This window comes from Pempheris klunzingeri, chromosome 22 (genome assembly GCF_042242105.1).
Source record: "Pempheris klunzingeri isolate RE-2024b chromosome 22, fPemKlu1.hap1, whole genome shotgun sequence".
NCBI lineage: Eukaryota > Metazoa > Chordata > Actinopteri > Acropomatiformes > Pempheridae > Pempheris > Pempheris klunzingeri.
In genome coordinates, this window is record NC_092033.1 from 15,783,772 (window position 1) to 16,318,946 (window position 535,175).

The 535,175-nt window shown below is 41.7% G+C and overlaps 20 protein-coding genes and 3 long non-coding RNA genes across 33 annotated transcripts in view; 15 read left to right on the forward strand and 8 right to left on the reverse strand.

Moving 5' to 3' along the window:
* LOC139222138 (tetraspanin-8-like) overlaps nt 1-4,323 on the reverse strand; it is a 9,556-nt gene extending 5,233 nt beyond the window's left edge. Inside the window, exons 1-2 of the mRNA XM_070854116.1 lie at nt 4,117-4,323; nt 1,556-1,612 (exon numbers count right to left, since the gene is read on the reverse strand). Coding sequence (XP_070710217.1) covers nt 1,556-1,612; nt 4,117-4,176 — 117 coding nt within the window. The 5' untranslated portion in view covers nt 4,177-4,323. The remainder of the gene's footprint in view (nt 1-1,555; nt 1,613-4,116) is intronic.
* Nucleotides 4,324-29,755: 25,432 nt separating this feature from the next.
* LOC139222122 (23 kDa integral membrane protein-like) lies at nt 29,756-36,598 on the reverse strand. Its single transcript, XM_070854098.1, has 9 exons — nt 36,529-36,598; nt 34,499-34,564; nt 33,900-34,025; nt 33,147-33,221; nt 32,736-32,831; nt 32,500-32,606; nt 32,041-32,146; nt 31,407-31,490; nt 29,756-30,493 (listed from the first exon to the last, which is right to left on the reverse strand). Exons 1-9 carry the CDS (start codon nt 36,586-36,588, stop codon nt 30,365-30,367), a joined length of 849 nt encoding a protein of 282 aa, XP_070710199.1. The 5' UTR covers nt 36,589-36,598; the 3' UTR covers nt 29,756-30,364.
* A 5,323-nt stretch (nt 36,599-41,921) lies between these two features.
* LOC139221892 (tetraspanin-8-like) lies at nt 41,922-53,952 on the reverse strand. Its single transcript, XM_070853840.1, has 8 exons — nt 53,805-53,952; nt 46,968-47,030; nt 46,659-46,778; nt 46,178-46,252; nt 45,948-46,043; nt 44,740-44,850; nt 44,486-44,569; nt 41,922-43,406 (listed from the first exon to the last, which is right to left on the reverse strand). Exons 1-8 carry the CDS (start codon nt 53,859-53,861, stop codon nt 43,335-43,337), a joined length of 678 nt encoding a protein of 225 aa, XP_070709941.1. The 5' UTR covers nt 53,862-53,952; the 3' UTR covers nt 41,922-43,334.
* A 13,533-nt stretch (nt 53,953-67,485) lies between these two features.
* Nucleotides 67,486-71,686, reverse strand: LOC139221968 (NXPE family member 3-like). Its single transcript, XM_070853919.1, has 6 exons — nt 71,233-71,686; nt 70,270-70,565; nt 68,718-68,788; nt 68,417-68,425; nt 68,130-68,372; nt 67,486-68,046 (listed from the first exon to the last, which is right to left on the reverse strand). Exons 1-6 carry the CDS (start codon nt 71,407-71,409, stop codon nt 67,493-67,495), a joined length of 1,350 nt encoding a protein of 449 aa, XP_070710020.1. The 5' UTR covers nt 71,410-71,686; the 3' UTR covers nt 67,486-67,492.
* A 10,746-nt stretch (nt 71,687-82,432) lies between these two features.
* LOC139221951 (NXPE family member 3-like) lies at nt 82,433-89,562 on the forward strand. The gene is made up of 7 exons (XM_070853896.1): nt 82,433-82,561; nt 82,945-83,010; nt 83,774-84,232; nt 87,039-87,334; nt 87,953-88,023; nt 88,662-88,868; nt 88,950-89,562. The coding sequence occupies exons 1-7, from the start codon at nt 82,463-82,465 to the stop codon at nt 89,552-89,554; spliced, it is 1,803 nt and encodes a 600-aa protein (XP_070709997.1). The 5' UTR covers nt 82,433-82,462; the 3' UTR covers nt 89,555-89,562.
* Nucleotides 89,563-95,406: 5,844 nt separating this feature from the next.
* On the reverse strand, nt 95,407-100,109 carry LOC139221961 (NXPE family member 3-like). Its single transcript, XM_070853911.1, has 5 exons — nt 99,656-100,109; nt 98,153-98,448; nt 96,511-96,581; nt 96,173-96,376; nt 95,407-96,089 (listed from the first exon to the last, which is right to left on the reverse strand). The coding sequence occupies exons 1-5, from the start codon at nt 99,830-99,832 to the stop codon at nt 95,533-95,535; spliced, it is 1,305 nt and encodes a 434-aa protein (XP_070710012.1). The 5' UTR covers nt 99,833-100,109; the 3' UTR covers nt 95,407-95,532.
* Nucleotides 100,110-121,025: 20,916 nt separating this feature from the next.
* On the forward strand, nt 121,026-128,143 carry LOC139221950 (NXPE family member 3-like). Its single transcript, XM_070853895.1, has 7 exons — nt 121,026-121,159; nt 121,543-121,608; nt 122,372-122,830; nt 125,620-125,915; nt 126,534-126,604; nt 127,243-127,449; nt 127,531-128,143. Exons 1-7 carry the CDS (start codon nt 121,061-121,063, stop codon nt 128,133-128,135), a joined length of 1,803 nt encoding a protein of 600 aa, XP_070709996.1. The 5' UTR covers nt 121,026-121,060; the 3' UTR covers nt 128,136-128,143.
* A 5,846-nt stretch (nt 128,144-133,989) lies between these two features.
* On the reverse strand, nt 133,990-399,230 carry LOC139221955 (NXPE family member 3-like). 5 transcript variants are annotated; one of them, XM_070853903.1, is made up of 7 exons: nt 399,221-399,230; nt 140,559-140,735; nt 138,663-139,115; nt 135,668-135,963; nt 135,110-135,180; nt 134,756-134,983; nt 133,990-134,672 (listed from the first exon to the last, which is right to left on the reverse strand). In XM_070853903.1, the coding sequence occupies exons 2-7, from the start codon at nt 140,679-140,681 to the stop codon at nt 134,116-134,118; spliced, it is 1,728 nt and encodes a 575-aa protein (XP_070710004.1). In that variant the 5' UTR covers nt 140,682-140,735; nt 399,221-399,230; the 3' UTR covers nt 133,990-134,115. The 5 variants fall into 5 exon arrangements, with proteins under 5 accessions (XP_070710004.1, XP_070710003.1, XP_070710005.1 ...); XM_070853902.1 differs by having other exon boundaries at nt 140,559-140,738; XM_070853904.1 differs by lacking the exon at nt 399,221-399,230 and adding an exon at nt 144,267-144,314 and having other exon boundaries at nt 134,756-134,959; nt 140,559-140,738.
* Nucleotides 147,280-156,098, reverse strand: LOC139221953 (NXPE family member 3-like). Its single transcript, XM_070853897.1, has 7 exons — nt 155,950-156,098; nt 152,964-153,023; nt 151,978-152,436; nt 150,471-150,766; nt 148,829-148,899; nt 148,491-148,694; nt 147,280-148,407 (listed from the first exon to the last, which is right to left on the reverse strand). Exons 1-7 carry the CDS (start codon nt 156,070-156,072, stop codon nt 147,851-147,853), a joined length of 1,770 nt encoding a protein of 589 aa, XP_070709998.1. The 5' UTR covers nt 156,073-156,098; the 3' UTR covers nt 147,280-147,850.
* LOC139221954 (NXPE family member 3-like) lies at nt 161,002-167,739 on the forward strand. Of its 2 annotated transcripts, none has more exons than XM_070853898.1 (8): nt 161,002-161,240; nt 162,485-162,664; nt 162,793-162,858; nt 162,989-163,429; nt 164,301-164,596; nt 165,711-165,781; nt 166,457-166,660; nt 166,744-167,739. In XM_070853898.1, the coding sequence occupies exons 2-8, from the start codon at nt 162,545-162,547 to the stop codon at nt 167,295-167,297; spliced, it is 1,752 nt and encodes a 583-aa protein (XP_070709999.1). In that variant the 5' UTR covers nt 161,002-161,240; nt 162,485-162,544; the 3' UTR covers nt 167,298-167,739. The 2 variants fall into 2 exon arrangements, with proteins under 2 accessions (XP_070709999.1, XP_070710000.1); XM_070853899.1 differs by having other exon boundaries at nt 162,488-162,664.
* Nucleotides 170,838-177,061, forward strand: LOC139221957 (NXPE family member 3-like). The gene is made up of 6 exons (XM_070853905.1): nt 170,838-171,017; nt 171,619-172,077; nt 173,294-173,589; nt 175,000-175,070; nt 175,801-176,004; nt 176,088-177,061. Exons 1-6 carry the CDS (start codon nt 170,895-170,897, stop codon nt 176,639-176,641), a joined length of 1,707 nt encoding a protein of 568 aa, XP_070710006.1. The 5' UTR covers nt 170,838-170,894; the 3' UTR covers nt 176,642-177,061.
* LOC139222206 (uncharacterized) lies at nt 188,987-190,817 on the forward strand. The gene is made up of 4 exons (XR_011585912.1): nt 188,987-189,054; nt 190,244-190,426; nt 190,577-190,642; nt 190,727-190,817. It is a non-coding gene; the product is annotated as an uncharacterized lncRNA (long non-coding RNA).
* Nucleotides 191,375-232,092, forward strand: LOC139221960 (NXPE family member 3-like). Of its 3 annotated transcripts, none has more exons than XM_070853909.1 (5): nt 191,375-191,839; nt 228,508-228,803; nt 229,917-229,987; nt 230,678-230,881; nt 230,965-232,092. In XM_070853909.1, exons 1-5 carry the CDS (start codon nt 191,663-191,665, stop codon nt 231,516-231,518), a joined length of 1,302 nt encoding a protein of 433 aa, XP_070710010.1. In that variant the 5' UTR covers nt 191,375-191,662; the 3' UTR covers nt 231,519-232,092. The 3 variants fall into 3 exon arrangements, with proteins under 3 accessions (XP_070710010.1, XP_070710011.1, XP_070710009.1); XM_070853910.1 differs by lacking the exons at nt 228,508-228,803; nt 229,917-229,987; nt 230,678-230,881; nt 230,965-232,092 and adding exons at nt 192,282-192,577; nt 196,798-196,868; nt 197,182-197,385; nt 197,469-198,069; XM_070853908.1 differs by lacking the exons at nt 228,508-228,803; nt 229,917-229,987 and adding exons at nt 192,282-192,577; nt 196,798-196,868 and having other exon boundaries at nt 191,583-191,839.
* Nucleotides 216,472-223,454, forward strand: LOC139221964 (ras-related and estrogen-regulated growth inhibitor-like protein). 2 transcript variants are annotated; one of them, XM_070853913.1, is made up of 5 exons: nt 216,472-216,566; nt 216,690-216,746; nt 218,829-218,902; nt 222,768-222,916; nt 223,012-223,454. In XM_070853913.1, exons 1-5 carry the CDS (start codon nt 216,515-216,517, stop codon nt 223,295-223,297), a joined length of 618 nt encoding a protein of 205 aa, XP_070710014.1. In that variant the 5' UTR covers nt 216,472-216,514; the 3' UTR covers nt 223,298-223,454. The 2 variants fall into 2 exon arrangements, with proteins under 2 accessions (XP_070710014.1, XP_070710015.1); XM_070853914.1 differs by lacking the exon at nt 216,690-216,746 and having other exon boundaries at nt 216,475-216,566.
* On the forward strand, nt 235,540-242,660 carry LOC139221958 (NXPE family member 3-like). Its single transcript, XM_070853906.1, has 7 exons — nt 235,540-235,585; nt 236,435-236,614; nt 237,215-237,673; nt 238,890-239,185; nt 240,599-240,669; nt 241,400-241,603; nt 241,687-242,660. The coding sequence occupies exons 2-7, from the start codon at nt 236,492-236,494 to the stop codon at nt 242,238-242,240; spliced, it is 1,707 nt and encodes a 568-aa protein (XP_070710007.1). The 5' UTR covers nt 235,540-235,585; nt 236,435-236,491; the 3' UTR covers nt 242,241-242,660.
* Nucleotides 253,763-255,775, forward strand: LOC139222215 (uncharacterized). The gene is made up of 3 exons (XR_011585914.1): nt 253,763-253,842; nt 255,378-255,560; nt 255,710-255,775. It is a non-coding gene; the product is annotated as an uncharacterized lncRNA (long non-coding RNA).
* LOC139221962 (NXPE family member 3-like) lies at nt 256,511-259,646 on the forward strand. Its single transcript, XM_070853912.1, has 5 exons — nt 256,511-256,965; nt 257,412-257,707; nt 258,395-258,465; nt 258,759-258,962; nt 259,046-259,646. The coding sequence occupies exons 1-5, from the start codon at nt 256,789-256,791 to the stop codon at nt 259,597-259,599; spliced, it is 1,302 nt and encodes a 433-aa protein (XP_070710013.1). The 5' UTR covers nt 256,511-256,788; the 3' UTR covers nt 259,600-259,646.
* LOC139222210 (uncharacterized) lies at nt 261,819-264,370 on the forward strand. The gene is made up of 4 exons (XR_011585913.1): nt 261,819-261,898; nt 263,805-263,987; nt 264,138-264,203; nt 264,288-264,370. It is a non-coding gene; the product is annotated as an uncharacterized lncRNA (long non-coding RNA).
* On the forward strand, nt 265,235-299,105 carry LOC139222265 (NXPE family member 3-like). Its single transcript, XM_070854237.1, has 5 exons — nt 265,235-265,396; nt 295,667-295,962; nt 297,076-297,146; nt 297,837-298,040; nt 298,124-299,105. Exons 1-5 carry the CDS (start codon nt 265,235-265,237, stop codon nt 298,675-298,677), a joined length of 1,287 nt encoding a protein of 428 aa, XP_070710338.1. The 3' UTR covers nt 298,678-299,105.
* Nucleotides 283,676-290,617, forward strand: LOC139221965 (ras-related and estrogen-regulated growth inhibitor-like protein). Of its 2 annotated transcripts, XM_070853915.1 has the most exons (5): nt 283,676-283,770; nt 283,894-283,950; nt 286,034-286,107; nt 289,925-290,073; nt 290,169-290,617. In XM_070853915.1, the coding sequence occupies exons 1-5, from the start codon at nt 283,719-283,721 to the stop codon at nt 290,452-290,454; spliced, it is 618 nt and encodes a 205-aa protein (XP_070710016.1). In that variant the 5' UTR covers nt 283,676-283,718; the 3' UTR covers nt 290,455-290,617. The 2 variants fall into 2 exon arrangements, with proteins under 2 accessions (XP_070710016.1, XP_070710017.1); XM_070853916.1 differs by lacking the exon at nt 283,894-283,950 and having other exon boundaries at nt 283,679-283,770.
* Nucleotides 302,594-310,932, forward strand: LOC139221959 (NXPE family member 3-like). Its single transcript, XM_070853907.1, has 7 exons — nt 302,594-302,644; nt 303,494-303,673; nt 304,267-304,725; nt 305,168-305,463; nt 309,681-309,751; nt 310,045-310,248; nt 310,332-310,932. Exons 2-7 carry the CDS (start codon nt 303,551-303,553, stop codon nt 310,883-310,885), a joined length of 1,707 nt encoding a protein of 568 aa, XP_070710008.1. The 5' UTR covers nt 302,594-302,644; nt 303,494-303,550; the 3' UTR covers nt 310,886-310,932.
* LOC139222009 (ras-related and estrogen-regulated growth inhibitor-like protein) lies at nt 322,956-329,893 on the forward strand. 2 transcript variants are annotated; one of them, XM_070853978.1, is made up of 5 exons: nt 322,956-323,050; nt 323,174-323,230; nt 325,316-325,389; nt 329,207-329,355; nt 329,451-329,893. In XM_070853978.1, exons 1-5 carry the CDS (start codon nt 322,999-323,001, stop codon nt 329,734-329,736), a joined length of 618 nt encoding a protein of 205 aa, XP_070710079.1. In that variant the 5' UTR covers nt 322,956-322,998; the 3' UTR covers nt 329,737-329,893. The 2 variants fall into 2 exon arrangements, with proteins under 2 accessions (XP_070710079.1, XP_070710080.1); XM_070853979.1 differs by lacking the exon at nt 323,174-323,230 and having other exon boundaries at nt 322,960-323,050.
* On the reverse strand, nt 342,326-393,587 carry arhgef39 (Rho guanine nucleotide exchange factor (GEF) 39). The gene is made up of 11 exons (XM_070854061.1): nt 393,438-393,587; nt 392,192-392,286; nt 385,040-385,160; nt 381,466-381,584; nt 371,233-371,303; nt 365,015-365,143; nt 358,663-358,892; nt 352,186-352,274; nt 348,337-348,469; nt 347,523-347,620; nt 342,326-343,574 (listed from the first exon to the last, which is right to left on the reverse strand). Exons 1-11 carry the CDS (start codon nt 393,585-393,587, stop codon nt 343,535-343,537), a joined length of 1,275 nt encoding a protein of 424 aa, XP_070710162.1. The 3' UTR covers nt 342,326-343,534.
* Nucleotides 399,231-535,175: the final 135,945 nt, after the last annotated feature.

Sequence of the window (535,175 nt, forward strand, 5' to 3'; positions counted from 1 at the left end):
CTGGGAATGGAAAAACTCCCCCCGAGCTGCATCTGTTCTCCATTAAAAAAAAAAAAGGAATCAAAGCCTCCACTACGTCTTGGCAGCTGCCCGCCTCCTTATAAACAATCCAATCCTTCACCTCAACTTGTTTTCAACATTTATGCGCTTTTAGATTTGTACAGTGTACAGGATTACACATGGGATGCTCTGACTAACAAAATCAGCCTTGATTTTCACAGACACAAACCAGCTGCTTTTGTTTGAATCCCCACAAACGCTCTCAGAATATTAACTTTCTCTCAAAGTACATAGTATTCATACTGCTGGCTACACAAGGTTCTTAACATGTTGCAGTATGATAGAAATCCTTTGAGAAATCGGTGCAAACAAACCCTGTAACCTTCTCTGTTTTCCCGAAACTGACGCTTTGTGTTTCAGTTGTTCACACCTGATTCTGATTTCCTTGTTGTACCTCTGTGAGTCACACTACAGTCTGCCCACAGACATCCCGTAATGAGAAGCCGCGAATGCATGTTTGGCAGTGACCACTGGACTCAACAGTGATAATGAACAAGGATTGGATTCATCTGGCAGATCACAGCAAACAGTCATGATTTCACAACCTGGCAGACAGACAACCCCCTGTTTCTGGTTTAGACAGCAGTTGTAGCCTTTTCCTAGAAGGGGTCACGGTCCATTCTCACAAAATGGCGTAAGAATAGGAGGCCTTTGTGAGGATCCTTTTTTGCTTCCCACGTGTCATTTCACGCCATTTAGTCTCTACAGACTTATGTTGTTCTGTAATCAACATACTTATTTTAACCCAAGTCATCATCGTTTTCCGAATCTAACCACATAGTTTTGGTTCCAAACCTAACAGAACTGGTACATTTCGTCACCTGAAATGTTTCTCAGCATGTTTTACTTTCAAAGTGTAACCAGATGTTACGTAATAATTTCTAACTTGACCTCAGAACGAGTGCAATGTGGTTTTGATCATCAGGCGTGACAGGCAGCGCCAAATGGCACGCTGAAATGCATTAAATACGCCATCCCGTGAGATCGTTACGTCCACGCTAATGTGATATTATTAAACCCAAGAAAAAAAAAAAAAGTTTGGAGTGAGAGGAATCGTGAAAACAGAACGGCAGTTAAACTTTGAGCAGCACTTCATTTTTTTGGACAAATTAAACTAATGAGATATAAAGTGTTAATTGGTGAGCTTTACAGCGTCTTGCATGCACATGTGACCTTTGGATTGAGCCAGGCGAGCTGTTTACACCTGCTTACAGTCTCTACATATTCAGCCTACTTTACAGACCATACAAGAAGCGTGGCATCGACCTTCTAGTCTAGTTTCGGATCATAAAGCCACTTTAGATGTAAAGCACACCCGACACGTACATAAAACCTACAGCTACGATCAGTGTGTTGAGTCAAAGTCAGTCTGCAAACTGTGATGGAACACTATGAAAGTTTGGTTCATCTTTGTTTTTACCTTACGCTACATGTTTTTTTTAGAACCTGTGTGATTGTTGTGTTGACTGGATTCACTGTTGTCGCTGTTGCTTACCTGGTGGCTGTAGGCGGTGGACTTCACAGCCCCGAAGATCAGCAGACATCCAGCGATCTGAGGACACAACACATCAGTTTGTGTTTTAACGAAGTTGAAGCCAAGAGTACGGAGGCTGAAGTGTGCCAACAACATAGTGATTGTTAAAAAATAAATAAATAAATCCAAATGAAAGAGTTTAAAAAAGAGCAAAGGATTAGCAGAAAATTAGAAGACATATTAATAAGAGGAATAAAAAATATTTCAAAACCCCTTTAACCTCCTTACCAAGAAAAAAGCAATGAAAAAATGTATTCTTTAGATATTTTATTTCCTTGGGGCACTAATAACAAAATCAATGTTTTTTTATGAACAGACCCCACATTTTTTGAAATATTGGCCTCTACTGAACGGTTGAGATGTTGTAAGTAAAACATTTTCCAATATGATATAGTGAGTCAAAATGTGCTCAACCATACGGTTGAGTGGAAGGTTAAAGTTTTTTTTTTTTAAATTGACACAAACTGTGGTCTGCATCGATGCATGCATGTGATGTATTTCCAAGCAACAGTGGAATATGTGGGCAGGACTTAGTCACAAGGGGAATTTAAATCAGAAGAGGGGGAGCTGGAAAATAAGGGCTTTCAGGGCAATCAATTGACCCCAACCACAGTCTTTGAACATCCGAACGCACACTTCCTCCTATGGCATTTTGCTCTGGTAGCTGCGGTCATGTGTGTCTGCATGACGGATGGGGCTGCCTCAAATCACACCGGATTGGATATAGTTATGCAACAGCTCCCGAGTTTAGTGCGAGTCATTGAGGATAGCTTTAGAAGACAAAAGACCCCCCCAAAATTATAGCATGCAGCAAGAGCACTATTGCACTATTCTGTATTTTGCACCTTCCGTTGTTTGCACTGTCCATGAGAGCTGCTGTTTCTCATTTAAATTTCGTTGTGCTTCTTGCACAATGACAATAAAGGAATTCTGATTCTGAAGAGATTGGTGAACATTTAACACATGCGCTCAAGATTAAAACTTGGAGAAAGTATTTTTCATTTCACTGTACGTCTTCAAAGGCTTTAAATTGCTGGAAAATAGTCTCTACTCAGAGGACTTTGAGGGCATAAAACCACCAAAACCATGAATAAGTGATTTTGACCGCATTAAAAATGTGTTTGTTATCTCTGTAATTATTACCTGTGCAGGCATGACATTTATACTAGTGCATGCTGGGGTTTTTATTTCATCTCCCCGGCCTTCTGGTGGGCTTTCTGTAATGTCGGCTCAGAGACACTAGAGGGAGACGGAGCTCTGAAGAATATCTCTGTCACTTCTGATCTCATGAGCTGAACGCTGGTGGTCCAAACGCTCTCAGACACATGAAACGTCTTTTTTCTTTTAAACTGCAGAGACACCACATGTTTGCATCTGTTGTTTCCCTTCGTTTAGTGAAGTGTTATAGTCTCGATTAATCTAATCAAATGCATGCAGACTAATTTAAAATGTTCTCAAACACAATGTTTACATTCTTTGGATGTGTAAAAAAAACTCACTAAATAAGAAACACATGCCTATAGAGTGAAGGCCATGAAAGGAAGGCATTGTTTTTCATTCTTGAGCCACATTTAGTTTCCTGCACAATTTCAAAAGCCATTATTTTTAAAGTGTTTTTGTGATAAATTGCTTTTTGTGCAATTTTTTTTCTCCTATAAAAAAAAAAAATGCTCCTCAGAACTGAAACAGCCTCTTCAAACTCCGGCCTCTTTACATTGCCTCATTTTCTTCTCTCTCTCTCTTTTTTTTTCTTTTTTTTTTTTATCAGCAATGAAAACAGTCACCTCTGCAGCAAGAAAGAATGAAAAAAGGGGGTGGGTGGGAGGGCTGAAATATGAACCTGATCTGTGCTGTTGCTGGGATTTGTCCCCGCTTTCCCTTTTTTTCCCCCGTCTCCCTCTTACTGGAAGTGACTGCTGACTGAACATGAGCAACAATTAAGCTGGACATCTGGACCTGTGTATTAATTAAACAAGGATGCTTTTCACTCCTTTTTGATATTTTATCACTTCACTTTCAATTTAATCAAACAAACACTATGATGTTTTATACTGTTATTTTTTTTTATATATTCATTCCAGTCACTTAAATGAAGTATAAAGTATCTATTTTCCCCTTCCTTTTCAATAAATCTGTCTTTTGTCTTCTTGTGAGCATACTAGATTTTCTCCACCCCCTTTTTTTTTTAGCAAATAAAAGATGAAAATCAAACAATTAGCCAACTTTTTACTATCTTTTTTTCAGCTAATTGTAGATCACCCCCCCCTCTCTCTCTTTGTTTCTGAACATAGAAATATTTAGTGATTTGTTGAACAAACCACAGCAGGAAAAAATGTTTAACTTCCTTTTCTGGTGAATTTATGGTTCCAGTTTCCATCTATTGTTCTAAACCCAAATACTTAACTAAAAAAAACAAAAAAAAACAAGACAAGCCCCCCGAAAAAAAAAAAGAAAAGAAAGAAAAAAGAGCACTAAAATTGGAAATAAAATCAGAAATCTTCAAAGAAAGAGTGTCTACTTACTGCAAACAGCACATTGAAGAAGATAAAAAGACACTTGAGGCATCCATTAATTTTTCCCATCTTCAGTTTTTGGTGATTGGGTCTCAGAGATGAAGAAGTGAAGCTATGTGCGTGAAACACAGTGTGTGTGTGATGATGTGCAGCAGTGTGCAGCGTGATAAACTGCCAGCATACTCAGTGAGCGAGGGTGAACACAGAGCTGCAAGATACAGATCTGATCTGCAGCCAAAATCTACACCACACAGTATGCATGAACTCATGGGAACTTTAATTTAAGATTTCGTTATTTTGGGCGGGGTCTCAGTCCAACACCTGACATGTTTTTTCTTATTTAATCTTTTATTCTATTAAGAATCTTTCCAAAAAGTAATTGATAAAAACACAGTCTAACGAATTTACGACATTCACATGTAGCGTGTTAAGAAAAAAACTCAACTTTAATTGTTTCACACAATTACATTCCTTTCAAATACATGTTTTGATTGTGGCATATGAATGTCTGATATGAAGATAGAAGTTTGCAAACGTTTATTGAGTAAGTCCAGATGATCTGATACCAGAGCTGTCAGAACAGGAAGGGCACGAAACAGCTTGTGGCTACTGATCAGGCTACTGATATTCTTTGGTTTTGTTTTTGTTACAAATCCCATGAAGAGATCAAAGCACATGGCGCGTTCGTCCGTCTCCTTATACGCGCTGACATCCTGGTTCCTGCTGCAAACAAATGTTTAGTTTAGATTTTTAAAGAGGCTCAGTCATTTCCCAAAACATCTGACAATTGTAGTTTTCCACAAATGCAGAGGGCTGGAATGTGATTGGCCATCCCGGGCGCTGCCCCATTATCCTGCACTATGATTGGCTATCTGGATGGACCTTAGTTTGTATCTCACAGGCTTATTTATTTCTACTATGTTGGGTCTCTGTGCTGTGACTGTTACAGGGAATAGGATTCGCCACCTGTGTGCTTAAGTTTAGACAACTGAAATTACTTTGTTGAAGCTCAAGAGAGATTGTGGTCTTTGTTGAAAGAAACCAGATGGGATGTGAAACGCAGTCTCGGGCCCTGTTCACACCTGGCATTAACATGTCCACAGTGACATGCAAATAAACACACACACATCACAGATAAAAATGCTAAAAAAAAAAAAAAAAACTTCAAACATAAGTGAAACCTATTCAATATCAATGCCTCTTCTATCTAGCTTTAATATCACACTCCAAATCACACCCAGAATCATCTTAACTACTGTGATGGAGAGTTTTTGTGGACAGAGATGGATAGAGGAATGAGCCTCTCTGACATCCACTCGACTGCGTCTGAGAGGTTTCGGGAAAAGCTACGGTGAGAAATCACTCACCGCATGTTAGGAAAATGTAAACCCTGTTTTTAAGGGGGGAAAAAAATGCTGGAGCTGTTTTTTTTTTTTTTTAGGGGAGGGCAGATTTTGTTTAACCTTTATCTAACCAGGAAATCCCCTGAAATTGAAAACTCTGTTCCGAGGGGGACCTGGCTAACACACTGGTTACACTTAAATACACAGAATACAAACATCAACAACACTCAAGGAGGAGGCTAAATCCAGCGCAGTTAAGGCTGTTGCATTTCTCTGTTACGTGGACCTTTAACGTGGATTTACATTTTTACCAAGGAGGGTGGTTTATTAAAGAAGCCGACCGGTTGAACAAATACTGCAAACACTGCTGGAGGTTTTGCGTCAGAAGATGATACGAGGGGGAGTTTACCCAGCACGGCCTGTTGTGCAAATATGCAAAAGAAGTGGTCTGCAGCCAAATCATAGAGCGCAGTGAAGCGACGAAAGCCTTTTAAAAGGAAGCCCTGCTTTTCCTAACATTACATTTTATTCAAGCATTGATTCAGATTGAAAGAATAGCAGTTGGATGAGATAATGAACTGGTGGTCCACGCCGAGATTATTGCTTTGGTTTGAAGCGTGAGGAAACAAAATAGTTAGCGGACCTTAAATCAAGATTTCTTTCGGGTTTTTTTTTCTTTCTTTTCTTCAAAATCTGTGAATGTAGTCCGAGCCAAACAATTTAGTGTATAAATCAAATGCAAACAAAAATGAGATTTGAGGCAGAAAACAAAGACAGAAGAGAAAGTAATCTGTTTTGGGACAAAATCTGTTGGTCTTGGTCTTATTGTCGACTGGTTTTACTGTTTTATCCATCTTTTAAATGCAAGAATGTAAGTAAGGATGCAGTTTGATGTGTCTGGAGATGAATGTTCTGCAAAGCCGAAGAAAAGCTTCCCAAAGAGGACAATAACCTTAATCGTTTTAATCCTCTGATTCAGGGGGAGAAGCTTCCATCATTATTCTAATGACACTGATGTTTAAAAGTATTTTCATGCAATAAAGAAAGAAAAATCACAGCCAGCATCATATTTTAGATTGGGGTCTGTCCCATGACTGAACTTTATTCGCTTGCGAAACAAGTGATAATGTTTTGTCCTGATGTCTTTTGAGGGAAGCTGCAGCATCGGGTCATTAAGTTCCTCTAGTGTAAACATGCTGCCTGACATGTTAATTTGTGGAAAACAGAAGCTGGTGCTGCGTTGATCAGCGTGCTCATTCTGCCTCCTTCGATAGAAACCTTAAGTCAGTACGCGTGGGAGTGAGCTGCATGAGTGACTTGAGGAGAAAAAAGAAAAAGCTTTAAAAAAAAAAAAAAAAAAAAAGTCGTTTGCGGCTGGGTTTTCCATCTTGAGGTGCTGAGTTCAAATAACACGCGGAGAAAACGGAGTTATGACAGCGCCTCAACAGCAAAAGTGGCAGGAATTTACAAAAGGCACCTGCCCTTATGCGCTTTCAGCCACACTCATGCACTAAATTCGTAACTGCAATGCATTGTTGGCAATTTCAGACAAAAGGTCCAAGTAGATGACGTGCAGGAGAAGAAAAATTAGTGCAGAAGTTGTTGAAGTCCTGTTGTTGCCCCTATACGAGGGTGTACATTCTAACTGCTCTAGATCTATGACGGGTTTACTACGGGTCTCTTGGAGGAGACCACACCCACCCCCTGTGCGTGTCTGTGTGTGTCTCTGTGTGTGTGTGTGTGTGTGTGTGTGTGTCAAATAATAGCTCCATCCTTCCCGCTAACCTTTCAGGAAAAAAAAAAAAATCTGGAGGTCAAAGAAAAAAAAGAGAAAAGACAGACAATATGCTCCTTGTGCCCCCACGACGGTTCTCAGAGGGGCGATTAGTCGGACCAAACCACTGAAATGGGAGCTTCCAGCGGCAGATACATACCATGCTGTGGGCTGTTTTCACATCAAGGCTGCACCCCAGCAAGGATCTCAAATAACGCCCATGAGCATGAACGTATGATTCAAAGAAAAAGAGCAGCGGAGTCTCTCCCCCCCCCACCCCAACGGTCGAGGTGTCACTGAACAAATACAGATGTTGATTAGGGAAAAAAACAAACTCCCAATCAAAACTGCGCAACCAGCTTCCACTTGTCCTCCTGGAAACAAAAGCAAAAGTGGTGATAGAAGCAAATGTGATGTTTGGCTGAACGTGTTGGAACAGGAATCCAATCTTATGTCTTTGAGTTATTCTTTTATCCATCTCTTCTAATACTGTATGCAATCAAACACGTAACAACTTTTGTATTTTAGAGGAGAGCAGAAGAAAAGTAATTGCACTGGTTTGTGTGTTCTAAAACAAACTTTAAACTTTATGAGATTGCGCACCAGCCTTGTGATTTTAATGGTTTAATGACCTCAGGGAGTACAGGATGTTGAGGATGGATGTGAGGGAGGAAGTTTATCTATCCATTTAGGCCGGTCTGGGAGGGATGTGTTGAAGACCGCGGGTGGAGGAGGAGGAGGAGGAGGAGGAGGAGGATTCGTTCCTGGAGCAGCATCACCAAGCAAATTAGGTTCCCCAGAAGTTACCTGGAAAAGAAGAGATGGGAGAAGTGCGCACAGGGTCGAGTAAGAGGGGATGAAAGGAGGAGAAGTGAAGGAATAAGGATGGACAGAGGGAGGGAGGGAGGGAGGGAGGGGTTGTCGCAGGAAAATGGACGATGGGGGATCTGGAAACGGAGGGTGAGAAAACTGAGACAAACAAGGTCATGTGGATTATCCAGGTATGAGTAGAGTAGACAGGTGATTAGATGCATTAAATCAATAAATTAATCTTTATCAATATAGTGCCAGTTCATGACAAACATTATCTCAAGACACTTTTCATTTAGGGCAGGTCAACTATTGAGAATGAAAGATTGTGAAATTGCCACATGAGCAAGCACCAGGCGACAATGGTGAGGAAAAACTCCCCTTTAACTGGTAGAAACCTCAGACGGGACCCAGCTCAGGGGTGGGAGGTGTTACATTTTCAGTACCCATGAGTGTATTTCTGTCATAGGTAGGTAGGTCGTTCTTTGGAAATCTGGAAATTTGAAAGCGCTATACGTGCCATTATAAGCGCCACTGTATCTTTTGTGAAGTGTTTCAGTTTATCTCTGTTGACGTTTAGCAAAAGGTCAATGAAAATTAAAATCTAGCCCGCGGTGGGAGACGTTGGCCGATCGCAGGTGCTCTCAGAGGGAGAGCCTTCCTATTGGCTGTTCTACAAAAGCGCATGCGCCTGCACGTCCCTTCAGATGCCAGTGAAAGCCGTCTTCAGCGGAAGAAAATTCCTGCAGAAGAAGTTTCTGTTCCAGCATTGGCAGCATCTGTGCGCAGTGCAAAGTGACCCAAACAAAAGGAGGAGGGAGAGTCTAAAGGAGATCTTGAGCTGCTAATTTCTTTTATATTTAAAATCTAAATGTGTTGCAGTGGGTTGTCTGACTGTGTGTAGTGTGTGTGTGTGTGTGTGTGTGTGTCTTTAGATATTGCTTTACATAGTGCTGTTAAAGTGGAAATTACCCAAAACCCTGTCTCTCAGCAGGACAGGCAGGTACAAGTACTTAACAGGCAGTTGTCCAAGAGTCAGGTGTCTCAAAACTAAGTAGCAGAAGAACAAAAAATCTGGGCTGGTGTATGCAGTGAGGGACTGATATGGGAAGTCAGAACATGTGAATGAATGTTTCTGAGGAAGCAGAAATGTGACTCAAAAGCAGAACAGAGCACCAGACAGGAGCCCAAATTCACACACATTTTTTATTAATTCTGATTGGAATAATTTCATCATTACAGTAATACTTAAGTAACAGTGTTCATTTGAAATACGCTACACATTTCCCGCTGCTTTTTAATGCTATGTTTTTAACACTTTGTTCATTTTTTCCCGGACTTGTTTGAATGGAATATTCAATTCTTCAAGAGTTTATTTTAGGCGAAACATACGTCAAAAGATATTTATGTCAATCCACAAGTCCAAACCAACACCAATGACATACAGGTAGATTTCTTTTTATTTCAGTTTGACTTCAACCCAATGGTCAGGTCAGTTAAACCATCGGCATCAGTGCTGTTGCCGTGGTTACCTGTAGATTAATGAGCCTTGAGTGCTGATTTGGATGATTTGATTTGGAGCGCCGGTTAAACTCTTGACTAAACTATGTTGGAGGTGTCCCTCATTCAATTTTACTAGACACCTGCCAGCCAATCGGGATGCAGGATTCTCCTCAGTCATGGAGTGAAGACTCTGTGCTGTCTGGAGGCTCTCCCAGTGTTCAGGAATGTCTGCAGTGGTTAGGATTTTACGAGACGTATTGTTGAGCGTTTACAAGGGGAAAAGCTACATACCGGTCTCACGGATATAAACAGTTTCCAGTTTAACAGGATGGAGCAGACCCTAGTGAGAACGGTGGGTGTTGAAAAAGTGAAGTTTTTTTTACTTCATTTGTAAAAAGTCCTCCAGGAAAAGTTAGTCTTGAATTAAAAACAGTACTGTTTGAAGAGGCTTCACTACCCATGAACCTAAACAACCGTTGCAATGGAGATGAACACAGTTCCGCAGACACAAATTCATAGAATTCAATACATTTTGTGACTATTTCACAAAGTTATGTGACACTGGGTCGTAATAGAATGTAGAAATGCAAAGAAGACACTTAGTAGCAGCCTCAGAATCCCACATGTTTGCTAACCAGTACCCCTGTCCTCAGGGTGGGTCGCCAGCGTCGAGCTCCGTCACTCTGCAACACTTTGCGGTGAACTAACTAGATGCAACATGTCTGTACAAGGTGAATTTGTTAGCTGCAGCAGAGGGGTTGTTTTGTGGTTTTGAAATCGAAACAAAAAGCAAGTTTCCTTAGAAAAAATGTTTCCCCTCCGGTAAGTCATGCAACATAAATTGTTACGTTACTAAAAGTTGTCACGGCATGGCAAGGAAATGAAACATTCCTGCTTAAATCAAAATATATTTTAAGTTGAATTTCATTTGACCTATTTTTTAAGTTGAAATAATTCAAACAATAGCCACGACCTACAGTTGTAGTTTTAAATGATCTAGAAGCCTCCTGTGTTTCTATGAGCATGAATAAGGAATGAGAGTTTAAAGTTCAGAAAAATCCCTTGAGAGCCAGCTCTATTTGAACATATGTAAAAGTGCCCAACATGGTAGCCAGCCAACCTCATCTCCTAGCCAAGACCTGATTAGAACTTGACAGCCGGTCGTAAATGAGGACAACTTTCACAACACTGTAGGCTATCCGCTGGAGGAACACTTGCTGTCAACATGCTTATTTTACCTTAATGAGATCTGTAGCTGTGTGTTCTCTTGGCCAGATCTCCTTCGTGTTTCATTTCTTTTCATACAACATGGTTTTTAAAAAACAGAGCCAAAGGCAAATTTGTTTGGGTTTAAAATTCACATTGTTTAGGAGTGAAACTTTCTGCCAACGCCTTCCTTTTTCTTTTATGTTTGTGTGAGAAAGTTTCAATATGAATATATGGATGGTTTTAAAAAAAAAAAACATGGTTTAAGAATTTAAGTTTCAAATATTCCATAATACTTTCAGTGAAAATAAAATGCATTTTGTATATTCAGCATTTACAGCTGATCAAATCAACATTATCACAGTTGTTGCAAAATAATGTATTAATTATATTTACTTATGTGTAGTGTTTTAAATTCTACATGTATTTACATCATAATCAAATGAATACTTATGAGCAAACAGTGACACAATCTGAATATCTTCTGTTACATTAGTATTAGAACAGTTTGAATTAGCTGATATTTAGCATTTAATGTCCATGTTTTCTATTTAGGTTATTCTCCGTGTGAAACGGAAATATTCTCGGAAATGTGTACATAGCTGTGGCATCTGAAAATGGGTCTTGAGGTTTCACTGCTAACGCTGCTTCTGCTGAGCTACTTCAGGTCAGAGCATAATGTCATTCTTAGGGGTTGTTTCCCCCCACCTTTATCATGCTATGTATGCACATTTCAGGATTGTTATTTTAATTAATCCTTTATCTAAACAGGTTGCCTCGTTGACATCGGGATCTCTTTGTCAAGAGAGACATGCGAACAATTAAAACTGTTTACAGTTGAAACAGACAATAAGAAAACAATATACAGATTAAAGAGAGATGATGCACATTTTACATTTTCACATTTGCAAAAAATAACTGCAAATATGATAAAACCTAAGTTTTTGAAGTTCAGTGTGAACAAGAGCTATAGCTAAACTTTTTGATTATATTGTTTATAAATACAGTGAATAGAGGAGGACTGAGAATGGACCCTTGTGGTACACCTATGCTAACATCACAAGAACTGGATTTGGAATTTATAGAAACTACTAGTCATTAAACCATTTAACAGATTGTTCATCTAATCCAGTCGAGCATTGATTTTCCAGTGATGACTGATGAATGTAAGACATGGAACATAATGAAATGTGGTTTTAACTGTTTCAATCAAATCTGCTTTAAACTAATTGAAATAACGTGATAATTTGTTACTCTTATTTTTCATGCCATGCAGTCCTCTGTATGGAAGAGGAAACAAAGCAATAGTTTTAACTCTTGACTCCACGGTTCCGCTTTTAAGAACAGAATGACATGTTGCACAATAAATAATCTGCACCTGCATGTTCTGACAGAGGTCTGTGGGTTACTTTCTCAACCTGCCCCTTCTGCAGAATTCCAATGTTATGAAAGTCACAGTACCTCTGGTATTTGTCAATGATTCTTTGATGTTTGTAACTGACGTTTGGCTCAGGTCACTTCTTTCTCATTGCCGTGTTTCTTTTTTACTCTGTAATGTCTTCTCTCCTTCTACAAGAGGAGAGGACAAAGACTTGACTATGTTATGTAACCTTTGTAACACAAACACAGAGAGGCAAAGTCCCTCCCCTTCCATTGGACCACAATGGGAACTTATTTCAGAAAAAAAAACATATGTAAATAGTCAGTGGAAGAGTCTGTTTAAAGTGTGCCATGAATTACACACGTGATGTTTGTCAGTTTAAAAAAATATTTTGCATGTTAAGAAAGTCGCAGTGTGTCATAAAACTGTGTCAGACTTTGAAAATACATAATGAAAAAGACTACACACTGATCAAGGGCATCAAGAAAGATAACATTACAATTGTGCGCAGAACAGAGCTAAATTAACTAGATAGCTAGTAGGTGACGTATATCGTTTTCACCGGGTTTCACCGACAACTAAATAGCACTTTACTGTCTGTGACAAACTGCAACATTCTTGACTTGCAAAATTATCTTTTAAACTGACATCACTTGTATAATTCATGGAGCAATTCAAATAGGGGTCAAAAAAGTAGTTGTCTTTCGCCATTGATCACTGTACCTACTTGTTCTGAAGTAAGGTCCCATGGGGCCCAACAGAAGGGACGGGACTTTGCTCTTCTATAGGCTTTGTCTCAGGCCATGTAGGCTTTGGGGCTTCAACTTGCCTTGATTTACTGCTTTCTGTGGCTTGTGCCAGTCATGTAAGTTTTCAGGCTGATAATTGTCTTGGTCCTGCACGGGTTTGGGATTCAAACTTGTCTTGGCCATGCAGGCCTGACTGATGTTTCTTGGTCATGAAGGCTCCATCTCAGATTTGCCTACAGGTCCAGTAGGTTTTGTGACCTGGATCCTTCTCTTGTCATGCAAGTTTCTTGATTCTGAATATCAATTTTGACAAAGAAATGGTTTATTTAACTTTGTTTAAATTATGCAGTGTTCAAAATGTACTGCCCAGTCAAGTAGTTTCCATTTAAGTTAGAAGATGGATAGAAAACTGCAGTATCATGTTTCAAAGTGGGAGTAAGACGGTGGGTGAATGTATTGTGGGCAGTGGAGCTAAAAGTTTAGGAATGTGTTTGGCTGCTCTGGTGACAGACATGAGGAGCCTCTTCAGAGAGTTCAATCGTCAGACTCTTGGTGAGCTCAGAATATCTCAGAGGTGACAGCAACACTGACAAAGAATGACCTCTTTTATCAGCTTTCCATATGTTTGACCATAAATAGAGTCGGACCCAGCTCCACCAACGCTGCTGCATCTTCAGCTGTGTGTTCTCATTCTAAAACTACCAAGTTTCTGTCTTGGACTGGTTCACATGGCTTAATAATGACAGAATTGATAATAATTGAAGTGTTCTGAAAACACAAACAAGAGAAGAACATGATATGAAGCTATGGGAGAAAGACAATTACATTTTTAAGGCAATATAATAGTTGAAAAGCAATTAGCAAAGAATGAATAGACCCTATTTCTGCAAATATATAATTCATGATCGTTAATACTTAGTGATCTTCCGTTAAAGTTTCATTATTAATGTAAACTAATGGATTTGAGAGAAAAGGACAATCCCAAAAAACTCTTCCTTGAGATGGGGCAGTGTCTACAGTTCCTGCTTTTAATTACCACAAAACAATGACATAACATTCACAGACTAATAATAGTGCAGTGGCGGACCGTGCATTTCACACCTAGGCCTTCAGTAGTGCTCCATCTGAATCAATCCACCCCTCAATAACTATTTTATGGTTATAAAAAACATCTTATTATGCAGAAATACAGTATAAAGAGCCGTTGCATCGCAGATAGATAACTCCTGTAGCCACAATAAATGCCTTTATTGAATAAACAAACCAGGGGTGAACAAGTCTCCTTCTACTGCAGCTACAGCCGCGACACACATAAAAAACATCAATAATAACCTCATAAACTTTTTTTTCTGCAAAAAATTCAAAGTCTTTGCAAAGTGATTTTCTGATGGTGGAGGAAAAATACTTTTGCTGGAGCTCTTGTTTCTTCTCCCAGTAATGTTACTGGCAGTGTTTTCTGAATACTGGTATATCACTGTGACGTAAGGTTAAGGCTTAAGTGCACTTTATTGACAATTTCTTTATCTGGTACAGCAGACATCATCTAATGTCCATCTGCAGTTTGTCCCTAACCTATTTTACTGTTCCCTCAGCCAAGCCAAAATAAGACAACAATACAGCAGAAACCTGGAAACCTCACCCATCTCCTTTTCCCCCTCCTCTCCGCTCCTAGAGTTCATTGACCAGATGGAAGAACTAATCATAGCTCGGGCCGACCTTAACCCTTCCCTTGGCAGCCATGTCAAGGCCATGGCTTATTTACTCCCTGGTCTGTTTTGACAAATTTGCCACGACATCATTACAATCACAACAAACTTATATCTGTTGGGTCCAGGCTATAACAACAATGGCTCTCGTCACTGTTCCCAGGACGAGCCGGGACCCACATGTATCTATTTCTGCCTTGATATGTAATGTAACTCTATCCAATCATCAAATCTGATTTATCTGTTAGGAAACAGGCTGCACTCAACCAATTCTGCTAATAAATCTAATTTGAAAGCCATTCCTCAGCCACATTTGAGCTTGGATGATTGACATTGTCACAGCCAACAAATATGTGACATTAGGAGCTCATTAGCAGGGGATTCATCTGTTCACCAAATCATGAGGGTTCATCCTCTGGCTACTGTGTAATCAGGAGCAAATTTAATGGCCTTTTGCCCAGTAGTTGTGATCATTTATTCATTTGAATGTTGATAAATGAAAGGATCACTATGTATCTAAAGTTAAGAGGGTTCATCCTCTGCAGGGCATGAACGTCATCAGAACACATGATTGCAATCTGCATTTTAGATGTTGATATTTGAATCAACGTCTAATGTGTGATATTTGCTGACGATTGTACACATGGAAAATTTGTCCTGATGTTGGGGCAGGAGGAAAGGTCGGGGGGAGGAGGACGGTCACCATAATTAAGGTACCTGTAGATGTATAGACCATGTACCTCCATTATGAATTTTGCAGAAATTCAGCATGTTGCCTTGTTTCTGTATTAACTTTCCCTTAACCATACTGTTAATGTTAGGGTCCACCTCAAGTGCAGCAATGAAAGACAGCAAGACAAAGATCATGAGCATTGGTTATGAGTGGTTTTATCTTCTCAGAAAAATCTGTAGGATTCATCCTCTGGGAAATAGGAGTATTCACAGCCAAATTCATCTTGTAATGATTTAAGAATGTCAATAGTGCTCATCAAATGTCTAAAAAACAAAAGCTACCAGGGGGATCATGAATGTGGGGCAGTTGGCCTGATGCTGGTGCTAGAGGAAACATCTGGGGGTGATCAAAATAATGAGCATTCACCCTCTGGAAGCCATGAATATACACTGTAAATTTAACAAAAAGTAGTTTTTGAGAATTTTCCCGGGACCAAATTGATGGATGTCTTCAGGGCACACCTAAAGCACAACAATAACATTATAAAGCTCATTAGCAGTGGTTCAGAATGGTTTTCTGTGCTATCATTAGTATTCATCATTTGAGGTCTGTGAATATCCACAGCAAATGTCGTCACAAGTTATTCTTGTGGTAATTTCCTAATTTGAATAATGCAAAAGAAAAGCTCGCTGTGTGTTCAGAGCGTAGCGATAACGTGACAAAGCTTGGTAGTGGTTTACAGAGGTTTTAATGATTGTGGGACATAATGGAGTCAATGAGGAGCCAGAAAAGAGTCGCAGACTGAAGGGAGTCAGCACTTTACAGGAAGACTCCTCCCTGTCCTCCCACCACACTTATTAGCTCTGTGCACACAGAAACACACTGAGCATAACTCCCACAGCAACATGTCCAAGAGGTGATCGAAAGGATCACAGTCCCAATTCAATTGTTGATGGTTTATGTGGCAATATGAAAATGAAAACACCAACAAGTTTGCTCCCAGATTGTGAGCATGTAAGTAAAATCTGACTGAATTAAAATCATTTTATTACAAAAAGGATTATTCCAACAAATTCTTTCTCCATGTCTTTATTTCTCATGCAGATACCATCTAATTGGCATATGTGTTACACAAATATAAAGCAGTCAAATGGACCGCTTCACTATTTGTTCTGTTGCACATTATGTGGTGATCAATCCACTAAGGAGGGCAGCTTCAACTACAGCTACAACTACAGGAGTTTTCTTCATGCACTGAAAAATATGATGAAGCATAGCAACCATCATATGAACCAGGTTCCGAGAGGTACGGATGCTTCTCGATCAGTGTTTCAGCAATATCACTGAAGTCCCCATCAGCTGGGTGGGCTTTGTACTTCAATATCTCTTTAGCTACTTTTTCCAGAATATATGACTTGTCATCTTGTTTGACCTTTACTTTGCTTTTCCCTTTTCCAACTGTAGTTCAGTGTCACAGGAGAACATTGGTATCAGAAAGTCCCTTGGCCATATTTGAGTTCGTGTAGAGACAGAGCTGGAGGGTGTGGAAAGGAGCTCCATGTAATCTGAACCAGTAGACACTTACTCATGAAAAGCAGTGAGATTAAATCCATGGCAGTAATCAGCATTTATTGGGGTGACCTTGATAGTTGCTAAATCTTCAGGTTCTGCAGTAGATGTCAAGTTCGCCAGTGCATCCTCAAATTCTCCATCTTGCTACTGCAGTCTTAAATTTCCTTTTAACCCACACACTTTCCTGATTTCACTATCCAAGCTGGTCATTCATCATTACTGTTTGGAAGAAGCTATGTTTTGCTTCAAATCACATAGTCCATAGTGCCAAACTATCAACTATGGATAATGCTCCATGTAATGAGCAATGTTTTGGCAAAACTTCTTGGAATGCTGTCCTGTGTTCAGATATCTTGAAGCCAAGATAAGAAATGGAGTCTTCAGTATGAAAAGGTCCATCACAAAAGGATTCATTTAGAATTTTATCTGACTGAGTTTGATGGGAAGATTTCAAATTGATTGCTTTATCCAAAATTGCTTGACAACTTAAAGATCTTTCAGACCTTTCAGGTTAAATGTTTTAGATACATTTTAATATTTTAAACTATTTAATTGAAATTATCATTTGATTTTTTTTATAAATTAACATGCGTTGCAATGGACCAGTAAGCAGTAAGCGGACAAGTATGTGTGTTTTATATGAAGCCACTGCTGTTTTTTTCTGTGTGTGCAGTTGTTCCTCATCACTAACAGCCACAACTGTTTCTCGTTGTGTGAGTAGACTGCACAAGGTCGCCTGAGGAAGAACACTGAGTTTGGCTGCTGCCTCTGATTGGCTAATTTTTGGAAGTTTGACATAAGCTTCGAGGAGACTGCTTTTTTCTTTGAGAGTAATTGACTCTCTATTTCCTGTCATGATTTCAAAGTACACACAGCCCTGTAACAACTGGTGTAGGCAAAGACAAAGGACCCAACAGAACAACTCAAATACAGGCTCTTAGAATCAAAAAGAGTCTTTACTTGCAAAAAAAAAAAAAAAAAAGCAAAAAGGCATAGCCAGGAACACAAGAAATGATCAAAAACCAGGAACAATAAACATGAGTAGAGATATGCTGGAACGTTTGACACGTTGGTAAAAGTAAGAGCTGGCACAGAGGGGGGAACACAGACTATTTATGTTAGAATAGAGAGGAGGGGGGATAATGAGGGACATGTGAAACCAATCAGAAAATCACACAGGCGGGAAACACACAAGGGCAGGAAGTAAAGTATCTGCAAGAAGAGGAGAAGCGAGTATGCAAAGTAAAACAGGAAATGATGAAAGAATGGGAAAAAAACCCCAACAATGACAAACATTGTGAGAGATGTCGCGAGCACCAGCCTCGAGTAGCCAGACAGAGGCAGATATAGCATGAGGCAAAGTATCATGGGAGGAAAGTCATTTTAAAAAGACTAGTTGATTAGTATAAACAAACTATTGAAAAGAATTAGTATAGGAACAATTATGTTTTTGTCTTAGTCATCCATGTGAGTGGATGTGAGTTTTTTTAGAAAAAAAAAACCTGCAAAAAAAAGTTGATCACATAAATTCTACTACTATTCATGTGTGACAGTATAGCTATATCTAACTGCGGATGGTTATTATATGGATCATTGTGATGACAAATGAAATCGTGCACTGTTACTGTCAGGAAATTATTTCTATAAGACCAGAACTGTATTTTCGCTGTTAGTTCGTACCATTAATTTCCCAACACACAAGATAAACTCTCAGAGACAGAGATCTCAGTTCAAAGTTTTACTTGCAACAAGCGAGGAGTACAGGCAAAGATCTACATCTGCACCGAGCAGTCTCAGCGTCCCTCAAGCACACACGCAACATGCATAAGCAAAGTTCCTCCTCTCAGCAGTCCTCCGCCGCACCCTGCTCCCTCTCCTCCTTGCAGGGGCGGTTGGTGGGAAACGCAGATACGCTGACTTCTCACTGTTCAAGGCCTTCTCCAACTCTTCTTTATCTCAAGAATGCATGCACAGTCTGATACATCCTACACCAACACACATCTCTTTGGTCTGTGTAAAGGTCATAACTATCACACAGTCCTGCATCAGGCTAAAACTTCATGATAATAAAGCATAAATGTACTAACATGAAAATGTATTAGCATAAGCGTGCCTGCACATTTTCTATTTCCTAACAGTTACGTATTGAAAACATGGTGACCGAGGAATCTTCAACACATCCTCAAAAGCAAATTCGCTCTTGACAGCATATTTGAGCTGCCGTATTCATATTGGATGCCGCGGGTACAGTAACGGGGAAAACTCGGACAGGATTCCCAACATGCCAGAGTCCTGGGATGAAAGCGGTGAATTTGATTGGCCCATGAGCCTCTGACGCAGGCACCTATAATGTATCCTTTCTGATCCCACAACTGTGCCCAAGTGCACCAAGGGAGCCTGGCCACTAGGGTAGGTAGGGGGCACTTGACTGTGGTCTGGCCCCCTGTGTCCTGTTGTGTGCACAGGTAAAAGTACAGACAGCTGCTGATTCTGAGGACAGACAGGAAGGACATCCACAGTATCTGGAACAGGGCACTAATTTTTAGTTTTAACAACATGATTTCCGTACATAAGTGAATTTTACAGTACAGTGATCAGCAATCATTGGGTGTAAGCAGTCCTTGGAGAGTTCAAGTTTTATTGAGTTTGGGAGGAGTAAGCCGGGGCCTGTGCAATTGTTGCATCCTCTCTAAGCCCAGCCCACAGATGACCGATAGCTACAATCACATTAGCTCTGAGTTGTTTACTGCTGCTGCTTTACTTCTCCATCTGTACCCACTCAAGCAGAGTCAGGGTTTAATTTCATCATTAGCGTGCTCATTTCAGCGAAGCACGCTAATAAGGAAATGAAAGGCCCGGAAAGACCTGAATAAATTAGGAATATGATGAGTGTAGATGCTCCCACACTAGTTTACTGCATGATGCAATTAAGCAATTAACTACTGTATAAAGCTCTGTCATAATAAAGATGAGTTGTTTCTTTTCACTATGGCCTTGCACTAGAAGCTTATGGTGAAACACCTTACTTCACCAAGACACTTGATGTTGATTTTTCCTTTAACTTGTCACCCATCTTTCTTTTTAGTGTTTTCAGCGTCCTATTTCATTACATTTTTGTTTTAAAATATGTGCTCACTGAATGTCCGGTGCTTGATGAGAGCTCTGACTGTGCAGCCCCTCTCACTGAACTGAAACCCAGCTGAGCCGTGTATCCCTGATGATCCCCGGCTTCTGGAACCGTAAACTCTGTCTCCATCGGGCATGGCTACAGTGCTGCGTCTCGACTTTGTTCCACTGTCTGCACATCTGCTTCATACCCCACTGGGAGCATTTCAGAAGTGGAGTGTTTTGCCTAACTGATCGACTGTTGACCCGTGCAGAAGTGGTTGACTGATTTTGGTGCTTCTACCATGGGTGAGCAAGCAACATAGTGCAATGACTTATTTTTGCCGTGTAGTGGTGTGATGTATGATCACGGGGGGTTTTATTTTGAAAGTTGAACGGATGATCCATGCCGTTCCTGGCCAACTTCCTGCCTGACTCCTTGACCGTCAAGAACAGGTGTCTTCTTAGCAGAGCGGAGTGCATAGCTCATTCTGTCATGCTTCTGAAATGAATCAAAAGCCTCCAGCAAGTGAGAGGACGCAATCACTGTGTCACAGCCAGAACACGACGCAGCCATGCCTGATGGAATCAACACTGCCCACTGCAGTCATTCAGATGTTCGCTCACACAATTTGCTAATACTTGTTAGCGTAATTGAATGTTTTGTAGTTTGTTCCATCTGTCTTGTTGCTTCTTCTTGTCTCGGTGGATTGCAGATGAATTTTGTTTTTTCCGAGATCCAGTAATGCCAGATAAGTTTACTAGACATTGCTGAATGCAACACGCTACTTATAAACAGAAGCGTGGCTAAATCAGCTCCTGATCATAATGAGTGGAGGAAACGAATCAGGAGCCGGTTTGTGATTCCACAGAGGCCTGTAAGTTGTAGAATAAGACCTTGTGTTAAGGATAACCAATAAAAGTGCTGAAGTAGTTTGGATCCAACACATTATCAGTGTAACCCACTCAAAACTAACTGACTTGCAGCAGAACCATCCCACTGACTGCAACAATAATCTAATTGGCACAAAAGGAACAGCACTAAGCTGCTATTTATCAGATCAGTTTCAGTTTGTACATGTCAACAATGAGTCCTCCGTCCACACTTAAGATAAACATGGGGTTCCACAAGGTTCAGTGCTTGGACCAATATTATTTACCTTATACTATATGCTTCCACAGGGTAATATTATCAGGAAACACTCCACTAATTTCCACTGTTACTCCAAGTCTGCCTTAAGGACATAAAGTCCTGGATGACCAGCAATTTTCTGCTGCTAAACTCAGACAAAGCTGAAGTCATTGTGCTTGGCCCTAAACACCTTAGAGACACATTTTCAACAACAATATAGCTACTCTGGCCCTAGCACCACTGTGAGGAATCTGGTAGTTATCTTTGATCAGGATTTGTCCTTTAATCTCCACATAAAATACATTTCCAGGACTGTCTTTCTTTTCTTAGTCCATGCATTTGTCACTTCCAGGTTGGACTATTGTCTCCTTTTTATCAGGCAGAACCTGGTGTCTGGCTTTGCATTATGTTTGCAGCAGGTCATAACAGCAAAAGGGTGCTCTACTAAGTACTAGGAGAAGCTTGTCGGGCATGGGTTGAATAATTTTGAGACTGCAGTAGTTATTAAAAGTGGCATATTGGGTTGAATTTGGAGAAACCAACTGTAGTATTGATAAGTTGTTGAGCTATTTCAATCGTTCTTGTTTGAATTGTTCATTGAACAAAGCTGAAAGTTTGTAAATCTTGCCAATTTTTCCAGTACACCTAAATTGCAATGGGGGTTCAATAATTGTGAGTGCACCTGTAAATAATATGCTCATTGCAAAAGCCCACAAACTTCAGGCTCATGAGAAACAAGAGAGAACCTCCCTCTGTATGTATGTGTGTGTGAGAATAGTCAGCTGAAAGAAACATAAATGAGGGCAGCGAGGAGGCACGTCGAGCACCTTGTCAAACAGTCAGAGAAGAGAAAGCACAGCTGCAGCCTGCAGCCCATCATTTCATGTTTGATTGAGGTGGGTCAGCGAGGCTGCTGTTAGTGTTTGTCCACCAGACTGCTGTCTAACTCAGCATCATCAACGTTATGATCTGCAGCTGTGTTCACTCAGTCATCATACTCCACACATGAGGCACACAATAGGGTAAAATGTATGGAACCCCAAAATGTTCAATATTTCTGGAATAAAACACATTTAGTTAAACACACATGGGCCGACTATTCGAAAATATTTGAAGAAATTATTCAAATTAAACTAAAACCTTTCAATGCACAAGGTTGGTCAAAAATGACCCGTGTTCATTTTTATTATCATCCCATGCATAGCTGACCTTTCTTTGTACTATCTTTGTTTTTAGTATTAGAAGTCATACATATGTCTGTTTAGGTATATAGAGAAAGAAAAGGTTCTTTACATCTAACTGAAACTCATAGACATGGGCCAAAGGGTCATTTGCGACTTTTCTTTTTTTGAATAAATGTCACTGTATTATATCACTAAACTTCACAGTGTCAACATCCACTTTACATTCCTTTGGACTTCCTCTCAGGGCATACACTCAAACAAATCACCACAGTTTGTTTGTGGCTCCTTGATAAACAGCCACTGTGCATGGGTCACACCCCTCATGTAATCAGGGTGTAACATAGTGAAGGAGGTGGATGCCTTGAAAGTGGCCATGGCATCCCCTTATCCTCCTTTTGCACGAGGAGGTTTGCACCATCTGATACATAAAGTCAACAGCGCAGGATGGCAGCCTTCCGCTTTTTTGGCACGTAACTGACCATGCCCATGTTTAGTTTAGAGCTGCATGTCTTCCTGGATTTGAATGGTATGCAGGGCCAGGACTGGGACTCGAGTCAGACCAGCACACTTCACTTCACAACCTCATATACTGGGGATATACGGTATAATTATAGCATTACTATGTTGGTGCGCTGTTGTGCATTAGTCTCTCCAACAGGGATTCTCAAAGTGCAGCCCACAGGACATTTTGTGTGGCCCCTGAACGTGACCTAAAATTCATTCATATTTTAATCATCCACGTTCCATTTCAATACTTTAACTACAAACAGCCTGCATTTTAACACACTACTCCACAGCAAACTGCGGCCTTTTATTGTGGCCAGCCTCAGGCACACCTGTGCAATAATCATGCTGTCTAATCAGCACCTTGATATGCCACACCTGTGAGGTGGGGTGGATTATCTCGGCGAAGGAGAAGTGCTCACTAAGACAGATTTAGACAGATTTGTGAACAATATTTGAGAGAAATGTTTAAAAAGATGAGAATTGTATTTTTAAATGCATGCTTTCAGAAAAATGGTTCTGCTCTTAGTGTTTGACACAGTTTTGTGGAGGGAACTGTGCTGTCTGACCTGTAAAACAGCAAACCTTCACCTAAGAACAGAAGTGAGAACTGTGTTTTGAGACTATGCGTGCTACGCAAGAAACAAATCCCATCATTCTTCACTCAGCTGTTCCAGTAATCTAAGCGTAACTCTCTCTGAAGTGGCGAGATGCCAGCCTGGCTGCAGGCGAGGGCACGCTGCTTGTTTTCAGTTAACAAAGAAGTGACAACACTGCGGCTCCTCATAGAAATTAAGTTTCATTTGGAGTCTGTTTTTACTTGCGTTTTACCAAAAGTGAAAGTTATTGCTCACTACATGAAGAGGAAGCTTATCGGTGAATCGCAACTGTATTTAATGGGTAAGAATGTAGGAAGCCCTTAAAGGACTGTATGAAACTGTCACTGTAACCTGAAAGCAATACATGAGACAGGTGATCTGTGCAATCTGTGGCGGTCTCTAACCCAGGAACAGTCTCCAAAGCAGCGTCGATCACTGCACGTGCACAGGGGTGGATTACCAAGCGAGATTAGTGCGTAAGCCAGATATGTTGCGCCTAAAGACAGGGCTGTGGTGCATCTAAGGTGGCTTTCTTCTAACCTGGCACACTGTCAGAAGAAACAACATGAAAATCTCTAATATCACACATACTGACAAATGCAGATCGTCCTCAAACTGACAGAATGATGAAGGCTCAGCACCTACAGTATAGACCTACTATGTTTTTGTTTTTTTTAAATCTGTAAAGCAACTGGTAACTACTGCAGTCAGATAAACGTAGTGGAGTTAAAAGCCAGTGGTAGAGCATATGTGTCTTCAGGACCAATATGTCAGTTGTGAGCATCGCAAATAATGTGGACGTTCTTAGGGGTTAGTTATTTTCATACAGTCCCTGCATGAGAAATGTCCCTTGGGCTGCAGTTTGTTTTTTTTATATACGACACATCTTCAACGTGTGGATACAAGCAGCTGAAGAAGGTTGATTATCAAACTGCAGAATCCACCCACATGTGAAATATGTGAAATATAAAGGAGATTCAGCTTGCTTGCTTGTTGTAGCACGAGACCGCGTCTCCGGTGGGTTCTCCCAGCACTCCAGCCGTTTGCCCGTTGGCACAGACACGAGTGCAGTTCTGGCAGGTGGCTCTCCTGGCCCGTGTGTCTCCTTTTTTTTTACCCAGGCCCCGGAGTGTTACCGCATATGCAGGGAGAGAGGCAATTTATTACAAGTGTTCCCAGGTGTGTTGGTGCTAATTACCTCTCTCCCGCGCCATCCCCTGGACCAGTCCTGCAACTCTCCCTGTTGCAGCTGAGCTCGAAACCAGCCCCCACCTTCACACTTGTATTATGTAGATTATTACAACTCATGTATCCTCCCTTCTTTGTCTCTGCTATAGTCTCGAGTTAATATGATAGTCATGGTGGTATCAGTACCTTGAACTTCATGTGCTGTGAAATCCATGGCAAGACTTACTACATGTGACACTAATCTGTAATTCTTTCAGCTGTTGCGACTGTGTTTTTAATTTCCTAACATTCCCATCTAATTGATTACAAGAAGAATTCAGGGTTAGGGTCAAAAGGGTTAGGGGGGGTTAGGATCAGAGACTACACCTGAAGTACTGCAGCACTTTCCTCAGAGACCTTTATTTATATGTATGCTACACTTTGCACAATGCTGCTATGCCGCTGCTCTGTTTGTCCTGTATCTCCCATGTCTATTTTTGTTGTAAAGGTGGGAGATGGAAACACCTATATATATAGTTAATGCATTCACCTTAATATTTCAGTTTTGATATTTGTACATTTGATTCTTTGAAAGCTCCTTGTAATTGTACCTCTGTCCATTTGCCCTTGTTTGGGCCCTGTAGTTTAAATGACGCTTGAAGTTGTGAAGAGTGTAAAGTGACATTTCACACAACAATGTTATTTCTGATTTGACAATATCTGGCAAAAGTTTGGGTAAAGCCTTTTCCTGTTTCAGCATGACAATGACCTTGCGCTCAAAGACAGCTCCAGAATCAACTTTGTATCCCAGTTTGGTGTGGAAGAACTTGACTGGTCTGCACAGAGCCCTGGCCTCAACCCCATCTAAGACTTTTTTAGTCTCTTAAAAAAATGTCATGTATTTTGGCTTATTGTTCAGATGCATATAAGTTGGGTGTAGTTCAACTAGAGACATCTCTCTTCTCTAAACTTCTCACAAAGAGGTAAAACTATCCAAGAGCTTACAAAAGCACAAAGGTTAGAGAAAAAGACACAAAAAAAAAACAGATTGATGGATCAGAAATTGGAGTAAACCAAAGTTCAAAGTAGCCCTACCTTAAGCACACGTTGATTTATCAGCATTTAAAAGCTAATAATGTCAGATAGAGTCTTAAGAGATTTTACTCAGGTGAATTTGGGGCTTTTACTTGTAATTATGTTCTTTCACATTGTTGTAAAAGTATTCTTACTAAAGGATCTGAGTATGTCTTCCATTACCTGTCTGAAACCAGAACAGCAGAGGCTAAAGCAGCAATTTAAAAGGATACTTCAGATTTTTGAAGTGGGGCCATATGAAGGACTTATTGTTAGCCACTACTCACAGTAGTTGGTAGTTGACACACCCTGAGAAACAGGCAGGATTACCGGCACAAAAGTTAAGCAACTGCCGTAGAGATAGAAATATATACACGGATACAGTCTGAAGCAGGATGTTACATCCCCAGGCAGGAAATTACACCCCACAATACAATGTTCAACTTAGACCTTGCAATCCTGGAAATATGATCACATCTCAACTTTGACTGAAGTCTTCACTGAAACTCATACTGTACCCACTTTATTCAATTTAGAAAGCTGTAGGTAGTTGCTGGTTCCAAGAGTATTTTTCTCACTTGTACTAATGATATCCTTGGTCTCCTGGATAATTTAATCACACTGTCAGCTTATGTTATGGCCATTAGCTTTAGTTATTGATCTGTATTTCTGAGAAGTCGTGCCGTTTTTCTTTCAGTTTGGTAATGGCTAAATACTACAATAGCCATGAACTTTTGCCAGCGCTGCCTAGAGAAAGAAGTGGAAAAAGAAGGGGAAGCATATAAATGTTAAAAAGAAGAGGTCCGAGAATGGACCCTTGGGGTACCCCCCATGTTATTTTTGTTCTCTCAGATTTAAAGTTACCAATTGACACAAAGTAGTCCCTATCCTGTAAGAAAGATTTGAACCAGTTTAACACAGTACCAGACAGTCCCACCCACTTTTCGGGTTTAATATACCCCTCACACCCTGCACAGAAACTCTTTAAACTCCTCCCGTCTGGTAGGTGCTACAGATCACTGTACGAAAAAACCAGCAGACACAGAGACAGTTTCTTCCCCCAGGCCGTCACCCTGATGAACTCCCACTAGCCTCAGAGTCTCAGGATCCACTGTAGGTAGTTCCACCCCGCACATTTGCTACTTTTTGCACTACTTCCTTTGCACTGCAATTTGCACTACACCTACCTCCATTGTATATACCGTTGTCAATAGAGTTCTACATTGTTTATATTGTCCTGTTCTTTCCTTCACTGTACAAAGAGAGTCAAGTTTACCAAGTCCAGCAGTAATTCAAACTGGTCAACAGTATCAAATGCAGCACTGAGAGCCAATGAAATTAGAACTGAGATTTTCAATGCGTTGCTACTCAGATGGATGAGTAGAGAACTGAAGAGAGCTGTTGACAGTTTGCAACATATCTGGTGCCAAACATCTCTAAACACACACAATGTCTGTCAAGGCTGCACAATCTACAGGTTGTAAAAGTGTCAACTTAGCAGGAGTGGTTTTAAGTGGATGCACAGGTGACTTACAAGTTTTGCCCAAAGACAAGTTACAGATTCTTTTTCTGTCTAATCTTTTCTATTTTCTTTGTAAAAAAGGATGCAAAGTTGTTGCATGATTTGGTGGATAGCAGTTCAGGGGGAACTCAGCTGAGGGGTTTGTTAGTCTGTCAACAACAGTAAATAAAGTGCGTGCATTACTGTTATTTTTGTTAATAATCTCAGAGAAAAAACATTGCTAATTCAAAGTTGTAAATGTGAAGTCTCTAAAACTATCGTAGTGCACTTGGAGTTTGGTTTTTCGCCACCTGCTTTCTGCCTTTCTACACTCTCTTTTCCTCCACGGTGCTTTCCTCTTACCACTTTAGTCTTCAAGGGGGCAATGGCATCTAAAACACTGGTGACATTAGAATTGAAACTGTCAACAAAGAAGGTAGAGCCAAAGTCAAAACTGAAGGTAGAGCTGGTGTGGGTGAATAAAATACAGGCGTTTTTATCAATATAACACTTTGCGTGGGCATTTATTAAGGTTTAAGGTATGCTGCCTTATTGTGTGTTGACTCTGATACATGCTGAGAGAGTCCAAAGTTGTCAGAGATGTACAGAAGTTCTTTTGCACTAAAAAGCCCATGGACAGTGAGACAGGTAACAGCCCCCGTTGTGCCAGGCTCCCGTCTTCTCGGGAGTCCAGTTGTTTGGGAATGCAGCCCAAAGGGGTGGTAAACTGTCCAACTTTATTAACTGTGGGGTTAAAGGTGAATATGGAAATAAACATGTCTGTCCTCCAGAGGTAATCCTGTGTTCGGCAAAAGAGCTGAGCATGTCCAAAATGAAGAGTCAAACAGAAACAGGACACAGACGCACCGATCTGTGCTTCATTCCTTCAGTTTCATCCCAACACTGCTGTGACAGTAAGTTAAGACAACAAATGGAAATTTGATTTTTTTTTTTTTTTTATCTGGCATGATATATGTATTGTGAAATGCCACTGTTGAATAACTTGCCTTCATGTCGGGATTTTCAGTTTCCTGAACAGTGCAGTGAGTTTTGGCACAGTGCAGAACTGATCTGCTGAAAGCCTCTTACAGACAAAAAGACTATAGATAGGCTGATGTTTACTCAAAATCAAATAAATGAAATGGAAACTTTGGAAAAAGTTGTTTTTAGAATAAATTCTGATCAAAACGTAACCCTTTATCTAACACTCAAAAATTATTATTATTATTTTCTAAAATAATTGAGTTCCCATTTCTTACACTGAAGTAACAGTGGTGGAAAGTCATGAATTTCATGAGAATTTAATATTCATAAGGAGTTTTACACTATTACATTTATTTTAGATTTATAGTAACTAGTTAAATTTTAAATGAACAGATTTGATAAGCTTATAAAATACACTGTTTTATAAAAGTTGAATAGCTTCATGAATAGTGGCTTGTGAGCTCTTAATAAAAAGAGTTTGGATGGTCATATTTCTTGTTAGCACTTCCACCACACACATTCCCCTTTGAAACTTCTGACGTGACTTTATTTCAAACACTGTTCAAAGCCTAAAGAGCTTCAACTTTCCAATAGTCTAAATGCTTGATTGGAACAATGTTCCAAAGGATGCTTCAACCTGTCAAGACTTCTCATACCAGTAGTGTACTTGTATGATCATAGTGCTGGAGCCATTAAAGCAGACTATTGTAAACTGCATGATTTTAACCTGCTGTTGAAAACAGACACCAGAATGTGGACTTATTCATGAATGACTAATAAAGTCACCTTCCAGCCTCACAAGTCCATATGGCGCGCTCTTCAAAAAAGATACCAATCCTTAAAGCAGCTTGCTAATACGTTAACATCGCCAGCGGCACCAGATAATCACCGTGTTGTACGATGAATATGTTCTTGTCACTTCTTATGAAAGAAGAAGTAATGCCTGCACACTTTTCGATACCACTTGGATGTTGATGCGGTCAGAATGTTTGAGAAATGGAAACCATAACCATGTTTCTACCTCATGCGCATATAAACATAAACATAATACCAGCGACATCCATACAGCAGAATCTACATTGCTTACATTCAAAAACAGTTAGAGGAAGAGGAAATCTAAAATTCATGTGCTTAAATTTGGTCTTAACACCCTTCAATAAATTGTTAGCTTGTTCAAATCACAATTAGGACAAACACATGTATCTATACCGTGAAACTTTTTTTCATTTTTAGAAATAGTTACATGTACGAAGAGCCATCATGACACTGTGGCCATTTTTATTTTCTGTTTTAGTTTGATCCCACAGTCTGGCTTAGAGAGTGAAAGTGAAAATGTAAAAATGTTCTCCTACTTGTTCTTGTTTTACCTCAACATACCGTACACTTATCTTGATTGAAATAACATTTGGTCTCTCTCATGTGCAGGTAATGTGCTGTATGAAGAACGTGTGAATGTCAGTGACCAGTCAGTTAATTTTCAAAACGTTTATCACTGAAGCTTTTAGTGACTGAACCTGAAACTGAGGAATTCGACCTCATTTAGAGAACACACTCAGACCACACAGGCCTGCTGAAAGGCCCGTTACTTGTATAATTAGTGCCATCTTGTGGCTGCAGGTGGAAACTACAGCTATGGACCACACAAACGTCACTGATAAAATAAACTTTATTTATAGCGCATTTTCCCACAGACCAGAGCCAATTATTTCATTACAAGTGCATCGGCGTAGATGTTCAGAACTTCCTGAGAGGAGCCTTTTTGGCAGCTGCTGGGGTCACTGGCTCTGCTTCACCAAAAAAAAAAAATATCACATGACTGGATAAAGTTTTCAAATATTTGTTCAAAAGCGCATGTAACAACAATCTAAATGGCATTCTGGCTGTTTTTTAGACCCTTGGCAGATGAAGTACATGTTGTCTCTGGAGCTGAGGTGAATGTTGTGGCGACGATGCTGTAGTGATGAGACAAAGCCAGAAAATCCAACAGCGCTCCTTTTTGGCACCATTTTTTGAAAAACACAAGATTACACTGAATAACACCAAATAAAGTGGATGAAGTGTTTTTTTTGACCCCTCGCGCTCATCACCAGCAGTATGAATTGATGCCTCGTTGTTATGGACAGAGATTTGTCTCATAATTATTAATACTACCGGGAGTGTGTATGTATATATATATATATGTATGATATGTATATTTCCTATCTCCATATACATTAGTCAGTCTGATGTCTTTTATGTTAGAGTAATAATTATGGGACAAATCTCTCATTATACAGTTTTAAGTATGGGGTCAGAGGTCAGGTTGGGAGGGTTTGGGCTGGTATTTCACTCTGTTGAAGTCATCGATCGTAGTTTCTACTGGAGGCTTCTTCCAGTATTTCTCCAGACCCAACACCAGACACAGAGCAATGGCCACCATCTGCAAAACACACACACACACACACACACACACTGTATAATGGTTCGGTGTTTTCCACATTATTGCCACTCATTCGGCAATCCAAAGTTCACCAGTCAGAACCTGGTGTCTGGTAAGCAGCAGGTAGAAGGATGCTCTATTATGTACTAAAGATGCTTGTCAAGAAGGGAGTTGAACATTTTTCAGACTGCTGTAGACATTAAAAGTCACATATTGTGTTGAATTTGGAGAAACCACCTGTAATATTGGTTGATAATACAATATTGGAAATGGAACGCAGCTGAAGGTTTGTAAATTTTGCCAATACACTAAATTTGCAATGTGGGTAGAATAATTCTGAGTGCTACTATATCTAGTAACTTGTCCAGGAAATTGTAACACTTCATTAACCTCAAACTGCTCTCGAAACTTGGACCATACGTGGAAACTCATTCAGTGTTTGAAAAGTTAGAATCCTAATAGATTCTCAAAAACTGTACTAGAAACTAATCTGGTAACCTGCGGACATTCATAGCACCTTATAAACTCTTCCAACAACATATAATCACGTCTCGATAGTCATCGCACTCCCCGAAACTCTCCCTGCTCTCCTCTCTGAAATCACTTCAATTTTTTCCCAGAAACGTTTCACACACATACTCAGTGTACTCTTTAAAGCTGTACCACTTCCAGAACCTTATAAACTGTTCTAAAAATTCATCCAGAATGATGATAATAGCCCACATGTTTGGAGATGGCACGCTGGCTGCTTCAGCCCATTGCTGTGATATGTCGTCAATTTCAGTCTTTCAATCAATGTACTGTAAAGACTGAGGGTTTACAACAACAACAACATACATTAACATAAATGTAAAGGAAAAAGAGGTTCATATGAATAAACTGAGAGGGAAAACCGTGTGTAAAAAAAGTGTACCGTGATGGTGGCAAAGGCTGAAATGATTCCTATCCTGAGTTTGATGGGGAAGCTCAGGTAGCTCTTCAGAATGGGACCACAGGGCTGGAACGTGGAAGGTCAACATTCAGAATTAGTGAAAACAGCTTTTTCTCCCACTGTATTTTGATGCACATTAGGAAAGTTTTCTGCATTGAGGTGCAGTGTTTGTTAGAGCCTCCACGCAGGATGAGTATTTGTTGAAAGTTGGATTTTTTAATACCGTTTTTCATATAAAAAGGAGTGCGGTCTGTTGATTAGCCTTCACGCTCGAAAATCGACATCAGTGTTTCCAGACAGATACGCACCGCGACAAGCAGAAGAGGTCATTTTGTGGGCAAAATGTTTGAATGAGTGATGTGTTATAGAAGTAGAGATAGAGAAGAAACATGGCAACCACTGCAGCAAAACTAGATGAAACTCCAGGGGGAGGAAAAAAAGGGGGCAAAAGAAGAGAAAGACAGACATCTAGAAAAAAGAGGAAATGAGACTGAGAAAAGAAGGACGGGAAAAAAGGGTAGTCGGGAAAAAGCGGCAAGTAACAAAGAAGCGGGGGGGAAAGAGGGGAAGAATGGCACGAACAAAGAAAAGGAAAGAGTAAGAGCCATGCATTTACCTCGGAGTGAACCCATAGCTGGTCTGTCTCTTTTGCTGTCGGAGGGTATTGGTCACTGCCTGCCATCACACAAGGCCCCTCTGAGCTTGAGTTACCAGGATGGGATCTGTGAGGCAAGGAGGGGAAGAGGAAGACGATTTGAGCAGCACCAGCACCAGAGCCACAAAAACATAACAAAATTGTACGTTTTTTCATGTTTTTTTTTTACTATGTTTCTCCTTCTGGAGCAGGAACAGGAAAGATGTCAATGTTTGTCCATCTGTTGTACACTTCATTTTTTATTTATCGTTAATTTAGCCAAAGTCTCATTGAGATACAGGATATCTTCTTCCATGAGTCTATGATAAAATAAAAATAAAGAGAAATGTAACTCTTCAAAACGCTTAGGTCTAGGCATGAGGATGGGGATGAGTTTTTTATTTGGGAGCTCTCTGAGGTCTTCGTGATTTGCTACAGTACCTAGGCTGCTGGTCAGAGGCAGCAGGGGGAACCGGAGGTGTGCAGAAACAAGAGACAGGAAGTCGATTCTCCCAGTCTTCAAAACTCCTCAAACCGCAACAAGAGTCCTGGGAAACAGACCAAAAGTCGAGTTATCATCAGTGTCCTTCTGCCCTGTGACACTTGTTACTGTTATTTGCCGCTTGTGATGTGATTTTATCATGGCTTTATTCGGTTTCATTCTTCATTTGTCTCACTGTGGCCTGGAGTTTGTTTAGTTCAGTCTGGATGTAAGGCTCTGCTCTGTGGAGGGGAGTCACGTTCAGAAACACCTCGTCCACGGCGCTGTCCATCTGCAGAACCGAATATAAAACAGTACAGTGAAACAGTCATGGACAGACTCGGTACAAATGCAGTTTTATGTTTTAAGTATAAAAAAAGTTTAAAAGGTCAGTACTTTCAACATCCAAATAACATTTCTGCAAACTAAATTATACTCATGTGACAACATTTTAATTGCTGGCAGCTAAAAATGCAGTGTAAAAAAAAAAAAAAGGCTGAGACACTGGTGTGTGCTTAAATCTTTGATATTGTGGGCTGTGGTGAACACAGAGGCAGCTAAGAGTGGATCACACAGCAATAAGGGTGAAAGCGGAGGGAAGAGTCACCTGAGCTTCAACCTGGACCAGCGGTGAGGAAACAACCATCAGAGCCACAAACTCCACAAATATCAGAGCAGAAAACTGGGGGGAGAAAATCACAGGTTAGTGTTAAGTTGTGAGTGTGTGTGTGTGTGATGTTGTGGGGACAAAGAATCCCGACAATGGCTGTAGTAGTCAAAATACACTGTTGCCCATAAAGTTGGAATAAAATGGTTTTTTTTTTTACCTCTTCTCATGAAATGATTGTGACAATGTGATTTATTCTTGATAAATAAAGTGGATATCTTCTCAACTTTATTGATCAAACTCTTCCAAACAGATCACAGGGAAACTTAAACCACAATGAACCTTTGCAAACTGTGTATTCGGGCTTTAACAAAATTGGGGGTATTGAACGATTATTCCAACTTTATGGGCAACAGTGTATTTGAACTTTTTGCTGTCCTTTTACAACTGGACGTTACCTAGTTCCAACGCACAAGGAGAAGACATGCAGCGATGCATTCTATGTTGTATTATATTAATGCAATACATTCAGTAATTTTATTCAATATAATTAACTCCTTTTTTTGTAAACAATGCGGCATCACCATCACACGTATTGTCATGCATATTTCTCACTGTTACGCCTGACTGTTTGCTTTTCCCCTGCCGTCCACAGAAGGTGTTGTCTGCCTGAATTCATGTGAACGCAGTATTACACACAACTGTGTGTGTGTGTGTGGGGGGGGGGGGGGGGGGGGGGGGGGGGGGTCTCACCACCAGCAGAAGAGGTTTGAGGTCCAAAGTTGCAGCACAGATGCCCAGAACAGACAAAACTACAGTGAGCGGACCAAACACCTGCAGGACCAGTAAACCATCACTTGTGGACAACTGGTCAAACAACTGCAGGAGAGAGAGAGAGACAGAGAGAAAGGGAAAGAGAGATTGAATTCAAATCTGATTTATTATTACACTCCTATAAAACTGATGATTGACAGTTTCAAAATGACCAAAATCGATGCAGCCAAATCAAAGATGTCCTCTTTTTTTTTATTTCAGAAATTCCTCTTACTTGTTAAAACCTGGTCCCTTGCTGACACCAGCTCTCTCTAGCACGAAGATATCAAAGGTGAGAGTGAAGCAGCAAATTGTTCTGATTTCCTAGAGCTTAGCGTGCAGAAAGAGGCTTTTGTTTGTTTGCTAATGTTTTTTGAACATTAAACCATGGAAACCTATTCTAGTATGAACTATGTGGGAGCTTTAAGACAATTATGGAAGGAAAATGGTGCTCAAAAATAGAACGAAAGGCCTCAGAGGACAGAAAACTTTATTTTTCTTCATGTGTTTGAAATAAGCAAACGCAGACACACGGTTACCTCAGCAACTGGTGTGCTGCCATCGATGGAGGAAAATCCGACGCCGATCATCACCACCCCAGATACCTGCAGAGAGATAATGAAGGGAAACATATTAGAGGAAAAGTTGGACAGAGAGTTGGTTTTTCCCAGAAGGAGGAAGTCTTTAACAGCAGCAACATTCCTCTGAAACTGCTGCGCTTCCCCAGAGAGACGCTCATCAGACTCCCATCAGCTGGGAACCCTGACGGCCCTGAATCACAGACGTCATCTGTCTCATTGTCACAGTTAAAACTCTCACAAACATTGCTGCTGCACAGAAGAACCCCATCTAGTTCTGTCCAGGTTAAAGTGTCCAGGCTAAATATCATCGAAGTGAAACATTTTCTCGTAGCTATGTTTTTGCAGCTACTTTCACAGCAAATACAGATGAGATTAAATCTTCAATTTATTTTATGACTTTGATGATAAACATCATACGTATAACACACACATCTGCAAGAAAAAACAAGCAACAAAATAGAGTGGAAAGGCAAAATGACACATGACAAATGACCAAAAAAAACATAATAAAATTATATACAGAAATGAAATAAAAGCATAGTAGTAACACAAGCATACAACATACAACACAAAGTTGCTATGTAAACATATTCCCAAAAAAGGAAGTGAAAGTTTTACAGTTGTATTAAACACATGCTCACTAATTACTGTAATTAACCAACAAAAACAACACAGGAGCCAAAACAGGAAGCAGGAAAAGAGAAGCCAGTAAACAGAAATCACCACAATGGAATATTTTCAGTGTTTGTTGATAACTACAGTAGACAGCAGTAGAATTAATAAGCTGTTTTTCGCGCTAGTTGTCATAATGTTAATGACACATTGTAATAGAAGTCAAGGGGAGGAAAGATGGAGAACGAGTGAAAAGAGGAAACAGTGGGAGGGCAAAAGACAGCAAACACTTAGATATTATATCATAATAAAAATAACTTATTCTATTTTTTACATAAAAGCAGAAACATTTCAAAGAGTAGTGCAATTGGGATAACACAAAAACAAACAAGTGGAGGCTAATAACCATATATAATTAAAATAGATAAAAGACAGTAAAAAGTTTAAAACAATGGCATAGTATAAATAACAGAGAGCTAAGACTCAGATGTCGGTTAAATTTAAAGATGTCATGCCTTTTTCCACTAGAGTTTTTTCCACAGTCACATAGAGCATTAAATGGTCAGCATTTCATCATTAGTGATGTACTTTATATAGGGTAAAAAGTAGAGGCTCTAAAATGTATCCCTGAGGAAGTTATTTGAGGGTTTTGAAAAACAGTTGGACATATTCATTCATTCTATTTAAAATAATTTGTTGACTGGGAATATCAAAGCAGCCCAAAGAAATTCATTAGCATCTAGATTTATCCTGATATCATCAACAGATCATGTGACTTGGTATAATTTTTACCTTCAGCATAGAGATCCTCACATTTTTACAGTTTGGAAAACTAAAATAAAATATATTTATCGTATTATATTATTCAATATTATATAGTATTATATATATATATATATATAACTATATTGCAAAACTTGTGTGTGTGTGTGTGTGTGTGTGTGTAAAATGAGTTAGCATTCTTTGCTGATCGACTTCCACAGCAGGGAGACTCCAAGTGACCTCTGGGTCCTTTGGGGTCAGAGGTCACAACCAGCTGTGAATTAGATGCACATTTATAACACACGCGTTTAAGCAGACACCAAACTTTCTGCTTCAGATTATTTATGCTTATATTTATAGGAGTTTCTTTGAATTAACAGAATAAATAAACTGAGGAGAATCCAGTTATGGTAACACAGTATTATTTCATATTATGCGCCAGTTCATATATATATATATATATGTGTGTGTGTGTGTGTGTGTGTGTGTGTGTGTGTGTGTGTGTGTTTTGAGAAAATATTTCATTTCTTTTCCTTATAAGATCAACCCCTCCCACTGGTGAAGGTCCCGTCCATCATAAGCAAACACAAACATGATGTTAGCAGTTAGCTTACCAGTAGCAGCACAGTGACACAGATGGCAAGTCCTCGCAAGTAACTCCTGCAGCGAGCCATGACCGCTGCCTTTGAGAGTCAAGCTAAAATAGAAACACAGCAAAGACCAGAGCCGACTCAGAGTGTGTGTGTGTGTGTGTGTGTGTGTGTGTCTCTACGTGCGAGCCTGTGATGGATGTTGTTGAAAGTTAAAGAGTGTTTGGCTGCAGAACGAAGAACATGACCAAGTTTGGAAGATCAGCTGGAGAGTAGAGGAGAGGAGAGGAGAGGAGAGGACGGCGTGCAGAGGAGGAAGAGGAGGAAACAAAGCAGGAGAGGAGATGAAAGGAGGAAACGAGAGAGGAGAGGAGGAAACAAAGAGGGGAAACACGGAGGGGAGAGATGAAACGAGAGAGGTGAGAAGAAAACAAGGAGAGGAAAGAAAAGAAAAATAGAGAAAGTTGTGAGGAGAGAGGACCGGGAGGTGACTTCAGATAGCAGTTACATCTATTTAAGAGGAAAGGAAGGAGTGAGTGATTGAGCTGTAGATATGACGGAAGGGAGAAGGGAGGAAAAGTGACAAATAGGGATGAAAAAGAAAGTGAAAGTACGATGAAGCTAAAAATAACAGGTGCAGGAGGGGGGGAAATGAAGAACCTCTTCAATATAATAAAAGGTTCTGCAAAACAACAGTCCAACAGCCATTTTGAACGGCAGCAGCAGACTCAACAGAGACGGCGTCTTATTAACTACTTCCTGCAGCTGTTCCTGGTCTCCTCCCAGCTGTGCTCAGAAAACCTCTGATCACAAACCAACTCATCTGACCTTGTCCCTGGAGGAGAGTCCCGAAACCCTGAGAAAGAAACACTTGTTTGGCTACCGTACCTGGGCATCATTCTTTGGGTCACTGCACAAAGCTTATGGCCACAGGTTTATATCCTGATGCATATCAACTATTGAGTGATTGAGAACTTTTTTCCATGACAAGATGAAGTGTCAGCCAATCACATGCTTTTGTTTCACCCTTTTTTTTTTTTGCAACCCTCTCATTCCCCACAATTCCAGCCCCGTAACGAAGATTTTCAAACGCACTTTTGTCTGACAATGGCATGATGGCGATTTCTGAATATGTTTATTTGATTCATTCATAGAACTGAAAGTGATCAAGAAACTAAGCCATAAAACAACAAAGGCATACATTTTATGGCATATCAGAACATTTTAGAATCAATCAATCAGTAAAGAGCAGGTCTAGACAAAACTCTTCAGGAATTCAAAAATTTAGGATTCAAGAATCCCCACATGAGCAAGCATCAGATATTATATAACTCCCCTTTAATGAGAAGAAATGCACAAAAAGGCTCCGGGGAAGATACCAAGTTAGCTAACAGGCTCAGAGTTAAGGTAGTTGGAGCAGTGTAGCTAGTGTAGTACTAACGTCAGTTGCGTCTGCATTTGAGGCTCCAGTCTGTCGTAAAACTAGCATTTAAGTAACATACAAATGAAGCAAAATGTACCCTGACAGATGGAGAGATGGACGAGTGGTCAGCCCATTTACCACTAGTCTAGAGTTTTCAGGTGTGACATCAGTGCGTGTTCACGTGCCACACAGAGATGTAATGACCCTTCCCTCTTTTTTAGTCTCCTTGACTCTCAGCTGGAAGTCAGACAATCAAACATAACCACCAAAATGTTTGAAAATGATTGAATTGCAATTTAATATATCCAAGACTTAAGGTAAGATGATACCAAAACAATACATGAGCTTTGAAGTAAAAACATAGTTATTACATTAAGTATTTATAGAACAATGAATGAGTACAGAATAAAACATCTTTAAAATGAGATAAAAACAAGTTTTGGAAACACTGATAATAGACATAGTTTGATTTTTTTCTCAAATTGTAAGTCAAGGTCCAACTCACTAACTTTTTTGTGAGGCTGCCAACCACATATCACTGCCTTCCTCAGGACTTCTGTTGTCCGGTTTTAAAGGGAACTGAGATGACAACCGGTGACAACTCTCCATGACAACGGAGCAGGTTCATCTGCTGAGGATGAGCATTTCGCATGCAGCTGAAAGCTTCAGATGAAGCAAGGGTTAGGGTTAGGGTTAGGGTTAGGGTTAGGGACCTTGATTTAGGTTTTTTCATCGAACTAGGAAAAACAATGCTGTTTTATTTATTTTACCAATGATAACTCAGGCTTCTTTATTTTGTCTTCTATATCCCCCTTTTCCACCGCAGGAACTTTTCTCATTTACCCAGGATTTTGAAAAACCGTGGCGCGTTTCCACCGAAATTACCCGGGGAGAAAACTTTCCGTCAACCCCAAGTACCTTGTAGGGGGGAAGAACTTTTCAGATTCCCCGGAACTCTTGAGGGGCGGAGCTGTGTGCTGCAGAACCCTGATTGGTGGAACACACTTGCAGCGTTCCGCACTTCTGTTCCAGTGTGGCTGCAAACTTGTTAATTTAATTTCTACAAGCTTCACTTCGTTTGTGTTTTGATCATTTGGAAAATGGAGCAAAAGAAGAGAAGCTACGAGAAGCGGACGGACGACGAGGTCCAGGCTCTTTTGAGCGTATTTGCTGAGGAAGAAATTCGGCGAGACTTCGGGTCGGCGACTCGAAACGGTCGAGTCTATGGAAGAATAGCCGACAAGCTGGCGGAGCTGAATGTGGGGCACACGCCGAAACCAATTTGTGAAAAGTTGAAGAAACTTATGCAAGATTATAAGAAGCTGAAGGACCACAACAGTCGCTGTGGGTGCCATACTGGGCCACACTCACTCCCCCATACAGTACGTCATCAGCCTGATTTGAATAAATGTTCAGGAACTTTGAGGTGCGGTGGAAACGCAAACCACACAGATAACCAGGAATTCTTTTAAATAAGTTAATAATTATAATAAGTAATAAAAGTTCCTAGAAATGATGGTGGAAAAGGGGCTTATATTCTAAGTTAAGTACTATAACTGTGTATATTTACTTAATCATTTATTATTATATTGTTTTTCCAATATCATTATATTCTATGGCACCCTGTAAAATGCCATGCTAGTAGAGCCTGCTGCATGGACATGATAGAGTAAAATAGAACAGACAGGAATTCAGTGGAGGCATTAAGCACAGTGCTGTGTTGACTTTAGACTAAAAATAACTGAGGGGAATGGTCTGACTCTCTGGGTGTGTGTGTGTGTGTTTATGCCCTTACATGTGTGTGTGTGTGTGTGTGTGAACGTCATAAACATTGTTCCCGCTCCCTGCTGATCTCTGAGTACACACTCTGTGTGTTTCCACAACTATGCTATACTATACTAACTATAAATATCCTCAGGATCAGTGATAATGATGATAGATAACGACAGACACTTCAGCTGCTCACCGCAGTCATGAAGCCAGCTGTGGAGTCGGTTAATGTGATGAAAGCCAAGTGGAACATTTCCATCCGTCACTGTCCGTTAGGTCTATGACATACCTGGTGTAACTCACTTGTTTAGTCTGACCTTTTCATTTTGTGTTGTGTAAGTAACATTGCAGCCCCTAGAGGGCGCTATTATGACATCACATTGTGGGAATTCAGACCGGCAGTGACACCCAGGGATTGACCATTTATAGTAAATGGATTTGCAATCAAATTTGGCAGATTTGACGAGAGCAGCGACGGTGAGAGAAGTGTACCCCCCCCCCCCCCCCCCCCCCCAACACACACACACACAACACACACACACAGAATAAACTCATACAACAACAAAGATCTTAGTAAGGTCAACAACAACCAAACCTTTCATTGTATAAGGAGGAGGATGGAGGGATCTGCTGCACCATGTCAGCAAGCCTGCACATAAGCCTGTGTGAATCATAGACTGTGTAAAAGAAGTGCACGTAGTCAGCGTGACGTCACCCACTGGTTTGTGGACCACCATTCTGAAGCCTGGAGTTTGGCTCTATGGACACCGCCATTTAGGTTTTTTGGAGCCAGAACTGCTGTTTGTTTCACAAAGACCTCCTCTGACTGGAGCCATACACTCATTAGGTATTAAATGAAGGGTTGAATGAATTTTCTCATAGACTTGCATTCATTTGGACTTCTTTTTGCAACCAGCAGTCGCCCACTGCTGGACATTAGAAAGAACGTTGGTTTAGGGCACTTTGGCAATGGCTTCACTTTTCGGACCTGGAAGCTACGTCCATTTCTTTATACAGGGTATGATGTGAATATTACTGGATTTTAATTTTTAGATAAAAGATGTTTAGGGGATGAGGGGAGGTAACAATAACGAAAAAAAGAACCCACAAGGAATAACGGCGGGAAAAACAAATTGATAAGTAGAATACTTAAAGCGAGCTCAAAAGCTGAATGCCACTAATCAACTGTGGAAAACTTAACACAAACAACAAACTCACACTGGTGCTGGCTGAATGAGGGAGGGAGAAGAGTGGATGTGGCACTCCCCTGCTTCATATACACTCCTGCTAATCAACTGGATTAGGGACACCTGTAGCACCTCTACTGCAGAGGAGGAACCTGTGGGGAGAGAGAGAGAGAACCAAGACACCAGCACACACACACACACACACACACACACACACATATGGGGCACGTAACACACACGCTAGGCTGATACTGCCCAGTGACTTATTATTTTAACCCAAACCACGATTCTAAACCTAACCAAGCAGTTTAGGTGCCTAAACCTAACCAAACTGTGGTTTAACAGTGAAAAAAATGAATTAAAAAAAGGACATCATTAACCCCGCATAGGCCACGGTAACTCTAGTCTGAGGAAAACAAACTTTGAAAGATGTCAAACTGAATGAATCCCTCTGTGGCAGCAGAGATGGTTGAAGCTTCGGACGCCATCAGTCCAGCGGTTTTCTGCTCTGATCAAATGAGACAGTGACTCCGTATCGTTCGCCCATCTCCACTACTGGCCTATTGTAAATGTTTTCAAGTCTCTTTGTAGGTATGTTATGTGTTTTGTTTTCTGTTGGAAGTTTTACATTATTAATTCTGTGACAAAATAATCACAGCTCAAAGGTCCACTTACCTTCTTTCAGAGCTCTCACCCGCTGGCTCCAGCCCTCAAAGCAGGGCTTTGGTGTGAAGTAAACTGACCTTTTAGTTTAAATTATTTTGTTATATGTAAAAGCAAACTTGAATGGCAGTGAGAAAACTAACAGACTGGATCTTGTTAAGCATTCTAGAGGCTGAATGGTGAACCTGAGCCATTTGAGAGTGTTTATTCAAGTAATAAAGGAACAGTTTGTATTTATCTGGAAGGGGAAGGAGACTGATTCCTGGCATTTATCTGAAAGTCAACATTTAACCACTTCACTTGTGACGCAGACAGAGAGGCGGACAGCTACAACCAGAGCTTCCCTTCATCATTTATTGTATTTAGACAGCTGGAACAGTCGTAAAACTTTTAATTTAAACTACTAGCTGCAGACGCTGTCACAGGAACACATCAAACCATGAACAAACCATCTGCTCTGTTATATTTCATCACAGCATGCAGATCAACGATGCTCAAAGTGTAGTCTGGGCACAATCTTAAGGTCCTGAAGTGGAATTGAGGGAGTCCACAGAAAAGGTAAATACTTATTTCTTTTCATTTGTTATTTAACCACTGTTTTGAGAAAATTGAAGAATATTGCAGCCCCCTCTTGTAAGAACATTCAAATTCTTAAGTCTCAATTCTGGTCTCAGAATTTCCAGAATAGTTAAGGGAGAATCATGATGTTATCTCTTTTAGTTTTTATTTCCCAAGTGGAAATGGACTAAAAAGTATGACACTTGATTTAGTTAACTAAATTCAGTTCAGTGCAAAAATACACAAAGTTAAAATCATTCTTACAGTTTTCAACCAGTGCCTGTTAAAACAAAATGCAATAGCAACGAGAAAAAACAAATCAAGTTTTGCCCCAGAAGATTAAACCATTTATACACTTTATAAAAAAAATAAAATAAGGAATATAACAATGGGGTCTAAGATCTGACATCTGACAAATCTGTCAAATTCAAGGCTTGTTGATTTCATAATACCAAGTCTGCTTTAGTAAATTTAATTTTTAAAAGGTTTCTGGAGTTAAGTTAGAACAGCACACAACCCAACTTCAACTTCCTGAGGGTTATTTTGCAGTTTTTCAAAACTGGCAGCAAACATTAAGACAGACAGCTAGAGCAGTGTATGCTTGGAAAAAGACAGCGCAAGCCCATTCCTGCCAAAAAACAAAAAGAAGAAAAACGTAATAGCCGACAGATTGTGAATGTTTTTCAAAAACGTCTTAATGATGAGAACATTTTGTCATAATGACATGTAAGAATAATGAATAATCATTAATAATTATATTATTGATAATTTTGGCAGTAATTAGCTTCCATACAGAATAAGCAACAGACAACACTATGGTGAATTAAACACAATCATTTTCCTACATTTGTTCCTGGTGGCCACAGTGTGAACGGAAACATGGACTAGTGTTACTGTTTTACTTTAAAATGTCCAGTATGTAAAATTCATCACTAGTTATCTGTAAAGTTAAAGGAACACTCTGATATTTTGTGAAATCCACGTCAATAATAGTAGCACTGTCAATTATATTAATTAAAAGCACTGTTATTTATTCAGTTGATTAAAAACACATTTATTTTACTCTCACGTTATCTTTCATTGCGGAAATTTCAACCGGAATATCAGCGTGCTCCTTCACAGTAAAAGCACATGTTAAACTACAGTAGCTCTGAGGATACAGGGTGCATGTTATATGGGTCATTTGGGCACTGTTGACTGGCTGTTGCCGGGCAGCGAGGCGGCGATGTTCAGGCAGTGGTGGGGCCGTCCTTCCTGCCGATCTGACAGTAGAGAATCATGGCGAAGACCATGCCGAAAATCTGCAGAGGGAGAAACACGCAATTCTTAAAATAACATAATTCAGTTACTTTATGCTGTAGGCCTAAATCATAAGCTCTGGTCAAGACATTTATTATATTATTAGTGCAGGTTATTTATTTACTTTTACAATTATATGTGTATATATCTAAATATATGTTGTTGTCTCTTAAGAATCCGTTTTGCTTTGCTTTTGATGTTCCTAATTTTTTGCATTTTTGTGTGTGTTTTTCATCTTTTGCGATGCACCATGTATGGTGTATTTGTTCTATATACAGCACTATATACTGTGAATATTGCTTTATTATACTGTATGTATTTTTATTTTCATAATCTGTTAACCTGACAAATACATGTAGGTGTTGAAATATGTCAACTGCTTAGTAAAATAATTAATTATTATTATTATTATTATTATTATTATTATGGGTCTAACTCAAGCAAAGTTTGTCGCAAATGTTGCATATTTTGAGTTCGAATTGACTGGCAATTACAAAATGTTTGAGAATTGGTCCAACAGATCGTCTTGGCTAAAAGTGAAACTTATAAAAGTGCATGTTTTTGCCAGTGACAGGCTCAGGCTGTATGCGCTGGACAACGTTATGCTACATTATCCCTACGGAGGTAGGCCTTTAAGATCATTTTAGTTTCACCAGAAACAGTCGTTGAATTGCTCGGTTCAAAGCCATCAGACTTCCTTCACAAAGTTAGTCATTTTACCTCACAGAAGAAGGGAGTTGCTAGTCCAGTTGCTGTGACTATGATGTTTTATCATGTTAAGTTCCACTCAGATACAATAACACAAAGTAAACTAACCGAACTGAGACAAACTACTGGACCAATTCCAAAACGTTTTGTACCTACTAGTCATTTCAAACACAGGATATGTAAAAATTGGGCCTAGGTTTAAAAAAGTCCGGAGTTATCCTTTACCTACCTGTAATGTGAATAACTTTCGCCTTTTATTAGCAGTAATGAGCCTTGGTTGTGGCTCCAGGATCTATTTGTTCAAATATTTTAGCCTTTTCTTTTGGGAAATTACACTTTGTGCTTGTTTGTGTGTGTGTGTGTGTGTGCTGACCAGCAGTATGGCAATGGCAAAGGCGATTCCCAGCACCACCTCCATGTTCTTCTCCATCAAACGGATAATTTGGGTGGCGCAGGGCTGCAGGACGAAAACACGATGTCATCATACTGCACATGACATGGTTTTATATTTTATGGAATTTGTCCAATATACAACAACTTCATTCAAGTCTCTGCGAGTCTCTTGATTTTCACGGACGTGAATTGACGCCGGTGGCTCTCAGTCACAGTCTCGTGCTCTGGCCTCACCGTGGTGTAGATGGCGGATGACTTGCAGTCTGTCTCGGTAGCATTACAGCGGCAGGAGTCGGGAGTCTTTTCCCAGTCTGAGGGTCCATTCACGAGACCACAACACTTCAGCTGGAAGGTAAATATTACAACACATGAGATTCAGACCAGCAACTATTCTGATAATTGACTCTAGCAAAAATATCAAATATTCCCTGTTTCCATCCTCTCAGTTGTGAGGATTTGCTAACTTCCTTTGTGTGACAGTAAATCGAATGTCTTTGGGTTTTTGAATGTTGGCTTATGAAAGAAAACATTTGAAGATGCCACTTTGAGACATTTTTGGACATTTGGACATATATTAATTAGTATATGGGCCAATGGGAACCACGAGGAGCCCCGCCAGGTATCACATACCCCGCTGGTATAATAAGCTGGCCAAAGGAAGAGATAGAGGCCACTGATATCAAGACAAGGAAGCTCCTCACGATTGCATTCAGGGTTTCACCCCAAGGCCAGCACCTAGACAGGACCCCAAGTGCAGGCTGTGCAAAGATATTCCTGAAACAATCCAGCACATATTGCTCGGTGTAAGATGCAGGCAGGAACGGTGGCTGGCATAGCGCACAGGAACATCTGCGCTGAGTGTGGGCTGGAAGTCCCACGGCCAGAAAGGAATCGCCTCCCAAAGTGGTTGAGATCGACCGAGCTAAGATCCTGTGGGATCCAGACAACAAACTGGTGATGGTGACGAAGGCAGCGGCGATAGATGTAGCAAAATGCCAAGGGCTGACAGAGGAGCTAGAAAAGATGTGGGGAGTAAAGGCGACAGTGGTACCCTGTGGTGATTGGAGCACTGGGACGGCATCCCACGAGCTGGGACAGTGGCTCCTGCAGATTCCAGCTGCAACATCTGAGATCTCTGTCCAGAAGAGCGCAATCATAGGAAGAGCTAAGATACTGCGTAGAACCCTCAAGCTCCCAGGGCTCTGGTAGAGTACCTGAGCTCTAGTAGGTCTCCATGTCAACCACAACCTGACAAATAGCAGCGTATCAATATTCTCTGTGGGTGTAAGCTGACGTATTATTGGGTGTGCTTTTAATAATATTTAACCCCCGCAATTTGGTTGAATGTAGTGATTTATATGACTTTGTAGGAACCCTGTGTATGTGTGTATGTATGTGTGTGTGTGTGTGTGTGTGTGTGTGTGTGTGCGTGCATGTGTTACCTCCTGCTGCAGTTTCTCCAGGTCTGCCCTCACATCCTCCGGCTGTTTTGACAGCGGGGTGAGCTTTTCCAGATGCTCCTTCACCCAGTCCTTCACCTGCACAGACACACAAACTGTATAACCAACCGCCAACGCGAACTCCGACCCCCCCCCCCACCACCACCCCAGCCACCACCAGTGACCTGATGAGACCGCGGCTGAAGTGAGGACGCCGCCACTTGCTATTTTACCTTACTCTCTCCCACAGCTCCCAGGATGCCCGCCGCCAACAGGAGGATGAAGATGATTAGGAGGCTGATGAAGAACTACGGGAACAGAGAAGGAGGGTTGAATTTGTGAGCATGCAATTTTGCGAGGATGACAATTATCTTTACCAAAATCTTCTCGATGTACAGAATTCTTTGGCTCCAAACATCAACAATGTTACGGCTGTAAAAATGTACGGTTTACATAAGAGATTATTCCCAATTCTCCTGTTTTTTTAAGTATACTTAGAGATTTCTCCTTGTTTTCTGGTCTCGTCTGGTTTATTTTGTTTCCTGCAAACACACTCAACTCTCTCTCTATGCTTCCATGTTGTGCAGCAGATTCGAACCTGGAACCTTCTTGCTGTGAGGAAACAGTGCTAACCGCCGCACCACCGTGCTCCCGTCTCTTTATCAGGAAACATCCAATCAAACAACACAGAGAGAATAATGCGATGGTTCCTACCAGCAGCAGCATGCAGCGGTTCTCTTTGATGGCTCCGCAGCAGCCCAGGAAGCCAAGAATCATGATGAGGACTCCGATGGCAATCATCAGGTCGATGCCAGGAAGGGATTCATTGGTGATCTGAAGACAGGAGCAGGTGGTGATAACAGAAAGATATGTCAATAATGGCATTTGAATTGTGTGATCCACTCCAATGAGACATTAAAGACAAAGACAAGTTGGATTCTTAACACCGATACCAATGCTATATCTGAGGAAGGTTATTGATCTGCATTAGAGTGGAAGCGGAGACTTGGTAGCAAGTCTCACCTTGTTCCCATCCTTGCTGACTTTCACGTAGACCGAGACGCCGATGATGATGCAGCCGCTGATCTGTGGACACAGAGGGATGGATGAAACTGAAGCGCAGCATGAGCTTATTGATGAGGATCTGACGACATCTGGTGGAGAAAACCTGCAGCTCGAACGTCACAATGTCAACTTTGCTCACGAGATTTGTGATCTCTTGAGGATGAAGCTTTTCCTCCTCTTTTCAACTAGAAAAGAAGACATTTTCTCATGAACACGACTTTCATCTTCAGAGAAAATATATTTTAGTTTCTTTAACATGAGGTAATTTACTAAAAGGTCTAATCCAGGATATTAGATTTAAAATTGAATAAAATACACTACAAGGCCAATAGTATGTGGACACTTGAGCTGATCGTCAGTACCATTTAGGACTCTCTCAGCACTCTCTCAGCACTACATGGAGAGACTTCCAACCCGCTCCCTCATGGGAGGAGTTCAGGACTCATGAGTGGCATGCATTATTCAGCACTCAAACAATTAGCCAACACAAACGCACTGTCGTGAGTAATTACCTGCTATCAATATTTAAGTATTTTCCAGCAGGATACTCATCAACAACAGCACAACAAAACAAAGGACCTACAAGAGGACCACTAGAGAAGCCAGGCCCAAAATCCAAAGTCAGAGACAAGGATGCACGGAGGAGCTTTGACCATAGCCTGAGAGGAGAGAGACGTCCAGCAGGTGGACCCACCTACGCTTACACCACCCTCAGAGCCGTCAGCATGCAGCGGGGAGAAGACCGAGCCAGGAAACCAGGCCAGTCAGACAACACGAGCGTAGCGTTTCCATGGAGACCAACGCAGAGCAGCTAATTACAGGATGCTGATGAAATGGAAATGAAGACAAATACAGAGACATGCTGCTCCGGCCCGAGCACACAGAAAGACATGTATTTACTTATGTCTTTAATAAAAGCTGTGTTTCTGTCACTATGCACAAATGTAGCCTTTTTGTCCTGGAAGTTGTCCTTGGGTTCAAGTTGAATTTATCATTATTATCCAAATACCTTTAAATAATACATTACTTTATATTTAAAATGGGCCTGAATGTCTATAAAATAAGGATTTAATTTTACAGTCTAAAATCTAAGCACTAATTTTACTTTTCAATTTCATTACATTTGATAATATTTCAATTTAGCAATTTATTACATGTTGGGATAAAATGAGTTAATCAATAATTAATTATGTATAATTAATGTATTAATAATTAATGAATCATAATTAGAAACTTTTATTAGCTGATTTATCATTTCGATGGTTTTTCAAGCAAAAATGTTAAAATATCTTTAGCTGCAGCTTCTCCAGGACTCCAGCTTCTGTCGGGACCTTCTGCTTTTTCGCTTAAGTGAAGGTTCAGACAAAGATTTCACAAAAGAGGACAACTAAGCTTCTAGCGGCACTACACACACACACACACACACTCATTGTTCACACATAATGCTACCACACCCTGGCCCTATTTATACCCTTATTCAGGACAGCAGATGAAATACGCACAAGCACATTGAGATTAAGTCACGCCTACACACACCTGACCAGTAAAACCGGTGCGCCCACAGTCTGCTGGTCTTTTTCACCAATCAGTGACAATCTCACCTGAAAAAAACCCACTGAACCTTTTCTACTCAGCAGCAAACAACAGACAAAGTTAGAGAACAGCCGGTGAATAGTGGAGCGTTAAACAGCTAAAGAGCCAGACATTTCCCCTCAAAAGTCAAAAGATGAACCTGCAACTGTTCATCAGGTAGAAGTTGAAAAGGTGATGAGTTATCAGTGCTGTTTACGCTACTTGTTTCCAATCCCCCAAGTGGCTAAAACTATATATATTTTTTTAAATATGTTAAAATAAGCGACTCTTTGAGGCTAAATGCTCAACATGTTAGCGTGCTGATGATTAGCAGGTATAATTATTGGCTCCACACACAAAAACACACAAGGTAAGCCAGAGGCATGGTGATGCAACATGGTGGACCCCATGGAACATGTAGCTCCTATGCAGATATGAATGGCTCACTCTAAACTACGCTAAGCTAAGAACTTTTTAATTTCAGGCGATTATACACCACTCAAAGCACAATCAGGACTACTATACTCATTTTTTGCCTGTAGATCCCCTGCGTGCTGCACCTTAAAAACTTGCTCTCAGGAGCTGTTAAATTAATGTTTGGACCTCATGTAATGGAGCTACTTTTAACTACTTTTCTACAGTTTTGCTGTTAACCTTGAGAAGGGTTACATCTCTGCTCTCTTAATGGAGTTACTTACTTACTTAGGCTTTCTGTCACAGCTCATAAACATTCAAATTTAGTTCCTTGAAGGAATCAAACTCGCAGCTGTGTGTGTGTTGGTTGGACAGAGAGCTGCAATCGTATAGTTCAGATTGTTTGAAGGGCAAACACAAAGACAGACGAACCTTTGTGGGCCTTTGTGGACCTTTGTTATCACCTAAACATCTGCTGAGGTAAAGCTGCGGGATTCAGACCTGCGTAACTGGAACAAGAACACACACAGACCGAACCTGCAGGGCAACATAGCTTTAGAAAAACAAACGCGCCCTCTGTGCACACAGCAGCAAGTTCAGGAAAGCGTTGAAGTTAATCATGGTGAATATTAGGATTAGAGTTTGTCTGTACATCAGTCCTTTATGACTGCAGCTCCTCAAGATTACACCTGACAGGAATTAGGCTTTTGGACATGGACTACAGGTCTGTGGTACATCTGGTCAGTTTGAATGACAGTCAGGATATCAGAGGAGCAATACTGAAAATGAATTATAGTAATAATAATTATAGATTATTACGATTGCAGGTAATTAAGATCTGACCAGAGTTACAGTGAATCGAGTTAAAATTATACAAGATTAAATTTGATACATCTTAATTTGGATTACAGACAATCAGGATTACAATTACAATTGTTAAATAATACAGTTTATCAGAATTGCAGTTGATCAGGATTAGGTTTTAGTTGGGATTGAGGTTACAGTGAGTTGGGATCCTTGGTGACCTAGGTGGGATTCAGGTGTATAGTTGACCAGGATTAATTAATGAATTAACAGTTTATTGGGATTACAGTTAATCTGGATTACATTTCCGTCATCTACATTTCCTTTCTTTTTAGACGACTTCTAGAGTATCTTCTTCTTGTACTTGTAGCACTTTGAAATCGCCTTCTGCATAATTTAGACTAGATTAACTAATTTGTCTTGTCTGTGTCTGAAATCACATCCTCGTGTATTCGATTAGTATACTGTGCAAACATTTCCCAAGCTTTTATGTCCCTGCTGGCTTCCTGTAGATATATCAGTGCTGAAATCACTATTACTAAAAGGATTTTTTCCCCATGGGAAAATACTACTTCTACTACTACTACTAATAATAATGTCAGCTCCGTCTTTCTGTGAGTTGAACTGGAGGTGGGGCCAGTCCATACCTCAGCAGTGACTCACAGGCAGCGAGCAGTAATGAGTCACTTTGAAATTCAAATACAATACAAACTAATCTGCTGGATTCATGTGAGCAGCCGAGATGGTGCCACTACACAAACATCGCCACTCACGCAAAATAGCAGCAGTGACGAGGAAACATCCCACAGGGTTTGCGCCCTTGTTGAGGCGTCTTTGGATTAACAGGCATTCAAGTTCAGACAGATGATTGACAGTCCTCTCATTTACTTTCATCAAAATGAACATGTGGACCTGACTAGAAGGCATGGTGGTTGGGAAAAAAAACATGGCAGCTGATGCTGAAACTCTGTCTTTCTCTTCTGTTATCCTCCAAATACATAACATAAGGGTTAAATATTAGGAAGTAAAAGCACAGAGTAGCATTAAATGGAAATTATGTACAAGTACCATAGAAATGCACTCATGTGAACAGTGTCTTATGATCAGTGTACTAAAGATAAGTAATATGAAATGATAAGAAGTCATTCTGCTGCTTTTTTGACCCTTGAAAGTATTTCATTTTGTTCTTACATTTTTTTCTGCAAGTAAATTCCAACAGCCAAGCCATTATCAGACAGCAGCAGTCCTGCACGCTGACTCATACAACTAATATATTTAGTTAGTGTGTATTTAGTGACTGCCCAGCTGTGATTTGCTGCAGTGCTAAAACGTGTTTCCTTTCTATTTGGTCGTTTCTTTCCTCTGCAGAAAGGGATCATGTATTATTCATGGGGCATTTGAGCACTCTGCACTCTGCTAGCAGGCATTAATGTACGGACACGCAGATAATTGGTTATTGCTTTTCCACCACAGACAATAAAAGCACTGCTGTTTGACAAGATGTCTGCACGTTTTTCTGTAAAGTGTTCACCCGGAAACCACACACAAAGAATGAAAGCCAAGACGCCTTGGCTCTTTATCAAGTCTACTACTGAGAGTTTGACACAATTCACAGGCCACTTCACATCAGCTGTGTTTACATGCCCCCCCCCCCCCCCCCCCCCCCCCGCACTAATTATAGGAATAACAGCTTTATAACATCCTCAATTAGTAATTATAAAAATGCTTCAAATAATGACTGCAATCAGAAGTGACGTGAAGTGAAGTGAAGTCATTTCAAATCGTGTTGAGAGGGGAGGTGTAAACCACTGATAACCCATTCAACAGGAAAATATTAGCGCCTAATAACTATGTAAACACTTATTCCGGTTGTTTCTCTCTGGTTGGAATGAATGTATTGTATGCAGTGTAATGTATGTGCAGGTAACGGTGATGTTTCTGTGATGTTTCCGGGACATTGGACCCAGCTCCCAGGAAGTAATTACAACAGGAGCCCAAAATGACCCCATGTGAAAAGACTGGTTTCACTGCCATAATGTGATCAATTTAGTCCAAAAGCATTTGGACAGTCTAGAAGAGCGCTACGATTAAATGATTTTATCCCCACTGAAATTAGCAAAGGGCTAAACGCCTATGGAGGATCTGTGGAGCGGGCACAACCACTTTGTCAGTAAGTAGTGTGATTAAATACTTTGGGGAACGTAAAAACACGTCATGTCAGATACTTTGTTTAGCATCCATATAAACAGTTAAGTAGGAATCTCTAATCATAATGACTTCAATCAGATAGTAATTGACTTTACACAACAACATTCACATGATGTTTGGCTCCTTTTCCTCTTGAGTTTCTGACTTCAGTGCTCATTATGTCTCAGCAGATGGGAAGCATCACTTAGCAACTGAAAGCTCTTGCAGAGTTACAAATGAAAAACCACAGTAAGCAGGCTTTCCAGTGAATAGCAAGCCCACCCCACCCTCACCATCATCATCATTAGGTAAACACATCATGCCCACCATGTCCACTCAAATCAAGTTAACATTGATTTAACATCCTTTCTGGGAACACGAGAGAAGAACTGAAATAACCTCAGTAGGTAGCTTTATTTTAAACGAGACGAACGAGAAGATCCAACGCAGGACTTTTGATTCATTTTAGATTATGTCTGAAGCGTTTGCAGAAAAACAGGAAAGATTCTCTCATAATTCAGGGTGACTATATGACGTAGTTTTGTTTAAGGGACTTTTACCTCTAACAGAATATGTTTTAGTATTAGTATTATTACCAGTACCCCTTAGGACAACCACCAAGTGTGACAGCCTACAAAACCTATAAACCAAAGCAAACATGTCCCAAAATATTCCTCTAAATCGAAAATAACTTCTTCTTGCGGACCATTACAACTTTTGTTATCTTGTCACTGAATATTTTCCCAAGACACATATTAATTTTCCACTTTCCACTCATACCAGGCTCTTGTCATAATTGCTATGGCAACCAGGCTCCCCAAGCTAAATATGGATCATTTCAGCTTACAGATAGGTGTGGTGTGGCGATTACGTAGGAGGCAGAGTCTGCAGAGACATAGTATCTCATATATATGCTCCCAATGACAAGTGACAAGACTCAAATCGACTGAGGGAAACTGCTGCTCTGTAAGTTAGTCTATAACTCTTCAGCATCTCCAGAGTTGTCCGATTATTCATCTCTTGAGCGGTTGTTGGTTAACCAACAGCTCCAGCACTAACTGCTAGTAACACCACCACATCTTGTTTGGCAAGCTGCCTCCACCTTCCATAATGACATGTTGGCATTTCTACATCGTTGTTACAACAAACCCTCACCGACATGTACCATCAGGTTTGTGTTTGAGCAAGAGCTAAATCCAAAATGACTGGGTGGTCATTCCAACACAGAATATATAGAGGTACAGAAACTGTGTGACTAAGCAGTGTTGATTTCCCGAGATAGGGCATTGTGAGGCAGAGCAGAGAGCCACACCCTGAAAATGAGCGAATATATGTTTGTGGAGGGAGAGGCAGTGAGATGATAAAGAGCCGACACGACTTGTTCCACACTTCTGACTGGTTGACCGAAACAAAAGAAGTCACACCAAAGCATCTCCACGAAGGAGCAGCTGAAAAAGTCTTATAAAGAACGAAACACAAAAATCAAATGTACAAAAGCCTGCTTGACTCATAGATACATACATATAAACAGATAGAACAGAAAGAGAAGTTAAAATGTCAAAGAAAAAATAACAACAATCTGTCATTTTATCAATGAAAAGCTACATATCAGCCTCCAAGACCAGTATAACACAGCCATAAACTACAGTGCAACAAGATCTGAAACAAAATGCAAACAATTTAAGAGAGAGACTCTTGAAACAGGAGCTCTAATAAGGTGAATATGATTTAAATAGAATCTGTAAAAATTAACACCCGTCAAGTCGATGTGTTCCCAGAAATTAAGTCTCTAATGTATGTTCGGTTTTCCTGACTCACCCAGAACAGAAGATTGAAGAAGAACAGCAGGTATTTGATGCATTTGTTCACAGCCATGGCCTTTATTTTTTTCTTTATTCGTCCTTCCTTAGCGGCTTCTAAACACTCCACGACTCACGGCCCTCAGCAGACACAAGCTTCCTGCAGAGCGAGGGGCAGAGGCAGGGAGACTCCCTCAGGCCAGTAAACAGACCAGCCTGCTCTACCTGTTTCCTGTCACTGTGGGTGCGTCCTTTTGAGCTATTCTCCCCTCCCCTGCACCCTCCTCTTCTCTCCTTCACCTGCTTCCTTGCATTAAACTACTTCAGCATAAAAATCATCATAAGGATTTCCTTAAGATGTCTTAGAAAGCCCCTTTGATCCCTGAGTGTTTGCCCTTAGCTATTTAAGTATCCCCTTATTCCTCTCTTATCCACCACTCAAACCAGCAGTGAGTAAGAAAAAGTGTAAATAATATGTGTTATTTGCTAAGATGTATAGAGGAAAAGTCTGCTACCTGCTAAGCTAATTTACACAATGTAAAATGCCATAGGCTTGTGCTAATAAAATTAGCATGTCGTAGCAATAGACAATCTTCTGTCTGTAATCCAATATTAATCCAGAAACATCAGATAGAATCGGAAAACACTGACAACATCATATCTGCCGCTGGTCGAGTAATTAAAACAGAAGTAATTAAACAGCAATAATGAACAAAAGTTAGAATCAGAATCAGAATTTCTTTGATAATCCCCAGGGGGAAATTGCTTTTGTTACACACAGCTCCAAAAGAATAAGAATAAACTTCAAAACACAAAAGTAAAAGTATGTATAAAAAATTATTACTACAAATTATTACACAGAGGTAATTGCCCGATATAGAATGTTATGGGTGCAGTGTTTAGGATTTAGAGGTATCTACTGGCAACAATGGATCATATAATATTCATAGTTATGTTTCCAGTGGTGTATATTGTTGTGTTCGTGTTTGATTGATGGAGGAGGCTTGCTGTTGCTCAAGACCAACCTTTATTGTTAGCAGCTCGTAGCCATGCTAGACAGAGTTGCCAGTTCAGGCAGCAGCGACACCTAGTGGTAAACACTGATCATAAAATCCCCCTTTCTTTGAGGTGAATACTTCAACAATAAACATTATGCTGCAAAAATATAACAATGCATTTTTCTTTTTGCACAGGCCGACACTTGTATAAACCAAAACTTTCAATGAACCACCATGCTCAAAAGAAATACCAAATTTACATGTGTTTAAACTTTTTCTTTTTTCACATTTTTGTTACCTTAACCGTTATAAGTTCAGTTTGTCAGGTTTCTTCATTTCGCGATTTGACCGTCTGAGTTCATGTTTGTCTGGTTGAATGTTTGCATTACAGTCCATAGGAGGTGTGATTGCATGGGGTTCCAAGTGAGTATTGTTGGGCTCAAGGGAAGCTTGTGGAGTCTTCAGGAGACTGCGACGATTACGCCTGAGTACTTGTCCATCCTCGGTCCTCACTGTAAATGATCTTGGAGCAACTTCTTGTAACACAGTTCCTTTTGTATTCCAACCATTCACATCCTCAATCCTAACTGGGTCGTTGTTTGCCAGTGGAGAGAGTGGTTTGGCTGAAACATCATAGAATGTCTTTTGTCTCATTTTCTGTTTCCTGAGTTTGTTCTCAAGTTTTGCATGTTTCTTTTGTACAGTAGCATTCGGGTAGCTGGGAAGCGTTGTACGTAGCTTTCTGTTCATCAGTAGTTCCGCAGGTGACAGTCCGCACTGAAGTGGAGAGGCACGGTAAGTGAGAAGTGCCAAGTATGGATCCGAGTTGCTGTCTGCTGCTTTCTTCAGCAGTTGCTTTAGGATGTGGACACCTTTTTCTGCTTGTCCATTAGATTGTGCATAGTGTGGACTTGACGTGACATGATGAAACTCATACTGCTCTTCAAACCTTCGCCATTCCCTGCTACTAAAACATGGTCCATTATCACTCACTACAATGTGTGGGATGCCATGCCTGGCAAATATGGATTTGGTGTGAGTAATCACGCATGCCGATGATGTGTTTGTGAGTAGTGCCATTTCTGGATAGTTAGACAAATAATCCACAACTACAAGGTAGTCCTTGCCTTTGAGGTGAAACAAGTCCATCCCTACTTTGTGCCAAGGGGATGCAGGCATTTCAGGTATCACCATTGGTTCTTTGCTTTGTTTGTTTCTGTGTTTTTGGCATGTTTCACATTTACTCACAAGTGTCTCAATGTCTTTGTTTAGTCCGGGCCAATACACTGACTCTCTCGCTCTCCTTTTACATTTTTCAATGCCGAGATGTCCTTCGTGTATCCTTTTCAGCAGATCTGGCTTCAGAGCTTCTGGGATGACCATCCTCCCTTTCTGTAGTAATAGTCCATCAACAAAGCCGAGATCTCCTCGAACATTGTAGTAGCGAGGGCATGAGCCTGCGGGCCATCCGTCATCCATGTTTTGAATGACACGCTGCAGCTCTGTGTCCTGTCATGTTGCTTCGGCTATTTCTCTTGACTTGGTGTCAGATACTGGCAGAGCACTAGACACCATATTTATGTGACTTTCAATGTCCTCATCTGTTGTACTCGCACAGCTTTCAGCAGGTGCTCTGGACAATGCATCTGCGAGTACCAGGTGTTTTCCAGGTGTATAAACCAGTTCAAAGTCGTATCTTTGCATTCTCATCATTAAACGCTGGATGCGTGGTGACATTTCATTTAGATTCTTTTTGATAATGGAGACCAGTGGGCGGTGGTCGGTTTCCACAGTGAAGGATGGTAGTCCATAAATGTAACTGTGAAACCGTTCCAAACCGTAGGCTACGCCTAAACATTCCTTTTCAATCTGGGCATACTTGCATTCAGACTTTGTCATTGCCCTAGATGCATAGGCTACTGGTTTCCAGTGCTGTCCCTCAGCTTGCAGAAGCACTGCTCCAATACCATCTTTGGATGCGTCTGTCGACACTTTGAGCTTTTTTGAGTGGTCATAGTAGGCTAATGCTGGTGCCTTGGTAAGAGTCTGTTTCAGTCTTTGCCACTCTTGCTCATGTTTGGTAGCCCATTTAAAGTCACAGTCATTGTGTAAGAGCTCACGGATACAGGAAGTCTTTGCTGTGAGGTTGGGAATAAATCTGCCTATGAAGTTTACCATTCCCATAATGAGCAACACGCCTGTTTTGTCTGTTGGTCTTGGCATGTTCAGTATTGCTTTTATCTTGTCTTGGTCTGGTTGTACACCCTGAGCTGTGAGTTTGTGGAAGAGGAAGAGGATCTCTTGCACTGCAAACTCACACTTGGCTCTATTGAGTTTCAGTCCATACTTCTGTATAGGCTCCATCACTTTGTAAAGTCTCTGGTTGTGCTCTTGGAGAGTCGAGCTCCATACAATAATGTCATCAGTGTAAACTCTGACTCCCTCTAAGCCTTCAATGATCTGTTCCATTGCTCTGTGGAATATTTCTGGTGCAGATTTTATTCCAAATGGCAGTCTAAGAAAACAGTACCTCCCAAAAGGTGTATTAAAGGTACAGTACTTAGCACTGCTCTCATCTAGTCTTAACTGCCAGAAACCTTGTGAAGCGTCAAGTTTTGTGAAATAGTTAGCTCCTGCCATTTCACTGATTATCTCCTCTCGTGTGGGTATTTGATAGCACTCCCGCTTAATGTTCTCGTTCAGATCTTTTGGGTCCATGCATGTTCTCAACTCACCATTCTTTTTCTTGGTGACAACCATGGAGTTGACCCAATCTGTAGGCTCCTGGACCTTTCTGATCACACCCAGGTTGGTCATTCTGTCCAGTTCTCCTTTAAGGGCTTCACGCAGCGGTGCTGGGACTCTACGTGGTGCATGCACAACTGGCTGGGCACCTTCCTTTAGCTGGATTTTATACGTAAAGGGCAGTGTACCAAAACCTTTGAACACATCAGAAAAGTTTTGCACAATAGCATTAATGTCACATTTTGAATTTGTTTCAATACAGTACACTCTTTTCACAAGCCCTAGCTCTTCACAGCTCTTATCACCCAACAGTGATTCACATTTCTCATTCACAACAGAGAAGTTTACATGGTGCACTTTACCTTTAACCTTGACATTCAGTTTACAGGTACCAAAACACTCTATGGGCTGCCCATTGTAATCTTTCAACCCTGATCTCTTCCTATGTATTTGTGGTTTTATCTGCATTTCTTTTATGTCAGACATGAGATTTGCTCTTGCCCCAGTGTCCAGTCTCATAGTGACAATAGTCCCGTTAATCAGCAGAGGAGCGATCCATTTGTCATCCTTTGTAATGCTGTTGACTATTTCTCCTTCATTTTCACCATTAACGAGGCCAACAAAGAAAGTGTCACTCAGATCTGTGTCCTCCACTACATTTACATGTTTGCCTTCCTTTTCCTCCTTCTTTTTGGTGAAACATTGTCTGGCAAAATGATTCTTTCCGTGACAGTTGGAGCATACTTGACCAAACGCTGGACATTGCTTTGGCTTGTGCTGTGATCCGCAACGCTTGCAGAAGAACATGGCGTCCTCGGACCGCTGTGCAGTCCGGGTCTGTGGGCGACGTCTCCCGCTCTGAAACGATACTGCGCCGATGGCTGCTCCCTCACTCATGGGTGGTGTGGCACTTGACATCACGCTGAACGTTTTCACGTGCTTTCGGGACAATTCGCTAGCTTGGCATATTTTAATAGCAGAATCTAGCGTCAAATCGGACTCGCGAAGAAGTCTCTCTCTTAACTTTTTGTCTTCAACGCCAAAAACAATCTGGTCTCTGACCATTGAGTCCTTCAGTGTCCCAAAATTACAGGACTGCGCTTTCAAAGGCAGGGCGGTCACAAAACTGTCAAACGGCTCTTCCTGAAGCTGCATGCGAGACCTAAACATGTATTTTTCATATGTCTCGTTTTTCTTCGGAGTGCAGTGAGCGTCACACTTAGCAAGCACAACGTCCATCTTTTCTCCATCATCAGCCGTATTAAAAACACGAACGTGTTGTACACTTCAATGGCCTGTGGCCCTGCCAATGTTAGCAAAAGTGCTTCCTTTCTCGTGTCCGGCTTTGTTTCCAGTCCCATGGCCGTGACATACAAGTTGAACCGTTGCTTGAATGCGCGCCAGTTTTCATCGACGTTACCCAACAGTTCCAGGCTTTCTGGCGGCTTCAAATCCATGTCGGCTTCCCCGGTGGTTGCTCAACTTACTCCTGGTACCATGTTGTGTTTGTGTTTGATTGATGGAGGAGGCTTGCTGTTGCTCAAGACCAACCTTTATTGTTAGCAGCTCGTAGCCATGCTAGACAGAGTTTACATATATACGAAAAGCATCTCCTTCTGCTACTGCCTCATTCAAACAGTGCCAGTTCAGACAGCAGCGACACCTAGTGGCAAACACTGATCATAACATATATATAATCAAAGAAAAAGCAAAGGAGCGTGAATCCTCATGGGCCACCGTTGCCTCTCCTACACGCTTGGAAAGGGAGGGGAGGGGAGAGGCAAGGGCTATTCAGTTATCAACGCCGGATGCCACTACATCAGGGTTATTCAACTAAAATTCAAAAAGGTCCAGTCAGAGAAAATGTATTGTAGCATCCCTGTTGTTGTTGTTGTGTTAAATGCTGTTCTGAAAAGTCCCACTGTCCCTGAATGTGTTTTGCTAGGCATGTGAGTGGCTGAGAATAGGAGGAGGGCGGGGCGAGAGTGTGTGCTTGATTGTGGTGTGTGGCATGTCTCGTCCTCTGGTCGGCGCGCTTGGTGAGAGAGAGAGCTGCTCAATTGTTCCGGTATTGTTATGTTTATGTTGGCGTGGTTACGGCCGACAGTAACCGAAGATTAGTAATAAATTACATTACTAACAACTGGGCTCGTTATTCCACCATCCTGCTGAACGTTACATTGGTGTCAGAAGTGAAACACTGGACTTCTGATCTCGGCTAGCAGCGACCCGAACCAGCTAACTCTGCTCGACCTACGGTGGCGATGGCGGCGCAGCGGGAAATGACCGGTACTCGTCCTAAAGTCAAGGTTGAGGCGGTGGACAATGAGTACGATGTCACACCGGGACATGACGGTGGCTTGGACCGTGCTGCGGAGCATAGAGCCCGCCTCAGGCAGACGGCCAGGAGGCTACCAGCTGACGCCGGCTTCAGCTCGCTGAGTGCGGAAAAACCCGCCAAAGACGCGGGGCCATGTCTGAATAAAGATGGCGGCGCCCAGAGTCACCAACTGTATGGGAAGACGCCGAAATACTCCGGTAAGGCGGACTGGGAGGCCTTCCATGCCCAATTTGAACTATTGGCAAGGGCCGCTGCCTGGGCGGAGGACACTAAAGCGCTCCAGTTGGCTCTGTGCCTTACGGAGGAGGCCTTGGCATGTTTGCTGCTGCTCAGCCCAGCCGATAGGGGGAACTACGGGGCTTTGGTTGGAGCCCTGCAGCGGCGGTTTGGACAGTGTAGCCAGCCCGGTGTCCTGCGAGCGGAGCTGTCCAACAGACAGAGAGGGCCTGGGGAGCCGCTCCGTGTGTTGGCTAATGACATTGAGACCCTGTCAAGGAGAGCATATGCCCACATGCCCATTGATGTGCAGAATGAGCTGGCCAGAGACCAGTTTGTGTGAGCCATCACCCCGAGAGAGCTGCGCATACAGACACAGCTCGCACACCCCCGCAGTCTGCAGGAAGCACTAGAGCTGGCTGTGGAGAGAGAGGCAGTAGGAGCTACTGCAGAGAATGACCACAGTGGGAGCAGGCCGGTTGGGAGGAGTGTGGAGCTGGTCGGCCTGGGCCAAGAGAAGCCGGCCTGGGCTGCTGAATTGACTGAACTGATTCGGGCTGTGTCACTACAATCGACACGCCGCAGCACCCGTCCTCGCCGAGACCCCCCTGTGTGCTGGACATGTGGCCAGCCTGGTCACATCAGCGTGCGGTGCCCAAAGCAGGCTGGTGTTCAGGGAAACGCCTCAGGGCCTGCGTAGATGGGATGACGCAGGCCCCCTCTCCTGTATCCCAGCCTGTCGTGTTTCCAGTGGACGGAGCCCGACTGAACAGCTGGGGGAACAGAGCTCCACTTCCCCCAGAAGCTGATGACGGCATTGAGTCCACAAGGGTGGTGGGGTGGACCCATGCAGGAAGCTTTTGCCATGTCCCTATCACCCTGGCGGGGGCTTCATGCACAGCCCTTGTTGACACTGGCTCCACTGCAACACCGATGAGACCTGACGTGGTTCCAGCAGGGGCAAAGTTGGAACCTACTGTGGTCAAGCTGCGGACAGTGACTGGTCAGTTAGCCCCCATGCTCGGGAGAGGGGTAATAACCATCCAGCTGGGGGGACTGTCCGTGGACTTTAAGGTGTGGGTTGCAGCAGTGCAGGACCCCTGCATATTGGGTCTGGACTTCCTGCGTGCCACACAGTGTGTGTTAGACCTGGGGAAGAACACACTGGCCTTTCCTGGGGGCCCCACAGTTGAAATGGTGCACCCCGCACAGGCCTCAGGACCGCACCTGCCAACCATGAGAGCAACAGAGGAACATCATGGGTCACACCCCCCACCCCAAGCAGCCCCCCCTACACCCCAACCCCTCACCCCTCATTCTCCAGCCGTTGCGGGCCCTCCTGCCCTGGACCTGCAGTCCACGGTGGGAAACGTGGACAGGCTGACAGTGGTGAAGGAGGTATGGAAACGCAGCTGCCACAACTTGGACCCTGCACAGCAGGGGGAGCTGTGGCAGGTGTTATTGGAGTATAAGAACATTTTTGCACTGACTGAGGAGGAAGTGGGCCTGACTCACCTGGTGCAGCATGACATAGACACTGGTGATGCACGGCCCATTAAGACACGTCCCTGCCGTCTTCCCTTAGCACATCAGGCTGCTGCTGACAGTGCAATAGATGAGATGCTGAAGGCTGGCATCATCGAACCCTCTGACAGCCCCTGGGCCTCGGGGGTTGTGATGGTAAACAAGAAGAGGAGCCCAAAAATGAGATTTTGTGTCGACTATAGACCACTGAACAGCGTGACCAAGAAAGACTCGTACCCGCTGCCCCGCATCGACGAGTCTCTGGACTTAGTTTCTGGCTCATCCTGGTTCTCCTCATTAGACCTGCGCAGCGGATACTGGCAGGTGCCCCTCTCCCCTGAAACTAGGCCAAAGACTGCTTTCTGCACTGGCAGGGGGTTGTGGCAATTTCGTGTCCTCTGCTTTGGCCTGTGCAACGCCCCGGCCACATTCGAACGGCTGATGGAGAAGGTGCTGGCTGACATTCCCCGACAGGAATGTCTAGTTTACCTGGATGACATCCTGGTCCGTGGAAGCTCCTTCGAGGCAGCTTTGGCGTCCCTGCGGTGGACTCTGCAGAAGATAGCGGCGGCAGGTCTGAAGTTCCACCCAGACAAGTGCTGCTTCATGAGAAAGGAACTGGAATTCCTGGGGCATAAGGTTGGAGGTGAGGGTATCAGCACACTGGAAGAGAAAGTGCAGGCTGTGAAGGACTGGCCAACCCCCGCCAACGTGAGGGAGCTGAAGAGCTTTATTGGACTGGCATCCTACTACAGGCGGTTTGTGCGCGGCTTTTCTTGCATTGCTGCACCCCTGTTCCGCCTGCAGCAGAAAGACAGTGACTTTGCCTGGACCCCAGACTGTGAACAGGCTTTCAACCATCTGAAGAAAGCCCTGATGGAGTCTCCCATTCTCATCCCCCCGGACCCCCATCTGCTATTCACCCTGGACACAGACGCCAGTGACATTGGGATGGGAGCAGTGTTGAGCCAGGTGGGGCCAGAAGGGGAGAAAGTGGTGGCGTACTTCAGCAGAACCTTCAACAAAGCTGAACGTCGCTACTGTGTGACACGCAGAGAGCTCCTGGCCATTGTGAGAGCAATCGGCCATTTCCGATATTACCTGTGCGGCCTGCCCTTCACTGTCCGAACTGACCACGCAGCTCTCCAGTGGTTAATGTCCTTCAAGGAGCCGGAGGGGCAGATTGCACGCTGGCTGGAGGAACTAGCACCGTATTCCTTCACAGTGGAGTACAGGGCTGGAGCTCGCCACACCAACGCTGACGCCATGTCCCGGCGCCCCTGTGCCACTGACGGCTGTCGATACTGCGAGAGGAGGGAGGTCCGGGAGGAGGAGCTCCGCGCAGAGGAGGAGCGAGACACCAGGCACCTCAGAGACAGGCCAGCCTGCAGAGCAGCACAGGTTGTCGACCCGATAGAATGGAGAGCGCAACAGGAACAGGATGCTGACCTCCAACCAGTGCTACGGTGGGTGGAGTCTGGACAGAAGCCTCAGTGGGACGAGGTCGCTGGGTGCTCGCCTGCCACAAAGGGGCTGGTTGAAAAGTTTGGAGCTCTCCGAGTTAAGGATGGAGTGCTTCAGAGAGCCTGGAAAGAGCCAGCTACAGGAGAGGAGAGGTGGCAGGTGGTGGTCCCCAGGACCCTAAGATGGGCGGTTCTAAAGGCCTGTCACGGAACCACTGGGGCGGGACATTTTGGAGTTTCCAAAACCCTTCGTCGGCTCCGGCAGAGTTTTTACTGGGGCCAGCTCAGGAGGGATGTTGAGGACTTTTGCCGCCGCTGTGACCTCTGCACAGCGCACAAAGGTCCCCCAGACAGGTCCCGTGCCCAGCTCCAGCAGCTGGCGGTGGGGGCTCCAATGGAGAGAGTGGCAGTGGACATAATGGGTCCATTTCCCCGCACAGACAAGGGGAACCGTTATGTCCTGGTCGCCATTGGATTATTTTACAAAATGGCCTGAGGCGTATGCCATACCAGACCAGGAGGCGGAGACTGTGGCTGACACGCTGGTTCAGGGAATGTTTGCCAGGTTTGGGGCAGCTGAGACGATCCACAGTGACCAGGGGAGGAACTTTGAATCTGCTGTGTTCTCTGCCATGTGTGCACGCCTGGGCATGCACAAGACCCGGACCACACCCCTACACCCGCAGAGTGACGGACTTGTTGAGCGGTTCAACAGAACCCTGGCACAACAACTTGCCATCCTCACTGCAGAACATCAGCGTGACTGGGATATGCACCTCCCCCTCGTCTTGCTAGCCTACAGGTCAGCTGTGCAGGATTCCACCGCATGCACACCTGCCCTTCTTATGTTGGGCCGAGAGCTGCGGACACCAGCAGAAATGGCGTTCGGGAACCCTCCAGACACACCAGCTGTTCCACCAGGACCAGAATACGCCAGGAGGCTCCAGGACAGGACGGAGTCTGCTCATGCTTTTGCCCGTGACCAGCTAGCAAAGGCTGGGATAAGGCAGAAAAGGAACTATGACATGAGGGCAAAAGGGAGAGACTTCAGGACTGGGGACCTAGTGTGGGTGTATAGCCCCAGGAGAAAGAAGGGCCGGTGCCCTAAGTTAGATTGCCACTGGGTGGGGCCCTGTGAAGTGTTGGAGAAGCTGGGGGAGGTGGTTTACAGAGTCCAGTTGCCACCTAGGGGGAGACGGGTGGTTCTCCACAGGGACAGGTTGGCACCATACAGAGGCAACGCGTGCCCACTTCAGCCCCCAATCAACTCCCGGAGAAACAGAGCAGCCACACCCCCAGACTCACTGACTGTGTCCCCCTCCCACTCCCCACATTCTCCCCCACCCTTAAACGCACCCTGTGTGCAGCAGCGGGGCACTGCAGGACTGCAGACACAGCCTCTTGTGTCCGCTACGAGGAGGCCCCAGAGACAGACAAGACCCCCAGGTCACCTCAGGGACTTTTTATGTGATCTCTCGGGGCGAGAGAGTTAGTAAGAGGGGGGCAGTGTAGCATCCCTGTTGTTGTTGTTGTGTTAAATGCTGTTCTGAAAAGTCCCACTGTTCCTGAATGTGTTTTGCTAGGCATGTGAGTAGCTGAGAATAGGAGGAGGGCGGGGCGAGAGTGTGTGCTTGATTGTGGTGTGTGGCATGTCTCGTCCTCTGGTCGGCGCGCTTGGTGAGAGAGAGAGCTGCTCAATTGTTCCGGTATTGTTATGTTTATGTTGGCGTGGTTACGGCCGACAGTAACCGAAGATTAGTAATAAATTACATTACTAACAGCTGGGCTCGTTATTCCACCATCCTGCTGAACGTTACAGTATTAAAGCAAAGCTACATTCTGGCCTGGACCAAATGAAGCGCTTCATACAGATCATACACACAACACGATGATCTGCACACAGATTATAATTTTTTTTTAACAATACTAGATGCTCAGGGCGACTGTGTGGTTATCCATTCATTCTATTTCCCCCTGGGGATTATTAAAGGAATTCTGATTCTAAATGGTTCTAATGCATCAAATACCAACGCAAGTGAAAATTGCCGCAGGGAATGAAAACAGACGGGGATACTTTCTTCACATCAATACAAACAACTACAAATGCTTAAACAAGGGAAAAGGCAGTGGAAATCAATAGCAACTGTGTGTTTTATGGCCGTGGCCTGCTTCTTATCTACATGTGATGTTGCGGGATGGAGACCCCCCAACGTGGAACAGAGACTAAGTGTTTGTCTTCTTCTTTCTCAGTTCAAAGTTTTCAAAAATCAAAAATCAGGTTGTTCAAAAAGGCACCAGGAGGCAGTAGAGGTTTCTTGTTTCTTGTCGACAACAAAGCCCGAGGCCTGAACAAGATCAAATCTTGAACAGTTCTAACACACAATACATGGTCACGCCTTTTATAATGCAAAATCAGGGCGAAGCCAGAGGAATCTCTGGTGGAGGCCCGTAGTGGTTCAAATCTGTAGTCCGACTTGGGTATAGGGGCGAAAGACTAATTGGAAAAAGCACAGTAACAAGGCCAGTGAGGGTGTTTTAGGGTGATTCCCATTCTCTTCTTCAAAGTCACTCTCACCCTGAAATCCCACTAGGCAGGTCTGCATTTTGCTCTGTCCTCTGCTCCAAATCCCAAAGCTGGCTGATGAGTTGACTTGGTCATATTTTGTTGATTTATTGATTTTCCTGTGATTTTCATGCTTCTACCATGAGAGCTAACAGGGTATGTGTCTTAAATGTGTTTAAACCACTTTAAATCTGTTTAAACAATTTACTACTTTGCTGTAGCCTACAGACACCAGGCTTGAGTTAAAGTGTTATTCCACATCCAAGACGAACCTCTCGTTGTCCATGGTGTTAAAACAAACCCCTCTCAGTAGCTGATGTCTGGCCAGGAGGTCGATTATAAAGTAATATGGAGGTGGTGATGGAATATATGATTGAAAGTCTGACGTGGCCAGGCTGTGAGTTACATCAAAAATAGACCTGTGAAGAGGAGTGCCGTGCCATTTGACAAGGGAGGGAACACACATGTACAGTAACAGTAGGCCCAGGTAGGAGGAAGTTTTATTTTTATGATGTTTACTTATCACCTACAATTCCCACACTTATTACCCGCAGTTCCAATGAACCCAATTACCGCGTATGTAATTCAAATGTCTATGCTTTTAGCAAAACATTGAAAGCCGGCCCCACAGATTATAGTGCATTTTGTCTCTTTTTTTGAATTTTGAATTAGTGGAGGTGGAAAAAGAAGTCTGCAACCAAAACCTTACAAAACCATACAAAAAAAAAGCAATTACACTAAATGCATAGTGAAAAGGCAACCACATGAAATCAAAAACAAAAGATTCCCAAGGCCTGATATCTGCAATCAATACAATGCCAGCTGAAATAAAACCACTTGCAGGCAGCAGGGGACAAATAAATTAATGCCCACTGATCATACCCTTTTCCTCTTTTTTACATTCTGTGTCTCATTTTTTTGAAGGAACATGAGCATCTGAAATTTGAAAATACGGTCACCCTATGCTGGCACTAGTTTTGCAAAGAATGATGGACAGATATCTAATGGGACATATACCTTTTAAGATATGTATGTCTGTATGTATGCACTCATACATCCACCAAGGGCGTTTCAGGATGAGGACAATTATTTTGTGACATTAGGTGGGCCTGATAGCGTCTTTCAGTAAATGGTTGTAAATAGTTGTGCTTAACACAAGCTTGTGTGATATCAGCTTGGTAACGTTCTGCAAAAGCTACATTGAGTTGCTAAGTCATCTGTGGTTTTAAAGAGTCCAGTGAGCTCCTCTAGAGATATAGTATTGGCATGCTTCACCTGCTGATCTCTCGATGATCAAGTTTATCTTTTAATCAGTAAAAGTTGTATCACATAGATGACATACGTCTACTAATGTTTCAAATTGTGTTTTCTTTTTCAGGAATTTAGTCATTTTAACGTCAGAGCTCACCTCCCCACATGTCAGTACCACCAAAACAAGTTCCCCTCTGAGACTATTTTGCTAAGACACGGTTGCTTCATCCTCGTGTCGCCCAAGATGATTGTGGTTGGATTGTGATTATTGTGAAGACAGTGAGCTCTAGAGGTTCAGATTTTGTTATCTAACCAAGCTAGCTGTTTTCATACTAAGCTAAGCTCACTTTCTCCTGGCTTCATCTTCATGTTTGTCAAATTATTCCTTTAAATTACACTAACCCAGTAATATTCCCCTTGAAGTAAGTGGTTCATTTTCCAGTTGATATTCAAATTATTTCCTGAAACCACTAGACAACTTAAAAGAAAACTATGGTGACCACGTTTATCAGAGTACAGGTTATCTCTTAGAGGTAGACAGCAGCTGGATGTGTCATCCATTTCATCCTATTGTAGTTAGAACCCCATATAACTGGTCATAGACACCTAGTCACCCTTTCTGGGGCATATGTAGGACAAAATTACATTAATCATATTCTTTATGATGGGAGGTAGTGGATGGAGGTCGTGTGGCAGGTGGTGGGCCAGGGTCATCTCCCAGGCGTCCAGTAGATGAACATTCAGACCTCTGAACATGGCTCTGAGCACCTTGTCTCGCTGCATTGAGTACCAGTCACTATTTGTTAGTGCTGCAGTAAGCGTCATACCTTTGGGGTTCCCTGTCCGGATGATGATCACTGTGCCTGGAGCCCTGTCCAGCAGCCGGACCACTGACCTGCGGATGCTCTGCAGCCGCCGGATATACACCTCCATAGGGAAACTGCCAAAGTGAGCCCAGATGCCAAAAACTACGACAGTATTAGTGCCTCCAATTAAATCATCAAGTTCATTGGCAATGTGACGTGTCTCACTGATTGGGACAGGGGCAATACGGATAGGAGTACCATGAAAGCGATATTTCATAAAAATGTTGTTTGCATAGTCCAAAGCCATGTAAGGTCCAGTTTTCTTCGGGTTGTGCAGGTTAAACTCCTTAAGATCTAAACATTTGACAGAGGGAACAGATTAGACTGCAGTGTGAACAAAATCAAACTGTTGATAGAAATCTCTGTGGATCAGCTACCTGGTAGTACTGCGTTGAAATATTCAAAAAACTGCCTGACGGTGGAGTCTCCATACAGGTGGACCACCTTGCCTTTCAGACACTGAGTGATGGTAGACAAGTTGAACTGGTGAACTGTGGTGCCATCCAGTGCTCGCCACACACCCTGGTAGTAATAACCAGAGAGTCCAGAATTCACACTGCTGTTCTGCACCTGTGGTTGACCTGAGAAGAAGTTAAAGGGTAAGGGTGGCGTAATTTTATCTTATTTTTTCATGTTGTCAACAAATCCCATTAAAAACTAAAACAAAAGGTCTCTAACCTGTGTGTGGCTCTCAGTCACTCATTTGCTACTACAAAAGATGTAAATCTTTATGAATGTGATACAAATACATTGCTTTTGTTCTAAAAAAGAACTCCAGAGCAAAAATATACACCAGTTGGTGTGCTCCATCTTCTCAAAGTGGTCTGAATATATCTCTGTACAGGGGAACGATGCCCAAAAGAAAGTGGTCAAATATTTTTCTGCTTGTTTTACTTTGATTGTCTGTAATACAATAGGTTTTAATTATTGGAGGCAGCAGTTGCGGTATTAAAAAAGTGCTTTACCTTTCTGTTTTGGCAAAACAGTGACACTGGAAGGTCCTGAGGCCTGAATGAAGACTTTCATGTTTACATGACTGAAGAAAATAACATAAAAAAAATACAATTAATTTTTTCAAACACTACAACATAACATAAATACAAGAAAGGAGGAAAGCAGAGAATTCTTGAAAATTAATTCAACAACACACAAAACTTTTTTAGTTAAAACAGCAGTAATTAATATTTAAACAATAGGACCAATGACCAATGGAATGTTCAAGGTGTCACTCGCAGTGATAAATGCACAGATGATCATCACCCAACTTTGCAGTTCTTCTGAATTCTACAGGGTTTTCTAGCATTTTCAGCGTATATTTTGGTTTTAGGGCCTACTTCACTGTTTGAGTTGAGTCACAGCGCTCTCATCATCGTATTTTATGAGATGCAGCGAGCAGCTGCCGTAAAGAAAGCTCTGATTAAGCTACCACTAAACATCAGACAAAGCAACTAGTGGGTGAAAATAGTGTAGCATTTTACAACTGAGTCAAGTATTTTTCTGAGGAGTTGGTAGAAACCAAACTAGAGCTAAAAGACAAAGAGTGAGTGTGCAATTTAGCTGCCATTCTTGGGGGACATGAGTGGTCCAGGAAAGCCATACTGATCCACACAGCAGTCATTGAGATTCTAAACATCGGCCGATCTTGTTCTCCAGCCATCACGCAGGTTCTGCCCAGTCTCACACTAATCTACGCCCAACATCACTTCATCCTCAGAGCGGCCCACGTTCCCAGTCACCACGACAGCAATGGTGATTCATTGTCTTGTTTCCATTATCAGAGATTCAGACAATTGGCACCAGAATCAAATTTCCATCTAACAACGGTCCAGCTACAACATTCAACGAGCCCCTCAGTTGTGAGAACTATCCAAAGTTTCTCCCTTTCACATTCACCCCTTTCATCCATATCCATTCATCTGTCCTGAACATACAATATTCTGAATTTCGTTAAACTCAGATAACATTTTATGGCATGGAATTTGGCAGTGAATTTTGTCCAAATTTGTTTTTTTGCTAACCCTGAAGCTAAACTTTTTGTCAAATGTGCCAGGTGAGCAATTGTTATTGGACTGAAGGACTCATCTCTTATAACACAATCACTCTCCTACAGATTTTGGATATTGTCCTATAGCTAGCCCTCTTGAATGCTTTATGCTACTGCAACCACATTTGGTGGACATGTGTAGATATATCTGAATGACCATGGCAAGCCTGGTGCCATTTAGTTAATAAGTTGGGCTGTAGCAGCATCATTCAAGTATAAAGAGTCTATATATACTGCAAGCAGCTTTTACAAGGACCAAGCAATCAGTCCTCTCTGAATGGGCATGAGGTCAAATGGCCACCTGCTTTATTTGGGTACTGCACTTGTTGTCTTTAAAATGTTAACCATTTTTAAAAGCACTCTATAGTTACAAACTTGTTGATTTTTTTCACCAAGGTAATTTGTGGGTAACATGCTATGCATGTATTAGAAGTCACAAAAAAAATGTTAGTCCTGTCTGTCTGCTCCCTCACCCTTGAAACAGCTTGTCCTCCTTGGGCTTAAGAACATTTTTATATCCTCCCATGTAGTGGTTGATCCTGGCGTCACAGCTCAGGCTCTTTGGCTTGTAGCAAAACCAAGGATCGCCCGTGCGGATGTCAGTGTAGTTGCACAGTGGCTGCTGGGACGGACGTAGGCAGATGTCACAGATGGTAATTTCAGATTTTGAGCCTAAACGGAAGATGCTTTTGAAGTAAACCCTATCAGGCTGTTCGTTGTTCAGTCTGCTCAGCACTGTGACAGCCTCACTCGGGTGAACCAGCAGCACCTGATAGAACAGAGAGTTTTCAATTAGTCCAGTTAGATCAGTTAAGACAAATAAAAGTTCCACTTAAAGCTCCACGCTTTGATACTATTATAAATTGTCTTGTGTTAACTGGAATGATCTTTGGATGACAATCCCTGGAAATTCAATTTACCCCTTCCCCAAACATCAATTGTCAAATCATAGCCTAGCAACTGTAAATAGTCACGGCACGTCAGTCAACTTGGATTTCTGTACATTTTAAAGTAGGGTGCATGGGGATGCAGAAGTTACTCTCCATTGTTAGGAGAACGGTAACTATTTTAACCTTTCCAAATCCAAAAATACAGGAGGAATTTGTTTGTTATGTATTCTTATCAGGAAATTAAAGAGTTGGAGGTTACATACAAAAAGACACGTGTAGTATTTTTTCCAATGTAAGGGATCCTTACATCCTGGTGCTACCACCAGCTTACATTAAATACCAGCCAAACTGGTTATCTGAGACAACATTGTGTACCACACTCATCAGCCAAACAAAGGGTCATGTTAGAAGGAAAAATGTAAGATTAGGCTGTTATTTCAGTCATGTTTATAACACTACAGTGGTTTTGTCTTAAGTCCCAATGTGTCCAACATTCCTAAGTTACTAGTGGAAAAACAGAGAATTAAAAATACCTAGTACAATCACCTGAATCTGTGCGCTTCCTTCCCACAGTAAAGTGAATACAGCAGAGTAGCTGCCATTGAGATGATCCACCACATGCCCAACCACACCTGCAACAAGCTTTGGATTGTGCAGCCGAGCGAGTAAGACGTCTCCCCCAGATTTCTTGGGATGTCCCTTGAAGTCATACATGTTGATCATAACCTCCAGCTGATCTCCTACATGCCACTGTCCTCCTCCTCTCTGTGGTGGTAGAATGATGAAGTTGCTGTGGGCAGGATCAGTGGTCTTCTCCAGAGAAAGAGGAGTTGGCAAAACTGGAGTTTCAGGCCAAGCAATGGACTCTAGTAGGAGGCGTTCCTCCTGAGCGTCCTCAGGGGACAGCGGCTGGAAGGTGCAGAAGCCTTGATGCGTGTCAGGGACAGTGGAAACTCTTGGGACAATGATGGTGGCGTTTATGGAGGAGTTTACTTTATGCTGAAACTGGCAGGGGGTAGAGAGAGAGAGAGAGAGATGCATCAAAGAATTAGGCAAAGAGAATCAACTAAATGAAAAAAAAAGGGCCAAGGTAGAAGATTCTTGCCCCAAAGCACAACATGCCTATTTGAATACTTTTTGGGTTTAATATTAAGTGTTGAGCGGTCAGCTGCCGAAATTTATTTCCCGGCTTCCCTGTGGTGTTACAAGTGGTGGCAGGGAACGCAGGGAACGCAGGGGAACGACTCCAAAGCAGACAGAGGCAGGTAGTAGAATGATGTTAAGTGAATTTAATAGGAAAATGGACAGAAAGGTGCAGGTACAAATCCAGATACCGAGTACACAACACACCCAGTGACACTGGAGAACAGGACAGGGCTAACAGAGCTGATGCAATGAATGAGGAAGAGACAACAGACAACAGACAATAGACAATAGACATGCTCATACCATTTAAGAGAGACAGACCTGGAAGAAAAAACTCAAACTCAATGGCCAAAAAGTGCAACTGGTTCTAACATTCAGAGCTGACACGTAAAATCAAAAGGAATAAAAAAAATTTTTTTAAAAGTCCAAAAATTACAAGTCCAGAACAACCATCCACCCAATTGAGATAAAGTGAAGCAAAGGATTCAGAAGGATTTTTAAACTTTGCACACAAAGCAGTTAATGATGAACACATACCGATATTCCTTTAGATGTGGAGTTTTCTTTAGTTTGTTCCAGCTGACCCCCAACTTCAAACCACTGAGGAGAGCACAAAGGGAAACTTCTAATGTGAAATAACTGATCTCAGTGATTTTCCTTAATGTAGTCCTTACAGATCAAACCCAGTCTCATAGAGCTTTGTGAAATAGTCACAAAACTGAATCCATTAATTCATGTTGTGTCTGTTCGTAAAGATTTGTATTGAATAGCAGCAAATGTAAGACAGGAGATTGGAACATTGATGGCTTTGGACTTGAAATGGGAAGGATAGATTAAAGACAGCAGAATAACACTATATAACTCAAAACATAGCCACATTGGATATGAAAACAATGTCAAAATCTAACATGAAACACTTTAGACTGGGTTCACACTACAAGTTGTCCCTCTAAAACCCAAGTTCTCACCTCCAGGACCTCCATGTAACGGATCACAAAGATTAATACAGCCAAAGCCAGAAAGAAAAAGACAGTGCTGTACTGTGGAGGGCCAGTGCCGACTTCCCCTCTAATCCAGGCTCTGATCTTTATGATTGGCGATCAGTTTTCATCTATAATTGCAGCATAGCACTGTGACCAGATCACCTGGTACTAAATGAAAGAATAAAAAAACAAAAACGAGGGGTAACTGACACCTTGTTATGCTACTAATATGATTCATTATACCTGCGGGAGGAGGTGCTGCTGCACGGGTCCTGACTAGCGTGGCAGCTGTTCAGTGCATTGTGGGATTTGTAGTATTAGAGGTGGGAGTGCTGTTTACCGACGGGCCGTTCTTAATAGTCACATGGAATTATCTCGCGGGCCGGATATAATTGTATCGCGGGCCGGATGTGAGCTTAGAGTCTAAGCTCAGTGAACTAGAGATGGGATTTATGGCTCTTTGAAGGGAGCCGGATCTTGAGGAGCCGTTCCTTTCAAAGAGCCGTTCAAACGACTGACTCTTATATTTACTTATTTATTTATTAGAAGTCAACCATGGGTAACTTGTTTTCATCAAGGAAACAATCACTGGTAGCAGTTGTAAAATAAATGTATAAAATAATGTATATCGCCTTTCTAGTCATTTCCACTACTCAGAGGGCTGATGCTGAATCTAAGATGGAATAGCTGAGCTGGTGTCTGTGGGCACCCGGAGGCCTGCCGTACCACTTGACGCACATGCTGAGACAAAAGAGGAGGGAGCTTGGAGAAAAGTCAGTGACTAACTGTTAAATTCTGAAAATGGGTGCCTATTATTTGATTACAGCTATCAATGGTCTCTTACTATGAAGGAAGTTGGCACAGGCAGCACAAGAATTGGCTCCTGGCTCTCATTGTAATTTCTAGCGGTTAAAGTCAATACACCTCAGTGATTTCCCCCAATGAATCTTCAGTGGAACAGACAGAGCTAAACTGAAACAGAGGATTCAGAAGGAATTTTAAACTTTGAACATAAGGCAGATGATACAAACCGATATTTCTTTAGATGCAGGGTCGTCTTTAGCTTCTTCCAACTGACCTCCACTGTCTTTAAACCACTGAAAGTAGCACAAAGTTAGACTTCAGAAAATGGGGATTGCCCATATCTGTCTATGACAAAAATTTATACATGATTGGGGAATATACCACGTTTGACCTATTCTGGTTGGATTCCACACCCATGGTTGTCTACTTTTTCATCACCTGTTCTTAATTCATAAACATTTTTAAATATTTTTTTCCACTTGTCTCTCAGAAGAATGAACAGAAGGGGGAGAACAACAGAGGCATACCATCAATTTTGGCTGCATGTTAAAGTAAACTTACATAGAACATGATTAAATACATTAATTATTGACTATACATCTTTAATGTTCATGGTTTCAAGGGGGTGGAAGTCTTCTGTTCTGTGTAAATGGCCTATCCTGTATGATATGCTGCACTGCTCTAAAAAAAATTCATACTATCAAAAACATACATGAATTAATCACAGCATATATTTTCCAGAGTCCTTAGTGGAAGTCAACTAGCGTGATTAAGACTGACTAGTTTGACTTGTTTTTGGAACCACTAAATTGGATCACAGTAATGATTTTTGTCTTCTCCTCAAATGGGAAGTATAGAATAATGCCAGCCTGATCCTTTAATTAGGAGAAAAAATATCATTTAAACTCATATTGCATTTATTTGCAATAAAGACTATCACCAGCTGAGTCAGCGACACACGTATTTGAAAGCATCTTTATTACTGGAATATAAAGATTTCAAAAAAGGTCTGATTAAGTTCTTACCTTCAGGACTTCCATGTGACGTAGCAGAAAGATTAAGACAGCCAAAGCCAGAATGATAAAGATGGCACCGTGCTTAGGGAGGCAAATGCTGACCTCCCCTCTTATCCAGGCTCTGGCCTTCATTATTGTTGGTCAGTCTTCATCTATAGCTGCAGCGTAGCACTGTGATCTGGTCATCTGCTTCTGGATTAGAAAATAAAATAAATAAAGATTTTCAAAAAAGGGTAACTGACACTTCCTTTGCTTGCTGAGAATAAGAATTTGACTTGCTTTCCATTTGACTTCTTTTGATGTTACTCTGACCTTTTTACTTTGTTAGCCACACTAGTTAGCAGTGTGGTTCCACCACTTTGGGCCAGACTGAAAAACATGGAATGTGGTATGACGCCCAGAGGACAAAGTCTTATGACTTAAGTGACTTTTCTATGGCACCACCAGCAGTTCAAGGCTTATCCAGTGAAATATCGCAATATTTACTTTAAGCACAATTTTTTCCACATTCATGGATCCCAGGCCATGTATCTTAATGACTGGTGATCCCCTGACTTTTCCTTTCATGCTACCATGTGCATGAAATTTGTAGGTATCAATGAAATGTCTTCACAACTCTCAGATGGATTTGTATGTGATTTTATACAGACACTCATGTAAACTGAAATCACTGACTCTTTATCCAGAGGCCTTAGGTCAATTTTGGACACAAATCAATTTAACCAACAGTTGCAGTATGCAAGTTACATACAGACATATTCCAAAGGTGACTCTATCTGGTTTATCAGTGTGGCTCGTTCTGTGACATAGTATAGCACTGATTTAAAATAAAACAATCTGATGTACTCCAGAGTTCATTTTGGGTTATTTTGTCTGCAGACATGCAGCAAATACAGGCAATAGTTATTTTACTTATAAGTAGACATGAAACTACTCATGATTCAGAGAAGACTTTTTTTCAGCACATTCTAATGCTCTAGTTATGTAGTCTTTATTTCTGTATCATGCCAAACATTTACCCCATACCACAGTGGACTACAGCACCATAAAATAAAACTTCAAATATAGCGAGATTGATATAAAACATGTCATGTATCTTACCTCAGCAGAGATTCACTCGTAGAGATGATATGTCTCTCTATATGGTTTCAAGGTGTAGTCGGAGGGTTGGCTCAACAGGTTCAACACGTCACTGCGAGAGGAGTAGCACATGGGTGGGGCCTCATGCATGGAGGGCTTCTGTTTACAGGGTTGTAACATTATCCTCCAACACTGCACTGAAAGATAAGATGGCCGTGTATAGTCACCTCATTTCCCTACTGCCGTGACCGAAACTGCTTCTCCTCTGCTGCTGCATCAAAAATGCACCAAATATTTTCAGTTCTTTATAACAACATATACGTATGTGCAGACAAAGTATTTCATTGTCCTTACAGTGATTATTTTTTCACCGCATACAATACAAAATTTACAAATTCTCAGCTGTGTTCAAAGAACGAGAACAATTGAAATGGCTCAACGTAGCTAATATTACAGGGGGTTCCTCCAAACAGTATCTCCAGGAACATTCAGTGCCTTAGCTATCTTTTTATATCCCTTCCTTCTTTGTTTGTGCTAAGCAACGATCTCCTCTCTTAGCTTTTTGGACAATTCTGATGACTTACCCATATTTCTAACATGCACACAAACATCACTGAGAGCAAACCCTTAGTCAGTTTGGGAATTCCTCAAGCACACCTGATGCAACTAATGAGTCCCTAGATTAGCTGCAACACGTGTGCTTGACAACACCTGATTTGCAAATCAGTGCTCCTATGGGGGATTCTATTCAGGGGGTTGAATAATTTTTGCGACTGCAGTGGTCATTAAATGTGGTATTTTGTGTTGAATTTGGAGAAAAAAACATCTGTAATGTTAATTGTGTTGAGTTCTTGTGCTGATTTTTATCAAATACTTTAATTAACTAGACATTCCTGTTTTGGTTTTTTCCTTTTTTGATAGTGTGTACCTGGCAGCAATTCTACTACACACCTCTGTGTACTGCCCCCTACTGGAGGGTGTAATTATGCTCGAACCAAATAACTAGAAGTTTCAGAAAACCGCATCAAGTGTGAATACATGTACTATGGTTGTACTATATACACACACACAAAAACAATATCTTTCTAGGTGTCACAATCCTCCCCTGCACAATAAATGTTGTCCTCAACATTAGCCTTGCTGCAAACCATGCTATGGGATGTAACACCCATATTCAACTCATAACTCTAACATTAAAGGTAATATCTTTGATTTAGCATATGACTTCATGGCAATAGCTTTCTTTTGAAAGTTAAAAACAAAGCAAATAGTATTAAGTGCAAGTTAACAGGTTTTACCCTCAGAGTACATTACTACTGCATACATTGTGATCTTATCACACTCTACTTTTGACTAGCTCTACAGTGTGTAAACTTAAAAAAAAGCCTTCCTATTAGCAGTTGTAACAATAGTACAGTACTACGTTAATGACGTTAATCATTTCACTGTACACTCCATGGAGACTTCTGTCTTATACTTATACCAAAAAAACATTCCATTTACATTATTTCTATGCTATACCATAACCACAAATTATGTACTTTATGACTTGAGCCTCTTTTTAGTCACATACCCCATGTTTGTAACTTTGCAAAAGCATAAACATCTTACTAAACAATTTTTAATTCACTTTTCCCTTTCTGTAACTAGTTAAGCATAAACAACACTTAAATCACAGTGGGTAGCTCCATGTTCACATTACATTCAATTTTTCTTTTTTTCTTTTCCAATCTCAATCCTTATTTCTCCATGACATCTTTACTAGTCAGCAACTACTCAGTTCACAAACAGTCCATGTTGCTGTGTCCACTCTTCACAGAATAAACTGCTACAGTCAATGGTGACCCTATTAATAGTCTTTCAGTGGTATCCTGCAGGAACAAGAGTAGGATACACCAGATGTGTTCCAAACATCTGTGGTGGTATCTAAGGCACTCCGTATTGTCCATATACTGGTGTCAATGTGTTGACATAGAGTGGGTTAGTGTGGAGTCCTACCACACGATGAGTAGGCTGGCCTAAAGATTCATATGTCAGTGTCCCTCTAGGACGTCTTTCTCTCTGTGATCTGCGTGGCTGTGTGTCAGAAGGCTCTGGCTCCGGTTCGCCAGATGATTCTTCAGGCTGGTCAGGTTGTTGGACCTCAGGAGCATCATGTCCAGTAGCCACATTTTCTGTTACATCATTGTCAAGAAGCATTTCCATAGGAGCTTCCATTCTGAACTCCACTGCTTCAGCATTAAGGTCAGAATGAGGTAGTGTTTCAGGAGTAATGGGAGGTACAACATTTTGTCCTACAGTCTGTTGGTGGTGGTGCCTCAGTCTATGAAGCCAGTAACGCTCCTCCTCATCTGAACTCTCTGAGTTCTCTGATGTTTGGGTTGGGGTGTTCTCTTTTTGTCTCCTTTTTTTAGTATGAGAATTTTGTCCTCCCACAGTGTTTTGTGCTGGGTTCTGAAGTGGCAAAGCATTACATGGCATCAACACGTTGCGATGGAGGATTCTGCCTCACCCTGCGCCACATTCAGGTTTTACCTCATAAACAGGGCTGTCTGTCCCTTTTTGCGGGACCACAATATGTATTTGATCCTCCCAATATGAGCATAATTTTCCAGGACCTCCACGCTCTGACATATTCCTTACAAGCACTCTATCACCTGGGGAAAGGACTGAACTTTGTCTCTTCTGGTCATAATAAGTTTTGCCTCTTTTTGTAGTCTTCTTGATGGTTTTGGAAGCAATGTCATATGCTTCTTTCATTTGCTGCTGCCATTTTTGGGCATATTCCTGATGTGAACTAAATCTTCCCCCATTATTTAGTCCAAAGATCAAATCAATTGGCAACCGGGGATTTCTACCAAAAAGCAAGTAGAAGGGAGAATATCCTGTTGCCTCACTGGTTGTGCAGTTCAACTTTACTCACAGTCACTCCAATTTCCCTTTTTGTCTTCCTCCAAAGTCCGCAGCATAGATAACAAGGTGCGATTAAACCTTTCTGCTGGATTCCCTTGTGGATGATAAGGGGTTGTTCTTGAGTTTGCTATGCCAGAGTATTTTTGTAGCTGTCTGAATAACTGGTTTCCAAATTCTTTGCCTTGGTCGTGGTGTATTTTAACCGGGAAAACCAAACTGGAGCGAAAAATCATTGAAGATTTTTTCTGCTGCCGTTTTGCCCGATTTGTTACGGGTTGGGTAAGCTTGGGCAAATTTAGTGAAGTTGTCAATAATCACCAAAATATACTCATACCCTCCCCTGCTTTTTTCAAGGTGAAGATAGTCTTTAGAAACCATTTCAAATGGTGCTGTTGCAGGCACATGACACATTGGGGCTCTGCTATGCACAGCAGGTTTTTTCTGGATGTTGCATTGGAAGACTTTGGTTATGAAAAACTCAATGTCTTTTTGCATCCCAGGCCAATAAAACCTCTGCCTAGCCAGGTGTAGGACACGTTGTACCCCCAAGTGTCCCATTTCACAGTGAAGGTATTTGTACACAAGTTATTAAGTAGTCCCTAAACCTGTCTGTGACAGCCCATTTGAGTACTAAAAACCCTAGCTTCACAGTATGTAAGCTATTGTGTTCGTGAGCCGTAGCCATTAACTCTAAGTCTGCCTTCCTGCCTCTGATACAAGACTGCTCCCAGTCCTTGTTCTGAAGCATCTACGTGCAGAATGAAGGGATCTTCAAACCCCATTACAGGTGGGTTAGTCAGGACATCAACTAGGTAGTTCAGAGCATTCTGGTGAGTGTCATTCCACACAATTTTCTGATGTGGAGGGAGCTGTCCTGCTCCTGCTGAACGAAAACTGGGCTTGGGCTCAGGGTTTGGTGTTACATCTGTTGAGAGTAAGTCATACAGGCATTTTGCATGACGAGAGAACTCTTGCACATAGCTTCTGTAGTAACCAAGGAAACCCAAAAGTTTGCGCAGCTCTTTAATGTTTGTGGGTGGTTTTGTCTTCAGTGCTTGCACAGCTGCTATTTCTTTATTATCCATCTTGTAGCCTTCAGCTGAAATCACTTTGCCTACATAGCGTACCTCATTTTTGAAAAGGTCGCACTTGTCTGGCCTTTTATTCCCCAAGCTTGCTGTCGTTTGAGGACAGATCTCACATCCTCAACATGCTGTTTGAATGTTTTACTATAGACCAGGACATCATCTAAGTACGGAATGCATATTTTGTCTGTAAGACCTTCCAGGCTCTCTTCCATACTACGTTGGAAAGCTGAGGGTGCGTTTGTGAGGCCAGATGGAATCCTGTTCCATTCATAAAGCCCCCATGGTGTTGAGAAGGCTGTCAGTTTCTTTGACTCCTCACTGATGCTCCCTTGATGATAAGCTCTGCCTTGGTCCAGTACGCTGAACCAAGCGTTTCCACCTAGGCCATCGAGTATCTCCTGTATGCGTGGTATGGGGTGCCTGTCTGGGATTGTCTTCTTGTTAAGCCCCCTGTAGTCAATGCACAGTCTTAGGCTTCTGTCTCTTTTCCTCACGCAAACCACTGCAGCTGCATATGGGGAGGTGGATTTACGGATAAAGCCTTTGTTTAACAAGTCTTGGATGTGGTTCTTTACCTCATCATACAATGGTCGAGGTATGGCATTATATGTTTTGGCTACTGGGACCTCATCAGTTAGCTTAATGTCCATTTTAAAAAAATTTTATGGACCCTATATCATCTTTGTACCTAGCAAATGCCCCTGATTCCTCCCTGAGCATTCGATTGACCACCACTTGCGGTTCGCTGGCCAGATGGTCCACATTGACAGGCAGGTCCCACAGTTTGTCTTGGGAATTGCTTTGAGACAACTCTGTGGCAAAGCATGATGGAGCCTCAGAATTTTCAGCATTTACCAAATTCACCTGGTGTCCCTCTGGGTACACCGGATTACAGTCTGTTATCCTCTGTATGCTCCCTATCACAGTTTTACTTGGCATTGTGATGTCATGTTGTGTGGTATTTCTCACATAAATGTGTACTTTACACTCAGGGGTGAACAGCTGAGGAGTGTGGGAGATTGATCCTTTAGTTCTCAAGACAAAGACACATGTTCTCCCCAACACATTTGTTATGGAGAGATTATGAAAAAGGGTTGGATTCTTTCTTCAGCCAACCATTTTTTTTCCAACTTGTTTCACAAGTTACCTCATTTTTGACAAAAATAAATGACCTCATCATGTAAAGTCTAATTATCAGTAGAAAACATTTATATTCCAGCTTGCACGCTTTGTTGTTATTGTGATTCGTTTTTGTGCAAAGTAACCCCAACTGAATACTTAGTATTAACCACTGAATTCATAGCATTGAAATAGTTTACTTTGAAAAACATCAAAAGTCAATCATGCAGTCACGTAGTAATCAAATCATGTAGTCTGACTTGTTTGACATTGTTGGAAATAAGTCAAAGTGAGCAGCTCAGTTGTGTTGAGTGTGTTTGCTTTTCTGATTCTGCTGGGGGGTAAATAGAGCGATGTTGCGAGTCAAAGCTTGGTGTACAAAGCTAGATAACAAAGTTGTAAGCGGTGTGAGCAGAAGCCCTCTGTGTTTGCAGCCCCACCCACGTAAATGCACACCAACATTGGATAGCTGTAGTGACCCAGTATCCTCTTCAGTGACGTGATAAACCGGTTGCACCATTTTCTCGACTCTGCAAGTTGTGTTTTCATGAATAGTAGGGCATGAAATGACCAGCCTCTTTTGCTCATTCAGAGAGACGGAACTTCATGCCAAATGAACCTCTACTGAGGTAAGGCACAGTGCCTTCGAAGTTTTATTTTATGATGTTGGGATCAATTGTGGGATAGGTGAAATGTCTGGCATGACACAGAAAGTCCACTCCAGATGATGGGTGCTTTAAGTAGATACTATTTTAAGTAGATTTTACTGCTAATACATAAGGCTTATACTTCTGAGACAATGTATATTTCCCCCTCATAATTTTCTTTGTGTATTCCTTCACAAAATGTAATTTAGCTGTCCCTGTACACTTCCCATGTTTAGTACTTTTCCCCCAAATGATTACTACAGTGTATGTACTTGTAAACTAAAGCTGAACTAAACTCAGCCTCTGTTTGTGATTGTTTCCTGCACATTATCCTGAACAGTCAGATACTGGCTACATTTCCTGCATGTCTGCTGATAATCTCACGGAAACAAGATGCAACTTGAAACTCATTCACCTGACTAAACTGACAGACAAGCACAGAGAGACAGACCGCTATGTCTCTGTTGTTCTGTTGTTATGGGCCATGGCCTGTGGTGAACATTATTCTACTCTACTTTACTCTAACTGATTAAGCGTCAGTGAGTTCAATTCATCCTAAGGTGGACAGAATGTCTGTAGCAAATATCATGCTAATCAAGCCATCCAATAGTGGTGGACCCACGCTGCTAGTGTGGCTAAGAGTAAAGAGCATTTTGTGAGCAGAACCAGAGAGCATTAAAAGGTCAGTTATGATAATAACATCGTTGCATTTACAGAAGTACATTTGAACAACAGTGGGGAAACTGGAAGTATCTCTGATCTGTGGAATGACAGTGAAGACAGATTAGTTGTGTGGCGTCAAACTGCAAAAGATTGCAGTGTCCAGATGTATTCAGATATTTACATTATGTTGGCAAAGGGTACATGACAGGGTCACCTGGGAGCGAATCATCATGTTAAACAGTTTGTTTCCATTCTTTCATCCAGTAGCAGGTGACCTGGACACAGTGATACCCTCCAGCCACAGATGAAGACTGATCATGAAGGTCAGCCTTTGCCTTCCAAAGTACAGCACCATCTTCCTCTTTCTGGCTTTGGCTGCAACAATCTTTGTGCTACGTCATATGGAGGTCCTGCAGGTGAGAACTTGGGTTTCAGTGGGACTACTTGAAGAGTGGACCCAGTTTCTAGTGTTTCATGTTGGATTTTAAGATATTGTTTTCATATCCAATGTGGCTTAGTGGTGTTGCTCATTGCAAATGTATGCAATTTGAGTTACATGGTATTTTTCTTCATAGTCCTGCCCTGTGTTCAGCAGCTCTTCTAAGTAAAGAATAAGGCTGTATTCCTTCCCATTTCACGATGACTCCAAAACCATCAATGTTCCAATCTCCTGGTTTACATTTGTTACCATTGAATACAAATCTTTACAAATGTTTTTAAGGTTCAGATTCATCCTGAATCATCTGTTTTACTTTACCTCTGATTTCTACCTTTCTGTTTCTCTTTGTGCTCTCCTCAGTGGTTTGAAGTCAGCGGCAGTAAGCTGGAACAAGCTCGAGAAAACTCTACTTCTAAAGAGATAATGGTAACTGTAGCAGTCACCATTTACTGCCTTGTTGTGTTCAAAGTTTAAAGATCCTCCTTAATCATCGGACTAATTGTTCTCAGGGGGTCCAAAACCCCTTTTTTGGGACATGTTTTTGTTGAAATGTTGTAAATGTAAATATTAATGTACTATACTTGCATAAATAGCCATACCAGTATGAAAGAAGACGCAAAGTGAAGAATTTCACTCACAACAACTATAATTTTTAAGATAAGGTCATCTTTTTTTGCCTTTTGGAATGTTGTGAGTGATATTTCAAAACAGAATAGCATCAAGCTCCACAATCTTGGCTACTTGGCTACTTTCCCCTTTGCAGCAGGATACTCCCTGCCAATTTTCATAGTTGCATGTCAATTTATGCTATTGTGTTACAGTAATATTTATAATTATGTCATTTTGCCAGAGACATGTCCCAGTCAAATCTTTCGGAGTAAAGCAGAAGAGTCTTTTGTTCCATCAAATCTCCATTAGGGGTTTTTTATTTTACCGTAAGTAAAGGTTTAGCATCCTATATGGCACGTTGCAATGTTCCACTAATCAGTGAAATGAAAGATGTTTTGCATATGCCACATGCAAACTTGCCTGCAGCTAACAGATCAACACTTCTTATCAAACCCTTCAAAAATTGTATTGAGGTAAAAGGGATCTTTTCTCTTAGATGTTATTGTTTTATTTAGCTACATTTATTTATTTATTTATTTGATGCATCTTTGTCACGTCTCTCTCTCTGTCTGGACCCCAGTTTCAGCATGAAGTGAACTCCTCCATAAACACCACCATCATTGTCCCAAGAGTTTCCACTGTCCCTGACATGCATCAAGGCTTCTGCACCTTCAAGCCACTGTCCCTTAAGGACGCTCAGGAGGAACGCCTCCTACTAGAGTCCATTACTTGGCCTGAAACTCCAGTTTTGCCAGATCCTCTTTCTCTGGAGAAGACCACTGATCCTGCCCACAGCAACTTCATCATTCTACCACCACAGAGAGAAGGAGGACAGTGGCATGTAGGGGATCAGCTGGAGGTTAGGATCAACATGTATGACTTCGAGGGACATCCCAAGAAGTCTGGGGGAGACTTCTTACTCGCTCGGCTGCACAACCTGACGCTTGGTGCAGGTGTGGCTGGACATGTGGTGGATCATCTCAATGGCAGCTACTCTGCTGTATTCACTTTACTGTGGGAAGGAAGCGCACAGGTTCAGGTGATGCTAAACACCATCATGTTACATGTATTAATTGGCCATCCAATAAGGCTATTTACTGTTGCCACACTTGTTAGGGTGGCTGTGGCTCAGGGGTAGAGTGGGTCATCCCTCAATCAGAAGGTCGGTGGTTTGATCCCCGGCTCCTATGAGTGTCCCTGGCTAAGACTCCTGAAGAATAGCTTCGGTGTGTGAATGTGTGTAAAAGAACAGTCTCCTCCAACTTAGATTCCTCCTGTATGAATGATGTGTGAATGGGTGAATGAGGATGCAATTTAAAAGCACTTTACAGGCACTATACAAATACTCCAAACTTGATACTACTCCAAACTTTATGTAGTTTTAGCAGTGGCGGGCCGTTCATTTTACACCTGGGCCTTCAGTGGCATCCTACCTGAATCAAACCACCTCTTAATACCATCATTATGACGTCACGGCTATAGAAACCATCAATATTATACAGAAAGGCAGTCTAACGGGACGTTGCATCACAGACAGGTATCTCATGCTGGAGAATGAATGTCATCACTAAAGCAAGAAACCCAATTAAAAGAATTCAACAAGTCACCAAACATTCTAACCACTGACTCTGCTGCAAACACAGAGTCGTTCAGTTGCCAACATCAGACATTCTCAGCAACACAATTTGCTCCTCTGAGCCTGTAGGCCAAAGGTACCGCTCGTAGTTGCTGACCTGAAAGTGGTGGACGAACCCTTTTCCCGGCTGGGACAGGCCTGCTAGCTTTGCGGTGGCCGGCATTTCCTCAAAATGTCAAGCTTTTCTTGGAAAGTCCGCCTTGAAAATGGATTTCTAAGTAGATCTGTGACCAAATTAACATCTTCTCCTCCGTCAGCCATTGTGGGTTAAAAAAAACTGCTATTAATACTTACGATTATGATAAAGTTTTAGCTTGTGCAGGTCGCTACAGATAAGAATCGCTAGCTTTGGCTAAGCTCTCTGACCAGCCAATCAGAGCACGTGAAAATACTGACATCATAGTACGCCTGCTAGAAGGCCCTGGGGTCACCAACTCGAAATCTGCTTGGTTAAAGCAACAGTTTAATTTCGATGTATTTTAAACTACGGGCGCCTGCACTTTTGATTCTGAAGGCCTCACGGCAGATTTCTTTGACCCTGGCAACACATGATGGCTGACTCAGGTCTCATTTCTAGCCACCATCTCTTAACTCTTAAACTAGAAACATTCATATCCATTAATGAGTTTAAGAGTATCATACAGTGAAGTAGGAATGTCACTGTTTTTCTTGAGAGGCCACTATCCTGAAAATAGGTGTCATAGGTTTTATTGTTTAACTGTTTATTGTCTATTTGTGTATCATGTACAGTGGTCCCTCGTTTACTGCGGGGGTTACGTTCTAAAAATAACCCGCAATAGGTGAAATTCGCGAAGTAGTCAGCTTTATTTTTTACAATTATTATATATATTTTAAGGCTGCAAAACCCCTCACCATACAGTTTATACACTTTTCTCAGACAGGCATTAACATTTTCTCACATTTATCTCTTGTTTGACTTGTTTGTTTGTCTTGCAAACAGGCAGCACTTAAAAGTCACACTGCTAGCGATTGAACATTTATGTAAAGAGGAGATTAATTGACATTGGTCTACAGTCCCATAGCCAATCAGGACGCAGAACACAATGCGCGTTCATACACTGTAAAAAAAAGCATGCAAAATTGCACTAAAAAAATCTGCGAAACAGCGAGGCCGCGAAAGGTGAACCGCGTTATAGCGAGGGACTACTGTATCTGGTTTATATAGCTTTTGATTTTATATGGCTGCTCCCTTGGCCAGGTCTTTCTTGTAAAAGAGATTTCTAATCTCAGTGGGACTTCCTGGTTAAATACAGGAAAATAGGCAGTAAACAGTCCCTAGTAAATGTTATCTACTTTACCTAGCAAACATTAACTCATTAACTTAACATGGCATGGAAATAAAGAAATAGCATTGTTCTTGTATTGTAGTTTAGAGCTAGTTAGTCCTAGTGCCATAAGTATAATAGAAAAATGTAAGTGTAGTCTGTTATTTCCTCCACACTGTGTATTGCACATGTAATGTTGTCTCGGATAACCAGTTTGTCTTTGGTTTAACATTAGATACAGACATACATGTCTTTAAAAGGAGGCAGTAGCAATGTAACTTTTTGTTTGGAGAGGCTGTCTCCTTTCTGACGTGCTGGTCGGTTAAGACAGTTTGCCATTCCTCCTCCATGTCACTGGCTACATCATCCTCACCAGCCCAGTTGTTTGTCGTGCTGGACATCCTTGTGGTTGTCCACTGTTGTCCACGACCCACACCATACTAGATCCTTCTCTCGTCTGCCAACCTGCAGTCTGGCCCAAGCAGAGTGCTTGTCAGTCCTCCTCTGCCCCAACACATCTCTCTTGATTGTGTAATGTGCCCTGGGCATTCTTGGGAAGTGTCTTAATTGCCTGCTGGTAAAGCAAATGAAAAAAAGCAACCAAAAAAACACCACATTCCAAAGGATATTCAAACTGTAAAAATAACAAACATGCAACACCACCTTCCTCTAACCTTTAATTACACAAAGTATTGTTACTTGACTTTACATTAGCTTTTTCTGTTGCTGTTTGTTTGTTTATGAGGGACTAAAAAAAGACACCTCCCTCGAGAGACATTAATCTGGTTTATGCCTGAAACAAAGTGTGCTACATCATAAGGAATGTCATTATAATTATAATATTCTAATATCTCTTTACTTGTCTTTACTTGTCTTTATTTCATTTGAAAATGAAAGTACTTCTGGTTGTCTGTCCAATCCAGGTGACCCTGGTTCACCCTAGTGAGGCTGTCACATTGCTGCGCAGGCTGTCCAATGAGCAACCTGACAGGGTTCGCTTCCAGAGCATCTTCCGCTCAGGCCCGATCTCTGAAACTACCTTCTGTAACGTCTGCCTGCGCCCAACTCAGCTTCCGGTGTGCAACTACACTGACGTCCGTACAGGTGAGCCTTGGTTCTGCTTCAAGCCAAAGAAGCTGAGCTGTGGTGCCCGGATCAACCACTTTATGGGAGGATTCATACAAAAACTCAAGAAAAAAGAGGAGAACCTGTTTCAAAGGTGAGTGGGCAGAGAGAATTTAAGGACGTTAACAGTCTAAGATAATATAAATGGCTTGACAATGAGGTGTGTTAATGGCAAATGTTAAGCCCAAGGTTCACTCTCCTTTCAGTTCTAGTTTGGTCTCCACAAACCATTGACACAAATATGTCCTAGCTGCTAGTTGCTAACATCGTCAAGTTGCTCCATTAGTGGTAGGTAACGCGAAATTGGTCAGTCAAAGCTTTCTTTGATGAACACAGTTGCCTCTAATGAAATATGTTGATGAGAGCGAGACTCATCTAAAACAGTAAACCACAACAATGAGCTGAAAAACACTGTCAGGATTGTCTGCGGGTTCATCACTGTGAGCAACACCCTGCACACTACAGTCACTAGTCCCACTGTTCATATGAAAACAGTTATTAGTACAGCTTTAACTCACATAATGGATTTATATTAACTAGGTACATGTAATGATGAATAAACTTTCAAGCAGTTCTCTCTCATTTTATTACTTGATTGTTCTAGTTTTAACTTCATAGAACAATTGAAAATTTGTGTCCTCCTTCCTTGTATTTCATGATTTGATGCTATAGTGTGCGGAGAAAATATTTTATAACCTGTCCTTTTCTTCAGTGGCGTAAACATGAAAGTCCCCATTCGTGCATCAGGACCTGGCAATGTCACCGTGTTGCCCAAGAAGGAAGGTAAAGCATGTTTTCTTTTTTTACTCCTGCTTAGAATAAATTCAAAACTGAATGTGCTACAGACATTGAAAGTAAAACAGGCAGAGAGAAATCATTTTTATCATTTTTTTCCTTCGTATTCAGATGTATTCAGACAAGTATGAGAGGAGTGCTTGGAGGATAGAGCTGTATAATCCTACTTGTGTATTATTTTATTCATATAGCACATTCTTAATAAAGTCACAAAGCTATGTGAATAGTGAGTTTGATCATATTGGGGATTTAAAGAATTAGAGTGATAGTATTTTTTATTTTTCCTATTGTCAACAAGTCTGAAAAATAGAATAAAAAAAATAATATAAAAAATGCCTGAATTGCCTGTGTGAATCACACTGTTGTATCTGACATGTTCCTTTATCACAATGAAGTGGGCACTCCATCCATTGTTGAAAATAGTCCAACAAATGACATACTCCCCTTCCAGGTTTTAGATACATTTGGAAAGATTTACATCTTAAGTAATAACTAATTGACTTGGGCTTAGTGCCACATGCAGATTAGAGAGAGAATGTAGTTTTGGTGTGGCCATGACATATCTGAACAATGACTAATATATAAAATATAAAAAATTACCCCCCTTTTATTTAATTTCCTCTCAGGACAACCAGAGGCGAAGAGCAGCAGTAGTCTGAAGTCTGGACTCTCTGGTTATTACTACCAGGGTGTGTGGCGAAGCTTAGTTGCGACTACAGTTCGCCAATTCAACCCCCCTGCCATCAGTCAATGTCTGAAAGGCAAGGTGGTCCACCTGTATGGAGACTCCACCATCAGGCAGTGGTTTGAACACCTCATTGCAGTACTACCAGGTAGCTGATCCACAGAGATTCATCAACAATTTGATTTTGTTCACACTGCAGCCTAATCTGTTCCCTCTGTCATGCTTTTAGATCTTAAGGAGATTAACTTGCACAGCCATAGGCAAGTTGGACCATTCCAGGCCTTGGACTATGCAAACAACATCTTGGTGACGTACCGCTGTCACGGCCCTCCTATCCGTTTTTCCAGCGTCCCAATAAGCGAGTTGCGCTACATTGCCAATGAACTCGATGACGTAAAAGGAGGCACTGACACTGTCATAGTGATCGGCATCTGGTCTCACTTCAGCACTTTCCCCATTGAGGTCTACATCCGGCGGCTGCAGAGCATCCGCAGGGCAGTGGTCCGGCTGCTGGACAGGGCTCCAGGCACGCTGGTTGTCATCCGGACTGCGAATCTCAAAGCTTTAGGGCTTTATGAGACGTTAACCAACAGTGACTGGTACTCGCTGCTGCGTGACAAGGTGCTCAGAGCCATGTTCAAAGGTCTGAATGTTCATCTGGTGGACGCCTGGGAGATGACCCTGGCCCACTACCTGCCGCACAGCCTTCACCCACAACCTCCCATCATTAAGAATATGATTGACGTTATCTTGTCCTACGCATGCCCTCAAAGGGTGACTAGACGTTTGTTTGATTGGGGAGGATTCACAAATGAAGATGTAGGAATTCACTAACTGAAGTGGAATTAGATCAAGGAGAAGCACATTGAGCACTTGGAAAACGTATGCATGTGTTTACCTTGATGGGAGTGTAGATTTCTGGATATGACACTCACCTACTAACCCTGTCAGTTCAGAATCAATCCTCCTGAATGAATAATGTATGAATGGGTGAAAGAGGATGTAATGTAAAAGTGCTTTGAGTAGTTGAAATGAATAGAAAGGTGCTATACAAATATAGACCATTTACCATCTTCCTTCTCTAGGTGTCTTTCCCCTCCTTGATCTATATCATCAGCTTCTCAGCTCCTTATTCCCTGACCTAAAGGCCCTATTCTTCTCCTTCTCCTTCTCCTTCTCCTTCAGGAGAGCCTTTATGTCAGAATGAATCCACAGCATCCACATTATATAATTGACAAACTGCAACACATGGATGCATCACACTGTACTTTCAAGGATATGCTGATGAGAAAAAATGTTCTTCTGCTAAAATGTCCCCTGAATGAGGAATTCAGCTGTCCAATATAATGCTTAGGCCTCTCTAAACACAATGCACCAAATGTCCACTTCACCAGATGCTGTTAGCGATGCATATTAGTGTTGGAAATGTTCTCGTAGTCTGTCCAATCGGCTGTAGAGTATCGCCAGTCTCTGTCCTTGGTCTCAGAATTCCACAGTCTGGGTCACGGCACCTACTCTGCGTTGTGTTTTTTTAAAGATGTGTAGTAGGGCGTCAAATGGATGGCAGGAAGCATAGAATGTAAGGCTCAAGGCTGTGGTTGAGACAGCGGGAACTTTATTGCTCTACAATGAAAGACAACGGCTGGCTGGTCTCCGCATTAGGAGGTATGGCATCCACACCATTCTGCCAACATGACGGCATTACTGGGACCAAAAAAATAAATAAAATAAAAAACTAAGGTGCCCTGTTCGCCAGAGTTGCTACATTGCCAACAAGATAAACAATACAACAGTTACAGCTGGCGACTTAATCTTACAGACACAAAGTAGCTCTTGTCCCCCAAGTGGGATTCAGACCAGTTCAATACTGTACCAGAAAGTCCCACCCAGCTTTCTAGCCTGTCTAGTAAAGTAACAATCATCTTGAATGAAAACTGGGGATGGAGATTTCGGCTAGTCTCTACAGTTCTGCTAAATATTCTGCTGAATATTACATACAACCTCATCTTGGATTCAAATCTTAGCAAGGAAATGCTGCTTCTCCTGAGTCTAATAAAGCACTGATGCCTTGTAAGCGTTCATAAACTAAACGTGTCATCATGACGAACACCCACAAAGATTATATTGTTTTTAAACAGTATGTCATCATAGAAATCATGTCTGATCCCACAAGGTGCATGCAAGGCAGACATAGGTCATTACAACAACAGAGTGTTTACAGTGTCAAAGTGCCACCTCCTGTTGTGGAGGGCAAATTCCTCAGGATGATTGTGAGAATAATGTCAGAACAACGACGGCAGGAAGATTGTCCTAAAGATCATTGGATATTCTTTTGGACTTAATAAGATATATTTTTTGTACTTGTAAGACATGCTTTATTTGTTTCTGAAACATATGTCAGAAAATGTGCAAAAGTTGCTAATGATATTGGACGATAGTTGGTACAGATGAAAGGATCCTTGTGTTTTTTATAACTTATAATGTGTATAATGTATGTAACTTGGGAATAATTTAACATGGGTGGAAAACGTCCAATGTCAAATGATTTGCATTGTCAAAGGTTTTGTTCTTTTCAGTTAATATTAAATTTGCTTCTCACATTGTCACCATATTCCATTTTCAACTTACACAGTTTAGTCCTCATTTCATTCTTGTTTTCTTATTGGCTTAGCTTTTTATTCTTAAAACTACCATACTACCATATCAGTGGAATGTCTGACATTCAGTTCTTGCCATTTTGTCTTGTCTTTAAATTAAAACATGTATTTCTGATGGGTCTCTTAATACATTACTAACTTTGAACTTTAATTTCTTATTCAATAGTATAGCAACACCGCTGCTCAGCACCAAGTATCTCCTTATCCAGTCTCTTTTGTGCCATGAAGAGTTTGGCTGTTCCTCACCCAGTTTTAAGCCTTCTACACAGCTGTTTCTGTTTCGGTTAATGACTGTGTTTCAACTTACATGTGAAATTGATGATCATTCGCACCTGTTTGGTATAACTGGTTAATCATACAGCTGACTATGATCCTACAAAATCCCTGACTTTGTGCAAGTGTACCTAGAAGAACTGATGCTGTTTTGATGGCAAAGGGTGGTCACACCAAATACTGATCTGCTGTTGCACACTTTGCATTTTGTAAATCAATAAAAATAAACAACTAAATTTAATATTTTTGAAAGCATTTCTTCACACCTGCCTAAGACTTTTGCACAGTACTGTACATCGCTGGCTGGGTTAAGCAGAAAGTGAGCCTGTCATGTGACACCTTCTGAGAGGGCTTAACAATGGCGGAGGCCCCCACCTACCTCAAACAAAAGAATAGAGAAGGGCTGGTGTGTGAATGTGTCTGAGTCTATGACCATAAGGAAGAACAGGGTTCCCAGGATATCTTGATCTTGATCACCATCCATAGTAGACTACTGACCAGACCTTTTTTCTGAGAATCGCTCGGAGACCTGTTAATGCTGTGGGAGCTATGAGGGTGAAAGACTGAACCACGCCAGGGGCTAAAGGAGGGGCTGTAGGATAGGTGGTGGCTGATACAGGCGACATGGGCTGGGCATCTGGAGCAAGGTTGGTATTAACACAAAGAGACATGTGGTTAATCATTCATTGTTAAATACACATCATGGTCAGTTTGAAAGCAGCGCCTTTCGATTTATTTCAACGCATCTGTAGAAATAAAACCAATGTTATGTCCAGTATCACATTTTATATATCATTATGTCTCATTTTAAAATGAATGTAATATGCACTAGAGAGCTCACATAACCCTGGGAGGCACCTGTACTGATTGATTTCAGCCTCAACTGTCAGCCAAGAGCACACACCCCAACAATCTGGCATGGCTGTAATGCAATCACTCAGGCTCAATTGTGCCAGATCAAAGTACATCAACTAAAAAAAGTGTTTCTTTTTGCCACTGACAGGCTCAGATTGTTTTAAGTGTCTGACAGACATACAGAGATAGGCATTTTTGTTTAACCACAAACAGCCATTGTATGATGCTATACAAACCCACCAGACAAACACCCAAACAAAGGAGTGGCTGTTCTAAAGCTGCCTTGATCGATCCCTTTGTGATTTTGTGTGTTACAAAAATATTGTGTTGGATCTGAACTAACCCTGTAAAACACCAAAGTCACATAATAACACGAACAAACTGACTAGACAAGCGACTCCAGTGTAAAATTACTATTTCTGTCACTGGGGGCTACAGGCCGAGTCATATGACAGGCGTTGGGCATACGCAGCACTGCTCTCACATCAGGTGTAGCCCGTTTAATTAATTATAGTGGACGTGTAGTGTTGCAGCAGCCTTGTGTTGCGTGTTCAATGTAGACTGCCTGGAGTTTGACACCTGCACTGGGCAGCAATCCCAAACCAGACTCCAGTTAGACAGGACACATAGAGGGCCGTCCCCGGCCTCTCCATCTGCAGGCTTTCTGCTTACTTTATTGTCAAAACACAAGGCTAACTTTTTCACCATTGCTCTGGAACTGTTCAAAAAATCATTTCAACCATCCTGAAGTCAGTGTAGAGTGGTCAAAATTACAATTGTTATCCTTTTTTGTTTCCTATTTTGTTGTTGTCATCTATAATGCTTATTTTCATTAAAACACATAATTCAAATGATTAGGAAATAAATTCTTACTGTACATTTTGTATTTCAATATTTGTTTTGATAAAAAGCTCATTCTGTCCAGACTTGTAACTGGACTTTGACTTGAGTAAGATTCAGTTCTCCTATCTTCTTCTTATGTTTAATTATCTAAACTGTGGCACAAAATGTTCCCGGTCAAAACTGACCGTTATGATTTATTTATTGAAAACAAAAGCCCAAATGTACACAGGGAAAAGTAATGCTTGAACCATACACTGTATGAACACATTTAAAATTTTCTTTCATAGCTCTGAAAAGACAGTGTCATCCCAATGTTCCTCAGTTTTGTCCTCTCATGAGCATGTTGGGCAATATACTGAGGTCGCTGCATGTTCTTTGCAAATATATACACAGCATCTGTGGCACACAAAGCTTGTGGGGTAGAAACTATATTGTCAACAGGTGGTTGCCATGGAAGTGTGCGCGCATTGGTGTGTGTCTGCACCTGCGTGTTGAGGTGTGAGAAAGGAGAGTAGATATGTGCATTTTTGACTGGGAATGACATGGGTGTATACAAGTTCCATAAAACACACACACTTTTATAAAAATATTTCAGATTCATTTTATGTGTTCAAATGCCACGTGTGAACAAAGTCACAGAACCTCATGACAAACGGATGAAATTTACTGCGCTTTTTTTTAGAGAGGAAACTTGTAAATCGGTCAGATTTGACCAGAATGCAACAGGAGGGTTAAAGTGCAGTCTATTGTGTTAACACCTGATATTTGAATGCATTGCTATGATCCTCATTGAGTAAATTAAAGTTTGTCCCATGGCAGATTATAGACACAACAGTGTGCAGTGCGCTTTTGTAAAACTTCAGGCCTATATCCAAGCTACGTTTTATTTCTTAGATTTTAGAGAAAGTTGTTGCTAAACAGCTCACTGCCATTTTAACGGTCAAAAACACTTTTAATGAATTTCAATCAGGCTTTCATTAAAAGCATTCCACTAAAACAGTTCTTCTCAGAGTCTGCACTGATATAATGATGTAAATGCACTGTCCTGGTGTTGCTAGCCCTCATCGCAGCATTTGTGTCTCTGGGAGCGCCCTGGACTGGTTCTCCTCCTACCTTGCAGACAGGAGGTTTTCTTGGTCCTTACATGTCTAAATCAGCTGTTCTGGTCACCTGTGGTGTGCCTCAAGATTCTGTCCTGAGCCCTATATTATTTGCCTTGTGTATGTTTACCTTAGAAGATATTATCTCCAGTTTTAAGGGTATTTCTTATCTTTGTAATAACTGAGGTCCTTATCTTCGCCTAAGACAGCGGAGCCTCCGAGGTTGCCCAGTGCATTGGCCCCCTCTATTGAACTGTTCAGTCCAACCTTAGAAATCTTGGTGGTGTTTTTATGGCACCTAAGGAGGATTGCACCTTTCAATTTCTTTGTACCTTACAATGACAATAAATACATTAATTCCTTCATTCGTTATATTCGATCACTGTTTTTTGATCAACACATCGGATCATTGACCAGAACATGAAAAATTGCTGAACTTACGCCCATTGTCTCACAAACTTGAGATGCTTCAGATGATTATTCACGCTTTTATATCATCGTGGTGGACGTGGTGGACTAACTCCCTTTTCACCTGCCTCAGCAAATTATCTCTGGACTGTCTACAATTGGTCCAGAACACTCCTGCAAGACTGCTAACCAGGTCCAGCAGATCAACTCACATCACATCCATCCTATTCTCTCTGCACTGGCTTCCCATCAAGTTCAGGATTAGGTCAGGATTAGGTTTACCATCAGTCCCTTGCACTTGACTAAAAGCAAAAGGTGGTCATGCCTTTGAAGCGGTGGCTCCGACATTGTGGACCACCCTTCCTGCAGACATTCAATTGGCAGTTTCTGTTGATCCTCAAACACTCGCATCCTGCTGTCTAACATTTATAAATTAAGATTGGTGTGTTTTAGATCTGTTCCTTCTTATGGCTAATTGTTATTTCTTTTTCTGTTGTTATGAATTTATCATATATACTTTGATTTTATTTTTCTTTTACTCCCGTGAAGCACTTTGTGACTTCTTCTGCGAAAAGTGCTATACTAAATAAACTTCTCTTACTTAGTTCAGTTAGTCCAATTTTAATCTTCATCTGAATCCCCACTCCCCACTCGTCTTGCCCAACCAAACACACTTCTATGGGCCCTGTTGGGGGCATATGTATGACAAGATAACATTAACCATATTCTTGACGATGGGAGGTAGTGGATGGATGTTGTGCGGCAGGTGGTGGGCTAAGGTCATCTCCCAGGCGTCCACCAGGTGAACATTCAGACCTTTGAACATGGCTCTGAGCACCTTGACACGCTGCAGTGAGTACCAGTCACTGTACATTTGTGCTGCAGTACGCGACATAGCTCTAAGGTTCCCAGTCCGGATGATGACCAGCGTGCCTGGAGCCCTGTCCAGCAGCCGGACCACTGCCCTACGGATGCTCTGCAGTCTGTGGATGTAGACCTCCATGGGGAAACAGGCGAAGTGAGCCCAGACGCCAAAAACTACAACAGTGTCCGTGCCTCCTTTTAAACCATCTAGTTCATTGGCAATGTAACGCAACTCACTGGTGAAGACTTTCTCAACACTGACAATGGGAAGTCCATGGAAGCGGAACGTCACCAAGATGTTGTTTGCATTGTCCAAGGCCATGAAAGGTCCAGCTTTCCTCGAGCTGTGCAGGTCAAACGCCTTAAGACCTGAAAGCATTACAGAGGGAACAGATTAGACTGCAGTGTGAACAAAATCAAACTGTTGACAGAAATCTCTGTGGATCAGCTACCTGGTAGTACTGCAGTGAGGTATTCAAAAAACTGCCTGGTGGTGGAGTCTCCATACAGGTGGACCACCTTGCCTTTCAGACACTGACTGATGGCAGGGGGGTTGAATTGGCGAACTGTGGTGCCACCCAGTCCTCGCCACAGACCCTGGTAGTAATAACCAGAGAGTCCAGATGTCATATTGCTGTTCTCAACCTCTGGTTGACCTGAGAGGAAGTTAAAGGGTTATATTTTGCTTATTTCCAGCAATTCTCATGAAAAGACAAATACAAAGGTCATGTGTACATGTGTCACCAAATGCACAAAGAAACAGAAAGACAAACAAATAAATAAAGAATACCTTCTTTTTTTGGCAGCACAGTGACATTGGCTGGTCCAGAAGCCCGAATGGAGACTTTTATGTTGACGCCACTGATGAAATCACACATAATGAAACACCTCTTACACACACTAAAACATTAACAACACAAATACCAGAAAGGACAAACATTTTATAGAATTTTATGAGGTTAAAACTAGAACAAACATTTAAACTGGAAACAACTGCTTGAAGGTTCTTTAAACATTACACTAAATTTCAATCAATTTTATCACTTACAGCTGCAATTATATATAATATTTAGTCATTTAGATTTTTATTTCATTATATGTTTCATATAGGATCAATGACACACAAGGTGTCACTCGCAGTGCTGAACCCAGAGATACTCATGACAACATTAAAGCATCTTTCAGCTCAGTGTTATAGTTTTAGGGCCACATATTTTGCCCCAACATATTTAAAAAGCCGCAGTTGGTAGCATTGAGAGGAAAGTGGACTTGCATCAGAATTTTGATGGGAACTTCCAGGTCAACAACCCCTCCTCCAAGCGCACTTTAGCCCTGCCTCCAAGCTCCTCCCCCTAGAGGAGGCTGCCATGCACCTGCCAGTTTTAATTTTGTCATCGGAAATGTTGATGATAAGTACTCTTCATGTACGATGACGTGGACAAAGTCCATTTATTTTCTGACTATATGACAACATAAATGGAAAAGTTGAGAGGAGGGAGGCTGTACACTGACACAGCGTTATACCTGAGCCACACTGCCAACCTCAACCTGCACATGACGGTGACCTTGCTGAACACGTGTGGTGTCCAGCCTATAGAGTTTGCCTTTGATAATGGCCATCAAACAAAGGCCTTGTTAACAAAAGGGATCCTGTCCACAAAAACACTCCAGGGCTTTTAATTTTAAACCAATACAGCAGTTACTAAAATTACATATACACTACTCACAAAAAGTTAGGGATATTCGACTTTCAGGTGAAATTTATGGAAAATGTAAAAAGTGAATGCTACAGTGATATTATATCATGAAAGTAGGGCATTTAAGTAGAAGCATGCACTGGTCATTTCTTCATCTTAAACTATTTATTGAAAGAAAAGCTAACAACAGTGGTAGGTATACCACAACAAAACATTTCAATGTCTCAATAAATTGGGATGTGGCCAAAGGACGTCCACTCCTCTCCTTTCTGTGACTCTTCCAGTCTCTGTATCACTGTTCCAACCTCCTGATGACACTCTGTGACCCTCTAAGCTCAGTGAACACCTCCGTCTGAGGACTTCCTGTTTGAAGCCTCCAGTGTTGAGGTGCTGCTGATCAACTGTTAGGTGTCGTCTTGGTCTCATGATGTCAGAATGTGAACAGCAGGATGAGGAGGACTGTTTAAATACCAATTCTAACTGAAGCAGGAAATGTATCGGTCGCAAAGCTCTTATTTACCTTCCACTAAGCAGCAGGTAGTTAGCAATGAGCTGGTGAACATTGTGGGGTATTTAGCAGCTAAGCCACATATTTTCCTCTGGAGTTTTTAGAGCCCAAACTAGAGCTAAAAGGAGGTCGGCTACTGGACTAGAGTGAAGTAGATACATAGGTAACACACAATGTATTAATTAGAAGTCACACAGAATATCAGTCCTATCTTCCTGCTCCCTCACCTTTGAAAGAGCTTCTCCTCCTTGGCCTTAAGGTTTTCTTTAAATGCTCCCACATAGTGGATGATTCTGGCATCACAGCTGAGCTTCTTCGGCTTGTAGCAGAACCAAGGCTCGCCTGTATGGAGGTCAGTGTAGTTGCAGAGCGGCTGCTGGGTTGGACGTAGGTAGACGTTACAGATGGTAGTTTCAGAGACTGAGCCTGAGCGGAAGATGCTTTTAGAGTAAATCCTGTCAGGTTGTTCCCTATTTAGCCTGCGCAGCACCGTGACAGCCTCACTTGAGTGAACCAGCACCACCTGATAGGACACAGAGTTTCAGAGAGTCCATCATGTTCAGTCATATCCGTGAAGATAAAACAAAAGTGAATATGATTCAAAGCTACACAATTTGGCACATTTGAAATGATTTCATCTTTGTAAACCAAAATTGATTTTAAGACGACAATATCCGCAGAACTGACCATTACTGAACCCATTCCTCCAAACAACGATTGTCCAATCATAGCTTAGCAACTGTAACTAGGCATGGCAGGTCTGCCAAGCTTTGGATTTCTCTACTTTTGAAGTCGTGTGCATGGGGCTGCAGTAGATACTCTGCATTGTTTGGAGGGTGGTCAATTTTTTTTAACCTTTCCACGACCAAAAAGGGAGAGTCTAAGAAATAAAACAGCTTGTCGGTCTGCTTTAATGCATATTTTAGTATGAACGGCTAACCAGTGACCAAACCTTACCTCTAAGACCAAGGACTATTCAAAAACTACATTGCTTGGGTAGAGGTTACATAAAAAAAAGTCAGATTCACAACAACTACCTTGAACTACGTTGGAGCCCTCTTGGTGCTCCTATCGTCTAACGTCACACCCCAGCCAAATTGGTAATCATAGTTATCGGCCAAACAAGGGTATTTTAGAATGAAATTAAAGCCTGATCTTACATTTTCCCATCATACTTAAACTCTGTGAACTAAAACTAGCTCTAAATTGCTAAACAGGAACAATGGTGCTCAGTCTTTCAGTTATGACTTACCGCTTACTGCTTGCAGCTTCAGCCTCAGTATTACAGCAAGATACCCTTTTACAAGCTTTGTGTTTCAATACAAGTCAACAACAATGAAAAGTTGCTGTTTGCACCCAACATGGAGCTGGCTAACTTAGTTAGCTAACTGTAGGTGATGAAATCTGCTAGTGACAATCTGCTGCTGACAAAGTCTACAGATGGTGGCTAGAAATAAGAAAACAGCTGTGGTCTCAAGTTACAATGTTTCTGAAATTCCAGAAAACTTCCAGTAGCTTTTGGAGCCAGCCTCAAGTGGTCTGTCAAAGAATAGCAGTGTTTAGCATTTCAGCGTTGGCATTATATTCCAGAGCCGAGGGTTGCCACTTGGAGAGAAGTGAACAGGGATACCAACAGTAACTACTTGGGCTGGTCTTAGTGAATGGTCAGTTAGACGATTAAAAAGACCTATAGTAAAATTGCATCTAGCAATGATAGTGAGTAGCATCACCTGAACCTGTGCGCTTCCTTCCCACAGTAAAGTGAATACAGCAGAGTAGCTGCCATTGAGATGATCCACCACATGACCAGCCACACCTGCACCAAGCGTCAGGTTGTGCAGCCGGGCAATTAAGAAGTCTCCCCCAGATTTCTTGGGATGTCCCTTGAAGTCATACATGTTGATCATAACCTCCAGCTGATCCCCTACATGCCACTGTCCTCCTCCTCTCTGTGGTGGTAGAATGATGAAGTTGCTGTGGGCAGGATCAGTGGTGTTCACCAGAGAAAGAGGAGTTGGCAAAACTGGAGTTTCAGGCCAAGCAATGGACTCTAGTAGGAGGCGTTCCTCCTGAGCGTCCTCAGGGGACAGCGGCTGGAAGGTGCAGAAGCCTTGATGCGTGTCAGGGACAGTGGAAACTCTTTGGATAATGATGGTGGCGTTTATGGAGGAGTTTACTTTATGCTGAAACTGGCAGGGGGTAGAGAGAGAGAGAGAGAGATGCATCAAAGAATTAGGCAAAGAGAATCAACTAAATGAAAAAAAAAGGGCCAAGGTAGAAGATTCTTGCCCCAAAGCACAACATGCCTATTTGAATACTTTTTGGGTTTAATATTAAGTGTTGAGCGGTCAGCTGCCGAAATTTATTTCCCGGCTTCCCTGTGGTGTTACAAGTGGTGGCAGGGAACGCAGGGAACGCAGGGAACGCAGGGGAACGACTCCAAAGCAGACAGAGGCAGGTAGTAGAATGATGTTAAGTGAATTTAATAGGAAAATGGACAGAAAGGTGCAGGTACAAATCCAGATACCGAGTACACAACACACCCAGTGACACTGGAGAACAAGACAGGGCTAACAGAGCTGATGCAATGAATGAGGAAGAGACAACAGACAACAGACAATAGACATGCTCATACCATTTAAGAGAGACAGACCTGGAAGAAAAAACTCAAACTCAATGGCCAAAAAGTGCAACTGGTTCTAACATTCAGAGCTGACACGTAAAATCAAAAGGAATAAAACATTTTTTTTTAAAAGTCCAAAAATTACAAGTCCAGAACAACCATCCACCCAATTGAGATAAAGTGAAGCAAAGGATTCAGAAGGATTTTTAAACTTTGCACACAAAGCAGTTAATGATGAACACATACCGATATTCCTTTAGATGTGGAGTTTGTATCGCGGGCCGGATGTGAGCTTAGAGTCTAAGCTCAGTGAACTAGAGATGGGATTTATGGCTCTTTGAAGGGAGCCGGATCTTGAGGAGCCGTTCCTTTCAAAGAGCCGTTCAAACGACTGACTCTTATATTTACTTATTTATTTATTAGAAGTCAACCATGGGTAACTTGTTTTCATCAAGGAAACAATCACTGGTAGCAGTTGTAAAATAAATGTATAAAATAATGTATATCGCCTTTCTAGTCATTTCCACTACTCAGAGGGCTGATGCTGAATCTAAGATGGAATAGCTGAGCTGGTGTCTGTGGGCACCCGGAGGTCTGCCGTACCACTTGACGCACATGCTGAGACAAAAGAGGAGGGAGCTTGGAGAAAAGTCAGTGACTAACTGTTAAATTCTGAAAATGGGTGCCTGTTATTTGATTACAGCTATCAATGGTCTCTTACTATGAAGGAAGTTGGCACAGGCAGCACAAGAATTGGCTCCTGGCTCTCATTGTAATTTCTAGCGGTTAAAGTCAATACACCTCAGTGATTTCCCCCAATGAATCTTCAGTGGAACAGACAGAGCTAAACTGAAACAGAGGATTCAGAAGGAATTTTAAACTTTGAACATAAGGCAAATGATACAAACCGATATTTCTTTAGATGCAGGGTCGTCTTTAGCTTCTTCCAACTGACCTCCACTGTCTTTAAACCACTGAAAGTAGCACAAAGTTAGACTTCAGAAAATGGGGATTGCCCATATCTGTCTATGACAAAAATTTATACATGATTGGGGAATATACCACGTTTGACCTATTCTGGTTGGATTCCACACCCATGGTTGTCTACTTTTTCATCACCTGTTCTTAATTCATAAACATTTTTAAATATTTTTTTCCACTTGTCTCTCAGAAGAATGAACAGAAGGGGGAGAACAACAGAGGCATACCATCAATTTGGGCTACATGTTAAAGTAAACTTACATAGAACATGATTAAATACATTAATTATTGACTGTACATCTTTAATGTTCATGGTTTCAAGGGGGTGGAAGTCTTCTGTTCTGTGTAAATGGCCTATCCTGTATGATATGCTGCACTGCTCTAAAAAAAATTCATACTATCAAAAACATACATGAATTAATCACAGCATATATTTTCCAGAGTCCTTAGTGGAAGTCAACTAGCGTGATTAAGACTGACTAGTTTGACTTGTTATTGGAACCACTAAATTGGATCACAGTAATGATTTTTGTCTTCTCCTCAAATGGGAAGTATAGAATAATGCCAGCCTGATCCTTTAATTAGGAGAAAAAATGTCATTTAAACTCATATTGCATTTATTTGCAATAAAGACTATCACCAGCTGAGTCAGCGACACACGTATTTGAAAGCATCTTTATTACTGGAATATAAAGATTTCAAAAAAGGTCTGATTAAGTTCTTACCTTCAGGACTTCCATGTGACGTAGCAGAAAGATTAAGACAGCCAAAGCCAGAATGATAAAGATGGCACCGTGCTTAGGGAGGCAAATGCTGACCTCCCCTCTTATCCAGGCTCTGGCCTTCATTATTGTTGGTCAGTCTTCATCTATAGCTGCAGCGTAGCACTGTGATCTGGTCATCTGCTTCTGGATTAGAAAATAAAATAAATAAAGATTTTCAAAAAAGGGTAACTGACACTTCCTTTGCTTGCTGAGAATAAGAATTTGACTTGCTTTCCATTTGACTTCTTTTGATGTTACTCTGACCTTTTTACTTTGTTAGCCACACTAGTTAGCAGTGTGGTTCCACCACTTTGGGCCAGACTGAAAAACATGGAATGTGGTATGACGCCCAGAGGACAAAGTCTTATGACTTAAGTGACTTTTCTATGGCACCACCAGCAGTTCAAGGCTTATCCAGTGAAATATCGCAATATTTACTTTAAGCACAATTTTTTCCACATTCATGGATCCCAGGCCATGTATCTTAATGACTGGTGATCCCCTGACTTTTCCTTTCATGCTACCATGTGCATGAAATTTGTAGGTATCAATGAAATGTCTTCACAACTCTCAGATGGATTTGTATGTGATTTTATACAGACACTCATGTTAACTGAAATCACTGACTCTTTATCTAGAGGCCTTAGGTCAATTTTGGACACAAATCAATTTAACCAACAGTTGCAGTATGCAAGTTACATACAGACATATTCCAAAGGTGACTCTATCTGGTTTATCAGTGTGGCTCGTTCTGTGACATAGTATAGCACTGATTTAAAATAAAACAATCTGATGTACTCCAGAGTTAATTTTGGGTTATTTTGTCTGCAGACATGCAGCAAATACAGGCAATAGTTATTTTACTTATAAGTAGACATGAAACTACTCATGATTCAGAGAAGACTTTTCAGCACATTCTAATGCTCTAGTTATGTAGTCTTTATTTCTGTATCATGCCAAACATTTACCCCATACCACAGTGGACTACAGCACCATAAAATAAAACTTCAAATATAGGGAGATTGATATAAAACATGTCATGTATCTTACCTCAGCAGAGATTCACTCGTAGAGATGATATGTCTCTCTATATGGTTTCAAGGTGTAGTCGGAGGGTTGGCTCAACAGGTTCAACACGTCACTGCGAGAGGAGTAGCACATGGGTGGGGCCTCAAGCATGGAGGGCTTCTGTTTACAGGGTTGTAACATTATCCTCCAACACTGCACTGAAAGATAAGATGGCCGTGTATAGTCACCTCATTTCCCTACTGCCGTGACCGAAACTGCTTCTCCTCTGCTGCTGCATCAAAAATGCACCAAATATTTTCAGTTCTTTATAACAACATATACGTATGTGCAGACAAAGTATTTCATTGTCCTTACAGTGATTATTTTTTCACCGCATACAATACAAAATTTACAAATTCTCAGCTGTGTTCAAAGAACGAGAACAATTGAAATGGCTCAACGTAGCTAATATTACAGGGGGTTCCTCCAAACAGTATCTCCAGGAACATTCAGTGCCTTAGCTATCTTTTTATATCCCTTCCTTCTTTGTTTGTGCTAAGCAACGATCTCCTCTCTTAGCTTTTTGGACAATTCTGATGACTTACCCATATTTCTAACATGCACACAAACATCACTGAGAGCAAACCCTTAGTCAGTTTGGGAATTCCTCAAGCACACCTGATGCAACTAATGAGTCCCTAGATTAGCTGCAACACGTGTGCTTGACAACACCTGATTTGCAAATCAGTGCTCCTATGGGGGATTCTATTCAGGGGGTTGAATAATTTTTGCGACTGCAGTGGTCATTAAATGTGGTATTTTGTGTTGAATTTGGAGAAAAAAACATCTGTAATGTTAATTGTGTTGAGTTCTTGTGCTGATTTTTATCAAATACTTTAATTAACTAGACATTCCTGTTTTGGTTTTTTCCTTTTTTGATAGTGTGTACCTGGCAGCAATTCTACTACACACCTCTGTGTACTGCCCCCTACTGGAGGGTGTAATTATGCTCGAACCAAATAACTAGAAGTTTCAGAAAACCGCATCAAGTGTGAATACATGTACTATGGTTGTACTATATACACACACACAAAAACAATATCTTTCTAGGTGTCACAATCCTCCCCTGCACAATAAATGTTGTCCTCAACATTAGCCTTGCTGCAAACCATGCTATGGGATGTAACACCCATATTCAACTCATAACTCTAACATTAAAGGTAATATCTTTGATTTAGCATATGACTTCATGGCAATAGCTTTCTTTTGAAAGTTAAAAACAAAGCAAATAGTATTAAGTGCATGTTAACAGGTTTTACCCTCAGAGTACATTACTACTGCATACATTGTGATCTTATCACACTCTACTTTTGACTAGCTCTACAGTGTGTAAACTTAAAAAAAAGCCTTCCTATTAGCAGTTGTAACAATAGTACAGTACTACGTTAATGACGTTAATCATTTCACTGTACACTCCATGGAGACTTCTGTCTTATACTTATACCAAAAAAACATTCCATTTACATTATTTCTATGCTATACCATAACCACAAATTATGTACTTTATGACTTGAGCCTCTTTTTAGTCACATACCCCATGTTTGTAACTTTGCAAAAGCATAAACATCTTACTAAACAATTTTTAATTCACTTTTCCCTTTCTGTAACTAGTTAAGCATAAACAACACTTAAATCACAGTGGGTAGCTCCATGTTCACATTACATTCAATTTTTCTTTTTTTCTTTTCCAATCTCAATCCTTATTTCTCCATGACATCTTTACTAGTCAGCAACTACTCAGTTCACAAACAGTCCATGTTGCTGTGTCCACTCTTCACAGAATAAACTGCTACAGTCAATGGTGACCCTATTAATAGTCTTTCAGTGGTATCCTGCAGGAACAAGAGTAGGATACACCAGATGTGTTCCAAACATCTGTGGTGGTATCCAAGGCACTCCGTATTGTCCATATACTGGTGTCAATGTGTTGACATAGAGTGGGTTAGTGTGGAGTCCTACCACACGATGAGTAGGCTGGCCTAAAGATTCATATGTCAGTGTCCCTCTAGGACGTCTTTCTCTCTGTGATCTGCGTGGCTGTGTGTCAGAAGGCTCTGGCTCCGGTTCGCCAGATGGTTCTTCAGGCTGGTCAGGTTGTTGGACCTCAGGAGCATCATGTCCAGTAGCCACATTTTCTGTTACATCATTGTCAAGAAGCATTTCCATAGGAGCTTCCATTCTGAACTCCACTGCTTCAGCATTAAGGTCAGAATGAGGTAGTGTTTCAGGAGTAATGGGAGGTACAACATTTTGTCCTACAGTCTGTTGGTGGTGGTGCCTCAGTCTATGAAGCCAGTAACGCTCCTCCTCATCTGAACTCTCTGAGTTCTCTGATGTTTGGGTTGGGGTGTTCTCTTTTTGTCTCCTTTTTTTAGTATGAGAATTTTGTCCTCCCACAGTGTTTTGTGCTGGGTTCTGAAGTGGCAAAGCATTACATGGCATCAACACGTTGCGATGGAGGATTCTGCCTCACCCTGCGCCACATTCAGGTTTTACCTCATAAACAGGGCTGTCTGTCCCTTTTTGCGGGACCACAATATGTATTTGATCCTCCCAATATGAGCATAATTTTCCAGGACCTCCACGCTCTGACATATTCCTTACAAGCACTCTATCACCTGGGGAAAGGACTGAACTTTGTCTCTTCTGGTCATAATAAGTTTTGCCTCTTTTTGTAGTCTTCTTGATGGTTTTGGAAGCAATGTCATATGCTTCTTTCATTTGCTGCTGCCATTTTTGGGCATATTCCTGATGTGAACTAAATCTTCCCCCATTATTTAGTCCAAAGATCAAATCAATTGGCAACCGGGGATTTCTACCAAAAAGCAAGTAGAAGGGAGAATATCCTGTTGCCTCACTGGTTGTGCAGTTCAACTTTACTCACAGTCACTCCAATTTCCCTTTTTGTCTTCCTCCAAAGTCCGCAGCATAGATAACAAGGTGCGATTAAACCTTTCTGCTGGATTCCCTTGTGGATGATAAGGGGTTGTTCTTGAGTTTGCTATGCCAGAGTATTTTTGTAGCTGTCTGAATAACTGGTTTCCAAATTCTTTGCCTTGGTCGTGGTGTATTTTAACCGGGAAAACCAAACTGGAGCGAAAAATCATTGAAGATTTTTTCTGCTGCCGTTTTGCCCGATTTGTTACGGGTTGGGTAAGCTTGGGCAAATTTAGTGAAGTTGTCAATAATCACCAAAATATACTCATACCCTCCCCTGCTTTTTTCAAGGTGAAGATAGTCTTTAGAAACCATTTCAAATGGTGCTGTTGCAGGCACATGACACATTGGGGCTCTGCTATGCACAGCAGGTTTTTTCTGGATGTTGCATTGGAAGACTTTGGTTATGAAAAACTCAATGTCTTTTTGCATCCCAGGCCAATAAAACCTCTGCCTAGCCAGGTGTAGGACACGTTGTACCCCCAAGTGTCCCATTTCACAGTGAAGGTATTTGTACACAAATTATTAAGTAGTCCCTAAACCTGTCTGTGACAGCCCATTTGAGTACTAAAAACCCTAGCTTCACAGTATGTAAGCTATTGTGTTCGTGAGCCGTAGCCATTAACTCTAAGTCTGCCTTCCTGCCTCTGATACAAGACTGCTCCCAGTCCTTGTTCTGAAGCATCTACGTGCAGAATGAAGGGATCTTCAAACCCCATTACAGGTGGGTTAGTCAGGACATCAACTAGGTAGTTCAGAGCATTCTGGTGAGTGTCATTCCACACAATTTTCTGATGTGGAGGGAGCTGTCCTGCTCCTGCTGAACGAAAACTGGGCTTGGGCTCAGGGTTTGGTGTTACATCTGTTGAGAGTAAGTCATACAGGCATTTTGCATGACGAGAGAACTCTTGCACATAGCTTCTGTAGTAACCAAGGAAACCCAAAAGTTTGCGCAGCTCTTTAATGTTTGTGGGTGGTTTTGTCTTCAGCGCTTGCACAGCTGCTATTTCTTTATTATCCATCTTGTAGCCTTCAGCTGAAATCACTTTGCCTACATAGCGTACCTCATTTTTGAAAAGGTCGCACTTGTCTGGCCTTTTATTCCCCAAGCTTGCTGTCGTTTGAGGACAGATCTCACATCCTCAACATGCTGTTTGAATGTTTTACTATAGACCAGGACATCATCTAAGTACGGAATGCATATTTTGTCTGTAAGACCTTCCAGGCTCTCTTCCATACTACGTTGGAAAGCTGAGGGTGCGTTTGTGAGGCCAGATGGAATCCTGTTCCATTCATAAAGCCCCCATGGTGTTGAGAAGGCTGTCAGTTTCTTTGACTCCTCACTGATGCTCCCTTGATGATAAGCTCTGCCTTGGTCCAGTACGCTGAACCAAGCGTTTCCACCTAGGCCATCGAGTATCTCCTGTATGCGTGGTATGGGGTGCCTGTCTGGGATTGTCTTCTTGTTAAGCCCCCTGTAGTCAATGCACAGTCTTAGGCTTCTGTCTCTTTTCCTCACGCAAACCACTGCAGCTGCATATGGGGAGGTGGATTTACGGATAAAGCCTTTGTTTAACAAGTCTTGGATGTGGTTCTTTACCTCATCATACAATGGTCGAGGTATGGCATTATATGTTTTGGCTACTGGGACCTCATCAGTTAGCTTAATGTCCATTTTAAAAAATTTTATGGACCCTATATCATCTTTGTACCTAGCAAATGCCCCTGATTCCTCCCTGAGCATTCGATTGACCACCACTTGCGGTTCGCTGGCCAGATGGTCCACATTGACAGGCAGGTCCCACAGTTTGTCTTGGGAATTGCTTTGAGACAACTCTGTGGCAAAGCATGATGGAGCCTCAGAATTTTCAGCATTTACCAAATTCACCTGGTGTCCCTCTGGGTACACCGGATTACAGTCTGTTATCCTCTGTATGCTCCCTATCACAGTTTTACTTGGCATTGTGATGTCATGTTGTGTGGTATTTCTCACATAAATGTGTACTTTACACTCAGGGGTGAACAGCTGAGGAGTGTGGGAGATTGATCCTTTAGTTCTCAAGACAAAGACACATGTTCTCCCCAACACATTTGTTATGGAGAGATTATGAAAAAGGGTTGGATTCTTTCTTCAGCCAACCATTTTTTTTTTCAACTTGTTTCACAAGTTACCTCATTTTTGACAAAAATAAATGACCTCATCATGTAAAGTCTAATTATCAGTAGAAAACATTTATATTCCAGCTTGCACGCTTTGTTGTTATTGTGATTCGTTTTTGTGCAAAGTAACCCCAACTGAATACTTAGTATTAACCACTGAATTCATAGCATTGAAATAGTTTACTTTGAAAAACATCAAAAGTCAATCATGCAGTCACGTAGTAATCAAATCATGTAGTCTGAATTGTTTGACATTGTTGGAAATAAGTCAAAGTGAGCAGCTCAGTTGCGTTGAGTGTGTTTGCTTTTCTGATTCTGCTGGGGGGTAAATAGAGCAATGTTGCGAGTCAAAGCTCGGTGTACAAAGCTAGATAACAAAGTTGTAAGCGGTGTGAGCAGAAGCCCTCTGTGTTTGCAGCCCCACCCACGTAAATGCACACCAACATTGGATAGCTGTAGTGACCCAGTATCCTCTTCAGTGACGTGATAAACCGGTTGCACCATTTTCTCGACTCTGCAAGTTGTGATTGCATGAATAGTAGGGCATGAAATGACCAGCCTCTTTTGCTCATTCAGAGAGATGGAACTTCACGCCAAATGAATCTCTGCTGAGGTAAGGCACAGTGCCTTCGAAGTTTTATTTTATGATGTTGGGATCAATTGTGGGATAGGTGAAATGTCTGGCATGACACAGAAAGTCCACTCCAGATGATGAGTGCTTTAAGTAGATACTACTTTAAGTAGATTTTACTGTCCATTTTTTAATTTTTTATGGACCCTATATCATCTTTATACTAAGCAAATGCTCGATTCCTCCCTGAGCATTCGATTGACCACCACTTGCGGTTCGCTGGCCAGGTGGTCCACAGTTTGTCTTGGGAATTGCTTTGAGACAACTCTGTGGCAAAGCATGATGAAGCCTCAGAATTTTCAGCATTTACCAAATTCACCTGGTGTCCCTCTGGGTACACCGGATTACAGTCTGTTATCCTCTGTATGCTCCCTATCACAGTTTCACTTGGCATTGTGATGTCATGTTGTGTGGTATTTCTCACATAAATGTGTACTTTGCGTGAGGAGCAGGAAACATTTATCAACTGTTGTCTGACAGGTGATCTTGAGTCCTTCGTCCAGTGACAGGTTTTCCCCGGGTTCAAAGAGCATTTCAGTTTTCACTTTAAGATCTATTCTGATAGGGCAGGTGATACACTTCCGTTGTCCCCCTGGAACTACAACAGATGTGCGTCCTGTATGAACAAAGTAACATTGTCATTTGTAGCTCCCTGAATGAGGTTTAACAATGCCTCTGCCTTCCCTGATCCTAGTTTTAGTGAATTTCTGAGTAAAGCTACTTTTTCACTAGGCTGAGCCTGGTCCTCTCTATCTATCAACATCTCAATGGCATTAAACCTTATTATGGGCCTCTGAACTATATCCTTGCTCACTAGAATTGGAACTGTGGGGAATTTTAATATTACTTTTGATCACTACCAATTATACAATACTGAGCCTCAAATTTGTACTAACTGCACTAAATATATATGTAACTGAGTGAGTACTAACAGCATCATATATAACCAATTACAGAACACTGGATTTGAATTAACACTATTAATGTATTGATTAACATTACAACAAACGGTATAAACTATGTTTGAACTAACTAAGTGACCTGTGAGTGAACTAATAACATTATACAATCAACCAATAGAGTCTAATGCTATGATAAAACTGGATGTTCAGTTCTTTCTAACAATGCATGTGTTGTGTTGTACCAACAGGGAGAGACATATTGTTGCAATGTACTGCTAACGGGAAGAGCCATACCCCACAGTTACTGAAGAGGGACACAAGCACTGGCCCCAAGTTCTGAAGGGTCAGACACATGATGCATAGGTGGGACGTATATGGCAAGAAAGTACACGCTTACATGCTCTACACTAGACACCTCATAAACTACCTTTCACACCCAATGCTGGGAGCCCCAAGGGCAAGGTTGGTGGAAGGCCGTGATTGTAACGGGAGGGTCAGATAGCAGGCAGGGAGGGATGCTCTCAGAATGACTCCATTGTATTGAGCTCTCACAGGACAGGGAAAGGTCACCAGGGAGGATACATTGTTTATAGGTGCAGCTGCGGGGTGGAAGGTTGTGATGCCAAGAGGCTGGGACCAGCCTGTGCACCAACGAAGGGAGGGCCAAGTCTAAACCGTGGTTACTCCCCAACTAGTCCAGACCAATCATAAATAATTGTATTCTTGTTGGAATGTATATATTGTCACTTCATGCAGAGCTAGGGGCTCACTCTGGGACCTGTTGGCTACAGACTAACAGCTTGCTGACTGTGGTTTTCAGAGCTCAGACTGAGTCCTTGATCAAGCTCAATACTTATTCACACAGAAAATAAAACACCTTAAATGAGAGAAGTTGCCTGTCCTTCATCGAAAAAAACGAACGCACTGACACATTGGTGACCCCGACGTGATTTCGAGGAAAAGGACGACGGGCAGAGTCCCCGGACCCGCCATCCAGGGCCTGGACATCTCCTTGCGACCCTCTGGACACTCACACGGTGCCACATCTCAAAGGTAAGCAGAAACCTGTTGTGATAAACCAAATTCTGCTTAGTTTTGTATTGCAAATACCTTAGAGTGTGAGTATTTGGAGGTAAGCAGAGAGAACTAAATTGCTGAATTTAAAAGCTGGACTGTGATGCTTTTCTGTGGGAATAATGTTGTGATATAACTGGCATTAAGCCAAAGTAGTGAAAAACCTCGAGAGTAAAGAGAAAAAGAGATAAAGAAGAGGCCTGAAAAGAGAATAAAGAGTAAAATCCCCCGGCGAGGGGCTCCACCTATGAGTGGGGATCTGAACTAAAATAACTATACCAGTGCAGCGGGGGCAGCGCCTGCGGGATTGTGACGACCCCAATGCAGCTGAAGAATTAGAGTAAGGAAATTACCCTAAAGAGGGGCTCCTCCGGCGTGTGGAGTTTGTGTGGTAGTAAAAAGGTATACCAGAGGAAAGAGCCAGCGCCTGCGGGAGATGCGACTCTTATCCTGCTGAAGAATTAAAATCACAATTAAGGATTGACGAGGCCAGTGCAAAAGACCTGGTAGAGAGCCTGCGGGACAGTTGCCCGGCCCGTTTGGAACGGCATGGTGGAGAGTGAATTACGCAAGGTGGCTGACGAGTGCCTTGTTGTGCACTGGGTCGTCCTAAAAAGGTCAAATTGAAAGCCACGCCATATTGTAGTTTAGTAGTATTTAAGTTTTTGTGTGTTTTCTTGATGTGTTTTGGATACTATTTTATGTTTCTGTGGATGCTAGAGCTCCGGTGAAGTAGAACTAAGGAGCGGTTTGGTAAAAGCAGGTTTTGTGACGTCACAAAACTGTTGAGGAGTGGAGCGGAGGAAAAGGAGGGGGGAGAATCCGCTCACAGCTGAGCAGTGACTCTCCGGTAGAAAAAAAAGAAAAAAAAAAAAAAGAAGGAGAGAGGCTAGAAAAAGGAGGGGGAGATTGGTTACTGAGTGAAGGGATTGAGTGTGTTGTGCTCCTGCTGAACTGCTCTGACTGCAAAATATAGCTATAAAGTTGGGTTAAAAGACACGGAGAAAGACGCAGCACTAATGTCCATGAGGAGTTCTCGGAGCAGCAGAACACACTTAAGTCCACATGAGCTGCTGACAGGTCGGCCTATGCCTGGTCCTCCCAGTGAGGCGGGGCATACGCCCCTGTTGGATGTGTGGCAATTTGACTGTGACGACTACATGAAATCTCTGACTGACCCTACTCGAGCTTTGTCTACACAGGTCCAACAGGTTGAGCAGAGACCAGAAGCAGCTGTTGTCCCGCCTCCTGCACAGGTACGAGTGGGTGACTGGGTACGGGTGAAGGTCCACAAGAGAATGTGGTCGGAACCCAGGTGGTCTGGACCGTGGGAGGTAACTGAGCGCACCTCACATGCTGTCCAGGTAAAAGGTAAAGCAGGAGCAAATTGGCACCACCTCACACATTGTGTACCAGCAGACCTGCCCTCTCGGACATTACGAGAGATTAGAAGTGATTTGGCTGACTTCTCCAAAACATAGGCACATTTGATAACCAAGCATGTACTCCAGCCCGCTTAGGGCAATGAGAGCCTCCATACAAGACAACCCCATTGTTGTCATTGTGGGATTTCCCTTGATGTGGTGGGAAATACTAATGCCAAAGCACCATGTGGTTCTGAATGTGGCCACTTCAGTCCCATGCCCCACCACATCAAGGCAATCCACAGCTGTTGTAACACCCCTCCCACTGTCTCAACAGGTGATCCCCAAGCGCAGAGTCACCAGGAGAGTCAGTGGATGGTCTCCCAGGGAGACGGTGGTAAAAGGACAAGTGCCTAACGACTGTGGTCTAACCTCATGTAACCCAATCCTCTTCACACTACGTAACCCACAAAAATGTGATTCTCGTTTGTATACTCTGGCAGCCTATGTTTCAGGCAAAGATCCAAAAGGATGGGTTTACTTCAACATAGGACCCAGATCGGCTTCGGCAGGGGACAGCAGAACAGGTACTGCCAAACACACTCCCGGGCCCCAAATTCGCCAACCAACCAACCTCGTTACCTATCTCAATGCTACCACTCTTAGGCAATTGGTTGCCGTGGAGACAGGCTTCACAGAGGCTAATGCATGGTTGGACTGGGTGATGTATTCGGCAGCAGAGTTGAAAGTCAAAAATTGTATTGCATGTGCTTCCGCCAGGCCTGTGTTGGGCACTGTACCGTTCAGACTCACTGTGTATAATGACCCTGTTGGTTTTGGTTGCATGCTGCAGCTGTTCACCTCTCCCAGCCTGCCAAATGACATCAGATGTCACACCCTGCATTACCTGCTGCCTGCTTCTCCAACAACAGTTATCCCACCTCCCTTCACACCGTTCGCAGCCAACTACACGTGTTTCCGGCGGCAGGCAGACTCTGGTGTGGAGGTAGGAACCCTGTCTTGGTGTAATGCTACGTATAATGTTAGGACCGCCTCCACGTCCATCCCATTGGGCATGAATGGCATGACTACAGCTAGAGCTGACACTTGGTGGTTTTGAATCCTGTGTTGCCTAAGAACTAGGTAGGGATCTGTGCTCTAGTCCAGCTGGTTATGCCTTTCTATGCTCTGCCTCTAACTGAATCTGCCTTACAGAGCCTGCAGAGGGAAGGGGGCTCTTCCAGCCCCCGTTCCAAACGCTCCATTGTGCCAGGGAGTTTCAATCCATCCATCTAGGGTGCATCCATGCAGGGTTTGAGTCAATGTTTTTCTGGTGGTCTACGATCAATAAGAATGTTGATTGGATTAACTACATTTACTACAACCAGCAGAGGTTTGTGAACTACACCAGGGACGCCGTTACAGGCCTACATGAGCAGTTGGACAAAACTAGTCTGATGGCCTGGCAAAACAGGATGGCTTTAGACATGTTGCTAGCCGAACAAGGTGGGGTTTGTAAGATGTTTGGTTCTGCCTGTTGCACGTTCATCCCCAACAACACTGCCCCTGACGGTTCTATAACTCGAGCCCTGCAGGGACTCACTTCTTTGTCTGTGGAGCTGGCTGAGAATGCAAGGATTGATGACCCCTTCAGTTCCATGCTAGACACTTGGTTTGGAAAATGGAAGGACCTGTTTATGTCCATTCTTGTCTCCATAGCTGTGTTCGGTGCTATTCTCGTGTTGTGTGGATGCTGCTGCATCCCCTGTGTTCGCACACTGGCGAATCGCCTGATAGTTACTGCACTCGCCAAGGAGACTCCTCAGCCCCCACCGTACCAAATGACAGTGCTGACAGAGGAGGAGGAGTGCCTCGATGATGATGTCATCGTGTCCCAGCCCTCACACACCTTTAGTCTGGGGCAAAACGAACGCGCTGACAGAACTAATATTTCGTCAGACTTTGCCTTTTTAGCTTTTGGATCACACAAACTGAAACTAACTGGTACCCAACCCTGAAAGGGTATCTCAGAGCCATTTGCTGCTCTTAAGTCCAGCAGTTCATCCTCATTTAGCAGGTCACTGATGGGATGGATTCTTGCATCAGGTAAGTTTTGGGATTTCCATTTCTCACTCATGATGAACACTTGTGCTCCTGTGTCACTTTGGGACTTTACCTGTGAGGTCATGGCACGTCCCTCTGTCACAACCTCTGCCAGTTTCCCGACGGCTTCTGTTTTTCCCCTACTCTGCACCCTCTTGTCCAATTTGTATCACTGCCGCACTTGAAACAATGGTTGCAGTCCCTTTTGTCCTGCTGAAACGCTACACATCGTCTCTTTGGTCTGTTAAATGCATTGGCTGGACCCTTGGCTTGGTCATCATCAACAGTTTGTACAAGACTTGCTACTTGGCTTGTGAGTTCCCGAATTGCGGTGTTGCTCTCCTCCATTTTTGTAAATAGGGGATTCGCTTTAACAGGCTTGTTGGGTTTAGCTAAGACTGTGGTTGTCAAAGGGTTATTTTCATCCTCACCTCTCTCTAATGTGCTCAGATTTGCCCTATGAGTGGCTTTATTTGTGGCTTTCATCTTTTGGCCTCTCTCATTCTCATTATACTGGGTTTGCATTTTTTGCAGAAGTAGTTCATCACTCACAACTCTGTGCAGTTCGTTCACAGTTAGTCCAAGCAATTTAGTTTCAATTTCCCACAAAAACTCTTCTCGGTGCTCCGACATCGTGCTTGAAGCGCTCAACACTTAACGAAAAACAACAAAACCAGACAGTGTCGTCCTAGCTGCACTACACTTCAGCTGTTAACTCACAAGCTAGCTACCGCTCTGGTTACCGTGTTTTTCAGAGTTGACAAGTCCTTCGCCGTGAAGTAACATCCATTATGATCTCGGTGGGACCTCCAAATTGTTACACCGCTCAGACCGGGACAGTGTGATGTAGAAACATGAGTTCACTTTTATTATTTCACCGGCAGAACTGGTCAAACAAAATGTCGCACCGGGCACACACTTCTCTTCCCGCGCTCAGTCTCTCCTGAAGAGAACAACAAAACAAAACAAGACTTCCTCTACCTGGCAGCAATTCTACTACACACCTCTGTGTACTGCCCCCTACTGGTGGGTGTAATTATGCTCGAACCAAATAACTAGAAGTTTCAGCATAATAAACTGCATCAAGTGTGTTTGGTTGTACTATATACACACACACAAAAACAATATCTTTCTAGGTGTCACAATAGGTTACATTCAATGTGACAGTGTGACTATAAATCAATACCAAAATGTATCACTAAACTGAACAAATAGGACACCCCTCCTTATGTATTTTATAGATTTCAGTGCTTTATGGTCACTCACTTCCATAAAAATATTGATAGAAGAAGCACTTAAAATTTTTGTCCATGAAAATGTGTGGGAACCCTGCATGTCTGTTAAATGGTGGTGTCGTATCTTCTCTGATGATGATGATATGCAGTTGATGAAAGGAAACTTCCGCTGACAACGACTTAGTGAATAAAATAGGTTTATTGCAAAAAGGTCAGTTGTCTAACAGGCACCATGGAAGCCTGGGAAGACGTTCAGCCAATTGTAGGAACAGACAGCGTAACCCCCAGCCGAATCTGCTGTCTCTCTGTCCTCGTCTTCCTCGAGCCACCTCTCTGGTCACTTCTTTATACCCCCTTTGACCATCCATCCCAACATCTGGTTTTCATCCATATAACAATTCTATTCTTTGTTTTAGGGGTACAAGGATATATTAGAAGGACACCATCCCCCAGTATCTAGTGAGGGGGAGCAAAGGTCAGATCTCCGCTGCCTAGGTCAAGCAATTCCCAGTCTTTCTGTCTCCAGATAATCGATCACAGATCCAAAACAGAGAAACACTGACCACTACCAACATCATATGCCCTAAAGGCACATACCAAACACTACATTCATATTTATACTCACTACAGACACATATCAGACACTACAGTGGCAAACAAAATGTAGCTTGGATTTTCACATACTACTTGTCAGGAAATTATTTCTGTAAGACAAGAACTGTATTTTCGCTGTTAGTTCGTACCATTAATTTCCCAACACACAAGATAAACTCTCAGAGACAGAGATCTCAGTTCAGAGTTTTACTTGCAGCAAGCAAGGAGTACAGGCAAGGATTTACATCTGCACTGAGCAGTCTCAGTGTCTTTCAAGCATATATGCAACATGTATAAGCAAAGTTCCTCCTCTCAGCAGTCCTCCGCCGCACCCTGCTCCCTCTCTTCCTTGCAGGGGCGGTTGGTGGGAAGCGCAGGTGCGCTGACTTCTCACTGTTCAAGGCCTTCTCCAACTCTTCTTTATCTCAAGAATGCAAGCAAAATCCGATACATCCTACACCAACACACATCTCTTTGGTCTGTATAAAGGTCACAGCATCTATCACACAGTCCTGCATCAGTCTAAAACTTCATGATAATAAAGCATAAATGTATTAACATAAAAATGTATTAACATAAGCGTGTCTGCACATTTTCTATTTTCTAACACTACTCATAGAGAGGCGCTGAATGAAGTATTCTATGGTATTTGTATTGTATTTGTATCACTTTCAGGAATACTGGTATTGGTATTAGTATGAACACTGTTTTTAATACCCAGCCTTACGTGTGCAAAGAAATTCTAATAAAAGTGTGCTTTTCTTTATGCTTTGGAGCATGGAGTCTGAAAGATGCAGTACCAGCCGTTTACAGTGTATCTAGTCTTTTGGATGCATGCTAAAGATAGAAGCTCAGAAAATCAGTTTTTATCAAATGTTTTCTCTAGAAATAAGTAGCACGGCGCAAACTGCAAAATATCAACAAAGTTTACAACTTTTTAGTGAATTTGATCCTTAAAACACTGCTTTTAAGGATAAGGTTCATGAATGGCTTATTCCTCTTTGCTATAGAGCTACATTATTGTTCAGCCGCCTTTAAAAAACACAACCGGGTGAAATGTTCCTTTATCACAATGAAAACAGGCACAGTTTATTTCGGTACATTTCCACACACGCTGTCCTGCTGATCTCTATTCTAAAGCACCAAATGTGCATAGCTCCACCGCTGAAAACAGTCCAAATGCAGTGTACACTCGCACATGAGTTTAACCCTTCAGAGTCTGGGGTAAAATGGCGTTTTTTACTACTTTTTACTACATTTTACCTTTGTGTTTCCCATTAAAACTGCTTAGCTTGCCTTTCTTTGTGTCTTTCTTTTCAGCACAACCTCACCTATGTGATTTTACAAGTATTTATTTATTTTGACATAATATATGGACACACTGTATGTAAAAGTGCAAAAGAAACACAAAATCCGAGAAGGAACTAGTTGGATCTTTGGAGGAGCGGGGGTCTGCGCGGACACCTCCTCTCGTTCGTCTTCACGCGCAGCATCCACTTCATCCTCTGAAAGGAGTCTTCCTCAGAATCAGAGCGTTCTTCCCCAGATTCAGTATCTTCTAACTCGTAGAAGAGCTGCTGTAGTGCGCGACTTTGGCTCTTCATAACTTTAGTCTTAATAGGCCGATCGACAAAATTCAAACACCTGTGAAAAGTTTGAAGTGTCCGCTTTCCAACAGTCTTTGAATTGAGCACCTGCGTGCTTGTGTCACAGCTTTATGTTTTCAAACGTGCGACATGTGACTTTTGGTTTTGCGTTTGACAAAAAAGAAAGATGAATAGTAATAATGATTTTTTTTTAAATCCTCTTAGGAATTATGCTGAGGAGAGCAGCAGCATGAAGTCTGGACTCTCTGGTTATTACTTCTACTGTGAGTGACAAGCACTAGATGGCACCAGAGTTTACCAGTTCTACCTCCTCTACATCTATGAGATAACCCGTGCTCTAGTCGTTTGACTCCAAAGTTCACTATGGCGTGCGGCTATGGTCTCGGACACAATTGAGGTAAAAATATTCTTTTCTCTGGCCTGACTTAGACACATGACATGTAATTCTGCATCAGTCAAAAAGAAAGTGTTGACACTTCACACTGGTAGAATTGATGGGAACTTGAATCTTTTAGTTTGAGAGGATATAACTGTACTAACAGCACCCCTGAGGGTGATCAAATAGCACGATATATCTCTTTAGTTTCAGTGCAGAACCAATGTTTTTACATGTTTTTATATTTTGTTTAGAGATCTGACATGTTTATTAGTGAGCTTAAAAAGTGGTAGGTTAGTTGATGTTAGTTGTTTTCCAGTCTTTATGCTAAGATAAGTTAACTAAGGATGGCTCATCTACTGCTGACTATGCAAATCAATACAAGGTTTTACTTCATATAAGTAAATGCCACTTGCTGGGTCTTAATTAGTAATTCTATCTATCTATCTATCTATCTATCTATCTATCTATCTATCTATCTGTCTGTCTATCTATCTATCTGTCTATCTATCTGTCTGTCTATCTATCTATCTATCTATCTATCTGTCTGTCTATTTATCTATCTATCTATCTATCTATCTATCTATCTATCTATCTATCTATCTATCTATCTATCTGTCTATCTATCTATCTATCTATCTATCTGTCTGTCTATTTATCTATCTATCTATCTATCTATCTATCTATCTATCTATCTATCTATCTGTCTGTCTGTCTGTCTATCTATCTATCTATCTATCTATCTGTCTATCTGTCTATCTGTCTATAGCCCAACTGGTCCCATTCCCACACTTTGCATTAAATTAGAAATTAATAATCATATCATGTACAGTTCTGTGCAAAAGTCTTAGGCAGGTGTAAAGAAGTGCTGTAAAGTAAGAATGCTTTCAAAAAATATCTAATTTAATTGTTTCGTTTTTGTCGATTTACAACATTTTAAGAGAGCAAAAGCTCTAAAGAGAGAGAGACAAAAGAGACAAAAAATCTAAATCAAATCAATATTTGGTGTGACCATCCTTTGCCTTCAAAACAGCATCAGTTCTTCTACATCCTGGAGAACTAACTGCAGATCTTCTGTGGATGTAGGCCGCCTCAAATCCTTCTGATCTCTTCATGTGATCCCAGACAGAATAGAGAGAGAACGCATAGCACATTTTAAAATAAACTGAACCATCAATTTGTAGTATATGATTGATAATGAACTCTGCCAACTACTGCTAAAATTACCATATTGATAGTTGGTAAAGTTGGCAGAGTACAGGTGGGCAGTATCCACTCTTGTGCAACACCAAAAAGGACGGCGATGTGTGTGTGTGTGTGTGTGTGTGTGTGTGTGTGTGTGCACCTCCCGTGTTTGTGAGAAGCAGAACTAACATTGGCATGGCGGTGTGACTTAAGAATTAACAACACACCACGACAGTCAAACTTGTTAAACAGCTTAAATCTTTATATGTGCATTAACAAATGCTGGTTGATGCATATTCTATGTATATATTATATATACTATATTCAAATTAACAATCTCCACATACTTTAGCATCTGCTTGAATGCAAAAACACAAATAATTTATTTTTTTTACATAACTGTAAATATAGTCAGGCCCATGCAAAAAGTGTCATACCTGCTAAATAAAAAGGTGTGAATTGGCATTGCTGCCGTGCACGTGTTTTCTTTGAGAAGAACATGGAGCAGAGAGTTCAGCAGCTGTTCAAATCATGTAGTCTGACTTGTTTGACATTGTTGGAAATAAGTCAAAGTGAGCAGCTCAGTTGTGTTGAGTGTGTTTGCTTTTCTGATTCTGCTGGGGGGTAAATAGAGCGATGTTGCGAGTCAAAGCTCGGTGTACAAAGCTAGATAACAAAGTTGTAAGCGGTGTGAGCAGAAGCCCTCTGTGTTTGCAGCCCCACCCACGTAAATGCACACCAACATTGGATAGCTGTAGTGACCCAGTATCCTCTTCAGTGACGTGATAAACCGGTTGCACCATTTTCTCGACTCTGCAAGTTGTGTTTTCATGAATAGTAGGGCATGAAATGACCAGCCTTGTTGTTTCCTGCACATTATCCTGTATCCTGTCAGATACTGGCTACATTTCCTGCATGTCTGCTGATAATCTCACGGAAACAAGCTGCAACTTGAAACTCATTCACCTGACTAAACAGACAGACAAGCACAGAGAGACAGACCGCTATGTCTCTGTTGTTCTGTTGTTATGGGCCATGGCCTGTGGTGAACATTATTCTACTCTACTTTACTCTAACTGATTAAGCGTCAGTGAGTTCAATTCATCCTAAGGTGGACAGAATGTCTGTACCAAATATCATGCTAATCAAGCCATCCAATAGTGGTGGACCCACGCTGCTAGTGTGGCTAAGAGTAAAGAGCATTTTGTGAGCAGAACCAGAGAGCATTAAAAGGTCAGTTATGATAATAACATCGTTGCATTTACAGAAGTACATTTGAACAACAGTGGGGAAACTGGAAGTATCTCTGATCTGTGGAATGACAGTGAAGACAGATTAGTTGTGTGGCGTCAAACTGCAAAAGATTGCAGTGTCCAGATGTATTCAGATATTTACATTATGTTGGCAAAGGGTACATGACAGGGTCACCTGGGAGCGAATCATCATGTTAAACAGTTTGTTTCCATTCTTTCATCCAGTAGCAGGTGACCTGGACACAGTGATACCCTCCAGCCACAGATGAAGACTGATCATGAAGGTCAGCCTTTGCCTTCCAAAGTACAGCACCATCTTCCTCTTTCTGGCTTTGGCTGCAACAATCTTTGTGCTACGTCATATGGAGGTCCTGCAGGTGATAACTTGGGTTTCAGTGGGACTACTTGAAGAGTGGACCCAGTTTCTAGTGTTTCATGTTGGATTTTAAGATATTGTTTTCATATCCAATGTGGCTTAGTGGTGTTGCTCATTGCAAATGTATGCAATTTGAGTTACATGGTATTTTTCTTCATAGTCCTGCCCTGTGTTCAGCAGCTCTTCTAAGTAAAGAATAAGGCTGTATTCCTTCCCATTTCACGATGACTCCAAAACCATCAATGTTCCAATCTCCTGGTTTACATTTGTTACCATTGAATACAAATCTTTACAAATGTTTTTAAGGTTCAGATTCATCCTGAATCATCTGTTTTACTTTACCTCTGATTTCTACCTTTCTGTTTCTCTTTGTGCTCTCCTCAGTGGTTTGAAGTCAGCGGCAGTAAGCTGGAACAAGCTCGAGAAAACTCTACTTCTAAAGAGATAATGGTAACTGTAGCAGTCACCATTTACTGCCTTGTTGTGTTCAAAGTTTAAAGATCCTCCTTAATCATCGGACTAATTGTTCTCAGGGGGTCCAAAACCCCTTTTTTGGGACATGTTTTTGTTGAAATGTTGTAAATGTAAATATTAATGTACTATACTTGCATAAATAGCCATACCAGTATGAAAGAAGACGCAAAGTGAAGAATTTCACTCACAACAACTATAATTTTTAAGATAAGGTCATCTTTTTTTGCCTTTTGGAATGTTGTGAGTGATATTTCAAAACAGAATAGCATCAAGCTCCACAATCTTGGCTACTTGGCTACTTTCCCCTTTGCAGCAGGATACTCCCTGCCAATTTTCATAGTTGCATGTCAATTTATGCTATTGTGTTACAGTAATATTTATAATTATGTCATTTTGCCAGAGACATGTCCCAGTCAAATCTTTCGGAGTAAAGCAGAAGAGTCTTTTGTTCCATCAAATCTCCATTAGGGGTTTTTTATTTTACCGTAAGTAAAGGTTTAGCATCCTATATGGCACGTTGCAATGTTCCACTAATCAGTGAAATGAAAGATGTTTTGCATATGCCACATGCAAACTTGCCTGCAGCTAACAGATCAACACTTCTTATCAAACCCTTCAAAAATTGTATTGAGGTAAAAGGGATCTTTTCTCTTAGATGTTATTGTTTTATTTAGCTACATTTATTTATTTATTTATTTGATGCATCTTTGTCACGTCTCTCTCTCTGTCTGGACCCCAGTTTCAGCATGAAGTGAACTCCTCCATAAACACCACCATCATTGTCCCAAGAGTTTCCACTGTCCCTGACATGCATCAAGGCTTCTGCACCTTCAAGCCACTGTCCCTTAAGGACGCTCAGGAGGAACGCCTCCTACTAGAGTCCATTACTTGGCCTGAAACTCCAATTTTGCCAGATCCTCTTTCTCTGGAGAAGACCACTGATCCTGCCCACAGCAACTTCATCATTCTACCACCACAGAGAGAAGGAGGACAGTGGCATGTAGGGGATCAGCTGGAGGTTAGGATCAACATGTATGACTTCGAGGGACATCCCAAGAAGTCTGGGGGAGACTTCTTACTCGCTCGGCTGCACAACCTGACGCTTGGTGCAGGTGTGGCTGGACATGTGGTGGATCATCTCAATGGCAGCTACTCTGCTGTATTCACTTTACTGTGGGAAGGAAGCGCACAGGTTCAGGTGATGCTAAACACCATCATGTTACATGTATTAATTGGCCATCCAATAAGGCTATTTACTGTTGCCACACTTGTTAGGGTGGCTGTGGCTCAGGGGTAGAGTGGGTCATCCCTCAATCAGAAGGTCGGTGGTTTGATCCCCGGCTCCTATGAGTGTCCCTGGCTAAGACTCCTGAAGAATAGCTTCGGTGTGTGAATGTGTGTAAAAGAACAGTCTCCTCCAACTTAGATTCCTCCTGTATGAATGATGTGTGAATGGGTGAATGAGGATGCAATTTAAAAGCACTTTACAGGCACTATACAAATACTCCAAACTTGATACTACTCCAAACTTTATGTAGTTTTAGCAGTGGCGGGCCGTTCATTTTACACCTGGGCCTTCAGTGGCATCCTACCTGAATCAAACCACCTCTTAATACCATCATTATGACGTCACGGCTATAGAAACCATCAATATTATACAGAAAGGCAGTCTAACGGGAAGTTGCATCACAGACAGGTATCTCATGCTGGAGAATGAATGTCATCACTAAAGCAAGAAACCCAATTAAAAGAATTCAACAAGTCACCAAACATTCTAACCACCGACTCGGCTGCAAACACAGAGTCGTTCAGTTGCCAACATCAGACATTCTCAGCAACACAATTTGCTCCTCTGAGCCTGTAGGCCAAAGGTACCGCTCGTAGTTGCTGACCTGAAAGTGGTGGACGAACCCTTTTCCCGGCTGGGACAGGCCTGCTAGCTTTGCGGTGGCCGGCATTTCCTCAAAATGTCAAGCTTTTCTTGGTCAGCCATTGTGGGTTAAAAAAAACTGCTATTAATACTTACGATTATGATAAAGTTTTAGCTTGTGCAGGTCGCTACAGATAAGAATTGCTAGCTTTGGCTAAGCTCTCTGACCAGCCAATCAGAGCACGTGAAAATACTGACGTCATAGTACGCCTGCTAGAAGGCCCTGGGGTCACCAACTCGAAATCTGCTTGGTTAAAGCAACAGTTTAATTTCGATGTATTTTAAACTACGGGCGCCTGCACTTTTGATTCTGAAGGCCTCAGGGCAGATTTCTTTGACCCTGGCAACACATGATGGCTGACTCAGGTCTCATTTCTAGCCACCATCTCTTAACTCTTAAACTAGAAACATTCATATCCATTAATGAGTTTAAGAGTATCATACAGTGAAGTAGGAATGTCACTGTTTTTCTTGAGAGGCCACTATCCTGAAAATAGGTGTCATAGGTTTTATTGTTTAACTGTTTATTGTCTATTTGTGTATCATGTACAGTGGTCCCTCGTTTACTGCGGGGGTTACGTTCTAAAAATAACCCGCAATAGGTGAAATTCGCGAAGTAGTCAGCTTTATTTTTTACAATTATTATATATATTTTAAGGCTGCAAAACCCCTCACCATACAGTTTATACACTTTTCTCAGACAGGCATTAACATTTTCTCACATTTATCTCTTGTTTGACTTGTTTCTTTGTCTTGCAAACAGGCAGCACTTAAAAGTCACACTGCTAGCGATTGAACATTTATGTAAATTTGGCAAGCCGAACGCATTCTGTACTGTACAGAGACACGGCACGGAGGAGATTAATTGACATTGGTCTACAGTCCCATAGCCAATCAGGACGCAGAACACAATGCGCGTTCATACACTGTAAAAAAAAAGCATGCAAAATTGCACTAAAAAAATCTGCGAAACAGCGAGGCCGCGAAAGGTGAACCGCGTTATAGCGAGGGACTACTGTATCTGGTTTATATAGCTTTTGATTTTATATGGCTGCTCCCTTGGCCAGGTCTTTCTTGTAAAAGAGATTTCTAATCTCAGTGGGACTTCCTGGTTAAATACAGGAAAATAGGCAGTAAACAGTCCCTAGTAAATGTTATCTACTTTACCTAGCAATCATTAACTCATTAACTTAACATGGCATGGAAATAAAGAAATAGCATTGTTCTTGTATTGTAGTTTAGAGCTAGTTAGTCCTAGTGCCATAAGTATAATAGAAAAATGTAAGTGTAGTCTGTTATTTCCTCCACACTGTGTATTGCACATGTAATGTTGTCTCGGATAACCAGTTTGTCTTTGGTTTAACATTAGATACAGACATACATGTCTTTAAAAGGAGGCAGTAGCAATGTAACTTTTTGTTTGGAGAGGCTGTCTCCTTTCTGACGTGCTGGTCGGTTAAGACAGTTTGCCATTCCTCCTCCATGTCACTGGCTACATCATCCTCACCAGCCCAGTTGTTTGTCGTGCTGGACATCCTTGTGGTTGTCCACTGTTGTCCACGACCCACACCATACTAGATCCTTCTCTCGTCTGCCAACCTGCAGTCTGGCCCAAGCAGAGTGCTTGTCAGTCCTCCTCTGCCCCAACACATCTCTCTTGATTGTGTAATGTGCCCTGGGCATTCTTGGGGAGTGTCTTAATTGCCTGCTGGTAAAGCAAATGAAAAAAAGCAACCAAAAAAACACCACATTCCAAAGGATATTCAAACTGTAAAAATAACAAACATGCAACACCACCTTCCTCTAACCTTTAATTACACAAAGTATTGTTACTTGACTTTACATTAGCTTTTTCTGTTGCTGTTTGTTTGTTTATGAGGGACTAAAAAAAGACACCTCCCTCGAGAGACATTAATCTGGTTTATGCCTGAAACAAAGTGTGCTACATCATAAGGAATGTCATTATAATTATAATATTCTAATATCTCTTTACTTGTCTTTACTTGTCTTTATTTCATTTGAAAATGAAAGTACTTCTGGTTGTCTGTCCAATCCAGGTGACCCTGGTTCACCCTAGTGAGGCTGTCACATTGCTGCGCAGGCTGTCCAATGAGCAACCTGACAGGGTTCGCTTCCAGAGCATCTTCCGCTCAGGCCCGATCTCTGAAACTACCTTCTGTAACGTCTGCCTGCGCCCAACTCAGCTTCCGGTGTGCAACTACACTGACGTCCGTACAGGTGAGCCTTGGTTCTGCTTCAAGCCAAAGAAGCTGAGCTGTGGTGCCCGGATCAACCACTTTGTGGGAGGATTCATACAAAAACTCAAGAAAAAAGAGGAGAACCTGTTTCAAAGGTGAGTGGGCGGAGAGAATTTAAGGACGTTAACAGTCTAAGATAATATAAATGGCTTGACAATGAGGTGTGTTAATGGCAAATGTTAAGCCCAAGGTTCACTCTCCTTTCAGTTCTAGTTTGGTCTCCACAAACCATTGACACAAATATGTCCTAGCTGCTAGTTGCTAACATCGTCAAGTTGCTCCATTAGTGGTAGGTAACGCGAAATTGGTCAGTCAAAGCTTTCTTTGATGAACACAGTTGCCTCTAATGAAATATGTTGATGAGAGCGAGACTCATCTAAAACAGTAAACCACAACAATGAGCTGAAAAACACTGTCAGGATTGTCTGCGGGTTCATCACTGTGAGCAACACCCTGCACACTACAGTCACTAGTCCCACTGTTCATATGAAAACAGTTATTAGTACAGCTTTAACTCACATAATGGATTTATATTAACTAGGTACATGTAATGATGAATAAACTTTCAAGCAGTTCTCTCTCATTTTATTACTTGATTGTTCTAGTTTTAACTTCATAGAACAATTGAAAATTTGTGTCCTCCTTCCTTGTATTTCATGATTTGATGCTATAGTGTGCGGAGAAAATATTTTATAACCTGTCCTTTTCTTCAGTGGCGTAAACATGAAAGTCCCCATTCGTGCATCAGGACCTGGCAATGTCACCGTGTTGCCCAAGAAGGAAGGTAAAGCATGTTTTCTTTTTTTACTCCTGCTTAGAATAAATTCAAAACTGAATGTGCTACAGACATTGAAAGTAAAACAGGCAGAGAGAAATCATTTTTATCATTTTTTTCCTTCGTATTCAGATGTATTCAGACAAGTATGAGAGGAGTGCTTGGAGGATAGAGCTGTATAATCCTACTTGTGTATTATTTTATTCATATAGCACATTCTTAATAAAGTCACAAAGCTATGTGAATAGTGAGTATGATCATATTGGGGATTTAAAGAATTAGAGTGATAGTATTTTTTATTTTTCCTATTGTCAACAAGTCTGAAAAATAGAATAAAAAAAATAATATAAAAAATGCCTGAATTGCCTGTGTGAATCACACTGTTGTATCTGACATGTTCCTTTATCACAATGAAGTGGGCACTCCATCCATTGTTGAAAATAGTCCAACAAATGACATACTCCCCTTCCAGGTTTTAGATACATTTGGAAAGATTTACATCTTAAGTAATAACTAATTGACTTGGGCTTAGTGCCACATGCAGATTAGAGAGAGAATGTAGTTTTGGTGTGGCCATGACATATCTGAACAATGACTAATATATAAAATATAAAAAATTACCCCCCTTTTATTTAATTTCCTCTCAGGACAACCAGAGGCGAAGAGCAGCAGTAGTCTGAAGTCTGGACTCTCTGGTTATTACTACCAGGGTGTGTGGCGAAGCTTAGTTGCGACTACAGTTCGCCAATTCAACCCCCCTGCCATCAGTCAGTGTCTGAAAGGCAAGGTGGTCCACCTGTATGGAGACTCCACCATCAGGCAGTGGTTTGAACACCTCATTGCAGTACTACCAGGTAGCTGATCCACAGAGATTCATCAACAATTTGATTTTGTTCACACTGCAGCCTAATCTGTTCCCTCTGTCATGCTTTTAGATCTTAAGGAGATTAACCTGCACAGTCGGAGGCAAGTTGGACCATTCCAGGCCTTGGACTATGCAAACAACATCTTGGTGACGTACCGCTGTCACGGCCCTCCTATCCGTTTTTCCAGCGTCCCAATAAGCGAGTTGCGCTACATTGCCAATGAACTCGATGACGTAAAAGGAGGCACTGACACTGTCATAGTGATCGGCATCTGGTCTCACTTCAGCACTTTCCCCATTGAGGTCTACATCCGGCGGCTGCAGAGCATCCGCAGGGCAGTGGTCCGGCTGCTGGACAGGGCTCCAGGCACGCTGGTTGTCATCCGGACTGCGAATCTCAAAGCTTTAGGGCTTTATGAGACGTTAACCAACAGTGACTGGTACTCGCTGCTGCGTGACAAGGTGCTCAGAGCCATGTTCAAAGGTCTGAATGTTCATCTGGTGGACGCCTGGGAGATGACCCTGGCCCACTACCTGCCGCACAGCCTTCACCCACAACCTCCCATCATTAAGAATATGATTGACGTTATCTTGTCCTACGCATGCCCTCAAAGGGTGACTAGACGTTTGTTTGATTGGGGAGGATTCACAAATGAAGATGTAGGAATTCACTAACTGAAGTGGAATTAGATCAAGGAGAAGCACATTGAGCACTTGGAAAACGTATGCATGTGTTTACCTTGATGGGAGTGTAGATTTCTGGATATGACACTCACCTACTAACCCTGTCAGTTCAGAATCAATCCTCCTGAATGAATAATGTATGAATGGGTGAAAGAGGATGTAATGTAAAAGTGCTTTGAGTAGTTGAAATGAATAGAAAGGTGCTATACAAATATAGACCATTTACCATCTTCCTTCTCTAGGTGTCTTTCCCCTCCTTGATCTATATCATCAGCTTCTCAGCTCCTTATTCCCTGACCTAAAGGCCCTATTCTTCTCCTTCTCCTTCTCCTTCTCCTTCAGGAGAGCCTTTATGTCAGAATGAATCCACAGCATCCACATTATATAATTGACAAACTGCAACACATGGATGCATCACACTGTACTTTCAAGGATATGCTGATGAGAAAAAATGTTCTTCTGCTAAAATGTCCCCTGAATCAGGAATTCAGCTGTCCAATATAATGCTTAGGCCTCTCTAAACACAATGCACCAAATGTCCACTTCACCAGATGCTGTTAGCGATGCATATTAGTGTTGGAAATGTTCTCGTAGTCTGTCCAATCGGCTGTAGAGTATCGCCAGTCTCTGTCCTTGGTCTCAGAATTCCACAGTCTGGGTCACGGCACCTACTCTGCGTTGTGTTTTTTTAAAGATGTGTAGTAGGGCGTCAAATGGATGGCAGGAAGCATAGAATGTAAGGCTCAAGGCTGTGGTTGAGACAGCGGGAACTTTATTGCTCTACAATGAAAGACAACGGCTGGCTGGTCTCCGCATTAGGAGGTATGGCATCCACACCATTCTGCCAACATGACGGCATTACTGGGACCAAAAAAATAAATAAAATAAAAAACTAAGGTGCCCTGTTCGCCAGAGTTGCTACATTGCCAACAAGATAAACAATACAACAGTTACAGCTGGCGACTTAATCTTACAGACACAAAGTAGCTCTTGTCCCCCAAGTGGGATTCAGACCAGTTCAATACTGTACCAGAAAGTCCCACCCAGCTTTCTAGCCTGTCTAGTAAAGTAACAATCATCTTGAATGAAAACTGGGGATGGAGATTTCGGCTAGTCTCTCTACAGTTCTGCTAAATATTCTGCTGAATATTACATACAACCTCATCTTGGATTCAAATCTTAGCAAGGAAATGCTGCTTCTCCTGAGTCTAATAAAGCACTGATGCCTTGTAAGCGTTCATAAACTAAACGTGTCATCATGACGAACACCCACAAAGATTATAATGTTTTTAAACAGTATGTCATCATAGAAATCATGTCTGATCCCACAAGGTGCATGCAAGGCAGACATAGGTCATTACAACAACAGAGTGTTTACAGTGTCAAAGTGCCACCTCCTGTTGTGGAGGGCAAATTCCTCAGGATGATTGTGAGAATAATGTCAGAACAACGACGGCAGGAAGATTGTCCTAAAGATCATTGGATATTCTTTTGGACTTAATAAGATATATTTTTTGTACTTGTAAGACATGCTTTATTTGTTTCTGAAACATATGTCAGAAAATGTGCAAAAGTTGCTAATGATATTGGACGATAGTTGGTACAGATGAAAGGATCCTTGTGTTTTTTATAACTTATAATGTGTATAATGTATGTAACTTGGGAATAATTTAACATGGGTGGAAAACGTCCAATGTCAAATGATTTGCATTGTCAGAGGTTTTGTTCTTTTCAGTTAATATTAAATTTGCTTCTCACATTGTCACCATATTCCATTTTCAACTTACACAGTTTAGTCCTCATTTCATTCTTGTTTTCTTATTGGCTTAGCTTTTTATTCTTAAAACTACCATACTACCATATCAGTGGAATGTCTGACATTCAGTTCTTGCCATTTTGTCTTGTCTTTAAATTAAAACATGTATTTCTGATGGGTCTCTTAATACATTACTAACTTTGAACTTTAATTTCTTATTCAATAGTATAGCAACACCGCTGCTCAGCACCAAGTATCTCCTTATCCAGTCTCTTTTGTGCCATGAAGAGTTTGGCTGTTCCTCACCCAGTTTTAAGCCTTCTACACAGCTGTTTCTGTTTCGGTTAATGACTGTGTTTCAACTTACATGTGAAATTGATGATCATTCGCACCTGTTTGGTATAACTGGTTAATCATACAGCTGACTATGATCCTACAAAATCCCTGACTTTGTGCAAGTGTACCTAGAAGAACTGATGCTGTTTTGATGGCAAAGGGTGGTCACACCAAATACTGATCTGCTGTTGCACACTTTGCATTTTGTAAATCAATAAAAATAAACAACTAAATTTAATATTTTTGAAAGCATTTCTTCACACCTGCCTAAGACTTTTGCACAGTACTGTACATCGCTGGCTGGGTTAAGCAGAAAGTGAGCCTGTCATGTGACACCTTCTGAGAGGGCTTAACAATGGCGGAGGCCCCCACCTACCTCAAACAAAAGAATAGAGAAGGGCTGGTGTGTGAATGTGTCTGAGTCTATGACCATAAGGAAGAACAGGGTTCCCAGGATATCTTGATCTTGATCACCATCCATAGTAGACTACTGACCAGACCTTTTTTCTGAGAATCGCTCGGAGACCTGTTAATGCTGTGGGAGCTATGAGGGTGAAAGACTGAACCACGCCAGGGGCTAAAGGAGGGGCTGTAGGATAGGTGGTGGCTGATACAGGCGACATGGGCTGGGCATCTGGAGCAAGGTTGGTATTAACACAAAGAGACATGTGGTTAATCATTCATTGTTAAATACACATCATGGTCAGTTTGAAAGCAGCGCCTTTCGATTTATTTCAACGCATCTGTAGAAATAAAACCAATGTTATGTCCAGTATCACATTTTATATATCATTATGTCTCATTTTAAAATGAATGTAATATGCACTAGAAAGCTCACATAACCCCGGGAGGCACCTGTACTGATTGATTTCAGCCTCAACTGTCAGCCAAGAGCACACACCCCAACAATCTGGCATGGCTGTAATGCAATCACTCAGGCTCAATTGTGCCAGATCAAAGTACATCAACTAAAAAAACTGTTTCTTTTTGCCACTGACAGGCTCAGATTGTTTTAAGTGTCTGACAGACATACAGAGATAGGCATTTTTGTTTAACCACAAACAGCCATTGTATGATGCTATACAAACCCACCAGACAAACACCCAAACAAAGGAGTGGCTGTTCTAAAGCTGCCTTGATCGATCCCTTTGTGATTTTGTGTGTTACAAAAATATTGTGTTGGATCTGAACTAACCCTGTAAAACACCAAAGTCACATAATAACACGAACAAACTGACTAGACAAGCGACTCCAGTGTAAAATTACTATTTCTGTCACTGGGGGCTACAGGCCGAGTCATATGACAGGCGTTGGGCATACGCAGCACTGCTCTCACATCAGGTGTAGCCCGTTTAATTAATTATAGTGGACGTGTAGTGTTGCAGCAGCCTTGTGTTGCGTGTTCAATGTAGACTGCCTGGAGTTTGACACCTGCACTGGGCAGCAATCCCAAACCAGACTCCAGTTAGACAGGACACATAGAGGGCCATCCCCGGCCTCTCCATCTGCAGGCTTTCTGCTTACTTTATTGTCAAAACACAAGGCTAACTTTTTCACCATTGCTCTGGAACTGTTCAAAAAATCATTTCAACCATCCTGAAGTCAGTGTAGAGTGGTCAAAATTACAATTGTTATCCTTTTTTGTTTCCTATTTTGTTGTTGTCATCTATAATGCTTATTTTCATTAAAACACATAATTCAAATGATTAGGAAATAAATTCTTACTGTACATTTTGTATTTCAATATTTGTTTTGATAAAAAGCTCATTCTGTCCAGACTTGTAACTGGACTTTGACTTGAGTAAGATTCAGTTCTCCTATCTTCTTCTTATGTTTAATTATCTAAACTGTGGCACAAAATGTTCCTGGTCAAAACTGACCGTTATGATTTATTTATTGAAAACAAAAGCCCAAATGTACACAGGGAAAAGTAATGCTTGAACCATACACTGTATGAACACATTTAAAATTTTCTTTCATAGCTCTGAAAAGACAGTGTCATCCCAATGTTCCTCAGTTTTGTCCTCTCATGAGCATGTTGGGCAATATACTGAGGTCGCTGCATGTTCTTTGCAAATATATACACAGCATCTGTGGCACACAAAGCTTGTGGGGTAGAAACTATATTGTCAACAGGTGGTTGCCATGGAAGTGTGCGCGCATTGGTGTGTGTCTGCACCTGCGTGTTGAGGTGTGAGAAAGGAGAGTAGATATGTGCATTTTTGACTGGGAATGACATGGGTGTATACAAGTTCCATAAAACACACACACTTTTATAAAAATATTTCAGATTCATTTTATGTGTTCAAATGCCACGTGTGAACAAAGTCACAGAACCTCATGACAAACGGATGAAATTTACTGCGCTTTTTTTTAGAGAGGAAACTTGTAAATCGGTCAGATTTGACCAGAATGCAACAGGAGGGTTAAAGTGCAGTCTATTGTGTTAACACCTGATATTTGAATGCATTGCTATGATCCTCATTGAGTAAATTAAAGTTTGTCCCATGGCAGATTATAGACACAACAGTGTGCAGTGCGCTTTTGTAAAACTTCAGGCCTATATCCAAGCTACGTTTTATTTCTTAGATTTTAGAGAAAGTTGTTGCTAAACAGCTCACTGCCATTTTAACGGTCAAAAACACTTTTAATGAATTTCAATCAGGCTTTCATTAAAAGCATTCCACTAAAACAGTTCTTCTCAGAGTCTGCACTGATATAATGAGGTAAATGCACTGTCCTGGTGTTGCTAGCCCTCATCGCAGCATTTGTGTCTCTGGGAGCGCCCTGGACTGGTTCTCCTCCTACCTTGCAGACAGGAGGTTTTCTTGGTCCTTACATGTCTAAATCAGCTGTTCTGGTCACCTGTGGTGTGCCTCAAGATTCTGTCCTGAGCCCTATATTATTTGCCTTGTGTATGTTTACCTTAGAAGATATTATCTCCAGTTTTAAGGGTATCTCTTATCTTTGTAATAACTGAGGTCCTTATCTTCGCCTAAGACAGCGGAGCCTCCGAGGTTGCCCAGTGCATTGGCCCCCTCTATTGAACTGTTCAGTCCAACCTTAGAAATCTTGGTGGTGTTTTTATGGCACCTAAGGAGGATTGCACCTTTCAATTTCTTTGTACCTTACAATGACAATAAATACATTAATTCCTTCATTCGTTATATTCGATCACTGTTTTTTGATCAACACATCGGATCATTGACCAGAACATGAAAAATTGCTGAACTTACGCCCATTGTCTCACAAACTTGAGATGCTTCAGATGATTATTCACGCTTTTATATCATCGTGGTGGACGTGGTGGACTAACTCCCTTTTCACCTGCCTCAGCAAATTATCTCTGGACTGTCTACAATTGGTCCAGAACACTCCTGCAAGACTGCTAACCAGGTCCAGCAGATCAACTCACATCACATCCATCCTATTCTCTCTGCACTGGCTTCCCATCAAGTTCAGGATTAGGTCAGGATTAGGTTTACCATCAGTCCCTTGCACTTGACTAAAAGCAAAAGGTGGTCATGCCTTTGAAGCGGTGGCTCCGACATTGTGGACCACCCTTCCTGCAGACATTCAATTGGCAGTTTCTGTTGATCCTCAAACACTCGCATCCTGCTGTCTAACATTTATAAATTAAGATTGGTGTGTTTTAGATCTGTTCCTTCTTATGGCTAATTGTTATTTCTTTTTCTGTTGTTATGAATTTATCATATATACTTTGATTTTATTTTTCTTTTACTCCCGTGAAGCACTTTGTGACTTCTTCTGCGAAAAGTGCTATACTAAATAAACTTCTCTTACTTAGTTCAGTTAGTCCAATTTTAATCTTCATCTGAATCCCCACTCCCCACTCGTCTTGCCCAACCAAACACACTTCTATGGGCCCTGTTGGGGGCATATGTATGACAAGATAACATTAACCATATTCTTGACGATGGGAGGTAGTGGGTGGATGTTGTGCGGCAGGTGGTGGGCTAAGGTCATCTCCCAGGCGTCCACCAGGTGAACATTCAGACCTTTGAACATGGCTCTGAGCACCTTGACACGCTGCAGTGAGTACCAGTCACTGTACATTTGTGCTGCAGTACGCGACATAGCTCTAAGGTTCCCAGTCCGGATGATGACCAGCGTGCCTGGAGCCCTGTCCAGCAGCCGGACCACTGCCCTACGGATGCTCTGCAGTCTGTGGATGTAGACCTCCATGGGGAAACAGGCGAAGTGAGCCCAGACGCCAAAAACTACAACAGTGTCCGTGCCTCCTTTTAAACCATCTAGTTCATTGGCAATGTAACGCAACTCACTGGTGAAGACTTTCTCAACACTGACAATGGGAAGTCCATGGAAGCGGAACGTCACCAAGATGTTGTTTGCATTGTCCAAGGCCATGAAAGGTCCAGCTTTCCTCGAGCTGTGCAGGTCAAACGCCTTAAGACCTGAAAGCATTACAGAGGGAACAGATTAGACTGCAGTGTGAACAAAATCAAACTGTTGACAGAAATCTCTGTGGATCAGCTACCTGGTAGTACTGCAGTGAGGTATTCAAAAAACTGCCTGGTGGTGGAGTCTCCATACAGGTGGACCACCTTGCCTTTCAGACACTGACTGATGGCAGGGGGGTTGAATTGGCGAACTGTGGTGCCACCCAGTCCTCGCCACAGACCCTGGTAGTAATAACCAGAGAGTCCAGATGTCATATTGCTGTTCTCAACCTCTGGTTGACCTGAGAGGAAGTTAAAGGGTAAGGCTGGGATTATTTTATATTTTGCTTATTTCCAGCAATTCTCATGAAAAGACAAATACAAAGGTCATGTGTACATGTGTCACCAAATGCACAAAGAAACAGAAAGACAAACAAATAAATAAAGAATACCTTCTTTTTTTGGCAGCACAGTGACATTGGCTGGTCCAGAAGCCCGAATGGAGACTTTCATGTTGACGCCACTGATGAAATCACACATAATGAAACACCTCTTACACACACTAAAACATTAACAACACAAATACCAGATAGAATGAAAATTCATGAAGTTGAAACTAGGCCATTAAAATTGGATACAACTGCTTGAAAGTTCATTACACAAGACATAGCCTCTAAAAAAAAACAATCATTTCGGACTAATGACTGTGTCGCTCACAGTGATGAACCTAATGTTAATTATCACATGGCATTGCAGCTGTTTGATTAAGCAAAGCTCTTATTAACATACCACTAAGTAGCAAACAAAGTTAGCAGCTAGCTCATGAACATTGTGGAGTATTTAGCAGCTGAGCCACATTTATGAGGAGTTTACAGAGACCAAAGTAGAGCTGAAAGGAGACAGACTACTGGACTTAGGTTTTTCATAAGGCAGAGGAAATACATAGGTAACACACAATGTATTAATTAGAAGTCACACAGAATATCAGTCCTATCTTCCTGCTCCCTCACCTTTGAAAGAGCTTCTCCTCCTTGGCCTTAAGGTTTTCTTTAAATGCTCCCACATAGTGGATGATTCTGGCATCACAGCTGAGCTTCCTCGGCTTGTAGCAGAACCAAGGCTCGCCTGTATGGAGGTCAGTGTAGTTGCAGAGCGGCTGCTGGGTTGGACGTAGGTAGACGTTACAGATGGTAGTTTCAGAGACTGAGCCTGAGCGGAAGATGCTTTTAGAGTAAATCCTGTCAGGTTGTTCCCTATTTAGCCTGCGCAGCACCGTGACAGCCTCACTTGAGTGAACCAGCACCACCTGATAGGACACAGAGTTTCAGAGAGTCCATCATGTTCAGTCATAAATGTTATAAGAATCCTCATCCGAGGACATGCTCGCGGCTGGCTCCAATCTCCTCTATCTAAAGAAAAAGTCTTTTGACAATATCAGTAAAGATAAAAAGCTTTTGCATATATATATCTATATAGACACATATATATATAGATACATATATATCTCTATATATAGATATATATATGTGTGTGTGTATATATATGTATATATGTGTGTATATATACAGTTGCAAGAAAAAGTATGTGAACCCTTTGGGATTACTTGGATTTCTGCATAAATTGGTCATAAAATATGTTCTGATCTTCATCTAAGTCACATCACTAGACAAACACAGTCTGCTTAAATTAATACTGCACAAAAAATTATAAGTTTTCATGTTTTTATTGAACACAACATGTAAACATTCACAGTGCAGGGTGGAAAAAGTATGTGAACCTTTGGATTTAATAATTGGTTGACCCTCCTTTGGCAGCAATAACCTCAACCAAACGTTTCCTGTAGTTGCAGATCAGACCTGCACAACGGTCAGGAGGAATTTTGGACCATTCCTCTGTACAAAACTGTTTCAGTTCAGCAATATTCTTGGGATGTCTGGTGTGAATCGCTCTCTTGAGGTCATGCCACAGCATCTCAATCGGGTTGAGGTCAGGACTCTCCAGACTGGGCCACTCCAGAAGGCGTATTTTCTTCTGTTGAAGCCATTCTGTTGTTGATTTACTTCTATGCTTTGGGTCGTTGTCCTGTTGCATTACCCATCCTCTGTTGAGCTTCAGTTGGCAGACAGATGGTCTTAAGTTTTCCTGCAAAATGTCTTGATAAACTTGGGAATTCATTTTTCCGTCAATGACAGCAATCCGTCCAGGCCCTGAGGCAGCAAAGCAGCCCCAAACCATGATGCCCCCTCCACCATATTTCACAGTTGGGATGAGGTTTTGATGTTGGTGTGCTGTGCATTTTTTTCTCCACACATAGCGTTGTGTGTTCCTTCCAAACAACTCAATTTTGGTTTCATCTGTCCACAGAATATTTTGCCAGTAGTGCTGTGGAACAAATTTCAAACGTGCAGCAATGTTTTTTTTGGACAGCAATGGCTTCCTCCGTGGTGTCCTCCCATGAACTCCATTCTTGTTTAATGTTTTACTTATTGTAGATTTGTCAACAATAATGTTAGCATGTGCCAGAGATTTCTGTAAGTCTTTAACTGACACTCTAGGATTCTTCTTCACCTCATTGAGCATTCTGCGCTGTGCTCTCACAGTCATCTTTACAGGACGACCACACCTAGGGAGAGTAGCAACAGTGCTGAACTTTCTCCATTTGTAGACAGTCTGTCTTACCGTGGACACATGGACATCAAGGCTTTTAGAGATACTTTTTTAACCCTTTCCAGCTTCATGCAAGTCAACAATTCTTGATCGTAGATCTTCTGAGAGCTCTTTTGTGCGAGGCACGGTTCACATCAGGCAATGCCTCTTGAGAACAGCAAACTCAAAACTGGTGTGTGTTTTTTATAGGGCAGGGCAGCTTTAACCAACACATCCAATCTCATCACATTGATTGGACTCCAGGTTGGCTGACTCCTGGCTCCAATTAGCTCTTGGAGAAGCCATTAGCCTAGGAGTTCACATACTTTTTCCACCCTGCACTGTTAATGTTTACATGTTGTGTTGAATAAAAACATGAAAACGTATAATTTTTTGTGCGGTATTAGTTTAAGCAGACGGTGTTTGTCTAGTGATGTGACTTAGATGAAGATCAGAACATATTTTATGACCAATTTATGCAGAAATCCAAGTAATCCCAAAGGGTTCACATACTTTTTCTTGCAACTGTATATATGTGTGTGTGTGTATATATATATATACATATATATATATATATATATATGTATATGTATATAAAGGTGTGTGTCCTCTGGGCAGCCTGGCTACATTCCAGGCAGCCTCATGTAGCATGAGGCTACTCCGACACCAGCTTTACAATTTTTTACTATATTTAAAAGGGAAAAAACATTATTTCTATTCATATTTTGTATTTACTTACATTTTCTAAGTGTAGTGTGAAATCTTGATTATAAATCACATCACTGTCATCAAATCATAGTTTTAACAGAGGGCACTGCAATATCCCACCCAAACTATATGTTGGTCCACCTCTGAGTACACTTTTGGTAAATTGTAGTGAATTTAGTGAATAGTCTGTTTATTCATAGAAGATAATATATTGTAGACGCTTTGCAGGTGGAAAATGCACTGTGATAATACAGCACAGTCTAGATGGGGGCGCAATGGAAATGGTAGGCAGCATTTTTGGACTGTTTTTGACTGTACAAGCCATTAATCATATTATATTACAGTAATTTCACTATGTAAGTATTAAGATATACATTTCACCAAATATGACTTCGATTTGTCTTCTTTTCAATAAAAATATTTTCTTAGAGAAAAACGATTGTGCATTGTTGCCATATGCCAATAATTCAACAACTACATTCCTGACATTTCTTTTAAATTTTCTTCAAATATTTCCATTATTTGAACAATTTTATGTTATAAGAACACGTGAAAGATTTTTTTTTATCATGTTTAAATAATTATTCATGCAATAGAGGTCTAAGGGTATACCAGTATAATCAAATTTAACATGATGGTGTTTAGCATCACCTGAACCTGTGCGCTTCCTTCCCACAGTAAAGTGAATACAGCAGAGTAGCTGCCATTGAGATGATCCACCACATGACCAGCCACACCTGCACCAAGCGTCAGGTTGTGCAGCCGGGCAATTAAGAAGTCTCCCCCAGATTTCTTGGGATGTCCCTTGAAGTCATACATGTTGATCATAACCTCCAGCTGATCCCCTACATGCCACTGTCCTCCTCCTCTCTGTGGTGGTAGAATGATGAAGTTGCTGTGGGCAGGATCAGTGGTCTTCTCCAGAGAAAGAGGAGTTGGCAAAACTGGAGTTTCAGGCCAAGTAATGGACTCTAGTAGGAGGCGTTCCTCCTGAGCGTCCTCAGGGGACAGTGACTGAAAGGTCCATAAGCTGTGATGAGTTTTAGGAACAGTGGAAGCTCTTGGGGCAATGATGGTGGAGTTTGTGGAGGAGTTTACTTCGTGCTGAAACTGGCAGGGAGTAGAGAAAGAGACAGTGATAAAGAAACATCAAACAAATGTACATTGACCAATGGGAAAAATGTGAGTTTCAAGATATGTAATCTGCTTTGCACAAGGCAAAGACCTGAATGTTTAATTCAAATTTGAAGATTTCATGTTTTGGGATCTTTTTATCATTGGCCCAGAGGCACAATAGAGGCTGTTTGACAGAAGATTTCCATGGCTAAAAAGTGAATTGGATTTTGATGCATACAGACTGGATTGAGCCACACTAAATGTACAAATCATCAGAGAGAGCGAGAACAGGGTTAGTACATGAACACAGAGAGCAGACAGGAGGGTTGCTCAACAGATCCAGGCTTTCTTTGTATTGAGCTGGCTCCTAATGTATAATGGATATCACAAAGGTGGTTGTTTGACCTTATTGGCTTACTTGGATACTTGGCTTCAAACTCTGGACATTTTCACATAAAAGGGGCATTTGACGTGCCATTTAACTCTTGTTGTTGAATGTTTTTTCAAAACAGACTGAATAAAGGAGCGTTGCCTAAGAGGAATGACTTACAGGTTCCAGTTACAGGTTGTTGTCTAACCAATGTCAGCATTAGACAAACAGTCAAATGTCAATGTTCAGGATCTGCCAACAGTGCGAAATTCTATAATAATGATGCTAATAGTATTATATTATAATATAATGAATTATAATATTTTCATGATCCTACTAGAATAGGTTTACATGATTTCATGTTCAATGTTCATGATTTGCATAAATAGTATAAGATTTCTCCTTAGCTGAGAATCTACATACTCACAGAGAGTATCATTGGGGAAAAGAGAGTTTTTAGCAGCCAATGTAAGCCAAAACTCGGAACATTACCTGGTCCACAGCAGTTTAACTTTACCATGTCGATCTAGCCAGGTTTAAAGACAGCCGACCTTGTGACACTGAAAACCCTGGCTTTAGGCTCAATATACCTCACTAAACCACTAAACTGGCTTCGTGGTACACCCCAAGGGGATGACAAGAAACACCAGGGAAACGGAAAATACATGGCCACGTCTGTGACACATTAACTATGGCAATGCGTTGTTCAATGTTATGAGAATAAGCAAAAAACATTCAATTGTATTTTCTGAATTGCCTTTGGTTTTGAATTTATTATTGTAGTTTAACATGTATGAAATTGCCCTAAATCATCACTTTAAACATGCTGCCTAATCGCCTTGGACTCAATAGTGGATCAAGTCGATGGTCAGCGTCTGGTTGTGGAACTAATTGGTCATACGTGCCGATGGCGGGGTGGGAGGGGTCTTGGAAATTCGAGCTATGCAGGACTCTGATCCTGAGCCACATTGTGGCTATAAAAAACTAGGTCTTGAAATCTGACTAATATTAAACATTTCAAATGTTGTCCGTCATTAAAAAGATCCTACTAAAGTTCTCACCTCCAGGACCTCCATGTTGTGTAGCACAAGGATTAAGACAGACAGCGCTAGAATGAAGTAGATGGCGCTGTACTTTGGAAGGCATATGCTGACCTCCCCTCTGATCCAAGCTTTGTCCTTCATTATCAATGGCCAGTCTTGTTATCTGCATCTGCAGTCCTGTGACCAGTTCATCTGCTGCTGGATGAAAGAATGATAGAAAAAATGGGTTAACTGACACCTTGTATGCTAAGAAGAAAAGAAAAAAGCTCGACTGGGAAATTCTCTCTGTTGTGACACTTCTGGTTTTCAATCATTTTCTTTATTTTCATGACTATTCACATTGTAGATGCTCACTGAAGGCCTCAAAACTATGAATGAACACATGTGGAATTATGTACTTAACAAAAAAGTGTGAAATAACATGTCTTATATTCTAGTTTCTTCAAAGTAGCCACCCTTTGCTCTGATTACTGCTTTGCACACTCTTGGCATTCTCTTGATGAGCTTCAAGAGGTAGTCACCTGAAATGGTTTTCACTTCACAGGTTTGCATTGAATGAGAAGGTGTGTCCAAACTTTTGGCCTGTACTGTATAATGAATAAATGATGGCAGAGCAGGTAGACACCAGAGAGGGATTTTAGGCTGACGGTAAAAAAATTAGTATAAGCACATATATGATCAATTTGTTTTGTAGGGAAAAAATGTAAAAGTCCTAACAAATAGTTGTGGACAGCACAGGCCAGGTGGCAGCAGCCTGTTATCTGTTTGTGGAATAAAACTTTGGGACTACGGAAATTTCTGGATATGATGGTGGCAAAATAATTTGCTCCTGCAGCTTTGACAGAGTTTTTCCAATTTCATCTCTTATTGCACTCCGCCAGATGCAGAACAACATCCAGAACCAGTTACAGGTTCCAGTTACAGGTTGTTGTGTGACCAATGTCAGCATTAGACAGGCAATCAAATGCCCATGTTCAGGATCTGCCAACAGTGCGAAAAGCAAATATTTGTTCAGAATCTATCATTTCTAATAGGCTGTGTACTGTATCTAAACTGAGCTGAAATTATATAATGATGATGATAATAGTATTATAATAAATTATAATATAATATTTTCATGCTCCTACTGGAATAGGTTTACATGATTTAATGTCCTTCCGCTCTTTTTCTCATGCCAGACATGGCTGCTGCTGCAGCTGTTTTCAGCCTCTATCTGCATGGTTGAAAAGCTCAGTTTGCATACTATGAGGTCTTTAAACGTGAGGTCTCTCTGAGATAAGACTTGTTGTATTCATAATGATTTTAACTCCTTCCTTTCATGTTGAAATACAATTCAATGGTATTGCTGTTGAATTTCCTGGAGCTATGGACTCCATGGACTCTCGCTGTACTTAGAATGTTTCCAGTCCAACTCACAGCCGAGGCTGTAGGTTGGACGTGCATCAGACTCCACTCTGTCCCTCAGTTCAGCTGAGTTACCTGTTTGTTGCTCCTGCTCTATAAATACATCTACTGCATAGATGTATTCTCTCTCCTTCAGGCCTATATACTCTCTCCTTCAGGCCCAACCCCTTCAGCCTGACACAGACCAGGTGACTGCAAAATTTAATTCTGTCTGCGGACACATCTGGTATTCTGCTGCCCTTCTCAAAGTCAGGAAGCCTAGAGCCAACACTCAGGCCATGGCAGGATGCTGACATCCATGCTCTTAATCATCAGTATACGTATAGAATATATATTTGCAAACTAAAGCCGACCTAAACTGAACTTCATCTGTTTGTAATTGTTCCTGGCACATTGCTGTGGCAAAAGTTTTATTTCAATGTAAACCCTGAACTGCAAGGGAATAATTAGCAGTGTTTGCTGTATTTCTGCAGAAAATTTCATATTTCTTGTTACAGGTTCCAGTTACAGGATGTTATGCAACCAGTGTCAACATTACACAAACAGCCTGACAACTTTATTGGTATGGGAACACATTCTCAGCATCTGCCATCAGTGCAAAGAGCAAATGTTTGTTCAGACTCTCACGCTATACTTTCTGTGTACTGTTCAACTGTCAACAGTTCAAAGACATGCAAGTTAGGATAATTGGTGACTGAATTGCCTGTGTGAGCATGACCTGCGAATCACCGACAACCACTGAAGGGTGTAACCCACCACTTGCCAAATATCTGCTGGGATTGCATTCTCCCAATCCTCTTCTGGATCATCCAAATGCTCTCTAGCAAACTTCAGACAGGCCTGGACATGTACTGGCAGGGGGACACGTCTGGCACTGCAGGATTTGAGTCCCTGGCGGCGTAGTGCGTTACTGATGGTAGCCTTTGTTACTTTGGTCCCAGCTCTCTGCAGGTCATTCACTAGGTCCCCCCGTGTGGTTCTGGGACTTTTGCTCACCGTTCTTGTGATCATTTTGACCCCACGGGGTGAGATCTTGCGTGGAGCCCCAGATCGAGGAAGATTATCAGTGGTCTTGTCTTCCATTTTCTAATAATTGCTCCCACCATTGATTTCTTCACACCAAACTGCTTACCTATTGCAGATTCAGTCTTCCCAGCCTGGTGCAGGTCTACAATTTTGTTTCTGGTGTCCTTTGACAGCTCTTTGGTCTTGGCCATAGTGGAGTTTGGAGTGTGACTGTTTGAGGTTGTGGACAGGTATCTTTTATACTGATAACGAGTTCAAACAGGTGCCATTAATACAGGTAACGAGTGGAGGACAGAGGAGCCTCTTAAAGAAGAAGTTACAAGTCTATGAGAGCCAGAAATCTTGCTTGTTTGTAGGTGACCAAATACTTATTTTACCAAGGAATTTACCAATTAATTCATTAAAAATCCTACAATGTGATTTCCTGGATTCTTTCCCCCCATTCTGTCTCTCACAGTTGAAGTGTACCTATGATGAAAATAACAGGCCTCTCTCATCTTTTTAAGTGGGAGAACTTGCACAATTGGTGGCTGACTAAATACTTTTTTGCCCCACTGTACGGTATACAGGTGTTATGTTTCTGGAGCACCTGATTTTCCTTGGACCACCATTCACTAGAAAAAGAAGAGAAATTATTTAATTCTATAATCATCTATCTATCATCTATATTGGACCTTTTCAGTGTAATATATTGCTGTATTTAATTTGTTTTTATGTCTGTGTCATGCCAAACATTTGGGTACTTGAACTATATTCTGTTAACGCTTTTGTATTTTACTTGAGTAAAAGTTTTTAATGCATGAAGGTTTTTTTACAGCATTTTATAAACTGATCATAAGTCTTTGACTGTTTTTAAATCTTAATGGCCAAAACATGCAGTAGCTAGTTGAGTACAAAGTACAATTCTTTCCCAAAATGTGATGGAACAGAAGTATAAAGAAGCATAAAATGAAAGAGTAAAATACAAGAACCTCAAAAGTAGGCCTCATATATAGCATAGCATAACTATATACATGGCTAAGCAATGGTTTAAACTTGTTAATGTATTGATTTGCTTTAATGATCATTGAGTTTGGTTGTTGTGATATGGTGTAGTTTACTGTGCAGTCATAAAGTATAGTTGATGTTAGTTTGCTCACACAGACATAGAGTCTACAGACTAACCATCCTCTCCTCTAACCTGGCACCGCTATCTACACACTCACACATACAGTTTACAATAGGCCTCGACCGAGAGACAAAGCTAAGCTATACAATTTGCAAGGTAATGTTATTGTATGAATCAGTTATACTTACCAGTTCCTTGTCAGGCAAATGAGCGTCCGACGCAACTGGGGAAGGACACGAATCCAAGCCATCGAAACAAACAACATCACTGAAGGAAAGTGGTGATCAAGTGGGTGGAGTTCAGGTTAAGGCAACTGAGTCTGGAGGGAGAGTGGCAACTGCAGGACAGATGAGGGAAGGTGAGAATGTCTGAGGACATCTGGTGGGCAGGTAGAAGAATTCGCAGTGAGGGGACCTGGGGAAGTGGAATTGTGGTGGGAGGGAGTGGCTTCAATGCAGGTGGGCCGGAAGAAAACCAGACTATGGGGAACAAGGTAGTGACAAGCAGAAATTTTAGAGGAAAGGAGAAGTAAATTCAACTGCAAATATTGTGAATACTCAATACCCAGGGGTGCAATACTGGTAAACAGAGCTGAACCACTGACAACAATGACATCCTGCAGTACATATCATGTAATTATGGTATAATGTATTTTACTGTTGTGATGTGCTACCAAAACATAAAGTACTAATGGAAAAAGTATCATCCTCCCCCTCTGCATTATCAGGATTCTGCTGCCTGAGGTATTCACTTAGCAGCTGATCTTCCTGATGTATTTCTGGATCTTGGCTGTTTCGTCCTGGACAGTGGCTCTGACGCTCATCAGTCCTCGGCCTCCCTCGCTCCACTTAGTGTACAGTCTCAGGGTGCTGAACTTGGGATGAAACCCTGCATGCATCGTGAGGAGCTTCCATCTCTTGATATCCGTGACCTCCATCTTTTCCTTTGGCCAGCTTATTATACTAGTGGAGTAACTGATGACCGGTATGACACGTTGGTGGCTGTTCTTGTTCTTTCCATTCAGCTGACTTTCCAGGACCTGCCTTACTCCGTGGAGGCACTTGGCTGTGTCTGACTTCCTTGCGACCCTCTCATGGTTCTCATTGGCGTCCAGGATCCCAAGTTATTTGTAGCTGTCCTGAACATCTGAAATGCTTCCTTCTGGTAGTTCGACCCCCCAGTTCTCATCCTCCCTCTCTTTGGCACTCTGAAGGTAACACTGCTGACTTTGAGTCTGGACGTCAGCGGTTTGAGTCCTAGTCAGTGTGGACCCTGAGCGAGGTCTTTAGTGCTATTAGCCTACTTCAGGATGATTGAAAACGCAAATGCAAGAGTCATACTGGACTTGGACGACACCCGGGTCACCAAGGTTCGCGTCAGGTGTTGGGCGACCAGGGGAACCTGATGAGAAATGGAAAACTGGGACAAAGCACAGAGGGCTTTTGGCATATTGCATTGTTTCATGCACTGACCACCACCTAACAACGCGGCTTGTAATTGAAGATGAGAGTCAACATGGCTACCAGTCATTTCACTCATTGAAACAGTAAATGGTGGATCGCGTAGTTGGCGCTTGATAAATAAGTACACAAAACACTGGATTATCGCTTTTGTTTTGTTTTTTTCGAAAGTATTCAAAAATAACAATACTTCCTTGAGAGATTAAGGAGCCCCAGGATGGATTATCTGAACTGTGCTGTACACATCAGTTTTTAAAGTACGTCAAACACATTTGTTGCAGAGATATTATCAAAAGTATGAAGTGAGTGATTTTGCAATTGTGGGTGACTGATGTGACCCCAGAGGGTTAAAGAAGGCATAGTATGCTTAATGCTAGAGTTCAGAGGGGGCAACGTAAGCGAACAGTAGGAAAATCTAAATCAAATCAATATTTGGTGTGACCATTCTTCTAGGTACATTTGCACACAGTTTTTGAAGGACCTCAGCAGGTCAGTTGTTCCAAACATGTTGGAGAACTAACCACAGATCTTCTGTAGCTGTAGGCTGCCTCAGATCCTTCTGTCTCTTAATGTAATCCGGGGCAGAAACTAGAGCCCTAGAGTGTCCGTGTACTGTCTGTGTCTTGTGCCCTGCAGGTTCATTGGGAAGGGCTGTGGCATTAAACCAACTGGAATCTGGCCAGTGGTCCCAGGCTACTTAAGGCTGCCTGCCTGAATACCTGTGCGTCAGTCACATTACCCTGGACCACGGCGTCTGCCTATTTTTGTGTTGCTATCTTTTGTTTTCACAATAACATGCACCAAATATCTACCACTGCATTCACTCACCAGCATACACCACTGATCATTATATGTTGCTTATAAGTTACTTTAATAAATTCAAGTTGATAGTTGTCAACCTTGAGTGCATTTCCTCTCCTTTGTCATGGCTTGCGGGCTGGTCGTAACAGTCCTGCTGCAGAATAAATTTGGGGCCAATCAGACGCCTCCCTGATGGCACTGCATGATGGATTCATGTCTGTTTTTCTCAGTACTGAGGACACCATTAATCCTGACCAAATGCCCTGCTCCATTTGCAAAAATGCAGCCCCAAACTTCACTTCTTCACTGCTGCCTGAAGACACTCATTATTGTTCCGCTCTTCTGCGAACAAACTCCCTTGACTTTGTGCAAGTGTACATAGAGGAATTAATGCTGTTTTGAAGGCAAACAGTGATGTACCACATATGATGAAATATTATAAATTAAAGTAATTGTGTATATTACTTATAAATGTAAACATATACACAATTAAATCACAAACAAATCATCAATTAAAGAACAGGGCTGGTTAAGGTGCGGCTATGGAGCTGAAGGAAAACCAATGAAACAAACACAAATTCCTTTTTATCAACTGTATTGAAACAAAAAAAACACTTGATGTAAATCAAGGAAAACAGCAAAAATAATAAATTGAATGAAAAATGCACAAAACACAAAACCTTGCAAGGAATTTAATTACACAATTCAATAAATTCCAACAGTTTAAATATACAGAAAACAAAATTTCACACCGGGAAAAAAATGCAATGTCCCTTAAAGTCTTAATAAGTCTTAATACTCTTCCTACTGTCAACTATGCTTTAAAGACGTTACCTGTCACAATTCAAAAAGTATATGCCATGGGAAAAAGGCAAGAAGTTCATACATCAGGATGTCAGGTTGAAACACAAAGGGTGGATTTCAGCTACCTAGCTTTTTTCATTAGTATCTATTCTTTGGTTGTCAGCAAGTTAGAGTGGAAAAACTCACTGAAGAAAATGAAAATATAAGAGTGTATGGTTAAGGGGGATTACCATATACTTTTAATGCATTCTTATCATCCTCAATGCGATCAGATCTCTGTCCTCCACAGAAAAACCTGCATGAGAGTATTTTGAGCATAAATAACAGCAAGTCCGACAGCTGATTATAATGAAACAACGATGCACATTTGCAAAGAGGACAGGGGATGCTTACATGGGGTCTGAGTTGGTGCTAAGTGCATAGGCCCATCCACCTGCTTTAAGCTGGGATAGGAGGAGAGGAGCGATCTCCTCTCTGAATGACAAATACAATACTGTGCATATTTAAGCTTTGCGAGCTGTGAATACCATCAAGGTGACAGAATAGGTTTCCCCATAGTATTGGTCATAGATGGCCTTATAATGGTCTTTGCTCCTCTATGGAAGTTTTATGGCTGTGTCACATTTTCTTAAAGTACTTCATCTGATTCTACTTTTTCCTGCATCGTCATCTGAATCCCCACACCTCCCCCTTCACCAAACACACTTCTATGGGCCCTGTTGGGGGCATATGTATGACAAGATAACATTAACCATATTCTTGACGATGGGAGGTAGTGGATGGATGTTGTGCGGCAGGTGGTGGGCTAAGGTCATCTCCCAGGCGTCCACCAGGTGAACATTCAGACCTTTGAACATGGCTCTGAGCACCTTGACACGCTGCAGTGAGTACCAGTCACTGTACATTTGTGCTGCAGTACGCGACATAGCTCTAAGGTTCCCAGTCCGGATGATGACCAGCGTGCCTGGAGCCCTGTCCAGCAGCCGGACCACTGCCCTACGGATGCTCTGCAGTCTGTGGATGTAGACCTCCATGGGGAAACAGGCGAAGTGAGCCCAGACGCCAAAAACTACAACAGTGTCCGTGCCTCCTTTTAAACCATCTAGTTCATTGGCAATGTAACGCAACTCACTGGTGAAGACTTTCTCAACACTGACAATGGGAAGTCCATGGAAGCGGTACGTCACCAAGATGTTGTTTGCATTGTCCAAGGCCATGAAAGGTCCAGCTTTCCTCGAGCTGTGCAGGTCAAACGCCTTAAGACCTGAAAGCATTACAGAGGGAACAGATTAGACTGCAGTGTGAACAAAATCAAACTGTTGACAGAAATCTCTGTGGATCAGCTACCTGGTAGTACTGCGTTGAGGTATTCAAAAAACTGCCTGGTGGTGGAGTCTCCATACAGGTGGACCACCTTGCCTTTCAGACACTGACTGATGGCAGGGGGGTTGAATTGGCGAACTGTAGTGCCACCCAGTCCTCGCCACAGACCCTGGTAGTAATAACCAGAGAGTCCAGATGTCATATTGCTGTTCTCAACCTCTGGTTGACCTGAGAGGAAGTTAAAGGGTTATATTTTGCTTATTTCCAGCAATTCTCATGAAAAGACAAATACAAAGGTCATGTGTACATGTGTCACCAAATGCACAAAGAAACAGAAAGACAAACAAATAAATAAAGAATACCTTCTTTTTTTGGCAGCACAGTGACATTGGCTGGTCCAGAAGCCCGAATGGAGACTTTTATGTTGACGCCACTGATGAAATCACACATAATGAAACACCTCTTACACACACTAAAACATTAACAACACAAATACCAGAAAGGACAAACATTTTATAGAATTTTATGAGGTTAAAACTAGAACAAACATTTAAACTGGAAACAACTGCTTGAAGGTTCTTTAAACATTACACTAAATTTCAATCAATTTTATCACTTACAGCTGCAATTATATATAATATTTAGTCATTTAGATTTTTATTTCATTATATGTTTCATATAGGATCAGTGACACACAAGGTGTCACTCGCAGTGCTGAACCCAGAGATACTCATGACAACATTAAAGCATCTTTCAGCTCAGTGTTATAGTTTTAGGGCCACATATTTTGCCCCAACATATTTAAAAAGCCGCAGTTGGTAGCATTGAGAGGAAAGTGGACTTGCATCAGAATTTTGATGGGAACTTCCAGGTCAACAACCCCTCCTCCAAGTGCACTTTAGCCCTGCCTCCAAGCTCCTCCCCCTAGAGGAGGCTGCCATGCACCTGCCAGTTTTAATTTTGTCATCGGAAATGTTGATGATAAGTACTCTTCATGTACGATGACGTGGACAAAGTCCATTTATTTTCTGACTATATGACAACATAAATGGAAAAGTTGAGAGGAGGGAGGCTGTACACTGACACAGCGTTATACCTGAGCCACACTGCCAACCTCAACCTGCACATGACGGTGACCTTGCTGAACACGTGTGGTGTCCAGCCTATAGAGTTTGCCTTTGATAATGGCCATCAAACAAAGGCCTTGTTAACAAAAGGGATCCTGTCCACAAAAACACTCCAGGGCTTTTAATTTTAAACCAATACAGGAGTTACTAAAATTACATATACACTACTCACAAAAAGTTAGGGATATTCGACTTTCAGGTGAAATTTATGGAAAATGTAAAAAGTGAATGCTACAGTGATATTATATCATGAAAGTAGGGCATTTAAGTAGAAGCATGCACTGGTCATTTCTTCATCTTAAACTATTTATTGAAAGAAAAGCTAACAACAGTGGTAGGTATACCACAACAAAACATTTCAATGTCTCAATAAATTGGGACGTGGCCAAAGGACGTCCACTCCTCTCCTTTCTGTGACTCTTCCAGTCTCTGTATCACTGTTCCAACCTCCTGATGACACTCTGTGACCCTCTAAGCTCAGTGAACACCTCCGTCTGAGGACTTCCTGTTTGAAGCCTCCAGTGTTGAGGTGCTGCTGATCAACTGTTAGGTGTCGTCTTGGTCTCATGATGTCAGAATGTGAACAGCAGGATGAGGAGGACTGTTTAAATACCAATTCTAACTGAAGCAGGAAATGTATCGGTCGCAAAGCTCTTATTTACCTTCCACTAAGCAGCAGGTAGTTAGCAATGAGCTGGTGAACATTGTGGGGTATTTAGCAGCTAAGCCACATATTTTCCTCTGGAGTTTTTAGAGCCCAAACTAGAGCTAAAAGGAGGTCGGCTACTGGACTAGAGTGAAGTAGATACATAGGTAACACACAATGTATTAATTAGAAGTCACACAGAATATCAGTCCTATCTTCCTGCTCCCTCACCTTTGAAAGAGCTTCTCCTCCTTGGCCTTAAGGTTTTCTTTAAATGCTCCCACATAGTGGATGATTCTGGCATCACAGCTGAGCTTCTTCGGCTTGTAGCAGAACCAAGGCTCGCCTGTATGGAGGTCAGTGTAGTTGCAGAGCGGCTGCTGGGTTGGACGTAGGTAGACGTTACAGATGGTAGTTTCAGAGACTGAGCCTGAGCGGAAGATGCTTTTAGAGTAAATCCTGTCAGGTTGTTCCCTATTTAGCCTGCGCAGCACCGTGACAGCCTCACTTGAGTGAACCAGCACCACCTGATAGGACACAGAGTTTCAGAGAGTCCATCATGTTCAGTCATATCCGTGAAGATAAAACAAAAGTGAATATGATTCAAAGCTACACAATTTGGCACATTTGAAATGATTTCATCTTTGTAAACCAAAATTGATTTTAAGACGACAATATCCGCAGAACTGACCATTACTGAACCCATTCCTCCAAACAACGATTGTCCAATCATAGCTTAGCAACTGTAACTAGGCATGGCAGGTCTGCCAAGCTTTGGATTTCTCTACTTTTGAAGTCGTGTGCATGGGGCTGCAGTAGATACTCTGCATTGTTTGGAGGGTGGTCAATTTTTTTTAACCTTTCCACGACCAAAAAGGGAGAGTCTGAGAAATAAAACAGCTTGTCGGTCTGCTTTAATGCATATTTTAGTATGAACGGCTAACCAGTGACCAAACCTTACCTCTAAGACCAAGGACTATTCAAAAACTACATTGCTTGGGTAGAGGTTACATAAAAAAAAGTCAGATTCACAACAACTACCTTGAACTACGGCGGAGCCCTCTTGGTGCTCCTATCGTCTAACGTCACACCCCAGCCAAATTGGTAATCATAGTTATCGGCCAAACAAGGGTATTTTAGAATGAAATTAAAGCCTGATCTTACATTTTCCCATCATACTTAAACTCTGTGAACTAAAACTAGCTCTAAATTGCTAAACAGGAACAATGGTGCTCAGTCTTTCAGTTATGACTTACCGCTTACTGCTTGCAGCTTCAGCCTCAGTATTACAGCAAGATACCCTTTTACAAGCTTTGTGTTTCAATACAAGTCAACAACAATGAAAAGTTGCTGTTTGCACCCAACATGGAGCTGGCTAACTTAGTTAGCTAACTGTAGGTGATTAAATCTGCTAGTGACAATCTGCTGCTGACAAAGTCTACAGATGGTGGCTAGAAATAAGAAAACAGCTGTGGTCTCAAGTTACAATGTTTCTGAAATTCCAGAAAACTTCCAGTAGCTTTTGGAGCCAGCCTCAAGTGGTCTGTCAAAGAATAGCAGTGTTTAGCATTTCAGCGTTGGCATTATATTCCAGAGCCGAGGGTTGCCACTTGGAGAGAAGTGAACAGGGATACCAACAGTAACTACTTGGGCTGGTCTTAGTGAATGGTCAGTTAGACGATAGATTAAAAAGACCTATAGTAAAATCGCATCTAGCAATGATAGTGAGTAGCATCACCTGAACCTGTGCGCTTCCTTCCCACAGTAAAGTGAATACAGCAGAGTAGCTGCCATTGAGATGATCCACCACATGACCAGCCACACCTGCACCAAGCGTCAGGTTGTGCAGCCGGGCAATTAAGAAGTCTCCCCCAGATTTCTTGGGATGTCCCTTGAAGTTATACATGTTGATCATAACCTCCAGCTGATCTCCTACATGCCACTGTCCTCCTCCTCTCTGTGGTGGTAGAATGATGAAGTTGCTGTGGGCAGGATCAGTGGTCTTCTCCAGAGAAAGAGGAGTTGGCAAAACTGGAGTTTCAGGCCAAGTAATGGACTCTAGTAGGAGGCGTTCCTCCTGAGCGTCCTCAGGGGACAGCGGCTGGAAGGTCCATAAGCCGTGATGAGTTTTAGGAACAGTGGAAGCTCTTGGGGCAATGATGGTGGAGTTTATGGAGGAGTTTACTTTATGCTGAAACTGGCAGGGAGTCGACAAAGAGAGAGTGATAAAGAAACATCAAACAAATGAACACTGACCAATGGGGGAAAAAAATGTTTTAAAGAGATTTAAGATACTCAGTCTGCTTTGCACAAGGCAAGGACCTGAATGTTTAATTCAAATTCAAAGATTTCTTTTTGTTTGTGTTTCACTGAAATTCATTTTTGGGATATTTTTTATCATTGGCTCAGAAGCGCAATAAAGGCTGTTTCACACCAGATGGTTTGATAAAAGGTTTTCATGGCTGAAAAATAAATAGAATTTTGATGCATACAGACTGGATTGAGCCACACTAAAGGGGTTTATACATTTAGTGTGTCCAGTCTGTATGCATCAAAATTCAAAATTCAGGGACTTTTTGTCTTTTAGTTAGTAAGTTAAAGCCATTATACCCCAGTGATTCCCACTAATGACTTTTTACAGATCACAGTGGAGGAGACAGATGATTCAGAATGATTTTACACTTTGAACATAGCAAGGTAGTAATTGATGACTGTGATATTTACCGTTATTTCTTTAGATGTAGAGTCAGCTTGTTCCAGCTGACCGCCGCTAACTTTAAACCACTAAACAGAGCACAAAGAGAAACAGAAATATAATAATATAGAAATCTTTAATGCGAAAAAATTGATCTCATTGATCTCCCCAAATGATTCTTCTACAGAATACATATTTTAAGATTTTAAGCTTAAGGTCATTATAAAGATGAATGTCTTCAGTAAGAACAAACAGGGATCAGTAGATTAAAAGAAGAATTGCAGAGGGAGGCAGTTATGTAGCTAACATTAGCTATATAGACATACACAAACTTCAACCTTATAGCTGTGGCTGCCATTAGCAGAGGTTTAAACAATTAGCAATATTCAAAATAGCCACTTATTGTCTGCTTTCATGATAAATCTTCACATGAAGTTAGCAGCATCAGTCATCCCAATCGTGACAATGATTCCAATGCTGTTATTTAGCTTCACATAAGCATGAACTTATTATTGGCAGAATTGGAAGAACAGTTGCTGTCAATGGTGGAATTGTTTGCAACTTTTTCTGCAGAACTTTCTGCCATTACTGAAGGGACATGCACAGGCACCTGCACTTATAGAACATTCTCTCTCTGAGAAGAGTTGTGATTGGCCAAAGTCTCCCATCATGGACTAGATTTTCTAAAGCCTGCACAGAGCCAAGAGAAGTTTTCTCTCAATCTACTTGAATTTCAGTACGCTGAAAGGTATTTTTGCCCAAAGACACCTAAAATAAACAGCCTACCCCAGCTTTAGATCGAACTGTATTCATTAGCAGTGAAGAACATTGCGGTTTTCATGAGCAGTGTCCTGCAATGAGTGGGGTAAAATGGGGGACCCACAAAAAAGCAATTTGCAGGCTTTGCTTTGTCTGAATTTTATTTGTGGGTTCAGTTCTGGGTAAAACAAATGAGATCAAGAGCAGGTTGAATCATATTGGATTATAAATGAATGAAATGAAAGTGAGTATAACAGCACAGTACAATATGTTTTAATCTTCTAGTGCAGTCTGCATGTCAGCAGTCCTCAGGGGAGTAACAATCTCTTGATAAAATGTTCTACAAACACATTCTGATTATTGTCTTGTGTCTTGCCTTGACTATGAGAGCAAACACAGACACAGACTTGGTAGGACGACAGTTCAAAGGTTTGGTTGGTTCAAAAGTTTACTCAATAAACACATAGTAGTCCCTGCCCTTTGAATAGCACTCAAGGCATTTTCAACAATAAAGTACTTTACGTGACTCACGTAATTAAAAGCATTGTGCCAAAGAAACACGCTATAAAAACAGCCTACAGCAGTATTTCGAAATCATGTCTCTGATAGACAGGATGAGAACGAGAGTAATATGGTATCTCAGCTAAGTGAAAAGTAGTGAAGTTCCTGAAGTCAAGTCTATTGAAGACAAATGCATGCACAAGTTTTTCCTAAAGCATACTGAGACATAAGCCTTTTGATCCTTCATATATTCTTTAGGTGATAGTAGGCTGACTTAATAACTGAGTTCATGACTACACCTAATCTTTCTTCCTTGGCTCCAAAAACAATTATTTCAATCATTTCCTTCCACTAGTTGCAATTATGTTCCTTTAGTGCGTCATAACTTCAGTGCATATTTTGTTATCGTCCATGATCTGAGTCCCAGAATGGAGCTTTAGAATTTGAACAGCATTCAAAGCATTTTTATATTGTACCATAAAGCCCCACCCAGTTTTCTAGTCTGTCTAGTGGTATGCTGTGGTAAAGCACGTCGAATGCAACACTGAGATCCAGTAAAACTAAGACTGAAATGCTGCCACTGTCTTTGTTCAAGCAAAAGTCATACAAGACCTTAACAAGAGCAGTCTCAGTGCTTTGGTGTGGCCGAAATCCTGACTAGAAGACACCAAAACAGTTGTTGATTGCCAGGAAGCTGTTTCCCTGTTGAGTAACAGCTTTTTCAAATGTTTGAAATCAGAGATTAAATAAGTAAAAATAATACATTTAGAAAAAGTCAAATACAAAAGGCCGTGAGCATTATATACAAAATATACACTTTTCAACATACACCTGGTTGCACATAGGCTATTTACACACAGGTACAAATAGTCTTGTTGACTACTGACACCTGCCATTTTATAATCTGTTCTATTACCGCCAAAACCTCAAGTGTAAAATACACTCAGCAGCTACACACCAATGTAACTAGCTGCAGTGTTGATCATTCTGTCTGTAACGTTCGTTAGTATGCAAAGCTGCATGGATTTGTTAGGTAGAAAATATTCTAATAGTTCAACAATTTTGCATCATGATTTGCATACACAGTGTAAGATCTTCCTTCAGCTGAGAATCTACATTGCTCAGAGAGAGCTTTTAACTGCCAATTTAAGCCAAAGCTTGGGACATCACCTGGTCCAGACCAGGTTAAATTTGTAGCATAAGTTACCATAGTGATCTAGCCAGGTTTAACAGAAGCCACTCTTGTGGTACTGAAAACCCTGGCTTTTGGCACAAAATTCCTCGCTAACCACTAAACTCACTTCATAGTCCCCTAGGGGAAGACAACATCAGGGGAAGGTAAAGTATTCAGCCACAGCTGTGACACAGGCACATTAACTGTAGTTATGCGGTGTTAAATGTTATGAGAATAAGCAGAAAATGTGAATTTAAAATGTATTTCCTGAATTGCCTTTGTTTTAACATATATTATTTTAGTTCATAATGTATGAAATGGTGCTAAATGATCACTTTTAACATGCTGCTTAACCGAATTCTTTCAATAGTGCATCTTTATTATGGAATTTACGGCCATGTCGATGGTCAGGGTCTGGTTGTTTTTTTAATATAAATATTAAAAAAATTATTATTGTTAATTTATTAGTCATATGTGTGGGTGGTGAGGTGGGAGGGCATCTTAGAAACAATATCCTGAAATCTGACTAATATTAAAAGATCCTATCCTTAAAGTGGTCCCACTTAAGTTCAAGTTCTCACCTGCAGTACCTCCATGTTACGTAGCACAAAGATTAAGACAGTGAGCGCTAGAATGAAGAAGACTGCACTATGCTTCGGAAGGCAAGTGCAGACCTCCCCTCTGATCCAAGCTCTGCCCGTCATGATGAGTGGTCAGTCTCCGCAGCGTAACACTGTGGTGCTGGATGAAAGAATAGAATAAAAAAAACAACAACAGGGAAACTGATACCTTTTTATGCTAAGAATAAGATTTTGACTTGCTAAATCCTGAACTAGATAAGGAAATCCTCCCTTTACGAGTAGTGTCTGATTTCCAGTCACTCAGGAAATACTTTTTAACGGTAAAACATGATATGTAATTTTTCGTTAACAATTCCCTAATTTTTCACTAATTTTATAGCCTTTTTATAGGGTCCCCCCCCCATGATACCTTTTTTTTCGTTTTATGAGACGTTGTATAGGGGAAAATAAGAATGAACTGAGCTTACTGACTTTTAATCCAGAGCCATTTTGTGGTAAAATCAAATTTTGGATACAAATGAATCTAAATCTCTAATCAACAGTTGCAGTTACAGTAAATGTGCACGTGATGACTGCACCGCAGAGACATACCTGGCGTAGTTTGTCTGTTTTGTCCAATTACCGTCAGCTCTACTAAATTTACAGGTTCTTCTCAATCTGATCTGTTCTACTTAGTATCTAGATGTGTTTCAGTTTAATTTTCTACAGACAAACATTATATACAGCCAATACATTGCAATATTAAAATAAAAACAGATGAAGTTGAGTTTAGTTCAGCTTTAGTTTACAAGTACAGACACTGTGGTATTTGGGGAAAAATGACTAAAGCTGAGATGTACAGGGACAACTAAATGACTGAAAATTTGAGGGAACCAATAGTATTAGCAGCAAAAGTAAAAATACTCATGTTCATGTTCAAAGATACTGAAATGAATTCAAACATATCATAAATCTTACCTCAGAGATTCACTCGGCAAGATGTCAGTCTGCAATGAAGAAGAAGTGTGATAGGGCTGACCCTATCACTCACTAAGCTTAATGTTTCATAACTGTCAGAGGAGAAAGCAACATAACCGGTTTAACACGACACTGAGCAGAACAGGGTCACCATTGGTGTCTAATATCTGTTGGTGAGTATTCAAATGGGGGATGTGGTGGTATAAATTATGAGGATGTCAGTGAAAGCTATAGTTTGATATATACCCTGTGTGGAAAGAAAAGATAATAATAATAGTAACCTATACTATAACATATAGACAAAGTTACAAAGTGTTCTATGTGGTTTAAAAACTGTTCAGGACAGGAGGTGAATCAAATCAGACAAAATGAAAGAATAGAATACGCAATAATAGACCAGCACCAGTAATAATAATACCAATAAGACAGGTTGGAAAGTTAGCAGCATTGATGAAAGGCTTTTTGAAAGTTTCAAGAAGTGATTTAAAAGGTGTCACCGATTCTGCAAGCCTCAGATCCTCAGGTAGGGAGCTCCAGAGCTGAGGGGAGGGGGCCAAAGCCACCTTTGGTCACCTTTAGTCTTGAACCAGGACTTAAGAACAGCCAGCAGAGCCCTGCGTGACAATCTTAGGCTGTTACAGGTCTGCCTAGACTCCCTCCTCTCCCCACTGTCTTCCTGTTTTTTCCGTGTGTGTGTGTGTGGGCAGAGCTGCCAGAGGATCACTAACCTGCTCATTTTAATGCACTTGTTGCAATGACATTAAACAATCAGGGCCGGCTCTAGGCATAGGCCATATAGGCGGTCGCCTAGAGTGCCAGCTGCTGGAGGGGCGCTGCTGCAAGCCGGTAATAATTTGCATCCCCGAGTTGCACCCCCCGTCCGTCCGCCGCTGTTGAGACGCAGCGGCGTCTCAACAGCTCACTAAGCAGTCACTGGCAGTAACAATATTTGAGAGTTTAAAGAAAGCTATGAAAAATAAGTCCACGAAAGTCTTTATTTCACATACAGATACGTACGCTAACACAAATAAACACATTTGATAAGAGCTTAAATTAAGTTTAAATGTAAGAACTGCGACTGATGTGGTTATTGAGCCTATTCAGGATTTATCGCTTGATTTCCGTAGGTCCTGGGGCTATCTCACAAAACCTAGATAGTGGATTATGCCGATTTCCAGTTATCCTGGCTTAATTTTGACATAACTTTTTATGTGAAGCAGTGGCGCCATGGACATTTATTCTGTGAAGCTATGCAAATCCTGGTTCCTTATCCGTTCAGCCAGCAGTTATCTGCTTTTTATGTGGACATTGGCACCTGTCGACAGCTGGGGATCTGGCTTTCTGAGCAGGTTGCGTCAGCTTGGGGACAGGCAGGTGTGATAGGAATGCAGGAGGCTGCTGGAGACAGTAACTGGAGATGAGAGGAGCCGGCTCTTGCTGTGGCCCAGCTGAACTGGAGGTTGGTGCAGCTTAGCAGAGGCAAGCTGGACCTCAGCGAGTCTCTGGGACACTCAGCAGTTGTAAGAGCCAAAGACTTAGGGAGCCTTGGCAACTACCTTCTAGTGGGGCGACTGCTGGAGGTCAGGGTGACTCCAACCAGCCGGCACAGGACAGTTGGGTTGCGGGTTCTTAAACACTTGCTGAATTGTCTGGCATCACTACGCGTGACTACATTTAGGGCACATCTGTATGTACAGAGCCGGCTCTGGCCATTTTGGTGCCCGAGATTATGGTTTGGCGCCCCCACCCCTCCGCGCACACACACTACCCCAGTCATTAATAGACAACAACTGTATGACAGACCGTAAACACACACAAATACACACTAAAATAATATAAAATAACAATAAAGATAATGAAATGAAATAAAACCCGAGTTCCTGTTGAGGTATTGTGCAAATATTTAATAAGTCCTGACAGCTCCCACAATATGAACAATAAAAAGGTGCTTTGTTCAAACAACACAAATCAGAATCAGAATTCCTTTAATAATCCTTTAATAATCCCCGGGGGGAAATTGCTGGTTGTTACACACGCCTCAGAAAAGAGAGGCAGCTCTGGTCCTACCAGTAGAGGGCATCAGTGTTCCTCCCCCAGTCCAGTTTGTTATCAATGTGTACCCCCAAGTACTTATAATCCTCAACAATGTCCACACTGACCCCCTGGATGAAAACAGGGGTCACTGGCACCTTGGTCCTCCTCAGATCCACCACCAATTCCTTTGTCTTTGTCACATTGAGCTGTAGATGAACACAGATGAAAACAATAATAATATAAAAACGGAATACTGAAGTTGCAGTGTGGGTTTAACTCAGTCAGTCCCAGTGACAGCAAATCTTTTTTCCTTTTTTTTTCAACAACATGATTGGAAAGTCAGTGAATACTTGGTAACAACGGGCCTTATAGAAGCAGAATGTGCAAACAAAACAACATAAAACTAGAATGTACAGTGCAAGCAAAACATGTCGCTGCGGCAGACAGACTACTACTGATGTGTTCAACATAACAAGAATCATTATCTAGCTGTGATGATGCATTACTAAGATAAAAGAGCCTGCACTACAATGATATAGTTACACAGTAGCTGCAGTATCTTCAGCAGCCACAGTCACAAGACGACACACCCCTACACTGGGACCTCTTTTCTCCACTTCCTGAAAGCTGTACCCGAGGGCTCGGGCAGCCTTCTCATGATGACAAATATAACTTGTTGATGTCAAAAGGAACTGCGCACCAATAACTCGTCCCACCCCCTCATCTGCAGTGCACTGTGCAGTACAGGAAGTGGGGGTGGTTTTTTTTGAGGGCTTGCAGCACGTATGTACTGCTAGTATAGTATGCTGTTTACGATACAGCCTGTTAGAAAGGTGAGTTTGGGACTTAATTCCCGTTGTGAAGTGTCAACACAAATTGAATTTTTACAATTTTTTTGACAGAAACTACGGAAACCTCCAGCTTCCAAGGGTAAGTTATTATGTGTGCTGCTGTGTAAAGATTTTTAAAAAGTGATGGATTCTTTAAAAAAAAAAAAACTGTCCTGCTATATTTAAGGACAGACTTCATTTTGTGTATGTTGTTGTTTGTAATGGGGGTGTCAAATTTGCCATAAGAATACACATTTACACTACTCACAAAAAGTTAGGGATATTCGACTTTCAGGTGAAATATATGCAAAATGTAAAAAGTGAATGCTACAGTGATATTATATCATGAAAGTAGAAGCATGCAATGGTGATTTTTTCATCTTAAACTATTTATTGAAAGAAAATCTAACAACAGTGGTAGGTATACCACAACAAAACATTTCAATGTCTCAATAAATTGGGATGTGGCCAAAGAACGTCCACTCCTCTCCTTTCTGTGACTCTTCCAGTCTCTGTATCACTGTTACAACCTCCTGATGACACTCTGTGACCCTCTAAGCTCAGTGAAAACTTCCGTCTGAGGACTTCCTGTTTGAAGCCTCCAGTGTTGAGGTGCTGCTGATCAACTGTTAGGTGTCGTCTTGGTCTCATGATGTCAGAATGTGAACAGCAGGATGAGGAGGACTGTTTAAATACCAATTCTAACTGAAGCAGGAAATGTATTGGTGGATTCATGGATCAAACCTGTTGTGAATGTTGCTGTTAAGCTTCTTGTTAGAGAACAGCAGCTGGTGCAAAAAGTACTGAAACACTGAACAGTTGGACATGTGCATTCAAAGGTTTAGAGAAAGTCACATTAAGTTCACCTGGAAAGGTTAGAATGCATTTTAGGTTCATCCTGAAATTTCACCTGAAAGCTGAACATCCCTAACTTTTTGTGAGTAGTGTGTATTCCAGCCTGCACACTTTGTTCTTAATGTGTGTTAACGTAAACGCTGTCTGCATACCTTGTTGTTAATGTGCAAAAGCCCAGCCCTCTGACTGGACCTTGAAACATTCCTCTGCTGGCTGCCTACGAAAGCAAATGCTGGCTATAGGTCTTATAGGTAGCTGAATCCCTTTTTGGGAACATTTGTGAAACTTGGCCATAATTAATAACACTAAAATATTTTACCTCTGAATGTATGCAGTCTAAATTGTTGAAACGTTTTTCTGATTCAGTGAGTGAGTAAATGTAACGATCCTCAATTGTGGAGATCAAAGCTCCATGCTCAGTGCTGTCTGTATGAGGAAGTCCTCAGTGCCGATAACTACTGAAATACACACCATCTCAGACAAGTAACCTTAGAAACCCATGACACAACTTGTTAAGTGACGTGTTGAACAGGTTGCGCCACATGCCCAGCCCTCTGACTGCTCTTTGCAACCATGTAGAGAGACAGACCGTCCTACCGAGTGAATCCCTCTGAGGTAAGATACACGACGTGTTTAAACTTATTTCAGTATCTTTGTATCTAAGTTTGTTTATTTTATGGTGATGTAGTGTGGGATGGGTTAAATGTTTGGCATGATGCAGAAATAAAGGCTAATAGCTAAATACAGTAATCCGATACTTTGGGGAAAAAAAGTCTGCTCCACACGGCCAGTAGTTTTCCTTGTCAGGTTGCAAAAGACTACTGTACAGATGTATTCAGATATTTATATTATGTTGCAAAGGGTACATGATAGGCTGACTGGATTTAGTTTGGACCTGATGATTGAAAACCAGACATGCAGAGGATTTCCTAAATCAGTACAAGTTTAAAAGGTCAAACTCTCAGAGGGGCTTAAATGCTGTGTAGCCGTTGGGGTTGAGTGGATGAGTGTTTGGGTAGGGGGTTCAGAGGTCCTTCCTTAAGGACATGTCTTTGACTTAAAACTATGCAATTTCACATCTCCTTGGACCATTATTATTATTATTATTATTATTATTATTATTACTGTAGAACATGCCCAAAAAGCTAAAGGCAAAACTGGCTTTAGATGAATAATTATTATGTACACATATCACATCCTTCATCTGATAGTTTAATTCTTCATAAGGTTTGCCCTGTAAAATTTGTTTTTTTTGACTAAAAGGAGCCTGATTAAAAACCTATAGCATTGACCCTGGGTTCCCAAATCCAGACCTGCCCATTTTCCACTTATCTCTGCTCTAAAACACCTGAGCCAGCTCATCCTGAATCTTTGATTCAACAGTGAGGGCTGATGAGTTGTTAAAAAATAATGCAATCATTAACTACTATTTTCCACTGCTCAGAGGCCAATCAACTGATGATAGATGGGCTACCGTTTTTAAAAGCCTGTGTGTAGATGGAGTTCTTGTCAGAGAGCTTTGGTCAATGAGAGCTTCTGTGGGCTCTCATTGAAGATATACCAACCAGACTGAGCAGTGGGAACTGAGAACCCACAAGTAGAATGTAAGATGTTTAGTTTTCCTGCAAAGCCTAATGTTAAACAGTGCCACGCTGGACAGGCAGGGCTTGAACATTGAGTCAATAAAAGACAGCACCCTCGTTCTCACCCTGCCTCCCTGTACCGTGCATCCAGACGGTAGAGGGAGGCATATTCATATGGTGCAAAATGCTTAGGTGCCAGGCCTGAGCTGTATAATGGCAGGGAAACCCCTGCAAGGTTCCCCTTTTTGTTCATATTTCTTTTTATACTTAATCCAGTAGCAGATGACCTGGGCACAGAGCTATGCAGCAGCCATAGATGAAGACTGACCGCCAATCATGAAAGTCACAGCTTCTGTAAGAGGGTTCTGTACTTGCCTTCCCAAGTACGGCGTCATCTTCCTCCTTCTGGCTGTGGTTGTCTTAGTCTTTCTGTTACATAACATGGCTGTCCTGGAGGTGAGAATTTGCATTTTAGTGGGACCCTCTGTCTCCTCTACTGTGATCTTTAAAGATTGATTAGGGAAAATCAAGGGGTAAGTTTTCAGAGATTTCTACATTTCTTTTTCCCTTTGTGCTCCTCTCAGTGGTTTGAAGTCAGCGGGAGTCAGCTGGAACCAACTAAAGGAGACTTTGCACCTAAAGAAATATTGGTGTGTGTCATCATTTACTGCCGTATTGTGTCCAAAATTTAAAAGGCTTCCCGAAACTTTTGTTTTATTTAGTTAATTTCTCTGATGTATTTTTGTCGCCATTACTTTCTCTACCCCCTGCCAATTTCAGCATAAAGTGAACTCCACCACCATCACCCCAAGTGCTTCCACTGTCCCTGATACATATCACAGCTTGTGGACCTTCCAGCCGCTGTCTCCTGAGGACGCTCAGGAGGAACGCCTCCTACTAGACTCCATTACTTGGCCTGAAACTCCAGTTTTGCCAACTCCTCTTTCTCTGGAGAAGACCACTGATCCTGCCCACAGCAACTTCATCATTCTCCCGTCATGGAGAGGAGGAGGACAGTGGCATGTAGGGGATCAGCTGGAGGTTCTGATCAACATATATGACTTCAAGGGACATCCCAAGCAGTCTGGGGGAGACTTCTTACTCGCCTGGCTGACCAACCCGACACTTGGTGCAGGTGTGGTTGGACATGTGGTGGACCATCTCAATGGCAGCTACTCCGCTGGATTCACTTTACTGTGGGAAGGAAGCGCACAGGTTCAGGTGATGCTAAACACAGTCATGTTACTTGTGATGTCGATGTTATTAAGGTATTTTATAACTGACCAATTACTAAGCCCCACCCACTTAGTTACTCTTGCTACATTCAACTTTCACAGCAAATCATGAAGATGGACAACATAACAGCTGCTCAAAAATAAAGTCAACATCTCGATCTCTCCCTGGTACCTAGCTGCAGTTTAGGTCATAAACCCACCACCTTCTATGGTTTCTTTCCTTTTTAGTATTTCTTATTACTATCTAAAGAATGCCCAAGTGTTTTCTGATAAATTTGGATTTAATTAGTTATTTGATGCTAGAAAAGGGGGATGTGACGTAATGATTAAAGCTGGTAGTAGGTAGTTTTAGTGAAACTAGGCAAAAAAAAATCCATAACCTTTCAGCATTTTGTGATTCACGTGGTTTGAGAGAAAATTTGACTTCTGCACCTTGTCTTGGCTCTCTTTTCAAACTTTAGAAAATCTAGCCCATGATGGGAGACATTTGCAAGTCACAGGTCTTCTCAAAGAGAGAGAGCGTTCCTACTGGCTGTTCTACAAATGAAGATGCCGGTGAAAGTTGCTATTTCAGCAAGTTAGGTGGTGGTTCTGGGTAACCTCTGCCCTATTGGAACCTCTATTCCTAGAAAGGACTACAGCCCCATGAAGGCCACTTCAAAATGTCGAAAAATCTTTACAGGTCTGCCATTCCTAGTTTCAGTCACTAAGCTATGATTGAACAATTGGTGTCCAGGGGTTTATGGAATGGTCAGTTTTTTTAAAATTTTTTTATTCCTCAATTGCCATCTAAAGATCAATCTTGTTCATAATGAAAATCAGATTTCAAGAAAATTTCTGGCTGTCTATCCTATCAGGTGCTGCTGGTTCACCCCGGTGAGGCTGTCACAGTGCTGCGCAGGCTGAATATTGAACAACCTGACAGGATTTACTTCAAAAGCATCTTCCACTCAAGGTCACTGTCTGAAACTACCATCTGTAACGTCTACCTACGTCCAACCCAGCAGCCGCTGTGCAACTACACTGACGTCCGTACAGGTGAGCCTTGGTTCTGCTACAAGCCAAAGACGTTGAGCTGTGATGCCAGGTTCCTCCACGCCAATGGAGGATTCCAACAAAACCTCAAGGCCAACGAGGAGAAGCTCTTTCAAAGGTGAGGGAGCAGAAAGATTAGCAATGTGTGTGACTTAGTGTGTTGCCTAAGAATCTCATTGGTGGGAAATTTCAGAAGTTTGTGATTACGGGCTGCAGAGATGAAGCTTTGCCAATAGACAGCAACGCTTGGCCCACTTTTAGAGAATAATTATTTATTCACTCTTCAAGTTCTAGTACGAAGTAAAATAATTTTTAGTGTCTTGGAAATCTGTATGAAAACTGAGGCCGGTTGCCCCTCTGCCTCCATGGTCACTCTGCTTACGACAGGTGGTAAAGATTGAATCTCGAGATGTTCGTGTTTTAAAGATGATGCAAATTAAGCTAATCAGTCTGGATCAGACTAGTAGAAATTGAAAGCTCTCAAGGTTCTTAATTAATGTATAATTGTACATTTCGATGATCTATTCTAGTCAGAAACTTGAAGATGCACACTTGTTATGTTTTGCCACTCAGAGGCAGTACAACAAGCTATAAACATAACACTGACATAGTATCAGCCAATTTAGTTGCTATGGCTAAAGAGGCCTGTTTATACATTCAGTAGACACAAAGCAATTTAGCAGTCATTTGAAGTTGCCTCATTAGCCAATTCTCACTCTCCTTTTAACCTTAGTTTGGTCTCCACCATCTCCTGAGGGAAATATCTGGTTTATATTCCTGCGAAATGCTCCACTATGTTCACAAGCTAGTGTCTAACTTTGTCTGTCTATTTAGTGATAGGTTAACCAGGGCTTTCTTTGATGAAAATAGCTGCCCGCTGTGGCTAAAAAAAAATGTTTAGATGAGAGCAGTGAGACTCAACCGAAACAGTAAAGAACGAGTTGAAATACTATACAACACGAGAGCTGAGAGAAATGATGATTATCCCTAGGTTTATCACTGCAAGCAACACTTTGCACATTATACTTAGTCATTGGTCAAATTGTTTAGGTGAAAACTCATTTTCAAATTAGAGCTTTGAGTTATGTAAATGAACTTTCAAGTAGTTATTTCCCATTTCATTGCTTGATTTTTAACTTCGGCAAATAGTTTCACATTTTTGTCCTCCCTGTATTTTTGTTAATGTTTTAGTGTTCGTAGGAGATATTTTAGAATGTGTGCTTTTTCTTCAGAGGTGTCAATATGAAAGTCTCCATTCAGGCTTCAGGACCTGCCAGTGTCACTGTGTTGGCAAAAAAGGAAGGTAAAGCCACAACTTCCTATAATAAGAATTAGAATCATTGGCTAACAGTATGACAGTTAGATGCATCACACAGCGCTCATATGAACTGATTTTACTGTGCCACAACATAATTGTTCTTCATGTCAGCAGGCAACAGTGTCTCTAATAGTTATTGTTCCTCCAAAATGGGATGGGAAGCTACTCTTAGCCGAGGTAGCCAACAAAGTCAGGGACAGATCATCAAACTGTAATCTAAAAAGAAATAATGCAAGAAATGTATAAGGAGGAGTGTCTTTGCTTATATCACTAGAAGACACAGCTTACTAACCGCTTCACTGATTCTGAGCTAATGTATGCTGTTTTTGAAGTGAAGAACTACAGCATAGTAAAATCAGTATATCTGAGCAGTGTGTGATTCAAGCTGTTGTACAGTTGCTCAGTGAAATAGATCTTGAGAAACTGTCAGAGAGATGTGGGCATATTTGTGTGTAATTTGTATAAATCCGCCACTGGTAATAGTCCAACAAATGCACCATATACTTGCAAATGAGTAATGTTCAGATAATCTTTAAAAAAAAAAAAAAATCTATGTAGTTGCGACACATTTATAAATATGTCTTAATTGATTTGAGTGCCACACACAGTCATGTGTGTGTTTGACATTAAGATAAAACATAAAATCACCCCTTCCCTCAGGTCAACCACAGGTGCAGAACAGCAGTATGAATTCTGGTCCCTCTGGTTATTACTACCAGGGTCTGTGGCGAGCACTGGATGGCACCACAGTTCGCCAGTTCAACCCCGCTGCCATCAGTCAGTGTTTGAAAGGAAAGGCGGTCCACATGTTTGGAGACTCCACCATGAGGCAATGGTTTGAATACCTCAACGCAGTACTACCAGGTAGCTGATCCACAGAGATTTCTGTCAACAGTTTGATTTTGTTCACACTGTATCCTAATCTTGTTCCTCTGTAACACTTTAAGATCTGAAGAACTTTAACTTGCATGGTCCTGTGGGTGCTGGACCTTACCTGGCCTGTGACTACGCACGCAACATCTTGGTGACGTACCGCTGCCACGGCCCTCCTATCCGTTTTCGCACCCTCTCAACCAGCGAGCTACGTTACATTGCCAATGAACTTGATGAGTTAACCGGAGGCACCAACACCGTCGTAGCTCTTAGTATCTGGGCTCATTTCGGCACATTCCCCATGGAGGTCTACATCCGCAGGCTGCAGAGCATCCGCAGAGCAGTGGTGCGGCTACTGAACAGGGCTCCAGGCACGCTGGTCATCATCCGCACTGGAAACCCTAGAGCTTTGGATCTTTATATTGCACTAACCAACAGTGACTGGTACTCAATACAGTGTGACAGGTTGCTCAAAGCCATGTTCAAAGGTCTGAATGTTCGTTTAGTGGACGCCTGGGGGATGACTGTGGCCTACCGCCTACCACACGACATTCACCCACAACCTCCCATCATTAAGAATATGATTGATGTCATCTTGTCCTACACATGCCCTCAAAAGGGCAGCTAGAAGTGTGTTTGGTTGTGCAAGTACAGTGGGGAATTAGATTGAATGCAGGAAGTCACAAAGTGAAGTAGAATGAGATTAAGGGTTTAGAATAGTTGCCATGAAACGCCCAGCCAATAATACACTGTCCATGTCCAATATTATGGGGTTCTAATTACATTAGGCTGAGATTTGAAGACATAATCAGCTCATCAAGCAGCTAACTATGTCTATCTGTTGTCTGACTGTTGTGGTTTCTGGAAAATGTAAGGATACAAAGATACAATTATCTTCATGAGACAATTATCTTCATGAGAAGGGTTTCACATCAGTTAAAGAGAAACCATTGACACTTTTTAAACGTGAAAGGATGAGCTTGAACCTGAACCACTTATTTAGGGGGAATTTTACCAATAGACTGTACTTTAAAGGAATAATTAATTAATTAAACATTTTGGGAAATGCACTTAGTTGCTCTCTTCTTGCTCCTACTCTTAGCTTTTGTTGAGATTTAAAAGTTACAATGATTATAAATTGCCTTTTTATATTATGTAAATGTATTATTAATCAATAAGCAATAAAACTATGCTGAGATTAATTTACTCATGTACACACACACACACACACACACACACACACACAGTTAGGGTGTAGACTCTAAGGAATCTGCTCTGAGGTAGAAATAAGATAAGTTGCTGACACAGGCTTACACTCAAATCACACAGAGAAATAACTCAAGGTTAAGTACTGAATAAGGGAATAGTGTTAGTTAGAGAGACATCCTGAAGTTGAAAAAAATAAATAGTTTTTACATTTTTTTTTTACATTTTTGTACAGATTGCATATAACATAAACCTTTGACCAGGACTAGGCTTGCTGTTTCCAGTCTTTATGCTAAATATCTAAGATTCTACACTGTTTCTAGCCAATTTGTGGCAAATTTGTGGCACTGTACCCAAAACAGGTTTTGGGTACATTGGCAAGATAATATGAAATGACTGTCTCAAAAACATTGCACAAATCTCAACAACAGATACAGACGAGTAAAACTCGTTTACATTCCTATACTGACTGAGTGTGAAAGGTGTGACAGTGCCCTACCACTCTCGCCAATGACTGCTGTGGGTACCAGATGCGTTCAGTCTGCCAGATGTGCTCAGGTTCTTTCTTGCATTTGCAATCATATTATGATTGGTTGTTTGTCAGAAAGTGTACAAATATTTCTTGCTTCTGTAATTCTGTGCTGTGCATGCATTTTTTTGCAGCGGTCTGGGATTCATATTTATTAAACATTTCTCAATGCTTTGTACTAGACTAAAATCGTGATATCTGAGAAATGATCAGATAACAAAAAATATCGACACACTGAAAATTAATCATATTTTCGCAATCTGATAAAACTGAATTTACGAGCTTTCAGCTGTACTCAATGAAAAACTCAAGAACAATTGCAATGGCCAACACAACTAATATTACAGTTGGTTTCTCCAAATTCAACAGAAAATGCTTATTTTAATGTCTACTGCAGTCTCAAAATTATTCAATTCCTTCTTGACAAGCATTTTTAGTCCTTTGTAGAGCATCCTTTTGCTGTTCTGACCTGCTGTAAATGTGATGCATAGCCAGACACCAGGTTCTGACAGCATTCCTGAGGAACTGTAGCCTATACCTCATGGGCAAGAGCCTCCAGCTCTCTAATATTCTTGGGTTTGTGTGCTTCAACCGCCTTCTTCAAATTCCACCATAGATTTTCTGGGGGATTCAAGTCAGGCGACTGTGACAGCTCTACGACTGTAGTATCCACAAGAACAAGACACTCAAGCTTCAGCTTCCTCACAGACAGCATGGCATTTTCTCCCACGATTTGCTGATACTTGATTGAACCCATGTTGCCCTCCAAACACTGCAGGTTTCCAGTGCCAGAAGAAGCAAAGCAACCCAGGAACACTTTACTGTAGGCAGCGTATGCCTCACTCTTCCTCCTCTAGACATACTGCTGGTCAATAGACCCAAAAAGTTCCAATTCAATCAATCAATCAATCAATCTTTATTTATAGAGCGCCAATTCATAACAGTGTTATCTCAAGACGCTTTACAAGAGCAGGTCAAGACCAAACTCTTTAATGAAGAGAGAGACTCAAAAATTCAGGAATTAAAAATTAAGGATTCAAGAATCCCCACATTAGCAGCACCAGATATTATATTACGCAACAGTGGAAAGGAAGAACTCCCCTTTAAAACTAGTGATGGGAATTTCGGCTCTTTTTAGAGAGAGAGAGAGAGCATGGAGGCCTTCAGTGTTTAATAGGCACATTTGAGTGACATTTAAGTAACACTGAATTGATAGAGGTATTATTATACTTTGAAAAGCATTCCTAAATGTATGTAGTCTCAATTGTTTGAATTGTTTTTAAGTGTTAGTTGTAAGTAGTCAAAGTGAGGAGCCAAGTTGTGTTGACTGTGTTCGCTTTTCTGATTCAGCTGGTGATTCGGTGACCAAGCTTGACAACAATGTTGCTGGCCTGTAAGCGTTGCAGCCCTTGGTGCTTGTAACTCCACCTTAAAAAAACTCACCAGCCAGCAATGACAAAACAGTGAAACCAACCCTCAGTGACCTGTTGAGCTTGTTGGACAGCCTTCTCTTCTAACAATCGTAAGAGGCACATGATTTGGACAGCACCTTTCAACCATGCAGAAAGACAGATCATCTCTTCCAGTGAATCTCTACTGAGGTAAGACTCATGATATGTTTATATTAATCTCACCATATTCAAAGTTAAATTTCATGGTGTTGTGATCCAGTGTGGGATGGGTTAAATGTTTGGCATCAAACAAAAACAATGACTAGCTAACTATAGTAATAGAATAACCCGAAGTGGTCCACTCCATATCATGTGTACTTTTACTTCACTTAAAGATTTTGCTGTTAATACTTACTGTTTAACCTACTGAGAAAATGTATATGTTCCCTCTTTTGTTTATTTCTGTACAAAATGTCATTTAGCTGTCTCAACTGTTCTCAGCTTTAAACAAGTTCAGAGGCTCAACAAGTGAATACTACAGTACCTGTACTTGCAGAGTAAAGCTGAACTAAACTCAACTTCACCTTTGTTTCCTGCACATCATTGTAGTGCAGTTTATTCAGATATTTCAATATAAATCCTGAGCAGCACACATGTACACTTCAATTGCTGGCATTCTACGAGTGCAGTTAAAAAAGTAAAGACGTTTTTTGAGCAGAACCTGAAATCATTTAAAGTTCACTTGTGATCATTACATCACTGTATTTCGAGATATAACGGAAAATTGTAGTTACCAGAAGGACAACAGTGAAAACAGATATTAGTAGCTTGTTGTCAGAGTGGTGTCAGATTGCAAAATACTGTAGTGTCCACATTTATTCAAATGTTTAGCAAAGTGTACATGTTAGGCTTACCTGGGAATGAAGCATCATGGTTAATAGTCTTAGCAAGTCTAAATTAAAGTTAAATTTTGCTCAAAATCTTATTCTTAGCATAACAAGGTGTCAGTTACCCCTTTGTTTTTTACACTTTCATCCTGTAGCAGGTGACCAGGTCACAGTGCTACGCTGCAGTCACAGATGAAGGCTGATCACCAATCATGAAGGTCAGAGCCTGGATTAGAGGGGAGGTCAGCACTGGCCTTCCAAAGTACAGTGTCGTCTTCGTCTTTCTGGCTTTGGGTGTATTAATCTTTGTGCTACGTCACATGACCATCTTGGAGGTAAGAACTTGGGTTTTAGTTGGGACTACTTGTAGTGTGGATTTGGTTAGAAATTTACGTTAGTCAGATTAGTAGTCCATCTCCTCCACAGAGATCTATAACGATTCATTAGGGGAAATCAGTGAGGTATAATGACTTTCATTTGGATTCATCTCATCTGTGGAGGTTGTGATAAGGCTAAGAGTCCATGATGATTTGTGGATTTATATGTATATGTACACTTGTATATGCTTGTATAACAAAATTCAAACAGCCTGCATCATGCCTCTGGGACAATTACAAAAATATTCCAAAACATGAATTTCAGTGAACAAAAAAAACAAAATTTGAATTTAACATTCAGGTTCTTGCCTTGTGTAAAGCAGATTGTGTGTCTTGGAGCTCTTTTTTTTTTTTTTTTACTGTGGGTCAGTATTAAAAGCAGAGCAAGTGCTACATGGGAGACACTAACACTTCTTATCAAACTCCCCCAAAATATTTTGTGCACTGGGGTAGAAAGAATCTTCCTTCTTAGCCCTTTTGTTTTACTTAATTAATACATTTTCTTTTAGTACATTTGTTTGATGCACCCCTGTCTCCCTCTCTCTCTACCCCCTGCTAGTTTCAGCATAAAGTAAACCCCCCCTTAAACGCCACCATCATTGTCCAAAGAGTTTCCACTGTCCCTGACACGCATCACAGCTTCTGCACCTTCCAGCCGCTGTCCACTGAGGACGCTCAGGAGGAACGCCTCCTACTAGACTCCATTACTTGGCCTGAAACTCCAGTTTTGCCAGATCCTCTTTCTCTGGAGAAGACCACTGATCCTGCCCACAGCAAATTCGTCATTCTTCCACCACAGAGAGGAGGAGGACAGTGGCATGTAGGAGATCAGCTGGAGGTTATGATCAACATGTATGACTTCAAGGGACATCCCAAGAAGTCTGGGGGAGACGTCTTACTCGCTCGGCTGCACAATCCAAAGCTTGTTGCAGGTGTGGCTGGACATGTGGTGGATCATCTCAATGGCAGCTACTCTGCTGTATTCACTTTACTGTGGGAAGGAAGCGCACAGGTTCAGGTGATGCTAAACACCATCATGTTAAATGTGAATGTACTATAGGTGTTTCTAATCTATCTTCTAACTGACCATTCAATAAGCCCAGCCCGCTTTAGTTTCTGTGTCTCTTTTTCAATTCTCGCATAGCACATGTAGTTTGCATTGATCCATTCATCCAGATCCATCCATCGTCTTTGCCACTTATCCATAAAGTTTGCGGGAAAGAGGGGCTCGATCCAGTCCCAGCTTACACTGGGCAAAAGGTGGGGTATACCCTTGATTGTTTGCCAGTCAGTCACAGGGCTGACACATTAAGAATGACAAGCATTCACACTCACATTCGGGCAAGTTAGAGTTGCCACTTAACCTAACCTGCAGGTCTTGTCAGAAGAAGCTGGAGTGCCAAGACCACACAAGCACTGGGAGAACAAGCAAACTCCACAAAGCCATCTGGCAGGCTTAAACCTGGAACCTTCTTGCTGTGAGGCAGCAATGCTAACCACCACACTTCTGTGCAAAAGATTTTCTTGGAATTTTCGTAACATTTGGGCTTTAGACAGAAGCAGAGAATCATTTTTGTTGGCTGTCTGCAAACTACCAGCTTTGGCTAGCTATCTAATTAAGCTCCATGAGTTCAATGAAGATAGCAGTTTTTTGTTGTTGAGATTTGTGCGAAAGGCTTAGCAGACCTTGGCTTTACGAAAAACTCCCATTGGAAACCTGGAAGGGGGTTACTTGTGAGTAATGGCCTAATCTCAAGCAGAATGGTGCTTTGTTGGATGTCTTTACTAGTCATAGATTGGCCATACAAACACCATCAAGTGGAAACGAAAGAGGCTTTTTTGGCTTAGTTGGCCCAGGGGCTCCTGAAGCAGCAAACTAGTATTGGGGAGGGCAGAGAAACTGCTGACCTCAAATGGGGATATTGTTGGGTGATGGATAGAACAGTTTTCCACTGCCAAAGCTGTCCCTTGTCATAGATTCTGTCTATAACATTCATTTACAGAATCTCAAGATGCAGCTTAGGGAGGGAGGGCATCTGGTTTGGAATATCTGCTTGTTGCAGATGATGGGGTCCAGTTCATCCTGTTCTTGGAGTGGTTTGAAGAAGTTAGGATGAGAGTCAACACCTTCAAGGCCATAGTTCCCTCACACTGGTAACAGAAGAAAATGGATGGATGGATGATATGATTGAAAACAAAAAGGACATTAAAACTCTGTTTCTCTATTCAATCAGGTGACACTGGTTCACCCGAGTGAGGCTGTCACAATTCTGCACAGGCTGACCAGCGAACAGCCTGATAGGGTTCACTTCAAGAGCCTCTTCCGCTCAGGCTCACACTCAGAAACTATGATGTGTAACATCTGCCTACGTCCAAACCAGCGGCCACTGTGCGACTTCACTGACATCCGTACAGGTGAGCCTTGGTTCTGCTACAAGCCAAAGAAGCTAAGCTGTGATGCCAGGATCGTCCACTACATGGGAGGATTCAAAAAACGCCTCAAGGCCAAGGAGGAGAAGCTCTTTCAAAGGTGAGGGAACAGATGTATGGGATTGGCATTTTAGAACTAGTTTTGTAACTAGCAGGCAGCAAAGACTGAATATAAAGATGTTGACAATTGAAGATAATATAAATCAAACAAATCAATTTGAGATTTCTTCTTGTTGAAGGCAAGTTTTTCATTGCAGTTGTCACTGAGTGCTTGCAATGTGGAGATTCCAGAATCCTTTATTTTGAATTCTTGAATCTTTTGGTCTCTCTTAAGTTTGGTCTTGGCCTGCTCTATATGAAATGTGCTTTGAGGTAATGTTTGTTAAAAATTGGCACTATATAAATGAAGATCAAATCACATTACGTAGTTCACTTTCTCACACAAAGGAAACTGGATGTTTGCTGTGATTCATGTATCTATTACTGTAAATTTCTGCATTTTTTAAAGTCTTTTCAGGATTTTAAAGATGCACACTTATTTTTTTGCCACCTTCGCACAACAAGCTATAAACATAACATTGACATGTTATGTAACATTGCGACATGGTATAGAAGAAACGTTCGCAAACAGTGGCCTATTTACATCAAGCAAACATGAAGCAACGTTAGTATTCATTTGGAGTTGTGTTAATGGCAGATGTTAAGTCCATTATCACTCATTTTAGCTCTAGTTCGGTCTCCACCAACTCTTGAGGGCAATCGAAAAGATGTCTTAGCTGCGAAGTTGCTAACTTTGTCTTTATCTTGTTTAGTGGTAGGTAAGGTGCAAACAGTTAATCTGAGCTTTCTTTGATGAACACAGCTGCAATGTTCTGTAAAGCTGTGAGGAACTGCAATGTCGGATGATAATTATCTCTCGACAATACTCCAAGTGACAACTTGCACATTATACAGTCAGTGGTCCCATTGTTGATTGGTTGGAAAAACTGATTCACTCAAGATCGAGATTGTTTTCCTTTTTCTTTTTTTCAGAATCAATTTTGTAATGCCTTGATTTATATATTAACCTATGAAAGTGGAAAGAAGCTACCACTTTTATTGTTGTAGTCTATGATTAACATGGCTTATCCACTTCAAGAAAAACAAAGCTAAAACAACAAAGCAGACAATGATGGACAGTCCATGATCTGCAAGGAGACGATCTGCGCCTTCACATTTTAAATCTACGTGGGTTTAAACAGACACACAAGGCTCTCACTGGCTGGGTCCTCAGCGCATCTACACATGTACATAACTCTGTCCAAGCTCATGATATCAGGTTGGAGCTACTGGAATATTAATAATAATAATATTAAATTAACTTTCAACCAATTGTTTCCCATTTTAGTGCTTGATTGTTCTAGTTTTAACTTCATAAAAAGGTTAAAAAAAAATTCTCCTCCATTTATTTATGTTGTTGTTCTTATGTTGTAATGTGTGTATGAGATATTTTATGCGTGCTTTTCTTCAGTGGTGTCAACATGAAAATCTACATCCGGGCTTCAGGACCTGACAGGGTCACTGTGTGGCCAAAAAAGAAAGGTAAAGCATGATTTTTTACTACTGCTACCACTGCCTTCAATAATAATTCACAACTGAATGTGCAACAGACAATTAAAGTAAACCAGTCAGAAATAAAACATTATAGAGAGAGATATCCAGGCCATATTGAGTAATTAATTGAATAATACTTAATTACTTTACAAAGTTAAAAAGTACTTTACAGACAACACAGCAGATAAAAACAGAACAAAGTGAATGAGCACAGAGATCATATAACATGAGATATGCTGTGCTATAAAAGGAAGTTTTTAGGAGGGATAAATGCCAGTATGTAAGAAATATCTAGAAAGACATAACTGTATGTCACATTACAGTGGGGGGAGACACCATGTGTCTGAATTGTGTGGCTAAGGCCTAAGCTTTTGTATTGAAAACAACAGTGAGCACAGTGAACACACTCCAGCACCTTAGATACAAATTATTTACTGTAAGGTAAGTAATAGGGGATGAGGTTTGATAAGGCTGTTACTCAAGGCACAATCTACAAAGTATTTGCAGCATTCAGGTCTGCTTATAGTGACTTTGATCATGAAGATGTAGAGAAATTGTTGCTTTAAAGGATTAGGCTGATTTTAGATTGTATTTATTTATTCTCAACAAGTTCCATTAAAAGTAAAACCAATGATAAATTAATTCTACTAACTTGTATTGCCCGTTTAGCCAAGAACATATAAAATTACCCCACCCTTACCCTTTAACTTCTTCTCAGGTCAAACACAGGTGCAGAACAGCAGTGTGGATTCTGGACTCTCTGGTTATTACTACCAGGGTCTGTGGCGAGCACTGGATGGCACCAGAGTTCACCAGTTCAACTTGTCTACCATCACTCAGTGTCTGAAAGGCAAGGCGGTCCACCTGTATGGAGACTCCACCATCAGGCAGTTTTTTGAATACTTCAACGCAGTACTACCAGGTAGCTGATCCACAGAGATTTCTGTCAACAGTTTGATTTTGTTCACACTGCAGTCTAATCTGTTCCCTCTGTAATGCTTTTAGATCTTAAGGAGTTTAACCTGCACAGTCGGAGGCAAATTGGACCATTCCAGGCCTTGGACTATGCAAACAACATTTTAGTGACGTACCGCTGTCACGGCCCTCCTATCCGTTTTTCTGGTGTCCCAGTGAGCGAGCTGCGCTACATTGCCAATGAACTAGATGGTTTAAAAGGAGGCACCGACACTGTCGTAGTGATCGGCATCTGGTCTCACTTCAGCACTTTCCCCATGGAGGTCTACATCCGCAGGCTGCAGAGCATCCGCAGGGCAGTGGTCCGGCTGCTGGACAGGGCTCCAGGCACGCTGGTTGTCATTCGGACCGCCAACCTGAAAGCTTCAGGGATTTATGAGTCACTAACAAACAGTGACTGGTACTCCCTGCAGCGTGACAAAGTGCTCAGAGCCATGTTCTCTGGTCTGAATGTTCGTGTGCTGGACGCCTGGGAGATGACCCTGGCCCACTACCTGCCGCACAGCCTTCACCCAAAACCTCCCATCATTAAGAATATGATTGGCGTTATGCTATCCTACGTGTGCCCTCAAAAGGGCAGGTAGATGTGTGTTTCTTGGGGGAGAGGAGAGCGGATTCAGATGCAGAAGCAGGAAATCACAAACTGAAGAACTGAGGAAGATAATATTGACATAAAACTTCCTTACAAAATACCAGCTCATAATATGCCTATCAACGGCCAACACCATGGGGTTGTAATTACAATAGGCTGAGATTTGAAGACACTCATCCAGCAGCTTATTTTCTACCTCCAACATATAACTTGTGCTCTGTTGATTTGTCCAAGGTATGAGGTGGTCACTGTTGTTCAGTCCGTTGTGTTTTTTATGTCCGATTGCTGTTGTGGTTTTTGGGAACAAGTCAGGGCACAAACACTTCATTGAATTCTGGCCTAACTTTGACACAGTCTGTAATTTCCGGTCCAAGAGAAACTGTTGACAATAAAATTGGAACCATTCACTTAATGGAGAATATTACCAATGGACTGTACTTTGAATGAATTGCTGAAAAAAACTAATCCACCTGATAGTATTTATTTTACATATTACATACGAATTTGAAAGGGATCCCTTAATTTTAGTTATCTAAGAATTGTGATTGTGAGTTAAAAAACTTGTCAGTACTGGGATGGACATTTACTCCTGTTACTACAGTGAAGTTGTTTTTTTGGTGTACATTTTGTAAATTTTAATATTAAGTATTGTACTTTGCTACATTTCAAGTCACTTCCATTACAGATTAAAAACTAATTGTATGAAAAGTCCAGATAAGCCATGTGACAAAGGAACAGAGTGAATGAGCTAAATCAGAGGCTGCAGCAGATTAGATGCTGCTGGTATGTCTGCGGCTGAAAGACGGCAGAGACATCATCGTCATCATCATCATCATTATTACTATCACTACCACCATCTTTCACTTAAACTGTCACTATCTGACTAAATTCCTCAAACAGAGTTGTGACATGTTAACCAAACTCATAAACAGGTATACTGTTTCACTATTTAGTTTAGTTTCCTACACTTGAGTGTCAGAGTTATCCAATGTCTGTTCCTATTTGCAACCTGGGATTTAGTAATAATAATAATGCATTTTATTTGTGGTGTACGTTACATTAGCAAATCTCAAATTGCTACATAAAACACCAACAGGCAAATCAACAACTGAAAAATCAGTCAGCATCATAAAAACAGCAAAAGAGAAAGGTTTTTAGTCCTTTTTTAATGGACTCTATAGTCTGTGGTGCCCTCAGATGGTCCGGAAGTGAATCGCGCAGGCGGGGAGCTGCAGAGCTTTACTTTCATGGGACCATAATTTACAAAATGAGCATCATGCATTTTCTCCTAGACTTTTATACATTAAGATGTGTTTTTGCAACCATCCCCTGCTGGCCATCAGAAAGAATGTCGGCGATGATCGCTGGCGGCTTTGGCTTGCCAATAAACCCATTGGCCTACCCTGCTGTCAGGGTCCTTATGAGCATTTTAAGCTATCGTGCCTGGTTGTACACCCTCTGTGTGCGTTGCTATGGTGATCTAAACAACTGTTGGGCAACACGTTAGCTCTTGCCCATGCAGTTCTGCTCCACTCTCCTCTCCTCTGCTCCTCTTCTCAAAACTGGACAGACGATGGACAAAAGTGATCAGAAAAGACTTCATACTGACAACACAGAAGCTGTCACTTGACTAGTCTGACAACAATGTTGTAGGATCCTGAATGGAAAGTAATTTCAGCGTTGATGAGCGTGTGTTTTGTAGATATAGTAGTTTACCCAAAAATAGTTACCCATAGTTTTAATTCTCATGGAACTGACACAGTGGAAGACACAGTACCAGCAGCTTCATTTGAAAATAAGTGAAAACGTTCAACAAAAATTCACTTAGTTAACTCAGTGTTCCCCTCAATCCTGGGGAGACCCCTTGAACCTGCATGCTTAAGATGTTTCCCTGGTCTAAAATCTGTTTCAAATGAATGGACCATAATTAGTGTAGAGGGACGAGTCGAAACTACAGCTTTGTTTTGAAAGAGGCGGGTGAGCTCCCAGCAGCACGCTTTCTGAGCACATGAAGAAATGTTCTCACGTGTGTGCTTCCCCTGTGCTGCTACAACTCCGTCCGAGGAAAAACTTGAGAGAGGTTGTGAAAAAGTGTTGAAGTGTTTCTAAGTAAATGGCTCTTTTCAGGACCTACATCATTCATTATGTCATCATATCATAAATGGAAAACACTTGTATTCCAGCACACACGCTTTGAACTCATTACGTGATTGAACAGTAAAAAACGTGGCAATAGCACATAGTAAAAAGGGGAGAGGAAGTCAAGATTTTCAAGACTGTCTGCATATTCTTATTGTGTGAAAGTCCGGCCCCCCAACTGCACCGTAAAGGTCCCATTCCCATTTCGATTCGATGCCTGCCTCTAGAAACACTGTGGAAGTATAATACTGTTGAAAGATCAAAACTCTTAATTCACAGAGAAAAGCATATAGCCCATAGCCCTTAAAACAAGCTGCTAGGACTTGTGTAAGGATGTGATATTACGACATAGACAGTCACAGTAAAAGTGCTGCTAAACTCGGCTACAACCACGTTTATAATGCATCTGCTGGATATTTTGAGAGCAGCAAATGGCCATCACTATTTTGTTGAGATTTAAATATATAGCATGGAAGTATCTTTACTCTGAAAAGCATTTCTAAATATATGTAGTCTTAATTGTTTTTAAGTTTTAGTACTAAGTTGTCATGATGGAGTGTGTTTGCTTTTCTGAGTCAGTCGGTGAGTAAATGGCACAATCCTCTACAGTTTGAGTCACAGCTCTGTGCAGCAAGCCAGACAGCAATGTTTCAAGACTGTAATGAGGAAGCCTCTGTGATTTAGGAAGATACCTAACAGCAACCACCCAATTTCCTCCTCAGTGACTTGCTGAACCTGTTGCACCGATTTTGATCGCAGTAGTGTTAGACAACACCTAACATTGATGTTTGACAACACCTAACATTGATGTTTGACAACACCTAACATTGATGTTTGACACAAGTCCAAACCACTAGTTTATCATAGTGGTAAATCATTAGTTTAAGTAGTTTAGGTTCATGTGTTAGACTTACACGTTTTTGTCAGTTTGGCAATGTGGGTTGGCTGTACAGATTGTATGCACAGCTGAGATATGGTGTACTATACTGTTTTAGTTTAAGAAAATGCTAAATTGCTCTAGCTTGATGGATGTGCTCACACACACTCTACAAACCTTTGCCACTTATGAATTCAAGACTGTTGTTTTTCATGAAATGTGGCACATGGTTGTGATGCCTTATGTCATGAATGGAGAATGCACGGAGGGACTTTGACTACAGCAGTCCTCTCCACTTTATTCATTGCTTTGATAACATTAAAGAATTTCGGTATATTTAGGGCCCAAGCACCAAGCGGTGCGAGGACCCTATTGAAATGCAAGGAAATGCATCCGAAATAAATTGCAAGTTTGACGGCCTAAACATACACGAAAACTCATGAAACTTTGCACATGCATCAGTCGTGGTGAAAAATTACATATCTTATGAGGGATGACCTAAACCCAACAGGAAGTCGGCCATATTGGATTTTCCGTGCATTTTTGGCGATTTACAGGGGTCATAAATGAACGAACTAGTCCAAAGGAGTTGAAGCGATCCTCTTCAAACTTGTTCAGCTGGTAGAAAAGACATCAACGATGAAAACGTATTAAAAGTCTCTACAAAACTTTAATGTCTACATGTCAATATTCATTCACAGTCACAGCGCCACCTGGTTGCGACAGGAAGTGCTATGTTTCACGCTCTGATGTCTCAAGACCAGCCAGTTGCCCAGATCCACTTCAAATTTGGTCAGGAAAGCCTCAAGACGTTGATGTTGATCCGTAGTGAAAACTGTGAGTTTTCGCCAAAAGGCGTGGGCATTAAAAGTGCAGTAACTCCGCTCTACAAGGTCCTATCTTCACCACATTTATACTGTTTGATGACTGTCCGGCTCTGAAGACATGCACATGCTAATTTAGAACCATAGTCATAGCGGTAGGTTTTGTCAAACGCTGTCACCGTGGCAACACCTCGCAAATCCCTTTCCTCCTGTGGGCTCTCCTGTCATCTTTGACAAACTCCTGCACAACGATAACCAGGACTACAATCCACAAACTGGCATTTTCACCTGTAGCGTACCAGGGAGCTACTATTTTGCTTACCATGCCCACTGCAAAGGAGGTGATGTGTGGGTGGCCCTGATGAAGATCAATGAGCCAGTAATGTACACAGATGATGAACACAAAAAGGGCTTCCGGGAGCACTGTACTCCCGTGACGACAAGGAGACTCTGTGCATGTGCAGCTGCCATCTGAGCAGGCTGCAGGACTTTATGCTGCTCCATATGTCCACTCCACATTTTCTGGATATTTATCGTACCCAATGTAAGAAATGTGTACAAGGAAAGATGATACAACCATTTGAGCCATTAAGTCTTTTTCTTAAGCAAGAAATCAATACGTTGAAAATATCCTGCGTGTTTTCAATGTTCCGTCGGCATTTAACAGAGCTGCTGGTAACACTGAGAACAAATCTCCTACCTGAGAGCTTCAGCACAGAGCACATGTTCCTCAGTGGCTGCAGAACGCTCCTCTTCTTCAAACGTGTTGTCTGCACATCTGCAAGTGGGAGAAAATGGTACAACAATTACATTTTATACAAGTTGTGTTTACAGTCAGCAGCGATGCTGGAAAGTGGAGAACTGCAGGATGCCGATGAATAAAAAGTGAGGAGGATTTGGACGAACCTGAAGACTCTTCCTCGGCTCCTCAGCAGTGAACACCAGCCCACCTGAAGCATGGAAGGAAAAAGAATCAATCAATAAGTGACCAGAAGGTGGAGCTGTATCACCTTCATGTTGAACAAGGCTGCACACATTTGATGTGTGAAATAAAAAAGTGGATATTTGCACTGATGACTTTTCTCTCATTTCATTCTCTTTACATTTACATTGTTGAGATACATTTTTAAACTTGCTGTTAAACTTCAAGATAAATATCAAATAAGAAATAAAATATAGAAAATAGAGGTCCTATATAAAATAGCATAGAAGTACTTGGTGCAGGTAGGTGTGTGGGTGTGTGTGGGGTGGGGGCGTGGGATCTACAGAGCACCACCAGAGTTCAGCTGTCTAACAGCTTCTGGAAAGACGCTGTCTTCTAGTGAGGACCTCTCTGTCATACAGAGCATAGTCCAGTAACAAGAGATCAGCAGTTATCAGGTAATGGTCCCATAGAATAGAGTTATGTGGAAAGACTGTTAACTGTTCAAGTGCAACACCACAAGCCAGAACAAGGTCAAGAGTGTGGTTCAAACAGTCAGTGGGTTCATTTACAGTCTGGGAGAAGCCAACTGGGTCCAATAGTGAGACAAAAGCAGTGCTGACACCATCGTTATCATCGTCCACATGAATATTAAAGTCACCTACTAGAATCACTTTGTGGCTCATCCCACCCAGGACCAAGACGGAGCGCTTCAGACGGTCATTTGTGCCCACTGCCATCAGACTGTTTCACAGCACTGGAGAACTCAGTCTGCCATCAAGCTGATCCAACAAACAACACTCACTGATCCCCCACCTCTTGCACTGGACTGACTGAATATGCACATAACATTCTACCTATCAACCAGACTATTAGATTTTAGCATCATTATCATTGTTGTCAACTTTATTATTATGTCATCTTGAACTATCATTCATATGGCTGTTATTGGAACTGCCAATATCACTATTATTATTACATAGACTTTATTGATCCCCCATAGGGGGAAATTGTAGGGCTAAGTTTCTGATAGGAAATGATTGTTGTACACACCCCTACTCTGATACATGCACACGAACCCAAGCACACGAACAAGTACTTAAGTGGTGAAATTCCCTGGCTCGAGTTACTAAGATGTGATTGCCAGAAGTAACATATCAGTCATTAGGGAAGGTCAACTTGACCTGAGAAGTAGAAACCTTACACAACAATGGTGGGAAACAAGACCCCAAGCCAAGAAACATGAGTTCCAGGAAAGTGTAAAATCAGATGGTCGAGTACGCGCACTTACCTGTGCTCTCACATAAACACACACTGCGTGAGTGACGTAGGAGGAGGTATAAACCCCCCCACCCAATATCAGAACTTTGGAATAGTAATGAGGAATCTGAACTGTATAGAGGTGTTGGAACGAGAAGTGTTTGCCAATAAATTCCCAGAGGCTGATGAAGCTGAGATCCTGTTCGTGTGTCTTGATTCGCCACAACATAATTGGTGACCCCGACGTGATCGAGTCAGGACCACGAGTGAGAGTTACATATTACAGCAGCAACAGCGCCAGGGCAAGATAAGCAGGAAAATAAGCAATAGTAGATAAATAGAAATTGCATTTACACTATAAACATAAATGTACAGTACAGAGAGGTATATGAAATGAGTGAGAAAAATGTCATATAGTATATTATTATTATTATTATTATTATTACTACTATAGCAGTAGTTATGGTTGATGGTAGTACTGTACTTGCACATATTTATCCATCCCATATTCTACTATTCTACCACACAGCAACACATCATGGCTTCACATTGGCACTTTTCTCACACCTGCTGCTAATTATATATGACGTCACTGTCATAAATTTACACTTTCTATGCGCTTTTTAATTTTGTACTTTAATGTTGTACATTGGGCTGTTGCAACACTTGAATTTCCCCCATGGGGCTCAATAAAGGATTATTATGTTATGCTATGCTAGGTTAGCTAGCGTTAGCTAATTAGCTAACCACCATATGTTTGTTAGTGTTTGTGTTCGGCCATTCGGCCTCAGACTGACCTCATTAACCAAAGCCACCTCCGCGTCTTCATGATGTTTTCCTCCGGTAGTTTTCCAGTTTTCCTCTGGTCCTCCAAACATCTTTTGGAAGCAGAAAAACGAGCTGCAAAAACACGCGCCAACAATCCGCTCCGGTTCCGACGTCATCTGCTGCTGCGGTGAGTGAGTGTCCTGACGTCATTTCCTCGACCAGAGAAACGTCGCGCCGTTGTGACACAAGCAGCCCGGAAAGTTTAGCAATAACTCTGTAGATCTAGTAACTACGGGTGTTAATCGTTCACAAAAAAATGTAATCAAGTCTTTTCAGGGAGTTCATTCCACAGTGCAGGTAGAAGTTTGGGTTCAGGTATTTTGCATTTTCGAGGACACAGCGCCCCCTTGTGTCCTGTAGGAGTAACTGTTTATCAATGTTCCTCCACTCGTTTTCTCTTTTTCACTGTTTTTTCTTTTAATTTATTATATCTTTATATATCTTTACTTTTCATGAGTCATTCAATGACATGTGTTAGCATTGTTCATTTGGGATGAATAAAAACAGTGTGAAGTGCGTTAACCTGCCCGTTGTGCTCTTTTCTGTCCACATCTGGCCAGTTTTGCAGCAGCACACGATCCAGAGCCCGTCTGCCCTGAGCCACGGCTCTGTGGAGACATCTGGCACTTTGAAAAGAAATGACACAGTTGAACAATGTTGAACTCCACTCACTGCGCCACAGGAGGTGATACGTCCTCTTCTCTGGGTGTCCATCCCAGCAGGTTAGTTACAGCCACTTCAAATTCAGTCCACGTGCACGAAGGTCCAACGCTGCTTGCAGCTTTAATCATTACTGAAATTGCAGTTCTATGCAAGCATTACAAAATATCAAACTACCTATTTGAAGGCACTAGAATACAGGAAATAGTATCTTCCCCTGTGAAAATGCTCTGGGGCAGGACACCCAAACCTCTATTAGATTGCCCCATGCAAGGATTTTGTTTCTTAGTCTCACAGTTCAAAAGTGACTGGACAAAACATTACATTTGATGTCGCAGCACCACCAAAGCACTGCACTCGTGTCCTCAGCAGTACACCCACCAAGTCTGAAGTCAATCAGTTGAGCAGTTCCTAGATTTATTAAGTCAAACTAATCAATCTGAATCAAACTAGTTGAATATTTCCACTTGTAATGTCATGCATTTTTATCTTCAATGTGGTCTTTTCAGAAAATGGAAAAAATGAATTTTGATGTTTGGTGTAATGTTGGATGAACTTTCAAGCCTCCAATAATTCAAACAGACAAAATAAAACAAGCTGAAAGAAAAACATTTTCTCACTTTTTATTGTTGTTGTTGTTGTGTTCCTCTCTGTAGAAAGATGTTCTTGGGCCAATTTGAGAATATGGAGCACTTAGCTAAAAGTTCTTGAATGTAGTACCAAGTGTGTGTCTTTTCTCTAAGGAGTCTATTTTAAACAAAAGCTATGGATTTGTGATATATTTATTTAGATTGAGGTCTTTTGTAGAAAAATTGACTGAGTACCACACAGAGGTCAGGGAGAGACCTTGGTTTTGGTCTTTCCATGGGGTTTCTGTGGCGAGCACCAGATGGCACCAGAGTTCACCAATTCACCTCTTCTGCAATCAGTCGGTGTCTGAAAGGCAAGGTGGTCCACCTGTATGGAGACTCCACAGCTTTTTGAAAAACCTCACTGCAGTACTACCAGGTAGCTGATCCACAGAGATTCCTGTCAACAGATTTTGAAACACGCTTAATCTGTTCCCTCTGTAATACTTTTAGACCTTAAGGAGTTGAACCTGCACAGCCCAAAGAAAGCTGAGCCTTACATGGCCTTGGACTATGCAAACAACATTTTGGTCTCCGTATTGCCCTTGTATCAGTGAGACATTGCCAATGAACTGGATCATTTAATCAGAGCACTGTCATAGTTTTTGGCATCTGGGCTCACTTTGGCAGTTTCCGGGTGGAGGTCTTACATCTAGCGGTTGCAGAGCATCCGCAGGTCAGTGTTGCGGCTGCTGGACAGGGCTCCAGGCACAGTGGCCATCATCCGGACAGGGCAGCACTAACAAACAGTGACTGGTACCTCAAGGACAAGGTGCTCAGGGCCATGTTCAAAGGTCTGAATGATTATCTACTGGATGCCTGGGAGATGACCCTGGCCCACCACCTGCCACACAACCTCAAAGTTGTTTATGACCAGTACTATGAAGCTCTACTAACAATAGGGTGACATTTCAAGACATCATTCCAACAGCTAACTGTCTGACCCTAAGAGATAACCTGTGCTCTGCTGGTTTGACTCTAAGGTAAGGGTTGCTGTTTCATGTAGCAACTTGGACTTTGAACAGGAGGAGGAGGAGGAGGATTCCGGTTGAAATAGTTGTCCAATCCAATCTCACAGAAGTTTGTGAAATAGTCACATAATTGAATCTATTAATTTGTGCGGCTAGTAGTCTGGCACGGCATGCCTGGAGGGTTAATTTTAGGACCAATGTTATTCTCATTCTATATGCTCCCCTTGGGTGATGGTAAGTGGCTTTGAGTTGGCCTTCAGAGTTGTTTTCCACAGCCCCACCGAGGTCTTGATGAAGGCTTGTGTGTGGTTAGATTTGCAACCAGTTTCTGTAATAACTGTAAGTAGCACACTGCCCTCTATTTAGTCTGTATTTGAAGTGTTCACAAAGAAAAGAGCAGCATTACTTCTTCTGCTTTACACACTTCAGAAAACTGATTCGTTTTGCATTATGTCCATTAATACTCACATTCAGACAGACTGCTGTATTGGACCCTCTCTTTGGACTGTCTTTGCTTTAGCAGTCTTAATCTTTGATAGCAAAGGTCCATTCTAATCGCCGACTGTTCCTTCCCATCCTGAAGTCAGACGAGCACACAGTGCGACTATATTTTTGTTGTGCTTACTTTGTCTCAGGGATGGTAGAACCTTTAGAATGTGTCATTTTTTTTCCCCCAGATGTTCTAACCGGCAACAGTTCAACAGTTACCCGACGTAAAAACAAATTGGACGCGGGTTTGTTATGTTCTCCCACCATCGAGTGACGAGCGAGAGGATTTACTTTATTTTTTTCACTTTTATTTGAAAATGTGACCCAAATGTACAATCACTGAAAAAACTGTGTGTGTTAATATTATTTTCTTAACAAGGGGTTAAGTATTAGTGATACAAGCTCAGGGATGGAAGAATCCTGTGGACCTTGGAGCACGAGTTGTAAAACGTACAGAAAGACCACATTGATCCGTTGTGTTTTCTGACACAACCTGTGAGGTTACAGATTCTCCGCTGAGCGAACGTGTTACATATGCAAACTACTGGAGTTGTATGTTGGTCACAAAAAGAAGCACGAACACTACAGTGTTGCATTTTTTTTCATGTATTCATATGTATTTTTTCAGTATTCATGCGTTCAGGTGGTGAGAGCATGAATACTGTATGCCATGCTATTTGCAAGGTTGTTCTTGCTCCCACTGAACTCCTGAATGTGCCTGTAGTGTTTCCTGTCCATTCCCTGCCAGCACCATGGTCAAATGTGCCCCCCAATTTAAATGACTGAAAAAAAAAAAAAAAGAAATTCAATTAGTCTCTTGGAATTTCTCATAGATCGCTTTCAATCTATAAAATGATATTACTTTGATTTGGTCAAAAACTAAAGTGATTCTGCTCATCCTTCATTATGAGACAGATTCAGACTTGTGTAATGTTTAAATCTCCTGCATCAAGTTGAAAGTGTAAGGGCTCTAAATGTGGGAGGCAATGCGGATACATTGATTGGTAAAACATATTCTTCGCAGAAACTGATAATGACGACAGTTAAGGGTTTTTTAAAATTAGCTGATGCAAAGAAAACCTGGCTATGTGCAATCTGTTCAAGGTAAACCCCTCTAGGCTTGTCTGGTTCAGACCACCAAGAAGGTCAAAGGTAAAAAAGAAACAAGCCTCTCTCTCTCTTGGGTTTTAGTGGGATATATATATATATATTGTTAAGAACAGGCTATGGGCCATGTATCATGGAGTTTTGATTTTTGGACATTTTGTGTTTGTGTTCCTATGATTCCCTGTTCCCACTCTGTTTGACAGTGAAGATCCAGCCGTAACACCACAGGCAAGTCAGGGAAGAAATTTCCTGCAGCTAACAGCTCAACACTTCTCATCAAGCACCCAAAATATTCAAATAGTTATGTTGTGCTTTGAAGCAGGAAGAATCTTCTATCTTGGCCTTTCTGTTTTATTTAGTTAATTCTCTCTCTCTCTCTCTCTCTCTCTCTCTCTCTCTCTCTCTCTCTCTCTCTCTCTCTCTCTCTCTCTCTCTCTCTCTCTCTCTCTCTCTCTCTCTCTCTCTCTCTCCTCTCTCTCTCTCTCTCTCTCTCTCTCTCTCTCTCTCTCTCTCTCTCTCTCTCTCTCTCTCTCTCTCTCTCTCTCTCTCCTGATCCAACTCACCATCCGGCGGTGATCGGTTGCAGTGTTTGCTTTCCTGAGTCAGCCAGAGAGTAAATGGAACAATGTTCAATAGAAGTGTTTTAACATGCAGAGAGATAATCATTTGTTAGCAAATATGAGTCAAAAAGAGGCCATCAACACTTGTCACCACACCCATGTACTGTAGCTACTCAACTGCCACTGCTACTCAGTTCTGTCACTGTTGGTATTTTACATGTTGATATTATCTTTGCAGAGCCCAAAACCTACTTCCTCATACATCAGACTGCACTTTGTCACATACAGAACAAACTGTAACCTGAAACTCAGTAGATCTGACTGATACAGGACAAATTAGTCTTTGCCCTTCTTTGCCATTGTCTCTATGACCAAATAACACCATAAACCTGGGGCCATATTATGATTAACTAATATTTAATGTATATTATATAACTTAATAGATAATTAAGTGTCACAACTATAGTTGGAGTCATACAGCATTACTAGCATCCACATTTAAAGAGGGAAATATTGTACTTTTACTTCAGTACTACTTGTATTGAGTAGTTACTGGATACTTAGTCCATAAAGATTTAAATACAGTCAAAAACATATGATAAAAAAATAAGTAAATACCTCGATGCATTGAAAACCATTCAAAATATTTTTACTTGAGTAAACTCAAGCATCAAAATACAGTATCAGTCAAAAGTTTGGATACACCTCCTCACTCAATGGTTTTTCTTTATTTTTATCATTTTCTACAATGTAGATAATTTTTTAATTGAAGACATCAAAACTATGAAGGAACACATTATTTATATGAATTTATGGAGTAAACAAAAATGTGTTAGACACACCTATAGGATATGTAGGGGCAATTTAACAAGGAAGGAGAGTGATAGAGGTGGTGTCAGATGACCCGGCCTCCACAATCACTCCACCTAAAGTTGGACTTTAGAGTGAAGGAAAAGCAGGCGACAAGTTCTCAGCACATCTGAAGAAACTCCTTCAAGACTGTTGGAAGATCTGTTTTCCAGATGACGACCTCATGACGACTGAGAGAATGCCAAGAGTGTGCAACGCCGTCTTCAATATTAATCTACAATGTAGAAAATAATGGAAGTAAAGGAAAAGAAAAACCACTCAATGACAAGGTATGTCCACACTTTTGACTTGTACTGTTAAAGAAGTTAAAGTACTTGCGATGCAGAATGGCATATCTCAGAATTCAAATGAATATTATTATATTATACTGATGCACACATGTATGCAGCGCTCTAATGTTGCATGTGGTAAAGGCAGGGCTAGTTTGAACTACTTTATCTAAAATAATACATCCTGATTTCTTAGTTGATTATATATTGTGTTAATCTGAATCTGTTCCTAAAACTTTTAAATAAATCTAGAGGAGTAAACACTACCTAGTGCCTCTGAGATGTAGTGGAGTTAGTAGTAGTCATAATGACTAGAGAGGCGCTATACAAATACCGACCATTTACTTTCCACCACTGACTGGGGCATGAGGAGGAGACTTTTATTCAGGCCTGTAGCATTTCTTTTCTTTTGCTGTTTAATGCTAAATTTATTTGAAAGTGTTATGATTGATTTTTTTCTTTTGACTTTGCGTATGTTCCATCCATCCATGTTGTGTTTTGATGGTTGATATGCAGTGGTGTTTTGTGATCCAGCGGGGAAGTGAAAATAGCTAACTATTCTAATACAGCAGTGATAATACATTTCACTGATAACACTTAAATTCCTGTGAACTATAGTTAACAAAATGAATACATTCTGTGTGTATGTATGCCTCTTAGCTTTAGTACTTTTTCGCTTGAGGGATGAAGGGTTAAGTGATGAAGGAATGAAGGGAAGAAGGTAGGATAAGGGAAAGAATTGAGATTGTATATATATATATATATATATATATATATATATATATATATATTATTATTATTATTATTATTATTAGTAGTAGTAGTAGTAGTAGTAGTAGTAGTGGTATTATTTGTATCATTATTTGTCATTTTCAGTTATTTCACATTTCACCTGGTGCAGTCATTTACCTCTGTGTAATAATTTGTAATAATAATTTTTAATACATCATTTTTTATACATACTTTATATATTTATATTTCAACTTTGTGTTTGAAGTTTATTCTTATTCTTTTGGGGCTGTGTGTAACAAAAAGTAATTTCCCCCTGGGGATTATTAAAGTAATTCTGATTCTGATGTCACACTATTTGTGTGGAGAGAATTTCCCAATTTGGTTCAAGTCAAATTCTTACTCTTAGCATAACAAGATGTCAGCTTCTTTGTTTTTTTGTTTTTATTCTTTCATTCAGAACCAGGTGATCTGGTCACAGCGCTATACTGCAGTCATAGACGAAGACTGATCACTGATCATGAAAGTCAGAGCCTGGATGAGAGGGGAGGTCAGCAGTGGCCTTCCAAAGTACAGCACCATCTTCTTCATTCTGGCTTTGGCTGCCTTCATTTTCCTGCTACGTTACATGGAGGTCCTGGAGGTGAGAACTTGGGTTTTAGTGGGACATCTTGAAGGGTGGACCCAGTCTGAAGTGTTTCATATTAGATTGTTAATATGCTCAGGATAACAGTGATGTTTTTATTCAGTTATTTCACATTTACATTTCTGTTTTTCTTTGTGCTCTTTTCAGTGGATTGACGTCGGCAGCAGTAAGCTGGAACGAGCTAAGGAAAACTCTACATCTAAAGAAATAATGGTAATCATTTACTGCCTTGGACTTGGACTGTGTCTGAAAGGTGCTACACTAATAAACCTCACCTTTCCTTGCCTTGCCTTGCAGTGTTCAAAATTCAAAGATCCTCCTGAATCATCCGCTTCACTTTACCTCCACCTCCTCCACTGTGATCTGTAAATTCATTATGATAAATCAATGACGTTTGGTGGCTTTAGCTTGGATTCACCTCATCACTGAAACTGATGATTTTTACAGTTCGTGTGGTTCGATCCAGTCTGTATGCAGCAACATTTAATTGCATTTTTCAGTCATGAAAATTCTTTTATGCCAAAAAAAAACCCCAAAACATTAATTTTTACTGAACAACTGAAACACAAATACAAACTTGACATTTGGGTTCTTTCTTTGTTAATATTATATTATATATATATATATTGTTAAGAACAGGCTATGGGCCATGTATCATGGACTTTTGATTTTTGGACATTTTGTGTTTGTGTTCCTATGATTCCCTGTTCCCACTCTGTTTGACAGTGAAGATCCAGCCGTAACACCACAGGCAAGTCAGGGAAGAAATTTCCTGCAGCTAACAGCTCAACACTTCTCATCAAGCACCCAAAATATTCAAATAGTTATGTTGTGCTTTGAAGCAGGAAGAATCTTCTATCTTGGCCTTTCTGTTTTATTTAGTTAATTTTCTTTTACTTAATTGTTTAATTTTAGCACCATCTCTCTCTCTCTCTCTCTACCCCCTGCCAGTTTCAGCATAAAGTAAACTCCTCCATAAACGCCACCATCATTGTCCAAAGAGTTTCCACTGTCCCTGACACGCATCAAGGCTTCTGCTCCTTCCAGCCACTGTCCCCTGAGGACGCTCAGGAGGAACGCCTCCTACTAGACTCCATTACTTGGCCTGAAACTCCAGTTTTGCCAACTCCTCTTTCTCTGGTGAACACCACTGATCCTGCCCACAGCAACTTCATCATTCTACCACCACAGAGAGGAGGAGGACAGTGGCATGTAGGGGATCAGCTGGAGGTTATGATCAACATGTATGACTTCAAGGGACATCCCAAGAAATCTGGGGGAGACGTCTTACTCGCTCGGCTGCACAATCCAAAGCTTGTTGCAGGTGTGGTTGGACATGTGGTGGATCATCTCAATGGCAGCTACTCTGCTGTATTCACTTTACTGTGGGAAGGAAGCGCACAGGTTCAGGTGATGCTAAACACCATCATGTTAAATGTGATTGTACTATAGGTATTTCTAATCTATCTTCTAACTGACCCTGCACTAAGTCCCACCCCTCGAACTGACACAGGTCAATTATAGTGTATAGTGTAGTTGAGACCCCATCCGTGATGTCTTCAACTCCCACCTACGGAGGAATTTCCCAGACGTCCCGTGGAGCTTTCAGAATCCAAGTGGCTCATGTTCAAAGCTTCCATTTCGATTCAAGAATCCCCACATGAGCAAGCATCAGATAGAGAACACAACCAGTACAGAACCAGGTTGGACAGAGAGAGAGAGAGAGAGAATAATAATAATAAAAGCAACTATAGTACTGACAATAGAAATATAGATGGATGGATGACTTTCTTTGTCTGTACTGATATGAATGAACATAACTGGACTAAATGAAAACTCTCTGTCTCATCAGGTGACGCTGGTTCACCCTAGAGAGGCTGTCACAGTGCTGCACAGGCTAAACAGCAAACAGCCTGATAGGGTTTACTTCAAAAGCATCTTTCGTTTAGGCTCACTCTCTGAAACTACCATCTGTGACATCTGCCTGCGTCCAACCCGACAGCCACTGTGCAACTACACTGACATCCGTACAGGCGATCCTTGGTTCTGCTACAAGCCAGAGAAACTGAGCTGTGATGCCAGGATCAACCACTACATGGGAGGATATAGACATACTCTTGAGGCCGAGGAGAAGAAGCTCTTTCAAAGGTGAGTGAGCAGAGCGACGGGACTGACTTGTGAGACCTCTAATAAATACATACATACTGTGTTACCCACGCATTGCTTTGGTGGAAAATTTCAGGAGTTTGTAAGTACAGGCAATAAATACTGAATGTGGAGATGTTTAATATTTCAAAGACAACTAGTGCAGCGACCCAATGGTCGATCTGAACACAAAGTAACAAGAATCTATACTTAGATGATGCTGCTACAGCGCCACTTATTGGCCCAATGGCACCAAATTTGCCATGGTCACACATGTCCACCAAATGTGGTGCAATAACATAAACCATTCAGAAGATTTGACATTTTTTTGTATTACTACCCTGCCCACAGCAGTTGAGTAAATGATTTGAAAATGTGTGAGAGTTAACACCTTCACTTTGGTAACTAGGTTGCTCAGGTTGCTGGTGCCTACAAAAGGTTTCTAGTTTTCTGGGTTCTTTCTAGGGGTGTTGATGTGGCTCTGAACCAGGGTTCAGGGTCACTGGGCCAGATTTAAAGTTGTTTTTAGCAGGGGTCAATTGGTCAGAAAAACTAAGTAGGTGGGTCTTAAAAAAATGAGTCAAAAGGAGTCAGGAAAGGCAGTCTCTGCAGTTGAGCTCAAGTAATCTTCAGGAGTCAGAGTTCAAGGCAGCACAAACCTTTAATGCCGGCAGCAAAGGGAGAACAATCTATCTGCACATTATATACAGTCAGAGAGTTCTGAGCTCTCACATACATTGCACCAGCTTATATTCCCTAAAGGCTCCACCTGTTTTCCTTTCGTCACATCATAAAATGACCAATCGATTTATCCTGCAACATTACACCATTATATTCATTGGTCAGTTTTGGGGCCTAAACTTTGCCATCCTCAGAGTGGGAATTCTAGGGACTTTCCAGCTGCCTGCACCTGCACGGGCATGCTTCCCTTTTTTTAAATTTACGCTATATAAGCTTTACACCAGTATCTTTTAAACTTGCCTTGTTCTTATCTTTCCAAACTAAGTTACTCCTTTTATTACACCCTTATTTCTTAACTCTCCTTTGCTGCCTTTTTTTTTAAAAAAAATGACAGTGTTTAATGTAAGTGCACTTGTTTTAACATACAGTGTAGTGTAAAAAAGACAAGTGTTGCGCTAAAAGAAGTGAAGTTTGCAGGCTGCCATATTGATTTAAACACTGGAACTATTGAAATAATGGAGTAAACACTAGAACAGCTACATATATGCTGAAGGATGTTATGTTGATTGAAGTTTTAGTAATTAGTCTGACTATGACTTATATTCTTCACCATGGTTTGAATACATTTACTCCTCACTATGATTTTACATGTACTCATCACTGGACTGAAGTAAAACTGTGTGTATCCCTCACTCATTGACCCTCACTGTATCACATATTTACTCTATGTTAAAACAAGCGCACTTACATTCAACACTATAATTTTTAAAAAAGGCAACAAAAGGAAGCTAAGAAATAAGGGTGTAAAAAGAGGAGAGAGCTTAGAATAAAAAAATAAGAACAAGGTAGGTCAGAGAAATATTGGTGTAAAATGTATACAACATAGCATATAAAAAAGGAAAAGCATGGTGCAAGTGCAGGTGGCTGGAAAGTCCCTACAATCCCAACTCAAGGATACATCACCCAAGTCCCATCTGGTCAAGAAACATAATGGTGTAATGTTACACTACCGACACCTGACCAATGATTATAATGGTGTAATGTTACACTACCGACACCTGACCAATGATTATAATGGTGTAATGTTACAATATAACTAGATTGGTTATTTTGATGCTGTGATGAAAGGAAACCAGGTGGAACCTCATGAGAATACAGTTGCAAGAAAAAGTATGTGAACCCTTTGGGATTACTTGGATTTCTGCATAAATTGGTCATAAAATATGTTCTGATCTTCATCTAAGTCACATCACTAGAAAAACACAGTCTGCTTAAACTAATACTGCACAAAAAATTATAAGTTTTCATGTTTTTATTGAACATAACATGTAAACATTCACATTGCAGGGTGGAAAAAGTATGTGAACCTATAACTGGTTGACCCTCCTCTGGCAGCAATAACCTCAACCAAACATTTCCTGTAGTTGCAGATCAGACCTGCACAACGGTCAGGAGGAATTTTGGACCATTCCTCTGTACAAAACTGTTTCAGTTCAGCAATATTCTTGGGATGTCTGGTGTGAATCGCTCTCTTGAGGTCATGCCACAGCATCTCAATCGGGTTGAGGTCAGGACTCTGACTGGGCCACTCCAGAAGGCGTATTTTCTTCTGTTGAAGCCATTCTGTTGTTGATTTACTTCTATGCTTTGGGTCGTTGTCCTGTTGCATTACCCATCCTCTGTTGAGCTTCAGTTGGCGGACAGATGGTCTTAAGTTTTCCTGCAAAATGTCTTGATAAACTTGGGAATTCATTTTTCCGTCGATGACAGCAATCCGTCCAGGCCCTGAGGCAGCAAAGCAGCCCCAAACCATGATGCCCCCTCCACCATATTTCACAGTTGGGATGAGGTTTGTTGTTGTTGGTGTGCTGTGCATTTTTTTCTCCACACATAGCGTTGTGTGTTCCTTCCAAACAACTCAATTTTGGTTTCATTTGTCCACAGAATATTTTGCCAGTAGTGCTGTGGAACATCCAGGTGCTCTTTTGCAAACTTCAAACGTGCAGCAATGTTTTTTTTGGACAGCAATGGCTTCCTCCGTGGTGTCCTCCCATGAACTCCATTCTTGTTTAATGTTTTACTTATTGTAGATTTGTCAACAATAATGTTAGCATGTGCCAGAGATTTCTGTAAGTCTTTAACTGACACTCTAGGATTCTTCATCACCTCATTGAGCATTCTGTGCTGTGCTCTCACAGTCATCTTTACAGGACGACCACACCTAGGGAGAGTAGCAACAGTGCTGAACTTTGTCCATTTGTAGACAGTCTGTCTTACCATGGACACATGGACATCAAGGCTTTTAGAGATACTTTTGTAACCCTTTCCAGCTTCATGCAAGTCAACAATTCTTGATCGTAGATCTTCTGAGAGCTCTTTTGTGCGAGGCATGGTTCACATCAGGCAATGCCTCTTGAGAACAGCAAACTCAAAACTGGTGTGTGTTTTTTATAGGGCAATCTCATCACATTGATTGGACTCCAGGTTGGCTGACTCCTGGCTCCAATTAGCTCTTGGAGAAGTCATTAGCCTAGGGGTTCACATACTTTTTCCACCCTGCACTGGGAATGTTTACATGTTGTGTTCAATAAAAACATGAAAACTTATAATTTTTTGTGTGGTATCAGTTTAAGCAGACTGTGTTTGTCTAGTGATGTGACTTAGATGAAGATCAGAACATATTTTATGACCAATTTATGCAGAAATCCAAGTAATCCCAAAGGGTTCACATACTTTTTCTTGCAACTGTATAAGCTGATGTATTGTATGTGAGAGCTCAGAGCTCTGACTGTATGTATTGTGCAGATAGACTGTTCTCCCTTTAAAAACCGGCATTAAAAGACTGTTTGCTGCTCTGAACTCTGTCTCCTGAAGACTGCTGAGATTGACTTTCCTGATCACTTTTCTGACTTGAAGTTTTGATCTATTAGCCAAAGTGTTCTCAGATCCATTGCGCACTGTTAAAATAACTATAAATCTGGCCTAGTGGCTTAGAACCTTGGTTCTATGCCACGTCAACAGCATACATGTGATACAGTGAGGGGCAATGAGTGAGGATCACACACAGTTATACTTTTTTGGTCCAGTGAAGAGTACATACAAACCATCGTGAAGAGTATATAAACTATATTCTGAGTGACTGTCTACTTTAGTTTTAGTGTCCCCTTTTATTCTATCCTTACGTTATCAGAAAGTTCAAACACTTCACACCAGCATATTTCTTGTGACTCCAGTGATTCTACACTATTACAGTGTTTATAGCAGCTTACATATTTGGATTTCTTTAAGTACAACACTTGTCTTTTACACTACAGTATGTGACCCTCTGAATATGCTTAAATTCCACAGTGCTCTGTAGAGTCCTGAAGAACTACATAGTCTGGTGATAATTATTTGTGCGTTCATCACTGCGACCGACATCCTCGACATTACACATAGTCACAGGTTCTATTTATACAACAATATCAGTTATTGTACTCCTTTCTTGTATTTCTGTTGTTACATTGTAATGAGTGTAAGAAATAATTTATTGTTTTCTTCAGTGGTGTCAATATGAAAGTCTCCATTCGGGCCTCAGGACCTGCCAGTGTCACTGTTTTCCCAAAAGGGGAAGGTAAAGCACATTTTTTTTCTTTTGCTGCCTCTAATAATTAAAAACTGAATGTAATACGGACAATGAAAGTAAAACAAGCAGAGAGGAAAACATTTTATCCCTTTCTTTTGAAGAGAGATGTATTCTGGCCAATTTGAAAAGATGGAGCATTAAGCTAAACGTTCCTGATGCAGCACCAGCTATATCTATATCTATTCTCTTGGAAGTCTTAAACAAAAACAATGAATTTGTAACACATAGGTTTGGGAGATACCTTTGTTTAGGTATTTTAATAGGTTTTGTTGACTATCCTTGCCCTTTTATTTCCTCTCAGGCCAACCACAGGTGCAGAACAGCAGTATGAATTCTGGACTCTCTGGTTATTACTACCAGGGTGTGTGGCGAGCACTAGATGGCACCACAGTTCGCCAATTCAACAGCTCTGCCATCAGTCAGTGTCTGAAAGGCAAGGTGGTCCACATGTATGGAGACTCCACCGTCAGGCAGTTTTTTGAATACCTCACTGCAGTACTACCAGGTAGCTGATCCACAGAGATTTCTGTCAACAGTTTGATTTTGTTCACACTGCAGTCTAATCTGTTCCCTCTGTCAAATGTTTAGATCTTAAGGAGTTTAACCTGCACAACCCGAAGAAAACTGGACCTTACATGGCTTTGGACTATGCAAACAACATTTTAGTGAAATATCGCTTTCATGGTACTCCTATCCGTATTGCCCCTGTCCCAATCAGTGAGCTGCGTCACATTGCTAATGAACTTGATGATTTAATTGGAGGCACTAATACTGTCGTAGTTTTTGGCATCTGGGCTCACTTTGGCAGTTTCCCTATGGAGGTGTATATCCGGCGGCTGCAGAGCATCCGCAGGTCAGTGGTCCGGCTGCTGGACAGGGCTCCAGGCACAGTGATCATCATCCGGACAGGGAACCCCAAAGGTATGACGCTTACTGCAGCACTAACAAACAGTGACTGGTACTCAATGCTGCAAGACAAGGTGCTCCGAGCCATGTTCAGAGGTCTGAATGTTCATCTACTGAACGCCTGGGAGATGACCCTGGCCCACCACCTGCCACACGACCTCCATCCACTACCTCCCATCATAAAGAATATGATTAATGTAATTTTGTCCTACATATGCCCTCAAAAGGGTGACTAGTTGTCTATGACCAATACTATGGGGTTCTAATTACAATAAGATGAAATATGAGGACATCCATCCAGCTGCTGTCTACCTTTAAGAGATAACGTGTATTTCAAGGTAAAATGTGGTCACTGCAGTTTATCATAGTTTTCTTTTAAGTTGTGTTGTGGTTTCTGGAAACAATAACAATCCTGTCATTTCAGAATCGACTTAGAAACCCTCTGTAAATCCACATTGGTCACTTTCAGTTTTCATGAATCAACTGGAACTTGAACCACTTATTTTTTGGGGAAATATTACTATTTGACTGTAGTGTAAAGGAATAGTTTGACATTTTGGGAAGTGCATCTATTCACTTTCTTCTTCATGATTAGATCAGAAGATTGATAAAACTCTTGTATTTGTCCTTTAACCATGAAGATGAAACCAGGAGGACAGTAAGCTGAGCTTAGCACAAAAACCATTAAGTACAAACATTTATGACCATTCACTGGGGCAGGCAGGTAACCAGGCAGGCCTTTCTTATTGCATGATCCAAATCTTCATCAACCTAGCTACACGAAGGCTGCAAGCTCTAAGGTTGTTGTTGTTTCACATAGCAATCAGGACAAAAATAGGCACAAATAACAGGCTTATGCCCAAAGCCTGCTCCCTTTCAGTTAACATGTTATTTCTCTTTTGTCTCAGTTTAAAACAAAAGTGGCAACAATTTGTGGTAAAGTGGCTCCCTGGAGTCTTTGCTAGTTGCCTCACAGTCTCAAATTGTCCTTTGTACACTAACTAGATATGCTAGTTTTAGTTTATTATTGAGCTTTTAAAAGTGCTGGTACATGAATTTTGTTACCTTCAAACAGAGCTAGGCTAGGCTGTTTCCAGTTTTTCTGCCAAACCAGCTGGCTGCTGGGTTGCGGTGACCAGATGTCCCGATATCAAGCTGGGCGTGCCGAGTCCCGACAGATTTGTAAAACACTAAATTACCACAATGATATAAAAAATAGATGTCATTACATTTTCTGCAGCTTTCAAATAAAAACATCCTAATAAAATTGAGATCCACATCACTGGATCTGAGCATTTTAGTATGAAATTATATCAATAAGATAAGATAAGACTTTACACCTTTTCCCATAGGATGGAATATTGATAAATAGTTACTCCTACAGGACACAAGGGGGAGCTGTGTCCTCAAAAATGCAAAACACCTGAACCAAAACTTCTACCTGCACTGTGAAATGAACTCGTGCAACGTTTCTCGGATCGAGGAAATGACCAGTGTTGCCAACTCCTCAGTAAGGAAAGTAGCTGTTGGCTGTCCAAATCTCAGCCCAGAAGCCCACGCCACTGCTGGACAATCTTGTCTATCTCTGCAGCAGAGTAGCCAAGGAGCTTGGCTAGTTTTTTCTCTTTCTCCCAGGCTCTTATTGTGCTTTAGAGTTTCCTCTACATTGAAAACTGACATGTACTGCAATGCTTCAGTGTTGTCCTGCAGTCTCACCCTCAGCTCATCAGAGAGGGAGATGGTGAAGGCTACACACCGCTTTCTCACACTGTTCTTCTCTTCAGGCTCAAGGTGGAGCTCAGCTGCCTTTGACTCAAGAAGGTAACCAATGTACGGTTTGGGACTTTTGGACAACATTTGAGGATCACTGTAGATGGACTAGGGGGCAGCATGGTGGTGCTGTGGTTAACACTGTTGCCTCACAGCGAGAAGGTTCCAGGTTCAAATCCCAGTTTGAACCTGGAATCTTTCTGTGTGGAGTTTTGCATGCTAGCGTGGGTTCTCTCTCTCTCCGGGTACTCCGGCTTCCTCCCACAATCCAAAAGACATGCGAGCTGGGTTAATTGATAACTCTAAATTGCCCGTAAGTGTGAGTGTGAGAGTAAGTGTTTGTCTGTCTCTGTATGTGGCCCTGTGATTGGCTGGCGACCAGTTCAGCTGGGACTGGCTCCAGCTCCCCCACCACCCTGACGGATAAGAAGTATAGATAATGGATGGATGGATGTACATGGAGTATAAAACCTCAGCCATGTAGCAGTGTTCACTGGACTTGGTGAATGTGAAACACACTTTAAGCACCTCCCACTGGTCCAAAATGTGTGAAACCGCTGGTTCAATGGAGAGCCACCGTGTGGCACACAACTTGGTTATCTGGAAGGGTTTCTCCCCACAGTTGATGCTCTCATATATGGCTTTGTAGGCCTCCCTGCGCTTTGGAGACACTGAAAAGCAGTTCTAAGTCTCCCGTACCAAGTGCTCCACACTACTGGGGGTGGTGTCATTGGAAGCATGACTTACAGCGAGCTGCAGAGAGTGACACACACAGCGAGTAAGAACCAGATCTTTGAGGCCACACTCCTCCTTCAGCACTTTATGGAGCTCATTGTTAGTCCCCGTCATGACGGAGGCATCGTCGGTCCCTGTCCCCAGGAGTTTGTCATTTTTAAGACAACACTTCTCCAGGAAAGCCACAACAGCTCAGGCTATAGATCTGACATCTCCTCCCTCCAACTCAACAAGCCCCAGAAATGTGTTTGGTGTCACTAAAGCACCTCATCACCCCCCCAGGTACTTAGAAACACCTCCATCTGTGGACTCATGGAGGAGGAGGAGGCTGAAACGCTGCTCACCCACATCTGCCACCAACGTTTAGAGAAAGTCTGGTGCTAGAACACCATGAATCATTTCCGTGCACTTTGTCCTGTGCATTTAGAAGTGAGGAGCAGCAGTGGAGTCTGAGAAAGCAGCTTCACACGCTTCCCCAGTGTGACCACATGGGCGGCTGTGGATCAGTGGTAGAGTGGGTCGTCCCTCAATCAGAAGGTTGGCGGTTTGATCCCCAGCTCCTATGGGTCAACATGACAGCATGGAACATTGTACCTTTGAGACTGCTTTTACCATAAATATGGTAACATATAATTTTTCAGAAAGTTGTGTGATAATATACAGGTAGAAGTTTGAGTTCAGGTGTTTTGCATTTGTGTCCTGTAGGAGTAACTTTATCAAAGTTCCTCCACTCGTTTTCTCTTTTTCACTGTTTTTTCTTTGCATTTATTATATCTTCATATATTTTTACTTTTCATGAGTCATTAAATGATATGTGTTAGCACTGTTCATTTGGGATTTGTGAAGTGTGTGGACCTGCCCGTTGTGCTCTTTTCTGTCCAGGAAGCCACATATAGATAGAGGCCAGATATGGATGATGCTCACTTATTGAGGTTGAGGTTTCGCCAAGCAGGAAATTGTTGTATCTTCAGTGTACATTATCCAACCTGCTCCAAACTTGTCATTAATAAAACTCCTGGCCTGTATTATTATTAGTATTATTAGTAGTGGTATTGTTATTATTATTATTATTATTAGTATCATTATAAGACTCTGGACTCACCTGGTGCAGGAATTTACCTCTGTGTAATAATTTTTTAATACATCTTTTTTATTCATACTTTTATATATTTATATTTTACTTTGTGTATGAAGTTTATTCTTATTCTTTTGGAGCTGTGTGTAACAAAAAGCAATTTCCCTTTGGGGATTATTAAAGTAATTCTGATTCTGAAGACACCTACATGCCAGTTAGTGACCACAGTCACTGCGCCACCTAGTGGCAACAGGAAGTAAGACTTTTGTGCCAATCATCATTTGATTTGCATGAAATTTTCACGGTGTAGTCAACACTTCATATGCTGAAATATAGGAGATGATTAGTGGCTGTTCTCTAGCGCCACCTAGGGGACACACGAAGTGACTCCTTGATGCACTGTCCGAAATACATGAAAACTCTGAGCTTGGCATGGAAGGGTCGGCGTCCGGCTACAGGATGAAGCCGCCGTCCAACCCGACGTGCACGAAGGTGCGAGGGCCCTCCAACGCTGCTTGCAGCTTTAATTATTTCTATAATTATTCAGGTGATAACCATTGTTACTGTTTATGAAGGCTACTGTTCATGTTGTTAGATGTTTGATAAAAAACAAACAAAAAAAAACTACACCGTACACACTTAACAGTTCACTGATGACAATAACAAATTTTTTTTAAGGCCAATGTTTAAATCATACATCATCCGCCTCTACGAGAAACATGTTTGCTGTGATAATTTATCATAAGAAATTAGCCATTCAGTGAAATTATACATGTTAAACCACAGGCCATGGAGCCATGTTCTTAAGGAAGCTTATTTGAAGAACACACAGTGCAGCAGAAGCACAGTTGGAGTTGGATTTTGCGAACCCTTCAAAGACCATTTGAAGGAACGAGCATATCTCTTACACTGAACAGAACACATAACTTTTGGCAGAGGGTGACCTTCCTAAATATACTTCATATCTGTTCTAGCCCATTTAAAACTCAACTTATTTACGTCAGGATGCTATTGATTTACATTTGTTGATAAGGTGTGTAATAGTCGGTGTACACGGCAGTGATAATGTAATCATTCATCCTCCGTATCAATCCCCCTCAGTCCTGGTCATAATCACACTTGCATTTAGAAGCCCTTATCAGAGCGGAGAAGCTGGTGGAGCTGTGAAATGTGGCTGTGTGGGTGCTGGGCGGAAGTCACCTCATTTTTAAAAAATGTTTTATACCACTGTTTAACTAGTTCATCATCACCATCCTGCTTAACATAGAGTGATATGACAATACATATTATATGATGTACAGCATGTGACCCTCTATTTATTCTGTATTTCTATTGCTATGTTATAAAGAAAAGAACAGCATTACTTCTTCTGCTTCACTATGTCGATGAATTATCATGTTCAGACCAGAATAGACCATCGACTGTTGTGTAAGATCCTCTTTTTGGACTGTTTTAATATCGATAGCAGAGGTCCATTCCATCCTGTGAGTTCAGACGAGCACACAGTGTGACTGTATTTTCATTGTGGTTACTTTGTCTCAGGGATGGTAGAACCATTAGAATGTGTCATTTTCTTGTAGATGTTCTAACCTGAAGCCAAACGCTGGCTTTTATCCAGTTTGGCCATGTTTTATGCTGTTTAACAACTTATTTGGTTAGCCTATTGAACTTGGTATAAGTTGTGCGGCTGATGTGGTTCCCCTTTGGAGTTGGTGTACATGGAGACCTCCTCAAGTGTCCCCATGTTATAGTTGTGTTCAAAATCAGGTTCAGTCAAGGAACGTTTTCTGGTGTCTACCATATTGTCCTGGCCCTGATCTGTGCCTCATTGGATAGAATCCTCCAGCCACACAAAGTATACAGGCAAGTACTGCTTCTTATTTTGCTGCAGCATTTCTAAATTAATAGAAGACTTTTTTCCACCTGGTGGCCACTACAAATATGCATTCAGTACTCTACTTCCAAACCACTTATACCCTTTGGCAGGTAATAAAGAGTACCCAAGTAGCGATTCAAACATTTTAAAAAACCCATTCATGCTTTCTTCTATTAACATCCTAAACATTACGAGCATGCTATGAGCCATAGAGCCAGAATTCCATGTCACATGTTTATTAACTCAGTGTGTAAAATGTAGAATGGCATTCATTTCTTTAAGGGGACAATAAAGTTTATCGTATAATAACTATTAAACAAAGGGCTTTACTTATCAGCAGTTGCTCGCACAGCTTCCTCATCTTTATGAGGATTTCCAGACATGACGGATCTTTTCCTCAATTATCTGCCCTTGCGCTCCTGATGGCTTGTAAAGTACACCCAGTTTTAAAACCTGCAAAAATAAAAACCTCATGAAGAAAGATATATGCAGCCACACTGTGGTTTGAATTAACATCACAGGAGACTTCAGTAGCCTCTATAGTGATCATCTCATAGCCGCCGAAGCTTAAAATTTCCCCCAGCTGTCATTTCGGCTGCAATTTGATCACCTGCTCTCTTGTTCTCTTGTTCACACAGCCTCACCTGAAACCAAACCCCTGCAGCAATAAACCATAAGACCTTCGTATTATTACAATAATAACAGCAATTAAAACACAATGTATAAATAAATAAAACCAACTGGAGACGAACCACAAAGTTAGCTACAAAATCTAAAACTGACGAGCGTAAAACATTGAACTGATCAAGTCATTTACATCATGATAACGTAAATGACAAAAGATAATGTGATGATATCGTCACGCAAAGAAAACAGAGGAGAAATAATCAACAGATTTCTCAGCCAGGGTTTGAGAGTGACTGGTACGTTTTGGGGAAGGAGCTGCCTCTTGAAGTGTCAATATCAAACATGACCATTCTGTCATCAGAGACAAAAACTTTCAAGCAAACCCAGAGTAAAAACTAAATCAAGAGTGTGGCCTTGATCACGTGTAGGATGTGTTTGAGGTTAAAAGATTCACAACTACCTAAAAGTTCAAAAACGAAACTGCTAGCGGGGTCGTCCACGTGAATATGAAAATTTCCAACCAATAAGATTATGCCTTAACTAAGAGCAACAGAGGACATAAAACCAGAGACATGAACTAATAAGCTACAACTAGGTTTTGGGGGACGATAAATAGCTACAGCATGCTTTGTGGCTGTTGTGACCCACAATTCTCTGCACAGCAGAAGATGTGTGACATCAGCTTAGCCACCAAAACTAAACAGACAGATAGTAGCGCAATACGGGTGTCCGTTTTGCACGACTGCGACTGATGTATGAGCAGAGGGTTAAAGGTGTGACACGTCTTAGCATAGCCAGGACTTCACTTTTTCACTATCCCAGGTGTACAAACTACCTTGGTGTGAAATGCAGATGTCTCTGAGAGCTGATTGTTCTGTACTCCTGTTATCCAGTTAGTTTCAAAGGGAGATTGCATTGTTGACATAGCATGAAGGGGTAGGGTCTCTTCCCTGCAGCAGTTGGGAATGAAAGAAGGAAGGAACGAAATCTTTCAGGAAATCAGAGTAGCACTTGGTGCTGATCCAGCGATTCCTGGCAGCTCAACTGTTCTGGTCGGACTGCGTGTTTACAGCTGATGGAAAGCTGTAGTTATGTAAGATCAGGATTGCCAGAGGGGCTGCAGGCCTCAGAAATATGCTGTTGACTACCCTGCACATATTTCATCCAGAGAGTTAATCATCAACTTGAAATATTGTGAATTTAACACTGACACACACACACACATAGAGAGAGAAAAGATGGGTAAGGTATGTTCTTGGAGGGTGTTGGGCTTCACTATACAGTGAATGGCACATGTGAAGACCGCATGTTTCTTTGTCTGTAAAACTATTGGGCTCCTTTCCCCAATGCCCCCCAGTTTCACAGATAGGTGTGAAATCACCCCCGCGCCCAGCTCCACTGTCACCATTGGCCGGAGGGGACACATGATTTTACGACCACAGGCCCACAAAACCAGTTCACCCCCACTGAACTCTCTCTCTTTCTCATCGTCTCTCCTGAAGTGGAGAGACCAGGTCTTTCCTGCTCCCTCTCCTCCTGCAGAGGAGAGACCAGCTCTCCTGACCTTTCCTGAAGAGGAGAGACCAGCTCAACTCAGCTAAGCTCTGCCTCAGTGTGGTCTGTCCAGAGCAGCCACCTCCTTCATGGTAGCGACACAAGGTCCTGCCTGAAGTAAGCAGATCAGCGCCAGCAGGCACGACCCAGAGTCTGCCAGCTGATAACCAGAACCAACAACAGGAGCACACCAGCAAGTTAGCACAGAGCTGCTAACTAACAGGAACAAAGGAGCGACCGGATTCCTCCAGCCTGCAACCACAGCACGGACACGAACCACACCTTTCCTCCAGCAACAAGCTGAGAAAGCAGCACCCTCAAGGACACTTCTCCTACCCCTTTAAGGACTGGTAACAAACTCTAACTGGGCATAATTAGCATAGCATTACTGCATACATGGTTTACCCTTGTTAATGTATTGACTTGCTTTAATGTTCATTGAGTTTGATTATTGTGATGTGTTGTAGATTACTGTGCATCCATTAAGTTTAGTTGATGTTAGCCTACAAACTAACCATCCTGTCTTAACCTGCACCTTTATCTCTCTCACACACACAGTCTGCAACAGGCCACTGAGGGACAAGGCTAAGCTAACAGCACTTAGCTTTCCTTTGTCTGCCTCTGACCCACACCCCAGGGGGTCTGGCCATCACCATTTGGTCTCTCTCCCCCACCTTTGTGGGACCCATCTCACATTCCTCAGCCTTATCACACACACACACACACACACACACACTCTTACACTCATATTATTTTAGTTTAGTCATAGAGATTTAGTTAGATTGTTTGATTGATTTTGTTTCTGCAACAGCAGATGTCTTTAACACCTACTCTGCTTCAGCCGTACTTACAACCAAAGTACAAGTCCCTAATGCATAACAAATGATGTCCCTGAATTTTGCTCTGTTTTAATAAATGTTTTAATACTTGCTGTCTCCGTTAATGTTGTACAATTGTGGACACTGCCAGCCTCTACACTGTCAAGAACTCCAAAATCCTTCAGCTAGCTATCAATGTGGTAATTTTGGTAGTAATTATTAAATTAATTATAAAACATAATTCCAAATTGATAGTTTAGTATTTTTATGAGACTAAATCAATTAAAACGGCTGTCTTTTCCTCGTTTTTCGAGGTGGTGCCCCAATCGAGGTGGATTTTAATCAAAGTTCATTTATTTTAATAATTATTAATTATCTTTGATAATCATTAATTATTTCTGATAGCCAAATTGAACATTACCACTTGTTAAAGCACAACAAATGGTGCCCCGTGTGAGGCAGAGTACTGTTGGCAATTGTTCATATTTGTACAATATTAATTTTCAGCAGAATTTTGGTCAAAACCAAAATTTTTGAAAAAACTTTAAAACGAGCAAAATTATCATTTTTAACCACTAGTCAGTCACAGAAGTACTTCCAGCTGTACTTTCAAGTGCATTGTGGTGAAAATCAATCTAACTAAATTAAACTAAAAACAATTTGAAGAGTTAGTGTAGTGTACTGTGAATTAAGGCTAAAGCTAATGCTAATACTGGTGCCTATGTTTGAAAGCAAACATTGAAAGCCCCATAGTGTTACATTTAGAGCTTGCTACTGCTGCTAACCTTTCAGGTAAACCTACCCTGTAGGAAGAATTTGGTTCGGCATTTGAATGTCACACATTCAATGCAATCTGTCCATTCGCTGTTAACTAAAGTGCTTCCTGTTTGTTAAGACACAGCGTGCCACCGGCCCTGTGAACTTAGAGCTTGAACCTGGCTGTTACTGCCGTGCATTTCAGCCTGATTAAGAAATAGAGCCTGAGAGAGAGCCACAGCGTGCTATCAGCCCTGTGAAGTTAGTACCTAGCTGCAACTGCCACGTGTTCCAGCTTGAGTAACTTAAAAAGACATTCCTGACCGTTACTGCCGTGCATTCCAGTTAGAGAGTCAAAATTTTGGTGAGTAAACTTATTTTGTGTAAATCTGCATTTACCTTAATTGGCCTCAGTTTGCTATCCCCACCAGTTCCACTAGATAGTGTATAGCTACCTTCTAGTGTAGGCCACCACAGTGTTAGGCTAGTAGTATTCCCCAAGCTACGCTTCAAGGTGTCTGCCACCGCAACACCACAGCCAACCACTTTGCTTCATCGCATTTATAACTTGTTTTACCTCACCCCTTTTCAGGCAACAATGGAGAACCCCTGTGTAGAGCAGTTTATTTCTTCCCTAGCACAGAGCCTAAAGCCTGGCTACCCCGAATTCATTAACAAATTGAATTTCAGTGAGTGTACAGAAGAGATAGACTCCCTACTCAACAACAGGTGTGATGCACAGACTGCATCCAAGGGCTCCTTGTTAAAATGCTTGCTTTTGACTTTCCACAGGCAAACCAGCCTCGCCCTTCAGAGCAGAGCAGCCATAGAGAAGGAGGTAGAAATCCTGAGAGCGCAAAATGCTAGCCTCTTCCATGAGGTTCAGATGGCTAATAAGAAAGCCCTGCGCTACTTAGAAGACCTGCACACAGCAGAGTTAGATCTCTGTTCGCAGAAAGAAGAAATGTATAGACTGAAGTCAGAACATTTGGCCCGACCAGAGTCGATCAGCCAGTGTGATTCCGGTTACTCCGATTCACACTCTTCTACCAGTGACAGGTTCAGTTTTTCCCCAAACAGAGGACATGAATTATTCCCACCTGAACACAAGTTCTTGGGAATGAAGTCAGCTCCTCAGCCTCCGCTGAGAGACCGAGCTCAGAGCCACCTGACTTCCCATTCCTCTGAAGCAGACAGAGAGGAGTTGTCTAGCATATCTTCTAGAAGATATTCCGTCCCAAGTCCCTCATTCATGTCATTGCACGACACATTTCTCCATGCTTGTTCCTCCAAAGATGGGACTAGAACAGTCCAGGACTGCTCAGCCTCCTCTCTGCATCACCGTCAGAGTGGCCGCTGTTCAGCCCCTGTTCTTCCACCACAGAGAAGTGTAGGGCATGATTTACATATCAATGACACTAGCTTAGTCTCGCCTTCACAGAGCCCCCGCCTTGAAGAGCTTGAGCTTCTAGCTAGAAGCATTGACAGGTTTGATCCAGATAACTGTGATCACCAAGTTGAGGACTATTTCAGGGAGCTAGACTACAACTTAATTGACTTACCCCATGCAACTGAAAGGGAGAAAGTTAGACTTGTGTGGAAAACCAGCTCTAAAGCGGTCCACAAGTTTATACAGTCACGACCTCCCAGTGTCAGAAATGAGTATAAATTGCTACGTCAAGCACTGACAGAAGAATTTTCCTGTGCTACTGACGACACCACAGCAATAGTTGCAGCCCTACAAATTAAGCATGCCCGTCGTGAGCATCCGAAAGAGTACTACAAACGTTTGAGACACGCCTATTTCCAGGGAAAGAATGCACCAGGCTTAGAAGAAAGCTCCACCTTCAAAGCTTTATTCTTGAGAAACCTCCACCCATGTGTGCGTACTCACGTTGTACTCAGGACACAGGAAGGTGACCCCTCATTGCAGGAGATCCGGAAGATGACACAGGTAGTCTGGGAAACTATTGTCTCTTCCAAAGCAAGAGGGGGGACAAGTGAGCCACCCAGCTCACACACCAAGGTGTCAGATGGGTCAGCTGCCCCAAAAGTTCACCCTCACAACCAACGAAAGGGGGGTGACAAAAGACCACATAGGGACACTGAGCGTAACCGCCAGGTCCGTCCACTGCCCAGGGATAGACACTCCGAGCACAGGAGCAGGAGACTGCCATACGCAGAAATCCAGGCAAGGAACAGTGACCAGGTAGCGTACGGGTCAGATGATGACTACAGCATCTCTGACTGCAGCTCAGAACAAGGCACGGACAGTGACTTTGTATGTCTCTCTCCCTCTGGCTACCAGGAGCGTTACAGCCCTGAGCCACGAAAGAGTAAGAGCTCCAGAGCTCACTCCTTTTGGTCATGGCAGCACTGACCAGATGACAGACACCCAATCTACCTCACCTTCACTACAGTTATTTAGGCAAATTTGAATTTGTTAGCAACAGCAACAAACTCATTTGAGCACTCAGTAATAAACAAACATTACTGAAAGCCTAAATTCTGATTGGATTCAACACCACTGCTCAACTTCCAAGTACACTTGGACCAACTTCATATTTTGTCAGTAAGATCATACAAAACACACTTAGGACACACTGTTATGACTTTGTCATTTTAGGTGCCTCTATCTCTGCTACATAACACACTGACATTTCCTGTTCCCACTAACCCTCACTAACAACTGAGAAACACAGGTTATTAGGATGCAGTATGTCATTGTTGTGTATAAAGAACTGTTTTGTAACGTATGTCTGTTCTAGCTTAGCCAAGATAGATTCAGCATATGCCCAGTTGGATAACAAACTGCCCAGTAGTTACCAACTTGTTTCACCTGGACTGACAAAAATGAACAATGGCCGAAACATGCACAATTATCCCATCAGCATCCCACATCAGGTGACATCCTGATGGCAGGGGGGATGTTGGGCTTCACTATACAGTGAATGGCACATGTGAAGACCGCATGTTTCTTTGTCTGTAAAACTATTGGGCTCCTTTCCCCAATGCCCCCCAGTTTCACAGATAGGTGTGAAATCACCCCCGCGCCCAGCTCCACTGTCACCATTGGCCGGAGGGGACACATGATTTTACGACCACAGGCCCACAAAACCAGTTCACCCCCACTGAACTCTCTCTCTTTCTCATCGTCTCTCCTGAAGTGGAGAGACCAGGTCTTTCCTGCTCCCTCTCCTCCTGCAGAGGAGAGACCAGCTCTCCTGACCTTTCCTGAAGAGGAGAGACCAGCTCAACTCAGCTAAGCTCTGCCTCAGTGTGGTCTGTCCAGAGCAGCCACCTCCTTCATGGTAGCGACACAAGGTCCTGCCTGAAGTAAGCAGATCAGCGCCAGCAGGCACGACCCAGAGTCTGCCAGCTGATAACCAGAACCAACAACAGGAGCACACCAGCAAGTTAGCACAGAGCTGCTAACTAACAGGAACAAAGGAGCGACCGGATTCCTCCAGCCTGCAACCACAGCACGGACACGAACCACACCTTTCCTCCAGCAACAAGCTGAGAAAGCAGCACCCTCAAGGACACTTCTCCTACCCCTTTAAGGACTGGTAACAAACTCTAACTGGGCATAATTAGCATAGCATTACTGCATACATGGTTTACCCTTGTTAATGTATTGACTTGCTTTAATGTTCATTGAGTTTGATTATTGTGATGTGTTGTAGATTACTGTGCATCCATTAAGTTTAGTTGATGTTAGCCTACAAACTAACCATCCTGTCTTAACCTGCACCTTTATCTCTCTCACACACACAGTCTGCAACAGGCCACTGAGGGACAAGGCTAAGCTAACAGCACTTAGCTTTCCTTTGTCTGCCTCTGACCCACACCCCAGGGGGTCTGGCCATCACCATTTGGTCTCTCTCCCCCACCTTTGTGGGACCCATCTCACATTCCTCAGCCTTATCACACACACACACACACACACACACACACACACACACACACTCTTACACTCATATTATTTTAGTTTAGTCATAGAGATTTAGTTAGATTGTTTGATTGATTTTGTTTCTGCAACAGCAGATGTCTTTAACACCTACTCTGCTTCAGCCGTACTTACAACCAAAGTACAAGTCCTTAATGCATAACAAATGATGTCCCTGAATTTTGCTCTGTTTTAATAAATGTTTTAATACTTGCTGTCTCCGTTAATGTTGTACAATTGTGGACACTGCCAGCCTCTACACTGTCAAGAACTCCAAAATCCTTCAGCTAGCTATCAATGTGGTAATTTTGGTAGTAATTATTAAATTAATTATAAAACATAATTCCAAATTGATAGTTTAGTATTTTTATGAGACTAAATCAATTAAAACGGCTGTCTTTTCCTCGTTTTTCGAGGTGGTGCCCCAATCGAGGTGGATTTTAATCAAAGTTCATTTATTTTAATAATTATTAATTATCTTTGATAATCATTAATTATTTCTGATAGCCAAATTGAACATTACCACTTGTTAAAGCACAACAAGGGGAACCTACACCTAATGAGGTATTACTGTTTGCCCGTTGTGAAACAAACACCGCAGTCCTTTACTGATTAACATAAGGTGCAGAGATCCAGGGAAATAACACATTGGAATTCAACGGTGGATCTGAGCAATCAGAGTGTCAATTTGTGCCTGGCCTGGGTGCAAATAGACAAATAATGGTTGTCTGATTATGTCCGACGTAGTGATGATAAAATTCCATAAATAGAGACAGATGTGGTGGCTAAATGGTTTGGATACAGGACTTTCACATCCTACCTAGAAATCTATTTTGTTCTTTATAGAAATTTAAATTTTCCTCTATTGAGTTTTCAGCTGCAGTTTGGTTAGATTTAGGCACCAAAATTACTTGGTTAGGTTTAGGAAAAGATCATAGTGTGGGTTTAAATAATGTGCTAAATACAAGTGTAAAAGGTACATTCAACACAAAACATGCTCTTTCATACATACGCCTGGGTGTAGGTAGTCACATTGGATAGTCCAACACCCCCCCCCCCCTCCAGCAAGCAGATACACTGTAAAGAAAGAAGAGTGTAGTGACCCGTTTTCGCCAATCGATCAGGGGCACCTGGTAGCTGATGGTGAGGATGTTTCAACGCGTGTAAATGACATGTCCACTCCGCTGCTTAATCCACAATATGGTGCTGTTTATGTTCTTTGGTTCCAGTTTCCAATAGCAGATTATCAATTCTGAATTAAACAAACAAACCTGACACACCACGCCACGTCACGGTCTAAAACTGTTTGCCTCTCTTCATCAGCCACACCTGGGTGCATCACCTGGCTGATTATCTGCCCTCTCACAAGCAGGGATGCCCCAAGTGGTGGGAAGCTCACAGCAAAAATAAACAAAGGAATTTAGGCTTTGTGTTTGAGTCTGGATGCTTTTTTTTTTTTTTTTTTTATTTACACTCACGGCCGGTTCATTTGACATAAAGACAGCAGTTGCGAAACTATTTCTCTTGAATTGTGACCTTTGCTGCAACTGTGCCTTGTTGCCTCCTTTTGCAATGACAGGAGTATCTTGGATATCACCAAAAGTTGGATCAGAAACAATCTTGACTTGGTACTCATTGAAATTGACAATGTCCTTAAAGCCAGCCCGGCGACCATGGATTTCAAAAATGTCACATGCTTTCGCCCTCCATTTCTCTTGTTTTTGTATTATCATTTTCATGTTGGCAGGCATATTGAGTTCATCCAAATATCACAGCTCCTGCATAGCGTTGCAGCATTCAGCCAAGCACAACGCATAGGCTTGCAGGCCTTTTTTATCCTCTGCCTTAACAGTGGGCCATTCAGTTAACTTGTTCACATAGGCAGCTGTGATTTTTAATTCATTTCCAAAATGTTTGGTAAGAAGATCTTTGGCAGCATCATAAGCTCTGTCTGATGGTAAATGTTGGCAACTGCGAACCAGCTCTCTAGGCGAAGTGAATTGTTCCAAATAGTACAAGCAGTCTCCTTTTTGCTCGGTTTCCACACATTGCTCAAAGGCACTCATGAAAGCCCTAAATTGCAAAGGATCTCCATTAAAAGTAGACACGTAGTTCTGTTACTTCATTTTGTTTGTGTAACAAACGGTAGAGAGCTTCATTGCCTTGAAAAGGTGTTGCTTGAGCACTGAGATTTACATTTGTGTGATGTGCTTGTGTGTTGACAGATGCTTCCTGCTTGGGAGCAACTTCCAGCTTTGCCTTTGGGACGAAAAGCTTTAAATGAGGCTTGAGCCTCAAATAAGATGCCATTCCATCTGAACGTTCACTGTGTTTACTTGCCACACTGCTCTGTGGTGAGGAACTTAACACTGCCAATTTTGCAGCAGATGCTGCCAGTTGTGTTTCAATTTCCAATTGTTCCTGTTTCTTCCTTATTTGCTCTGCTTGTTCCTCCAAAGCATGCTTTTTCTCAAGTGCAGCAGCACGCTCCATGAGCGCAGCCTGTTCTGCCTCCGCTTGACGCCGGGCAGATGATGTGGTAGACCTGTTGGACTTTGAGACATAACTCTTTGAACATCTAGAAGTGTTGGATTTTACACTGGAAATGCTGTCCTGAGGCTCCACATTAATTCCCTCAGTCCAAGGCTCCACATTTGTATGAAGAGTTTGGGAATCCACTTCATTCCTTTCTGCCTGAGGCCCTCTGTCCAACTCATCACCCTCAGCAACTTCTATTGTCAACCAACCATTAGTTTACCAGTGTGATGAACTCATTGACAGATAGCATTTTTGCTTTAAACCATGTTTCATTCTTTTCAAACTCATCTGGTGGCAAAAACTTCAATAAAGATTGATGGTTTGCAGCAGCTTCATCACACAGCTTAGTATATTTCGCAAATGTACTTTTCACCTCTTTTACAAAGCTTTTATCACCCATCAAATTAACAATCATGTTTTTAAGAATGACTGCATTTTTTAATTTACTCTCTCTCTTTTTGCAGCTTTTCAACCTTTGCCATTATGGCCTTTTCTGTCAATTTAACAGAGCGCTTTTTCACAGAGAGATCCCCCCCCCCACACACACACTTGCTCCTAGATCAACTTGTTTTTCTGTCTCTTTTAAGAGTTCAGTCTCAATCTCGTTTTCTTTAATGTTCATGATTATGCAAATAATCAGTCTTTGTCATATGCATATGCGCACAGTCGCGTAAAGATGTGTGCACACGTTCACCAGTAACGTTACCCTCTCAATGGCCATGTAGTGTGGAGCTACACATACCTCAGTGTTGGCAGGCATACAGGTGCGCTGTGCTGACGTCCTGGTTCCTCCTGACTGACCGCAGCTCCAGTAGCTCCGGAACCAAACAAAGAAGAAAGCCGCTCGACCTGCAACAGCATCCAGCGCTGTCCTCAATGAAGCAGGTTTAGACTTATTGTAGTGACCCCTTTTCGCCAATCGATCAGGGGCACCTGGTAGCTGATGGCGAGGATGTTTGGACATGTCCACTCCGCTGCTTAATCCACAATATGGTGCTGTTTATTGTTTATGTTCTTCGGTTCCAGTTTCCAATAGCAGATTATCAATTCTGAATTAAACAAACAAACCTGACACACCACACCACGTCACGGTCTAAAACTGTTTGCCTCTCTTCATCAGCCACACCTGGGTGCATCACCTGGCTGATTATCTGCCCTCTCACAAGCAGGGATGCCCCAAGTGGTGGGAAGCTCACAGCAGAAATAAACAAAGGAATTTAGGCTTTGTGTTTGAGTCTGGATGCTTTTTTTTTTTATTTACACTCACGGCCGGTTCATTTGACATAAAGACAGCAGTTGCGAAACTATTTCTCTTGAATTGTGACCTTTGCTGCAACTGTGCCTTGTTGCCTCCTTTTGCAATGACAGGAGTATCTTGGATATCACCAAAAGTTGGATCAGAAACAATCTTGACTTGGTACTCAGTGAAATTGACGATGTCCTTAAAGCCAGCCCGGCAACCATGGATTTCAAAAACGTCACATGCTTTCGCCCTCCATTTCTCTCTAAGCTTATAAGGACGTTTTTGTATTATCATTTTCATGTTGGCAGGCACATTGAGTTCACAGCAAAAATAAACAAAGGACTCTAATGCAATACAACTTAAACACACGCACAGAAATGGCTCTTACAAAGAGCAACTGACATAAGTAAAGTAAGAGCTTTTAAATACTTGATTTCAACTGCATGTTCGCCTGGGCAGGATGGGTACCCTGCAAGTCCAGTGGTCCTATTGAGCAAAAGAATCATCAGGCAATGTGGAAACAGCACGTTGACCTACAGTATTCATCGGACAGCTACAATTACTGGTTTAACTTGTAGTTTAAGAATTTACACAAAAACATCGCAAGCTTACAAAATACAATGCATTTTGGTTCTGTGATGTGTCAGATGTCTGCGTCCTACTAGCAGTTCCACCAAAGACACATTCCCCATCTAACAATCCTCGCGTGGTTTCATTTAAATGACCATTTGCGGCTAAAAAAAAAAAAAGTCCAAACTATCCAATATGGCAAAAACTTGGCTTTCCTCTTCCTTTAATCATCTCGGAGCCCTGACGATTTCTCATGACCTGACCTCCAGGTGGAGGCAACAGTAAACGGTAAAATGCTTTGTTGCATCTAATAATGTCATATTCTAATATATCAGTCACAGGGGACATTTGACTACAGAACCAGCACTTCTACTTTTAGATAGATAGATACTTAAATAATCCTTAACAGGAAATTACAATAGCACGGCAGCTTTCCAAGCAGACATACATCAACAGTGCAAGCAAATAATACAAAACAGTCAAAAAACCACACAGTTAAAATACAATAAATAAATAAATAAATAAAAAGAGGTTCAGACTTCCTGTGTCTCTCCGAATTACACCTTGGTGTAATCAGTCTCTGACTGAAGGCACGGCTATTGATCACCCTCAGGGCGTGAAGTGGGTGTGCAGTGTTTTGGTGCTTCAACTTAGCCAAAAACCCTTTTGCACTAATACTGAAGAGGACAGAGGATTTTGAGTGCAGGACTTCTTCGTTGTTTTTGGTGTACGAGTACTTCTTCCACCAATGCAATTTTCTACTTGAACCTTGAGATTCTGCTGCTCCTGAACAAAAAGTCTAATGAGAAATGAACACATACCTTTATGTATGTCCTCGCCTAATTATGAGAGGGAGACCTTTTATTCTAATGATCAACAATAGCTTCTAATTTCTATCTGGCATAAATAAAAAACAAAAAACATAATTCAGTGAAATGACTGCTATAATTGATGAATTGATCCTTATATGGATGGGTGGATGGAGGACTGGAGGCGCCCCCTGCTCTACTCTGCTCTGCTCTGCCCCCCTCTCCTCCCCCATCCTTCCAGCCTCCTCTCCAGAAGGACGGACCGCCCCCCCGCGGACGCGCAGCGGCACCGGCGGCGCCGCGGACGCAGACTCGGACCCAGCTGCGTCCCCTCCGAGATCTGCCCTGCAGAGCAGAGCATGACGTGTGTGGGACATTTCTGTGGCGGAGAGCAGACCTGTTTCCAACATGAATGAGATCAAGGTTACCGTGCTGGGCAGCGACGGTGTCGGGAAGTCAGGTAGGAGCGCTGTGGAACATGTTGCTGGAGGTCGGAGATAAACAGGTTGTTCCCTCTGATCCGCCTCATCTGTCTGTCTGTTTATCTGCCTGCCTATCTGTCTGTCTGTCTGTCTGTCTGCAGCTCTGATCGTCCGCTTCCTGACCAGGCGCTTTATTGGCGAGTACGCATCCTCTGCAGGTAATTATCAAGCTTCTGAAAGAAAAAAAAAACAGTGTAATCAGAAATATGTCCAGCAGCCTGTGTGTCTGTAGCCCTACATGGTGGTGGACCACGCTGCAAAAGTGCCCTCTCAAATTTAAGGCCATCTTTTAAAAATAAGCAAATTTGAGTGAATTTGACTTGAAGGGATGTCCTTTAATAAATCAGGCTCTCTGATTCTAATTATAGCACATAAAAATGTGAAATAAGATTAAAAAAGACTCATTTCAAGCACTCTGTTGGATTTGGATGTTTAAAACACATGGTCCTGTTATCTAGTCAAAAATCAGAACCTGTTCACATGAATTAACCCTTTCATGCATGAATTATGAATTTTCTTTTTTACTAAGTGTTTTTATTCATCTTTAGGCATGAAAAACAAGATTTGAACTTCTTTTTTTTCAACCCAAATTTTCTAAAGATATATTTACATGTCCAGTAGTTGAAATATAGCTAGTGATGCATGATGTACACTTCAGTGGACATGTGAATATTGTAATTTCCTCTCAATATAAAATCAATACTTGGAAAGTTTAGCAATTGCATGACTCCTTAGATGTTACTTGATGTCCCATATTTTTCTTACCTGCAAGGGTTTCTTTTTATAGAAGGTTTGAACAGAAAAAAAAGAGCAACTTGGTGTTTCTGGCTGTCTGTCAGCCATCTTGGTTTCACTCTTTTTTTTTTTTCCACTTGCAATGGCTTCCCACTGGGCAGCAGTGTGTGAGATGATGCAGTAGCATCCACTGTAGTCGCTGATGTGCAACTATGCCATCAAAACTCATGCATATACAAGAAAACAGCTTTTGAATAGCTGCACGCTGTAGTGACCTCTACGCATGAAAGGATTAATTTGAATGAAGTCAAGGGCTGTTCCTTAAAAAGCAGTGATTTTTCAGCCTTATTGAAGATCAGCAGCATTATGTCGACTTTGGGATCTCCTCTAAACTTTCAAATCAAGCTCAGTGGGTTTTAACACAGCGTGAGCTTCTACCTCCTAATTCACCTTGTGGGTCAGTGGGCTGAGAATGTGTCCCTGTCTGAAGAAGATAATGATGATGATGATGTTCAAGAGAGGAAGAGGTTGCACATCAGTCCTGTACTCTTCCACGTACTGATTTATAGATGGTACACATCCTGTTCCGGCCTCACTAGTCTATCCCATATTTCCATTTCCATACATACCGCACTGTATGTGGCTTTTTGATAATAATAAATAGGACAAGGTGTTTCATTTCAAATCTGTACCAAATTAAGTAAGGTATCAGTAGAAGCCATCACTTTGGTGTCACTGCTGAAACTCAGGTTTTCACATTTTGGACTCTTCTGAACTGACACTCCAGCCTATCATTAGCAAAAGCCACACATTCTTATTGTAATATTCTGTAACGTTTCCCCTTCCTATCTTATCGTATGCACATGTTCCACTGTGCGTCTGTTTATATCCCTTGCCTATAAAAAGCCACTATTTGTATTAGGTCTGTTTTTGGTTGGCCAGGGATCTGGTTTCTGTCCACTGTTTGTCTAGTTGCAGTACTTTCTATCCAGCGCCCTCTTATCTCAGTTTCTCTGTATGTGCTCTCTCCCATGAAGCCAACTGCCAAGTATTGCCTGCGAGTGGTGCAGCGATTGTTAAAATGTTGCCGCGACTCAACAATGAGAGCACGGGCGAAACATTTGACCCATTCAGTGTTATCTTTGAAGCTCGTTTGCCAGGATGTGGTCTGAAGAGCCATGCTGTAATGATTCTATTTGGCAGCTTCTTTGAAAGGCCACCTGACCTGCAAGGGGAATGACTCACATGTAGCCTCTGATGGTAGCTCAACAGGCCATTGTTTCCCCCACGAGTAATCTAGTTTCATCTGAGTTTATTCACTTGAACCATTGTCAGAGTGAGGCAAATGCACCACGTGAGGTGTTCCAGGGAGAGTTTGATGCTCATGTATTAATGACAGACGCGGGTTACATGATCTTCATATGTGGACAAGTGAAAGTTGTCTCGTCGTGATTATTCTTTTTTCTCTCCCTTTCTTGCTGCCGTCCTCCCTCTCTCTTCCACAGAGTGCGTGTACAGAAAGCGTCTGTCTGTGGACGGGAGGCAGGTTAATCTCGAGCTCTATGACTCATGCTCTCAGGTGAGTGTGCAGACGGAGGTGGGAAGAACAACGGCGACAGTTATCGTCGCATCTTCTCACCAAAAATCCCTGCCTGATCTGATTTGCCAAGCAGCCGTCTGGTCTCATCCTCGTTCTGTTTTGTGTCGTGAAAGCCCATTTCCCACACGGCAACATGATCAGGGTTTACAGTTTTGCATCATATTGAGGAAAGAACCGTAGCTGAACCCAGCACATGGTGTCCTATTACCTCGTGTGATGTCAGGCAATTGGAAAGGCAAACGCAAATATTTAATTGTGTCATGTTACGTCTTGTCGTGATGTGACAAGCTGCTACAGCGATGACATACAGTACTGGCACATATCGTATTTTCCGCACTATAAGGCGCACTTAAAAGCCTTTAATTTTCTCAAAAAACGACAGTGCGCCTTATAATCCGGAGCGCCTTATATATGGATCAATTGGTTAATTGGTTGATCCATACTGGTTGTACAAGGCCCCAAAATGGCACCTTCCAAGAGACACGCTTACGACGCAGAGTTCAAGCTCAAGGCTATCGGTCACGCAGTAGAATAGTAGCGAGAGAATTCAATATTAATGAATCAATGGTACGGAAGTGGAGGAAGCAAGAAGATGACCTGCGCCAAGTTAAGAAAACTAAACAGAGTTTCTTAGGGAACAAAGCGAGATGGCCACAGCTAGAGGACAAACTCGAACAGTGGGTTGTTGAACAGAGAGCAGCAAGTAGAAGCGTCTCTACAGTCACTATTCGAATGAAGGCAACAGCGCTAGCACGGGACATGAACATCGATGAATTTCGAGGCGGTCCTTCTTGGTGCTTTCGTTTCATGAAAAGACGTAATCTCTCCATCCGCACACGAACTACCGTCTCGCAGCAACTGCCAAAAGATTACCAAGAAAAGCTGGTCACTTTCCGCGCATACTGCAAAAAGAAGATCACTGAAAAGAAGATCCGGCCAGAGCACATCACCAACATGGACGAGGTTCCACTCACCTTTGATATTCCCGTGAACCGCACTGTGGAAAAAACGGGGACCAGTACGGTGTCTGTACGCACCACAGGGAATGAGAAGTCATCCTTCACTGTAGTTCTCACCTGCCAGGCTAATGGCCAGAAACTTCCACCCATGGTTATTTTCAAGAGGAAGACCTTGCCAAAAGAAAACTTTCCAGCCGGCGTCGTCATCAAAGCTAACCCGAAGGGATGGATGAATGAGGAAAAGATGAGTGAGTGGCTGAGAGAAATTTACGTTAGGAGACCGGGTGGCTTTTTCCACACAGCTCCGTCCCTATTGGTCTACGACTCCATGCGCGCCCATATCACCGATGCTGTCAAAAAACAAGTGAAGCGAACTAATTCGGAGCTTGCCGTCATTCCGGGTGGATTAACTAAAGAACTCCAGCCGCTAGATATTGGTGTCAACAGGGCGTTCAAAGCTAGACTGCGAGCTGCGTGGGAGCAGTGGATGACAGAAGGCGAACACACGTTCACCAAGACGGGGAGACAGCGCCGGGCGACTTACGCCACTATCTGCCAATGGATCGTGGATGCCTGGGCTGATATATCAGTCTCAACTGTGGTCCGAGCTTTCACGAAGGCAGGAATAATCTCTGAACTGCCAGGCAACAGCAGCGACACTGACTCGGATAATGACGAGAGGGAGCCGGGCAGGTTGGATGCCGTACTCGCCCACCTGTTTAATTCGGACACTGAAGAAGAAGAATTCGAGGGATTCGTGGACGAGGAATGAACTGAAAAAGTGAGCTTTACGTGTTATACGTAACTGAACAATGTTGAGTTATGCACTAACGTTTGATTTAGTGGTATCAGACTGTTTCTTTTACTACGTGTTTACTGAAACAGGGAAAAGTTCCCCTCCACGTTTGGGAGAAGAGCGAGCAAGGCTGGGAGATATTGTTAATATGCACATTAACGTTTGATCAACATTACCATGGGAGTGAACGGAGTTGTCAGAACGCTTAATAAAGTTTGACTTTATCTGACTGTTTTGTTGACATTCCCTTTAGCACAGCTCCATCTAGTGGATGCACAACGCAACCCCAGTCAAACGTTTGACTGCAGTATCTTCTATTCTATGCGCCTTATAATCCGGTGCGCCCTATATATGAAAACAGTTCTAAAATAGGCCATTCATTGAAGGTGCGCCTTATAATCCGGTGCGCCTTATAGTGCGGAAAATACGGTAATAATGCTTATAAAGTTATTGAGGAATGTGCGCTGACTGGGATTTAAACCCTCATCATCCAAGCGGTAAACTGTTCTGTTCTGTACAGCTGCTACTTTATCCACGGCGCCAAGCTCGCCCACCCCATCTGTTACCACGAAGGCCGATCTCACGTCAACCTAAACCCTCTCATCCAACTGTCACCACCTACACAATCCCCGAGCAACCAATGACACCCATCCCATTGCTTCACCACCTATATACCTATCCAGAAAGCCTCAGCCCCTTTTACCACCTTATTCATCGGAAACTGCAGCGACCGGGACGCGATCACCCATTTTTCTGAATGGTGAACTCAGCCCTGACTATCCAGCTGCTGCTTTGTTCAGGTTTCTAACAATCAGCCAATCAGTGCAATGGGCTGGGTTAATGCTGTTGTCAAGTTGTTTTCAAGCTTTGTCAATTCACAGTCTTCTCCCGACATCGCGGTTTGCCGTTACTCCACCCAGACAAAGCCAGTATGGCTCCTTAATTACCAGGTCTTTCAATTCTATATTTGTTTAGTGGATTTACTTAATTCTCCCACTAGCCTGGTATTACCCAAGCTGCCACGACAGGCCTTCACGGTTCTTCGAAGCCATCTAAAAAACTAAAATCCAGTCAGAACTAGTTTCCAAGAAGCGTATGCCAAGACACTGAGATACTCCAAAGCCTTCTAGTCTTTACGACTGGGGGGGTTTGTGGTTTTGTGTGCAACACTATGATCTCCTGGAGAAAGAGAAGCGTCGTTCACTTATTGGGCTTTTGTTTTCAAGACTGTATTTATTAATACAGCTGCTGCACATCCATGAACCAAAACAGCCACACCACCGCACACCCCAAACCTACCGCTTTACACTTTGTTGTGCTTGCTCGAAATAGGATTCAGTGAGTGTAAAGCAAAAGCTGGTCAGTATCATCCATCTTATTTTGGAGAGCCGGTGAAGCGAAGGGCTGTCCTCAGCTGAACCACTGCCTCCAGCCCGAGTCCAGCCTCGGTGTCCATTAGTCTGAGTTAGAGCACGAGGACAGCGAGGCCATCCTAGAATCACCGCAGCACCACAAACTCTAAGCCTCTCTGCTAACGCTCACACACACACACACACACCTTCTTTAATGTATTCCACTCCTTCATTCACACTGACTACTTAATGTCTTTTGCATTGTATTGTACCCCCTAATCCCATTATAGTGCATCGTGAAAGCCATCAGTCAGACCCCATGTCCGCCACCTCGCTCACCAGGCTCATGCTATCACTTAATCTTTAATGAGATGAACAATTACTAGTTTTTTTCACAGTTTGCTCTTGGGTCAGTCATCTGGTCTGTTCTAATATTTTATTCATTATTTTATCACTTTCGTACTCACCATATCATTCAGTGAGCTTTGGTTCATGAAGGCATCTACATTTGATATGTTTCTCCAGTCTTTTATTTGGGTTTTCCCTTTAATTTGTCTCCCATCTGCATTCCAGTATGCAGTGTATTCAGGCACAGATCATGACCCAGACCGGCTCGCAAATGCTTTATGTCTTTATATGTTATAACTGGTTGAATATGCACAAATTCTTTTGACCAAAAAATGTAGCATTTATATTTTTGTAATATCCTTAAACTGGAATTGTCCCTGTTTTTTCAGGCCTGTGAGGGTAAGTCTACTTTAAACGACCAGATCCACTGGGCTGATGGTTTCATTGTAGTCTATGATATCAGCGACCGCTCCTCCTTCCTCACTGCCAAAGCCATAGTGCACCTAATCAGAGATCTACACCTGGGATCTGCTAAAAGGTACAAATGAAAATCACTGTAACGTAATAACCAGTAAAATAGCCGTATTTCAGTCTACAAAGTAAGAGTAACTGCTCTGCCTCTTGACTCTACAGGGATGTAAACTCGCCGGTGTTCTTGGTGGGTAACAAACAGGACCTGTGCCACATGAGAGAGGTGCAGCGTGAAGAAGCTCAGAGTCTTGCTGCCGAGTTTCACTGCCAGTTCTACGAGCTATCGGCAGCTGAACACTCCCAGGAGGTGGCACTCATATTCTCCAAGGTGGTGCAAAATGCTGGCATGGGCGTCAAGGCCAGGGAGCGCAGGAGACGGCCCAGTGGCTCCAAGTCCATGGCCAAACTAATCAACAACGTCTTCGGCAAGAGGAGGAAGTCGGTGTGAAGTGTCAAATACGAGGACAGCTGTGAGTCAAGGCTGGAGCAACGGTGGTGGACTGAGACACACCCTCTGACTTGGCTTTATCTTTGATTGTGTTTGGTGTTGCTGTTGATTAGCAATAAACTGATGTCCGTCTGTACAGAGAGGTGTTAGTGTGATATAACAGCTGCACGCAGCGTGTATTAACTGAGCCTGCTTGCTGCTCTCTTACGCTATTTCGTGCTTTGGTTTCTTTAAAGTCATTGTAAACCTTTCATTAGAGACGCATCCTGATGGAAGTGTTCGTTAAGTTTGTGACATTTAAGATCAGACAAGCAAATGAAATGTGAACTGTACTACGTGATTTCAAGTGTGTACTTGTGACTCAGCCCTTTAAACGTGTGCTGTATCAGTGTGACCTACGTCACTGTCTATGATGAATGGATTTGTTTGGCGCCTTTCAAATCTTTTCGAACACTCAAAGTGCTTTTACACTATATTGACATTCATGCTCCAAAGCTTTGCTTGGGGACTAATATGTGTGCATGTGTGTGTAAGCAGGCAGCACTTTTAGTTAAATAAATATTTGTATTCTTTGAATACGGTATAGACGTTTAAAAAGACTAGAAAAGTGGAGAATTATTTTACAATATATGTCTAGAGGGTCATGAGAGCAAACTATGGAGTAGATGTGATATATATCTCTACATATATATATATATATATATACATACAGTACTGTGCAAAAGCTTTAGGCAGGTGTGAAGAAGAGAGAAGGCAAACAGTCCTCCAGGGGATGTACTACACAGAAGCAGCCACTGTGGATCATAGAAAAGTAAAGACATGTGTGGAGGCTTCTCTATGTCAATTCATTCACCCGTCTTTACACTGCTAGTACTACGCAGCCACTTCTATAATTTCAAGATCATTTGTTGACATCGGAATGCAAAACATTTCTGGCCCGAGCAAGATTATTCCACACACCTTTCATTTAAAGTCTCAATTCAGCCAAACAATAAAAATACCATATTTATGTTACTTTGGGCTTTATCTGTCCAGGTTTGGAGATATTAGTCTCGAGATAGTCTTGAGATATATTTAGTTTATGTTGCCCACTGCACTGAAATGTGACCTTTAAAATTCAACAGAAACCCTGCTTGTGACTCTGGATAATCACTTGAGCCACTTGGACTGAAGGAAGGCAGCCGTCCCTCCGTCCGTCTGACCATACGTTCATCTGCCCACTTCTCATGAAGACGATATCTCAGAAAAGAATTTATCAAAGTGTGGCCCAAACATTGACTTTGACTGAAAGATGACACCTGTTACCAAAGGAATTATCAATCTCTCCATCTCACTGTCCATACATCCGTCCATCCATCCGTCCATCCATCCGTCCATCCCCTCCAATTTCTTGAACATGCTATCTTAGCAACACCTTAAGGGAATTTTTTCTGTCTGTCTTGTGGGACCATCTGTCCCTCCATCCATCCATCTATACGTCTAACTGTCCTATTCCCCCCTGAACGTGATATGTCAGGAACACCTTTAGATAATTTCTTCACATTTGTCACAAACCTTTTTTCCATTTGGACTGAATGATGGAAACATCAGAGCAGTATATGAAGACAGCCCCACATACGGGGGCTGAATTAAGATTCATCCTACGGACTTATCTCTAGAGCAATGTAAAGTAGATTTAGTGTTTTCCGGGCTCAGTTGCAGAGGACATAAGCAGGCTGTTCACATGCATCTTTCCAGTCCTTTAGATTCGATCTATTTAGTTTTATTCCTCTGAACAACTGCTCCGTTTCAACTGCAGCACAGTATTTGGAAGCAGGAAAACCTACTTGTTGTTTCTGGTGTCAACATCAGTGACCAAAAAAAAAAAACAAGACCTTTCTTTCCACGCTCACAGTTCTCCGCCGACATGCAACAATCATGCAGGCAGAAATCATCGGCGATTGTCTGTGAGTGGGGGAGGTCTGTGCATGCAGCAGAGCATAACCAAATCCTGGCTGGATCCAGGAGAAGGTCAGAGGGCTCTGCCTGCTTCAGAGGCCTGGAATCTTTTTGATGTAGCAAGCTGCATGACGGCTAACATACGGCCGCGGTTAGGGCTTGTTTAGGGTGCAGGAGAGCCCACCAGCTGACAGCCTCCAGCCGGATCCGTCTGCTGTGACAGTGGAGTTATCATCAGCACAGCGCATGGTGGCTCCTAATCCGTTCCATCCATTAGAAATCCCTCTCACATTACTCTAGAGATCAGCCTGGCTGACAGCTCAGTGAAAAACACCCTGAGCTCGTAGCACATTGCTTCATTGTTCTCCTCTGTAGATGGGTACATAATGTGAATCCTGCCATTTCACCAACGTGGAAACATCAGGGTCACACCTGAATGTGTGGTGTTAAAAGCATTTAACTGGATGAAATGGATTTCAAGAAGATACATCGACAAACTGCAACCACAGACTGAATCATATAAGTTGCCCCCTAATTTAAAAATATACATCAATACACACGTTGGTATTCATTTCCATTCATCAATACAAGCGAATCAGTAATGACAATATTGCTTGTGGCCATAGATCAGCACGGGCCGTGTTAGATCCTGTAATACTGCCCACTGGTTCAATCAGTTATGATCTCTTTTTAACTGTAGTACAAGCTGCCCTCACAGAGTGCATCGTTTCCATGCAGTATGCAGGCGAAGGGAACAGTAATTCTAACACTTAACACCACATTTTATTGGTCTCTTGTTGAGCAATGAAGCTTTAGTCTGTTTAACAGCCATTGTGTGGTTTATAATACTATTAGTACTACAACTACTAGTAACAGTAGTAATGACAATAGCTAGAATAATGATAGAGTGGAGTATTTATGCTGCATTAGACATACAAGTATTGGAACATACTAATTATTTTTCTGGCATATTAAATAGTATAGATGCATGAGCACTAGAACACACCCACTGTCTTCATTGTCAGTTTCTGCCCTTTTGGTTCCTCATTTTTATGCTACCAGAACCTGAATGCGTAAGTCTGTAAGATATTTTCATATTAAAAGCTCAGAAGATCACCCTCTGCCTCCATCTGTGTTTGGGTTCTTCTCCTGTGTTCCTTGGTACCAAGTGTGACAGGATCCCTGTACATTCACTGGGCTCTCCAACCTGCTTTACCATTGAACACACTCTTAAGTTTCAGGCTCATTGAGGGCAAGAGAGCCTGCTACCTTAAGTCTGCATGTGTGAAAATCCTGTTAAGGTGGAACTTGCCTTGATGGGTGTGACAAGCACAGTGATTCACGGTTTCTCAGCCAGTATTGCGGTGTTCTTACTGGATCTTGGAACTTGGAACTGGAAAAAATGTTACCATTGTTGTAGTTGGTGCCACATGCCAACAGCAAGAACATGATGAAGATGATTTTTAAAAAAGATGCAGATTTACTTCCTGAAATCTGCCAACACCATGCAGTTTACAAGAAGTGAAAGCTTCAAGAGATTTGCGACTGAAGAACAGAACTGAAGAAACTGTTTTCGGTCTCTGACCTGTATGAGATCCTGTATGAGGTCCTGCTGTGGCTCAGGCCCCTGGATGCCGGATGACTTCATCTCCCTGAGCCCTCCGTTCCTGCAGCCACAGCTCAGCCCGATGGAGTCACATTTCACTTGGAGCTCCCAGGTTCTTGTAAGGAACTTTCCAGAAATGCCAATGATTTCACCCCTCATGTATTAGTCTCACGTGAGCACCTCGTCCCAGGCTAAAAATGAAGATTTTGTGCGGAGAGGTTATGTAATCATCGTGACACATTCCTGTACGGTGACATTTTTGTTAAAGACTTTGCGTTTTCACAAACAACGTCATGCATAGAGACCCTCCCAGGATTCAGCATTCCCTGAAAAGAGAAGGATGGGGCTGCAATATGCTTCACATTATTATTTGTTAGCAAGGTCAAGACTGGTCAGTCGGTCCAACCAGCTTCAAGAATTCAAAGATACTGACAACTACTTTACTCTGCCCTGAAATGGTATGCACTGTATATTCATGGTCCGCAGAGGATCATTCCCTAAAATGGTGGCTTAGTGTGTTTTCTATCCGTGCCATTGTCCGGTCTGGCCAAAATGTCAACTTTGCACATAAAACTGCTCATAACGTAATGGATTGCTCAGACATTAACGAGGTGATTAACCATTTTGATTGTAATGACCCACTGGTCATTCAGGCCTCATGTCATTCCTTAAAAATGATTTTGAAAATAAGTACAAATAAATGAAAACAATAAAAAATGATTCAAGAGACAAGAAAACTACTTAGCTAATGTAAAATAATATTTAAACTATTTACTAACCAACAAATAAGTTTAGACCGATACAGCCTAACAGGGTGAAAAGCTTCTAAAGGCTGCATTAGCGTTTGTGGTTCTTGAAATAGACCTATCCTGGAAACAGAAAATAGCTCTATAGCGGAGATTCTGAAACCAGTAAACCAGCGTGCTCATCACCGACAGTACATATATCCCAGTACTTTGTAAAGCCCACCTGACCCTCTGCCCAGCTGGCACATGGAGCCCAGGACTCCACACAGTCAACTCACTGAGATCAGCGATAAGTGCTCCATTCAGAGCCGTGCAGAGAGGCGCACTGCCAGCATTCCTGCGGTGCGCTCTTCCAGTGATAAAGAAACAGTCGGAGCTGAGCCCCGTTTGTCCTGTCTCACTGCTCTGCGTTACAGCGGGGAGACACCTGTGCAGGGCAGACATGTCAGGAATGTGCATCAGGAGACTGTAATGGAGAGAAAAGGAGTCAGACTTCAGATTGAGGTTATAATTGCAATAGCGATTCGGCCAATGGGATTTTTTTCCTCAGCAGCATCATCGTAGCACCTGCAGCCACATCCAAAGGGCTGTAAAAGAACACAGTAGCTTAACATGCCCATAATATCCTCTGTGCACAAAAAGGAATGATCTGAATGTGAGAGCAAATAACGCTGAATAAAATAATGCACCATCACACACGGCATGCATAGTGACTGCTGCATTTGATACTGATGTAAAATCACATTTGAAAGAAACATTTTCTGCTTGATGGTCTTCAAGATGGAGAAGCAAGTTGGGAGCAACACTTTTGGTCAGAGGGACGGAGCAGTGGGACGGGCCTGCAAGCAGGTGTGGTGGCACAATCTTGTTCATAATGAAAATCAGATTTCAAGAAAATTTCTGGCTGTCTATCCTATCAGGTGCTGCTGGTTCAACCCGGTGAGGCTGTCACAGTGCTGCGCAGGCTGAATATTGAACAACCTGACAGGATTTACTTCAAAAGCATCTTCCACTCAAGGTCACTGTCTGAAACTACCATCTGTAACGTCTACGTACATCCATCCCAGCAGCCGCTGTGCAACTACACTGGCGTCCGTACAGGTGAGCCTTGGTTCTGCTACAAGCCAAAGACATTGAGCTGTGATGCCAGGTTCCTCCACGCCAATGGAGGATTCCAACAAAACCTCATGGCCAACGAGGAGAAGCTCTTTCAAAGGTGAGGGAGCAGAAAGATTAGCAATGTGTGTGACTTAGTGTGTTGCCTAAGAATCTCATTGGTGGGAAATTTCAGAAGTTTGTGATTACGGGCTGCAGAGATGAAGCTTTGCCAATAGACAGCAACGCTTGGTCCACTTTTAGAGAATAATTATTTATTCACTCTTCAAGTTCTAGTACGAAGTAAAATAATTTTTAGTGTCTTGGAAATCTGTATGAAAACTGAGGCCGGTTGCCCCTCTGCCTCCATGGTCACTCTGCTTATGACAGGTGGTAAAGATTGAATCTCGAGATGTTCGTGTTTTAAAGATGATGCAAATTAAACTAATCAGTCTGGATCAGACTAGTAGAAATTGAAAGCTCTCAAGGTTCTTAATTAATGTATAATTGTACATTTCGATAATCTATTCTAGTCAGAAACTTGAAGATGCACACTTGTTATGTTTTGCCACTCAGAGGCAGTACAACAAGCTATAAACATAACACTGACATATTATCAGCCAATTTAGTTGCTATGGCTAAAGAGGCCTGTTTATACATTCAGTAGACACAAAGCAATTTAGCAGTCATTTGAAGTTGCCTCATTAGCCAATTCTCACTCTCCTTTTAACCTTAGTTTGGTCTCCACCATCTCCTGAGGGAAATATCTGGTTTATATTCCTGCGAAATGCTCCACTATGTTCACAAGCTAGTGTCTAACTTTGTCTGTCTATTTAGTGATAGGTTAACCAGGGCTTTCTTTGATGAAAATAGCTGCCCGCTGTGGCTAAAAAAAATGTTTAGATGAGAGCAGTGAGACTCAACCGAAACAGTAAAGAACGAGTTGAAATACTATACAACACGAGAGCTGAGAGAAATGATGATTATCCCTAGGTTTATCACTGCAAGCAACACTTTGCACATTATACTTAGTCATTGGTCAAATTGTTTAGGTGAAAACTCATTTTCAAATTAGAGCTTTGAGTTATGTAAATGAACTTTCAAGTAGTTATTTCCCATTTCATTGCTTGATTTTTAACTTCGGCAAATAGTTTCACATTTTTGTCCTCCCTGTATTTTTGTTAATGTTTTAGTGTTCGTAGGAGATATTTTAGAATGTGTGCTTTTTCTTCAGAGGTGTCAATATGAAAGTCTCCATTCAGGCTTCAGGACCTGCCAGTGTCACTGTGTTGGCAAAAAAGGAAGGTAAAGCCACAACTTCCTATAATAAGAATTAGAATCATTGGCTAACAGTATGACAGTTAGATGCATCACACAGCGCTCATATGAACTGATTTTACTGTGCCACAACATAATTGTTCTTCATGTCAGCAGGCAACAGTGTCTCTAATAGTTATTGTTCCTCCAAAATGGGATGAATTGGCGATTAGCAAGCTACTCTTAGCCGAGGTAGCCAACAAAGTCAGGGACAGATCATCAAACTGTAATCTAAAAAGAAATAATGCAAGAAATGTATAAGGAGGAGTGTCTTTGCTTATATCACTAGAAGACACAGCTTACTAACCGCTTCACTGATTCTGAGCTAATGTATGCTGTTTTTGAAGTGAAGAACTACAGCATAGTAAAATCAGTATATCTGAGCAGTGTGTGATTCAAGCTGTTGTACAGTTGCTCAGTGAAATAGATCTTGAGAAACTGTCAGAGAGATGTGGGCATATTTGTGTGTAATTTGTATAAATCCGCCACTGGTAATAGTCCAACAAATGCACCATATACTTGCAAATGAGTAATGTTCAGATAATCTTTAAAAAAAAAAAAAAAACATCTATGTAGTTGCGACACATTTATAAATATGTCTTAATTGATTTGAGTGCCACACACAGTCATGTGTGTGTTTGACATTAAGATAAAACATAAAATCACCCCTTCCCTCAGGTCAACCACAGGTGCAGAACAGCAGTATGAATTCTGGTCCCTCTGGTTATTACTACCAGGGTCTGTGGCGAGCACTGGATGGCACCACAGTTCGCCAGTTCAACCCCGCTGCCATCAGTCAGTGTTTGAAAGGAAAGGCGGTCCACATGTTTGGAGACTCCACCATGAGGCAATGGTTTGAATACCTCAACGCAGTACTACCAGGTAGCTGATCCACAGAGATTTCTGTCAACAGTTTGATTTTGTTCACACTGTATCCTAATCTTGTTCCTCTGTAACACTTTAAGATCTGAAGAACTTTAACTTGCATGGTCCTGTGGGTGCTGGACCTTACCTGGCCTGTGACTACGCACGCAACATCTTGGTGACGTACCGCTGCCACGGCCCTCCTATCCGTTTTCGCACCCTCTCAACCAGCGAGCTACGTTACATTGCCAATGAACTTGATGAGTTAACCGGAGGCACCAACACCGTTGTAGCTCTTAGTATCTGGGCTCATTTCGGCACATTCCCCATGGAGGTCTACATCCGCAGGCTGCAGAGCATCCGCAGAGCAGTGGTGCGGCTACTGAACAGGGCTCCAGGCACGCTGGTCATCATCCGCACTGGAAACCCTAGAGCTTTGGATCTTTATATTGCACTAACCAACAGTGACTGGTACTCAATACAGTGTGACAGGTTGCTCAAAGCCATGTTCAAAGGTCTGAATGTTCGTTTAGTGGACGCCTGGGGGATGACTGTGGCCTACCGCCTACCACACAACATTCACCCACAACCTCCCATCATTAAGAATATGATTGATGTCATCTTGTCCTACACATGCCCTCAAAAGGGCAGCTAGAAGTGTGTTTGGTTGTGCAAGTACAGTGGGGAATTAGATTGAATGCAGGAAGTCACAAAGTGAAGTAGAATGAGATTAAGGGTTTAGAATAGTTGCCATGAAACGCCCAGCCAATAATACACTGTCCATGTCCAATATTATGGGGTTCTAATTACATTAGGCTGAGATTTGAAGACATCATCAGCTCATCAAGCAGCTAACTATGTCTATCTGTTGTCTGACTGTTGTGGTTTCTGGAAAATGTAAGGATACAAAGATACAATTATCTTCATGAGACAATTATCTTCATGAGAAGGGTTTCACATCAGTTAAAGAGAAACCATTGACACTTTTTAAACGTGAAAGGATGAGCTTGAACCTGAACCACTTATTTAGGGGGAATTTTACCAATAGACTGTACTTTAAAGGAATAATTAATTAATTAAACATTTTGGGAAATGCACTTAGTTGCTCTCTTCTTGCTCCTACTCTTAGCTTTTGTTGAGATTTAAAAGTTACAATGATTATAAATTGCCTTTTTATATTATGTAAATGTATTATTAATCAATAAGCAATAAAACTATGCTGAGATTAATTTACTCATGTACACACACACACACACACACACACACACACACACACACACACACACACACACACACACACACACACACACACACACACACACACACACACACACACACACACACACACACACACACACACACACACAGTTAGGGTGTAGACTCTAAGGAATCTGCTCTGAGGTAGAAATAAGATAAGTTGCTGACACAGGCTTACACTCAAATCACACAGAGAAATAACTCAAGGTTAAGTACTGAATAAGGGAATAGTGTTAGTTAGAGAGACATCCTGAAGTTGAAAAAAATAAATAGTTTTTACATTTTTTTTTTACATTTTTGTACAGATTGCATATAACATAAACCTTTGACCAGGACTAGGCTTGCTGTTTCCAGTCTTTATGCTAAATATCTAAGATTCTACACTGTTTCTAGCCAATTTGTGGCAAATTTGTGGCACTGTACCCAAAACAGGTTTTGGGTACATTGGCAAGATAATATGAAATGACTGTCTCAAAAACATTGCACAAATCTCAACAACAGATACAGACGAGTAAAACTCGTTTACATTCCTATACTGACTGAGTGTGAAAGGTGTGACAGTGCCCTACCACTCTCGCCAATGACTGCTGTGGGTACCAGATGCGTTCAGTCTGCCAGATGTGCTCAGGTTCTTTCTTGCATTTGCAATCATATTATGATTGGTTGTTTGTCAGAAAGTGTACAAATATTTCTTGCTTCTGTAATTCTGTGCTGTGCATGCATTTTTTTGCAGCGGTCTGGGATTCATATTTATTAAACATTTCTCAATGCTTTGTACTAGACTAAAATCGTAATATCTGAGAAATGATCAGATAACAAAAAATATCGACACACTGAAAATTAATCATATTTTCGCAATCTGATAAAACTGAATTTACGAGCTTTCAGCTGTACTCAATGAAAAACTCAAGAACAATTGCAATGGCCAACACAACTAATATTACAGTTGGTTTCTCCAAATTCAACAGAAAATGCTTATTTTAATGTCTACTGCAGTCTCAAAATTATTCAATTCCTTCTTGACAAGCATTTTTAGTCCTTTGTAGAGCATCCTTTTGCTGTTCTGACCTGCTGTAAATGTGATGCATAGCCAGACACCAGGTTCTGACAGCATTCCTGAGGAACTGTAGCCTATACCTCATGGGCAAGAGCCTCCAGCTCTCTAATATTCTTGGGTTTGTGTGCTTCAACCGCCTTCTTCAAATTCCACCATAGATTTTCTGGGGGATTCAAGTCAGGCGACTGTGACAGCTCTACGACTGTAGTATCCACAAGAACAAGACACTCAAGCTTCAGCTTCCTCACAGACAGCATGGCATTTTCTCCCACGATTTGCTGATACTTGATTGAACCCATGTTGCCCTCCAAACACTGCAGGTTTCCAGTGCCAGAAGAAGCAAAGCAACCCAGGAACACTTTACTGTAGGCAGCGTATGCCTCACTCTTCCTCCTCTAGACATACTGCTGGTCAATAGACCCAAAAAGTTCCAATTCAATCAATCAATCAATCAATCTTTATTTATAGAGCGCCAATTCATAACAGTGTTATCTCAAGACGCTTTACAAGAGCAGGTCAAGACCAAACTCTTTAATGAAGAGAGAGACTCAAAAATTCAGGAATTAAAAATTAAGGATTCAAGAATCCCCACATTAGCAGCACCAGATATTATATTACGCAACAGTGGAAAGGAAGAACTCCCCTTTAAAACTAGTGATGGGAATTTCGGCTCTTTTTAGAGAGAGAGAGAGAGAGAGCATGGAGGCCTTCAGTGTTTAGTAGGCACATTTGAGTGACATTTAAGTAACACTGAATTGATAGAGGTATTATTATACTTTGAAAAGCATTCCTAAATGTATGTAGTCTCAATTGTTTGAATTGTTTTTAAGTGTTAGTTGTAAGTAGTCAAAGTGAGGAGCCAAGTTGTGTTGACTGTGTTCGCTTTTCTGATTCAGCTGGTGATTCGGTGACCAAGCTTGACAACAATGTTGCTGGCCTGTAAGCGTTGCAGCCCTTGGTGCTTGTAACTCCACCTTAAAAAAACTCACCAGCCAGCAATGACAAAACAGTGAAACCAACCCTCAGTGACCTGTTGAGCTTGTTGGACAGCCTTCTCTTCTAACAATCGTAAGAGGCACATGATTTGGACAGCACCTTTCAACCATGCAGAAAGACAGATCATCTCTTCCAGTGAATCTCTACTGAGGTAAGACTCATGATATGTTTATATTAATCTCACCATATTCAAAGTTAAATTTCATGGTGTTGTGATCCAGTGTGGGATGGGTTAAATGTTTGGCATCAAACAAAAACAATGACTAGCTAACTATAGTAATAGAATAACCCGAAGTGGTCCACTCCATATCATGTGTACTTTTACTTCACTTAAAGATTTTGCTGTTAATACTTACTGTTTAACCTACTGAGAAAATGTATATGTTCCCTCTTTTGTTTATTTCTGTACAAAATGTCATTTAGCTGTCTCAACTGTTCTCAGCTTTAAACAAGTTCAGAGGCTCAACAAGTGAATACTACAGTACCTGTACTTGCAGAGTAAAGCTGAACTAAACTCAACTTCACCTTTGTTTCCTGCACATCATTGTAGTGCAGTTTATTCAGATATTTCAATATAAATCCTGAGCAGCACACATGTACACTTCAATTGCTGGCATTCTACGAGTGCAGTTAAAAAAGTAAAGACGTTTTTTGAGCAGAACCTGAAATCATTTAAAGTTCACTTGTGATCAAAAAGTTCCAATTCAATCAATCAATCAATCAATCTTTATTTATAGAGCGCCAATTCATAACAGTGTTATCTCAAGACGCTTTACAAGAGCAGGTCAAGACCAAACTCTTTAATGAAGAGAGAGACTCAACGATTCAGGAATTAAAAATTAAGGATTCAAGAATCCCCACATTAGCAGCACCAGATATTATATTACACAACAGTGGAAAGGAAGAACTCCCCTTTAAAACTAGTGATGGGAATTTCGGCTCTTTTTAGAGAGAGAGAGAGAGCATGGAGGCCTTCAGTGTTTAGTAGGCACATTTGAGTGACATTTAAGTAACACTGAATTGATAGAGGTATTATTATACTTTGAAAAGCATTCCTAAATGTATGTAGTCTCAATTGTTTGAATTGTTTTTAAGTGTTAGTTGTAAGTAGTCAAAGTGAGGAGCCAAGTTGTGTTGACTGTGTTCGCTTTTCTGATTCAGCTGGTGATTCGGTGACCAAGCTTGACAACAATGTTGCTGGCCTGTAAGCGTTGCAGCCCTTGGTGCTTGTAACTCCACCTTAAAAAAACTCACCAGCCAGCAATGACAAAACAGTGAAACCAACCCTCAGTGACTTGTTGAGCTTGTTGGACAGCCTTCTCTTCTAACAATCGTAAGAGGCACATGATTTGGACAGCACCTTTCAACCATGCAGAAAGACAGATCATCTCTTCCAGTGAATCTCTACTGAGGTAAGACTCATGATATGTTTATATTAATCTCACCATATTCAAAGTTAAATTTCACGGTGTTGTGATCCAGTGTGGGATGGGTTAAATGTTTGGCATCAAACAAAAACAATGACTAGCTAACTATAGTAATAGAATAACCCGAAGTGGTCCACTCCATATCATGTGTACTTTTACTTCACTTAAAGATTTTGCTGTTAATACTTACTGTTTAACCTACTGAGAAAATGTATATGTTCCCTCTTTTGTTTATTTCTGTACAAAATGTCATTTAGCTGTCTCAACTGTTCTCAGCTTTAAACAAGTTCAGAGGCTCAACAAGTGAATACTACAGTACCTGTACTTGCAGAGTAAAGCTGAACTAAACACAACTTCACCTTTGTTTCCTGCACATCATTGTAGTGCAGTTTATTCAGATATTTCAATATAAATCCTGAGCAGCACACATGTACACTTCAATTGCTGGCATTCTACGAGTGCAGTTAAAAAAGTAAAGACGTTTTTTGAGCAGAACCTGAAATCATTTAAAGTTCACTTGTGATCATTACATCACTGTATTTCGAGATATAACGGAAAATTGTAGTTACCAGAAGGACAACAGTGAAAACAGATATTAGTAGCTTGTTGTCAGAGTGGTGTTGTTTACAGAGTGGTGTCAGATTGCAAAATACTGTAGTGTCCACATTTATTCAAATGTTTAGCAAAGTGTACATGTTAGGCTTACCTGGGAATGAAGCATCATGGTTAATAGTCTTAGCAAGTCTAAATTAAAGTTAAATTTTGCTCAAAATCTTATTCTTAGCATAACAAGGTGTCAGTTACCCCTTTGTTTTTTACACTTTCATCCTGTAGCAGGTGACCAGGTCACAGTGCTACGCTGCAGTCACAGATGAAGGCTGATCACCAATCATGAAGGTCAGAGCCTGGATTAGAGGGGAGGTCAGCACTGGCCTTCCAAAGTACAGTGTCGTCTTCGTCTTTCTGGCTTTGGGTGTATTAATCTTTGTGCTACGTCACATGACCATCTTGGAGGTAAGAACTTGGGTTTTAGTTGGGACTACTTGTAGTGTGGATTTGGTTAGAAATTTACGTTAGTCAGATTAGTAGTCCATCTCCTCCACAGAGATCTATAACGATTCATTAGGGGAAATCAGTGAGGTATAATGACTTTCATTTGGATTCATCTCATCTGTGGAGGTTGTGATAAGGCTAAGAGTCCATGATGATTTGTGGATTTATATGTATATGTACACTTGTATATGCTTGTATAACAAAATTCAAACAGCCTGCATCATGCCTCTGGGACAATTACAAAAATATTCCAAAACATGAATTTCAGTGAACAAAAAAAACAAAATTTGAATTTAACATTCAGGTTCTTGCCTTGTGTAAAGCAGATTGTGTGTCTTGGAGCTCTTTTTTTTTTTTTTTACTGTGGGTCAGTATTAAAAGCAGAGCAAGTGCTACATGGGAGACACTAACACTTCTTATCAAACTCCCCCAAAATATTTTGTGCACTGGGGTAGAAAGAATCTTCCTTCTTAGCCCTTTTGTTTTACTTAATTAATACATTTTCTTTTAGTACATTTGTTTGATGCACCCCTGTCTCCCTCTCTCTCTACCCCCTGCTAGTTTCAGCATAAAGTAAACCCCCCCTTAAACGCCACCATCATTGTCCAAAGAGTTTCCACTGTCCCTGACACGCATCACAGCTTCTGCACCTTCCAGCCGCTGTCCACTGAGGACGCTCAGGAGGAACGCCTCCTACTAGACTCCATTACTTGGCCTGAAACTCCAGTTTTGCCAGATCCTCTTTCTCTGGAGAAGACCACTGATCCTGCCCACAGCAAATTCGTCATTCTTCCACCACAGAGAGGAGGAGGACAGTGGCATGTAGGAGATCAGCTGGAGGTTATGATCAACATGTATGACTTCAAGGGACATCCCAAGAAGTCTGGGGGAGACGTCTTACTCGCTCGGCTGCACAATCCAAAGCTTGTTGCAGGTGTGGCTGGACATGTGGTGGATCATCTCAATGGCAGCTACTCTGCTGTATTCACTTTACTGTGGGAAGGAAGCGCACAGGTTCAGGTGATGCTAAACACCATCATGTTAAATGTGAATGTACTATAGGTGTTTCTAATCTATCTTCTAACTGACCATTCAATAAGCCCAGCCCGCTTTAGTTTCTGTGTCTCTTTTTCAATTCTCGCATAGCACATGTAGTTTGCATTGATCCATTCATCCAGATCCATCCATCGTCTTTGCCACTTATCCATAAAGTTTGCGGGAAAGAGGGGCTCGATCCAGTCCCAGCTTACACTGGGCAAAAGGTGGGGTATACCCTTGATTGTTTGCCAGTCAGTCACAGGGCTGACACATTAAGAATGACAAGCATTCACACTCACATTCGGGCAAGTTAGAGTTGCCACTTAACCTAACCTGCAGGTCTTGTCAGAAGAAGCTGGAGTGCCAAGACCACACAAGCACTGGGAGAACAAGCAAACTCCACAAAGCCATCTGGCAGGCTTAAACCTGGAACCTTCTTGCTGTGAGGCAGCAATGCTAACCACCACACTTCTGTGCAAAAGATTTTCTTGGAATTTTCGTAACATTTGGGCTTTAGACAGAAGCAGAGAATCATTTTTGTTGGCTGTCTGCAAACTACCAGCTTTGGCTAGCTATCTAATTAAGCTCCATGAGTTCAATGAAGATAGCAGTTTTTTGTTGTTGAGATTTGTGCGAAAGGCTTAGCAGACCTTGGCTTTACGAAAAACTCCCATTGGAAACCTGGAAGGGGGTTACTTGTGAGTAATGGCCTAATCTCAAGCAGAATGGTGCTTTGTTGGATGTCTTTACTAGTCATAGATTGGCCATACAAACACCATCAAGTGGAAACGAAAGAGGCTTTTTTGGCTTAGTTGGCCCAGGGGCTCCTGAAGCAGCAAACTAGTATTGGGGAGGGCAGAGAAACTGCTGACCTCAAATGGGGATATTGTTGGGTGATGGATAGAACAGTTTTCCACTGCCAAAGCTGTCCCTTGTCATAGATTCTGTCTATAACATTCATTTACAGAATCTCAAGATGCAGCTTAGGGAGGGAGGGCATCTGGTTTGGAATATCTGCTTGTTGCAGATGATGGGGTCCAGTTCATCCTGTTCTTGGAGTGGTTTGAAGAAGTTAGGATGAGAGTCAACACCTTCAAGGCCATAGTTCCCTCACACTGGTAACAGAAGAAAATGGATGGATGGATGATATGATTGAAAACAAAAAGGACATTAAAACTCTGTTTCTCTATTCAATCAGGTGACACTGGTTCACCCGAGTGAGGCTGTCACAATTCTGCACAGGCTGACCAGCGAACAGCCTGATAGGGTTCACTTCAAGAGCCTCTTCCGCTCAGGCTCACACTCAGAAACTATGATGTGTAACATCTGCCTACGTCCAAACCAGCGGCCACTGTGCGACTTCACTGACATCCGTACAGGTGAGCCTTGGTTCTGCTACAAGCCAAAGAAGCTAAGCTGTGATGCCAGGATCGTCCACTACATGGGAGGATTCAAAAAACGCCTCAAGGCCAAGGAGGAGAAGCTCTTTCAAAGGTGAGGGAACAGATGTATGGGATTGGCATTTTAGAACTAGTTTTGTAACTAGCAGGCAGCAAAGACTGAATATAAAGATGTTGACAATTGAAGATAATATAAATCAAACAAATCAATTTGAGATTTCTTCTTGTTGAAGGCAAGTTTTTCATTGCAGTTGTCACTGAGTGCTTGCAATGTGGAGATTCCAGAATCCTTTATTTTGAATTCTTGAATCTTTTGGTCTCTCTTAAGTTTGGTCTTGGCCTGCTCTATATGAAATGTGCTTTGAGGTAATGTTTGTTAAAAATTGGCACTATATAAATGAAGATCAAATCACATTACGTAGTTCACTTTCTCACACAAAGGAAACTGGATGTTTGCTGTGATTCATGTATCTATTACTGTAAATTTCTGCATTTTTTAAAGTCTTTTCAGGATTTTAAAGATGCACACTTATTTTTTTGCCACCTTCGCACAACAAGCTATAAACATAACATTGACATGTTATGTAACATTGCGACATGGTATAGAAGAAACGTTCGCAAACAGTGGCCTATTTACATCAAGCAAACATGAAGCAACGTTAGTATTCATTTGGAGTTGTGTTAATGGCAGATGTTAAGTCCATTATCACTCATTTTAGCTCTAGTTCGGTCTCCACCAACTCTTGAGGGCAATCGAAAAGATGTCTTAGCTGCGAAGTTGCTAACTTTGTCTTTATCTTGTTTAGTGGTAGGTAAGGTGCAAACAGTTAATCTGAGCTTTCTTTGATGAACACAGCTGCAATGTTCTGTAAAGCTGTGAGGAACTGCAATGTCGGATGATAATTATCTCTCGACAATACTCCAAGTGACAACTTGCACATTATACAGTCAGTGGTCCCATTGTTGATTGGTTGGAAAAACTGATTCACTCAAGATCGAGATTGTTTTCCTTTTTCTTTTTTTCAGAATCAATTTTGTAATGCCTTGATTTATATATTAACCTATGAAAGTGGAAAGAAGCTACCACTTTTATTGTTGTAGTCTATGATTAACATGGCTTATCCACTTCAAGAAAAACAAAGCTAAAACGACAAAGCAGACAATGATGGACAGTCCATGATCTGCAAGGAGACGATCTGCGCCTTCACATTTTAAATCTACGTGGGTTTAAACAGACACACAAGGCTCTCACTGGCTGGGTCCTCAGCGCATCTACACATGTACATAACTCTGTCCAAGCTCATGATATCAGGTTGGAGCTACTGGAATATTAATAATAATAATAATATTAAATTAACTTTCAACCAATTGTTTCCCATTTTAGTGCTTGATTGTTCTAGTTTTAACTTCATAAAAAGGTTAAAAAAAAATTCTCCTCCATTTATTTATGTTGTTGTTCTTATGTTGTAATGTGTGTATGAGATATTTTATGCGTGCTTTTCTTCAGTGGTGTCAACATGAAAATCTACATCCGGGCTTCAGGACCTGACAGGGTCACTGTGTGGCCAAAAAAGAAAGGTAAAGCATGATTTTTTACTACTGCTACCACTGCCTTCAATAATAATTCACAACTGAATGTGCAACAGACAATTAAAGTAAACCAGTCAGAAATAAAACATTATAGAGAGAGATATCCAGGCCATATTGAGTAATTAATTGAATAATACTTAATTACTTTACAAAGTTAAAAAGTACTTTACAGACAACACAGCAGATAAAAACAGAACAAAGTGAATGAGCACAGAGATCATATAACATGAGATATGCTGTGCTATAAAAGGAAGTTTTTAGGAGGGATAAATGCCAGTATGTAAGAAATATCTAGAAAGACATAACTGTATGTCACATTACAGTGGGGGGAGACACCATGTGTCTGAATTGTGTGGCTAAGGCCTAAGCTTTTGTATTGAAAACAACAGTGAGCACAGTGAACACACTCCAGCACCTTAGATACAAATTATTTACTGTAAGGTAAGTAATAGGGGATGAGGTTTGATAAGGCTGTTACTCAAGGCACAATCTACAAAGTATTTGCAGCATTCAGGTCTGCTTATAGTGACTTTGATCATGAAGATGTAGAGAAATTGTTGCTTTAAAGGATTAGGCTGATTTTAGATTGTATTTATTTATTCTCAACAAGTTCCATTAAAAGTAAAACCAATGATAAATTAATTCTACTAACTTGTATTGCCCGTTTAGCCAAGAACATATAAAATTACCCCACCCTTACCCTTTAACTTCTTCTCAGGTCAAACACAGGTGCAGAACAGCAGTGTGGATTCTGGACTCTCTGGTTATTACTACCAGGGTCTGTGGCGAGCACTGGATGGCACCAGAGTTCACCAGTTCAACTTGTCTACCATCACTCAGTGTCTGAAAGGCAAGGCGGTCCACCTGTATGGAGACTCCACCATCAGGCAGTTTTTTGAATACTTCAACGCAGTACTACCAGGTAGCTGATCCACAGAGATTTCTGTCAACAGTTTGATTTTGTTCACACTGCAGTCTAATCTGTTCCCTCTGTAATGCTTTTAGATCTTAAGGAGTTTAACCTGCACAGTCGGAGGCAAATTGGACCATTCCAGGCCTTGGACTATGCAAACAACATTTTAGTGACGTACCGCTGTCACGGCCCTCCTATCCGTTTTTCTGGTGTCCCAGTGAGCGAGCTGCGCTACATTGCCAATGAACTAGATGGTTTAAAAGGAGGCACCGACACTGTCGTAGTGATCGGCATCTGGTCTCACTTCAGCACTTTCCCCATGGAGGTCTACATCCGCAGGCTGCAGAGCATCCGCAGGGCAGTGGTCCGGCTGCTGGACAGGGCTCCAGGCACGCTGGTTGTCATTCGGACCGCCAACCTGAAAGCTTCAGGGATTTATGAGTCACTAACAAACAGTGACTGGTACTCCCTGCAGCGTGACAAAGTGCTCAGAGCCATGTTCTCTGGTCTGAATGTTCGTGTGCTGGACGCCTGGGAGATGACCCTGGCCCACTACCTGCCGCACAGCCTTCACCCAAAACCTCCCATCATTAAGAATATGATTGGCGTTATGCTATCCTACGTGTGCCCTCAAAAGGGCAGGTAGATGTGTGTTTCTTGGGGGAGAGGAGAGCGGATTCAGATGCAGAAGCAGGAAATCACAAACTGAAGAACTGAGGAAGATAATATTGACATAAAACTTCCTTACAAAATACCAGCTCATAATATGCCTATCAACGGCCAACACCATGGGGTTGTAATTACAATAGGCTGAGATTTGAAGACACTCATCCAGCAGCTTATTTTCTACCTCCAACATATAACTTGTGCTCTGTTGATTTGTCCAAGGTATGAGGTGGTCACTGTTGTTCAGTCCGTTGTGTTTTTTATGTCCGATTGCTGTTGTGGTTTTTGGGAACAAGTCAGGGCACAAACACTTCATTGAATTCTGGCCTAACTTTGACACAGTCTGTAATTTCCGGTCCAAGAGAAACTGTTGACAATAAAATTGGAACCATTCACTTAATGGAGAATATTACCAATGGACTGTACTTTGAATGAATTGCTGAAAAAAAACTAATCCACCTGATAGTATTTATTTTACATATTACATACGAATTTGAAAGGGATCCCTTAATTTTAGTTATCTAAGAATTGTGATTGTGAGTTAAAAAACTTGTCAGTACTGGGATGGACATTTACTCCTGTTACTACAGTGAAGTTGTTTTTTTGGTGCACATTTTGTAAATTTTAATATTAAGTATTGTACTTTGCTACATTTCAAGTCACTTCCATTACAGATTAAAAACTAATTGTATGAAAAGTCCAGATAAGCCATGTGACAAAGGAACAGAGTGAATGAGCTAAATCAGAGGCTGCAGCAGATTAGATGCTGCTGGTATGTCTGCGGCTGAAAGACGGCAGAGACATCATCGTCATCATCATCATCATTATTACTATCACTACCACCATCTTTCACTTAAACTGTCACTATCTGACTAAATTCCTCAAACAGAGTTGTGACATGTTAACCAAACTCATAAACAGGTATACTGTTTCACTATTTAGTTTAGTTTCCTACACTTGAGTGTCACAGTTATCCAATGTCTGTTCCTATTTGCAACCTGGGATTTAGTAATAATAATAATGCATTTTATTTGTGGTGTACGTTACATTAGCAAATCTCAAATTGCTACATAAAACACCAACAGGCAAATCAACAACTGAAAAATCAGTCAGCATCATAAAAACAGCAAAAGAGAAAGGTTTTTAGTCCTTTTTTAATGGACTCTATAGTCTGTGGTGCCCTCAGATGGTCCGGAAGTGAATCGCGCAGGCGGGGAGCTGCAGAGCTTTACTTTCATGGGACCATAATTTACAAAATGAGCATCATGCATTTTCTCCTAGACTTTTATACATTAAGATGTGTTTTTGCAACCATCCCCTGCTGGCCATCAGAAAGAATGTCGGCGATGATCGCTGGCGGCTTTGGCTTGCCAATAAACCCATTGGCCTACCCTGCTGTCAGGGTCCTTATGAGCATTTTAAGCTATCGTGCCTGGTTGTACACCCTCTGTGTGCGTTGCTATGGTGATCTAAACAACTGTTGGGCAATACGTTAGCTCTTGCCCATGCAGTTCTGCTCCACTCTCCTCTCCTCTGCTCCTCTTCTCAAAACTGGACAGACGATGGACAAAAGTGATCAGAAAAGACTTCATACTGACAACACAAAAGTAATTTCAGCGTTGATGAGCGTGTGTTTTGTAGATATAGTAGTTTACCCAAAAATAGTTACCCATAGTTTTAATTCTCATGGAACTGACACAGTGGAAGACACAGTACCAGCAGCTTCATTTGAAAATAAGTGAAAACGTTCAACAAAAATTCACTTAGTTAACTCAGTGTTCCCCTCAATCCTGGGGAGACCCCTTGAACCTGCATGCTTAAGATGTTTCCCTGGTCTAAAATCTGTTTCAAATGAATGGACCATAATTAGTGTAGAGGGACGAGTCGAAACTACAGCTTTGTTTTGAAAGAGGCGGGTGAGCTCCCAGCAGCACGCTTTCTGAGCACATGAAGAAATGTTCTCACGTGTGTGCTTCCCCTGTGCTGCTACAACTCCGTCCGAGGAAAAACTTGAGAGAGGTTGTGAAAAAATGTTGAAGTGTTTCTAAGTAAATGGCTCTTTTCAGGACCTACATCATTCATTATGTCATCATATCATAAATGGAAAACACTTGTATTCCAGCACACACGCTTTGAACTCATTACGTGATTGAACAGTAAAAAACGTGGCAATAGCACATAGTAAAAAGGGGAGAGGAAGTCAAGATTTTCAAGACTGTCTGCATATTCTTATTGTGTGAAAGTCCGGCCCCCCAACTGCACCGTAAAGGTCCCATTCCCATTTCGATTCGATGCCTGCCTCTAGAAACACTGTGGAAGTATAATACTGTTGAAAGATCAAAACTCTTAATTCACAGAGAAAAGCATATAGCCCATAGCCCTTAAAACAAGCTGCTAGGACTTGTGTAAGGATGTGATATTACGACATAGACAGTCACAGTAAAAGTGCTGCTAAACTCGGCTACAACCACGTTTATAATGCATCTGCTGGATATTTTGAGAGCAGCAAATGGCCATCACTATTTTGTTGAGATTTAAATATATAGCATGGAAGTATCTTTACTCTGAAAAGCATTTCTAAATATATGTAGTCTTAATTGTTTTTAAGTTTTAGTACTAAGTTGTCATGATGGAGTGTGTTTGCTTTTCTGAGTCAGTCGGTGAGTAAATGGCACAATCCTCTACAGTTTGAGTCACAGCTCTGTGCAGCAAGCCAGACAGCAATGTTTCAAGACTGTAATGAGGAAGCCTCTGTGATTTAGGAAGATACCTAACAGCAACCACCCAATTTCCTCCTCAGTGACTTGCTGAACCTGTTGCGCCGTCAATATTCATTCACAGTCACAGCGCTACCTGGTGGCGACAGGGAGTGCTATGTTTCACGCTCTGATGTCTCAAGACCAGCCAGTTGCCCAGATCCACTTCGAATTTGGTCAGGAAAGCCTCAAGACGTTGATGTTGATCCGTAGTGAAAACTGTGAGTTTTCGCCAAAAGGCGTGGGCATTAAAGGTGCAGTAACTCCGCTCTACAAGGTCCTATCTTCACCACATTTATACTGTTTGATGACTGTCCGGCTCTGAAGACATGCACATGCTAATTTAGAACCATAGTCATAGCGGTAGGTTTTGTCAAACGCTGTCACCGTGGCAACACCTCGCAAATCCCTTTCCTCCTGTGGGCTCTCCTGTCATCTTTGACAAACTCCTGCACAACGATAACCAGGACTACAATCCACAAACTGGCATTTTCACCTGTAGCGTACCAGGGAGCTACTATTTTGCTTACCATGCCCACTGCAAAGGAGGTGATGTGTGGGTGGCCCTGATGAAGATCAATGAGCCAGTAATGTACACAGATGATGAACACAAAAAGGGCTTCCGGGAGCACTGTACTCCCGTGACAACAAGGAGACTCTGTGCATGTGCAGCTGCCATCTGAGCAGGCTGCAGGACTTTATGCTGCTCCATATGTCCACTCCACATTTTCTGGATATTTATCGTACCCAATGTAAGAAATGTGTACAAGGAAAGATGATACAACCATTTGAGCCATTAAGTCTTTTTCTTAAGCAAGAAATCAATACGTTGAAAATATCCTGCGTGTTTTCAATGTTCCGTCGGCATTTAACAGAGCTGCTGGTAACACTGAGAACAAATCTCCTACCTGAGAGCTTCAGCACAGAGCACATGTTCCTCAGTGGCTGCAGAACGCTCCTCTTCTTCAAACGTGTTGTCTGCACATCTGCAAGTGGGAGAAAATGGTACAACAATTACATTTTATACAAGTTGTGTTTACAGTCAGCAGCGATGCTGGAAAGTGGAGAACTGCAGGATGCCGATGAATAAAAAGTGAGGAGGATTTGGACGAACCTGAAGACTCTTCCTCGGCTCCTCAGCAGTGAACACCAGCCCACCTGAAGCATGGAAGGAAAAAGAATCAATCAATAAGTGACCAGAAGGTGGAGCTGTATCACCTTCATGTTGAACAAGGCTGCACACATTTGATGTGTGAAATAAAAAAGTGGATATTTGCACTGATGACTTTTCTCTCATTTCATTCTCTTTACATTTACATTGTTGAGATACATTTTTAAACTTGCTGTTAAACTTCAGTAACTATTTGTGACGACAAATAAAATATTTTGACATTAATGGTGATCACTGACATTTCAATGCAATTACATTTCAAGGATTCAGGGAACTTTATTTGTCATACCAACACACGTTCACGCATGGGGAGGTATGAAATTACATTCTCAGGTCCCGTTTTAAGCCAAGATAAATATCAAATAAGAAATAAAATATAGAAAATAGAGGTCCTATATAAAATAGCATAGAAGTACTTGGTGCAGGTAGGTGTGTGGGTGTGTGTGGGGTGGGGGCGTGGGATCTACAGAGCACCACCAGAGTTCAGCTGTCTAACAGCTTCTGGAAAGACGCTGTCTTCTAGTGAGGACCTCTCTGTCATACAGAGCATAGTCCAGTAACAAGAGATCAGCAGTTATCAGGTAATGGTCCCATAGAATAGAGTTATGTGGAAAGACTGTTAACTGTTCAAGTGCAACACCACAAGCCAGAACAAGGTCAAGAGTGTGGTTCAAACAGTCAGTGGGTTCATTTACAGTCTGGGAGAAGCCAACTGGGTCCAATAGTGAGACAAAAGCAGTGCTGACACCATCGTTATCATCGTCCACATGAATATTAAAGTCACCTACTAGAATCACTTTGTGGCTCATCCCACCCAGGACCAAGACGGAGCGCTTCAGACGGTCATTTGTGCCCACTGCCATCAGACTGTTTCACAGCACTGGAGAACTCAGTCTGCCATCAAGCTGATCCAACAAACAACACTCACTGATCCCCCACCTCTTGCACTGGACTGACTGAATATGCACATAACATTCTACCTATCAACCAGACTATTAGATTTTAGCATCATTATCATTGTTGTCAACTTTATTATTATGTCATCTTGAACTATCATTCATATGGCTGTTATTGGAACTGCCAATATCACTATTATTATTACATAGACTTTATTGATCCCCCATAGGGGGAAATTGTAGGGCTAAGTTTCTGATAGGAAATGATTGTTGTACACACCCCTACTCTGATACATGCACACGAACCCAAGCACACGAACAAGTACTTAAGTGGTGAAATTCCCTGGCTCGAGTTACTAAGATGTGATTGCCAGAAGTAACATATCAGTCATTAGGGAAGGTCAACTTGACCTGAGAAGTAGAAACCTTACACAACAATGGTGGGAAACAAGACCCCAAGCCAAGAAACATGAGTTCCAGGAAAGTGTAAAATCAGATGGTCGAGTACGCGCACTTACCTGTGCTCTCACATAAACACACACTGCGTGAATGACGTAGGAGGAGGTATAAACCCCCCCACCCAATATCAGAACTTTGGAATAGTAATGAGGAATCTGAACTGTATAGAGGTGTTGGAACGAGAAGTGTTTGCCAATAAATTCCCCGAGGCTGATGAAGCTGAGATCCTGTTCGTGTGTCGTGATTCGCCACAACATAATTGGTGACCCCGACGTGATCGAGTCAGGACCACGAGTGAGAGTTACATATTACAGCAGCAACAGCGCCAGGGCAAGATAAGCAGGAAAATAAGCAATAGTAGATAAATAGAAATTGCATTTACACTATAAACATAAATGTACAGTACAGAGAGGTATATGAAATGAGTGAGAAAAATGTCATATAGTATATTATTATTATTATTATTATTATTATTACTACTATAGCAGTAGTTATGGTTGATGGTAGTACTGTACTTGCACATATTTATCCATCCCATATTCTACTATTCTACCACACAGCAACACATCATGGCTTCACATTGGCACTTTTCTCACACCTGCTGCTAATTATATATGACGTCACTGTCATAAATTTACACTTTCTATGCGCTTTTTAATTTTGTACTTTAATGTTGTACATTGGGCTGTTGCAACACTTGAATTTCCCCCATGGGGCTCAATAAAGGATTATTATGTTATGTTATGCTATGCTAGGTTAGCTAGCGTTAGCTAATTAGCTAACCACCATATGTTTGTTAGTGTTTGTGTTCGGCCATTCAGCCTCAGACTGACCTCATTAACCAAAGCCACCTCCGCGTCTTCATGATGTTTTCCTCCGGTAGTTTTCCAGTTTTCCTCTGGTCCTCCTAACATCTTTTGGAAGCAGAAAAACGAGCTGCAAAAACACGCGCCAACAATCCGCTCAGGTTCCGACGTCATCTGCTGCTGCGGTGAGTGAGTGTCCTGACGTCATTTCCTTGACCAGAGAAACGTCGCGCCGTTGTGACACAAGCAGCCCGGAAAGTTTAGCAATAACTCTGTAGATCTAGTAACTACGGGTGTTAATCGTTCACAAAAAAATGTAATCAAGTCTTTTCAGGGAGTTCATTCCACAGTGCAGGTAGAAGTTTGGGTTCAGGTGTTTTGCATTTTCGAGGACACAGCGCCCCCTTGTGTCCTGTAGGAGTAACTGTTTATCAATGTTCCTCCACTCGTTTTCTCTTTTTCACTGTTTTTTCTTTTAATTTATTATATCTTTATATATCTTTACTTTTCATGAGTCATTCAATGACATGTGTTAGCATTGTTCATTTGGGATGAATAAAAACAGTGTGAAGTGCGTTAACCTGCCCGTTGTGCTCTTTTCTGTCCACATCTGGCCAGTTTTGCAGCAGCACACGATCCAGAGCCCGTCTGCCCTGAGCCACGGCTCTGTGGAGACATCTGGCACTTTGAAAAGAAATGACACAGTTGAACAATGTTGAACTCCACTCACTGCGCCACAGGAGGTGATACGTCCTCTTCTCTGGGTGTCCATCCCAGCAGGTTAGTTACAGCCACTTCAAATTCAGTCCACGTGCACGAAGGTCCAACGCTGCTTGCAGCTTTAATCATTACTGAAATTGCAGTTCTATGCAAGCATTACAAAATATCAAACTACCTATTTGAAGGCACTAGAATACAGGAAATAGTATCTTCCCCTGTGAAAATGCTCTGGGGCAGGACACCCAAACCTCTATTAGATTGCCCCACGCAAGGATTTTGTTTCTTAGTCTCACAGTTCAAAAGTGACTGGACAAAACATTACATTTGATGTCGCAGCACCACCAAAGCACTGCACTCGTGTCCTCAGCAGTACACCCACCAAGTCTGAAGTCAATCAGTTGAGCAGTTCCTAGATTTATTAAGTCAAACTAATCAATCTGAATCAAACTAGTTGAATATTTCCACTTGTAATGTCATGCATTTTTATCTTCAATGTGGTCTTTTCAGAAAATGGAAAAAATGAATTTTGATGTTTGGTGTAATGTTGGATGAACTTTCAAGCCTCCAATAATTCAAACAGACAAAATAAAACAAGCTGAAAGAAAAACATTTTCTCACTTTTTATTGTTGTTGTTGTTGTGTTCCTCTCTGTAGAAAGATGTTCTTGGGCCAATTTGAGAATATGGAGCACTTAGCTAAAAGTTCTTGAATGTAGTACCAAGTGTGTGTCTTTTCTCTAAGGAGTCTATTTTAAACAAAAGCTATGGATTTGTGATATATTTATTTAGATTGAGGTCTTTTGTAGAAAAATTGACTGAGTACCACACAGAGGTCAGGGAGAGACCTTGGTTTTGGTCTTTCCATGGGGTTTCTGTGGCGAGCACCAGATGGCACCAGAGTTCACCAATTCACCTCTTCTGCAATCAGTCGGTGTCTGAAAGGCAAGGTGGTCCACCTGTATGGAGACTCCACAGCTTTTTGAAAAACCTCACTGCAGTACTACCAGGTAGCTGATCCACAGAGATTCCTGTCAACAGATTTTGAAACAAGCTTAATCTGTTCCCTCTGTAATACTTTTAGACCTTAAGGAGTTGAACCTGCACAGCCCAAAGAAAGCTGAGCCTTACATGGCCTTGGACTATGCAAACAACATTTTGGTCTCCGTATTGCCCTTGTATCAGTGAGACATTGCCAATGAACTGGATCATTTAATCAGAGCACTGTCATAGTTTTTGGCATCTGGGCTCACTTTGGCAGTTTCCGGGTGGAGGTCTTACATCTAGCGGTTGCAGAGCATCCGCAGGTCAGTGTTGCGGCTGCTGGACAGGGCTCCAGGCACAGTGGCCATCATCCGGACAGGGAACTCCAAAGTTATGACGCTTACTGCAGCACTAACAAACAGTGACTGGTACCTCAAGGACAAGGTGCTCAGGGCCATGTTCAAAGGTCTGAATGATTATCTACTGGATGCCTGGGAGATGACCCTGGCCCACCACCTGCCACACAACCTCAAAGTTGTTTATGACCAGTACTATGAAGCTCTACTAACAATAGGGTGACATTTCAAGACATCATTCCAACAGCTAACTGTCTGACCCTAAGAGATAACCTGTGCTCTGCTGGTTTGACTCTAAGGTAAGGGTTGCTGTTTCATGTAGCAACTTGGACTTTGAACAGGAGGAGGAGGAGGAGGATTCCGGTTGAAATAGTTGTCCAATCCAATCTCACAGAAGTTTGTGAAATAGTCACATAATTGAATCTATTAATTTGTGCGGCTAGTAGTCTGGCACGGCATGCCTGGAGGGTTAATTTTAGGACCAATGTTATTCTCATTCTATATGCTCCCCTTGGGTGATGGTAAGTGGCTTTGAGTTGGCCTTCAGAGTTGTTTTCCACAGCCCCACCGAGGTCTTGATGAAGGCTTGTGTGTGGTTAGATTTGCAACCAGTTTCTGTAATAACTGTAAGTAGCACACTGCCCTCTATTTAGTCTGTATTTGAAGTGTTCACAAAGAAAAGAGCAGCATTACTTCTTCTGCTTTACACACTTCAGAAAACTGATTCGTTTTGCATTATGTCCATTAATACTCACATTCAGACAGACTGCTGTATTGGACCCTCTCTTTGGACTGTCTTTGCTTTAGCAGTCTTAATCTTTGATAGCAAAGGTCCATTCTAATCGCCGACTGTTCCTTCCCATCCTGAAGTCAGACGAGCACACAGTGCGACTATATTTTTGTTGTGCTTACTTTGTCTCAGGGATGGTAGAACCTTTAGAATGTGTCATTTTTTTTCCCCCAGATGTTCTAACCGGCAACAGTTCAACAGTTACCCGACGTAAAAACAAATTGGACGCGGGTTTGTTATGTTCTCCCACCATCGAGTGACGAGCGAGAGGATTTACTTTATTTTTTTCACTTTTATTTGAAAATGTGACCCAAATGTACAATCACTGAAAAAACTGTGTGTGTTAATATTATTTTCTTAACAAGGGGTTAAGTATTAGTGATACAAGCTCAGGGATGGAAGAATCCTGTGGACCTTGGAGCACGAGTTGTAAAACGTACAGAAAGACCACATTGATCCGTTGTGTTTTCTGACACAACCTGTGAGGTTACAGATTCTCCGCTGAGCGAACGTGTTACATATGCAAACTACTGGAGTTGTATGTTGGTCACAAAAAGAAGCACGAACACTACAGTGTTGCATTTTTTTTCATGTATTCATATGTATTTTTTCAGTATTCATGCGTTCAGGTGGTGAGAGCATGAATACTGTATGCCATGCTATTTGCAAGGTTGTTCTTGCTCCCACTGAACTCCTGAATGTGCCTGTAGTGTTTCCTGTCCATTCCCTGCCAGCACCATGGTCAAATGTGCCCCCCAATTTAAATGACTGAAAAAAAAAAAAAAGAAATTCAATTAGTCTCTTGGAATTTCTCATAGATCGCTTTCAATCTATAAAATGATATTACTTTGATTTGGTCAAAAACTAAAGTGATTCTGCTCATCCTTCATTATGAGACAGATTCAGACTTGTGTAATGTTTAAATCTCCTGCATCAAGTTGAAAGTGTAAGGGCTCTAAATGTGGGAGGCAATGCGGATACATTGATTGGTAAAACATATTCTTCGCAGAAACTGATAATGACGACAGTTAAGGGTTTTTTAAAATTAGCTGATGCAAAGAAAACCTGGCTATGTGCAATCTGTTCAAGGTAAACCCCTCTAGGCTTGTCTGGTTCAGACCACCAAGAAGGTCAAAGGTAAAAAAGAAACAAGCCTCTCTCTCTCTTGGGTTTTAGTGGGATATATATATATATATTGTTAAGAACAGGCTATGGGCCATGTATCATGGACTTTTGATTTTTGGACATTTTGTGTTTGTGTTCCTATGATTCCCTGTTCCCACTCTGTTTGACAGTGAAGATCCAGCCGTAACACCACAGGCAAGTCAGGGAAGAAATTTCCTGCAGCTAACAGCTCAACACTTCTCATCAAGCACCCAAAATATTCAAATAGTTATGTTATGCTTTGAAGCAGGAAGAATCTTCTATCTTGGCCTTTCTGTTTTATTTAGTTAATTCTCTCTCTCTCTCTCTCTCTCTCTCTCTCTCTCTCTCTCTCCTGATCCAACTCACCATCCGGCGGTGATCGGTTGCAGTGTTTGCTTTCCTGAGTCAGCCAGAGAGTAAATGGAACAATGTTCAATAGAAGTGTTTTAACATGCAGAGAGATAATCATTTGTTAGCAAATATGAGTCAAAAAGAGGCCATCAACACTTGTCACCACACCCATGTACTGTAGCTACTCAACTGCCACTGCTACTCAGTTCTGTCACTGTTGGTATTTTACATGTTGATATTATCTTTGCAGAGCCCAAAACCTACTTCCTCATACATCAGACTGCACTTTGTCACATACAGAACAAACTGTAACCTGAAACTCAGTAGATCTGACTGATACAGGACAAATTAGTCTTTGCCCTTCTTTGCCATTGTCTCTATGACCAAATAACACCATAAACCTGGGGCCATATTATGATTAACTAATATTTAATGTATATTATATAACTTAATAGATAATTAAGTGTCACAACTATAGTTGGAGTCATACAGCATTACTAGCATCCACATTTAAAGAGGGAAATATTGTACTTTTACTTCAGTACTACTTGTATTGAGTAGTTACTGGATACTTAGTCCATAAAGATTTAAATACAGTCAAAAACATATGATAAAAAAATAAGTAGATACCTCGATGCATTGAAAACCATTCAAAATATTTTTACTTGAGTAAACTCAAGCATCAAAATACAGTATCAGTCAAAAGTTTGGATACACCTCCTCACTCAATGGTTTTTCTTTATTTTTATCATTTTCTACAATGTAGATAATTTTTTAATTGAAGACATCAAAACTATGAAGGAACACATTATTTATATGAAATTATGGAGTAAACAAAAATGTGTTAGACACACCTATAGGATATGTAGGGGCAATTTAACAAGGAAGGAGAGTGATAGAGGTGGTGTCAGATGACCCGGCCTCCACAATCACTCCACCTAAAGTTGGACTTTAGAATGAAGGAAAAGCAGGCGACAAGTTCTCAGCACATCTGAAGAAACTCCTTCAAGACTGTTGGAAGATCTGTTTTCCAGATGACGACCTCATGACGACTGAGAGAATGCCAAGAGTGAGCAACGCCGTCTTCAATATTAATCTACAATGTAGAAAATAATGGAAGTAAAGGAAAAGAAAAACCACTCAATGACAAGGTATGTCCACACTTTTGACTTGTACTGTTAAAGAAGTTAAAGTACTCGCGATGCAGAATGGCATATCTCAGAATTCAAATGAATATTATTATATTATACTGATGCACACATGTATGCAGCGCTCTAATGTTGCATGTGGTAAAGGCAGGGCTAGTTTGAACTACTTTATCTAAAATAATACATCCTGATTTCTTAGTTGATTATATGTTGTGTTAATCTGAATCTGTTCCTAAAACTTTTAAATAAATCTAGAGGAGTAAACACTACCCTAGTGCCTCTGAGATGTAGTGGAGTTAGTAGTAGTCATAATGACTAGAGAGGCGCTATACAAATACCGACCATTTACTTTCCACCACTGACTGGGGCATGAGGAGGAGACTTTTATTCAGGCCTGTAGCATTTCTTTTCTTTTGCTGTTTAATGCTAAATTTATTTGAAAGTGTTATGATTGATTTTTTTCTTTTGACTTTGCGTATGTTCCATCCATCCATGTTGTGTTTTGATGGTTGATATGCAGTGGTGTTTTGTGATCCAGCGGGGAAGTGAAAATAGCTAACTATTCTAATACAGCAGTGATAATACATTTCACTGATAACACTTAAATTCCTGTGAACTATAGTTAACAAAATGAATACATTCTGTGTGTATGTATGCCTCTTAGCTTTAGTACTTTTTCGCTTGAGGGATGAAGGGTTAAGTGATGAAGGAATGAAGGGAAGAAGGTAGGATAAGGGAAAGAATTGAGATTGTATATATATATATATATATATATATATTATTATTATTAGTAGTAGTAGTAGTAGTGGTATTATTTGTATCATTTGTCATTTTCAGTTATTTCACATTTCACCTGGTGCAGTAATTTACCTCTGTGTAATAATTTTTAATAATTTTTAATACATCTATTTTTTATTCATACTTTTATATATTTATATTTTACTTTGTGTTTGAAGTGTATTCTTATTCTTTTGGAGCTGTGTGTAACAAAAAGCAATTTCCCCCTGGGGATTATTAAAGTAATTCTGATTCTGATTATTATTATTATTATTATAATATAGTACATCTCCTCATTCTGAGTGTACATGTTATATATTATTGTTGGTAGTAGTGGTAGTAGTATTATTATTATTATATAGTACAACACCTTACTCTGAGTGTACATGTTGTTATATATTATTATTAGTAGTGTTATTATTATTATTATTATTATTATCATAAGACTCTGGACTCACCTGGTGCAGTAATTTACCTCTGTGTAATAATTTGTAATAATAATTTTTAATACATCATTTTTTATACATACTTTATATATTTATATTTCAACTTTGTGTTTGAAGTTTATTCTTATTCTTTTGGGGCTGTGTGTAACAAAAAGCAATTTCCCCCTGGGGATTATTAAAGTAATTCTGATTCTGATTCTGATGTCACACTATTTGTGTGGAGAGAATTTCCCAATTTGGTTCAAGTCAAATTCTTACTCTTAGCATAACAAGATGTCAGCTTCTTTGTTTTTTTGTTTTTATTCTTTCATTCAGAACCAGGTGATCTGGTCACAGCGCTATACTGCAGTCATAGACGAAGACTGATCACTGATCATGAAAGTCAGAGCCTGGATGAGAGGGGAGGTCAGCAGTGGCCTTCCAAAGTACAGCACCATCTTCTTCATTCTGGCTTTGGCTGCCTTCATTTTCCTGCTACGTTACATGGAGGTCCTGGAGGTGAGAACTTGGGTTTTAGTGGGACATCTTGAAGGGTGGACCCAGTCTGAAGTGTTTCATATTAGATGTTAATATGCTCAGGATAACAGTGATGTTTTTATTCAGTTATTTCACATTTACATTTCTGTTTTTCTTTGTGCTCTTTTCAGTGGATTGACGTCGGCAGCAGTAAGCTGGAACGAGCTAAGGAAAACTCTACATCTAAAGAAATAATGGTAATCATTTACTGCCTTGGACTTGGACTGTGTCTGAAAGGTGCTACACTAATAAACCTCACCTTTCCTTGCCTTGCCTTGCCTTGTTCAAAATTCAAAGATCCTCCTGAATCATCCGCTTCACTTTACCTCCACCTCCTCCACTGTGATCTGTAAATTCATTATGATAAATCAATGACGTTTGGTGGCTTTAGCTTGGATTCACCTCATCACTGAAACTGATGATTTTCACAGTTCGTGTGGTTCGATCCAGTCTGTATGCAGCAACATTTAATTCTTTTCTTTTTTTTTTTTCTGCCAAAAAAAAACCCCAAAACATTAATTTTTACTGAACAACTGAAACACAAATACAAACTTGACATTTGGGTTCTTTCTTTGTTAATATTATATTATATATATATATATATTGTTAAGAACAGGCTATGGGCCATGTATCATGGAGTTTTGATTTTTGGACATTTTGTGTTTGTGTTCCTATGATTCCCTGTTCCCACTCTGTTTGACAGTGAAGATCCAGCCGTAACACCACAGGCAAGTCAGGGAAGAAATTTCCTGCAGCTAACAGCTCAACACTTCTCATCAAGCACCCAAAATATTCAAATAGTTATGTTGTGCTTTGAAGCAGGAAGAATCTTCTATCTTGGCCTTTCTGTTTTATTTAGTTAATTTTCTTTTACTTAATTGTTTAATTTTAGCACCATCTCTCTCTCTCTCTCTCTACCCCCTGCCAGTTTCAGCATAAAGTAAACTCCTCCATAAACGCCACCATCATTGTCCAAAGAGTTTCCACTGTCCCTGACACGCATCAAGGCTTCTGCTCCTTCCAGCCACTGTCCCCTGAGGACGCTCGGGAGGAACGCCTCCTACTAGACTCCATTACTTGGCCTGAAACTCCAGTTTTGCCAACTCCTCTTTCTCTGGTGAAGACCACTGATCCTGCCCACAGCAACTTCATCATTCTACCACCACAGAGAGGAGGAGGACAGTGGCATGTAGGGGATCAGCTGGAGGTTATGATCAACATGTATGACTTCAAGGGACATCCCAAGAAGTCTGGGGGAGACGTCTTACTCGCTCGGCTGCACAATCCAAAGCTTGTTGCAGGTGTGGTTGGACATGTGGTGGATCATCTCAATGGCAGCTACTCTGCTGTATTCACTTTACTGTGGGAAGGAAGCGCACAGGTTCAGGTGATGCTAAACACCATCATGTTAAATGTGATTGTACTATAGGTGTTTCTAATCTATCTTCTAACTGACCCTGCACTAAGTCCCACCCCTCGAACTGACACAGGTCAATTATAGTGTATAGTGTAGTTGAGACCCCATCCGTGATGTCTTCAACTCCCACCTACGGAGGAATTTCCCAGACGTCCCGTGGAGCTTTCAGAATCCAAGTGGCTCATGTTCAAAGCTTCCATTTCGATTCAAGAATCCCCACATGAGCAAGCATCAGATAGAGAACACAACCAGTACAGAACCAGGTTGGACAGAGAGAGAGAGAGAGAGAGAGAATAATAATAATAAAAGCAACTATAGTACTGACAATAGAAATATAGATGGATGGATGACTTTCTTTGTCTGTACTGATATGAATGAACATAACTGGACTAAATGAAAACTCTCTGTCTCATCAGGTGACGCTGGTTCACCCTAGAGAGGCTGTCACAGTGCTGCACAGGCTAAACAGCAAACAGCCCGATAGGGTTTACTTCAAAAGCATCTTTCGTTTAGGCTCACTCTCTGAAACTACCATCTGTGACATCTGCCTGCGTCCAACCCGACAGCCACTGTGCAACTACACTGACATCCGTACAGGCGATCCTTGGTTCTGCTACAAGCCAGAGAAACTGAGCTGTGATGCCAGGATCAACCACTACATGGGAGGATATAGACATACTCTTAAGGCCGAGGAGAAGAAGCTCTTTCAAAGGTGAGTGAGCAGAGCGACGGGACTGACTTGTGAGACCTCTAATAAATACATACATACTGTGTTACCCACGCATTGCTTTGGTGGAAAATTTCAGGAGTTTGTAAGTACAGGCAGTAAAGACTGAATGTGGAGATGTTTAATATTTCAAAGACAACTAGTGCAGCGACCCAATGGTCGATCTGAACACAAAGTAACAAGAATCTATACTTAGATGATGCTGCTACAGCGCCACTTATTGGCCCAATGGCACCAAATTTGCCATGGTCACACATGTCCACCAAATGTGGTGCAATAACATAAACCATTCCGAAGATTTGACATTTTTTTGTATTACTACCCTGCCCACAGCAGTTGAATGATTTGAAAATTTGTAAGAGTTAACACCTTCACTTTGGTAACTAGGTTGCTCACCTGGTGCCTTCGACAAAAGGTTTCTAGCTTCTGGGTTCTTTCTAGGGGTATGTGACCCTCTGAATATGCTTAAATTCCACAGTGCTCTGTAGAGTCCTGAAGAACTACATAGTCTGGTGATAATTATCTGTGCGTTCATCACTGCGACTGACATCCTTCACATTACACATAGTCACGGGTTCTATTTATACAACAATATCAGTTATTGTCCTCCTTTCTTGTATTTCTGTTGTTACATTGTGATGAGTGTAAGAAATAATTTATTGTTTTCTTCAGAGGTGTCAATATGAAAGTCTCCATTCGGGCCTCAGGACCTGCCAGTGTCACTGTTTTCCCAAAAGGGGAAGGTAAAGCACAATTTTTTTCTTTTGCTGCCTCTAATAATTAAAAACTGAATGTAATACGGACAATGAAAGTAAAACAAGCAGAGAGGAAAACATTTTATCCCTTTCTTTTGAAGAGAGATGTATTCTGGCCAATTTGAAAAGATCCTGATGCAGCACCAGCTATATCTATATCTATTCTCTTAGAAGTCTTAAACAAAAACAATGAATTTGTAACACATAGGTTTGGGAGATACCTTTGTTTAGGTATTTTATTAGGTTTTGTTGACTATCCTTGCCCTTTTATTTCCTCTCAGGCCAACCACAGGTGCAGAACAGCAGTATGAATTCTGGACTCTCTGGTTATTACTACCAGGGTGTGTGGCGAGCACTAGATGGCACCACAGTTTGCCAATTCAACCGCTCTGCCATCAGTCAGTGTCTGAAAGGCAAGGTGGTCCACATGTATGGAGACTCCACCGTCCGGCAGTTTTTTGAATACCTCACTGCAGTACTACCAGGTAGCTGATCCACAGAGATTTCTGTCAACAGTTTGATTTTGTTCACACTGCAGCTTAATCTGTTCCCTCTGTAATGCTTTCAGGTCTTAAGGAGTTTAACCTGCACAACCCCAAGAAAACTGGACCTTACATGGCTTTGGACTATGCAAACAACATTTTAGTGAAATATCGCTTTCATGGTACTCCTATCCGTATTGCCCCTGTCCCAATCAGTGAGCTGCGTCACATTGCTAATGAACTTGATGATTTAATTGGAGGCACTAATACTGTCGTAGTTTTTGGCATCTGGGCTCACTTTGGCAGTTTCCCTATGGAGGTGTATATCCGGCGGCTGCAGAGCATCCGCAGGTCAGTGGTCCGGCTGCTGGACAGGGCTCCAGGCACACTGATCATCATCCGGACAGGGAACCCCAAAGGTTTGACACTTGACATAGCGCAAACCAACAGTGACTGGTATTCAATGCAGCGAGACAAGGTGCTCCGAGCCATGTTCAGAGGTCTGAACGTTCATCTACTGGACGCCTGGGAGATGACCCTGGCCCACCACCTGCCACACAACCTCCACCCACAACCTCCCATCATAAAGAATATGATTAATGTAATTTTGTCCTACATATGCCCCAGAAAGGGTGACTAGTTGTCTATGACCAATACTATGGGGTTCTAATTACAATAAGATGAAATATGAGGACATCCATCCAGCTGCTGTCTACCTTTAAGAGATAACGTGTATTTCAAGGTAAAATGTGGTCACTGCAGTTTATCATAGTTTTCTTTTAATAAAATTCCCTGAGGCTGCGGAAGTGGTGTACGGCTCATTCCTTTGATTTTTCCACAACAGCCTTACCCAGGATCACAAAGTCTGTCAGGAGCATAGAATACTGGCTGTCTATCCCACATGCCCCACTCTGACCACTCTTTACCTTGTGGCAGACGAGCTTTTACCGTGTGGCAGACAATAGAGTATCCAAGTAGTGACTCAATCATTTAGAAAATGGGTTATAGATGACATAAATACAAGTTAGGCTCTCCATATCCTCACGTCCACATCTAATTCAAGTTTGAATTTTTTTCAGACTTTTTCCCTTCTCAATGCACCTTCAAAGTAGGTAGTTTAAATTTGCCAGATGTAGGGTTGGAGTAATTAGTGCCATGGCATTCAGCTGAAAGGCTTCCTGGAAGGGTGCTCTCTTGTAATCCTCCTCAGAAATCCCTTTTCAACCCTCGCTCCTCAGAGCAGAAATAAGAGCTTTGGGGCAGCCTTCAAGATTGCAAGAATGACTTGGAGGATCTAAGAAATATCAAGTAGGAGACCAGGGATGGACCCTGGCTACACTGTTCAATAGAATAGAAGTGTTTTACCATGCAGAGAGATAATCATTTGCTAACAAATACGAGTCAAAGACCAACACACCAAGATAACAGCACTGCCAAAAAGAGGCCATAAACACTTGTCACCACACCCATGTACTGTAGCTACTCAACTGCCACTGCCACTGCTACTTTGTTCCATCGCTGTTGGTATTTTACATGTTGATATTATTTTTGGAGAGCCCAAAACCTGACTAAATCTATAATCAACTCGATGCCAGTGTACATCTGATCATCTACAGTCCCTGACAAAAGTCTTGTCGCTTACTGAAGTTGTTGGAACAACAAATAATAACTTGACTTGTAGTTGATCAATTGGAATCTGAAATGGCTAATATGAAAGGCAAAGGCCTCTGGATTATGTGTATTGTACCAAAATAAGGTTTTGTATCATTCGTTGAGTTTTATCATTTAATTAGAACAGAAAGGTCAGATTTGGCTTGGACAAAAGTCTTGTCGTGCCTTTAAATGATTCAACCAATCACAGATTAGAGCTTCACCTGTGACAAATACTGTAATTAACACATTCCCAGGTGTGTATAAAAAGAACCCCAGCACACCAGACCTTCATCTGAAGTGCAACCTGACTTCTCACAACATGCCAAAGATTCAACCACAGATCAAAGTGCTGATCATCAAGAACCTGAAGACCAAGTCTGCTGCTGAGGTGGCAGACATCTTCAGTGTATCCAAACGTCAAGTGGAGAGGATAAGAAAACAATTTGAAGAAACTGTTGAAGTTCATGACAAGCCCAAGTCAGGCAGACCCCGTAAGACAACTGTTCGAGAGGACCGTTTGTTGCTTCGACAGTCCAGGGCCAGCCCTTTTTCAACTGCAGCAGAGCTGCATGAGAAGTGGTCACCAGAAAACCCTGTATCTCGAAGAACAGTTTGTCGAATTCTCTCACGCAGTGGTCTCCATGGCCAAATTAGTGCTCAGAAGCCAGCATTAAACAGAAGGCAACTAAAAAATCGTGTTGCATTTGCAAGGGCCCACAGCTTGGTGAAAGGATGGACAGAGGAAAAGTGGCAGAAGGTAGATTTTTCTGATGAATCATCCATTGAACTGCATCCCAAACGCAGCAAATACTGCAGAAGACCCGTTGGAACCCGCATGGACCCAAGATTCACCCAGAAAACAGTCAAGTTTGGTGGAGGAAAAATCATAGTTTGGGGTTACATCCAGTATGGGGGTGAAAAAGAAACTGGCTTTGCTGGTGACACTGTCAATGATTTATCCAAACTTAACCAGCACGGCTTGCGCAACATTCTGCAGTGATACGCCAGAATTTAACAAGGAAGGAGAGTGATGGAGGTGGTGTCAGATGACCCGGCCTCCACAATCACTCCACCTAAAGTTGGACTTTAGAATGAAGGAAAAGCAGGCGACAAGTTCTCAGCACATCTGAAGAAACTCCTTCAAGACTGTTGGAAGATCTGTTTTCCAGATGACGACCTCATGACGACTGAGAGAATGCCAAGAGTGAGCAACGCCGTCTTCAATATTAATCTACAATGTAGAAAATAATAGAAGTAAAGGAAAAGAAAAACCACTCAATGACAAGGTATGTCCACACTTTTGACTTGTACTGTTAAAGAAGTTAAAGTACTCGCGATGCAGAATGGCATATCTCAGAATTCAAATGAATATTATTATATTATACTGATGCACACATGTATGCAGCGCTCTAATGTTGCATGTGGTAAAGGCAGGGCTAGTTTGAACTACTTTATCTAAAATAATACATCCTGATTTCTTAGTTGATTATATATTGTGTTAATCTGAATCTGTTCCTAAAACTTTTAAATAAATCTAGAGGAGTAAACACTACCTAGTGCCTCTGAGATGTAGTGGAGTTAGTAGTAGTCATAATGACTAGAGAGGCGCTATACAAATACCGACCATTTACTTTCCACCACTGACTGGGGCATGAGGAGGAGACTTTTATTCAGGCCTGTAGCATTTCTTTTCTTTTGCTGTTTAATGCTAAATTTATTTGAAAGTGTGTGGTTATTTGAAAGTGTTATGATTGATTTTTTTCTTTTGACTTTGCGTATGTTCCATCCATCCATGTTGTGTTTTGATGGTTGATATGCAGTGGTGTTTTGTGATCCAGCGGGGAAGTGAAAATAGCTAACTATTCTAATACAGCAGTGATAATACATTTCACTGATAACACTTAAATTCCCGTGAACTATAGCACATTGTAGTAACTGCAGTTGGATTTTTCAATTTAATTTCAAATTAATTGTTGCCCGTGTTTGCCGCATGTCTGCAGAACATGTAACTCAAAGTTAACTCTATAGAGGATATTACCTTATCTGATTTCTCTCATATCAAAGCTGCTCTCTGTCAGATACAAAGGAACCTTGAAGCTTGAGGGATGAAGGGTTAAGTGATGAAGGAATGAAGGGAAGAAGGTAGGATGAGGGAAAGAATTGAGATTGTAGTCTGATGGACGGAATATAAAGATGAATACTTGTGGATGAGGTGGGACTGAGGCGTGGCCATTGTTTCGGAACCTAGTTATAATACTTGAGTCAGCATGTCGAAGTGACAATCAATTTGAAATATTTAACACATAATTAACGGCATTAGTCCTAATGACTGAAAGCCAGATATGTCTCTCACTCTGAGTGTACATGTTGTTGTATATTATTATTGTTATTATTATAACTATATAATACATCTCCTCACTCTGAATGTACATGTTATATATATATATTTTATTATTATTATTATTAGTAGTAGTAGTAGTGGTATTATTTATATCATTTGTCATTTTCAGTTATTTCACATTTCACCTGGTGCAGTAATTTACCTCTGTGTAATAATTTGTAATAATTTTTAATACATCTTTTTTTTATTCATACTTTTATATATTTATATTTTACTTTGTGTTTGAAGTGCATTCTTATTCTTTTGGAGCTGTGTGTAACAAAAAGCAATTTCCCCCTGGGGATTATTAAAGTAATTCTGATTCTGATTATTATTATTATTATTATTATAATATAGTACATCTCCTCATTCTGAGTGTACATGTTATATATTATTGTTGGTAGTAGTGGTAGTAGTATTATTATTATTATATAGTACAACACCTTACTCTGAGTGTACATGTTGTTATATATTATTATTAGTAGTGTTATTATTATTATTATTATTATAAGACTCTGGACTCACCTGGTGCAGTAATTTACCTCTGTGTAATAATAATTTTTAATACATCATTTTTTATACATACTTTATATATTTATATTTCAACTTTGTGTTTGAAGTTTATTCTTATTCTTTTGGGGCTGTGTGTAACAAAAAGTAATTTCCCCCTGGGGATTATTAAAGTAATTCTGATTCTGATGTCACACTATTTGTGTGGAGAGAATTTCCCAATTTGGTTCAAGTCAAATTCTTACTCTTAGCATAACAAGATGTCAGCTTCTTTGTTTTTTTGTTTTTATTCTTTCATTCAGAACCAGGTGATCTGGTCACAGCGCTATACTGCAGTCATAGACGAAGACTGATCACTGATCATGAAAGTCAGAGCCTGGATGAGAGGGGAGGTCAGCAGTGGCCTTCCAAAGTACAGCACCATCTTCTTCATTCTGGCTTTGGCTGCCTTCATTTTCCTGCTACGTTACATGGAGGTCCTGGAGGTGAGAACTTGGGTTTTAGTGGGACATCTTGAAGGGTGGACCCAGTCTGAAGTGTTTCATATTAGATTGTTAATATGCTCAGGATAACAGTGATGTTTTTATTCAGTTATTTCACATTTACATTTCTGTTTTTCTTTGTGCTCTTTTCAGTGGATTGACGTCGGCAGCAGTAAGCTGGAACGAGCTAAGGAAAACTCTACATCTAAAGAAATAATGGTAATCATTTACTGCCTTGGACTTGGACTGTGTCTGAAAGGTGCTACACTAATAAACCTCACCGTTCCTTGCCTTGCCTTGCAGTGTTCAAAATTCAAAGATCCTCCTGAATCATCCGCTTCACTTTACCTCCACCTCCTCCACTGTGATCTGTAAATTCATTATGATAAATCAATGACGTTTGGTGGCTTTAGCTTGGATTCACCTCATCACTGAAACTGATGATTTTTACAGTTCGTGTGGTTCGATCCAGTCTGTATGCAGCAACATTTAATTGCATTTTTCAGCCATGAAAATCTTTTTCTGCCAAAAAAACCCCAAAACATTAATTTTTACTGAACAACTGAAACACAAATACAAACTTGACATTTGGGTTCTTTCTTTGTTAATATTATATTATATATATATATATTGTTAAGAACAGGCTATGGGCCATGTATCATGGACTTTTGATTTTTGGACATTTTGTGTTTGTGTTCCTATGATTCCCTGTTCCCACTCTGTTTGACAGTGAAGATCCAGCCGTAACACCACAGGCAAGTCAGGGAAGAAATTTCCTGCAGCTAACAGCTCAACACTTCTCATCAAGCACCCAAAATATTCAAATAGTTATGTTGTGCTTTGAAGCAGGAAGAATCTTCTATCTTGGCCTTTCTGTTTTATTTAGTTAATTTTCTTTTACTTAATTGTTTAATTTTAGCACCATCTCTCTCTCTCTCTCTCTACCCCCTGCCAGTTTCAGCATAAAGTAAACTCCTCCATAAACGCCACCATCATTGTCCAAAGAGTTTCCACTGTCCCTGACACGCATCAAGGCTTCTGCTCCTTCCAGCCACTGTCCCCTGAGGACGCTCAGGAGGAACGCCTCCTACTAGACTCCATTACTTGGCCTGAAACTCCAGTTTTGCCAACTCGTCTTTCTCTGGTGAAGACCACTGATCCTGCCCACAGCAACTTCATCATTCTACCACCACAGAGAGAAGGAGGACAGTGGCATGTAGGGGATCAGCTGGAGGTTATGATCAACATGTATGACTTCAAGGGACGTCCCAAGAAATCTGGGGGAGACTTCTTACTCGCTCGGCTGCACAATCCAAAGCTTGTTGCAGGTGTGGTTGGACGTGGTGGATCACCTCAATGGCAGCTACTCTGCTGTATTCACTTTACTGTGGGAAGGAAGCGCACAGGTTCAGGTGATGCTAAACACCATCATGTTAAATGTGATTGTACTATAGGTGTTTCTAATCTATCTTCTAACTGACCCTGCACTAAGTCCCACCCCTCGAACTGACACAGGTCAATTATAATGTATAGTGTAGTTGAGACCCCATCCGTGATGTCTTCAACTCCCACCTACGGAGGAATTTCCCAGACGTCCCGTGGAGCTTTCAGAATCCAAGTGGCTCATGTTCAAAGCTTCCATTTCGATTCAAGAATCCCCACATGAGCAAGCATCAGATAGAGAACACAACCAGTACAGAACCAGGTTGGACAGAGAGAGAGAGAGAGAGAGAGAATAATAATAATAAAAGCAACTATAGTACTGACAATAGAAATATAGATGGATGGATGACTTTCTTTGTCTGTACTGATATGAATGAACATAACTGGACTAAATGAAAACTCTCTGTCTCATCAGGTGACGCTGGTTCACCCTAGAGAGGCTGTCACAGTGCTGCACAGGCTAAACAGCAAACAGCCTGATAGGGTTTACTTCAAAAGCATCTTTCGTTTAGGCTCACTCTCTGAAACTACCATCTGTGACATCTGCCTGCGTCCAACCCGACAGCCACTGTGCAACTACACTGACATCCGTACAGGCGATCCTTGGTTCTGCTACAAGCCAGAGAAACTGAGCTGTGATGCCAGGATCAACCACTACATGGGAGGATATAGACATACTCTTGAGGCCGAGGAGAAGAAGCTCTTTCAAAGGTGAGTGAGCAGAGCGACGGGACTGACTTGTGAGACCTCTAATAAATACATACATACTGTGTTACCCACGCATTGCTTTGGTGGAAAATTTCAGGAGTTTGTAAGTACAGGCAGTAAAGACTGAATGTGGAGATGTTTAATATTTCAAAGACAACTAGTGCAGCGACCCAATGGTCGATCTGAACACAAAGTAACAAGAATCTATACTTAGATGATGCTGCTACAGCGCCACTTATTGGCCCAATGGCACCAAATTTGCCATGGTCACACATGTCCACCAAATGTGGTGCAATAACATAAACCATTCAGAAGATTTGACATTTTTTTGTATTACTACCCTGCCCACAGCAGTTGAGTAAATGATTTGAAAATTTGTGAGAGTTAACACCTTCACTTTGGTAACTAGGTTGCTCAGGTTGCTGGTGCCTACAAAAGGTTTCTAGTTTCTGGGTTCTTTCTAGGGGTGTTGATGTGGCTCTGAACCAGGGTTCAGGGTCACTGGGCCAGATTTAAAGTTGTTTTTAGCAGGGGTCAATTGGTCAGAAAAACTAAGTAGATGGGTCTTAAAAAAATGAGTCAAAAGGAGTCAGGAAAGGCAGTCTCTGCAGTTGAGCTCAAGTAATCTTCAGGAGTCAGAGTTCAAGGCAGCACAAACCTTTAATGCCGGCAGCAAAGGGAGAACAATCTATCTGCACATTATATACAGTCAGAGAGTTCTGAGCTCTCACATACATTGCACCAGCTTATATTCCCTAAAGGCTCCACCTGTTTTCCTTTCGTCACATCATAAAATGACCAATCGATTTATCCTGCAACATTACACCATTATATTCATTGGTCAGTTTTGGGGCCTAAACTTTGCCATCCTCAGAGTGGGGATTCTAGGGACTTTCCAGCTGCCTGCACCTGCACGGGCATGCTTCCCTTTTTTTAAATTTACGCTATATAAGCTTTACACCAGTATCTTTTAAACTTGCCTTGTTCTTATCTTTCCAAACTAAGTTACTCCTTTTATTACACCCTTATTTCTTAACTCTCCTTTGCTGCCTTTTTTTTAAAAAAAAATGACAGTGTTTAATGTAAGTGCACTTGTTTTAACATACAGTGTAGTGTAAAAAAGACAAGTGTTGCGCTAAAAGAAGTGAAGTTTGCACGCTGCTATATTGATTTAAACACTGGAACTATTGAAATAATGGAGTAAACACTAGAACAGCTACATATATGCTGAAGGATGTTATGTCGATTGAAGTTTTAGTAATTAGTCTGACTATGACTTATATTCTTCACCATGGTTTGAATACATTTACTCCTCACTATGATTTTACATGTACTCATCACTGGACTGAAGTAAAACTGTGTGTATCCCTCACTCATTGACCCTCACTGTATCACATATTTACTCTATGTTAAAACAAGCGCACTTACATTAAACACTATAATTTTTAAAAAAGGCAACAAAAGGAAGCTAAGAAATAAGGGTGTAAAAAGAGGAGAGAGCTTAGAATAAAAAAATAAGAACAAGGTAGGTCAGAGAAATATTGGTGTAAAATGTATACAACATAGCATATAAAAAAGGAAAAGCATGGTGCAAGTGCAGGTGGCTGGAAAGTCCCTACAATCCCAACTCAAGGATACATCACCCAAGTCCCATCTGGTCAAGAAACATAATGGTGTAATGTTACACTACCGACACCTGACCAATGATTATAATGGTGTAATGTTACACTACCGACACCTGACCAATGATTATAATGGTGTAATGTTACAATATAACTAGATTGGTTATTTTGATGCTGTGATGAAAGGAAACCAGGTGGAACCTCATGAGAATACAGTTGCAAGAAAAAGTATGTGAACCCTTTGGGATTACTTGGATTTCTGCATAAATTGGTCATAAAATATGTTCTGATCTTCATCTAAGTCACATCACTAGAAAAACACAGTCTGCTTAAACTAATACTGCACAAAAAATTATAAGTTTTCATGTTTTTATTGAACATAACATGTAAACATTCACATTGCAGGGTGGAAAAAGTATGTGAACCTATAACTGGTTGACCCTCCTCTGGCAGCAATAACCTCAACCAAACATTTCCTGTAGTTGCAGATCAGACCTGCACAACGGTCAGGAGGAATTTTGGACCATTCCTCTGTACAAAACTGTTTCAGTTCAGCAATATTCTTGGGATGTCTGGTGTGAATCGCTCTCTTGAGGTCATGCCACAGCATCTCAATCGGGTTGAGGTCAGGACTCTCCAGACTGGGCCACTCCAGAAGGCGTATTTTCTTCTGTTGAAGCCATTCTGTTGTTGATTTACTTCTATGCTTTGGGTTGTTGTCCTGTTGCATTACCCATCCTCTGTTGAGCTTCAGTTGGCGGACAGATGGTCTTAAGTTTTCCTGCAAAATGTCTTGATAAACTTGGGAATTCATTTTTCCGTCGATGACAGCAATCCGTCCAGGCCCTGAGGCAGCAAAGCAGCCCCAAACCATGATGCCCCCTCCACCATATTTCACAGTTGGGATGAGGTTTTGATGTTGGGGTGCTGTGCATTTTTTTTCTCCACACATAGCGTTGTGTGTTCCTTCCAAACAACTCAATTTTGGTTTCATTTGTCCACAGAATATTTTGCCAGTAGTGCTGTGGAACATCCAGGTGCTCTTTTGCAAACTTCAAACGTGCAGCAATGTTTTTTTTGGACAGCAATGGCTTCCTCCGTGGTGTCCTCCCATGAACTCCATTCTTGTTTAATGTTTTACTTATTGTAGATTAGTCAACAATAATGTTAGCATGTGCCAGAGATTTCTGTAAGTCTTAAGCTGACACTCTAGGATTCTTCTTCACCTCATTGAGCATTCTGCGCTGTGCTCTCACAGTCATCTTTACAGGACGACCACACCTAGGGAGAGTAGCAACAGTGCTGAACTTTGTCCATTTGTAGACAGTCTGTCTTACCGTGGACACATGGACATCAAGGTTTTTAGAGATACTTTTGTAACCCTTTCCAGCTTCATGCAAGTCAACAATTCTTGATCGTAGATCTTCTGAGAGCTCTTTTGTGCGAGGCATGGTTCACATCAGGCAATGCCTCTTGAGAACAGCAAACTCAAAACTGGTGTGTGTTTTTTATAGGGCAATCTCATCACATTGATTGGACTCCAGGTTGGCTGACTCCTGGCTCCAATTAGCTCTTGGAGAAGTCATTAGCCTAGGGGTTCACATACTTTTTCCACCCTGCACTGGGAATGTTTACATGTTGTGTTCAATAAAAACATGAAAACTTATAATTTTTTGTGTGGTATCAGTTTAAGCAGACTGTGTTTGTCTAGTGATGTGACTTAGATGAAGATCAGAACATATTTTATGACCAATTTATGCAGAAATCCAAGTAATCCCAAAGGGTTCACATACTTTTTCTTGCAACTGTATAAGCTGATGTATTGTATGTGAGAGCTCAGAGCTCTGACTGTATGTATTGTGCAGATAGACTGTTCTCCCTTTAAAAACCAGCATTAAAAGACTGTTTGCTGCTCTGAACTCTGTCTCCTGAAGACTGTTTGGGTCAGACTGCTGAGATTGACTTTCCTGATCACTTTTCTGACTTGAAGTTTTGATCTATTAGCCAAAGTGTTCTCAGATCCATTGCGCACTGTTAAAATAACTATAAATCTGGCCTAGTGGCTTAGAACCTTGGTTCTATGCCACGTCAACAGCATACATGTGATACAGTGAGGGGCAATGAGTGAGGATCACACACAGTTATACTTTTTTGGTCCAGTGAAGAGTACATACAAACCATAGTGAAGAGTATATAAACTATATTCTGAGTGACTGTCTACTTTAGTTTTAGTGTCCCCTTTTATTCTATCCTTACGTTATCAGAAAGTTCAAACACTTCACACCAGCATATTTCTTGTGACTCCAGTGATTCTACACTATTACAGTGTTTATAGCAGCTTACATATTTGGATTTCTTTAAGTACAACACTTGTCTTTTACACTACAGTATGTGACCCTCTGAATATGCTTAAATTCCACAGTGCTCTGTAGAGTCCTGAAGAACTACATAGTCTGGTGATAATTATTTGTGCGTTCATCACTGCGACCGACATCCTCGACATTACACATAGTCACAGGTTCTATTTATACAACAATATCAGTTATTGTACTCCTTTCTTGTATTTCTGTTGTTACATTGTAATGAGTGTAAGAAATAATTTATTGTTTTCTTCAGTGGTGTCAATATGAAAGTCTCCATTCGGGCCTCAGGACCTGCCAGTGTCACTGTTTTCCCAAAAGGGGAAGGTAAAGCACATTTTTTTTCTTTTGCTGCCTCTAATAATTAAAAACTGAATGTAATACGGACAATCAAAGTAAAACAAGCAGAGAGGAAAACATTTTATCCCTTTCTTTTGAAGAGAGATGTATTCTGGCCAATTTGAAAAGATGGAGCATTAAGCTAAACGTTCCTGATGCAGCACCAGCTATATCTATATCTATTCTCTTGGAAGTCTTAAACAAAAACAATGAATTTGTAACACATAGGTTTGGGAGATACCTTTGTTTAGGTATTTTATTAGGTTTTGTTGACTATCCTTGCCCTTTTATTTCCTCTCAGGCCAACCACAGGTGCAGAACAGCAGTATGAATTCTGGACTCTCTGGTTATTACTACCAGGGTGTGTGGCGAGCACTAGATGGCACCACAGTTCGCCAATTCAACAGCTCTGCCATCAGTCAGTGTCTGAAAGGCAAGGTGGTCCACATGTATGGAGACTCCACTGTCCGGCAGTTTTTTGAATACCTCACTGCAGTACTACCAGGTAGCTGATCCACAGAGATTTCTGTCAACAGTTTGATTTTGTTCACACTGCAGTCTAATCTGTTCCCTCTGTCAAATGTTTAGATCTTAAGGAGTTTAACCTGCACAACCCCAAGAAAACTGGACCTTACATGGCTTTGGACTATGCAAACAACATTTTAGTGAAATATCGCTTTCATGGTACTCCTATCCGTATTGCCCCTGTCCCAATCAGTGAGACACGTCACATTGCTAATGAACTTGATGATTTAATTGGAGGCACTAATACTGTCGTAGTTTTTGGCATCTGGGCTCACTTTGGCAGTTTCCCTATGGAGGTGTATATCCGGCGGCTGCAGAGCATCCGCAGGTCAGTGGTCCGGCTGCTGGACAGGGCTCCAGGCACAGTGATCATCATCCGGACAGGGAACCCCAAAGGTATGACGCTTACTGCAGCACTAACAAACAGTGACTGGTACTCAATGCTGCAAGACAAGGTGCTCCGAGCCATGTTCAGAGGTCTGAATGTTCATCTACTGAACGCCTGGGAGATGACCCTGGCCCACCACCTGCCACACGACCTCCATCCACCACCTCCCATCATAAAGAATATGATTAATGTAATTTTGTCCTACATATGCCCTCAAAAGGGTGACTAGTTGTCTATGACCAATACTATGGGGTTCTAATTACAATAAGATGAAATATGAGGACATCCATCCAGCTGCTGTCTACCTTTAAGAGATAACGTGTATTTCAAGGTAAAATGTGGTCACTGCAGTTTATCATAGTTTTCTTTTAAGTTGTGTTGTGGTTTCTGGAAACAATAACAATCCTGTCATTTCAGAATCGACTTAGAAACCCTCTGTAAATCCACATTGGTCACTTTCAGTTTTCATGAATCAACTGGAACTTGAACCACTTATTTTTTGGGGAAATATTACTATTTGACTGTAGTGTAAAGGAATAGTTTGACATTTTGGGAAGTGCATCTATTCACTTTCTTCTTCATGATTAGATCAGAAGATTGATAAAACTCTTGTATTTGTCCTTTAACCATGAAGATGAAACCAGGAGGACAGTAAGCTGAGCTTAGCACAAAAACCATTAAGTACAAACATTTATGACCATTCACTGGGGCAGGCAGGTAACCAGGCAGGCCTTTCTTATTGCATGATCCAAATCTTCATCAACCTAGCTACACGAAGGCTGCAAGCTCTAAGGTTGTTGTTGTTTCACATAGCAATCAGGACAAAAATAGGCACAAATAACAGGCTTATGCCCAAAGCCTGCTCCCTTTCAGTTAACATGTTATTTCTCTTTTGTCTCAGTTTAAAACAAAAGTGGCAACAATTTGTGGTAAAGTGGCTCCCTGGAGTCTTTGCTAGTTGCCTCACAGTCTCAAATTGTCCTTTGTACACTAACTAGATATGCTAGTTTTAGTTTATTATTGAGCTTTTAAAAGTGCTGGTACATGAATTTTGTTACCTTCAAACAGAGCTAGGCTAGGCTGTTTCCAGTTTTTCTGCCAAACCAGCTGGCTGCTGGGTTGCGGTGACCAGATGTCCCGATATCAAGCTGGGCGTGCCGAGTCCCGACAGATTTGTAAAACACTAAATTACCACAATGATATAAAAAATAGATGTCATTACATTTTCTGCAGCTTTCAAATAAAAACATCCTAATAAAACTGAGATCCACATCACTGGATCTGAGCATTTTAGTATGAAATTATATCAATAAGATAAGATAAGACTTTACACCTTTTCCCATAGGATGGAATATTGATAAATAGTTACTCCTACAGGACACAAGGGGGAGCTGTGTCCTCAAAAATGCAAAACACCTGAACCAAAACTTCTACCTGCACTGTGAAATGAACTCGTGCAACGTTTCTCGGATCGAGGAAATGACCAGTGTTGCCAACTCCTCAGTAAGGAAAGTAGCTGTTGGCTGTCCAAATCTCAGCCCAGAAGCCCACGCCACTGCTGGACAATCTTGTCTATCTCTGCAGCAGAGTAGCCAAGGAGCTTGGCTAGTTTTTTCTCTTTCTCCCAGGCTCTTATTGTGCTCTAGAGTTTCCTCTACATTGAAAACTGACATGTACTGCAATGCTTCAGTGTTGTCCTGCAGTCTCACCCTCAGCTCATCAGAGAGGGAGATGATGAAGGCTACACACCGCTTTCTCACACTGTTCTTCTCTTCAGGCTCAAGGTGGAGCTCAGCTGCCTTTGACTCAAGAAGGTAACCAATGTACGGTTTGGGACTTTTGGGACAACATTTGAGGATCACTGTAGATGGACTAGGGGGCAGCATGGTGGTGCTGTGGTTAACACTGTTGCCTCACAGCGAGAAGATTCCAGGTTCAAATCCCAGTTTGAACCTGGAATCTTTCTGTGTGGAGTTTTGCATGCTAGCGTGGGTTCTCTCTCTCTCTCCGGGTACTCCGGCTTCCTCCCACAATCCAAAAGACATGCGAGCTGGGTTAATTGATAACTCTAAATTGCCCGTAAGTGTGAGTGTGAGAGTAAGTGTTTGTCTGTCTCTGTATGTGGCCCTGTGATTGGCTGGCGACCAGTTCAGCTGGGACTGGCTCCAGCTCCCCCACCACCCTGATGGATAAGAAGTATAGATAATGGATGGATGGATGTACATGGAATATAAAACCTCAGCCATGTAGCAGTGTTCACTGGACTTGGTGAATGTGAAACACACTTTAAGCACCTCCCACTGGTCCAAAATGTGTGAAACCGCTGGTTCAATGGAGAGCCACCGTGTGGCACACACCTTGGTTATCTGGAAGGGTTTCTCCCCACAGTTGATGCTCTCATATATGGCTTTGTAGGCCTCCCTGCGCTTTGGAGACACTGAAAAGCAGTTCTAAGTCTCCCGTACCAAGTGCTCCACACTACGGGGGGTGGTGTCATTGGAAGCATGACTTACAGCGAGCTGCAGAGAGTGACACACACAGCGAGTAAGAACCAGATCTTTGAGGCCACACTCCTCCTTCAGCACTTTATGGAGCCCATTGTTAGTCCCTGTCATGACAGAGGCATCGTCGGTCCCTGTCCCCAGGAGTTTGTCTTTTGTAAGACAACACTTCTCCAGGAAAGCCACAACAGCTCGGGCTATAGATCTGACATCTCCTCCCTCCAACTCAACAAGCCCCAGAAATGTTGAGACAATTTTGTGTCTGGTGTCACTAAAGTACCTCATCACCCCCCCAGGTACTTAGAAACACCTCCATCTGTGGACTCATGGAGGAGGAGGAGGAGGAGGCTGAAACGCTGCTCACCCACATCTGCCACCAACGTTTAGAGAAAGTCTGGTGCTAGAACACCATGAATCATTTCCGTGCACTTTGTCCTGTGCATTTAGAAGTGAGGAGCAGCAGTGTGGCCACATGGGCGGCTGTGGATCAGTGGTAGAGTGGGTCGTCCCTCAATCAGAAGGTTGGCGGTTTGATCCCCAGCTCCTATGGGTCAACATGACAGCATGGAACATTGTACCTTTGAGACTGCTTTTACCATAAATATGGTAACATATAATTTTTCAGAAAGTTGTGTGATAATATGCAGGTAGAAGTTTGAGTTCAGGTGTTTTGCATTTGTGTCCTGTAGGAGTAACTTTATCAAAGTTCCTCCACTCGTTTTCTCTTTTTCACTGTTTTTTCTTTTCATTTATTATATCTTCATATATTTTTACTTTTCATGAGTCATTAAACGATATGTGTTAGCACTGTTCATTTGGGATTTGTGAAGTGTGTGGACCTGCCCGTTGTGCTCTTTTCTGTCCAGGAAGCCACATATAGATAGAGGCCAGATATGGATGATGCTCACTTATTGAGGTTGAGGTTTCGCCAAGCAGGAAATTGTTGTATCTTCAGTGTACATTATCCAACCTGCTCCAAACTTGTCATTAATAAAACTCCTGGCCTGTATTATTATTAGAATTATTAGTAGTGGTATTGTTATTATTATTATTATTATTAGTATCATTATAAGACTCTGGACTCACCTGGTGCAGGAATTTACCTCTGTGTAATAATTTTTTAATACATCTTTTTTATTCATACTTTTATATATTTATATTTTACTTTGTGTATGAAGTTTATTCTTATTCTTTTGGAGCTGTGTGTAACAAAAAGCAATTTCCCTTTGGGGATTATTAAAGTAATTCTGATTCTGAAGACACCTACATGCCAGTTAGTGACCACAGTCACTGCGCCACCTAGTGGCAACAGGAAGTAAGACTTTTGTGCCAATCATCATTTGATTTGCATGAAATTTTCACGGTGTAGTCAACACTTCATATGCTGAAATATAGGAGATGATTAGTGGCTGTTCTCTAGCGCCACCTAGGGGACACACGAAGTGACTCCTTGATGCACTGTCCGAAATACATGAAAACTCTGAGCTTGGCATGGAAGGGTCGGCGTCCGGCTACAGGATGAAGCCGCCGTCCAACCCGACGTGCACGAAGGTGCGAGGGCCCTCCAACGCTGCTTGCAGCTTTAATTATTTCTATAATTATTCAGGTGATAACCATTGTTACTGTTTATGAAGGCTACTGTTCATGTTGTTAGATGTTTGATAAAAAACAAACAAAAAAAAACTACACCGTACACACTTAACAGTTCACTGATGACAATAACTAATTTTTTTTAAGGCCAATGTTTAAATCATACATCATCCGCCTCTACGAGAAACATGTTTGCTGTGATAATTTATCATAAGAAATTAGCCATTCAGTGAAATTATACATGTTAAACCACAGGCCATGGAGCCATGTTCTTAAGGAAGCTTATTTGAAGAACACACAGTGCAGCAGAAGCACAGAGTTGGAGTTGGATTTTGCGAACCCTTCAAAGACCATTTGAAGGAACGAGCATATCTCTTACACTGAACAGAACACATAACTTTTGGCAGAGGGTGACCTTCCTAAATATACTTCATATCTGTTCTAGCCCATTTAAAACTCAACTTATTTACGTCAGGATGCTATTGATTTACATTTGTTGATAAGGTGTGTAATAGTCGGTGTACACGGCAGTGATAATGTAATCATTCATCCTCCGTATCAATCCCCCTCAGTCCTGGTCATAATCACACTTGCATTTAGAAGCCCTTATCAGAGCGGAGAAGCTGGTGGAGCTGTGAAATGTGGCTGTGTGGGTGCTGGGCGGAAGTCACCTCATTTTTTAAAAATGTTTTATACCACTGTTTAACTAGTTCATCATCACCATCCTGCTTAACATAGAGTGATATGACAATACATATTATATGATGTACAGCATGTGACCCTCTATTTATTCTGTATTTCTATTGCTATGTTATAAAGAAAAGAACAGCATTACTTCTTCTGCTTCACTATGTCGATGAATTATCATGTTCAGACCAGAATAGACCATCGACTGTTGTGTAAGATCCTCTTTTTGGACTGTTTTAATATCGATAGCAGAGGTCCATTCCATCCTGTGAGTTCAGACGAGCACACAGTGTGACTGTATTTTCATTGTGGTTACTTTGTCTCAGGGATGGTAGAACCATTAGAATGTGTCATTTTCTCGTAGATGTTCTAACCTGAAGCCAAACGCTGGCTTTTATCCAGTTTGGCCATGTTTTATGCTGTTTAACAACTTATTTGGTTAGCCTATTGAACTTGGTATAAGTTGTGCGGCTGATGTGGTTCCCCTTTGGAGTTGGTGTACATGGAGACCTCCTCAAGTGTCCCCATGTTATAGTTGTGTTCAAAATCAGGTTCAGTCAAGGAACGTTTTCTGGTGTCTACCATATTGTCCTGGCCCTGATCTGTGCCTCATTGGATAGAATCCTCCAGCCACACAAAGTATACAGGCAAGTACTGCTTCTTATTTTGCTGCAGCATTTCTAAATTAATAGAAGACTTTTTTCCACCTGGTGGCCACTACAAATATGCATTCAGTACTCTACTTCCAAACCACTTATACCCTTTGGCAGGTAATAAAGAGTACCCAAGTAGCGATTCAAACATTTTAAAAAACCCATTCATGCTTTCTTCTATTAACATCCTAAACATTACGAACATGCTATGAGCCATAGAGCCAGAATTCCATGTCACATGTTTATTAACTCAGTGTGTAAAATGTAGAATGGCATTCATTTCTTTAAGGGGACAATAAAGTTTATCGTATAATAACTATTAAACAAAGGGCTTTACTTATCAGCAGTTGCTCGCACAGCTTCCTCATCTTTATGAGGATTTCCAGACATGACGGATCTTTTCCTCAATTATCTGCCCTTGCGCTCCTGATGGCTTGTAAAGTACACCCAGTTTTAAAACCTGCAAAAATAAAAACCTCATGAAGAAAGATATATGCAGCCACACTGTGGTTTGAATTAACATCACAGGAGACTTCAGTAGCCTCTATAGTGATCATCTCATAGCCGCCGAAGCTTAAAATTTCCCCCAGCTGTCATTTCGGCTGCAATTTGATCACCTGCTCTCTTGTTCTCTTGTTCACACAGCCTCACCTGAAACCAAACCCCTGCAGCAATAAACCATAAGACCTTCGTATTATTACAATAATAACAGCAATTAAAACACAATGTATAAATAAATAAAACCAACTGGAGACGAACCACAAAGTTAGCTACAAAATCTAAAACTGACGAGCGTAAAACATTGAACTGATCAAGTCATTTACATCATGATAACGTAAATGACAAAAGATAATGTGATGATATCGTCACGCAAAGAAAACAGAGGAGAAATAATCAACAGATTTCTCAGCCAGGGTTCGAGAGTGACTGGTACGTTTTGGGGAAGGAGCTGCCTCTTGAAGTGTCAATATCAAACATGACCATTCTGTCATCAGAGACAAAAACTTTCAAGCAAACCCAGAGTAAAAACTAAATCAAGAGTGTGGCCTTGATCACGTGTAGGATGTGTTTGAGGTTAAAAGATTCACAACTACCTAAAAGTTCAAAAACGAAACTGCTAGCGGGGTCGTCCACGTGAATATGAAAATTTCCAACCAATAAGATTATGCCTTAACTAAGAGCAACAGAGGACATAAAACCAGAGACATGAACTAATAAGCTACAACTAGGTTTTGGGGGACGATAAATAGCTACAGCATGCTTTGTGGCTGTTGTGACCCACAATTCTCTGCACAGCAGAAGATGTGTGACATCAGCTTAGCCACCAAAACTAAACAGACAGATAGTAGCGCAATACGGGTGTCCGTTTTGCATGACTGCGACTGATGTATGAGCAGAGGGTTAAAGGTGTGACACGTCTTAGCATAGCCAGGACTTCACTTTTTCACTATCCCAGGTGTACAAACTACCTTGGTGTGAAATGCAGATGTCTCTGAGAGCTGATTGTTCTGTACTCCTGTTATCCAGTTAGTTTCAAAGGGAGATTGCATTGTTGACATAGCATGAAGGGGTAGGGTCTCTTCCCTGCAGCAGTTGGGAATGAAAGAAGGAAGGAACGAAATCTTTCAGGAAATCAGAGTAGCACTTGGTGCTGATCCAGCGATTCCTGGCAGCTCAACTGTTCTGGTCGGACTGCGTGTTTACAGCTGATGGAAAGCTGTAGTTATGTAAGATCAGGATTGCCAGAGGGGCTGCAGGCCTCAGAAATATGCTGTTGACTACCCTGCACATATTTCATCCAGAGAGTTAATCATCAACTTGAAATATTGTGAATTTAACACTGACACACACACACACATAGAGAGAGAAAAGATGGGTAAGGTATGTTCTTGGAGGGGAACCTACACCTAATGAGGTATTACTGTTTGCCCGTTGTGAAACAAACACCGCAGTCCTTTACTGATTAACATAAGGTGCAGAGATCCAGGGAAATAACACATTGGAATTCAACGGTGGATCTGAGCAATCAGAGTGTCAATTTGTGCCTGGCCTGGGTGCAAATAGACAAATAATGGTTGTCTGATTATGTCCGACGTAGTGATGATAAAATTCCATAAATAGAGACAGATGTGGTGGCTAAATGGTTTGGATACAGGACTTTCACATCCTACCTAGAAATCTATTTTGTTCTTTATAGAAATTTAAATTTTCCTCTATTGAGTTTTCAGCTGCAGTTTGGTTAGATTTAGGCACCAAAATTACTTGGTTAGGTTTAGGAAAAGATCATAGTGTGGGTTTAAATAATATGCTAAATACAAGTGTAAAAGGTACATTCAACACAAAACATGCTCTTTCATACATACGCCTGGGTGTAGGTAGTCACATTGGATAGTCCAACACCCCCCCCCCCCCCTCCAGCAAGCAGATACACTGTAAAGAAAGAAGAGTGTAGTGACCCGTTTTCGCCAATCGATCAGGGGCACCTGGTAGCTGATGGTGAGGATGTTTCAACGCGTGTAAATGACATGTCCACTCCGCTGCTTAATCCACAATATGGTGCTGTTTATGTTCTTTGGTTCCAGTTTCCAATAGCAGATTATCAATTCTGAATTAAACAAACAAACCTGACACACCACGCCACGTCACGGTCTAAAACTGTTTGCCTCTCTTCATCAGCCACACCTGGGTGCATCACCTGGCTGATTATCTGCCCTCTCACAAGCAGGGATGCCCCAAGTGGTGGGAAGCTCACAGCAAAAATAAACAAAGGAATTTAGGCTTTGTGTTTGAGTCTGGATGCTTTTTTTTTTTTTTTTTTTATTTACACTCACGGCCGGTTCATTTGACATAAAGACAGCAGTTGCGAAACTATTTCTCTTGAATTGTGACCTTTGCTGCAACTGTGCCTTGTTGCCTCCTTTTGCAATGACAGGAGTATCTTGGATATCACCAAAAGTTGGATCAGAAACAATCTTGACTTGGTACTCAATGAAATTGACAATGTCCTTAAAGCCAGCCCGGCGACCATGGATTTCAAAAATGTCACATGCTTTCGCCCTCCATTTCTCTTGTTTTTGTATTATCATTTTCATGTTGGCAGGCATATTGAGTTCATCCAAATATCACAGCTCCTGCATAGCGTTGCAGCATTCAGCCAAGCACAACGCATAGGCTTGCAGGCCTTTTTTATCCTCTGCCTTAACAGTGGGCCATTCAGTTAACTTGTTCACATAGGCAGCTGTGATTTTTAATTCATTTCCAAAATGTTTGGTAAGAAGATCTTTGGCAGCATCATAAGCTCTGTCTGATGGTAAATGTTGGCAACTGCGAACCAGCTCTCTAGGCGAAGTGAATTGTTCCAAATAGTACAAGCAGTCTCCTTTTTGCTCGGTTTCCACACATTGCTCAAAGGCACTCATGAAAGCCCTAAATTGCAAAGGATCTCCATTAAAAGTAGACACGTAGTTCTGTTACTTCATTTTGTTTGTGTAACAAACGGTAGAGAGCTTCATTGCCTTGAAAAGGTGTTGCTTGAGCACTGAGATTTACATTTGTGTGATGTGCTTGTGTGTTGACAGATGCTTCCTGCTTGGGAGCAACTTCCAGCTTTGCCTTTGGGACGAAAAGCTTTAAATGAGGCTTGAGCCTCAAATAAGATGCCATTCCATCTGAACGTTCACTGTGTTTACTTGCCACACTGCTCTGTGGTGAGGAACTTAACACTGCCAATTTTGCAGCAGATGCTGCCAGTTGTGTTTCAATTTCCAATTGTTCCTGTTTCTTCCTTATTTGCTCTGCTTGTTCCTCCAAAGCATGCTTTTTCTCAAGTGCAGCAGCACGCTCCATGAGCGCAGCCTGTTCTGCCTCCGCTTGACGCCGGGCAGATGATGTGGTAGACCTGTTGGACTTTGAGACATAACTCTTTGAACATCTGGAAGTGTTGGATTTTACACTGGAAATGCTGTCCTGAGGCTCCACATTAATTCCCTCAGTCCAAGGCTCCACATTTGTATGAAGAGTTTGGGAATCCACTTCATTCCTTTCTGCCTGAGGCCCTCTGTCCAACTCATCACCCTCAGCAACTTCTATTGTCAACCAACCATTAGTTTACCAGTGTGATGAACTCATTGACAGATAGCATTTTTGCTTTAAACCATGTTTCATTCTTTTCAAACTCATCTGGTGGCAAAAACTTCAATAAAGATTGATGGTTTGCAGCAGCTTCATCACACAGCTTAGTATATTTCGCAAATGTACTTTTCACCTCTTTTACAAAGCTTTTATCACCCATCAAATTAACAATCATGTTTTTAAGAATGACTGCATTTTTTAATTTACTCTCTCTCTTTTTGCAGCTTTTCAACCTTTGCCATTATGGCCTTTTCTGTCAATTTAACAGAGCGCTTTTTCACAGAGAGATCCCCCCCCACACACACACTTGCTCCTAGATCAACTTGTTTTTCTGTCTCTTTTAAGAGTTCAGTCTCAATCTCGTTTTCTTTAATGTTCATGATTATGCAAATAATCAGTCTTTGTCATATGCATATGCGCACAGTCGCGTAAAGATGTGTGCACACGTTCACCAGTAACGTTACCCTCTCAATGGCCATGTAGTGTGGAGCTACACATACCTCAGTGTTGGCAGGCATACAGGTGCGCTGTGCTGACGTCCTGGTTCCTCCTGACTGACTGCAGCTCCAGTAGCTCCGGAACCAAACAAAGAAGAAAGCCGCTCGACCTGCAACAGCATCCAGCGCTGTCCTCAATGAAGCAGGTTTAGACTTATTGTAGTGACCCCTTTTCGCCAATCGATCAGGGGCACCTGGTAGCTGATGGCGAGGATGTTTGGACATGTCCACTCCGCTGCTTAATCCACAATATGGTGCTGTTTATTGTTTATGTTCTTCGGTTCCAGTTTCCAATAGCAGATTATCAATTCTGAATTAAACAAACAAACCTGACACACCACACCACGTCACGGTCTAAAACTGTTTGCCTCTCTTCATCAGCCACACCTGGGTGCATCACCTGGCTGATTATCTGCCCTCTCACAAGCAGGGATGCCCCAAGTGGTGGGAAGCTCACAGCAGAAATAAACAAAGGAATTTAGGCTTTGTGTTTGAGTCTGGATGCTTTTTTTTTTATTTACACTCACGGCCGGTTCATTTGACATAAAGACAGCAGTTGCGAAACTATTTCTCTTGAATTGTGACCTTTGCTGCAACTGTGCCTTGTTGCCTCCTTTTGCAATGACAGGAGTATCTTGGATATCACCAAAAGTTGGATCAGAAACAATCTTGACTTGGTACTCAGTGAAATTGACGATGTCCTTAAAGCCAGCCCGGCAACCATGGATTTCAAAAACGTCACATGCTTTCGCCCTCCATTTCTCTCTAAGCTTATAAGGACGTTTTTGTATTATCATTTTCATGTTGGCAGGCACATTGAGTTCACAGCAAAAATAAACAAAGGACTCTAATGCAATACAACTTAAACACACGCACAGAAATGGCTCTTACAAAGAGCAACTGACATAAGTAAAGTAAGAGCTTTTAAATACTTGATTTCAACTGCATGTTCGCCTGGGCAGGATGGGTACCCTGCAAGTCCAGTGGTCCTATTGAGCAAAAGAATCATCAGGCAATGTGGAAACAGCACGTTGACCTACAGTATTCATCGGACAGCTACAATTACTGGTTTAACTTGTAGTTTAAGAATTTACACAAAAACATCGCAAGCTTACAAAATACAATGCATTTTGGTTCTGTGATGTGTCAGATGTCTGCGTCCTACTAGCAGTTCCACCAAAGACACATTCCCCATCTAACAATCCTCGCGTGGTTTCATTTAAATGACCATTTGCGGCTAAAAAAAAAAAAAGTCCAAACTATCCAATATGGCAAAAACTTGGCTTTCCTCTTCCTTTAATCATCTCGGAGCCCTTACGATTTCTCATGACCTGACCTCCAGGTGGAGGCAACAGTAAACGGTAAAATGCTTTGTTGCATCTAATAATGTCATATTCTAATATATCAGTCACAGGGGACATTTGACTACAGAACCAGCACTTCTACTTTTAGATAGATAGATACTTAAATAATCCTTAACAGGAAATTACAATAGCACGGCAGCTTTCCAAGCAGACATACATCAACAGTGCAAGCAAATAATACAAAACAGTCAAAAAACCACACAGTTAAAATACAATAAATAAATAAATAAATAAAAAGAGGTTCAGACTTCCTGTGTCTCTCCGAATTACACCTTGGTGTAATCAGTCTCTGACTGAAGGCACTGCTATTGATCACCCTCAGGGCGTGAAGTGGGTGTGCAGTGTTTTGGTGCTTCAACTTAGCCAAAAACCCTTTTGCACTAATACTGAAGAGGACAGAGGATTTTGAGTGCAGGACTTCTTCGTTGTTTTTGGTGTACGAGTACTTCTTCCACCAATGCAATTTTCTACTTGAACCTTGAGATTCTGCTGCTCCTGAACAAAAAGTCTAATGAGAAATGAACACATACCTTTATGTATGTCCTCGCCTAATTATGAGAGGGAGACCTTTTATTCTAATGATCAACAATAGCTTCTAATTTCTATCTGGCATAAATAAAAAACAAAAAACATAATTCAGTGAAATGACTGCTATAATTGATGAATTGATCCTTATATGGATGGGTGGATGGAGGACTGGAGGCGCCCCCTGCTCTACTCTGCTCTGCTCTGCCCCCCTCTCCTCCCCCATCCTTCCAGCCTCCTCTCCAGAAGGACGGACCGCCCCCCCGCGGACGCGCAGCGGCACCGGCGGCGCCGCGGACGCAGACTCGGACCCAGCTGCGTCCCCTCCGAGATCTGCCCTGCAGAGCAGAGCATGACGTGTGTGGGACATTTCTGTGGCGGAGAGCAGACCTGTTTCCAACATGAATGAGATCAAGGTTACCGTGCTGGGCAGCGACGGTGTCGGGAAGTCAGGTAGGAGCGCTGTGGAACATGTTGCTGGAGGTCGGAGATAAACAGGTTGTTCCCTCTGATCCGCCTCATCTGTCTGTCTGTTTATCTGCCTGCCTATCTGTCTGTCTGTCTGTCTGTCTGCAGCTCTGATCGTCCGCTTCCTGACCAGGCGCTTTATTGGCGAGTACGCATCCTCTGCAGGTAATTATCAAGCTTCTGAAAGAAAAAAAAAACAGTGTAATCAGAAATATGTCCAGCAGCCTGTGTGTCTGTAGCCCTACATGGTGGTGGACCACGCTGCAAAAGTGCCCTCTCAAATTTAAGGCCATCTTTTAAAAATAAGCAAATTTGAGTGAATTTGACTTGAAGGGATGTCCTTTAATAAATCAGGCTCTCTGATTCTAATTATAGCACATAAAAATGTGAAATAAGATTAAAAAAGACTCATTTCAAGCACTCTGTTGGATTTGGATGTTTAAAACACACGGTCCTGTTATCTAGTCAAAAATCAGAACCTGTTCACATGAATTAACCCTTTCATGCATGAATTATGAATTTTCTTTTTTACTAAGTGTTTTTATTCATCTTTAGGCATGAAAAACAAGATTTGAACTTCTTTTTTTTTCAACCCAAATTTTCTAAAGATATATTTACATGTCCAGTAGTTGAAATATAGCTAGTGATGCATGATGTACACTTCAGTGGACATGTGAATATTGTAATTTCCTCTCAATATAAAATCAATACTTGGAAAGTTTAGCAATTGCATGACTCCTTAGATGTTACTTGATGTCCCATATTTTTCTTACCTGCAAGGGTTTCTTTTCATAGAAGGTTTGAACAGAAAAAAAAGAGCAACTTGGTGTTTCTGGCTGTCTGTCAGCCATCTTGGTTTCACTCTTTTTTTTTTTTCCACTTGCAATGGCTTCCCACTGGGCAGCAGTGTGTGAGATGATGCAGTAGCATCCACTGTAGTCGCTGATGTGCAACTATGCCATCAAAACTCATGCACATACAAGAAAACAGCTTTTGAATAGCTGCACGCTGTAGTGACCTCTACGCATGAAAGGATTAATTTGAATGAAGTCAAGGGCTCTTCCTTAAAAAGCAGTGATTTTTCAGCCTTATTGAAGATCAGCAGCATTATGTCGACTTTGGGATCTCCTCTAAACTTTCAAATCAAGCTCAGTGGGTTTTAACACAGCGTGAGCTTCTACCTCCTAATTCACCTTGTGGGTCAGTGGGCTGAGAATGTGTCCCTGTCTGAAGAAGATAATGATGATGATGATGTTCAAGAGAGGAAGAGGTTGCACATCAGTCCTGTACTCTTCCACGTACTGATTTATAGATGGTACACATCCTGTTCCGGCCTCACTAGTCTATCCCATATTTCCATTTCCATACATACCGCACTGTATGTGGCTTTTTGATAATAATAAATAGGACAAGGTGTTTCATTTCAAATCTGTACCAAATTAAGTAAGGTATCAGTAGAAGCCATCACTTTGGCGTCACTGCTGAAACTCAGGTTTTCACATTTTGGACTCTTCTGAACTGACACTCCAGCCTATCATTAGCAAAAGCCACACATTCTTATTGTAATATTCTGTAACGTTTCCCCTTCCTATCTTATCGTATGCACATGTTCCACTGTGCGTCTGTTTATATCCCTTGCCTATAAAAAGCCACTATTTGGATTAGGTCTGTTTTTGGTTGGCCAGGGATCTGGTTTCTGTCCACTGTTTGTCTAGTTGCAGTACTTTCTATCCAGCGCCCTCTTATCTCAGTTTCTCTGTATGTGCTCTCTCCCATGAAGCCAACTGCCAAGTATTGCCTGCGAGTGGTGCAGCGATTGTTAAAATGTTGCCGCGACTCAACAATGAGAGCACGGGCGAAACATTTGACCCATTCAGTGTTATCTTTGAAGCTCGTTTGCCAGGATGTGGTCTGAAGAGCCATGCTGTAATGATTCTATTTGGCAGCTTCTTTGAAAGGCTACCTGACCTGCAAGGGGAATGACTCACATGTAGCCTCTGATGGTAGCTCAACAGGCCATTGTTTCCCCCATGAGTAATCTAGTTTCATCTGAGTTTATTCACTTGAACCATTGTCAGAGTGAGGCAAATGCACCACGTGAGGTGTTCCAGGGAGAGTTTGATGCTCATGTATTAATGACAGACGCGGGTTACATGATCTTCATATGTGGACAAGTGAAAGTTGTCTCGTCGTGATTATTCTTTTTTCTCTCCCTTTCTTGCTGCCGTCCTCCCTCTCTCTTCCACAGAGTGCGTGTACAGAAAGCGTCTGTCTGTGGACGGGAGGCAGGTTAATCTCGAGCTCTATGACTCATGCTCTCAGGTGAGTGTGCAGACGGAGGTGGGAAGAACAACGGCGACAGTTATCGTCGCATCTTCTCACCAAAAATCCCTGCCTGATCTGATTTGCCAAGCAGCCGTCTGGTCTCATCCTCGTTCTGTTTTGTGTCGTGAAAGCCCATTTCCCACACGGCAACATGATCAGGGTTTACAGTTTTGCATCATATTGAGGAAAGAACCGTAGCTGAACCCAGCACATGGTGTCCTGTTACCTCGTGTGATGTCAGGCAATTGGAAAGGCGAACGCAAATATTTAATTGTGTCATGTTACGTCTTGTTGTGATGTGACAAGCTGCTACAGTGATGACATACAGTACTGGCACATATCGTATTTTCCGCACTATAAGGCGCACTTAAAAGCCTTTAATTTTCTCAAAAAACGACAGTGCGCCTTATATATGGATCAATTGGTTAATTGGTTGATCCATACTGGTTGTACAAGGCCCCAAAATGGCACCTTCCAAGAGACACGCAGAGTTCAAGCTCAAGGCTATCGGTCACGCAGTAGAATAGTAGCGAGAGAATTCAATATTAATGAATCAATGGTACGGAAGTGGAGGAAGCAAGAAGATGACCTGCGAGTTTCTTAGGGAACAAAGCGAGATGGCCACAGCTAGAGGACAAACTCGAACAGTGGGTTGTTGAACAGAGAGCAGCAAGTAGAAGCGTCTCTACAGTCACTATTCGAATGAAGGCAACAGCGCTAGCACGGGACATGAACATCGATGAATTTCGAGGCGGTCCTTCTTGGTGCTTTCGTTTCATGAAAAGACGTAATCTCTCCATCTGCACACGAACTACCGTCTCGCAGCAACTGCCAAAAGATTACCAAGAAAAGCTGGTCACTTTCCGCGCATACTGCAAAAAGAAGATCACTGAAAAGAAGATCCGGCCAGAGCACATCACCAACATGGACGAGGTTCCACTCACCTTTGATATTCCCGTGAACCGCACTGTGGAAAAAACGGGGACCAGTACGGTGTCTGTACGCACCACAGGGAATGAGAAGTCATCCTTCACTGTAGTTCTCACCTGCCAGGCTAATGGCCAGAAACTTCCACCCATGGTTATTTTCAAGAGGAAGACCTTGCCAAAAGAAAACTTTCCAGCCGGCGTCGTCATCAAAGCTAACCCGAAGGGATGTATGGATGAGGAAAAGATGAGTGAGTGGCTGAGAGAAATTTACGTTAGGAGACCGGATGGCTTTTTCCACACAGCTCCGTCCCTATTGGTCTACGACTCCATGCGCGCCCATATCACCGATGCTGTCAAAAAACAAGTGAAGCGAACTAATTCGGAGCTTGCCGTCATTCCGGGTGGATTAACTAAAGAACTCCAGCCGCTAGATATTGGTGTCAACAGGGCGTTCAAAGCTAGACTGCGAGCTGCGTGGGAGCAGTGGATGACAGAAGGCGAACACACGTTCACCAAGACGGGGAGACAGCGCCGGGCGACTTACGCCACTATCTGCCAATGGATCGTGGATGCCTGGGCTGATATATCAGTCTCAACTGTGGTCCGAGCTTTCACGAAGGCAGGAATAATCTCTGAACTGCCAGGCAACAGCAGCGACACTGACTCGGATAATGACGAGAGGGAGCCGGGCAGGTTGGATGCCGTACTCGCCCAACTGTTCAATTCGGACACTGAAGAAGAAGAATTCGAGGGATTCGTGGACGAGGAATGAACTGAAAAAGTGAGCTTTACGTGTTATACATAACTGAACAATGTTGAGTTATGCACTAACGTTTGATTTAGTGGTATCAGACTGTTTCTTTTACTACGTGTTTACTGAAACAGGGAAAAGTTCCCCTCCACGTTTGGGAGAAGAGCGAGCAAGGCTGGGAGATATTGTTAATATGCACATTAACGTTTGATCAACGTTACCATGGGAGTGAACGGAGTTGTCAGAACGCTTAATAAAGTTTGACTTTATCTGACTGTTTTGTTGACATTCCCTTTAGCACAGCTCTATCTAGTGGATGCACAACGCAACCCCAGTCAAACGTTTGACTGCAGTATCTTCTATTCTATGCGCCTTATAATCCGGTGCGCCCTATATATGAAAACAGTTCTAAAATAGGCCATTCATTGAAGGTGCGCCTTATAATCCGGTGCGCCTTATAGTGCGGAAAATACGGTAATAATGCTTATAAAGTTATTGAGGAATGTGCGCTGACTGGGATTTAAACCCTCATCATCCAAGCGGTAAACTGTTCTGTTCTGTACAGCTGCTACTTTATCCACGGCGCCAAGCTCGCCCACCCCATCTGTTACCACGAAGGCCGATCTCATGTCAACCTAAACCCTCTCATCCAACTGTAACCACCTACACAATCCCCGAGCAACCAATGACACCCATCCCATTGCTTCACCACCTATATACCTATCCAGAAAGCCTCAGCCCCTTTTACCACCTTATTCATCGGAAACTGCAGCGACCGGGACGCCATCACCCATTTTTCTGAATGGTGAACTCAGCCCTGACTATCCAGCTGCTGCTTTGTTCAGGTTTCTAACAATCAGCCAATCAGTGCAATGGGCTGGGTTAATGCTGTTGTCAAGTTGTTTTCAAGCTTTGTCAATTCACAGTCTTCTCCCGACATCGCGGTTTGCCGTTACTCCACCCAGACAAAGCCAGTATGGCTCCTTAATTACCAGGTCTTTCAATTCTATATTTGTTTAGTGGATTTACTTAATTCTCCCACTAGCCTGGTATTACCCAAGCTGCCACGACAGGCCTTCACGGTTCTTCGAAGCCATCTAAAAAACTAAAATCCAGTCAGAACTAGTTTCCAAGAAGCGTATGCCAAGACACTGAGATACTCCAAAGCCTTCTAGTCTTTACGACTGGGGGGGTTTGTGGTTTTGTGTGCAACACTATGATCTCCTGGAGAAAGAGAAGCGTCGTTCACTTATTGGGCTTTTGTTTTCAAGACTGTATTTATTAATACAGCTGCTGCACATCCATGAACCAAAACAGCCACACCACCGCACACCCCAAACCTACCGCTTTACACTTTGTTGTGCTTGCTCGAAATAGGATTCAGTGAGTGTAAAGCAAAAGCTGGTCAGTATCATCCATCTTATTTTGGAGAGCCGGTGAAGCGAAGGGCTGTCCTCAGCTGAACCACTGCCTCCAGCCCGAGTCCAGCCTCGGTGTCCATTAGTCTGAGTTAGAGCACGAGGACAGCGAGGCCATCCTAGAATCACCGCAGCACCACAAACTCTAAGCCTCTCTGCTAACGCTCACACACACACACACACACCTTCTTTAATGTATTCCACTCCTTCATTCACACTGACTACTTAATGTCTTTTGCATTGTATTGTACCCCCTAATCCCATTATAGTGCATCGTGAAAGCCATCAGTCAGACCCCATGTCCGCCACCTCGCTCACCAGGCTCATGCTATCACTTAATCTTTAATGAGATGAACAATTACTAGTTTTTTTCACAGTTTGCTCTTGGGTCAGTCATCTGGTCTGTTCTAATATTTTATTCATTATTTTATCACTTTCGTACTCACCATATCATTCAGTGAGCTTTGGTTCATGAAGGCATCTACATTTGATATGTTTCTCCAGTCTTTTATTTGGGTTTTCCCTTTAATTTGTCTCCCATCTGCATTCCAGTATGCAGTGTATTCAGGCACAGATCGTGACCCAGACCGGCTCGCAAATGCTTTATGTCTTTATATGTTATAACTGGTTGAATATGCACAAATTCTTTTGACCAAAAAATGTAGCATTTATATTTTTGTAATATCCTTAAACTGGAATTGTCCCTGTTTTTTCAGGCCTGTGAGGGTAAGTCTACTTTAAACGACCAGATCCACTGGGCTGATGGTTTCATTGTAGTCTATGATATCAGCGACCGCTCCTCCTTCCTCACTGCCAAAGCCATAGTGCACCTAATCAGAGATCTACACCTGGGATCTGCTAAAAGGTACAAATGAAGATCACTGTAACGTAATAACCAGTAAAATAGCCGTATTTCAGTCTACAAAGTAAGAGTAACTGCTCTGCCTCTTGACTCTACAGGGATGTAAACTCGCCGGTGTTCTTGGTGGGTAACAAACAGGACCTGTGCCACATGAGAGAGGTGCAGCGTGAAGAAGCTCAGAGTCTTGCTGCCGAGTTTCACTGCCAGTTCTACGAGCTATCGGCAGCTGAACACTCCCAGGAGGTGGCACTCATATTCTCCAAGGTGGTGCAAAATGCTGGCATGGGCGTCAAGGCCAGGGAGCGCAGGAGACGGCCCAGTGGCTCCAAGTCCATGGCCAAACTAATCAACAACGTCTTCGGCAAGAGGAGGAAGTCGGTGTGAAGTGTCAAATACGAGGACAGCTGTGAGTCAAGGCTGGAGCAACGGTGGTGGACTGAGACACACCCTCTGACTTGGCTTTATCTTTGATTGTGTTTGGTGTTGCTGTTGATTAGCAATAAACTGATGTCCGTCTGTACAGAGAGGTGTTAGTGTGATATAACAGCTGCACGCAGCGTGTATTAACTGAGCCTGCTTGCTGCTCTCTTACGCTATTTCGTGCTTTGGTTTCTTTAAAGTCATTGTAAACCTTTCATTAGAGACGCATCCTGATGGAAGTGTTCTTTAAGTTTGTGACATTTAAGATCAGACAAGCAAATGAAATGTGAACTGTACTACGTGATTTCAAGTGTGTACTTGTGACTCAGCCCTTTAAACGTGTGCTGTATCAGTGTGACCTACGTCACTGTCTATGATGAATGGATTTGTTTGGCGCCTTTCAAATCTTTTCGAACACTCAAAGTGCTTTTACACTATATTGACATTCATGCTCCAAAGCTTTGCTTGGGGACTAATATGTGTGCATGTGTGTGTAAGCATGCAGCACTTTTAGTTAAATAAATATTTGTATTCTTTGAATACGGTATAGACGTTTAAAAAGACTAGAAAAGTGGAGAATTATTTTACAATATATGTCTAGAGGGTCATGAGAGCAAACTATGGAGTAGATGTGATATATATCTCTACATATAGATGTATATATATATACATACAGTACTGTGCAAAAGCTTTAGGCAGGTGTGAAGAAGAGAGAAGGCAAACAGTCCTCCAGGGGATGTACTACACAGAAGCAGCCACTGTGGATCATAGAAAAGTAAAGACATGTGTGGAGGCTTCTCTATGTCAATTCATTCACCCGTCTTTACACTGCTAGTACTACGCAGCCACTTCTATAATTTCAAGATCATTTGTTGACATCGGAATGCAAAACATTTCTGGCCCGAGCAAGATTATTCCACACACCTTTCATTTAAAGTCTCAGTTCAGCCAAACAATAAAAATACCATATTTATGTTACTTTGGGCTTTATCTGTCCAGGTTTGGAGATATTAGTCTCGAGATAGTCTTGAGATATATTTAGTTTATGTTGCCCACAGCACTGAAATGTGACCTTTAAAATTCAACAGAAACCCTGCTTGTGACTCTGGATAATCACTTGAGCCACTTGGACTGAAGGAAGGTAGCCGTCCCTCCGTCCGTCTGACCATACGTTCATCTGCCCACTTCTCATGAAGACGATATCTCAGAAAAGAATTTATCAAAGTGCGGCCCAAACATTGACTTTGACTGAAAGATGACACCTGTTACCAAAGGAATTATCAATCTCTCCATCTCACTGTCCATACATCCGTCCATCCATCCGTCCATCCATCCGTCCATCCCCTCCAATTTCTTGAACATGCTATCTTAGCAACACCTTAAGGGAATTTTTTCTGTCTGTCTTGTGGGACCATCTGTCCCTCCATCCATCCATCTATACGTCTAACTGTCCTATTCCCCCCTGAACGTGATATCTCAGGAACACCTTTAGATAATTTCTTCACATTTGTCACAAACCTTTTTTCCATTTGGACTGAATGATGGAAACATCAGAGCAGTATATGAAGACAGCCCCACATACGGGGGCTGAATTAAGATTCATCCTACGGACTTATCTCTAGAGCAATGTAAAGTAGATTTAGTGTTTTCCGGGCTCAGTTGCATGAGAGGACATAAGCAGGCTGTTCACATGCATCTTTCCAGTCCTTTAGATTCGATCTATTTAGTTTTATTCCTCTGAACAACTGCTCCGTTTCAACTGCAGCACAGTATTTGGAAGCAGGAAAACCTACTTGTTGTTTCTGGTGTCAACATCAGTGACCAAAAAAAACAAACAAGACCTTTCTTTCCACGCTCACAGTTCTCCGCCGACATGCAACAATCATGCAGGCAGAAATCATCTGCGATTGTCTGTGAGTGGGGGAGGTCTGTGCATGCAGCAGAGCATAACCAAATCCTGGCTGGATCCAGGAGAAGGTCAGAGGGCTCTGCCTGCTTCAGAGGCCTGGAATCTTTTTGATGTAGCAAGCTGCATGACGGCTAACATACGGCCGCGGTTAGGGCTTGTTTAGGGTGCAGGAGAGCCCACCAGCTGACAGCCTCCAGCCGGATCCGTCTGCTGTGACAGTGGAGTTATCATCAGCACAGCGCATGGTGGCTCCTAATCCGTTCCATCCATTAGAAATCCCTCTCACATTACTCTAGAGATCAGCCTGGCTGACAGCTCAGTGAAAAACACCCTGAGCTCGTAGCACATTGCTTCATTGTTCTCTTCTGTAGATGGGTACATAATGTGAATCCTGCCATTTCACCAACGTGGAAACATCAGGGTCACACCTGAATGTGTGGTGTTAAAAGCATTTAACTGGATGAAATGGATTTCAAGAAGATACATCGACAAACTGCAACCACAGACTGAATCATATAAGTTGCCCCCTAATTTAAAAATATACATCAATACACACGTTGGTATTCATTTCCATTCATCAATACAAGCGAATCAGTAATGACAATATTGCTTGTGGCCATAGATCAGCACGGGCCGTGTTAGATCCTGTAATACTGCCCACTGGTTCAATCAGTTATGATCTCTTTTTAACTGTAGTACAAGCTGCCCTCACAGAGTGCATCGTTTCCATGCAGTATGCAGGCGAAGGGAACAGTAATTCTAACACTTAACACCACATTTTATTGGTCTCTTGTTGAGCAATGAAGCTTTAGTCTGTTTAACAGCCATTGTGTGGTTTATAATACTATTAGTACTACAACTACTAGTAATAGTAGTAATGACAATAGCTAGAATAATGATAGAGTGGAGTATTTATGCTGCATTAGACATACAAGTATTGGAACATACTAATTATTTTTCTGGCATATTAAATAGTATAGATGCATGAGCACTAGAACACACCCACTGTCTTCATTGTCAGTTTCTGCCCTTTTGGTTCCTCATTTTTATGCTACCAGAACCTGAATGCGTAAGTCTGTAAGGTATTTTCATATTAAAAGCTCAGAAGATCACCCTCTGCCTCCATCTGTGTTTGGGTTCTTCTCCTGTGTTCCTTGGTACCAAGTGTGACAGGATCCCTGTACATTCACTGGGCTCTCCAACCTGCTTTACCATTGAACACACTCTTAAGTTTCAGGCTCATTGAGGGCAAGAGAGCCTGCTACCTTAAGTCTGCATGTGTGAAAATCCTGTTAAGGTGGAACTTGCCTTGATGGGTGTGACAAGCACAGTGATTCACGGTTTCTCAGCCAGTATTGCGGTGTTCTTACTGGATCTTGGAACTTGGAACTGGAAAAAATGTTACCATTGTTGTAGTTGGTGCCACATGCCAACAGCAAGAACATGATGAAGATGATTTTTAAAAAAGATGCAGATTTACTTCCTGAAATCTGCCAACACCATGCAGTTTACAAGAAGTGAAAGCTTCAAGAGATTTGCGACTGAAGAACAGAACTGAAGAAACTGTTTTCGGTCTCTGACCTGTATGAGATCCTGTATGAGGTCCTGCTGTGGCTCAGGCCCCTGGATGCCGGATGACTTCATCTCCCTGAGCCCTCCGTTCCTGCAGCCACAGCTCAGCCCGATGGAGTCACATTTCACTTGGAGCTCCCAGGTTCTTGTAAGGAACTTTCCAGAAATGCCAATGATTTCACCCCTCATGTATTAGTCTCACGTGAGCACCTCGTCCCAGGCTAAAAATGAAGATTTTGTGCGGAGAGGTTATGTAATCATCGTGACACATTCCTGTACGGTGACATTTTTGTTAAAGACTTTGCGTTTTCACAAACAACGTCATGCATAGAGACCCTCCCAGGATTCAGCATTCCCTGAAAAGAGAAGGATGGGGCTGCAATATGCTTCACATTATTATTTGTTAGCAAGGTCAAGACTGGTCAGTCGGTCCAACCAGCTTCAAGAATTCAAAGATACTGACAACTACTTTACTCTGCCCTGAAATGGTATGCACTGTATATTCATGGTCCGCAGAGGATCATTCCCTAAAATGGTGGCTTAGTGTGTTTTCTATCCGTGCCATTGTCCGGTCTGGCCAAAATGTCAACTTTGCACATAAAACTGCTCATAACGTAATGGATTGCTCAGACATTAACGAGGTGATTAACCATTTTGATTGTAATGACCCACTGGTCATTCAGGCCTCATGTCATTCCTTAAAAATGATTTTGAAAATAAGTACAAATAAATGAAAACAATAAAAAATGATTCAAGAGACAAGAAAACTACTTAGCTAATGTAAAATAATATTTAAACTATTTACTAACCAACAAATAAGTTTAGACCGATACAGCCTAACAGGGTGAAAAGCTTCTAAAGGCTGCATTAGCGTTTGTGGTTCTTGAAATAGACCTATCCTGGAAACAGAAAATAGCTCTATAGCGGAGATTCTGAAACCAGTAAACCAGCGTGCTCATCACCGACAGTACATATATCCCAGTACTTTGTAAAGCCCACCTGACCCTCTGCCCAGCTGGCACATGGAGCCCAGGACTCCACACAGTCAACTCACTGAGATCAGCGATAAGTGCTCCATTCAGAGCCGTGCAGAGAGGCGCACTGCCAGCATTCCTGCGGTGCGCTCTTCCAGTGATAAAGAAACAGTCGGAGCTGAGCCCCGTTTGTCCTGTCTCACTGCTCTGCGTTACAGCGGGGAGACACCTGTGCAGGGCAGACATGTCAGGAATGTGCATCAGGAGACTGTAATGGAGAGAAAAGGAGTCAGACTTCAGATTGAGGTTATAATTGCAATAGCGATTCGGCCAATGGGATTTTTTTCTCAGCAGCATCATCGTAGCACCTGCAGCCACATCCAAAGGGCTGTAAAAGAACACAGTAGCTTAACATGCCCATAATATCCTCTGTGCACAAAAAGGAATGATCTGAATGTGAGAGCAAATAACGCTGAATAAAATAATGCACCATCACACACGGCATGCATAGTGACTGCTGCATTTGATACTGATGTAAAATCACATTTGAAAGAAACATTTTCTGCTTGATGGTCTTCAAGATGGAGAAGCAAGTTGGGAGCAACACTTTTGGTCAGAGGGACGGAGCAGTGGGACGGGCCTGCAAGCAGGTGTGGTGGCACAATCTTGTTCATAATGAAAATCAGATTTCAAGAAAATTTCTGGCTGTCTATCCTATCAGGTGCTGCTGGTTCAACCCGGTGAGGCTGTCACAGTGCTGCGCAGGCTGAATATTGAACAACCTGACAGGATTTACTTCAAAAGCATCTTCCACTCAAGGTCACTGTCTGAAACTACCATCTGTAACGTCTACGTACATCCATCCCAGCAGCCGCTGTGCAACTACACTGGCGTCCGTACAGGTGAGCCTTGGTTCTGCTACAAGCCAAAGACGTTGAGCTGTGATGCCAGGTTCCTCCACGCCAATGGAGGATTCCAACAAAACCTCATGGCCAACGAGGAGAAGCTCTTTCAAAGGTGAGGGAGCAGAAAGATTAGCAATGTGTGTGACTTAGTGTGTTGCCTAAGAATCTCATTGGTGGGAAATTTCAGAAGTTTGTGATTACGGGCTGCAGAGATGAAGCTTTGCCAATAGACAGCAACGCTTGGTCCACTTTTAGAGAATAATTATTTATTCACTCTTCAAGTTCTAGTACGAAGTAAAATAATTTTTAGTGTCTTGGAAATCTGTATGAAAACTGAGGCCGGTTGCCCCTCTGCCTCCATGGTCACTCTGCTTATGACAGGTGGTAAAGATTGAATCTCGAGATGTTCGTGTTTTAAAGATGATGCAAATTAAGCTAATCAGTCTGGATCAGACTAGTAGAAATTGAAAGCTCTCAAGGTTCTTAATTAATGTATAATTGTACATTTCGATGATCTATTCTAGTCAGAAACTTGAAGATGCACACTTGTTATGTTTTGCCACTCAGAGGCAGTACAACAAGCTATAAACATAACACTGACATATTATCAGCCAATTTAGTTGCTATGGCTAAAGAGGCCTGTTTATACATTCAGTAGACACAAAGCAATTTAGCAGTCATTTGAAGTTGCCTCATTAGCCAATTCTCACTCTCCTTTTAACCTTAGTTTGGTCTCCACCATCTCCTGAGGGAAATATCTGGTTTATATTCCTGCGAAATGCTCCACTATGTTCACAAGCTAGTGTCTAACTTTGTCTGTCTATTTAGTGATAGGTTAACCAGGGCTTTCTTTGATGAAAATAGCTGCCCGCTGTGGCTAAAAAAAATGTTTAGATGAGAGCAGTGAGACTCAACCGAAACAGTAAAGAACGAGTTGAAATACTATACAACACGAGAGCTGAGAGAAATGATGATTATCCCTAGGTTTATCACTGCAAGCAACACTTTGCACATTATACTTAGTCATTGGTCAAATTGTTTAGGTGAAAACTCATTTTCAAATTAGAGCTTTGAGTTATGTAAATGAACTTTCAAGTAGTTATTTCCCATTTCATTGCTTGATTTTTAACTTCGGCAAATAGTTTCACATTTTTGTCCTCCCTGTATTTTTGTTAATGTTTTAGTGTTCGTAGGAGATATTTTAGAATGTGTGCTTTTTCTTCAGAGGTGTCAATATGAAAGTCTCCATTCAGGCTTCAGGAACTGCCAGTGTCACTGTGTTGGCAAAAAAGGAAGGTAAAGCCACAACTTCCTATAATAAGAATTTGAATCATTGGCTAACAGTATGACAGTTAGATGCATCACACAGCGCTCATATGAACTGATTTTACTGTGCCACAACATAATTGTTCTTCATGTCAGCAGGCAACAGTGTCTCTAATAGTTATTGTTCCTCCAAAATGGGATGAATTGGCAATTAGCAAGCTACTCTTAGCCGAGGTAGCCAACAAAGTCAGGGACAGATCATCAAACTGTAATCTAAAAAGAAATAATGCAAGAAATGTATAAGGAGGAGTGTCTTTGCTTATATCACTAGAAGACACAGCTTACTAACCGCTTCACTGATTCTGAGCTAATGTATGCTGTTTTTGAAGTGAAGAACTACAGCATAGTAAAATCAGTATATCTGAGCAGTGTGTGATTCAAGCTGTTGTACAGTTGCTCAGTGAAATAGATCTTGAGAAACTGTCAGAGAGATGTGGGCATATTTGTGTGTAATTTGTATAAATCCGCCACTGGTAATAGTCCAACAAATGCACCATATACTTGCAAATGAGTAATGTTCAGATAATCTTTAAAAAAAAAAAAAAAACATCTATGTAGTTGCGACACATTTATAAATATGTCTTAATTGATTTGAGTGCCACACACAGTCATGTGTGTGTTTGACATTAAGATAAAACATAAAATCACCCCTTCCCTCAGGTCAACCACAGGTGCAGAACAGCAGTATGAATTCTGGTCCCTCTGGTTATTACTACCAGGGTCTGTGGCGAGCACTGGATGGCACCACAGTTCGCCAGTTCAACCCCGCTGCCATCAGTCAGTGTTTGAAAGGAAAGGCGGTCCACATGTTTGGAGACTCCACCATGAGGCAATGGTTTGAATACCTCAACGCAGTACTACCAGGTAGCTGATCCACAGAGATTTCTGTCAACAGTTTGATTTTGTTCACACTGTATCCTAATCTTGTTCCTCTGTAACACTTTAAGATCTGAAGAACTTTAACTTGCATGGTCCTGTGGGTGCTGGACCTTACCTGGCCTGTGACTACGCACGCAACATCTTGGTGACGTACCGCTGCCACGGCCCTCCTATCCGTTTTCGCACCCTCTCAACCAGCGAGCTACGTTACATTGCCAATGAACTTGATGAGTTAACCGGAGGCACCAACACCGTTGTAGCTCTTAGTATCTGGGCTCATTTCGGCACATTCCCCATGGAGGTCTACATCCGCAGGCTGCAGAGCATCCGCAGAGCAGTGGTGCGGCTACTGAACAGGGCTCCAGGCACGCTGGTCATCATCCGCACTGGAAACCCTAGAGCTTTGGATCTTTATATTGCACTAACCAACAGTGACTGGTACTCAATACAGTGTGACAGGTTGCTCAAAGCCATGTTCAAAGGTCTGAATGTTCGTTTAGTGGACGCCTGGGGGATGACTGTGGCCTACCGCCTACCACACGACATTCACCCACAACCTCCCATCATTAAGAATATGATTGATGTCATCTTGTCCTACACATGCCCTCAAAAGGGCAGCTAGAAGTGTGTTTGGTTGTGCAAGTACAGTGGGGAATTAGATTGAATGCAGGAAGTCACAAAGTGAAGTAGAATGAGATTAAGGGTTTAGAATAGTTGCCATGAAACGCCCAGCCAATAATACACTGTCCATGTCCAATATTATGGGGTTCTAATTACATTAGGCTGAGATTTGAAGACATCATCAGCTCATCAAGCAGCTAACTATGTCTATCTGTTGTCTGACTGTTGTGGTTTCTGGAAAATGTAAGGATACAAAGATACAATTATCTTCATGAGACAATTATCTTCATGAGAAGGGTTTCACATCAGTTAAAGAGAAACCATTGACACTTTTTAAACGTGAAAGGATGAGCTTGAACCTGAACCACTTATTTAGGGGGAATTTTACCAATAGACTGTACTTTAAAGGAATAATTAATTAATTAAACATTTTGGGAAATTCACTTAGTTGCTCTCTTCTTGCTCCTACTCTTAGCTTTTGTTGAGATTTAAAAGTTACAATGATTATAAATTGCCTTTTTATATTATGTAAATGTATTATTAATCAATAAGCAATAAAACTATGCTGAGATTAATTTACTCATGTACACACACACACACACACACACACACACACAGTTAGGGTGTAGACTCTAAGGAATCTGCTCTGAGGTAGAAATAAGATAAGTTGCTGACACAGGCTTACACTCAAATCACACAGAGAAATAACTCAAGGTTAAGTACTGAATAAGGGAATAGTGTTAGTTAGAGAGACATCCTGAAGTTGAAAAAAATAAATAGTTTTTACATTTTTTTTTTACATTTTTGTACAGATTGCATATAACATAAACCTTTGACCAGGACTAGGCTTGCTGTTTCCAGTCTTTATGCTAAATATCTAAGATTCTACACTGTTTCTAGCCAATTTGTGGCAAATTTGTGGCACTGTTGGCAAGATAATATGAAATGACTGTCTCAAAAACATTGCACAAATCTCAACAACAGATACAGACGAGTAAAACTCGTTTACATTCCTATACTGACAGTGTGAAAGGTGTGACAGTGCCCTACCACTCTCTCCAATGACTGCTGTGGGTACCAGATGCGTTCAGTCTGCCAGATGTGCTCAGGTTCTTTCTTGCATTTGCAATCATATTATGATTGGTTGTTTGTCAGAAAGTGTACAAATATTTCTTGCTTCTGTAATTCTGTGCTGTGCATGCATTTTTTTGCAGCGGTCTGGGATTCATATTTATTAAACATTTCTCAATGCTTTGTACTAGACTTTGTTTTTTTTTTGGTGGAACTAAAGGTAAAAAATCGTAATATCTGAGAAATGATCAGATAACAAAAAATATCGACACACTGAAAATTAATCATATTTTCGCAATCTGATAAAACTGAATTTACGAGCTTTCAGCTGTACTCAATGAAAAACTCAAGAACAATTGCAATGGCCAACACAACTAATATTACAGTTGGTTTCTCCAAATTCAACAGAAAATGCTTATTTTAATGTCTACTGCAGTCTCAAAATTATTCAATTCCTTCTTGACAAGCATTTTTAGTCCTTTGTAGAGCATCCTTTTGCTGTTCTGACCTGCTGTAAATGTGATGCATAGCCAGACACCAGGTTCTGACAGCATTCCTGAGGAACTGTAGCCTATACCTCATGGGCAAGAGCCTCCAGCTCTCTAATATTCTTGGGTTTGTGTGCTTCAACCGCCTTCTTCAAATTCCACCATAGATTTTCTGGGGGATTCAAGTCAGGCGACTGTGACAGCTCTACGACTGTAGTATCCACAAGAACAAGACACTCAAGCTTCAGCTTCCTCACAGACAGCATGGCATTTTCTCCCACGATTTGCTGATACTTGATTGAACCCATGTTGCCCTCCAAACACTGCAGGTTTCCAGTGCCAGAAGAAGCAAAGCAACCCAGGAACACTTTACTGTAGGCAGCGTATGCCTCACTCTTCCTCCTCTAGACATACTGCTGGTCAATAGACCCAAAAAGTTCCAATTCAATCAATCAATCAATCAATCTTTATTTATAGAGCGCCAATTCATAACAGTGTTATCTCAAGACGCTTTACAAGAGCAGGTCAAGACCAAACTCTTTAATGAAGAGAGAGACTCAACGATTCAGGAATTAAAAATTAAGGATTCAAGAATCCCCACATTAGCAGCACCAGATATTATATTACGCAACAGTGGAAAGGAAGAACTCCCCTTTAAAACTAGTGATGGGAATTTCGGCTCTTTTTAGAGAGAGAGAGAGAGAGAGCATGGAGGCCTTCAGTGTTTAGTAGGCACATTTGAGTGACATTTAAGTAACACTGAATTGATAGAGGTATTATTATACTTTGAAAAGCATTCCTAAATGTATGTAGTCTCAATTGTTTGAATTGTTTTTAAGTGTTAGTTGTAAGTAGTCAAAGTGAGGAGCCAAGTTGTGTTGACTGTGTTCGCTTTTCTGATTCAGCTGGTGATTCGGTGACCAAGCTTGACAACAATGTTGCTGGCCTGTAAGCGTTGCAGCCCTTGGTGCTTGTAACTCCACCTTAAAAAAACTCACCAGCCAGCAATGACAAAACAGTGAAACCAACCCTCAGTGACCTGTTGAGCTTGTTGGACAGCCTTCTCTTCTAACAATCGTAAGAGGCACATGATTTGGACAGCACCTTTCAACCATGCAGAAAGACAGATCATCTCTTCCAGTGAATCTCTACTGAGGTAAGACTCATGATATGTTTATATTAATCTCACCATATTCAAAGTTAAATTTCATGGTGTTGTGATCCAGTGTGGGATGGGTTAAATGTTTGGCATCAAACAAAAACAATGACTAGCTAACTATAGTAATAGAATAACCCGAAGTGGTCCACTCCATATCATGTGTACTTTTACTTCACTTAAAGATTTTGCTGTTAATACTTACTGTTTAACCTACTGAGAAAATGTATATGTTCCCTCTTTTGTTTATTTCTGTACAAAATGTCATTTAGCTGTCTCAACTGTTCTCAGCTTTAAACAAGTTCAGAGGCTCAACAAGTGAATACTACAGTACCTGTACTTGCAGAGTAAAGCTGAACTAAACACAACTTCACCTTTGTTTCCTGCACATCATTGTAGTGCAGTTTATTCAGATATTTCAATATAAATCCTGAGCAGCACACATGTACACTTCAATTGCTGGCATTCTACGAGTGCAGTTAAAAAAGTAAAGACGTTTTTTGAGCAGAACCTGAAATCATTTAAAGTTCACTTGTGATCAAAAAGTTCCAATTCAATCAATCAATCTTTATTTATAGAGCGCCAATTCATAACAGTGTTATCTCAAGACGCTTTACAAGAGCAGGTCAAGACCAAACTCTTTAATGAAGAGAGAGACTCAACGATTCAGGAATTAAAAATTAAGGATTCAAGAATCCCCACATTAGCAGCACCAGATATTATATTACGCAACAGTGGAAAGGAAGAACTCCCCTTTAAAACTAGTGATGGGAATTTCGGCTCTTTTTAGAGAGAGAGAGAGAGCATGGAGGCCTTCAGTGTTTAGTAGGCACATTTGAGTGACATTTAAGTAACACTGAATTGATAGAGGTATTATTATACTTTGAAAAGCATTCCTAAATGTATGTAGTCTCAATTGTTTGAATTGTTTTTAAGTGTTAGTTGTAAGTAGTCAAAGTGAGGAGCCAAGTTGTGTTGACTGTGTTCGCTTTTCTGATTCAGCTGGTGATTCGGTGACCAAGCTTGACAACAATGTTGCTGGCCTGTAAGCGTTGCAGCCCTTGGTGCTTGTAACTCCACCTTAAAAAAACTCACCAGCCAGCAATGACAAAACAGTGAAACCAACCCTCAGTGACTTGTTGAGCTTGTTGGACAGCCTTCTCTTCTAACAATCGTAAGAGGCACATGATTTGGACAGCACCTTTCAACCATGCAGAAAGACAGATCATCTCTTCCAGTGAATCTCTACTGAGGTAAGACTCATGATATGTTTATATTAATCTCACCATATTCAAAGTTAAATTTCACGGTGTTGTGATCCAGTGTGGGATGGGTTAAATGTTTGGCATCAAACAAAAACAATGACTAGCTAACTATAGTAATAGAATAACCCGAAGTGGTCCACTCCATATCATGTGTACTTTTACTTCACTTAAAGATTTTGCTGTTAATACTTACTGTTTAACCTACTGAGAAAATGTATATGTTCCCTCTTTTGTTTATTTCTGTACAAAATGTCATTTAGCTGTCTCAACTGTTCTCAGCTTTAAACAAGTTCAGAGGCTCAACAAGTGAATACTACAGTACCTGTACTTGCAGAGTAAAGCTGAACTAAACACAACTTCACCTTTGTTTCCTGCACATCATTGTAGTGCAGTTTATTCAGATATTTCAATATAAATCCTGAGCAGCACACATGTACACTTCAATTGCTGGCATTCTACGAGTGCAGTTAAAAAAGTAAAGACGTTTTTTGAGCAGAACCTGAAATCATTTAAAGTTCACTTGTGATCATTACATCACTGTATTTCGAGATATAACGGAAAATTGTAGTTACCAGAAGGACAACAGTGAAAACAGATATTAGTAGCTTGTTGTCAGAGTGGTGTTGTTTACAGAGTGGTGTCAGATTGCAAAATACTGTAGTGTCCACATTTATTCAAATGTTTAGCAAAGTGTACATGTTAGGCTTACCTGGGAATGAAGCATCATGGTTAATAGTCTTAGCAAGTCTAAATTAAAGTTAAATTTTGCTCAAAATCTTATTCTTAGCATAACAAGGTGTCAGTTACCCCTTTGTTTTTTACACTTTCATCCTGTAGCAGGTGACCAGGTCACAGTGCTACGCTGCAGTCACAGATGAAGGCTGATCACCAATCATGAAGGTCAGAGCCTGGATTAGAGGGGAGGTCAGCACTGGCCTTCCAAAGTACAGTGTCGTCTTCGTCTTTCTGGCTTTGAGTGTATTAATCTTTGTGCTACGTCACATGACCATCTTGGAGGTAAGAACTTGGGTTTTAGTTGGGACTACTTGTAGTGTGGATTTGGTTAGAAATTTACGTTAGTCAGATTAGTAGTCCATCTCCTCCACAGAGATCTATAACGATTCATTAGGGGAAATCAGTGAGGTATAATGACTTTCATTTGGATTCATCTCATCTGTGGAGGTTGTGATAAGGCTAAGAGTCCATGATGATTTGTGGATTTATATGTATATGTACACTTGTATAACAAAATTCAAACAGCCTGCATCATGCCTCTGGGACAATTACAAAAATATTCCAAAAGATGAATTTCAGTGAACAAAAAAAACAAAATTTGAATTTAACATTCAGGTTCTTGCCTTGTGTAAAGCAGATTGTGTGTCTTGGAGCTCTTATTTTTTTTTTTTTTTACTGTGGGTCAGTATTAAAAGCAGAGCAAGTGCTACATGGGAGACACTAACACTTCTTATCAAACTCCCCCAAAATATTTTGTGCACTGGGGTAGAAAGAATCTTCCTTCTTAGCCCTTTTGTTTTACTTAATTAATACATTTTCTTTTAGTACATTTGTTTGATGCACCCCTGTCTCCCTCTCTCTCTACCCCCTGCTAGTTTCAGCATAAAGTCAACCCCCCCTTAAACGCCACCATCATTATCCAAAGAGTTTCCACTGTCCCTGACACACATCACAGCTTCTGCACCTTCCAGCTGCTGTCCCCTGAGGACGCTCAGGAGGAACGCCTCCTACTAGACTCCATTACTTGGCCTGAAACTCCAGTTTTTCCAGATCCTCTTTCTCTGGTGAACACCACTGATCCTGCCCACAGCAAATTCGTCATTCTTCCACCACAGAGAGGAGGAGGACAGTGGCATGTAGGAGATCAGCTGGAGGTTATGATCAACATGTATGACTTCAAGGGACGTCCCAAGAAATCTGGGGGAGACGTCTTACTCGCTCGGCTGCACAATCCAAAGCTTGTTGCAGGTGTGGTTGGACATGTGGTGGATCATCTCAATGGCAGCTACTCTGCTGTATTCACTTTACTGTGGGAAGGAAGCGCACAGGTTCAGGTGATGCTAAACATCATCATCTTAAATGTGATTGTACTATAGGTGTTTCTAATCTATCTTCTAACTGACCCTGCATTAAGTCCCACCCCTCGAACTGACACAGGTCAATTATAATGTATAGTGTAGTTGAGACCCCATCCGTGATGTCTTCAACTCCCACCTACGGAGGAATTTCCCAGACGTCCCGTGGAGCTTTCAGAATCCAAGTGGCTCATGTTCAAAGCTTCCATTTCGATTCAAGAATCCCCACATGAGCAAGCATCAGATAGAGAACACAACCAGTACAGAACCAGGTTGGACAGAGAGAGAGAGAGAGAGAATAATAATAATAAAAGCAACTATAGTACTGACAATAGAAATATAGATGGATGGATGACTTTCTTTGTCTGTACTGATATGAATGAACATAACTGGACTAAATGAAAACTCTCTGTCTCATCAGGTGACGCTGGTTCACCCTAGAGAGGCTGTCACAGTGCTGCACAGGCTAAACAGCAAACAGCCTGATAGGGTTTACTTCAAAAGCATCTTTCGTTTAGGCTCACTCTCTGAAACTACCATCTGTGACATCTGCCTGCGTCCAACCCGACAGCCACTGTGCAACTACACTGACATCCGTACAGGCGATCCTTGGTTCTGCTACAAGCCAGAGAAACTGAGCTGTGATGCCAGGATCAACCACTACATGGGAGGATATAGACATACTCTTGAGGCCGAGGAGAAGAAGCTCTTTCAAAGGTGAGTGAGCAGAGCGACGGGACTGACTTGTGAGACCTCTAATAAATACATACATACTGTGTTACCCACGCATTGCTTTGGTGGAAAATTTCAGGAGTTTGTAAGTACAGGCAATAAATACTGAATGTGGAGATGTTTAATATTTCAAAGACAACTAGTGCAGCGACCCAATGGTCGATCTGAACACAAAGTAACAAGAATCTATACTTAGATGATGCTGCTACAGCGCCACTTATTGGCCCAATGGCACCAAATTTGCCATGGTCACACATGTCCACCAAATGTGGTGCAATAACATAAACCATTCAGAAGATTTGACATTTTTTTGTATTACTACCCTGCCCACAGCAGTTGAGTAAATGATTTGAAAATTTGTGAGAGTTAACACCTTCACTTTGGTAACTAGGTTGCTCAGGTTGCTGGTGCCTACAAAAGGTTTCTAGTTTCTGGGTTCTTTCTAGGGGTGTTGATGTGGCTCTGAACCAGGGTTCAGGGTCACTGGGCCAGATTTAAAGTTGTTTTTAGCAGGGGTCAATTGGTCAGAAAAACTAAGTAGATGGGTCTTAAAAAAATGAGTCAAAAGGAGTCAGGAAAGGCAGTCTCTGCAGTTGAGCTCAAGTAATCTTCAGGAGTCAGAGTTCAAGGCAGCACAAACCTTTAATGCCGGCAGCAAAGGGAGAACAATCTATCTGCACATTATATACAGTCAGAGAGTTCTGAGCTCTCACATACATTGCACCAGCTTATATTCCCTAAAGGCTCCACCTGTTTTCCTTTCGTCACATCATAAAATGACCAATCGATTTATCCTGCAACATTACACCATTATATTCATTGGTCAGTTTTGGGGCCTAAACTTTGCCATCCTCAGAGTGGGGATTCTAGGGACTTTCCAGCTGCCTGCACCTGCACGGGCATGCTTCCCTTTTTTTAAATTTACGCTATATAAGCTTTACACCAGTATCTTTTAAACTTGCCTTGTTCTTATCTTTCCAAACTAAGTTACTCCTTTTATTACACCCTTATTTCTTAACTCTCCTTTGCTGCCTTTTTTTTAAAAAAAAATGACAGTGTTTAATGTAAGTGCACTTGTTTTAACATACAGTGTAGTGTAAAAAAGACAAGTGTTGCGCTAAAAGAAGTGAAGTTTGCACGCTGCTATATTGATTTAAACACTGGAACTATTGAAATAATGGAGTAAACACTAGAACAGCTACATATATGCTGAAGGATGTTATGTCGATTGAAGTTTTAGTAATTAGTCTGACTATGACTTATATTCTTCACCATGGTTTGAATACATTTACTCCTCACTATGATTTTACATGTACTCATCACTGGACTGAAGTAAAACTGTGTGTATCCCTCACTCATTGACCCTCACTGTATCACATATTTACTCTATGTTAAAACAAGCGCACTTACATTAAACACTATAATTTTTAAAAAAGGCAACAAAAGGAAGCTAAGAAATAAGGGTGTAAAAAGAGGAGAGAGCTTAGAATAAAAAAATAAGAACAAGGTAGGTCAGAGAAATATTGGTGTAAAATGTATACAACATAGCATATAAAAAAGGAAAAGCATGGTGCAAGTGCAGGTGGCTGGAAAGTCCCTACAATCCCAACTCAAGGATACATCACCCAAGTCCCATCTGGTCAAGAAACATAATGGTGTAATGTTACACTACCGACACCTGACCAATGATTATAATGGTGTAATGTTACACTACCGACACCTGACCAATGATTATAATGGTGTAATGTTACAATATAACTAGATTGGTTATTTTGATGCTGTGATGAAAGGAAACCAGGTGGAACCTCATGAGAATACAGTTGCAAGAAAAAGTATGTGAACCCTTTGGGATTACTTGGATTTCTGCATAAATTGGTCATAAAATATGTTCTGATCTTCATCTAAGTCACATCACTAGAAAAACACAGTCTGCTTAAACTAATACTGCACAAAAAATTATAAGTTTTCATGTTTTTATTGAACATAACATGTAAACATTCACATTGCAGGGTGGAAAAAGTATGTGAACCTATAACTGGTTGACCCTCCTCTGGCAGCAATAACCTCAACCAAACATTTCCTGTAGTTGCAGATCAGACCTGCACAACGGTCAGGAGGAATTTTGGACCATTCCTCTGTACAAAACTGTTTCAGTTCAGCAATATTCTTGGGATGTCTGGTGTGAATCGCTCTCTTGAGGTCATGCCACAGCATCTCAATCGGGTTGAGGTCAGGACTCTGACTGGGCCACTCCAGAAGGCGTATTTTCTTCTGTTGAAGCCATTCTGTTGTTGATTTACTTCTATGCTTTGGGTTGTTGTCCTGTTGCATTACCCATCCTCTGTTGAGCTTCAGTTGGCGGACAGATGGTCTTAAGTTTTCCTGCAAAATGTCTTGATAAACTTGGGAATTCATTTTTCCGTCGATGACAGCAATCCGTCCAGGCCCTGAGGCAGCAAAGCAGCCCCAAACCATGATGCCCCCTCCACCATATTTCACAGTTGGGATGAGGTTTTGATGTTGGGGTGCTGTGCATTTTTTTCTCCACACATAGCGTTGTGTGTTCCTTCCAAACAACTCAATTTTGGTTTCATTTGTCCACAGAATATTTTGCCAGTAGTGCTGTGGAACATCCAGGTGCTCTTTTGCAAACTTCAAACGTGCAGCAATGTTTTTTTTGGACAGCAATGGCTTCCTCCGTGGTGTCCTCCCATGAACTCCATTCTTGTTTAATGTTTTACTTATTGTAGATTAGTCAACAATAATGTTAGCATGTGCCAGAGATTTCTGTAAGTCTTAAGCTGACACTCTAGGATTCTTCTTCACCTCATTGAGCATTCTGCGCTGTGCTCTCACAGTCATCTTTACAGGACGACCACACCTAGGGAGAGTAGCAACAGTGCTGAACTTTGTCCATTTGTAGACAGTCTGTCTTACCATGGACACATGGACATCAAGGCTTTTAGAGATACTTTTGTAACCCTTTCCAGCTTCATGCAAGTCAACAATTCTTGATCGTAGATCTTCTGAGAGCTCTTTTGTGCGAGGCATGGTTCACATCAGGCAATGCCTCTTGAGAACAGCAAACTCAAAACTGGTGTGTGTTTTTTATAGGGCAATCTCATCACATTGATTGGACTCCAGGTTGGCTGACTCCTGGCTCCAATTAGCTCTTGGAGAAGTCATTAGCCTAGGGGTTCACATACTTTTTCCACCCTGCACTGGGAATGTTTACATGTTGTGTTCAATAAAAACATGAAAACTTATAATTTTTTGTGTGGTATCAGTTTAAGCAGACTGTGTTTGTCTAGTGATGTGACTTAGATGAAGATCAGAACATATTTTATGACCAATTTATGCAGAAATCCAAGTAATCCCAAAGGGTTCACATACTTTTTCTTGCAACTGTATAAGCTGATGTATTGTATGTGAGAGCTCAGAGCTCTGACTGTATGTATTGTGCAGATAGACTGTTCTCCCTTTAAAAACCGGGATTAAAAGACTGTTTGCTGCTCTGAACTCTGTCTCCTGAAGACTGCTGAGATTGACTTTCCTGATCACTTTTCTGACTTGAAGTTTTGATCTATTAGCCAAAGTGTTCTCAGATCCATTGCGCACTGTTAAAATAACTATAAATCTGGCCTAGTGGCTTAGAACCTTGGTTCTATGCCACGTCAACAGCATACATGTGATACAGTGAGGGGCAATGAGTGAGGATCACACACAGTTATACTTTTTTGGTCCAGTGAAGAGTACATACAAACCATAGTGAAGAGTATATAAACTATATTCTGAGTGACTGTCTACTTTAGTTTTAGTGTCCCCTTTTATTCTATCCTTACGTTATCAGAAAGTTCAAACACTTCACACCAGCATATTTCTTGTGACTCCAGTGATTCTACACTATTACAGTGTTTATAGCAGCTTACATATTTGGATTTCTTTAAGTACAACACTTGTCTTTTACACTACAGTATGTGACCCTCTGAATATGCTTAAATTCCACAGTGCTCTGTAGAGTCCTGAAGAACTACATAGTCTGGTGATAATTATTTGTGCGTTCATCACTGCGACCGACATCCTCGACATTACACATAGTCACAGGTTCTATTTATACAACAATATCAGTTATTGTCCTCCTTTCTTGTATTTCTGTTGTTACATTGTAATGAGTGTAAGAAATAATTTATTGTTTTCTTCAGTGGTGTCAATATGAAAGTCTCCATTCGGGCCTCAGGACCTGCCAGTGTCACTGTTTTCCCAAAAGGGGAAGGTAAAGCACATTTTTTTTCTTTTGCTGCCTCTAATAATTAAAAACTGAATGTAATACGGACAATGAAAGTAAAACAAGCAGAGAGGAAAACATTTTATCCCTTTCTTTTGAAGAGAGATGTATTCTGGCCAATTTGAAAAGATCCTGATGCAGCACCAGCTATATCTATATCTATTCTCTTGGAAGTCTTAAACAAAAACAATGAATTTGTAACACATAGGTTTGGGAGATACCTTTGTTTAGGTATTTTAATAGGTTTTGTTGACTATCCTTGCCCTTTTATTTCCTCTCAGGCCAACCACAGGTGCAGAACAGCAGTATGAATTCTGGACTCTCTGGTTATTACTACCAGGGTGTGTGGCGAGCACTAGATGGCACCACAGTTCGCCAATTCAACAGCTCTGCCATCAGTCAGTGTCTGAAAGGCAAGGTGGTCTACATGTATGGAGACTCCACTGTCCGGCAGTTTTTTGAATACCTCACTGCAGTACTACCAGGTAGCTGATCCACAGAGATTTCTGTCAACAGTTTGATTTTGTTCACACTGCAGTCTAATCTGTTCCCTCTGTCAAATGTTTAGATCTTAAGGAGTTTAACCTGCACAACCCGAAGAAAACTGGACCTTACATGGCTTTGGACTATGCAAACAACATTTTAGTGAAATATCGCTTTCATGGTACTCCTATCCGTATTGCCCCTGTCCCAATCAGTGAGCTGCGTCACATTGCCAATGAACTTGATGATTTAATTGGAGGCACTAATACTGTCGTAGTTTTTGGCATCTGGGCTCACTTTGGCAGTTTCCCTATGGAGGTGTATATCCGGCGGCTGCAGAGCATCCGCAGGTCAGTGGTCCGGCTGCTGGACAGGGCTCCAGGCACAGTGATCATCATCCGGACAGGGAACCCCAAAGGTATGACGCTTACTGCAGCACTAACAAACAGTGACTGGTACTCAATGCTGCAAGACAAGGTGCTCCGAGCCATGTTCAGAGGTCTGAATGTTCATCTACTGAACGCCTGGGAGATGACCCTGGCCCACCACCTGCCACACAACCTCCACCCACAACCTCCCATCATAAAGAATATGATTAATGTAATTTTGTCCTACATATGCCCTCAAAAGGGTGACTAGTTGTCTATGACCAATACTATGGGGTTCTAATTACAATAAGATGAAATATGAGGACATCCATCCAGCTGCTGTCTACCTTTAAGAGATAACGTGTATTTCAAGGTAAAATGTGGTCACTGCAGTTTATCATAGTTTTCTTTTAAGTTGTGTTGTGGTTTCTGGAAACAATAACAATCCTGTCGTTTCAGAATCGACTTAGAAACCCTCTGTAAATCCACATTGGTCACTTTCAGTTTTCATGAATCAACTGGAACTTGAACCACTTATTTTTTGGGGAAATATTACTATTTGACTGTAGTGTAAAGGAATAGTTTGACATTTTGGGAAGTGCATCTATTCACTTTCTTCTTCATGATTAGATCAGAAGATTGATAAAACTCTTGTATTTGTCCTTTAACCATGAAGATGAAACCAGGAGGACAGTAAGCTGAGCTTAGCACAAAAACCATTAAGTACAAACATTTATGACCATTCACTGGGGCAGGCAGGTAACCAGGCAGGCCTTTCTTATTGCATGATCCAAATCTTCATCAACCTAGCTACACGAAGGCTGCAAGCTCTAAGGTTGTTGTTGTTTCACATAGCAATCAGGACAAAAATAGGCACAAATAGCAGGCTTATGCCCAAAGCCTGCTCCCTTTCAGTTAACATGTTATTTCTCTTTTGTCTCAGTTTAAAACAAAAGTGGCAACAATTTGTGGTAAAGTGGCTCCCTGGAGTCTTTGCTAGTTGCCTCACAGTCTCAAATTGTCCTTTGTACACTAACTAGATATGCTAGTTTTAGTTTATTATTGAGCTTTTAAAAGTGCTGGTACATGAATTTTGTTACCTTCAAACAGAGCTAGGCTAGGCTGTTTCCAGTTTTTCTGCCAAACCAGCTGGCTGCTGGGTTGCGGTGACCAGATGTCCCGATATCAAGCTGGGCGTGCCGAGTCCCGACAGATTTGTAAAACACTAAATTACCACAATGATATAAAAAATAGATGTCATTACATTTTCTGCAGCTTTCAAATAAAACCATCCTAATAAAATTGAGATCCACATCACTGGATCTGAGCATTTTAGTATGAAATTATATCAATAAGATAAGATAAGACTTTACACCTTTTCCCATAGGATGGAATATTGATAAATAGTTACTCCTACAGGACACAAGGGGGAGCTGTGTCCTCAAAAATGCAAAACACCTGAACCAAAACTTCTACCTGCACTGTGAAATGAACTCGTGCAACGTTTCTCGGATCGAGGAAATGACCAGTGTTGCCAACTCCTCAGTAAGGAAAGTAGCTGTTGGCTGTCCAAATCTCAGCCCAGAAGCCCACGCCACTGCTGGACAATCTTGTCTATCTCTGCAGCAGAGTAGCCAAGGAGCTTGGCTAGTTTTTTCTCTTTCTCCCAGGCTCTTATTGTGCTTTAGAGTTTCCTCTACATTGAAAACTGACATGTACTGCAATGCTTCAGTGTTGTCCTGCAGTCTCACCCTCAGCTCATCAGAGAGGGAGATGATGAAGGCTACACATCGCTTTCTCACACTGTTCTTCTCTTCAGGCTCAAGGTGGAGCTCAGCTGCCTTTGACTCAAGAAGGTAACCAATGTACGGTTTGGGACTTTTGGGACAACATTTGAGGATCACTGTAGATGGACTAGGGGGCAGCATGGTGGTGCTGTGGTTAACACTGTTGCCTCACAGCGAGAAGATTCCAGGTTCAAATCCCAGTTTGAACCTGGAATCTTTCTGTGTGGAGTTTTGCATGCTAGCGTGGGTTCTCTCTCTCTCTCCGGGTACTCCGGCTTCCTCCCACAATCCAAAAGACATGCGAGCTGGGTTAATTGATAACTCTAAATTGCCCGTAAGTGTGAGTGTGAGAGTAAGTGTTTGTCTGTCTCTGTATGTGGCCCTGTGATTGGCTGGCGACCAGTTCAGTTGGGACTGGCTCCAGCTCCCCCACCACCCTGATGGATAAGAAGTATAGATAATGGATGGATGGATGTACATGGAGTATAAAACCTCAGCCATGTAGCAGTGTTCACTGGACTTGGTGAATGTGAAACACACTTTAAGCACCTCCCACTGGTCCAAAATGTGTGAAACCGCTGGTTCAATGGAGAGCCACCGTGTGGCACACACCTTGGTTATCTGGAAGGGTTTCTCCCCACAGTTGATGCTCTCATATATGGCTTTGTAGGCCTCCCTGTGCTTTGGAGACACTGAAAAGCAGTTCTAAGTCTCCCGTACCAAGTGCTCCACACTACGGGGGGGTGGTGCCATTGGAAGCATGACTTACAGCGAGCTGCAGAGAGTGACACACACAGCGAGTAAGAACCAGATCTTTGAGGCCACACTCCTCCTTCAGCACTTTATGGAGCCCATTGTTAGTCCCCGTCATGACAGAGGCATCGTCGGTCCCTGTCCCCAGGAGTTTGTCATTTTTAAGACAACACTTCTCCAGGAAAGCCACAACAGCTCGGGCTATAGATCTGACATCTCCTCCCTCCAACTCAACAAGCCCCAGAAATGTGTTTGGTGTCACTAAAGCACCTCATCACCCCCCCAGGTACTTAGAAACACCTCCATCTGTGGACTCATGGAGGAGGAGGAGGCTGAAACGCTGCTCACCCACATCTGCCACCAACGTTTAGAGAAAGTCTGGTGCTAGAACACCATGAATCATTTCCGTGCACTTTGTCCTGTGCATTTAGAAGTGAGGAGCAGCAGTGGAGTCTGAGAAAGCAGCTTCACACGCTTCCCCAGTGTGACCACATGGGCGGCTGTGGATCAGTGGTAGAGTGGGTCGTCCCTCAATCAGAAGGTTGGCGGTTTGATCCCCAGCTCCTATGGGTCAACATGACAGCATGGAACATTGTACCTTTGAGACTGCTTTTACCATAAATATGGTAACATATAATTTTTCAGAAAGTTGTGTGATAATATACAGGTAGAAGTTTGAGTTCAGGTGTTTTGCATTTGTGTCCTGTAGGAGTAACTTTATCAAAGTTCCTCCACTCGTTTTCTCTTTTTCACTGTTTTTTCTTTGCATTTATTATATCTTCATATATTTTTACTTTTCATGAGTCATTAAATGATATGTGTTAGCACTGTTCATTTGGGATCTGTGAAGTGTGTGGACCTGCCCGTTGTGCTCTTTTCTGTCCAGGAAGCCACATATAGATAGAGGCCAGATATGGATGATGCTCACTTATTGAGGTTGAGGTTTCGCCAAGCAGGAAATTGTTGTATCTTCAGTGTACATTATCCAACCTGCTCCAAACTTGTCATTAATAAAACTCCTGGCCTGTATTATTATTAGTATTATTAGTAGTGGTATTGTTATTATTATTATTATAAGACTCTGGACTCACCTGGTGCAGGAATTTACCTCTGTGTAATAATTTTTTAATACATATTTTTTATTCATACTTTTATATATTTATATTTTACTTTGTGTATGAAGTTTATTCTTATTCTTTTGGAGCTGTGTGTAACAAAAAGCAATTTCCCTTTGGGGATTATTAAAGTAATTCTGATTCTGAAGACACCTACATGCCAGTTAGTGACCACAGTCACTGCGCCACCTAGTGGCAACAGGAAGTAAGACTTTTGTGCCAATCATCATTTGATTTGCATGAAATTTTCACGGTGTAGTCAACACTTCATATGCTGAAATATAGGAGATGATTAGTGGCTGTTCTCTAGCGCCACCTAGGGGACACACGAAGTGACTCCTTGATGCACTGTCCGAAATACATGAAAACTCTGAGCTTGGCATGGAAGGGTCGGCGTCCGGCTACAGGATGAAGCCGCCGTCCAACCCGACGTGCACGAAGGTGCGAGGGCCCTCCAACGCTGCTTGCAGCTTTAATTATTTCTATAATTATTCAGGTGATAACCATTGTTACTGTTTATGAAGGCTACTGTTCATGTTGTTAGATGTTTGATAAAAAACAAACAAAAAAAAACTACACCGTACACACTTAACAGTTCACTGATGACAATAACTAATTTTTTTTAAGGCCAATGTTTAAATCATACATCATCCGCCTCTACGAGAAACATGTTTGCTGTGATAATTTATCATAAGAAATTAGCCATTCAGTGAAATTATACATGTTAAACCACAGGCCATGGAGCCATGTTCTTAAGGAAGCTTATTTGAAGAACACACAGTGCAGCAGAAGCACAGTTGGAGTTGGATTTTGCGAACCCTTCAAAGACCATTTGAAGGAACGAGCATATCTCTTACACTGAACAGAACACATAACTTTTGGCAGAGGGTGACCTTCCTAAATATACTTCATATCTGTTCTAGCCCATTTAAAACTCAACTTATTTACGTCAGGATGCTATTGATTTACATTTGTTGATAAGGTGTGTAATAGTCGGTGTACACGGCAGTGATAATGTAATCATTCATCCTCCGTATCAATCCCCCTCAGTCCTGGTCATAATCACACTTGCATTTAGAAGCCCTTATCAGAGCGGAGAAGCTGGTGGAGCTGTGAAATGTGGCTGTGTGGGTGCTGGGCGGAAGTCACCTCATTTTTAAAAAATGTTTTATACCACTGTTTAACTAGTTCATCATCACCATCCTGCTTAACATAGAGTGATATGACAATACATATTATATGATGTACAGCATGTGACCCTCTATTTATTCTGTATTTCTATTGCTATGTTATAAAGAAAAGAACAGCATTACTTCTTCTGCTTCACTATGTCGATGAATTATCATGTTCAGACCAGAATAGACCATCGACTGTTGTGTAAGATCCTCTTTTTGGACTGTTTTAATATCGATAGCAGAGGTCCATTCCATCCTGTGAGTTCAGACGAGCACACAGTGTGACTGTACTTTCATTGTGGTTACTTTGTCTCAGGGATGGTAGAACCATTAGAATGTGTCATTTTCTCGTAGATGTTCTAACCTGAAGCCAAACGCTGGCTTTTATCCAGTTTGGCCATGTTTTATGCTGTTTAACAACTTATTTGGTTAGCCTATTGAACTTGGTATAAGTTGTGCGGCTGATGTGGTTCCCCTTTGGAGTTGGTGTACATGGAGACCTCCTCAAGTGTCCCCATGTTATAGTTGTGTTCAAAATCAGGTTCAGTCAAGGAACGTTTTCTGGTGTCTACCATATTGTCCTGGCCCTGATCTGTGCCTCATTGGATAGAATCCTCCAGCCACACAAAGTATACAGGCAAGTACTGCTTCTTATTTTGCTGCAGCATTTCTAAATTAATAGAAGACTTTTTTCCACCTGGTGGCCACTACAAATATGCATTCAGTACTCTACTTCCAAACCACTTATACCCTTTGGCAGGTAATAAAGAGTACTCAAGTAGCGATTCAAACATTTTAAAAAACCCATTCATGCTTTCTTCTATTAACATCCTAAACATTACGAACATGCTATGAGCCATAGAGCCAGAATTCCATGTCACATGTTTATTAACTCAGTGTGTAAAATGTAGAATGGCATTCATTTCTTTAAGGGGACAATAAAGTTTATCGTATAATAACTATTAAACAAAGGGCTTTACTTATCAGCAGTTGCTCGCACAGCTTCCTCATCTTTATGAGGATTTCCAGACATGACGGATCTTTTCCTCAATTATCTGCCCTTGCGCTCCTGATGGCTTGTAAAGTACACCCAGTTTTAAAACCTGCAAAAATAAAAACCTCATGAAGAAAGATATATGCAGCCACACTGTGGTTTGAATTAACATCACAGGAGACTTCAGTAGCCTCTATAGTGATCATCTCATAGCCGCCGAAGCTTAAAATTTCCCCCAGCTGTCATTTCGGCTGCAATTTGATCACCTGCTCTCTTGTTCTCTTGTTCACACAGCCTCACCTGAAACCAAACCCCTGCAGCAATAAACCATAAGACCTTCGTATTATTACAATAATAACAGCAATTAAAACACAATGTATAAATAAATAAAACCAACTGGAGACGAGCCACAAAGTTAGCTACAAAATCTAAAACTGACGAGCGTAAAACATTGAACTGATCAAGTCATTTACATCATGATAACGTAAATGACAAAAGATAATGTGATGATATCGTCACGCACAGAAAACAGAGGAGAAATAAGCCAGGGTTCGAGAGTGACTGGTACGTTTTGGGGAAGGAGCTGCCTCTTGAAGTGTCAATATCAAACATGACCATTCTGTCATCAGAGACAAAAACTTTCAAGCAAACCCAGAGTAAAAACTAAATCAAGAGTGTGGCCTTGATCACGTGTAGGATGTGTTTGAGGTTAAAAGATTCACAACTACCTAAAAGTTCAAAAGCGAAACTGCTAGCGGGGTCGTCCACGTGAATATGAAAATTTCCAACCAATAAGATTATGCCTTAACTAAGAGCAACAGAGGACATAAAACCAGAGACATGAACTAATAAGCTACAACTAGGTTTTGGGGGACGATAAATAGCTACAGCATGCTTTGTGGCTGTTGTGACCCACAATTCTCTGCACAGCAGAAGATGTGTGACATCAGCTTAGCCACCAAAACTAAACAGACAGATAGTAGCGCAATACGGGTGTCCGTTTTGCATGACTGCGACTGATGTATGAGCAGAGGGTTAAAGGTGTGACACGTCTTAGCATAGCCAGGACTTCACTTTTTCACTATCCCAGGTGTACAAACTACCTTGGTGTGAAATGCAGATGTCTCTGAGAGCTGATTGTTCTGTACTCCTGTTATCCAGTTAGTTTCAAAGGGAAATTGCATTGTTGACATAGCATGAAGGGGTAGGGTCTCTTCCCTGCAGCAGTTGGGAATGAAAGAAGGAAGGAACGAAATCTTTCAGGAAATCAGAGTAGCACTTGGTGCTGATCCAGCGATTCCTGGCAGCTCAACTGTTCTGGTCGGACTGCGTGTTTACAGCTGATGGAAAGCTGTAGTTATGTAAGATCAGGATTGCCAGAGGGGCTGCAGGCCTCAGAAATATGCTGTTGACTACCCTGCACATATTTCATCCAGAGAGTTAATCATCAACTTGAAATATTGTGAATTTAACACTGACACACACACACACACACACACATAGAGAGAGAAAAGATGGGTAAGGTATGTTCTTGGAGGGGAACCTACACCTAATGAGGTATTACTGTTTGCCCGTTGTGAAACAAACACCACAGTCCTTTACTGATTAACATAAGGTGCAGAGATCCAGGGAAATAACACATTGGAATTCAACGGTGGATCTGAGCAATCAGAGTGTCAATTTGTGCCTGGCCTGGGTGCAAATAGACAAATAATGGTTGTCTGATTATGTCCGACGTAGTGATGATAAAATTCCATAAATAGAGACAGATGTGGTGGCTAAATGGTTTGGATACAGGACTTTCACATCCTACCTAGAAATCTATTTTGTTCTTTATAGAAATTTAAATTTTCCAGCTGCAGTTTGGTTAGATTTAGGCATCAAAATTACTTGGTTAGGTTTAGGAAAAGATCATAGTGTGGGTTTAAATAATATGCTAAATACAAGTGTAAAAGGTAGAGTACATTCAACACAAAACATGCTCTTTCATACATACGCCTGGGTGTAGGTAGTCACATTGGATAGTCCAACACCCCCCCCCCCCCCTCCAGCAAGCAGATACACTGTAAAGAAAGAAGAGTGTAGTGACCCGTTTTCGCCAATCGATCAGGGGCACCTGGTAGCTGATGGTGAGGATGTTTCAACGCGTGTAAATGACATGTCCACTCCGCTGCTTAATCCACAATATGGTGCTGTTTATGTTCTTTGGTTCCAGTTTCCAATAGCAGATTATCAATTCTGAATTAAACAAACAAACCTGACACACCACGCCACGTCACGGTCTAAAACTGTTTGCCTCTCTTCATCAGCCACACCTGGGTGCATCACCTGGCTGATTATCTGCCCTCTCACAAGCAGGGATGCCCCAAGTGGTGGGAAGCTCACAGCAAAAATAAACAAAGGAATTTAGGCTTTGTGTTTGAGTCTGGATGCTTTTTTTTTTTTTTTTTTTTTTTTTTTTATTTACACTCACGGCCGGTTCATTTGACATATAGACAGCAGTTGCGAAACTATTTCTCTTGAATTGTGACCTTTGCTGCAACTGTGCCTTGTTGCCTCCTTTTGCAATGACAGGAGTATCTTGGATATCACCAAAAGTTGGATCAGAAACAATCTTGACTTGGTACTCAATGAAATTGACAATGTCCTTAAAGCCAGCCCGGCGACCATGGATTTCAAAAATGTCACATGCTTTCGCCCTCCATTTCTCTTGTTTTTGTATTATCATTTTCATGTTGGCAGGCATATTGAGTTCATCCAAATATCACAGCTCCTGCATAGTGTTGCAGCATTCAGCCAAGCACAACGCATAGGCTTGCAGGCCTTTTTTATCCTCTGCCTTAACAGTGGGCCATTCAGTTAACTTGTTCACATAGGCAGCTGTGATTTTTAATTCATTTCCAAAATGTTTGGTAAGAAGATCTTTGGCAGCATCATAAGCTCTGTCTGATGGTAAATGTTGGCAACTGCGAACCAGCTCTCTAGGCGAAGTGAATTGTTCCAAATAGTACAAGCAGTCTCCTTTTTGCTCGGTTTCCACACATTGCTCAAAGGCACTCATGAAAGCCCTAAATTGCAAAGGATCTCCATTAAAAGTAGACACGTAGTTCTGTTACTTCATTTTGTTTGTGTAACAAACGGTAGAGAGCTTCATTGCCTTGAAAAGGTGTTGCTTGAGCACTGAGATTTACATTTGTGTGATGTGCTTGTGTGTTGACAGATGCTTCCTGCTTGGGAGCAACTTCCAGCTTTGCCTTTGGGACGAAAAGCTTTAAATGAGGCTTGAGCCTCAAATAAGATGCCATTCCATCTGAACGTTCACTGTGTTTACTTGCCACACTGCTCTGTGGTGAGGAACTTAACACTGCCAATTTTGCAGCAGATGCTGCCAGTTGTGTTTCAATTTCCAATTGTTCCTGTTTCTTCCTTATTTGCTCTGCTTGTTCCTCCAAAGCATGCTTTTTCTCAAGTGCAGCAGCACGCTCCATGAGCGCAGCCTGTTCTGCCTCCGCTTGACGCCGGGCAGATGATGTGGTAGACCTGTTGGACTTTGAGACATAACTCTTTGAACATCTGGAAGTGTTGGATTTTACACTGGAAATGCTGTCCTGAGGCTCCACATTAATTCCCTCAGTCCAAGGCTCCACATTTGTATGAAGAGTTTGGGAATCCACTTCATTCCTTTCTGCCTGAGGCCCTCTGTCCAACTCATCACCCTCAGCAACTTCTATTGTCAACCAACCATTAGTTTATCAGTGTGATGAACTCATTGACAGATAGCATTTTTGCTTTAAACCATGTTTCATTCTTTTCAAACTCATCTGGTGGCAAAAACTTCAATAAAGATTGATGGTTTGCAGCAGCTTCATCACACAGCTTAGTATATTTCGCAAATGTACTTTTCACCTCTTTTACAAAGCTTTTATCACCCATCAAATTAACAATCATGTTTTTAAGAATGACTGCATTTTTTAATTTACTCTCTCTCTTTTTGCAGCTTTTCAACCTTTGCCATTATGGCCTTTTCTGTCAATTTAACAGAGCGCTTTTTCACAGAGAGATCCCCCCCCACACACACACTTGCTCCTAGATCAACTTGTTTTTCTGTCTCTTTTAAGAGTTCAGTCTCAATCTCGTTTTCTTTAATGTTCATGATTATGCAAATAATCAGTCTTTGTCATATGCATATGCGCACAGTCGCGTAAAGATGTGTGCACACGTTCACCAGTAACGTTACCCTCTCAATGGCCATGTAGTGTGGAGCTACACATACCTCAGTGTTGGCAGGCATACAGGTGCGCTGTGCTGACGTCCTGGTTCCTCCTGACTGACTGCAGCTCCAGTAGCTCCGGAACCAAACAAAGAAGAAAGCCGCTCGACCTGCAACAGCATCCAGCGCTGTCCTCAATGAAGCAGGTTTAGACTTATTGTAGTGACCCCTTTTCGCCAATCGATCAGGGGCACCTGGTAGCTGATGGCGAGGATGTTTGGACATGTCCACTCCGCTGCTTAATCCACAATATGGTGCTGTTTATTGTTTATGTTCTTCGGTTCCAGTTTCCAATAGCAGATTATCAATTCTGAATTAAACAAACAAACCTGACACACCACACCACGTCACGGTCTAAAACTGTTTGCCTCTCTTCATCAGCCACACCTGGGTGCATCACCTGGCTGATTATCTGCCCTCTCACAAGCAGGGATGCCCCAAGTGGTGGGAAGCTCACAGCAGAAATAAACAAAGGAATTTAGGCTTTGTGTTTGAGTCTGGATGCTTTTTTTTTTATTTACACTCACGGCCGGTTCATTTGACATAAAGACAGCAGTTGCGAAACTATTTCTCTTGAATTGTGACCTTTGCTGCAACTGTGCCTTGTTGCCTCCTTTTGCAATGACAGGAGTATCTTGGATATCACCAAAAGTTGGATCAGAAACAATCTTGACTTGGTACTCAGTGAAATTGACGATGTCCTTAAAGCCAGCCCGGCAACCATGGATTTCAAAAACGTCACATGCTTTCGCCCTCCATTTCTCTCTAAGCTTATAAGGACGTTTTTGTATTATCATTTTCATGTTGGCAGGCACATTGAGTTCACAGCAAAAATAAACAAAGGACTCTAATGCAATACAACTTAAACACACGCACAGAAATGGCTCTTACAAAGAGCAACTGACATAAGTAAAGTAAGAGCTTTTAAATACTTGATTTCAACTGCATGTTCGCCTGGGCAGGATGGGTACCCTGCAAGTCCAGTGGTCCTATTGAGCAAAAGAATCATCAGGCAATGTGGAAACAGCACGTTGACCTACAGTATTCATCGGACAGCTACAATTACTGGTTTAACTTGTAGTTTAAGAATTTACACAAAAACATCGCAAGCTTACAAAATACAATGCATTTTGGTTCTGTGATGTGTCAGATGTCTGCGTCCTACTAGCAGTTCCACCAAAGACACATTCCCCATCTAACAATCCTCGCGTGGTTTCATTTAAATGACCATTTGCGGCTAAAAAAAAAAAAAGTCCAAACTATCCAATATGGCAAAAACTTGGCTTTCCTCTTCCTTTAATCATCTCGGAGCCCTGACGATTTCTCATGACCTGACCTCCAGGTGGAGGCAACAGTAAACGGTAAAATGCTTTGTTGCATCTAATAATGTCATATTCTAATATATCAGTCACAGGGGACATTTGACTACAGAACCAGCACTTCTACTTTTAGATAGATAGATACTTAAATAATCCTTAACAGGAAATTACAATAGCACGGCAGCTTTCCAAGCAGACATACATCAACAGTGCAAGCAGATAATACAAAACAGTCAAAAAACCACACAGTTAAAATACAATAAATAAATAAATAAATAAAAAGAGGTTCAGACTTCCTGTGTCTCTCCGAATTACACCTTGGTGTAATCAGTCTCTGACTGAAGGCACTGCTATTGATCACCCTCAGGGCGTGAAGTGGGTGTGCAGTGTTTTGGTGCTTCAACTTAGCCAAAAACCCTTTTGCACTAATACTGAAGAGGACAGAGGATTTTGAGTGCAGGACTTCTTCGTTGTTTTTGGTGTACGAGTACTTCTTCCACCAATGCAATTTTCTACTTGAACCTTGAGATTCTGCTGCTCCTGAACAAAAAGTCTAATGAGAAATGAACACATACCTTTATGTATGTCCTCGCCTAATTATGAGAGGGAGACCTTTTATTCTAATGATCAACAATAGCTTCTAATTTCTATCTGGCATAAATAAAAAACAAAAAACATAATTCAGTGAAATGACTGCTATAATTGATGAATTGATCCTTATATGGATGGGAGATTGGAGGACTGGAGGCGCCCCCTGCTCTACTCTGCTCTGCTCTGCCCCCCTCTCCTCCCCCATCCTTCCAGCCTCCTCTCCAGAAGGACGGACCGCCCCCCCGCGGACGCGCAGCGGCACCGGCGGCGCCGCGGACGCAGACTCGGACCCAGCTGCGTCCCCTCCGAGATCTGCCCTGCAGAGCAGAGCATGACGTGTGTGGGACATTTCTGTGGCGGAGAGCAGACCTGTTTCCAACATGAATGAGATCAAGGTTACCGTGCTGGGCAGCGACGGTGTCGGGAAGTCAGGTAGGAGCGCTGTGGAACATGTTGCTGGAGGTCGGAGATAAACAGGTTGTTCCCTCTGATCCGCCTCATCTGTCTGTCTGTTTATCTGCCTGCCTATCTGTCTGTCTGTCTGTCTGTCTGCAGCTCTGATCGTCCGCTTCCTGACCAGGCGCTTTATTGGCGAGTACGCATCCTCTGCAGGTAATTATCAAGCTTCTGAAAGAAAAAAAAAAAAACAGTGTAATCAGAAATATGTCCAGCAGCCTGTGTGTCTGTAGCCCTACATGGTGGTGGACCACGCTGCAAAAGTGCCCTCTCAAATTTAAGGCCATCTTTTAAAAATAAGCAAATTTGAGTGAATTTGACTTGAAGGGATGTCCTTTAATAAATCAGGCTCTCTGATTCTAATTATAGCACATAAAAATGTGAAATAAGATTAAAAAAGACTCATTTCAAGCACTCTGTTGGATTTGGATGTTTAAAACACATGGTCCTGTTATCTAGTCAAAAATCAGAACCTGTTCACATGAATTAACCCTTTCATGCATGAATTATGAATTTTCTTTTTTACTAAGTGTTTTTATTCATCTTTAGGCATGAAAAACAAGATTTGAACTTCTTTTTTTTCAACCCAAATTTTCTAAAGATATATTTACATGTCCAGTAGTTGAAATATAGCTAGTGATGCATGATGTACACTTCAGTGGACATGTGAATATTGTAATTTCCTCTCAATATAAAATCAATACTTGGAAAGTTTAGCAATTGCATGACTCCTTAGATGTTACTTGATGTCCCATATTTTTCTTACCTGCAAGGGTTTCTTTTTATAGAAGGTTTGAACAGAAAAAAAAGAGCAACTTGGTGTTTCTGGCTGTCTGTCAGCCATCTTGGTTTCACTCTTTTTTTTTTTTCCACTTGCAATGGCTTCCCACTGGGCAGCAGTGTGTGAGATGATGCAGTAGCATCCACTGTAGTCGCTGATGTGCAACTATGCCATCAAAACTCATGCATATACAAGAAAACAGCTTTTGAATAGCTGCACGCTGTAGTGACCTCTACGCATGAAAGGATTAATTTGAATGAAGTCAAGGGCTGTTCCTTAAAAAGCAGTGATTTTTCAGCCTTATTGAAGATCAGCAGCATTATGTCGACTTTGGGATCTCCTCTAAACTTTCAAATCAAGCTCAGTGGGTTTTAACACAGCGTGAGCTTCTACCTCCTAATTCACCTTGTGGGTCAGTGGGCTGAGAATGTGTCCCTGTCTGAAGAAGATAATGATGATGATGATGTTCAAGAGAGGAAGAGGTTGCACATCAGTCCTGTACTCTTCCACGTACTGATTTATAGATGGTACACATCCTGTTCCGGCCTCACTAGTCTATCCCATATTTCCATTTCCATACATACCGCACTGTATGTGGCTTTTTGATAATAATAAATAGGACAAGGTGTTTCATTTCAAATCTGTACCAAATTAAGTAAGGTATCAGTAGAAGCCATCACTTTGGCGTCACTGCTGAAACTCAGGTTTTCACATTTTGGACTCTTCTGAACTGACACTCCAGCCTATCATTAGCAAAAGCCACACATTCTTATTGTAATATTCTGTAACGTTTCCCCTTCCTATCTTATCGTATGCACATGTTCCACTGTGCGTCTGTTTATATCCCTTGCCTATAAAAAGCCACTATTTGGATTAGGTCTGTTTTTGGTTGGCCAGGGATCTGGTTTCTGTCCACTGTTTGTCTAGTTGCAGTACTTTCTATCCAGCGCCCTCTTATCTCAGTTTCTCTGTATGTGCTCTCTCCCATGAAGCCAACTGCCAAGTATTGCCTGCGAGTGGTGCAGCGATTGTTAAAATGTTGCCGCGACTCAACAATGAGAGCACGGGCGAAACATTTGACCCATTCAGTGTTATCTTTGAAGCTCGTTTGCCAGGATGTGGTCTGAAGAGCCATGCTGTAATGATTCTATTTGGCAGCTTCTTTGAAAGGCTACCTGACCTGCAAGGGGAATGACTCACATGTAGCCTCTGATGGTAGCTCAACAGGCCATTGTTTCCCCCACGAGTAATCTAGTTTCATCTGAGTTTATTCACCTGAACCATTGTCAGAGTGAGGCAAATGCACCACGTGAGGTGTTCCAGGGAGAGTTTGATGCTCATGTATTAATGACAGACGCGGGTTACATGATCTTCATATGTGGACAAGTGAAAGTTGTCTCGTCGTGATTATTCTTTTTTCTCTCCCTTTCTTGCTGCCGTCCTCCCTCTCTCTTCCACAGAGTGCGTGTACAGAAAGCGTCTGTCTGTGGACGGGAGGCAGGTTAATCTCGAGCTCTATGACTCATGCTCTCAGGTGAGTGTGCAGACGGAGGTGGGAAGAACAACGGCGACAGTTATCGTCGCATCTTCTCACCAAAAATCCCTGCCTGATCTGATTTGCCAAGCAGCCGTCTGGTCTCATCCTCGTTCTGTTTTGTGTCGTGAAAGCCCATTTCCCACACGGCAACATGATCAGGGTTTACAGTTTTGCATCATATTGAGGAAAGAACCGTAGCTGAACCCAGCACATGGTGTCCTATTACCTCGTGTGATGTCAGGCAATTGGAAAGGCAAACGCAAATATTTAATTGTGTCATGTTACGTCTTGTTGTGATGTGACAAGCTGCTACAGTGATGACATACAGTACTGGCACATATCGTATTTTCCGCACTATAAGGCGCACTTAAAAGCCTTTAATTTTCTCAAAAAACAACAGTGCGCCTTATATATGGATCAATTGGTTAATTGGTTGATCCATACTGGTTGTACAAGGCCCCAAAATGGCACCTTCCAAGAGACACGCAGAGTTCAAGCTCAAGGCTATCGGTCACGCAGTAGAATAGTAGCGAGAGAATTCAATATTAATGAATCAATGGTACGGAAGTGGAGGAAGCAAGAAGATGACCTGCGAGTTTCTTAGGGAACAAAGCGAGATGGCCACAGCTAGAGGACAAACTCGAACAGTGGGTTGTTGAACAGAGAGCAGCAAGTAGAAGCGTCTCTACAGTCACTATTCGAATGAAGGCAACAGCGCTAGCACGGGACATGAACATCGATGAATTTCGAGGCGGTCCTTCTTGGTGCTTTCGTTTCATGAAAAGACGTAATCTCTCCATCCGCACACGAACTACCGTCTCGCAGCAACTGCCAAAAGATTACCAAGAAAAGCTGGTCACTTTCCGCGCATACTGCAAAAAGAAGATCACTGAAAAGAAGATCCGGCCAGAGCACATCACCAACATGGACGAGGTTCCACTCACCTTTGATATTCCCGTGAACCGCACTGTGGAAAAAACGGGGACCAGTACGGTGTCTGTACGCACCACAGGGAATGAGAAGTCATCCTTCACTGTAGTTCTCACCTGCCAGGCTAATGGCCAGAAACTTCCACCCATGGTTATTTTCAAGAGGAAGACCTTGCCAAAAGAAAACTTTCCAGCCGGCGTCGTCATCAAAGCTAACCCGAAGGGATGTATGGATGAGGAAAAGATGAGTGAGTGGCTGAGAGAAATTTACGTTAGGAGACCGGGTGGCTTTTTCCACACAGCTCCGTCCCTATTGGTCTACGACTCCATGCGCGCCCATATCACCGATGCTGTCAAAAAACAAGTGAAGCGAACTAATTCGGAGCTTGCCGTCATTCCGGGTGGATTAACTAAAGAACTCCAGCCGCTAGATATTGGTGTCAACAGGGCGTTCAAAGCTAGACTGCGAGCTGCGTGGGAGCAGTGGATGACAGAAGGCGAACACACGTTCACCAAGACGGGGAGACAGCGCCGGGCGACTTACGCCACTATCTGCCAATGGATCGTGGATGCCTGGGCTGATATATCAGTCTCAACTGTGGTCCGAGCTTTCACGAAGGCAGGAATAATCTCTGAACTGCCAGGCAACAGCAGCGACACTGACTCGGATAATGACGAGAGGGAGCCGGGCAGGTTGGATGCCGTACTCGCCCACCTGTTTAATTCGGACACTGAAGAAGAAGAATTCGAGGGATTCGTGGACGAGGAATGAACTGAAAAAGTGAGCTTTACGTGTTATACGTAACTGAACAATGTTGAGTTATGCACTAACGTTTGATTTAGCGGTATCAGACTGTTTCTTTTACTACGTGTTTACTGAAACAGGGAAAAGTTCCCCTCCACGTTTGGGAGAAGAGCGAGCAAGGCTGGGAGATATTGTTAATATGCACATTAACGTTTGATCAACGTTACCATGGGAGTGAACGGAGTTGTCAGAACGCTTAATAAAGTTTGACTTTATCTGACTGTTTTGTTGACATTCCCTTTAGCACAGCTCTATCTAGTGGATGCACAACGCAACCCCAGTCAAACGTTTGACTGCAGTATCTTCTATTCTATGCGCCTTATAATCCGGTGCGCCCTATATATGAAAACAGTTCTAAAATAGGCCATTCATTGAAGGTGCGCCTTATAATCCGGTGCGCCTTATAGTGCGGAAAATACGGTAATAATGCTTATAAAGTTATTGAGGAATGTGCGCTGACTGGGATTTAAACCCTCATCATCCAAGCGGTAAACTGTTCTGTTCTGTACAGCTGCTACTTTATCCACGGCGCCAAGCTCGCCCACCCCATCTGTTACCACGAAGGCCGATCTCACGTCAACCTAAACCCTCTCATCCAACTGTCACCACCTACACAATCCCCGAGCAACCAATGACACCCATCCCATTGCTTCACCACCTATATACCTATCCAGAAAGCCTCAGCCCCTTTTACCACCTTATTCATCGGAAACTGCAGCGACCGGGACGCGATCACCCATTTTTCTGAATGGTGAACTCAGCCCTGACTATCCAGCTGCTGCTTTGTTCAGGTTTCTAACAATCAGCCAATCAGTGCAATGGGCTGGGTTAATGCTGTTGTCAAGTTGTTTTCAAGCTTTGTCAATTCACAGTCTTCTGCCGACATCGCGGTTTGCCGTTACTCCACCCAGACAAAGCCAGTATGGCTCCTTAATTACCAGGTCTTTCAATTCTATATTTGTTTAGTGGATTTACTTAATTCTCCCACTAGCCTGGTATTACCCAAGCTGCCACGACAGGCCTTCACGGTTCTTCGAAGCCATCTAAAAAACTAAAATCCAGTCAGAACTAGTTTCCAAGAAGCGTATGCCAAGACACTGAGATACTCCAAAGCCTTCTAGTCTTTACGACTGGGGGGGTTTGTGGTTTTGTGTGCAACACTATGATCTCCTGGAGAAAGAGAAGCGTCGTTCACTTATTGGGCTTTTGTTTTCAAGACTGTATTTATTAATACAGCTGCTGCACATCCATGAACCAAAACAGCCACACCACCGCACACCCCAAACCTACCGCTTTACACTTTGTTGTGCTTGCTCGAAATAGGATTCAGTGAGTGTAAAGCAAAAGCTGGTCAGTATCATCCATCTTATTTTGGAGAGCCGGTGAAGCGAAGGGCTGTCCTCAGCTGAACCACTGCCTCCAGCCCGAGTCCAGCCTCGGTGTCCATTAGTCTGAGTTAGAGCACGAGGACAGCGAGGCCATCCTAGAATCACCGCAGCACCACAAACTCTAAGCCTCTCTGCTAACGCTCACACACACACACACACACCTTCTTTAATGTATTCCACTCCTTCATTCACACTGACTACTTAATGTCTTTTGCATTGTATTGTACCCCCTAATCCCATTATAGTGCATCGTGAAAGCCATCAGTCAGACCCCATGTCCGCCACCTCGCTCACCAGGCTCATGCTATCACTTAATCTTTAATGAGATGAACAATTACTAGTTTTTTTCACAGTTTGCTCTTGGGTCAGTCATCTGGTCTGTTCTAATATTTTATTCATTATTTTATCACTTTCGTACTCACCATATCATTCAGTGAGCTTTGGTTCATGAAGGCATCTACATTTGATATGTTTCTCCAGTCTTTTATTTGGGTTTTCCCTTTAATTTGTCTCCCATCTGCATTCCAGTATGCAGTGTATTCAGGCACAGATCGTGACCCAGACCGGCTCGCAAATGCTTTATGTCTTTATATGTTATAACTGGTTGAATATGCACAAATTCTTTTGACCAAAAAATGTAGCATTTATATTTTTGTAATATCCTTAAACTGGAATTGTCCCTGTTTTTTCAGGCCTGTGAGGGTAAGTCTACTTTAAACGACCAGATCCACTGGGCTGATGGTTTCATTGTAGTCTATGATATCAGCGACCGCTCCTCCTTCCTCACTGCCAAAGCCATAGTGCACCTAATCAGAGATCTACACCTGGGATCTGCTAAAAGGTACAAATGAAGATCACTGTAACGTAATAACCAGTAAAATAGCCCTATTTCAGTCTACAAAGTAAGAGTAACTGCTCTGCCTCTTGACTCTACAGGGATGTAAACTCGCCGGTGTTCTTGGTGGGTAACAAACAGGACCTGTGCCACATGAGAGAGGTGCAGCGTGAAGAAGCTCAGAGTCTTGCTGCCGAGTTTCACTGCCAGTTCTACGAGCTATCGGCAGCTGAACACTCCCAGGAGGTGGCACTCATATTCTCCAAGGTGGTGCAAAATGCTGGCATGGGCGTCAAGGCCAGGGAGCGCAGGAGACGGCCCAGTGGCTCCAAGTCCATGGCCAAACTAATCAACAACGTCTTCGGCAAGAGGAGGAAGTCGGTGTGAAGTGTCAAATACGAGGACAGCTGTGAGTCAAGGCTGGAGCAACGGTGGTGGACTGAGACACACCCTCTGACTTGGCTTTATCTTTGATTGTGTTTGGTGTTGCTGTTGATTAGCAATAAACTGATGTCCGTCTGTACAGAGAGGTGTTAGTGTGATATAACAGCTGCACGCAGCGTGTATTAACTGAGCCTGCTTGCTGCTCTCTTACGCTATTTCGTGCTTTGGTTTCTTTAAAGTCATTGTAAACCTTTCATTAGAGACGCATCCTGATGGAAGTGTTCGTTAAGTTTGTGACATTTAAGATCAGACAAGCAAATGAAATGTGAACTGTACTACGTGATTTCAAGTGTGTACTTGTGACTCAGCCCTTTAAACGTGTGCTGTATCAGTGTGACCTACGTCACTGTCTATGATGAATGGATTTGTTTGGTGCCTTTCAAATCTTTTCGAACACTCAAAGTGCTTTTACACTATATTGACATTCATGCTCCAAAGCTTTGCTTGGGGACTAATATGTGTGCATGTGTGTGTAAGCATGCAGCACTTTTAGTTAAATAAATATTTGTATTCTTTGAATACGGTATAGACGTTTAAAAAGACTAGAAAAGTGGAGAATTATTTTACAATATATGTCTAGAGGGTCATGAGAGCAAACTATGGAGTAGATGTGATATATATCTCTACATATATATATATATATATATATATACATACAGTACTGTGCAAAAGCTTTAGGCAGGTGTGAAGAAGAGAGAAGGCAAACAGTCCTCCAGGGGATGTACTACACAGAAGCAGCCACTGTGGATCATAGAAAAGTAAAGACATGTGTGGAGGCTTCTCTATGTCAATTCATTCACCCGTCTTTACACTGCTAGTACTACGCAGCCACTTCTATAATTTCAAGATCATTTGTTGACATCGGAATGCAAAACATTTCTGGCCCGAGCAAGATTATTCCACACACCTTTCATTTAAAGTCTCAATTCAGCCAAACAATAAAAATACCATATTTATGTTACTTTGGGCTTTATCTGTCCAGGTTTGGAGATATTAGTCTCGAGATAGTCTTGAGATATATTTAGTTTGTGTTGCCCACAGCACTGAAATGTGACCTTTAAAATGTGACTCTGGATAATCACTTGAGCCACTTGGACTGAAGGAAGGCAGCCGTCCCTCCGTCCGTCTGACCATACGTTCATCTGCCCACTTCTCATGAAGACGATATCTCAGAAAAGAATTTATCAAAGTGCGGCCCAAACATTGACTTTGACTGAAAGATGACACCTGTTACCAAAGGAATTATCAATCTCTCCATCTCACTGTCCATACATCCGTCCATCCATCCGTCCATCCATCCGTCCATCCCCTCCAATTTCTTGAACATGCTATCTTAGCAACACCTTAAGGGAATTTTTTCTGTCTGTCTTGTGGGACCATCTGTCCCTCCATCCATCCATCTATACGTCTAACTGTCCTATTCCCCCCTGAACGTGATATGTCAGGAACACCTTTAGATAATTTCTTCACATTTGTCACAAACCTTTTTTCCATTTGGACTGAATGATGGAAACATCAGAGCAGTATATGAAGACAGCCCCACATACGGGGGCTGAATTAAGATTCATCCTACGGACTTATCTCTAGAGCAATGTAAAGTAGATTTAGTGTTTTCCGGGCTCAGTTGCATGAGAGGACATAAGCAGGCTGTTCACATGCATCTTTCCAGTCCTTTAGATTCGATCTATTTAGTTTTATTCCTCTGAACAACTGCTCCGTTTCAACTGCAGCACAGTATTTGGAAGCAGGAAAACCTACTTGTTGTTTCTGGTGTCAACATCAGTGACCAAAAAAAAAAAACAAGACCTTTCTTTCCACGCTCACAGTTCTCCGCCGACATGCAACAATCATGCAGGCAGAAATCATCGGCGATTGTCTGTGAGTGGGGGAGGTCTGTGCATGCAGCAGAGCATAACCAAATCCTGGCTGGATCCAGGAGAAGGTCAGAGGGCTCTGCCTGCTTCAGAGGCCTGGAATCTTTTTGATGTAGCAAGCTGCATGACGGCTAACATACGGCCGCGGTTAGGGCTTGTTTAGGGTGCAGGAGAGCCCACCAGCTGACAGCCTCCAGCCGGATCCGTCTGCTGTGACAGTGGAGTTATCATCAGCACAGCGCATGGTGGCTCCTAATCCGTTCCATCCATTAGAAATCCCTCTCACATTACTCTAGAGATCAGCCTGGCTGACAGCTCAGTGAAAAACACCCTGAGCTCGTAGCACATTGCTTCATTGTTCTCCTCTGTAGATGGGTACATAATGTGAATCCTGCCATTTCACCAACGTGGAAACATCAGGGTCACACCTGAATGTGTGGTGTTAAAAGCATTTAACTGGATGAAATGGATTTCAAGAAGATACATCGACAAACTGCAACCACAGACTGAATCATATAAGTTGCCCCCTAATTTAAAAATATACATCAATACACACGTTGGTATTCATTTCCATTCATCAATACAAGCGAATCAGTAATGACAATATTGCTTGTGGCCATAGATCAGCACGGGCCGTGTTAGATCCTGTAATACTGCCCACTGGTTCAATCAGTTATGATCTCTTTTTAACTGTAGTACAAGCTGCCCTCACAGAGTGCATCGTTTCCATGCAGTATGCAGGCGAAGGGAACAGTAATTCTAACACTTAACACCACATTTTATTGGTCTCTTGTTGAGCAATGAAGCTTTAGTCTGTTTAACAGCCATTGTGTGGTTTATAATACTATTAGTACTACAACTACTAGTAACAGTAGTAATGACAATAGCTAGAATAATGATAGAGTGGAGTATTTATGCTGCATTAGACATACAAGTATTGGAACATACTAATTATTTTTCTGGCATATTAAATAGTATAGATGCATGAGCACTAGAACACACCCACTGTCTTCATTGTCAGTTTCTGCCCTTTTGGTTCCTCATTTTTATGCTACCAGAACCTGAATGCGTAAGTCTGTAAGATATTTTCATATTAAAAGCTCAGAAGATCACCCTCTGCCTCCATCTGTGTTTGGGTTCTTCTCCTGTGTTCCTTGGTACCAAGTGTGACAGGATCCCTGTACATTCACTGGGCTCTCCAACCTGCTTTACCATTGAACACACTCTTAAGTTTCAGGCTCATTGAGGGCAAGAGAGCCTGCTACCTTAAGTCTGCATGTGTGAAAATCCTGTTAAGGTGGAACTTGCCTTGATGGGTGTGACAAGCACAGTGATTCACGGTTTCTCAGCCAGTATTGCGGTGTTCTTACTGGATCTTGTAATTTGGAACTGGAGAAAATGTTACCATTGTTGTAGTTGGTGCCACATGCCAACAGCAAGAACATGATGAAGATGATTTTTAAAAAAGATGCAGATTTACTTCCTGAAATCTGCCAACACCATGCAGTTTACAAGAAGTGAAAGCTTCAAGAGATTTGCGACTGAAGAACAGAACTGAAGAAACTGTTTTCGGTCTCTGACCTGTATGAGATCCTGTATGAGGTCCTGCTGTGGCTCAGGCCCCTGGATGCCGGATGACTTCATCTCCCTGAGCCCTCCGTTCCTGCAGCCACAGCTCAGCCCGATGGAGTCACATTTCACTTGGAGCTCCCAGGTTCTTGTAAGGAACTTTCCAGAAATGCCAATGATTTCACCCCTCATGTATTAGTCTCACGTGAGCACCTCGTCCCAGGCTAAAAATGAAGATTTTGTGCGGAGAGGTTATGTAATCATCGTGACACATTCCTGTACGGTGACATTTTTGTTAAAGACTTTGCGTTTTCACAAACAACGTCATGCATAGAGACCCTCCCAGGATTCAGCATTCCCTGAAAAGAGAAGGATGGGGCTGCAATATGCTTCACATTATTATTTGTTAGCAAGGTCAAGACTGGTCAGTCGGTCCAACCAGCTTCAAGAATTCAAAGATACTGACAACTACTTTACTCTGCCCTGAAATGGTATGCACTGTATATTCATGGTCCGCAGAGGATCATTCCCTAAAATGGTGGCTCAGTGTGTTTTCTATCCGTGCCATTGTCCGGTCTGGCCAAAATGTCAACTTTGCACATAAAACTGCTCATAACGTAATGGATTGCTCAGACATTAACGAGGTGATTAACCATTTTGATTGTAATGACCCACTGGTCATTCAGGCCTCATGTCATTCCTTAAAAATGATTTTGAAAATAAGTACAAATAAATGAAAACAATAAAAAATGATTCAAGAGACAAGAAAACTACTTAGCTAATGTAAAATAATATTTAAACTATTTACTAACCAACAAATAAGTTTAGACCGATACAGCCTAACAGGGTGAAAAGCTTCTAAAGGCTGCATTAGCGTTTGTGGTTCTTGAAATAGACCTATCCTGGAAACAGAAAATAGCTCTATAGCGGAGATTCTGAAACCAGTAAACCAGCGTGCTCATCACCGACAGTACATATATCCCAGTACTTTGTAAAGCCCACCTGACCCTCTGCCCAGCTGGCACATGGAGCCCAGGACTCCACACAGTCAACTCACTGAGATCAGCGATAAGTGCTCCATTCAGAGCCGTGCAGAGAGGCGCACTGCCAGCATTCCTGCGGTGCGCTCTTCCAGTGATAAAGAAACAGTCGGAGCTGAGCCCCGTTTGTCCTGTCTCACTGCTCTGCGTTACAGCGGGGAGACACCTGTGCAGGGCAGACATGTCAGGAATGTGCATCAGGAGACTGTAATGGAGAGAAAAGGAGTCAGACTTCAGATTGAGGTTATAATTGCAACAGCGATTCGGCCAATGGGACAGTAGCTTAACATGCCCATAATATCCTCTGTGCACAAAAAGGAATGATCTGAAGGTGAGAGCAAATAACGCTGAATAAAATAGTGCACCATCACACACGGCATGCATAGTGACTGCTGCATTTGATACTGATGTAAAATCACATTTGAAAGAAACATTTTCTGCTTCATGGTCTTCAAGATGGAGAAGCAAGCTGGGAGCTACACTTTTGGTCAGAGGCACGGAGCAGTGGGACGGGCCTGCAAGCAGGTGTGGTGGCACAGATGGGCGAAGGCCTGGACCGGAGGAACACTGGCCTCCCCTTCCTGTACCACTAAGAGAGACTGCTATGTAGAGTTGTGTGTCATCTGCATAGGTATGATATGAGGTGTTGTAAGATTCAATGATCTGAGCAAGGGGAAGCATACATTAAAAAGAAGAGGTCCAAGAATGGACCCTTACAGAAGGCATCATAAAAAGAGTCTCGCTTACTCTCACTGGCAATGGTGCAAAGTCATTGAAGTGCTCTTCTTCCTCCCTGGACTAGATTAGATAAGTCTTAAGCTGCCTCTCTCTCCGAAGCAGTATGATCGATCAAACATTTCTTTTGAGTTTGGTGGCGAAGATCTTGAAGAACTCTGAGGGGAACGACAGAGATTGTCTGTCACGCGCTGTGGTGGCCCAATTCCTGGCTTTAGCAGTGAGTTTGGAGATTACGTAGGCCACCTGAGATGTTTTAGTTGGGGAAGAAGAAGGCTGGAGATTTAAGATTACAAAGTCACCAGGATCCCGATTCAGTGGAGGAGCGGCTGCTGGCGCCTGCACAGATATGCTGGCGGATTGTGTCCACCCTGATGACAGAGGCGAGATGAGCCTTGCTGGATAGCGGTGGCTCGTGTTGACAGCTCTAGTCACGCTGAATCTGAATGGGCTGGGTTCATTTCTGCTCCGATTGTTCTGCTATGGCTCAGAAAACACAAGGAGACTTGAACCCAAAAACATACAGTGACAGATACATGAAAGTTACGTAAAAGTCAGCTTTCAGCTTCAACACATGATGCAGCTTGGATAAATGGTCCCATTTTTAACTGCCAAATTACCGGTAATCCTTTTGTGATGTTCAGAGAACTGGGTTTAAAGGAAGGGCACTTCCTTTAATTAAAAATGACTTACTGCATTAGAAAATTTGCTTAACAAATCAACCTGTCCAACTCTCTGCATCACCCCTGAATGTTTACTGCGTGTGAAGGAATGAAACAGATCTCTGATTTCACAGTTAGAAAAAGACTCTAGATAAACATACGGAAATAAATCAGGCAAACTCGTAATTATAACATGGTTTTCTAAAATTGAAGAAGATTTCTTTGCTGAATGCTATAGGCACCTGTATGTGTGGACATGGAAAACAGCACAGCGAGTGCTGTCTGGCTCACAGACTGGCAGAGGCAGCTGGAGGTGAAGTGCCTGAACTCCTGAAACAACCATATGGGCATTTTTTTTTTTCCAATCTTTTGATGGATAAGAAGGCAGAAACAGTTTTGGATGTCAGCCTAATTAATGTTAACAACCTGTAACCAAAACCCAATGTTAAGCTGAGCAGCAGAAGATATACAGCGGTGATTAAATATGTATGAGACACATTGGTATAACAGCTGTCACCTACTGACTTTGTACACATGATTTTTTCATTAGATACTTGATCTAAATACTCATCACCTTGTCATTTGAATCAGGTGTGAACAGGGAAACATCTAAACCATGCAGGGCAGTGGACACCCAGTACCTTGACTGAGAAACACCGCTTCAGATCAACTGCACCCGATCAAAGCACGTCCAAGAAAGTGTTTGTTATTGCCACTGACAGGCTCGGGTTGTTATTCTGAGTGTCTGGCCCTGCCCAACTGGATTTTTATTGATCGGAAAAAAGAGAGACTCATTTTACGTCCCGTAAACCAGACAGTCGTGTCAGTAAGCTTTGTGCGTAGCATGCTTTGACGTCGTTAGAGTAACGTGAAGTGTGGCAAAGTGCCGTCCTTTTCTTATTTATACCATCTGGGGCCCTCGTAGACTCTCGCACTCAAGCACTTACCGGATGACCTCAGTGAAGTCCACGAGCATTCACTCCTGGGGTGTGACTGAGGAGAAGTGCTCTTGCATTAATTCCCCTGTAAATGCAAATACATTGTATTAACTAATTTGAAATAATGGAATGGTAATGAGGGACCTTTCTCCGCAGTTGATGGAAGACCACACCAGCGGCCCCTCCCACCAGCTAATGTCCATCCAGCTATTGCTACATTAGTCCTTTTTTTATTAAAATATGTGGGACTGGCCAACATTATTACTTTTTTTTTTTTTGACAAGCAGCACATCACACACAGTGCATTCAGAATTGGGGGTTTTCCCACAGTTTACGAGACATGACACAAGACCACTTGCCTGTTTACAGTCTGGCCCAGTTTGGAAGGCTGCGGTAGAGATGCACGCTCATAAAAGAAAAGCACAGTCCTGATGGGAAGGAGAAACACACTTATTTTTAAACATTTTGAGAGGCCGGAATATCACATTCACGTGCACAAAATATTACAAGTTTTGGATTTATTCTGCAGGATGTAAATCTTGTGTGCAATCGATGTGAACAGGAGTATGCATGGCTGCATGTAAAGAGGAATATTAGAGGAATATTGATTTTCAATAGCCATGTAAACAGCTTAATAGGAGTGTTGTGTTTTTAGGAATCGGGGGTAATCACAGAAATAGACAAAGAGAAAAACTACAATCCCGTGGAGCGTGAAACTATGGCAACATGCCGGTTCTGAGGTCATGATGACAGTTAACATTCTAGAATTACACATTAAATATACATGATGCTTTTTTTTATTCCTGATTATGATATTTCTAGACTCCCTGGCTTTAGATTAGACAATCTTTAGACAAAAAAATTATAATTTTACATGTTATTTTCTTAGTGGCTAGTCGAGAATTTCTTAGGAGGGCGGCTGGGGGAATGTGGACACCCGGTCCAGTTGTAGCTCCTGTGTGACATTAATCCTGCAGCACAGATCATGTGCTCTAAACTGGGAGAGAATCGTCTGTGCATTGGAACTCTTTCAGCTGATACACACACGGAGCAGCTTTAAGGTTTCTACGTCTGAAGTCTTTGAAGTCAGGAAGTACAGCTTCATCTCTTCCACTCAATTAATTAGGCATAATGAGATTATGAAACTGTTCCTCTGCTAACCTGCTTTGATTCTTAAAGCCGATGTCTGATGTATGCAGATGAAAAGAGCCACCGCTTCGAGTCGTCTCGACATCGTTAAACCGCAAACGGATCAAATTATGTGTAACTGCAGGACACTGAATCGGCTTGTCCCTCATCTTTCTGCCTCGGAGTGTTTAGAGTCGCACTGGTAATCCAGAGCCGTCCAGCACGGCAAACAGAGGGCCACAGATTGTGAGGGGCCTCCTATTCTGGGTATTAGCCTGTCGGAGCTCATTGAGGACTTACAAAGAGCTACAAAGAACCTAGAAGAACGGCCCCTCTCAGACTCTTGTATACATTACATTATGATATATTATTAGCATTATTATTGTTGGATCATATTCGTCATAAACATCATATTTAATAAGATGACCATACAGGCAGGTGACAAATTAAATGTCATGTGTTATCACCTAATGAGGTGGCCCTGTCTTCTAGAGCAGCCGTGTGCCAAAAAAACGAGCTTTAACTTTGACTTTTACTACAATTACAGGAGTTCACAAGTATCTTCAGCCTGTCTTTAGCTCTGGCAACAGTCCCCAAGTTCCTGCTGTCAGCCATCATAGTGCCTGTGCTGAAAACAAACAGCAGTAATCTGACTATTATCCGGTCTCCTCCAACACGAACAATACCGAAGTGCTTTGAAGGACCGGCCCTCCGTCAAAGCCACCATCCCAGCCCCACTGGACGCACACCAGTTCACATATAGAACATAGAGATCCAGAGAGGACACCATCCCTCTGGCGCTTCATACGTCACATACGAGAGGATGCTATTGACAGACCACACCTTCAAACTCCAGCAGCTCATTACTACGCAAGATGATTCTGAACATCCTGTCAGAGCATTCTCAGAAGATATGAGTGGATCCACTGTAACATTAAGTACTGGAACACCACAGGAATGTATACCGTGTCCCCCTAACAAGAAGAGAGCTTCCTAACAAACTGCCTCTCTGAGTGGTGACAGGGAAGCTCTGCAGCAGGTCGTCTGCAGCACAACCAGATCAGTGGGATACAGCTCCTAGCCCTGGGGGACACCTACAGCTCACACTGCCTCAGGAAAGCTGCCAGCACCTGTAAGGACTCCACACAACCCGTAAGGACTCCACACACTCCGTAAGGACTCCACACACTCCGTAAGGACTCCACACACTCCGTAAGGACTCCACACAACCCGTAAGGACTCCACACACTCCATAAGGACTCCACACAGCCCGTAAGGACTCCACACACTCCGTAAGGACTCCACACACTCCGTAAGGACTCCACACACCCCGTAAGGACTCCACACACTCCATAAGGACTCCACAGACCCCGTAAGGACTCCACACACTCCATAAGGACTCCACACACCCCGTAAGGACTCCACACACCCTGCTCTCATGTGTTTGAACTCCCTCTGTCTGGCAAACTGAAATTGATGAGTATAGAGTAACAAAAAAATGGAAATTTTCAAGCAATGTGCTTCAGAAAGGTACATGACTGGAGACATGGAGCCTGTTAAAGAGATTCTTTCACTTCAAATGATTGAAGACCTTTAATGAGATTAAGATGAGACATGATTCATAGGGAGAATAAATAGACACTGCTTCAAACACAAGATATCCACCATCACCTCCCACATCCCTCTCACCTGCTTGTGTAACGTCTTAATAATGGTCACGTATAGCACAGACGGGGGGGGGGGGCTATTCGTCAGCTTGAGAGGGACTTTTTTCCACTGAGAGGCCACTGTGTTTGAATAACCGCTCCTCTGTTTTATTGCGGATCTTTTGAATATGGTGCTGTATAATTAGCTTTTTCTGATAGTGTGATCTTACATGGCTGTTCCCCTCAGCGAGGTCCCTCTTGTAAAGGAGTTTTTTTTTATCTCAGTGGGACTTCCTGGAACGATAAAGATTCAAAATCAATCACACGTCACAGGCAAGAGTATACTACTACTATGTACAACACGGGGCTGAGGCTCTAACTAAATGAGTGCCGGTATTCTCGGTAATGCATGCGTAAGAGGGCAGGTTTCCAGAGGAGGTCAGCGAAGCACACATCTGACGCTTTCATCAGCCACAGCAGCCTCAAAGATTCTACTTAGTCGTGCTACAGGAGAAGAATTTTAGATTGTGCGTCTATCTCATTCGGCCAGTCAGACAGAATAAATGAGCGCTCCTTTAAAAGCAGAACGACTAGGCTAAACATGATGCAGAGACAACCCAAAGATCCGACTGTATCCACACAGAGAGGAGCAACAACAGGCCACAGATACAGTACAGCTTCTTATCTGAGGACATAGGACAAATGGATGTGGAGAAAACAGAGGCGAGAGGAGAAGTGTGGATGTGTGGGAGTGTGTCGGCTGAGGTCCAAGTTCTGCTGCTCCAAACTAAATGGGAAACCTATTTCTTTATGGAAGAACACTAAAATCCAGTGTCTCCCGGTCCTGGTCCTCGGGGCTGGAAGCAGGCGGCGGTGGGTGCGGCAGTAACGCACTGTTTGCACTGGTCTCAAATATCAATATCATTTTCTTTCATTGGAACTACAGGAGCTGGACTAAACCAGAAAAGCAGTCCCACACCAGAGACTTAACTAAACCTCCGCTCCATAAAAACACTCAGTGCTCGTCTGCACACACTAACTCTGAGTCAAAGTCAAATCAAACTAAATGAAAACACTCGAAACAATCAGAATGGCACAAACAGCAGCACGAATCAGGAATAGACTACTCATCCTGTCCCATCCTGCTGTGCCAGTGCCCCCCCCCTCCTCCACCTCTGATCCTCCATCCCACATCCATCCAAATACTTCTAAAGATTGGCTAAATGAAGTAACTACTTTGTCCATACTGCAGCGATGTTTTTCTGCTAGAACAGTGGGTTTGCTGGTTCTCTTGAGGAGGTTTTGTTTTAATCCTCATGCCTCTCAGCGCCCACAGGTGCACGTGATGTCACCAGGGATGGTAAAGTTGTCTTTGTCTCCATCTTGTGTTTACAGAGCGGTACGGCAGGCGTGAAAACGAGCAGTGCCTGATCTCTGGATGAAAGAATGTAGAGCTCGTCATCAGCCTGCTCCTACAGAAGTGAAAAGAAGAGTCAGAATTCTGTTAACGGTACAATTTAACGTAAAAGGCCTTCAGACTTGTGAGCCCTTAAACATGTGTGCTTTGGAACACGGCTGTCTGTCATTCTGTCAGACTGCACTCTCCTCTTACGTCACTCTAAGACTCATTTTGGTTCGTTTGTCATGTTCTGGGTTCACTTGTTCACTTTTCAGAACACTGGAAACAAATTTGGTGCTCAATTTTTAAAGAACATCACCAGTTTTAAGCCGGAGTGCTGAAGCTTCGTAGTAACTTCAGATGAACTGGAATATTATGCCTCACAAAGCACTTCCTGTTTCACTCCTACTGGAAGCACGCTGGGAAGGAAATGAAGAATGATTATAGCAAGTAAAAAGCTCTGTCTGTATTCATCGTTTCAAGACAGAATTGAAATAAAATGATTTTGAAGACTAAACTGTGCAGTGTTCCTCCTAATTCAAGAGCTGTCGGTCCTGCCCACCAGTCAAATAAAGCTCACAGGCTTTAACTGCTTGAAAAAGGACATTTGCACAAAAAATTACATTAAAAAAACCAATAAAAAAGAGTTACACAAAACCAGTTCTACGCCACTTTTTAAAATGAAAAATGTTGCTGCTCTCTGTCTCCATCTTGTGGCTGTTTGGTAACAAAACACTCAAAAACACAATTTAGAGTTTTATTGGTGAATTTCCATCACGTCCATCTCCATTTCATTTGTAATCAGCTTTACAAAGCAAAAAAAGATAAAAATTGGATATTAAAAATAATCTGTAAAATACACACCAAGCTTATAAATGCAAAAATAGAGTTAATAAAATATATGAAGTATTATGCAGTTGATTTGGTAATAAGGGAGATAATTCAAGGATATAATGAAGGATAGAGGATAATAAAATAAGGCAGTCAAGCGTATAGAAGTTCAGATCTGTTAACCAGGTTTCCTTGCCTGGATGCAGATACTCGAGAGGAATCCACATGAACACAGACAGCCGTTCCCACAATGCAGCGCAGCTGATTAAACTGACTCATTCGGCTAATTAGAAGAATAATTCATCACAGTGTCTCACACCTAAATGCTATGAGAAACTACAGCAGCAACAGAGAACAGCTGGCTGAACCCAGATGGAGTTTGGCAGCATTGGAATAAGGAAGTGTACGCTGAAGGAGCACTTATCTCACAGTGCCGTGACTCACAGGTGGTTTTCATCAATAGTGTGACAATTAATGAGTGCAGTTACCTAAAGTGATGGAAGATACTTTTGAAAATAAAACATGTTTCTACAACTAACCTCCAACAAATGAAAATACAAGAGATGGAAAAAAAAAACATTTCACAATAATCAGATGAGGTTTAGTAATGGTTAATTTAAGACATTTCTGATTAATACAGTTCACATTTTACTGTTTCATGATGTTGAATATTGCATATTGTTTTCATGATGGTAAGTGATTTGTTTAAAAGTGGCCTTTTTGGAGTTTCATATATATTCATCATATCACTACTACAGCAATATTTATCATTACAGTAAATGACAGTAAATTCCATATGACAATGATCAATGTAACATGACTTCTTGAATGCTTGTGAAATATTAACTTTGGTTTTTTTTAAACCCGGGACCTATTTTTACAGATTTTCAGTGTGAAAGTGCTAGAGTTAGAAAAGGTTTCAGAATTGGATGTGCCTGACTGGCTCAGATTGTTATTCCATGTGTGTGACAGTATTATGGAAAGGGTCCTTGCAGAGACAGACCCGCGAGATCCTTCTTATTAACCGCAAATTATCGCTTTCCTAAGAGCCACCAGACTCCATTAACAAAAACCATAATTTTACCCCACAGAACACAGGACTTTGTGTGTTTTAAAAGGTTAGTTCCAAACTAACCCCATGTCAGACGATAGCACAAACAGACTAACTGATCAAGCTAAACAAGACCTTGTTTTTGTCCTCAAAGATTTTGCGGCTGCCGACAGTTGATGTTGGCGAACTACTGGACAAGTTCCAAAACATTTTGTACGCAGTAGTCGTTTAGACACCAAAATATGTAAAAATACAGCCCAGGTTAGTAATACCAGAATTACCCTTTAAAAAAAGTGAAGAAAACTGAGGTTTCTGGATGAGGCATGTCATACTGTGGCCCCTTCAACACTAACTTCCCACTTTAAAAGTGGGACCTAGTCCAAACCCTGTGGTCCGCCAGTATTATGCTGTTTGACTTTCCCATGTCTATCTTGTTAATTTTAGCGCCTATCCAGATAGATTTTTAAACCTCTTGCTCTCTGCCTGCAAATGCAGCATAAAATGCTGACTGAGTGAAAAGACTGGTGGAGTGGTGCATTCAGGCACAAACCGGGAAGAGGACATCCAGAAGTGAGCTCATGGACACACTTCTGCACTGCAGTGTTGGTGACCAGCAGCTGCAACACCCCGCTCCCAGGTAAACATTCTTCAGGTCTTTGGCCTTTAAAGCAGCAGATCATGATAGTTATAGTTACATTGCACAGGATGAGCAGAAGCTGAAGCTGCTGTTAGTGATAATCCAATAATCCTCTCGTGACTTCATGTCGACACGTTAAAAAGCACAGTAAAGACAAAAGTCCGTCTGAAGTGAAACTCTCAGACAGACCGCGCAGGGTCCACCATCATCTCAGAAGTCTGAAGAAGCCCCTCAGAGGATCACGCAGCTGGAGGACGACGCATCTGCACTGCTGGACACACAGGTGAAAGGTTTCTAATCACACTGAAGCAGAAACAAATCAGAGTACTGCAGGACAGTCAACAGCCAGAGTCCCATGAAGCCACATGCCATTTTTTAGCAACCTGTTTTTTGTTAGAAAACTTACACAATGTGATACAATAAAAACAACAGTGCTAACAAGAATGACAACTGGTAAAAAAAACCAAAAAAAAAAACCTATGGAGCATTTAATAGTGGAATTACAGGAGGAATAAATGATTCAGGACAGCGGTTAGCTTTACAAGCAGGCAAAACAAAACCAGAGAAAAATCACATGTCCAGAAGAAGCTCAAATACTCGCTGCTTTCAGGAGGACCCGTTGTTTGCAAAAAAGCATTCAGATCTTTTTGTTTCGCTCTAATGACTCGTCCGTCTGTTACTGCGAGGCTGTGAAAGCAGCAGATAAAAGAAAAAAGCTCGGGAGACTCTATAAAAGATTGATAAAAGGACTGACGATGACGGACGGGGCTGACAGGAAAGGAATTTAGTTTGCAGAGAAGGTGAGCTCCGTTAACCTGCTTCACACTCGCCTCGGTGTTCACCTCCAATCTAATGCGATCATGGAAAGTATTACCCAAACAAACGCCCAGCAAGAAGTGGAGTGTTTCTATGTGTTGCTGAGTATCACAAGCTTTGCATCCTCCACACTACTGCCTGCTTGGTATCCAAATCGCAGTGGGTCAAGTTTTCCATTCATATCAACGAGAGGCTTGTTTTTGTTTTTTGATATTTCGATTTGTGCGACTGGTCTAAAATCATCGGTGGTCTTTGGGACAGGTGTCATGGTAAAAGATATCCTGTCACTGTTTCTCTGAGTGATTGAGGACGCTGATCACTGCTGCTGTACTTCCGCTCCACCTTCTCCTTACACATTCTTTTACCTTTTTTTTTTTTATCTCAATCCTTACTTCATTGGCGATTTCTCTCTTTCCCTAGCTATTCCCTGTATTTAAAAGCGTTCAGTTAAAATGCTGATTTACCAAACTCCTGAATCAGACCACATACGACGACAAACAAACTCACCTTTTTAAATAACTGTGGCACCAATCTGACAGTAATTTTGACAATCCAATGGAATGGTCAGATGCAAAGTACAACCGGTCTTTATTGGTGAAAAACAAAAGACACGTATTTAGGCTTATAACAATGTAACTCTTGCTATTTTACTTTTGCAGTAGTTTTTTTGCAGTCAACAAATGAAAGTAGTTTATTCTCTTATATGAATTGCAGGTTATTGAATGGGTGGTGATCAGTCTGCACGTCCAAATGTCCTTTGTCAAAACACTGAACCCCAAACAGCTCCCGCAGCTGTGTGAATGGTGTGTTTCTTTCTGACGGCAGATTGGCCAAATGCCATCAGTGAATGAATGACGTGTGAATGAGTGAATGCGAAGGTAGTTGTTAGAATGTCTTTTTCATGTAAGATGCTGCAGGGACATGTGTCCTAGATAGCATACACGTTCCCCTCAAGTCAGCATTCTATCTTCCTGACTCCACCTTGTCTGGACGATGGTCAGCTCATGTAAAGGTTAAGTCCATCTTTGGGGTACCCCCTCACATACCTGAAACCAGATCTTGCTTGTGGAATCCTATATATACTGTATGTGAAAGCTTTGCTCTGTATTCTTTAGTCTCATCTATGCCTGTGATGTTAGACTCCGAGCTCGTAAACCTACATAAACTTCTTGAATGAATCTTGGACTACTCTCTTCATTACTACAACCACAGAAAAGCATCCCTACAGTAGTGTTAAAGTGCTTGGAGTGGTTGAGACCCTTTATCATCACCACTGACGACACCAGCAGCCGACAGATCGACGAGAGGTCGGTCCAGATTGGTCAGGCAGGCTCCAGGTCTGCAGAGGATCGACTCAGCTGCCTTCTTGCAACAGGCCGGTGCAGCAGCTTGATTGGGATGGGGGGGTTTAGTCTTCTTGAGCCTCTCACATGTTCGACCGATTCACTCGTTCACTAGTCAGTATTTCGGCCATATTGGCATATTGCTCATAACACACATCTCCTTGGTGCTGTTTTGTTTTTGTCATGCATGACGTCCGGCAGTTACTTTTTGTATTACTTGTTTGGTCGAAAAAATAGAATAGAGTTTCCCAGAGCCAAAGGTGATGAATTCAGAGGGCTTTTTTGTACGGCGAACAGTCCAAAACACAAGAATATTTAAGTTACTGCCACAGAGCTCGAAGAAAAATATTCACATTTGACAAACTGGAAGCAGCGAACGCTTCCTCTCTCTGTACCGCATTCATTTGTTATCTTCACAAAGGCCAAAGTGGTCACAATGACAAACTGACTACAACGCATTTAATTGGTAGCACCTGAACAACTCTCCAACAATTCTGCTTTTCCACTCCACTTTCAAAAAGCACCTTTAACTAGACAGGATAAAAACTGAAACATGGAACAAGGGCAAGAATGTGTGCTGAATAAACGTATTCTGCTATTCGGGGCGACTAAACTTAGTGTAATTTGACCTTTCGAGGCTTCCTCACAGCTGTTCCCAGGCGAGAGAAAAGGAACGAGGAGACAAAGACTCCTTGAGAACACAATACAAACATTAAAAATACACTCCAGTCCTGTATGTGCTGGATCATTGAGCGTGAGTGCTTTAAGTGCCTATACAGTAGGGCTCTATACATTGAGAGAATGGACGAGCACACAGCATACTGTGCGGCCTACAGTGAAGATTATATTGTGAACATGTACAATGGTGAGACTTGGAGCGCAAACCTCCACCAAGGCCAATCGTTTCACCACCTTGTTCTTATGGGAGGAGACAGAATTCTCACTCTTCAGTCAAATGCATCTGTTTACCCTGCGAGCACGCTGCCGGTGTTACACTGTGCTCTGTGACCCGTCAAATTCTGCGGCCTGCAGCAGTGCAACAACCACTCCACCTTCAGGTAGCGTTGGGTGCACCGTGCATGCAGAAAAATCCGTGATTTATCGAGCTGGCATTTGCTGAATGATGAGAGAAATAAAAGATTGATGATGATCAGTGAAAAAGAGTTGATTTCGTTTGATTTCACTTAGCTAGAATGATCTATGTCAGTTAGAGCGACCGCTCATTTAATAACCCGGAGCTGATACAAGAGAATAAACGACCCTCATTTGGCTTTTGCAGGAAAAAAAAATAGCAAAAATGAAATTATTAGAATTATTTGTTCTTGTTGCTTGTTTTTCACGAATAAAGAGTGGTTGTATCCATTTGAATCTCGCTGTGAAGACGTCAATTCAAGGCGGCCGCCAAAGGAACGCCATGGGCGATTGGGTGACCGTAGACAAAGAGATGTCTATATAGTGGCCATGTTTTACTGCATCGAGAGCACAAAATGGTGTTGCGTGACCAAGTGATCCAATTTGTTCGCAGATTTTGATTAAATCGTGCGCCCGTGTTTTCATTTGTGTGCATGTTTTACATAATTCATCTGAATGTTTTAATCAATTCAAGTATTAATCAAACAACCCCCCCCCCCCACACACACACATTGTGCCTGCTAATGCCACCGCTGAGGTGGGATGCAAATGATCTTGTATTTTGGCATTTTTGATAATTGATCCGGATCTCTGCATTAAATTGTAAAATACTTAAATGCAGATCCACATCTTCAGTAGCAGAAATCTCTGGATCTGTTTTGAAATATCCAGATCGGATCAGAATCTAGTCCAGTCCGACCAATATAAACCTGCGAGATCATTTTGAAAAACTGGCCCCAGGTGTTAAACTTTTCTCCCTCATCAGATGGATGTGAAAACAGCTTCATGCACCTCATCGCGCACCGTGAAGCTCCAACGTCCAACTTAAGTTGCGACAAGCAGAGCATATTTTTGAGGAGAAGGGGGCTTGAAACTTGCTGGTAGACCTGGAAACACAAGCCCAACAAACCAGCTAAAAAGGATCCCACCTCTGCTCTGGAGCGTCAGGCCGCTTCATCCTCTTGGGGGCGCTGCCCCCCCACTCAGCCTCAGGGCTCTGGACATTCTCACTGATCTCACTGCTCACCTGAGGAGAGGAGCAGAGACAATTTTCATTCTGGTGGCAAAGCAGATGGAAACTTTAAATATTTATCTGCAAGAAAAAACACTTATGAGTAAGTCTGAGTGATCATTTTTAGCTCTGGTTTGTTCTCCTGAGATAAATCTCCTGAGCTGCTAAATGCTGGAAAATCAAAATAACGGACTAAAGAGGCCGAAGGGCTCGGTAGAGCTGAGGGGAAGTGCAGAGTGGGTGATTCTCATTTGATCCACTGCTAATATAGAGATATTGATAGTGCAGATTGCTCGTCTCTTATAGGAACACGAGGTGAATCAGCCTCACACATACTGGACAAATAATATTGCCAGCAGCAAATTGGCTTATTGATTACATTTTATGAATTTGTGAAATATTCAGTTTGATCAAATAATATTGTTATTTTGCATTTTAAATTTAGTACTTTATTTTCAACTTATATATACAATTTTATACAATACTAAGGAACATCAAGGCACTAGGAAAGCAAATGAGTGCAGATTCCACTGCTTTCACACACATCATTGTGCAGACATCATTGTATCAGTCAGGGTTCAATCATTTCAATATGTGCTTACTGGATTTGCTTTTCCTACTGCAAAACCATAAAACTGAAGTCTGTGCATGTATGACAGTTTGGAGGTATCTGTATCTGTGTGTGTGTGTGTGTGTGTGTGTGTGTGTGTGTGTGTGTGTGTGTAACTCACCATGTTTCTCTTCCTGCCGGGGTCGCTGCTGCTGCTGCTGCTGCTCGGCGTGTTGTGGCTGTGCGCGGCTGAGCGGAGGGGTCTCCGGCACAGCTCGTCCCTTTGATGGACCACCGTCTTAGACTGCAGCTTCCTGGGAAGACAACGCACGTCGGGATAACAGTTCATCGCGCTCATTTGTACAGTTTAATGGCATCCTGCAAAACGAGGCCTGCAATAAAACCCTCACTTGCAAAAGCTCAGAATGTTTCTACAGCTAGTGCTGTCATATTGGACCACCGTCTTTTGAAAGGTAGTTCTAATGTTTTAGCCTTCTAGTCAAAAATGCATCTCCCCCTTGGTTAAAATGAGGATCATGGCCCTGAAGCATCACTCCTCTACATACTGAATACATTATAGAATATCTACGTCAAAGGGCATGTTTCAGGCTAATTTTATTGGCACCTGTAACAGAGGATTGTCTTGGACAAAGCAGGGACGCCACCCATCTTCCTTCTGGGTTTTTTTTAAACAGAATCGCAGACTCAACTGTTAGCACAAAGCAGTGACATCGGTCACATCGCTCCCTCAACCCCACACACAGTCACCGTCACCGTCGGTTCTCACTGTCAGTTTGCTGAGAGCAGAAGCACCGTGAAGCACCACGATACATCAATTCAGTTCTAGTAGGCTGGTTGTTCTCAAGAAAAGCGCCATCCGTTTATGTGTGTGCGTCCTGGCAGAGGGCTAACGAATGATAAAAAAAAAAAAAAAAGAAGTTATGGGAGAGGGAGGGAGGAACACAGAAAAGAAAAAGAAAGTAGTGAGACGGCGGGGAGGCGCGATAACACAATGCCTTATTGCTAAATAGCTCATGTGGAAGATGGATAATGCACTGGCTCGGCTCAGTCACAAAGAGACGAGGCAGCTGGCCGTGGGGGGGGTTATATGGAGCGATGTCATCGTGCAGAAAGGTCACGTGGGTCACACGGGAACAGCTTTTACTAGGTCTTGAGAAAATGGCATTTTGACGCTAAAACATACATTCTGTTTACATATGATGTGATGTCACGGTGAAGACACACACAGCAACTGTCACAGGACCTGAGGACACATCAGTTTTCTACAAGCAATAACTTAAAATAAGAACATGACTTTAGTTTTTATACATATAAATAAATATATAAATACATATGCATGTGCCTTCTGAGATCAGCCTGAGAAGGTGGACAGGGTCAGGGTTCTGTCTTTAGCCTTCACAATGTCCCTGGTGGTCAGGCCTCAGCCTACCTCACCGTTCACTTAGTGTCACCAAGCATTGATCTACATACTAATGAAGTCCCTTGGCTAGAGTTTTCCGAGGCAGTGTTCCCTGAGTTCATTCAGTAGCACCACTCGGCTGTTATGCAAAAATCCTCCCTCTCCTCCTTCTTCAGAGAACATCCATGTAGCAAAGCAAGTGTTTGGTGGAGCTAGTGAGCGGCAGAAAAAGTGACGTGAAGGTGAGTGGAGCGGAGGAAAAGGTTAGCAGGAAGTTGTCAGTCTGGCGGTAAATGTACAGTGCAGGCTACAGTCGGTCAGCTAATGAATGCTGCTGCAGCTGCTCGTGGAGCCGAAGCCAGGTAAGTCTTACTCCGGTGTTACGGAGAGCACCGCTGTTCTCCAAAATCTTGTGAACAAATCAGTCAGCCACAGGGTGACGTGTTCCTTCATTATGACAAACCTGTGACCTGTGGTTTTATTTTTGAGTCGATTCCATGCACACATCGCTGTGCTCATTACTGAGGACAACTGTACTGTGTGAAGTCAGGCCTCAGTCATACTTCTGATACTGGCAGAAACACAGAAACCTCCCAGCAGTGTGTGCTTTGCAAGCACATATAAAAAATGTTTGCATTTGTACGTTGTGCATGATTCACCTTCCCTGCTACAACTGCATCCTAGGGGAAACACTGATGTGTGTGTGTGTGTGTGTGTGTGTGTGTGTGTGTAATTTTTTCATTCTGCACATTCTGCAGAAAAAAACTACAATCAAGAGTTAAAGAGTAAAAGTTACCTCTGTAGTCACAGACCAATGTAGGTGGTAGTGACGTGTGTGTGTGTGTGTGTGTGTGTGTGTGTGTGTGTGTGTGTGTGTAAAGTGGGCATTCAGCCATTAAAAATAATGACAGCATTGAAACAAGCAATCTGATTTGACCTTACCACAGAAAATGATATATTTTTGATAATCGTTGAGAGCAACATCCAATAGATTCAGACATGTCACTCCAGGCAGTGTGTAGTCTTTGTTAAATCAATAATTCAGCTATGTGTACACACACACACACACACACACCCACCCCTCAGCCCTGCACTCCTCCCCAGTGGTGTGAGCACTGCTGACCCCTGGTCCTCTCAGCCCGTCCTCTCCTCAGTCCTCCACCACAGCTAATTACGCTCCCTGGAGTTTAGAGTCGTCAGCCTGCAGCCTCGGCCCCCATCTGCTGGGTGGTCTGAGCTCTTTGACAACCTCCCCTCTCTCCTCCCTGACAAAGTGATAAACTAATTAGCCCGAACGGGCACGCCAGGGTCGGGGGCCCTCAGCATAGCTGGCCCCCTCCACATAGCGGGGCTGACCCGGACCCTCCTCTGGGGAGCTGGGGCCAGGCGGGCTGAGAGTGGAGTTACTGAGGTCTGGCTGATCAATGCTGAGAGGCTGTCTGAGAGACAGACAGGCCTGAGATACAGTACCAGCCTGTGTCAAAGTTTTACTGAGAGTCATTCTATACCCACTGAGAGTTAGGACAGCCTCACCCCAGTCCACACACTGCATACTGATCCCACAACTTATCACTTTTTTACAAATTACACGGCTCCCATTCCCAGTCAACTCTAAAATACCTTTTCCAAAAAACTTTCCATTACTAAGAAGTAGAATTTCCACGACCTATAAATGTAACATGACGTGCAAAAAACCTCATTTTAGACCCACTAAAGATTTGAGATCTCAGCATTTCTGTCGTTTGCAGCACCTCATCCTTGTAATTATCATTTTGTAGCTAAAGCTCCTCACATTGACACTTCGCTGGCAGGTTTTGCCTCAGTTTTTCATCGACTGGACGGCCAGAGGACAGCTAAAGCTAGAGTGTTAAATTTCATGCAACCATAACCAGTCGGAGCAAAAGTGAAACCGGGAATAGACTTTTTTAAATTCAAAACAAAAATACAAACAATGTAAACACATACATAGTCACATGATTCATACATTATTTCAAAACCCTAAATAATAAACCAGTTCACCTCTGAAGGACTCATCAGTCAGCACTAATCCAGTGCAGCTCAAACTCAGACTTTTACTTTCTAGCTGAGAAACCTCTTATAAGGACTCGAACCAACAATGGATGGATCCATTAACGAGTGTCGTGTTTGTATCTGAAGCCTGACATACAGTATATTCTCCTTCTGTGCCAAAGACGACATGATTCTCCATTACCGCGAACACACGCCGCCATGTGTTTTATGACACCTGACAGCAGTCAAAACAGTGTTTTCAAATAAAGCAGATGCTGTTTGTTGCACAGTGTATTAATTATGGTTTTAAATCTAAATACCATCAATTAATTATGACTTAAAGACTCACGGACATAGTTGTGTGGACCAATTTGAGCGTTAGATCTTGGGAGTGAGGACATTATTGGAAGGTGAGGACACTTTTTTGGACAGACCTCCAAGTTGTGTTTAAAGGTTCAGGTTCAATGTAGGGTGAGGATTGCTGTTAGACGTATAGCTGTGATGGCTAAGGCTCGGGTAAGGGGCTAGGGGATAAACTGTGCCATTATGTGAACTAGTCTAATGTCTGTGTTTGCAGCAGCAGCAGCAGCAGCTACGTACCTGACAGCCGAGCTCAGGCTCTGGTACCAGTCATTGAGATCCTCCTGGTTGCTGGACATCAGCAGCAGTTTGGCTTTGGGGAAGGTTAACTGGAAGAAGAGGAGAGTAGTTAGGACGGGTGCTGTGTGTGAGCTGTTACGAAGGGTGCGGTGTTGTGCCGTGCCGTTCGGATGTGCAGGTAAAACACAGGCCTCCTCGTTCAGTTCACTGAGACTTATGTAGCATGCAACGAGCGGAGCTTTAGCTCCAACAGGGCGGCGATCTAGCTCTAATTTTTCAGCTGTGCAATGCTACATAATCTAGGTACACACAGTGCCTGCCAATAGGTAGAATACCTTGTAGTACTGTGTTAGTTCACCGTCTCCTCATTAGGAGAAAATGATTGCTGCTGTGATTAACTTTTCAGAGTACAACGTGGCCTAAAGGGCTTTGTGTTTTTTGGCATTGAATAAGTCTTTAAATTAGACTCTGTGGTGCACGTCTCTACTTCCACCTGCACCCTGTAGTAACATTATTGGCTGAAGCTTTGATCGGTTGATCCTGATTTCTGTAATATGATGATATATATATGTACCGCGCAACGATGGAGAAAGTTGTTTCGTATTACACCTCATAAGTTTATTTTGTTCTGTCACAGATCACACCCTTTGCACCAGTATTTTTCCTCACTGGAACAATACTTTGTGTTCGTGCACGGGGGGAAAGATGCAGGCGGGAAATTTGCGTGAGGGCAATGCAAGCAAACATGGAGGAGAGTGAATGTGACACAGGATGGGGTAATTCCCAACGGCCAGCTGAGACAAAACGAGCTCGTATGTGGACCACAGACAACAGACTCAACGTTGCTGACTGCTTTTACCACTTACACAAGAGCCCACGGAGTTTATTACATTTACAGAGAATGCGCTACATCATAATATGTATCGCTGTCTGGTTATGAAATGACCTATAGAGCTAAACAGCCCTGTGTGACATGCACTCTTTACCACTCCCACACTAGAGTTCACCACTTGTAACTGTTCCTAAGCCCAAGAAATCCTCAACGCCATAGTCTGACTTCATCACTCGGACTGACTGTTATGCTGAAGGTTACTCATACAATTAAAACAACATCAATTTCAGCCAATCTTTGATAAGTTGGGTCTGAACTTCGCACTTTTGGAAACAGCCTTTTACAGCCGTTAACAGCATCCGGCGTCTCCTTCAGGTCGAGAGCTATTTTGCGGAGGAAAAGCTGGCTGCGAAACGGCATCACACTCACGAGCTTGCTCTGGATTAGGGAAGACGATTTTCCAGGTCTGCACATGGCTTTCGTTCTTGCAGATTTTAAACTATTCAGCCCTTTAAATCCATTGTTTGTCATGTTTCAATGCAGCCAGTGATTTGAAGGCACGTTGCATGTTTTCCCAAGAGGCATGGGACCATAAAAACTGTAGATTTATCAGCTTTTGGTGATGTTTTAGTGGCCTCGCTACCTGTTTGAGATTAGAAGCCAAACAGCAGCAGGGCTGAGAATGCATTAACATTATAAAAACAGTAGAGGGCAGGCCAAATCAAGCAAAAAAAAAAAAACCTCTTGGCTGTCAGCGAGACATACAGCAAAACCCACTGCTGCCTCTCACACGCGTTAACACTCGACGCACAAGGTACAGAAAAGTAACAGAATCTGTTGCCGTCGCGTCAGTTCCAGGACAACTATCCTGTTCTGTAGGCAGCTGGACAGATGTTCTCGGATCTGTTGTGGACTCCTCTTAGGTCTAAGGAGTGGCAGGGCGCTCTTCCTTTGAGTCAACAGTAATTATCAACTCTCTCATTCAAATCGCCTATAAACCAGCCTCAGATTGTACTTGTCAAACAAACCAAAGCGAGATGTCCAAACCCAAACAAAAGGGGCTTTTAGAGCAGCATAATTACACCGGAAAAAGCTATTACAGAGGATCAGAATTAGGCCTTCGCCATATTAAATGACCTTTCACATTTACCTGCAGCTGCAGCCTCTACACGGCAAACTAGCTCCTTGAGAAGTGACATATCGATCATTTCTCTGCGTGTTTGGACAAGAACTTTAGGCTACAAGGGAACATATAGCTCATCAAACATCATGGTGTTTTTACACGGGGGGGGGGGGGGGGGGGGGTGTCTCTCATTATACATTAAATAGATTAAGATTTCAAATGTACCATCATCAAAAGTATTATCTAATTACAGAGTTCAGTGAGTGGGGCTGAATTGAGTGCCGCATGATATTAGGCGCTCGCCACTTGGGGGACGGCAGTTGATTTATGCACAAATAGATTCCACTTCTATTGCAATGCGGTAATTAGGGATTTGTCAGGAAATCTGACCCTCTTAGGTAGAAATTACTTTGTATAATAAGAACGGCAGAGCACGGAGCCTCATCGCCGCACATAATTTAGCTTGATTATTTATACATCAAAGAGAATCTGTCAGGGATGTGGGAAAATATTCAAGTAGCGAGGGGATATTAGCAGGAGGAAGACTGCAGACAGAGAGAGAGAGAGGGGAGAGAATAAGGAAGGTCGAGAACGACGGAGGAGAGAGGAGATGAAGAGGAAAAAACACGGGGCGAGCCGCAAATAAAAGCCAGCTCTCCCTGCAAACGTGTGACCAGAAAAAAAAAAAAAAAAAAACAGCAGAAATTTTAATACAAGCGTTTTATTTATTTATTTATTTTTTTTCAAACTTTGCATATAGATTACCATGGCATTTACAGCTGTCAAATTTAATTTGGCTTTAATTCTTCATTGCCCTGGATGAGGAGGGCCCTGGAGTGCTGACAGCCCTTTTCCTTGAGCTCAGGTAGGGGCCCGGGATCAATAATGTGTCCTTATGAGAAATTACGTGTAATGCTATTGAGTATGCATTTGGGCCTCGGTGGGATAAGAGGCTAATGAAATGCCATTTCTGCCATTAGATAACGTGCAGCGGGCTGGCAGCGAGCGGCGACAGGCTTGAGGAAGATGTATTTACTGGAGGGCCGGAAGAGATGGATCTGCAGCCTAATCTGATCCAGCAACTGAGAGATTCTGTTACAGCAGGCAGCCGTCACTACGCTCCCCAGCTCTTAACAGACACGCGGTGCACGCGCGCACATCCGCACACGGACCAAATAATACCACTCTGACTAATCTCGCCATCAGCAGCTTTTCATTAGTTCCTTGAAGGATGCTTTTAATTCACACTGCCTTCAACGAATGAAGTCACACGGGCCTGGTCATGGCGGTGCGTCCCTGGGCCTGCCAAAGAGGATCAAACTGCAACACAGACGCCGGACGCTCTGTAGTCTCACACATACTAATGGGACCATAAATTGGGAAAACATTTAGGAAAAGCACATAAGTTCTGTGTTCACCGACATATAATATAATCCCCCTCTGTCTCTCAACAGGACTGAGTGGTCGTGGATCACAGTGACTCACTGCAGGTCAACGTTGCACCAATAACCGATCAAAGCTCTCACTAATCATCCTCACAGCTGGGTATTCCATGACTACAGCGTGTTTGTATCACTGGGTGCTGCCACGTATCAGAGCGTAGCGTTGGGCTTTACATGTCTGGTCAGATGTGACGCTGTATTTTATTTAGGGCTTAACCGATAAGTTGATGAATCTATTAGTTGATCAGTGGAAAATGATTCACTGATAGTATTGGCAAACAACTAATCAAAAGTTCCATCACCAAACGAAATAATGCACTTAAAACATAGGGACTGTGCAATAATTTGAGTGGAATATAATTTATTCTTTGGCATTTCTTGTTTTTGTATCTTTGTACTTTTATGGTTTTGTTTCACTTTTTTGTGCTTTGAATTTCGTTGTATTTATTTACAAGGACAATAAAAGGAATCTATCTATCTATCTATCTATCTATCTATCTATCTATCTATCTATCTATCTATCTATCTATCTATCTATCTATCTATCTATCTATCTAAAAGTCAAAGTAAACTGAATATGTTTGGGTTTTGGACAAGCAGGAATATTTGAAGACTTGTACCTGATCAGTGAAAACATGTAAAGTAACATTTTATGGACTAAATAATTCAATACTAACTCTAAAAACTGATTTATCAATAATAAGAACAACCGTTGTTTTATTCAGGTTAGTTTATCAGACGGCTGCTTGTGTTCAGCACCTCAAATGTGAGAACTTTTGAATCCCAAGAATGATTGAGACACTGATTCACAGGGGACTGATCAGATGATCTCTGTGTTGCATGAACATTCATTACATTCTTTTTTTTATATTTAATTAAGAGAACAAAAATCATATTTTTTTCAACAAAATATCTCTTTTTTCTGTTTTGTAACCTTAAACCAGTGAATCACTCGGTGTGCAAACGTGCTCCGGCTTCCCAAAGCAAAGCTAGAGCTGAAACAAGTTAATCAATTACAGGGTTGATTGACAGGAAATTAATTGGCAGCAATTGGGATCATTTGTTAATTATTACAGTTGTTTACAGTTGTCAAGCAAATGTGGAAATATTCTCTGGTTTCATCTTCTTAAATGTTAAGATTTGATGTTTTATATCGCAGAGGGAGACTATTGGTCGGACAAAAGAAGAAGTTTTCAGTATTTGACATTTGATAGACTTCATTTATAATGAAAATAGTCACAGTAAAACAGTTCCAGCCTCTTAATTGTGCTACACAATATCTGATATCAATAATGTCTTCTTACTTTATGAATCGATCAATGAAAAATCTTCGTTTTCTGTCCAGTTTCACCGAGTTACTAATAATCTCAGCCTTACTGTATCCTGCAAGTCTTGTGTGAATCGAGCTTCGGTGTCAAAAAGAGTGAAATGCTGCCAACACTGTGGACAGACAGCCGTGGTAGCAGACAGCAGACTAACCAAACCTCTACATAACCACTGCACATCACAGAGAAGCACATTAGCAGCACAACATAAAGAGCTCTTTGAGAGAGAGAGAGAGAGAGAGAGAGAGAGAGAGAGAGCATATCTGCTGAAATGAATATTGATACCATGCAGCATTGGCACTCAACACTCGCCGCATAAACGCTTTGGTTACTCACTCAATGACGCGCGACTCATTCCTTTGAATGTTTCATGACAGCAACTACATCATTTAGACACAATTTGTCAGCCAGCAGCTGTACTGAGACCTGGGAGACGAATCAGACTGAGAGGAGAGACGCATTAAAAGTTCAACTTTTGGGCTACTTCAACAAGGCCTTGAAAGGGAGGGAGCGAAAGCCCTCCCCTGCCAAGCGCAACCGAACGACGCTTTCATTCAGCGAGGCTGGAAAACATTCGGGGAACCTCTGCTTGGCACGTTCTGTAACAGCGGCCGACAATGCCATAAGTAAGACAAATCAAAGCAACATACATCAAAAGTGGAAATTAAATAATGCCTCTGCTGGACTCGCTCATGTGTATACTCAAATCAATGAACAGATGTCTCCCCCACCTGCTGCCCAGCAAACGCTGAGCGTTTTATTTTCAACATTTCCCAGTTCCCAGAAATTACAAATCCTGTGTTGACTACTGTAGATGATAGATATGTAGATTAACGCAGAACGCTCAGTGACAGTCAGCGACCTGACTCTGTGAGTCTGGTGCGGTAACCTGACGGCGGCAAATAAAAAGATGTATTCTGTACGAAATTAGAAAAAGCCTATTAACACGTGGGATCCTTTGTACCGCGTGCATTCGACATAACGAGCAAACGGCGCTGACGTACCCTCGCGCTAGAAGATCTTACTGCTGGTGACTGATGACGCACGTTGTCTTTATCACTTGTTTATTGCGTTTTGTTTATTAGATCTTTTGGAGTGTGCACTGTATAGGCTGAGAAGTCTTACCCCGACAGGGTGACTACACTGTTAAACTACACTGTTAAAAACGCGGTGACTAAACCCACAGTTCGATGCTAAGATGAAGCTTCAGCAGTCTGAGTGAGATTTTTTTGTTTTTCGTTTTTTTTTTTTGTCCCAGCAACAAACGTACAACGTACAACTTCCACGACGTAAGCAGGGAGGATTCAGCTTGGCAAGAAATCTGTGCACAAATCTTTGCAGCTAGAATGTAGAAGAGGAATGATTATAGAGCCCAATAGCTCTTTGAACATATACACGGACATGTAAGTATTGTCTTAATGATAGACTTAGAATAACATGGCCTTTAAATATATTGAAGAAAGTTGAAAGCTGGAATCAAATGCTTCCTGCTGTTTATCTTATGTATAGTTCTTTCCTCTAATGTGAGTTTTCAGTTTCTTTTCATAAATAAGTCAGTATGCCATTAATTCATTTATTTCCTTCCTGGTTTGTTAATGTTGTTTTTCAGCCTGCTTTCCACTCTGAATGCTGAAAACTATCCAACACAATTTTCCACAATATCCCATATCCCCCTAATGTTCTAGGAAGAGGAAAAACCTGTCCCATGAGTAACACTCAGGTGAGACGCTATGAGCCCCGCTGGCTGGCACTCACGCTGAGCAGGCCTCCCTGGCTCCTGGTGTGGCCGAACACCTTCTCCACAGTGCAGTCCTGCAAGGGGTAGGCGTGCTGCCCGGCAAACTTCTCTCCGTTGGTGGGATGCAGCGGGCTGCAGCGCGTGGCCTGCAGCAGCACGTCAGAGAACAGGAAGAACATCTTGGGCTTCGCGTCGGCGCCTTTGAGAGGAACCATCTTCAGCCAGCCCTCCCGGATGTACCACCTCCCTGTGAGAGGAGCGAGAAGAACACACAGAAACAGAAACAGTCGTTCTCTGTAGCTGCTTGACTGCATTGCTGGGAGGACATCCTTGTTTTTATTTCACTCAGTATCACAGCTACACCGTGGAGAATCCACTGTTCTGAACGCGTGCAAGGTTTTCTCCACGTTCAGTCACTGCTCTGCGACATTCATTAACCCTGTCCCTTCATTTTATTCTTTTGCTGCAAGGGAAAACAAGTGTTTGCTCCTCACAGTGGAAGTAGCTCATTCTAATTCACCACGCAGCGAATATCAACTAAATAAACTGTGAACAAACTTGTAGTCCCTTACATAACTCAAGTGTAGTTTTATGCTTCAAGTCTATTGTCTTACTTTTACGTGTGGAACCAGAGTGACTGGGTATTAGGCTCTGGATACGCAACTGACCTACACTAAATACTATGCCTGAATGCATCATATGTAGACACAGATGGAGCGCTGCTTACATGCTCACCTGCAGACATGGTGAATCAAAGCATTTGGCTAAAGTGCGGGGAAAGATTGTTGTCGTGGTTATGAAGAATGGCTGGTTGGAAAAATGACTTTTTCTAGACATTTTTTGACCAAAACCTTTCCCTAACCTTAACGCTCCTCCCCCTCCCTTGAACTTCTTCATTAGCACAAGATTATGGATGTCTTACACTGCAGCCAACTGTGTGATTGGCCATCGCTACAGATGCTTCATAGCAACGCATTTGCACATTACTTCATTGGTGCAACCTGATTTAATAACTCCTTGGTGTGAAGCTGACTAGTAATTACTTTACACAAAAAAATGATGCATGTAGGAATCAAGCTTCAAGGGCATTATGATTAGCCTGACATTATGATTAGTCTGACATCGCCCGACCAATTCGCAGATGTGAAATTAGTCTAGAATCTCTCATTTGAATTGATTCCAAGGTTTATTATCAGCAGGCGCAGACCAAAATGCCCCTGGATGCTATTGGATAGACCTACAACCAACTGCTCACATACTATTACAATGAATCGTGTGGCGAGGTGCTGACCATCAACTACACTTTACCAAATCCTAATGGAAGTGCAGCGCAGCGGACACATCTTTCTTATCAACGAAAGCTTTAAGTGAACTTGTTTGCGCCTCTGCAGATTTAGAATGTCCCGTATGAGCAGCACCTTGGTTTGTTTATGAAAATGCCTGAACAGGAAGGGGACCAAACGCATCTGCCGGAGCAAAGAAAACATGAGCATGAGGCTACGTTCTGATACAAAAGTTATCCCATACCAGTGTCATACAGAAAACCTGTGTATAACGAGCTCCACTGAACACACTCAACTTTTTCTATCATCTTAGCTGACAAAAGGTGATTAGAAATCTTTGACTTTTTGTTAATTTCAACTTACGGTGCTTCTAAATGTTAAAAGCTGAACCAGATTAAAATTCAATAAGGGAATCAAAAGGTTCCTGATTCAAAAGGTGGGTGCAATACTCAATCCAGATTTGATAAAAATGCCATTGAACCGCAAACCTAGAAATCTCACATTCAGTGTAAAGTGGTAATAATAATCGTCTCCTCAGCATCAAGCTGCAGCAGTGCAGAGAACAAAAATAATGAGACTAACTAAGCCATGCTGAATTGAAAAGATAAATGAAGGCTGTTTGAAGGGAGCAAAGAAGACGAGAGAAAATCTAAGACAGACCCAGTGGGAGGTAGGCATGTCAGGGTGTGGCTGCTGAGGAAAGCTCTCATCTCTTTCACCATGACTGGCAGCGGCATGATGATAGCTAATAAGCAAGAGGCTGACATTTGGATAGATAAGATGAAAATTCTGCCTGGGTCCAGGGTGTTTTTGTAATTGCCCCAGCCAGTAGCCTGTGATTGCAGCTAGCCTGAGTGGCCGGAGCTGTGCCTCTGGGGCTCGGAGAGGACATTTTCAGCTACAGACAAGCCCAATGAGATTAAGTGGCAGGGCCAGACGGGGGTCAAATTGCTTTTAAAATGCCATGGGTCTCAAACGGGAAAAACAGTCAAGAGAGACCCCATGACTCTCTCAGGTGTTGTGTGGAGATTGTGTGGAGCAGTGGTTGTGATCGTTCTATTAAACGATATAAATAAAACCCTGTTTGAGCCTTATACAACCCTTTAAAGACCCAGAGCAAGTAGTCATTTTAATGTGTTACAATAAGCACTCAGCGAGGCCGGTCATTTCAATTCTCACTTGAGAAGATTTTGAGTAAAAGACAACCGGACGGGGAATGCGCTCATAGAATAAAATCCCTCACACTCTCAGCTCTTTCACAAATTAAGTGGCTTGTGGTAAGTGACAGATGTTACTGGACAGGCCTATTCTCTGTTTGCAAATATGTTTTCTGGCGTCATAACTGCAGAGAAAGGATGTTTTATCGAGTTGAATGTTGTGCTTTAAGATCATTTGAAGAGGTCAGGAAAGGGACACAAATGGGACGGCTGTGATGCTCTATGTCTGAAAATGCCAAAATATAAATGCCTCTATTTTAACACGGGACAAATGAATTGCATTGCAGATACTTTAAAAAAAAGAAATAAATGCAATTTGATATGGACAACATAGAATCCTTCTGTGATAACAGACTATGTTATCACTTTTAATTCATGCATGGGCAGTAATGTGTTACATGTTTGCTCAAGCATCAGAATGCTGCCAGTGTCCAGTGTGCTGAAACGGATGCTTGTGTGAAGTGATTATCTTGACTGGCTGCTCCTCCCTCAAACTATACATCTGACCAGGACGTGCGCGCTAAAGCTGTCCATCCACATATCCAGTCCTGTGGTTTCTGTGCTGAGTGATTGTACTCTTGGATGAAATAATGTGGACAATACCCTCAGTGTCTTAATGCCCTGTCAGCTTCTATCTGTTAAAACGATAAATGAAAATGAATTCCTGTACTTACTGTTTGTTTTTAATAAAGTTTTATATATATATATATATATATATATATATATATATATATGTATATATATATATATATATATATATATAGATTAAGATTTAAGTAAATTAAGATTCCGTGCTGCTTTTGGAAAGCACACTGGGCTTCTCCTACCCTTTAAAGTTTCAGCAGTTACTCCATATCAGACCCCCCCAATAGACAAAGTTGACGGAGTCATAGAGGTTGGATATGCTCTGTGTGAGGAGGAATCTCTTTGTGGACCGGGCTCTCTTCAGACCCCCTGCCTACATCTGACCATACGCAGCCCTTTGAGGCAACAGCAGGTTCAAAGAGCAGGAAGTGCCAAGCACTCCTCTCCGTGTCCAGGCCTTTCAGCTTCCCTTGTCAAAGAGCACCTCTGCTCTACTACAAAGTCTTTGGGCTGGACCGGGTGGGGGGGCTGAGGAAACTGGGGCACAAAATAAAGATTGATCTACAAAGGGTCCTGTTCCTCCGGATGTGTTGGAGGCCAGAGGAATAACAGAGGCAGAGGGCAGCCGCTCACTGTGGCGGAATGAGTGCCATTCGGGTTTGGCGTTGTTGAGTTTGGAGAGTCAACAGGCGTCTCTCACATTGTTTATGACTGCACAATACCGGAGGTGTTTTTACTGTAGGTCAGAGACGAGGTCCAGTGGAAAAAGCTATTGTTGATAAAAAGCTAACAGGAGAACTAAGGAGTGTATTGTAATAAATCAGACTACAGCTGCAATAACTGGTTGTTGTCACTATTTAGGAATCGATTGTAGAGCAACAGGTATCACAGAACAAGAGTCAAAGATATGCTCTCCATCGACACCAAACGACAGATTCACTTAATAGAATCTGCAAAATATGAAAAGTCCTTCAAAAAACCCTCCAAGTGACTCCATCTGTGTGTATGTGTGTGTGTGTATGGGTGTCAAGCTATGTCAGCCGCACATCTATATTGCACTTGGAAAGAGGAAAATGGGCAGCAGTGTAATAAAATACACTGGTGGCAATGCACTCCTTGTTATTTTTTTAAGAAAGCGTCCTGCATGCTGATGGTTACCGAGAGGAGCATTCTACCTGAAGAGTGGAATGCCAGTGTTGGCAGCTAACGCGACCTCCAAAGAACCATGACCCCCAAACTCCTCCCTGTTGAATTAAAATAAGGGGGTTTTATTTGCAAGAACATGCACCCAGACAGGTAATTTAGATGGATGACACTGACCCAGAACCTGAGATGAACATGTCGATGAATTGTTTGTGTGCCAGTAGGCGTACTGAATCAGTATATTTGTAATTGAAAAATTCTGGAAACAGCAGATGGTGAGTTTTGTAAAAACAAAAAAAAATCTTTTTGCCACATTTGCTGCAACTTTCACTACATCCTGACAGCAGGGCATGAAACATGTGACCTGTGACAAAAAAATCCACTTCCTCAGGCTCCTCCCAGTGCTCCTAATGTCATCTGGAAGAATCCATCGCGCCTGAACGAAATCAACCAGTCAGAGCAGGAGCAGTCTGACTCAGAAGTGTTACAGGTGTGTACTGTTGTGGACACCATTGTACATCTTGGCCTTATGTTTTTGTGGGGGGGGCTTTGGAGGCAGAACTGAAGCGCAGCGCGGAGGGACGTGAAGGGACCTGAAGCTGTACTCTCTCAAATCTTGGGGCAACTTTAATGTTTCCTTTCTAATTTTGTTACCAACAAAAAAACAAACTAACTATTATATAAAGTCTGAGCGGAATCGATATCAAATTACAGCTGAATCCAAACACAGAAAATATTGTTTCGTCACAATTTGGTGTGTGTGTGGTTTGCGGATTGGATTGTGGACCGTGTATCTAGATATGTATCAAACAGTCTCACAATCTTTGTTCCTTCCTTTTTTTTTTTTTTGTTAAAAACTTGCAGTAATGAGTTTTAATGAGGCGCTCTGATTTATTTCAGGACACCTGAGGAAAAAAAAAAAAAAAAAAACACATAAAACTGACAGAGAATACATAACGCAATTATGTGGAGCGGTCAGAATTATACAGGGGAATAAATTGGAAAAAATCAATGTGAAACAAGATAGAAAATGTGAGACATCTTTGTTTTAAATTGAAGGAACAGGCAGGCAGACACAAATCTGCGGCCTCCCAGGGAAACAGGCTGACTGTCTGCTGTATCGATGTCCCATTGATTCAGGCTTTGTGTCTCACAATCACCCCCCTCATCTCCTACAGAGCTACTTAATATGTTTGAGGGGCTCCGGCGCTTCTCATCTGTAAAAGGCAGAGCTTCCCTTTTACCCACATTAGAGGTGGTGTTGGTGGGGAGGAAGGAGAATGGGTCGGCGTGGGGTTGCGGGGCGGGGTGCTGCTGCTGCTGCTGCTCTGAAGTCTGCCTGGTGGGACCGAAGCTTTATTGGCTGGAAAGGAAGCCGGCGGAGTTGCGAGGGCCTGAGAACTTGGATGAGAGGAAGCTTTTGAAACTTCCCACATCGGCATTAGAGAGATGAGCTGCTATTCAGCGCTCGCTCCCAGCCTACACCAACACATCCGCAAACACACACATAAAACAAGCCTGCATATCCAAGCAAACAAACACACACTCATGGCTTCGTGCACACATGCGTTCACTCATATCCAGCAAGCACACACACACACACACACACAAACATGCACACACACACACACACACTTTGGCTCCCTTTTTATCTGCTGGTCTGCGAGATGAGGCTGAGCTCTAATTGGTCCTGGGGGAGATTGGCAGGGTGAGCGGAGCAACGAGGAGGCCAGACAAACAACGGGAGGGGGAGTGGCAGGAAGAAAAGGGCCACCGCTCCACAAGTAGAGAGGGAACGACAATGGAGGAGGGGAAGTAAACGAGCGCGAGGGAATGTACGATGAAGGGAAAAAGCGCATTCACCAGTTAGCAGTAATGCTCTATCAATGCAGTGAGCTCAGTGTACAAAACACTAGTTTCCTGCAGAAAGTCCAGTGAATTCCATTGATTACAAGCAGCTCCATTCAGAATCTCTCCACAGTTCACTAATTTCCCTTCGGTTTATCTATATTCCTCTTTCTTCCCCCTCCACCCTGCATGCGTCCCATAGGACACGGATGCAGGAAGAGGTGGAGAGGAGATGGAGGTGGCTTTTGGAGGTGAGATGAATGTGAATGAAATGTGTGATCAGAAGCTCTGACCTGCGGCCAACACCTTCGTCTTTCGGCCTTTCAGCAGTTTCTGCACCCGGCAAAGCTGCAGGTGGTTCTCATGGCTCCGGGTGTTGTTCTGGATACGCTGGGACACCTCGCATATTGCAGTCACCGCCCCTAAACAGAACACACACACACACACACACACGCAGACACACCCACTGATTTAGAACAAAATGATGATAAAACAAAAGTATATGTACAGTTAATTCTATGCATTTACACATATAAACAGATACATCCAGGAAATAAGAACATATGTTGCTATCTTTGATTTGAGAATATATACTAACCCTGACTCTAAAGGGGTGTGACGCCAACTCCTGATGATCTTTGGCTACGATGGCTCATAAACAACAAGAGCAACACATTTACATTTACCGTGACAGGTAAGGAGCGTCCCAAAAACGTGTTTGGAGCACGTGGAACATCACTGACTTAGTTCCTATCCATTTGTTGCTGCAGCATTTACATGTCTGAGCCTCTAATGTCGAGTTCACACATGATTTTAGCCCTGCTTTTTCACCCAAGAGATGTTTAGCAGGTTAAACATCTGTGTCGATCTATTCCTGTATTACTTATCGTGCGTTCTTGTTAGGGATTCCTTCTATTGAAATGTGTTGCGATGCCTGTAATATACAAAGCCACAACAAGTTCTATATACTCTGTTATGGACGGACAGTCATGTAATGGATCAGTAGAGTAATCCAGTGGCTTTGAAAGTCATGTGCACTGTGGGTGCTTGGATTTGAGGTCCATTTGTTTCCAGTATATATGCCTGTCTCACCGGTAGGAGAAGCTGTCCAGGTTGAAGACTGGGGACAGTTGGGGCCATTACAGAGTCAGCATCACTATTCAGAGATGTTTTATGTATTCAGCCCTTACTGGAATGAATGTTGATTATTCATTCCGTTTTAACTATTAACCATTTTACCTCTGTGTGAACCTGTCAGCTGCGAATCACTTTATCACTATGCATCAAATTGGTCTATATAAAAAAACATATAGGGGAAGTTTTAGTTTTGAGAGCAGGCAAACAGAGAAAATCTAGAGGATTTAGTTTCTATCCTTGTGAGGACATTAGTGTTCATAAGTATTATAGCAAAACAACAAGCGTGTACACCCGCACACACACGTACGCGTGTGAGAGTGTGTGTGTGCGCACGCATGTTTGTTGTGTACTGTACATATACACAACATGGGGCTCAGCGCTGCCTGAATGCATTAGTCAAAGCAGAGTCGCTGTGTGGCATCATATCATTTGAAGTGTGGTAGGGAAGGGAAATGAACAGGCCTCACCAGGGAATTCACTGCCTCTCTGTTCTCCCTCCACCTGTGGCCACAGCCCCACTCTGTTCATGTGTGCACGTTTGTCACTTGCCCGTCATTCCACCGAGAAATACTGACACACACACACACACACACACACACACACATCCAAGATGTATGGTTTTAGGTTTGGAATAACATTAATCTGCAGATATCTACAGTAGGTGTGAATTCCTTTAATCTGAAACAGGATCTGGTACCATTGTGTGTGTGTGTGTGTGTGTGTGTGTGTGTGTGTGTGTGTGTGTGTGTGTGTGTGTGTGTGTGTGTGTGCGTGCGCGCGCACTCGTATGGTCTCACTTGTTTCTTGTAGAGTTGGTTACATGTGCGGCTACGTGACAGGGTAGGGCTTTCCATTCGATTGTGTTGATGTTTGGGTTTTTATGCTATGTGGTATATTTGATGTACGTTGGGGGGTGTATGCTTCATCGATTCAGTTTCTATATTCCATGCTTCTATTCTTACATTCATGTTCCTTTATGTCACCTAAGGTCTCATGGTTATGCATCTATTTCTGTACTTTGTCTTTCAATGTACAGCACATTGCGTTTAGGTGTGATGAAATGCGCTGCATAAATTCCCATTGATGTCCGCATCCCAACAGTCTGCAGGTTGGTTGATGACATACTGTGTCACCTGTACTTATTGTAGCTGAACAATACTAGCCCAGCTGTGTGCAGGACGACCTTAAACTCACTGAGTTCTCAATGCTCTAACTTAGCGCTCAGGATAGGAATTGACACCAACTGTGCTCATTGGGTCGCTTCTGTAGGTTACGTATAACAAGCAACACTTCACAGGCCTAAAAATCCAGTGTTCAGTGTGGCGCTGCGGGCGAGTTCTGTGAGTGCAGACCTAATGTCCGACATTATAGTAAAGCTTAAATGTCTGCTATCCTGTCTTAAACACTGCAATGTAACTTTTACAACTATTTAATGGTTGTCCCTGACTGATATTAAAAGTGAACGCTTCTACATGCTTGGGATTCATGATTCCAAATCAATTCACAAAGTCCAAAATTACTTTTCATATCTCTTAAGTGTCGATGAGGCTTTGGTTTCTCCACCCTAAGTAAACAGTGTTGATTACAGTTGACTGATATTGGATTGTGAGGCTGATGCCAATCGATATTTGACAGTTTAATAAGATCTGAATACGGTATATTGGCCAATATTCTTACTAAGAAAAGTGACCACGATGTAAGCATCAGCAGGACATTTTGTAGCTGAAGAAAAAAACTTGACAGTGCTCTGTATGTTATGTAACTTTGGTAATGATTTCAGGCCACCCTGGTGGCACATTAACTGCATTGTCGCTGGACGTGTACGGCCAGAGACCACTCAGACACTACTGGCTCAATATAGCCTAAAAAAATATAATAATTACATTGTCATTTTGCTTATCACTAATGCAGTACAAGTTGGATTTAACACAGTCAGCGCAGGTCGCTTGCGGACGGTACAAATTTCAGTTCAGTTTGGGTCACATATTGGTTTAAGCTCATATACAGGACAGGACCCAACCCTCGTCATCGCTCCATTATTTTCTGTCGTAATAATGAAATGTAATTAAATGTAATATCTAAAAATCACGACAAAATATACCCAATGCAGTTGGAATCTTTGTTTTGGGGGCTGGCTCAACATAGAAGCCTTAATTTCATCAGCCAGCTTTTGAGATGAGCTTAACTGAGTTGTGCAAATTAAAATATCCCAACAGTCCTGTTTTTGCCTGAGAGTCTGCTGAGTGGGTCAGGCTGGGCCCTGCGCTGTGTTTGTGCATGTGTGGACGCCTAAGCATGGTCATATGAATTAACGGGAGGTTGGTCTCTGCCACAGTGGCCCTTAATACCCATAATGCTTTGCTCACCTCCCAACCAACTGAGCTGTCTGTCTGTAACTGGATGCAAACAGCAGCAGCCCCCAATAAGCACAGCTCATTTAGTTAAATAAACTTGTTTCCTCCTTAGTGTTTACCAAAGCATTAGACCATTCCCATCTCAGCTCCCGTACAACACCCTGCTGGTTTACGAATTATGGACTAATGGTGTAAAACTGACATTAGTTCATGTTTGCTATTCTTACTGAATAAATAACTAAACCTTAATCACACAAATGTTAGTTCTGGTTGATCTGGTAACACGTGATAAGTGGTGGTGCATTTTAATAAAACAGGCCCCAGATCTCAACCACTGGGGGGGGGGCACAGACACCCTCTGAGCAGCTACTCTAGCAGAGCAGAAGAAGACGACTTTTGCATCCGTTTACGCAGCAGCCAAGCACAGTGCGGACGGAGAGGACTCGTCCACATTATGTAAAATTTGGATCAGACCTGTGTGTTTATATCAGTCGCTGAAATGTGTAAAGGGCTGGAGCCTCTGACAACACACAAATTTATGGCTCATCATCAAGTGGGGACACAACTAACAATTGTTGACATTGTTGATCATTTTCCCAATTTGTCGATTAGTTGTTTGGTCTATAAAATGATAGAAAAAGGTGAAAATTGTCTCTCAGCGTTTCCCAAAGCCCAAAATAACGTTCTAAAAAGTCTTGCTTTGTCCAGAACCCAAAGATATTCCGTTTACTGTTATAGAGGAGAAAAGAAACTGGAGTTTAATTCAATAGCTGACAATTGTTGGATTAATCGTTGCAGCTCTATTATCAAGTTACTCACAGAATTAAGCTCAATCAGCTGGTAGGACGTTTCTGTATCTTACTTTGCTCGTTGTTAGGATGTTTTTCCCACCAAAAACCGCTTATTGTTTCGCAAAACAACACTTTTCAGTTTCCTACACAGTACTCAAAACTTTGGACAGAGTTGAGCTAGTATTCAAAAGCTTCTGAGGACTAAAACCCAGCCCTACTTAATCATCAGAATATCTGAACTAAATCATTTTCAATGTGAGTCCATTATTTTGTTAGTAGACTAACTGCATGTAAAAGAACTCTTTCACGAAATACCTTCCTTACTTTTTTGCACAAAGCTACAAAATCTTTGCCCCAGAACAAATAGGCAAATCATCAAAATAGACAGAAGCATCCAATTACTGTGTGCCAGCTATAATAATTGCTGTAAACATTTAGAACTACATCATTAACGCATCCAAAATAACAACAAAGAGATGGATTCTAATTTCAAGCTCAACTTTCCTGCTTTTGTTCTGAGTAACTGAAACTCGGCAGATGAACTTGATCCTCAGGGCGACTTGTCTACACTAAAATAATCATGGCCTAATTGGCTCGCTTAACTTCACAACAATTACAATGTAAACCAAACAAGGCATCCGTGTAGACTTTTTTTTTTCCTTTGTTGCACATGTTTGGAATATTTTCCATTGCCTGCTTTAGAAAAACAACAACTCCTAATTACAGTAGTCTTGGGCTGAGTTCTGGTCAAGGCATTAATAATACATCTAGCCCATTAGACATTCTGAAGACATCTTCCACTTCTTAAAGCTCTTTATTCCATTTATTCACTGTTTGTTTGACCACGGGACAAGGACTGTTAACATGTATTGTTAAATCTCTGACAGAGTCGGAGAGCTGCTTCTAGTCAGGTCAGACTTGGTTATGGTTACTACAGGAGTGTCATATTAAAGCTGCTGATGAAAACTCCTGAAGCACTGCAATTACAACAATTAAATCCAGCCCGAATGCACTGTGAGGGAAAAAGGGAAGATGGTGGGTGGTGGTGGTGGTGGTGGGGATTGGGGGGGTGGACAAAGAAGAGGAAAAGCAAACCGACACAGAGCAGCATAACAAGAGAAAACAACAACAACAAAGCCTCTTGTGATTCTATCTGCTAGTTTGCTTAATCAGATACAATGTGATTTGTCTGGAATTTCTTTTTTTAAATAATTCCCTTTACAATACAACTAGGCTGACTATAGGAAGTTTTTCCCGCTCACACGCACTCACTCACTCACACACACACACCCTACCCCCAATAAAAAGCAGAAGAGTTTTAAAAAAGGATCTCTAATGAGAAGAGGAAGAGGCGATGGTGGAGCACATTTAGATATGTACCTTCATCTTAGAGTCAGGGGCTGTTTTAATTTGTAAGCAAAGGCAGCACAGCAGCAATGAGATTTTAATTGATACACATAAATAATTCCTTGTGTACATTCGCGCTTGAGTCAGATTCAGTGTTTATTTGACGACTGAAATTAGTCATTATCGGGATTCGTGTTGATGTTGAACATTTTATTTATTAATATAGCTCCCGCTTAATATCCTCTGATCCGCTCCCAATTAATTATGTCAAAATCCACATCAAACTAGAACTTACACGCATATTGAGCTTTGCCTCGCTTTCATTTCTCTACTAGCCAAGCGCTGCTGTGACAATAACAACAAATGAGGAATGAAAGGGATAGAGAGCACTTTCCTTTGTTCCTCAAATGAAGATAATGAGGGCTGTCTTTCACTGTGACAAAGTCTGACTGATGTGATGAAAGTCTTCGCAGGTTGGGGTTTTTTTCTTTTTTTTTTTTTTTTTGGTTTGTTTTGCTGCTGTTGGAGGACTGGCCTTTCGTTCTATAATTGTACAGCTTTGTTCAACTCTCATGTGCTCCAGGCTGCTTGTCGCAGGTAGGAAGAGTTTCAGTGCGAGCGAGCCAAAAAGTCTTTGTGTCGAGCTATGCAAAGCACATCATCACACGCACTCATCGCTTGTTGTTAGGTTGCTGTCGCTGACAACCCAACAATCCTGACAGATTGGGAGAGGAAGAAGCGACGACATCAGCCTCAGCTTCACGTATGTGCAAATTTGTGTTGCAGCTCCACTTGCAAATGCATCGACAGTAAAAGCTTCTTTTTTTTTTTCTTGAAATGTATATAATTATTTAGGCAGCGGAACAATCAGAAAAGACGTACTTGAAATCTGCTGAAACTCTGGGTTGTCTGGACTTGTGTTGGCAGTCATGTCCTGCAGGAAATGTTTATACCTGTGAGAAAACAGAAAATCAACAAGGTCACTATGTGCTCATCGTCTAAAAATATCACTGGAAAAAAGGAAAAGCGCGTAAATTGGAACATCAAATACTTGGTGAAAGTGAGCGAGACAGGCTTTTCATTTCCAGTAGACATTAGTCATGTAGTCTAAACCGTTAATAGAGTCACAGCCGCTGTCTACCAGTACATTCTTTGACCTGTCACTGCAGGCTGGATGCAGGATATACGGCAGTGGTGCCTCACAAAATGCACCTCGGAAGAATCAAACAGGCCAGAAAATGTACACGCGATCTGATTTCAGCTCCTGCCTGATGCAGACGGAGAGAGAGCAGCTTTTGCTTTCAAGCAGCGCTGACGGTGACAGCCTCCGACAGATACAGCTCTAACATTGATGAGATTAAGCTCTGCACTGGTTTTACTTGAACCAGCTATTACTCCGCTCCGGAGGTTAGCGCTGATCTGAGACAAGCCATTAAACGTGCGGTATGTAATTTCTACCGTGAGGGGGCCCCCCCTCAATCACAACAATGACAAAACAAATGTAGTTTGATGATGTCGTGCGGTAGCGTGGGATCATGGGAGTTGTTGTTTTCACCGCCATCCGACATGACAAGAGATCGTGCAGGAATCATGTTTGTTGCTTCATATAATCATTTATTCCTCCAACTTGGTGTGTTGTGCACAGTTAGCTTTTACTGTAATTTCTATTACATGGAATTTTTTTTCTTTTATTCCACTGGAAAGCTGGAGAGTGGAGTATGTTGCACACGCTGTCTGCCAATAAACAGTCTAAAAAGTTGTACATTCATTATACTCTCATTTCCTATTTTTAATGCTGAATGTACAACGTTAAGAGTAGTAAAATTAATAATTAATGCCGCGTGATAAGTAGAAGATTTCAAACAGACCCTGTGATCAGTATCGGCCGATACTGCTTCTAACATTGACCAGTCACATTACGGCATGAGTGTCCGATCCATTTAAGGAACAAATCTGATCAGTGCATCATTGTAGATCAGGTCGGTGCAGGAACGGTGGATCATTGTGTTTCCAGAGACATACTCAACAGTGACTGGACAAACACTCAGACACTATAAGACCATGGCAGCCTATTATTAGCACATGGACCTCCAGGACCACAGAAAGCTACTTCAGTCCAATTGGTATTGAGGGTAAACAAAGTCAGTTGAAGCAATAACTACCTCGGTGTGTGATACATTGACCAACATAAGATGAGCTCACCTGCTCGTGTGCCGACAATGTACCAGGATGCATTGCACGTTAGCTTTTGGCAAGCCCCCAAATCTCTCAGTAACCCATCCAGCTCATGGAGGTGGGCGTTTGAAAGGTATCTAAAATACTTCACTCTTCAAATAGAAAACAAACAAAAAAAAACCCACTGCCTGTGATTCATCTTTGGCCCCAACTGCATCACTGAACACCTCTAATGACTGCACTGGTGCTGGACCAACAGATTTTGCACCTGCACCCCAGAGACACAAAGAACGTCAGCAACAACTGCAGGTATTTTTCACACTATATCCCTAACTCCAATAGGTAAAAATTTAAAACACAGTGAAATGGTCCTATAAATGAAAACTAAACATTCAGCCCCCGATGAAGAGGATAAAAAAAAAAAAAAAAAGAAAAGCCTTATTTAAACAATATAATTCAGAAAATTCTATCTATTTGAGGCAATTTCAGTTTCCATCTAATGTAACAGTTGTGAAGAGCTTCAGCCTAAAGAAATCTTTATCCTTTTTACTAGGGTGATGTGACCTTGAAGAGCATTGACAGTTGACATTGATTTCCACTGTGCCTGTCTGCCTTTGCAACCCTCTCTTTGTGCAGTCTGGGCTTGTTTTAGAGACATAGTGGTGCCACTGAGAGAGGCCATTAGCGATGCTAGCAGACGGTACACCACTGTTACTGGTCCATGTGGTGGCACGAGTGGGACGAGATGTGTGCTGAAGAGTGATAATAGACGGAGAGAGTGTAACAACACTATGGTGTGTTTTCTTTGTTGTTTTCCAAGCTTTGTAACATGCTTGTTTGACTTCATCACCCAGTAATCCTGTGAGGTGACATCAGTTTACTAAATGGGGAACTGTTATAATCTTACTGAATTATATTTGGGGTTATGTTAATTCCCAAGTATTAATATATATCGATACATATTGTATTGCTTAGAGTGTTTCCATACAGCTTGCGTTGCTCAAATGAATGTATGGCAGTGAACATTTTATCCTCTATTAGGAGGAAGTGGGAGCTGGTATCGTTATTAGCAGCAGAATGACATTTTTAGTTTAAGTACCGGTCACTAGGTTAATGGGTTGCACAATGACAGCGAGTTTACTGCGTGTCCAAGTGCATTAGCAATCGTCATACACACAGTAGCTGCAAAATGCACCGTGCATAAAATGTAATGACGTGGAATACAAATCAGAGAGGTGACGCTTAATCATTTCCTACATGACATCTACATGACATCATGCTGGCACCACGTGTGACGGCTGCGGGGAACACCACATCAGCGACACCGCGCGGATCCCCGGACTAGAGTGGGAATGAGCAGCAGAGACAGACATCAGCTGTCTGTGAAACACCAGATCAAAACCACTCACAGCCTCCGCTGGGAGGAGGTCAGAGGTCATCGAGCGGGAGTCAGAAGACATCCTCAGAAATAAAAGAGGATATCCACATCTGACACAAGATACCATTTTTGAACAGAGCCAGGGCCACCATCTTCCCCACATACTGTACAACCACCTGTTATCACGACACTGAGGTTCCATACTTAGCCTCATGTGGTAACTACACTATCTCCGTGACAACTGAGCATCAAGGCCGTGTGTGGTGCGGCTGAAAGCTTGGCTTCAAACGTAGCTGATTAAGCGTGAGTGTGTACAACTAATAATTCACAGGAGCTCAACTACAGAACAGTAGGTTAGAAAACGGTGGGTCTGTGGGTGGAGGAGGAGGAGGAGGGCACTGCTCTTGTAGTCGATTACTCATTGGAAATGAAATGGAAGTCAAACAAGCTCCAATTAAGCCCCCCTACAATTAAGAGACACTTAAAAAGAGAAATAATTTCACTTCTTTCTCTTCTTGTCTCATCTTGTAATAACAAATACATTACAGGCATTATTAGCGATGGATGCCCTCGTTCTTATTAAGGAGTGGAGACGAAAATCTAATTAAAGCAACTGCGTAACAAAAAGGGAACAGTCTAATGAGCATTACAACGGCACATTTCAAATAATGTAAACGGAACTCTCTCGTTTAGCTGCCCTGTCCCGCTCATTAGCGGCAAAGCAAAGAAAAGATAATGAGACAATAACGTAATCTGAGCCATATTTATAACAGTTCAGATATTCTAATGAAGAATGCTGCTTCAGAAAGCATGCGCTGGTGAAAGGGGTGTGACTGCTACAGCAGGAGCTGCTAATTCCTTTATAATATGCAGATGATATGCAGACTTTTTACTCACTCTCTCCTGGCAGACATGTCAGGTCATTTGGGCATTTGCACACACGTCAGTACAGAAAAAAGGAGATAGAGAAAATATCTGTCTAATTATTTTGCTTCCCATACATGCATTAAGCATTCAAATTTGTAATTAAGAGACAAGAGGCACTGGCAGGCGCTTGCATGGGTTAGTGAACATGGCATGGGCTTGTGGGTAATTACTCAAATTTAATAGCTTAAAAGGGAAGAAATGCACATCTGTGGTAAATACGGTAGACTGGAGAAACTCCACTGTCCAAACTTGAGCAATTAAAATGTACTATGAAGTGAATGTGAGGAGCATCTTATCTTTCTTTGAAACGGTGACTAGCAGGGTTTTACTCATGGAGTAAGGAGCTCTGTGAAAATGTGAACATTAGGAAGGACTTTCAATCAAAACTCCAGGATGAGTGGAGGTTTTATCGCTGTGTGTGGCTGCGTGAGTGAACTTAAAACAGTCTGAGAATTAGAATCAGACGGTTTTAAGTGAATATAAAGCAGAGAAATATTTAAGGCTGCCCCATAAACTGTAATGATTGGGATCATCAGTTGAGCAGCCCAAATTCAAACCTGCTGTTGTCAGTCTTTTCTTCACTGCAACACTGCACACAGAACAGCGCAGGAAAACAGGATGGCAGGTACACGTACACTGTAAACTTCAGGTTTCCCACTGCAAGTCAAAAGTCAAATTCCCTGACTTTTCCATGACTGAAAAGTTTAATTTCAAAGAGCTATGAATGTAAGACGACATGCAAAAATTCTTTCCCTATCAGGAATAAACCTTAATTTCATGACTTTCCAAAAATGTCGTGACCAATGGACACAATGACAGTTGATCAAACCCGGACTTTATCTAGAAACGAGGTAACTGCTGAGTGTAACTAAAATAGAGATAGATGACGGGTGAGGGGAGCAGAGTAGCCGGATAAGGTCCCAGGGTAACACTTCTTATTCACCCATTCACACACACCTTCACACGGTGGCAGTGAGCTCCAAATTCAAGATGCTCTCATACAATATTATAAATAGACTGTTATTATGTTTTTCTGCAATAAAATTGTGATTCAATCAATTATTCAAATCAATTATTTCCTAATTTTTTAAATAAAATACTGAATCAGAAATACCCCAGAAAATGATGTCTTTTGCCGCACATGTAATAGCATACACAGGCGGTGATGCCCCTAATAACTTTTTAACCATTCCCTAAGGAGGATGTATTTTTCACAAAGATGCAGACCCGTTGTCAGTCATCCCTCTACAACTGGGAGTTCAAAATGTTGTATGGATTCATGCAGCAGTAAATAAAGCAATGAATGGGGTGCCATCCTTGTATGTGGTATCCAGTTCTCCTTAATACATCCACGGTATGCACACTTTTTATGATGTTGCAATTCTTTCACATTACAGATGATCAAAGATACAAAAATCTCTCACAGGTATGAAAAAGTGAGACTTGTTGACATGTTGACATGTATGGTGTATTGATTAAAATGTCTGCAAAGATGTTTTTTTTTTTTTTTTTCAAACTGAAAAAAATATATTGAAAAGAGAAGCTGTTTCACTGCAAGCCACCGCCCCATCCCAAACTATTTAAAGCAGCAGCCCATACAGGCGACTTAGACAATATTCAAGGACAAGTTCAGGTACAGCCCCTAGAAATAATAACCATTTAAGTGTGTCTGGGTCAGTTTATTATGAAGACCTCATATTCATTAATCAGGAGTGTGATCTCTAGCAATGTTCGGGGTCAGTAGAATCAGGCAATGATTCACCGCAACACACTGTCTCACACCATGAGTGAGACGCTTTGTTTCATTACAAGCCTCACTTCAAACTTGGCAATGAACTACCGGGTCAGTTGACAGACAATGTAACACAAATTATTGACTGAAATACAACTCGGTACCTGCAGACCATGGAGAGGAGCCACTCAAGAAAGGTTCCATCTTTCAGAATTCTTTCAAAAGAAATTAATTAATTGTGACCTTGTGTTGGAGAATCTCGCTGTGTTCAGCTGCTGAAGATGATGGAACTACCTGAGCACAAAAAGCAGTCAATTTGAAATCCCACCTTGATAACTGAAAGACAAAATCAAGCTTGGCCAGTGCAGCACAGTTAAACATATCTATGTGATTAGCAAGTATGACAATGACCCCAAGACCTCAAGGAGTTGTACGGCCTTTACAGAGAGCATGCTCTACATTGAGTCCATCGCTGGGCCATTCCCTTGTTATACTAAATGGTGCTCAGCTTAGAGTGTTCTATCCAAAGGCTGTCTCTCTATGAGAGCTGCATCTCTATTATCGACACAAACATGGCCAACACAGGCGGAGGGGGGGGGCTGCTATTCACTGGCATCAACTTGAGGCCCCATCACTGTCATAACAGTGATCTCAGTGGGGAGGACGCTGATGACTGCTTCAGCCGGTTCTACTGAATGCCACTTAATAAAGGCAATGATTTTATTCCTGTCCCAGCAGCACCATAAGTATCCACACTGCAGGCCCCACTCGCCATCCATCATCCTTGAATGGTGATAAGTGACAACAATTTCCTCCTATTCCCAGCCACGGAGCCAGAGCAAGGTAAGGCACCAGTCGTAGATGATTATCTAGCCGCGCCACTTAAAATCATCATACAATTAGACAATCCCTCGAGCCTCCTGAGTTTCACTGAGAACGACAGACAAATCAATGATGATGATGGGAAGTGCAGAGAAAAAGGGCGGCGAGAGAGGGCTGAGCTGAGGAGAATAGGGCCAACTGATTATGTGTCAGTCATATACAACAGAGGTCAGCCTACTCATGTGAGAGAAAGAGTGTGCTCCCATTTTCCCTATTGGTTACATAAAAAGTAAACAGTCCTCCCACTCATGTAAAGAAAATACTCCCAGGACAGTTTTCGTGACCTAGCGACTAATATTTACTATGTTCTTGTGGAAGTCACGCTGAATTAACACAATGCAATGGAAGAAGAACATGAAAATGCCTCATTATACTGACTTGGGTGAATACTCATAGCAGTCCAACATGGTTACCCCCCCATTGCCATCCCCATTCCAACTGCTCATACTGAATAGGATACCTCAATTTTGATGGAACTCATGTATGCAAAGTGGCTTGAGGTTACAGGGGGTTATGGATTGCAGTAAAAAAAAAAAAAAGTCACAGCCATGGCGAGACACAAAGCAGGAAACACTAAATTCAATGATTTTTCTAAATATATATTTATTTTTTCTACTTTAAGAAACTGTGTTTAATGTGGCTTGTCCAAATCTGCCTGTCTACCTGCAACAGAAGGTCTGCTTGGGATGGCAGTTGCCAAGGGTGACCCTGAATCAGCGGAATCTGATCTGGAAACCATGGCCTTCATGGCCAGCATGGAGCAACTAGCAGAACGCTGTAATGACCTTTCCTTTGGACTCTCTGGATGACCTGAGGTATCAGAATGAAAGGCTGGAAAGGGTAGCAGGCCTGTTTGCTGTTCTTGTGAAAGAGCACCTAGGTCCAAAATGCCTCCTTGACTAATGAAGATGTACTATTCCCGGCAACAGGTTGTTTTCGTGGATGCAAAAAGATCTATCTGGGTTACACTGTCAATACATCTGGGTGTAACCACCACTCTCCAGGGAGAGACCATGTCCTGGACAGAGTGTCGGCCACCCTCTTTGCTTTCATTCAGAAAAGTCAGCCGAGGCCACACCCATGTCAGTAGCTCCCACTCCACCAGACCACAAAAGATTACCTGTTGCAGCATCATCTCTGTGTTGTAGTTTACCTGATCGTCGTGATGAAATTTTGAGACCCTGTAACTGAAGGGGGCTTAGGCAGTCAAGACGACCCAAATGACACAACTGGATGAAAGGCTGGAATTTTTTACTGCACTTTGGGCAGCAAGCTTTAAATCTGTCCATCCTCTGAGCTAAGTTTTGAGGAGCAGTCATAACTTGGTATTGTATGTGTACTACATAATACCATATGTGTTCCTTCATAGTTTTCGTTGTATTCAATATTAATCTACGATTTACAAAATAATAAAAATAAAGCCATTGAATGAGAAGGTGTGTCCAAATTTTGACTAGTACTGTATGTACACAACATAAATATTTGACAGTTTTAAGAAATTCCCCGTATCACCAGCTACTAGACTAACGTGAAACGTTTTTCCCCACTTGCCTGCTCACAATTACAGTCTAAGCAAAATGACATGAATGTGGCACTAATGATGACACAAAAAGGACACAAAACATTTGTATACCATCAGCGTACCATCTGCTTGCAGGTCAGCACATCTCAGATGCTAGTGTGTGGTGATGACCCACGCCAACACACAGGATGGGGAATCAGGTCTGATCCCTGCCTATTTGCCTTTGGTATGACAAAACTCTCCATTACGCCCTTTGGACCCCACACGGTGAATGACCAATGAATGAACTGTGGAGTTTACAAAATGCATGCAAGTGTACCTCATGATTCCTGAGATCCATGCGATGAGGTTTTGAATTTGTGGGAAAGAGAGCATTGGTAGTGAATAGGTGGTCTACGTGCTGCTGGTGATACCATGTTGATGTAGCACATCAAGAGAGAAAACGTTGGATTGGTCCCTCCCTATCATTTTCCAAGTTACAAATTATCCCAGAGGCGTGGGAACAGAGAGAAAATAAACGGAAGGCATTCCTTTGTTGTAGACGAGAGAGTGAACATAAATGAGATAGACAGTAAAGCGTCTCAGATGTTAAGGTGAAGGGTCAGCTCGTTGCAGAGACAACTTCTCTCTTTCATGATGGATGGATGTAACATTTGTGCTCGACTGTACATCTGGAGAGATGAGAGGATGAGAGCGGCCTAATTAAGATACAATCAAGCAGCTTGATAAACCACTGTCATGATATGTGCTTCATTGGAAAGCACGTTTCAGCCCATTTCTCCTCTTGTTCCACTAATTAACAAGCGAGATCAAGACCGCATGAAATCACAAAACAACCAAACAAAACTGGCGCTTAACAAAAGAGATTTTGACAGTTTCTGGACAGTCTGAGGGCTCACATGGGCACTACATTAAATAATAATTACATCTGTCACACAGACTATACATTGTGCAGTGCAGTGCAGTGGGTGATTGGTAAAGGGAAAACAGCCAAGCAGTAAAAACAGAACTCAAGCATGTCAATCTGTGACCCATCTACAGCAGTGCTCTCCGTGGTGGAACAGCACCACGGCATCGCCTCCACAAACACTCAGTTTGATGTTTCTTCTAAACTTTTCGAAGAAACAGCAATATTCTATTCAACTTGAGCATCAATTGCATACAGACAGTGAAATGAATAAAGTTCACACCCTCTTCAACTTTAAAAAAAGTCATCTATTTGTGATGTTCTGTTCATTTCCCGTGTTTTGGGGATTGCCATTAAGTTTAAGAAAAATAACAGTGATAATGTAGAAGCTATGTGGAAGGGGGGGCAGGAGGAATGATGAGATGATACATTGCTCAGTTGCTAAAATTCTAAAAACACTAATGAAGGTGGAGTTATATTGATGGAAGTATCATATCATCTGAGGTGGGACATCATTTGTTCGTGCTTGCTTTTATTCCCCATGTTTATCTTCAAGCTCCAACTCAAAATGTTTGTGGAACTGACGCACGCTTCAAAGCTCACAAAATATTACCTCTACGAGCTGCTGGGAAGGGAAGCAGGCAGCTGAAAAAGCTCACACGTTTATCATACATTTCTAAATAGTGGCTGAGGCCTTAATTTTTCTCAGTTGTGTGGGAGTTTGTGAGACATTTCCTTATTTTAAAATCTGTCCCTGTTCTCTGTCAATGCCGTTCGCTTCAAAGTCAACACTTCATCATGTTTACCTGTGGTCTTTATAAATTCGGGAGACACACATTTCCGCAGCACATTCAAAGCGTCATGGGAGGGCCTGCAAAGCTTTTAGCATGAAAGTGTGAAACATCTGAGCCGGAAGTTTGAGTTACATTGATTGCAGACATAACAGCAAACAGTAGTCAGGCAGCATCTCTTTAAAAACAAGAAACTCAGGGTAGCAGGGTGATGAGTATAACTACAACTGTACAGAACGGTTCAAAGCTTTGAAGTTCCATTCATAGCATTGACATCTAAATCTGTGCACTGTGCAGCTTTGTTTTTTCTTTTTTTTTTTTTTTTTGCGTGTCAGCTCTTTCTGTTAAAACCAATACTGTACTTCTGCAGTTTCAGATAAAGATCAGATTACGCTGGTATTATATCAAAAATTCCGCTCTTCCTGATGTTTTGACATATTTCCTTTGTTTTGTTGTGTGCGTCTGACATAAATCTACATATGGGTACCAGACTATTGCTTGACAACATATTTGGAAGAGCCAGTTTCATTGTTTATTGCCATTTCTGTCATGGCGTGATGTTGCTAAATGCCAAAGGATGCAATTATTATCTCATCATTATTTTATGCCCCTATTGACTTAGCCTACATGTATTTATGTTGATGAAACTGACAAGTTATATTCATTGAATTCATATATCTAATCAGATGAATGACTTAATTGAAATCGAGGATTTCTTTTTTGATGACGTCATAGAATATGAGGGCAGACATTTTAATAGAGGCATCAAATGTAAAAAAGAAAAGAAAAAAAAAATCTTACTGATCGATCCGCTGGATGGGAAGTTGCAGCAGGTCCTCCAGTTTATGGTTGTTGAACTCTGGCCGGGACTCCTGTAGAGTCTTAAACCGTCTGAAGGCCTTGTTTTTCTTGAGCTGAATCTAAGACAACAGAAATTGAAGTTTAAGTTATTCTCAGAGCTGTGCAGAGACATTTATAAGACACAACTGTGTGCATTCCAAAGTGACATTTTCTGAAGTGTGCTAAGGTTTTTTTTTCTAGGCTACTCAGTATTTTGGGATTATTATTAGGAGCAAAATCTCTGATTAGCATATGCAACATTAAAATCACCCTCCCTATCCAGGAGAAATCATATCCCACTGTTCTCACCCTGAATGCTCTTTATGCCTTTGGCTACACAAATACAAAATGTCCTGTACACACTGTACTCAGTGCAGACCTAATGTTCTATACCTTGTTTGAGGACAGTAGAAATATCCGACTAGCAGCTAATTAACAGGAACTCAACATGCTAACGTGTTGAGTGCATGTGGCTTATGCTCAGCATCTGGATTCACTAAGAGTCACCTATATTTTTTTGTTGCCAACAGCATCTGCATGCAGCTTGTAGAACCACTGATGGACATGTCACAACCAGTGATGACCCCTGAATCTCATGTCACTTTCTAGGTGCGTATTCGGCCTGACAAACCCAAAAATCATCTTGTTGTCACTCATTATGCTGGATTGGTAGGTCTGAGGAGATGGAGGGCTGTAGATGTCATTAAATATGCATTTGCACATCATGTCAGCATGAGTGCGTGTCAACATTTGGATGACAAAAAGCTTTATCTTGTCATTCCCGTCAATCATCTAAATAAACACTGCCGGTGTATTTTAATAGACCCGAGCAGAGCTCTACCCTATTTCACAGCAGCAACAGTCAGTGGTAACAGCGCTCTATTAATCGCGTTTCTGACCTCAAAATCAATAATCAGATCAAATCTTAAGTAGTTTGTATTAAAGGATGAGTATGGGAATATTTTATTGTATCGTATTCTTTTAGTGTGAACAAATCTCATGTGAAGAGCTAAAACAACAATGAATGTGTTCTACTAACAAGTACTGTGTGTGTGTGTGTGTGTGTGTTTGTGTGTGTGTATCACAGCCTGATATGTCTTCTTCCTCTAGGCCACAAAGCTCCACTGTTGTCCAAAAACTATTAAGAACACATCAACGACCCTCACTGTTGCACTGGCTGACATGTTCCTTCATTACCACGAACACACACACACACACACACACACACACACACACACACAGTAGTTTATTTGGCCTCGGTCCCAGATATATTATCCTGCTGCCCCCAAGTCCTCACTGGAGCACCAAATGTCTATTTATCTGCCGCTGAAAATAGTCCCCGACAAATGCGCTCTTTCCTCCGGAGTGAGTAGCGTTTGACAAAAACTACTGTGACCAGCTGTTTTGGGAAATTACTGAGCCTTTTAAAAAAAACAAAACTTTATATATATGAGGTGTTTTGAAAGACTTACATTTTAACCACTGGGTGTGGAGTTGAGAGCCGCAGACAGGATAATGTTGGGGTTTATTGACAATGAAAAAATAAAGAATATCACCTTTATCCTTTCATCGTCTGTTATATACATCACTAAATATATCCCTGTATGGCAAATGTATGCAAAATCATATATAAAACAATCAAACCAATGTGCAGCGTACATTCTTCAGAGAAAGACCACACTGTTTATGGATGTGAGACTAAATCTTTTACGAGTAATAAGATAAGATCATATCGTCGCAATGCAATTCCATTCAAAGGCAATTACCAATATTCCTGAGTTATCACCCAGTCCTAATTACACACCTAATAATAATATTGCATGATGACGTTACTAATGTCGCGTCTGTCTTTTCAGAATGCCTCCTCAGTCCATTTGCCAGAAGTGATGTTTGATATTTCATTTGATTTGAAAACATAATCAGACTGATGTGGGCCACATTAAGTGACTCTCATTAAGGCTCTGAGGCTTCTATTGTTTAAAGAGTGATCACTGGTCACCAGAGTAAACCAGCACACCTGCCACTACAACACGCTTCTCTGTTCAGTCAATTATAAAAGGGATGTCGATCAGCGCGAGAGTCGATGCGAACTTGCAGGGCTTGGTACATAATCAATGCAATTAGTCCGTGCTCTGAAGACACATCCTTACTCCTAATTAAGACAATATTTTCTTTGCAGCTTTGATGCAAAGCTAGCAACGGGATGTCTCTGCCGGTCGCTCCCAGCAGGCCAGTTCACAAACAAAGGATTAACATTTGAACGAGTCAAATCTGATTTCATGAGCGCAGATTCCGTAGCTCTGCACCGGGACCGTTGTCACCTATCACATGCGATTTGTGGTGATGTAGCGTTCAAATTTGTGAAGGGTGTTTTTAGCGTCGTGTGGGCTCATTTGCTTTCTTCTGAGACTGAGATGATAAAGGCTGATATCGATCTCTTGTGTGTGCGTGTTAAGCACAAAGCTGCACTCTGGACATGATTACACGAGTTCAGCGTAAGACTGGGAGCTGGGGGACATCTTTCCTGGCTCCGCTAAAAGTTTAAACCTAGTGGCACCTCTAAAGTTCACTGATTACCAAACTATTTAGGGTGCCTTACATGCCGGAACGCTGCACATGTGTGAAATGCAGCCTGTGTAAAATAGTAGGGTGACATGTTTTTGTAACATTAACTACATTTATAGGAGAGTGATGTTCATTAATATGTTGAGAAAAGCTGCAAAGTTTCTTTTTGGATTTGTGTGTTGCACCTTGAACAATGTGCACCATCACAGACAGACAGTCATTTTTTACTAAGAAGACAAAAAAAAAAAAAAAAAACTCAAATTCCCAACAGTAGTGCCTGATAAATCCTATTCTTCTGTTCCATGGAGCGCCATACTCTACACATGCTTCACCTCCTGTGCTACAACGCCAAGATCCAGGTAATTCTATACTCAGAAGCGCCACTGATCCACTTTCATAGGAATGAGCGGGGCCCTGCCTCCAATTCTGTATCCAGTTATCTATATACATCCATGGTCTGTGTACAGGCGCGATGGTGCCAAACCTTACTGTGCAGACAAGACTATAGTCACTGCACCCTGCTGTTCACCAAGACATAGCACCAGCATGTAACCTCCAGGAAATCACAAGTTTGTGAACATTGTTAAAATCAGTTTTCATTTGGAGTTCATAATAAAACTGTAAAACCCAATAAAATTCACCAACTGGGAAACTAGTTCAACTATGCAATATATACATGCATACATACATGTACATACAAGACGCTGTTGCTATGGCAGTGCTGACATCACTGACAGTGGTGGAATTGATTGTGTCAGCAACAAAGAATCCAATAACCACTTATGCATGTGTTATTGTATTTTCATTCGAATAACTGAGGAGTGCATCGGCCAATTTTCCCACAGGGATTATTAAAATCTAATCACATCTAATGTAATAACCTAGCTTGTGTGAAACGCTCAGTGCAACAGGAAAGTCGGTCGCAGTGGTATGATAACCCCTGTGCATGTGGAAGTGTTTGCGTTCCTACCTGTAGAACTTTGCCGGCGTTGTAGATGTTGTCCACATATGTGTTGTAGCGGTTCAGCTGAGGACAGAACTGGTCGAAGCCTCGGCCAAAGTAGCCGTTCTCCAAGTGGACCAGCAGAGACCTGCCAAAGAGGAGCCGAGATATTATCAAATACAAACACACCACGCTGAGGCTGAAAGACCGATCGTGCAAAGGCTGAAAATCACCATGTGAAAGAACGCAATTTTCAAATCTGAAGGGCTGAAATTATAAACATACATTTACAAGTAGCTGCATCTTAACAGGCTGTCCAAAAATGAAAGGTTTAGTCTGGCTATGATGGCAACTGGCAACTAAGCTCTAGTTAATTAACGTTTATTCTGTGAGCCGGCCAAACAGCAAGAAATACACTCTCGGCTGTTGTCTGGTTAGTATGCTTTCTGCGGGCCACCATTTTGGCTCAGCCAATGATGGACCAGGAGGTATTGATCCAAGTTAAGTATACCACTATTGTAATCTCTTTTAAAAGGGCTTTCCCCTAGGAGACTGGTTTGCATAGGTTGTACATAGGTGGTACATAGGTGGCCGCCCCCTCAGCTCCGAGTTTACACGGCTTTTATTTTACTTGCAAAAATTGCAATTGCACCCTAAATCAAACGCAACCATGCATTTGTAGAGTACGCTGACCCAGCCACTTTAGTTCATTAATGCTGACCCAGCCACTTTAGTTCATTAATACGCTGTCACTCTTCTTTTAGGCAGAAAAGCAGGAAGACATCAGTACAACACAGGACTCCAACACAGGACATGGCGGAAGTAACTATTTCAATATGTATGGCGTATTATTTGTGCATCACAGACCTTTCACACGTTCAATTCAAAGTGTCCCCTGCTGAGCATTTAGCCTCCAGTCAAACTGTATTGGACTTTGAGTTAATGCACATTACTGCCCGAGAATGCACTGCTGCTCTGCATCAGTGGCAAGAAGGAGCTCAAATAAGGCGAGATCACATCTGAGGCATCATTTTCAGCAAAGGCACACATGTTTAGAGAGAGTGCGGAGGTTGAGCAAAGTTCAGAGGATTGCTTCCCCCGTTAATGGGAGGTTTAGGCTCTGTAGTGTCATCTGAAGGCCTCTCCCTGTGGGTGACGTATTTACTGGGGCCCAGGCGGTGGGTCTACCTTCAGGGCACCCAGGGCCACTTTGTAGTAAGAACACGCCCGCTGAACTCAGGAACAAAACAACTGGATCAAGGCAGAGGAAAAGCAGTCGTTCAGCCTGTCAGGCACATTACAGTAACACGGACGCAATTGGTTGGGGGTGTTGACACTTGTGAAGGAGCTTGTTATCCAAACTTAGAGGAAGTACCACACACACACACACACACACAATCCCACTCTCTAATGATGTTCCCAGAGACTTCTGTTCGTACATGCTGTAAGAAGGAGCACTTTGCTGTTGAAGTTGATTTAAATAGATTTTAATGAAGTTGTGCGCCAAGGTAGCCTCTGTTCATAATCAGGAGATGCAGGAGCAGCCGAGAGAGTTCTAACGAGGGCAAAGGGCGGGAAAAACTCTGTTTCCGTTTTTTTCTCCTCTCACTGCCAGAGGCTATTATGATAAATATGAAATTATGGATTACATTTTTTATACTTTTTTCACAGCAATTAAATTGTCTGGCCATCAGCAGCAGGATGGAGATAACATTAGCATTCCGCGTGTGTCACGTTAATCCACATTAATTCCGAGCAGTTGCGACATCTGGGGCGGATACAACCTCGACCAAACAATTCAGGCCGAGGCGCCTTCATTTGGAGGAGGCTTGAACAGAGGAATACTAATTGTTACGACACAGCGCGAGCGTCCGCTAAACATAAATGACTACTTATTAAATATATAAACACAAACCACGAGTCGCTGATAAGAAAACAAAGCAGGAAAGCAGCATTTGGTTGCTCTCAATGAGCTGCACAATGTGATTCATGCCGTGTTGAAACGTAGTGACTCGTGTCACTCTGCGTCTGATCTACCTCAGACTATTCTCGTTATAACCCCCCCCCCCTTCTCCTCCCTCTTCTAAATCCATTGCCGATTGTATGCTCCTCACTGGATCCACTGACTGCACTTTCAAGTTGTTGATTCCTGTTTGTCATGTTAGCAGCTGGGGATAATTGGGCTGCTCCTTCTGCTGCCTTCTCTCTGTTCTCCATAAACAGTCAGAAGCAGAATGAATGGCTTGGCATATCAATATATTCACGTCACATTTTCTTATGTAACTCAACAAAGCTTAATGAAGGCAGAATTCATTACTCCTATTCCCACTGCACTCTGGAGTTAAGTAAATAAAGACAGAAACATCAGATGAATATACCTCCACTCTGCACACACTGACACACTTGTATCACTATCAGAGGATCATTATGATGTGCAGAGCTGACAAGTGCAGCTCTCACAGAAGGTTTCCTGCCATTGAAGTGGTTTCTTGCTGTTTTGTGAGGACCAACGAGTCGTCGTAGTAGTAGGAAGGCACACAGATTCCCTGGCAAGTCCAGGATTCTTCAGATGCAGAAAACGTTCACCATCGAGCTGGAATTAAATGTGAGCGCCATCGGACCGCGGTCGTGCTTGTTCAGCTTTCCATATGTGTTGCGTTTCTCGTGGACTTAGTGCTTTGATTTGTGTCATAAATGTAAAAAAAAAAAAAGAAATAAATCTGCACACAACTTAAGATTTGTAACATGCAGCCTTTCTGCGTGAAGTATGCATGTTTTCCCCGTGTTGGTTCTTTCCGGGTACTCCGGCTTCCTCCCACAGTCCAAAGACATGCTGGTTAGGATAATTGGTGACTGAATTATTCGTAGGTGTGAGTGTGAGTGTAAATGGTTGTCTGTCTCTATGTGTCAGCCATATGATTGACTGGCGAACAGTCCAGGGTGTACCCCGCCTCTCGCCCAATATCAGCTCGGATTGGGTCCAGCCCCCCCCCCCCCGCCGCAACCCTTAAGGATAAGCAGTATGGACAATGAATGGATGGATGGATTTTCTGAATATTCGTCTGGGAGGATGCAAACAGTGCTGGTGGATAGGGTCAGCATTTCTGCAGTGTTTGTGGATGCAGGGAGCCATTCTGACCAGTCCCGCCCAAACAATATAGCTCCACTGATTTCATTATTTTATGATGTGCATTAATAAACAGACACATACCTGTTGGTAGTAACGTAGTAAACATTTGGTCTCCTCTGCCTTTAAACAAAACACTCTGACTTGACTTTTGTAGGTTATTTGGCTAAATAATCGCCCTGTTTGCTCATTTTGAGCCACCATACCTTGTATGTGTATCCATGGCAACACCAGTGAACGAGATGAGATTCAATCAAGCTCATCGCCATGGAGGAGGACTAGCTTGATGTCCGATCTGTTCACGTGGTATTGATTCTTTATATACTAGCGTTTTTTTTTTCAAGACAGTCTGATCATTGACTCAAACTCTGCTCTCTATTTCTACGAATTACTCAAGAGTAAAAGGAATTATTATTAGCATTAATTGGTTACTGGGCTGTCCTCCATCAAAGGAGCCTTTAAACAACCCCAAAGCCACGACAGCCACACGTCACGTCTTCTGCATTTAACATGTGTGGAAAAACAACATGAGATCTTGTGGTTCAACCAACAGTAAGCCTACAGTTTGGAGGCATTTACTGACCGTCATTAACTAGCTTAGCATTAGCCCCAGTGCAGCACACAGCACTTGAGAAGTCCTGTTGTCTCAGCAAACGTTCACACAGCCTCCTACTCTGAACAAAAAAACAAAAACAGTATTCCTGGTTGTCAGTGGCTAATGTTAGTTAGGAGACAAGAAATAAACTAACTTTGGAATTAGTGCCTGGGACCAGTCCATCCACTGGATACACAGACAAAGCTGATATCAACCTTTTATCAAATTCCCGTGAGACAGTGAGCGAGCCAAACCACAAAGGGGAAGTATTAACTGGAATGTAATTACAGAATTTTAGATTATAATCCCTTACACTACTCAATACTGAAAAAACTCATCACATTACTGGGTCAAGTAAGCCAACGCTGCTCCTTTTACAATCTGTTTACACTGAAGGGGTAATATAACCGCTCAACTGAAATGCCCCAGACATATTTGGCCTTGGTTAGCACAAAGACAGGAAGCGGGGCCAAAACCGCATATCGTGTCTTGTCTTGTTGTCTCCCAAAGTAAAATAAATGCTTTACATCTGACTACAAGTGGGTACCAGTTCCAATATGATACCCATGTTTCTGTATCAATACCAAAGTGTATTTTTTAATCAAATGTGTTTTTTATTAACAAAACCCTTCTTTCTCATTTTTCCCACAGAATTTTGCCTAAACACAAGCAGTCATATTGGACTTAGTTGGACTGAATAAAAAAAGTTTTTGATTTAAATCAGGAATTATGTGGCCAAACAACATCAGAACAATAACATAATCTGACCAGACATTCAATGCGAGGTGTTGGGGACATATTTGGGGTCACCACCATAACAATATGCTTTGGTAGGCTTGCTACCCAGCCCCCCATTTGACTGATACAAAGCACTTGCTGACCGAAGCAGCGTCAGGTCTTTTACAACATGTCCCTTGATTACAGTGAGCCTGTTTAAGACTTACAGTACATACTACTTAATGCCTCGTGTGAGACAGATGGATGAGAAAGTCACCCACATATCCACATCCATGAGAGCTCATTATAACCACTGTTATTATCAATTATTCTTGGGACTGTCACACAGATATTCAATGTGTACTAAATGTCAGAGTGAAAGAAGGCGAAAAGAATATGGGAAAAATCTATAATCAATCATTAGGCAGTGGTAAATCAGTCTAACACTAACACACTGTCTCTCCATGGACCATTTTTAAATGGAGTGCTTGCCATTATGTTCCATCCATTGATTCAATAAGGGGCTCATAATGAAGATGTATGGGAACTGTGGAACCATTTATCCAATACATCAGACTGTGTAATTCATACTTCAATCTTCATTGGAGCACTCTCAACAAGAAAGCCTGTCAGTCTGCAGAGGATGAGAGCCTGAGGGAACCCGCACCACTCATTATTTAGTCTGGAAATGGAATTCCCAATCAAAGGTATCCCAACCACTCACTCCATAGTTTGTCAAGCTGTGCAGTCTGATACTGAACGGTGCATGTTCAGACTGTAGACTGCAAGTCTGATGGGCTCCTCAAACGTAGAAGCTGACTGCCAACGCCGATAAGTGTAAATGATTGTGTCTAAACTGAATAATAAATAAATATGTTGGTAATCTGATTGCCATTGTGCTTTGGAAGGGGGCAGAGGAGAAAATGATTGGGGTAGGGAAACCACAGACTAACAAACCAATCATCAACAAGGAGCACCACTCAAAGAGCCAAAGAACCAGATCCGCCTTCCTCCAGCAATTACAGGATTGAGTAGGTTTGTGGGTACGTGCATTTGTTTGTGAAGCCTTGCACTAGAAACATGCAGCAAACCTAATAATTTTCTTTTTTTCTTACCTTGGGGAAAGAATTGCTCATTTTATTACAGCGAAGAACTGGTGTTGCAATGAATGTTACAGCCTGGAACCAGAATCAATTGATTGTACACACACATTTATTAAATCAGAAAAGATAGTTTAGTTTTGATCTACTCCTTTGAATCAAAGATTGGGAAAATATACAAAGGCTTTTGCTAAAACAACTAAGGATACTTTGTATTGTTATCTTTAACATAGAAATGATAAAAATGGAACTCTCACCACTTTGGAGAAAAGAAAAAAAAAGTTTTGGATCAGCTTTCAAAACCCCATCATGACACCGGTGTTTGAAATTTTGATTTCTGGATGCCATAGCTGAATCCAGTGACTTAGCATGTACACATGAACTAACTTCAAATACCTTCCCCAAAGAATGGCCTCTTCACTTTATATTGGCTATTCAAGGCAGCAACCACAACTGTGAACAATGCGCATAATGCAACATTACTGACATATTTACTGAAAAATGTCATTTACTCAAAAAAAATCAGCATTTGGGGTATTATTTCGATATCCCTCTGAAAAGAAAGGCATGCCGTTATATGCAAAGCTGACTGGACCAAAACGTCTAGTTTGGCGTCCTCTTTACCACTTTGAACTCAGTTTCTTGGACCATCTTCAAAGGCTTCATATCCCAAAAATCGTGCAACTTCAGCTTAAAAGGTTACACAGGTCAAATGGTAAAAAGGTTACACAAGTCAAATGGTAAATGGTCTGTATTTGTTGTCATTTTTGACAACTCAAAGCTTTTACATCACATCCTCATTCATACAGGAGGAATTTAAATTGGAGACCATCATCTGAAAAGTTAATCTATTGATGTGACCTCCTTTTTTACTCTATGCATTTGACTGTATTTCTAATGTCTTAGATTTAATATTTGCGTGTAAAATACTAATGTTTCTGTGTGGTTTAGCCCTTTCCATGGGGGTATGCTTTGTCCCTATATGGGAGTATCAGACGGATCCAGCAGTTCTGTCAGATTGCAACCACCTAGGTGACTGTGTTTGTGCCGACACGTTGCTTGTTCTAATTTTTGATGGTGATGTAACGAAAGATCTCTGTTACATCAAAACATTGCTTCATGAAATCCAAATTGCTGGGAGCTATGGGTACGGTGTGCAAATCCTTTGTCTGAATTCTAACATCAAACATAATTTATGTCGACAAACCTTCTCTCTCGTTCTACTGCACTTGAAGATTTTAGTTTTTACAGCACCTTGACGAATCTGGCTAAGACACGTAATGAGATAAGCTTCTGTCAGCTCTGACTTTCTAACTGGCCAAGCCGCTGCCCTGAGGTCCTCAACAGCAGGTCAGGTAGGCAACGAGAATTCATGAATTTTCTATGGTAACAATAATGATATCACCTGGAGTAATTATACCTGATATGCATTAATGTACCCACCAGAGAGGAGAACACGCACACACTGCAACACAGTATCGCCAACTCCTGCTAATGGAGGAGATAAGGACTTGCTTTGGTAAACTAAGAGTTTATCTAAACTGCATTCTTACGCTGAGACAAACTACTAATCCTCATCCCTTTACATGGTACACCGCCATCTCCAAAGCTGTTCTTTAAATTATTCAGAGGATACTTACTGGTTTACTGAATGGATGGCTTTAATTGAACTGAAGATGCTTTCTCTAATGTCCTGCCTCAGGGTTCCTTTGGCCTTCAAGATCTCCACAAAGTACTGTAAGAAACAAGAGAGCGGAGGCAGATGAAATGACAGCATTTCTCTGTATTAATAAGCTGGAGCTGGCCTGTGTCTGATTGGATATGCCTTTGATGACTGGAAATATTTTTTTTGATTAGGAGGTGCTTTCACTGCTGACATCTCCATTACTCTCGCAACACAGAGAGCAACTGTAATACGACCAAACTGTGGAAAACATGTGCGCCCCTTAAACACGGGGACTTGGAGGTCTGTCGTTTTTTTTGCCTTTTAGCCCCAGACTGACTGTTCAAATCGTATGGTGCTGTATAAACGAATGGCTCGTGTAAAGACAAAGTATACGGGGTTTTTGTTGTACCACGAGACTCACAATGAAGTGACAGCTGTGCTGGTCTCAAGTCATTTAAAGCGAAGATGGGATTAGCAAATTGAATGTGCATTAGGCCTAAAAATGACTCCTAATTGGAGCGAACGGGTGGAGGGTGAGTAATTGTGTAGAAATGAGGCTGCAGCGGTGGGTGGAAAAGTCTGTTGTCTCCACGGGGAGGAGGAGCACCATGATCGCTACCTTGAGTCTGAATGTGTACTGTACACCAAGAGTGCACTTCACGTGTTTTAGAGTAGGAGTGGAACATACTGCAGCCTTTATGTTTAACCTTGTGCCTCGGAGAATGTTTGGCACGATTTTGTCTTTATTCACGCTATATTTCTATTATGGAAATCTTTGTCAAATGCACTTTAAAAAGGGTCATTGCGCCCACATTATGAACAAAAAAATAAATCAATCCGTTCGTCCCTTGTAGCGGTATCCAGCTTTAGATATCCAGGTTTTGAAATGTCTGCCAGCACCACAATACAGTAGAGTTGGATGGAATTTAGTTTGAGGTGCTCACAATATTGAAAAATGTATATTATGTGTGTGTGTATATAATAATAATAATACATCTTATTTATAGGCGCCTTTCAAGGCACTCAAGGACACCGTACAACACACAGTTAAAAACAAACAGTGAAAAAGCAAGTTAAAAAGTCAAAATATCTATATCTATCTATCTATATATCTATCTATATCTATATATATATATATTCATTTTAGGGTAAAGCAAATAAAAGCAGACCCATCAATGTTGCGGTTGAGGAATGAAAGTCTCTAACAGTACAGTACATACAGTGGTGACCAGCTCCAACTGTTGGCAGTAGCGTTGTTCTGTCTGCACCAACTCTCTGGCTGTGCGGCTGCGCTTCCTTTCCCAGCGGTCCCTTTGCTCCTGGATGCTGGTGCCCCCGAGGGGGCAGGACGGAGCAGGGGAGAAGCTCATGTCTGCAGTGACGGGGAGGACGCTGTTGAGACAGAAGCAATCCGTCAGCAGGCCAGCTTTACAAACAGGGCGTTGCAGTAATGATGGCTGACGACAGCAACTGATAATTTAGTTGGAAGTTGTCGACTTTCTTTAAAAACAAAAAAAAAACCATTCGGAGGAGTTCACCATGAGACTCACAGAGAAGCTTTCCAACACAGCAACACCATCAGTCAGGTGATACATTTACTTGATTGGGGCGTGGAGGTGAGAAAGTCATCTGGATTTGAACTTCTCTCTCGTGCCGTCTTTCTTCACCCACTCCGGTCACTTATACTGCCTGAAAATGTTCATCCCCGCTCCACTTCATACCAACTGGTTCCTTTCCAGCTCAACCCGGCTCCACCCCCCTGCTGTGAGGCCACAGAGGAAATGTGTGGAATAATTTAAAGCTGTGGAAAAACAGCCTTTTGACTCCGGCCCGATCGGGTGGGACCAATGAATGATGTCATCACTGGACATCGCCGATCAGTACTTGGCAAATAAACCCGAGATTCTGTTTCTGATTTATACGGTTAGACGACAAACCCTGAATCTGTATTTTTTAGGTAAAATATTTAACAGTAGAAGAAAAATACGAAGTTGATTAGAGATGAGTGTAAATTCAAACTATTGGCACATTAATAGGTAAATACTTAAGGATGTTTGGACTGTTAGAAAATATCTTTTTTTACAATTACCACCAGATATAGTTATACACATCGTTACTCCCTGCTCACTATCTGCTACCTGCACTCTTTCTCACGCTGGTCTGTCCCTTAGCCAGCTGTGGTGATCAAACCCTCCCCCCGGCTGACCGACAGCCACGGAGAAGCACTGTCCTCCCTGCATTTCCTCATTAGTGTCATCTCCTCTGTATTAGCAGAGCGAGGAGAGGGCAGAGAGCAGAGCTTTAGCGGCAATTAACCCCTGTTCTATCCCCGAGGAGCCCTGCACTGTAAACATGAGGGTCGGATCAATGCTAACCAGGGTACGCCTCTCCCACAGGGAGACACTCACGTGGCGAGGCCTCACTGTGACTGGATGATGAGCCCGACTACATCAGCATCCGACGTTACACCTCTGCAGAGTGTCCAGAGCTGGAAACTCCTGTGTCTCCGTGGGAGCCTGAACTCAACTAACTGGCTTTTGTTCAACCTGAGTAAACACTGGGACTGGGTTAGATAAGACAGAATGAGCCTGCCTAAGATGCCAGTCATACACCCATGTAACCAAAGCGCACTGTAACAAAGTCACACGTACAGTAGGGTATCATTTCACTGTCGACATGCAGCTTTTATTTAAAGGATAACTCCGGCATTCCTGAACTCAAAATATGTGAAAAACAACATCTAGCGGAAACTGGAAACTTTTCCAGACTACAAGATCCGAGTATGGAAACAAAGAAGTCATCCCCATTGGATGTGTAGTAACTGGACTCAGCTAACATTTAGAGGAAAACATGATTTGAAACATGAAACTTTAAGAGCTGATGATAGATATACATATATTTAGGATAAGATAAGATAATCCTTTATTGATCCCCGTGGGGGAAATTCAGGTGTTGCAACAGCCAAGATAGGATATATGAATACAGAAATTGAAATTGATTTAATTTAATGCCTCCTAACAGCAAAATTAAAATGACCTGGAACTCGCGATGCTTCTAAAATTGATTGACACGCCTGACACAACTTTAAGCATAAGGCAAATATTCATAACAGCTGTTGTAATGATGAATGCAAGGACAGCTCAAAGAGTATAAGTGTCATCTAAGGCAAGATTTGGGCAACAAAGGATGAAATTATATTATATATTAGATCTACATCTCACTTTCACATTCAGGTGAGGCGTTCGAGGGTCTATCAAACTCCGTGATTAAGGGATTCTGTTACCTTGTGCAACTTTAAACTGCGGATTTCACACGTCCGTGATATCCCGCAGAAACATTTTGCTGCTCACAACAGTCTGCAGAAATAAATCGTCTCCTTAATAACATATAAACACATTCCTGATGTGGTCCAGCCTCATTTACAAGCCAGTGGAGTTTTCATTCGGATCTTTCTACTGTCTGGAGAGCTGATTATTTCGGACTAATAGAGATCAGCACTGTGAGAGGAAGAGAGAGAGAGAAAAAAAAGAGCATTTTATGATTATTGATATGAAGTGAGGATCAGGCTGAGATGAGAGGAAGGCCTTTTCTCAGGAGCTCAATTTAGGAAGTATGAGCAAATGGTTATGCTCAGTTCCCCCACACAAACAGACTTAAATATTCATTCTCTCAGTCAGACTCTGTTAACAAGGCCAGCACCTTGCTACACCTTGCTGTGACGGTGTGAAACATCACAAACACACGTATAAAAACCTCTTTATACTTGTATGTAACACCAGTGTTCCACTAAAATGTCCTTTTTGTCGAAAACATCGCCTGAAACTGTCACTGCGACAAGACGACATGAGGAAGCTTTTCAAGAACTAACCAGCGTGATGGGTTACAATCAGTGTCTCTTGTGAGAAACACACATAATCTGTATTACATCGCTTATGCACCACATGAGAAAGAAATAAGGAACCTACCTTCAGGTAACGTCTCCACTTTTAATCAAGGCGCTCTTTTCGGGATGAGCTTCCTGCTTCCGGGTTGCGGTATCGACGCGCACGCTGATTGGCTGTTCCGCACTGAGACAATAAGAGGAGGGGCTTCCGCTCTGAGCACACAGCTGGACTGATGCAGTTCAGTGACATGTAAATACATCATTACAGTAAAGTTCCACATTAAATTCTATATACATGGTATATTCTTTTACTTAGCCTTGTTAAAGGGGGTTTGATTTTAGCCCTGTATGTATTTTGGTTCAATCTTTTTGTTTGTGAATGAAGATTGTATTATTTGTTGCTGTGTAGCTTTGACCGAAAGGGATTTATAATTTGAACTATAATTGTGTCGATGAGATTCATGCTGAGAATGTAGGAAATCAATTATTTCTCTAGACCTTTTTATAGGTCGGGGTTTTTTTTGTGTTGTCCTGGCTTCCAGGTGTTGCATAGACTACCTGAACCCCTTAAACTTGGATTGATGTAATAAGAATAAAGTAAACTTTTTCACTTTGTCTTCCTCCTCCTCCTCCTCCTCTTTCCCTCCCACTCAGAAGTATTGGACTCTCATTTTGAATCTAACTGAAAAAAGCTGTGTGTTTGCTTTTTTTTTTTCTTCTTCTTCCAATTATTGCAATAGGCCACCTGTGTATCCAGGGTACTCATACACTGTGTGCTCCCGTACACACGGGCTTCCCTATCCTTTGTGCATCTCTGCTCAATTAACTCAACTTTATCAAATCCTATTTGCTACATTTAGTGTGGTATGGGTGCAACAGTGGAATGCAAAAACTCTTCTTTGCATCATTAAGCTCCCTAAATTCCCAGAAATATTACAGAGAACATGAACATGAGAGCAGAATGCTCTGCATGCAGTGGAAAAAGACTCGCTGTGTCCAACATGAATAAGTTACAGAAGCATTTTAGATTCCGCATGAACTTCACCCCGCCAAGCAGCGATACGTCAAATCAGGAAACACTTTGTTCTTGCACGAGTGCGTGTTTGATGTGATGTTGTATCTTGCGTTTGGTGAGGTGAAGAGTCTTTTTCCATCCACATATCTAAACAGGCTGTCTACACACCTTCTTTCATTGTTTTCACTCAGACTGTACAGCACCGTAATTACAGGCGTGAAGAACAAAAAAAAAGCTACAAACACTCACAGCGAACTTTAAATTTCACTGCTCTGGCTTGCACCATGTTCTCACGTGTTGTTCTGTAACTGATACCTCATATTTGCAAAAAAACCCCAAATATTTATGCTCCTAATTATAAGCTGTGAAAATGTATTAATACAAAAGCTGCTGTTTCTTCCTGCTCCCTCCTACAAACGTGATCCCTCAGACATAAATTGGATTGTGATGAGTGGCTCTTTTGGATTGTATATGATTTTACTCGCAATATATCTGGAGCATTCATTTTTAAAGCATTCCTCAGCATTATTTTGTTTGAAAATGTGTCTTTTTACTCTGGGTGGATCAACATGTGGGGCCCCAAAGCCAAAAGCAGCTCCTGGGCACCAGTTTAAGCTCTTTCCCTCTCTCTTTGTACGCCGTGTACAGTTGTTGTGCTACAGACTACAGACTTTTACTGATATTCCTATCAGTAGCCTACGAGGAATAAGTATTACAAATGCTTTTTGTTTAACATTGAGATCTTTTGGTAGTTTTCATTTCTCTTTTGTAACCATCTCTCTCTCGTTCTCAAGCATTCAATCGAGGAGATTTTACTGTGGGCTGTGTAAACTTCTGTCTTCTTCCTTAAAGACACAGCTGAAGCGGCAACAAGTGGTGAGAGATGCAGCGCCGCTTGATGTGAGAGCGGTTCCATGCAGAAGAAAACGCAGCTCAGCAATTTGCAGCTCATTATAAGATAAAAGTGATGCCCTCAGTAATCAGGCCGTGACGCAGGAGGCTATAGCATGAAATCCACGAGGACTGAGGACTTTCAAGTGAAAAAGTAGGATGCTTCTTTTTTTTTTTTTCTTTTTTTCCCTTTTCTGGAGCACATCCCGGGCTGTGGTTCGTGTTGCCTGCAGCTCCACAGAGCAGCGAGAACACTGACATCTAGTGCTGCAAGACAGGACACAAGTCAGCAAGGGGACGACTGGAAAACCAACAACCCAGGCGTGCACAGAGCGCCGGATATCCCATCATACATCACTGGTTTCAAGGTGATCTGATTCAATTCAACAACCGCAACCGCACTTATATAGAGAACGAAATTCAGCTGATGCACTGTATTTAGCTTTTTCCATCAACGTCATTCACATTTGGGTAATGGTTTGAAGGGTAGTTACATTTTTCAGTTCGAAGGGCCGTTAGAGATCATCTATCTGTCATTCTCTCAGTGTGCGTGCTAAAAGTTGCCAAGCAGTTTGTCACTAAGTGTAGATTCTAATCTGTATTGATCAACATTTGGACCACAGATAGACAATTATTACTGTTCTAACTATCCCACAAAAAAATATGATTGCATTTGACGGTTTCACAGTCGAACAGATATTAGAGGGAAGACCTTTTGATTTCCTGTTGAGGGTCCATTGATTCAACCTTTTCTCTGCGACATTAACTCCACAATAACTCTTAAGGACCTACATGGGCACACCAAGACGTATAAAATGTACGTAATATGGGGTTAGGACTTTTACAAACAAAATCTTAGTCCGAGTTATGTCACAGAGGATGATCATACATTTCATTTTCACAAACCACAGATCTGACCGTCATCAGTACTGATAGTTTATTACTGTGGATCTATCGTATCTATATACAGTAGGAATATAGTAGAGATTTATACAAATATTATGTCAAGTGCACGTGGATTATGATAGAAAATACATGATCAATATCAGAAGGTTAGTTGGTTTTTCATTTTATTAGTTTTTTTATCTTTGGCTGATCATAACCAACACATTCAACAGGTCACCAGTTCAAGTCAATATCAATATACAAAGACACAAATCTTCATCTACAGCATGATGCCAACCTCATTATAATGGTCTTAGATCTTGACTGACAAGATCCTCGTAAAAAATAAAATCACTTGCACTTCCACAGGATATACACTTGGGCTGTTTAATGCAAAATGAATATGGAGGTATGGAAGGGAACGAGGGATGGAAGATCATCACGTTGCAACAATTCCACACGTGAAAAAGCAACGTTAAAGCATCAAGCCCACTGCACGATTAACATGTGATGTGATTAGATTTCAGAATTTTAACTCTAACGTCCCTTAATTACACGCTTTTGTTGTGAAAAAGAATTCCTAGCGTGTGATATTTTTCACAGGTGCATTTTTTTTTCCGCGAGGGGACGGACTCGGATGGCTTCCCGGCGGCTCTCGAGCGGGACGTCCACGTTCCGCAGGTAACACGAGCCCAAAGAGAGCGAGCTAAAACTCTGCAAATTGCTGAACAGATAAAATGCATCTTTAATGAGAGGATTATTAAAATGCATGATATTGGTGGGCTCACTCTTTATTGTTTTCAATTTTATTGTGTTTCCAGTACATTTGGTATTATAATAATTGGCCCCAAAACAGACCGGTGCAAATTAGGCCTCTTTTGCCTCGAGGCAATGGAGGCATGAACAGTACAGGAGGCCACAGACAAAGGGTCCATTATTTTACCTGAGGATAGGAAGAAAAAAAAACTAAAAGCGTCAATAATCTACACAAGTGGAGGAGCTCTCCCAAGGTTCTGGAGCCCTTCGGTGTATTATTCATAGCAGCTATTGCCAGAGGACTCATAATTGACCTCTGCACTTTGTAAAAAAAAAACTTCATGAGATGAAAGAATGTGATGTTTTGTAATTCAACTTTTGAGTCCCCCTCTCCCCAATCCAATAGTATTGAATTGCAAGTCATGAATAATTCAATGCATAGGAGGCAAGGCTACCTTAGCTGGAAGATGTTATATGAAACAAGGTTGCAAGACCAAGAGATATCAAATGAGTTGGCTCTAAAATGATAAATAAATAAAACAACAAATAAAAGTCACATCAAAATAAATAGGAGCACTGTTGGACAGAAATCTCTTAAGTGAATACAGGGGAAATATTACTGTCAAATAGTACTTTCCATCGGATGCTGGCACTTGATGTGAAAAAATCTTTTAAGTGTTTATTGATGTGGAATCCCATTATCTACCATTGCTGAAGGGGGGCAAAGGCTTCATTTATGTTTTAATGCTTCAGCGCCCGGCTCTTCACTTAACTTCTGAGTTGTAATTAACAATGTTTTTGTGAAATGGTAATCATGGCGTCAAGTGTTGACACTTGAGTCATGCTTCTGGGCTGCTCACGAGTACATAATAGTATCAGTTAGACTTAAGTAGTAAAAATTGTAATATGTTTGGAGTTTTTTTCCGCAATTGTTTGAGAACTCTGCAGAGCAAAGTCTCTGTTGTCATGACTCTTTAAATTAGGGTAATTATTTAAAGCGTACCTCTGTCTTATCTTACGCAAATCTGCTCCGACTTTATCTAATGATTTTTAAGTCCGGGGTTGAAGAGGTGTAGATGAGGCATTAGCATAGGCGTTGAATTCCAATATTTTGAACAAACAAGAAAAAAAAAGAATCCCAAAATATGTAAGAGGACCAAATACAAAACAGTGAGTGTTTTCAGTGAGAGTAAGAGTTGTTCAAAAGCAATTAGCTGTAATTGTCTATTGTCTACCGTTAGTAGCCTTGGTTAAAACTCTCAATCAGCCTTTGGAACCTTGCACTCCACACTCCACTTCTGCTTTGTGTTTTGCAGAATGCTGAGCTCATTAAAGTGAAATGACCATTTGGCCTTGGGAGAGAAAAAATATTCACGTGGAAACAAACAGCTGCACAAAACTGAGTGACACTCAAGAGGTGGAGGACCATCAAAACAGCCATGTGTTTGCAAAACCCAGCGGTTTTCATGGATAATGATAAACTGTCATGCTCGCAATTACTGAAAGCGCTGGATGGCAGGGTTTTTTATGTGTGTCAATGAGGTCTGCTCCTAATTGACGGTCAGGGACACTAATGCGCTCAAAAGCTGTCGCTCATGCGTCAAAGTACAAAATGGGCCCGTATTGAATTGTCAGACAGACAAGGTCTGGGAGCTGGAGGAGGGCTCCAAGATATAACAACACACTACAGCACATACACTAGGCCGCTCCTTTAAATCTGCATCAAATATGCACGCCAAGGTGACCGACACTTTGCCCCAGACAGATGTGGTGGTAGTGGTGGTGGTGGTGGTGGTGGTGGTGGTGGTGGTGGTGGGGGGGGGGGGGGGGGGGGGGGGGCAGAAAAGCATGCGAGGGTCACTTCCCTCCCAACCTCTCTCAAAGATACTGATAGACCTAATGCATAATTACATGGCTCCAACCTATATACCTTCCTAACTGTACACTGTCATATAAATGTGGTGTAGTTAAAGACAGTCGCTACATAAAACTGTCATATAACTACAAAGTGTCCATTATTAGGGATTAATGATCCATTATAGTGTGAAAGGTTGTCGGTCTCTGTGTGTCAGCCCTGTGACTGACTGGTGACCAGTCCAGGGTGTGCCCCGCCTCTCGGCCAATGTCAGCCGACCCTTAAGTCTAAGCAGTACAGATAAAGGATGGATGAGTGGATGATCCATTATTTGAAACCATTAATATCTGATTATAGACACCTCGTTTAAGGAAACCATTATTGCAACCAAAATCTTAACTCTCCCCGGTAACACCTGAGAGTTTGACTAATACCTGGAACAATCATTTCTATCCCATAATGCCGTTCACTAAATAGGATGAACCTCAGGACCAACGGGAGTCCACTCAGTTCATAGAAGCCCTTGGCTCATTGATTGGCCTGAAAGCTAACATTATGCTATGAGGTTCAAAATCAATAGAACTGCGTACAGGTTGACAAACAGTAAATATAATTTCACAGCATGTTTAACAACAAGGCCAGCTAGCTAATCAGCTTTTATCCCTTAATCGATATCAAGATTTCCACGCGCATATGATAGGCCACGTGTAACGTTACTGTCGGCTGAAGCAGCAAGTTGAGAGTTGGAGTGGGAGATGATGGTTTGTGCTGACTCCGCCCTTACAGGACTGTAGCCCCGGTTCTCACAGGCATCGCTCCTGCGAGCAGTGATCGCCACGTGTAAACAGTTCAAAGACACAATCAGAGAGTGATGACGTGATCCGGAGTCGCAGCAGGCGGCCATGTACTTCCTGCAGCTTGTGTGTTACACTCTCTACCCCGTGGTGTTCAGAGGATGAGGACCCGAAGGATGACTCTCGGTGTTAGATGTGAGTTCGCTTGTTATTGAAATCAATTGTAAAGAGAGGCTCACCGCTCACCGTTTCACTGAAACTACTAAACAGGTGTCCTATATCCCATTTTAAGAGGCACCCAGCAGCCACTCAGGATTGAGTATTCACCCAGACCATGATATAATATCAGGGTATAAAACCAAGTCTTATCCTGCAGAATACATTCAGATTCTCAGCGATGTTGCTCTTTTTTTGGTGACATTGATAATTCACAGCTCTTTTTTTTACTCTAAATGGGACCAAAAGTTACAAAATTAACATCATGCTGTATTGAAAGAAGACTTGAAACTAGCGATTGAGACCATAAAGTCATTGGGAGAACATTTACTGAGGTAATAAATCAAGTAACACATAGGCTCATCTTCCCATAGACTTCCATACAATCTGAGTCCTGTTTAGAGCCAGTGGAGCCACCCCGCCATTAGAGAGTGCAAGTTTGAGGCTCTTCCGCTTTGGCTTCACTTTTCAGACCTGGAAGCAAGGACTTTCATTCAGGAAGCTGCTGTTTGCGGCACTTTGGGAAATAATTTAAAGCATAAAAGAAGTGCGACAGTGACAGCGCTCATCATTTGGCCGTTTTGGGCTGAGCTTTAGGGTGGAACATTCCTTTAACATAGCAAGTGTGACAGGTGTGTGTTTACCTGCAGGTTGAAGCCCCAGCAGAAAGATAGAAGGATGTGAAGCTGCTCACCGAAGCAATATTTGGGGTGTTCTGATGCTTCTTTTTTCTTTTGAGGCCATGTTCCTGTAACAGGACACTGATTTCATTGTAGGGGTTGATACATTTTCTTTTCATTTGGAATGAGTAAGAACTTTTTTTTTTTTTTCTTTCAGAAGGCTTATCTGTTGTGGACTGGCTAATCACCCTCAGAAGAAATGATTAAGGATATAATCACAGAACATTGTCATTAGTAATCAGCAATTTATTGTGAAATTGGCTCATTTGGACAATCTGAGATCCCATGTTGTTGCGGTAATAACTTTTTTTTTTTTTTTTTGCATTTGTCACTACATGCTAATAATTACACATTTCTTAGAGCCATCCAGCAGCAGCAGCGGATAAGGGCACATTAACAGCACCGAGATGATACGAATAGAGTCACTTCTTTAAATCGGAGAATTGTCAAATGAAACCTGGCAATTTAAAAGGTGATTACTGTTATGTGATCTGTTCATGGCTGCCGCTGCACGTGCTGCTTTCGGAAGACAAGCCTTGCTAATGAAGGGATTATACAGACGAGGGGAACTGGTGAGCAGTTCTGCTGGCCACTAAGCCACCGTGGTTGGCTCGTCTCATCTCGCCTGACCTGTGAGATACAGAGGGGTCGACGAGAGCGACGGGAAAAGTGGCAAAAATCTGAAATCCTGAAAATTATACAAAAGAAAAGTTTGTAAATGCAATAACAACCATAACCACCTGTTCTAGTGAGTTATGTGCAGAAAAAGGTATCTTTTCATTAAAAGAAAAGCGACAGAAAAACAAAAAAAATGCTTTCGTATAGGCGAAAAGTTCTTTCCCACAGGGATCTAATACAACAACATAATCACTGGTTCTGAAAACCAAAAGGAAACGTTTTAAAATGCATGTGTTGTGCATGAAGAGACAAAGTGCCGGCATTATCGCATATCAGACAGGGCTGTGACCGGTGCAGAGAAAAGCCATGTTTGTGCTGCTGCTGCACACATGGATACCTTTACAGATTTGTATTAAGTGGTGCTTAATAAGTGGTGCAGCGGTGCTTAGCAACGCGCTACATTTACTCTGTAACATACAGGAGTATTCTTTTTAAATAAATTTGTACTCCTAAGAGTAACTATTTTGCAGAATACTGTTTGCTCTTACTCGAGCAAAAAATATATAATATATAATATATATACTTCTAGAGAGTGTGGTGAGAGAGAGAGAGAGAGTGAAATGTAGATTTGGCCTACATTCATTTAATATATCGCTTCTACTGAAGTTACTCACTTAGGTTTTTGCAAGCTACTCTTTTACTCTTACTGAAGTAGTTACTTTATTTGAGTACTTTAAATCCCACTTGAGTCAATATAATTACGCTTTCGCTGGAGCAGGATCGCTGCTCCCGACTGAAGATTTCAGGAGCACCACTTAAATTGATGTGCAATAGAACGCATTCACATTTCTTCCATCTTAACTGCACTGCAATTGTTTTTCAAATAAAAAGACTGCTTTATTTTATTAGTTTTTAAAAAGGTTTTCCATATTTGCATTAATTTTCCTGAGATCAGGTCATGATGTTGTTTTACTTTTTAGTCATCAACGTTGAGCATCACGATGAGCAGCAACAACGGCACAGCACTGCGAAAGCTAAAGATGAACACGCAAATCGCTGCTTATTAAGCCTTTCACCGCACACACAGCAGCAAATCCTCTACTTTTTACAGTGTGCCATTTACAGTTATATACTGACACACACATGCGCATTAAAGTACGTATCCAGCAGCTTTAAAGAATAAATCACATTTATATTGACAGTAATGAATAATTAAGGGCTGCTCAATTAGCAAATGTGACTTCTTCTGATACCACAGAATATAACACAATAACATTCATAAACACAGAAACAATTTTCATCCTTTGTAGTTCTTTACTGTTTCCACATAGAGCCGAGTCTTACGTCCCTCTGCAGCACAAGGGAAACTTACCACATGTGGTTGCTTTCATGTGTTGTGCTGCTGGCCTGATGGACTACGCAGAGTGTAAGAGAAGCGAGGATCACAAACAGAGCGTATAAATGTTGATACACAACCACGCAGTATTAAAGGTATCCCACATTATGCCAAATCCACTTTTGACATCCTTTTCACAACCATCACACTATGAGAAAAGGCCGTCCTCTCTCTTTTTTTTCTGCCCCATCTTTCAGTGAATATGTGTGAAAACGCTCCATTTAGATTTGGCTCCCCTTATGATGTCATGAGGGGATCTCTTGAACATGTGACCTCCTCTGCCCTCCGTCCACTGAAAACCTCCTGCATTTGCCTTTGTTTTTTCCTCATTTACAACGGCTCCTGGTCCCACAAAGATGACAAAGGCGAGAGCAAAGCATGCGGATTGTTCTGTTCTTGTAAAACAGAGCGTGCAGAAAGAGCCTGACAACAGCTGCAACAGTCATGTCTGAGAGAAATAGTGTGTTTTTTAAACATTAAACCGTGTACACCTGTTCTGGAGGGACCTCCAAATACTAGTGTGAACTTCAAAATGAGAAGAACATGGGACCTTTAAAGAACAACTGACACTAAACCCTACAACATATTATCATTATGAAGTGAAATATTCAGGGATTCGTGCAGAAATGAGATCGCAACATTCAGAAAAGCAGTACCCTACAATATATATCACTAAATTACTTAAACTTAAATGGACAATACACATTTGTGAGCACATATTTGGCAGTCTGTGCACTTTAATGGGGGAATCACATTTCGCCTCACATTAATAATACGTTGTAGGGCTTTAATCCTTCTTCCTCTGTCTTACACTCTGCGTACAGAGTCCATCAAGCCATCAGAACAACACGTGGAAGCATTCAAACCTGTTTGCGCTCCACACAGTGCACCTGGCACGAGGTGCTCATGCCAAAAGTGCTGTCGACAGCCATTACGGCACGTGGTCGTAACTAGGGTGCTGGTTGCATGTGCCATAATTACACTCTCCCTGCTACTCTGGATAGAACTCACCAGGTTTCAATGGAATTACTTTCTATTGAAGAAATAGTTCTTGTGAAATATAGACATCCCTATCTGAGATATCTCATAATAAATATCTAAGAAAAACCACAATATGATATAAAAAAATAGTTTTTTTTTTGATATGGCAAACCCTTTAAAACTTTGCATCAGCGCTTTGATCAATTTAGCATAAACTTTGGCTAATGTTTGGTATTTGTGAAAGGTGTGCCAGCCCGAAGTCGAAGTGATTAGCATTAGCAAAGTTTCAGCAAGTCGTTTGCATTCATATCAGGTTGAGTAAATCTGACCTTTAACCGCACTTTGTACAGTCACTGAGAAGCAAGCCCACCATATCAAATGAAAAGAAGTGTGAGTCGTTGTCAGGGAAGCTTGTCAGGTCAGTGGTGACTGCTTGTTTGCATCATGAAGCGCTGCCCCCCCCCCCCCTTTTTTTTTTTTTTCTCACAACTCGCCTAATGATTTCTCTCAGCCTCAGAGTATCTCCCCAAAGCTGAATCCCCCAACGGGTACAGTGCCTTTAAACTCAGCAGAAAACCTATTTACCCGCAAATTAAAGCACCGCACTGGTGTGGCGCAGGAATCCGTACTAGCTGAAAAACAGGGCAATTACTTGGAAAGAGTGAGCCGGGGGAATAGGCCTCATCCAGAGAGTAGGTGCGGCGTGTACTCAAACTTTGTGTTTAAATACAAGCAGAGTGGAGGGTGGGGGTGGTTAGGGAGACATGTTACAAGCAGAGGGGTGGGGCGCACTCTAAAAACTTCCTCTCTGAAAGTAAATCAAAAGTGCAGCAGAAAAAAAAAAAAAAAATGATCCTAGAGTGAGGAGAGAAAAAGGGGAAAGCCTTGCAGGTTCATTACATCATGGAGGATGGAAGTTATGTGTGTGTGTGTGTGTGTGTTTGCGAGCGAGCTAGTGTGATAGGAGGCAGGAGATGGCGCGCATGCAGACAGGCAGTCAGAAATGGACGCTCTCCACTGGGGATTGCTTTGTTGTCTTTGTTTTAGGGTGTAGATCGACAGACTCATGGGAAGGAGTGGGGGGTGGTTGATCGGATGTTTGTGGCTGTGTGTGTGTGTGTGTGTGTGTGTGTGTGTGTGTGTGTGTGTGTGTGTGTGTTCACAGGTAGTGCTCACTAGGAAGTTTTTAAGCACACCTATCCACCTACCCTCCATCCGATCCTGCGCTTTTTAAAGGAAGCTTCCTGGAGACAGGATGCGCAAAACTGTTTCCGATGTGTCTTCCCTTTGGAAGCGTTTGCCCGTGGGGAACTCTCCAACATGGAGGCATCAACAGAGATACCAGTCGCTGAGGGAATGGCAGAACCCGCTGTACTGGCTGATTGAAAGAGGAGGCTGTGTTTGATAATGTTACTTTGGGTGCGTGCATGCATCTCATTCTGACTTCCCTCCATAGCTCGAGGGGCCCGCATTAGCCACTGACTGAGGCAGTGTGGAGGCTGTCTGTGATTAGCCGGAGCTATCTGTAACTGCAGGGATGCCTACTGCTACATGTAATAAAATCAATCAACTCTGGGAAAAAAAAGCTAATTCGGCCTCTCAGTAGCTCTGGATCTTCTGGTTCAGGTGTAAACTACACTGAAGTGATGGTGAGGGACAATCTCTCCTGCTCTTCTGCAGGAAGTCAGCAGCAGGTTTTCTTTTAGTGAGCGTTACCAAATAATCAAAAGCTCCAAATGTCTGTAGGTAGGGGTGCGACACTTCTTCTTTAAGACCTATGGGCCCGCCAGTGGGCCGAGTGTGCAAGCGCTCTTTGGATTACCGTAATTCGCTCACAATTTGTGCCATCGGAAAAATAACAACAGTTTCTGAAAGATGAGACATTGGGCTTTACAGCCAATATGGTGTCATTACGGTAATTCCACTCCCGCCTCTCCCGGAAACCCGCAAAACAAACATTTCTTTCCCAAACATTTCATTTCTTTTCAAGACAGTAAAAACGTTTTTTTGTTGTTGTTGTTGTTTATTGCACTGAATTTCTCTATTTAGGAAAATATGTGTAAAAAAAAAAACAAAAAAAAAAAAGATTTTCATTTTTTTTGTGGTTTACTGCCCTTTTTGGCGATTTATTTAATTAGTATAGGCATGAATCTATACATATTATTAAAATTTAGGATGTAAGAGTTGTATTGATGTATAGTAAGTTAAAATACTCCAAAAAATGGGACTATAGTACAGTACAGTAAATGTAAAAAAAAAAAATGCTCTGGCGGACTGATGGTAGGTCATAAAGGGTTAACCAATACAACAAACGTTTCTTTTCATAAGAAGGGGTTTCTTTTTACATGGATCATACAGTTGCTGACATTACTACTAATGCCGTCTAATTGAAAAGCCCTGCAACAAATCTTCCCCTCACGTGGGCTCTAATGTTTCTGTTGTTCTAATACACCGCCAACTCAATGTGAGGTCCAGGGTACGGTACCAATGCGCTAATACGCATAGACAGACAAACACGTTCACACCTAAGGCTGGTTTAGCATCAATTACCGGTGAAGACTTGCCGCTGCTGCATTTAATATGAGTTTAAAAAAAAATCCCTTTCATACTTGTGCTACTGCATCATCCCGATCCTGAATCCTTTGCTGTCACACCGCTGACTTTCGCCCATCTTTCTAAGACAGTTAACAGTCCGAAGAGACGGCCTTCATTCTTAGATAAGTTATAGCAATTTACAAGAAAGTGATTTGTTCCAACAATCATTCCATTCATTCAAGTGGGGGATGTTCCAAAGTTACAAAATGACGGTTTGCTCAGAACAAATGAAGCCACATATTAAGCATTTAAACCACCTCAGACGCTCACCTAATCAGGACTTTTCATTCAGAACATCTACATTTCTGTGACAACTGTGAAAAGTCACCCACGTGTGCTGATGAAGCTCAGGTGACACGACAGCCGAGGAAGACGCACTAAACTGACCTCGTGGTGAGATTGTTTTTTCAGTTGGATTAAGTTATTGAACACGAGAACGCGTCGCTACATGCAATGATCTTTCCTTTAATCTGGCTGTCCTGCTGTCACAGCAATATTTCGCCTGTCTAAAGTTTTTGTCCTGCACATGAATACATAGAAAGAGCTGATGAAAAATCAGATTACTCCAGGAGATGTCTAGCTGGATAAATGAAGTTTCTCTAATCTCCTACCCTGAGTGCAGAAATTGGGTTTTTACAGTTTACAGAATTACTGTAGACATGCTGTTTTTTTTTTCTTCTACATATCTACATAAAACCCTTGCCTGTTATAGATTTAACATCTCACAAAGAAGTTAAACGCACACACAGTGCAGCAATAAAAGCCTCCAGAGGACTTTTGTGCTCCTGTCATCTAGCATATCTCCGTGTTCTCTCGCTGTTGTATTCACTAACATAAAGAAGGAGTAAGTGGCAGATGAAGTAAATGTTTCACTGCCTGCATCACTAGCCTTTCCTTCCCAATTATTGCTTTTGCATTGACTGAAATTACATATCTGCTAACCTAACTGCCCCCCATTCAGATGGCTTTTGACTGTAATAAATTGCCTCCTGAATTCCAGCCTCATAAATGGCTCTTAAACAGAGATCAGGTGTTGGTCTGATGATGTTTTAATTGTAACTTGCGGAATGTATTAGCCGTGACCTACAGATTTTTTGTGGCAGCTTCCATTCAATATGTATGTGCGTTCAGACACCTTGGGTTTAGAAAGGTTAATTAACCTCTGGTGGCAGACCTTTACTTTGCACTTAACTTGGTCTATGTCCTGATAGCGCCATTAACCCGCGCCCTAGCCTCTTAACCTCCTCTATCATTACTGACGTAAAACCCATTAAAACTTCCTATTGATTTTTTTTTTTTTTTTTTTTTTTTTACATACAACTTCTACATTTTCTGTACAGCTTTGTAACATTTTTCATATTCCACACACGTAACATTTGCATTTTATTGGCACAGAGCAGCGCGGTTGGCACAAGAGGTTTCAGCAAGTAGATGGAAAGAAAATGTAATTAGTTATAAAATTAGAATAATCTTAACTACTGAAACAAGAGTAAAACATATTAAATGAGATTAACATTCTAAACTGAGGTGTGTGAAATATGACGCCGGAGTCCACTTGAGTGATGGCTGTAAAATGGCCCCCGACCACCTGCAGCAATACAAATAGGATTGATGGTGTTTCGAAATAAAATCTGAGAAAAACCTTTTATGTTCATTGGGTCTCTAAATAAGCGTTGATGATTCATATGATCACATATATTGACCTAATTTAATGGAGACAACTGATAAAATTGACATCATGATATATTTTCAATATCCTGTACACTTTGGGCAGTCGGTTTGGCCCACGGCTGTTTTAGCAGTATAAAACATGTGAGAGATATAAACACTTTACACACATTTGTTGAAATTATTAATTCTGGTCTAATTTTATCTTCAAAAAACTTAAGCTAATCTAACATAGCTCTACTTCTAAGCAAAGGTTTTCCCCCAATGAGGTTTGATCACAGCTCTTTAACAGCGAAGGTGCCATCAAGAAGGGTGCGTCTGAGGCCGAGGACGATGTTGAGGAGGACCCTGAACATGAGGGACCCTGGGGGTGGACCCCGTGGTTGTCTCTCTACCGTCAGCATGTCATGGTCGCTCTCTCCCCTTGCACGACGGGGTCGACTTAGCGCTGCTAATGTCATCAAAATGGTTCCGTGATACGCAGCCGAGACCGTCACTGGACTGCTGAGAGTGGAGGGGCAATATTTCCATCCATCATGTGTCTGAAGTCTGACTGAGAGCATGACAATCAACAATGGCCCTTTAGAAAATATGCATATCACATACTTCAAATTTCATATATTGTGCATACCGTTATCCTTGCTAACACAAATTATATCTATTTCTGTACTTAAAAAACTCCTTTAAACTGGAAAGTGTACAGGATGAAGTCCAGGAAGTGTAGCTTGTACAGAAGAACTCCAGCTACATTGCAGATATAGCTGTAATATAATGTGTAGCTATAATATGATATAATTTATTTCAGTTACCTCGTTAAATAACTCTCTTCTGTGACAATTAGCATGCAAGCCCCACTGCAGGGTTCACCTTGTGTGCATATTTACAGACGACTGCCACCCATGCTGAAACATGTCGGCGGCGTGGAAGTTCTTCAGCATGCGTGGAAAAGGCAGAATGCTCACGAAAGCATACCACAGTGGCGATGTCATCGGTGACGCTATGCCTCAGCGAGCAATGCGGAGCTCACACATATGAAACCATGTGCATCATATATTATTCCTAGTAATGATGAGTGATCTACTAAAAAAAAAAAAAAAAAAAACAGTTAACATGAGACAAGGTGCCAGGGGCTTATTGTTAGAGTGTAGTTCTATCAAACAGACGTCAGCAGAGACGTCCCACGTAAGAAGAGACAGAGGAGCTGATGGACAGGTTGGCTGAGGAAGATGGAATCAGTGTGAACCACAGTCAACCGACAGCATTATCATATGAACAATGAGCGGCGAACCACGACAATCGTTTCATCTTTTACATTTCCCCTTCAAATAACAAGTTATATGAATGTCTGCCCATGAAAGTCTAACCTGGGCTTGGTTGAATACTGTGTATGTGAATGTAATACCGTGGAGGAAGAAAACACTAAAACATGAGTTTAGTCCACCCAGTAGCTTGGAGCACTTTTTTATTCTGAGATTTGATTTGAGTGACAGTCAGAAATCTGGTGCAGTTTTGCAGATAATTGAAGTTAAGTAATAGTCAGTGTTTTATGGACATACAGTGAGTTTTTCTTCAAGGAACAGTATCAAATAAGTTTGTGTTCGCCGTCAAGTATAGAAGATTGGAAGATCGAATTCGACAGGTCGGGCTTTCAAGAATTTGGAAATAGGAGTCGGCCAAGAAAACTGCAATCAGTGCTTCTCTATTTGTTATGATCTTAAATAGTTAGATCTTAAATGCCTACTCTAAAATAACTAGAATTGATAACTATCAAACTACAGTAAGTGGCAAAATGAATGTTTGATATAACATTATACCGCCAAAATAAAATATGGCCAAATAATGCTTGGATAACACTACATTATTAGCTACAAATAATAAATGCACTAACCTTTCTGATAAAATGTAAATATTATTAGATACAAGAGAGAAATGCACCTGCTTTTCTGACAGAAAACAGATATTTGCAGCCATAAGGGAAACACTAGCCTTTCTAACGGAAACACAATTGATAGAATCATTACACAACAGTGATAAAACGCTTTTAAATCAGCAGACTAGTTCAACACGTTCAAATAATGTTAAGGGTCTAACATTAGTTAGCTAGTTAACTTTAAAACATAGCTAGATTTTGGTTTCTCCTAAATAATAACAGATAATAGTTCCGTTTTCTATTTCGTCTTCTGCTGAGAACTAATTCTTGCCAATGAAGCAAGCTCTGGATGGTAGTGTTATACACTCGACCAAATCCTGTTCGTTGGAGAAGGATTCATGTTTAGTAGCGCATCATGGGCCGAAGCCCGGTTCGATTCGATTGACTCCTGGAGGATAGGGGTGGGATCGCTGGCAGAAAACCTTGAGGGCAAACTTCTCCCACGTGTACAGAAGAAAAAGACATGGATATCGATCGACTGAGCCATTTGATCTCGCTACATAGTGCCCTCTTTGACAGCAACGGTGTTATAGAAAGTTCGGGTCTGGCGCAAACATTTCATTTTTTTTTTTGGTGGGATGCGTGGAATGCACTGTTGTGCTTTAACAAGTGGTAATGTTCAATTTGGCTATCAGAAATAATTAATAATTATCAAAGATAATTAATAATTATTAAAATGAATGAACTTTGATTAAAGTCCACCTCGATTGGGGCACCACCTCGAAAAACGAGGAAAAGACAGCCGTTCTAATTGATTTAGTCTCATAAAAATACTAAACTATCAATTTGGAATTATGTTTTATAATTAATTTAATAATTACTACCAAAATTACCACATTGATAGCTAGCTGAAGGATTTTGGAGTTCTTGACAGTGTAGAGGTTGGCAGTGTCCACAGTTGTACAACATTAACGGAGACAGCAAGTATTAAAACATTTATTAAAACAGAGCAAAATTCAGGGACATCATTTGTTATGCATTAAGGACTTGTACTTCGGTTGTAAGTACGGCTGAAGCAGAGTAGGTGTTGAAGACATCTGCTGTTGCAGAAACAAAATCAATCAAACAATCTAACTAAATCTCTATGACTAAACTAAAATAATATGAGTGTAAGAGTGTGTGTGTGTGTGTGTGTGTGTGTGTGTGTGATAAGGCTGAGGAATGTGAGATGGGTCCCACAAAGGTGGGGGAGAGAGACCAAATGGTGATGGCCAGACCCCCTGGGGTGTGGGTCAGAGGCAGACAAAGGAAAGCTAAGTGCTGTTAGCTTAGCCTTGTCCCTCAGTGGCCTGTTGCCAGACTGTGTGTGTGAGAGAGATAAAGGTGCAGGTTAAGACAGGATGGTTAGTTTGTAGGCTAACATCAACTAAACTTAATGGATGCACAGTAATCTGCAACACATCACAATAATCAAACTCAATGAACATTAAAGCAAGTCAATACATTAACAAGGGTAAACCATGTATGCAGTAATGCTATGCTAACTATGCCCAGTTAGAGTTTGTTACCAGTCCTTAAAAGGGGGAACGAAGTGTCCTTGAGGGTGCTGCTTTCTCAGCTTGTTGCTGGAGGAAAGGTGTGGTTCGTGTCCGTGCTGTGTGGTTGCAGGCTGGAGGAATCCGGTCGCTCCTTTGTTCCTGTTAGTTAGCAGCTCTGTGCTAACTTGCTGGTGTGCTCCTGTTGTTGGTTCTGGTTATCAGCTGGCAGACTCTGGGTCGTGCCTGCTGGCGCTGATCTGCTTACTTCAGGCAGGACCTTGTGTCGCTACCATGAAGGAGGTGGCTGCTCTGGACAGACCACACTGAGGCAGAGCTTAGCTGAGTTGAGCTGGTCTCTCCTCTTCAGGAAAGATCAGGAGAGCTGGTCTCTCCTCTGCAGGAGGAGAGGGAGCAGGGAAGACCTGGTCTCTCCACTTCAGGAGAGACGATGAGAAAGACCTGGTCTCTCCACTTCAGGAGAGACGATGAGAAAGAGGGAGTTCAGTGGGGGTGAACTGGTTTTGTGGGCCTGCGGTCGTAAAATCATGTGTCCCCTCCGGCCAATGGTGACTGTGGAGCTGGGCGCGGGGGTGATTTCACACCTATCTGTGAAACTGGGGCATTGGGGAAAGGAGCCCAATAGTTTTACAGACAAAGAAACATGCGGTTTCACTATGTGTCATTCACTGTATAGTGAAGCCCAACATCCCCCCTGCCATCAGGATGTCACCTGATGTGGGATGCTGATGGGATAATTGTGCATGTTTCGGCCATTGTTCATTTTTGTCAGTCCAGGTGAAACAAGTTGGTAACTACTGGGCAGTTTGTTATCCAACTGGGCATATGCTGAATCTATCTTGGCTAAGCTAGAACAGACATACATTACAAAACAGTTCTTCATACACAACAATGACATACTGCATCCAAATAACCTGTGTTTCTCAGTTGTTAGTGAGGGTTAGTGGGAACAGGAAATGTCAGTGTGTTATGTAGCAGAGATAGAGGCACCTAAAATGACAAAGTCATAACAGTGTGTCCTACGTGTGTTTTGTATGATCTTACTGACAAAATATGAAGTTGGTCCAAGTGTACTTGGAAGTTGAGCAGTGGTGTTGAATCCAATCAGAATTTAGGCTTTCAGTAATGTTTGTTTATTACTGAGTGCTCAAATGAGTTTGTTGCTGTTGCTAACAAATTCAAATTTGCCTAAATAGCTGTAGTGAAGGTGAGGTACAAGATTTGGTGTCTGTCAACCTGTCAGTGCTGCCATGACCAAAAGGAGTGAGCTCTAGAGCTCTTACTCTTTCTTGGCCCAGGGCTGTAACGCTCCTGGTAGCCAGAGGGAGAGAGACATACAAAGTCACTGTCCGTGCCTTGTTCTGAGCTGCAGTCAGAGATGCTGTAGTCATCATCTGACCCGTACGCTACCTGGTCACTGTTCCTTGCCTGGATTTCTGCGTATGGCAGTCTCCTGCTCCTATGCTGGGAGTGTCTATCCCTGGGCAGTGGATGGACCTGGCGGTTACGCTCAGTGTCCCTATGTGGTCTTTTGTCACCCCCCTTTCGTTGGTTGTGAGGGTGAACTTTTGGGGCAGCTGACCTGTCTGACACCTTGGTGTGTGAGCTGGGTGGCTCACTTGTCCCCCCTCTTGCTTTGGAAGAGACAATAGTTTCCCAGACTACCTGTGTCATCTTCCGGATCTCCTGCAATGAGGGGTCACCTTCCTGTGTCCTGAGTACAACGTGAGTACGCACACATGGGTGGAGGTTCCTCAAGAATAAAGCTTTGAAGGTGGAGCTTTCTTCTAAGCCTGGTGCATTCTTTCCCTGGAAATATGCGTGTCTCAAACGTTTGTAGTACTCTTTCGGATGCTCACGACGGGCATGCTTAATTTGTAGGGCTGCAACTATTGCTGTGGTGTCGTCAGTAGCACAGGAAAATTCTTCTGTAAGTGCTTGACGTAGCAATTTATACTCATTTCTGACACTGGGAGGTCGTGACTGTATAAACTTGTGGACCGCTTTAGAGCTGGTTTTCCACACAAGTCTAACTTTCTCCCTTTCAGTTGCATGGGGTAAGTCAATTAAGTTGTAGTCTAGCTCCCTGAAATAGTCCTCAACTTGGTGATCACAGTTATCTGGATCAAACCTGTCAATGCTTCTAGCTAGAAGCTCAAGCTCTTCAAGGCGGGGACTCTGTGAAGGCGAGACTAAGCCAGTGTCATTGATATGTAAATCATGCCCTACACTTCTCTGTGGTGGAGGAACAGGGGCTGAACAGCGGCCACTCTGACGGTGATGCAGAGAGGAGGCTGAGCAGTCCTGGACTGTTCTAGTCCCATCTTTGGAGGGACAAGCATGGAGAAATGTGTCGTGCAGTGACATGAATGAGGGACTTGGGACGGAATATCTTCTAGAAGATATGCTAGACAACTCCTCTATGTCTGTTTCAGAGGGATGGGAAGTCAGGTGGCTTTGAGCTCGGTCTCTCAGCGGAGGCTGAGGAGCTGACTTCATTCCCAAGAACTTGTGTTCAGGTGGGAATAATTCATGTCCTCTGTTTGGGGAAAAACTGAACCTGTCACTGGTAGAAGAGTGTGAATCGGAGTAACCGGAATCACACTGGCTGATCGACTCTGGTCGGGCCAAATGTTCTGACTTCAGTCTATACATTTCTTCTTTCTGCGAACAGAGATCTAACTCTGCTGTGTGCAGGTCTTCTAAGTAGCGCAGGGCTTTCTTATTAGCCGTCTGAACCTCATGGAAGAGGCTAGCATTTTGCGCTCTCAGGATTTCTACCTCCTTCTCTATGGCTGCTCTACTCTGAAGGGCGAGGCTGGTTTGCCTGTGAAAAGTCAAAAGCAAGCATTTTAACAAGGAGCCCTTGGATGCCGTCTGTGCATCACACCTGTCGTTGAGTAGGGAGTCTATCTCTTCTGTACACTCACTGAAATTCAATTTGTTAATGAATTCGGGGTAGCCAGGCTTTAGGCTCTGTGCTAGGGAAGAAATAAACTGCTCTACACAGGGGTTCTCCATTGTTGCCTAAAAAGGGGTGAGGTAAAACAAGTTAAAATGCGATGATTTTAAAAGTGGTTGGCTGTGGTGTTGCGGTGGCAGACACCTTGAAGTGTAGCTTGGGGAATACTACTAGCCTAACACTGTGGTGGCCTACACTAGAAGGTAGCTATACACTATCTAGTGGAACTGGTGGGGATAGCAAACTGAGGCCAATTAAGGTAAATGTAGATTTACACAAAATAAGTTTACTCACCAAAATGTTCACTCTCTAACTGAAATGCACGGCAGTAACAGTCAGGAATGTCTCTTTAAGTTACTCAAGCTGGAACACGTGGCAGTTGCAGCTAGGTACTAATTTCACAGGGCTGATAGCACACTGTGGCTCTCTCTCAGGCTCTATTTCTTATTCAGGCTGAAATGCACGGCAGTAACAGCCAGGTTCAAGCTCTAAGTTCACAGGGCCGGTGGCACGCTGTGTCTTAACAAACAGGAAGCACTTTAGTTAACAGTGAATGGACAGATTGCATTGAATGTGTGACATTCAGATGCAGAACCAAAAATCTTCCTACAGGGTAGGTTTACCTGAAAGTTTAGCAGCAGTAGCAAGCTCTAAATGTAACACTATGGGGCTTTCAATGTTTGCTTTCAAACATAGGCACCAGTATTAGCATTAGCTTTAGCCTTAACTCACAGTACACTACACTAACTCTTCAAATTGTTTTTAGTTTAATTTAGTTAGATTGATTTTCACCACAATGCACTTGAAAGTACAGCTGGAAGTACTTCTGTGACTGACTAGTGGTTAAAAATGATAATTTTGCTCGTTTTAAAGTTTTTTCAAAAATTTTTGGTTTTGACCAAAATTATGCTGAAAATTAATATTGTACAAATATGAACAATTGCCAACAGTACTCTGCCTCACACGGGACGCACCATTTGTTGGAGGCACCGCTGGGATTAAAACATTTATTAAAACAGAGCAAAATTCAGGGACATCATTTGTTATGCATTAAGGACTTGTACTTCGGTTGTAAGTACGGCTGAAGCAGAGTAGGTGTTGAAGACATCTGCTGTTGCAGAAACAAAATCAATCAAACAATCTAACTAAATCTCTATGACTAAACTAAAATAATATGAGTGTAAGAGTGTGTGTGTGTGTGTGTGTGTGTGTGTGTGATAAGGCTGAGGAATGTGAGATGGGTCCCACAAAGGTGGGGGAGAGAGACCAAATGGTGATGGCCAGACCCCCTGGGGTGTGGGTCAGAGGCAGACAAAGGAAAGCTAAGTGCTGTTAGCTTAGCCTTGTCCCTCAGTGGCCTGTTGCCAGACTGTGTGTGTGAGAGAGATAAAGGTGCAGGTTAAGACAGGATGGTTAGTTTGTAGGCTAACATCAACTAAACTTAATGGATGCACAGTAATCTGCAACACATCACAATAATCAAACTCAATGAACATTAAAGCAAGTCAATACATTAACAAGGGTAAACCATGTATGCAGTAATGCTATGCTAACTATGCCCAGTTAGAGTTTGTTACCAGTCCTTAAAAGGGGGAACGAAGTGTCCTTGAGGGTGCTGCTTTCTCAGCTTGTTGCTGGAGGAAAGGTGTGGTTCGTGTCCGTGCTGTGTGGTTGCAGGCTGGAGGAATCCGGTCGCTCCTTTGTTCCTGTTAGTTAGCAGCTCTGTGCTAACTTGCTGGTGTGCTCCTGTTGTTGGTTCTGGTTATCAGCTGGCAGACTCTGGGTCGTGCCTGCTGGCGCTGATCTGCTTACTTCAGGCAGGACCTTGTGTCGCTACCATGAAGGAGGTGGCTGCTCTGGACAGACCACACTGAGGCAGAGCTTAGCTGAGTTGAGCTGGTCTCTCCTCTTCAGGAAAGATCAGGAGAGCTGGTCTCTCCTCTGCAGGAGGAGAGGGAGCAGGGAAGACCTGGTCTCTCCACTTCAGGAGAGACGATGAGAAAGACCTGGTCTCTCCACTTCAGGAGAGACGATGAGAAAGAGGGAGTTCAGTGGGGGTGAACTGGTTTTGTGGGCCTGCGGTCGTAAAATCATGTGTCCCCTCCGGCCAATGGTGACAGTGGAGCTGGGCGCGGGGGTGATTTCACACCTATCTGTGAAACTGGGGCATTGGGGAAAGGAGCCCAATAGTTTTACAGACAAAGAAACATGCGGTTTCACTATGTGTCATTCACTGTATAGTGAAGCCCAACAGCACGTTGACGTTGTTGTGAAAAGTTTGGATGCGAAAATTCGTCCAGGAATTTTCCATATTTTGTTCTTTCAGAAACTGAAAGAGTAGCTATTCAATTAGGGCCTTATATTTTAGTTTTAATTGTGATTTAGTGGCGCATTTCCAAAATAATTTGCACAAACCCACTGATAGATAATGAACCAGGTGCTTGAGGGGCTGCAGCAGCGTTTCCTATTTTACACAGTTGCTAATTTAGCCTGAACTGTGCATACAGATACCAAAGCAATGACCAGTTATTAACCAACCAAAAATATTAAGAAATCTGTGTGAAACTGTATGACTGTGATCTATAATTTATAAATGTGAACATGTTCCTTTCCACTCTAAACTACACAGCATGTAGGTGAGCGGAGACCTAAGATCTAAACCTCGCTCTCATACTCCACTTTCTCTTCCCTCTCTTTGCATGCGTCAGAAACAACGGAGCACAATTAACAGGGACTCGACTTTGCTGTGTGTTGCCACAGCAACAGCATTGATTAACACCTCACCAGTCAACAAATTAACAAAGTAAAAGCTCCCATGAACCGCTACTTAGAGCAGCAGTGCGTCACTCGCGGTGTTAAAACAGGACAGTTATCCTGAGATCCGCCGCCGTGTGGGTGCAGAAGGTCCTGGTGTCAATTAACTTCTCTAACATTAAAGATGGATATACCTCAAAGCATACTTTTAATTTGACAAGATGTAATTGAAAATGGGGAAAGTAAACCTATCACTTCCATAGGTGCTCCAGACTTAGAGCCGCTCTAATGAATATTTTTCTTCCGCTTATAATGATCACGTCTATCTGGGTATATAATTCACTATATGAAGATGATTATTAAAAGCAACGTTTTTTTTCCTTGTCTTTATTTCTCATTAAGTTCACTATCTAACCCACATTTGTATATTTATTACATGACTGTAACCAAATAGACTTGCCTTGCTATTTATTATGTTATGCATTACATAGCTGGATATTATCAACCCACGTGATAACCACTGGTGCTTTCCTTGTGTACATTCACTTTTTGTCTCCATCACCGGCAGTCATGGCTGTTTCTCGTTGTTTAAGAAGACAGGTAGCCCAGGGGTGTACTGGGAAATCAAGACAGAATTTAAGCCCTGGACTCATCCACAAGGACCAGCCTGGGGGGGGTGGGGGGTGGGGGGGTGCTCTGGTCAGGTCTGGATGCTCTGGTCGGTAAACAGGCAGACAGGGCAGGATGGCCAGTAACAACTTCATGGGGTGTTTGACAGTCCAGCGGCCCACTGATGTGGCGGTCCACCGGGATTTGTCCTGGTATGCCAGATGGCCAGCACAGCGCTGAGGTTGCCTGAGGAACGGCAAGTTTGGCTGCTGCATCTCATTTGTCACAAGCTTTGAGGAGACTAGATTTTTCATTTGAGAGAAAATGACTTTCTTTTTCCCTCCATGATTTCAGCGTGCACGCAGCACCAGCCTCATGTTGGCCTGGGGTGAAGCACAAAAGAAAAAAAATAGAATTACCATAGTTTTAATTATTCCCATTTTCTCATGTATGAAAAGACCCCAAATGAACACTCTAAGCGGACTACTTGATCACTATAAGCGAATTATTTAAACGGCATTTGTATAGGAATGATTCTGTCCCAAGCTTTTTGATCCATAATAGTGGTTTTAACTGTATTAACAATGGATCAAATTACTCTGGAGTCTCTTGTTGTGACAAATGTACATAGAGGTCTACATGGTAAATGGACTGTATGTGTATAGCGCCTCTCTAGCCTCAAAGCGCTGTAACACTACATTCACATTGGCACGGGTTGCCATGCAGGCGACCCGCTCATCTGACGAAGACTAACCGGGATTTGAACCTCCAATGTTCCAAATAGTGGATGACCCACTCTACCATTAAGCCACCGTCACCCCCCTTGTCCAAGCAGCTCTCCTCTACATAGATTACATTTTTTCTGTTTTAGCTCATTTTGCCCGCAAACTCTCTCATCAAGCAGATTTCCGGCAGCAGCAGCAGCATCAAGCTCCGACTGTTCCCCTGTAGACTGCCTGCTCAGCACCAAACGGCACACAGACACAATTAGAAATGTGATGTTGACACATTTGCATCCACAATAATTTCAGCTTATTAGCAGCATTATTGCATAAACCACCAGTACAGAGTAAATACACAATACGCTGATCGCACAACACGGCCCTGCTTTGTGTGATAGGTTGCTCGTCTGCTTTGTACACTGTCGGTGCCGTCATTATAAAGGTAGGAAAACCGGTTTAATTACACAAATTTCATGGAGAAATAATGACGCATGCTCATAATTGGCAATAGAAAGAGAGATCTATAGAGAGAAGAAATGCCGAAAGCTGCTTCACTAATGCAGGTATCAAAAAAAAAAAACAGGTGCTCTTTGGATCCAAGGACATTTCATAAGACCAAAAGAAGTGAGAAAGAGGTTAGACTTGTACTTTGCTGTGTGATCAATAAGTCATACCCAAAAAACGGCAAGGCACACTGCTTTGCAAAAATTAAAAAAAAAAAAAGAAAAGAAAAAGCCTTTAATAAATGGACTTAGCACCTCAGGGTTTCAACTCACAGTCTTCATCAGAGCAAGTAAAAACACGGAGCAGCTCAAGGTTAGTGTCGGCTGCCAGGCAAGCGGAGTGGCACTGGATAATTGTCACAGGTGCAGTCAATCAAGTGGGTGTTGAGCATAGTTACGTAAATTCAAACGGCATCTTTGTGGTTGAAAATAATTCCCATCATAATATATACACAAACTGTCATATAGGAAAACAACCACATGCAAAAATGTTATGATATTAGTCATATTAATATGGTCAGCAAAGGTCCCAGTACTTCAATGAAGTAGGTTGAAGTAGGAGAGGACAACAGACATGATGGCATATTTGTGCTCAGCAATTCTCTCCTTCAGTCTTCTTTTTGTTCTCCCCACATAAAAATAGCCAGATGGGCGCTGTAGGTGGTGGTACGCTACATGAGCTGTATTGATGTGTTTGTAACATGAAACCTTGTCTCCGTAGGTTCTCCCAGCACACACAGATCAGACCGGACTCGGTTCGCAGTCAACTCTTTTATTGTGACGTGAGCAAAACAATAATTCCGGCCGCTGGCTCCTGCTCTGGCCATGTGTCTTCTCCCTTCTTCCTCCCAGGTCCCGGCGTGCTACCACCTAAATAGGGAGAGAGGCAATTTACTGCACCTGTTCCCAGGTGCGCTGGTGCTACTTACCTCTCTCCCGCGCCATCTCCTGGACCAGCCCTGCACCTCTCTCCGTTGCAGCTGAGCTCCAAACCAGCCACCCCTCCCCAGTGTTAATGAATCCTTTTATATTCTAGATTTTTTTGAGTGTTGATCCTTGAGGTTGTTAGTTTGTTGCATGGTGCCACAGTGGTTATAGCACCCTTTGTGTGTCTCAGGTAGCCGTGGACACAACCTATCTCCTACTGAAGGACACATCTTAAGATAAGATGATTTGCTTTATTATATTTGCTCTAGTGTTTTGTGACAAAGAATGATTTTTGTTGATCCTCAGGTTCCTTTTGTTTCTGTCTCCCGAATTTATAAGCTTTTTTTTTTTTTTAGGCCTTTTGTAGGCCTAACCTCTATTTAGAAACTATGCCTGCATTTCTTTTTGCCTTATCCTCAGAATCCGGCCAATATCACGTACCTCCTTAAGAAGTTGAAATTGTCCGATTGGGATGTTCCTTTTAAGTGTCAGCAGATGAAAGGTGCCTGCCCAAAGCAGTGCGTTTCTGCCGATTCGCTTGCCAAAAACGGTAGCGTTGAGGTGTCTGACTCAGTTTCAGGTTGTCTTTAGTTGGATTTAAATATCCATGAAATGTTCATAGTTGTTGTTCAGTATGTGAAAAAAAAACCTCCTCTATAAACTTGTTTGGGGAGAATTTCTATATATTCTTCCTCTCATGGGCCCATTAAAGATAACATAGCATCTATTATTTAGAAAAAGGAATTGTTATAAAGTCTAAATGAAGATGGTAGGTAGTTTACTTCCTGTTGGGCATCCTGTCAGGTTCTGATCAAGTGCTTGTAGGCGGTCTTTGTGGTCTATGTTGGTGTATAAAGCATCCACGTCCGTTGTGACCACAAAGCGAGATGTGGCCTCATCTATATTTACAAGTTTAGTGAGAACTTGGGCAGTTTGTTGAATGAAGAATGGTAGGTAAGATGCAAAAGGTTTAATGAAGAACTCTATGTAATTAGAAATAGGGTCTTTCAAGGATTCATTTCCAGATATTGTTCCTTCTATAGTAAAGTTTAGTGGTGGTTGTAGAAGTAAACAGACTTTCAGGTGCTTAATACGTTAAAAATGAAAGAGTCTACTTTTGCTTTGAGCTGGTCTCAGTTAAAGTGAGTTAGCGGGGTTTGTTGAGCGTAAAGCAGGGGTTTTCAGCGTCACTAATGTGGCTCTCTTTTAACCTGGCTAGATCACCATGCTAAGTTATGCAGCACACTTAACCTGCAGGTTATGTTCAGAGTTCCGGAATAAATCAGCTGTAAAAACTCCCTGCTGATTTTCTCTGTGAGCAACGTAGATTCTCAGCTGAGGGAATCCGTTATAGAGGCGAACTTGTTGAGCCATACAAACGTATGTATAGTGCAGTTACAGTAGTGCAAACTGTATGCACAACTTATACATTCAGTTGGTACTGCAAATATAACACATACCCCATTATGGATTTGAATGCTTGGTCCTGATTGGCTGCCGTTTTACATTGCTGGTATTGCAGCTAATAGAACATTTACTAGTCCACTGGTATTTACCACAGATAATATTTGATTAATAAAATTCATTTCACTTCGATTTGGCCAAAAGCTAAAGTGATTTCCAAGTCTCCATCATTATGGCACTGAGTGTGACTTAGCGACTGGAGTATGAAGTTCTAATCAGCTGTATCAAGGTTAAAGTTTCAGAGCTCTCAATGTGCAGCTGCCACGTTAGAAATAGACAGAAGGCAATGAGAGTCGCTGAGCGGTTAAATAAATAAATGAACTTATTCTGCCAGCATTCCTATCTTGATTCATTTGTAGCAATAGTGTTGCTTTTAGCTGCAATATTTTTTTTTATATATATATATCCTTCATAGCTCTCCATTCTAACAACCCATTCCTCTTGACTGAAGTAGGTGGCACTCATTGATCGCTCCTTTTTTTCAGCTTTTATAGAGAAAACTTTAAGCAATCCGTACGTTTGGGCAGAAGAAGAGTGAAATCAACGTAAAATAGAGCCAGGACGAGCCTTTAATTCAAACAAGCGACGATTTCCACCCAGTTGCCAGAAGAAAATATTGGTGTGTTCTGTTTCTGCAAACCAATTTAGGTTATTTCATAATCAGGAGATGTTATTATAGCCCACCTCCATACTCTATTCCATCAATATGCCAGAAGTGATTGCAGCACAATAAAGCTGATATACAAATATCAAGAAATGTTGCTATAACATGTGTTTTTGGTTCAGAAATAGTGAGATTCAATGCGTCTGCGGTTTGGAGAAATGAAAAAATGTTAACGTTTTCTTCTGTTGACAGGATTGACAATCCACGTAGCCTGTTCGCTGACAGGTTCGGACATCTTGATTGGAAATAAAAACAGTAATTGGTGTAACGGTGTTATGCTTATACCGCATCCAATTCAGAAATCAATGGAGTACTCTAATTATAGGGGGGAGTATTAGCAACCGGGAAATAAACTTTGCCTGAAAACACCTTCCAAAGAGAGAAGTGGGAGGTACCCTCATGTGGGCACATCTATTAAGAACACCCCAGGCCTGGACACCAGGCAGAGCTGGAATCACTGTCAGAGCTCAGTAATAACATTTAAGCCTAACTAGTGTCTTTTATGTCATATTTTTCAATGCTGTGACCCCAGCTGCTGCTGTGTAATCAGTGACCCCTCAAAACGCCCCTCCTCTCTCCTTCTTAGCAGCTCATTTAGGAAAGTTAAGCCGAGACATATGCAGCCTGTAACAACATGACAGACAGGTCGTGTCACAAGCCGGCAAAGGTTGACTGTCATTAGGTCTGCAGAGCCCCACTGTCTTGCCTTAACAACGCTCATCTGCACCCGCAGCTGCTGCCTGCGACCAACTAAAACACCCCACAGTCACACCATGACAGTCATGGACGGAGGTGACGGAACTATGCTTGAAGGGAAGAGACGGAATCAAGTCGAGCTAAAGGTGTAGAAAGCCTGACATAAAAGTATACGTTTTCCAAATCTATATATCAGTGTTCATGTTATGTGCAAGACACTCGTGACCCATTGTGCTGCCGGAGAGACGTGACAGACGGCGGGGGAGGAGGTCACGACAGCGGGCCTTTCACCCAGCCTGGCAGTGTGAATTCTGATTTTGCAGTGTGGCCTTTTAATCAGGAACAATGCATCATATAGGTTAATCGTATGTTTGAGTTCAAATTAACAGTGAAAACAGCTGTCAGATAAATGTAATGGAGTGCAAAGTCGCATAAATTGGGAATAACTTGGACAACGAGTGTTGGAAATGGGATAACTGCAGTCTATTGTGCAAGTCATGTACTTTATTAACCCATCTATGCACCTCAAACTGCATCCTATGAGGTTTCTGTGCTCCATGTGGGCAATATGCTACTTCCTCCTTCGGTTCTAACAAACAGAAGGCACAATGCACACGACCACTAGGGGTAAACGTGTTGCTTCTAGCATTTGAAAGAACAGCAGTAATGTGAATAAGAAACTGAGTAAAGCACCACTACCCAGCTCTGTTGGTCACCCATGACACCATCATCTAAATAAAATCTGGCAGATGTACAAAGCCGCTAAAGATGCAACCACCACCGTGTCCATTATTGTGTAATGCTTAAGGGAATAAGAGAACAAACTGTTTCAGGCAGACTTTTAAAATTAATTAAGTCCACAAAACAAAAATGCAGGCGCGTATTTGCGGTTACTCAAGTAGGCTGGGGTTTGAAGTCGGTTTTACTTTGCCAGAGAAATCTACACCCAAGCACACAACAGAGCACATTTTGTATTTTCTGCTCTCTAATCCCAATTAAAATCCTGGAGGCGATGGGGAGGAAGATATCAAAAGAAAAGCTGTCCCAGAGATGGGTGTGGGCTGGTGGGATGGGGTGGGTGTAGGGGGGGGGTAATAGGGTTTATGGGGGGGGGTGGGGGTTGTTGAGGGGGTGGAGGAGGGGGTAATTATTTTGAAGGGTATTAAGTCATCAGATTTACTTTTATCTTGATTGCATTGTGGAAGTCGTGCATAATTAATGGGGGGAGCTTATTAGGAAAAGATGATTAGGCAAATTACACAGGTGTCGGATGCATTTTTCATGATGAATTTTGCCAGGACAATCCTAGATTTCCATCTGTTCTGCTCCTATCAGAGTGTCACTTCAGGGGAAATTAATACGACATAATAAAATGCAAATTGCAGGCCAGGAAAAGAGAAAATAAAAGTATGAATAAGACTTAAGGGTTTGTGCTGAAATAAACATAAACAAGGAATACCCATTTTAGAGACATTCTCAACATCAGCAAGCTTTTGGCAAATGGGACACAATAAGCTGATTCATTTTAATGGACAGTGGGAATTTCATTTTATGATTACACCGTGCAAAAAAAAAAAAAAAAAAATGACTTTGTCCTTCACAGTTATGTGTGGTGTGAAGTCATTCAGTCCTCACTATATGTAGGCCATTACCTCAGGTATAATTAAGACTCACCTTTCATTTGGTCTTTAATAGTGGAAGGTTTAAAAAGCCCAGTATTATTCCCTGACACTGTTTATCACCCCCTAAGCATAGCCTTCTCTGCTCTCTGCTTTTCATTGGAAGCATTTCTATTAAACGCTGATACCGATGCTTAGACCTTCACTTTAATCGAGCGGTCTTTCAAATATCTTTCTTAAAAGCTGCCATAAAACGAGTGGCTCTGACCTAGGTTTTGGCTTTTAATTACACATTGACACGTTCTGAATAGTTTTCCGCAGCTCATAAACAAAATTCTGATGCAATGAGGCAAATTAGACATTTAGCAAAGCACTTGAAGCATTTGAACAGATTTAACCACCGCAATCGTGCCGCTGATAAAGCCACGGCGTAGGCACTATCAAACTTATAACTCTGAGCTTGTTTCTCTGCAGGCTCAGACCATTCTCGCCTTCCTTTCCAATGATCAAACCTGCATTATTGAAAGGAAAACTCTCTTCTCGGCTCAGTGTGACCACCATGTCTTTTCTTGGTGTGGTCCTCTCCTGCTCGCCTTTATTGGGACTCCCCAAGGACTACTTCAAGGCCCCCTCAGATCATTAGGCTCTCAGGCGGTTGGGCTTTCACCTCTCACACCTGTGAACCTTCTTCATAAATTCTATCCTCCCACAAGCAAATCAGCAATGCTGTTTGTGCTGCTTTCATCTAAGCCTTTTCTCTTGCTGTTGGTTGTTGAGCTGCTCATTTGTCTGACGACTGAATGGAACACCGTGAGGATTTTTATTAGTTACCGCTGGCTCAGTGGAAGGTTTATGCATTGATGAAACAAGAACACTTAATGTCAGCTTTATTTGCCAAGTATGTGAACACATACTCCTTTTTTGTTGCTGCCATTGTTCCACATGGTTCTAATAGACGTATAAGACAGTCAATCAAACAAGGAAAAAACAAAACTTAACTATTATTTAGATTATAGCAATCATCTAATAATAATGCAAAGTATATGTGGTTGTAAGCAGGCAAAAGATAACAAAGGGTTTAGCATGTAGCATGTCTAAACCAAACAGGAAATTGAATAGTTAGTCCACCACAACTTGAACATTACAAAAAGGATTTTTGCCCTGTTCTGCCGACACTGTGGCTAAAGTTTGTGGAAATTTGTTTTGACTGCTCTGTCATGGTCATATGTGAAGTTATAGATTTTACATCAGTATGTTTAAAGTCCTTAATGAATTCACTAATATCTCCAGAAAACTTGGACACTATGATTAAAAATCATAAAAGGTGTTACTTTGTGTTATTTTTCTGCACTATGAAATGCACCAACAGTTCAAGGAGATGAAGGTAAACTTCAAATTTGTAAAAATGCGTTCAATTCATCAACCCTAACCCTTTTCCTCAAACTGATTTAACCTGATGAGAAATTGACTCCTGCGAGTCATGTGCCATGCCAACGAATGCTAAATATAAGCTGAAAGTTATTTTTAACATATGGTACAGTTAGGGTGGATTTGTAAAAGCAAAATTTAGTCGCTTGTGGAAAAAAGTAGACATGACAGGAAATAAAAATGGGCAAATATGACTTGCAGTCTAACAACATCATTCCACTGTGTGTGTGTATATATATATATATATATATATGTGTGTGTGTGTGTGTGTGTATATGTATGTATATATATGTGTGTGTGTGTATGTGTGTGTGTGTATATACATATATATATATATATATATATATATATATATATATATATATATATATATATATATATATATATATGTGTGTGTGTGTGTGTGTGTGTGTGTGTATGTATGTATGTATGTATACTGTTGCCCATAAAGTTGGAATCAAATGTTTTTTACCTCTTCTCATGAAATGATTGTGACAATGTGATTCATTCTTGATAAATAAAGTGTATATCTTCTCAACTTTATTGATCAAACTCTTCCAAACAGATCACAGTGAAACTTAAACCACAATGAACCTTTGCAAAATTATTCCAACTTTATTAGCAACAGTGTACATATATATATATATATATATATATATATATATATATATATATATATATATATATATATGTACACACACACACACACACATACACACACATACACTTTATGATTATCATTAGCCTTGTATGTCTTTATGTGCATTTTCAGAAAAGGTTAAAGAATTCTGCAAAATTTGAAAAAACTTAGTTTTTTGGCAAGAAAGTTTTCATGTAACATTGAACTCACATTACTGATCAGCTGTTTCAGCTCTTGGTGTCTTTGCCTATGCAATAATATCATCACATTTCTTTGTATTAGTCTCCTGAGTGGTCATCTGGCAGACGTAGACAAATCCCAGTGGGCTGGAGGAGGTTTTAACCGGCTGTCTGGCCCTGTCTGTTTTTTTTACCGGCTCTCTCTGCGTTCCTGTCATTCGGCATGCGCATATGAGTGACCTGCGCCCTGCCTCCACCTCAGCACAATGAGGGTAACTGGAATTTATTGTGGTGCTTCCTAGGGATGTGCATTTCAAGCTAGAATACTATTCAATACTCACAATGAACTATTGAAAGTTCATCCCTCGTACGCATGAACACACACACAAACACCAGCGGGCGTTACTCCTTCAAACTTTGTTAAATTGATGTTTTCATTATCTGTCAACTTTTGGCTTTTATTGCTGAAACAATTGCAGAATTACATGTTGGACATAAACATTTAGATTAAAGCAGACGTTCATTCGATCGCTGACCAACAACATCTTCCGTGCACCCGGGCCAAGCGCCCTGACAGGTGTGGAGATCTCCACGGGAGCACAGCTAAGACCTAAGGCTCCTTCTGGCTAATGAAGATTGTGAAGATGGGCCGGATGAAATGGGACTCAGGCTGCCGAAGCAATGACAAATCAGAGACTGTCTGTGCCCATATCTTTCCAGTAAAAACAAAGGAAAATCTACTTCTTTAAACAAAACGCTAGTTGTATAAACTATTCAATTTCTTCTAATTTGATGAATATCAGAATATATATATCATCGGGCATCCCTGGTGCTCACATTCTAAAAGTCCGCTTTTGTTTTATTGTCACTCTAAGTAGCGTACAATGTCACAAAACAGATACTTCAGCGTAACATGGCCCTCACTAAGCACAACACGCAGTAGCAGATTCAGCATTCAGTGAGTTGAATGTGTAAAATGCATGCAGCTCCATTCAAACTTAAATTTGAAGTTCAGACTTAAACTTCAACACGAACTTTTACTGTAGGCTCTCCAAACACTTGAACACAAGACAAATAGGGTTTTGGTGAATCTGTACTCATCACTTACAGTCTGTTTTCCTTCAGGTCGTTCAGGATTTAATTTCAGTTTGTACTCTGCCCTAGGAGGCGAGGGCCTTGGTGTGACTGTGTAGGTGGGATTAATCAAGCATCTGGAAGGGAAGGTGACAAACTGTCCGGACTTTTTGGCCTGCCAGGTGGCTTCCTGGCCGTCCCGGCTCCCCTCCGAGTCACATTGGATAATGTTGCAGTGAGGATGATGATGAGGAGGAGGGTGACAGATCGAGAGAAGTTTGAAGGATGGCTGAGTGGACAGACGTGTGACCTGAGAGGAGAAATTGGATTTGGCTCCTGTCTCTTGGGCTGGCAGAGGGCGGCGACAAGCTCGGTAAACTACCCCCACACGCACACACACAAACACACACACACGCACACACACACACACACACACACACACACACACACACACACACACACACACACACACACATTAATGCACCTCCTCTCCACGCCATTTCCATTTCATTTTCCGCAAAGCATGAAATTAAAGCTATTTATAACCTGGCTGATAATTACATTATACTTATTCCATCACGATTAGGTTTGTGGTTTTTATGATACAATGTCACAGTTTTAATTAAACTGTCTCTGGCAGCCTGCTTGGCCAGCCGCGCTGTTTATTCACTCCTCACGTGCTCCAAGAGCAACTCAGGACGGAGATGACCACCTGATGACACCCTTTACTACAGCCTGCTGATTGACAGCACTGTCGCCATGGTGCCGGCTGTGATTACACTGGTAATCTGTATAATGTTACGTGGACATATTCCCATTTGATTGTGGGCCTTCAGGGTGGATGTGATGAAGTTTGACATAGACGGATCATGTCCCCTTAAAATGTCTCAGTGCCTGTTTAATGGCTAATTACATTATCAAAGCAAAACCCAGACTGGTGGAAGTCCTCTGTCACCTTGGAGGAATTAATGATTGAATTATGAATCAAAAATCCCCCAAGGGGAGTAAAAGAAAGTTGAGATCCAATGTTAACAGTGGTACTTTGGAAAAAAAAAAATGACGGTGAAAATGTACCCTCTAGGTATTGTGCTCTGAGACCTAACTTACGGGCAAGAAAGAAGAAGTTGGTGAATTATTTAACAGTGATATATACTCAATAATAAATAGGCGATAAATAAAATATACAAGCTTGTCTTGATTAAGGTGTGTGTATTCCCCTCCCCTGACACCAACAGGCCTTTGATTCATGTTTCTGTGTTTGTGCAGTCCTCCTTCCTCCTCATATTCAACATTTCCACTTTGTGTATCAGACTTGAAAAGGCATTGGCTCTTGGCTGGAGGTATGCTGTATAGAAAGGAGCCAGAGGAACGCCTTGCCTATGGCATTGGCTCAGGGCGTAGTTAGGAGCAGGGACCACCCTGGATGCTCATTCATGTTTCATTGTGGAGGGAGAGACTATGAGTGTAAATGCATCCCACTTGAGTGAATTGTGGATATGGCAACAGAAAATTACGGAGACCAGTAATTAATACCTTGTGGATATTTCTCGTGTTTTTCTCTGTTGATCGATTAAATCATGCAAAACACTCCTAATTATAAGACTCCCCACAGGATGATTTGTGTCTCAGAGCTGACTGCAAATGTCATGGATGAGTGTTTGTGGCACCAGCATTGACTCTTAACTCTGCTGGAGACAGATGGGATTGAACTTTGTATGCAGCTCCTCTTCCAAATGAGCCGCCAGCCGGGGCCATCTAAACTGGTGTTGGAGCCATTTATCACTGTGCTGATATTGGCCTTTCAATAAAGCTCATGTAGTGGCCAGTCAGCGTGGCCCACTGGAACTGATATGATAGGGGACAGGACACGACTTCACTTAATAGCTTTAGAGGTGTCAGTCTGTAAAAAAAAAATATATAATGAAACATGCTTCACTATTCATTAAATATAAAACTTTAATGACAGTGAGATGGGAGGATAATTTGGGGATTCAATGGAAGTATTATAATTTCAAGAAATGTGCTGTTTTGGAGCAAGCCCAGAGGCAACCCTGTGTCCTAATAATTATGTTTATACCCTAGAAATTTGCAACAGGAAACAACAACAGTGATCTTTCCATAATCTTAACAGTGTTTTTACTCATCTCCATATACTCACACACAGGACACAGGATTTGAACCCATTCTCCATCAAACTTCTGAACTTTATTCGCCCCCATTCATGAGGATGTTGTCTGTTTCTGTGGTTAGGCTTAGGTATCAACACTAGGTAGTTAGGTTTAAGAAAAGATTATGGTTCGGGTTAAAACAAGTACACTACTTACGTAAGTCAACGTCGACTTTTGGTTTATTGGCTTTTGGACATGAACAGTGCTCTCCTGGGGGGGGGGGGAGGAGTCCTGTGTTTGAGCCATCCATCCACCCTAAACTCCTCTTTGTCGCTCTTGATACCACGTCGCCTGAATTACTACAGCCGCTAGAGGACGCCTCCACAACAAACGTAAATATGAGGCGAAATAAGCCGCTTGCACAGACGATCTGTCACGTGCAAATTATTCACACGACCAAAAGAGGTAGGGTCGTGAAAAGGTCGGACATACTGATAAACAAGGGGCTGATCTTTAAAAAGATGCTAAAGGGCAATGTACAGTAGTATTAAGAGCAAGGAAGACCACACTGGCTGGATGGATGGGTCAAAGACTTTTATCCTGGAGACCTGAGACTGTGTCCTGCCTTACTTAACTAATATACTCATTTTAATCCAAACCATCACCTTTTTCCTAAACCTAACCAAGATGTTTTGCCTAAACCTAATGAAGCTGCAGCCATTTTAGAAGGTTAACCACATGTTATTGTTACAATGATGACAAAGGTCCAGTACGCTGGAAATGAGAACCTTTTAGAGTGAGGGGGCTGTCAGAGCATCAGTTGCTCTGAGCATCTAATATTTGCTGTGCAAGGGTGTCCTGTGGTATCAGAGACCGAGGGGCGTGACAAAGCGGCAGTATTTGATGACCTGGGAATGGGTTTAACAAGGAAGCAAACCCCTCAAAATAAAAACAAGAACAAAAAAAAAAAAAAGACAATGAATTTTGTTTCAGCGGTTGTGGTCAGCAACTCTCATGGGATTGAATAGAGCACTGTCATGGAACACAGTATACAATTCTCCTCATATATCCATGGAGAGGACAGTCATTATTCACACAAGAGATGCTGTCACTTTTTATTCTGGTGCGAACAATCTCTGTTATACAGTTGGTGCAGTGTCAAAAACAGAATCCAGATATAAATACAGATGATTTTTCTCTCACAACAAATGTACATCATTTAAGCCCAAAGAGTGGGAGTGTGGATATCGGCGAATGATAACTTAAAAAAAATAGAGCAATGAAATGGAATTTAATTTGCACGTCTATGGGACGGGAGAATAGAAGCGTCCCGTGACTGTGTAACTGTTTCAAACATGAGCGTTCACGTGGAAATCAAAGTATTTACATCACAGGAATCCACATTTATCACAAAATCTACTAACACTGTTTTAACCCTGGAGAACCCAAGAACCCTTTTCTTCTTTGGAAAATTATGAACTATGCATTAAATGACTGCTATAAGTTCACTGAACACCAACATATCCACTTTTTCAATTTTAACCCTTTATTCCCTAATTTAGGATTAGGGCCAAATTTGACCCATTGGGCTTTAGGCGTATCATTTCAAAGAATCACAATAACAAACACTGTCAATGCAAACTATTTTAAACTTAGGAAAATAATCAGTTAACCACACAGCTACATTTAACAATGTTTTTTTTTGCATGTTAGAACTGGATTTCAAATGTACAAACACACTTTGGCCAATGGAAACAAGAACACAAGGCCAAAAAACTAACACCATGGGTCTTTGCTTATCAAAAAATCTGTTCTGCTAGAGAGAGGAACTCACACTAGACATTGTGGTAGACTTTGAAACAATTTCTTTTTTTGTTGATGCAGAGAGGAACAGCACATTTTTCTCAGTGCATTTCAGTTTTGAGGTCCTTGCACACAGCACATCGACGGCGATTTACTTATTATATATATTTATATATAAAATACGTAATAAGTTATTATATTATTCTAGTTATTATAAGTATTAGTCTCTGGCCTTGTACTACCGAGGTAACTTAGTAAAATTTATTAGACAAATGAATTTATTTCAAGGCTTTAGCCAAATACAGGACTGTCACCATTCTCCATCTACAAAGTCACTCAAAGAACCAAAGGGTCATTTTTGACCCGACGTTTTTTAACCCATACACCCAGAGGGTCATTTTTGGCCCATCGTTTTTTGAACTAGCTCAGAGTTGCTAATTTATCCAAAAAGAATATAAAACGTACTTCTAGGCATTCTGCAAGCTAATACTAAATAGATTAACAAAAAATACACAATTTTACCAACCACTGGTTTGCTGAGAAGGCGATTTTGTTTGGGAAGGTTTCCAGCTCAACAAAACAGCATGTGGTCAGTCATCTTGTCACTACCACTCTGACTCATGTCAGTTCAATATTCAGCCACTAAGTGTCTCTATGCAGGGGTCAGAAGTGGCACTCTGGGTTTTTGAAGTTAAATTTGACAATTTTTTTTATGTTTGTTCATTTTGGGTGGCAGCAATTAACAGCGGCCAAATTTGACCCCGTGGGTTCTCCAGGGTTAAATCTAAACCCGCCATCGGCACCTCAGAAGGGGAACCCTGATCTAACCATTAACAAAGAAGAGACACAGACATACAGACAAGAGTATAGTACATCAACAGCCATCATGGTTGAGCAGCAACAGTAATGGTTTCCTCATTAAATTCCCTCACAGCAAATTGAGCCATTGCTAATGGGGTCCCTGCTGGTTAGCAAATTATATACTTTTAGGAAAATGATTGACAGCTGACATGCTGTCACACTGGATATTGATGCTGAGGTGAACAGAGCTGCCGGTGTGTGCACACTGAGCGTCTTTAAACGGTGTCCCATTATATTAACTGTTGACACCGAAGTCGATCTGAGATGCATTAATACATCAACAGTCAATATTGATTTTAACCTAAAATTTACAATACTGAAAAACCATAATGATACAATAATGTGATGACATGTAAAATATCTTTAAATTGTACATGCAGAAGTGGAAAAAATCCCCCTGGCAATGTTAAAATCAATCTTCAAACAGCTTATGGACTCAATACAATATGGATAGTAATAGAAACAACGTTCATATTGAGGTAAATGTAATAAATGCTACCACCACCTCTGTATATTAGAGGGTGTGTGTCATCTGCACCTTAATGTAAACTGGGAGAAAAGAAGTCCGCTGTTATTGAGAATGCAGAGACCATATGGATGTTTTTCCACAACGCTTTGATCTAATTTGGGTGCTGAATTCACTTGCACCACATTAAACCAGAATCATTTCCATATTTGTTTGTCTTTGGTTGTTGCATATTGTTATGGTAATTCAGACAACAATAACTTCACAAAAATATTCTTTTCCTTAAACAGCTGCCATTGCTTTTCTGTTAGCGTGCAATTTAAATATTATATTCACGGCAAAATAACACAAATGTTTTCTAAATCCAAATTCAGATCCTGCTATCCTGTGGTGTGAGTCGTCACAGTCAAGTAGGCGTTCATGTCACCTCTCAAGCTTCTTGCTCCCTGTCATCTGGAAATGATGTTTATGCTGCAGCAAATATGTTTGAAACGACAGGTAATCCATACCTGGAGTGCATTTTCTATTAACATAGAGGAAATGCTGTCGCAAAGTAAGTTGTAAAAGTGTTGATACTGAATGAAACAGTAAAATGTTCTGTGATTGAGACCATTTAAACCTTTTAAACCAGCATCAGTCGTCTCAGTACATGCAAAAGGACAAAAGACAGTTTACACAGTTACTATCAAATGACATTTGACCTTAACATACTGAGGTTGTGAATCTAACTCTGGAGGGAGACAAGAATCAGCCATGTTTCAGTTGAAATTGATGAATTCATAACGGGAGGGTCAACAAGCACTTTTTAATGTATTTAGATTTGGATTTTGTTCATTTTGGATGGAGATGTGACAGAAATATCCCCTCAACAACTGCAAAACTGGAATGTGTGTGTGTGATGCTATTTTAGTCCAACTGAGGGCCGTTAACGTTACCAGCTCCATACTGGCTCGATGCCGACTGTCCGTGACCCGATTTCAGACTTGGAAATCATACATTTCCAAATTGCAAGTGTGTTTTTTATGTTGTTTTACTGTTTATTTGGCAGGTTAGTCTGTTGAATTTGGCGTTAGCATGTTCCATGGGTACCACCCACCCACCACCCACCAACTGTTGAACAACAGAGCGTTCAGTAAGCTGAGCAGTGTGATGCAGGCACAGTACGAGAAAAAGAACATATCACTCTACTGATGTCATTTTCAAACACTCTTGGTCTTGTCTCAGTGCAGTTGAATGATTTTTGCTGCAGCTACACTGAAACATCATTTGCCTCTGACTTTTAGTTCATTCCACTTATTCTTTAATTACCTGTAATTGTAATTTCCTGAGTTTCATCGACCTCGCTTATGTGCATATTTCATTTTCAGCGAAAGATTTCCTGTTTCTCAAAATGGCCTCCAAATGACCAAAACCCACCAAATGGGATGATGAGAGAGATGTCAACCAAAAGCACTCATCATTCGTGAGAGAGTGAGTTGAAGTGTTGCCTCCTGAAAAATGGAAGAGTACTAGAATTCAACTTTAGTCAAACATTAGAATCTGTTGATGTGAAGCTCTGTCTTATTGTGCTTTCATGCCTTGGTAACCATGCGTGCTCTCCGCTGTTGTGTGCGACTCCGGACGCTCATAAATATGCTGGTCACTCCTAAAGCTGAAGAGACAGCAAACTAAAGGGTAAATGTAAAGTGTAAATAGTACACATGGCCTTTAAAAACAATGTTAAGGTGAGAGCGGTGGTCCTCCTCAAGGCCAGGACACTAAAGGTTGCACACCTCTCTGTTGGCAGAGCCCTTATAGTTCTGACAGTCCCTCAACACACCACTCTCCCAGTGGCAAAGCAAAACACCACAAAAGGTTTGGGGAAGTGCTACGCCTGACCTTTTCTCATCCACTCAGATATGTGTGTGTATTGCATGTGTGTGCGTCGGCGATGTCGATTGTTGGCTGTGGGTCATAAGTACAAGTTTAAGGGTGAATGGCCCTCTGAGGTGAAGCTTTGTTGCCGATGTTTTCTTGTGTCGACACTAGGGGTTAATTACCAACAATAGCTGCCTGACCTTCTCACGAGTCTCCATGTGAAATGTTGTAGATGCTTGCAAAGCGCCCAGCTGGCCTGTGGGTGGTGGATCCATGCCTCATCACATACATACAATATGGTTTGCGCCATACTGTATTCGGGAGATGTCGTGGCTCATACCATCTCTTTGGAACCATACTGCCCTGCAATAGTGGGTGTTCAGATTTAAAAAAAACACGTCTATGTTAGTGTGGGCGTATTATTAGTGGAAAACCATACTGGAAAATCCTATTTGATTAATACATTTCTCATACTCTTGGACATAATTCTATAACTTTGGAGAGATATAATGGCAAATCGAACTGCAATGATTAGTCAGTCAGTCGATTATTCAATCAACAGAAAATGAACTGTCAGTTATATTGAAATCAGTTAATCATTTAATTTCCTTGGTTTTACATTATAGTCAATGTAATATTCTTGGGTTTGGAAATGTTGGTTGGGCACAACAAGAGATTCGATGAAGTCATTTGGGCTCAGGGATATTGTAACAGGCTTTTCTCACTGTCTTATGTTTTGCAGACCAAACCACTGACCCTCTGGGGTCGCGTCAGTCATCTACGATCGCAAAATCACTCACTTCATACTTGTCTTAACTCTGCAACAAATGTGTGTTGCAACATGCCGTAAAAACTGACATGTGGAATGCTGGTATCAAAACGAGATGACACTCGTTCTTATAATCCATCCAGAGGCTTGATATTCCACTATCAAGGAAACACTGTGTGATTTTCTTTTGAAAAATGATTACAGCGATAATTCAATGTTTTGTGTACTTATTTACGTCCAAACAAATATTTAATGTTTTGATGAATGAAATCACTAGCAGCTATGTTGACTAAATCAAAAGCCGTGTTATTAAGTGGTGAACTGTGCACAGAGCACAGCAGTGTGCCAAAATGGCGCAACATCTATGCTGTGTCCTTTGTATTTAGTACCTACTGCAACATGTAAACGACCCTCAGAGGCTAAATGTGTAAAGATAATTATGTGAAGAGCACTGAGCCACATAAAGACAAGTTCCCACTTCTGGCTGTAGCACACATTACACACTCAGTGGTGCTTTTGGGGTTATGTTCCATTTGCAAACATTTTATTATTAAACAGAAATGGAAAAATCTCTACATCGGCTTAGAGGAAGTGATGCGGTGGACAAAAAAAAAACAATGCCCAGCTGTCATATTATTTGTACGCTAGCAAGTAGTCACTACAAGAACAAGCTTAAGTCCAGGCGTTATCATCCAGGTTTAATTGTAACTGCTCAGTGTAATGTATCATTTGGCAGAGCACAAAAATAGAGACTAATGTTTAATTAGAAATGAATGAGTAGACATTACTTTTGTGCTGATCAGCGACTGATTAAATATTAAGCAGCGACTCGTGGAGACAGCTGATGCACAGATATCTAATCATTACATAATGTCTCATTACGTAGTATCTCAAAGTCTATTCTTACTCACTCGCTTCTCATTACCGATTAATCACTTATCAGGTTATTCTTGAGTTGTTTGTTATTTGCGCCTTGATTACTCCTGATGGCTTTGTGCGCCTCATAGCCTGCAGTGTTATCAATGTACCAGCAAACTACTCATCAGTTCAGTGGACAAAATATTTTCAGAACATACAGGAAGCTAGTCTTTTTATGTTCGCATTTCTTCCGACTGAAGATTTATATGCTGATAGTGAAACTGCAGAGGCCATGATTTAACACTATCAATAAAGAAATCACTGAATACGGACAAAAACAAATTTAAAAAAATTAAAAATACAGCAAGTCAAATCTTGAAATACATTTCTGACTTTGTATGGATTTGCGTATTTGTAAAAATGGATGAGTTTAGTGAGAAAGATGAATAATAGACAAATCACAGACAGAAGGAGTGGATTTCCTGCTAATTTGATGTCAGGGCAGAAAAGGCAATTAAAATCAACAAGGTTCATCCATTGGGATTACAGACGTAAAGAAAAACTTTACCTACTCAACAAAGACATTAAGGGTTGACCATGATACTACACATATGTGAGTATGGTTCAAAACCATATTTTTTTTCTGACCTGCTGGTAAATAAAGTTGTACATCCAATCACTTGGGTCTAATAGCTCAATCTGAGAGCTGCTAGCGTTCCTATTTTTAACAGCTGTACCTGTACTTTCATTAGTGACTATACAGCCACCTCTTACCGCTGTGGCTCTCTCTATTGTGGTGCATGCCATTCACCTTTCATTTGGAGCCCACGCTGCATAGGAGACAATAGAGCAATTCGGCAGCAAGAACAGGTAATCTTTATGGAAAGCCTGGAAACAATGGGAACCGGGGGAGGTTCACATGGTAATAAGTGGACAAACCCAGGAGCGATTAACTCTGTTGTAATCCTATTGAGTTCAATCAAAGCGAGCAAGTAGTACTTTCAGAATAAAGGGAGGAATAAGGGACCAAAGGAAATGAATGACTTTGAGTGCGGCACCTGTAGAAATGGATGCAGGGGACAGCCTCAGCAAATGAACCATTTCAGGCACTCAGGAGGCATTTGAACCAGGGTGAAATGCTCACAGAGGAGAGGGAATTTAATCAGCCTGTCTCACTTTTGGTCTCTAGTCATGGAACAGTTTGACTCAAGTTTAATACAAGATTTTGCATCGAGAAAATGAAACCTGACTTGAAAGCAGAAAACGCCAGGCTTTTGTGGAACCGTTTCTTTATAAGTCCTTTTTGGTTTCAAAGTGATCTATGAAAGCATTTACTCTAAATGACAGCCAATACATGCTGTATTTGCTGTCCACATCCAAAAGTTGCTGAAATGTTTAATCAATGAGGAAGCTTTCATAATTCCAGAAAATTGGTCAGCACTGCTGTCATACAATGAGAGCGTTTATCAAGTCTGCCCAGAACAAGCCTACTACTACAGCATTAAAGTGTCATATGAGACAGTCATATTCTGATGCTCTCAGTTTTCCCAGAGCTGTAGAAATCCAAATCCAGTTATAGATTTAGTGTTTACTGAAATGAGATGCTTACAGGATATTTGAATATGTGACCATACTCTCTGTCATATAAAGCATTCCCATAAGGGGAGGGGTCAATAGGTAATCATTGTCCGTGGCAACACATGGAGAACATGTGATATTGACTGGGAGGTCTGCCGGTGGAACTGTGGAGACATGAATATAATGAAAAATCAAAGTATTCAACAGCGTTTGTCTTCTTTGACACGGAGGGCAGAATGATCCCGAAATCAATACAAATCCAAAGGTGGAATTAGAGGGTCTTTGATGGTCACAGCGTCAAAAGTTTTGACCATGCTGGCTTAATGATATTCAAATCTCTCCCACGGTGTTACAGTGTAATTAAATGTTTGATAGTCATTACCGTATTAATTTAATTGGTTTGGATCTCATTATTATTATCATCATTATTAAAGTAGCCTGGTCACAGATGAAACCTTCCAGCTACGAGCGTTAACATGAAGGTGTAATATGTAACATTTCCGCATGTCTAAAATGACTCGACCTCCGCTATACATTTTTTTGTTGAGCTGTGTACTTTCATTATCCCAGATATTTCCAACAAGGTTTAAACCCAGAGAAATCCTTCATTATATACAAAGTAACAGTGCGTTTCATTTGTCAAACGTCCCGTTTATTCCCTCCACTTGCTATAACTTCTGGTGACACACAGGAAACACATGATGACACATCAGACAATGAGGAAGGAAGCTGACAAAAAAAAGCTAGCAAGCCTCTCCGTTGGGTTTCTCATTCCATTGCGTGGCTCGCTGACTCGTGATGGATCACGATAATCCGCGTTCCGCACAGCTGTGCGGGTGAACCAAGGGAATGAAAAGGACATAACCTCAGCAGATGCGACTAAATGTAATGAGTATAAGACTTAAACGCATTACAAAAACTCCCATGATCCCACTCTACTTCATCAAACCACGTCTTTTGATATCATTTCGATTGAGAGACCTTAAGTGGCAGAAACTACAAACCGTGCGTTAAGAATTGGGATGTCGATGCCAAACGGAGCTGTGTGATTGTCATCCCTAAGCCAATCAGAGCTCAGTATTCTCCGTAGTCACTGTACCATAGAAGTTATCTGTAAGCTTATGATGAGATGATGTTGTGCTGGTTCATCAAAAGCCGACTTGCAGCAGAGTGTCACCAGTGTTTCCAGTAAGAGCAGTGGAGTAGTGGAAAAGGACAGGAGACTGTGGAAGAAGGTTACAAGGCCATGGGCGACAGGATCATCACAGCAGGGCCACAGAGCAGATAGTATTGATAATATGGGAAATGTGATCGCCTTTAGTCTGCGCTTTTTCATTTGGGGAAGAGAGGGAGAGGGAGATAGAGAAATCAGCGGGAAGACAGGGGGAGTGTGTAAGGGATCCTGCCGGTCTCTTAGCGTCTTGCTGTATCCTCCTGCAGTCTGCTGTTGCAATCAGTGAGGCAGCGACAGCCATCCTGTCTTACTGCTGCTTGGCTGCCACTCCACAACCTATTGATGGGAGTTTGGGGCGACCCAGCCCAGCACTTTCTCATCTGCCACTGGAGTCAGGCCGTCTGTCCGGTTCATATCCAAAAGTGGGACACTCCCAACTTGAATCTGAGACGGGGACCAGAGGAGAGGCCTTAGTTTGCGTATCATATATACTAATTGATAAAACTCTCTTATTTTAAGTGAGGAATTGGAAAGTGGAACCAGGTTTTAAACCAGACAGATCAATGGCGCTTATAGTATATTTTGAGCTCAGTGGTGCTGGGGCAAATGTATGGTTCCACCTGTCTGTCTACAATTAGAGGACTTCATTGGTGTTTGCACAAACAGCATTTTAACCAATTTACTAAAAAATAAGTAGATGATACGGATGAAATATAAAATATATACACATGCATGCAGTTTCCATGCTCTGTTCCAACAAATGTTCTTCAGATATTTCTGCACTGAACATTTAGCTGTTAAAATACTAGTTGGGATACAGATGCCTGTTGTTTGAGGTACCAAAGAGACAATGAAGTATGACTCAGGATGCCCAGTTAGAGTGTTTTGGAAACTGTTGTGTTAAAATTCTCATATGTTCGTAGGAACTAAAATATATTGAAATACAATCTAAAGAGTGATTGCTGCGAAACATTATTCCCATGTAAGCTTGAAGAAGTACGGAGGCTTCTCCTGTGTGGCTGTGTTGCACGAGACCGCATGACTACCATGTGAGGACGTAAAGGCTGGAGAGGGGAGCAGCGGTGAAGTGTGAACAAAGACAACAGTTATGTTTAATCTATCATGTGGAGTAAGGACATGCAAAGAGGCTGCGAAACAGTTTGAGCAAGTGGTGAAACCAGTATGAATGTAAACTGTCTATTCAGTCAGTCTCTCCTTACGCACGAGCGGTGATTCTCGCTCGCGAGCGATAAAGAATTCTTAGGAACTGGAGAAAAGTCAGATATCACGTGGGAGTATTTCACTACCTTCGTCTCACTGGACAGCGTCAGGTTTTCGGATTGCAACGGCAGTAACGGATATGCTCATCAGGTGCCAAAACACAGCACAGTTTTTCAGGGTTTTACAACTATTTTGTCTTCCATCGTCTTCCAACAGTCTCAAGGTAGAACAGTAGAAATACACAGTTCATGTTGCAAAGTAAGGTAATTCAGTCTGGACAGACAGACAGTGCACTCAGCCATGCTGCCTAAAAACAATACAGATGCATTTTTAATGATCTGCCACGTTAAAAAAACATCCTAAGGCTAAAAGTAGCTCGTAACTGGCTGAAGGGCGTGTCAGTCCTAACTTTAAGACTCTCAGTCTGAGAGTAATTCATAAAACATTTCAGCACTAAAACTAGCTCTAAAGTCTGAGCAAACCTGCTCGGTGTCAGTCGGCTGCTGCAGGTAATGCACCTTGACGCATCGGTGTTACAGTGATAACTGTAACTGTACTTTGATGGTGGTGAAGGTGAAGGGTTCAATCAACTATTTAAGCATCTATCTAAACAATCCAATAACACCACAGACAATAGTTTGCATCTATCTCATTTCATTTCTGCGTCCTGCCCCCCCGTGTATTGGTAAAAAACACGACGCCATCCATAGCAACAGGGTCAACCCCAGCCCTCCTCTTGGCGTAGTGGTTCTCTCTGTTCTTTAGTAAAAGTGTCTCTCAGCAGCTTTGTGAATAGCTCTTCAGTGGAAACTCCTTTCTGGGATCATTTAGCACCTTTTTGGAGGATTTCTCAAGGTAAGACAAGGCTCTGTGAACACGGCCCCTGATTCAGTGTAATTTAAAGTCGATGTGATGTGATTCAGATATTATTCAATATTGAGTTTGAATTCAGATTTGGTATTTTTAAAGGATACTGAATCAGAGAAAACAGTGGAGCTCTGTGGCCCAGAGGAAGAAGGATGTCAGGTTTTTAAACACACACAATACTCATTAGGATAAGTTAATGGACTGCTCTGGTCTTCAGCCACCAGCCTTTAAACATTCGTCCACGTTGTGATCATAGTTCATACGCATTTCCTAAATGCACAGAATATACTTTATTACATGGCTCCTCTTTCCCGTCTCAGGCCTTCAAGTATGTGGAACCATTTAGCATGTAGACAATATAACGGCTGTCTGTTTTAGATCCTGTCTGAGTTGATGAGGTTTATTACTTTTAATTTAAGTGTCCAGAGGATCACTCGTTAAACAAAGCGTCTGACCTTGTGGAATAATTGTTTCTCTTATTTGGCAATGTTTTCTTATATTTAACTATAACAAAGTAATTTTAGATTGCTGAAATTAACCAAACATTAATTATGGAGGTGGCGGATGCTCATTTAAAAACTCCTATCTTATTATTTTGGAAACTTCCTTTTTTAACATTTTGGAAGATTGAAAATGACCTCTTTTGTCATTTAGGTAAGAGGTCTGATTTTCCACCTCAGTGAAATGAATAGAAATCAATGGAGATGGAAATGAGTGGAAACCATTGGTTGGAACAGTCGATAAAACACATGCAAAAATGTCCAAAAGGTTGGCGGCGGTTTTTAATATTTTTCAACAACTGCCCTTGAAACTGGACAATCCCGAGGTCCACACACACACAGTTAGCCTCACTTTCAACATGGCTGCACTAAAGCTTAAGTAATGAGGCCCAATTTGACTCAATTAGGTGGTGTTTGTGTTGATGGTTATTGAGTGTGTGTGTGTGTCGTTGGGCTCACTGGCCATCCCTCTGGGACTCCCTGAGGCCACAGTGTGGATAATTAGAGTTCATGCGAGGGGGTTAACCCACCTCAGTGGGCGCAAGAGAGCAAGGCAGCTCACTACTGCACCTCGCTTTTGATGTCTGGCCAGCTCTCTCTCCCCACTATCTACCTGAATGTCAACCAATTGGGACAGTGCAAGGGCTTGACATTATGTCTGCGGGTTATCATTATATGTATTTTTTTTCACCTGATCGATTGGCTCTGGTCTGCAGTGGTGCTTCTGGGGGTAACTGTCACTGCTAGTTAGGGATTGACCAGTGGGTATCATTAAGAGCGAGAACGCCTGCTTGGGGGAGGCTTTGTTGTGGGGAGGGGTTGTGAAGAAGCCAAGCCTTTCTCTTTTAGCCTCCTGGACTTAGTTGACCTTTCACTTAGGGAGCAGCTGGAGCCGAGAGATATTTAATTGAATGGAGTCTTCAGATGTATTTTGGAGAGAGCAGAGGAGATACCGCCTTCTCAAGACCAAGCAAGAGTGGGGAGACTGAGACAGAGAGCGCGGGGGGAGAGTTTGCTTGACCTTCAAAGCCTAATTGATAGGCTTTTCATAGACCTTGTTTCAGATGTGCGTGGTCCCTGTTGTTCAGCAGACCCTTACAACTCCTGCAGAAGTACAAAGTCAACCGCAGGTAGGGAGCCCCCAGTGGCCCGCCGCAATCAATAGCCGCCGGCTCGGCTAACGAGAGCTGCAGTCACTCTCCAGCTTTCACATCCATTAACAGGCAGCGCCCAGCCTAATTCCACAGCCTGCACTCATTAACGTGGAGAAATACAGGGCAACAGCAACATTATGAAACAGCCTGGAGAATAACTGATGCCTGCGTTCGGCAAAAGAAGTCAAAATAGAGCAGCAAAATGATGTGTCTGGTGCTTGATTGATTAGGAGTAAGCCGAGTTAACAAACGAGGGGATACATCAAAACAAAAGCAGCCTTGCAGTGCTCGCTGCTTCACTCTCCACCCAGTATTTCTCCCTCCATCTCTTTCTTTCTCTGTCTGCCCTGTTTATTTGAGCTCGCTGAATTTTGATAAAACAGGGCGATGGGCAACACAGGAGGCTAAACCAGATTAATGACAATTCAATTTCCTTCACTCCACAGAGCTGCGAGGTAAAAGGCTGAAGCTTAGTGTCTGTTGGCGACAGGGGGAGTTCAGGAAGAGGAGGAAACTCTGGCCTTATTGTCTTTGAAAAGTGATTTAATTAGAGCTCCCTCCGCCCCCACCCCCCCTTCTTCCTCCGTCACCCCCTCTCTGCGGAGCCAGCAGGGATACGAGGCTCCGGCGAAGGCAGGGGCCTCGGCCGCACAGAAAAGATTTCTGGAGGATCATGTACGGAGATCAACTGATAAGCAGCTAATTTTGTGTACTTATGGGAGCAAACGATTGCGTAGCCACCCCCTTCCCCTCCCCTCCCCTCCCCTCCCGGAATTCCTCCAGCCGAGAGGATGAAAGCAGCGAGCGCAGCCCAGATCTGAGGCTGTTTCGGCCATTAATGCTGATCTCCAAAATTAAAGATTTATACCACTTGATAGAGCTCACTTGCAGCAGCACACACACACACACACACCGGATAAAGAAGGAATGGGGGGGGGGGGGGGGGGGGGGGGGGGGGAGCTTTCTCCTTTAAGGCCTTCTTTAAAGTATTTGAATGGGAAAAGGGGGGTGGGTGGTGGGAACACAATCATGAAGAACTATTTTTCAGCTAATTGGAATCTCTTGAATAAGTTACCAGTGAATGATGTTTAATTTGGGAAACGAGTGATCTTCCTGACACGTTGATGGGAAATTAAAGGAGATAGGACTCATCGTTTACATGCTGATTGATTCCACATACCTCAAGGCCTGATGCAGGCAGATGACCCACTAAACAAAGTACACTCTGTTTATTTAGATAATGCACGGGAACCAAGATCATAGCATGGAGAAATGTTTAAAGGTTAATTCTGTTCATATTCTGTATTTTTCACGTTGTCAACATTTTACCATGATTGTGTGTGTATCAAAGCCTGATATATATTCTTTCTCTGTGCCATAAAGCTCCATTGTTGTCCAGAAACTATTAAAAACACGCCAATGCACCACACTGACACGTTCCTTCATTACCATAAACACACACTGTGGTCTTTTTAGACTATTTTGACTCCCACGTGCACCATCCTGCTGCTCCAAATACTGCCTTGACAACCAAATGTGGATTAACCTTCCACTGAAAATAGTCCCCAACAATTGCACTACTTCCTGCTATTTGAGTGATTTTCGATAAAAACTAGATTTTGTAGGAAGTTACTGAGCATTTCTTTCTTAAAATGAAACTACATACCGTACTGGCGTACTGCACTGGGGCTCAGCATTGTCTAAAATGTCACCACAGCAGTGCCGATATGATATGATACATGAGTAATGATGCCGAAATAAAACTGAACCATCTCCATGACAACTGAGTAAGCTTCATCTGCTGATGAAGGCCAATAGATACGGCTGTAAGTGCTGGATAATATCTGAAGCTCTTTGCATATCTGAATAATATATTTGGATTCGGTTAAGCAAGTTTTCATCGGCAGGACGCAACAGTTTTCAGTGACTCAACGATAATAAACCAACCATACACTACCTGTTCAACAGCAAACAGGAGACAGGCACAGCTAGAGGCGAGCTGGTGAACACAGCGGAGCGTTTAGCTGCTGCAGAGCCAGATGTTTCCCTCAGGAGGTGGTGAGGATCAAACCAGAAAAAGCCATAAAAGGAGAGGGACTACAGGACTTTGAGTTCTCACGTGGACACAAACACAACTCCAAATGACTATCATTTTTGCAATAAGCAGTTTTATAAGGTGATAATATGTCAGCTGCTTCATCAGCTTGTTCTGCTGCCCCCAACTGGCCAAAATTACTACGTTAGCATTATGTTAAATGTTGCCTAAACACAAGTAGAAAGATTTGTATTCTTAGCAAACAAAATTAAGTCTGATCAGATGTTTCACAAAGGATTTTGTCACTTCGTTTGTGGAACTTAGTCAGTACTAAAATAAGTATAAGAAGCAGCCGTATTTGTGACAGCGGTGCAGATTGCTCCGCTGTGTTTGACAAATTCACTGTAATCGCTGCAAGCTAACCTTCATTCATTTCATTTCCTGTTTTTCCAAGTCTGTCACTCTATTTTCTTCCTCAAGGGTTAGCCAATCATGGTGACATGATTATGCATATCAAACAAATGGAACATGGAAAAAAAATACCCATAAAGCAATACTTTGTGTCTACCGCTCATTGTTTTATTCATATCCTTTTTTTAAATCAGATTTTCTTCAAAATATAAGCACACGCGCTATCATGGGACATCGTCTGTGCAGACCCAGTGGATCTATGACAAACATGAAGCAACAGCATCTTATTAAGGATGACCTTGATACTCCATATTTAGTTACATCTGCCAATCAAAAGCCAGTCCCCACCCATGTTTGCTCATTAGGCATTAGGCCGAAGGAATATTGAATATTCCACATCCAGCTTCACTGTTGGCAGCAGGAAACCATCAAAGGTTGGTCCGGCCAATAAGGTAAGGTGAACTCTGCCTGGGGGGTGTGGCTTCAGTGCTGTGCTGGACAATGATGGGGGGCAGGAGACTCATGGGAGTCCGTGGAAACAGAGCAGAGAGACGACAGCGTTCTTTGTGAGAGGCAATCCTTCAATGTTTAATCAAAGCGCCGATCTGGCACGTTGTTAGTTTTCACTGCACTCGCCTCACTCTGCCTTTCTTTATGCTTCTGTCCTTCAGAAAGATCAAAACGGCAGGATAATATGATCTGTTGCCAAGTTTGATAATGAGTGTCTAAATGAGTTTGGCCCATTAAATGTACCTCTGGATAATGAATAAACCATTCACCTAACAACCCTGATGTGATCTCTAATTAGGTTATGTGAGGGGAAAATTCCACTGCTTCTCCAGCTCTGTTCACACAAGCATTTCACATTTAACACAATGTCTTTTTGAATATGCTAATTACACAGAATGAAAACCTGTTTATCATCAAGTACATCAAGTAGTTTTGGTCCCTACACAAACTGATTTTACATTAAGTTATTTGCTCACTTGTGGCTTCTCCCAATCTGTCTGACTGAACATGCTTAACTATATCATTTTGGGAGTCATTGGAAATTGACCTAAACCTGCCTAAGACATGTTCTATTAGTTGGAACCTCAGCAGGCAGACAGACAGGCTGGAAACAAACCAACCAATCTAAACCACCTTATTTAGGGGTCATTGTTCATGACGGTGATGGTGATTTTACAGTTTTATCTTCCAAATCATTTTTACTTAACTTTTAGAGAACTGTTTGAGAGAACTCAACCAAAATAGAAACACTCTTATTAATGCACAAAATCACACACACAAAAAAAGGTTCATCATGTAGCCCTAAGAAGACAATAGACTGTGGCAGTCTATCTCACCAGAGTGACTGATGTTTAACACAGACACACTTCAACAAAGAACCCAGTTTGAACACTGTCCCAAAAAAATCGAATCGGTCTGGGAACAAGTACTCCAAACGTTCACAAACATTAACGATTTGTTCATTTCATGAAAAAGTACAGACTGTTGCTTCCGCATGAGACGCTGGATGACCTGCTGGATCTACAACAGGCCACACATTTTCATTTCTCTTGTCCACTGATTGTTTATATGTTTTAAATTATAATGTTTGGAATATATATATAAAGACAATTTAGGTGAGTAAAGACAGTATCTACAAGTTTCATGCCAATAAGCCCCTTTGAATGTGAATTTTGGTGAATCTGTGCTTATCCACACATTTGTACAAAGACTCATAGCGTCGGATAAATAAAAAGGCCTGGGAACACAGAGACGGAGGAGTGTACTGTGTTGTTGTGTGTGTGTGTGTGTGTGTGTGGGGTGGTGTACTGATGAGAGGGAACTATTGCAGGTAAGCGGAGTGAAATGTTATGGCTGTCCTAATTGCTGAAGTGATCTGAGAGATGTGCAATTTATTTCAATTGCTTTTTGACATTTGGAGAACGGCTTCCGCAGTGACTGTGCCTGAGCTCTCTGGCCAGTAATTATTCAATTACACAAACAAATTGACACCCTGTGTTGTCTTTTATAGGTTGATTTATTGGGTAATTGTAATGCCTCTAAAAAAAAAAAAAAAAAAAAGAAACACTTCACCCTTGCTATTGAAAATCCATGCTTGTTCTATTCACAGGGTACTTGTCAGGCCCGAAACAATGGAGAGAACAAAGATTTCATCATGTTTTTGATGGCAGCTGTTGATTGTTGTAAGTGTTTTTTACATGAACAATGAGTGCTTTGGTATGGTCCTGCAGCTCTTCAGCCGTTGTTTGGTAATTCCTGAATCTGTGAAGTACCATTGAAAACAGTGTTACTAGGAGACTGCAACACAAGTATCTAATAAAACTATGGAAAATGGACTCAAACTTTGAAATGCTGAAAGTAAAAAGCTTCTGTTTTATACACACATCTGATCTTTAGAGAGGTAGTGCTGAAGACACAGTAGGCTAATGCTAAGGCAGGCACGGCAGTTTGGTGAGAAAGTTAAGTGAGATAACTGTCTCTGAAAATGAAAACTTTCCTGCCCCGAAAAAGCCTGAGCATGAACGCAGATCATTACATTGGTAGATAAATAATGTAGTTAACTTCATGGCCAAAGTGCTCCAAAGTGGTCTCAACAGATTTTGCGTTTGAACTCAAGCTAAAATCGCACATCTACCATCACACACATACAGTTTTGGAGCATCAACAAGTGCTTGTTTGGAAGCAAACTGAGACCGTCCTTTTCAAGTGGTCCCAGTACTGTTGTGTGGTGTGCACCATAGTCCAAATGACAACTTTCACACCAGCCTAAATGAACCAAACCAAATGCACCAGAGTTTGTGACAGCACCTTACAGGAGAACTCTGGTACTTTTGATCCTGGGCCCCTGTTTGTGCATGTTTGGTCTTAATGACTTGATAAAGTAAAAAAAAAAATGTAAGAATCGGTCCGGTGGATCGCCTAAGCTAGCAGCCACAAAATGAGTTGCAATGGCTGCGATGTAATCATTTGGGGCAACTTCCCCCTGATCAAAGTATGACCGATAAAAGTGCTTGTTTTTTTGCCACTGACAGGCACTGGTTGTTATTCTAAGTGTCTGACAACATTATGGAAAGGATCCCTGTAATATCCTTTCTGTTTAACCACAAACAGCCTTTCCTCTCTTCAAAGCCACCAGACTCCATTGACCAAAACAGTAATTTTACCGCACAGAAAACAGGACTTTGGATGATTTTGGTGTTTTAAAGGGTTGCTTTGGATCAGAGCTAACGCTTTAAAACACCATCGTCCAACCCGGAAAACAAATGTGGAGACAAGAGAGAAGGGAGAGTTGCATTCGAAGAAGTGTGGTAATGTCTGGCCCATGGTTCCTTTGGGTGGCATGTTGGTTTGTTGTGTTTGCAGGCCACGTGTTTGCTTGAGGAGGGCAGGAGAAGACCTGGCTTGCAAAACACACCACGCCACTGAGGAGCCGCGGGTTAGACGGCACATGCAAGGAGACACAACTGGAGGGACGGCAGAGAGACCCCACGGTGACCGCAGGCTGCGACCTGTGGCGAGCCAGGAGGACGAGTGGTTTAGCAGTCATGATATTTTAAAGGACCTTTTACAGATAAGACTTCAGTGTTTTTTTTTAAAGTTTTTTAGCCCTTATAATTTGTCCTTCAAACTGTTTTTAACACAGTTCTGAGTTCTGTAATAAAATGTTTTGGCATTTACCTTCCTGTGTCTGGCTCCTTGGTTACCCAACCCAATTTTTCAAACAATAGAACCCCTCCAGTTCCCCTCCCTCCTGTTTTACATCTCTGCAGAGATCCTTTCCATAATGTTGGAATAAAAATCTGAGTCTGTCAGAGGCAAGAACAAGCACTTTTAGTGGAAGTACTTTGATGGGTTCATTGGGTTGGGTTCATCATCCGAAAGGACTGTATTGCAGCCATTGCAGCTTGTTTCATGGCTGTTGGTTGAGGCAAACAATTGGACCAATTCCAAAACTTTTTGTACTCATTAGTTATTTAGAAAGCAAATTATATTAAATACGGTCCAGGTATACAGATACCAAAGCTGTCCTTTATTCTTTGTTGGTTTTGGTCTTTCATTGTTTTTGGTTTTTTTTACCTCTCTTTACGGTCCCTATTCACTGTGTGACTTTATGCCAACAAACCAACCACATCAGATTATGTCATAAAATTAGACATAATAGCCTTTCTGACAACAACACTGAGTCACTGTTTCTAGACAGGTGAAAGCAGATGTTAATCTGCCAGACCTATTCACACGTAAGCGAAAATGTTTGGCAATTCAGACATCGGGAACTAGGGCATATTTCATCAAAATAAAGTTAACCCTTTGATGCACAACATATGCACACCCCTTCTAATACACAAAATGGGTCCAAAATGACCCACATTCATTTGCCATGTGATTTCATGCTGGGTGAGTGTCTGTTTGCTGTATCTTTTGAAATCAATTTATTTTATGATTGAATATTCCAAGTATTCTTTTATTATCTTGTTTTTGATTAATACAGGTCATTATTTCCATTTTCCTTTTTTTATTTTATAAACAAAAATAGGTTTTGTATTTTTACATGCAAGTTTACACACCTGGGTCCAAAATGACCCATTTATCTAAGTATGACTTAAATGACTTCATACTATAACAATAATTTGCTTCAAATAATCACTTTAGCAGTGGTGTGGGCCAAGCAATCATACATTTAACATTTTAAACATGTTTATTTGTCATTTTGTCACACATACACATACCACTGATGGCTATTCAACTGAACTGTATCTGTAGTGTAACTATTGTGGTGTGGTGAATGTGACCAAAAAAAATAAAAAACACAACTGCATCAGTAGACAGCATAATTATTGCACAGGTGTGCCTTAGGCTGGCCACAATAAAAGGCCACTCTGAAATGTGCAGTTTTGCTTTATGGGGGGGGGTCTGGGAGGGGTCAGAAAACCAGTCGGTATCTGGTGTGACCACCATTTACCTCACGCAGTGCAACACATCTCCTTCGATAAGAGTTGATCAGGTTGTTGATTGTGGCCTGTTGAATGTTGGTCCACTCCTCTTGCCTGTGCTTCCAGGAATTGTGTACAGATACTTGCAACATGGGACCGCGGGATCTCATCACGGTATCTCTGTGCATTCAAAATGCCATCAATAAAATGCACCTGTGTTCGTTGTCCATAACATACGCCTGCCCATACCATAACCCCACCGCCATTGGGCCACTCGATCCACAACGTTGACATTAGCAAACCGCAAACTGGTCTGCGGTTGTGAGGCTGGTTGGACGTACTGCCAAATTGTCTGAAACGCCTTTGGAGATGGCTTATGGTAGAGAAATGAACATTCAATTCATGGGCAACAGCTCTGGTGGACATTCCTGCAGTCAGCATGCCAGTTGCACGCTTCTTCATCTATGGCATTGTGCTGTGTGTTAAAACTGCACATTTCAGAGTGGCCTTTTATTGTGGCCAGCCTAAGGCACACCTGTGCAGTAATCATGCTGTCTAATCAGCACCTTGATATGCCACACCTGTGAGGTGGGGTGGATCATCTCGGCGAAGGAGAAGTGCTCGCCAACACAGATTTAGACATATTTGTGAACAATATTTGAGAGAAATGGTTGTTTTTTTGTCTATAGAAAATGTTTTAGATCTTTGAGTTCAGCTCATGAAAAATGGGAACAAAAGTGTTGCGTTTATATTTTTGTTCAGTGGACAATAGAATATGTCAACAGCTTGCTAGCTAGCTAATAGTATTGGAGATATTTCCCTTTCTGACAGGTAATGTACTTATTCTCAAGGTAACTTAAACCTAATCAATTATTATACACAGTTATCTTTCACAAGTTCAATCAATCACAATCAAACGTTTTCTTAGGTAAGATTAGAATAATGTTAGCAATAGCAGTTTATATTTATATATTTTTTTATCCTCTTCTTTTTTAACTCTTTGGCATTCAGTGTGGATGGCAAAGTAAGATTTTCATTGTACAGGGAAACCCGTTTCTGCACTGTACACATGATAATAAACGCTTTGAATCTTTAAATCTTTGAATAATTGTAAAACAAGACTTACATGTATCAGATGTGCAAAGAGAGCTGTGCTGAGCAGTGACATGTGGCAGGCGAATAGTTGTCAGCAGTAAATACGTTCCTAATTGCAAACACGTACAAATTTCAAAGGTTCCCACCAAATACCATGGTAAATTCATGTGGGTCATTTCTGACCCATGTGTGTAAACTTGATGTAGACATACAAAAGCTATGCTAGTTCAAGAAGTAAGAAAGAAAAAATAAATATGATGATTTGTGCTAAACAAAAAAAGGATATTTACTGAATCCTTGGAATACTAAATGATAGAATACATTTATTTCAAAGATATAGCATAGAAACACTGAGCCATACATGAAATAACATAGTAAATGGGTATGGGTCATTTTGGACCCATGTTGTGCATTAGAAGGGTAGTGATACAAAAAGTGTTTTTATTCAAAAAGTAAGAAAGGAAAAAATAAAAGAAGGATGTATCATGATCAAAAATACCTGGAATACTGAATGATGAAATGAATTTATTGCAAAGATATAGCACATAGAAACTCAGTCGGGTCACTTTGGACCCATGTTGTGCATCAAAGGGTTAAAAAAAGACATTAAATGCTGAAAGGCAGATTTTTTTGCTTCATTTTTAAAACATGAGAGCCGTACAGATGGATTAGTGACTGACCAGACACAACCCGACAGGCCTCAAACCCACCTGAGTCCACCACCAGTGTGGCATTACTTGAATGGGGATCACTCTTTGCCCATTGACATGCACTCAACTTGACTGGTTTTGGACTTGTCTGGTCTGAGCTCAACCTATGTGGCCTTAACAGTCCTGTCCTTTCCCCACTTACACCACCTTTTTTTTTTTTAACTTACAACTACTTCTTAATTTCTCCTGTTTGCAGTTGTGTCTTCTATACCTAGAATTTGTCCTTTTGTAACACACACTCTAGCTCCGTCTTTTCAAGCTAACTACATGTACTTCCATGATCATTATGTGAAAAGTGGCTCAGGATTGCAATCTCTCCTGGTCAGGGACACAACATCTGAACAATAGGGCTGTTTTCTGTCTGCAGCTGAATGCTAGTTCGCTGCTCTTCCATTTCCTCCCTGCCACCTTTTCTCTCCCACACAGTCTTAATGACTTGGAGAAGAAAGTTTCCTCCTTCACACAACTCCTCAAAATAATAAATCACAGGATTTCTGCTCATGTTAATTGACATTTGACAACATCATTTGCATAATGATTCAAAACAGCCTCAAGGGAGATGCTTAAGAGGAGGGAAACATTATGGATTTGCTAATTAGTCATCGTCGATTCTTCTGTGTTGTTGCAGTCGTTAGTCTTGGTGAACTAACTTGATCAGACAACCATAGCTTTATGACAGTTGTCATCACTATTCAATCATGATTATTGCTGCTTTTCCTGGGCGGCTGAAATTATCATATAGTAATATGCCTGGCAAAACTTTCTGTTGAAGTTTTAAATCAGGATGTATAATCTAATCAAATGAAGTCTCATCAGGTTTATTTATATAGCCACTGGTGAAAAAACAGAAAAGCCACACCCGACACATCAGCTATCAATGACTATCAGATGGTCTGTCCTTAAACCTTGGGTGAACCATCCTTGGTGGGATTATATCAAGTAGTGAGGGTTTCTACAGTCAGACATTTCTCCCATGCGCGGCCATCTAAAGGCCAGTGTAGATTACATGACCTTTGCCATGATTTGCCATACCTGCAACAAATCTGAGAATCCGCGCCCAAAACCCAACGTTGGATGCTTGGACCTACTGTCTACTCTGAGTTTCTCTGGCCTGTGCCTTTTTCTGTGAGCTGTCCCAAATGTTAAAACAATTTTCAAATGTGTGTTTTATTTGTAGGTCCTTTTTCTGGAGCCCCTTGGCAACAAGTCTGAGATGGAAAGCAGGGAAGGAAGGAGGCACAGTGACAACTCGTGCGTGTCACAATCACTCACTCCAACTTGCAGATATTTCCAACTGGAATAATCTTGAAATCCAAAATCAGGGGTCTCCAATGTGCATCCTCACATTAACACAACAGGTCTGGGACAAAAGTTTTTTAAAATCTGCTCTAGCTTTCGGTGACTAGTCCCTTCAACTCCTGGGCGAGCATGAAATGTATCTGGTTGAGCAAAAAAAAAAAGCAACCGTTGTAGAATATTGGTAGTGGATATGTGGGAAACTTGTCATGTACAGGACTCCAAACAGGAGAAGATAATGCCTCAAGGATCCTTGGAAAATTCTTGTTTTTGCAAACCCCCAGTGATTACACTTGATACCTTACTGCAGTGATGAACACGTGTACTGGTGGACCGTGTGACAGCACGTTTGGGTGTACTCGAATCATCTTTTGAAATTTTTAATCAACTCAGCAACTGTGGTGCAGTGTTTAGTTCTTGAGTGCAGACTCTGATTCATGCCTCTGATGCTTTACTCTCAGCAGCAATAGCCAATGGAGCCTATGAGTACTGCAGTATTTAGTGATCAAGACGTACACCCAACTGAAGAAAAGTTGAAGCCTCTATTGGTTGCCATGACATGACTTTAGAATCACTTGAAACTCCCCTTTTTACTGCAAGTACCACTGAGACTATTAAAAACAAAAGGTGGATTACTGGAGCTTCTGTGTCTGAATGCTGGAGTTAGTATTAATATCCCAGTATAATTTGTAAAAGAACCTCCAACCTCACAGTTCATTTATCCTCAGCAGAGAAACAACTTTTCCTGACAAGTATCCTATTGTGACGAATACGCAGTGGAGTGAGTGTCATTGTTGTATCCTCTCAAAACAGGAATTTGCTCAGGGTGACTGTTTGGTTATACAAAGTGTCCGACAGTCTGACCGGTGTTTGTGTGGAGCATTTTTTTTAGTGGTCATATGCGTTCTGAAAGGCACTGACAAAGATATCTTAACGATAGTGGTTATTGCAGGAATGATTGTGCATCATTTATGTCTAATACCAATGTTCGGTGCCAGTGCAGGAAGAGTGTGGAAGATCAGGGTGGTGGAAGGGCGTGTGCACATTCCCTGTCACAAGCATGCAGTTAAAATTTTGCATAAACTTTTCTTTAAACTCTTTCTTTAACCGTAGCCAAATGCTATAGATTTAGTTGCTTTGCTATATTATACCTTAACTGTAGTTTATTTACCTCAACCAGACTGTAACTGTCATTTACAACATTGTAGAGAGAGATTTTCTTCAAACAAAAACCTTGTATTCAACCAAGGTTTTGTTTAAGTGTCTGATATCAACAATTCTCTTGGCAATAAGGCTGGAACTCTCATATGGAAGGCAATGGAAAACAACCTGTTTTGTTAGCATTAAAGTTTTTAACCTTGGAAACCAGCAACAGCCTCATAATGGATCAATATCGAAGCAGCTGACGCAGATATCGTCTTTTCTAAGCAACGCATTCTTCTTCCTCCAAAACCGAGTACCTTCATTACCAACAATGCAACCAGACAGTTTTGGTTGTTGTTTTGGGTGTGTTATACTTCTAGTCGCTAATGTGGCGTTGAGCCCGTAGCCTCATGCAGAAATGAGGAGCAGGCTACAGAAGTCTGCTAAACTCATTTCTTTATAACACTACACCCCAATTTCATTTTCATACTTGTAGTCTTCAGTCCCAACCAACACTGACTCAAGGCAAATTATCAGACTTCACACAGCTCCCTCTGGAGACACAAAAGGCTTTATACTACTTTTTTCCACATATGCAGTAGAACTCCACAACACGTGGGAACACACTTTGATGTGTAAAATCACTCCAGTCCCTGTTCAACTCAACGTCCTTTTACTACTTTTTTCTTCTTTTTTTCTTCTGGAGCTTTCAAACATGTCTTACAGTCTTCCTCGGTGGTTGGAGTTTGCTGAAATGGCATGAAGATAGGTCAGTTGTGAGATGGTTGAAACTGTAAACCAACAAGTTTACCTTGAGTGAAGTGACTGAGAAGATTACCTCGCTAATGTGGCCCTTTTATTGAGGCACCGAAACATTAGTAAAAGTCAGCGGTTGCTCAGCGCTCTTTGACTTTGTGCATTTAATGCTGTGCATTCTCATCCAGCCAGCTATTAAATTAAGATCTGTCCTCTCATTTCTTGCTCGCAGCGTTGTTGCAGCATTCTGTAGATGGCGAGTGACAATCACAGGCCTTTATCCAAACAAAGTGAGGCACCCTTGTATCTGTGTATGACATTTAGCTACAGGCACCTCCTTGTTAGAGATAAGTGCTGCAATGAAAACATTCGACCTAATTGGCCCTGACATCTCTGTTTCACCATCATATTTGTGTTTGTTGTTATTTCTCCTCTGCTAGCAGCGCTGGTGAGGGTTGAGACAGGTTGGCAGTCTTGGAGGTCTCCGCTTTGAGAGCTGCCATTATGTGTTTGTTTTGGCTGCGCGTATGACTGGAGAGGTGCTCCAATCTCTCAGCACCGTAACTCCAACAAAGTAAAAGCCGTGACAAAAGATTCCAGCTTTGCGGTTAAAGCCACCATGGAAATAGAAAAGGACCTCTTCACCTTGTTAGCTAATGCTTCATAACAGACACCAGTTTACCAAAGAATGCCACACATGTACAGAAGAAAAATTGTGCTCTCTTCTGTTTTGTCATAACGTCATTTCCACACTTCCTGGAAAATGTCCATTTAGTTTTTAGCCTTCTTCTTGATGTGCCAGTGGGTGTTCATCAAAACGCAAAGCAAATGTCAAGTATTACCAGAATGGATCTTTGACCAGATATTACACATGCTTGCATTGTAAATAGCCAGCTTGATGAAATGATATTAACTCAAGAGGGGATAAGGCTGCCATAGAGTATTGTCAAGGCAGTTTTTCGATTCAGCATATTTATCAATTCAATATTTAGCTGTAAATGGCAGCAAGGATGCTAAATCCAATCAGATCCTGTGCTGTTTTGAGGTGTGCTGTGCATTTCTGGAAGGAAACATGGAATATTGGTCGAAGCAAAGACATTGTTGGAACTGCAAGTGTGATTTCATCCTTAAACAAGGCTGCGCGTCAGGAGATATTACATAAATATCCTGATGCTATTTAGAAAAAAAAGAAATAAATGACTGAATGAGTTCACAGGTAGATGTAGAAAAACTTGTATTGTCTTCATCCTCATCTACCTTAAAAGACAGTAGGCTGACCACAGCTAACTTGAAATGCTGCAGCAAGACAAGAAAGAACATTTGGTCACATGACAGCAGTTCTCAGATCTCTGCACTTCCTGTTTGTATGTCTCCGGTTGATAGATGGGTATGCAGCACATCCTTGATGTATGCAGGAGACAAGTTTGTGCCCCGTGACAGACCTGCAATTAGCCTTTTGATAAACCGTATCCACGATCTTCTCAAAGGTTAACCATACTATTGTAACAGTTCTGCGCACAGAGACGTGGACTTCAAAGCAGAATTCAGAGGTAGAGCGGTTGAAAGCAGCCAAATATTTATTTGGTGGGAAGTTTAAGGTAGATTTCGGCAACAGGTAATCAGTCAACGAGGGCAGACCAAGCAGGCAAGGCCGATTTCGGAATGGGCTGTGGTCAGGAACAGGCAGGCAAAAGAACAGGAACAGAAGGCTGGAATGCTAAGACTAGGTGGTACATTAGACAGGGGAGCTAATATGGGGGAACAAGTGTGCTGGTGAGTGAGGAGATCAGGTGACAGGAGAGGATAATGAATTGAAAGGCAGAAAAATTACAACTATAGATGCCATATGCAGATATTATGGAAAGCAAACATTCGCTGCATGAGATCCAAATTTGGGACGAATAGATTTTCATATTAATATTGAGAATGCTGACTATAGTCAGGCCAAGTTACATCCAGTTTTTCTAAATGTTTTTCTGTTCAATGGACAACCAGAGAGCGAGAGGCCTTTGTTGAAGTGGAACAGGCACGGTCCTGATTGCTATTAACTTCCCAACCCCTGGCACTTAGCTGGGTGACGGTTCAATATCAAACTTGATACCATATGGCCTATGTTTTTTTAAGAAAATATAAATCACAGTTTTCAAGGCATAAAACCAATGATCTGGAAAAGATCAAAAACCAAATTGAATTGTGAAAATGTAAAAATTAGATCAAATTGTGAATTTGGTGAATTGTTACACCACTAATAACACTTTATACCTTGCCCGTGGCATACAATGATGGCATACAAAGACAATGATGTAAACAATGATGTTTGTTGTTAATGCTCTGTTGTACCACAGTTGAAAGGAGCACTGGACCAAGTTGAATGCTCCATCCCCATGGTTTTACTTTAGCCACATCCCAAAAGTAGTTTTAATTCAGTGATTATCAAGTTAACAGTTAACGCTAAGCATAAGCAGCATGGCATTATAACTATACAAGGGTTAGGGGACAATTGTGTTTGTGGAAGATTATGATCCTGGTCGAAAGAGATCTGTTGGCAGGAAGCATGATATAAGAAGTGGCTGCAATCAGTGTCAAACATTTTGTCCCAAAATCCCACACCAACCTCCTCTCAAAGAGGTATTGCAGCGCTATCACACTGCTTTCCTCTTGTACGCTGACAGACAACAACTGTCATTTGCACAACCAAAAGAGACCAGACTACTAATTCTTCTGGTGAGGACAGTCTGTATTCAACTACTGTGCAACTATATGATGTATTTGGCCTTACAATTCTAGATTATTTTCATAAAGTCGTGATTTACCCAATAAACAAATAATTGAAATGTGCAAAGAATATGATTTGTCATGTCAGGTGTTTCAGTCCATTTTTCTATCTTTCTATATATTCAGTGGTTATAGAGAGATATAAGATACGGCCTGAAAGGCAACATCTTTGGTTTTCCATTTGCTGTTACACTGATGTTGTCTCTTGGCCACTTGCTGTGTTATTCCATATCTGATCTTCTCATTGTTTTCCTACAAATTCACTCCAGTGCTGGTTAGATACTGGAGCAACTAGAACATCAATATACCATTTCCCTTCTATTCTTTTCCTACAGCTGCTCCATAGAGGAGAGAAATTAGTTGAGGAACCTATTGAGAAAGGCTTCCAAACATGGGCAAAGTAGGCTATTTATACTCTAGCTGAATGTGAAGGCCAAGTTATTTGGTGGGGTTAAGGAAACATAACCATTGGAAAGAGCAACTGCTTGAGAAGCTGTGAAATAATTTCCTGTCAAGGGCATAAAACGGTTCTCAATTGAGGTAAACATTTCTACTTTCAAAAGCAATTTATTTTCTAACAACCGCTGAAAGCAGACAACATATCTTATGTTCCCTTTCCTTGAATTTTCATTTTATGCCCCCCATGCCCCCCCCCCCTCCCCTTCCCCCCTGTTTCACAAGTGAGTGTTTACCGCCCGCTTGCAGCAACGACGTGAGCTGGGGTCTGGAGACTGGCAGTGAGAAATTGGCTGGTTTCTGAGTGGATTTGGATTAGGGTCAATGCAATGTGTTATTTTGGTCAAAAAAATACCTTCATGGCTTTCCATTGATTTTCTTCCCTCTTTTCTCGTATCAATTAAGACTACGGAGCTGGACGGCCAGAACGGCCTGCATACTGCCGGACACTGCATGCTGCTATGTTGCAATGTGGTAGTTCGGCCTTTACATATGTGTAACATCAAGCTATCAAGGTCACTTTTTGTCACAGGGGTTCAGGGTTGCACAGCAAAATGCAAGTTGGTGTTGTGTGTATGAATATATATATATATATGTATACACACCCAGGACATGACGCACCAGTATATTTGAATTTGCATCCAGGAAAATGTAAACAGCAACAACAAAATAGTGTTGGAAATATGGTCAGAATCTTAACATCGAAAATTTGACATCGGGGAAACATTTTCCATCATCAGTCCTATCTCGTCCATTCCATTTTCGTGAGATTGGACATTAGCCAGGAATAAATGTAGGTCCAAGCTGGGTTAGCATGACTCATCCCCACTCTCTTCCCTCTCCTCCTGGGCCAGAAGCCGCCGTGTTTGGTCCGGCTGGTCTGGCCGGGCGGTCTGAACATGCCGTGTGCAGCGATTTGTTCAAAATCCACTGTTCTCAATCCAAATTCCGCCTTTTCCGGCAATACAGGTGCAAAGAAAGACTAAAACAAAAGTTTTAAAAGCAACTGGCTGCTACATCTGCATGTGCAGCTGTCACCATGGTGACTTACAGCATAAAAGCAGTTTATATGCTTTTTATGACATGTTGTTGTGGTACTATTCAACAAGACACACTGATTTTATGTTGAGAAAGTCTTTGATATTGAGGTTTTGAATAATAAAATGACACAATCTTGGTCTTGCAAACAAAATGTTTAATATGTAATAGTATATTTACTCTGGATGGCATTACTTGGACCTGCAGCTTCACTGTAAGGAACCTGGGAGTTATCTGTGATCTGGATTTATCCTTTAACTCCCACATAAAACAGCTTTCCAGGACTGTCTTTTTCCATCTAGGTAACACTGTTAAGATCATGGCCCAGCCTGTATTTGTCACTTCCAGGCTGGATTATTGCAACTCCTTATTATCAGGTTGCCCCAAAAAGTCTCTCCAACTGGTCCAGAATACTGCTGCTGACGGGAACTAGGAGAAGAGACCATATTTCTGCCCCACTGGCTTCTCTTCACTGGCTTCCAATAAAAATCCAGAATAGAGTTTAAAATCCTTCTCCACACCTACATGGCTCTTAATTGACTCCATCATACCTGAAAGAGCTCATAGTACCACACTACCCCACTAGAGCACTGTGCTCCCAGACTGCAGGCCTACTGGTGGTTCCTAAAGTCCTCTAAAGTAGTGATGGAGCCAGAGCTTTCAGCTATCAGGCTCCTCTCCTGTGGAACCTCCTTCCAGTTTGGGTTCGGGGGGCAGACACCCTCTCTACATTGAAGAGTAGACTAAAAACCTTCCTTTCTGATGAAGCCTATGGTTCAGGCCTTAGAGCAGCCCCTAGTTATGCTGCTGTAGGCTTAGACTGCCAGAGGACTTCCCATGTTGCACCGGGCTCCTCTCTCCATGTCCCTTTATTGTATGTTATTAACTTGCTATCTTCCCCGGAGCCTTTCTGTGCTTCTCTCATCTCTCTAGTTCCTGTGGATCCTGGTCCTGGTCCTGCTGCTGTGGTTCTCTGGTTCCTGTGGAGCCTGGTCCTGCTGCTGTGGTTCTCTGGTTCCTGTGGAGCCTGGTCCTGCTGCTGTGGTTCTCTGGTTCCTGTGGATCCTGGTCCTGGTTCTCCTGCTGTGGTTCTCTGGTTCCTGTGGATCCTGGTCCTGGTTCTCCTGCTGTGGTTCTCAGGTTCCTGTGGATCCTGGTCCTGGTCCTGCTGCTGTGGTTCTCTGGCTTCATGAATCACTGCTGCGGATCGTCGGCCGCCACCACTTTTAACTAATATTAGTCATGTTATTATTATTTTTATATTCATTATTGTCATGTTATTCACTGTCACCAAGCCTGCCCCCCCTCTGAACCCGGTTCTGTTCAAGGTTTCCTCTTGTTAAAGGGGAGTTTTTCTTTGCCACTGTCGCCTCATGCCAGATGCTTGCTTGTGTGGGGATTCTTGAATCCCAAATTTTGAATTCTTGAATTGTTGGGTCTCTCTCTTAATAAAAGGGTTTGGTCTAGACCTGCTCTTTACAGAAAGCATCTTGAGATAGCATTTGTTATGAACTGTATAAATAAAGATTGAGATTGAGAAATGCAATGAAAACACCTTTGCTCAGTTATTAGCCACCATAAGGGATTTTTATTTAACAGTCTTCCATGGTGTGGTACGACCACTATCTAATGTTAAACTTAATATATATGTACAGGCTAGGACCATAAAGATTATGCTTGTATACTGATTTACGGTAAATTGGATGAACCATAATGCGACTGAGATTATATTTTTTGTATCAGCGTAATGAGAAGACATTGTTCAACAACAAAGTTAATGTTTTGCTAATGTTAATGAACAAACTGCTAAGTGGCAAAATGTTAATTATGAACATAAGTGCAAACATTTACTGTCAACATATTTCATTTGTTTTACCTGAAATATCCACAACTAAACAACTAAAGCCTGATTTATGTTAGGCAGCTTAAAATACTCAGGCATTGTCAGGATAATATGATGGTCTTAGATAAATATTGACGTATGGAACTGGACATTCAACCAAAACCACTCTTTTCTGAACCTCAGCCAGTTTTAATAACCTAACGCTAACCTTGTGAGGGTAATGATGCAACGCTGATCTTAGGTGCACGTCCAGTGTACTGTACATCCACCAACCACCCTAACCTCCCCAATTTCTGTCTAGTACAGATATGAAGTATAAAGCCTCCTGGACCGGAAGAATGTTGCCAGTAAACAAAATCCAAAAGGCAGCTGCATTAGCTATAAATCAAATCTGACATATATTGGTAACAATAGTTCACCAGGAGACATTTTTGCGATTTCCTGCCAAATGGTCTCATTCCTCGCACTCTCAGCCCCGTTAAAGCCCCCATGTGCAGAATTTCACATTTCTGAATATGGTGCCCCCTTGTGGATGTACCACATAACGGCATTGTGGCAGATAGCAAAACACGTGGCATAAAATAATTCTACATATTGTCATTTTAAGTGCAATAAAAGCTCATTTCATCCCATATGATTGCTATATAACTGTGATAATCAGGATTTCAATGCCCACATGTCAGTATGTATATTTTCACTAACACGTCAAAGCTCCACCTGTCCTCTCAGCTGCCCCCCAGAGGCCGCGGGAGTTTGCTGCAGCAGCACCCTTAGAACACGGGTCCCACAGGTCAGTCGTCTCACTTGATACCTTTCAGGCCTTATCTATTTATTTATCTATTTTGTTAGCAGGAGGTGTTGCCGCTTCACTAGTGGCACAGTCCTGCCCCCGCCGGCTCCACTTTTCACCACCTCACAGCGGCTTAAAAAAAAAATCCCCACTTTAACACATTAGACTTCCCATTTCACCCAGATAATTACACAATTATCCTGCTTCACTCAAAAAAAATCCATCCAGGGGTAATTGGTGTGTTGGGCGGAGGGAGTTACCCAGAAACCACTGCAGCAAGGGTCTGGGGGAACGAATCCAGATAAGTCAAGCAGAAAAAGGGAGGGAAAAAGCTGCACTTATTCGATTTTAATCTCGCCACTTTGCAAGCATTTAAATAGCCTTCATCAGACTCCTGGCTTGCAGCCCTGCCACTAACCTGTTATCAATGCCGAAAATGTCCATTTTAAATGTCAGTGTGAGCACAGAATGGAGACGCAGTAACAGGTGCTCAGCCCGAGGTGAACTGCAGTAATGCCCCCATTATTGGTTTCTCATAGAGCTGTTACATGTTGCATTGTTGCTGCTCGGGACACAGCATTCTGCGGGTAAAAGCTGGGCTAAATTATTGGCACAGAAACACACACAAAGGCAGACAATGGCCAGCAGAATAGGGTCTACCAAGGCTACATCTGTAGCCTATGAAATAACCTTGATAAAAGTAATTGAATTTTACTGTGATAAGATTAACTTGTGGTAATTGTTAGCAGTAGGAGCCTTGAGTCCATACAAAAGAAACATACTGTATGACAGTTGGAAATAATCACACCCTCTCACTCCCTCCCAGAAACATATGCAGAGGAAAAAAAAAAAAAACAACTGTGAAGGAATCAAGTCTGAAACCAGGCTCTCAGTGGCCGGCGCTCCTACCCAAACGGCTATGGCTGTCCTGATTACCATGCACACTCTCACTGTCCTTTTAAATGTGCTGAGATGGGCTTTAAACAAGATTCAACACTTTAAACCCCAGCAGACTTAATTAAGGGTGGGACCTAGCACATGCAGAGACGAGCGAGGAGGAAGGAGAGAGGAGGAAGGAGAGAGGATTGGATCTGTGGGAGGAGGGAGGAGGTATGGAAATGGTAGTGGGGAGGAGGGGCGGGGTAGGGCGAGGGGTAGGGGGTGTGCGGATACAGAGAGAGAGGGGGGGGTGGGGGCTGGGGGGGGGGGGGGTGTTTGTGCTTCTTCTTTTTTGCCCACCAGCTAATGTCCACACCGTGCAACCTGCCTCCCTCCATGGCTGCACACAGACACAGTTTCATGAGCAAACACATGAAACAAAACAGCAATGTGTCTTAAACTCCCCATTACTTTGCCAAAACTGCCTAAAATATCAAACAATGCACAGCCGTGGGGGGCGCCGCGCGTGCCGTTTAAGCAGCCCAGTCTCATTTCCATACAGCTTTTACATGTTTCCAAAAGATATGCATAATTACAGGGTTTGTACATAATTGCTCCAACACATTGCCGGGAAAAAGCCAGGTTTGTTCTTTTTTTAACACTGGCTCTAAGAAAACAGACTCGGCTTCTTTCTCCCTCCGTTCTCCGGTCTGAACAATTAAAACAATGAGGCTGTCTTGGAAAGGAGTTCTGCTCTCATTATCGCCTTCTCTTCTCTTCCCCTCCCACCGCCCCACCACCCCGTCAGAACATTTACCGCTTAAAAAGAGGCCCAGGCACCTTGGCATTGAAACACATTCTTTCTTTTTCTTGTCTGTTTTCCCCCCTCCTTCCATCCGTCTTCTCTTTCGCTGCCTTCCCCGCGCTCTCTCGCTGTAACAGAACGGGTATTGAAAAGGGAAATGTAAATAAGATGGAGTCTGCGGCTCACTCTGTTCCGCTGCAAAACGGAGCATGCAAGGCGTCTAAAGCAATCAAAGGAACTTTACATAAAGCAAGTTTTACTGGTCTCGTTCAGAGTTGTGGAAACAGATGCACACATTTGTTCGACCTGATACGAGCAGAAACATGCAATTTTGGAACAGAAAGAGAAAATATTAGGGATTGTCAAAGACTTGCTTTCTGTGAGACATGCGTGAGGCTTTTAGTTTATGGCAGTGATGATCAGTCTGTTCCTGCCTTGGCCACCTTTCAAGCTCTGGCACACCATGTGACGGTAGGATGCGTGTTTGTGTCTGAGTGAAATGTCTTGTCTCACTGTCATGTTGCTGAGTGCTTTTTTTCTGAGTGCTCAAGCCCACTAATAACCTGCAATAGTGTATCGGTGAGTGTTGCTACTGCCTTAATGGGCAAAAAGCCTTCATCCTTTCAGTCTCTATCATGGTGGAGACATGGCTATTATCCAAATGCTTTGGCTCCACATGAACTGCGTTGAGGGAAGAGACTTGTTCCTCGCCGGATTGACGAAAGCTCCGCGTAGCTTCCACGATGCCTCTCCTTTGAAAGCAGTTACCTTCGATGTTGTTTCGCAGGCCGCGCCGTTCGCCGCCGCGCCGATCCCACTTTATCGACACGCAGAAGACGGCGATGTCTGTGGCGTGATTGACAGCTCCCTAAGTGGTTACTCAGAGCTTTTTACTCAACAGTCTGTCATCCAATTCAAATGTTAGGCATATCTGCATCGGGGGAGAGAGATGCTTCTGCTGGCGTCATCCGGATGTACAACAAAAGAATCAGCCGACTCGCACAAAAGCTGTCAAACACTTTGTCTCGTATTGATCAACACAAGAGAATTGTAGAATTATAAGACCCCACGCACCGCCGGCCCTCTGTGAGGTTTTGATGATAGTCTTTTTTTTTCTGCAGCAGAGTTAATTCTCTTCGAAGGCTTAGAGTGGGATTAATTTTTCTTAAATGTCATGGTCAGAGTGTATGTGGCCCAAATTGGTCTCTGCTGACAGTCTGCAGACAGTGATTGCGGTTGGCTGCGATGATGTATCAATGCAGCAGGAAGACTTCTTCATCCCAGAACAATATACACCACTCGGGGGACAGGAGGGCAGAAAAAAAATACATCCCTTTACAAGATAAAATTACTTTTTCCTCCAGAAAGTCAGAAAAATGATAGGAATAATACACCATTCATGGTATTGGACAGCAGAGAGGGGAAGGAAGCTGGGCATGTTTTATATGCTTTTCTCATACTCATATACCCCACTGCTGACCAGTGCAGAAAACCCAGGTATCCTAATGTTTAAAAAATAACACCATCATTGGTACCTATTGAATCCAGTTGCAAGCAATGCAACTTGTAACAGATAAGGACCTGATGGAATCTGTCTTTGCTCTATCTGAGCCAAAATGGTCTCTATATGAGTCAAATGGAGGAGCCACATTGACAATTCAAATCGAACAGCACTTTGCAGGCAATTCACCCTGTAATCTACATGCTTCCCGCACCAGCTGGCCCCGGCGAGATTGCGTTTTATATACAAAAGGCTTTCTTTTCCGAGGGCAATCATTTCCCCTCACAATCTAATAAGGTTTACAACTGCATCCACAATAACTTCGCTATTATCCATTAATAGTAATTAAGTTCTTTTTCGAGTAGGTGTCTCGGTGGCACTAACAGAGAGATTTACAGCAGAGCTCCGGCTTTACATTTAAAAAACATCACTTTGTGGCTCAGATCCTTATTAGCATGACCAGTTACACCGGAAGCCATGTTCTCCGTGTAGCGTTAATAGACTTCATCCTCGTTACTTTACGTTGCTAAGCTTTTATTTTTTATTTTTTAATTGGAACAGATAAGACATCCCACATACCTGGCTGTACATGTCAATAAGCCTCCCCCAACTTCTAAATCAGTTACACTCACAGCACGCTACATTAAACATATACAATAAATGTACAAGTACTGCACCCTTAACACATATAATTTGTTTTTCTGTGGTTGCCGTAGGGATAACACCAACCTCTGACCCCTCCAGCCTCAAGGAGGTCCCCCGATAGCCTTTCCTTCATGAATCTTTTAGGCCAGGACAGTCTGCAGTTCAAAGTTCCTGTGAACCCAAGAAATAATAAGCTCCCTGATTAGTGTAGCTAAAAATACCCCTGGCCGAAAAAGACTCCTGGTCAGCCCAGCTCGCTCCTGGACCATTTACATGCTGGGAGGCTGCTGATGAGCACCCTCTCTAGCTGGAGGGGATGAACACATTGCACCTGACAGATAATCTGCTGACCGCTGATCGGGCAGCGAGTACAGTATCCAAACATCCCCAGACCTCACTGGCTCGTTGCTTAGGTCAGTGTAGCTCTCTTTGGGGGCACAGAACCTTGTTGGACAGCTATAACACCAACTACAGCGCCGACACCCAGAAGGTCCGGCAGCCCCGACGGCCTCAAGATGTCACGATGGCAGTTTATTGGCATTTATGGTATTTAAACGTCTACATTTATGTCATGAGACAGGTGCAGAGGAGAGGAACGGGTGGATCAGACATTCCGAACATACACCCCCACACTGTCTAACTTGCAGTAACACATTTATCTGCAACATACAACAGGCCTTTGGTCTTGCTGTGTTTATCATAAGGGGTTCTATTAATGTATTTCTCACGATTTTTCTCTTGCCATGTTAATATATCCCCACAGATTCATTGATAAATGTAACCTCCAATATTTGGGAATTCATTTTTGGGGGCTTGAAGCATTCTAACCATTTGTAGGCATTTTGGGGTACATTTCTATTTATTTTCTAGTACTATTGCCTGCCTAATAAAAGACATTATCCAATTGCAGTATGGGAAATGTGGTTTTGGAGTTGGTCTCTGATGCATCAGTTTTGACCATACGTTTTCACCTGCCTGTAGCTTTATTGAAATGCAATATCAACTCACAATACTATTGTTTGTGGCATATAAAAATGTTTAGTATTTTGGCGTATTTTTGTAGTTCAAAGTCAAAGTTTGTGATTTCTGAAAGATTTGAACATACCGGGGTTCGTAACTAATATTTATCTGATGTAAAATAGATAGTAATAATAGATCAATAGACAAAACAAAGCAAGTTTTGAAGTTTGTGGTGTGTTTAGTCTTTAGTCATGCCAAGATCACACCTCAAAATAAAACTGAGACAAACAACGGGAAGATACACGTCAAGGATTTCTTAATTATTAATCACATATTGTGCACTAGCTGTAAGAGCAACATCGACATGTTTTCTCCTTACAAGCTATGAATGTGCATGTCTGCCGATATGTCTTGCTGCTGAGCATTTGTACCGTTCGGCACTGACAACAAATTCCACGGTTTAAGTTGATTTTTGTGTCCACCCAATGACTGTCAGTCCAATACTGACTCTCCTTTTAGCTCTGTTTTTGGTGCCTAACAACCCCTGAGGGACGTATCCGGCTCTAAGGCTGATAAATTCCTCACTATATTCACCAGCTCGTCTACCAGCTCGTCTCTAACTGTGCCTGTCTGCTGTTTGGCTGCTAATGTTCAGTGGGTTTATCAGAGCCTCTTGTCTGAAAACAGCTGCATGTATGTATGCAGTCCAAACTTACTGCCAGGATTCAAACAGGTTGTTATCACATTTTATATTAATATAACTTTATCGCAGGATGTCCTGGATAACAGTATCTCATATATTTGCACATGTTTGTGGAAGTGCTGTTGAGCATGAAATGAGTAATTTGTTCTGTATCAACAGAGAATTATTACTCCTTATTCCTTACACATGGATTTGCTGTTCAGATGCATAATGTGCAGGCTGGATAACCACTGCAAGTCATCTGTGTTCAAATATTATAAAACGGCAAATAGCAGTCTTATTCATGGTGAAATAATGTACTTCATCTTGGTCTGTGTTCTGTGTAATACACATATTTTCTGGCATATTTCCTTGCATTCCATGCTACAGCCATAATGAATTTTGGTTGGGGAGGGGGGGAGGGGGTTGGTTTTGTTCCAGTGAAATATGTTTAACTTATAAGTCACTTTATAAATGGCTCTGACATTGTTCCAGTGTGTAGCCCTGGGCAGGTGCTGCTGTAAATGTTTTAGCAGTGCTGGACTTAAATAACATCCTATCCCCTATACCCTCTGTATACTGTAAATACACATTTGGAAAGAGAATTTAAAAAAAAAAAAATCAAAATGCCAAACTTCAAAATGACAGCGTGCAGCCTAAAATTGTTGTGGTTTTGACAGTGTTGTCCCAGAATGCATTTTGCAACTGAAATGTTGGAGCCGTGCATGTTGGTGCAAAGGCTTCAGAGACGGCTAAGAACAGTAAAACTGTTTTACTTGGTAAAAAATAAAAAATAAAAGGTTAAGCAGCATGGTGCATTTATTGGGGACTATTGGGGACTATTTTCAGCAGTGGATTAATCACATCTGGTGCTGTAGTGCAACCAAACAACAAACAACAACCAAAATGAACGTTATATATCACCAGTGGAAGAAGTACTGAAACCCTTCGCTTGAATAAAAATACTAATTTCATAATGTAAAAATGCTCCATTACTTGTAAAATGAATGAATTTTAATTTTAATTATTGTTATTCCTTTTTATTATAATGAAATCAGACATAGTGGTTTTTTTTTTTGTCTTTTATAAATCATATGTTGTTTTGTAAAATGTAGAAATTAATCTGAAGAACAAATAATACCTTTAAGATGAGGGATAAGCTCTATCAGGCTTATCAGGATATACACATAATACCTGGTAGTAGGATGCATTTATTGTTGTTATTCATGGGATTTATTGGCAATAATTAAAATAAAGCCAAACCAAAACTTACCCCTTTAAACACTGACAATCAGTCCAACATGACCCATTTCTTGTAATGTGCATGTTGGATGTGATTCTAAAGTCTCCTAAATGCTTTGAACAGAGAAAGAGAGCTTTGACCCCACGTTTGTTAACCACTCTCTCCCCCCCCCCCCTCCTCACCCGTCTACGATCCCTGAGACAGATTAATGGGAGGAAAATTTGGACGGTTTCACCAAAGGGACAACAGTGTCATCTATTCTGCTGTTAGTATTCTGTCACAGAAGGAGATACTCACCAGGAGATGTTTGTGCTCTCCTGCTTCCTTCCAAGCACACATGCGTAGAAACAAACCTTCAGCGCACACACACACACACACACACACACACACACACACGCACACGCAGTCACGCACACACTCTGCTCTCTTTCCTCCTATTTTATATTTAACTTCAACCTGTCAATTAAAGAGTGAGAGGGCAACTAAGAAAAAAGAAAGAGGGAGAGAAGGAGACAGCAAGAAGCACAGAACTAATTAGGCAACTGTGTAATTTTAATTAGCTGTTTTGATAATTAAACTAATTAGTTCCCCTGTGTTTCCACAACGTGCAGCCGACTGGAGGTTTTTTTTTTTTTTTTTTTTTTTATTTATATCAAGGCTTCAGAGCTCCACTCCGTTGGTTAATTAGTCACTTTTGCATCAGAAAGCTTTATTGATAGCCTTAATTTGCAGTTGAAATGAGAAATCTGCTGTCAATAATTCGGATAATTGCCCGCTGTTTGATTGTAGAGAACAAAAGTAAGCGGCCCCGGCTCGAGACATCCGTAAATCCCCGGGGTCGTTCCCTGAATGCTTAGGCTCCATGATCTACATATCAGCAAATAAGCTCCCTCCTGCCCGACTCTCCTTCTTGACCTCACTAACTAGCGGAGAATCCAGCTAAATAAGGCGAGATAAATAATATAAAAATAAGATAAGATTGACCCACCACACCCCTCTCCCATCCCTGTTCCCAAAACACCTCCTTAAAACACCACCCACAGCCCAGCCTGTGTTTCTTCCTCCTCTGCTTGCTAACTTTAAGTGTCCTGCATGTGTGGTAATTGGAAAAGAAGGCAGGGGAGGCAAAAAAAAGAGAAGGAAAGTTACTGCTTGCTTTGTAGCTAATTAGTGTCCTTGGAATTAAATGAGCAGCTCGTTGTGCACCTCCAGCTCCTGCGGCCCATGTTTGTGAATTGAATAATTGATTCTCCTCCACTAATCAGAGAGCGACATAATGAGCCAGTTTAATTAAATGGGGATCTAACCTGGCGAACACTGGGAAAATATTTGCTCGTTTACGGTTAATCAGGAATAACACAGTGAGTGGGGGAGGGATGTGTAGGATGGGAAGAAATATCGGTGTGTGTGTGGGTGCTGGGTAAACTTAGTGGCACATGAGCAGGGAGAAGAATCGTGGCGTTTGGGCGTTGGTCAGTGCAAGCGGTAACCCTGCTGCCATTGTTAAACCGTCACGAGAAAACGTCTTTAGGACGAGGCTGGGTTGGTTAGTTGGGTCAACAAAGTGATGACCAAATGTCCCCATCTGATACCAGCAATTATTAGCAAGCAACATTTTGCTAGCCTTAACCAAATAGCTCTTGTTTTAAAGTGAGCCACATCTTAAAGGACCAGTGCAGTGGTGGCAGCTTTGGGCGTGGCCGTTCTTAGAAAAATGCCTATCATCATAATGCGTATCAGAGAAATGCTCATCTGATCGACTTCACGCTCGACACTGCAGTCCTTTGGGTCCTCAGCATTGCACCAGCCCAGTATGAAGCCGACTGGACCTTTCTAAGGATGTGTGAAGGACGGACATACAGAAATACTTCGATAATTTGCTTTTATTTCACCCTTGTATGTTTCCTATAGGTGTGGCTGTTGTGGTTCTATAGGTCGTGATACATTTCTGCTCAAGCTGCATGAGTCTATTTTTACATGAATCATTTCAAAGGCTTATCTCATAGTCTGACTGTAAGTAAGAAACCAGCTGCCTGGAACGGCCAGTGGGGTTAACTTCACATGAGGGTCTACATCTGGGCAGCTTGCACACTGTTTACCGTGGATAGCCTTCTATTTAGCATGTGTTCGCATTAGAGGAGTTCGTGGCAAACAAGTGTCTGTAAGGTTCTGAATTGCAAGAATAAAATGACAACACACACAGTGCAGTTTCCGTGGATTAACACCACACCTGGATGATAGGAACAAGGTTTGTGTGCTAAAATATTGGGAAACACAAAACAACCTTTTTTTTACCTGGTGGTCATTATCCACTCAGCTACATTGTAATTTAGCATTATAGTGAGTCCAAGACAATGTGTAGTGTATATAACTGGTAGGTCACACATATTATAATCCCTCACATAGCATTTTACTTGTTGCAGTTCGCTTACTGTATAGAGAGCTGGCCGTTTGGTCCAACCTGCATCTGTCTTATCTTCCACTTGATTTTGTGGAACACCACCAGTTTCCAGAGGTATGTTGTCTTTCATGCCGGTCCTGTTGCCTTTCGGCCTCTGCCTCCTTTCTCTGTGGCCAACTACAATGTCAGGAAGTGAAATTTCTCGCAATTGTCTTGGCTGTTCGAGGCGACTAGTTTCTGTGTTTGCTTACAGTCTGACAAAGCGGCAAGCATTGAAATGATTAATGTGAACATCAGATTTATTAAAAAAAAAAAAAAAATCGAGGAAGCTTGCGCTGTTCTTGTTTCCGGAATCTTTACAGCGAAGGTGCCAAGCGCAAAGCTAGCATGACCTATAGAACCACAATAACCATAGTTTTGGGGAAAATGCCTTAATATTGAAATGAACCAGAATAATCTTTTAACCACACAGGTGAGATACTTCACATGCTGTGAAGCAATGACATGCAACCTATTTTAGATGAGAGGACTCTCTGGACACAGGATTTACAGCCAGGGCTAAGAGAAATGGATGCCATAGTATGTTAAAACAAACTATCATCCCAACCCTTTACACGTGATGGTCTACCAACGACTCTGTGTTTGCAATGTAACAATAAAATGATTATAAGCTGTTATAAGCCGATGTTGAAAAAGTGGCTCAAGCCCACATTTTTCCGCACTAAAAAGGTTGGGAACCACTGGTACATGTATTACAATGTGAGAAAATTGTCCCCGTTGTTACTGTTGGAGCATTTTGGGACAATAAGTGTCTCATCATACCATGCTCAAAGTAGTCTTACTGTATCACCCTTTTTCCAGCATGGATGTGTTGTTGTACACCATCAAATATAATTACCATACAATATGCAGCTTCAACACTATACTGATATTCATTTCATTCATTTCTTTGAAAGCGATTACAAAAAAAAGGTCATGGCTATAACGCATTTACATAAGTGTATGTAAATGCTTTCGTTTGGTAAATATTAGTCTGATTGTCAGTACTAAAGCAGCTTCTTTTATCATATTGCGAAATCAGGACCCAGGTGTATTTGTGATATGAAGTTATAAGAGCTGCCAAAGCTGAAATAGAATAAATCTTTATCTTTCTATAAAATACTGTGTGCATGTTTGGGCCATATGCGTTGACATTGAACTTGGCCACCCCACTGTCAGATCCTCGCTGGAGCATCTTAAAGTGAAGAAGTATCACCGCATCCTCCTGCCTGTCAGATATGTTCACCAGCCTCTGGCAGCAAGATGACTTGAGCGCTCTGACCTTTCCTTATCACTGTGGTGGAGAGCTGAGGACCCTTAGCCAGGGTCTCTGTCAATGCAGCCACAGGGTAGTCGGGGCCTGATAACAAAGCTGGCCCAGAGCGGTGACCCTGAAGTCCATCACAGCTCTGGGTCGACTGAACAGAGGTGATTAGGAGGTCAGGCGTTGTGGATTGCATGAAGTTTGGACAAAAAAAAAAAGTGCGTTTGGGATGAGGCTGTGATCGTGTCTGACTACAGAGATCACATTTAATGTAACTGCAATTAGCAAACAAGATATTACTAAGATCATTTACAGCCTCAGTGGGCTTCGTTTTCTATCGAGGACCACAGGGTCAGAAATCTAAAAAGAACCGTTGTCACTACCGTTTCATTCCTCCCTGCTGCATCAGTATTTTCAGTCACAATTAATGATGCATTACCTCTGGTGCACTCTGCTTCACAATGCACAACTGTCGAATAATAATGACTAAATTATTCCTGAAGAAAAGTAATCAAGAGAAAATTCTGATCTTTCAGCTTGGATCTTATTTTTGGACTTTTGTCAAACACTCCTATCAGAAATAATAATAATAGTGACGTGCTTATTAAGTTAATAGCTGAGATCCGAGAAAACAGTGACATCACTGACCTAATTTTTAATTCTTACTAATTTTATCTAATCTTATTTGTATTTTAACTATTTCTGCATTCATTTTCTATTCTTTCGTTGGATTCTTTATTTATCTATCTGTTGTATTTGCTCTGGAACTCGGCACATTAAAACTACACTGCATGCTGAACTGTGTGTGATTGTGTATGTGACAATAAAACTGTGACTTGATTTTGTCAGATAGGTTGGAAACAAAACCCAAGGTTAGCCGAGTATTTTTGGAAGAGAAAACAATGATGATGTTAATGATGATGACGACGACGACGTGGTTGATGGATGTACGGTGAAATTATTACTGAAAACATCTGTTACACTATATGACCAGAAAAATGTCACTGGCAGACCAAAAGCAGACTACGCAAATCGTCACCTTCACTACAAAACCTTCTCCGGGGGGGGGGGGGGGGGGGGGTTGATAGTCGGGTGTTTGACATTACCACAAGAGATCACTATTCATGTGTTGTTTCCTACCAGCAGCCAATGTTGCTTCGTTTTAACCGTGACCAACATCTTTCTCCAAGAAAGTACCGTTGGTTGCCTAAACCTAACCAATCATGTCGGCAGATCAGAAACTCCGTTTTTTGTGACATTTATTTGCAGCAATTCAACTTCACTGCTGTCAGACAGTGGTGAAGGAGGTACTCAGGTCTTTTTAAGTAAAAAATACTACTACTACTATTGCTACTTGAAGTAAATGTACTTAATGTAGGTGTAATTAAAGTATTAACTGTAAAAGTATCTGGTCCCTGTGACCAATATATTAATGTACATGACATCATTAGATTGTAATACTGATGCATCAGTGCATCAGTATTATTAGGTAGTTTTTTACTGTAACTGCTTGTAATGGCCCTAAATTGAGATAAATTATATTCAGTTAGGTAGTTAGTCCCGTTGTTCCCAAACCTCAAGCCCTGGGCCCTGCAAAGGGTCGCAAAATACATCTGAGGTGGCCTGAGATGATTAATTGGAGAGGAAAGAAAACAAATTGCCTGAATTGTCTCTCTGATTTCAGCTTTTTTGCAAAAAAACGTGGATAATTTTACCTTTGAGCCTCAAACAGTGATTAAAATGAAACAATCATGAAACAAAACTGAAAAGTTTAAAGGGGAAAACACTCTTTGGTGGAATTGCTAACAAGTGATACACATGCAGCATAAAACCTGTGACCAGGGATCCCAATTAGACTACAAACCAAACCAAACCACCGGTTTCATCTTTAATAATGTGCTTTACAAGCTCATGTGTTTTTATGTAAATTCTTAGTCTGAAAAAATATCTCGTAACTGCAGCTGTCAAATAAAAACGAACAGTGTTTGTCTCTGAAATGCAGTGAAGTAGAAGTGCAAAGTAGTATAAAATGAAAATACTCGGGTAGTACAAGTACCTCAAAGTTGTACTTCCCACCTGAAGTAAAGTAAATGTTATGAGTAAATGACATCACTGCTGTCAGATCAGAAAACATTCATGGGATGAAAGTTCATCCTTGGCCTTTGTAAACAGTAGGCATAACAAAATAATCTAAACTCAAAGGTCCTCTTACACCCGAATCACATGGTCTTCTCCAGTGATCACCTGGGCTCATCACTTGACCTGAGTGTGGAACTTTGGTCATGATAGTTTATACGGATCATTCATACAGGGCATTTGTCATTTAGGACTCATCACAGCTGACAAACCCACTCCCTGCTGCATCATTCAGTTTGATCACTGAATACAGTGGTTTAGATAATATGGATAAACTGTTGGTTTATTTCCAACGTGTCTCATCGTCTGACTCCAAGGGTTCCTTCGCTCGTTGGCCAAACAGTGAAAATAAGATTCAAGTTGCCGTAAACTGGAACTATCCATTAGCAATGCTACAGTTGACCAAAAAAAAAATCATACTTGAATTTCTGGTTCAGCAATGCAAATGTTTAAGATTTTGTTCATTTGAACTCATTTACATTCTGTTGGGTAGTTTAATCTGCCCGCAATGCATCACGTATAAGGTCATCATATGTTCGGAGCATCGCTGTTCCGTGAGAACCACGGATCTCTAAAAAGTCTTACAACTTTCCCTCGGAAAAACAGCCTGTTTTCAGCTTTGTGACGATACATTGTCCTGCTGATCTGAGAGGGTTTGAAATAGTTCACTTAGCTCAAGGAAGAGGAGAATTTTCTTAACACCTCATCCTCCACTTAATGCAGTATCCCCACATCTTGAGATACGTGGTTTTTACTGGATGGGAAAGGGGATGAAAAATTGCAATCTGATAAGAAAGTAGTAACTAAAGCAGTCAGACAAACATAACGAAGGAAAAAGTACAGTATCAAACCTCTGAGATGTAGCGGGGGTTAATGCTGCATAACGTGGAAATACCCAAGTAAAGTACAAGCACTTTACATTTGTTCTAATGAGTACAGTATTTGAGTAAATGTATGAAGTTACACTCCACCACTGGCTTACTTCTACGTCAGTACACATCTCTTACAACTTTGTGAGTGCAGTGTGCAGGTGAGCCAGTGTAACGAAGGCAGACGTGACGATCCTGCTCCTAATGTACTGCACTGCTGCATTGTATTGTATTGTTGTGCGCACTGGTAGCACCGTGCTACCTGGCCTGATAATCCCTGCCTTGTTTTCAGAGCATGCAATTCCCTCGTGCGGCAAATTCAAATTTTTGCATGTTTTCTAAAGACAGAACAAAGGAAATGCCTTTGCGTTTGCAATGCAATTCTTAGGGCACAGTGTTGCCATAGTTTTGATGTTTATCTTAATTCATCAATGAGCAGAGGGAGCTTTGAGGAGCTGACAGAGAATCATTGAAAAAAATCTTTGTGGGGGGAAAAAAAAAAACAAAACAAAAATGGAGCATTGAAATTCTGCACCAGAGGAGAGGGAGAGAGGAGAGGGAGCTTTGAACCAGTTGCCTGTCAGTCTTTTTCTGTGTTTTTATGTGAGGAGATGAGTGAGAGTTCCCTGTTCCTCCTCCATGCTACCTCTCCCCAGAGTCTGGGCAAACCCGCTGCACAGGTTGGAGAAAAGTTGAGTTTGTGGACTTTGAAAGAGGAAAGAGAGAGAGAGAAAAAAAAAAAAAAAATCTACCTCGCTTTTGAACTTTCACAACAGCAACGTACACATCAGCTGTACCGCAGCGTGCATGGGAATAAGAATATAGAGTCAAATAACCTGGGACTGTAACACAGGGCCAGGGAGGACAACTGTGCTTCTCTGCTCATCGTCTGAAATTTACAGCTGGGTTTATTTTCTTTCACTTTCACTATTTTCAACTGGAAGCCTTCCACAGCTGGGTTTCTGTTTGCCACTGGGTCTCCATCATACGCCTCTGACCGCACGATGGCCGCTCTCAACTGAAGGCCGGGACACACTCGTACAACATATTAAGTGGTCACGGACATCACATGTTGTGTTGTTAGTCTGAGTGCGGGTAGGTCTTATCATTATGATACAGGCTGTAGAAAGTAGTTGAAGGTAAAGTGCGATGACTGAAGTACTGTTTTAAACAGAACTTTTGAGGTATTTGTCCTTTAGTTGAGTATTTCATTTTGTGCTACTTTATACTTCGGTACATTTCAGAGGGGAATATTGTACTTTTTATTTAGATTTATCTATCTGACAGTTGTAGTTTCTGGTTACTTATTAACCCTAGAACTTTCATTGTGTGTCTTTTTTTTTAAAGGAATTTTTCTTTAATTTTAGAACCTTTTTATAGGGTCCCCCCCATGATACCTTTTTTTCGTTTTATGAGACGTTGTATAGGGGAAAAGTACTTCAATTTGCCATGTGTTGTTGTACTTATAATATATATATATAATAATAAATATATTTTGATGTGAAGTATTTTTTTATAGGGTATATTATATCGTGTAACATATACCCGACGTTAGAGGTGGTGTTACTAACTGTTAGGTTAGTGTTCTAGGGTTAAAGGTTAAAATGTAGCTGAATGTATATCCATTGTAAAACATGATGCACTGTTCTGGTTTGAACTCTACTTTACTAAAGTAAAGTAAAGTTACTCAAATACTAAACTCTGGAAGGGGCCAATCTGCATAGTGATTGCAGTATAGTGAGTTTGATGGAGCATGGCTGCCTCACAGCTAAAGAGCCCAGGTTTGATCCTGGGGCCTGTGTGAGTGGAGTTTGCATGTTCTCCCCATGCTTACATGCGTTCTCTTCAGGTACTCCAGCTCCCTCTGATAGTCCAAAGACATGAAGGGCAGGTTAGTGCTGACTATATTGCTGTAGGTGTGAGTGTGAGCATGAATGGTTGTCTGTCTCTAAGTCTTGGCCCTGTGATTGACATGTCGAGATGTACCCCGCCTCTTTTTAACGCCACTTAGGGTTGGCTCCAGTCCCCAGCGATCCTTAAGGATCAGCGGTTTGGATAACGGATGGGAGTACATTTAGCTGACAATACTTCTAAACTGTCACAAAATTTAAATGCAGAGCTCGCATACTTGTTATTACTGTATACTGTGAGATTGCTGCTTCTTCTCTGAAAAATTGATTGCTTCTTCCACCAGTGTACAAATAGATACAATAAAAGGCACTTCAGTGACATTTGACAACAGTTTAGCAGCGATTAGCTGCTGAACACAAACATTTCAATGCAGATTGCTGTTAAAATCAAAAACTCTGCTAATGCTGGCCCCACATCAGAGGATAATTGGGCAGATTTGGGTCCAATTCATGCCTCCTCCCGAGGCGGGTCTGAACACATTATTCGCCCAAATGACCCTGTAGTATCAGGGCATAATGCTAATATTACTGACTGCATTGAAGTCTCCCAGATTTTGAATTATAAATATGAAGCGTGTTTGATATCTACTCCAGTTTATTGACTGAGTTTATCTGCTGTTAACCCCATTCTGGCCTACTTACACTGGTCTCCTGTATGCTTCGAAATGCAGTTCAAGATCCTCAAAATCACACTCAAAGCCACCCAAGAGAAGCACAAGCTTCAGTTTCTGCTTTATAAATTGATATGATTTATTATATTTTGTTATTTTGTTGTGAATCACTATGCATTTTATTATTGACCATGAATGTGACTTTGTAACTGATGTGTTGTGTTAGTAAAGTTGGGTTATTAGTATCTATTATTACCTGAAATGCACATTGCTCTCTACAGAGTACAGCATACCGCCACGGTATGAAAAATCTACGTCAGTATACTAGATATCTATATATGGAAAATGTACATATGTTGCAGCATACTGTGTTTCCATGTTTGAGATCCACTGCTATAAAGCATCCTCTAACAAGTCTGAGGCCAGTATGTGAGTGATTGTCACTGTTAGAGCTCTAATGACCCACTAGACTAGTCTTATTGTTATCGTCACCATCTAAGCACTACAGCTGTCCAAACTGTGGATGTTCACCCGTAGCCCTGACTGCTTCCATTTGTCTCAACTTCTGCAGGGCCACATCTTCTCTAAATCACTCCCCTCTGAAACATCTATAACACTGGGGCAGTTTGAAAGAAAAGAGAGAACCCGAAATGGTCCGCCTGATTGGTTCCACACTGCAGTCGCCGCGCTGCAGCCGGTGGAAGAGAAAACGAGGGTGAGAGTGAGAAAGTCGCGGCCTGGCGAATAACAGGCAGCAGCACATAACGAGCCTCATCCTCCAGCTTCATTAGAGAGGAGGAGTCCCTAACCCCGAGGGGAGAGGGGCTATTCCCTCAGCGCCCATTGCACTTTTTAACAAGCCCCTGTTCCAGACACGGCCCACAAGAGATTTGTCCAGTCCACCTGATTTGTCGAGTCCGGCCCACTAGCACGTTTTAGTTTAAACAGGAATCCGCCCCAGATTATGGAGGCCCCGTGGGAGCTGCTGGAGCCTCCTCTGACACTGCCTGCTTGTGCTTGCAAACAAGCACAGTCTCTGCAGTAAACAAGGTATTAGGAGCTAAAGAGCCACTGCCTCATACAGCACACATATTACCTCAGCACAAGTCAGCAAAAGCTTGTTTAAACTGCCACTGCTGGGCCTTTTATAACCCAAAGACAACAACACGTGTTTGAACTTGGAGTCGGACTAAACTCCGCGGGTGCTATTGCACAAAATGCCGCGTCTTAATGACTGATCCCAGACATTACAAATCACCTTACATTACAATAAACACACGTTCAGCAGAATCACCCCCATCACGTTGTTAAGATGTTTACCGATTTCACTTCCCTTATTTCCTCCTGATCTTTCAGAAGGCCGCGGGCTTCATAGCTGAAACAGCATTATCATAGTGGCAGCGTGCTGCAATCCATTTACTAGAGGGGTCTCTGTAATGGCTCTCCAGGTATGTTTAGCTCATACACAACAACTACTTCTCCTAACAGAAGGAGGAGATGCACACAGTAATCACTCTGTTTTCTCAGAGAAAACGCTGTTATTATTCAAACTTCACTGTGAATAATTGAGCTAGTGAATGTGCTGGGAAGGGCCCAGAAATGAGACAGTATGTGTGTGTGTGTGTGTGTGTGTGTGTGTGGTGTGTGTGTGTGTGCCTTCTTAGCATTCGCCTGCTGCCTTCCCTTTGAGGAGCAGCCATTACTAATCGCAAAGAAATTTCCTCCCTTTCCTACCTGCGGGCCTGTCAGGTCGTAAATGAAAAGGAATTAAGTAGAAATCCATACGTCTCCAAGCCTCCTTCCATCCCCACCCGCCTGCACCACAACGCCGTATATCATTAGAGGAGCAAATTAAACATTAGCGCTTCGGCTGCCGCTAGTTTGGGCTAATTGCTAATCAGCAGTAAAAGTTGCCTGGCACGGAATATTGCTTACCATAAGCTAAAGGTAATTTGCTTCTCAAGACGAGCTAGACTGGTTCGTCTGTTGTTGTCCAGAGTCCATGCCTAATTACTGCCGGAGGGTGATGACAGTCACTCAATGGAGATTAAGACCGAGGCGAAAAATGGAAATGTGCCATAATGCTGGAATGAGCTAGAAGTGCTTCTGTCTGCTTTTCTTTAATTCCCTCTTTTTCTCCCTGCATGGCTTGCTGCTGAAATAGGTGGATTGTGGGAGGGGAAGTCAGAGACGGGGCTGCTGCTCTCTGTAGTGTGGCTCTGAACGCAGCACACACGGTCATGTTTGCGCATCATAACCATTTATTAATACACCTGCTGTACAATCACGCCCGGCGTATGAGGAAAATGGTTTGCTTTGTTTTTTTTTCCCCATCAGGGAGGATCATAAGTGATGCTCCCTCCCCACGGACACAAACCTGGTTCTGGGACGGCGCTTAGGCCAGTTCACATTGGGTTTAACCTGCAAGCGTTACCATTACATCACTGCATACGTATCTATATGTCTCCACTTTCCCATCAATGCCGGCGCCAGCTTCACGCCACACTGCATGACTGCATCATCTCTTCACAAGTGTTCCACTGGCCTCCAAACCCGACTGGTCCAATGCGTTCCTGTTGCTTGTTGGGATTGTTATGGACGTTGATTATGTTTGTACGCATTTTGATTCTTAACATACACGTGCAAGTGGTTCTTGGTGATGTGTTAACGCCAATCTGGAACCAGATTTCCTGGCTGAATTAGGCGCCGGCTCCGAAGCGGGCTAACTGCCTTGGTGCAAATGGGGTGTGAGTGACCTAGAAGTATGTGGAAGTACGTCAGAGGCAGCCATGATCACAGATGTCTAAATGGAGAAGAAGGGATGTTCAGTGTCTCCTTACTTCTTTTAACCTTGAAATTACTGGGCGAATAACAAAGCAAAGGTGTTACAGCAATCCAACAGTTCTTTTCTATAGGATTTAGTCGATTCAGATTCCAACCAACTGATTTCCAATGTATTCAAAAAAAAAAAAGATTGGGGACGATGAAAAGATGACAGATATGTGGGATAAGCTGATGCTGTATATGCATGTGATTTATTGTAACTTACTTTACTTACTTTTTAAATAAACAGATGGTTTATGTGTATAGATATTTAGCTACTCAGCTACATACCAAACACATTCACACAATAAACCTGAGGAAGGTGCAACTTAACTGCAAGAAAACTGAATATCGTGCTCCAAGCTGGCATCCCATTCATGCCCACAAGAATGGCAAAAGAATGTACTCAGTGGCACATTTTTCTGTGTTTGTGACACTTGTATTCTTGACATTATTGTTTTTACTTAAACATCTTACTGAGTGAGAGGTCAAAAGGTGTGTAAGTGGAAAAAAAAACCTTTAACAAACCTTTCAAGACAACTGACTACACTGACTCACCTTCCCTCACTGACTGAATCTGTAGCTTTTAGCTTTTCGCCAGCGTAGCTCCTCTCACTGGTGACTGAGTGCACCGCTGTCAGCTCAGACTGTGAAAGCCACAGAAGCAATCATAATCTGATACTTGCAAATAACAGGCTGCTGAGTGATTAACCTTATGCACAGAGCCTGTATAGCACCACTTCTGTACTGAACTCAAAGTATCACCACAAACAGACTGAACGTATGAGTGAAGTGAAGAAAGTCTGAATCAACGGCGAACACCGTGGACATACAGGATGAAGAGTGATGCCTTCACTGACTGATGCACGCTCTCAAGTTCGTTTTTTCTTGTACGTTCTGACATTCATTTGTAACGGTCGTGTTCATTCGATGTTATACATACTGAAGTTCATTTGAAAGGTGATGCATTCACTTACTGATGTACGTACTGAGTTCATTTGAATGGTGACGCATTCACTTACTGATGTATATACTGAATTTAATGTGAACGGTGATGCATTCACTTACTGATGTACGTACTGAGTTCATTTGAACGGTGACGCATTCACTTACTGATGTATATACTTAAATGCAATTGAACAGAGATGCGTTCACTTATTAATGTGTATAATGAGGTGGATTTTTGGAATAGTTTGGAATAAAAGAGTTAGTGTTTGAACAGACACGTGACTTTGAGGGCTTTTATAAAAACATGTTCCAACTCCTGTACTACAGTGCACATTCTATGCAGCCAGTGTTAGCCTTTCCTGCTCAGTTTCCAGACTGGAGGAGATGTTTGTTTTCCTCCAGGACCAAAGTCCATTCCTACTTTGGGGTTAACTCAGTCTCTGTTCCAGCATTTACCAGCAAAATAACACATGAAAGCTTTATGTTGTTCTCGGGTAGCTGCAGCCTTTATTCTTGACAAACTCTAGCCTATACTGTATATTTAATGCTAAACTTTCTGCTGCTCCAGTCGAATTCCCCGTCCAACATTACACTAACTCTGAATGGCAACAATAACACAATTCCACTCCAGCATAGTATTATCGTATCATGTTTTCTCAGACTGAACATACAGGTATACAGTCCTCATTTGCATTTAGTCCGTTTGAGAGGATTCAGGATAATCAGTGGATTTCAAGTCCAATGCAAGTGCAAATGTAAGCATGGAGCAGTTTAGGTTTTGTCGTGTTCAGAACTTGTAAAATTTGCACAAAAAAAAAAAGAGCTTTGCCTGAGAGAAACAGGATATAATATTTTTACCGTATCAAGTTTTAGAGACATTAATTTTCTCATTCGCTGTGACGACTCTATTGACATTCACACAGTGCCGATGTCTGAGCGTGGCCTAAAGGTCAGAGAAAAGTGGTTAGATGAGGACAAAAGACGTAATTTTTGACAACCCAAAAATAATTAAAACCGCCGCTCTAATGGTTTGTCGTCATGTGAGCACAACATTCTGCCAGCGGGGTGGTGATTCCTTCTGACCGTCGTCCTAGCTGCCTACCTAGATGCCGCACCACAGATATTCTGGCCGTGGCAGATCGCTGTTTTACTGTGCACCGTCTGGTCTGAGCTCTGTGGCGAACAGATCCTCATGCCTCCTTTCTCTGTCAGCTGTCCTTCATGTTTCGGAGCCCAGGGCTGTACAGCAGGTGATAAAGATCTAAGAGCATGGTTATCACAGCCCATTCCACACTTATCATAATTAACTATCTCCCATTGCTTCTCTACTGCTTCACAGGCCCACAGTCACACCCAAGACACCTCTTCTGTGTTTCTGAGGAAAAAGGCTTCAGCTCATATCGAAGGATGGTACTGGTATAATGTAGACACACGTTGTTGATGATGTAGTAATCCGTGCCAGTATTTGCTTTGAATTTGACACTTTAAAAAGATTCAATCTTTGGTGTTAGACTTTTATGATCACACCAGTTTACTTGTATAATATATATATATATATATATATATATATATATATATATATATACACACACATACACACACACACACATATATCTAATGAGAAGGAAACAGCAGTTTAACAAAGAAATCTCAAGCCAAGGTCCACCTACTATCTTGTTCAGGAGCTTTTTTAACTGTGCCACTTTGTCTTCTTTAGCGGATGGAGCTCTGTCAGTTGTCAGAACTGTAAAGACAGATAAACATTCGATTTATTTGATTTGCGCTCGACTGTTCATTCTTGACCTTGACCAAGCCCGGCTCTAAACAACAGTGGGGGCCCTGGACAAGATTTATTTTTTGCGGGTGCTCCTCACTTTGCCTGGAGCCGAGAACTATGAAATAAAACTACGAGCTATGAAATAAGACTATAAACTATATATAGTACACAGTATATAAACTATGTACACTGTATTTAACTACATAAAGATATTATTAGTTTTATGAAGACAACCTCGCTATTGTTCTACCGCAACGTGGCAAGAACATTCCTTCAATCTATGAAGTTGGCGTCATCCTTGCATGACATCAAAACCCACATTTGTAACATAAACATACTTTAATTCAGTAGATGTTCATTAAGAATTATGCCCTCAGACCTTAAATCAGATCAAGTTAATATGGTTGATGTGAGGTGTGAATAAGTATATAGATCAACAACATGAAAGACTAACATTTTATCATACAGTTATTTGTGATTCTTCCAATAAGATGATTTACTGATTGCCAAGAGTGCACAAAAAAAAAGGAAAGAGGCGTCATCCGTCAGCAGCAGCTTAAACATTCTCATGTGAAATGCTTAAGAATATCTGTATCACTTGCTTACTTTACAATGAATGACTCTGTGACACATACCTGAATCCCAAGTTGGGGATAGTATGAGTATTGGAACGTCTAACTAGTGAACAAATGCACTAGGCTAATTAAGCTAGCTATCCTTTCTGACCTCATGCATGTGCAAGTTGCTCTGAGCGGACTGAGCCGGGCAGGAAGTCAGAAACAGCAATGGCACACATAATGAGGAATGCACTGTTTGTCTGTGTTTCAGCTCAGTGAGTGGGACTACGCAGTCGGAGCTCCAGTCTTGGTGGACAAATCTTCTAAAAAAAAAAAAAAATCTTTTTTAATGACCCGATTCGTGATCCGAGACGGTGACAAGAACCGCTTTGTACATCACTAGTAACCGCTGTGGAGAAGCTCACCATTTTTGTCAAAAGTCTTTGTAGCTGTTCCGAACGGCCAGACACGAAGCCATCGCAGACAGGGGTGGAGCTGGAGTATTGTTTGAATAAACAATGACGCACATTAGTTGTAGTGTTGCACTCAGTTGCACACAGAGAGTGACAAAAATAGTCATTTTTGCACAGTTGGACAATCACTGTGTCGAGTCAGTGTGGTTTCAGAAGGTTATAGAAATGATCAGAGACAGATCCCCCCCCTCCAAATCAAACAAGGTGTTGGGGTAAGAGGTTTCTGAAGCTATTCAACAAAGACAAGGAGTTCTAATGGAGTATGCTGGCCACTTTAGCGTGGCTGTATTCTGACTAACTCCATCATCCACTGATTAAGACCATGTGATATAAAGCAAAGTAGTGGGTTTAGTGGGTCTGCTGAAACCACAAGTGTGCCATAATTATTGTAGAAATTATTTCTAGAAACAAAACCAGATGAATTACATATTTCCTCATTAACAACTCAAATAAAAAAAGGACAGACGCACAAACAGTAATGTTTGAACAAAACGGTTTGTTGTTAAAAGATGTAATTTTCTACGTAACGGTAGATTTTCTATCTTGTCTTACACCATTCACAGTAATAACGACATGGTCAATCAATCTGCTCAGTTAGAGTTGATTTCTAAAAGAAAATTCAACTAAATTATCCCATCAACTAATCTTATCCCACAAGCATGCATGTTTTCTTTTTTTTTTTTTGAGTGGAAAGATACTGACCCACCTAAACACCATCCAGAATAAAAGGCTAATATCAGCCTCATACTATGTTCAAGCCCTGTCAAGAAAATAACTTCTTGTAAGTATGTGTGCTTTTGTGTGTTAGTATGTGTGTGTGTGTGTGTGTGTGTGTGTGTGTGTGTGTGTGTGTGTGTGTGTGGTATATTTCACACACAGTATCAGTGCCTGTCTTCCATAGTTCAAAGTCCAAAATAGCTCCAAACCAAAATGTACAGCAGCCAGATACAGGACGATGGAGAGGAGGTGTAGGTGTCTCTGGCGTGAAAAGCAGCCCAGTTGGATCCCAGTACAGTCCAATCAATACATCGTTATAGATCGTAATCACGTGAAGCGTATAATCGCCTAAAACCTATCAATTATAGAGAGAGAGATAGCCGGGGCCTCCAAATCCTGGCCTGCAGCCCTCTTCCTCCTTGGATTAGGATCTGAGATTGGGTCAGGATCATAGGGGCTGCGCCCAGGCCGGCCAGATATCAGATTAATGACCACTCCAGGGGCACACATCTCAGCCAGCCGTTAGAGGGAGAGGGAGCAGCGAGTTACTGCAAAATAAATAATACATCATTTGGTCTGGGAGCTGACATAATTATCGCCTAAGACACAGGCTCTCTGGCCAACGCATGAAATATCTCATAGACAGAGCGATATCAGTGTGTTTAGCAAGCGCAGATCAGACACGTGTGACGCAGAAAAGGGGAGGCTCGCCCGTAGTCAAACATGTTATATTTACTGAGATGCACTACTTTCCGTGAACTCGATTTTGTGGACTGTTTAAGATGCGTATGCGAATAAAACTATTTAGTTCATGCAAGCTTTCAGAGTTCCATTCAAGGCGAACAGAATGAAACAACACGATAAATAGACGTTCGCATGATTGGGTACGGGCTCATGGTTTGAATGAACAAAAGAATGGAAGACGAATGACACGATGTACTGACTATTCAAAATTAAAAATCACATGACCGTTTCTAATAATGGAATCTGATAAGAATTCAACCTTGAAACGTAACCTCACTCAACGGTATTTTATGTGGTTCACTCATTGTGTCAGGATAGTACATCTCTTCTTTTTTTTTTTTTTAAATGGAATATAACACGATGGATAGATAAGGTCAAACTGTGTGGACCTTGTTTTTGTCTGATGTCCTCCCACAGCCCTGTCAGATGTCCTCAAATGTCCCTTTCATTTTTTCTCTACTTTTGCTGTTTGTGTCTGTAGGTGTATAAAATAAAAACTAAAAAAAAAGGAGTAATTGCAAGAGCATGAAAATATGGTGGACATGTTGTGGTTATGATGAATGATGAGTTCTCTTCTCGCTTGCCAAGTAGTTTTCACACACTTAAGGTTGATCATCTCACAGGTTATTGAATAAAGATTAGCGTACATCCAGTGTTTAATCCTATATGAGTGTTCTGGCTATTAACTCTCATTAAAATATGTGGATGTATATATTTTTAATCAAATCACAATTGCTATTTTGTTTTTGTTGAATTGAATTTGGTTAATTAGTTGAGCTTTCCTCATACCCTCTGGCAATTGCATACATACCCCCTGAGGTACAAGTGCCCCTGGTTGGAAATCACTGGTTTAGACATGACAGCTAGAAAAACGGGAACAGTAGAAGAGAGCATTGTTTGCCAGTGAGTAAGCCGAGTTGCGATGATGCAAGTCCACACGCTGGCCTTGGTGGTACATTTTAACGGCAACTGCAGTTTATTTATGCAAACAAACGAGTCTTTGTCTGACTTTGTTGAGATCACAAAGAGACCACGATGCCCGGAGCCATCCTGCCCTATGAGCTGAGTAGGGCCCTGCATTGTGTGAGGCCCCTGAAACGATGGCGCCTCCAAAACGCAAGAACAGAACTGAGCCACAGAATTGATGGCCTTTTTAATTAAAATGAATGGAGGCTGGATCCCATACTTACTCAAACGTTTGTTGAGGTGGATCTACGTTGCCATTCTCTCACAGACCATGGGTCAGAGTTCTCCGCTACAATTTTCCCCCTCTCCCTTCATATTCAGGAATTCAGTACTTATTCTGGTGGCTTGAAGACACGACACCATGGCCTCCAACAATGAGCGCGCCATGGTTTCCACTAATACAGCTACACTCCTGTCGGTCTGCTAGTACCACTTAAAGGACACTGGAAACCTCTTTCCTATAGGTGTGTGTAATGCTATTGGTGTATACAGACTCATTCACACCCCACATCAACAGTATTCATTTTCCTATGATGAATGAGTTTTGTTGTCATTTTAGATGATTTGGATGGCTGCCATTGAGTGTTGGATGGGTTGTATTGTTTTTCTGCCAACATGTCTGTCATCAAGAGTTGTATCACCTTCATTTTTTTTGTTGACATTTGAAGTAAGCCTTTGAGGATATTGCTGAGACTTAAGGTCTGAGGGTATACATGAACATTTAATGAATGAAGGCTTGTTTTTACTACAAATGTGTGTTTCGTGTATTGATGTCATGCAAGATTCTTTGCTCGCCAGATTGTAGATTGAACAAATGCTCTTTGCGACATTGCGGTAGTATCAAAGGGAAGGTTTGTCATATCCTCATAACACAAGTTTTACATGCTCATATTTACATCCGGTTCCATGACTGAACCTTTAACCCTCCAAACTAAACAGCAAACTATTGCTGTTTCTCGTAACTTTTTAAACTCTGTTTCAGTCTCATGAGAAAAATGTGTTTCATTACTTGAAAGATATTCCACTTTCTCCACCAGTTAGACTTTTTCAGAGCCTTTTCCAATGAAAACAGTTACATATCAGGTTGATGAGAGCTTTTGAGATGAAACTAACACTGCCAGCCAGTGGTGATTAGTAGCGCGCTATATTCACCCCGTTACACGTACTTTTAATTTGTGATAAAATATATGCACTTCTACACCATTACATTGGGCTACACATTTCTCACTACTTTTAATGATACATTTAGCTATAAATAATTTTTATATCCAGCTGAGCTCATACATGCGTCAGCGATTGTCTGACAGCAAGAGAAAAATCGCCTTCCAGCCAATCATATCACTGCAGTTGGAACAGAGATGTGGCCCTCCCCCCCTCCACAACCCCCTCTTCAGCTGACCACAGTTCAAAATCATCACGGCAGAGGATGATGGCCCAACAGCCAGACCGCGTTTGCCCGTCAGATGACAAGGAATACAAGTCATATTGCGCGGCGCCTGGTTTGTCAGCGCAAAACATCTCATCGTCAACATCAACTTAAAAGAGTTCAAGAAATGTATGCTTTGGACTTTGAACATTGCACACACACACCTTGCCTTACTGTCTTGACCCTCAGAAAACACAGTGAAACAAGGCTGCGGTGTGCTGCACATCAGAGGGATGTGTATTGACCCACCCTCCATGGCCAGGCTGGTAAGGAATTGGCATTCCCCTGCAGAAACACCTTGTTGCCAACAGCAAAGCAATTAAAGTCACAGGAAATCATTTCACATGCAGCTGAAATCTCCAATCAGGTTACTACCTGTGAGTTGAAGCTCTCTCATTTCCTACTGCTATGTGTGGATGGTGAGGCCTCCTGCTTCCAGCTCCCCTCCACCCTCTGCTTTCACTAAAAAAAATGAAAAACAGTCTGATAGTTATAGGAAATCCAACTACAAAAACAAATATGTATATTTTCAATTTATCTCACCTCCCATACCTGTCTGTGCTCCCCACAAGCCTTGGCATCTCTCCTAGCTGCCCCTCCAACTCACTATTTAAATTCAGAATCCCTAAGCGGATTTTCTCAATTTAGCCATACTTTTAATCTTTGGCGAAATGAGTGATGACTTCTTTCAATAAAAAAAAAAAAAAAAAAAAAAAAAAAAAAAAAACCTGACAGGCTTACAGCGCACACCGGCGGATTAGTTTCCCGTGGAGATGAGGTTTTCCTTTGTGCCGCTGTGTGTCTGTTTGATGGGGTTTAACAGGAAGCGTTGGTGCTGAAATTGGATGCAGCAGGGATCGTGGGTAGATGGCCCGGGTTCGATACAGACCCCCACGCTGCAACTTTGCCCTGTGCCTTTTCCTTCATTTTCCTTTCCCTCGGGTCCAATGACTGAGCCTTTAAACACTCATAGACTGACTGACACACAGATACGCACACCTCCACACACAAATGCAAACAGAAATGCCGCCTCTAAACACACATACACAAACCACAAAAGCAACGCACACACACACGCACACCAGCGCATGTGCTGTTAGGAATATGCACACGCCTCCAAAGCACCTGCTTTGAACAGTCCAGTTGAGTATTAAATTCCACCTGCTCTATAATCTATCAGAGAGCCCACACTTTGTTGTTGTGCTGGATGCTCACCACCTTTCATTACACAACAGTGGAGCGCCAGCCTGTTCATCATCCGTCCTGTGAAAACAATGCCAAACATCAGTTTTTAACACTGCGCGCATGTTGAATAGTAAATGTGAAAGCAGTGTGATTAAGGCAGCAGCATTTCTTTTCTAAAATTGAGGAGGAAAAAAAAAGAATGCTGATGTCACGATCTGATTGGATCTATACGAAGATAAGAAGAGTTGAGTGAGCATGCCTGATTTGCTCTAGTCTGGAAAACTCTCTGATAGCTGACTATGACCAGTGTAGCTGCTTCAATGAGACAACAGAGTTTGGGAATGGGAGGAGTCGTGGCCCCTTAAGTGTTTTTCAGCTCTGTAAATTTTGACTTTGGTGATACCCCGACTTTTTCTCCTACTCCACCATGACTTTTGTTTTATAGCGAAGTGTCTTAACCTCTAAAGACCTGGCGTACACATGCGTGGACATCACATTTTGGGTTATATTACCATAGTAGTTAATTCTGCTTAGCTGGGGCCGTATGGACATGTATGTGGTCAAAATTGTTGATATTTCATATTGTTTTTTGCACCGTGATTTTCAAAACATGTTCAAAATATGTTTTGTATGTGTTATAAATACATGCAAAAGCAGTCAGGAAAAAAAAAACTGCTATGTTCAGGGTGGAAATAAAGAGTTTTGCACAAAGGGGACTTTATTGTGTTTTCTGGAAATTAAAGCAGATTGTCCACATATGTGGAGATAATGTTTCTCTAAAACTACACCATGTAAAAAGATGATGCTTAGGTTTTATACTTATCAGGGTCCAATAAGCCCAAATAGCAAGGAGAAATAAAAAATGCATATCAAACAAGAGCTTGGGTCTTAAGAGGTTAAGAAGATGGATTGCGATAAAGTGGATTGCCGCAGATATTGTAGTAGCTAGTGTAGTGTAGTGCGCACTTTGTTTAGTGCTACTTGGCACATGCCAATACGCTACACTAAGATGTGAACACGGTAAACGTTATAGCTACCTTCTAAACGTGATAACATTGCATTTTTATTGGGAGCATGTCAGCACGCTAGCATTTGCATTTAGCATAAAGGGCCTAGGTACAACCTTCCATGGCTGCTAGCATGACCGTAGGCTATTTCTCTTGTAAGATGAGAAGATCAATATCACTCACATATCTGTGCATTATTACACCCTCAAGCCCTGCTAGAACCCTCCCTCCCAGCACATTTATAAAAATCAAACAAAGAAGTGTGCTGGTTGGTGTGTGGGACGGTATAAAGCACGTACATCACCAAAAAGAAAAAAAAAGAAAAACCTGTGTGCCGTCACATATTAGTAATTTTATAATATAAAATAAACTTTTAAAATCTGCTCTAACTCAAGTGGATGACAAAGTCCAAACAACAGTGACGATGACAACAGCCAATCAAAATTCATCCATTTGGTTCTCTCTGTTTTGGGCTTTGAAGATCGCCAGCATACCATCAAATTGATGGTGATTCATACAAAGGTATAAATAAATGTGTGGTTATTTGTACAGTCCAAAAAAGAATAAATTAGTGCACGCAGCACTTCAGCACCCGTTAGCTTAGCTTGGCATAAAGAGTGCAAGCAGGGGGAAACAGCTAGCCTGCTCTGTCCAAAGTAACACCCAAATATACCAACACACAACACATATACCAAAACTTCCAAAGCTCACTGATAAACATGTTGCATCTGATCTAATTTAATCTGTACATGAATGGAAAAGACACACATTTGTGGTTCAAGGGGCAGTCAGGTGCCCGGCACCTCTGTGCAGTGGCACGGCACAGGTTGCCAGATGCCATTAGTAAGCACAGCTTTTGCTTTTGGTCGCCCAGTTGCGTTACAAATTAAACAAACTAGGTCAACAACATCTTGTGGTGAAAACTATGCTCATAAAATGTGTATTTGTGCACAGTTTTAAGCACTGTTTCCGCAAAAGCTGCTATTGTTTTCTAGGAGCAACGACCAGTGACAGCCCAGCGAGTGGTGCATTCATCCAGTCATGTGTAAGAAGAGTCCTGTTGATGTCAGGGTCAGTCATCTATTGTAAGGCCCTCTTGAAGTGACGTCTGTCTCAATTCGATACTTATGGACAAGACTGATGATGGTCAGAGTAACCACTGCATGTTGCTAAAGGCCCAGGACCAAGGTCATGACAGATGGGCCCAGCTAGGCCGGGCTCAGACAGTCTGAGACACTTGGCTTGGTGTGACTGGGTGCCTGGGGTTATCCAACAGCAGCCATGCTCACTGACTGGGTATCTATGGCCCACCATTATTCCTATACCTCCTTAATCCAGTATAGAGGATTTAAGCTTCTTTGTTTGCTCATTTGACTGTGTGGGTGCCATATTCCAAAGCTGGGCATAGGATTAGTCAGGCATTGTGTCAGTAGCTTGTGATGATGCCTGGAGTGGGGGGTGGGGGCTGCTTGATTAAACAGAGGCAGCAGAAACAACAACATGAGCTTTCATTTGAGAAGGGACTGCACTGAGGTAGGAGGGATCCTGCAAGGACACTGAGGCTGATTCTATAAAATCCATGGGATACTTTGGCATTTCTATAAGATCTGTTGACTCATTTTGCTTTGACGCAGCCTTGTTCGCCAGCAGGAGAGGCATTTAAGTAATGTAACAATGCAGAGAGCGCTGGTTAAATAGCCATTTTCATCATTTCCTTTGATGTGTACATACGTTTAACGTGAGCCAGAGCTGGCTGAAAAGCATGACAAATTGCTGGAGAGAGTTTCTTCTCTGCACGTTTTTCCACGGGGTCGGGCTGGCGGTAGGGATAGTGCAGGGGTGGGAGATTTTGGCATTCCTTTTGGAGCTCTGCACTTGACCTACTTTTCATTAATGGGGATTCTGGGTGCATGAAAAAGAGAGCTGTTTAGCCTGTGATGAAAAGCATAATGACATTTGGTTAAAGGCAATGGACAGAGTGGATGCAGTCCCATCCACTGACCCCCACGGGTGTCTTGCCTATTGTGATTGGGTGAAGCTGCTGGTTGGAGGGGCTGGCAGAGTGGAGAGCTAGATGAGCTTGGTGACACAAACACCTTTTGAAAAATGTTTGGTGAAAGCACTGCTGGGAGGTTTTCAATGCCCTCGCTCATGAATCCACAAAAAGGCAATTTCCAAGACGCTCGGAACTTAAAGTCTAAAGGGGATATACTGTATGAAGAGCATTCACATCCATCATACTGAGTGGAGATGAGCTAGCCTTAGGTGGGGAGATCTCTGAAGTTTGACTCAGGCTGTGACAGCAGGTGAAAGAGAGACATGTGAACACTGTCCAGAAAGTGTGGAGAGAGGAGAGAAATGGTACAGAGCCATGGCAATTAGAGAGTCTCACTTCCGAGGTCCACCTGACATCAGAGAGAATAATTCAGGTCCCACTCTTATTCCTTTATTTTATTATGGTCATTCTGACCTGTCATTGCTGCAGCCACTTTGTGTTTCACCAATTAGCGTTGCTGTGTGGATGCAGCTGATATTTTGTCAGAGCATAAAGGGTGGCACGGCATACCTAATTTTGTGTCTCAATCTGCAAACTCTTCACTCCTGCACATAAATATATGATGACAGTACCTCACAGTAATGCATTAGGTTTCTCTAACCCCCAAGGTCATAGATATAGAATGTTCAATTTGAAAATATAGATGTTTCGCAGTAATACTTTTGACTATCTTAACCATCTTCTCCTCTCCATCTGTCTCCTTTTTCCTTCCTCTCTTATTCTCTCTTATGCTCATATTCCCTCTCTCTCATTTGCTATTTGAAGCAACTATTAGTGTTTTAACACCACAGGAAAGCGGCTTCATTGAAATGCAATGAAAACTGCACAGAGAAGGCAAAGTTAACTAATGGGCTCAAATTTTCAAACGAATGCAAGATTAAAGTCAATTGAATCTCCCATTGGGTTTTGACTGAAACCCTTTGAAAAGAAGCCCCACAGTGGGTTTCAGAAATGAAAAATAGGGCTTGTTCTAAAATATTAATAACATTTTATACCCTCATTACAGCAAGCAATAACATTTGTTCAGAAACTTACTTCTATCTTTACCTTGAGGTGGTTCATGTGCTGCAGATAGGACGGGAAGGTGGTGTATCTGTTCACCTCAGCATCCTCCAACACGGCTCTGCAGATGTTACTCATTGACACATCACAGGGCAGGATATCACTGCAAATAGACTATATTCATATTTGATCTGCAGCTCTAAAATGAGCTGCCTTTTCTGATGCTATTTCATTGTGAGCATTTATTAAGCCATGATCCACTTAAAATGAATGAGAGAGAAGACATTCCCTGACAGTATTATAGTGTCTTGGCTGCCAAAAAAAAAAAAAAAAAAAGTCGAGGAGCGGAACTACAGAATAACCAAACAGAAGAAAGAAAGCTGAAGCAAGGGGGGAGGGAAGAAAGGGAAAATAAGGTGTTGTCTGACTCAAAACCTTAGAGAGAGAACTACACGGATTCCTTGGAGGGCGCTTTTTTTCCTTCCTTTGCACTATTATTTAAGGAGCACACACAGCAGATCCTACATCAACTACGATGGCCTAGTTTTTCAACTTTATATACCATGAATTAAATATATTTTACAATACGTGCCCACATTCCCATAAATGAAGTGTGCATGATAAACGAACAACATAGAACACATTAGGGAAAGTTGCTCTCATTCTTCGACAACAGATTCAACAACTCTTTGTCTCCGGCACTTATTTATATGTGTGTGTGTGTGCGTGCGCCTACACACACACACATACACAAAAGTGCGTGTTCTCTCTCCCTCACTGTCTTTGGAGGATTTAAATGTGTCAAAACTCACATTCAAGCCTGAGACAAAGAGCAGCAGGCCCACAGGAGTGACAGGAGGAAGATCTGAAAACTCTTCCATCGCCTGTAATGGGCTAGAAGTCATTAAAAACATCACTGCCGGCCTAATTAAGACGGGACATCTGGTCTTTCCTCACAGAATGGATCGCAGCAGAGTACAAATAACTCCTCTATGACAAGTTGAGAGGTGTCATACATCTCAGTGATCGTCAATCAACATGGGAGTTATGGAGCTCTTTCATCATTAACGAGCAAATGCTTTGTTTTTGCTGTATGAGAGAAAACAGTTAGACAAATTAAAAAAAGAAAGAAGATTTGGAAGTTTTTCTGTGTCTTCCAATGCAGTTCAATCTCCCTTTTATGTTGCTGCCAATTAGTTGGAATAAACTTTACTCTGTCTTTGATGAGACCAGCCTTTGCATGGAGCAAAAATTGGCTTGAACCTCCTGCGCTGCATGCATTCGGTCATTTTCCATTAAATGGGTCAATCACTGATTTAGCTATTTCAGCAAAAGTGTGGCCCCACATGTATGGAGGACACTTTTAAACAAAAAAAAAAGTACAATTTAGTTGTATAACATGTTGTTCAAAATAAAAGTATCTCATTTAATGAAATTCAATTTAAATACGCTGTAAAAACTGCCAAATTATCGTCTTTGGCATAAACAATTACACGTTGAGCATTAGATCGTAACTTATTTAATGCGGATTTGAAATGGAAACTGAAATGTGCCGACAAATCAAGCTAGTCTATTGCTTCAACAACAGTGAGAGAGTCCTGATAACTGTGAATCTGAATATGAGAACGTTTAAAAAGAGATAACGATAACTTGTGTTCCTTAGTTGGGAAATGTAGTTTTCTTTATTCTTTGGACTGTGAAATTTCACAAGTTATATTAAATAAACTTTTACTATTAACTCAATGTGATTCGATAAAATTGTCAGTTTCAAGTTTAAATTGTTTAATTATCACTTTCACAGCAATACTAATTACTTTATTAGTCCCCTTAGGGAAATTCATTTTTTTCACCATGGTGTTATTTTTCTTCATTTACAACCACACACACACACACACACACACACACACACACACACACAGGCACAAACTCAAACTAATACACAGTCATTAATGTGGAGAGATGTCAGAGCGGTGCCCTTAGGTGCCCCTGGGGGTTTGCTGCTTTGCTCAAGGGCACCTTGGCAGCACCCAGGAGGTGAACTGGCAGCTCTCTGGCAGTTCCCAAGCCAAGAATTTGTAGAACTTGAAATCACGAGCTCAGCTGACCAAATGATTCTTTATTTAACTCGTCTAATTCAGATGTTTTTAACACATGTTTTGCTGATTTATGTCTTTTGTGCGTCTGTGTATGAGAGGAGTCAGATGGCCTTTATGTAAGGCACTAAAGTAATAAGGGTCATATAGAAGAATACTGTTCCAGGGATTATTATGATTATGTTAGCATAAGTTACATATTAAGGGAGCTTCCACAACCTTTTCTTTTTCAAAGTATAAATTATCACGTCAATTATGAACATGATTTCAAAAAAGAGATAATGCATGATGAGGTGTCCATTATCAAGAATCAATGCACGGCAAGTTCATTGGCCAGTCACTGGTCTGTCTGAGCGACTGGTGGCCAATCAGAGCCTATAACATGCTCGTTTCTAAGACCTGTGACCAATGAAATGCAGTGGGATTCGCAAACACGTAAGCAAGGCGATTCCACAGCAGCACTGCACTGGTGCTAAATGTCAATAGCGTCACTGCTCCAATAACGCGATAAACTTGCTATCTCTACTTTAAGCAGCCAGAGTCAGGAATGAGTGACGATTATGAATGGAACACCTCCAGACATTACCACCATTTGGCAGTCTGTTATTGGTCGTTCAAAAGTGTAGTTGGCGATAAGGCTCTGCTTCCAGTCCTGCTACATGGCTGTTATTATCAGAGGTTGGACAGAAAGTTGGACTGATAGTGCAGTGCCGACATACAGCGTGTCTGTCTGTGAGCTGTCAGTGTCCACTGGAAGTAGCTACAACAAAAGTGCACCAGAGTTAAAGCAAAGCCCTCATACTCCCAGAAAGTAACACACATTGGATTGACATCTTGGGACATGTTCATCTGTTTCTCACTTTAAATAGATTAGAGTATTTTATCCTGCTTTATTGATTCTGTCTGTGCTTGCATATAGTGCAATATGTTATAATCAACTCATTCAACGATCCATTGATTCTATTTTGCTGCTGGAAAAAAAAAAAATCATATGGGACAAATGAACAGTATAAAACAGTAATTGTTTTTTGTATAGTTTGCCTGTGATTCCATACAAAGGCAGGGATACAGGGAATGACACAAGATGTAGTAAAATCATATAATATATATTATATAATATAATAAAATAATATAAACTACTATGAATATACTGCATTCATTTACTGATCCAATACGTGCCTAATTTCCTATTTTGCATATTTATGCATTTTATCAACAGTACACGTTATGAACAAAAGGAAAATCTTAAGGGAACTTTGCTGATTTGGACATTTTATTTAAATTTTGTGGCTCCTGGGTCAGTGAAAACATACAAAGTGCCAGTAAAACTGATCTACTAACCGAGTGGGCCAGTGGGGGAACAGTACATTGAACCTTAAACATCATTATATTAGTATTATTACTGTGTATGGTTGAAAAACTTTATATATAAATTGACAGTATGTTTGACAACAAGACTAGCCAGCTATTCAGGCACGTCACTGTCCCCAAGTCAATAACAAGACTGTCATGAACGAATGAATGGTCATCAGTAGTTGCCAGTTGAAGAGCCAATGGGATATGAGATGATCAGTGTAACTTCAGAGTGGCGGTGTTCTCTCTGCAGCTTGTGTGCTACAGTCTCCATCCTGTGGTGTTCAGAGGATGAGGACTTGAAGGACAACACTCAGTGTTGGAAATAAGTTTACTTGTTAATGCGTTGCAATAAATTCTAAACACAGGCATTGACTGTGTCACTGTTGCTATGGTTACCCGTTTTATGTAGCCAGCACATTGATTTAGAGCAGCGAACAGACAGTTTCACTGGAACTACTTAGTAGGTGTTCTATATCACATTTTAATGGACATCCTTCAGCCATTCAGAATCAAGTATTCACCCAGACCATGGTATAAATGAATTATAATGTAGCTCTGTGTCTGTTAGCTGTAACAGCTTATAAGGAGATGGTGTGTCAATGTTGGCACACACTGTCTGTGCACAATAAAAGGCAGTAGACACTAAAAGGCGTGAAATGATATGCAAAAAAGAAAGTGTTGTGATAACAAGGAAAATCACTCAAGATACTGAAGTGTTAATTATGCATGATTTGGTGAGACCAGGCAGTGCTATTGTATAAAGTAAATGAATGAATGAAGCCACCTCTGACAGTTATTTCCTCTTTTTTTTCAGTGCATTATCAATCTTCAATGGAAACTCTGAAACTTTTTTGCTAAAACTCACATGCTGATAGACAACTGGCAGCTCTAACTGGATACCATGATAAATAAAATTCCAGTGAGAAATGGCAGCTGGTACAGTAGCTGCACTCACATTAACCTTGACTGCAAAAATAAATTCACCCAATCTTTTTTTTTTTTTTTTTTTCTATTCACCACCATGACATGCCAGTACACACACAGAAGCTTTAGACACCTGCAATGTAAAGTTTCAGAGAGTTGTATAGAAGCAGACTAGCACAGCCTTGGTTTGGCACCTGCAGCATCTTTCCAAACTCAGGACCAGTCCGAATCAGTCGCTTCGTTTGCCGTCTTGCTTAATGCGCTCAGTTATGTGGAAGCACAGATACAGTGAGTATATCATGTCCGTATCTCCATGACCTAGCCTCATTATGTATCACATAGCAGCTCAATCTTTACACACAGGGTGAAGACAAAACACTTTTTTTTTTTTTTTACCATTAAAAAAGAATCTAGTCAGACACTGAAGGAGCCAATGCATGAAAATAATTGGAGCCCAAGGGGTAATATTTGTTCTCCTGAAATAATAATTATTCTTATGGTCTTTGTGTGCTAACGCTGAGCCACAGAGGGAGAGCACAATCCACCATTATGTTTTCATCAATAACCGTTTGTGGGGGTCTGTAGAGGCCGCTGTATTTCATGCATGTCGCCAGCCTGACTGTTTACGCGGTTAACATATCTCCTGCCACAGAGCATTCCGCTCATTTACCTTATGGGCTCGCAATGGACCGCATTACAATTCTGGCTTTTATTTTGTAGTAATGCCTGAGAGGCTTCGCGTGACTTTTATTTTACATTTTGAGCAAACTTTACAACAAACATTTTCAAACTGTAACTGCCTAAGTGACATGAGAAAATAACTGAGGAATGAAAGCTTGTGATTATTATCGACTGAGGAAACATCCAAACCCTGTATCTTATTTTTGGTCACTCAAAACCAAATCAATGACCAGTGGAAGTACACAGCTGTGTGTCCGTATATAGAAGAATAGAGAATAAAAGGAAAAAAATAGACTTAAGCTCAAAAGTCTGGACCAAGACTTTGTCCAAGGCCAGAAGTCTTGTCAGTTGTCGCTGATACTGATGAGCACTCACTTTTATACAGTGTTAATTAGGTATTTTAACAGTGTGTAGCATCACACTCCCATTTTAATGTTTTAGAAGGGGGAAATTAGGTGACAGAAATCACAGAAGGTTATCTATGAAATACAGCGTAATAATGTTAATGTTATGATATCATCATCATCATCATCGTCCTCATCGTCATGCCAAAGTACCAAGTTAAAGACACCTAGATAGTAAAAACGTTCCATATTCATTTGAAGTCAGTCTAAAAATATATTCTTTAAAATCTGTTTGTTTCCAAAGTGGAGGAAAAGTTATGTTTTTGCTTTGTGTTTAAAATCAGTTGCTGGCTTTCAGAGGAATCTCCTCAAAATAATTCAATATTCATTGTTTACTGGTTCCTTTATTCATATATGTTGAATATAAGTCTGGGCTTTACAAGCTCTTTATCTAATTGAAATGAGCTGTTTGTTTTGTGTCCTAATTGAACAGTGTCTATTTTACACAACACTGCTGCCAAAGGACATAGTTCTCTCCAAACAACGTCTGGGGTAATAATTTACAGACCGAAACTAAAACATTACTAAGTTTATGTCTGTGATAAGACATGAATTCAATTTTCAATTCAATTTGGAACCCTTCATATAAACGCTCCAAGATGGATTACAAAATGTTGGCATCCGCCGTAACCATAGCAACAACATCTCATTGTGCATTTTACCCCTCCTGCGTTTTATCTTGACATAATGACGGCGACCACAAATGATGGTGTAGTGTGATACGTCACAGTACATGCAAACGCTCAGTCCACACGTCAGATTCAGCCGATGACCAGTCAAACCAATCAAAGTCTGAGCAAGAGAAACCACGACAAACAGAGCACAGGTGAAGATTATTATACTGGAGGGGATTTGCCATCATTGTGTGATTAAAAAGAGTCTAAGGAGAGTGTATATCATCCCCCCCCCCCCTCCGGTCATTTAATGGTATGTTCAAGGAAGCGGGCAACCCATGAGAGCACCTCAATTATAGCCACCCAACACATGGTGACTTAAAAACTACAGAAAAAAGCTCAGAAAAAATGATGCACTGTGAGAGCAGTCTATACATTTGGATAGAACTAAACGCATGAAGAAAAGTAAAAGTAGCAACGTCTCACAAAAACAGATAAAAATTAACTATAAAAACTTCAAAACTGTACTTAAGTCTAGTATTTGAGTAAATGTAATGTTACTCCCCCTCTGATAAGCGACAATGGAATGAGAAGGCCATTCTTAAGTGTTGAAAATTGCTCCATCAGTGAAGTGCACTAGCATAGAAACACTCTCAATCAATACCATATCCTATCCCAGACCTTGGATAAAGAGCTATAATAAGTGAATGAAAGAAGTCCTTATTTAGTCTAAAATAAGGCAATTTCTATGTAAATCGGCAATAAAGCAGAACTTTTACAAATGCATAAGCTTTCCTATTATTGACATGTGGTAGTCGAAAATCGTTTAGCTGCTTGATAGCAGTCATCTTATCTCCACAAGTATTTGCTTATCCTCCTCTTATATTAATGTTTCCTGCAATATTAAGCCATCCTCCCAGGAGATAAATATCTGCTGTGTAGCAGCCACTCACACTATAGCCTTTGATTATTTAGCCAGGTAATTCCTTCATAGACACAGAGCCGTAGCTGAGCAGCCACATGATATTAACTGCAAGCAGAATATCAATTTCAAATTGAACCTTGGATGCATTATTGATTGACCGCTGATATTGTTCTCTGAAAATAAGTGCCATTGGGTTATTGTTTAATATGAATGATAATGCCGAGCCTCTATCTGGAAATAAGGTCCCGGTGTCCTACCCCAGCCTTTGGAATAAGCTCTGATTGACTCAATTGATACTGTGGGATTGTGAGGGAGGCAATACCAGTGGAGGCTAAGGTTCCTTCATTATTATATCCACATAGACAGCGCAGAGGCACATATATGTTTGGAAATTTTTACTTTGCCCTCTCTTTGATATGACTTTGATTGCATTTTGTTGTTTTTGCTCAACTTTTCAGGTCGTCTCGCTCTGGTCTTCTCGGCAGCATTAAGATTTAAGATATTGTGGATGACAGTTTTACCATGAATAGGATCTTGCTACTATTTAATTTAAGACATTATCATTAACATAATTCTAATTAACAAACAAGCTGTCGTTCCCGTGCATTTTTTTTTCGTTGTGTACCACTGTTTAAGGCATGCAGCCTCGATCCCCAGGACTAGAATTTCAAGAATGTCTCGGATCTAGGTCAGATCCAATTTATGGGCTCAATTTGAAAATGTTTGGACCCAACAAACATAAAAAATATTGGACCAAGACCATTTCATGTCCTTGTTGTGAACTTCTTACATGTTAGCCAAGTTACTGTCACAGTTTTAAGGATGGCAAAGTTGGTCCGTCCACCACTTTAGTCCAGACTGAAATATCTGAACAACTACTAGGTGAGTTTCCACAAAATTCTGTATAGTTATTCATGGTGCCCAGGGGATGAACCTAATGACTTTGGTCTTTTTCTGGTCTATAAAAAAAACATTTCATTACTTTTTCTCTATAGAGCTACCGTGAGGTCGACATTTATCGTTTTCAGTGAACTGTCTCGGTAAGTAGCTGAGGGATTATTTTGTAAATACATTCATGTTCTCCTCTGGATGAACTGCAATAACCTTGGTGATCCTCTGACTTTTAAATTAGTGCCATCATTAGGTCAAAATTTTAATTTGTTCAATAATTTGGTTCATCACCAAATAGCTGCAACTAATGGCGTTCCCAACAGCCTTAATTGCACTTTATACTCTAACTGTGTCGTATGGATTGTTATGAGTGGATCTGTTTTATTTGTTCACATAGACACGGATACTCAAGGAAGGGACTGGGGAGCAGATTGTGAGAGATCTGCAGGTTGCTGTAAAGCGCTGTGAAATGCAGCAATGCAGTAAGACTGAATGGAAACAGAAACTTCAGTTGTTTCTGAGGAAAAACTCCACAAGACGCCTTTAACTGCACAAACTTGTCATGAGTTGTTGTTTCAACTTGACAGGTGTTGATGAATTGTTTGCGGGGGCAGGGAGAGACTGACCTCCTTCGCTGCATATTCCACCACTTTCTCTGAAGTAGACACAAAGAATACACAGAACACAAAAGTCTTTTGTTGAGTTTCTCACTGTTGAATGCTCTTGACATTGCCATTTTTGATTATGGTTATAGCAATGAAGGTTCAGTGATGATGAACTAAAACATGTCGAACTCAATGTAAAATGCAAGTGAATGCAAATGAAAGGACTATCTGTTTCACAGTTCAACAGTTTCCACAAATAAAAAGGAATAGCATCTTAAATTCAACTCCATGGTGCCATATCTACATTCATTCGCTGATTGATAACTGTTACATTTGGCTTGTTGGAGATCGACCCCCCCACCCCCCGGAAGGTGGACAACTTCAGATGGCAGCAGCAGGGGGCGGTGACAAAACGCTGCAGTCATGTCGGACAGTTTCCAGTAGCATTCAAAGAATATGCAGGTAGTCGCAGAGACATTCACATCCTGTTAGGACCATCTGTAGTCTACCTGTAGTCAGCAGACCACGACTGGACAGCTTTGGCTGAAGATATGACACTCGCAACTTTGACTTATTGTGAATATTTCTTTAGCAGTTACTGTAAAGAGATATGGTAAGAGAGAATAATGGCTATCTTGCTCATAATTCCACAATATAAATCATCTTTAGGGGGCATATGAGGTGTGGTTTGTGATATTTAATATTTCATTTCAGAAGTAAATACAAATACAAACTTTGTACCAATGCAATGATGATGCTTTTTAGGTTCAAGGTTTTGATCATAATCACGCATGTTTGTCAATCATAACTTTTTATTTGTTTAACAATGCCACTGTTGTAATTGAGAAGAGAATCCGAGACAGACTGGGGAGATTTTAGGCTGTAGACGTCATATTTATTGAATAAGTATAGCGTTCATAGAAAATTCATGTAAAGGCGCTGTCATTTATAAATCATACTTTCCCTAAATTTGAGAGATTGAACTACTGAATTAACAATCCAAACATTCTCACAGCTTCGTACAGGATATACACAGAGGAAGAGGAAAAGCACCAAAGCTTTCTATAATTTTATAGTTTTTTACTTTTGATATATATGTGATTCTCCCTTAGATTAAAAACAATCACAGGTGTGACATCAGAAATATCAATAGTTTTTGCAATAATCATTTCTGGTACTGTCATCAACGGTCTAGTTTCATCACAAATTTTGTAATGTTTTGAGTTTTGCACACAGAACCAAGGTCCCTTTCAACACAAACGAGGACCAAATCACATCCACTTGATTGATTGATTACTGATAGTTCATTGGCGGCTGGTGGGAGATGTGCCAGCCAAACAGATGAAAGGATTTGGTGGATCATGGTTTGCTGCTGACTGTAAGACTTACGTGGCTTCCCTCTTGGTGAATCCATGCCGAACCTAAGCGGGCGACACACATGTCGCTGCACACTGTTCGCTCATTAGCGCTTGCACACTTAATTCTGCATCCTGTACTCTGTGTCACCGCCGCTGATTGACTGATGGCTCTTGTTTAACTTGGCTCCTAATTGCTGTACCTAATGCTAGATTCTGTATAACTTTGTTCGCTGTTGGGGGGAAAATAAGAGGTGAAATGAACGATTTGAGAGAAATCTGGATCTGATTACTACTGCTCTGTGTTTGAAGTGAGCAGCTCAGGTTGTGGAGATGCACTCAGATGAATGCATCTGACGCTCCGTGTACAAACACATTGAAACACTCAACTAACACTCGACATCTGACACACTTAAAATCCTAAAAAAAATGTTAAAAAAATCTGTTGCCGTGGAGGCCTGAACTCTTGTGATGTTTTACTCTAACAATTTGACAACCACTCTGCAGCCACTGCAGCATATTTGTGATGTTTTCATACAAAGACCCATCTCAGTATACACTGAAAGAATAACAGCAGTGATAGAAAGCTAATAAAAAGTAGAAATTAATATCACTGTTTCCCAGAGATCAGGTCCATATTTCTGTGGAGTATACAGAATTTGAATCCCAGCCAAGTGTGATGTATCTGAACCAGAGGCTGTTTGGGTTTGATCCAGTTGTCTGTCACAAGCTCTGGCTGCTGATAAGTACATCCAGTTGTAGGGCATTGATTTATTCATGCTGTTTCCTTTAAATATTCACATTGTGGCAATCTATGGAGACATGCATTCTGTCTCCAGAGCAATAGATGAGGCGATGCACAGTCAAAGAAAAGGGACGAAGGCTACTTAACTATTAAATAAGTCAAAAAATAACCCTCTGAGCAACAAAAGCTCTTGAATAATAATATTAATAGTAATAATAGTAATAATAATAATAATAATAGTAATAGTAATAATAATAATAATAATAATAATAATAATAACACACTTTACTTCCTTGATTCCTTTCATACAGGGGGTGTTACTCATCATTCAGTGAAGAAAACAGGCAAATTAAAACAAAACCAAACACTGCATGATAAAACCGTCAGTCAAATGATTAACAAACAAAAGAGGCAGCAAATAGCAAAAACAAATGTAAAAACAATGGAATAACAGAGATGGAAATAAACCAAAGAAAGGCATAAGAATAATGAAATATGTAAAAGATAAGAACAAAACAAAGACAGAGTGACAGTTACTTGAAAGAAATGTTGAAGAAATGTTTTCACAGGGCGTGTATCTTATATATGGTGCATAGCTAACAAAGGTTGAACTGCTGATTTTCTCATTTGTGAAGATGGAGGGATGAAAGATTAAAAAACGACAAAGAATTAGAAATATAGATCAGTCCCAAACCATTACCAGTCATACGAACAAGTGAAAACTCTTAAAATAGATCCTAAGAGACACTGGGAGCCAGTGCAGGTTAGCTAAAACTTTTTATCACAATATTAAAAACTAAAAAAATGCACTCAGTAGAATGCAGATCTCTGCCACGCAATCCCTGCTCTGCCTAACCATAACCTATAACTACTGTCAGCTTTAAAATATCTATTTAAAGCAGCAGTTAACTGTTTTAAAAGCATCTTTTTGTCATATTTGCTGAAACTATATATCACTATATCCTGACAGTAGTACATGAATTAGGAAATCTGCGGGGAAAAAAACAGCTTCCTCCTAATGCTCTTAAAGTCATTTGCAAGAATCCTCCATGCCTGAATGACAACAACCTAAGTCAGTGTCAATTACTGCTGTCAAACCTATCCCTAATCCAAGAAAAATTAATCACTCATTTATGACGGGGAGGACATGCAAACGGCACGCAGAAAGGACAAACTGCTGACCTACCAATTTGAACCTGAAACTTTCTTGCTGTGAGCCATCAGTGCTAACCACGTTCTCCATTTTAATTCTCCTTGACCTCAGCTCAGCTGACAATACTGTCTTAATCAACTGTCTGAAGAATCTGGATTGGTTTGGTCACACAGGTTCTTCTCGCTAATGCTCAGTAAGGCTCTTGTGCGCCTCTCTTTTGTGGTGTGCCTTAGGGTTCTATCTTGGGTCCCCTCTTATTCACCATATACATGCTACTTCTGAGGAAAACCCTGCATAGAGATTCCATCACTTGCCATTGCTATGCAAATGACACCCTATTATATGTACCATTAAAGACTGGTACCACCAGTGTTTCTTGCACTGTTTCCTGGATGTCCAAACATTTCCTGCACTTAAATGACTCCAAATCAGACATGATTATAATTACCTCCTGTGGCCCCAGAAGTAGCAGTGTGAACAATCTCTTCTTTTGTCTTATCTAACCTAGGCGTTATCTTTGACTCAGAGTTGCCTTTTGATGCTCAGGTGACCAAAGTGATCAAAGTGGTCCATGCTTTTATATCCTCCAAACTCACCTATTGTAATGCATTTTACTCTGGAATCAGCAGGCGAAACATCCAGTGACTAGAGTATTAAATAACACAACTCTAGTATAAGTTCTTTGTAAGGCCTGCATTGTTACCTCCTTATTCCAGTACTTTCACATCCTGTTCCCCGTACCTGCATATATGTATTGGTAAGTTTTCTACTGGCAGACTTTTAGTGCAAAAACTTCCAATATTGCCATATAAGCATATAATTTGCACATGTTGAGTGAACCAGACAACCAAATGTAGAACTGTATTACTTGTGCTCGTCCATATTGAAATCATTCTGTTATAATATATTGTTTTGATACAATCAGATTGTAGTTCACTGAGAACAGTAAAAATGACATCCAATATAAAAATAGATTGTTGTGTAAAGGATAGTTCAACATTTAGATACATGAAGAACTACCACTGCAATGGCTCTAATGCAGTCTCTTGACTGTATAAAGCAGCACAAAGGTGATAATGAGTATTCAGATCTTTTTGTTTCCCTCAGAGTTGTGAATTTTGTAAATTGGGGGTATAGGGAATAAAAAATAATTTTGCATAGTTGGCTAATTGCGGCAAGCATGGGTGTGTTTTTACTCACTGAACTATTTTAGCATTTATAAATAAGGTTGAGTCTAACCATTGTCATAATCACTACTTATTTTTAAGCCCAAATATAAAATGAAAAGATACTAGCTTGCAATTTGCATTCCCTCAAAATGCATGTTTTCTTTTGGGGGGGGTGGGGGGTGGGGTGGCAGATCTCATGTCTAAATCTTAAATGTATACATGGCAAATTATGTCAGGCGTATTAAGTGTAGACTTTACGTTCAGAAACATCCTTTAAAGGGCAGAGGTAGTCATCAAATGGTTGCTTCTCACTCAATATCTTGTTTTAGTCTATCAATTTGAAAACAAAACTAATGGAATGCTGCGGAGAGGACAGTCTGGCATATTCTGATCTCTAGAAGATTGCAGTATTGACCAGCTGTCAGCAATAGAGCAATGTAATGATTGAATATACATAATTGAGGATACATAATCGAAGCTGAGGAGCCTGCCAGGGACGCCTGCTACCACCCCTCTAACACCACCTTGGGAAATTCTCAATATCATTAGTACATATGGGTACATGTGCACACACACATACTGCCCATTATTATGTTTTGTTTTTTTAACTAAATGATATAAATCTTAGCCCGATGAGATAAAAAAAATGTAGAGCATCCACCAAGCTGGACATATTGATCACTTATTTTGAACCAATCCAAACCGAGAATGATCTGACAATAAAAGATTCACTTTGGTTACTGGGTGGTCCCTCTTACTATCCTTCTTGTAAACGCTGACTGGTTGAACTGAGAGAGAGCATACATTAAAGATAAATTGGCTGATGTAATGAAGTCATTGAATGTCTTGCTGTTGGAATACGCTTGTACGTGGAAAATAAACAGCATTTCTACAATACAGAAATAAATGTTATGTAAGTATACAAAGATTTATTAGATACAAAACGCAAGCAGATATATACTACGTTTGAAAATATAGGAATTGTCGTTTCCTTCAAACCCCCCCCCCCAAAAAAGGATATGACCTGCCACTTTAACACACAAATCCTATTTTGATATATGTATGTAGTGTACTGTAATAATAATAATAATAACACATGCAGATCATAGGTGTTTGCAGTGTCATGTTTCACAAAATAACTGTTATTCATAAACTGCAGTCACATTTGTGCAACGCATGCTCATGCATGGACACTATATTATGTTGCAAACCACAGCTTGCAAGTTGTAAGGAGGGGGAACTTGTAGGGGAGATGTCTAGTAGAAGTACTCCTTATTTTTTAACCTTTGTAATCACTTCCTGCCTCATGTCACCCATCGGTTTGTGGACTACCATTTTTTAGCCTCAAATTTGGCATTTTTCCTGTTGTAGTCTTGTTTTTTTTGGAGCCAGAAGTAAACATATCAGAGGGGGTGGATCAGACTGAGAACCCAGTGACAGTAGAGTTGCTACATGTCAATCACAAAGTAGTTCTGCCCTACAGCATGCCCTTCTTTATGATCTATTTTACTCTAAATGGGACCATTTACAAGCATCATTACTAACCTGTTTACTGGGGAAATAAATCAAGTAAGAAGTAGAGTTATAGGCTCATATACTCTATAAGTCCATACAACTGGACTCCTTTTTGGAGCCAGTGGAGTTGCCCCCTCCTGGCCATGAGAAATAATGCAGGTTTGGGGGCATGTCTGCATTGGCTTCACTTTTCAGATCACAAGTTAAGTCCACTTTCTTCATAAAGCCTACGCTCGTGTCCCACTTCTTCAAATGAACTTGAAAACTAACTTGGCATTCCATTCACTCCTTCGCTCCTCAGCTGTTCCTCTTAGCCTGTCTTCAGGGCAGCGACACGCTCATAGAAACACACACATGCACACACGCCGCTGGCTGTGCAGTGCTACACAGCAACCTGTGATGAATTAGTTTTTGCTGGGTTTTTAAATGTCAAACATAAACATTTGGGAAAATAAGAAAATGAATGACGCAGAAGCCAGTTTGTATAGATCAAATACAGGTTACTCAGTTATTGTGCTGAGATGCTTCCCACCCAGCACCTGACATCCACTAACTAAGACCTAGTATCTGTTTCAACACATGTTGACAGAATCACATGACAGATTTCTAACATTTTGCTATTGTACTTAATGTACAGTATTAGCTGTGTTGGCTCTGAAACATTTAACATGCAGGTTTTAATGCATCATGTAACTATTAAAAACTTATTCTTTCATGATCAGTGTGCAAAATGAAATATTTTGAAATTTGAAGTCTACATTCGATGGCTGTGTAATAAATACACCTTTGAATCATTAAAGCACCACATAACTTATAAATTGTATGTGTCAGCAACGTGCTGGTGCACAACTGATCAGAGAGTAAAGTGTCATTTTGAAATATGAATTGAGTTTGCGCCATATGTACAATTGTTCATGAATAACGTGGATGTCAATGGCGCTGTGTTGAATATTGGATAAATCAAACTAAAGCATATCAGGTACCAAGTCACAGGAGATATTTATAAAAGTTTTTTTTTTTTAATCCATCTCATTAAAGATGGTAATCTATGTATATTTCATGAAAATGCATGCAACAGCACAAAATTATGCACATATCGATATATAACCAGTACAAGTGTAGCGCAAGCAATGGAATGAGAATTTGCGAAACAACGTGACTGTGTGACTGCTGAAAAAAAACTACTCACATGCGACTCTTTCTCGAGCTTTTGAGAACATTTTCCTGAATATCATTTAGCAATTAACTTTTTTCACAAGTCTCTTGACGGTCCAGCGGATCATGTGGGATCTGTGCATGTTACGTGAACAAAAAGTGTGTGCCGGTCTTTAAGCTGGTGTAACTCAGCCCTCGGATAGTGAATTCTAATTTGAAATGTGGACAGTGTGGCCCCATCTGTTTCACACGGGGGCCTCTGAGCAACCCTCAGTATCACACACTGCTTGATGGGAACAATACTTGCCTAATGGACCTTCAAGAGCTCATTTGTTTGAAGCAATTATTCCAAGGCGACTGTTTCTGTGAAGTTTCCCCTCAGACATCAGCAGAGATTATTTGCTCCTTGCTTTAGAGAATGGCTGAAGGGCATCTGAAGACATCGCATTTCTTTGCAGTTGTGCTGCTACCAATAAAGAAAGAAAAAGGTAAGACTCTGGGGAGAGCCATCTGCCCACTCTGTGTATACAGAGTTGGAGGGGATCAACCAATCAGCTCTCAATGTGGGAAAACAATCTCAGAAATGAAAGAGAAGCAGGCCTGAGTCAGCAGCAGGCTTCCTTTTGGTGGCCCAAGCATTCACATCAAAATGGAGGTTGAAAAGCTCCCAAAACTGCAACACAATGATCATATGTCTTTCTCCTTGCAACAGGGGCATAATTACAGATGACCTAGCTCCATTTAATACATCCTGACACGGCGCTCGTTGCTCAGATTTGCCACATCCTGCAGTTTTCCCCATTCATAGGAGCCCAATTATCCTGTTTTCTCTCAGCCTTTTCAACCACACAGTCCCATCCATTTTGGAGAATGTGCCAACATTTCGACGCACACTTCAGCAGCAGTCGAAGCAACAATGATAGCTAAATGCCTATTAGACGTGTCACCCACAGTACCGCTAAAATAAATTCTCATTCAAAGACAGACAGCTACAGTGTTGACAACTGACACCTGACATGTAAGGAAATTAAATATCAAATTCTCCTTCTGTTTTTTTTTTTTTTTTTTTATATCAGTCAACTATTTTGGATTTCTAAACCTTCCCTCGCTTTCACCTCCCCCCGACTGATCAGTGGAGTGCATTTAAAAACAGCCCTTAGCCAAGCTGAAAGGAGCCTAAGATGGGGAAAAATATCAAAATGGCTACAGAAGATGACAGGCCCAATGTGTAGCGAAGCCTGGATCTCTCAGCCTTATCCTTTGTGATTCCCTTCCTTTTTTTTTTTTCCCAGCATATCAATCCCCCCGATGGATAAGAGTGAGAAGACACAGCTCCTCCTGTTTCTCCTGTCTCTATTAGCTCCCTGGTGGATCTGCCTGATGTGAAGTGACTCCAGCTATAATCTCTTGCTAAGTTTGAATGTTGTACAACTTGGCATGATTTAACTCAACTTCTCGCTCTCTTTTCGTAGACTTCTCCTTTTTCTTTTTTGTCCCAGTCGATCCGCGGTGGTACAGTGGCACTCCTGCGTCAGACAATGAAGGAGCGATGCAATATCGCGGCCTCGCACACACAAACTCAGTAATGCAGTCAACAGTGTACGAGCAGCTGCTGTTTCAAACTGCTTATCCAGGCTGAATCCAGGTGGGAAATCATTCTCCTTACAGTTTCCTTTCATAAGCGCTGGTTGGGCTTAGCTCCGCTGTGTTTATCCCGGCGCACAAATCACTTTTCAGAACGGTCAAAAGAGCAAATAAATGATGGGGGTGACACCGAGGCTGAAGTTGGCTTTCCAGATGGAGTTCCCTGTTATCAATATTGCTTTGGTGGGAAAAAGAGAAGCTGCACTTGGTGATCTTCTGCCTGCCATGCATAAATATACTCCAGCACCTTCACTGGTTGAGTAATGCTTTGCACCCTTTTTCTTTAAGAATGAGAATAAGTCAACTTGACATAAAGAGCAGCATCCAATACCTCACGTAGAGTGATTCTGAAAAGGACTGAGGTGACTTGCTTTCTCCTGGATTCTTACTGTATAACAAGCTCTTGTCTCGCAATGAATTCCTGGGCAGTTGTTGTCACCAATGTACAGATATAATGGAGCAGGATCCAAGTTGTGCCGGTCCCTCTGAGGCTGGGTTGGGGTGTGATGATCACAGGGGGATTAGCAGACTGATGTGCGGGGGTCCCCTGATGCTTTGAGAGCGCAGTCAATTAAAATATAAAAGGGGGAGGACGGGTGCGCTCTGCAAAAGTGAAAAAAATAAAATAAAATAAAAAGAAGACGACGAAGTGAGATGTAAAGAGTTTTCTTGTACATCAACCATGTTATCCTCTACTGCGTGCTGCATCTCAGTTAGGGCCCTCCCCATCCTGGGGGGCTTTGAACCCCAAAGCAGCAGGAACTCCATGCCTAATTTGCCGTTTGACGACACAACGGGTTCCCATCAAACCTCACAGGTCTGTAAATTAAAGACCACGTAATGATGAGACCATGCACACTGTGACACTTTGAGTGTATTTGTCTACATGTACCCCTGTCTTACTGTATGACTGCATTTGTTTGCACGTGTGTGTGTGTGTGTGTCCTTTTTCAGCATTAGTGGTTACAGTACAATGGAATTATACTGTGTAGTTTACATAATTAGTTAATCATAACTATAATAATCAATAATTACATTGCTTATAAAGTCTATAAGACCTTTAAACTGACCTACAGTTTGGCCTTTCTCTTGAACTTGCTAGGCCTGATTCCAGCAGTAATAGTTACAATGTTCATCATCTTAGTTTAGGGCATTAGCACGCTAACATTTGCTAGTTAAAACTGATGCACAGCTGAGCTGCATCAGAATGTCACTTGTTTTCTATACTGTCGTTTTGTTTTGTGGCATTTGGTCATAAACCAAATTGCTGGACGAATTTACATTTAAACAATAAAACGCTAATCCATTCAATATTCAATGAGATATTTCTGAACTCAGACAGACCAGCGTGTCCATCCCTTCTTCTTTTAAAGATCTTATTCGTAAGATTTTTATTTGAACAGTTAATTTTCAAAAAATATCGTCTTCTCTCCACTACCAATCCCAACGACTGATGTTAGCGTACATAACAACATAAGCTAGTTTAGCTTCATTGTCCCAACAATTACAATTAGTCATATTTAGATAAAATCAATTACTTCGTCTGCGTCACATTACGACAACTTTTCTTACTTGTTTTTTTTTTGTTTTAATTGTGTTTCTTGTACGTATTTATTATTATTACTTTGTTGTGCTGTAACAGTCGACAAGCTTAAGTAGAACATCCCAACCTTGGAAAGCTCTGTTCAAAAGGCACCAACATGTGCCACGGCCTATTAGAACGCTTTATTGTGGCCTGCTATAGCATAGTAGGCTCTCTATGTCAGAGTCTAATCAATGGCTGGCCATTTTATCCCAGCACTGCTGAATTTAAAGCCCCTGTCCTAAGCCGTGTACCCCCCCCCCCAGATCAGTAATGTCTGAAATTTCCAGCTTTTCTTTTTTTTTTTATCATGTCACTGATACCAAACAACAGGTGCTGGGAAGAAGAGTGACGGAGCCTGCAGCCGTTGTGAAATGAAGTGATTAGCCATCTTAATTAGCTGTCGTCTTTGGCCCTGGCCTTCTCTGCATGATGGAAAGTTGTGCTCCGAGGATCAATAGGGAGTAAAACAACAGCCACCCACAAGCCTCCTCTTAATCAACCATTCCTCTGCTTGGAAGCTGAAAAACAGAGAGGGTGGGCAGGCTGTTTAGGATAGAGGACACTGTTTGCCCTCTCTGTTGGCATCTGTTCAGCTCATTATTCATCTAGTCAATAGGTGCTACACTTCTTGCTTTTTACATCAACTATTGTTGACCTCAACACCTTTGACCTCTTCTATGAATCAATATTAAAAGGAAACCATACTGCAATGTGTAATTGGATGATAGAAGAATAACCACGCGCAGAGCATACAAGATATTTTTTGTGGAATATGTTTTTTCACCAGCAACTGCAATGTGTTGGTGGATGATGTAACACCAGGACTTTTTAGCTAGATTGTTGGGCATTTTGCTGCAATTTCCTTGACAACCACTTTGTCCATGACACGGTATTTCAATGTCAGTTGCATTTCCACTAATCCAACTATCATTGAGTAGTTGGTGGTTGGTTGGTCGTTGACCTCAGAGAAGGATTCCTTTCTGCTGAACACACCTGATCTAATACTACCAGCAGGCAAAATATCACTTTCACACAAGGTAATCTCACTTTATTGATACTCATACTGCCCAAAACAAAAGGAGCACTGAACACATCATCGTGCTCCGCAGAGGGTGAACCTTTCCACTTTTAAGATTACATGATGGTTATAGTGCCACCCTCGGGCCAAACTATCAAGTTTGCACACAAGATAGCACTCATCTATGTGCAGATCGCCATGTTCTTAGGGGTATAAACACTTTTCAATGTATGAACGCTACAGTGATGCAGAGGGACACATTCGATGTACGTGTGAGGATGATGGTCAGGTGTTTTTGATGTAAGGTTTATGCATTGACAACCAAAACGCTTGTATAGTTTGGACACTTTGGTTATATGTTTGCATCTTTAATCATGAGGGATATGACAAGTTAAAAGTAGGTCCTTTTTGCCTGCTATCTAAAATATTTTCTTGCACCTTCTGCTTGAGGCTCTGTGCAAAATACCATGGAAAATAAGCAAGGTAGCAAAATTACTTTTCTCTATTTTTATTGATTTATTTTCTTTAATAATGTGATTTGCATATGTTGCATTTCTCTAGATCTAATAAGTAATGACACCCCACAAGAGCCAATGTCGTTTAATGCCTTCTTCTAATGAACCCGTAATCATGTTATTACTTTAATACCAATCTGTCCAATCTAATAACCAGGTATTACTGTTTTCTACGCTGATAACTGCATCTACTACATGCACCACTAGCACTAGTTCGAGTGTCATCCCCATGCCAAACGCAGGGCTCAGTTTTGGCTGCTGAAACCACTGGGCGAGCTGTCCCTGGCATGCTCTGTCTTGTTCTACGTGGTTATGTTCTGCTTGACCGTGGCTCAGCTGTGCTTCCCTCCAGGGGGGCTCATTTGTAAGACTCCCTCCCTGCGCTACACTAAAGCAAGAACTACTTGCTTACATATGGCCCTCAATTAGTTTGGTTATTATGGGGCTCGGAGAGACTGCACTGGAAAATGTACTACAGCAGATGATTGACACGTTATTGTTTATAGCCAGAGGAGATTGTGACTGTTGTTATTGTCCTCTCATTAGTGCTGTGAATATAGAGAAAATCACTGCATGATGATCATCTAGTTTGTTGCAGAGCTCAAACTGTTGGAGCTGCAGCTGAACTCAGTGTTGTAACACGACTGCAGTTGGTTACTTTTAGTTTGCTTGACTTTGATACTGTATACTAAATAATCATAAATATGGTATTTTTATTTTTAATACAAAAAACTGTTATTGTTACTGTCATTTAGATGAAATTGATGTTTAATAATTTTTTCCTTTTTCTAGGAGAATATTCAAGGATAATCAGTCTGTATTGTTAAACCTGTGTCCTACTTTTACATGTTTTGGATTCAAATTGATTAGTAGGTGCAAAAGGTTTTTGAATTAGTCCAGTAGATCGCCTCAGCCTGCAGCCATGAACAGGCTGTGAGCGGGCTCCAATGGCTCCAATGTAATCCTTTGACATTTTTATTAAGTCCGTCCAGTAAAAGTGCTTGTTTTGCCGTTAGCAGGCTCAGATTATCGTTAAAAGTGTCTGGCAACATTATGGGAAGGATCCCTATGGAGGCAGACCTGTAAGATCCTTTTTGTTTAACCAGCAACAGCACCTCCATCCCTCCCATCAAAGCTACCAGACTCCATTGACAAAAACATTTTGCCTCGCAGAACTCAGCAGCTGCCGGTCTGTCTTAATTGTTTTGCTTGTGTGTGTTACTGTGTGACTTTTTAGGGTTTTAGAGGGTTTGTTCAGATCCAACGCAGTATTTGTGTAGCACACACCAACACAAACTAAGTGATCGTCGCAGCAGTAAACCCACAATGCAGACACAGAACAACTGGGTGGTTGGGAGACAGATGGGTTTATTAACACCAATGGAGAGGAGCAAGGACGGGGAAAAGGGGCTTGCGGGAAATAACAAGAAGTCTTGGACAATGGAGCCTGAAGTGTACCTAGTGCAACAGACAGTCTGGCAGTGAGTGGTGATCTGGGCTGGGCTTAAGTAGGCAGGGAAGGAGTGGGTGGCTTGATTGGGGATTGGTGTCAGGTGTGTGTGAATTGCAGGTGTGTGGGCGGAGTGACCTGGAGTAACCTCTGCTCAGGTGGCAGGTAGAGGGAGACAGCACAGGAGGGAGGAAGAGCAGGGGAGACAGAAAACTAACAGTTTCTGCTTAAACAAAAAAGAATCTTACAGGTCTTTGCACTTTATTGGACTCGAGCAGGTAACCTCTACAGTCGGGGGGGGGGGGGGGGGGGGGGGGCAATCTACCAAAATAGGATCTCAGAAAGAGATGTAGTGGATTTCAGTACTCAAGACAAAGACACGTGCTGGACTGAAGGATGATGGAAGAGTCAAATGCTTCCTCTGAGCAAGTTTCAGAAATATGACTCATAGAATGTCTATCACAGAATCTGTAACCTGAGTCAGAGTTACCATCACCTGCTAACCCCAGGAAATAAATGACGTGTTCATTTTTTCCTCCATTAGGCTGAAAAGTTAGCATGTTTGTTGACATGGCCGGAATAAATTGTTGAAACTGAGATTAGTCAACATTCTCCTGAGGATACGCGTGTGTGTTGACTTTCACTTTTGCTATTCAGCGCTGAGCTTCCATGTCTATCTCTATGTCTATGTCTGTCCCATAATGTTGTCAGACACTTAAGATAACAAGTCTATAACCGCCGCATAAACCACATGATTGTTTTTCTTTTAATAACATATTTTTAACCACATTCTCGCGCAACTCCATTCTTCGTTTCTGAGACGCACTGCTAACAGATAGTCGGATAACACAAGGCGCCCACATCCCTCTCTTCTAACTACAACTACAGCAGATATAATAGGTTCAGAATGACTGTTGTCCTGCTCCCGACAGAGGTAACCCACCTCTGCTTTGAAGAACTGACTGGGACGCAAGCAATCCCTATGTACAACAGATGGATTAATGTCAGAGGTACAATGCATATTTGAAAGATTTCTGTTTATATTGAAATCTTTAATCCAGAGTGAGATTTGTTAAAATATGAAAAGATGGCGTCTCGGCACACTTTGACATTTTACTGTACAATTTGTACACAGACAATTCAGCTGTGTGTGTGTGTGTGTGTGTGTGTGTGTGTGTGTGTGTGTGTGTGTGTGTGTTTCTCTAGGCCTGTGAGATGACCTTTTTTTGTCTTTTTGGCTACAATGTCTTGGAGGATAGAACAGGAAATTATATTGGAAACGATGTCGGGAAAAGCAATATCCCATCATCAGTGAGGGAAAAACTACTCACAGGTATTAAATTGACTATTCATTCATGTGTACGTAAAAATGGCAACCGCAAATCCAATATAAACATCCCATTCTAAGCGGCACAGTTTGACTGTCAACTGATGCTCGGCACTGCAATCAGGGATTGTCGGCAAGAGATTAAAAGATATTTTCCTCTTCAGGCGGAGTAAATTGGTTTTGGATTAAGGCTGATTGATTGCTGCTGAGGTATACAGCAGTCTGTTTGAAATGCTCAGTTCTGAACACATAAGTAATTTCAGCCCAAGCTACTCAAGGAAATCACACCGGATGGAATCGATAGATATTATGTAGCAGTTACCAGCATTTCATTGTTCAAGGTTATCATTAAAGGCTTGGAGAAATATTATTCAAAGCCTCATCGTATGAGTTTGCATGTTAGTATGAGATACAGACAGAGAGAGCTTGTGTTAAGATGTTGTCAGTGTGTGTGTGTGTGTGTTGGCATCAAACGTGTATGCAGTACAGATGTAATTTCCATACGTATATCAGTGTTTATGGATCAATGTGCCTTGGCACCAAGATTAAGGACTTGAAATGATACAGGCCTTGATCTAAGTTCCTCTACTGTCTCTGTGTTATATTTGAACTGGGCCTGTCCTCCCTGGGCTTTGATATACGATGCCAACACTTCCTGAGCATCCACCAAATTGTGTTTTTGCACCAAATACTGAAAACTGTCAAAAACAATCGACGGGACAGAATAGATAAGATCATTTTTAGTCTTGTTTGTTGTGTTCACTGGTTGTAGTTGTTTCATTTACCGTGCTCAGAATCCCCCAAACTATGGAAGTTTATTCATGCCAAAAGAATTAGGAGCAATAAATACATTTTAATATCAAGTAGCAGTTAATTAGTGTTAATTATTTATTTAGAGTTTAATCCTGAGATCAAAAGTCCATGAGTTTGGGCCATATTTAGTCAACCCTTCATCCTTCTCATTATATGCTAATCATATTTTATATCAATACAAACTGTTTCCAATCAGAATTTTCACCTAAAAGAGGCGATACTTAAAATTGGCCTCTAAATGACACAATGCATAATAAAAAACTATAATTGAAACCAACTATTACCAATAATGGTTAAAACCTACTTCGGCGTGTCTGTGTCACATTCCAGCTGCAATTTGGCCACCACAAAACCAGACTTTGTGGTGAATGCACCGCATACCTGCCAAGTAGAATTTCAGGGTAAGTCTCAACACCAGTGAAACATGGTGAATGAGATAATACAAGACAAACTTTAGGCATCAACATTGTTTACTATTCGAGTTTAATGAACTCTTTTATTAACATTATATAAAGATTTAGTTACAGGACACATGTCATTAAATCTGTTTTGTCTGTAGAATGGAAACAAGTCCAAATTTTGTGGCATACAGAGGCTGATTCATATATTCAGAGCAGGTTTTCATGGCTTGCGGGGACAGATTTGAGTGTCAAATCAATGTTTGAAGTTGGAAAGAGGAATTGTAGAGTATGCCTTCCTTTGTTCTCTGTCTTCTTAGCTTCTGCAGTTTGTGTCTGTCACATGTCATGACAGTAAAGCAGAGTCTGGATTTAACCTGGAACTAAAAGGTCATCCTGATAGATCTTGTAGCGTTAAGCCTCCTCACAGCATGCTTCGCCAGAATTTTTATTTGTCTAAAGGTAAACTTTTAAAAGCCATTGATGGACATGGCTTGTGTACGCTTGTTAAAGAAATATTGGTGGCAAGCTGTCACTTTGCTGGTTTCCAGAGCATCTTGCCAAAGGACTGCAGTTGAAAATTAGCTGGCTGGCCAACACTGGCACATTTACAGAAACGCTGATTGATGTGTGTTGTGAATAAGTAAATGAAAAAAAAAAAAACCTCACATTCTGAAATGCAGCACAGCTGCAGGCAACTGCTAGAAAAGATACTGAGTATAAAATCTCAATGCCCTCATAATTTTGTCATTGATGAACTTCCATATTCTTCCCCAAACAAGCAACCAGAGGAGTCACAAAAGTGTTTGTCTCTGAGATGGAGTGTGCACTAGAGCTGGGTCACACTGCAGGTTAGGAGACACAGCCACTTCTACTATAGGCCTACTTTACAAATATGTGATCCAACCAGCCAGGCAAAGCTGACCAGTACAACTGCAACAATGTCCAAGGTAGCATCACAACATATACACTACTCACAAAAAGTTAGGGATGTTCGGCTTCCAGGTGAAATTTCAGGATGAACCTAAAATGCATTCTAACCTTTCCAGGTGAACTTAATGTGACCTTCTCTAAACCTTTGAATGCACATGTCCAACTGTTCAGTGTCTCAGTACTTTCTGCACCAGCTGCTGTTCTCTAACAAGAAGCTTAACAGCAACATTCACAACAGGTTTGATCCATGAATCCACCAATACATTTCCTGCTTCAGTTAGAATTGGTATTTAAACAGTCCTCCTCATCCTGCTGTTCACATTCTGACATCATGAGACCAAGACGACACCTAACAGTTGATCAGCAGCACCTCAACACTGGAGGCTTCAAACAGGAAGTCCTCAGACGGAGGTGTTCACTGAGCTTAGAGGGTCACAGAGTGTCATCAGGAGGTTGGAACAGTGATACAGAGACTGGAAGAGTCACAGAAAGGAGAGGAGTGGACGTCCTTTGGCCACATCCCAATTTATTGAGACAGATCTTTCTAGATCATTTGGTGTTTTGAAGTTTTGAAGATATCAGCCGTACAGATGTCGGCCTTCTCTCCAGTACAGTGGAAGTGGATGGCGCTTGGCTCATGGTGCTCAAAACGGCAAAAAAAAAGAAATACATTTGGAAAACTCAGCTGCAATGTCTCTTTCTTGAAAGCTAGCTTACCTAGCACCCCTGAGCTACGGAACGTTAAAGCTCGGTCACAGAGGAAGCCATTACTGTTTACATCTCATGCTGCCAACCACTCGTAGATTCCCACTAGTAGATTCCTGGTTGCCGGGTGTAGTTTAGTAGAAAATAGAAAATGCAGACATTTTTAAGTTATGCGCAGTTAATTGATTCAAAGAGCGTGATTTATTCATTTGTATGTCAGCTGGGTATCATAGAAATGTGTCTGGTTCTGAGACACTAATGGAATATCTAACCCTAACCCGTGTGATTAGTTATTAGTTATTTGGTGAGCTGTGAGCTAACCCTAACCCTACATATAGATAGACCTTATACATTAAAAACATACAGGGTAGACACCTTTCATTCATATTTATTCTTCAACAGTGTTTTCCTGAGCTGATTTCGAAACAGGCCTTTGCTTTATTTTCCTCCAGCTAGAGTAACGTCTGATGTCTTGACCTTGTTAGGTTTGTTTCTCCATAACATATTCGTAAGATTCAACTCCAGTCATATTACAGATGCTAGTTTGACGTCCATCCTTAGCCAATAGTTTGTAGATGGCGTTGATTTGCATTCATTACTCTGAAGGCCAAAGGATTTATTGTTGTTCCAATCAATAAATCCCTGAATTTCACATTTGAAATGCAACAAAATGCTTTTTTTTTTTTTTTTAGCTATTTGTCAAAATATACGGATTAGAATATATTGCTTTTTTTCTTTTGAGAAGCACGTTCACCAGAGATTTACCCAATTTAATCCAACACCAATCTCTTTTCAACAGTAATATCACCGCGTAGCCTACCTGACATCAAACTGATTCATTTAATTTGAAAGATATTCCATCGTCTGTGACGTTATTCATTTACAAGGGTGGGCAGGTGGATTACAAATCATCACATGGTTACCACAGGTTGGAATAATTCCATGAGAATTAGGACAGTGTTTGTACGGAGTGAACATTTTGTCAAATCAGAGGAAACCAACAGGATTGGGCTTAACTTTGCTGCAGAAAACTCTGGATGATCCACGGACCTGACTGTAAAAAGTTCTCTCTCGAAGAAACAAGCCTTCTTGAAACTGTTAGAAGCATGTTCTGTGGATTATCCGGCGACCCTGTTTCCAGGAAGACATGTTGCTATTGAATTTTGTAAATGTCATATTTCAGTACTGTGAACACCGCAAACTAAATTTCACTGAGCCCCATGGTATCAGGGTGGCGTCAGACGAGAGTTTTTCTAGCTTGGAGGGATAAAATCAAAACTAAATATCTGGCCCACTGGAGTGCTGTTTCCTTCCTACCTTCCTACCTTCCTTCCTTCCTTCCTTATGATATGATGATATGAACAAACTACAATCATTATATCAAACTTTGCTACATATTGTTCTAATCTCTTACTGTTTCTGCCTTTATTGCTGAAACGTACTACCAGACAGAGACAGAAAGGCAGAAAGCTGGATTGATGCTTGGTCAAAGTTGAAATGATTCCCAGCTGTCGACTTTTTAATGAAGACCATATTATTACTGTCCTGTTGCTCCTGGTTACATTCCCCCGGACGCAAATTTAAAAAAATGCACTACAGAATAATTGTTTGGGTGTATATGTATTTATATCCATAACTGTATATTATGTTTTCTTTTCTTTTTATTTCATCCTGTTCTATTCTTAATGTAATTATTTGTATATGCTTTCAATGTGTGTGTAACATCAAGGGACTACATCTTACACTTTGTGCAACCCTGTGTTGAGTGTGTCTCAAGCGGTCGGCTGCCCACCTGCGCAGACAATTCATTCATTCATTCACTTCACTTTTCTGTTACCAGCATACATGAAATCACACAGATGAGTGATTAATGTGTGATTCATACTAGCTAGCCACAGCAGCTAGTAGTCTACACTGAGGGCCTTGCCGTCACCCTGGTGATCCTCTTTCCTGCCATCTGAAGGCTGCAGGTATCTGTTCCATCTGCAGCTTGTTATTGGAGTGGGAGTGTATCCGTGTTCCCAGGGTCTCCTGTTCCCCAGCTCAATATCCTCTTCATATGGTACATTAACCCTAACCCTGGCCTGCCCCTACGCTTAACCCAACCCCCACCCATCACCCTAACCTTAATGACCCCATGTGGTATGCCTAAACCCAGCTACCTGACCACACCCCCACCCCAATACCTGACAAAGACCTCACCTTGATCCCTGTGCCTGCCCCAAACCCGTTTTCCATTGCATGGGACCAGTAGCTCACAAGCAAAAGCCAAACCACTTGTGTAAAAGTCTACGCAGGGTTCAGCCTGGTCACAATCTGGAGGGGAGAACATATGAAGAACACGCTGAAAAAGAGAGGCTGGGATCTTTTTTCTCTTTTTTGGCCTTAAGCCTAACCGTCGTTTTAGTATTTTGTTTTGAGATTTTTGTAGTTTTATTTTTTCGAGGAGTCATCAATAATTCATTTAAGGTTCATCAGTTGAGCAGTGCAGATAAAGTGTGTCTTATGTGTTACATTAAGGGACTGCAGAGCTGAACATGAGCCCATTGGGGGAGATGATGGCCACTGTCAAGCCACAATTACATCCTGCAGACGCAATGGTTACATTTAGTGCAGCACCAGTATGGTGTATGATAAGACCTTGGTAGTTATGTACATTATGTAATTTACTATAATTATTAATATTATTAGTATTATTATTTATCCAGTGAAATAACAACTGGGACAATGACTGCTCTACATTTTTTAATTAAAATGCAGGTAAACATGAGCCTGCGATCACCAACACGATTGCTCGGGTTCATTTTTATAACAGCTTTATCCTAATTTATTTGTGGGTCATTACCAGGATAACGATTATGTCACAATGTGAAGATTAAACGGGCAACTATTTTGTTCCCAGATTGTCAGCAATTATTTCTGCATGTAAAACAGTCAAATCTAAATGAATTACACATTGAAAAATAATTTCAGACACAGAACAAAATGTAATAGAAAGCCAGCTGATGGCATCGGCGATGGTGATGGTTTATAAAGTTAGCATGGTCATTTATAGCGGAGTAAACATTGCACAGCACTACATTTAAGATGCCTTCAGATGAAGTGTGATGTTGTGTGTCAACTAAGATGCCTGACCTGATGACAGACACGGCCAACATACCGCATATGTTCTGAGTTTCAGGAGGATATCAGAAAGGGGAGTTTTTCCTCGCCATTGTCGCCTGATGCTTGCTCGTGTGGGGATTCTTAAATCCTTCATTCTGAATTCTTAAATCGTTGGGTCTCTCCCTTAATTAAAGAGTTTGGTCTTGACCCGATCTTTATGGAAAAGGGTCTTGAGATAACATGTGAACTGGCGCTATATAAATGAAGACTGGTTGATTGATTGAACCCATGTCGGCCTTGAAGATGCTGTTCAATAAAACACAAATATAGACACAAAACTGCTTAAAGGAGTTCTAACAAGGCTGCATTATAAGCCAGGCCGAGCACTCCGCTGCCCTGGGACCCCAGAGAACGACACGTATTCAAGGCTTGTCAATTGGCTTAATTGATTTGATTAATTGTAATTGTTTTAGGGAACCACCAAAGGACAATATAATCTATAACAAGTCCCGCATTATTACTTCTATCTTGTTTTAAGATCTTATTTTACATCGTTACAGCTCAACATTGTGCACTTTCCTTTTGACATTTTTGGGAGGATTTTATGCCTCTATTACATCGCATGACAGGAAGTAGAGATGGGGGAACAACATGTGACAAAGGTCCCTGAATGAATTTAAATGTTGGCATCTCCACCTCTCTAAGCCACAGTAGAGCCCCGAGTTTGGGCAATTTTCTAAATAAAGTGGTGTTCAATCAAAACGGCCTTTGTGTGCACTGTGCTTGGCAGGAACTTACTGTAGAGGTGAAAATCACAAGGAGGGTGCAAAGGTGGTTAATAGTGCCCATGCGGGGGTTTGCGAACAGGTTTTTTTTTTTTTTTTGTATACAGCATGAATAATTTGACTGAAAGCAAACAAAGCAGTAGCGTAGAAGTGTAGCTAACACATACATGGTTTAAACGACCGTTGGGTGGGGGAAACCTGTAATGTTGTTTCAAGACATTTCACAAGAGACGTCAGAGTAATGGCCTGCTTCAATGAAACTGCACGAATCATGTTCAGTGTTTCCATAAGCTAAAGATGTAGTTTCTCTTTGATTGCTGTTTCCATCTTGCACTTCCACTATCTTTTAAATCCTGTTCACAGTCAGAGAGAATGAGACAGCCTATTACCATAGTCCCAGCTCTTTGACTGCTGCTGTTCTCGTTTTATATTCTGACTAAATGAATAGGCGCTTGAATTAAGTAATCTCCATTAACTCTCAGTGGAGTAATAAGAAGGGTCAATACTCTTTGGCCCAGCTATTCTTTAGATTTGGAGGGCTCCCTTCTGACCTATTACCGAAGGTGATTCTCCAGACTTTTGTGGAGAGATGGCTCTGGAACTTAGTTCTGCCACTTCTCTTTCTGCCAAAAGACAAAATTGGCCTGCGGGGGAGAGGAAAAGTTGTCATTAAAATTACGTATCCCTTGACCCCACTTGAAGGTCGTATACTGGCAGCAATTACTGAGTGTGTCTTTAAGGAGAGGCTTTGCTGGTCGTTAGTGTAGACAGTCCCCTGGCTTATCCCCCTGGGGGTAAAGAGTGTGTGTGAGTGTGTGTGTGTGTGTGTGTGTGTGTGTGTCTGAGGGGCTGGAGGACCAAAGTGCAGTATCCAATCCTTAAGCCCCTGGATGGCCTGTGAGGACTCCAGTAAAGGAAGAGAATGATAGCAGTGAGGGACTGGAGTGTCCTCTAGTAAATGTCAAAGCCCTCTGTGAGGAGATTCTCTTATGCTGACTTCAGACTACGCAATCTTTTTGTCTGTTATGATGGTCACTGTGTCAGATTAGGCGATTATAGAGTCAGAAATTCTCGCCATGACTGGGCCGCGAGACATGACAGACTGCACGTCGGTCTCCAGCCAATCGCTGCTCGCCGCCTTACACGGTGCGCGTGATGTCATCAGGTTCGCAGGAGCAAGGGACCAACTTCCAGGAGGATGTTCCCCCCTTTGCTTCGCCATGTTTACAGTTAAAGAGCGTCTTGTGCTCCCATTGGTCAACATTCGGAAAACACCTCGTGGCGTCCCAGATGCAGTGTTGGTTGTCATCCACTACGGCAGATCCAATGGTTATATATCGTGCAATTTGAAATAAACGAAATGGTAAAATGACACACCCTACTCCCATTGCTCCTAACTTTAATTTGGAGGTACTTGTACTTATCTTGAGTATTACCATTTTATGCTATCATATTACTACCCCACTACATTTCAGGGGGAAATGTTGTGCTTTTTATTTGCGTACCCTTCTCTGATAGTTGTAGTTACTGGTGAGTTTTAGTGCCAGAAAGAGTGTTATGTTGCTTGTTGTACCCAGGTCTGGACCCTCTCAATAGATCTAACTGCCAAGGTTTTTGAGTATTAGGCACTTCACACATTTCACATGCTATCACCAGCAGGATATGCAGGTATCAAACAGAAGAAAAGAAATGTCTGTTTTATCTTTCTAAAACATTAAGCTGCAGGTAACATAAAGCTGATAGCCTATTAAATCCAAAGTGCTACAGAAACTAAACTTGATATTATCAAATTATTAATAAACGACCTAGAGATGATAAAACTGTTGAAATCAGGAATAGCGTCATGTTAACAAGTACAACGAGTCTACTTCCCGATCTTAGAACATGAGTTTCTCTGACGAACCCCAAAGTCCCAAAGCAGTCTTTAGATATTTTTGGCAAATGGGCAGCAGGTCAGCATGTAGAGGTTGACAAGTGTAGGGCAGCGAGTATGTACGAGAGCTGTTATCAGCATCAGCTGAGTCGATTCAGGTCAAGTGTATGGGTACCGGCCGTATGAGTTGTAGTAGTGAACGGTCTCGGCAGTGAGTGCAGATAGCCACACAGCCATTCAGTCAGCACTCCTACTGCTTCAAGCAAGTTAAACTTTGTCACATATTGCTGAGTAGGTTTGCAGCACTTTTTGAGGTTTATTATGCTTCCATTTATATAGCTGTCACTTAGCTTCGGAACATATAAAAGAGTAGGTGGGAGCAGGAGAGCGCCTTTGTCGGCATCAGACTGACAGGGAGTGGCTACTCATGTGGCTACAATACCTGAGGTGTAGTGTGTGCTGAGGTGGGGCTGTAGGGGCTGTGGTCCCCCCTGCTGGCTGGCACAAAAAATATAATTTCACTTTTTTTTTTTTTTAAAAAAAACCTATATAAAAATGATTTTACCCACTTTTGTTTAAATGCATGTGGATGCATTGTTCTGTTGTGGTTCAAGTATGAAAAGAAATATAATATAAGATCAAATATGGAAACATTTTAAGGATAAACATAAATCTGGGTTTCCTCTTCAGTATCCTGACATGACTGTGTGACTTAACACCTACTAAAAAATTTAGAGGAGCTGCTGAGCACACCCAGCCATAGGTGCAAATGTGAAGTGAAAATGGGGCAAAAAATCTCAATATTTACTTAAAATCTTTCCAAAACCAAACATAAAAGATGGGCTTTATTGTCTTTCCACCTTGTCAGCAAAAGCAGACTGAAGATTAATGAGTAATCCTTACTAGAAGAGCCTATGTGAAGGCCTTTCCTTTACACCGGTGACTCTTTTTATATCCATCTGAAGGTAGCAGATTTCTGTTCCATCTGCAGTCTCTATCTGGTGCAATGTTGCATAGTGCCAAGCCACAATAACACGTCTCCATCAAACCTGCGCACATCAAACTTGTCACTTTGATCAATAATTCCACACAGTTTCTACTGCAAATCAACAGGCATGATGGAGGTGGACATAGTGAAAACAGCGCTATGAGAAATTGTAGAGTAATTGATTACTTAAACATTAATCTCTCTGCTAATAATGGCCTCAGGACTGTCCATTCCTGCCACCTGGTCTCTCCATCCAAAACACTGAATAACCAGGATAATGCTGTGTGCATCAGCTTTTTTTCTATCAAGTCTGGCCAAAGTGTCGTGTGGAGCTCCACGTTTTTTTTTATTATAATAAAGGCAGAGGTGCTACTGTGATGAGAAACATGATAAAACAAAAGACTGTTGTTGTTTTGCTGTAGATCATTACCAGGGTTATGTGTAAGTGGCAACATGAAAATTAAAAAGGTAACTATTTCGTTACCAGATTATAAGCAACTGTTTTTGCACGTAAAACTGTCAAATCTAACTGCCAGTGCTGCTGTCTTCTTTTGATGGTAGAGGGGAAGTGAAGAGTTCATTTGATTTGGTCACTTCCCCTTGATTTTCATGCTACATTTTTAATTCTCTCTGTTTTAATTGTTGTGTTTCTGGATCAATAAAGGACACCAATACCGATTTTCATTTTCTTCATAATATTCTTAGTATTGCATTTAAATGAAAGTTCAGGGTCAAGCCATAGGCCCAGGTATTTGATGTGTTTAGCTCTTTGTGGTGCTATACCATTAAGGAATAACACATCAATAAGATTTAGATTCAATACTTAGGTGAGTACCAAAAATGGCATGAGATTTCGTTTTTATAGAGAAGTAGTTTATTAGCTGCAAGTCAGTGTTGTAGGATGTTAAAATCAGACTGCAAAGTTAATTCAAACTAACAAATATTACTGTGTCATCTGCATAGAGCTGAACACAAGACTCAGAACAGGTAAAGAAAAGGGTATTAATAAAACTGGAAAAAAGAAGAGGACAAAGAGCTTCACCTAGTTGTTGTAGTAGTGTACAACAACTACAACTGAATGAGATTTGCCTCCTTATATGACAACACATTGTTTTCTGCTCTGAAGATGGGAGATCAACCAATGTCAAAACATATCTAAAGAAGGTAGTGATCGACTAGATCAAAAGCTTTGGGTCAGATCTTTAAAAATTGCACCTGTTAATTCACTATCATTAGATGCACAGAAAGTATTGTGTTTAAAATTTCAACAAAGCAGCAGTCGTGAAATGACTTGATCGAAAGCTAAATTGAACACGTGATTTGATATTATACTTATTGAGATTACATGACAATTGATTATTAAGTAGTACTGCAAATACTTTTGCAGTAGAATAAATGATTGTGCTGCACAATAAGTACTTTTGATTCCTTCAGTATGATTTGCTGATAGTACATGAAAGTATGAGTGAGAGACATTTGTTTTGATGGAGTGTGTTCATGTTGGGGTATTGCTATGTTGGCATAAAGCTGAACTTAAGTTTTAAATGAAGTCAGATGACATTGTGTTGTGTGAGAGGTGTTGACAAGCCCACAAAGAATTAGCTCTACAGAGGTTTCAGAAGTTTAATCTCACTGTTTTAGTTTTCCAGCCTAAAAATCTCTTTCATTGATCATCATGTCCAGCAGCAGCAGATGTTCAGAAAGCTCTAAAAACTCACTGCACACTACCTGCTAAGCACCAAACAGCAGAAAGATAAAGTTAGAGACCAGCTGGGCGAACGTAGTGGAGCATTTAGTTGCTAAAGAGCTAGATAATTTTCTTAGGAGTTGGTTGAGACCAAACCAGAGCGAAAAGGCGATTCAATATTGTTGGATTTCATCAGGTGTGATGAAATCCAACAATATTGAATCGCCTTTAAATGAATCTCAGAATAAATAATAATGTTGCTCAAGCCATAACATGAGCAAAAGGTCTCAAAACAACAAATGACACACCTGAGTTTGCTAACGGAAACGTTGCAGATAATGATGCACTGCCACCAACACACTTGAAGATATCTGTTCTCCAGTCAGGAGCTGCATTTTCACATGATGGTGTGTGTTGTTGTGGAGACACACACACGAAGGAACATTTCAATCTGGGTCACGCATCCAGACATCCGGAAAAATTATGTGCAGTACATCTGTGACAACATAAAGACGTGAGAACATTTTATCCAACGCTGCTTGCTCAGAAAATACCTGATTACATCCCATCACAAATAGTCTTTTATACGTCAGAGTGAACATTGCCTTCTTTTTAAAGTGCAAAACCGTGACATTACCATCTCCCAAGTGCTTTCTGTTTTAGCACTCTGGCTAATTAGATGGGTGATAGGAGTGGCACTGATTGGCATTATAAAAGCTGCACTATCACTCCTCGTGGGTTCCCAGATCGCCCCCCCTCCCCACTATCACCCCACCCTCCCACTACTGTTCAAAGTTGCCATCAGAGGAATTATTTAAGATAAAAGCCACCATGGGAAAAAAAAAAAAAGATTCTCCCCTGACATATATTATCATTACAACCCTTTATGGAAAGTGCCAACTTACTTTTTTCCCTTCCTCTTTCTTTCTTTTTTTTTTTTTTTCTTTCTTTCTCCATCTGTGCCACTCACCCTGTCTCTCTTTCTCTGTCTCAGTCTCCCAACGGATAGAAAAAGGCAAGGAGAGAGAAAGGTGGAATAGAAGAGTGAGTGAGCTCTGTCAATTGAGTGAGTGCACTGCTAAGTCTGGCTACACTACAAAGGTTAGCAGATCTGACTGTCAATAGTGTCTTGTGGGTGGGAGGGGGAGGAGGGAGGAGACATGGAGGTGAGGTGGTGGAGGGAGGTTGGGTTGGGAGGGGGGGGGGCGGTCGCTTTGAGAGAAAGAGATACTTTGATATTTCGGAATGTTAGAAGGGTGAATGTGGAGAACTGGAGGTTGGGGATCTAATTACCGGGCCATAATTGGGGGCTGGGGAATAGGTTGCCGTCCTCTCAACTCGCTGCAGATCAATTATGTTAAGAGAACATCTGTAAGTAGAGCTTAATGAGGTCCATTAGAGCAACATGCGCTGCCTTCCCTAACGGTGCTTGTCAGCTTCTTGGATGAGCTGGAGTGTGCTGCTGACTGGGGACCTGGTGGAGGGGCTTAAATAGGAGAGGAGGCTCGACTCTCCGCCGCTTTTCCCTGCCAGAGAACCAGAGAGACACACAGACAGACAGGGGAGGGAGAAGGTGAGGAAGCAGAGAGAGAGAGGGGGAGAGAGAGCCTGGACCGGGACGCGCAGAGCCTCCGGGGGGGAGACGACTTTTAGGGTGATCTGACATCCCAACAAGTTTTAGGGGAGAACCAAGTGTTCTCCAACTCCTGCTGCTGCCAAGTTTTCTTTAGACAATCTGGAGTTGAACGCGCTCTGGGAAAGTTGCTCTGTGGACACTTTGAGTCAAAGTCCAGAGATCAGAGAAGACAAACATCCGCTGCAGCGACCCTCGGCATCAGTTCTGGGCATCCCTGACTGTACTTCAAGGTACGTGTGTTTCTGCCTTGTCAATTTAACTCTTTCCAGCAGAGCGACGGCTGCGCGTAAAGTGTCGGGCTGCTCTCCGCGAGCACAGCCAGCACGCGGCTGCCGAGGACGTGACATCGAAATGTATTTGGCTTCTCTCCGAACACGCTGCACCCTCCGTTAGTCAAACACATCCGCCGGTCGAGCGTGGTGGGTAAAACGAGCCGCCGCCGGTGCTGAGGATGTGGCGCCGGGGTTTTTGGTGCAGGTCCCCGCTGTGTTTATTTCTTCACTGGAGACGGGGGCGGAGGGTTGGGGTCAGGTACAAACATAACAAGCGTCTCCTGTGTCCGTTTGCGCAAGCAGGAGGGGTAAGGGGGGCGGGTGGAGGGGGGGCACACGGTGGCGCGTGTTCCCGCTGGATAAAGAGACTTGATCCGCGCCGTGTGACGGTCTACTCCATCCTCCACCTCCGCCGCTGCCTTCTGTCTCCATCTTCCATTCATACGGAGGGTGAATAACTGGCGGAACGCAGTGAGTGAAGGGAGGGTGGAAGGGCACCGGGAGAGAGGTGGCAGCCTCACACACTCTGCAGCAAATTGCATGATTACCAAGATAGGCCGCCTTGAAATAATTCAATCCATGACAAAACCTAATTACTGGCAGGTAATACCCTGTCAGCTTTAATGCATCTCATCACTCATAATGGCGCAGAGAGCATTTTATGACCCATCTCATTATCGCTGCATTTTAGGCTGGAGCCGCATGCCAACTATTGACTTGTGTCTCCTCCTCCTCCCGCCGCCTCCCCCTCCATCCCTCCCTCCCTCCCTCCCTACCAGAATATTTAAGGGAATAACTTACAGTTGTCAGGCTGTGTTGGAACACTGTGCGGTGTGCGTGTGTGTGTATGCAATAGGGAGGTGTGAGGTGGTGGTGGTGGTGGTGGTGGTGGTGGCGGAGGTGTTGTGTGTGGTGGGGAGGAGGAGGAGGGGGGCTTCGTGCCCTAACATGTGGGCCTCATCATGGCCGTGTGCGGTCCAAAGCGGGCCGCTAATTGATGCGGACTGGCGCAATAACAGGGCGAAGACTAATTCCGTCCTTTAATTACAGGAGTGATTTAAGTAAAGACCGTGGAGAGGCGATAATAAGTCCGGGGGAGCCGCCGTGGAGCCCGGGACCTCACATGACGCGTGCGTGCGTGCGTGTGCGCGTGTGGATGCCACAGAGAGAGGAATCAGCTCAGTTTGAACTGAGTGGAAAACACCATGGTAACCAAAAAAAAAAAAAAAAACACGTGAATGAGCAAAGGGTGGACTGACACTCTGCGCTCTTGTGCACAGACTAATTGTTTTAAGGTTCATTAATCATCGGTCCTAATAAACTTGGCAGTCCTATTTGAGTAGCCCAGTTAAATCAAACACATTAAAGACTTCTATCCTGTCACGATGCGGCTGACGGGCTCTCATGTAGTTTTTGGAGAGCTGCTGCCTGTTGTGGCTGGTGTTTGGCCTCAGATCACCTCTCCACTGCTCACACCCAGACCGCGCTCTCTGGACTTTGGGATGCGAACAATCTGTGGTGTCATTAGTGAGGAGCAGGCGGTCAGGTGTCAGAAGGGGGACGTCGTGCAGATAGTGTGCCCGTGAAGGCGGCACTAACTCCACCTTAAATCAACTTGTCAGCTTGTCCCGAGGACCAGCCATAAACAAACCCACCTGTCTTTCTGCGTCTACATGAAGCCGAGCGCCGTGCGTCTGCGTGCACCCGCGGCTCGGTGATTGAAGGACGTTGGGGAAAGTGGGCGTTCCGGGGGCGCGCACGTGATGCATGCCATCCGCTGTAGTGGAGCGGCTGGTAATAAGTGAATGACCTTATCGTGGCGGTGTAATGTCTCACCGGTGAGGGATTGGGGGTTTGGAGGTAATAAAGCTTGACTTGCCCCGTCTCTCGCCACTCAGTCGCTGATGCATGGGGACGCCGGCCTGAGCCCCCGCACACTCCCTGCATGCTCCACGGCGGGCGGATGAACACCTGTAGCTGGGTTGTATCCTACAAACTAGTCGCCCTGATCCATGTGGAGCTCATTATTTCCATCCTTGAAGATCAGCGCGGTGCGCAGCGCGATGCCAGTTTGGTGAACTTTTTTTTTTCTGCTCAAAGGGGATCTTGTAGCTGCTGGAGTTCAGGCTTCTGCTTAACTTGTTGAAAAAGGTGAGTGTTTCTATTTGGCTTTTTATTTATTTATTTAGGCATTTTGACACAACAATCTCTGCTGGTGCTTTTTTTTTTTTTTTTTTTATTCTCACTCATTATAGGAAGAGTGACTTTGCTCAAAATGGGATTTAAATGTAGCCTATGTGAGGAGGGGGGGGGGGGACTGGGAGTTTTGGGGGGGAGCAGCAGGTTAAATGTTGCGGTGGTGATGCTGAGGGAGCCGTCCCCTCTTGTCGATCTGTGCGCACGATGCCCGGTGGCACGTCAAAGCGCTGATTAGCGCAGCAGCGTGCAGCAGGAGCCGCTGTGTTCGGTGGCCAGTAGGATTAGATGGTCGCTGCGCCGCGGAGGGGAAGCATCTCTTTGTCGTCCTGTCTGTCATTCGCTGCCTGCATCACTCCGCACACGCAGCTCAGGTCGTCGATAAACGAGCTCTCACACGCCGCGTGACGCCC

Excerpts from the sequence above, each read along its gene's own strand:
- LOC139222122 (XM_070854098.1), bottom strand. The coding sequence starts at position 36,588 with ATGGCTCGCTGCAGGAGTTACTTGCGAGGACTTGCCATCTGTGTCACT. Across the intron at positions 32,607-32,735 it reads TAAACAAACTCCAGGCCACA|GACTCTTGTTGCGGTTTGAG; the intron begins GTGAGACAAATG and ends TCTGTTTCCCAG. Across the intron at positions 32,147-32,499 it reads GCCTCTGACCAGCAGCCTAG|ATCCCATCCTGGTAACTCAA; the intron begins GTACTGTAGCAA and ends CTTGCCTCACAG.
- LOC139221964 (XM_070853913.1), top strand. The coding sequence starts at position 216,515 with ATGAATGAGATCAAGGTTACCGTGCTGGGCAGCGACGGTGTCGGGAAG. Across the intron at positions 216,567-216,689 it reads CGACGGTGTCGGGAAGTCAG|CTCTGATCGTCCGCTTCCTG; the intron begins GTAGGAGCGCTG and ends GTCTGTCTGCAG. Across the intron at positions 218,903-222,767 it reads TCTATGACTCATGCTCTCAG|GCCTGTGAGGGTAAGTCTAC; the intron begins GTGAGTGTGCAG and ends CTGTTTTTTCAG.
- LOC139222265 (XM_070854237.1), top strand. The coding sequence starts at position 265,235 with ATGACTTCAAGGGACGTCCCAAGAAATCTGGGGGAGACTTCTTACTCG. Across the intron at positions 265,397-295,666 it reads AAGGAAGCGCACAGGTTCAG|GTGCTGCTGGTTCAACCCGG; the intron begins GTGATGCTAAAC and ends CTATCCTATCAG. Across the intron at positions 298,041-298,123 it reads CCTCAACGCAGTACTACCAG|ATCTGAAGAACTTTAACTTG; the intron begins GTAGCTGATCCA and ends TAACACTTTAAG.
- LOC139221957 (XM_070853905.1), top strand. The coding sequence starts at position 170,895 with ATGAAGGTCAGAGCCTGGATTAGAGGGGAGGTCAGCACTGGCCTTCCA. Across the intron at positions 171,018-171,618 it reads GTCACATGACCATCTTGGAG|TTTCAGCATAAAGTAAACCC; the intron begins GTAAGAACTTGG and ends ACCCCCTGCTAG. Across the intron at positions 176,005-176,087 it reads CTTCAACGCAGTACTACCAG|ATCTTAAGGAGTTTAACCTG; the intron begins GTAGCTGATCCA and ends TAATGCTTTTAG.
- LOC139221960 (XM_070853909.1), top strand. The coding sequence starts at position 191,663 with ATGATCAACATGTATGACTTCAAGGGACATCCCAAGAAATCTGGGGGA. Across the intron at positions 228,804-229,916 it reads GAGGAGAAGCTCTTTCAAAG|AGGTGTCAATATGAAAGTCT; the intron begins GTGAGGGAGCAG and ends CTTTTTCTTCAG. Across the intron at positions 230,882-230,964 it reads CCTCAACGCAGTACTACCAG|ATCTGAAGAACTTTAACTTG; the intron begins GTAGCTGATCCA and ends TAACACTTTAAG.
- LOC139221962 (XM_070853912.1), top strand. The coding sequence starts at position 256,789 with ATGATCAACATGTATGACTTCAAGGGACATCCCAAGAAGTCTGGGGGA. Across the intron at positions 256,966-257,411 it reads AAGGAAGCGCACAGGTTCAG|GTGACGCTGGTTCACCCTAG; the intron begins GTGATGCTAAAC and ends CTGTCTCATCAG. Across the intron at positions 258,466-258,758 it reads TGTTTTCCCAAAAGGGGAAG|GCCAACCACAGGTGCAGAAC; the intron begins GTAAAGCACAAT and ends ATTTCCTCTCAG.
- LOC139221954 (XM_070853898.1), top strand. The coding sequence starts at position 162,545 with ATGAAAGTCACAGCTTCTGTAAGAGGGTTCTGTACTTGCCTTCCCAAG. Across the intron at positions 163,430-164,300 it reads AAGGAAGCGCACAGGTTCAG|GTGCTGCTGGTTCACCCCGG; the intron begins GTGATGCTAAAC and ends CTATCCTATCAG. Across the intron at positions 164,597-165,710 it reads GAGGAGAAGCTCTTTCAAAG|AGGTGTCAATATGAAAGTCT; the intron begins GTGAGGGAGCAG and ends CTTTTTCTTCAG.
- LOC139221965 (XM_070853915.1), top strand. The coding sequence starts at position 283,719 with ATGAATGAGATCAAGGTTACCGTGCTGGGCAGCGACGGTGTCGGGAAG. Across the intron at positions 286,108-289,924 it reads TCTATGACTCATGCTCTCAG|GCCTGTGAGGGTAAGTCTAC; the intron begins GTGAGTGTGCAG and ends CTGTTTTTTCAG. Across the intron at positions 290,074-290,168 it reads CACCTGGGATCTGCTAAAAG|GGATGTAAACTCGCCGGTGT; the intron begins GTACAAATGAAG and ends TTGACTCTACAG.
- LOC139221968 (XM_070853919.1), bottom strand. The coding sequence starts at position 71,409 with ATGATCAACATGTATGACTTCAAGGGACATCCCAAGAAATCTGGGGGA. Across the intron at positions 70,566-71,232 it reads AAGGAAGCGCACAGATTCAG|GTGCTGCTGGTTCACCCGAG; the intron begins GTGATTGTACTA and ends CTGTTCTATCAG. Across the intron at positions 68,047-68,129 it reads TTTCAACGCAGTACTACCAG|ATCTTAAGGAGTTTAACCTG; the intron begins GTAGCTGATCCA and ends TCAAATGTTTAG.
- LOC139221892 (XM_070853840.1), bottom strand. The coding sequence starts at position 53,861 with ATGGCTGTGAACAAATGCATCAAATACCTGCTGTTCTTCTTCAATCTT. Across the intron at positions 46,253-46,658 it reads ACCGCTGCATGCTGCTGCTG|TTCTTCATCAGCCTCCTAAT; the intron begins GTAGGAACCATC and ends CTGTTCCCGTAG. Across the intron at positions 43,407-44,485 it reads TTGCCATTGCCATACTGCTG|ATTTTCGGCATGGTCTTCGC; the intron begins GTCAGCACACAC and ends CTCCCTCTGCAG.
- LOC139221955 (XM_070853903.1), bottom strand. The coding sequence starts at position 140,681 with ATGAAGGACAAAGCTTGGATCAGAGGGGAGGTCAGCATATGCCTTCCA. Across the intron at positions 139,116-140,558 it reads ACAACATGGAGGTCCTGGAG|CACGAAGTAAACTCCTCCAC; the intron begins GTGAGAACTTTA and ends TGCCAGTTTCAG. Across the intron at positions 134,673-134,755 it reads CCTCACTGCAGTACTACCAG|GTCTTAAGGCGTTTGACCTG; the intron begins GTAGCTGATCCA and ends TAATGCTTTCAG.
- LOC139221961 (XM_070853911.1), bottom strand. The coding sequence starts at position 99,832 with ATGATCAACATGTATGACTTCAAGGGACATCCCAAGAAATCTGGGGGA. Across the intron at positions 98,449-99,655 it reads AAGGAAGCGCACAGGTTCAG|GTGGTGCTGGTTCACTCAAG; the intron begins GTGATGCTACTC and ends GTGTCCTATCAG. Across the intron at positions 96,377-96,510 it reads TGTGCTGCCAAAAAAAGAAG|GTCAACCAGAGGTTGAGAAC; the intron begins GTATTCTTTATT and ends ACTTCCTCTCAG.
- LOC139221958 (XM_070853906.1), top strand. The coding sequence starts at position 236,492 with ATGAAGGTCAGAGCCTGGATTAGAGGGGAGGTCAGCACTGGCCTTCCA. Across the intron at positions 239,186-240,598 it reads GAGGAGAAGCTCTTTCAAAG|TGGTGTCAACATGAAAATCT; the intron begins GTGAGGGAACAG and ends GCTTTTCTTCAG. Across the intron at positions 241,604-241,686 it reads CTTCAACGCAGTACTACCAG|ATCTTAAGGAGTTTAACCTG; the intron begins GTAGCTGATCCA and ends TAATGCTTTTAG.
- LOC139221959 (XM_070853907.1), top strand. The coding sequence starts at position 303,551 with ATGAAGGTCAGAGCCTGGATTAGAGGGGAGGTCAGCACTGGCCTTCCA. Across the intron at positions 304,726-305,167 it reads AAGGAAGCGCACAGGTTCAG|GTGACGCTGGTTCACCCTAG; the intron begins GTGATGCTAAAC and ends CTGTCTCATCAG. Across the intron at positions 310,249-310,331 it reads CCTCACTGCAGTACTACCAG|ATCTTAAGGAGTTTAACCTG; the intron begins GTAGCTGATCCA and ends TCAAATGTTTAG.
- LOC139221950 (XM_070853895.1), top strand. The coding sequence starts at position 121,061 with ATGAAGGTCAGCCTTTGCCTTCCAAAGTACAGCACCATCTTCCTCTTT. Across the intron at positions 121,609-122,371 it reads CTACTTCTAAAGAGATAATG|TTTCAGCATGAAGTGAACTC; the intron begins GTAACTGTAGCA and ends TCTGGACCCCAG. Across the intron at positions 126,605-127,242 it reads CGTGTTGCCCAAGAAGGAAG|GACAACCAGAGGCGAAGAGC; the intron begins GTAAAGCATGTT and ends ATTTCCTCTCAG.
- LOC139221953 (XM_070853897.1), bottom strand. The coding sequence starts at position 156,072 with ATGACGGGCAGAGCTTGGATCAGAGGGGAGGTCTGCACTTGCCTTCCG. Across the intron at positions 148,695-148,828 it reads TGTGCTGCCAAAAAAAGAAG|GTCAACCAGAGGTTGAGAAC; the intron begins GTATTCTTTATT and ends ACTTCCTCTCAG. Across the intron at positions 148,408-148,490 it reads CCTCAACGCAGTACTACCAG|GTCTTAAGGCGTTTGACCTG; the intron begins GTAGCTGATCCA and ends TAATGCTTTCAG.
- LOC139221951 (XM_070853896.1), top strand. The coding sequence starts at position 82,463 with ATGAAGGTCAGCCTTTGCCTTCCAAAGTACAGCACCATCTTCCTCTTT. Across the intron at positions 87,335-87,952 it reads GAGGAGAACCTGTTTCAAAG|TGGCGTAAACATGAAAGTCC; the intron begins GTGAGTGGGCAG and ends CCTTTTCTTCAG. Across the intron at positions 88,024-88,661 it reads CGTGTTGCCCAAGAAGGAAG|GACAACCAGAGGCGAAGAGC; the intron begins GTAAAGCATGTT and ends ATTTCCTCTCAG.
- arhgef39 (XM_070854061.1), bottom strand. The coding sequence starts at position 393,587 with ATGAGCTTCTCCCCTGCTCCGTCCTGCCCCCTCGGGGGCACCAGCATC. Across the intron at positions 381,585-385,039 it reads ACGCCGGCAAAGTTCTACAG|ATTCAGCTCAAGAAAAACAA; the intron begins GTAGGAACGCAA and ends CTGTTGTCTTAG. Across the intron at positions 371,304-381,465 it reads CCCATCCAGCGGATCGATCA|GTATAAACATTTCCTGCAGG; the intron begins GTAAGATTTTTT and ends GTTTTCTCACAG.
- LOC139222009 (XM_070853978.1), top strand. The coding sequence starts at position 322,999 with ATGAATGAGATCAAGGTTACCGTGCTGGGCAGCGACGGTGTCGGGAAG. Across the intron at positions 323,231-325,315 it reads CGAGTACGCATCCTCTGCAG|AGTGCGTGTACAGAAAGCGT; the intron begins GTAATTATCAAG and ends TCTCTTCCACAG. Across the intron at positions 325,390-329,206 it reads TCTATGACTCATGCTCTCAG|GCCTGTGAGGGTAAGTCTAC; the intron begins GTGAGTGTGCAG and ends CTGTTTTTTCAG.